Below are 521,364 nucleotides of genomic sequence, written 5' to 3'. Positions count from 1 at the left end.
TCACATAGCCACACCTAACTAGGAATTTGTCTTTATCCTGGGAAGCCATGTACCCATGAAAAGTCAGGGGCAAGTGGATTCTAGGAGATGACTAAATAAGCAGTCTGCCAAATTCCTAGAGCCAGCTGAGTAGCAGGCAAATAGACTTTGCTTTACTGTTTCCCAGGGCTGAGTTTCTACTTCTAGAATACACGCTTTAGGGAAGCTTCCTTCTTGGGGAGGCTTGTGGGGCTTAATTTCTAAAGCTACAGCCCTCACTCAAACTTGACCCATACAATGACTTTATTTTGAAACCTTGATTTCAGTGAGGAAAACTAAACAAACTACTTTCGAGGCTATAAGAAGTTTTCAGTTTTTCAAATCTGGAGACATTTATGTTTGGAAAAACACCTGAAGGTTATGCAAATATAAACCTAAAATCAACATCTGAAAATGGAGATGTTTGAGAAACTGAGGCTAGACTGCTCTGTGAAACCATGCAAAAGATGGTTTATTCTGCAGACAGAGTTGCATCTTTACAGATAAGTTTCATTAGAGAAATTGTTTCAAGTGTGACAGTAAACTCCTATTTGTTCTTATCAAGTCTATTTGGACAGAAGAGTAGATCACAAAAGATCAGGGGTTGAAACCTTCAAACACACAGAAATCTTTTTACACTGGAGGAAGACCTGAGAAAAAGAAACCAGGTGGGCAGAAGGAAAGATCATCTTGGGATGTAACACAGAAGCCTACACCTTGGTGTTAAAAACTCAATAACTCATTATTATGCTGATTGTTGATTATTGTATTCTGATAGGATTCTTCTAGAGGAGTCACCCCCCTTGAAGGTAAGAGGATGCTTCCCCTGAAGTAGGGTGACCAACTGTCCCAGATTGCTAAGGACTAAAGGGTTTCCCAGGACACAGCACTTTCCGTGCTAAAACTGCGACAATTGAGGGCAAACCGGGAGAGTTAGTCACCCTAAGAGTAAATATAGCCACTGTCAATCACGTAGAAAGAATATGGAAAGACTAAACCAGGGGACTTCCCTGGTGGTGCAACGGTTAAGAATCCGCCTGCCAATGCAGGGGACACAGGTTTGAGCCCTGGTCTGGGAAGATTCCACATGCCGTAGAGCAACTAAGCCGTGTGCCACAACTACTGAGCCTGCGCTCTAGAGCCTGTGAGCCACAGCTACTGAGCCCGTGTGCCACAACTACTGAAGCCTGCGCGCCTAGAGCCCATGCTCCACAAGAGAAGCCACCACAGTGAGAAGCCCGCGCACCACGACGAAGAGTAGCCCCCGCTCACCACAACTAGAGAAAGTCTGAACACAGCAACGAAGAACCAAAGCAGCCAAAAATAAAAACATATTAATTAATTAATTTTTTAAAAATGACTAAACCAGTAATGAGGATTTGGGACTTACTGACCTGGGGGAATTGCCTGTGATAAAGGGTGAAGGGAGGGGAAAGGAGAGAATGGGAGGAGACTGTTCCTTATCTTGCTCTGGGCTCTGAGAAACCTAGGACATTGGGTGGTAGGAATCAGGCCTGAACCTAAGATGAGATTCTGTAGCAGTACCATGAGTCATCTTATTGCGAAGTCCAGGAAGAGGAGTTAGGCCTTGAGCAGCCAAAATGATGAGCCGCTTGTAGGTTTTGCGTTGCAATTCTATTGCTCTTTGGTAGTCTGCTCTCATGGCACTGTGGGATAATGTACACACTTTGGGTTTGACGGTAAAGGTAGAAGCTGTGTAGTGATGTAGGAGCAGCCCAGGGAAGAGGAGAGATCCCAGAACAGCAGGTAACCATTCACAGAACCATAACAGGCTTTTCCTTCTCTGGAATTATTTATATAGGATAAATTTCTAGTGGTGGAATTTATCAATGGATTGAAATGTATGAACATTTTAAGACTCTAGAATGGCATGGAAATCAGCCCTTCTATAAAGACAGCTGTATATGTAAGGGTTAGAAAAAGTCTCAACAGACTGAAACTGAATGTTTTGCTGGGCAACATGGAGACTCCTTTCCAAAAGACTTTTTGAAGTTTACCAGCCTGTGATTTCAAGGTCTACTTTTCTTGTTCTTGTTTAATATCAAGAGATCTCATACCTCCTATTTGATTATCACGAAGTAGGGTCTTAGATGGTAGTCACATTAAAAAAAGAAAAGCCTGTGAATTTTATGTGGTTAGGTTCCTGGGGTGTCTCCAGCCTTCAACTAGTATTTTTTCTTCCTTCCTGCATTGCCATTTTAACTTAGTCCGTTATCTCTTATACCCACAATTTTGTAAAATCTGGGTGGGATCTAGGGAGCAAAAGGGACCTGAGGATATATGCATGCACAGTGGTTAAAACTCCAATTTCTTTTTTTTTTTTGCGGTACGCAGGGCTCTCACTGCCGTGGCCTCTCCCGTTGCGGACCACAGGCTCCGGATGCGCAGGCTCAGCGGCCATGGCTCACGGGCCCAGCCGCTCCGCGGCATGTGGGATCTTCCCAGACCGGGGCACGAACCCGTGTCCCCTGCATCGGCAGGCGGACTTTCAACCACTGCGCCACCAGGGAAGCCCAAAACTCCAATTTCTTATTTTCTTGATCTCTTCTTAACTTCCCCTACACTGTCAGGGAAATCAACTGTTAAGCTCAGTTCTTGAGTTTCCAGTTTATTATTTCAGGTAGGGATGCAATTGTAGTATGTCTATTATCTATATAGCCTCTATTTTATTCCTCCCTATCTCTTATACTTTTTCATATATGATCCCATTAAAATTGTGTCTTGTTTCTTTGTCCCTAAATTAGATTAACTTGCTATAGATCCTTTACAGTCCAAGAAAGGAGCTCCATCTCTGTTTAGTTCATTTTAAACTAAGAATATGTTTATGGTCCCTCTTTTGTATAATTTGGAATTAGTAAACCGCTGATAACCCAATATTGTAGTTTTCCCTTAATACATCCTGGGACTTTTGCTGTCTTGGAACAGCTAAGGGCAAATGTGGAGAACTTCTATGCTGGCCAGATGGAATCATCTACGGGAAGATGAGGCTTATATAAGACAGGTGAAATCCTTGACTCTGTCCCAAAGCTATACCAGGAAGATACTATAAATCCACAATAAGGACCTCAAGAGAAGACTTCTCAGGCACCTATAAAAAGCCCCTATAAGCAAACCCTTGGCAATTTGGAAATAAAGATCGTGATCCCTCCCCTAGGTCATTCTGAGGAAAGTGTAACTGGACTGAAAAAAAATCCTGGCCTATAAAAATCCAGGTCGAAAGGAGATTAAAGGAATAGATTTTAACAGTTACTCTGTGGAATTATTAGGAAATAAAATGCTCCCAGGGAAAAACACTTCCAGCCAATGTTCAGTCTGTTCAGCACTTAGAAATTATCTTTGGTGTGCAAGTAATAGGCTTGAAATTGCTAATGAATTCTCCCCCAGACTGTCCCTCCCACTGAGGCTTCATGTCACCATCTAATGAGTTAAGTTGTGAAAACCCCAATTTTCCTTTAATGTGGTTTTCTAAAGCTAAAATGCTAGGCACTTTCCAAGATTACACTCCACCTTGCCTCTTAAGATGCACGGGTGGCAGTATGCCTTTCCTCATGCAATACTCATAATAGAACCAAAACTTTAGAGGGAAAAATACCCATCAGGAAACTTGGAAAGACTGTGAGAGTTAAAATATTGCCTTATCAGGGAGACAAAGCAAGCTTGGGTCACAGGTTAAACTTTACAAAGAAAAAAACATAACAGGGCACCTCTATTGCATAACAAATAGAACAAAAGTTTCCAGTCACCCCTTCATTGTCCACTCCCATCTCAGCAATATCACTGTACTTGTTAAGCTCAACCTCCTGCCAAATGGACCCACTCCTTACAGAGTAGGATGATGATGGAAAATAGCATTTGGAGTAGAAATAAACAGCAGATAATAATCCATAATTGTTTTTAATCTTGTGGATCAGTCACCTTCAATTTATTTCCACATTTCTTTGGTCATCAGCTGTTCATTTCTTTACTTTGAAAATCACCAGATTAACACTGCCAAAGACAGGTAGGAAATGATCCATGAGGACAATTCAGAGGGATCACACGGGTGAATGGCTGAGAAACTGGGAACAAAACAATCCTCAGGGAAGTCTCTATTTTGTCCCAGCAAAGGCACCAATGTGTGAACCTAATTCACACTTTCATTATTCCAATCAGGTTATTTTTATATCAGTATAATTTTAGAATAAGACTTGGTGGAGGATTATTTATTTCCTGAGAAATTCTGTCCATCACTTTACACAGAAGATATTCAAGTAGGTCTAACTCCAAAATTCATTTCATACCAATAAATTATATTCCTTTTACTTCTCCTTTTTTTTTTTTTTTTTTGCGGTACGTGGGCCTCTCACTGCTGTGGCCTCTCCTGTTGCGGAGCACAGGTTCTGGAGGTGCAGGCTCAGCGGCCATGGATCACGGGCCTAGCAGCTCTGCGGCATGTGGGATCTTCCCGGACTAGGGCTCGAACCCGTGTCCCCTGCATCGGCAGGCAGACTCTCAACCACTGCGCCACCAGGGAAGCCCTTACCTCTCCTTTTTATTACATGTCTTCTGTATCCCCTAAACTTTCTTTCTGAACAAGGAATTTCAAAGCAGAATGGCCCAAAAGACATCCTAACATCATGATCATAAGAAATGTGATCTATTTAGATGTGGACTGTCTAAACCTGGGTGAATTTCCTTTGCCCATCAATCTATCAGGGTCTTTAGATCCCCTGTAAAGTGTAAGCTTGCTATTTTGTCTCTATTTGACTTGTCTTCTTTAAGCTGATTGAATTCTTAAACCCATTTAGCCTTTAGCTCCTACTCAGGGTTGGAAGTAAGAGATTGGAGTCCAGATGTTCTCCCTGGGAACTAGGTCCAAGCCACAGCTCAGTTATTACAGACAGAATTAAGATGGAGGTTTTGGACTGTCCTTAACCTCCTCTTAAAAACACAAAGCTGAAAAATCACATTAGTAGCCGTTTATTTATGTCAGAAGACCATTTCCCAACTGAAATTTACTCTTCACACTTGCCTCAGATTATGCCTTTATAGGTAGTAAAGTAGAAAAGCTAAAATGCCATCCATATCTTTCAGGACAAGTATTGTTTTCTTTTGAAATCTCTAGATAACTGCTTTGATTTTGTAAGCACGATATAAACGTCTACAACCAAGGAACTTTCAAATGAGTGAGTGGTGCTAACCTGGTGTTCAATGGATAGTAGAGAACTGTTGTCTCGGAGGTTTTGGTTTAGTTAATAAACTTGCAAATGAATCGAGATATTCTGGCCTAGCCTCAACCTTTCTAAAACACGCAGATTAAATGTCAGTTTGTGACAAGTGTCCACACGCTCAGTTATGCTAGATGATGGAACTGTGTAGGGGGTGGTGAGAGGGAAAGTTTGTCACAGCTCCTTCTGGAAAGCCTCCCCGCTCCCCACCTTCCACATTAGCTGAAGTGAGTGAGCATCAACTCCTGACGGATACGGTCAGCCTCTAGGTCCAAGGACTCCATGTGCTCATACTCTTCCTCAGGAGGCTGTTCCACGGGTCCTGTCCCTGGAGAGGACCAGACATCCAACCCATGCTCCAGGGAGATGTTGTGGAGGACGCAGCAGGCCAAGATGATGTGGCTGGACTTCTCCGGTGAGTACTGCAGTGCCCCCTTGGATCCATCCAGGCAGCGGAATCGGGAGCAGAGGGTTCGGAAAGTCTTCTCAATCACACTGTGAGTTGCAGAATGGGCCATATTATAGCGATATTCGGCTGGAGTTTCGGGAATGTGAAGTGGGGTCATAAGCCAGGTGCGGAGAAAGAAGGAACTGTCACCTGTGGGGAAGGCCCAAAGACATCACAGATGTTTATAACTGGAATACAAACAAAAAGGAAAATCCAGGAGCATGTACAGAGAATGGACAAGAAAATGCAACAGCTTCCGGAGCCAAAGCACACCAGGGAAGTGAAGAGGGAAATGCTGTGATAAAAAGCCCATAGCTAGTCACGAGCAGGAAGACCAGAGTGAGTCTTGGCTGGGAATACCCTTGGTTAAAACCAACAGAGAAAAGCTGACCCGGCTAAAGAAAGCTAAGTCTGAAAGAATGTAGGACAGAGGTGAAGGTACTGGAGGAAATGAAATTCCTGGATTTTCTTTTTTTGGCCGCGATGCACTGCCTGTGGGATCCTAGTTCCCTGACCAGGGATCAAACCCGGGCTCCCGGCAGTGGAAGCGCGGAGTCCCAACCACTGGACCTCCAGGGAATTCCAGGATTTTCTGAATTCAGAGATATTGTTCTTTAAGAAAAAGTTAATATGGCTTCCTTGGTGGCACAGGTGGTTAAGAATCCGCCTGCCAATGCAGGGGACAAGGGTTCGAGCCCTGGTCGGGGAAGTTCCCACATGCCACGGAGCAGCGAAGCCCGTGCGCCACAACTACTGAGCCTGCGCTCTAGAGCCCGCGAGCCACAACTATGGACGCCCGCGTGCCTAGAGCCTGTGCTCCGCAACAAGAGAAGCCACCGCAATGAGAAGCCCACGCACCGCAATGAAGAGTAGCCCCCGCTCGCCGCAACTAGAGAAAGCACACATGCAGCAAGGAAGACCCAACGCAGCCAAAAATAAATAAAATAAATTTAAAATAAAAAAGGTTAATAGAAACTATCACATAGCAAGCCAATCTTCAAAATCTCTAAAGAGCAAGAGTGCAAGAGAGAAAAAGAGAATTCTGCCAGGAGACCTCAAAACACTTGTGAGGAAAAATCTCTGACTTTACCATTAAAATGTCAGGTTTGAAAGCACTACCTAGGGATTTCAGAGTATTTCAGAGACAATAATCATTCAATCTCCCAGTGCTAAGAAGAATAAGAGAAAACTCGCAGCAGAGATGAGAACTCAGGTGTTCTGCCTTCCTAGATATTACATTCATTAGAACCACGCCTTTGTAATAGAGGAACAGGTAGAATTTCACATTAACAAGGAGACCATAAATATAATGATGCAAGTAGTAATAGGGATAAAGAAATAAAATCAGAAGTCAATTAAAATAATATACACAAGGCATTTCCCTTAAGTGACTTCTTTATGGAATAATCCTGGGAAGTGCTAAAACCAAAACAAAACTGGGGTACAATGTCCCATTACAATAGTGCAATGTTTCTATAATGTTTAATTGTCCTGACTCACTAAATCTGGAAGATGAAATGTCTCAGAGGAACAACCCCTTAGAAATTTGAGACAAATAGACCTGAGGAATACCATCTTGTATAGTTGCTGTGTTCCTCACCCACCATCAATTTCAGTAAATAGTTATGGATTGTTCAGAGAGTGCTAGGCACTGTTCCAAACATATAGCACTCCTTTCTTCTAGGAGCTTACATTTCTTTTTTTTCTTTTTGGCCACACCATGCGGCTTCTGGGGTCTTGGTTCCCTGACCAGGGATTGAATCCCGGCCTGTGGCAGTGAAAGAGCCAAGTATTAACTACTGGGTTGCCAGGGAATTCCCCATGGGTTAACTTTATTTTATTTTATTTTTAAAATAAATTTATTTATTTATTTATTTTTGGCTGCTACTCTTCGTTGCGGTGCATGGGCTTCTCACTGCAGTGGCTTCTCTTGTTGTGGAGCACATGCTCTAGGCATGCGGGCTTCAGTAGTTGTGGCACGTGGGCTCAGTAGTTGTGGTACATGGGCTTAGTTGCTCCGCAGCATGTGGGATCTTCCCAGACCAGGGCTCGAACCTGTGTCCCCTGTGTCGGCAGGCGGATCCTTAACCACTGTGCCACCAAGGAAGTCCCAACTTTATTTTGAATGATATTGACATATAACACTGTATTAGTTTTAGGAATACTGGATTAACTTTAAATATCTGAGATGGCTCACAAAATTTTCAAATTGTATATTTAGCTGACTTTTTTCCTCCTAAGTACAACCTATTTTAATTGAACTTGTCCCTACTAAATACTGAATTTTAGAAACTGATGTTGTAAATAATAATGAAAATAATATCTATGACTTGTCCAATCCCAACTCCACTAGGCAGATACTACTGACCTTATTTTAAAAGTGAGAAAATAAAAATAAACGTCACCCATCCTTTGATATGTTAGGCACAGGAAGAGGAAAGAGCTAGTCACTAAATGCTAATAATGTCAGACTCAAAGTCACTAAAACAATGGTATAATGCTGTAAAAGAGAGTAAGAAAAACATTTAAGATGACTAGCAAAACAAAGAGATACTAGATATTTGTTAAACGTCTCTTAAGAAACAGTATGAGCCTTAATTGGGAAGACATACAAGACAAGCTAGTTAATGTAGACCTCTTATAAAATGCTGCATCATCATTAACTGGTTATAATCCAAGCACCACTGGCAGACAGACACTCAGGAGGGGATTAGGAACAGAATTCCTAAACAGACTACAATTGCTTACATGATCAGTCATCCAAGAGACATTCTGGCAGATCTTACCCAAAGCTGCTTAACAAGACTAGCCCAAGAGCTGAAGAAATAACTCAGGCTGAATTGTTTGTAGGAGCAGGTACATTTAGAGAAGAGGAATTAGGTGATGCCCTCTGAAGGGGCATACGAGAATGAGGACATGAAGGGATGACACCCAAGATGAAAATATGCTAAACAAACAAACCAAAAAAAACAAGGGGGAATCACAGCTAGTTCTAGGTTTGGCAAATCTAGTACCATTCTACAAATTTGATGGTGTTCTTAGGATAAAATCAACCATCTTTTTTTTTTTCTTTTTTTGTTTTGGCTGCGTTGGATTTTCGTTGCTGCGCGCAAGCTTTCTCTATTTGCGGCAAGCGGGAGCTACTCTTCGTTGCAGTACGGGGGCTTCTCATTGCAGTGGCTTCTCTTTGCAGAGCATGGGCTCTAGGCGTGTAGGCTTCAGTAGTTGCAGCATGCAGGCTTGGTAGTTGTGGCTCGCGGGCTTTAGAGTGCAGGCTCAGTAGTTGTGGCATACGGGTTTAGTTGCTCCGCGGCATGTGGGATCTTCCCGGACCAGGTCTAGAACCTGTGTCTCCTGCATTGGCAGGCGGATTTTTAACCACTGCGCCACCAGGGAAGTCCCCTTAGCTGGCTTTAGAGTTAGGGTACCAAAGTGATTTCATAAGAAATCAGCTTGGAACCCAAGTACTTCCCCAGCTGTGGAAGAAGTAGTTGGATGAGACACTTGCAGTCTTCCCTTCACTTCTTGGTGTGAGTTGTATGAAAATGGAATTTGAAAATTCAGAGGAGGCAAAAGGTGGGATTAAGACAAAGTTCCACTAGGGTAACGAGAAGGTGGGGCACTGACAACAGTGTGTAGAAGCAACAACTGGGGGCTTCCCTGGTGGTGCAATGGTTGAGAGTCTGCCTGCCGATGCAGGGGACATGGGTTCGTGCCCCAGTCCGGGAAGATCCCACATGCCATGGAGCGGCTGGGCCCGTGAGCCATGGCCGCTGAGTCTGTGTGTCCAGAGCCTGTGCTCCGCAACGGGAGAGGCCACAACAGTCAGAGGCCGGCGTACCGCCAAAAAAAAAAAAGAAGCAACAACTGAAGAAAATCAGTTAAGTTCCAAGATGTTACTCATGGTACCCTGGCAGCTCTAAACCAATCAGTGTGACAGCAGTCTCTTCTCCTCACCTGGAACAGTGGGCAGGGGTGGGAGGGTTCTTTTTTTTTGGCTGCCCCGTGTGGCATGTGGGATCTTACTTCCCTGACTAGGGATCAAACGTGTGCCCCCTGCAGTGGAAGCGTGCAGTTTTAACCACTGGACCGCCAAGGAAGTCACAAGGGGAGGTTTTTCTTTAACTGCCAACAGCACATTAAAGAGAAAAATTCCTGGGTGTTTATTACAAGTAAAACACTGTGTTATGAACATGTGCAGTGCAGACATGATTAGTGGCCTTAAAGAGAGGTCTTCCAATCCTTAATGTGCCTTCATCTCCCACATAACATGTTGTGTACAAGATAACCCTTGTCCTATTACTTACATAGAATGGTTCTTTTTTTAAAAAAAAAAAAGACAACAAAAAAGCTGCCAGGCTCGAGGGTTTTATCACTGTTAACTAACTGTATTCCTCCCAGCTCTACAGTCACATCAGTTTGCACTGCTCCGTACTGAATAGGTTTTTGTCCTACTCAGATCATTAAGCCAGGCTTTCCGAGGGCACTCAGGCAAACAGATCTATGAAGTGAGTTTCCATAAGAACTGAATAAATGCACTGTCTACTATCATTTTCATACAGATATCATGGTGTCAATCACCAATGGCAAAAATAATACATTTTCACAATACTTTAGAGTGAACTTTCATATATATTCCCTAATCCTAACAATAGGTATTACTGCCCTTAGCATTATTTTCACCATTTTACAGATGATAAAAATTAAGGCTCAATTGTATGGATGTACTATATTTAACCAGATCTGCATTGATAAGTATCTTGGCTATATTTAAGGGGAATGCTTTTGTAGGGTTGTCGTTGCTATTGTTGTTTGTGAGTACAAAACACTGCTGCGATGCAAATGCCTGTAATTTTGTTTTACATATTTCTGAACATGTACCTCCAAGAAGAGCTGGGTCAAATTGTATGTTTTTAAATGTTAACAAGTGTCCTTTAAATGTTGATTTAAAAAAATTAAGGCTGGGGTGGTCCAGTGGTTAAGACTCTACCTTCTAATGCAGAGGGTGCAGGTTACATCCCTGGTCAGGGAGCTAAGATCTTACATGCCTAGAGGCCAAAAACCCAAAACATGAAACAGAGGCAATACTGTAACAAATTCAATAAAGACTTAAAAAAAAAAAAAGACATTACTTCTGTTTCAGTCCTGCTTAAAAAAAAAAAAATTAAGGCTCAGAGAGTTCTCATCTGAGGTCGTGCTTCAAACAGAACAGGACTGAGTTTCAGGTCTATAGACCCCTATATTTCATTCTACTCTGCCCCAATTTTTTTTTTATAGTTTCAAAAATGAAGCATTTACACCTGCAGACTTACCAAGCAGCCAGCTCTCTTTGTGCATCCCAGCTTCGAACTGACTGCTGAGAGAAGACTGCTGCAGCACAGCACAGTCCTGGAGGCTCCCCGGCCAGTTTGTTTCCACAGTCATCAGTGCCCCTCTGATGTCACACACCATGAGGCAGTTTAAAGAATGAAGACCTTTGCGGTTCACATAGGAAAGGTCTTCAGCATTTGGTGCCTTGATTGCCACATGGATACAGTCAACCACCCCTATGACCCCTGGCATCCCTGCCAACCCATAGAATTCATCCTTCAGAGCCTGCACGGAGGCTTCATCAGCTGGAAAGCGGATGAACTGCGAAGCTCTTTCCACAAGCGCTTCGGTGACATTGGCAACACATCGACTCATAGATGCCTGACTGATTCCAATAGCATCCCCCATCCGAGTCTGGAAGGAACCTGAGGTATAGAAGCCCAGTGCTGCAAGGATCTGTGTCTCTGGGCTAATAGCCCTGGATCTCTGAGTAGGTCTAGAAAGACTGGCCCCCAAGAGCTCCACCAAGTAATAAATGAACTGTCGAGGAAACCCATACATGGACATCAAGTATTCATCTGTCACATCATCCAGCTTAAAGCGGTCCAATGTGCGGTGACCTCGGCCATATAGCAAGAGATCACAGTCAAGTACTGTTATTGGTATAGCCATGGTACATGTAACTGTTGTCTCTCCTTCCCTCTGCTACTTTTCCTGAACTCTTCCCACTGAAGATGTTGGTGCAAGAAGGTATTTAAGGAAGTGTCAGAATTCAACAGCTAACCATCATTTAAATGGCTCTGGCATTTATAATCTTCTCTCTGTAAAGGTTAAAGAAAAAAACGAAAAACATTAGAAACCTACCAAAGACTTTAAAGTGATTCAGGGGCTTCCCTGGCGGTCCAGTGGTTAAGACTTCGCCTTCCAAGGCAGGGGGTGCGGGTTTGATCCCTGGTGGAGGAGCTAAGATCCGACATGCCTTGCGGCCAAAAACATAAAAAAACAAAAACAAAAAATACCAGAAGCAGTATTGTAACAAATTCAATAAAGACCTTAAAAATCATCCACATCAGGGCTTCCCTGGTGGCGCAGTGGTTGAGGGTCCACCTGCAGATGCAGGGGACGCGGGTTCGTGCCCCGGTCCGGGAAGATCCCGCATGTGACGGAGCGGCTGGGCCCGTGAGCCATGGCCGCTGAGCCTGCGCGTCCGGAGCCTGTGCTCCGCAGCGGGAGAGGCCACAACAGTGAGAGGCCCGCGTACCAAAAAAAAAAAAAAAGAAAAGAAAAGGTGCTATAACTGTAACTCGGTTTTTCTCCACTAACTCATGATGGCAATACAACAGGCTTGCTTTGGTATGAAGGAGAATGGGAGCTGAATTTTGGTGGCTCATTTAATGCCTGGCATTTGCATTGGGAAGAACAAAAGATTAATGGAGGTGATGGCATAATTATCCACAAAGTAAAAGAGGTCTGCTCCTAACTATACAGGCCACGAAGCAGCTGACGTAAGTCATAGCTACCCAGGACAGGGATTAGTCACGGCAGGATTCATTACCCAAAGCCCTCTGGCTCCACCTGATAAGTAAGGGGTAAGAGATGGGGGTGGGGAGGGGGGAGTATCGTTGTTCAAACTAGTCTAACAAGGGAAGAAGGGGCAAAAAACCGCCCACGACCCAGGCTGGTAGACGGGAGATTCTGTGTTGTAACAAAAGCCCTTCCCCTCACCCCAAGAAATCCAAATCGTGAGGCTGAGGTAAAGGAAGTAGGGAAGACCAGATAGGTTGGAAGGAAGGCGCAAAAGAAGAGGCTGGGAGAGCTAGAGCTGAGAGGACACTCCACCTCTAAGGCTTTTAAAAAGATGTCTTAGAAATGAATACGGAAGTGTGATTGCCCCGGCCACTCAGTCAGCCGAGGCCGCTCACCCACCTCTCGGCGGCTGCCAGATTACCAGCCGCACTTCCCACCCACCCAGCCGGGTCCGGCCCTCCTCCGGAACCGGCGGCCGAGCACAAGCCGCCACGGCGCTCTCTGTAGGCACCGCCCTCTCGCGTCACCGCCCGCCCCAAGCCGTGTCCTCACTGCCGCTGCCGCCGCAACCTGCGATTCGCCGGCGCACATTCCACACACGGCCCAAAGGTTCACGCTCTTTCAAAGACCGCCTCTTTACGCCTTTGTTTTCTGAGACGCTTGAAGAGATTGGTGAATCAGACTTACATGGTAAGGAAACCAGTTTTTATGGGAACGTCAAACAGGAAAGAGATTAAGTAGGTCATCCATACTGTGCCGAAAGGGCGGCTGAGGTTAGATAGCTGTATTTCCCCCATAGCCCTCTTCCTCCCACCGCCGTCACCGAAGCGGATGAAAACAAACAGTAACGATGGCGGCGCCGGGAAGCGACAGGCTGCTGGGCTGAAGGCAGGAGTGATCACTTGAGCTGTGAGGGAAGCCCTGAAGAGCGCCTGTAGACGTGAGTGCGACAACTCGCGCAGTCTTGGGAACGAAACTCCCGGGGCCTGCGAGCCACGAGGCTCCTGAGGCGTGAGGTATTATCTGCGACCCGTGCTGTCAGTGCAGCTCCGGAGCGCGGAGCTCTCAGCCAGGAGGCGCAGCTGGCCGGCCCCAGGCCCCGGCCTCCGTAATGAGAGCCCCGAGCCACTCTCTGTGTCGCAGCTTCACAGGTACTAACTTTAGGGGGGATACCCCCGGATCTCTCAGCGCCCCCGGGTGGGAGGCTGTGGACCTGCGGCCTGCGGCCTGTCGGGTACGTCCTGGCGAAGCCGAAGCCTATTAGCTGTAGGTCAGTCCCCTAAGCTTTCTTTGGGAAGTCGGGTTACTGTAGGCTTCATTGGCCCTTGATCATTCCCAGTCCTTACAGAGATGCCCAGAGCTTTCGACTCTGCTTTCTCAGCTCTTTGGGTTAAAGGCATTTTGGAAGGAATTTGTGGGCCCATAACTCTGTGGTTGGGTACCAGTATGAATGAGATAGGTTTTCATTCAATCAAGATTTGTTGAGTGCCAAATATGTACTCCGCGTGTAGGTGAGGGTGACTGTTGACTAGTGCAAAAAGGGACCCAAGGTTCACGACTCTCTTACTGGCAGTGGAATGACCTGTGGAAACCTGCGATCCATTCTCATTAAGTAAATCTCTGGGTAAGTGGCTAAGCACCTTCTTGGATTCATCACTAACTCATCTCAGTTTTCACTTTCTCACTCAGTTATTTACCAAGTTTTTCTGGTCAATTCAGTGTAGCGTTTCACTTCTAGTATTCCTTCCTCTCTGGCCATCCCACAGCCAGAGAGAGAGGGGTGGAGGGCGGGGGAATGGATGTGAATGAACGAATATTTAAAGAACAAAAGTGCCTATTTTTTCATTACACTTACTTTAAAAGTCATCTCCTAAGGTGGTATAATTTATTGAACACCTTCAATGGGAGATGTGCAATAATAAGAAACAACAGGTCCTTTCTTTACACTAAATTAACTCCAGGTTATTGTGTGTTGTTTTATGTGTTAGTGCTTTCATGTGTGGCTATCATGGCTCCAATTAAATTATATGTTTTTGTTTGTTTCTTTCAACTCCATTTTTCAGCCGAGCAGAAGTCTTGTAAGTGCTTGTGGAAGGGAATCCTGAGTTAATATTTTTCATACCCAGGGGATGATGAATAAGTGATGAAGCAAAGGTCGTATGTATTGACCTGTGTAGTAAAATGCATGTAGTGCATTTTCAAATTGTAACCCTTTGGGTCGGAAGTTAAGACGGCTATGGCAACTTTTGAGATTTATATTTCATAAAAATTGCTATTTCTTTACTTACACCTAACAGTTCTTATTATTTGTATTTTTTTTCCCTCAAGTGGAAACTGCAGATCAAAAACTGCAGATCTTCAGCTACTAAATACTCCAAATTATATTATTTTATTTAAGGACTAAAAATCAGCTGGACACAATTCAGTTCGGCCATATACGCGTACTGGAATTGTACCGTATGGAGGTGGGGGCAAGAAATCCCCTTTTTTCCATTGTCTTTCCTGCTTGCATCCACCCAGCTGCATCAGCTTATGACCTCCATGACTCAGAGCAGGGTGTCCATAGCCTAAATGCAAAAAGAAGCCTAAGACATTAACATTGAGGTTCCAAAGACATGAGTCCTACTACATGAGTGAGTTTTCAAAGATAATTTTGACTAATCAGAAAGTGCAACCACTATAGAACTTATTGCTGTCACTTGATAAGGTTCATTACCAAAGCTCTGCAATTACATTTTGTTCCATTGGGAGTGGAAGTTATTTATTTTGGAATTTTTATCTGGAGGGAACTTATTTAATCTTAGTAATGCTTGGAAATTCCTAAAACTTTTACTTTTTAAACACTTTTTACATTATTATAGAAGAGATGAAAATAACACTGTGGTTGGAGCACTGCATTCCTCACTCTATGACCCTTTATTATTCAAATTAAGTTTTTTGGTTTTTGGTTTTTTTTAATTATTTTTTTGGTACGCGGGCCCCTCACTGTTGTGGCCTCTCCCGTTGCGGAGCACAGGCTCCGGACGCGCAGGCTCAGCAGCCATGGCTCACGAGCCCAGCTGCTCTGCGGCATGTGGGATCTTACTGGACCAGGGCACGAACCCGTGTCCCCTGCATCGGCAGGCGGACTCTCAACCACTGCGCCACCAGGGAAGCCCTGTTGTTATTTATTTAAAAAATATTTATTTATGGAACTTCCCTGGTGACGCAGTGGTTAAGAATTCGCCTGCCAATGCAGGGGACATGGGTTTGATCCCTGGTCCGGGAAGATCCCACATGCCGTGGAGCAACTAAGCCCATGTGTCACAACTAGTGAGCCTGTGCTCTAGAGCCCATGAGCCACAACTACTGAGCCTGCATGCTGCAACTACTGAAGCCCGCGTGCCTAGAGCCCGTACTTCGCAACAAGAGAAGCCACTGCAGTGAGAAGCCCGCGCGCCGCAATGAAGAGTAGCTCCCGCTCACCACAACAATAGATAGACCACGCGCAGCAACAAAGACCCAACACAGCCAAAAATGAATATTAAAAATTTTTAAAAATTGTATTTATTTGGCTGCACTGGGTATTAGCTGCAGCACGCAGGATCTTCATTGCCGCCTGCAGGATCTTTAGTTGCAGCATGCACGATCTAGTTCCCTGACCAGGGATCGAACCCAGGCCCCCTGCATTGGGAGCGAGGAATCTTAACCACTGGACCACCAGGGAAGTCCCTGGTTTTATTTTTTAATGGAAGAAAAGTATAGAAACTCACTGAGTAAGAAATGCAGGCTATTCAGCTAATATTTGAACTACTGTATTGCTTAAGATTTTTTTGGCTTGTATGTTGACTTTAGAGTCTTAAAATATGTATACTTTACTAAAAGTTTATTCTTGGAAAAAGCTTGCCTAAACTTTATATGTGGATAATTTAGAAGTAATTTCCAACTTGGGGTGTTGAGTAAAATAAATTTCCATAGGCCCTCATTTTTTCATGCATGGATTTAATAGAAGAGAGGGTGCACGGGGTTACTGGTCCTTGCCTCCTCTTTGTCAAATTGTGGAGAGCAGTAAAAACTGCAGGTAGGGCTTCCCTGGTGGCGCAGTGGTTGGCAGTCCGCCTGCCGGTGCAGGGGGCGGGGGTTTGTGCCCCAGTCCGGGAGGATCCCACGTGCTGCGGAGCGGCTGGGCCTGTGGGCCGTGGCCGCTGGGCCTGTGCGTCTGGAGCCTGTGCTCCGCAACGGGAGGGGCCGCAGCAGCGAGAGACCCGCGCGTACAGCAAAAAACTGCAGGTAGTCCCTGACAGGATAAAGGCAGTGTATGCAAAGGGAGAATGCAGAGGAGGCTAACTAGACCTCTATGACCAAGGGGAAAAAGAAACTTTTCTTGGGAATTCCTCAAAGTCCAGTGGTTAAGACTCCACGCTTCCACCGCAGAGGGTCACGGGTTTGATCCCTGGTCAGGGAACTATGATCCTGCATGCCAAGTGGTGCACGCCCCCCCCTCACCAAAAAAAAACAAAACAACAACTTGAAGTTTGGGTTTTAAATCTTAAAACGATTTAAAATCCTTAAAGGGATGTAAAATTAGTTTTGAATCTTTAAAAAGATTTTAAATCCCTTAAGAGGATGTAAAATTAATTTTAAATAATTGTTTTTAACTGTAGAGTAAATGTGAGCCAGTTTGTTAGAGAAAGCCTCTAAATACCAGTATAGGTGGCACAAGAAATTTGCTTTTGCCCTGGTGGTGTCCCCCATATGCCCTTGGTTACAAGAGAAGGGAGAAGATTGTGAGTCACCACTACATAGAAAAACAACTCAACATGCACAGTCTGTCAACAGTATCTTAGTAAAAATAAAGGTAAATAAAGAATGTATAGAAGTGATAACCCAGTGTTCTTATTTTGGAAAATACAGTTTTCACTCTTGACTTTTGATTCATACAAATATGAAAGAAATAGAGTTAAAAATCATATTATTCTTTCCAGGCTTTCCAGGGTGGTTTGTCGCCACCCTCACCTTCCTCCTGTATTGCCCAGAGCTATTATGTCATTAGGAGAGATTATGTAGAGAAATACTTGTGGAGGTTTAAATGCCCTGTTTTAAATATAAGCTTAAGGGTGTTTTTATGCTTTAATCTACTTCTGTTGGAATTTTCAAGAAATCGGTATTGGCCTTATGTATTCTTTAGACTGGTTTTTAAATTGTTCCTTAGTTAATCAAACACAGCTTTGGTCTTTTATCTTTATTCCCACTTCCCATTTTCTTTTGATTTACTTTACTTTCTGGTTTCTTAAATTGCATGCTTATTTGAGATTTTTTTTTTAAATTATAAAGACTATAAGTTTTCCTCTGAATTCTTCTTTTGCTGTGTCTCATTTGTTGTCAAATATTCTTCATTTTGTTAATTTCTAGATCGTTTGTAACTGGTTTTTATTTCAATGTTTATTATAAAAAGCTTCCTAGTGTATACACGGTTAACTTTTTATTATGTTTCTAGTTTATTGAATTATGGGCAATAACATCTTGGAAAAAAAGTTTCTTAATGGTCAAGAACATGATCAGTTTGTGGTGTCCCTTGAACCTAAGAGAATAATGTGAAAGGTTAGATTACTAAGAGCTTTATTGAGGATCTCATATGTGGCAAGTACTCTTTACAGGATCTCATATGTGGCAAGTACTCTTTACAGGAACTATCTCATTTAATCCTCACCACAACCCTATGAGAAAGGAATCTGAAGTACAGAAAGATTGAGTGACTCGCACTATATGCCACCATATATATGTATATATATATATATGAATGACTTGTTTTTATTATTCAGATCCTCAAAAATTTTTTATATCTACTTGATATATCAAAGAGGTATGTTGAATCTTCAGGTATAGTTTTGGTTTTATCAAGCTCTCCTAGTATCTCTAGGAATTTTTGCTTTATGTATTTTATTGCTATATTGTTTACATGTAAAGGTTTATGGCTATCATATTTTCAGAGATTATCGTTACTGAATGTCCCTTTTAATCTCATTTCATCACTTCTGGTCTGGAATTGTCATAAATATCGACACTTCTGCTTTCTTTTTCTTTTTTTTAAATGTATTTATTTTATTTTTGGCTGCGTCGGGTCTTCATTGCGCACGGTCTTTCTCTAGTTGCTGCGAGTGGGGGCTACTCTTCGTTGCAGTGAGCGGGCTTCTCATTGTGGTGGCTTCTCTTGTTGCGTAGCACAGGCGCTATGCGTGCAGGCTTCAGCAGTTGTGGCACGTGGGCTTCAGTATTTGTGGCTCGCGGGCTCGAGAGAGCAGGCTCAGAAGTTGTGGTGCATGGGCTTAGCTGCTCCATGGCATGCGGGATCTTCCCAGACCAGGGCTCGACCCTGTGTCCTCTATATTGGCAGGCGGATTCTTAACCACTGCGCCACCAGGGAAGGCCCTGCTTTATTTTTCTTTTCTTTCTTTCTTTCTTTTTTTTTTTTTGGCGGAGCACAGGCTCCGGACGCACAGGCCCAGCCACTCCACGGCATGTGGGATCTTCCCGGACTGGGGCACGAACCCGTGTCCCCTGCATCGGCAGGCAGACTCAACCACTGTGCCACCAGGGAAGCCCTCTTTCTTTTTTCTTCCTCTTTCCCCCCTCCCTCCCAAGTGAGTGTATCTCTGCTTTCTTCTTTATTTTCAGACTTTCTTTGTAACTGTTTTGGTAGAAGACTATTTCAGTTGTTTAAACTTTTCCATTCTGTTTCTCATTTGTCTACAAAGAACTTTCTAAATGGAAAAAAAGATCTTTATGATTTACTAATTCTGATGCCTAGAAAGTGGGGAAATTACAGTTTTGTTCTCTTTACCTTTGAACTTGTACCTAACTGGTTTTTTTGGGGGGGTGGGGTTGTTTTATGGCTGCACCACCCAACTTTCGGGATCTCAGTTCCTGATCAGGGATTGAACCCGTGCCCCCTGCAGTGGAATCGCAGAGTCCTAACCATTGGACCGCTGGGAACTCCCTTAACTGTTTTTTCTTATTAACTGTTCCTGATTTGCCATACTGAGCTTTTAAGCCTGAATCCAGAACATTTAAAAACTGTTAAAAATTGGAAAGCATAATTATTTTTTCAGTAATTGATGTTAATTAACTTTTCCCAGTTTTAGGGGCTGGAGATATTATCTGGGGTCATTTTTGTATAATCTCTTGCCAAATTATTCAGTTGTTTCTTTGAAATTATTTGCTCTTTCCTTCCTTTATTGACTGCCTCACCTTAATCCAGTGCTATCACAAACTCTCATCTGGATTACTGAAAGGGCTTCCTAGCGGGTCTTCCTGCCTCTAATCCCTTTATTTCATCTCCCCCTCTCTATATTCAGATTAATGTCCCTAAATTTTTACCTATAGAAGAATCTGCATTGACTCCCTACTATAATCTACTGTTATTCTCTTTTGCTCACTTTTATATTTCCCTACTAAATCTGGCTGGATCATACTTACCTACTTTTTATACATTTTTGTTCTCTGTCCAAATTCTCAATTTTGTGCTTCATTTAATTGAACATATTAAGCATAGTAATTTTAAGGTCTGTGTCTGATAACTGTTAATGTGTTTCTAATATCTTTTGGATTTTGATCATTTGTGTTTGTCTCCTTGAGTGCCTGGTTTACTTTAACATGTGCCAGAAATTGTATATGAAAAATTATAGAGATAATTTATGGGTTAGGACAACATTATTTTCTTCCAGGGAGAAATTACCTGTGTTTCTGGCAGAGGCTAAGGGCAGACCTTATTCTACACTGTTGAAGCTGAGTGATGTGTAAAATTTTTCATAATAAAAACTTTTTAAAATTAGCTTGAAGTCATACAAATTACAACTACATTTGTCTTCTGAGAGAAGAACTATCCGTTGTTTTTGTAAATTAAAAAAAAACCTTAAAGAATACAGCAATAGCCTATTTATCTGGGTTGTATATTATGGATTAAAAGGGAAAGGAGTAACAAGGAAATACTTGGAGAAAAAAGAAAAAAAAAGACCCATTCATAATGTCTGTCATCTCCATACTCATTATATACCCTAATCTTAAAATTAAGCCATTACCAAATGTAAAATGGCATGGCTGCCTTGGAAAACAGTTTGGCAGTTCCTCAAAAAAATTAAATGTTGAATCACCATATGATCCAGCAATTTCATTTGTAGGTATATACCCAAGAGAATCTTATGTTAACACCAAAACTTACCCATGAGTGTTCTCAGGAATATTATTCACAGTAGCCAAAAAGTGGAGACAACTTAGATGTCCATCACTTGATGAGTCAATTAACAAAATGTAGTCTGCCAATTCAGTGGAATATTATTCAGCCATAAAAAGGAATGAAATACTGACACATGCTAAAATACAGAGTGAACCTTGAAAACATGCTAAGTGAAGGAAGCAAGTCACAAAAAGGTGACATAGGATTTCCTTTATGTGAAACTTCCAGAATAAGCAAGTCCATAGCAATAAAACCTACTAGTAGTTGCCAAGGACAGGGAGAAGGGGAAGGGGAGTGATGGATAACGGATGTGGGATTTCTTTTCAATGTGATAAAAATGTGGTGATGGTTGCACATCCTTGTGAATATACTAAAAAGCACTGAATTGTACACTTTAAAATGGTAAATTCTATGGTATGTGAATTATAACTCTGTTAAGAAAAACTATATAAAGTGATTCTTTAAAAAATTTTAACCTACTGCCTTAACATTCTAAGTCAATGTGTTTAACAAGTTCATAAATAAGGGTATTTCTTCTTAGCTTGCCCAGTCTCCTATCTCAGATGTGTAGTCTCTCACATTGTCTTGTTCTTTTGAGTTCTTGGTGTTTTATTTCCATGTGCAACCTGCAGATTTTTAAATTCTGAGTTCATCTAGCTAAAAGTTGGAAGGAAGGGTTATGAATGGCCTGGCAGTAGGCTGTTGATGATCCAAGTCTGTGAAAGCTTCTCTCCTTCGGGCTTCCTTCTGCCTGTTTCTAGGAGTTTCAGTGGTTTTGGACACGTTTTTAGGTTAATTTCTTGGCTTTTTGTTTCCTTACCATCCATGTAGGTAGTGTAATTTTGGATCTTATATCTGTGTACCTTACTGATGTATTCTTTTGAAGGTTTGAGAGTAACTTCCCCACCTCCCAACCTTGCCATGATAGATGGCAAAGCTCTTCATTGCTTCTCTAGGATTCTTCTGGCCTCTGATCAAGGAGCACTTGGCTCTGGGGTTTTCTGCAGGGGAGGTTTCTACCTGCCCGTAAGCTTGAGGTATGATTCCCTCACACCCCACTCTTGTTCTCATGTGTTCATTATAAGAATCTGACCTTGCTCTCCATAAACCTCAGCTCCCTGGCATCAATTTTCCCTTATATCTATGGCTTTAACTTACCTTTTTTTCTGGAACCTGGGATTTTTCAATCTTTCTGGTTTAGCTGCGTATCAAAACCTTTTTATTGTCTTATCTTATTTGCATTTTTATGTACCTGTAGTGGGCAGGGGTGGGGTGTGACTGATAACATTAGTTTAGTCCACATTGTTGTTGGATGTCCTCCGAGTTTTGAAACTCATATCTGACATGGCGCAGTGCATTGAACTCCTTGTCTCCTTCACTCTCAAGGCAAGGATATCCTGTGATGGGAACTTGGAAGTATAGCTAGAGCAGTCATTCAGATGTTTGAAAAACTGTATTTGAAATAGGTCTACAAGGAGATAGAAAACTTTTATGCTGGGTGAAAGTTAGTTAAGAACTTTACCCTGCTATAGACCATTTGATGAGAATGGATTTTGTTTGTTAGATTTTTTTTGAAAAATGTAAGATATACAGAAAAATTGTAAGAATATTAAAGTGAACTTTCATATACTCCTTTTTTTTTTTTTTTTTTTTTTGCGGTACGCGGACCTCTCACTGTTGTGGCCTCTCCCGTTGCGGAGCACAGGCTCCGGACGCACAGGCTCAACGGCCATGGCTCACAGGCCCAGCTGCTCTGCCGTATGTGGGATCTTCCCGGACCGGGGCACGAACCCGTGTCCCCTGCATCGGCAGGCGGACTCTCAACCACTGCGCCACCAGGGAAGCCCCAACTTTCATATACTCTTCACCTACATTCATACATTGTTCTCTGTTGGCCACATTGCTTTACTTCTTTCTGTATGTATCACATACTGTATAATAGAACAACACAGGATTTCTTACTTTTTTCTTTTCCCCTGGACTCTTGAGAAAAGTTACTTGTATCTCTTAAGACAAGAACATTGAACAGGGGCTTCCCTTGGCACACACACACACACACCCACCATGCTAGTGGTAGAGGGAGGATTCCAAAATGGTGATTGCACCAGTGTCCATGTGGTAGAACAGGCTCCCAAAAATGGCTGCCACAAGTATCTATGTCCCCAGGGTGAACTCCAGTTGCCTTCTGCCTCTCCAGGAGACTCTTCAAGATTAGCAGGTAGTTCTGACCCAGGCTCCTTTGAAATTACTATTTCTGCCTTAAAGGTCCCGGTACATGTGAGAGTTTGTGTGCCCTTTAAGAGATTCCATTCTATTTCCCACAGCCCTCTGGTGCTCCTAGATGTAAGCCCCACAGGCCTTCAAAGCCAAACATTCTGGGGGCTTGTCTTCCTGGCATAGGACCCCCAGGCTGGTTAGTCCAGTGTGGGACTCAGACCCCGTGCTCCTTGGGGAGAATCTCTGCAATGGTAATTATTCTTATGTTTGTGGGTTCCTCAACCGGGGGCATGGGTTGTGACTGTACTGGGACTCCCCACTCTTACCCATCTTGTTGTGGTTCCTTCTTTATATCTTTAGTTGTAGAAGATCTTTTCTGGTAGGTTAGGGTCAGTTAGGGTCAGGGTCTTTTTCCTCAATAGTTGTTCTGTACATAATTGTAAGTTTTGTGAGAGCAGGTGAGATCAGGGTCTTCCTACTCCACCATTTGGGGACCTCCCAATGTGCAGCCTTCTAACGTTAGGAAGGAACGGCAGTTCTGGTCTGAGTGGGGTCATGGAGTGGGTGTAGGGCTTAGAGTGGGGTCTAACTGCTTCTTCCGTGGACTTTCAAATAATCCTCCTGTTTTCAGCCCCATCTGCCACCCTACTTTAGTAGCTACCTGGTGACTAATTCCTTAGACTTTCTTAGGTTCTTTGGTTCAGAAGAGCTTTCTTTGTTTAGGGTTTCTCCCGCTGCTGGCTTGGATATCAGCTGTGCTCTGCTTAGTCAGTTATCTATTCCTTCTACTTTCTACCCTCCCGAACTTTGATGTTGTTATCTCTTGTCTGTGTGTATGCTTTTTAAGTCCTCCACCCTTTTTTTAGGAGTGAGCAGAAATAAACATTGAACCTTTATCCTTTACCAGTCTGTTTACTTTTCCCCCCCAATATTTTGTTGACATCTTTCATTGTTATTTCTTCTTCTGGGTTTATTTATAGCTTTTATATTTCTGTGCTTTTAATTGAGGATTGGGAAAGTAGTTGAGATAAATGGGTTTTGTCTGCCTAAGAAGAACTCGTATTTTTAAAATTTAAAATTAGCATTTCAGTATGAAAGTAAGTAAAAGATCTAAAAAACCTGTCTATCCAGATAACTGTACTTTTCCCTTACCTGATTGTATCATTTGCACTTGAACAGTGTTGTAGAATCTTCTGTCTAGTATTTGGGAGTTGGTGATTATCTACAACCGTTACATAATAATGGGAAACTTTATTTAGTAATGGCATCTTTTTTTCTTTTTCTGTGTGTGTTAAAATACAAGCAACAGAATTTTACCATCTTAACCATTTTTGAGTGTGCAGTTCAGCAGCATTAAATACATTCACATTGCTGTGCAGCCTTCACTATCATCTGTCCCCATAACTTTTCATCTTGTAAAACTGAAACTCTACCTATTAAACAGCAACTCCCCATTCTCTCTTCCTCCCAGCTCCTGGCAAGCACCATTATACTTTCTGTCTCTACGATTTTGACTACTCTAAGTACCTCATATAAGTGGAATCATACAGTATTTGTCTTTTTGTGACTAGTTCTTTTCACTTTAGCATAATGTCCTCAAAGTTCATCCATGTTGTAGCATGTGTCAGAATTTCCTTCCTTTTTAAGGTGGAATAATATTTCATTGCATGTATATACCACATTTTGCTTATCCATTCTATTTTCAGATAATTGTTTAAAAACATTTTAGTTTGGCACAAGTCTGCACATGTTCTAAACACTGTGGGAACCTGACAGAATTATTTGTTGTTATGAACTTCTGTTAATGAAAATGATGTGTAGAGAATGTTGCTAAATTGAAATTGCTAATCAAGGTCCAGTAAATAGTTTTTGTTATTTGTTAAATGTCTTAAGCCTTGAAGAAAGGCCTTAATTAAGTGAGGTATTTCTCAGACAAGAAAAGCTACAAGTGGCAAGTCTGGGGAAATAGATTCTGATGAAACTTGAAGGGACAGCAATATTAGGAGCATTATGATTCATAAATATACTTTTGGCCTAATTAAGCCATTTTAGAGGTGACCTCTGGTAAATTGAATCAAATATATGTGGGTGGGAACCACATAGAACTTTTTGTAAATATCCAAAAATCATACATAGTAATTGGTTTATGTCCCTAAGGCAAAAAACTTTAATAAGGTAATAAGTAGCGCTGATGAGCTTGCTTATTCAACATATTAACAGGAAAGGGACATGAGATTTGAATGCTTGTGAAACCTTGCACCTCAGATTGGCACTTGAACCCATGTGCCGGAACTCGAACCAGACAAAACCCATGGTCTTCCAACTGAGATCACACACATGGTTTCAGGACTTAATGAAGCTCAGGTTCTTGATGTCTCATAGCAGAAAGAATTCAGTGAGAGACAAAGTGATACGTAAGAAGTGGATTTATTTAGAGAGAAACACACTCCACAGACAGAGTGTGGGCCATCTCAGAAGGTGAGAGCGGCCTTGGGGGAAACACTCCACAGACAAAGCGTGTGTCATCTCAGAAGGTGAGAGAGGCACCAGGGTATGGGATTGTCAGTTTTTATAGGAGTGGGTAATTTCATAGGCTAATGAGTGGGAGGAGTATTCCAGCTATTTTAGGAAGGGGTGGGGATTTCCAGGAATTGGGCCACTGCCTACTTTTTGATCCTTATAGTCCGTTTTGAAACTGTCCTGGCGCCTGTGGGTGTGTTATTTAGCTTGCTGATGTGAGCGTGTACTGAGGCTCAAGGTCTAGTGGAAGTCGACTTGTCTGCCATCTTGGACCCATTTGGTTCTAATCAGTTTACGTCATGTCCTCAGGCTATGTCATTCTTTCAAAGGTTGTGCCCTGCCTCCTTCCCTCCTATTTCAGTTGCAGAAGAGTTTGCTTTGTAATTGAGAGACTAGAATGCTGAGAGGTAAAGTGGCCTTGACTTAAATGAAGTGGTAACCTAAAAGCCCTACTTTGGCTTAGTCTTCTAGCAGCTGATACATTTTCTTAAAACCTGTTCCATCAAGGGTCTTTGGCAGTTATAACATGTTGGTGACAATGACTGATATGGGCAGTGGTCTGTAAAGTCTAAAGGAAAGAAAGTCACATACGTTCATTGTCAACTAAGAAGGCCCTCTCTAGACTCTTGGTGGCAGAATTCCAATGTGCTTGTTCCTGAGGTAGAGAAGGATATATGAAGCTAATAGTGGGTTGATATGATTTTATTTTCCCAAAATGGTCTCCTTGTAGGAAAGGCAACATGTTGATCACTTGATGCTTCTTTTATCGACTTGGCAGTTTTATTTCTCAATTAATAAATGGGATTTATGGTATGTAAACTGTCTCTTGTAAGTGAAGTCCCCCAAACCTTGACTGAACTAATAAAATTAGTTTCCTGAGCATGTACATCCAAGGACTAGATCCTTGTCCAGGATCACCATTTATTTGCTAGTTTCAGTGACCAAGATCTTTCCTGAAAGTACCAGCAAGCCTCTGATCACCTTTGCAAAATCATTTTACCTATTTTCCCCGCTGACTTTGTATGTGGACTCTTGAAGGTCAGACTGAGGAGTCTGCCCGAAGTTCTGGCACGTAGGAGCAATATGATGACGTAATGCTTTATTAGACTAGCCTTTCAGTGGTTTACCTGAGGTTTACAGTATAATCTAGAAGGAGATGTTGGGGAAGAAACTTTTCCTATAACCTCTTGGATTCAGCAGATGGGGGCGTGCAAATTAAACCAACGAAAGATAGATTAGCAAGAGAAAAGACAGAGTTTATTAATGCCTGCAAAGTGTATACCACAGGAGTGCTCAGTGATGAATAGCTCAAGGAGGTGGTAAAAATTTGGGACTTAAATGTCTAACTCAGTAGGAGAAAGAGAGGGGAGAAAGGTTTTATAGGAAGAAAAATTAGTTTCTTTAGGAAAGAAGAATGGGTGTTTAGGAGAACAAATGGGAAATAAGAAAGTTTGTCATAACAGACTTTATCTTGTGTGGGTGCAAATGGTCTTTCCATCTTCTTCATGACTATGAAACTCCCCCAGATAGGGGATTTATATTAGGTTTATGTTAGGTCTCTCTCCTGGGGTAGAAGCCAACCTGAAATGGGAATTTATGGCAGTCCTCATTTCTTAGAAGTTTCCGCTTTTAGTCAGATAAGGGAAGCTCTGAGAAGATTTCTTTTCTACATCTGTTGAATCTCAAATGTCTTCAGCTAAAAATAATCTTTATGCCAAAGTGGCATATTTTAGGATGGCATAGCCTATCCTCTTCAAAGGTAAAGTAACTAACCAAGAGAGTCTCTTCCAGATAAGGAATGAGACTTGGATTAAGGTGGTTATCTATGGAAATGAAAATGCTGCTAATATAAAGGATTTTGTATCAGCGTAAGTTTGAAGGATTCAGTAATTGGCTAGCGTAGTAAAGGGCAGAAAAAAAGAAAAAATTCAGTGTTTTTAATGTTTGTACCAAATTTCCATTTATATTCCTTGGAGCACTCAAAGAAGGAATTTTGCAAAGTGCAAAGCAAAAGTAAACTTTCTATTACATTTCTATTGTAAAGGATGAACTAATATCCTTGATAGATAGCCTAGGCCTAAGAGGACAATAAGCTCTGATACCTTTGAGAGAACTTTTTCTCTGTGGAGACCACCCTTTTGGCTCAATAACTAACTCTAGTTACATAATCCTTTGAGTGCTTCCAGTGGTACAAAAAGTCACAAGAGTCATTGTGTCTTTATAATGTTTGTGCTTTGGTAGATGCTCTGGTAGTGGGAGCACTTCCCCACTTCAGTGTAAGATAGGGGCAGCCCAATCCTCCAGCACTGTGCTTATCTCAGATCTGTTGCTCTGTTGCTTCAGGGCCTTGAGCTGTTTAACCCTTTAAAAGGTCTTTTTATTTTTACTTTAATATTTGTTAGTGTTCTTTTCAACCAAAATTAGGAAGGCGTGAAGGTGGGTGTACATGTCAAGCATATTATTTGATAGGCCCCCAAAGATGAGTCCTTTGTAATTTGATCAGTAGATTCTCCTGTGGATCTCATCAGTTATTTCTTCTCAAAGGTTTTATTTCTCCTTCATTGGTTTCTTCCCACCCCCACCTATAAATTTGCTCAGGTATTCCTATCCTACAGGGATAGGAATTTTCCCCTACAGGGAAAATCCTTTTAACAGAAAAGCTTGAGCTCTTTTCCTGTCTAACATCTCAGAAGTAGCTGAATCCATTCCTCACTACCACCCTAAGAAACTCTCCTCTCAAAGGTCATTAACAACGTAATGCCAAGTCCAGTGGCCTTTTCCTCTTGAGAATGAAGGAATCCAGAATATGTCATCCCAAAATATGCCTCTTTGACATAATTATTTTGAGCTGAAGGCAGTTAAGAAGCAGCAAATGCAGGAGAACCTTTCACTGCCCTCCCGTTTTCTGCCTAAAGGCAGGATATAAATTCCCCTTTTTTACTGGAGACAGATTCTTATCAGACCTGAGAAGACACCAGAGAAATCTGCAAACAAACCTTGCTCCCTTAGTTTCCTCCCGCAGCCTGCACCCTTGAATGCCTAAAACTGCTTTCCTTTGTCCTGTCATTTCTCTATGAAGTTATTATTCTTTGTTGAAGACCCCATATGAGCCATAGTTCTAAGCCACTGCTTTGAGTTATTTTTTGTTGGGGTTTCTCCTCTGTGGTAGGTGCTGCATTAGTCAGTAAACTGTTTTGCTCTTGTTAATCTGTCTTTTTGTTGAAGGAGTCCCAGCTCAAAGTTTAATATGCGTAGAGGTAAAGTTTTGCCTCCTCCACAAGAACTTACACTGTTTGACCATCCCTTCAATCTTGAAACTTTAATTTCCCCTCAGTTTCAATGAAAACTTCTCAGAAATCATTTTATCTCCTATTTCTCTGATTAGTTCTTGCATTTCTTTTTGTGGTTCTTTTATGCAAATGCTTTCCAAGGTCGTTGTTTTTTTTTTTTCTGTTATCTCCCTTGGTGATTTCATCTGTTGCTATAGTTTTAATAATTCCTTCTTTTTTGAGATTTATCTCCAACTTTAATCTCAGTCTTAACCTTTTCCATTAGCTTCAGATTTAGCATTTTCAGACAGATCTTCAGGTGTTTCTAACTCAACCTATTAAATAAACTGAACTGATAGGCAAAAAATAGTGAACCTTGATCCCTAACGTACACCACATATACAAATTAATTTTCGATGGATCACGAATCTAACTGTGAAAGGTAAAGAGTAATGTTTCTAGAAGAAAATGTAGGAGAATATTTTCATGACTTTGAGATCAGCAAAAAAATTTTTAACAGGACACAGAAAAGTGCTAACCATCAAAGAAAATGTTAATAAATTGGACTTACTAAAATAAAGAACCTCTGATCATCAGGAAGCTCCATAAGAGGATGATGCTCAGCAATAAAAAGGAATGAACCATCGGGACTTCCCTGGCAGTCCAGTGGTTGAGACTTCACCTTCCAATGCAGGGGATGCAGGTTCGATCCCTGTGGGGAGCTAGAATCCCACATGGCCTTGTGACCAAAACATGGAACAGAAGCAATATTGTAACAAATTCAATAAAGACTTTAAAAAATAGTCCACATCAAAAAAAAAATTAAAGAAAAAAGAAATGAACTATTGACATAGAATATAACGTGGGTGAAAAAATATATAACATGGGTGAATCTCAAAATGATTGTGTTTAGTGAAAGAAGCCAAAGAGTACATACTGTATGATTTAATTTATATAAAACTCTGGAAAATGCAGGTAGGGATCTTTAGTGATAGAAAGCATATCAGAGGTTGTTTAGGTATGGGGGATTATGGGGGCGCGGCTGGAGGGAGGGAGTATGAAGGAACATGAGGAAACTTTGGGGGAGTAATTGTTATGTTCACTATTTTGTGGTGATGATTTTACAGTTATAAACCTGTCAAAACTTATCTTATACTTCTGATATTGTCAATTATACCTCAATAAATCTGTATTTAATGTGGACATAAAAACCACCCAGATGAGAGAACAGGTGAAGGCCATTTATTCAGAGCTTTCAGGTAGCAGAGGAGTCAGTTCCAGCGCTTGCCTTTGGCAGAGATGCAAAGGTAGGTAGACCACTGGGGAAGCTTTATAATGGAAAAAAGGCAGGGAAGCCTTCAGGAATGTCCTGATTTGGGGCTGTTGGCACAAGGAAGCTGTAGGCAGCCTGACTACAAGTGGGGGTACTCTATATGATTGGTTGGGGTACATATTTGGCTTTCTCTGGTTGGTCCTAAGTTGGAAGCAGGGATAAAAATTAGGGAAGCTGTCAGTTAATCAAGTCCTGGCTGTTTGGGGCCAGTTTTTACAGGGGTTATCATTTGACTTCCTGGACTGGTTGCTAGAGATAGTCTGACTTCCTTGACTGGTAAGTGTAGATAGTAGGTTGGCTTTCTGGGCTGGATTTTTGCAGATTGTGGGTCAGAGCTCTATCTTTATATATATAGTCTGGCCATTGTCCGTTAGTATGTCGTGACTCTCACGATAAGAAACAAATTCCACAAGAAAGGCAAGCCACGAACTGGGAGAAGGTATTTGCAGTACATATCCAACAATGTACTGAATCCACTATATATTTTTTAAAACTCCCACAATTCAGTAAGAAAAAGACAACCTAATTTTTTAAGTGGGCAAAAGGCTTGAACTAGCACTTTATGAAAGAGGATATCCAAATGTGTAATAAACATATGAAAAGGTATCATTGGAGGAAAGGCAGTCATCATTTCATCTCTAATTTAATCATCAGTCATTCAATGCAGATTAAATGAAATACCACCACACTCCTACCAAGATGGCTAAGGAATCAGCAATGCGAAGTGGTAGTATAGATGTGGAACACTGGGAGCTCTAAGGTACTGTTGGTGGTGATGTAAATTGGTACAGATCCTAGAAAACTGTTTGGCAGTATCTATCAAAGCTAAACACAGGCATACCTTGGATATATTGTGGGTTGGTTCCAGATCACTGTGATAAAGTGAATCACATGAATTTTTTTGTTTCCCTGTGCATATAGAAGTGTGTTTAAACTAAACTATAGACTATTAAGAGTGCAATAGCATTATGTCTTAAAAAAAACAATGTACATACCTTAATTTAAAAATACTTTATTACTAAAAAATGCTAGCCATCATCTGAGCCTTCAGTGAGTTGTAATCTTTTTGCTGGTGGAGGGTTTGAAATATTTTGAGAATTACCAAAATATGACACTGTGACACGAAGTGAGCAAATGCCATGGGAAAAATGTTGCTGATAGACTTGCTCAACACAGGGTTGACCCAAACCTTCAATTTTTTTATTTAATAAATTTATTTATTTTATTTATTTATTTTTGGCTGCATTGGGTCTTGTTGCTGTGCGCGGGCTTTCTCTAGTTGCGGCGAGCGGGGGTTATTCTCTTCTTTGCAGTGCGTGGGCTTCTCATTGCGGTGGCTTCTCTTGTTGCGGAGCATGGGCTCTAGGTGCATGGACTTCAGTAGTTGTAGCACGTGGGCTCAGTAGTTACGGCTCGCAGGCTCTAGAGGGTAGGCTCAGTAGTTGTGGCGCATGGGCTTAGTTGCTCCACAGCACGTGGGATCATCCTGGACCAGGGCTGGAATCCGTGTCCCCTGCATTGGCAGGCGGATTCTTAACCACTGCGCCACCAGGGAAGCCCCTTCAATTTGTTTTTTAAGAAGAGGAGGTGGCAATATCTGTGAAGCAAGGTGCAATAAAACAAGGTATGCCTGCATATGCATACTCTGTGACCCAACAACAACACTCCTGGCTCTACATCTGATAGCAGTGAGTATTTATATTCACGAAAACTCTCATGTAAGAATATAATAACCGACTTCCCTGGTGGCACAGTGGTTAAGAATCCACTTGCCAATGCAGGGGACACGGGTTTGAGCCCTGGTCCGGGAAGATCCCACACGCCGTTGGGCAACTAAGCCCGTGCACAGCAACTACTGAGCCTGCGCTTTATAGCCCATGAGCCACAACTACTGAAGCCTGCATGCCCTAGAGCCCGTACTCCGCAACGAGAAGCCAATGCAATGAGAAGCACACGCACCACAAGGAAGAGTAGCCCCCACTCGCCGCAACTAGAGAAAGCCCGTGCGCAGCATCGTAGACCCAATGCAGCCAAAAAAAAAAAAAAAAGAATATAACAGCTAAAAGCAGGAAACAACCCAAATATTTATCAACAGTTTAATTTATAAATTGTGGCATATTCATAAAATGGAGTGCTACATAACAATGAAAAAGAATAAACTGCTACATGCAGCATTATAAATGAATCTTACAGACATAATGTTGAATAAAGGAAGGTACACAACAGAAGAGTTAATACTATTTGATTCCATTTATAAGAAATTCAAAACAAACAAAACTAGGGGCTTCCCTGGTGGTGCAGTGGTTGAGAATCTGTCTGCTAATGCAGGAGACATGGGTTCGAGCCCTGGTCTGGGAGGATCCCACCTGCCGTGGAGCGTCTAGGCCCGTGAGCCACAAGTACTGAGCCTGCGCGTCTGGAGCCTGTGCTCCGCAAAGAGAGAGGCCGCCACAGTGAGAGGCCCGTGCACCACAATGAAGAGTGGCCCCCGCTTGCCACAACTAGAGAAAGCCCTGGCACAGAAACGAAGACCCAACACAGCAAAAATAAATAAATTAATTAATAAACTCCTACCCCCCAACATTTTCTTAAAAAAGCAAATAAACAAACAAACAAACAAAACTAATCTATGGTGATAGAGGTCAGAATCATGGTTGCTTTTTGGTGGTTTTATTGACCAAGGGAACACAAAGGCACCTTCTGGATTATTGGAAATGTACTATAACTTGATCTGGGTTGTCATTATATGAGTGTTTACATACAAAATGTTTATTGAAATGCACCTAAGATTCGTGCATTTCACTACATGTAAGTTATACCTCAATAGAGAACAATGTTTTTTTTTAACTTGTATTATTTCCTGTTTCAACTCTATCCTTTTGTTTATACCTTTCCTTAAAACTAGCTGTCCCTCTGGCTTTCTTGTTTTTCTGAAAGCCCATTAAACTTTTTGTACTCAGTCCTTAAATCCTTCCTTTAAAATACTTCCCATCCATACTATTTCCAAATCATGTCTGTATCTGTATTAGAGTTTTAGCCTTGACCACAAGCCTGAATTATTGCCAAGGACCTAATTGGTTTCCCTGCTTTCCATACTCAAAACTATTCTACAATATGCCAGCAAAGCTATCATCTAAAGCACCATTTGGATTGTGTTGCTTCCTCTCCTCAAAAGCCTTGAGGGTGCTCCCATTTCTGGCATATTAGATGCAGGTCAGTCTCTAGCACTGTATTTAAGTCTCTCATGATCTGGCCCCAGCCAGCCATACACAACCGCTGGAAAATTGGCATACTTAATAGTTGCAAACCCAGTTTGCTCTCTGTGGCTTATACGCCTTTGTTCATGCTCTTCTCTCTGTAAATGCTTTCTTCCTCATACCAGCCCCTTCTCAAAACATTTTAACCTGGGGGTTTATGATGTACTTCGTGAAACTCATGAACTCCCTGAATATACCCAAAGTTTCTATATTTGTGCATTTTTTTGGAGAAAGGGCTTGTCATGTCATTGGATTCTCAGAAGGGGTCCAAAACCCACCCCCACCCCTACCCCACTCCCGCCCAAAGTTAAATTGATTTACTGGCCCTTTGAAGGAATGTTAACTCACTTTATGTTTTAATAAACTTTTTGTCTCATTAGCACTTAGTCTTCAATATGCTGGGTAATAAAACTTTTTTAATAGGTAAGTAATATAACTTTTTTAATATATAAGTTATATTTAAAAGCTCAAAGTTTCAGATTCAGGTAAAATGGCTTGTCTCATCTATTTTTAAGGTCTATAGATTTAGCTCTTTGTGTGGAATTTATTTTGCTCAAAAGATAGTATGTATTTTTCACTTTGGTGTCTTTTAGTCAGGGGGGAAATTTTTTTTTACCTCCTACGTGACTATTCATACAGCTAGTAGACAATACCATCTCTGTATGCTTTGTTGTAGCAATCCCTTTTAAAAGATATTAGTCACATTTTTCAACACTTTTTTTTTTCCTTCCTGTTTTAGATTCCTATAGGCAATGGAAACTGATCTCAATTCCCAGGACAGAAAGGACCTGGACAAGTTCATTAAGTTTTTTGCCCTCAAGGTACTATATCCATTCTCTTGAGCCTAGAACTGTTAGAAATAACTTCCGTGCTTCTCCCTTTTTGGAAATATAGCATAACAGCTTGCAGCTTGCCCATTTTAAGGGATACTTCTGTCTGTTGTAAACCAAACTGTGAAATTTGGGGGCGGTACTGGGGGTGTAACTAAAAAGTAGCTTCCAATTTTCCTCAGCTACTTGTTCAAAAAAAATTTTTTTTTGCAAGCCTGTTTGCAGAAATGTCAAACTTATTATGCCAGGTTATTGGCACAGTATGTTCCCTTGGGGTGGGAACAAAGACTGCGGACTGGAATGGACAGCAGTTTGCGCATCTTTCCGTAAGCATCAACTACCTCTGAAATGTCTCACTTTCACTTATTGTTCCCTTCTGGGTAAATGAAGAATTAAAACTGAATTTTGAATGCTTTAGAAGGCATATTTTCCTAAATCTAAAAATCATTTCCACCACTCTCACTCCTTCCTCTCAACCATTGCTATGTAAGAATAATCCATGCAGTAGATTCTGGTTGTAAAATTAGTTGGAAGACTTTTGCCATATGGGCCAAGTCATATGAATAATTGTGGAATCCTTGGTTTAAATCAACTATGATTACATAAGTGTATGGCAGTGAATATTTAAACCTATGGTTGGACTTGTTTTTCTATGAAAGTCAGAGCCATCATGTGCAACTTTCTTTCTGCCATGTGAGAATATTATAGATTACAAGCCTCAAATTGTAATTTCTCTAATTGGTTGACACTGTGCCCTCAGGAATATTTACAGTGTTATTTTTGTGCCGTGTTTTTTTCCTACGTGTTCTTGAAGGTTTTAAATCCTACCCTTTCCTGAAGTATAGTTATGATCATTGGCATCTTTTAAATCCTGCATTGGGAGGGTTTTAACCCTGATTAGGAGCCAGATCAATTTGTTTTAACTTTTCATCTTTGATTTTTTGTTTGCTTTTTTTAGACTGTCCAAGTGATTGTCCAGGCTCGACTGGGCGAGAAGATTTGTACTCGTTCATCTTCTTCCCCAACGGGTTCAGACTGGGTAAAATTCCAATTGTTTGTTAAGGGATATACTATGGTGTTTGTCACAAGGAATCACAGTGTAGTAATAAATAATTCTATTTCTAGTATTACTAAATCATAACATTAAAATACCTAATTCCATTTGATCCATTCACTTGGAAAGTATGTTCTTCATCAGTGTTAGTCTGATGTATTTGTTTTTTGGCTTTCTGCTGTGATAGGTGAAAAGCTTTTTCAACCTGAGTTTTGGGGCTTTGATGCAAGATATCTTATGGGGAAGGGAGAAGTAAATGAATGTCCTTAATCAGTCAAGAGCAATGCCTGCTTTACTCAGCATCCAATCTTACTACTTTATGTTTCCATAATGTTCCTTGTGAGTGTTTAACACAAAGTTCCTTTTGTTTTCTAGTTCAATTTAGCAATCAAAGACATCCCAGAGGTTACGCATGAAGCAAAGAAGGCGCTGGCAGGGCAGCTGCCTGCCGTCGGGAGGTCTATGTGTGTGGAGATCTCACTCAAGACTTCTGAGGTAAGGTTATGGCCAGAAGGATGTCTTTTTTTTTTTTTTAACTTTTTATTTTATATTGGAGTATAGCTGATTAACAGTGTTGTGATAGTTTCAGGTGCACAGCAAAGGGACTCAGCCATACATATACATGTATCCATTCTCCCACAGACTCCCCTCCTATCCAGGCTGCCACATAACATTGAGCAGAGTTCCCTGTGCTATACAGTAGGTCCTTGTTGGTTGTCCATTTTAAATATAGCAGTGTGTACATGTCGATCCCAAACTCCCTAACTATCCCTTCCCCCCATCCTTCCACCCCCGGTAACCATAAGTTCATTCTCTAAGTCTGTGAGTCTGTTTCTGTTTTGTAAATAAATTCATTTGTATATTTCTTTTTAGATTCTGCATATAAGGGATATCACAGGATATTTCTCTTTCTCTTTCTGACTTACTTCACTCAGTATGACAGTCTCTAGGTCCATCCATGTTGCTGCAAATGGCATTATTTCATTCTTTTTAATCGCTGGGTAATATTCCATTGTATATATGTACCACATCTTCTTTATCCACTCCTCTGTCATTGGACATTTAGGTTGCTTCCATGTCTTGGCTACTGTAAACAGTGCTGCAAAGAACATTCGGGTGCATGTATCCTTTCGGACCATGTTTTTCTCTGGATATATGCCCAGGAGTGGGATTGCAGGGTCATATGGTAGCTCTATTTTTAGTTTTTTAAGGAAAATCCATACTGTTCTCCATAGTGGCTGTACCAATTTACATTCCCACCAACAGTGTAGGAGGGTTCCCTTCCCTCCACCAGGACAGTGTCTTAACTAGGCACTCAAAGCTCTTCACACTCTGGTTCCAACTCAGCCTTTTTTTTAAAAAAAAAAACTTATTTATTTGGTTGTGTTGGGTCTTAGTTGTGGCATGCGGGATCATTTTTTAGTCGTGGCATGTGGGATCTAGTTCCCTGACCAGGGATCGAACCTGGGCCCACTGCATTGGGAGTGCAGAGTCTTAGCCACTGGACCATCAGGAAAGTCCCCCAACTCAGCCTTATTCCTGCTCCTTCCCTCTCTGATCACCTCATTATTCTCTGAGGAGGTTGTGGTTTTTGTACTTATTTTTCCAACAACTTGGAATAGACTCTTCACCCTCATCTTCATATATATCATCTATATGTGATATGTTTCTACTTATCCTTCAAGACTTATATGCCCTAGAGCAGGGGTCCCCAGCCCCTGGGCCGCACAGCAGGAGGTGAGCAGTGGGCGAGCAAGTGAAGCTTCATCTGCCGCTCCCCATCGCTGTCATTAATGTGTGAACCATTGCTCGTATACACTGCCTTGAACTGTCCCCCCCATCACGCGCATTACCTCCTGAACCATCATCATCCACACCACCCTCCCCCCATGGAAAAATTGTCTTCCATGAAACCGGTCCCTGGTGTCAAAAAGGTTGGGGACCGCTGCTCTAGAGGATCTCCCTTTCTAAACCCTCTTTAGATTTCCTGTGTGTTTTCTTTACATTTGTTTCCAGAGTATAAATTGCTGTATTGTGGGGTTTTTTTAATGTGTTTTGGTTCACCTTATTCCATGCTAGGACTGAGGCAAATATTCTTGCTTTCATGTTTATTAATTGATATCCACTACAGGATTGTGAGGGTGCATGGTATAATAAAAGGCAAATGAGTTTGGAGCTATACAGACCCAAATTGAGATCCTAGCTGAGCAACTTTGGCCAAATTACTTAACCCCACCTCCCCTAACACCACCAAAGTAACACGACCCTTCACAGTCTTGCAGAGCTATAATATTTCCTCATTTCATTCTTACTTGTAAATTACCTAACATAACATATGGTGGGTGATCATTACATGTTCCTGTTCATACTATCCTTTTTTTTTTTTTTTTTTTGGCTGTGTCGGGTCTTAGTTGCAGCACTTGGGATCTTCGTCGTGGCATGTGGGATCTTTTGTTGCAATGCGCAGGCTTCTTTCTAGTTGAGGGACATGGGCCTAGTTATTCTGCGGCTTGTGGGATCTTACTTCCCTAACCAGAGATCGAACCCGCGTCCGCTGCATTAGAAGGCAGATTCTTAACCAAAAGTCCCTGCACTTTTATTCTTGAGGTCAGCAGCTTTGCCACATCTTATTTATCTGTGTAGTTCTTCAGTTCTTTTTGAGGGACTTCCCTGGTGGCGCAGCGGTTAAGAATCCACCTGCCAATGCAGGGGACATGGGTTCGAGCCCTGGTCCAGGAAGATCCCACATGCCACGGAGCAACTAAGCCTGTGCACCACAACTACTGAGCCTGCACTCTAGAGCCCGTGAGCCACAACTACTGAAGCCCGTGCACCCTAGAGCCCGTGTGCTGCAACCACTGAGCCCACACGCTGCAACTACCAGGCCCGCATGCTGCAACTACTGAAGCCTGTGTGACTAGAGCCTGTGCTCTGCAACAGGAGAAGCCACCGCAATGAGAAGCCTGCGCGCTGCAACGAAGGGTAGTCCCTGCCCGCCACAACTCGAGAAAGTCCGCGCACAGCAACGAAGACCCAATGCAGCCAAAAATAAATAAATTAAAAAAAAATTCTTTTTGAAATGAGGCAGGATATAAATAAATAATCATCTCTCTGCGTGGCACAGTGCCTGGGATGGCACACAGTAGGCTCTCAATTTTGTTGAACGAATGATGTCAGTACTTGTTCCATGGCAACCTTAAGCACCAAATAAAACAAAACTTCGTATTTTTCTTTATTGAATTACCAATTTATACTGTGGATTATTTTTCTTAGCGATCCATAGGGAGTCCAAAAGGAATCCCTGGAAGAACTCTTTCCTCTCTCAGGCATCTATGTAATCCTATTCTAAACTTTTGTGATTATCCTAGAGAAACCACACCAATTTATCTTGGATACTTCCTACTGTCCAGTCATCCCTTGATTTTTTTGGGGGGGGGGGCGTGGATTCAAAATTCATCATGTCATTTAGAGATGACACTGTGATGAAAAGGATATATATTAAGAATACATATTTAAATTTGATCTAGAACAAGTAAAAAATCTCTACTCCGCAAACTAACCCGAGTTTATTCCCAAACCTAAAAGAATGGCCCTCTTACAGCTGATTCGTAAAAAGATTACTTGTGTTCAAAAGTATGTGACTATCCATCTCACTAAATGACACACAGGAGTGTTACAGGGTTAAGGGATTCTGGCTTTGGTCTTTTCTTTTTCTTTCCCACCCACTAGACTAAGTCTGTTCAGAGTAACACATAGAGAGACTGAACAGTTTGGCTAAAGACATCAAATAGCTAAAAAGACTTTTAAGTAAGGAGCTTGTTAGGGTATTTAACTGTGAGTGTCACCTAAAAATATCCTCTATAGAATTGGAGGGAAAGGCTCTCTCCATGATTTGAAGTGTTGGCCTTTCTGAAGAGCAATTTGGACATACATAGCAAAAGTCTTAGAAGCATGAATATTCTTTGATCCAACAATTCTAATTCTGGAAATTTACCTTAAGAAACTAATTCAGGATGCATACAGAATTTTAGTCTCAAGTCTGTTTATCACAGTGTTGTTTGTAGTAGTGAAAATTTAGAAACAAGCTGTATGTCCAAGTATGGGGGTACTGATTGGATAAAATAATTGTCATATGTTGGAATACTACACAGCCATTAAAAATAATGTCGAATTTTAAAATTTATTTAATTTTTGGCTGTGTTGGGTCTTCATTGCTGTGTGTGGGCTTGCTCTAGTTGTGGTAAGCGGGTGCTATTCTTCGTTGCGGCGTGTGGGCTTCTCACTGTGGTGGCTTCTCTTGTTGCAGAGCCTGGGCTCTAGGTGCGTGGGCTTCAGTAGTTGTGGCTCGCAGACTCTAGAGCGCAGGCGCAGTAGTTGTGGCTCACGGGCTTAGTTGCTCCGCGGCATGTGGGAGCTTCCCAGACCAGGGCTTGAATCTGTGTCCCCTGCATTGGCAGCTGGATTCTTAACCACTGTGCCACTGGGAAGTCAACTAGAATTTTTAATTATAAGGAAAATTCCATGTTGTATTTATTGATAAAAAGTGATAGGGGCTTAGACCGTGTGCAGCAACAAAAACCCAATGCAGCCAAAAAATAAATAAATAAATATTTTTTAAAAAGTGATAAAAATAGTATATATAGTATGATCTCACTTTTATTTAGAAAAATCACTGATTGAAAAAAAAGAAAGAAAAATCACTGATTGGATTATAAGTTGATATCTCTTCTTTTTGCTTATTTATACTTTCTAATATTTTTATAGTGCTTTATAATAAGGAAAAAGAAGATTAAAAAAAACCTGAAATATCTTTGAATTGTTCCATCTACAGGGAGATTCCATGGAGCTAGAAATCTGGTGTCTGGAAATGAATGAAAAGTAAGTGGTCTGTCTTAGGGTCCTTCGTTGTGGTAGCTGAGGATAAAGTGCACGACATCATGTGAAAAGCAGGGCTTTGTACCAGTCATGGAGAGGGTTCTGACCACTTAACAGAGCCAATAGGTCTTTGCTACAGTTTGCTTCATGCTTGGCTTCCAGCCCAGGCACAGAGATGACCTTCAGAGGGAGTGTCAGTCCAGAGAGACTCAGACACCACTGGGAGAGGAGCAGAGAGAAAGCTGAAAAAGGATTTGTTGTTTTCCCAGAGTAAAGATAGTTCTCTGATTAAATCCCTTGAGCTCTTGTAACATGACTACTCTGTTTTGTCTGTTTTCTATGTGGCAGACATCCAATAAGATTTCCCCTCACTACTCCTTTAGACATGCTGTGTTGGTCACGGATTGGAAATGCATGTTATTTTCCCCCTCCATTTTCTTCTTTCAGGGCAGATTAGCTTACTTCCTGCCCAAAGCTTTAGTTTTCAAAAAGAATATATAGGAAAATTGAGGAAATAGCAACACATCAGAAGAAAAATCTTATTAATAAGTATGAGTGGTATGGGCATTATTTTTCTTTCTTAAATAGAAAGCAACTGCCAGGTTATAGTCCAAAATTTTAGTACCAAACACTTCTCCAGAGTTCCTATTAGATGTATAGAGGTAAACTGCTCGTAAGATAGTACATTGAAATTGTTTGCACCTTTAGTAATACAATTGCAATATTGAATTACTGTTTTTAAGGGTGTTGCTTTATTTCTTAGAAAGATAACTGCTTCAAAGCTAGAAAAATATATTGGATACCTTTTGGTGCCCACCTGCCTTTGTCTAGTGCATGAGAAAGTGAAACTTTGGCTAGCTTCAACAATCTGTTGATAAACTGACAAAGAATTCTAACTACAACGTTAGTTCAGAATACGTTTTTGTTTTGTTTTGTTTTGTTTTTTGCGGTATGTGGGCCTCTCACTGTTGTGGCCTCTCCTGTTGCGGAGCACAGGCTCCAGACACGCAGGCTCAACAGCCATGGCTCACGGGCCCAGCCGCTCCACGGCATGTGGGATCTTCCCGGACCGGGGCATGAACCTGTGTCCCCTGCATCGGCAGGCGGACTCTCAACCACTGCGCCACCAGGGAAGCCCCAGAACATGTTTTAATAATAAATTTTATCTTATACAGTTCCAGCACTTAATTTGTGACTATCTCTGTTGACTGTAATACTCTGTGAAAGGTTATTTAGACTGCAAATCAGATTATATTCTATCAGAATTTATGAATAATGCTAACAAATTTTTTTTAGATTTTTTAAATTGAAGTATAGTTGATATTCAATGTTGTATTAGTTTCTAGTGTACAGCAAAGTGATTCAATTTTATATATATATTCTAATGCTAACAAATTAATCTCAGTAGCTAGATGGAACATAACTAACATCTCTATTCATTGCATTTCTGTTCTTTGTTTTTCATTAGTGGAGTAGGAGAATGCTGATAGTGTCTTTGCTCCTCAGGTGTGATAAAGAAATCAAAGTTTCCTATGCCGTGTACAACAGACTGTCGTTGCTACTGAAGTCTCTCCTTGCTATAACTAGGGTGACACCAGCTTACAGACTGTCCAGGAAACAAGGGCATGAATATGTCATATTGTATAGGTAAGCAGTCACCTTCATGATTCACTCATCGGCCTCATCGTTTTGCACATTGTCTGACCAGCATTCAGGTATTCCATGATTAGTTTTTAGACAGACGTTTGGATAGTTGATGCTGTAGCTTTACTATGATTGTCTATCTATTCTCCCTTCTGAACCTCAGCTTTTTGCAAAGTAACCAAGTTCGTTATTCTTTTGTTTGTACACAGTCATGACTCCTGTAGAATGGATTTTGAAGTCCTACTGATATATATCTCATTTCTGGAAAAGGAAGTTAAGACTTTGAAAAACAGGCTATCCTGGGAAGACTCCACAATGTTCTATATTCCAGAGTTAGATTAAAACTTTTTGTGTAACAAACTGCTAATTCAGTGTGTTTTTAATTAGTTGTCTGTGGATATAAAGAACTGGTTAACAGTTCTTTAAGTATTTTCCTTGTAGTATTTCACATCAACATATATTTGAGTGCTTTTTTGAGGCAAGCATTGTGGTAGGCCCAAGGAAGAACTATACAGAGGCCCAGCCGTACTGGTGTTTCTAATCTAATGGGGGAAATGGTTTGGTACATGCATAGTCACAGTAAAAAGCAGGATTTGCATAGCAGTGTCAGGAAAAAAAAGTGCTGTGAAAACACAGGAAGAAAGAGTTTGTTCTGGGTGGGAGAATCAAGACAGGCTTCATGGAGGAAGTAGCATTCCAGCTAGACCTTGAGGCAGTGAAAATTTCATCTGTTGGAAGTGAGGGAGCATGATCATTCCAGGTGGGGTGTACCGCAGATGGCAAGGAACAGAAATGGGGGGCGGAAACGAGCTGTACTCAGATTGTCAAATGGACCAGAGCGGTGGTGAGGAGGATGTGTAGCAAAGTGTGAGAGCAGAGCATGGAAAGTCAAGGGTTCCTAAATCATCCAAGACTCTGTTTCATATTAGTGATGAGCCATGGGTTTTAGCCTTTGGCTTACATTTATTTATAGAGCTGATCTTTATTTTATTTATTTTAATTAAGTAATTTATTTATTTATTTATTTTCCCCTGCCTTGGGTCTTTGTTGCTGCGCACGGGCTTTCTCTAGTTGCAGCGAGCAGGGGCTACCCTTTGTTGCGGTGCACGGGCTTCTCATTGTGGTGGCTTCTCTTGTTGCGGAGCATGGACTCTAGGCGCGTGGGCTTCAGTAGTTGTGGCACACAGGCTCAGTAGTTGTGGCTCACGGGCTCTAGAGTGCAGGCTCAGTAGTTGTGGCATATGGGCTTAGTTGCTCTGTGGCATGTGGCATCTTCCCGGACCAGGGCTTGAACCCATGTCCCCTGCATTGGCAGGTGGATTCTTAACTACTGTGCCACCAGGGAAGTCTCTAGAGCTGATCTTTAGAAGAATTAGTATAGCAGGATGGAAGGACCAAGGATTAGAGACTTAACTAGTTCTGTTGAAATAATCCAGCAACCCTACCTATATTTGTTTTTCCAAGTCTTTAATACATTTTTGTTGTCTTCCCAGGTTTCAGGATGAGTATTCCATTTGAAAATTATTAGACTTTTATTTAGATATAATAGATTCCTTTCTAACTCTTATTTCCCATTTACCTATGCTAAGTTTCCTTCACTTTGGTTCTTCTGTAAGTAGCCATGTTACACTACTGGTCATCAGCTTAGTTAACTAGGACTCCTGGTCCTTTTCATACCTGTGTTTCAAGTCTTCATTGTATCTCTGGAGCAATACAGTATTTATTGCTCACTGATTGCTTATCTTTTAGGATTGCTTTTTGGATACAAATAGCTGTAGCTTAAACCATAGAGAAGTACGTTATGTCAGAGGTAGATTTAGCTCTTTTTTTCCTTTTTGTACTATTGGTAACAGGTTAACAGTGTAGCCTTAGACCGTTAAACAATAGTCTTGTCTTGGTTTTTTGTTTGTTTGTTTGTTTTGCTGTACTATAATTTTTCCCCTGATCCTGTAGATCTGACAATTTCACTGTAAAACTACATTGTTATAAAAAATCATTCTGAATTTGTTGTTCATCAAGACTGCATTAAAGTTTTATTGTGTACTATCTGTGAAGAAAACTTCTGCTTAGCACCTGAGTGGCATAAAGAATATAACCAAGAAAAAGTGGAACATAATCAGATTATTTAAAGCACTGTACCGATATTCAGATGAGTAGTGAGCTGATGGTCAGCTTTTTGTCAGAGGGTACCTAGCAAAATCTCCTTTGGCGACAGTTTATTAACATCATTCGTGTATTACTTTATGGCAGGAGTCAGCAAACTATGGTCAGCAGACCATTTGCTTTTTATTTTTTAATATATATTTTTTAATTTATGTATTTATTTTTCTTTTTTGGCTGCATCGGGTCTCAGTTGTGGCACATGGGATCTTCGTTGAGGCATGCGGGATCTTTCATTGTGACGCGCGGGCTCTTCGTTGCGGCGTGTGGGCTTCTCTCTAGTTGTGGCATGCATGTTTTCTCTCTCTAGTTGTGGCGCACAGGCTCCAGAGCGCGTGGGCTCTGTAGTTTGGGGCACACAGGCTGTCTAGTTGAGGCACGTGAGCTTAGAAGTTGTGGCGCACGGGCTTAGTTGCCCCGCGGCATGTGGGATCTTAGTTCCCCAACCAGGTATTGAACCTGCATCACCTGCATTGGAAGGCAGATTCTTTACCACTGGACCACCAGGGAAGTCCCTTGTTTTTATAAATAAGATTGTCTTACAACATAGCCACTCCATTCGTTTACCTATTATCAATGGTTACTTTTGCAGTATAACAGCAAAGCTGAGTAGTTGCTACAATACAGACTATGTGGCCCACAAGCATAAAATATTTACTAACTGATCCTTTTTTTTTCTTTTAATTAACTAATTAATTTATTTTTGGCTGCGTTGGGTCTTCGTTGCTGTGCGCCAGCTTTCTCTCGTTGTGGTGAGCAGGGGGCTATTCTTCGTTGCAGTGCGCGGGCTTAGTTGCTCCGCGGCATGTGGGATCTTCCCAACCAGGGCTCAGAGCCGTGTCCTCTGCATTGGCAGGTGGATTCTTAACCACTGTGCCACTAGGGCAGTCCCTATTCTCCTAATTTCTTAACCAGTCCTCTCCATCTACATGCCCATGTCTACAGCTTAATCAAGTGGTAGCAATATTGCACCATTAGGAGAGATGTTCATGCAGATAAGAAAAGAAGGGTTGGTTTTGTTTATTTTGTTTCTCGGTGTTTGGTATGTAGGCCCTTAGAATAAAGAATCAGGTAACATTTTTTTTTCTTGCTTCCCTACAGAATATATTTTGGGGAAGTTCAGCTGAATGGCTTAGGAGAAGGTATGTATCAAGGTTGAAAAACATTCGTAGTATTGTTAAGAGCTCTCCTGACTTCAGAGATATGCTTGGATGCTGCCTGTAATAATACATAGCTTGTGATTTTAGTATGAGTGATACAAGTAAGGAAAAGACAGGTAGGTGGTCCAAAGAGCCACCAGGGAATGAGTGAATAATTTTCCCAAAAGTTCCAGTAACTCAGTATTCTTTCTTACTCTTTATACCAGCGGTCCCCAACCTTTTGGCACCAGGGACCGGTTTTGTGGAAGACAATTTTTCCACGGAAATGGGTGTGATACTAGTGATGGGGAGTGGCAGATGAAGCTTCAGTCGCTTGCCCGCCACTCACCTCCTGCTCTGTGGCCCGGTCTCCTAGGGGTTGGGGACCCCTGCTTTATACGACTGTCTGTTTTCCTAATTTTCTACAATGAGCATGTTAAATGTCCCTGATGAGCATCAACAATTTTGAAAAATTGGAAATGAAACCAAGAACACCAGGAAAACTTTGTTGTAACACTCTGACTCTTTTCTATATTTAGTTCTGGGGTGGCAACTTGGGTGGGAGTGCATTTACTTCATAAATTGAGGTGTTTATGTGAGAAACTCCCTGTGCCCCTTTGCTGTCTTAGTAGCACATCTGGACAGGGTTGGTTAGGACTTGTTCAAGCTTTAGGACTAATCATCATTTTACCTCTTTGAAGGTAGTTTTATCTGGAAATAGAATGCTGTTTCTCCTGGCAATATTAGGTCAATATAGAATAAATTGGAAAAAAATATATATATATACACACATACACGTATGTATGAAATTGAGGCTGCTGCACTCAGGGTGCTAAGTGGGTAATGCCAGAGATTGTACAGCAGGCTAAGTGGTTCAGGGAAAGACAGACTGTGGGTACTGTAAGTATTCTCTGGAAAAACCTACTTATTTCTCTCTTTTCCTAGGTTTCCAGACAGTTCGTGTTGGGACAGTGGGTACCCCTGTGGGCACCATCACTCTTTCTTGTGCTTACAGAATTAACTTGGCATTCATGTCCACCAGGTGAGGAAAGAGCTTTGGAATCCAATAGAACTCTTCTAAAGATATTAAAGTTGTTTTCCTCCAAACCTTGTGACTGAGCCTACAATTCAGCTTCTCCATTGCTGAATTGAGAACCCTTCTTCCAGATTGGAGAATCTGAGTGTCCCAGAGCCAATGTAAAATTTGTGGTTTATATTTAGGGATGTAGTAGTTCAGGCTCTGTGGTTACTGCCAATAGATAAGAGGCGAGGGGCTCTCTGAGGACTTCAGGGGGACTTGACAAGGCATTCTAACAAATACGGCAATCTGTTTACTGCATTACAGGCACTTTGAGAGGACCCCACCTATCATGGGGATTATTATTGATCACTTTGTGGACCGTCCCTATCCCAGCTCCTCGCCCATGCATCCCTGCAATTACAGGTGAGGAATGTGAAAAACACTTTCCCAAACTGCAGCTAGGCAGAAGCATCCATCTTGCACAGGTCCATAGAGCACCTTTATCAGCACTCACTGATAGGCAGGGGGCACTGATGGAGACGCCATGTGGAGAGAAGCGGAGTGGCCAGCTTCCATTCTTGCTACTGCCTATAAGGTATACCAAGACTCAGGGTGGACCAGGTCTCAGGAAATTCTTGCATAGTTTGGATCTGGATAGTAGTGATTTGACTTTTGATTTGATTTTACTTCGAGACTGTGAGAGTGGCAGTAATTTGTAGAATGTCCTTTGCAAATTAAATGGTTTTCAGGTCACCATTGGCTGGCACAATGCAGTTTTATACATCAGAGTCAAATATCTCCAGACCTAGATCCCAGATAACAGAATTTTCTAGAGATTGGAATAGATTTGTATCAGGAGAGATACTGCCTTTCTGTAAAGGACTCATGAAGTTGGATCGGTTTTGTCTTTGGAGTCTAGACTTTTGTTTCACTGCATTCTCTATTGCTGATAATTCTTGGTCACAACACTGGCCAGGCTTAAGAAAATCCTCTCAAATGATATTTCAGGTAAAATGTTTGGATTAAAAAAAAAAGCCATTGTCAACCTCTAGATGCTGCTTTCTGGAAATGTTTGAAATTATCAAGGATTCAACATACCTCTCTTGCCATTAGGAACTCTGCCTGAAACAGTTCATGTCACAACTTGCATCCGTATCTAACCTCTCTTTGTATCCTTTCTGAAATTGACTGCCGTCAGTCAGTTCATGATTTCTTTTCCACTCACCATAGAACCGCTGGTGAGGACACTGGAGTAACATATCCTTCTGTGGAAGATTCTCAAGAAGTGTGTACCACCTCTTTTTCCACCTCCCCTCCATCCCAGGTAGGGGGAAACAGGATCTGGGGTGGCAGTAGTTATTTGGTACATATATGGGCCTTATGAAATGGTGTCAAAATTTAGATACAATCTCTTGGTGGTGATGGTGATTATTTCAAGGAGGTTATTTTGAGGGGTGAAGGAGAGCCTTCTTATCCAGCTGGCAATATTGCAGTGTTTCTAGTCTGTAATCATTCTTAACCTGCAAGATTACATGTAACCTTTACCTTCCTGGGACATCTGAAAATTCCCTAGAAAATCAGTCACAGAAAATCAGAAATGTGTTCTGGTACCAGAGAGGTACTCTAACCTACACTTGTTAATTTGGTAGCTACTTCTTTGAAGTGGTAAATATGGTTCCTCATAATGGAAGGAGCACAAAAGGAGCCAATGATAATTTAGCATAAAATGCCAGTAAGACACCAGCTGTGCAGTTTTTCTTAATAGTTACACAGATATCTGCCTATCTGCATTCCCTCTCTGAACATTTTTAACCATTAACTTTTCCACTCGAGTCCATCTTCAGTGTCAAATCCAGTTTCAATAAACACAGTGTCCAAACAATGTGAGAACTTCTCACAAAGAAGTGTTGTATGATGTATGTGGTACTGAGACTGCTTCAGATAAGGAATCATTTTTGCCAGCTGACTGAATTTCAGAATTTCAGGGGCACATTTCTTCCCTTCCACCCCAAGTCTTCATCTTCTATCCATTGCCTGCCCATCATCTCTATTATTTCCCTCTCTTTGCTTTCATATTAGATGGTTCTAGACATCAGTCTGTTCTACTTTCCTTGAAATTAGCCCAGATTATCCCTTTTCACCATCTGACTTGGGGGACCCAACAAATTAAGTAGCTATCCATACATTTTTATTTTCTATGTTTTCTTAATTAAGAAAAAATTTTAATTTATTATATCCTGGGTTGTTAGGTATTGGATTAAAATTATAGTTCTAATTTGTTTTAAAAGCAGAAGTTAAAAAAAAAAAAGCAGAAGTTAAGCACAAAAGCTAACTGGTGTGTGAAGCACTTTACAAAATCCATGGATCACTATTATTTCTGTTGTCCCAGTTTAGAGTTAAAGAGATTCTTGTTGTAAAGTTACCTAGACAGTTTGGTTTGGGGGTGTGGAAATGGTTTTTTCCCTCCACCTATTAGTATATGTAGGCATGGATGTCACCATTGCTCTGGGAGGGGGTAGCTTCTGGTATGCTTGCTGACATGGAACAATCCTGACCAAAAAAGGGGGGGAGAGCCGACTTTCTTACTAGTGCACATTAGTGAGTAGATTGTTTTTTAAGATCATCAGAATGTGAATATGTCATTTAATGTTCATTAAACAGTTTTGTTTTACACGTCATAAATTCATAAACAGTATATAAACTTGGGAGATATGAGGCATGGTGAGTCTGGGCCTTAACAAATCAGTTTGTCTTTTTCTCTGATACAGTGGAAATTCGAGCTGACCCCAAAAGTAAAGGGAAGTTAAGTAGTTTCTGTACCTGATGTTTGCAAAAAAGTTTGTTAACCTGCGTAAGGAGAGTCTGTATTTTTCATGGTATCAGTTGTGTCTTCTTACAGTTTAAAAGTAGATCACGTCAAGATCTCATCAATACTGAGCACCCCATTGGTGAGCCTTGTCACTTCTCCCTGAGTACCTGTAATCAAGACTGGTACAGTTTGGTGCAGAAATACTCATTTAGAACCTTGATGGTAAAACAGAGAGAGAAAAATCATATGCCATCTGGTCTCCTTGTTCCTGTAAATATTGAAATAGTTTCTTCCTTGGTTTAACCTAGGGAATTGCATAATTGTTCAACAACTTCTATTTGAGCTTTTGCTAGAATCCAGTGAATACATGTTAATGAGCTGGGTTCCCCCCCGCCCAACAAAATAAGGATCATTGTGTCATTTGGGCACAGAGTTGAGTCAAGAAATAGTTGTGACCCTGAACCTGCTACTGTGACTTAAGGTCCTACCTCCATTTCTAGGCGTTAATTAGCTAATTGGTGAGACTTAAAGATGGAACAGCAAGACCCAAAACAATCATCATACCCATAATTAGCTTTGAAATCATGAGTTTTGAAAATGCCCTAGCTTTTACTCCATGAAGTTCTCCTACACCGTCAGGGACTGTAAGAGCGTGCACACACACACCCTGATGCCTACACCTGCACACCCCAACTCATCTTCCCTGAGATTATGTAGGAAAGTTTGCAGCTGGGTATCTGAGCATTTTAAAGTTCCAGCCAACAAACGTCAACTGTTTAAACCTGAGCCCGCAGATCCTGAGTCCCCAGAAAAAGGCTTTCAGTCTAACATCTTAACCTCAGCGTCCTCATTCCTGCTTAGCACAACTTGTGTCTGTTCTCAGGACCTTCCTATTGGAAGCTGTTCTCTAACTTCCACCCTCTTTTGACTAAAGACAGACTAATGCTTGGTTCAGATTTCGCCAAGTCATAGCAGCTCAACTCAGCTTTGTTTTCCACCTGCTCATCAGGGAGAGCACCAGGGATAAACATCTCTTCTTCACATCCTTCCAAGCGGTCCTTTTCCAAAGGCAGTCATGCAGCTCTCTCCCTGCTTCCCTCCTGACTTCATTGTACATTTCAGCTTCTATTGCAACTGCCCTTTCCAGAGTTTTTTCACTTCTTTCTCAAGTCCCTTTTCTTTTTTCTTCTCTTGTTTCTCCTGTCTCTGTGTGTATCTGTGCACAGTGTGTGTTTACTGTCACAAAGGCACATTTTCAGACCCCTACTCCTGTGGTGACGGACACTCTGAGGGTCCCCATGGCAGGACTGGCCTTTTCCCATCAAGTGAGTCCATACTGGGAAGAAGGGGGTATATATAATCAGACGGTATCTTTTTATTTAAAAACTGTAAAGTACAAGGTATAGCTATTTAAATATCCCCAAGTTTTCTATGGGTTATTTTGAGGCATGGTAATTGATTTTTAACAGTATACAGCCATAGCACAGCAGCCCAAAATAGGATTTGTCATTTGCCCCTCCTCCTACCATTGATGTGAAAAATACATGGAGTTGCTTATATCTTTTTTTCCAAATAAACCATCCAAGAATGGTTTTCTTTCTTTTTCAGTATAAATAGGAACCCTCCCAAACCCAGTGGTGATGGAGGGTGTGATTAGAGAAGACTGCTTCTGTTTCAAAGGGACCTCAAGGTCAAAGGAGAAAATAGAATGACTTGGGAAAAACCGATGACTTTGGCTCCGAGTTCTGCCCAGGCTTGTGCTCTACAGATCTACTGGGGTGGAAACTGAAACAGTTAGCTGAGCCCCTGGGAAAAGGGGGCGCAGAGAACTCATTTGAGGCTTTTGGAAGGCACAGAGCTGGGAATCTCAATCCCACTGCAAACAAGTCTGCTTTCTTATTTACAGAGTAATGGCCTGGTCTGTCTTTAACCCTTACATCAGGCCCCCGGCACCATGAGGATGTGGGCTGGGATCCATTCCTTACCTCTTTGCCGATCTCGATCATTAGTCATACTCTAGGATTGCCTATTTTTTCCTCCTCCTTTCCTCTGCCCTTCTTTGTTTTTCTCTTGCTTAGCTCTCAAGCTCTCGCCTTTCCTGTCAGCCTGCTGCCCTGGGCGTTGGATCAGCTGACCTGGGTTGTCCAGCAGTGTTTGCTGCCGGCTTAAACACCACACACCCTTACCAGGTATCTTTAAAGATGGGGAGGACACTAGGGGTTCCTATGCTGCCTCCCCTGTCCTGACACATTTGAAGGGCCTCTTGAGACACCAGTGTTCAAAGCTCTTCTGTAGCTTTGGAGGACTAAGATGATTCTGAGCGGGGACCTTTTAGACTTCAAAGAAGGAAAGAAGAGTTTCCCAAGTGTTTTCTCCCTGTCTTTCCCTCTGTAGTCATTTCCATGCATGTCTTCCATTAACTGAGCCCCAGAGAGGATAAAGATTTCCAAGTTTTCCTGCCCACTTGGTGGCAGCATTGGTGATGGAAAAGCTGGAAAGCAGATGCTAGGCCTACCATCATGCTAGGCCGTGAGTTTCCCCTTCTACCTGACACGGCCATGATTCGCTGTATTTTTCCATTTTTCCCCAAAGCTAATGGTTCCCGGGAAGGAAGGTGGGGTACCCCTTGCTCCCAACCAGCCTGCCCACGGTGCCCAGGCTGGTGACCAGGAGAGACTGACAACCTACACCCCTTCTGATGGGGCCCACTGTGCTGCCACACCTTCCAGCAGGTGAGTTCACATCTTGGCTCTGCTGCTCTTCGGACCAGCCAGGGACCTGTCCTCCCTGATACATGTGCTTATTTGGTATTAGTAAAGAGTAGCTTTCAGCATTGGCTCAGGCTTGGCCTTTGAGGGGAAAATGTGGAATCCTTAAAATTCTCAATAAGAATCGTACTTTGCAGCTGATACGTGAGGAAGCTCTCCCTGGGCACTGCTGCTAACAGCAAGCATCGGGCTTGGTGCTTCTCACCCTCATCCAGTGAAGGTGTTTTTCAGATGTTTCTCTCTTACCCCAGGATTGATTCCCTTGGCATCCTCAGTGTTTTCTGAGACCAGAACAGGGCGTCGTTAACCATAACCCTGACATCGGGAGTCACAGTGTCTGTGGTGGTAGTTAGGATTGATCTTCTTTTTCTACTATGTTAATGCCTCATGGAGATCCTTTAGAAACAACTATTTTCCCTCACTAAAATTAAAAAAGAAAAAAAATCTTTTCTGATTGCAGAAGTGATACAGTCTGTAAAATTCAAAATTTGAAGACATTGATTAGGTGGAGATAAAAGTCCTCATAATCCCACCCTGCAAAAATCACCACGGTTACCTCCTTTTAAAAGACGAGAGGATCTCAGAAGGGTTAAGCAATTTGCCTAAGAGAGCACTTAGCTCACAAAATGGCCAGACACAAGCCTAGCTCCTTGGATTGGGAAGCTGGGCCTGTCTTTACCTGCCCTTCCCTCCCTTAACTGGAAGGCCTCAGAGATAATGACGTTGATTGCCCCACCACATCTTAAACGAACTTTCAGATAATAGAAATTCCTGGGGTTTTTTTTCCATTCCCACAGTGGAGATGGAGGAGGAGGAGATTGTTTGGGAAGGAAAAGTAATTACTTTCATTCCTGGCTCCCCAAACTTCCATCCTCTTATCCCTCCTCCTGTCAGAGAATCAAAGGAGGATCCTCTTGGTCATTTTACACTCTCATTTTCTGAGCCTTGATTCCTGGGGTATGACTGGGAGTAACTTAAGACAGAGGACCCTGTGTAGGGGGTTCTTAAATGCTGATCCTCCCTGCTGGCTGGAGTCTAGAGGCCACGTGGACTGCATAGTGTTCCCCATCTTGAGCCCCTGCTTTGAGGCTTTCCCATCCCCTGCTGCTTGAAGGGCTATGACTACTAGTCTGGCAGCGACAGTATGGGCCCCTGTTTCTGCTGCCCAGAGTCCCCCATCTTCCAGGACTCAGCCTCGGTCTAGAGGGAGGGAGTGGGAGCAGCCAAATTGAACGTGTCACTGGAACATCTGCTGAACAGAGGGATGCCTGGGGGCAGAGAGAAGGGAGGAAACATGGTGTGGAGCTTTAGATAGCAAAACAAAACAGGACAGGAAAAATCTGAAATCTTGAGGCTGGCTTTGTAATTAGATTAATATTAAAATTAGCTGCTATGAGAGCCGCTTGCCTATATGTATGATTGCTAGATGCACGGTGATTGATGCTTAGCATTGGTATTACAGATTAAATTTTATGTAAGCTCTACACAGTTGTAACACCAAGTTTCAATTAACATATGCATAATTTTTAGCTTTTCCAGGAAATGCAGTCCTCTGCTCTTAATTCAAAAGGGAGGGTGACAGTGGCAGCTGCCAGACCTCATATTGCCATTTCCCACATGTGTGAGCTGGTGGGGGGCAACTCCTGCCCTAGGCTGCAGCCTCACAAGTTGGTGGATTTATGGGGAACCAAGTAGGCTCTGCTATGGTTTGAGAATGAGAACCAACATTACCTTTCTCCTCCAGTGAGGATACTGAAACTGTGTCAAACAGCAGTGAGGGACGGGCCTCCCCCCATGATGTCTTGGAGACCATCTTTGTCCGGAAAGTGGGGGCTTTTGTCAACAAACCCATCAACCAGGTGATTTTTCTGTCCCTGCAACTCTGAGAATGTGTGAGCCCTTAGAGTGAGGTCTTACCTGGGATCTGTGGAACCACTGAAATCGCATGCGAAATTGTGTGTGTGTGTGAATTTTTTGTGAAGAGGGTTAATAACCTGTGACATCCCTCCAGAAAAGTTAACTATTGTTCTGTGATCACATAGGAGAGGAGACCACGCCATTAGGTACAGACACGTTACACTGAAGTGTCATTGCCTCAGCCTAACTTGAAATAGGAAGTTCCTCTTCAGCTCTGCCAGTGAAAAGCAGTTGTCACTGAATTACTGTGGGTCCAGCTTCCAAAGCTGAACTCCCAGGGTCCTGGGGAGCCCTCACCCCTGTTGATGCTGTGGGCATGCAGTGGGAGGCACGGGAGGTTGGAGAGGTCTCCGACAAGACAGGAACCTGAGGGATGGCATCGTCAACTGAGGTGTGCAAACGTGCTGGACCCCCAGGCTTCTGGTGGGCTCTGAGGAAGCAGGCAAACTGGGGGAAGGGGGACACTAATACTTTCTCCCATGTCTCTTCAGGTGACCCTGACCAGTTTGGACATACCCTTTGCCATGTTTGCTGCCAAGAATTTGGAACTGGAGGATGTGGATCCCATGGTGAGTCCACCATTGACTGAAGTTTGCAGTGAGATGGTGCCGTAGTCGTCGTCCTTCCTGGGCGAGTCATTCACTATTCCTCCACAGACCATTAGCCGTGCTCCTTGGCTTTTGGTTTACAGCCAGTGCCCAGAACCAGCCCCTACCTCTGCCTTATTCTGAAACAGGTGAATCCTCCAGATTCCCCAGAGACTACATCTCCTCTTCAGGGCAGCCTGCACTCTGATGGCTCCAGTGGGGGCAGCAGTGGCAATACCCAGGACGACTTTGTCATGATCGACTTCGTAAGTTGCCGTCATCTTCCTTGACCTTTGCTGCTTCGGGGGCAATAAACCTGGAAGCATCCGTTGCACTTGAATAGGACTTCAGGGATCAGATGGGTCGGTATAGGCAGAGGGAATGGGTGCTGGCTGTGCATCTTATGTGGGGAACCTGCCCTTACACCCTGCTTGGGGAGGCATTTGGAGGCCCATCGCAGTAAGGCATTTTGTGCCATGTCTTTGATTGAAATTCAACTTGAAATGGGATTTTCCAGTGGTAACTGCATAGGTCCTATTCATGAATGGATAGCCCCCAGCCCTTTTTTTAAATGTTTTAATTTTTGGCCGCATCGGGTCTTAGTTGTGGCACGCGGGATGTTTCGTTGCAGCACGCGGGCTTCTCTCTAGTTGTGGCGTGGGCTTAGCTGCCCCGTGGCATGTGGGATCTTAGTTCCCCGACCGGAGATCAAACCTGCATCCCCTGCATTGGAAGGCAGATTCTTAACCACTGGACTACCAGGGAAGTCCCTGGATAGCCCTTTTCCAAGGAGAGGAGTGTGAAGGAAGGGGACAAAAACCTAACCAGGGGAGAGGGATGTCATCACCAGGCTTAATTCAGCTGCCCAGAAGAGAAAGGTGTAAAGATTTCTCTAAGATAAGCCTGGAGGAGCCTTTTCTTTGCTAATTACTGGAAGGAAAGAGGGTTGTTGATAGCTTACCCCCTCTGATTTTCCTCTGTGGTCCAAGGCAAGCTAAACTTGAGTCTGTCTTGTTTTTTAAGAAACCAGCTTTTTCTAAAGACGACATTCTTCCGATGGACTTGGGGACCTTCTATCGTGAATTTCAGAACCCCCCTCAGCTGAGCAGCCTCTCCATAGATATCGGGGCACAGTCCATGGCTGAGGACTTGGTATGGAAACCCCTTCCCCCACCCCACCTCATCCTCTGGCCTCCTTTCCTCCTTCGATGGTCATTCCTGCTCCACAGGCCTGGAAATTTCTTCCTGTTACTCCTCCACGCCCACACCTCCCATCTTCCCTGTAACAGGACGGAGACGTTTAGACCATTACCTTCCTGGAATCACACTTGAGATTTGCATTGTGCCTGGCGGTCATTATCTCAGATTTGCTTGCGCTCATTTCCTCCTTTTCTCGGCACTCTTGTCACAGCATTTCTCACACACGCCTGTTGTTGGTGCCTGATGTCTTCTGCTTGCTGACGCCACTAAGCCAGGCTGCTCCAACAGCTCTTGCCTTCTGCTGTTAAGGTTGCCAGGCAGATGACAATGGTACAGGGCAGAAGAAACAGAAGGTCCCCAGCATTGGTGTTCTTGCCCTTTCCTCGGAGAGCTCGTTCCCTGGTTCTCGTGTTCAGCCAGATGTCCTGATACTGACTGTAATGACCACATCTCCGCTTAGGGTGTTTCCTATTTCCTGTCTCTGAAGGGCAGAGGAGTGCCCTGCACAGCCGCAAACTCAGGGTGCCCCATGCCACAAGATGTCAGGGTCCCTCTGCTTGAGGTGGGTATATCACCTCATGTGTCGAAATCAGAGGAATGGCTCTAGGAATAGGAATCTAGGTTTAGCTGCCCTTGATTTGCTTTAATCAGGAAAGCATGCTCAGTAATAATAATACAGCAATAATGTCATTATTATTAACATTTATTGAAGCTTTCTAGGTGCCAAGCATTTTTTAAGTGCTTTACATGAATCTTCAATGACCCTAAGAGGTAGGTTTTCTTATCATCCCAGTATACAGATGAGAAAAACGACACTGGGAGCAGATAACTTGCTGGTGGTTACACTGAGCTGGCAAAACAAGCTTTGACCCCTAAGAGTCTGGCTTCTGATTTTAGGCTTTTAACCATTGGCTCCCTGGCCTCTCATTTGAAGTTTGCCTGGAAGGAACCGGAGTCCAAAGGCTCAACGTGAGGCTGCAGCCAGTGCTGGCTGGTTGCCCCAGCCTCCCAAACCCGCCCGGGCACCTGGCCTGTCTGGGCTGCCTTGTAAGTCCTGTGGCACCAAGTATCTCGTGCCTGTCAGGAAGTCTTCTGTGATGGCTGAACTCTTCAAATGCAAATTCAGCAGTGGAGACAGACCACCTGATCAGGACCAAATTTTAATTAATGGTTGATACCTGAGGGCAGTTAAACTTAACTCCTCATGGTTCTGTTTTTTTGTTTTCATTGTTCTCTCTCAACCCCATCTAACCCATCCCCTTCTCAGCTGATGTAAAGATGCAGATTCCTAGGCCTCACTGTAGACCTGCCGGGTCAGAATCTCTTGGGAGTATGGCTGGGACTGCCTTGTTCATGTGCCCCCAGGGGATTCTGATGCCTGCCCAGCGCAGGCCGTGAAAAATCATTTGTACACGTTCTGAATTTGTAGGGCTCTAAACCTACTGTGTTACTCTAATGTCAGTCTCATCTGTGCCAAAGATACTTCACGTTGAATTTCTCTGTGTCATCCCGTTGTTGGCATGGTCCTTTTCCATCTCATTATGTGTGTGGCCGGCTTAGATTCCCTAGGCTGTTCTGTCCACCTCCCCAGCCCCCACTAACCCCTGCTGGGCAAAGGCCCACTGGCCAGTGCCTGCTCAGTTGCTCCGCACTTTGCTCTCCAACCCAGCACTGCTGAGCCGGACTCTTTGCCGTGCTCCCTTCAGCCCAGGGTGACAGCTGGTTTCAAGGCCCTACCTGAATAAGCAGCTTTTCTCTCCCCTCCCGGTACAGGACTCACTACCAGAGAAGCTGGCTGTGCACGAGAAGAATGTCCGAGAATTTGATGCCTTTGTAGAAACCCTGCAGTAAAAAGTTGGTGTCCTCGAGTACCAGCAGCATCCCCTTTTTGTGGTCCCAGGAGACAGAGAGCCTCCCACTCGTCAGCTGCTCCCATCCCTTGTCCCGCTTCAAGCCAGGTGGAGGGGAGGCTGGTTCCCCCATGGGGACCCGGAAGTCCCTGCTCTTGCACTCCTGGAGACTCACGGCAGCAGTGAAGGCCAGTGATAGCATTTGAGAGGACTCACCCTCTGACCTCCCTCTGCAGGGCCCTCTGCTTATACCGCCCTCAGCAGCTGCTTCACAAAGGCTGTCATCCCGCTCCTCCTACCGGCCCCCTGCCCTGGGTTTGCCCAGCAGCTGGCCCCTCGTGTGCCTGCCGTTGCCATCCACCATTCGACATTCCAGCTGGTGGCCCAGAGACTGGTGTGGAGGCAGAAAGAGGAAGGAGACAGTGCTAGGAGGAGGAAGGAAGGAAGCTCTCCTTCAGGGTCTTTCTCTGTTAGTTCTGGTATCTTCTTCCCCTCTCTCTCTCCCTCTCCCTGCCCCGTGCCTGTATTTTTGGCAGTATGGCAGGCTTCCTGCCCAAGGTGATGAGAACCCTAAAGTCAGCCATTCCCACCCTTGAAGGCTGTGCCAGCCCATCCGAGCAGCCCTGGCGGCTGCCTGTGCTCAGCTACATGGAAACAGAAGCCTCCCTCTCTAGGATTCTGTCATTGGAGTCACAGCAAAGGTTCTTCTCTTTCCTCTCCCTTCCCCTGTCATTGCTCCTTGGTTATAGAACCCAGTAAATATTTATTACTTTCAGAGAAATCAGATATTTTGTAGCGGAAACATGTTTGAGGTTAGATGTTTTCACTTGGGGAAGGTTGGAGGGCCTCTTCCTGGGGCAGCGCCTCCTCCTGTAGAGGTTCCTTGGATTTAGGTTGCTGCCCTGAGGATTTCCCTTCCCATGTGTATATGGTGGGATCCAAGAATAGGGCTGGCTGAGGGCAGCAGAACCTCCCAGAATTGCTGCCTTTGAACTGACATCACACTCTGCCTTGGACATGTACATATTCCTGGTGAGAACTTTTAATCTCCCAGCTTCCCCAGAGAGACTGACTCTGTTCTGGCAGCCCAGGAAGTCTTGGGTGCGAAATGTGATGACTCCCCAGAGTTGTGGCACGTGTAGTGCCCGAGGGGCGCTGTGGCCCCGGGGAAGGCCAGAGAGGCCCCTCCTCCTGGGGCATTTGTTCCTGATTCTCAGGGCTGGGTAATGGGCCTTTTCCTGCTAGGCCTAGCCACCACGTTTCTTTAACCCCAGGGTCTGTACACTGCCCTGAGGTTTATTAGTTGGATCGGTTCCTTGTTGAGAAACCAAAGCTGGGCATTCAGGTGTTGTTACTTGAGTTAACTCAAGGGCCCAGCCTCACCCACTGACCATCTGTTCCTCCCCGCCTAACTGATAGGCCCAGCCCCGCTTCTCTGGCCCACCTCGGGTATTCATTGGCAGCAGCTGTTCTGCAGCAGAGCAGGTGACCCTCAATTGCTTGTTAGCAAGTGCACGTGGCATTGTTTTCACCTACAAGGCTGATCTCAGGGCTGGGGTCAGCTCTGATGCTGCCTCAGTTGGGCTGAGCCCTGCCCCTGTGCACACATTCTCCAGTGTTTCCAGGGCTTCCCTGGTGGCGCAGTGGTTAAGAATCCGCCTGCCAATGCAGGGGACACGGGTTCGAGCCCTGGTCCGGGAAGATCCCACATACTGCAGAGCAGCTAAGCCTGTGCGCCACAACTACTGAGCCTGTGCTCAAGGGCCCGCGAGCCACAACTACTGAAGCCTGTGCACCTAGGGTCCGTGCTCTGCAACAAGAGAAGCCACCACAATGAGAAGCCCGTGCACCACAATGAAGAGTAGCCCCCGCTTGCTGCAACTAGAGAAGGCCCGTGCACAACAACGAAGACCCAACGCAGCCAAAAATAAATAAATAAATAAATAAATAAATAAATAAATAAAAAAGTGTTTCCAGTAGTGGCGTCCAGCTGGCCATCCTGTCTCTGGGCCAGAGCACACCTGTGGCCTGCTAAACCAATCCAGGCTTACCCCCCAGGCCCCAGCACTGAGACGGGCAAAGGCCCTGGTAAGTTACTGATTGCCCCCCACTCCCCCACCTCATCCCAATATGTCAGCCGCTGCCCTCTTCCAAGGCCAAGCATGGAAAGGCCTGTTAGCCATTTGCCTCTTTGACTCCTAATTGTTGGCCTCTGCAGGCAGCAGCCTCTCTTCAGGACCCCATCAGTGAGAGGCCAGGGAGGCTGAGCCCTGACTTTGAGCTGAGCCTGGGAGGAGCAGAGCAACTGTCAAGGCCGGCCCTTGTCCCTCAGCCCTGTACAATGAAAGGTATGAGCCCTCGACGGACCCACACAGCACCCCCGGGACAGGGCTGGGACCAGTCGTGTCTCCAGGTGGGAGAGCCCCTCCCGCTCCTCCAGCCTACTTTATTTGGAAATATTGAGCTATACTTTAAAATGTATTCAAGGGATTTCCAATAAACTTTTTCTGTACTTCATAGCCTCCTGTCCTGCAAGCTGTCGAAAAACCTAGCCCACTTCCTCCCACCACTGGGCAGCCCCGGGTCACCGACAGGCTCCGTGGAGGGAAGGGCGGTGCCGTGTGAGGCACAGCAAGGTTTCAGAGCCATTCAGGCTGTTTGGAGTCCTGGGGCCTTGGGCTGGTCGGGAATTTTTTTTTTTTTTTCCTGGCGGCACTGTGCAGCACATGGGATCTTAGTTCACTGACCAGGGATCAAACCCAGGCCCCCTGCATTGGGAGCACGGAGTCTTAACCACTGGACCACCAGGGAAGTCCCAGGAAACCTCTTAGAGCCTCATTTTCCTTGGCTGTAATGTTTCCATTTCAAGGGTTGTGTGAGAGTATTCAGTGAGATAACATGTATGAAGTAGACGTGCATGTGAGGTACGCCCATAGTAAAATCCTCAGAACTGGTAGGCCGTTATCTTCAGCTCTCTATCCTTCCTACCCAGCACGGCTCACCACTCACCCTGGGCAACAGCCTTTGGCTCAGAGGGAAAGACAAGTGACAGGTCCCTGCCATGTTTCCAGCAGAGGCCAAGCAGGGGGCGGGGGACTCCCCAGACTGCTGGGATATTTGCTGATCTGGTGAGAGGGGTTGTGGCTGAGCAAACCAGACAGAAGGGAAGGGACTGAGTGAAGTAAGCAGAAGTCCAGGTCCCATGCATGTTTGTTTAGCTGCCGTGATCTGACAAACAGCTCCTTCCTCCTATTTCGCCCGCAGTGGCGGGAGGGAGTGGAAGGTAGAGCTGGTGTCCCAGAGGAAGAGGTGGTTCTAGAGACCGGAGACTGACAAACCCAGGCAAGTGCTGTCTTGGTTGCCTCCCACACCCTTCAGGCCAGAAGCCACGCCCCAGGGCAGAAGAGGACTAGTTAGAAATTCTAGATTCAACCCAAACCTGGGGCTGAAAAGAATGGGCCCGCCCACTGCTGCCGCTTTGGGCCCTGGGAGCCCTTGCTTGTTAGTGAACTGCATGTGACGCTGACCATGATACCTGACCACGCATCCAACTCCTGGGTCAGAAATGGTGGAAAGACTGTCGGAGTCCTCACCTTCAGGTGGGGGTCCCCCAAAAGCAAAGTGTTCAATTGCCCCTCATCTGATGGTATCCTACCCCTTTAAGCCATGTCACTACACTCTGCCCCCAGAGACCCACTGTTGCCAAGGCAGGGGTAAACTGGCTTTTGAGTCACTCGGCAGAGGCCCTGCCAGGAGCCCAACCCAAGTAAACAGCTCTCCGTCTCCTGCTCCCCTGTCTTGTCATTTCTTTGGGTCACTGCCCTTCTGTTCTAAATAGTCACCCAGCTTAGAGCTGAGCAGAGCCAGGGAGACAGGCTGCCAGTGCCTTCTGTTTGAGCTGCCTGGACGAAGGTCACAGTTGTGCAGGCGGACTGGCTTCCTGGAGCTCAGTGCCCGTGTTTATAACCATTGTCATGATCCTGCAGCTCTGGCCTGGCTTCCCCAGCCCCAACAAGCAATGAGGAGAAAAAAAGAACAGGCCTGCCTGAGGCCATCATAGCCTCCTAATTGCAGTCAGCAGGCAAGCAGCAGACAGCTGGAACTTGACCAGTGTGCCAAGTGGAATTCTGGCCTGCCCTCCCTGTGACAAACCATTTTAGTTTTTCAATTGTAGTGAAATACATGTAACGTAAATTTTACCACATTAACCTTTAAAGCAAAGCAAAACTGCTCGAAAGAGGAAAGCTGGATCTTTCATAGCCTCCACGTGACTAGGTGGCAGGTGGAAACAGCCAAGGCTCTCAGGCTGAGGGGCGGGGTGGGGAGGGCCGGAATGGCTGGGAGATGAGGGTTCCAACCCTGGCGGCTGTACAAGGTTGGGACTATCACTTCATTCCTCTGTGAAATGACCATCATTCTGGTTCCCACTGGGCACTCATTCTGTTATGTAGTGTATACGTTACGGTCGGCCCTCGCATCTGTGGGTTCCACACCCAAGAGTTCCCCCAACCTTGGATAGAAAAATATTTGGAAAAAAAAATTCCAGGAAGTTCCAAAAAGCAAAACTTGAATTTGCTGCATGCTGGCAACTATTTACATGGCATTTACATTGTATTAGGTATTATAAGTAATCTAGAAATGATGTAAAGAGAGGATGTGTGTAGGTTATATTGCAAATACTACACCACTTGATAGAAGGGACTTGAGCATCCTTGGATTTTGGTGTCACGGGGTCGGGTGGCTGGAACCAGTCCCCCACACATAGGGATGACTGTGTGTCTGATCTTCAGAGAAATGAAGCAACAGTCTCGGACGTGGGACCAGTTACATGACAATTACCAGTTAGAGCTGGTTGTGAGTGATGGAACTAGGATTCAAACCCTGGTCTCACTCTAAAGCTTGTGCTGTGGTCCACCACAGTCTGCTCTGTTTGGGGGAGAGAGGTCCTGGTTTTAGGATATAGCACTTGGTGGCCAGTTGGAATGTATAGGTGCAAAAAGGAAGGGGACTGTTCACACTTCTAAGCCTGGAATATGGTCAGAAAGCTGGCTTCATACCGGCTCACAAGTAAGCAGGATGAGGAAGGGGTCAGATTGACTGGGGAGGGGACTTCCTGAAGCCCCTATCTGCTCTTCTTCCACAGCCATACCACACCTCCCACCCAGTTATGAGCCTCCACGCCCACTTCCTTATCAGCCAGATGGGCAGTTTTCCATCTCCATTTTTATTGAAGTATAAAAAGTGCAAAGGTGAAATACATGATTGGTGCCAAGGAAGTCATTGTGAATGTGAATACTTGATTCACTGTACAAGTCCCCCCACCCCCAGGTAAAGACCAGTTGGGGGTGGATAGGGGAGAGACCAAATAGACCCACGAGGCTCCCCAGTAAATGGGGCTCTGAGCAACACCTGATAAAAAGGAAGGCAGGCAGAAATCAGAAGCCTGGGCCTGGCCTGGAGACACAGGGACTGATAGCAGCCACACCAGGCCTTGGGACTCCTGACATGCTAGTGTCCTGGGAAAAGAGCCCAGTGAGGTCAGGCCCAGGCCACACCCGGCTCGCAGATGAGGCAGGACTGGTCAGTGAGGACCGCCACAGTACAGGCTCTGGCCAGGGCTGCAGGAAGGTGATTCACCAGGAAGGGACAGAGGGATATCCATCATCATCAGAGTCCAAGGGGAGGTTGCTAGAACTTACCTGGCAGGGGCCAATCTAATTAGCAAAATCTCTACCCAGCCCCTCCAGGAGTCCAAAACTGGAGGAAGGAGCCACCCCAGATCCTGAGGCACTGAGTCACCCCTGGCCAGAGCAGGGACCGGTGTGACTCCACAACAGACGTGCCTAAGGATCTGTCCAAGTAGGAAGGGAGGGGAGGCAAGGCATGGGGGGTGGAGTGGGCGGGGACTGGTTGTCAGTGGTCTGACCAGACACTAGGAGGCTCTCAGGGGTGAGAGTGGGGTGTCTATTTTGAATGGATGCTGGGACTCAGCCCTGTCATCCAAGCTGCCAGTCCTGGCAGAACCAGGGGGCTAAGACACCCTGGGGGCAGTACCACTTGGGAAAGGCTGACCCAGGATGTGTGGAAGAGAAGGCAGCCATAGGACTCCAGGCTGTCATTCGTTAACTGTGTAAATGCCAGAGGCTGAGCCACCAGAGGGGAGGACAGGAACAGGGTGCTTGCAACCAGGCCTTCACCCAGACAGGGAGGAGTCACAGCAGGGCCAGCCCAGGCCAGCTCAGCCTTTCATTCCCCAGCAGTCGGGAAGGGGAGGACCAGCCCCAGCTACCAGCCCAGCCGGCAGTGATTTTGGCATCTCCAGTTGCCAGGGGAAGAGGCAGGAGAAAGCAGGTAAGCAAGCGGTTGCTGGGGCCAGTCCTCCTGCCTGAAGAGCCAAGGCCAGCTCTGCAGAGCCCGGCAGGAGCCAGGGATCCAAAGAGGCAGTGAGAAGTATAAGGCGAAGAAAAACGTCTTGTGGTTACAGCGAGGCCCCTGGGGCCGGTGAGGTGGGCTGGACAGGAGGGGAGGAGGAGCTGTCCAGTTGGCTGGCTCCAGCTTCTGTCTCCAGGGGGCTCACAGCCCCTTTCTGGGCAGGAGCCCTGGGCTCCCGTAAGGCTGAAGCCAAGAGGAAGAGTCCAAACCGGGGCTATCAGAGAAGGGGGCGGGTGGGGCAGGGGCTGGGCTCAGAGCCCCTTGGAGTCAGGGCTGAAACAGCTCCCCTTGATGATCCAGGAGGAACTTGGTGAAGGTATTGATGGGATTAATGGCCTTGAGGGTGATGGCAGCATCCTTGGCCCACAGCAGGTTAGGGCCGAAGACAACAGCCAGGTTGGTGTTGGTCATCTTGTTCTGGTCACAGAGGGCAGAAATCTGTGGAAGGAATCAGGGGGCTGCAGCAGGAAGCCAAAGACGCCGCCTCCCACGCCCGGCAACCACACCCAGGAGCAGCAGCCACGGCAACTCCTCCTCCCTCTCTCCTCCAGGTAAGTGGTAGAGGCCCAGGCTGAGGTCTCACCTGCACCAGGAAGGCAGTGAGGAAACGCAGCACCAGGTAGTTCTCCTCGGGCAGCATCTGGAAGGCCTGCAGCGTGGCCTCCACTCTCTGGCTCTCATCAATGTCTATGAGGAAGGGGGGCCCAGGTCACAGGGGCCCATGGCTGGACTGGTTCGGGAAGCCCTGTCATGAGGCTAGGGGGAAGACCCAACCAGACTTTCCTTGAAGGACAGGCCAAACCCACCTGCTCTGAGTTCAGCTGCAACCCCACCCTGAAGAAGCTGGAGAAGGGGGAGAGGGGCACTCACTGAGGAAGCCCACAACGTGGGAGTAGAGGTCAAAGGTGAGCAGGGGCTCAGGAAGCTCCCGGAGGAAGGTCTTGAGAATGACCGCTGGCAGGTGCAACTCATTGTACTGGTCGAAGTCCACAGGCAGCCCTGGGGGGTGGGGAGGGGAGGAGCTGGGCCGAGCCTGGAGACCAGCAGCCAATCCGGAGGCCAAGCAGGCCCCACAGCCTGACTTCACCCTTGGCCACAAGCCTCCTCCTCCCACTGGGACAGGGGGCACAGGGTCAGGCCATCTGGGGAGTGGGGCCCCCGAGCACACACCACAGTTATTCCTCGCCTCTGAATGACCCTGAACCCAGGCTCCAGAAGACTGATCTATGAGAAAGTAGGCCTGGGACAACCAGGCAGGAGTGAGACCCATGTAATTATACCAGATGCCACAGAAAACTCACACACACACACACACGTGTGCACGCGCATGATCTGTACTGGCCCTCTGGGCTTCGACACATCCCTGGGGCCACTCACCCATGTTGTACTTCTGTTGCACTTCCCGTACAACTTGGGTGTTGGCCGACCTCCGGAAAATCCCCTCAGTGGTGAGAGCTGGGAAACAGTGGGGCCTGGTGAGTCTCAGAGCTCTGGGGCAACGTGCGGACTCCCCACCCATTCTGTGTCTTGGGGTCCCGGTCAGGGTCAGTGTGGGTCCTGGCGCACGTGGGACCTTGCCCAGCCCTGTCCAGCAGCTTCCCGATGGGAGAGGGCTCCCTGGCACTCACCGTGGGCCTGTAGGTAGGTAACGGTCTCCCGCAGCACGAGCGGAATGGGCTCCTGCTCTGGGTTCTTCTCCCGGAGGCTGTGGGCACAACGCAGTGACGGGTCTGCAGTCCTCCTGGTCCCCAGGTGCCAGCCCCGCCCACCTTTCGCATACTCACTGCTGCAAGGAGACCCCGAACTGCTGGTTGGGCAGAGGGGGCCGCGGCGGCATGGGCTTGGGGGCTGTCGCGGGGCTCTTCTGGGTGGATTTGAGGAAGTCATCATACCTGGGGAAGCAGCGGGGAGGGTCAGGGCCCCCACCTGGCTCTGCAGTCACTGTGGCACCTCTGGTTTGTCAGGCACTTACTGTGCTATCTTACGTGGATAACCTCATTCAGTCCTCCCACCCACCCAGCTTTACACAGAAGTGAAGACTTTAAAGAGATTCAGTTACAGAGCTTTTCAGTGACAGATACGGGATCTGGACTTGCTCTGACCCCATGTGCTGCCCCTTACTCATCACATCTGCTTCCCCTGTGTATCCTGGCGCTGTCAAGGCTGCTTCTCCCCTTGGCCGGCACATCCTACCCCCACAAACATGATATATGTGGACAGTGTGCCCGGTGGGCACACACAGCCCCCACCGCGGTCTCACTTGAGCACTTGGCGAGGGATCCCCAGTTGCTCCAGCTTCACATGCTCGCTCAGCTCACTCAGGTAATTCACATAGAAGATCTTCTGCCCAAACTTGAAGCTGCCGATGGAAGAAAGGGTATGGGTCCAGGGTAGGCCCGCTTCAGCAAGCCTCCACTTTCTCCTCAGCAGCCCACCCAGATCAGACTGAGGCCTAGCCCCAAAGTGGTCGGTCCCCAGGATGCTTGGCTTCCTCAGGTATCTGCTTCACAGTTCAAGGGGAAGCACAAGAGATGAGTGCCCCGCCCTGGGCCCACTCACCTAATGATGGGCTTGAAGAGGATGAGCAGGGTCTTGATGAACATGGTGGGGTGCACGATGTACAGAGCCTTGATATTCTTCTTGTACCTGCAGAGGCAGAACGGGGAACTCAGGAGTGGGCATGGTAGGAGAGGCACAGAGCTAAGCTCTTAATGTACAGTTACTGATTTGATGACTCACAGTAAGCCTTCGAGGTAAGTGCCATTGTTGCCCTATTTTACAGATTAGGAAACGGGCTCAGAGAGGTTAAGTAAGATGAAAGGTCACAGAGCGAGTAAGTAGAGAAACTGGGATTGAAGCCCAGGCCATTCCAACTTGAGACTCTTTGTGTTTAGTTTACCCAGGTAGGGGGGACCTGCCTCCCCTGGCATGGAATACGTTCCTGCCCAAGCAGAGGGCAGCCCAGAACCCGGCAGAGCTGCTGGACCCCGGGCCCTGGAGCTCCTCCGAGGCCCTAACCCACTTGCGGTCAAACTCCCGGTAGGCGTCCCGGAGCCAGCTGAGGGAGGGCTTGTTGTCGCTGGTCAGGCCATGGTGCAGGTAGAGCAGCGTGTAGTCGCTCTCCACATACTGGTCCAGGGTGTGCTTCAGGTATCTGTAAGAGATGAGCCCCACTCAGGCCTGCCCTGTATGCAAGTGGGGCCCCATTAAGACAGAACCAGTGCCCCAGGAATCCCCTCCTCCTGCCTCCACCAGCCCCTCTCCTGCCCTGTCTGTTCTGGCTGCATAATCAGTCACCATGTTGGGGTGGAGGAGGAACGAGGTAGTGGCTGGGCTGCGTGGAGGAATAATAAGAACAACAGCAGCTCTCAGGTTTGAGCACTGACTAGGAGTCAGGAGACCAGGACTCTAACTGGAGCCATCTCACATACCTGCAGTAAAAATGGGAATAACATTTCACTCACAGGATTGCCCTGAGTCAACAGTAATGATGACAGTCACCATTTACCAGTATTAAGCTCTTAGTGTCTACCAAGCACTTTGTATGCAATATCTCGTGCCTTCCTCATTATAATGGAGGCCAATACTATCCCCTTCTTACGAGCGAGGGCAGTGAGGCTGAGAGAGGTCAAGTGCTTCTCTGAGGTCACACAGCTTGTGGTGGAGACTGGAGGTGAACTAACTCCAAGTTTCGCCTTGTTGATCATGGGACAGCTCTGCCTTTTACACTCCCAGCGCTGTCTGTAGAACACTGTGCCCACGAAAGGGGATCAGGGTGGTCAGAGGGTCCCCTCCCCTGCTCCGGTCACTGGACGTTCTGTGGACCAAAGACCCACACCTCAAGTTCCCTATGCTCACAACACAATACCTACCACCCAACACAAACACACATACGGGTGTTGGGCCCACCTGAGGTGGAGAAGTATGAATTGAGTGAACATGAATTCCAGAAAGGGAGAGGAGCCCAGTGGAAAACCCTCTTTCTGGTTGGCCAACAGCTCCCAGGCCCCAGCAGGAACACCACTCCAGGCTGGGAGGCTGGGCATGCAGGAATGCTAAGGGCTTCCAAGGGGAGGAGGGAAAGGAGGGGAGGAGGGAAAGGAGGGAAGGAGCCTTTTTATTTTTTTTAATGATTTGGAAAGCTTACAGTTATTAATTAGAAATCTGACGGCTTTTGTTTAAATTTATTTAATTAGTTAATTTATTTTTGGCTGTGTTGGGTCTTCATTTTTGTGCGCTGGCTTTCTCTAGTTGCAGTGAGTGGGGGCTACTCTTCACTGCGGTGTGCGGGCTTCTCATTGCGGTGGCTTTTCTTGTTGCAGAGCATGGGCTCTAGGCGCGCAGGCTTCAGTAGTTGTGGCTCACGGGCTCAGTAGTTGTGGCTCGTGGGCTTCAGCAGTTGTGGCACATGGGCTCAGTAGTTGTGGCTCGCGGGCTCTACAGTGCAGGCTCAGTAGTTGTGGCGCACAGGCTTAGTTGCTCCGCGGCATGTGGGATCTTCCTGGACCAGGGCTCCAACCCGTGCCCCCTGCACTGGCAGGTGGATTCTTAACCACTGAGCCACCAGGGAAGCCTGGGAAGGAGCCTTGGGAAGTGCCCAAGGATGTGACTAAGTGCCCAGACACAACCTGACCTATCCCAGAGAGGCTAACCTAAACATTGGTCCATGGGTGCCAGCACTGGCGGACATGTGAGGTGTCTTATGCTGGATTTATTATCTTGATTCCCATCATTATCACTACACAGTAATTTACCCCTTACACACATGGAGCACTTTGCAGTTTGAAAAGAGCTGTCACATAAAAGGATGGCATTTTGCAACTATAAAATAGCAAAAGTTAGGGACTTCCCTGGTGGTCCAGCAGTTAAGACTCTGCGCTTCCACTGCAGGGGGCATGAGTTCGATCCCTGGTTGGGGAACTAAGATCCCGCATGCCACGCAAAAAATAAATAAAAATAAATAAATAAAATAGCAAAAGTTGTAGTGAAAATACACTCATCCTTTGATGAATGTTATGACCTTTTGGAGGTCAATAAACTGATGTTTATCAGAAGCTATAAAATGTTCATACTCTGACCTGATAAAAATATGTCCAGGAATTTATCCCAAGGAACTAATCAAAGATGAACAGAAATGTTTTTGTAAAAGGCTATTCATTACAGCCTGTTTTATAATGGGGGGAAAAATGAGCAGCAAAGTAAGTGTCCAAGAACAGAATGTTGGTTAAATAAATTACAGGAGATCTATAAATAGAATACCTCACAGGATGTTTCTGCAGACAGAACCAATCTGTGAAGTTGGATGTGAGAACAGTGGTTACCCTTTGGGGTACTGCCTGGAAGAGCAAAGGGAAGTTTGTAGGTGTGGATGACATGGGTGTATTTCGTTTTTGAAAATTCATCAAGTAGTATACATAATGTGTTCACTTTTCTGGATACACATATGTCAAAATTTTTTGAAAGGATATCCTTGAAGAATGTTTAATGCTCAGAATATAAAAACATTATGTAAGATACAAAACTGACTATAGAGTTCTGTATATGTTATAGAAAAAATGGGAAGTGAATACACTAAAATGTTAACAGTGGTTTTCTCTCTGGGTGGTGGGTTTATGGGAGACTTTATTTATTGCTGTCTGTATTTTTTCTTAATAGCTATCTACATTGTTCTACATTCTTGAAATCTGTGATACTTTACAAATGAATACAATGGCATTTCACAGGGCTCAGGAGAGACCTGACCCCAAGCACACAGCTGATAAGAGGCAGAGTTGAAGTTTAACTGGTCTTCTGCATCCAAGCTTCGGGTACTTTCTATTTCAACCCCCCAGATCTGGCAGGACAGCTGGGAAAAGCCAAGTCTGAGATAATCTGACTGAAAACAAGATGACAGGACTGATGCATGATGAAAGCACCTCCCCGCCCAGCCAGGTGGTGGCGGGGAGATCCTGCTGGGAAGGAGTGGAGGATGGACAGGATGGGTGACAGAGGGCTTCCCGAAGGCAGACGAAGCCCCAGAGTGGAGGCTGCCTTGCTCAGCACGCTCTCTCCTGAAAGCTGGGTGCTTTCCCATCCACCTCCTCTGACCTCCTCCCACTCAGCCCATAATCTGGCCAGGAGTCTGTCACCTGCCTTGTCAAATACTGTGACAATAAACCCAGAAAGGGGGACAGGTGACTCAGCCACCCTCAGGCTGGGCTTCTTGGTCTGTTCCTGGCTGGGCCACGTGACGGGCCTGGAGCAGGCTCTGCCTGCCTGCACGGTGGAGGAGCAGTGGGAGGAGGGCTCAGGAGACCAGAGAGAAAGCATTCACACAAAGCTGGAGAGACTCGGGCCTGGCCCTGGCTCACAGGACTGCACAGGCTCTGCAGTCAGGCCCTCCCCTTCTGTTGCTGTAGCCCCGGACTGTCCCCAACCCCACAACAGCCCCTCCACACACACAACCATTCAGGATCCCAAAGAGCTGGTAAGGGTGGGGCAGACATTTGCAATTGCAGGAAGTGCTTTAAAGTGTCAGGAAAGGAGTGCAAGATGGAAACTGTACACATACTGAGGAGCCTCAGGAGGAAGTCAGTTATGGCTCTGCCTCCAGGGATCCCGCATCTGCTGTGGACCCAGCACTGGCCTAGTGGTGGCTCAACGATGAACACTTATCAGAACACAGTCTGTCAAACTCCTGCTTTCAATCAGCCTTTGGACTTGCATCAGATTTCTAGACCAAACAGAGCTATTACCTGTATTTAGCTATTAGAACCTGGATAGGTACAGAAGTTGCTGGCACCAGATTTGGCACAAAATAACACTAATTATTCATGTAAATGATGAACAACTGCAACTGCCTCAGAAGTGCACCATATCGTTATCATAATCAGTCCTCACATTTGGATGGTATTTTACTTTTCAAAGCATTTTCAAATGCAGTATCTCACTCCTATGAGGAACAAGGGCTGTATTATTATTCCCCAAGAAGAGTGAAGAAAAAGAGGCTTAAAGAGATGAACACACTTTCCAAGGTCACACAGATGGTTTCCAGGACTAGAAACCAGATCTAACACCTAGCCCAGTGCTCCCAATATCCCTCAGGAGAAGAGGGGAGGCCTTGAGGGAGGTGGCTTGGTACCCCCGGGGCAGGAAGGGACAGTAAGGAAAATGGCTCCAGGCCGTAGTGGGGATCTGAGCACGGGTTCCATCACTTCCCCATGGGTACTCACCCCAGGAGCTTGCTATGGTCCAGCTGGTGGCTCGGGGGCATTCGGCAGGCACTAAACACAATGATCTTCCGCCCATACTTGTCATCTCCTAGGTGTGGAGAAAGGTGGAGCACAGTGGGTGAACAATAAGCCAAGAGAAGTCAGGTGAGGATCTGAAAGGGGCCAGGCCTGGAGACTGTACCATTTAGCGTTGGGGCCAGAGTGGCCCATGCGGACAGACCTCTGGGCAGGTGCCTGCACTCAAGGGTGTGTCACTGAAGAAAGAGGGACAGGTGGTCTCAGGGCTACAGAGCTGGGGCACAAAAAAATAACATGACTTCTTAAAAAGTCATGCCTGGTGGAAACAACCCAAATGTCCATCAATGGATGGGTAGATGAAGAAAATGTGGTGTATCCATGCAATGGACTACTGGCTATAAAAAGGAATGGAGTACTGATACACGCTACATTGTGAATGAACCTTGAAAACATGATGCTAAGTGAAAGAAGCTGGACATAAAAGGCTACATATTGTTTGGTTCCATTTATATGAGCTATATAGGTAAATCTGTAACAACAGAAAGCAAATTAGTGGTTATAGGTGCTGGGAGGAAGGGAGAATAGGGATTGATGCTTATGGTTATGGGGGTTGGTATGGGTGAAACTATGGATGAAATGGATGAAATGATGGAACTAGATAGAGGTGGTGGTTGTTCAACATTGTGAATGTACTAAATACCACCAAAGTATACACTTTAAAATGGTTAATTTTTTTTTTTTTTTTTGGCTGCGTTGGGTCTTTGTTGCTGTGCATGGGCTTTCTCTGGTTGCGGTGAGCGGGGGCTACTCTTCGTTGCGGTGTGCGGGCTTCTTATTGTGGTGGCTTCTCTTGTTGCGGAGCATGGGCTCTAGGCGCATGGGCTTCAGTAGTTGCGGCACGCAGGCTCAGTAGTTGTGGCTCGCAGGCTCTAGAGCACAGGCTCAGTAGTTGTAGCACACGGGCTTAGTTGCTCCGTGGCATGTGGGATCTTCCCAGGCCAGGGCTTGAACCCGTGTCCCCTGCATTGGCAGGCGGATTCTTAACCACTGCGCCACCAGGGAAGCCCCTAAAATGGTTAATTTTATGTTATATAAATTTCACCATAACTAAGAAAACAAAAAAAGTCACAGCCACCAAAGCAACTGTTACCTTGCCGTACATCATATTAAAACTCCATACCTATTCCAGAAGCATCTCCTCTGAGCAGCCTGTATTTGAAAAACTTCTTGAAGCTACCTTCTCAGAAAGCCTGAGGCCAGTGAGGAAATCAGTCTGATTACTTAACAGTCATGTCTTGTTTTTGACTACTAACAACACTTTCTGATTTTACTGCCAGAATTATTTGCCACAGTTGATTGACCTCTGGACATTTCTAAAAATCATTCCTTTCTCATTAAGGATATTCTAAAAAACATGGAGTAGAGAGGAGTTTGTAACACTTTGGGAAGATGCTCATTTGAGTGTAACCACTGAGGGATGTCTTTAGCAGGTGGCTTTAGCCTCTGTCTCTCATGCCAGACAGACTTCCTCTAGGCAATTCTGCTCCCCTCCTCTAGGCTAACTCCTTTGAATCCTTAAGACTCATCCCAGGCATAATCTCCCAGAAGCCTGTGTCCCCTCCTCCTCCCCGCAGGCAGGTTAGCTGTCCCGTTTCATAGCTCCCAGCATGAACCATCACCCGTCTCTGTCACAACACTGACTCTCCTGTATAACTATTTATGTGTCTGTCTCCTCTAGTGGCTGTGCGCAGCTCAAAGACAGGGACTGTCTTGTCCATCTTTAAATGTCCAGATGGTCCAAAGCCCAGCAATGTGGCAGGTATTCAATAAACGCTGGTAGCCTGTCACAGGTTGGCATTACACGGTATGCACGGTTCTATTTCTGAGTTTGCTCACCATGTTATCTGGGATATGAGACTGCTTTGGACAGTTTCCCAAAGCCTGGGGCAGAATTTCTCCAGACTTAACAAGCAGAGAACCCTCTGCAGGTATGTCTGAGGAGGAGACGGTGCAGCTCCATCCAGCAGCAGGTCTATTTTGAAAGACCAGGTGTCACCTGTTCCCCTCCACACCCTGGACCAGATCCTGAGGCGCTGGGTTCCTTCCAGGCCAGTTGGGGGTGGCTCTGCGGCCTGCTCTGATTCACTTCCCATAGGCTTTGACAGGAGAAAGAGCAGACTGGCAGTGGGCAGGGATGAAGGGTTAGACTGCCCAGCCCACCCTCGTGGACAATCTGGAGCTTCAGAAACCCCTGGGCCTTCTATTATGAGCCTGTGGGGCGGAGGGACATCATCTGTCTACTCCCCTCTAAGCAGAGGAAACGCCCAGGGTATAGTGGAAAACACTGGGAGGAGCATGGAGGATTCTAAAAGATTCTCTTCATCACTGCCCTCCAACAGTAAGGCAGCCCTCATTGGCCGGCAGATTTGAGGACTTAGGCAGAGCAGAAAGTCTGAGCTCACAAGGCTCTGGTATTTAAAGAGCTGGTAACTGGTTAAGCAAGCAACTGAGGTGAGAGGCCAGAGGCCTGTAGTTCCACCGCTCAGCTGCCCCAGCAACTTGTAAACAGGAAATTGGGTTCTCAACCAGGTTTCCATCAATGGGCATCCACCAATGTCATGATGTTATATAAAAAATATTACAAGCACGTGCACGTGTTTTCTGGGGAAGAGGTCCACACCTTTCATATTTTCAAGGAGGACTCCTGACCAGTTTCAAGAACTGCTTCCCTGGACTGTATGCTCCTTGAAGGAGGGAATGTGCATTGTTCCTCAATGAATCCTCAATGCTGGGGACTTCCCTGGTGGTCCAGTGGTTAAGAATCCACCTTCCAACGCAGGGGATGCGGGTTCGATCCCTGGTCGGGGAACTAAGATCCCACATGCCACTGGGCAACTAAGCCCACGCGCCACAACTACTGAGCTCGCGCACCTCAACTAGAGAGCCTGCATGCCACAAACTACACAGCCCACATGCTCTGCAGCCCATGCGCCACAACTAGAGAGAAGCCCACGTGCCTCAATGAAAGATCCCGCGTGCTTCAACTAAGACCTGACACAGGCATAAATAAATATTAAAAAAAAAAAAATCCTCAGTGCTGAGTACTGGACTTGTTCCCAGAGTAGGTGTTTTATAAGTGCATGCCAAGTAAAGTCAGGATGGGGATGGGGGACAAAGGAGGGGGCTCAGAGAGGGACTGGATGGCAAGACTCCCAGACTAGCAAAGAACGAGACATGGGCAACCCCAGGGCTTAGTCCGTCCTCTCCTCCCTGGAGTGGAGTCCCATTGCCCAAGTCCTTGAGTGGCTCGGGCATTTGCCAGCAGGCAGGGTAACGGCTCCTACAAGAAGCATGTGTATAAAGGCCTGGGAGTCCCCTCCTCATCTCAGAAGATTCAAACAGATTTACCCTGGAAAAAGAAGGGGAAGAAGGAGCTGGCAGCACTGGTGGCTCCAGAGCACTGAGGGAGAGGGCTCAAAAAGGAGGCACAGCGTTTGTTGAAAGCACCAGGAAAAGACCAGCCGCCAGAGAATGAAACCTCTGCATTCCCAAGATACGGATCAGGAACTTCCCAGGGGAGCCTGGGTATTAATCAGCAACAGAGCAGCTCCTCCAGCAGGCGTTCTGGGACCCGCCAGACCAGCACACTCCCGTGACCTGAGAGCAGGCCAACCAAGGAGATGGGAGGTGGGGGGCTGGGGCACATTGGTTAAAATGTGAAATTGTCAGGAATAGTGCAAGCCAGCTGACATCATCGTTGGTAGCTAGAAATCTGCTATTTGTAGTTAGAAATTGCACGTGTTACAAATAATACAAATAATAGCCTTTTCTTTTTTTTCTTTCTGGAGGGCAGACTATTAAACCTTTACCAGTACACCACTGGAAAGAACCCATGTGGACCAGTCAGGTTTGACCGTGGAGCATGACAGCTACTGCCAGCAAGGGAGAACAGAGGCTACAGAGGAGTTGGGGACATAACACACCCTCCCTTCTAACGTGGGCTCTTTCTCTGGTTTCCAAGGCCAGGAAACTGGCCTCCCAGGAAGTCACCATAGCCTCATCAAACAACTCTTCCTCTGGCAGTGCCAATCCAAACTCTTCTCAGCAGTCAGAGAGGCACACACATGGGGGACACCCCACCAGAGGGGCCCTGAGCCAGCACTCGAGCCCGGCCATTGCTTACAGCCAGCCCCACGACCCCCATGGACAAGACTCCCCCTCCCCTGGAGCTCCTTCCCCTTTGGGCTCTGGATGTGTGGGCTCCCCACACAGTCCCCACCCTGTCAAACCTCCCATAAATCCCCTGCTATTTCCAGCTCCCAAGTACCACCAGCTCCCAGCTCCCAGCTCCCTGGAGTGGGGCTGCAATTAAGCTGGATCCACCTGGCCTCCACCAAGAGCCCTTCTTGATCCACAGCCCAGAGAGGCCAAGCACAGAGAGCCAGGAACACACCTACACACCTACCTGGCTGGGCCCCCTCAGGCTCATCGCACCCTGGAGAGACAGAAACATATTGCAGCTCTGCTTGCAGGGGTCACCTGGTGGGGATGGGGGCAGTCTTCCCTGCTCTGCCTTGTGACTTGGCCACATAGCCAGGAGGATGTCAGCAGAGAGACTCCTTCACATCAGACATCCCTATGCCCTAGTCAGGTCCATCTCTAGGAGTGAGGAAAGTTCTGAGCCTTCAGGTGACTCTCCTGTACTCAGGGCAGGACCAGGCCAAAAAAGAACTCTCAGCCTTGCTTCTGTAGGGGTGACAGAGGCCATAGCCAAGTCCTCCAATCCAGACCAGGGCAGGCATCAGGAACACAGATGCCAAGGAAACACCTTGACATTAGGAACAACCCTCTCAACTGCCCCATCCCTCCCTGAGCCCAGCATTCAGGAGAGACGGAGCTCCCTGCTGTTTCCCTATGGCCGAATGCCTCCAGGGCCCCCTCAGCCAGCACCACTCAGGGTTCCAGGGGCCACAAGCTACGTGGCTCCCCTTGCCCACCCCAATGCCTCAGGGCCGTGCTGCCATCCTTGCTTACAGCTGAAGAAGAGACAAAGGATCCTACAATTCCAATTTCTTCGTCTAGCACTAGGACCCTATAGGCAGAAACCAGGTCATCAACATCTCTGCTACCTCCCTTGCTCCTGGAGGCTTCTGGGTCCTGCATTATGAACAGGAGGGCGGGAGCTCACTGAGGCCAAGACCCAAGGGGGGGCTCTGCGCTCATTCGTAGCAGGGTAGCACATCTGTGGGGAACCTGATGCTCCAGGAGTCATGTGCCTCCTAACTTCTGGAAGGAGGCTCTGCCATTCCAGACTTCCTTGGAGGTACGGTTTCCCCGGAGGGACTGGCACCTCCCTGCTCCCCAATAACTGATGGGGAAGAAAAGCTGACCTGAGGGCAAAGGGAAGGGAGATGAATGAACACTTATTGAGGGCCAACTACGTTCTGGCTGTGGGCTAGGTCCTGATATACGTTCACCATTGTCATCCTCTCAGCAACCCTGTGAGGAAGGAATGAGCTCAGACTGCAGAGCTGGAAATCAAACCCAGGGCTTTCACAGTGCCTCCCACATGCCATATGCCAGTGGAGATGCTGAGGTCACAGGTCAGGTTGTGGTTGCAGGTGAACAGACCAAGTGGCCATCACAATCAAGTCTGTATTTTTAATGAATGACACATGGAGCCTCAATAGCCCCAGAGTCAGGGGTCAGAGCGGCCCCTCCCCTGCAGCCCCTTCCCCTAAGGCAGGAGGGCCTGGCTTCCTTAAGCCAGGGATGCAGACTATGAGGGAAAAGGTGCAAGGCTAGGTGTGCTCACCTGCCACCTCCACAATCTGGTGCCGGGCAATGTCGTAGTAAGGGTCATCCCACTTCAGGTGTGTGACAGGCTCCGGGGAGCTGCTTTTGGAGTCGTCTGAGGAACACAGCAAAGTCAGGGGATCATCTGGGGGTCTGGCACAATTTTCTCCCTGAGATTCGTGCTCTTTGGCCCTCCCCCCAGTAAGGCTTGTGCTCCCAGCCCCACCCTGGGGCTGGTCTGTTTGCCCACATCCTGTCCTCCTGGGGTCTTCCTTCCACAGGAAGGGGGTCTTCCCTTCTCAGGCGCTTATGGCTGCTGAGATCCAGCCGTACCCACCTGACTTGGGAAAGTCGGGCATTTCGTCTGAGGGCCAGTTCTTCTCATCAATGGAGGCTAGCTTCAGCTGGTTCAGAGCCTGGCTGGCGTCATCCAAAGTCAGGTCGTCCTGCAGCTCTGAGAGTGGGTCCATGGCCGAGCCTCTGCCCCACAGCTTCACGCTGCAGAACCTGAAGAGAACCCTGGGGGACAGGAGGGAGTTGGCAGGTCAGTGACACACTCTTTTCACCCATAACTTCTACAGCAAGCCCTCCTGCTCCCACCCTTTCCTCCTCCAAGCTCCCTTGTCCCTGTTCCTCAACATTCCTCATCCCTGCCAAGAGCTCCATGTAGCTCCTCCTGGCTTTCCTGGTGCCACACTTTTCTGGCATGTTGCCAGAAAAGGCAGCTGGGGCACAGGATGGCACAACTCAGCGCCTGCCTTCAGGCCCTCCAGCTGCATAAGGGAGAGCGGTGCCAGGCCCTGCACTGCCCACCACCCAGCTGGTTCAGTCGAGCAGTCCCAACTGCAGAGGTTCAAGGGCCATGCCCCTCTCCTCCAGGGTCATAGAGCACAGAAACTTCCCAGGCCCCAGCAGTGATGGGGAAGAGATATTGCAAGAATCTAAGGAGCACAGGGCTGCTCCAAACCCCTGCCTGAAAAAGGTCAGCTGTGGCCCTGGCTACTCCATCCGTCACTCCTGGCCCAGGGAAGAGGAGGTAGCCAGAGACCATAAGACTTAAAAAAAAAAAGGCCATGGCCAAGAGGCCCAGCTGGGTTTGCCCCAGGACAGGAATGAGGAGCAGGAAATGTAATCTTCCTGCCAGTCACTGTGACAATCTGCAGGCTCCTGGAGGCTCCCAAGTCCAATCTACTCTGGGGGGAGCTCCTGACACTAGTTTCAAGGTGGGAAAGATCAACAGACCACCTTAAGGACTGGGGGGTACAGGTGGGCAAGGAGGAAGCCCATGACACCCAAAGTCCAGAGATCCAGGAGGTGGAAAACAGAACAACAGCTGTTGCATGCGGGGAGGGAGAGGAGCCAACTCTGCAACTGGGTTTGCCCAGGTCTGGGGTGTGGCCTCATGGATGTGGCTGAGTGCAGCCTGGAGGAGGCACCTTCTGCCCTCAGCCCTAATCGGAAGCCAATCCCTCTCCCTTCACAAGCTCATCATATGTGTGAGGGCGGGAGTTTCAATTCAACCCACTCGTCCAACCCCAAAGAGGCTGCTCTAAGTCCAGTGCATTCCTGCGGCCTCAAAAAATGACATATATGGTCACAGAATCAGCAGGGCAGATAAGGAGCACAGACAAGACCCAGGCGTGGGTAGGGAGAAGAGAGGAGAACTGTGGGCCCAGCTCCAGATCCTGAACACCTCTGAGCGATGTGACAACCGCCTGCGCACATCACAGCAAAGACTCCATCCGGATGGCAAACCGGCAGCTCCCTACTTACTTACTTAGCAACAACCTAGCAACAACTACCCTGTTACCAGGGCAACCACACTGATTCAGCAGCAAAAGCTGTTTGAAGCTCCTGAGCCAAAACTGAGCCGCCAAACAGCCAGAAAAAAAACCCAAAAAAACCCACTTATTTTTCTTCCTCTTCCTCTCCTCTGGCCTTATCTGCTACCCTTATTCACTGCTCACTACCAAAATACAAGTCCCTTACCACAAACACAGAGAAAGACGTTCTCTATTGTTTGGGAATGCATATCTCCTAGCGAGTGCTGCTGTACCCCTCACCCCAGCTCCCCATTCCAAGCAGCCCTCAGTCTTGAGAAATCCACACCTGATTCAGCTATAAGCTCCTCCCCATATTCAACCAGGAAGCTGTGAGGGCTCCCCAAAAGGGGCCCCTGGCCAGGTAACAGGGACAGAATTTAGCTCACAGTAACCCTCCCCAGGCCTGAGCCTTCTCTCCATCCCTTCTTTTTGGTTACTGCCCAGGCACCAAGAGCTCCTTCTGCCCTGCCCACAGCAGTTCCAGAGAAGTCTTTCTGCACAGAGTGGGTGCTTGATGCAGTGAAAAAAACATGGGATGAGATACATGGAGGACTGGATTATAGTCCTGACTGAGTTGCAAAGATGCTGAGCAAGTCCTTTTCCTATCTAGGCCTAAATTTCCTCATCTACAGAAGTGAAGGCTCCTCCCAGAAATATAATTCTCCAGCATTCTAAATTACTTGTGCTGAAGTGAACAACGGGATTAGAAGGAACAGCTGGGAGTTGAAGTATGTGTGAGGGAGGGAGAGGGACACTCTCTAAAAGGGAGATGAGCTTGAACTCCACCTCTTCCAGTAACTCTTCTATTTTGTCAGTTCTTCCAGAACTGACCCCTCCCCCACCCCATAAACTCCTTTTCCAGCCCAACTAATCACAGTTGTTTCCACCTCCCAGCCAGCCTAGCCTCCCTCACTACCCTCCAACACACAGCTGTTGCCCTCTGTGAGCCCAGAAGCTCAGTTCCCACTCAGTGGGAGGGGGAGGGAAGCTAGTGCAGGGCAATTGTAACATAAAGTAGTAGAAATGAAGCATCCTAGCTGCCTAAGACTCCTGTCACTTACAAGTCCTGCTCCACTCTGCAAAATAATCCTTATTGTCAGATTAGTTTTTCCCTTCTCAGTTGGTAAAATCTCTACCTTTACAATAATCTTCAAGAATCACTTTAGGCAGGCGTGTTAACCTTTGGGAAGTCCTAGAGCTCTCTGAAATTCTGGAGAAATTTATGGACTTTTTCCCTAAGAAAAATCAGCACATGCATGAAATCTTGCATGAAATTTTAAGGGGTTCACAGGCCCTCTTTCCCGTTTAAGAAACCCTGCCTACTCAAAATTACATCTGGCACAGAGCTGATGCTCAGTCATTTGCTGAATGACTGAACAAATCAATTTGTATCCTAAGAGGAAAAGGGAACCAACCACCATGAACTGGATACAAATTATCTTTTCACAACAGCACCAGTGAGGTATGTATTACTAAACCCATTTTACAGTTTGAGAAACCGATGACCAGAAAAAGTAAGCAAGTTGCTTAGGGTCATACAGCAAGGTCAAGATTTTAATCCATGTCTACCTTAAGGTGGTCGCTTTGTGCAGGTCAATCCCTCAATACTTCTCTAATGGACTGTCATTCAAGAGATTCTCAAAGTTCTGCAAAAGGGCAAAGTAAAGCTTCTCTTTTAATCTCCTCCATGGACAACTGAAATAACAACTTAAAATCGTATTCTCTGGCCTGGGGATCGCCCTCCTAGTTGGGGCTCCAGAATTGTGAAAATGCAAATCCCACAATACAACAGCAAAACTTTTAACTACAATCACATTTGCATAGAGCTTCATGGTTTACAAAACCCGGATTGGGTGTAATTATCCCATTTCACAGATTAAGAAATAGATATGAAAGTGTGGCCTAATAAGTGGCAAAGGTGGAATACTTCCCCCAAATATCTTGGTCTTAGTTCTTCCCCAGATCGGACCAGGGAGACTTCCCCTTCCCACGAGCTTGCTCAATGACAGCGAGCGAGGAGGCCAGGAAGAAGGCAGCAAGGAAGCAAAGTCCTCTCACTTCAGACCCTCGAGGCGGGCCGAATCCCCGCAGCAGGAAGGCCAGGTTCCCAGGGCCCATTCCACCCTTGCTCCCTTCCTCGGTTCCGGTCGGATCCTCCCCATCCGGATCCCCATCCCTTCAGAAGACCAGGCCAGTCCCTTTCCTTCCCCCACCACCTCCCAGGGAGACCCCGCGCCCCGCAGCTCACCGTGGTGGGGCACCGCTCCCTCTGCCACGCCTGTCAAGGACAGGCAAACATCCGGCTACGCGGTCGAATGGGAACCACCCCCTCCCTGTCGCTTCACTCCCCAGCCACTTCCGCCACACCTCCGACCCACTTCCGACCCACTGCCCGGCCCAAACATGGCCTTCGCAGGAGCCCCGCCCACTTCCTTACGAGCCCGCTTACGTGCCCGCCTGGAGGAGAGACTGTATAACCGTCCGACTCGTCCCTCCCAAAAGGAAGCCCTTGAAACAATTAGTTCCTCTCTACCGGATACTCAAATCCCTAGTGGACCTCCGGAATTCTAAACTCGTATTGTTCTCGGACAGAGATTTGCCTCACCACTACTGCCAAACTCCCAGTCCTGCGCACCAATGAGGTCTCACTCTTACGATTCTTTCCCGAAAGGAAATTTGGTAGTCAATGACTGTTTCCGGGGGGAGCTGAGAAGGTGAGTCTCACTTCCGGCGGAGGGAGGCTTTCTGACCCGGGATGGAGGAGGCGGAGGAGCTGCCCTTGGAGTGGGAGAGACTGCAGTTCGGTGAGTGACCTGCGATGTCTCCGACCCTCGGCCCTGGCCTAGATACTCCTGACGTTCTCTGGTCAACTCTTTCCCCCCACGACCCTTTTCCTCCCGAGCCTGGCATCCTCCTTCGGTGCCCTCAGAACCTCTGGGAGCTTCTTAAGAGCCCTCGAACCGCCTCAAACTTTTCCGGGGCCCCCTTGGAGCCTTTACATATCTCTCAGACTCCTGAGGCCTAGCTGGACCTCGGTTTTCTCCCTCACCTTTCCCCGCCCCACGACCTCTTGGGCCGCTTCCTCACTGTCTTTCTCTGTCCCTGCAGCCCCCGATCCACGCCTGGGCCCGGACTCAGGATGGAGCCCTTCCAGAGAAGGCTGTGCACAGGGACTCAAAGACCTCTCGCCCGGACCCACCCGAGCCATCCTCGCTCTAAAGAGCCTCCCGCGGGGCTTGGCCCTTGGCCCCTCACTCATCAAGGAGCAGCGCTTGGGGGTCTGGTGTGTCGGGGAACCCTTGCAGCCAGGACTGCTCTGGGGGCCACTGGAAGAGGAGTCTGTCTCCGAGCAGAAGGGCCATGGAGTGAAACCAAAGCAGAAGGAGGTATTGAGGGATAGGGCTTTACGTCTCCGTGACTGAAAATTTTGATCAGACGTTTCTCGGTAACTCTCCAGTTCGTTAGAAGATGCACGGTGTTTCAAGAGATAGGAGATGGTTTATGCTCTCTCTCTCAGGGACTGTCTCATCCCCTCACTTGCGGTAGCCGAGGAGGTGCAAAAAGTTATTAAAAGGTGGATTAGTAGATGGGACTTCCCTAGGTCCAGTGGTTAAGACTCCAGCGCTTCCACCGCGGGGGGCGCGGGTTCGATCCCTGGTCCGGAACTAAGATCCCACAGGCCGCACAGCGCAGCCAAAATGTAAAAAAAAAACGTTGGATTAGTAGAGTGTCAGCAATGACGACGAAAGTCAAGAGCAAAGGTTTTTGGAATTAAAAAGCCACGGGGGGGCTTCCCTGGTGGCACAGTGGTTAAGAATCCACCTGCCAATGCAGGGGACACGGGTTTGATCCCTGGCCTGGGAAGATCACACTTGCCATGGAGCAACTAAGCCCATGCGCTACAACTACTGAGCCTGTGCTCTGGAGCTGGCGAGCCACAGCTACTGAGCCCACACGCCTAGAGCCCGTGCTCCATAGCTAGAGAAGACGCCACAATGAGAAGCCCACGCACTGCAACGAAGAGTAGCCCCTGCTCGCAGCAACTAAAGCCAGTGTGCAGCAAGGAAGACCCAATGCAGCCAAACATAAATAAATAAATTTATTTAAAAAAAAAAAGCCATGGGATCAAATCCTAGCTTTGTCACATAGCTAGTTAGATGGCATGCCTCGTTTAACTCATATGTAAAATAAAGGAATGGCCGTTTCCTTTATTTTAATTCTCCAGGATTATTTGGAGCAGAAGTTGAAAAAGCACAGGTAAAGGATTTCATTGCATAAGTCCTGAAAAACAAATTTAAAGTTGATGTACCTCTTACTACTTCTTCTGTTTGGTATTCACTGAAAGGCAATAATATGTGCAATTCAGTCATTCACCACACTTTGGGAGGGAGGTGAGGGGACAGTTTTTTTGGCCTTTATTGAATGAAAACTCGAACGGCATAGTCCTATAGAGGCAGACCAGAGACCATTAACCTTCTAGGGGCTTCATCTTAGACCTGTCTCAGGAGAGGTTACATCAGGGGTTTTTTTGTTGTTTGTTTCACCCTGGTCCCCTCAAACACATGGGAGAAAGACTTTTATTGGTTTATTTCAGGACGTGTCACTAGGCCCATGGGGAGATGTGTGTGCTTGTGAGCAGAGTTCAGGCTGGACTAGGTAAGTTACAGGAGAGTATGTAGTGAAGATGCTCCTTTGAGGCTTTCTGTTGTGGCATGGGATGGAACCGGAAGCTGGCTTCTGGTTCCCACCCAGGGATCTTTGCAGTGAGTGTTCCAAAGGCATGGGATCCTTTAGGACTCAGACTGCCCAGGATCTGGGGCTTTCAGGGAGGGCCACTTGAAGGGGATCTCCTGAGCTAACTCTTGCTCTGCTTTGCAGTTTGGTGCAGCGGGGAAGGCTGGAGGGTGAGGGAAACGTGGCCCCAGTGCGGATCAGCGAGAGGCTCCACCTGCAGGTGTACCGGGTCGTGCTGCCAGGTTTTGAGCTGCTGATGTGGCCCCAGCCTCCCTCGGAGGGCCTGAGCCCCACCCAGCCCAGGCTAGAGGAAGAGGCATCCTTGGCTGTGGTGACAGAAGTGGAGTCTGCTGTACAACAGGAAGCGGCCTCCCCCAGGGAGGATGCAGCAGAACCTTGCACGGGTATGTGTCAAATAAATGCTGGCTTCCCCAATTATCACCAAAAAAACCTGTTGATAAGACAAAGCAAAGCTTATGGCATAAGACAGTAGGGGAGAACAGTAGCATTTCTGAGAGGGAAGGGCAAAGCCTGGATATTTATCGAAATTTTGAAGTCTGGTATAAGGTGGATTTTTCAGTGTGGGATGGGGTCGGGGCTCGATCAGTATTGGGTAAGGATCATGACATAGTAGTTTAGGATTTGTGGAGACAGCAAGGCTAGAATTTTCAGGTAAGAGGTTCAGAGAATTTGGGGATGTAAACTGTCATTTGATGCTTTTTATTAAAGAGTGACAGGTCTTTTCCTTGGAATAAACAATATAGTTGACTCTTGAACAGCACAGGGGTTAGGGGCACTGACCCTCTGGGCAGTTGAAATTCTGAGTGTAACTTACGGTTGACCCTCCGTATCCAAGGTTTCACATCTGTGGTTTTGCATCTGTGGATTCAACCATGTAGTGCTGTGGTATTTACTGTTGAAAAAAAATCCTCGTATAAGTGGATCCGTGCAGTTCAAACCTGTGTTTTTCAAGGGTCAACTGTATAGATATTTGCAAGTTTTATCTTCCTGAGTTAAGTTTTCTGGAATAGTAAGGTCACACTGACAAAGACAGCAAGTTGTGTATAAGGTTTCCAGTTTTCTTATGTTTTTTCTGTCTGGGCTGGGGATGGGGATTCCTTTATTTTCACGTGACCTAAAGTGAGGAGGTGGTGGTCTCAACTCATCCTAAGTGCATGTCTCCAGAGGGAGAACAAGGGCACTCTGGGATGGCCTTTCTCTAGAAATTATCCAGATGTCTAGACACTATGGTTCCCAGGAGAGCCTCCCCAGAAGGCACCTGAAACTGGACAGAAAGATAAACAGAGTGTGTGGCTCATGTTCCAGGGAAGAGACTGGTGTCATTGCTCCCATTGCAGTTCAGGGGCTGAGGAGGAGAAGACACATATTCCTATAATCTCCTGGTGAGACCACCGTGACCCCCTGCTACAGTCTCTACTAAGCCCAGCACCCCACTCTTGCCTTGCAGATCCTGGTCACCAGTCACAGCCCCGCATCCAGGCGGTGAGCCCTGGACTTAAGCCCCGAATCCAGGACCAAGTTTCCAAGGAGAGCGAGCCACTCGGCCCATTGCCTCAGGATGGCCGTGTAGATGAGGAGGACCCACCCCAGACCCAGATGCCACCTGAACCTCAGAGCAGCTCCACTCCCCAGCAGGGCCCTGAGAGCAGTGAGGCAAGTTCTTCATCTTCTGCCAGGGGCCCCCAGCTGCATGCTTACCTAGTCAGGAAGTTGCGTAGCCCCAGTGATCAGCGGCCACCCAGAGCGAAGACCTCAGAGCCCGGGGCCCAGCAGAGTGGAGAGCAGCAGCACCCTGGCTTCCCCGCATGCTTGCGGAGCGCCCCTGGCCCGGTGGGAGGCTCTCCGAAGCGGGGGCGACGGTACCGCTGTGCCGAGTGTGGCAAGGCCTTCCTCCAGCTGTGCCACTTGAAGAAGCATGCATTCGTGCACACGGGCCACAAGCCCTTCCTTTGCACCGAGTGTGGCAAGAGCTACAGCTCAGAGGAGAGCTTCAAAGCCCACATGCTGGGCCACCGTGGGGTGCGGCCATTCCCCTGCCCTCAGTGCACCAAGGCCTACGGCACCCGGCGAGACCTCAGAGAGCACCAGGTTGTACACTCGGGTGCCCGGCCCTTTGCTTGCGACCAGTGTGGCAAGGCCTTCGCCCGCCGGCCCTCCCTGCGGCTGCATCGCAAGACACACCAGGTGCCAGCGACCCCTGCCCCGTGCCCGTGCCCTGTGTGCGGGCGGCCCCTGGCCAACCAGGGCTCCCTGCGGAACCACATGCGGCTCCACACGGGGGAGAAGCCCTTCCTGTGCCCACACTGCGGCCGGGCATTCCGCCAGCGGGGCAGCCTGCGCGGGCACCTGCGGCTGCACACAGGGGAGCGCCCTTACCGCTGCCCACACTGCGCTGAAGCCTTCCCCCAGCTGCCTGAACTGCGGCGCCACCTCATCTCCCACACTGGGGAGGCCCACCTGTGCCCCGTGTGTGGGAAGGCCCTCCGGGACCCCCACACGCTGCGCGCGCACGAGCGCTTGCACTCAGGCGAGAGGCCCTTCCCGTGCCCCCAGTGCGGCCGTGCTTACACGCTGGCGACCAAGCTGAGGCGCCACCTCAAATCCCACCTGGCCGACAAGCCCTACCGCTGCCCCACCTGTGGCATGGGCTACACTCTCCTCCAAAGCCTCAAGCGGCACCAGCTCAGTCATCAGCCCGAGGCACCCTCCAGCCCACCCTGTGTGCCGCCTGCCTCTTCTGAGCCCACCGTGGTGCTCCTGCAGACCGAGCCAGAACTACTGGACACGTGCAGTGAACGGGGCGGGTCCCCAGCCCCGGACGTCTTCGAGGTCACCCTTTCCGAGAGCCAGGATAAGTGCTTTGTGGTGCCCGAGGAGCCAGGTCCTGCTCCCAGCCTGGTGCTCATCCATAAGGACGTGGGCTTTAGCACCTGGGCAGAAGTGGTAGAGGTGGAGACGGGCACCTGACCACCCTCAGCTTCCCTCAGCAGAGCTCTGTATAAAGACTGGTGTTTCTGAGCTTGGGTGCCTGGATCTTTCTCTTTGGGTTCCCTGATAGAGACTAGTGTATGAGAAGCAGGTCGAGGACTCCCCTTCCTGCTTATGGACGACCACTTTGTTTCCCAAGACTCTTAATAAGGTAAACCACTTCTAGATGTGAGATCTTTTTATCAGCTTCCAGGAGAGCTTGTCCTGCCACCCTCCCTGGGAACTCCTCAAGGTGCTTGTTCTTTAAACGTTGTGGAAGTGACCCTGCCCAGTGAGGTAGCCAGGTCGCAGGCAGCACTGTTACCCTGCTGGCGTGCTTAGTGCTGGAATAGTCACTCCCATCCAGCTCCCTGAAGGACAAGCATTTCTATTTGGAACCAAACGGAATGACTTGTGAAGGTTAAAAGGCCAGAGACACTCCGCTGACAAGTCTCTGAGTCAGGCGTTAGATTATTTGGGCAGCTTTTCTCACCACCGAAGGCCTGTGAGGTTGGTTTTTGTTCTGTGCTGAAGGACACCAGACTCATTGGAGGTGGTTAGGGCGGGTCTGCACCCTTGTTTGTATCTGGCCGAAGGCAGCCCTGTTGAGGGAAAGAGCGAGGAATGAACATGTGTTTCATGCTTCATCAGCTGCGGGCCTGGCCTGCCCGAGGTGCTGGGGACGCAGCTGTGGACAAGACAGAGGCAGCGCCCTTTACAGAGCTCAGGTCTACAAGGGGCAAAGAACGACAGTAAGAGTTTAAAGAGGAGCACTCCCCGGTGCTGTGGGTGTGTTTAGTGGGATGGGTTCACTTGTGGGCCTCAGGGAAGGTGTCCCCAAGAAATTATAATGATAATAAACAGCATTTGTTGTGGGCCAGTCCTTTATGTGAGTTTATTTCTGTAATCCTATAGCAATCCTGTGAGAGAGTTATGAGGACAGTCAGGAACAAAGAGCTGTAAGTGTCCTGCCCAAGGTGACAGAGCTACTAGGTGGCAGAGCTGAGACTCAAATCCACGTGGTTTAGCACTGGAGTAAGGCTCTTAATCTCCACACTCTAGTGTCCTGCATTTCAGCTGTGACTTGTTGGTTGAGGAGGTGTGGGGGAAGGTGGGGATGTGAGGGGCTGCATGTGAAAAAGCCCCATGGTGTGAGACCCTGGGTGTGAGCCCTGAGACCAGCATGGCTGGAGCAGAGAATGAGGGGAGGGGGGCAGGGTCAGGTCACACAGGCCTTGCTTCAAGAGTTTGGACTTTATTCTCAGGACATTGCGGGGCTCTTTGAAGGGTTTTGAGCAGGGGAATGATACGATCAGATCCATGATTGAAGAGACCACTGGAGAGGATTAGTGGGTAAGGTGCAGTTGTGGGGAAATCAATTAGGTGGCTGGGAATGGGTGGTAGTGGAAATGCAGTCATTCACCCAACAAATACTGAGCACTTCCCGCGTGCTGGTTGTTAGGGGTATGGCAGTAATAACGGTCTCTGCTCTCGTGTAGTTACGTTCTGGTGTGGCAAGAGCCAATAAACAAATACATGTCAGATGATGGTAAATGCAGTGAAGAAAAGTAATGCAGTGGAGAGGTTGAACGGGGAGTGTGGCTTTACAGAGGGCGGTCAGGGAAGGCCTCCAGTAACGCGACAGAGACCTGAACTACGGAGAGGAGTGAGCCAGGCTGATGTCTGCAGAAGGAGCTGGATTCCAGTCAGAGGAAACAGTACCAGCAGAGCCCAGCGAGTTCAAGCAAGAGCAAGGAGCAGAGCGGCCAGGGCGGAGCGTGGAAGGAGGTGAGGGCAGGGGCTGTAGGCTGTGGGGAGGGCTTTGGGTGGACAAGTTCTCTGAGAGGTAGAAGTGACCAAAGTCAAAGACTGAGGGAGAGAGGAAGATCTGACTCCTGCTTTCTGACTTAGCAAGTTAGGTAGCCGTGGGGGGGGTGGGGGACAGCTATGATTTTGGCTGGGGATGGTTTGAGTCGAGGTGCCCTTGGGAGAGATCTCAAGAAGGCAGTGGGAAATGGGCACAACCTGTGGGGAGAGGGGAGGCTCCTCAGGAGAGACTAAGTCAGCATCCGATGAAACAGGAGAACCTGCAACATGTAAATCGCAGAAGCTGATGGAAGAGCATCTTAACAAGGAAGAAGAGGGTAACGATGTCCTTTGCTGTTGAGAAGGTTGAAATTTGCCAGTCGCTGGTGAGGGCAGTTGGGAGTCAGACTGCATTGCTTTGAGGAGGGGGAGGCAAGAGAGACAGGGGAACTTACATTCTTGTTCCATCCTCCTTCTGTCCTGCAAATGGTGTTGTGCCGCGTGTTTCACAGATGGGGAAACAGGTTCAGAGCGGATTGGTAACTGCCGAGACCGCACATTCAGTAAACAGCAGAGCCAGGATCGTGATGTGTCGTGTCCTCTGGCTTCCCAGCACTCATTTTCCGTGTCATAAGCAGCCCCATGTCTCCTGCTTTGCACTGACTTTAACCCATCCACCCACCCGGTGTGAATAACTTCGTGGCAAAGCGTCATTCTGAAACTGTCCAAGGAGAGGGAGGACAGCAAGGGATGGTGACGACAATCTGTGGAGAGAAAGGCCACACCATCCAAAGCCTGAAAAACAGCTGCTAATACTAGTTTTGAGTCAGCCAACCCCCTGACTCAGCCTGGTAGGTCCTACACTTTTCCACCTCCAGCTTCAGGCGGGTCATTCCAACTCAGGTAACCTCTCAGCTGTGTCTGCCCAGCGTTGTTAGCTAACTTGGGGACATACCCATGGCTTGATACTGAACAGTGCAGGGAAGTGGGGATGCTTTGGGTTGCTGGGGAGGCCTGCCGACACCCCACAACTGTCCTCAGACCAAAACCTGGGATGTTTACCCCCCTTTGTCACATCCCCACACAGATGAGGGACTTTCCTCTCCACTGAGACTGTCCCTGGTGATGCAGAGCAGTGTCAGATCAAAGCCAACAAATTCATAGCCACCTGGTTTGAGCATGTCTGCTCAGCCAGCGCTCATGGCTGAAGTGGGAATGGGCATCAGAGAGCATCGTCCAACTTCCTCACGTTACAGATGGGAAAATGGAGGCCGAGAGAGAAGTCACCTTCTAAGGCAAGAGACCAGTGAGTAGCAGAACCGGGACAGGGCCCAGGTCTTCTGAAACCCACTTTAGTGCCCTTCCAATGAAAATAAAGTGCAATGACAGTTCTTGGAAAGACTGATCACTGGAATATTTTTTTTCATTGAGAAAATATCTCCCCCCAATCAAAATAATTCTTGTGTCATTATAATGTTGAAACTCCCTTTATTCCCTACTTCTCCTTTTCTCCATCCCCTGATAAAGTCACTTTGAACTGTTTGGTGTATATAGCACTGAATTTGAGTGCTGCTTCTTGCTATAGAGCAAAGTTGCAGTGAAAATGTTGCTGGACACCTTTTCACAGATGCAAATTTTTTTTTAATTGGAGTATAATTGCTTTACAATGTTGTGTTAGTTTCTGCTGCACAGAGAAGTGAATCAGCCATACGTATACACACATCCCCTCCCTCTTGGACCTCCCTCCCCCACCCCATCCCACCCAACCAGGCCATCACAAAGCACCGAGCTGAGCTCCCTGTGCTGTACAGCAGTTTCCCACTAGCTATCTATTTTACACATGGTAGTGTATTTATGTCAAACCTACTCTCCCAATTCATCCCACCCTCCCTTTCCCCCACTGTGTCCACACGTCCGTTCTCTACGTCTGCCTTTCTATTCCTGCCCTGCAAATAGGTTCATCTGTACCATTTTTCTAGATTCCACACATATGCATTAATATACGATATTTGTTTTTCTCTTTCTGACTTACTTCACACAGATGCAAATTTAAATTCACAGGGTGAGGGGACTTCCCTGGCGGTCCAGTGGTTAAGACTCCATGCTTCTATTGCAGGGGCCACAGATTCAATCCCTGTTCGGGGAACTAAGATCCTGCATGCTGCATGGCGAGGCCAAAAACAAACAAACAAAACCATGCAGTGTGTGTGTAGCTGCTGAGCCAAACGTCAGAAAGTGCAGGAGATAAAGAATCTTTTATCCTGATTTGCAGCTTTAATAGTGTGAAAAAAAATCTTACAATAGAATAAAATTTGATTCATGTTTAGGGACCTTTAAACAATGCAGAGCATCATGGACTAGACAAGTTCAGGTGTGGATCATGGCTCTGCCCTTAACTAGCTGCATAAACTCAGGCAAGTTACTTCTCCATGCCTCAGTTTCCTCATCCATAAAATGGGGATAGCTGTAGTACGTACCTCATCAGTGCTACATACCTGGCACATGGTGAGCAATTAATAAATTGTAGCTGGTTATTAATAGTATTGGAATCAGCCCTCTTAACTTGGAAGACAAGCAAGATTGAGGTACATGTTGCCTACAGGTAGTGCTTGTTTGGGCAGGTCAGCATCACTCACAATAGTTTTGTACTTTGGGTGCGTGTCCTCTGGGTATACGGTAGTCCCCCTTGCAGCGATGGCCTGGGAGGCAGGAGTCGAGTCCTGGTCCTCGCCCAACTCTCTGTATGACCTTGACCAATTAGCTTCCCAGCTCAGAGGCTCCATTTCCTCACAGTGACATGAGGATATTGGACCAGATCAGTGGGTCCCAATCTCGGCTCCACCGTGCAGCCCTTTTGGTAACTTTTTTTTTCTTCTGTGGGTCCTGTATTTAAAAAAATTTTTTTTATTAAATAGAAACTCATATTTTTGAGTCAAAATAGAAAACTGTTGATCAGATTGAGGAAGAAATAAGGTAATTAACCATCTAAAAAGACATAATTTCAGCCAAAAGGGAAAAAATTATTTTTGTCTTAAGATAAATTTACAATTTTTGAGTTTTTTTTTTTAATATGCAAAGGGACAAGGCCACCCTGTAGTACATGCACAGAGCCCTAGGCTTTAGAACATCTGGATTGGGACTTCCCTGGCAGTCCACTGGTTAAGACTCTGGGCTTCCACTGCAGGGGGCACAGGTTCAGTCCCTGGTCGGGGAACTAAGATTCTGCATGCTGCGTGGCGTGGCCAAAAAAGAAAAAAAAAAAAAAGAAAACAGAAAAAAAACCCCAGAACGTCTGGATTTAATAATATCTGATCTCCTTTCCAGCTCTGAAATTCTGTAACTCTATGTCCTGGAACATATTTCAACTGTTTTCAGTGATTATAGAGCTTCGCTTTACAGTATAATGCTGGCTTCACTCGTGATTTTGTTTGATGCCAACTTGTTGGGCAGAAATGCAACCCCTCGTTATGGCCTTGTTCTCAGAGGGAAGTAGGATCTGTTTTAAGGGTGCAGGTATGTGTTTGTGTTGAAAGCAGGAATGACACTCTTGGCTGCAAGTACCACTGGGCCCAGAGAGAGTTCCAGAGAGATGGTTCCTGGCTGGGAGGCTTGCAGGGGGCCCTTCAGCCTGAGGGTGTGCTCAGTCTATTGGGACCCTGCACCCATGGAGGTGCTTGGATCCCTCCAGAGGCACATTTACAGAGGGGTGCTCTCCTTTGGTCCTCTCTGCAAAACAGAGGGTAGGTACAGTCTTGTGTTCACCCAGGAAAACAGGGAGGCTGTCCAACTAGAACCCACTTGATAATACTAGCCTCCATTTATTAAGGAGTTAAGTCCACTTTTCACTGTGAATGTTGTCAAACACAGAACATTTAAAAGAATAATGTAACAATCTTGTTACTGCCTAGATTTAATTATCGCTAACATTTTGCCCTGCTTGTTTCATCTTTGCTGTAAATCCTTCAGTGTAATCTGTAACTCCATGAGGAATTAAAAAATATATAATAATGTGTCATATAACACTTAGCAAATTAACACTAATTCTTCCATATCATTGCATATCTAATCTATGTTTAGATTTTCTTATTTGTTCTAAAATAGTCTTTTTACAGTTGATGTGTTCAAAGGTTTAAATCGGTCATGGTCATTTTATTCCCTTCATGCATTTGGTTGTTAGGTCTCTCTTAGGTTTCTATGATTCTGAACAGTCTTTCCCACCCACCCCTTGCATTGCCACATCATGAATTTGTTAGAGAAACCACGGTCACTTGTCCTGTCAAATGTCCCTCATTCCTCGTGGTGGTGTCTAACTTATTCCTCTGTTGTCTGTATTTCCTGTAAACTAGTAAGTAAAGCTAGAGGTTTGATCCAGCCTAGGTTCACTCTTTTAGGAAGAACACTTCATAGGCAGCATTGTGGATTTCCTGTTGCATCATATCATGTAATAGTGCTGTTTATTGAGTGCTTACTGTGTGGCAGGACTTGTGAGACTTTACAGACATAATATGCTTTGGGGGAGTAATTTAGTTTTTACTTCATAACGCCTAAACTCTGAATCCAGCTAAACCTGGAAGGAGACAAGGGGTATATGGAATCCAAAGAATTACAGTGAGTCAGAGCACAAAGATAACAGGATTTAAGAGCTGGGAGGTGCTCTCCAGAGGAACAAAAGGAATGGTGGGGATAAGATAAAACACAAAATCAAATTTCTCAGAATGGCCTAGAGTCTTCTTGCTGGTCTTGCCATTCCTGGACTCAAAATGCCCATGGCCTCCACAATATCTGTGCTCTCTCTCTCCCAGCCAAAGAACCCATGCTTGCCATCCAACCCATCAGTCTTAGTTGTGCAGACAGCCCACAGAGCCATTTGGGTTGGGTCCAGCATTTGCCAAGGACCAGATGTCTGGACATATTCAAAGTGAAGTTCTCATCAGAAAAGTTCTCCCCCTAAATGGACTTGCTGTGTGTACTATTATGGCATGTAAATTCATCATCCTGACGCATAGATCCAGGAATAAGCCTTGGAAAGCAGGAACCCTTATAACCAGATCTCATCTTCCCAGTGCTTAGAGAACTGAAGTTTTCTCCTTGGGAACATCGTCTGTAAACAGCTTGTAAACAGTAGTCACGGCCCAAGACTTGCCCCTTAACAGCCACGTCTGCTCGTGAGTGTGCCATGGACTCAGCAGGGCTGCAGCTCCGAAGCAGAGTCTGCAGAGTGACCAGTATGATCTTATTTAAGTTCTTCGACAACAGCCTTGTGCAGTGACTATTGTTATAATTCTGATTTTACAGATAGTGAAACCCAGGACCAGCCTCCTAAATCAGTGCTCTCATTCATGCTGCGGTGCTTGTCTGTCGGGAGTGATGGGTTCTGACAGCGAGGGAACGAGGGGGAGGTCAGCAGGCCCCTGGCTCCGCCCGAACCCTTCGTAGAAGAGGTGCCATGTGTTATGTGCTTTGTCCTTCTCCCTGCCAGCAACATCCCCTTCTCTTCTCCCTCTCAGGTTGACTCAGCACTGGCCCAAGCCTGTCCTCGGAAAAAGGAGGATCACCTACTTGAAGCAGGAAGGACGAAACCGCACCTCTCTTCTCTCCACTTCTCAAGGCTCTGCCCCCTTCTCTTACTCAAGGAATTTTTAAAGAAATGAGTGAGGTGAGATCTTTTCACCATTCCTCTCCAAGAAAAAAAGAAGAGTAGGCTCCACATCATTAGTCAACAGGGAATACAAATTAAAACCACGATGAGACACCTACACATCTATCAGAATGGTTGATGTGAAATGGATGGATGAGACAGAGGTTGGTGAGATATGAGTGGCCAGAAGTCTTCAAACATTGCTGGTGGGAGTGTAAACCAACACAACCGCTCAGGACAACTATTTGTCAGAGTTGCTTATTAAAACATACGCCTGCCTTGTGACCCAGAAAATCCATCCCCGGGCATGTACCCAATAGAAATTAGTGCTTATCTACACCAGAAGCCTGCATACGAATATTCACAGCCACACTATTCATTGTAGCCCAAACTGGAAACTAATCCAAATGCCCATCAGCAGGTGAACGGATCAATGAAATTACAATACTCATGTAGTGAAATACTACACAGTTTTAAAAGGAACAGACTACTGATATGTTGATACACATAACAGGGATGAACCCCAGAAACATGCTGAGCAAGAGAAGTCAGACAGAAACAGGTACATGCTGCTGGTTTCCATTTACATGAAGTTCGAAAGTAGGAAAACTGATTTATGGTGATGGTGGTTAGACTAGTGGTTATCTCAGGGATGACTCCAGCAAGTATGTTGGGGGCTGGAAATGTTCTCTCTCTTGATCTGAAGGGTGTATGCATACAAATTTGAGGTAAACACTTAGGGGGACTTCCCTGGTGGCGCAGTGGTTAAGAATCCGCCTGCCGGCGCAGGGGACACGGGTTCAAGCCCTGGTCCGGGAAGATCCCACATGCCGCGGAGCAACTAAGCCCCTGCGCCACAACTACTGAGCCCGCGAGCCACAACTACTGAAGCCCGTATGCCTAGAGCCCGTGCTCCGCAACAAGAGAAGCCACTGCAGCGAGAAGCCCGCGCACCGAAATGCAAAGAGTAGCCCCTGCTCGCCACAGCTAGAGAGAAAGCCCATGCGCAGCAACGAAGACCCAACAGAGCCATAAATTAAAACAAAACAAAACAAAAAAACGCTTAGGAGTGGTTTCAACATTACCGTATGTAAGCTAAACCTCAATTTTTAAAATATATAGAAAAATAGGAAAGAATATATGTGTATAATGTAAATATATAAATATATATGTAGGTATGTAGGAACTGGGCCACCCAGGCATTAAGCTGATTCGTAGGAGTCGAGTCCTGGTCCTCAGTTCTCTGCCAGCCCTGCCTCCCCTGCTCTGCACCGGGCCACTCCCTGTGATCTTCCCAGACTGCACATGTCCGCAGTCCAGACCCTGAACGGCCAGGCCCTAAGGAGAGCGAGGTGAGAGCCTGTGCTCCCTGTGTTCCTGCTCTTTGGCCCTCTGTCCTAATGAGACCCAGGACTAATATTTACCTTTCATACTGCAAACTGGAAGTGGGGGAGGGCTGGGCAGGGGTAGTGTGGGACCAGCATCCAGTCTAGGCCTGGCATGGGGCAGATAGGCAGGGGGAGAGGGAAGGCCCTGCTGTGGAGACCAGGGATTTGAGCTGTCCCTGTTCCGGGCCAGGCCGCATCCTGGGAGACCTGGGAGAGAAAATAGACCAGAGGGCCTGGCTCCTCCTTCCAGGCAACCACCACACACAAACACAGCTCCCTGGCTCCCAGACAAGGAAGAGTGGAAATGGGACCCTCCATCAGTGGCTGAGAGGCCGGGGCAAATGTTGGCCGGCCCTGCCCCAGTATGTCCTGGGATAAGGTGGCCGCTCTCATCTGGCCACACCCTCGCCTCCATTTTCTTACGTGCATGTGGTGATTACAGAAAACTCCCCACTGGTTTACATCCATATAGCTACTCATTATTAAGTTCTTACTATATATTCATAATCTCCTTTAGTCCTCACAACAGGATACTCTTCCCACTGTACAGATGAGGAAACAGACACACAGAGATCAAAACAACCATCACCGTGTGTTAGGATTGCAAGGAGCCTCAGGAAGATCTTGTGACCCCACTGGCCCAAGTTCGCCTGTGTCTCTGAGAGGGAGGTGCTGGATGGTGGCTACACTGGTCTTTGCTCTGGGACTTCCTCCCAGACCACCCATCCCTGGTCCCAGGAGGACCTGTCCTCCCAGATGGCGGGGGCGGACTATCTATCCACCTGTCCCCACGGCCCTGACCTGCTGACCTCTGCTTCCTGGCTGATTTCTTCATGTTGGTTCAACATTAACCCAGAGGGGTCAGGACAAGCCCTCAGAGTCCTGGGAGCGGACACACTATGGCGCACGTCCGAGGCCTGTGGCTACCTGGTTGCCTGGCCCTGGCTGCCCTGTTTAGCCTTGTGCACAGCCAGCATGGTAAGGGGGGCCTGGAAGCTGGGACAGGCTGGCGGACTGGGATGTAGGCCTGTGGGCTGTGGTCCCCTGGCTCGACAGAGAGCACAGGGCTGGCCCCCAGGTGGCTCTTGGCTCACTGTGTCCAGCTTAGGGAAGGAGCCAGGTGCTCAGGGCTGGACAGACAGTGACTACTTCTCTCTTGCAATATGGGGGTTGGGCTGGGGATGATCCATGAAAGGAGGGGGGCTAGTGGCTGCCGTTAGCAGCCTTTCAGGTCCTGCCACCATCCTAGACACCCCCTTTCTGGAAGCCAGCAGGCAGGCCAGGCTTGCTTCCTGCCCTAAGTGGCTGGTGGTGGCTAAGACAGCCTGGGCCCCTGAGGCCACTGTCCCACGCCCCTTCTCCTGCAGTGTTCCTGGCCCCTCAGCAAGCACTGTCGCTGCTCCAGCGGGTCCGACGCGCCAACAGCGGCTTCCTGGAGGAGTGGCGGGAGGGCAACCTGGAGCGAGAGTGTGTGGAGGAGCAGTGCAGCCGTGAGGAGGCCTTCGAGGCCCTGGAATCTCCCAGTGCCACGGTGAGGCCCCAGGGAGGGAGGGCTGGGGGTCCCTCCAAGGGGGCCCTTGGTTCCTGCAGGGGCACCAAGGAGGGGAGTGGGGAGCATCACAGCTCTTTGTTGATAACTTCATCTCTGGCCCCGTTTCCCTGGGCTGCCCTGATGAGTGGCTCAGCCTTTCTAGGCGGCCCCAGTGCCTGGGCTATGTCAAGGCCCCAGGGTACGGTGAGGCTCCAGGACGTTGGGGGGCAGGGGGGCCTCCTCAATCTTTAGACATCTGTCTATGTTGGGATCTCTGGAGACCCTGGCCCTGGCCACATGGCCTCTCAACTTTAGCTTTGCTGCTACTTCTGTGCCACCCTTGGGAGGTGGGTCTCTGGTCAGGCCTGGGCCTAGGCCTCAGTGTTCCAGGAGCCTTTTGAAGCTTTCCCTTCCCTGGGGCTCTGCCTGGGCCCCTCTTCTCCAGTCTACCCCACCCCGGGGAATCCCTTTCAATCTTGTCTGGCCAGGGGCGGGGGGGCGGGCGGTGGGGAAGGCAGGGAGCTCCCCTCTCCTCAGATACTCTTCTCCTCTGCGGGCTTGGGCTTTTAGAAGCAAAAGTAGAAAACTCTGCCACAAACCTCCCCAGAGCGTGACCAGGGTAATGGAAAGGGGAAAGTATAAGGAGAAGACAGGAAGTTTACAAAAAAACAAAACAAAACAGGATCCTACCACAGCCTCACACTCAGCCTTGTTTTTCAGGATGTGTTCTGGGCCAAGTACACAGGTGAGCACTGGGAAGGGTTTGCTCCAGGAAGGGAGTCCTGGGGACCCAAGTTAGAGGGTGCCCCACTCCAGAGAATTTTCTGATCCATCCAATCCTCCATTCCTCCACCCACGCCTCTTTCCTTCCTTTCTTCCATACGCGTCCCTTTCTCTCCGTTTCTGAATGTCATCCCACCCTTCACTTGAACCTGTCCTATCCCTACCTCAATCTCAATGATGTTTCTGGGTCTTTTCCAGCTTGTGAGTCATTGAGGAAACCTCGAGAAAAGCTCATTGAATGTCTGGAAGGTGAGGAACTGACATGAGGGTGTGGGGACAGGATAGGAGGGGACAGCCTGGGAGAAGAGCAGAGTAGGGGTTGGGTAGGAGTTGTGGCCCATGGGTGGTGGCCTCTAGCAGCTGACATTGCCTTTCTGGTCCTGCGGTCAAGGATGTGTCTTTGCACCTGGCTCTGTGCCTGGCAGTCAGTAAGATGATTAATATTGGAGGAACAAATGAATGCACGGGCAATGAAATAATGTTTAAGGCCTCATTCTCATCAGAGCCCCTGCCCATGCCAATCAGTCTTCCCCATGTCCCCAAGGCAGAGCTTCGATGATGTCACATTCTTTCTCCAAAACCTTGAGTGGCTCCGCATTGCCCCGAGAATAAAGCACAGGCTTCTTAGCCTAGTGAATTTTGCAGGTTCTGATCTTAACCTTCCCTTCAAGCCTTATCTACCATTGCACCAGCCCTGAATCCAGCCCCCCAGCTTGCTGACAGCAAGCACTTCTCTCAACAGGGCAAGATGTTTCTAGATCCTGGCCCCTGCTTGCATTATCATCTCCCCCTGGAGCAGCCATCAGTGCCTACTGAAAACCCCCCTATCCTTCAAGAATTAGTCCAAATGCCACCACCTTGCTGAGCCTTCAAGGTGCATCCTCCCTCCTCCACGGCATTCTGAATACACCTTTAGTATGACAGTAGACCCCACAACATGGAACTCTTTAATCACACTGGCTATGCTTTCATTTGTTAAGTAATTTATTCAATAGACATTTCACTAAGCCCCTGCTGTGTGTCAAGCTCTATGGTTGAGTGCTGGGGATTTTAAGAGAATCAGGGAGCTCACAGTTTCATCAGAAAACAAAAATACAAAACATCAAAGTAATTGATGGAAGAGTTCTGTTCCAGGTGCCAAGAGAATTCCAGGAGGGGGAGCATTTCGTTTGCTGGCAGAATCAAGGACTGCTCCCCAGAAGAAGTAGAGTTTTACTTGGATTTGTGGGATGCACTGATGAATAAATAGGAAAGCATGGCCAAGGCAAAGGAAAGAGCACGTGCAAAGGCCCTTAGGCACGAGGAGCTAAGATAACAGGACACCTAGACCAGGGCCAGATTCGGAGAACCTTGTTCACTTTTTCATTCTGCTGGCTATGAGGAGCCACTGAACATTAGCTCTATGAGGGCAGGAACCTACTTGACTATGACTGTCTTATTCATTGCTGTGTCCTTAGTACCTGGCATAGTGCCTGTCACATGGTTGTCACACAGTGGGCACTCAGTGAATATTTGGTGACTACGGTTAAATGGATTGTAGAACTGCTGGGTACAGAGGAAGTGCTGAGTAAATGCAGGTTAAGGGTCATGGACCAGAGGTAGCTTGGAGGGGATGGACCGATAGAGCTTTACTAGGAGAGAAGCGGGGACAAGTCCTCAGTGTAGGAGACCTGGGCTGGGGGTCTCTGCAGGTAACTGTGCCGAAGGTCTGGGTATGAACTACCGAGGGAACGTGAGCTTCACCCGGTCAGGCATCGAATGCCAGCTGTGGAGGAGTCGCTACCCACATAAGCCGGAGTGAGTGATGGGCAGGCCTGTCTGCCAGGGGTCTGAGAATAGGGGGTGAGGAGACACTGGGGGTGGGGGAGATGCCTCCTGCTGAGCAATCTTCTGTTCCAGAATCAACTCTACCACCCACCCTGGAGCTGACCTGCAGGAGAATTTTTGCCGCAACCCAGATGGCAGCATCACGGGGCCCTGGTGCTACACTACACTCCCCACTGTGCAGAGGGAGGAGTGCAGCATCCCTGTCTGCGGTGAGCTGGGGGAGATCAGGTGGGCATGGCCAAGGCCCATGGGTCTTCATGGGCCTGGCAGCACAGGATGGGAATCAAGATCCTGGCTCCCTTTGAGCTGGTGTTAGTTACTGACGACATATTTGAGCTTGTTGGTTAGTGAAGTCAGGAGACCAGAGAGAGTTAACTTCCAGCCTCCTCCCCTCCCTCCACAGCCTTTGCTTCCTTATGATCCAGGATGTGGCCCATTCTAAATATGCTTTACTTCCTGCTTGAGGCATTCTTCCCTCCAGGAAGCCCTTCCTAACCATTTCAGTCCATGTACCCTTTGCCGAGCATCACAGAGCAAGCCTCGTACAGTCCAGCCCTGCATGATTCTGTCATCATTATTTCCCATGATGTGTCAGCTAGCTATAGCCATAATAATGCTGCAAACCCCACAAAATCACAAACAGCCACAAAAGCTGGGGGGCATACACCGATAAGCATTTCTTTCTTTCTTTTTTTTTTTGATGTGGACCATTTTTAAAGTCTTTATTGAATTTGTTACAATATTGCTTCTGTTTTGGTTTTTTGGCTGCGAGGCACGTGGGATCTTAGCTCCCCGACCAGGGATTGAACCCACACCCCCTGTATTGGAAGGGGAGATCTTAACCACTGGACCTCCGGGGAAGTCCCGCATTTATTTCTTATGTGTCTGAGGTTCAGCTGGGGTGGCTCTGCTGGTCTTAGCTGCACTCGCTCATGCGTCGGTGGGGTCCAGGTGTAGGCTGGGCTCGGCTGGTGGCCCTACGTCAAACAATGGGTCCAGCTGAGCTTGGCTCCTTGTGTGGGTGGGTCCATGTCTGCTCCGTGTGTACTCATTGTGGGGGGAGGCTGAAAGGCAGCAGCTTCTTGCACGGGGGCGGCAGAAATACTAAGCAGTGAGCAGACACACATCTTTAAGCCTAGGCTCAGAACTGGCAGAGTCAGCTCTGCCCACATGCCATTGGCCAAAGCAAGTCCCATGATCAAGGCCAAGGTCAAGAGGTGGACCTTTACACCTTTGCTTGTAAAATAACAGGGCAGAGGATGTGGATCCAGGTGGATCCAGGTAGGAGTAAAGAATTAGTGCCAGTAACTCAATCTACCAAACATGGGTTGCTCTTCTTTGTCCTTCATGCATCCCTGTAGGACCCAGTGAGGGATGCTGGGGCCAGTCTTACAGCGAGTTGCCAATCATAGTAACAAAAACAGCTACAGTTTACCAAGCCCCCACCCCTGAACACCTATGATAAATATGTTGCAGGCATGCTGAAACTGACCTACTGCCTGTGTAGACATCCTCAGTGGATCCCAGCTATCTTTCCTACTGTGCCCTTGTGAAAGCACAGAATCCTTAAACTCCAGGCAGTCACTACCAATAGATTACAGATAGCGCAGGAGATGAAACCTGGTTCCTATCTCTGGCTTATTATGCACCAGACACTTATGCCATATATTTTGTTTAAATCTCTCAATAACCCTGCAAAAACGCATTAGTATTCCCTTTCACAGGCAAGCAGACTGTGGCTCAGAGAGGATAAGTGACTTGAGGTCTATAGGATAAAGGCCGAAAGGCAGGGATTCACATCCCGTCTGGCTCCACATGTGGTCCCACCCACTCTGCTCCTCTGTTTCCTCACCCACCAGGCCAGGAGCGAGTCACTGTGGAGCCGACCTCAAACTCCAGAGACTTTGCAGTGAATCTGTCACCTCAATCAGAAATGTGCATCCCTGATCGCGGCCAGCAGTACCAGGGGCACCTGGCGGTGACCACACATGGGTCTCCCTGCCTTGCCTGGGCCAGCGAGCGGGCCAAGGCCCTGAGCAAGGACCAGGACTTCAACCCGGCTGTCCCACTGGTGGAGAACTTCTGCCGCAACCCAGACAGGGATGAGGAGGGCGCGTGGTGCTACGTGGCCGGGGAGCCTGGAGACTTTGAGTACTGCGACCTGGACTATTGCGGTGAGAGGGCAGGGCAGGGGACATGAGACAGAGGACACAGCCTGGAGGGAACAACAAGAACAGTGCCTCCCCTGATCTAAGGTTTTACCACCTGATCTAAGGCTTACCACTCACCAGTGAGTGCATTCATGACACCTGACGTTAACCAGGTGGGCATAATACTAGCTCCACCTTACAGCTGAGGAAACTGAGGCCCACGAGGTTTGGTTTCCTAGTAACGCAGGTGCGCTTGCGCTCTTAATCTCTACACCAGACGACCTCCGCGGCTGCCTGGGGGCTTGGGGAGGTCAGAGGGTGGGTGAGGAATGGCCTGGCCCAGCCGCAGCTGGTGTCTGGGTCCCTGCAGAGGAGCCAGTGGATGAGGAGGTGGGATATGGGCTGGGCGAGGAACCGGATGCGGCCATAGAGGGACGCACCGCTGCGGACAAATTTCAGCCCTTCTTCAACGAGAGGACCTTCGGCGCCGGGGAGGCAGGTCAGGCGGCCGGAGGGGCGCGGGGCCGCGGCATGGGGGCGGGGGCGGGCGTTGCAGCGCTCGGCCCCTAACGGTCCCGCTGGCTCGGCAGACTGTGGCCTGCGGCCTCTGTTCGAGAATAAGTTGGTGCAGGACAAAACGGAACAGGAGCTGTTCGATTCCTACATCGAGGGGCGCATCGTGGAGGGCCGGGATGCGGAGATTGGCCTGGCGCCCTGGTGCGTGCTCCCTGCCCCCACCGACCCCTTGCGCGCCTGCATCCTGCGCCCTGGGAGACTCCTCCGCCCTCACAGGTCTAGGCTCCACAGACAACCTAGCCCAGCACCAACATCTCATCGAACCCTCACAGCCACCTTTTGAGATTGGGTTTACTATTTCTCCAAAGCAGATGGTGAAGCTGAGGGTCGGAGCGCTTAAGTGACTCGCCTAAGTGGTGCTGCTAGTGAATGGGTTACAGAGCAGGACTAGATTCCTGTTCTTCTGACCCCAGAGCTGTGCTAAGCTGTGCCAACTCTGGCCTGGAAGAAGCTTGATGAGGGGAGGGGGTGCAAAAAGCAGGTGGCAGCCCCGCGGTGTCACATATATGCCCCGGTCCCCAAGAACGGGAAGGTCAAGCTGGGGTCTGGGCCCAGTAGGGAGCTCTGTCCAGTTAGTTCTTAAACCTGGGACTTTGCGCTTGTAGGGCTGGTGGAGGGGCAGCCCTCCCACCTCCCAATGCTTCCCACTTCTTCTCCCAGGCAGGTGATGCTTTTCCGGAAGAGTCCCCAGGAGCTGCTGTGCGGGGCCAGCCTCATCAGTGACCGCTGGATCCTCACCGCTGCCCACTGTCTTCTGTACCCGCCTTGGGACAAGAACTTCACTGAGAATGACCTTCTGGTGCGCATTGGCAAGCACTCCCGCACCAGGTACAGAAGTGGGGGCCCATGCGTGTCTGGCAGGGGTCCGCGTCCTCCCGAGTGACTGTGAGGGGCTCTGGTGACTCTGGGCCACGAGGGATATGTCTGTACATCTCCCACAGTAGAAAACCCTGTAGGCTCTGCTGTAAAGTCTATGTGGCCACATCCTGACTGAAGCTTGGACCTGGGGACAGAGAAACTAAGCCTTTGCAGAGAGCAGAATCCTGGCCTGCCCTTAGCACCCTTCCAGGCACCAGGACATGGCCCAGGTGTGACCTCTGAGTAGAGGCTGTTGGGATCAGGGCCTACAGGCTGCGTCCCTCCCCCTACCTGCCTGGGCTGTTTGATCCCAAAGCTCTGGGCAACTTCAGGCCAGGAAGAAGCTGCCAGGACAGGAGCCGGCCCTCTCACCCTCACTGGTGGCCTGCTGGTTACACTGACTCCCAGACCCTGAGGGCAGGCAGTTTTCTTCCTCGGGGAACCAGCTGCCCCTCATTGGGTGGCCTACAGCTTCTTTTCTCTGCTGGGGTCTGCACAGCTATGAGCGAAAGATTGAAAAGATCTCCATGCTGGAAAAGATCCACATCCACCCCAGGTACAACTGGAGGGAGAACCTGGACCGGGACATCGCCCTGCTGAAGCTCAGGAAGCCCATCAGCTTCACCGAATACGTCCACCCCGTGTGCCTGCCCGACAAGGACACAGCAACCAAGTGGGGCGGCCAGAAGGGCAGCCGGGGGGTGGCTGGGGGGGGGAGCCGAGGGGGTTGGCCAGGGGGCAGGTGGTTGGGGGGCAGCCAGGGGGCTGGCAGCTGAGGGCCTGGGCTGGGTTCTGGGCCTGACTCTGACAGCCTATTGCCTTGCCGAAGTTCCTTCCCTTTTCCAGGCCTCAGCGTCTTCCTGCACAGGTGTTTTAGATTCAGGTCTCTAAGGGATGGTGTTGGGGCCAGGAGGTTTCTAGACTGGTCTGTTCTCACTCAGTCCTTCTCCTTTCCCCAAAGGTTGCTCCGGGCTGGATACAAAGGGCGAGTGACGGGCTGGGGCAACCTGAGGGAGACGTGGACAGCCAATATTGCTGAGGTGCAGCCCAGCGTGCTACAGGTGGTGAACCTGCCCATCGTGGAGCGGCCGGTCTGCAAGGCCTCCACCCGGATCCGCATCACCGACAACATGTTCTGTGCTGGTAAAGTCCCCTGGGCATGGCTGGGCAGGCGGGAACAGCAGGGCCTCGGGTTGGGAGGATTGAGACACGTGAGTAGCACAGGCCTGGGTTCAAGTCCTGGCTCTATTCCATTAGGCCGTGTGAGGGTTGAGCGAGATAGTGTATTTAAGGTGTTAGGCGTGGTGCTAGTCACTGGTCAAGTTGCCAGTATATGTGAGCCAGACACCAACTAGAGGCCACGGGTGGAGGAAAAGCCATTCATTCATTCAGTCGTTCAGCAAATATTTACTGAGTGCTTACTGTGGTCCAGGCAGTATTCCAGGGTGTCCAAAAAGGACCCTAACAGATAGGGTCTCCTGTGTCTTCAGAGAGCTTCCTTCCTAGAAGGAGAGTGTGTCAGTAAGCAGATCTAGAATAGCAATCCTGATAGGAGAAAAATTAAGCTGAGTAAGGGAGTGAGAGGTGGGGACGGGGCGATTGAGACAGAGTGGTTGGAGAAGGCCTCTCTGAGAAGTGATGTTTAAGCAGAGACTAGAAGACATGAAAGAGTGAGCCAGTCTAGAGGAAGTGCACTCCAGACTTGTGGAGACAGCAGGTACAAAGGCCCTGAGGTGGGAGCATGCTTGGCGTGTCTTAGGAGCAGCAGGGAGGCCTGTGTGGCTGGAGGGCAGTAAACACAGGAAGGGCAGCATTGGAAGAGGGGAGAGAGGTGGGCAGTCAGGGGATGGGTGCTTCCTTCAGGGCCTTGAAGGACTTTGGCTTTTGTCGTGATAGGACATTATTGGAGACTCTGGGGCAGGTGAGTAAACGATCTAACTTAATTTTTAGATTTTTAAAAATTAAAAAAAAATTTTTTAGGTGATTTCAGACTCACAGAAAAGTTGCAAAAATAATACAAAAAATTCCTTTATACTGTCATCCAGATTCTGCCACCTCCTTTGTGTGTGTGTGTGTGTGTTCTGTGTGTGTGTGTGTGTATTTATACACACACATATACACATTATTTGAGGCTAAATTGTACATATGTTACCTTTTTTACCCATACACTTAAGTATTTCCAAAAAAACAGGGTTGTTCTCTGCCATAACCACAGTACATTTATTAAATCAAGAAATTAATAATGAAAAAAGAAATTAATAATGATATAATACCTTTGTCTAATTTTTAGACTTCATTTAAATGTTTTCCAGTTGTCCTGCTTACTGATGTCTTTTTTAGCAAAAGAAAAACAAAAACGTTTTTCCCACCCAGGATCCAGTCCAGGATCACACATTGTACTCAGTTGTCAGTCTTTGTCTTTCACGATTTAGACATATTTGACATGTATAGGCCAGTTATTCTGTAGATTGGCCTCAGTTTGGCTTTCTCTAAGGTTTCCTAATGATCAGATTCAAGCTAAGTGATGTTGTGTCCTTTTCAGGCATATGATCTCTCTGTCCCATACCTGGTGAGATTAACTCTGACCTCTTGGTTAAGGTGGTGTCTGCATCTTCCATGTTTCTCACTGTAAAGTTCTGTTTTCCTTTTTAAGACTAACATCTTGTGGGGAGAAAGTTGAATAGTGTCTGTTCTGTTTCTCATCAAATTGTTCTCCTAACCCTGGTAGCTGCCAAATGGTGATTTTTAAATTCTGTCATTCCTTCTACATTTATTAGTGATCATCTTATTGTAAGGAAGAATCTGCTTTCACTCTGTCACTGTGGACTCATGGGTCCTTTCTTTATTCTAAGGGCTATAATTTGTTACTATCATTATTATAATGTTCAAATTATCCCAGGTTTGGCCAGTGGGAGTCAAAAAAAAAAAACAACCTGGCTTCTGTGACTTTTGGAGAGGTCCTGTCAATCTCTGAGTACTTTCTTACTTTCAGCGCAGCAAGATGTTCTAGGTTCATCCTACTTGCCTTCTAGTGGAGAATGGTATTTAGAAACCAAGATCTGGGTGCCAGTTGTGCACATTGTTACTGGGGTGTCATTGTTCCTAGGCTCTCTTAGCAGACAGAATTAGAAAATACATGTATTATGCACATGCCTAAATCTATATCTATGTTCTTTCTATCTATTTATCTATCTAAAACCATGAGATGACACTGAAACCTCCCGTTGCAATGCAATAGGATTTTTTTTAACATCTTTATTGGAGTATAATTGCTTTACAATGGTGTGTTAGTTTCTGCTTTATAACAAAGTGAATCAGCTATACATATACATATATCCCCATATCTCCTCCCTCTTGCGTCTCCCTCCCACCCTCCCTGTCCCACCCCTCTAGGTGGTCACAAAGCACTGAGCTGATCTCCCTGTGCTATGCGGCTGCTTCCCACTAGCTATCTATTTTGGTAGTATATATAAGTCCATGCCACTCTCTCACTTCGTCCCAGCTTACCCTTCCCCCTCCCCACATTCTCAAGTCCATTCTCTACATCTGCGTCATTATTCCTGTCCTGCCCCTAGGTTCTTCATAACCATTTTTTTCCCCTTTAGATTCCATATATATGTGTTAGCATACGGTATTTGTTTTTCTCTTTCTGACTTACTTCACTCTGTATGACAAACTCTAGGTCCATCCACCTCACTACAAATAACTCAATTTCATTTTTTTTAAGGCTGAGTAATATTCCATTGTATATATATGTGCCACATCTTCTTTATCCATTCATCTGTCGATGGACACTTAGGTTGCTTCCATGTCCTGGCTGTTGTAAATAGAGCTGCAATGAACATTGTGGTACATGACTCTTTTTTTTTTTTTTTTTTTTGCGCTACACGGGCCTCTCACTGTTGTGACCTCTCCTGTTGCAGAGCACAGGCTCCGGATGCGCAGGCTCAGTGGCCATGGCTCACGGGCCCAGCCGCTCCACGGCATGTGGGATCTTCCCGGACCGGGGCACGAACCTGTGTCCCCAGCATCAGCAGGTGGACTCTCAACCACTGTGCCACCAGGGAAGCCCCCCATGACTCTTTTTGAATTATGGTTTTCATATGCCCAGTACTGGGATCGCTGGGTCATATGGTAGTCCTATTTCTAGTTTTCTAAGGAACTTCCATACTGTTCTCCACAGTGGCTGTACCAATTTACATTCCCACCAACAGTGCAAGAGGGTTCCCTTTTCTCCACACCCTCTCCAGCATTTATCATTTGTAGATTTTTTGATGGTGGCCATTCTGACTGGTGTGAGATGATACCTCATTGTATTTTTGCTTTGCATTTCTCTAATGATTAGTGATGTTGAGCATTCTTTCACGTGTTTCTCGGCCATCTGTATATCTTCTTTGGAGAAATGTCTATTTAGGTCTTCTGCCCATTTTTGGATGGGGTTGTTTGTTTTTTTGATATTGAGCTGCATGAGCTGCTTGTAAATTTTGGAGATTGGTCCTTTGTCAGTTGCTTCGTTTGCAAATATTTTCTCCCATTCTGAGTGCTGTCTTTTCGTCTTGTTTATGGTTTCCTTTGCTCTGCAAGAACTTTTCAGTTTCATTAGGTCCCATTTGTTTATTTTTGTTTTTATTTCCATTTCTCTGGGAGGTGGGTCAAAAAGCCTCTTGCTGTGATTTATGTCAGAGTGTTCTGCCTATGTTTTCCTCTAAGAGTTTGAGAGTGTCTGGCCTTAGGTTTAGGTCTTTAATCAATTTTGAGTTTATTTTTGTGTATGGTGTTAGGGAGTGTTCTAATTTCATTCTTTTACATGTAGCTGTCCAGTTTTCCCAGCACCACTTACTGAAGAGGCTGTCTTTTCTCCATTGTATATTCCTGCCTCCTTTATCAAAGATAAGGTGACCGTATGTGCGTGGGTTTAGCTCTGGGCTTTCTATCCTGTTCCATTGATCTATATTTCTGTTTTTGTGCCAGCACCATACTGTCTTTTTAAAAATTTAATTAATTAATTATTTTTGGCTGTGTTGGGTCTTCGTTTTTGTGTGAGGGCTTTCTCTAGTTGCGGCAAGTGGGGGCCACTCTTCATCGTGGTGCGCGGGCCTCTCACTGTCGCGGCCTTCTCTTGTTGCGGAGCACAGGCTCCAGACTGCACGTGCAGGCTTAGTAGCTGTGGCGCACGGGCTTAGTTGCTCCGCGGCATGTGGGATCCTCCCAGACCCGGGCTTGAACCTGTGTCCCCTGCATTGACAGGCAGATTCTCAACCACTGCGCCACCAGGGAAGCCCCATACTGTCTTGATTACTGTTGCCTTGTCTGAAGTCAGGGAGCCTGATGCCTCCAGCTCCGTTTTTCTTTCTCAAGATTGCTTTGGCTATTCGGGGTCTTTTGTGTTTCCATACCAATTGTGAAATTTTTTGTTCTAGTTCTGTCAAAAATGCCATTGGTAGTTTGATAGGGATTGCATTGAATCTGTAGATTGCTTTGGGTAGTATAGTCATTTTCACAATGTTCATTCTTCTAATCCAAGAACATGGTATATCTCTCCATCTGTTGGTATCATCTTTAATTTCTTTCATCTGTGCCTTACAGTTTTCTGCATACAGGTCTTTTGTCTCCTTAGGTAGGTTTATTCCTAGGTATTTTATTCTTTTTGTTGCAGTGGTAAATGGGAGTGTTTCCTTAATTTCTCTTTCAGATTTTTCATCATTAGTGTATAGGAATGCAAGAGATTTCTCTGCATTAATTTTGTATCCTGCTACTTTACCATATTCACTGATTAGCTCTAGTAGTTTTCTGGTAGAGTCTTTAGGAGTCTCTGTGTATAGTATCATGTATCCTGTCATCTGCAAACAGTGACAGCTTTACTTCTTCTTTTCCAATTTGGATTCCTTTTATTTCTTTTTCTTCTCTGATTGCTATAGCTAAAACTTCCAAAACTATGTTGAATAATAGTGGTGAGAGTGGGCAACCTTGTCTTGTTCCTGATCTTAGTGGAAATGGTTTCAGTTGTTCACCATTGAGAGTGATGTTGGCTGTGGGGTTGTCATATATGGGCTTTATTATGTTGAGGTAAGCTCCCTCTATGCCTACTTTCTGGAAGGTTTTTATCATAAATAGGTGTTGAATTTTGTCAAAAGCTTTTTCTGCATCTATTGAGATGTCATATGGTTTTTCTCCTTCAATTTGTTAATATGTTGTATCACATTGATTGATTTGCGTATGTTGAAGAATCCTTGCATTCCTGGAATAAACCCCACTTGATCATGGTGTATGATCCTTTTCATGTGCTGTTAGATTCTGTTTGCTAGTATTTTGTTGAGGATTTTTGCATGTATGTTTATCAGTGATAATGGCTTGTAGTTTTCTTTGTGACATCTTTGGCTGGTTTTGGTATCAGGGTGATGGTGGCCTCATAGAATGAGTTGGGGAGTGTTCCTCCCTCTTGCAATGCAATATGATTAATTTTAGCTTCTCCCTTTCCACATTTGTAACAGTCTCTGTTGATAATGAGAAATCTGACTCCTATTATCTGTAATGTATTTACTTATTTGGTTAATACAAGAATACACAGTTTGAGAATCACTCATCCATGACTGTGAAAAATAATCCTACAAGCTAGAGTTTAGCATTTCTTCATGGTTGTTTCTGTTTTTAGCCTGAAGATATATATATATATAGTCACAGTACTGTGCCTAAAAGTAACTTGGATAATTATTATCCCCTTCCCTGTGGTATTTATTTAAAATACAGTTAGGCTTATTTGTTTCATGATTGTATTCAATTTTGGGCCCTCCCTCCCATCTTTGTTGTCTTTACTTGTTTATTTTTGGACTATTACCTTGTTTTATTATGCTTTGCTTTATTTATTTACATATTTTTTATTTTATTTAAATATAGTTGGTTTACAATATTATATTAGTTTCAGGTGTACAACATAGTGATTTAATGTTTTTATAGATTATACTCCATATACAAAATAATGGCTGTATTTCCTGTTCAATATATCCTTGTGACTTATTTATTTTATACATAGTAGTTTGTATTTCTTAATCCCCTAGCCCTATCTTGCCCCTCCCCTCTTCCCTTTCCCCACTGGTAACTCCTAGTTTGTTCTCTCTGTGAGTCTGTTTCTGTTTTGCTATATTTATTCATTTGTTTTATTTTTTGGATTCCACATATAAGTGATACCACAGTATTTGTTTTTCTCAGTCTGACTTATTTCACTAAGCATAGTACCCTCTAGGTCCATCCATGTTGTTGCAAATGGCAGAATTTCATTCTTTTTTATGGCTGAGTAATATTTATTTTATATATATATATATATATATATATATATATATATATATATATATATACACACCACATCTTCTTTATCCATTCATCTGTTGATAGACACTTAGGTTTGTGCTTTGCGTTATTGCCCTTCCCAGATATTGTTGTTTTACAAATTGAAGGTTTGTGGTGATCCAGCATCAAGGAATTCTATCAGCGCCGTTTTTCCAACAGCATTTGCTCACTTCATGTGTCACATTTTAGTACTTCTTACAATGTGTCAAATTTTTGCATTATTATATGTTTGTTATGGTGAACTGTGATCAGTGATCTCTGATGTTACTATTGTAATTGTTTTGGGGCATCATGAACTGTGCCAAGACAGCAAACTGTGTGTTCTGACTGCTCCACCAACCAGCCATTGCCCCATCTCTGTCTCTTTCCTGAGGCCTCCCTATTCCCTGAGATACAACAATATTGAAATTAGGCCAATCAGTAACCTTACAATGGCCTCTAAGTGTTCAAGTGAAAGGAAGAGTTGCATGTCTCTCATTTTAAATAAAAAGCTAGAAGTGATTAAGCTTAGTGAGAAAGGCATGTCTAAAGCCAAGACAGGCCAAAAGCTAGGCCTCCTGTGTCAAACAGTTAGCCACTCTGTAAATGCAAAAAACTTCTTGAAGGAAGTTTTTGTTTTTAATTTTTCTTCGTTAGAGAGTTTAATTTATTTTTAAAAATTTTTTTAAATTGGGCTTCCCTGGTGGCGCAGTGGTTGAGAGTCCGCCTGCCGATGCAGGGGACGTGGGTTCGTGCCCTGGTCCAGGAAGATGCCACATGCCACGGGCTAGGCCCGTGAGCCATGGCTGCTGAGCCTGCGCATCCGGAGCCTGTGCTCCGCAATGGGAGAGGCCACAACAGTGAGAGGCCCGTGTACCGCAAAAAACAATAAAAAACAAACAAACAAACAAATAATTAATTAAAAAGTGCTATTCTAGTGAATACATAAATAAGAAAGCAAAACAGCCTTATTGCTGATATGAAGAAAGTTTTAGTGGTCTGGTTAGAAGATCAAATCAGCCATAACATTCCCTTAAGCCAAAACTTTGAAGCTAGCAGAGATTGATTCATGAGGTTTAGGGAAAGAAGCTGTCTTCATAATATAAAACTACAAGGTAAAGCAGCAAGTTATCCAGAAGATTTAGCTAAGATAATTCATGAAAATGACTATACTAAACAACCGATTTTCAATGTAGCCAAACAGCCTTACATTGGAAGGAGATACCATCTAGGGCTTTCATAGTTGGAGAGGAGAAGTCACTGCCTGGCTACAAAGCTTTAGAGGACAGGCTGGCTCTTTTGTTAGGGGCTGAAACAGCTGGTGACTTAAAAATTGAAGCTAGTGTTCATTTACCATTCTGAAAATCCTAGGGCCCTTAAGAATTATGCTAACTCTACTCTCCCTGTGCTCTCTAAATGGAACAACAAAACCTGATGACAGCACATCTGTTTACAACATAGATTACTGAATATTTTAAGCCCACTGTTGAGACCTACTGCTCAGAAAATAAAGATTCCTTTCAAAATATTCCTTCTCATTGACAATTCACCTGGTTACCCAAGAGCTGTGATGAAGGCATACCACAAGATTAACGTTGTTTTCATGCCTGCTAACACAACATCCATTCTGCAGCCCATGGATTAAGGAGTAATTTTTTCTTTCAAGTCTTATTATCTTAATGAATACATTTCATAAGGCTAAAGCTGCCATAGATAGTAATTCCCCTGATGGATCTGGGCAAAGGAAATTGAAAACCTTCTGGAAAGGATTCACCATTCTAGATGCCATTAAGAACATTTGTGATTTCAGTGGAACAGGATAGAAAGCCCAGAGATAAACCCACGCACCTATGGTCAAGTAATCTATGACAAAGGAGGCAAGGATATACAATGGAGAAAAGACAGCCTCTTCAGTAAGTGATGCTGGGAAAACTGGACAGCTACATGTAAAAGAATGAAATTAGAACACTCCCTAACACTGTACACAAAAATCAACTCAAAATGGATTAGAGACCTAAATGTAAGACCGGACACTGTAAAACTCTTAGAGGAAAACAGAGGAAGAACACTCTTTGACATAAATCACAGCAAGATCTTTTTTGATCCACCTCGTAGAGTAATGGAAATAAAAACAAAAATAAACAAATGGGACCTAATGAAATTTCAAAGCTTTTGCAAAGCAAAGGAAACTACATTCAAGACGAAAAGACAACCCTCAGAATGGGAGAAAATATTTGCAAACGAATCAACAGACAAAGGATTAATCTCCAAAATATATAAACAGCTCATGCAGCTCAATATTAAAAAAAGCAAACAACCCAATCCAAAAATGGGCAGAAGACCTAAATAGACATTTCTCCAAAGAAGACATAGAGATGGCCAAGAAGCACATGAAAAACTGCTTAGCATCACTAATTATTAGAGAAATAGTCAAAACTACAATGAGGTATCACCTCACACCAATTAGAATGGGCATCATCAGAAAATCTACAAACAACAACTGCTGGAGAGGGTGTGGAGAAAAGGGAACCCTCTTGCACTGTTGGTGGGAATGTAAATTGATACAGCCACTATGGAGAACAGTGTAGAGTGGAGGTTCCTTAAAAAACTAAAAATAGAATTACCATATGACTCAGCAATCCCATTACTGGGCATATACCCAGAGAAAACCATAATTCAAAAAGACACATGCACCCCAATGTTCATTGCAGCACTGTTTACAGTAGCCAGGTCATGGAAGCAACCTAAATGCCCATCGACAGACGAATGGATAAAGAAGATGTGGTACATATAGACAATGGAATATTACTCAGCCATAAAAAGAAACGAAATTGGGTCCTTTGTAGAGCCATGGATGAATCTAGAGACTGTCATACAGAGTGAAGTAAGTCAGAAAGAGCAAAATAAATATCGTATATTAACGCATATATGTGGAACCTAGAAAAATGGTACAGATGAACCGGTTTGCAGGGCAGAAATAGACACACAGATGTGGGGAACAAATGTATGGATACCAAGAGGGGAAATTGGCCGTGGTGGTGGTGGTGGTGTGATGAATTGGGAGATTGGGATTGACGTATATACACTAATATGTATAAAATAGATAACTAATAAGAACCTGTTGTATCAAAAAATAAAATTCAAATATTCAAAAAAAAACCATTTGTGATTTCATGGAAAGAGGTCACAATACCAATATGAACAGGAGTTTAGAAGAAGTTGTTCCAACCCTCATGGATGACTTTGAGGGGTTCAAGACATCAGTGGAGGAAATAACTGCAGATGTGGCGAAAATAGCAAGAGAACTAGAATTAGAAGTGGAGCCTGAAGATGTGACTGAATTGCTGCCATCTTACGATAAAACTTTAATGGATAAGGAGAAAGTGGTTTCTTGAGATGGACTCTACTGCTGGTAAAAATGCTGTGAAGATTGTTGAAATGACAACAAGGGATTTAGAACATTACATAAACTTAGTTGATGAAGCAGTGGTAGGGTTTTAGAGGATTGACTCCTAGTTTGAAGGAAGTTCTGTGGGTAAAAAGCTATCAAATAGCACTGCATGCTTCAGAGAAATTGTTCTTGAAAGGAAGAGTCCATCAGTGGGGCAAACTTCATTGTTGTCTTATTTTAAGACATCGCCATGGCCACCCCACCTTCAGCACCACCACCCTGATCAGTCAGCAGCCATCCACGTGGAGGCAAGACCCTCCACCAGCAAAAAGATTACAATTTGCTGGAGATTCAAATGATGGTCAGCATTTTTTAGCAACAAAATATTTTTTTATTAAGGTGTAGTTGATGTACAATAAGTTTTAGGTATACAACATAATGATTCACAGTTTTAGAGGTTATATTCCATTTATAGTTATAAAATATTGACTATATTCCCTGTTTGTACAGTATATCCTTGTAGATTATTTATTTTATACGTAGTAGTTTGTATGCAACAAAATATTTTTATTTTATTTTATTTTTGCGGTACGCGGGCCTCTCATTGTTGCGGCCTCTCCCGTTGTGGAGCACAGGCTCTGGACGTGCAGGCTCAGCAGCCATGTCTCACGGGCCTAGCCGCTCCGCGGCATGTGGGATCTTCCTGGACCGGGGCATGAACCCGTGTCCCCTGCATCGGCAGGCAGACTCTCAACCACTGCGCCACCAGGGAAGCCCAACAAAATATTTTTAAATTCAAGTATGTGTATATATATTTTTTATTCATTTATTTAGTTATTTTTGGCTGCGTTGGGTCTTCGTTGTTTCACTCAGGCTTTCTCTAGTTGTGGTGAGCGGGGGCTACTCTTGGTTGTGGTGTGTGGGCTTCTCATTGCAGTGGCTTCTCTTGTTGTAGAGCATGGGCTCTAGGTGCGCAGGCTTCAGTAGTTGTGGCTTGCGGGCTCTAGAGTGCAGGCTCAGTAGTTGTGGCGCATGGACTTTGTTGCTCCGCAGCATGTGGGATCTTCCCGGACCAGGGATCAAACCCGTGGCCCTTGCTTTGGCAGGCAGATTCTTAACCACTGCACCACCAGGGAAGTCCTGTATATATTTTTTGACATAATGCTATTGCACTCTTAATAGACTATAGTATACTGTAGACATAACGTTTATATGCACCAAGAAACCAAAAAATTCATATGACTTGCTTTATTGTGGTGGTCTATAACTGAACCCACAGTATCTCCAAGGTGTGCCTGTATTAACATGGTCCAAAAATCAGATTCTTTATACAGGTACACTCAGAGAATGATATTCCCCTTTTCCTCCTGTCCTGTTCCCACCTCCTTCCTTTCCACCACATTTCCATCCAGGCCCTGCAGTTAACCAATCTCAGTAGTTTGAGGTTTATTCTTCTTCTGTTTCTTTTTGCACAAATGAGCAGACACATTTATATTTTCTTATTTTTCCCTTTTCACAGAGTAGCACAGTATAGATATTCTTTTGTACTTTGCTTTTTTCAGCTAACGTATCCTGGAAATTCATTCCATTTTAGTTATAGAGCTTTTCCTTATTAAAAAAAATTTATATTTTTATATGTCTGTGAGTCTGTTTCTGTTTTGTAAATAAGTTCATTTATATCATTTCTTAAGATTCCACATGTAAGTGATATCATATGATGTTTGTCTTGGTCTGACTTACTTCATTTAGTATGATAAACTCTAGGTCCATCCATGTTGCTACAAATGGCATTATTTCATTCTTTTTTGTGGCTGAGTAATATTCCATTTTGTGTGTGTGTGTGTGTGTGTGTGTGTGTGTGTGTATACATATATATATACACACACACACGCACATCTTATATCATCTTTATCCATTCATAGAAAACAAACTTACCACACAAACTTCCCAGTGGTTACCAAAGGGGAAAGGAGAGGAGAGGGAAAAATTAGGAATTTGGGATTAGCATATACAAACAACTATATATAAAATAGATAAATAACAAGGTCCTACTGTATAACACAGGGAACTATATTCAACATCTTGTTATAAACTATAATGGAAAAGAATATGAAAAAATATATGTATAACTGAATCACTGCTGTACACCAGAAACTAACACAGCATTGTAAATCAACTATATTTCAATAAAAAAGAAAATTTTATAGTCACATTAGGAGGATGTATGATAGTGTCTTCAACCATTTCCTGTGTATGGGTATTTAGATTTCCAATATTTTGTAATTGAACATCTTTTTATATCCTTACTGACCATTTTTATATCTTTTTTTGTGAATTGTCTGTTCATGTTTTTACGGTCCATTTTTTTGTCCCTCTCCCATCATTTTTTTTTTTTTCTCTTTTTTGCGGTACGCGGGCCTCTCACTGTTGTGGCCTCTCCCGTTGCGGAGCACAGGCTCCGGACGTGCAGGCCCAGCAGCCATGGCTCACGGGCCCAGCCGCTCCGCGGCATGTGGGATCTTCCTGGACTGGGGCACGAACCCATGTCCCCTGCATCGGCAGGCGGACTCTCAACCACTGCACCACCAGGGAAGCCCCATTTTTTTAAAAAAATAAATTTATTTATTTGTTTTTGGCTGCGTTGGGTCTCTATTGCTGCACGCGGGCTTTCCCTAGTTGTGGCGAGTGGGGGCTACTCTTCATTGAAGTGCACAGGCTTCTCACTGTGGTGGCTTCTCTTGTTATGAAGCACGGGCTCTGGGCCCGTGGGGCTCAGTACTTGTGGTTTATGGGCTCTAGAGCGCAGGCTCAGTAGTTGTGGCACACGGGCTTAGCTGCTTCACGGCATGTGGGATCTTCCCAGACCAGGGATCGAACCATGTCCCCTGCATTGGCAGGCAGATTCTTAACCACTGTGCCATCAGGGAAGTCCCTCCCATCATTTTTAAAGAGTTCTTCATATGTTAGTGATATTAGGCCTCTATTTGCGATATACTTTGCAAATATTTTCTTCCAGTTTCTTTTTCTTTATCCTTTATTATGTTTTGGCCATCCAATTAAATTTTTTTATGTAGTCAAATTTATTAATCTTTCATTTTACTGCACCTGGATTTTGCGTCAGAGTTAAAAGAACCTTCCTTATACCCAGGTCATAGAGAAATTCACTCATATTTTCTTCTAGTACTTGGTTTCATTTTCCTACACTCAGATCTCAGAGTCATTTGGAGTTTATTCTTGCATACAATGTAAGGTATGGATTTAATTTATCTTTTTCTAAATGGCTAATAAGCTGTCTCTGTACCATTTATTAAAAACTCTGTCTTTGGGGACTTCCCTGGTGGTGCAGTGGTCAAGAATCCACCTGCCAATGCAGGGGACACGGGTTCGAGCCCTGGTCTGGGAAGATCCCACATGCCGCAGAGCAACTAAGCCCGTGTGCCACAACTACTGAGCCTGTGCTCTAGACCCCGCGAGCCACAACTACTGAGCCCGCAAGCCACAGCTGCTGAAGCCTGTGCGCCAATAGCCCATGCTGGCAACAAGAGGAGCCACCGCAATGAGAAGCCCGCACACTGCAACAAAGAGTAACCCCCGCTTGCTGCAACTAGAGAAAGCCCACACGCAGCAGCGAAGACCCAATGCAGCCAAAAATAAATAAATAAATTTTAAAAAATACTAAAGAAAAAAAAAAATCTGTCTTTGCCCCAGTAATTTGAGATGTCGCCTTTATCACATACTAGGTTTCTGTGTGTGCCTAAGTCTGTTTCTGGACATTCTGTTTGGTTCTTCTGGTCTGTTGTCTATTCTGTTAAAATGTCTTGTTTTCATTATAGAGGCTTTAGAGTATGTTTTAATATCTGGTAGAGCTTATCTTCTCTTGTAGTTTTTCTTTTCCAGTGTTTTCCTGGCAACTCTTGCATGTTTGTTTTTCCACATGAATTTTAGTATCAACTTATCTAGCTCTATAAAAAACTTGGTATTTTTATTGGGATTACATTAAAGTTATAAATTAAATTAGGGAGAACTGACTTCTTTTTGATGTTGAGCCATTCTATCCAAGGACAAGAAATGTCTTTCAATTTGTTCAAGTCTATATTGTATCTTGTGCTACAGTGTCTTCTCTTATGTTTTTTTTCCTCCTTGGCACCTTATTTTATATATTTGTGTTTTCTTCCTTATTTTTCTTGAGTAAATTAGCTAGTGATTGGAAACAAACAAAATACCTAAGAATTTGACTTATTAATTAGGCTTATTATTTTTCTATTTTGTACCTCATTAATTTCTGCTTTGATCTTAATTTTTTTCCCTTATACTTCCTTTTGGTTCACTTTGCTGTTCTTTTTCTAAAAGCTTTTTGAGCTGCCAATTTGGTTAATTTATTTTTTCTTTTATTTTATTTTTAAAAGTATTTATTTGGTTGTGCGGGGTCTTAGTTGCGGCTCGCCGGCTCCTTAGTTGTGACACACTGTCTCCTTAGTTGTGGCATGTGAAGTCTTAGTTGTGGCATGCATGTGGGATCTAGTTTCCTGACTAGGGATGGAACCCAGGCCCCTTGCATTGGGAGCTCGGAGTCTTATCCGCTGCACCACCAGGGAAATCCCTGGTTAATTTATCTTTGATCTTCAGTTTTTACTGAGTAGGGCTATGAATGGAAAACACCATTCATGGAAAACACTATGTTTGTTTGAATTATTGAATTATGTTTGAATTATTTTTTTTTTTAGAAACTCTCTAATTTCAGTGTGTATTCCCCTTTCACTCAAGAGTTAATAGGTGGTTTTAAAATTTCCAGATGGGAGGGCCCTTTAGCATTTTGATTTTCAGTTTTGCTGCATTATAATCCAGGAATATAGTTTGTAATATTTCTACTTTATGGAACTGATTTTTCTGAGAACCGTTTGATCAATTTCTGTGAATGTACATGTGTGCTTGAGGTGTGTAGATGTGTTCTTTATCCACGTGTAAAGTTCAATATATGTGTATATATATATATATATATATATTTGTCCATAAATGTACCTTATCAGTTATTTAGGTCATTTATATCCTTGTTTATTTTTAGTTCACTTGATATGTCTTGTACTGAGTTTGGTGTGTTGAATTCTATTATTAATGTATTTCTGTCTATCTCCTTGCATCATTTATAGTCTTTTACTTTATAAAGGCAGTTGCTGTGTTATTTGGTGCAGATATTTATAACTGTTAATTATTCATTGTGAATTGTGGTTTTTAGCAGTAAAAGTGTCCTTCTTTACTTTCAACTTGAGCTTCACTATCCCTGCTCTCTTTGTTACCATTCTCCTGTTATACTTTTGTCCATCCCTTTAACTTTAGCCTCTATGAATCACTTTGTTTTATCTCATATATAGCATCGTTGAGTCTTGCTTTGTGAGTCAAATTAAAAATCTTTGTTTTTTAAAAAGTGAGTTAAGCCCAGTCATATTTATTGATATGATTAATATAATTAGTATCTCATATGATTTTGTTATTTTTATGTATATTATGTTTCATTTACTGTGTTTTTTCCCTGTGTGATCTTTTCTTTACTTTTCAAATAATTTCATATATTTAGTAAGGTTTGCATTTTTGTTCTACTCATTATCTTTGGTCTTACACCTTTTTGAAATGCCCTTAGTTTCTTATATTCTTTTAGTTGTTACAATCAGTGAGTTTACTTTCCTCTTTCTCTTCTCCTCTCATACTTTTAGTTGTTTTATTTCTACTTGTCAGACAGTTAATAAGTCCTTTTGCTGAAGCATTCATCTCCTGGTTGGATGAAGCTTGTCCACTAGTCGATTTTTCAAGAAGGGTTATGGGTATAGAATTTCCTGAGTTTTTATGTGTTTATAACTGGTTTTCTGTAGCCTTGACACCTGAAGCTCAGCATGATTGAATATAAAATCCATGGTTCACATTTTCCTTCCTTGAATTTTTTGAAAATATAGCTTTATCATTGCTTGCTTTGTATGTTGTTTTTGAAATCTGATGCCGGTGTAATTGTTTTGCTCTTATAAGGGAGTTGAGTTTTTTTGCTTCCAGGCGTTGAAGGTTTTTTCTTCATCTTTGAAGTCTCAGTTTTTTTTAGGACACGTCTCAGAGTTCAGTGTTTCAGATCAGCTTTGCCAGGTTCCCAGTGGATCCTTTCAATATGCACATCCAATCTTTTATTTCTGTGAAGTTTTCTTGGACTATATTATACATATTAACTCTGTTCCATTGCTTTCTTTTTCTTATTGAGGGACTCATTTCTTTAGTGTGAGTTCCATTTCGACCACTTTCTGCTTTTAATTACTTCCCATTGTTTTGTTCATTTATTATTCTTATTTTTGGCTGCATCAGGTCTTAGTTGCAGCACACAGGATCTTCGTTGTGGTATGTGGGCTCTCTAGTTAAGGGACGTGGGCTCAGTAGTTGTGGCGTGCGGGCTTCATTGCCCCGCAGCATGTGGGATCTTAGTTCCCTGACCAGGGATCAAACCTGTGTCCCCTACATTGCAGGAAGGATTCTTTACCACTGGACCACCAGGGAAGTCCCTGTCCATTTATTTTTAATTTTTGAATTAAAAATTTTTTTTGATTTATTTTATTTTTGGCTGGGTTGGGTCTTTGTTGCTGTGTGCGGGCTTTCTCTAGTTGCGGCAAGCAGGGGCTACTCTTCATTGGCGGTGTGCAGGCTTCTCATTGCAGTGGCCTCTCCCGTTACGGAGCACGGGCTCTAGGCGGGTAGGCCTCAGCAGCTGTGGCACGCAGGCCCAGCAGCTGTGGCTCACGGGCTCTAGACACAGGTTCAACAGTTGTGGTGCACAGGCTTAGTTTTTCCATGTCATGTGGGATCTTCCCAGACCAGGGCTCGAACCCGTGTCCCCTGCATTGGCAGGCAGATTCTTAACCACTGTGACACCAGGGAAGTCCCTAATTTTTAAATTTCTGATTCATTCTTTTTCACATACCAAAAATTTGCTTGAGGATATTTAATTCCGTTAGTTTTCTTGTTTCATGGTTGTGTTTGGGAAAGAATTTTTGTTAGCTGAGGTATTTTGGTTCTTATTGTTTTCCTATAGTATCTTGGTATAGATGTACTTACTTTTCGTCTATTCATTTGGTAGATTTGGGGTTATTTACAAGATTCCGAATTCATTGAATCCACTTCTTTGATCTAGTGGATATTTTCCCCTCCTCATCTCCACACAAGTTTTTTTTTTTTTTTTTTTTTTGAGATGTGGAACCAGGTCTTATTAGGACCACAGAGGTTTTGATATTCGATGTACAGTTAGATAAAGTGGTTTGAAGTTTGGGTGTTCTCTGTATTCGAGTTATGTTGAAGGTGTGGTTTTTGTGTAGCTTTGTTGTTCTTCATGTTGTTTGTGGAGGATATGTGGAGATATTTGGATAAAGGTAACTGCCCTAATTCTCATTTTTCTCTCACCTGTCAGTTTAACGTGTTTTTTTTTTTAAGTCATTCTGCTTATTGGGTGGAGAATGGATTGTAGGCAGCGAAAGTAGAACTAGGGAGACTAGTGGTTCAGGGGAGAGGTGTATGTGATGGGACCAGGTGTAGAAGTGGTGAGGGGTGGTTGGATTGGGGATGTACGTTGAAGATTGAGCTGGCAAGGTTTGCCTAAGAATTGGATGTGTGGGGTGAGGAATTGAGCAGAGTCAAGGATGCCTAGGAGTCAGTGGACACTCAGCAGCAGTATCTCTTGAAGGGGAGAGTGGCTGGAGTGTGAGCTATACCCCTCCCTGAGTACTGCTTTTCTCTCTCAAGGTTACAAGCCCGGTGAAGGGAAACGAGGGGATGCTTGTGAAGGCGACAGTGGGGGACCGTTTGTCATGAAGGTAAGCTGAGTTCCCAGAAGGCCAGCAGCTGGCGGGTAGATCCTTCTGGGGTGGATGAGGAGGGACCCAAGTTTTCAGAAACAATTGCTTGACAGGGTAATACTGACACTACCTTGGACTTGACTCTATTGGAAATCCCATGTTTCTTCCTCAGAGCCCCTTTAACAACCGCTGGTATCAAATGGGCATTGTCTCATGGGGTGAAGGCTGTGACAGAGATGGAAAATATGGCTTCTACACACATGTGTTCCGCCTGAAGAAGTGGATACAGAAGGTCATTGAACGGTCTGGAAGTTAGGGGGCCACCCACATTCTACACTGCTCACTGCAAAATCACAGAAGCCAATCCAGTGAAAGAATTATTTTTGTGGCTTGTTCCTAAAACTATATTTCTCAATAAAAGTGACCCTATCAATGAGCCTCAGTGCTCACAGTGCTGTTCATGGGTAGCTCAGGAAGAGCCAATCCTACTACTGGACAAGCAGGACTTAAAAGAATCCACCACCCCTAGAACAGGGTCCAGTGAGAGGGGAGATGGCAGCCTGAATTTATGAGCATTTAAAATGTTCCAGACTTGGGGCTTTAATAGATTATTTCATTTAATCCTCACAAAAGGTAGTAAACTGAGACTTGGAGAAGTTCCTTGTCCAAGGTCACATGGCTAAGAAGGGTCAAAGTCTGACTCGAAATATAGGAGAAACTGAAGCCTGTGCTTTTAGCCACTTTAGGCTGTGAAGAGCTGTTCTGGGACCAGAGAAGAGGCTGGAGGAGGGTAGGCTAGTGAGGTGGGGAGTAGTTACATCTTTCTTATGTTACTAAAATATCAGGGCTTCCCTGGTGGCGCAGTGGTTGAGAGTCCGCCTGCCGATGCAAGGGGACGCAGGTTCGTGCCCCGGTGCGGGAAGATCCCACATGCTGCGGAGCGGCTGGGCCCGTGAGCCATGGCCGCTGAGCCTGCGCATTCGGAGCCTGTGCTCCGCAGCGGGAGAGGCCACAACAGTGAGAGGCCCGTGTACCGCAAAAAAAAAAAAAAAAAAAAAAAAATCAGATCTGTGCCGCCCAAAGGCTCAGTATTTTAAGTGTCTTCACTCGCAAGGGTTGTGGGATAGCAGTTCTGAGTAGGGGCCCTAGCACCAGACTGCCTGGGTTCATATTCTGGCTCCAGCCTTAAAAGGGATAATCACGGGAACTCCCTGGTGGTCCAGTGGTTAGGACTCCGTACTTCTAATGCCAGGGCCCAGGTTCCATCCCTCGTCAGGGAACTAGGATTCCACAAGCCACGCAGCATGCATGACTAAAAGAAAGGGGGGGGGGGGATAACCATGGTTATGTCACTTGACCTCCCTGAGCCTAAGTTCCCTTACGTATAAGATGTATATAATGACATTACTTACCTAATAAGGTTTTGAGGATTAAATAAGGTCATTTGCATGTGTACTTAGCAAAATGCCTGGTACCTGGTCAGCTCTCTGTTAAGTCACGGCTGCTTTTATTCTCACTACTGCCTGGCATGGTGAAGTTCCTCTGCCACTTCCCACTTCCCTCTCTGGTCTCTGAAATAGCATAGTGTTGGAGTTGCTGCTTCCTGGAGTTTCTACTCTCACAGCAGTTATCAGAATTGAGTAATTTGTTTTTCTGAGAAATGGGAACAAGAAGATGTAGAAGTGGATTCTTACAGGGTTTGGGCAAAATCTTAGGAGTCACAGAACTTTCAAGATGCCTTTTCACAGCACATTCTTCAAGGTTACTGATGGCAGAGGTTACTGTCTGGGATGGAGCACGGCTCTGACACATCGTTGCCCTTCCATGTAGCTCCAGAGTTTCTGGCTGACATTGGTGTATTGCTCTTCCTGTTGGGTGCATTTATGACTCGGGGAAGCAGGCACTACAGCCTACGATAATGTGTGACAGCGAGTTGCCACTGGTGTGAGGTGCTGATCACTTGGTGACCGTCTGGAGGACTGTTGAGAAGTCTCACCCCTGGGCTTGGATGGGGTGGAGCACGGGTGCCTTGTGGTCACCTTCTCGGCCTAGGATCTAAGATCTTTAGATATCATGGCTTAAAGCAGGAAGGGACTTAAGGCAGGTAACCTTCACCCCCCTCCCCTCCCCTTTTTTTCCATTCCCATTTTTTAGTACATCAGGGAAGAGAAAATTAGGACTGAGTTCCTTGTCCTCATTCTTCGGTTCTAGTTGACCAGAAACCAGGGTAAAACTGGGAACTCAGTGAGCTTGCAGGATCTTGACAGCCCTGAGCTTTAACCAGAGCAGGGGGAAGGGATTAAAAGTTAGTTGTAATACCCCAAAATCTGGTTTTTAAACAAGGGCGCACATTCTCGCAAGACTGCTGGACTTTGGTTTTTCAAATTAGCTGTGCTAATTCCAGACCCAAGCACAGCCATTCTTTCTAAATGTGTTCCTTCTCTACAGCAACGAACTCCTCTATCTTCCCTTCAGTGAAGGCCTACTTCCTGTGTGCATTAAAAGGGAGAGAGGCAAGTTTAATTTCTTATTTCAGGCAGCACAGGAGCCATCTCAAAATCATGACTAGAATCAATACAGGACTAATTTTTCATCAACCTTTCATTTCTAACACCAGTTCAGTAAAAAGTGGTGTAGAAAAGTTCCTTTGGACAATGTTTTCTGACTGTGGAAGGAGGTCTTGTGGAATGTTATTGCAGATGTGAATCCTGTTTATTTCTAGTCTTTACTGAGTGTGAAGGAACTGTTAGTCTAGATTCAGAGACTCTGCTAACCAGGCAGGAAGCCCCTATGCTCTCTGTACTCCTTTAGTCAGACGACCCCAAATCTAGTTGTGGTGTGACAGCCACTGTAGCCCAGCTAATCCCTGGGTACAATGTCATATGTACTTGGGCAGTAAAAGTAGTAGGGAGCCTAAGAGCTCCTTGGAACCATGGTGATTGATGATGGGATGGAAGTCGTGACCAAAATCTCGAAACAGGGAAGAATGAGATTTCTCTCCTCCCCTAGGAGTTGCATGCAGAAAGCAGGAGAGGTGAGTGCCTCTTATTCCAAAGGAGTGAAAGGACCAAGTCTGTGAGCCAAGAAAAGGTAGAGCTCCTTAAGCAGCAATTATGAACCTTTCTCTAACTGGCTGAATACCCAGCTGGTCCCAAGAACAGGTGATGGAGAGCTGCCCAACACTCCCAGATACGGAGCATCTTGGGACACAGTTATAGTTAATGCAAACTTTATTTATAAAAGACTCTTAAATTAGTTGTATCATGCCATGCATTCATATAGAATACAGTGACCCTTCAGGGCTACAAGGAGAAGAGCTCACAAACTCAAAGGAAAACTAGTAAAGCGTTTCTAATAGTTAAAAGCTAGGAAAGATTAGGACAATTTTACAAATGAGCAATTAAAAATAAAAGAAAAAGGATATGGAAATTAGTCTGAGCTGAGAGAAGGGCAGCTGTTTACAGGTCTGTACACTAAACTAAGACACAGACAGTCTTCTAGAGAAGCAGGATGCTGGCGGAGAGAAGCGGAGGATGTGCAAAGACTTGTGCCACAACGACTCCTCCCCCAGGTCCACGGTATGATACATACAACCAGTTTGTGTACACTAGGCCTGCCAAGGCCACTTTAACTATGAGGACTCCTAGTTTAGTAAACTAAAGCTGCAGGGTGCCAGGGGAGTGGGGCGGCTTCATTTGCGACTGCTCTTTATTCTCTCCAGTCTTTTTTTCAAGTCATCAATGTTAGCTGTGGAGGAGGAGGATGTAGTCATGGTTCCTGAAGAGTGAGTCTGGTTGGAATCCAGATCTGAATGCTGGTGCTGCTCCCGTGACTCCCGGAGCTGCGAGAGTTTGCTGTGCAGCATGTCTGTGGAAGAGGCAACGGTAGGAACTGCTGGTTTGGAAAGCAAAGAGGTCAACGGAGGTCGGTCATCTTGCTGTTGAGAGAAGAAGAAACATTGTCCAATCAGGTCAGGATGTGGCTCTGGAGCAACATACACTGAGGCTGGAAACGCTGCTCCTCTGGCCAGCCTGTCCCTGACCTGCTGGTCATCGCCCTCCCTGCCCCACACAGAAGGAGAGCAGCAGTACCTTTGTATTGTCCAGACCACATCGCTGTCGCAGGATTTTTAGCCTTTCCAGGTAGACAGATGGTCCCACCTCTTCTCCATTTGTGTTACCTATGGAGGACACTGTGCTTGTGGGAGTGGGCACACATGTGACTTCCATCTGGGGGGAGATGCCTAAGTAGGAAATATAGAAGGAATATTCAGATATACACACCCCCACCCCGACTGCCCTCGTTAACCTTCCACCAAAGGGAACAATTTGGACCTTGAATATCACCACTGTACTTGAAGACTAAAAAAATCCACAAGAATCTACCTGGAGTTGGTGATAAAGGGTGCTCTTAAATATACAAGATACGCTTAATGAGAACTTCCAGAACTAATAGAGAAGGGCACTGAATGTTAAGTTGGACCATCCATCTACATCCTGAGCTATGCAGGGGTTGTATTCTTATAATCCCACGGCTGACCTGGGCAATCCAAAGAGCCTAAGCTACTCCTGAGTATATGGTAAGTGCCCAAGTAAAGAACCTAAGAACTTTATTTTATTTTACTTTTTTTTTGAAGAATTATTGCTATTTCATCTTTATTTTTTTGGGCTGTGTTGGGTTTTCGTTGCTGCGCGCGGGCTTTCTCTAGTTATGGCGAGTGGGGGCTGCTCTTCATTGCGGTGCCCGCGCTTCTCATTGCAGTGGCTTCTCTTGTTGCAGAGCACAGGCTCTAGGCATGCAGGCTTCAGTAGTTGCAGCATGCGGGCTCAGTAGCTGCGGTGCACAGGATTCAGTAGTTGTGGCTCGCGGGCTGTAGAGCACAGGCTCAGTAGTTGTGGCACATGGGCTTAGTTGTTCCGCGGCATGTGGGATCTTCCCAGACCAGGGCTCGAACCCGTGCCCCCTGAGCTGGCAGGCGGATTCTGAACCACTGCGCCACCAGGGAAGTCCCCCTAAGGACTTTAAATGTTTGCAAGAATTAGACTAGGTTTGGACCAGGTGATACACAGGGCAAAGCTCTTATTCAAACTGGGGAGGACAGCAAGGAGCTCAAGGCTACTGTCTATTCATAAGGAAGAGGGGTAAACTGCGGTGTCCAACAAAGGAGGGGCAGGAACTGGAGCATCCGAGATCAGTATTCTGGCAGCAGAGGGGAAACCAAAACCAAACCAAACCGAACCAAAATCCATCACAGTTCTAAATTTCTGAGAAGGAACAATCACAAAATGCAGGCATTTAAAATATCCAGTTTGATATCAATGAAAAGGCATTATATTAGTCAAAAGATAAAGTACTGCGAAGAAAAACGGTAAACTGAAAAGTAAAAGAGGTTACTCTAGGGAAAAAGGAATCTTTTAATGTAGAGATGAGAACACTCTGAGAGGGTGAAAAATGAAGACTAATGCAAAAGGCAGCAATAAGAGAAGACTGAACACTTTAAGGCATTCAGTTACCAGTGGGGTTGCACGCTTGTGTTGCAAATGTTGAACATCACAAGAAAGGACTCTGGAAATGAGAAACGGAGGCTCTACCCTGATCAGCTCAACGATGGGATGTCCATATGTGGCTACTGGACACTGCTCGCTGTGCTTCAAGAAAGAGACTCCAAAAAAAAAAAAAAAAAAGAAACAGACTCCAGGTTTCGGAGAGGGGTAATTTAAGGTGTTGAAAACAAGAACAACTATTGGAAAAACAAACAAACAACAAAGGGACTTCCCTGGTGGTCCAGTGGCTAAGACTCCACGCTCCAAATGCAGGGGGCCTGGGTTTGATCCCTGGTCAGGGAACTAGATCCCACATGCATGCCGAAACTAAAGATCTCACATGCTGCAACGAAGATCCTGCACACGGCATCGAAGATCCTGTGTGCCGCAATTAAGACCCAGCACAGCCAAATAAATAAATAAATAAATGTTAGAAAAATATTAAAAAACAAAGAAAAAACAAGAGCAACAAAAAGAAACAATGTAAGAGAATACAATTGACCCTGCAGCTTAGAAAGATACATGGTGAGAGAGAACATGACTGGAATCTGAAAACCACACAGGAACAGTTTCACAGGCAAACAAATTTTAGAATGTAAGAGTAGGTGAGCTTCACCGAACTCAGATAAGAACTAAATGCAGGACCAATGTGAGGGCTGTACTCTGCATGATGAGGGAACTTCAGCAGTTGGGCCTTTTTTTTGGTTTAAGGCTCTTGACAGCTATCTTTTGTAACTGATACCTCCTAAATCTTCCTTTTGTCCCTAGGTCCTTGAGCAGTAACTCTCCAGTATAGGCGTTTTCACTGGGGGGACAGTAATATTTCAGCTTAACATCAGGATAAGCATTCTCTCATATATTAAACAAATACCTACTGAATGCCCACCACGTGCCAGGCAACAAAACGGACAAAAATCTTTACCCTTGTGGATTGACTGATTGATTTGCCACACAGCTTGTAGGATCTTAGTTCCCCGACCAGGGATTGAACCCAGGCCCTCAGCAGTGAGAGCACAGAGTCCTAACCACTGGACCGCCATGGAATTCCCACCCTTGTGGATTTTTAATTCTAGCAGAGACGGACATCACACAATTAATCTAATAAACATTATGTTACATGGTGTGTTAGAGGAGGTTATGTACTATGCGGGGGTGAGGGGTAGGTTGCAAATTTTAAATGAAGCCTCACTGAGGCAGTGACAAAGATGTGGAGGAAACAAAGACTGTCCTGGAGAACAGCAATCTACACACAAGAAACCGCCTGTGCAAAGGCCCTAAGAAGGTGTACGCCTGCGTTCCAGGAACAGCAAGGGGGCTGGTGAGGCTGAAGTGGAACAGAAGTCAGAGAGAGTAGGAGAGAGGCAGTTCTAGAGGTATCAGGGGACCACATCATGTCAGACCTCACAGGCCTTTCTTGTAAGGCTTTTTGCTCCGCTGAGTGAAAGGGAGAGCCTTTGGAAATGTTTGAGGCATGCTGTTTCGATGCTATGTGTGGAAATGACTACAGGGAGGCGAGAGTGGCAGCGGGGAGATGGTGCAGGAGAGCGCTGCAATCCACGTAAGAGAAGATGCTGTTCAGACCAGGGCAGTGGCAGTGAAGGAGATGAGAAGTGTGGGTGGATTCTGTGTGTTTTTTAAGTAAAGCCAAAAGAATTTCCTGACAGCAGAAAAGAGAATACTCAAAAGTTGGGGGTCTGAGCAAACTAGAAGGACAAAGTTTCCATCCAGTGAGATGGAGGAAAATGCAAATGGAGCAGGTTTTGGGGGGTTATCAGGAGCTCGGTCTTTGACACGCTGAGTTTATGATGTCTACTATACCAGAAACCCAGCGAGGTGTCATGCACGATCTATCAGCAGAGATCAGGAAGGAGGCCTGAGCTGGACATCGGACAAAATTGGGCTTTGCTGGCATAGAAATGGTATTTAAAGTGATGAGAGTAGATGGATTAGTTAAGGGGATGAGAGTAAGAAAGAAGAGATAATCATGGACGGAATCCAGGGGGACATCAACATTAAGAGTTCAGGGAGAGGAAGAATCTATCAGAGAGGCCAAGGGGGAATAGCAGCTAGGAAGGAGGAAAGCAAGAGAGCACAGAGGACCGGGAGCCCAGGAGAGGAACTGTTTGAAGGGTAGAGAACATTGCCATTGCCAGACACTGACGATGGGTCGAGGCAGGTGACTGAGAGTTGACTACTCTCTGCATCACTGGTGACCATTAAGTACTGAGGTGCACGGACATAAATGTAAACCCATTAAAAACCTCCAGGGGCTGATGCTAGGAGCTATTTTGAGCTTATTCCTGGAGCTACCAGAGGAAACCATACCTGTTGAAATGGGAATACGGCCTTTGCCCTCCCTCTCCATCTCAATCACCCGAAGGCCTCTCTCAACATAGCTCTGGAAGAACTGTGAGGAATTTTTCAGAAATGGTTCAATGTCAGCATCTGAATATTTCTTCTTATATTCATATAACTCTGCTAGGCCCTGGTTAACAAGAAAAAGGAAGAGGTGGGGATGGCTGTTAGTGACTCTTTTCCATAAAGCAGATCCCTTTCCCTCTCAACCCTTTCCCTCTCACCTCTTTCCCTCTCACCTCTTTAGTGTTCTCTTTAGAGCCAATCTTCTTAAAAATCTCAGCTAAGAAATCATTCACTTTGGCCTTTGATGATTTTTCATCCTAAAGACACAAGAAGGAATGATTGGTTCGACCTGAGGTATTAATTAGGAATCAGTGGTTGGATAAAAACTGAAAATATCTCAAAATCCAGACCTTCCAGGTATGTTCCTACAAATAACAGAAGCACCAGTGCTGCAGGGGCTGCAGCAGAAACATTAACAATCTCAGGTTTTCAATTAAACTTGATAAGGAAAGTCCCTCCCTAATTAGAGCTCACAGTGGATTTATCTAGGGACCAGTACCTTAGGCACAGACACAGAAACCTTTCTTAGGAACAAAAAGCCCAAGCTTATAGTTTATATTTGAAAACGTCAAGGTGATTGGACCAATCCCTGAGCCTTCATCTTAGGCCCTGAGAAAGAAAGGCTCCGGTGGCTTATCCCTTTGACAAGATCACATTCCTCAATCTTTCAAGTCAGGACACTCACGATTCGAGATGCTCCCTTTTCTGTTTCCTTATCAGACTTGCTCCCGGTCTGGTCCATACTGTGCTTCATCATCCGGCAGAGGTGGGCCTCCAACTCTGACTCATTCTTGTTGTCAATCATTGTTAGGTGGTCTAGGATCTGAGGAAGAAACGTGCACATTCAATGGCAGCGATGCCATATCTGTGACGTTCTCTCAAGTTCCCTTGGGAATGGTTGCTGTTCTCACTCACCTTGGGCCCTTTTAATTTGCATAAAGTGTGCAGCAGCGTTTTTAAGGTCCTTATGGGAAATTCACTTTTGCATTGCTTTAGTTTCTCTTTGGGGAAGACCTTCATGAAAATGTGTATATCCAGAAGAATTCTGTCCAGATTAATGCTGTTGATGGTATCAGGCAGTAGTCGAACCATTCTCCAGAGACACTATTTAAAAAAGAAACAAAAGTCAGAAGGAGTCACTGAAGAATGAGGATAATCTCTGTCACCATTCATTTCCCCTAAGCTCTGGGATCACTTCTAAAAGATGGTCAGGGATATGAATGTGGCACCTCATCTTTCAAGTTTAGCTGCTAAACACGAACCGTTTTATTTACTTCAACCATGTCACTGGCTAACGTGTGACAAGCCATCTACCTGACCATCTCCATTCCTCCTTCCCACTCCCTAGAGATGGGGCCCTAAACGATGAGAAAACGTGGAAATTCTGTCTTGGGTTTGTTTGGTACCCGAGAGTAGAGTAGTTCATATTACCTAATCAAATCTAACCCGAGGAGACAAAATACTTTACACTATTACAGTATAATAACAGTAGTATAATGTTACAGATATGTTCATTTGCAGTCTTCCAAAAATAGACCAAAATATTATAAATCTATACATATCTTTTCCCCCAAAAGAAATGAAATTTGTCTCATCAAACTTCTTGCCTTTTGATTCTCGGAGAACTGGTGAGATATTTACAAAATAGCTCTTCCTTTTCACTGTTTGAGGCCAGGAATTTTTTAGGCCTGAGCTAGGGGTATAAATTGGAGGAAGGGAAAAATGGAGAGCAAATATATTTTTCAGGTGAGCCTTGACTGATGTGAGTAAGTTCCAACTCCTCTTTCCCCACACTTTGAAAGAAAGAGATCAAATTATTTCAACTTCACCTTCATAACAAGCTCTGAGAATTTGGGAGAACTGGCTGTTGCTAGCAGGCTGTCTTGGAGCAAAACAAGTAGGGCGCTAGAAAACAAACCCAACACAACAGCATTAATAAGTTTCAAACCTGCTTTCCAATTAAAATCAGTAATTGAAAGCCAAGTGTAAATTACAATAGCCAGATCATGGAACCAACTGTAAATGCCCATCGACAGACAAATGGATAAAGAAGATGTGGTACATATATACAATGGAATATCACTCAGCCATTAAAAAGGAACGAAATTGGGTCATTTGTAGAGACGTGGATGGACCCAGAGACTGTCATACAGAGTGAAGTAAGTCAGAAAGAGAAAAACAATTATCATATATTAACACATATATGTGCAATCTAGAAAAATGGTACAGATGAACTGGTTTGCAGAGCAGAAATTGAGACACAGATGTAGAGAACAAACGTATGGACACCAAGGGGGGAAAGTGGTCGGAGGGTGGTATGAATTGGGAGATTGGGATTGACATATATACACTAATATGTATAAAACAGATAACTAATAAGAACTTGCTGTATAAAAAATAAAAAAAAAGAAAAAAAAGAAAGCCACATGTAAGAATTCTTTATCTGAGAAATTGAGAGCTCATGGATCAGGAACTGTCTTTGATTACTTGACAGTCATTAAGAAAATAAACATCATTTAAGCTTTGTAAGTTACCACTTGGTAAATGGTAAAGCTTGTCACTATTTTTCATTGTCACTGGTAGCCAAGAAAGAAAGAAATGTACATGAAATGTACACAGAAGAGAAGGTAACTGACAAGCTCCACAGTCCTACTCTAGAATACTCATAATACTGGCTGGTTTACTGAGTTGTTAACTAGCTTTAACTGCTGTCTCAGATTGGAATACCTTCTCTTGAGGAAGAGAAGAGTAATAAATCAACTTATCAGGCAAACCTAAGCTTACAACTGATCTAAGTGCCTCCTGGTTTCTATGGGTAGACAAAAGAGAGGGTGTTGCAGGCTCTAATGCTCAGAGTACAGATATACCTCAGGATGTTGGTCTGGTCTGACTTCTCCAGAACTTTCACCACCAAGAGGTTCACAGAGCGGATCACCTGTTGCCCTTCCTCCAGATCTTCAATTCGAGAATCCAGCATTAAGGTGATGAGGCCATGCATCAGGTCTTTCAGAACTCCAGTGGAGGCCTCTCGGGCAAGGCTTTCTATCTGAAACAGCTATCCAATCATAATTGTGTTAGAGAGGCATGAAACTCAATATACAGATCAAGGAAGATAAACATGGGTGGCATATTCTAATAAATAATTATATTGTATTTATAAAAATTCAGAGTATTAGGAAAAAATAAAAATCACTACACTCTCCCAAACCGCCAAGAATAGCCAAAATTAATTGGTGTGCTTCCTTCCTGTTATAAAAGTATTTTTAATGTGAGCAGTCATCTGTGAAAAACCAGCTAAGGCCCAACCATGACTGATGAAGAAACTGGCAGGAAGCAGAATTTCAGGTAGTCTGTAAGTATCCTAACAATAAGGTAAGCTGGAGTGTTACCCAACATCCAGTGGAAGTAGCCAATGGCTTACATGTAAAATTCCATACATGACATGTTTCACTGGAACATCTGAACCAACTCAGGCCTGAGAACCTGGGTGGGATGAGAGACTGAAGGGAAGCTCATGATCTGCGGAGGTGTCCTTACCGAAATCATGTTGCCGATGATGCAGCTATACAACTTGATGATTTCATCCTTCTCCAGTTTCTCATCTGCCATATGTGTGTTGTAGATGAGTCTCAGCTGCATGAACGTGGCTATCAGAAACTGATCAATATGGCCAGACATAGCTTCTGCTTTGTCTTCCTGTCTCAGGACCTCATCGATCTGATAACAAAAATCCAAGATGTATTTTCCAAGCTTCATACTTCTAAGTAGCAGGAATACACTGTAAGTCTCTGTAATATTTATTAGCAAAGCACTTCTAGTGCTTTTTTTAGCTTGAAAAAACCCAGTCACCTTACATATAAATAACTAGTCCTTAGGGACTCAATCATTTAACAAATATTTACAGAGCAAGACTATTAGGTGAATTAACTGCAGCTCCTATTCTAAGAGGCTCACCATCTAGTTTAAGGAATAATAATCCTTATGTTTAAATGCTAATTTATTAAAAAGAGTGTTTTTATACCCGTTATCTCATTTGATCATTCCAACAGCTCTAAGAGGTAGACAGGGCTGAGAGTAAGATCTTCATTTACCATATGAGAAAAGTGAGGCTCAGTAAGATCAGGCTGCTTAGTTCAAACTCAAAACTCAGGTTTCGGGCTTCCCTGGTGGCGCAGTGGTTGAGAATCTGCCTGCCAGTGCAGGGACACGGGTTCGAGCCCTGGCCTGGGAGGATCCCACATGCCGCAGGGCAACTGGTCCTGTGAGCCACAACTACTGAGCCTGCACGTCTGGAGCCTGTGCTCCGCAACAAGAGAGGCCACGATAGTGAGAGGCCTGCGCGGCACGACGATGAAGAGTGGCCCCTGCTTGCCGCAACTAGAGAAGGCCCTCGCACAGAAACGAGGACCCAACACAGTCAAAAATAAATAAATAAATAAATAAATAAATTAAAAAAAAAAACAAAAACAAAAAACTCAGGTTTCCTACAACTGGATCCAGGTTCTTTTTGGTTCAGTAGACTGGTTGTCACTAATGGTAAAATGTTACTATGGGAAAAACATGTATTTCCTATTCACCACAGTAAAAAGATCTTTATTTTTATGATTACATAAATTACACCCTGAGACAATCATGCCAATAATCTTCATGACCATCCTTTCATGCAGGGCTGCTATACTGCACAACTCCAGGGGTCACCATTTATACAGACTGCAATGTGAATAGTGCCCTCTGGTGTTGAGGAAGCCAGTGGTCCTACTTTCATTTCTTTATGCATGTATACCCATAAGCACATACAATTTTATATAAGTGGAACTGTTTAACAATTCTGTTTCAACATGGGCAAAATAAAAAATATATATTTTTTTGGAGGGGGGGCTTACTCTTTTTCCAAGGTAATTAACATCAACAACCTGATATATATTCTTTCATGTTCACAGAATCATTTATAACCACACATGCACACATAGATAGGGTCAAGGTTTAGGGCACTGCTTATTCCATAAGAATATTTATAGTACATACACTTCTCTGCATCTAGCCTTCCTAACAGAAAATTATGAAAATCTCTAAAGTCAACAGAAACGGTTCTATTTTTAAAGGCTGCATAATAGTCCACATGTGCACATACCAAAACTTAATCATTCCCTGACTGTTTCAACATGTTTCCAGTTTGGATATTTTGTCCACTATAAATAATGTTACAATAAACATCTTTGTGTATATATATCCCAAGGTACTTGTGTTTTAATTTCTAAAAAAAAAAAGTGCGCCAATGGGACTCGCCATGGGTCCAGTGGTTAAGACTCCATGCTCCCAATGCAGGGGGTCTGGGTTCGGCCCCTGGTCAGCGAACTAGATTCCCACATGCGGCAACTAAAAGAGCCCGCATGCCGCAACTAAAGATCCCATGAGCTGCCACAAAGATTCTGCACACGGCAACGAAGATCCCTGCGTGCTGCTAAGACCTGGCACCGTCAAATAAATTAAAAAAAAAAAAATGCACCAAGAGTTTAACTTTTTAGGCTGAAGGATGAAACATTTTAAATTACTGTATAATAGATATTACTATATTGCTTTCTTTAAAAAGGCACTAACATGTAATTCACGTTTCTATGTTTAATGTATGAGAGTACTGTTTTTTCAGCGTCTCTATCAGCTGTATGTTTTACTACTCATTTTACTTTCTGTCACTCTGATGGTTTAAAAGTGATTATCTTGGGAATTCCCTGGTGGGCCAGTGGTTAAGACTCCATGCTCCCAATGCAGGGGGTGAGGGTTTGATCCCTGTTTGGGGAACTAAGATCCCGCATGCTGCACAGTGCGGCCAAAAAAATAATAATAAACAAATAAAATAAGTGATCATCTATTGTTACTTTAATTTGCGTTTCTGTGGCGGGGGAGGTGCTGAACATCTTTTCATGTGTTTACTGGCCAGCTGGATATCTTCTGTGATTTGCCTATTCATATCCTTGAGTTAGTTTTTTTTCTATTAGGTTCTCTTTTTCTCAAGAGTTAATAAGAGTTCTGTTTACTGTCGCTATTAATCCTTTATCAGTCATATGGTCACATGCAAATATATTCCACAATATAACACTCATTTATTGACAGTATACCATAAATTTCTCCAGATTAAAATCTTAAAATTTTTAAATGATCAAATTTGTCTTTTCTTTTTAGGTTCTGGGTTTCCTTCCTTTTTTTTTTTTTTTTTTTGTGTGTGTGGTACACGGGCCTCTCACTGTTTTGGCTTCTCCCGTTGCGGAGCACAGGCTCTGGACGCACACGCTCAGCGGCCATGGCTCACGGGCCCAGCCACTCCGCGGCATGTGGGATCTTCCCGGACTGGGGCACGAACCCGTGTCCCCTGCATTGGCAGGCGGACTCTCAACCACTGCACCACCAGGGAAGCCGCCTTCCTTATTTTTTAATGCTCTCCCCAAATTCCTTGGTTATTTCAAAAAATTTGGGAGGGGGATCAGTTGTTTCAAGTTTCTACAGGGTTACACGTGTGTTATCTTATCTAAAAAAAAAAATCTCTTCCACATCTATGGTTGGTTCCTTCTTCATCCCTGATACTTACATTTTTGCTCTCTAATCAGGCTAGAATTTTTAATTTTAATTTTTTTTAACAAGAACCTGCTTTTAGATTTATCTTTAAAATCTATTTCATGAATTTTAGCTTTATTATTACCTACTCTCAAATTTCTTTTGATTTTTTATTTTTTGAATTTCTAAGTATAAATTCCTTTATCCTTTCTTCAATAATAAATGCATTTCATGCAATATATTTTTCTGAGTTCAGTAGCTTCAGAGTATAGTTGTAGAGTGAAATGCTTTCCTTCACTGCTAAGAGTTTTTTTTTTTTTTCTTGATGAAAGAGTTAGTTAGGAGGGTGTTTCATACTTTCCAAGTAGCCAATATTTTTGTGATATTAATATCATTTACTAAAAATTTTGTTGGGTTATCAGCAAAGAATTTGGTCAGTATATCTTTTACTTTTTGCATTTGTTAAGAGATTTTTAATGACTCCTCTGCTCTAAGTTTCCTTTAGATGTGATTCTATTTCTGGGTTCTTTGTTCCATCCCAATGGTCTGTCTGCTTTTCCCTGGGCCAGTACTACACTTAATTAATTACAGTGGCTCTATAATCACTGTTGATACCCAGTGATGTAAATCCTCTCCACTGAGTTTTTATTTTAAAAAATTGTCTTAAAATAAAACTGTCTTTGCTATTCTGAGGCCCTTTGATTTCCCATATAAATTTTAGAATCAGCTTCTCAACTGCAGAAAAAAAACTTAAGATTTTGATTGGAATGGCATTGAATTTACAGATATTATTTGAGGAGAAGCTGGCATTTTTATAATCCTGAATCTTGAGAACACAGTATATTTCTATTTATTTGGAAACACAACAAAATAATGTCATTCAACAAAACTTAAAAATTTTCTCTGTCAAGGTCTTACATATTATACACTGCTTGATCACTCCTAGGTACTTTAATTTTTTGTTGCTCAGGGTTTTATTTTTTTTACTACGGTAAAATATATATAACTAAAATTTACCATTTTAACCACTTTTAAGTATACAATCCAATGACATTAAGTATATTCACAATGTTGTATAACCATCATCCCTATTTCCAGAACTTTGTCATTATCCCAAACAGAATCTGTACCCATTAAATAATAACTCTCTATCAACCCTTCTGCCCTTGGTAAACTCTATTCTAGTTTCTGTATTTGGCTATTCTAGGTACCTCAAATAAGTGGAATCATATAATGTTTGTCCCTTTGTGCCTGATTAATTTTATTTAGCATAATGCTTTCAAGGTTCATCCATGTTGTAGCATGTGTCAGAATTTCATTCTTCTTTATGACTGAATAATATTCCATTGTGTATATATATGTATATATAAATATATATACACATCACATTTTGTTTATCTGTTCATCTGTTGATGGACATTTGGATTGTTTCCACCTTTTGGCTATTGTGAATAATGCTGCTGTGAACATTGGTGCACAAGTATTTGCTTAAATCCCTGCTTTCTAGGAGGGGATCTGGGGATCTTATTGTAATTCTATGTTTAACTTTTTGAGAAACCGCTAAACTATTTTTCACAATGGTTACACTACTTTATGTTCCCACTGGCAATACACACAGATTACAGTTTCTCCACATCCTGGCAAACACTTGCTATTTCCCATTAAAAAAAAAAAAATCCTAATGGGTGTGAAGTGGTATCTCATTGTGGTTTTGATCTATATTTCCCTAATGACTAATGATGGTGAGCATCTTTTTACTTGCTTATTGGATATTTGTGTATCTTCTTTAGAGAAATGTCTATTCATGTCCTTTGTCAATTTCTGAACTAGGTTTTGTTTTTTTGTCATTGAGTTATAGGAGTTCTTATATATTCTAGATATTAATCCTTTATCAGATATATGATTGGCAAATATTTTCTCTCATTCTATAGGTTGCCTTTTCATTCTTGTGATAGTGTCCTTTGATACATCCAATGTTTTAACTTTGATGAAATTCAATTTAATTATTTTTTCTTTAGTTGCCTGGTGTCATATCCAAGAAATCACTGCCAAAATCACTATATGAAGGTCTTCCCCTATGTCTTCGTCTAAGAGTTTTATAGTTTTAGCTCTTATATTTATGTCTTTGATCCATTTTGAGTTAATTTTTGCATATGGTATAAAAGTCCATCTTCGGGCTTCCCTGGTGGCGCAGTGGTTGAGAATCCGCCTGCCGATGCAGGGGACATGAGTTCGTGCCCCGGTCCAGGAAGATCCCACATGCCACAGAGCGGCTGGGCCGGTGAGCCATGGCCGCTGAGCGTGCGCGTCCGGAGCCTGTGCTCCACAACAGGAGAGGCCACAACAGTGAGAGGTCCGCGTATCGCAAAAAAAAAAAAAAAAAAAAAAGAGTCCATCTTCATTCTTTTGCATGTGGATAAACATTTTTCCCACCATCATTTGTTTAAAAGACGGTCCTTTGTGCACTGAATGATCTTGTCACTCTTGTCATTCAGGTCACTAATTCCGTTTCTGTAGTGATCATTATCTCCTTCAGTCCATCTACTCAATTTTTTAAAACTCTAAAATCATATTTTTTTTGCTTGGAAGAATCTTTCTGCACCCCATGCCCTTCCCCATTGTGGTCATCTTATCTCCGTTAGCAATTTCATTTTGCCAGGACATTGCTGTTCTGGTTATTTTGTTTTATTCTTCTTCCCAGTTACTGGGTGCCTTAAGGCATGTTATTACTCTTTACATATTCAAGATTCACTCTTGGGTCTACCTTTTGGAAACCCTCAACAATGGCAATAAATGGGAGATAGAGCATTTCTGCCCTTGTAGGTTTGTGGTATACCAACTGGCAAGCTGTCAGTCGTTTGGCAAAGTACCAAGAGCAGACATTTCTGTTTGGTCTCTTAAGGTACAAAAGTCAGAGACTTGCCAGCCTCAGAGAGTGAATTCAGCCCTTTTGTTCAGCTCCCTGTAGTTCCTTAGGGGCAAGGGAGAACACCAGGTACTCCTATTAACACTCACATAAGCCACCACTGCCCTTCCTTTAGGGCACCTACCGATCTCCACAGATGAAGAGAGATCTCTCTCCAGGATTTCTGGTGTTTTGATCCTCTTCTCTGGGCTCTGCACTATTGAACCTCAGGTTTTCCTTAGGCCCATATGGGAAAAGTCTTGTACGTGTACCAGACAGAGCTTGAGATTTGCTTAGACGCTTCAGATACTACCCACCAGACCTGCCAGCTCCTCTGCTCAGAAAAGGCAAATGAGTTTGGATGGAAGTTGATAGAGAAAGGCAACAGGGATGCATGTATTCAAGTTGCTGTTTTCCAGACTCCCCGCCATTTGTTTTCTTCCAACAGCAAAAGTGTTAACAGGAGACTATTTGTCAAGCAACGTCAAAAACCTTGTGCTGGGATTCCGGTTCTGCCCTTCTGCTCAGACCTAACATAGCAAAGACGTATCTCTTGATTTCCAATCTCTCAAGCCTGCTCTTCCTCCATCCTTCTCCATCTCCGTACACAGCACCACCATCCACACAGTTGCTCAAGCCAAACAGCAAGGACTTACTATTGATTCCTCTCCTCCCTTACATTTCATATCCAATCTATCACCAAGTCCTGTGGACTCTACCTCTGAAAGATACCCTGAAACCATTCACTTTTCTTCCTCTCCACAATGATCGTCCTAGTGCACATATCTTTCATATGAATTTCGACCACAGCTTCCTAACAGTCTAACAGGCCTCCCAGAATCCACTCTTGCCCTGCCTATAATCTGGTCTCTATGGAGTGGCCAGAAGTGACTTTTTCCCCAATTAAAATAAGTTCAAACATTACAGAAACGTTGGAAGTATAGTAAAAGAACTTTTTAAAATCCTGAATCATTTGCAAGTTGTCAGTTTGATGCTCCATGACCCTCTTGATACTTCAGCATGTATTTCTTTTTTTTAATATTTATTCATTTATTTATTTTGGCTGCACCGGGTCTTAGTTGCGTCACGCAGGATCTTTAGTTGTAGCATGTGCACTTCTTAGTTGTGGCATGCGGGCTTCTTAGTTGCAGCATGCGAACTTAGCTGTGGCATGCATGCAGGATCTAGTTCCCAGATCAGGTATCGAATCTGGGCCCCCTGCATTGGGAGTGTGGAGTCTTACCCGCTGGACCACCAGGGAAGTCCCATCATATATTTCTTCTTAACAAGACATGCTCTTTCATAATCATGATATAAGGATCAAAGTCAGGAATACTGATGTTACTACCACCTAATCCTCAGGCTCTATCCCATTTTCTCCAGTTGCCCCAATTAAGTTCTTTATAGTGAAAAGGCCCGTCTAGAATCATGCACTCTAGACCAGTTCCCTCATTCTTTCCTTGACTTTCTTCACCTTGAGATTTTGAAAATGTCCCTCAATTTGCACTTGTCTGATGTTTTCTCATGAATAGATGACATCAGGAATCTCAGCGAAGTAATGCAGAATTCCCACTGGATCCTATCAGGTGGTACATGATTTCATTTTGTCATATGATTGATGATGCTTACTTCGATCACTCAAGGTGGTTATCTGCTAGGCTTCTCTACTGTCAAATTATTCTTGGTATTTGTATTTTGGGGGTACTTTTAAAATATTAGTCCTTTGTATTTTGTGGAGAGGTACTATGAAACTAAATATTCCATTTCTCTTCAAATTTTTAATTAGCTTATATGTGCATGGACTTGTGGTTTCCTATTTTATTAAATTCAATAAATTTACAAATTGTATTGTTTATGGGGTTATAACTCATTACTATTATTATTTATTTTGATGTTCAAACTGTGCTCTCTTCCAACAGGGAGTCTGTTCTAGTTGGCCTGTGTGTCCTTCTGACATGTCCCTACAATTCTCTGAGCCTATCCTTGCTGTCTAGCACAACAAGATACTCCAGAATCATCCAGTACTTTCCCTGATTCAGCTCTGGAATCTGCCATTTCTTAAGGACCTGTTATTCCTTTTAGAGGAAAGTGGTATTTAGGAGACAAGATCTGGGGGTGCTCATTGCTGTTGGGGTGTTGCTGTTCTCAGGTCCTCTCAGTGAAAAGAGCTAGGGAATATATGCATATCATCTGTAACATACATTTATATACCACATATATACATACGCACATACATTTACACTGATATTTATTTCTACATCTGTGTATTGAAAACCATGAGTTCATACTGACACATCTAATTCCGGTCCAACACCAGAGTTTCTATTTTCTTGTCCTTCCATATTTGTATCACCCTTCTCTGACAGTAAGAAACTTGGCTCCCATTTTCCTTATTATATTTATTTATTTGACCAATCCCTTTGTTTGTAACCAATCTCCCACCTCTGCCACCAGCTGTTCCCCAGGCCCACATCTTCTGCTTTGGCTCTGACTCCCTTTTCTGAGCCAGCCGCATGCCACCCTGCTCCCCTCCAACACACATGGATGTCCTCCTCATGCCACACTGGCTCCCCCCACGGACATCTTCCTCTTTCTGCTTTGGCTCTGATTCCCGGCTGTGTGTCACCCCTCCTGAATGACAGCCTCCTCACAATGTTTGGGCTTGAAGACCCTAACATTGGGCCACTGCCCTAACATTGGGCCACTGTGGCTCTCTACTCCCACCCCCTTGCTACAAGGTAGATGCCTACCTTGTTTTACCCTCCTCCTGGCTTTATGACTAGACTGTTAGGGAAGGGAAGCAGAGGAAGAAGAGAAACGTTTTTTAAAAACATGTAGCTTCTTTTTCCTCAAAATTCTCTAATGGCTTCCCATCACACTTAAAATCCAAAACCTCCCTCAGTGCTTTTAAAACGCCACATGATCTGGTCTCTATCCACCTCTCAAATCTCATGTACCATTCTCTCTTTTCACCACTAAGTTCCAGGCACATGGGCCTGTACTGTTTCCTGGACCACACCAAGGTCATTCCTACCCTAGAGTTTTTGTAGTAGCTGACCTCTGCTTGAACCCTGACCACCAATCTAAGTAACTAGTACTTAGTTCTCTCTCTCCCATCACCCCATTTGAGTTATATTTACACAGCAGTTACTGATATTTTGTTTGTCTCTGCCCACCAAAATCTAAGAAAGTTCCATGAGAGCTGGTTCCTACCAATTGCTGTTTTTCAGCCTCTGGTGAAAGAATGCAACTGTAAAAAGCAAGGCTCTATCACAGCTCTATCCTGTGAGGCAAGTGATGCCTGGCAGAGGTCCCTGTGCACTTTGTTCATCAGGGAGGTACTGAACACTGCCTGCCTCCCTTAATACTGTAACCATCACTATTACAGCCTCTATAGCCACCAGTGGAATGACTGTCATGGGTAATACCTCCATTACCTGTGTCAGAGCTTGGATGCTTGTGTTGATGTCACCACTGGCTACTTGGGAGATAATGAAATTGATTGTGGATGCTGTATTACTGTGCATATCATCAAAGTGCGGAGAAACAGCCCGGATCCTAGAGAGTGGAGCAAAGGAAAATATTCAATCTTTATTATAAGGTATCCCAATGAGTTGGAATTATGCAATTCCCCACTAGATCCAGGTTTTAGTAAAGAACTGCTATTAGTCAGAGAGTAATCTGTTCTAAAAAGTTCTAACTGCACAGAGAGCTCTTTTCAACATATACACTCTGAGGATCATGAACTGCTTACACTTAAATGAAATGGGTTAACTTACTTGGGTTCAGGAATAAGGACTGGTTCAAAAATGTCATCCAGTTTGTGCTGAACAAGTTCTGGCATTTCACATCGGACTGTACCATTGTCATTCTCAATCTCATCTAGATCCAGCTGGAATTCTCGGCGAACCATCTGGGCTGCCTCAGGATGCCCACTCATGCTTCGGGCTTGGCTAAGGGAAGCAAAAGGAGGCTCCTGAACTAAAAGAGACTTTTTAACCAAAGGGCAAGAGTAGCACTGCCAGCTGCCCCAAAGCTGCAAGACAGATGTTCAACTTCTGGTTTCAGCCCCCCTGAATGATTTAAGTCCTTGAGTCTAAGCAAGTGCCTTCAACGGGCAACAACACTGGTTCATGAATATCCTAAGAGAGAAGATTGACTTGTACTTACAGTACTGCCAAGTTGTAAGTATTCCCTCTAGTTCACTAAAGCCAACAAACCTTGTACGCTATTCCAGTTGGGGCAGTAAATAATAAAGAATATTTATATTGACTCAAAGCTCACTACTTCTGGGCAAAAATTCAAGAAATATCTAGACTGCCTGGCTCTTTTCTACCAATTTAACCAGTGTTTACGTTTTTCTAATTATAAGCATCATCCCATGCAGTGTTCAGTAAATTTTATACTTGAGGGACAGTCAATCACCTCTTTTTAGGAATATTCACTCTCAGGTCAGGCCAGCATTACATCCAAGCAATAGATATTCAGTCTCCAAATTCAAATTGGTTAAAATTATACTCATGATATGATCCAAAATAGAGCTATCTTGCTTAGAAGGCAGTTTTTTGAGTCCCTAAGCCCATTCTGGGTTGCATGCACTTTACTCAGCCTTATCTGATGAATGGGAACCTGTGCACGACCAAACATAACACAAGGAAGAAGGTGAGCCCATATTTTAGCCACATGACATTGAGTTGACACTTCTGCTAGCCAGTGGACTTTCAGGGAAGGCTTGATTCATGGGATACTTGGACACCCTCTACCTGGTTATAAAGTCTACACCAATAGCCCTCCAGAGGGGATGAATCCAAGTCAGAAGTTAGAAAGATATAAGAGCCCTGCTAATGAGAAATTAGCAGGCAGTACTTACATCCTATAAGTGCGATACATAATTCTGTCCACGGAAAAGCAGTGAAAGAAGGCACAAGACTATTTAGAAGTGGTTTTGAGACAAAGACAATGAAGACTGAAGGATTTAACATTTGGTTACAAGACATTTACCCAGACACTGTGCCATGCATGATAATGGCTACAAGAACTCAAGATTATGTTACAGGATAAGCTCTAAGCACACAAGGCAAAGTCCACAGAGATGCTCTCAGACAACTATCTCCATCCACATACTTGAGTCTGGAGGACATGTCCTCAGCTGGTCCCTTGCGTAGCATGTTGGTATTGGAGCTTATGCTCTGTGTGCGCTGAGGTTTCTCTTCCACCTGTTTTACTGGTGCAGCAGAAGGCCTCTTTGCTGACCGCTTAATCCTCTCCTCAAGCATGCTCATATCCTTTTCAGAAAGCTGTCAAAAGAGACCAAATTTAATTTATTAGCACACCCCTCTACTAGAATATGAAGAGAATTAAAAACCTAAATGGAAGACCCAAGAATTAATATCCATTTTCATGTCGAAGCAAACAGAACCTCGTATGTAGGGTAAGTTTCCTTTCAAAACACTACATCATTTTAAAATCAACTACTGCTAAAACCTGACTTGCTATATATAACTTATATATATATAAGAGAACATATGAAAGAAGGAAAGGACAGAAAAGGAACGGCTATGAATAACTACAAATAAAAAGGTCAAGAATTAAATGAAGCGTCCTCATTTTTTGGTATTACCACTAACTAGCTGTGTGACTATGGGCAAGAAGCTTCACTTTTGGTCATCTGTAAAATTCCCATCTGCTTTATTTCCTTCACTGGCCTTGTAGTGAGGATTTAATAAGATTAATACAAGTAAAAATATATAAGCACAGGGTAAATACACGTGCTACTAAGAGGTAACTGGAGTGAAGTACAGGTCCAGCCACAGTAGTGACTGGCTCAGAGGAAGTAAGAAGTCAAAAGCAGAACCTTCTGTGCTTGGAGAGTCTGGCTCATAGCTGCAGCTCAAGACCCTTTTGATCTGACAGGTACCAGAATCCACATTATATACAAGTGAGTACTAGAAATAAATGCACTAAAAATTACTGAGGAGATTGCCAGGCAGAATTTAAATCCCAGACTAGCTCAGATTTCTTGATTCAAAAATAGTTTTCATCTAAAGCAAATTGTTATGAGGAGAATGCTCAGAAAAGAAAATCTAATTTCCAGTAAAACACAGCCTGAATGTCCTACAGTAATCAGAGACACCCTCAAAGGTTTATATGGATTCTAGGACATATCGATAGGCTGAGTTTTAACAAAAAGTGGTAAAAACTTAGAGTTGAGATGGCATGAAACTTGACACCTAAGTGATCCTGCAATTCACAACATGCTGAAAATGTTCAGAGAAAAGTCACTCACAGTTCCAATCAGTTTGAACACCTGATCCCCGTGTACATTGTACACTGTAACGATGGTGTTGAGGGCAGCATTGCGCACAGCGTTGTCGCGGTCTCCTATGTGAATCGCTATCTCCTTTAAGGCTTTTCCTGGGGTTGGTTGGCAAACATTCATGCCATAGGACTCGACCAGACACCCTAGTTCTTCTAGGCACTCTGGGGAGAGAAAGGCTAGATTAAGGAGACTCAACAGAGATTTGGCATAGAGACCTATCTTTACTAGATACATTTTCCCTGGCATACATGAAGGTCTAAAATCTTATTCTGGCTCTGCCTTGAATTCTTCCTTGTTTACTGCCTTCTATAAAATACACAATGAAACAGTGGTGGTATAACAAGGGCTCCTAGAAGAAAGAGATGCCTGTGAGTCAGATGGCCCCTGTGCACTTGATTTTGTCACCAGGGTGGTACTGAGCGGTGCCTGTATCACCTGATACTGTGGCTCCACCAGTGTGCAACTCATCACTCTCACAGTCCAAATCAGAAGGTTAGAATCAAGAAATTTCCTGGTTCATCTATAAATTATTTCTTTAAGAGGTCACTGTTGCAGACCTAGGGCTCTATTTAAATTGTTGCTTTACCTGCTCTCTGCTTAGAGTTTTTGGATTTGGTTCCTTCCATGATGAAGGGGAACATCTTGCTGGCTGGGTAGACAAGGCACATCCGGTTCAGGATGGCACGGACATCTTTACGAATGACATCCTTTGGTTCTCCGACCTAGTCAACAAGGAAAATAATGATTAAGTGATGCATTCTCTGAGTAGCAAAGGTACCCCCTTGTGTGTCACTACATCTTGAAAGAATAAAATGAGCGGTGGAAGGTATCATCATCATACAATAAATGAAGAGGGGAGAGGGAATAAAAGTACAGGAACTGAAGTAGCTGGGAACTTGAGTAATCTTCCAAAGTGAGAACAACACATTACCTTGAGGATGAGATAGGGGATGAAGGAAGATGCTTCATTCTCAGTAAGATGATACTCCTCCTCACTCAGCAGGGTGAAGAGCAATTTTAAATATTCTAGGGCTTTCATTAGGACGCTTGTATTGGTGTCAAAAAACCGCAGGGTAAGCCACTTTAAGATAAGATCCAGGCAACCAATGACACCCTCTTTTTCACTCTCCAAGTGCTTGAAACAAAACAATACAAAACCCTCACAAATTAGACTATAAAAATTTAAGTTCTATTAGGCAAGTAACTCTCAAATTTTACTGCAGTGCAAAAAGAAAATGATAGATTTTTAAGCCTCCATTTAAGACCCCAAATTATAGACATATAGTCATTTATTCTATCAGATAATAAGAAAGCTCTAAAAACAGAGAACATGGTGTATTCCAGTTCCTTCTCAATTCATGCAAACTTCCGATGATTTCACAGGGCTCAGTATTTTCATGCCTGAGATTCATGCATATTTATTTTGTTGCAAACTTACATCAACCATGACAGCAAGGGCTTTGTTGTGATGCTGAAAGTCTGAGTGAAACATCTCATCTTGTAACCATTTAGCCACACAGCTAGACATCTGAGTTTTTAGTTGCTCAATGTATTCATCCCGCGGAGTAGTAAAATTCCACTTCAGCACCTGAAAAAAAAAACAGTGAAAAGGAGCTGTAAGGTGTTCAACTGAAATGTGGTAGAGAACTCTATTTAAAGCAGCTGCAGGAATCAGTTTAATAGGATATTTTTAAATTCACCAAGATTAATGTATAATTAAGTATGAATGCAAAATGTACTCTCAATCTGTCTGTCATACTTCTGGAAGCTTAACTCTGAAAATCTTCTAGGAATAGAATTTTCAGCAATTCTTACTAGAAAAACCAATGATCTATTATTGTATAACATGGTGGATACTGTTGGTACAATTTTAATAAAGGGCAAATTTGAAATATCTATCAAAATTTTAAATGTACATATTATTCTAGGAGTTTAATATAAATATACTTACGTATGTGCACAAAACCTATATTCAAAGATGCCTATGACAGTATAGTTTATAAGAGTGAAAGATTATAAGTAACCTAAATGTTCAACATAGTGGGTTGAGGATAAAAAAAGGTACATACATATGATGCATCAATAAACAGAATGAACGCATACATGCGTTGCAGATATGGAATGATCTTTAAGATATATATATTTCAAATACCATTAAAAGAAAAATGTAAGATTCAGAACAAAGAGTACGGCATGTTCCCATCTGTGTAAAACGAGGGCCATATATTTATGATTGTATAGGTATGGAATATTATTATTTCTGGAGTAATATACAAAATAACTGGTCATAACATCCTCCCTGTGTAGGGAGACTGGAGTGGGAGACATGCTTTTCATACTTTCTGTACTTTTTTTGTATTGTTTGAATTTTTAAAAATTCTAATGTATATATTTTGAAAAGTTTTAACTGATTAATAAAACCAAAACAACATCAAAAGCGAAATGATCAAACTAGCCATATATAGTTACAGCCACTATGGAGAACAGTATGGAGGTTCCTTAAAAAACTACACATAGATCTACCATACGACCCAGCAATCCCACTACTGGGCATATACCCTGAGAAAACCATAATTCAAAAAGAGTCATGTACCAAAATGTTCATTGCAGCTCTATTTACAATAGCCAGGACATGGAAGCAACCTAAGTGTCCATCGACAGATGAATGGATAAAGATGATGTGGCACATATATACAATGGAATATGGATAAAGAAGATGTGGCACATACATACAATGGAATATTACTCAGCCGTAAAAAGAAACGAAATTGAGTTATTTGTAGTGAGGGGGATGGACCTAGAGTCTGTCATCAGAGTGAAGTAAGTCAGAAAGAGAAAAACAAATACCATATGTTAACACATATATATGGAATCTAAGAAAAAAAAAAAAGGTCATGAAGTACCTAGGGGTAAGACGGGAATAAAGACACAGACCTACTAGAGCATGGATTTAAGGATATGGGGAGGGGGAAGGGTAAGCTGTGACAAAGTGAGAGAGTGGCATGGACATATATACACTACCAAACGTAAAACAGATAGCTAGTGGGAAGCAGCTGCATAGCACAGGGAGATCAGCTAGGTGGTTTGTGACCACCTAGAGGGGTGGGATAGGGAGGGTGGGAGGGAGGGAGACGCAAGAGGGAAGAGATATGGGAACATATGTATATGTATAACTGATTCACTTTGTTATAAAGCAGAAACTAACACACCATTGTAAAGCAATTATACTCCAATAAAGATGTTAAAAAAGAAAAAAAAGGCGAAATGATCAAACTAGCCATATATAGTTACCAAGTCTATCTTTTAAGGTCAGGTACAAGAAAGAATAAAGGAGTAGTATATGACATATGTGTAGTTGATAAAAAAAAAAAAATCAATGACTACTTTCCAGTCTTTGATTCTAAAAACGAACAAAAAAACCCCCCAAAAATAGTCTTACAGAAACAAAATATAATTTATAAGCAAAAGATTCAGTTAATTATTAGATATTTCACAATGATATGAATTTCAGACAGAAAAATTATTCTTGATTACAAAACGAAACTAAAACAAACAAGCAAAAAACTCCTGAAGATTCTTATTTCTTCCTTACCTTTAATCCTTTCTCATCTTTCATTCGTTGCTCCTTTCCATTTGGAACAACAATAAAAATAGGACCAGATTTGTCTTCATCTTCCTTTAAGCTGGTTTTGCTTGGTACTTTCTTTCCTTGTGCAGTCTACAACCAAGGTACAGGGAATACTGATTAGCTTAGACTACTCCTTGGGAATTCGCTGTTACTGCCCAGCAAAAGGGCACTATATAAACCAGAGACACCTTTCTATATCATATTCCAAATGAAACAAACAAATGAACCATAGAATCTTGCATTTGATATGTTTGTGTACAGGTTTTCTAAAAATGTTTCTAATAGCACTCTTAAGTAACTGCTGGTTAGTCCTTGGGCTGGCATGTGATGTGGCTGGAAAAGCTGCTATTATATATCATTGGTCTGGGTTACTGGGTTACTATTTCTGATTCTTGGATAGTTCTTTTAAAATAATTATTGATATAACTGACATATAATGGATAGTTCTTTTCTTTCTTGGAATCTTCAACACTGTTTATAGCTTTCCATATTAATGACATTTTGAATGGTATGCACACATTTCACATAACTTGAGAAAACTTTTCTGTTTCTCTGTATATAAAATGTATCTCTATAACATTACTGTAACTGGAGACCCTTTGAACCTGTTTCTAGAGAGAAATTTCCTAGAAACATTTTAAATACTTAAGTTACTAAAGTGGCTTTTAGGGACTTCCCTGGTGGTCCAGTGGTTAAGAATCCATCTTGCAATGCAGGGGACACCGGTTCAATCCCTGGTCAGAGAACTCAGATCCCACATGCTACGGGGCAACTAAGCCCGCGTGCCACAACTACAGAGCCCACGTGCTCTGGAGCCCGCGCACAACTGGAGAGAAGCCCGTGTGCTGCAACGAAAGATCCTGCGTGCCTCAACTAAGACCCGATGCAGCCAATAAATAAATAGATAGATTTTTTTTTAAGTGGCTTTTAAAAAGAATCCAAGATCTAGAATCTTTGTATCAGATGGAAAGAAATTGTGAACACATGGTATATATATTTAAGGTAAAATTTGAATTTAATTACTGGAATTATTATTATTATATTATAAATATAGCAAAAGTCTGCTATTTTTAGTAGGCCAGCATTTCTTTCTAGTTCAAACACTTAAGTCATTCAGTCAAAACAAATGTGAGATCATTTATGTGAAACTGCTTTGTAAACTGCAAAAGACTGAAAAGAAAGTTGCATTAAGAACAGAGTCAGGGGCTTCCCTGGTGGTGCAGTGGTTGAGAATCTGCCTGCTAACGCAGGGGACACGGGTTCGAGCCCTGGTCTGGGAAGATCCCACATGCCGCGGAGCAACTGGGCCCGTGAGCCACAAGTACTGAGCCTGCGCGTCTGGAGCCTGTGCTCCGCAACAAGAGAGGCCGTCCGGGATAGTGAGAGGGCCGCGCACCGCGATGAAGAGTGGCCCCCACTTGCCACAACTAGAGAAAGCCCTCGCACAGAAACGAAGACCCAACACAGCAAAAATAAATAAATTAATAAACTCCTACCCCCAACATCTTAAAAAAAAAAAAAAAAAAGAACAGAGTCAAAAATACTTCAAAGCACTTGTGATCAAAATACTGAAATTAAGCGCTTGTTAAATTTGGGAGGAGGAGAGGGAGAAGGACAGGAAAAGAACAGCTTCACTGGATGGTTCAGAAGATAATTACTCATTTAAATTAACTCACTGAGTTGAAGGACCCAAGCATAGGGAGGGAAAATGAGTAACTAATATTTAGAAGAATGGCCACAGAGTGGCCCTTCTATAATGTGGATGTAATAATAAATGTACTGGATAATAAAACATTTCCTACTCTGCATACTTTCATCAGTTACATGCAGTTAATGAAATAGTTTTCTCTATTTATATTTACTATTAGATTTACTACTGATTGCACAGTTTTGCAATTTTCCTTTTGTAAGTATTAAACAGTCAATTCTTTGAATACAGTGACAAGCTCTGAATCTTGATATAGAAACTGATGACAATTTGCTATGATTCAAAAAATTAAATGAAAACACACCCAGGGGATATTTAAGGTTGAGCATTTGAACACATTTCTTTAAATTGTCCAACTCTGCATGGATGCTAAAAGGGTTGGTGATGCATCAAATCCCATCGGTGTGGGGACAGAAGATATTTCCTTTTAGTCTAATCAGAACACCTAATATAATGACTTTCTGCCAAATGTAAAGGAAGTTGCCTACTACTGAAAATCTCCCTCAAAGTCCTGGATGACAGAAACCCTGGCAGTAGCTCTTGAGAATAGGAGTCTTTGTTTTGAGGTAACATTAAAAGTGAGACACAGAAACTTGTATAAATAAATACTTTATAATTAGATAATATCAAGAGTAGTAATAATCTTTCATATGTAATATAATCTTTGCTAAAAGAATGACTCAGTGTATAAAACACTTAAAAGCAATTCTACATCTAAGTTGCAGAATTAACATACCTTTGCTTTAGAGGAAACTCCTAGAGCTTTGGCCTTTTTTGGATCAGGCTTGGGTTCTACAGTGCCAGAAACAGAATCTTCAACAGGTGCTTTGAGAAAAAAAAAAACATGTACTGTAAACATAAACTCTAACTAATATCACTATATTCTGGGCAGGTTAAATATATAATGATGGTGAGAAAGCCAGTAGTTTTAAATACATCTATTAAAAAATTATTTTTATTTTATTTTTTTGAAAAGTTTTTTTTAAACAAATGTATCCATTTTTAAAGCACTTTCAGTTAGATTTTTTTCCTAATCTTTTTTCTCCCCGATTTCCTCATGAAATTAATTCAGAAAATCTGCATCTCCTTTATCAACATTTAAATTGCAGTTTAAAACCATTTTCTAAATAGCAGTTAAAAAACCTTTATGTTAGACTGATACTTCCTTAAGGGAACAGTCTATCACCTTTGATACTATAGTAAACTATATATACCATATAGCAAGATCCCAATAAATGTTATAACTGAATATATACTTTGATACCAATAATTTAACACATGTAAAATTTCTCACTTTATAGCAACAATAATTTCTACCCCACTAAACAGAATATTATTATTTTGTTTAAGCAATAAGTCTAGAAGAGCAGCGGTTACAGATCAGTGTTCTATTTGTACATTTTGGAATTTTAACATTAGGATGAAGAAATCAAGAATTTTCCCTTGAAGAAGTTTAGTAAATATTAGAATGGATCAGCAAACAGCCAAGTGTAGTGGAAGGGGAACTCATTTATGAATGAGTTAAGCAGAGGTCTCTGCTGGTTCAGCCACTGGCTGGCTGTTTGGCCTTGTGCAAGTCACTTAACCTTTGGTATTCCTTACCTGTTAATAAAGAGGGTTAAGCTAGATGGTCCCAATTCTCCTTCTAACTGTAATATCCAATAGCAGAAAATAGTTGTGGAAACCTTAAAAGTAAGATTGAGCACTTGCTTTCTGGATTATTTCATTGTGATACTCCCAAACTCCTTTTTGGAGTTGGAAATCAAATTATTCATCCTTAAACCCTCAGCACAGTTCCTGGCATAAAACCAGGTAACTTGACAAATGTTTATGAAAGGAGGGTAAGGAGATGGAGGGAGGATTTGGGATCTAAGCCATGAGGAAATGTGATTAAAAAATGAAGGTTTCTATTTCTTTAAGAGTTCCCTTGACTATTTCCTTCCCCTTTAATCCTCTCAAAATAAGAGTTACCTGAGGCAGGCTGGAATTTGGCTGGAGCTGATCCTCCCACGGATTTGGAAGTTGCTTTAGCAGGTGCAGTGGGCTTGGCTGGCATGTTAGCTTTGGCTTTCTCTAACATGGCCAACACCTGATCTTTAGAAGTTGGCTAGGGAGACAATATAACAGAGGTGAGAGGCCACATAAATGATATACTCATGCTATGCTTACTAACAGATCTGCTGTCAAATCCTTGAGCTCCTAGTTTTGAAATACCAACGAAGTAAGGGAGGCAGCACATAGTGCAAGAGAAGTAACACATTATGAAGTCACAGTAAATTAGCTGCCATTCTAGAAGGTCACAATTTTCATCCCTGCAAAGACAGCAGATTCTTTAGAAGTTCTACACTACTAAACATTTTATTTCTGCTCTCACTGGGATTTCAAGTTGAAACTCATAGGAGGTTAATATGATCTTTTGCCTATATAAATTCATGTTCAATATTTTTCTAAATGGCTTTTAACAGCAGCAACAAGTAGTAGTACTTTTAGTTTCCCAGTAGCCTTGGCCATTTTCTCATATCCTAAATGCATCATGAAGAATGGCAAGGCATCTTGGGCCTTCTTTCGCACATCTCCATTGCGATCCTCTAGGCAGGAGTAGAGGTGGGGAACACAAAGGATAAGGTCTGTGGGGGTGGAACGGAGAGTCGGTAGTTTCTCAGCCAGCCAGCCCAGAAGCTGCCAAAAGAAATAAAGACCAGTTACACACTGCACATAGAAAACTGTCATTATTTATGATCTTCAGCTTAATGATTTTATCAGTACCAAACACTGAATTAGTTCTCACACTACAACTTTCCAGTGTGAAATCAGTCATTTCCATTGTCCAATTAAATGATAAACATGCATTTAGATATGAAGATAATCAGCTAAGATAAGGACACAGTTTTTTGGACCACGTTTGAGCATTAAGTTATAAAGCTTTAATAGTTCTTAATGCATCTTAAACTTTCACTTCTTTTTTAATTCTAAGAACTATTCAGCTAGAGAAGATGCAAAATATTTATTTGATTAGAAGATGACAAGTTCTACCAGGACTTCTGCTTTCTGCCTTACATAGACAGTTTTTCTCTATATCTCTAAAATATTCGTTTTATTTTTTGTTTTGTTTGTTTTTCAGCCATGCCGTGTGGCTTGTGGGATCTTAGTTTCCCGACCAGGGATCAAACCGCAGCCACGGTAGTGAAAGCAGAGTCCTAACGACTGGATGCCAGGGAAATCTGTATTTATTTATTTTTAAAATTAATTTTTTAAACTAAATTTATTTATTCATTTTTGGCTGTGTTGGGTCTTCATTTACTACGCATGGGCTTTCTCTAGTTGTGGTGAGCAGGGGCTACTGCTACTCTTTGTTGTGGTGCGCTGACTTCTCATTGCAGTGGTTTTTCTTGTTGCGGAGCACAGGCTCTAGGTGCATGGGCTTCAGTAGTTGTGGCGTGCGGGTTTCAGTAGTTGTGGCTCGCAGGCTTTAGGTGCATGGGCTTCAGTAGTCGTGGCACGCAGGCTTCAGTAGTTGTGGCTCATGGGTTCTAGAGCGCAGGCTCAGTAGTTGTGGCACACGGGCTTAGTTGCTCTGCAGCATGTGGGATCTTCCCGGGCCAGGGCTCGAACCCGTGTCTCCTGAATTGGCAGGTGGATTCTTAACCACTGCACCACGAGGGAAGCCCTGCATTTATTTTTTAGTTGAGATATTTATTGAGATGATTATATATTCACATGCAGTTGTAAGAAATAATACAGAGAGATCCCAGGCACTCTACTCTGTTTCCTCCAACAGTAGCACTTTATGAAACTATACTATAGTATAAACAACCAGGATATTGACATTGATACAATCCACTGATAATACTCAGATTGACCCAGTCTGATTCTGTCTCATTTGTGTATGTGTCTATATTGCTTTCTCTACAATTTTTTCATGTGTTAGTGTATTCCCGCAGTCAAGATTTTGAACAGCTCCATCCCAAGGATCCCATGTGTTGCCTCTTTTATAACCACATTCACATCCCTCCTCCTACTCCCTAATCCCTGGTAACCACTAATCTGTTTATCCATTTCTAAAATATGAGATTTCAAACTCATATAAATAGAATCATATAGTATGTAACTGTTTGGAATTGGAACTGTCAGCACAATTCCTCTGTGATTTATCTAACTTGTTGCATGTATAAATAATTTGTTTCTTTTACTGCTAAATAGTATTACACATATGGATATACAATAGTTTAAGCATTCACCTGTTGAAAGACATCTGGGCTGTTTCCAGATTTTGGCTATTATGAATCAGCTGCTATGAACATTTGTATATAGGCTTTTGTGTAAACATAAATTTTCATTTTTCTGGAATAAATGCCCAAGACTTGCTGGGTCATACAGTAACTACACGTATAGTCTCGTAAGAAACTGCCCAACTGTTTTCTGGAGTGGCTATACCATTTTACATTTCCACCAGGAGAGTGTTCAAGTTTTTCCACATTCTTGCCAGAATTTGGTGTTATCACAATTTTTTATTTTAGTAATTCTGATAGTTGTCTGTGATATCTCATTGCAGTTTTAATTTGCATTTCCTTGATGGCCAATAATGTTGAACACCTTTCATGGGCTTATTTGCCATCTGTATATCCTCTTCAGTGAAATGTCTGTTCTTGTCTTTTGCCTATTTTGTAATTAGATTTTTAACTGTTGAGTTTTGAGAGTTCATATATATATATATATATATATATATATATATATATATATATATTCTCGATGATAGTCCGTTATCAGACACAGAGGTTGCAAATATTTTCTCCCACTCCAGGCTGTCTTTTCATCTTCTTCACATGGTCTTTTGTAGAGTAAGAGTTCTTAATTTTGATGAGGTCCAATTTATCAAATTTTTCTTTGATGAATTGTGGTTTTGGTGTCTAGTCTAAGAATTCTTTGCCTGAAGAATTTCTATATCTTGAAGGTTTTCTCCTATGTTATCTTTAAAAGTTCTATAGTTTTATGTTCTACATTTAAGCCCATAAATCCATTTTGAGTTAATTCTGGTGTAAGATGTGAGGTTTAGGTAAGGTTTAATTTTTTTGTCTCTGGATGTCAACTGCTCCAGCATCATCTGGTGAAAAGGCCACACTTCCTCCACTGAATTACTTTGGAAACACCGTTGAAAATTAGTTGCTCATATTTGTGTGGGTCTATTTCTGGGTTTCCTCTTCAGCTCCACCTATCTGTATCTATCCTCTTCCTCCTACCCCTTGCTATCACAGTGTCTTTTTTTTTTTTTTTTTTTGCCACACAGCTTGGCTGGGGGGATCAGTTCCCCAACCAGGAATTGAACCTGAGCCCTTGGCAGTGAAAGCATGGAGTCCTAAGCACTGGACCGCCAGGGAATTCCCCACAGTGTCTTGATTATGTTAGCAGTTTAATTTCGTAAGCCCTAATATATGGTAGAGAGGTTCTTTCCATTTTTTTCCCTTTGTCAAGATTGTTTTAGCTAGAATATAAATTTTAAAATAACCTTGACTTTGTCTATAAAAAAACTTTCTTGAATTTTGGTAAGAATTACATTAAATGCATACATCAATTATGTATACATTAAATGTATAGAACTGACATTTCTAATTTCTACTATGTTAAATCTTCCAATCCACAAACATGGCATGTCTCTACATCTATGTGGGTCTTCCTTGAATGCTTCATCAGCATTTTTGTAATTTTCAGTAGACATATTTTGTATTTTTTTTGTTAAGTGTATAGCTAAGGATTTCATTTTCTTTGGAGTGACTGTAAACTGTACTATGTTTGTAACTTCGGTTTCCATATGTTCAATGTATTATAAAGAAATGTGATTGACTTTTGTCAAATGTGATTGTGTTTATTTTGTATCCTGCAATCTTACTGAACTCATTTATTAGTTCTAGGAGTTTACTTGTAGATTTCCTGGAATTTTCTATGTAAACAGTCATGTTATCTGCAATTACGGATAGTTTTATTTATTCTTTTTCCAACTGTATGCCTTTCATTTCTTTTTCTTGCCTTATTGCAGTGAGTAGAACTTCCAGTTCTATGCAGAGTAACAGCAGTGAAAGTGGACATTCTTGCTTTGTTCCTGATCTTAGGGGGAAAGCATTCAGTCTTTAACCACTAAGAATATTATCATTTACAGAGGTTTTTTGCAGATGCTTTTTATTTAACTTGAGTAATTCTCTTCTATTACTAACTTACTGACAGCTTTTATCATGAATAGATGTTGGATTTTCTCAAATCCTTTTTTTTGTCAACTGATAGGATTATATGACTTTTCTTTAGCCTGTTGGTATGATGGGTGACACTGATAGACTTTTGAATGTTGAACTATTTTTATGTCATGATTAAAACCTCTTACTTTACCATTTAAGAGTTCAAGCAAAGAGAAAACTTCACAAAAAGGCTAGTCCTTTAAAAAGTTTTATTGTTAAAAAAGCACATGAAAGGAAAAAAGAAAAGGAAGCACATGAATAAAAAAGCTCCAGGAATTTGGTTTCATATTATTAGCGATTTTATAATGGAACTCATTCTATCCATTCATGTATATTTATTAGGTAGGTCCAAGCCTCTATGAAGGTAGAAGACATGAGTAAAGCAAATCATATTTGTGGTACTAACCTCTTGCCTCAAGAAAGGATTTTCCTTTTTGAGCTCTTCAGAAAGATCTTCCCCCTCCAGCCATTCCTTCATGCCAGTCTGTTCTGCCCAAGCATTCACTGTTGCTAGGGCCGCAGCTCGAACATTGTTCTGAATGGAAGAGAGAATCAATAAAGGTAACACTGCTATGGTTTGGAGGTAGGGAGTGAAAAGCCTGTTACTTTATGAACACGAACAATGGAGGTTTCTCTAAAGTCCACATGAACATACTTGGAACATACTTCATCTTCTTTGAAACAGAATGTAGATCCACGTTGTACTGAAACTCCAAAGTAAATTAGAAACATAAAACTCCAAATTGTAAAGATCCCATACTCAGTTAATTAGGGAAAACAGTGACCTGGGCATAAAACATCATGTTAGGGGAACAAACTCTTAGGTTTTGTTTCCTGAACTTCTGGGGACTCTTATGTCCCTGGTTATCTGCTAAAGAATGTAATTCTACCTGTTAGAGAACTCTTAATAGTTAGACTGAAATTAACAATTTGAGTGAACATTTTTGTTTTTATATTAATTTGCATTCATAGAATGAGAACGACTTACTGACGTGAAAAATATTAAAATAGTCCAATTCCTCAAATTAAATGTATTACACAAAAATAAAGAGACATTCGAATATTCAATTAAGGATAAACATAAGAGCTTGCAACTTTCAATGTGACAAATTCCAGGACTGTGAAACTGCAAATATCTTACTGAAGTACCAGAAGATCCTACTCTAGTAGTTGAGGGAACAGGTAGAAAATAAAATACATGATCCAAAATTTATACGTTTATTCACTCTTTATACCAACACCTTAAACAATGATATCATAATCATAATAGCAACCATTTTTTGAGTACATACTGTATGAGACAGGTACAGGTACTTTATGTACAGTTGCTTATTTAATTCTGTAAGAATTAAATTTCATAGATAAAAAACTGAAACTCAAAAAGATAAACAACTTATCTAAGGGTCACAAAGCTAGTGAGATATCTGATCACCTTAATAATGCCTGGGAGGTAAAAATTTTTACGATTTTCCTCCTAATATTCTCTTCTCTAACAAAGTTTATAAACTGTTTACATGCACTCTTACATGTAAGAAAAGGATTGGGGCTTCCCTGGAGGCGCAGTATTTAAGAATCTGCCTGTCAATGCAAGGGACACGGGTTCGAGCCTTGGCCCAGGAAGATCCCACATGCCGTGGAGCAACTACGCCTGTGTGCCACAACTACTGAGCCTGCGCTCAAGAGCCTGCAAGCCACAACTACTGAGCCCACGCATCACAACTACTGAAGCCCGTGCACCTAGAGCCTGTGCTCTGCAACAAGAAGCCACTGCAATGAGAAGCCCGCGCACCATGACAAAGAGTAGCCCCCGCTCGCCACAACTAGAGAAAGCTCGTGCACAGCAACAACGACCCAACACAGCCAAAAATAAAAACAAATAAATAAATTAATTAAAAAAAAAAAAAAAAAGGATTATTCTTAGCCCAGTCATGTGGCTGGCCTAATTCCAGAACAGAGCTGTGGTAAAAAGAGTCAGGTTTACCTTGCTGTCTCCAAGCACTGTGATGATAGAGATGCCTAAGTTCTTCACATGTTGCTTGATGTTTGGGCCCATGGCTACTGCCAACTGCTGGAGGATATTCAACGTCTGCTGCACCTGGGTGGGAAAAGCCAACACCTTATGTTCAAACCATTGCAAGGTGTGCTCAAAGTTTTGCAAGTTTGCTGCTATACAGTCAATGCAGTAGGAAGTTTCTGGCCTACTTTAAAAAAATCAGCTCATTATGATACTAATCAGCTTATGAATAATTTTTGGGTGATGGTGTCTCCTTTTATCATCAGTTCATAAAATTGGAATATTAGAATTTTCGACTAGAGATTACAATGCTTTATAATTTTAAAGTAAGGTAAAGCCTAGTTTAAGAAAAATCTCACATAAAAATCCAAATTTAAAAATTAGAAATTAACTTGTTTATGGGTATTACAAGCAGTTTTATACAAAAATACTTAATATCAGAGCCCTGTAAACAGCAAATCTGAGATTCATGAAAATTTGATTAATAAACTTGCCATCTACCAACATATCTTGAGGCACACTTAAGAAATTAAAGGAAGCTATTTCTAGTTCAAAGCAATAGAGTGACTAACTCCTTTTTGTTTTTGCTGGTGAAGGTTACTGAAAAGGATCACCCTGCAGGGGCAGAGAGGGGAGAGAAAAAAACAGGCATATATTCTACGTACCAAGATTTTATTTGAATCGTTGAGTCGACCCTTCAAGGCAGTTGGAAGTTCACCTATGTTTGGCTGGATAAATTTTGCTTCATTGATAATACCTGCCACTTCATCTAGGCCTTCTTTCCTGATCTTCCAATTCTTGTCACCAATCTTAGACACCAACTCTGAAGTTATTTTATCACTGAAAAAAAAAAGACAGAATCCTTAATTCCAGATGCCTAAAAGAACAATGATGTCACAGAAGTACCCTGACTGAGAAATAGAAGACACCATTAAGAACTAAGTATAATACATCAAATAAATCATTAGCAACAAACCTGATTTCTGTCCTTGGCAAAAGATCCACAACATCATTGCCCCCATCATCTGGTTCGTCTCCATCTTCTCCTTCATCTGTACCACTTGTACTGTGTTTGGAAATCCCTCTGGTTGGAGCAGGTGGGTTCTGTCCCTGCATCTACACACAAATAAGTCAGTGAGGCTAATGAACTTGATGAAGAATATGAGAGCAAACTGGTTAGAGAATGGTACCTGTGTCAAACTTTCATATTCCTTCATAATACTTAATATTCACACAGCACATATTTTAATTCCTACTTAGATTCCAATTTTGAGACTATGTGACAAAAGATATCTTTATACAAACCTATTAGAATATGACTTCTCAATCATAAAGCTGTCATTTGACTGGTATGCCCAAGACAATATACAGCAAGTCTGCCAAAACTTAGCAATTTCAATTAGAAAGTTTATTCAAGGAAGGTCAAGTTTCTTTTTACTTAAAAAAAAAATTTAATGTTATATTTAGTGTACTTCTGGAATAGGTAATACATTCAAAATGTTTAATATTCCAAAGCCACAAAGGGGAAAATGTCCCATCCTATACTATAGCTATCTAGTTCTCTTCCTCACAAAGTCATCTATTTCTTATGAATTCTTCCCAGGGATACCTTATACATATAAAAGCAAATACATACATATTCTTCATTCCAAAGGGTTAAAAGTTTAAACTTAACTAATATAAGCATTCTCAAGTCAACTATGGATTGTATCATTTGTGGAATCTTTACCTTCTCAAATTCTGCATCTATCTGGGATAGGAGGGCAGGCTTCTCATCCTCAAAGAACATTCGCAAAGAGGGACCAACGTACAGATACATCACGCCAAGCAAGGTGATGGCAGAAGTCCTCACAGCCTGGCAGAACAAAAATAACTTTTCAGATCAGAACAGAACCATAAAGATGGCTGTACTTACCACTCTTCCTATACATGCTGGTATGTACTCACTGGGTTTGTTGCAGCAAGAGCTGTCTTCACATTGCTAATGAAAGCTTTCACGTTCAATCTAGAAGAAATGATACTTAGAATGAAAAACAAGTGAAACCTCAAAATACTCAATGGAGTTTTATAAAGCCAGACTCTAGAACCAGCTTCCTTTAGATATGTCCTGAGTTTCACCTATTCTCTTTCTACACTCATTTAAAGTAAGCTTTAAATACTATCTATATGCATTAGATCAATCCAGTGTTGATCTCTTTCCTGAACTCCAGATTCATATATCCGACTGCCTTTGTGACATTTCCATTTTTATGTCTAGTAGATAACCTACATCTGTCAAAACCAAACTCCTGATTGTCCACAGCCCGCCCCCAAACCTGTTCTTCCCATAGTCTTCCCTATCTCAGTAAACAGGCACTTCATTCTCCAGTTGCTCAGGCCATCCCTGACTCCTCAGAGTCACCCTTGACTCCTCTTCTCTCTTAAGTTCAATATCCTGCTTAGTTCTACCTTCAAAATATATTCTGAGTCATAATACTTCCAAGCCATATAATTTCTTGACAGGATTATTTCAGTAGCCTTCTAATTAGTCTCCCTGCTTCTGCCCTTGATCTTCACTATCTGTTCTGACTGAATAATCCTCGTATTATTCTGCTCAAAACTATCTAATGGTTTCCAATTTATTCAAAACTTTGAGGCCCTACACAACCTGGGCCCCTGTTCTTTCTTCAATCTTTATCTCCTACCACTCCCTACTCCCTCACTCTTCTACTTCAACTGCATTCTGAAGAACAATTACTCCTTGCTATTTTAAAATATATCACATGTGCTCCTGCCACAGGGCTTTTGCACTTGCTGTTCCCTTCATCTAGAATGTTTTTCTCCCAGGACTTCCCTAACCACTTCCTGGCGCAGTGGTTAAGAACCTGCCTGCCAATGCAAGGGACACAGGTTCAAGCCCTGGTCCAGGAAGATCCCACATGCCGCGGAGCAACTAAGCCTGTGCACCACAACTACTGAGCCTGAGCTCTAGAGCCCGCGAGCCACAACTACTGAGCCTGCGTGCCACAACTACTGAAGCCCGCGCGCCTAGAGCCCGTGCTCCGCAACAAGAGAAGCCACTGCAACGAGAAGCCCACGCACCACAACGAAGAGTAGCCCCTGCTCGCCGCAACTAGAGAAAGCCTGCGCACAGCAACAAAGACCCAATACAGCCAAAAATAAATAAATAAAATAACTTTATGAAAAAAAAAAATCTTGGCTTTGCCACTTTCTGTGACTTGGGCAGATCACTCAAGCTTTCAGTGCTCTAGTTTCCTCATCTATAAAAGGAGAGAACAATACCTCACATGGTTTTTAATGATGATTAAATCAAATGAGTTATTATTTAGAAAGTGCCAGGCATAAAGTAAGTCTATAAAATTTTGTTAAATAAAATACAATAGTTCCCCCTTATCTGGGAGGGATACTTTCCAAGACCCCCCAGTGGATTCCTGAAACTGTGGATAGTACTACATATACTATTTTTTTCCTATACCTATGGAACTATGATAAAGTTTAATTTATAAATTAGACACAGTAAGAGATTAGTAATAATAACTAATAACAGAATAGAACAATTATAACAATATACTGTAATAAAAGTTATGTGAGTGTGCTCTTTCTCCTTAATCAATTTTTTCAACTCTACCAGAAATGCAGAGGCTGCTTCACTGGCAAACGCAGCCTCTCCTGTAATTTTTACATTTTTCAGTCCCAACCTGTTTCTGAATCTGTGTAGCCATCCTTACTTGCAGCAAATGGCTTGGTGTCACTTGTTTCAGGGGATCCCTTACTGAAATCTTCATAGGCTGCACGCTTTTGGGTGGAACACGTTGCCATCAGTCATGTTTTCTTTCCGTTTATGTCTTCCACCCAAAAATTCAATGCCTTTTCCATCTTAACTAAGCACTTACAATGTTTGCAGTTTGAGGTGCAACAGTGAAACTCACGAATTTTTTTCCTTCACAATTTATGGATAGAAGATTCTTACTGTAGATCTTAGCAACCTCAGCATGCCAGTTTTTTCTTTCCTTACTGAGTTGAGAACTTTCACTTTTTTACTTAAAGGAAGCACTTTACAGCTTCTTTTTAGCATATCCAAATTGCCAGCATCTCTACTCTTGCACTTTGGGGCAATTTTTTTTACGACTTTTTTGATGTGGACCATTTTTAAAGTCTTTATTTAATTTCTTACAATATTGCTTCTGTTTTATGTTTTTGTTTTTTGGCCATGAGGCATGTGGGATCTTAGCTCCCTGACCAGGGATCGAACCCGCTCCCCCTGCATTGGAAAGCAAAGTCCCAACCACTGGACAGCCAGGGAAGTCCCATAGGGCCATTATTAAGTAAAATAAGGGTTACTTGAACAGCAGCACTGCAATACCACAAGGATCGATCTGTAACTGAGACAGCTACTAAGTGACTGATGGGTGGGATACACTGGACAAAGGAATGATTCATATCCTGGGCAGGACAGAGTGCGATTTCATCATGCTACTCAGAACGGCCCACAGTTTAAAACTTATAAATTGTTTATTTCTGAAATTTTCCATTTAATATTTTTTGAATGCAGTTGACTGTGGGTAACTGACACTGTGGAAGGTGAAACCACATATAAGCGGGGGACTACTGTAAACAAATGTGATCAATAGACAAATAACTTTGGGAAAGAGTGGGTTAAACAAGTGTCTCAACTGCAGGACTTCTCAGAGCCTTTAATTTTCCAACGTGCACTATAGATCTCTAAACAAGTGTGATTTTATATAGTATTTTCCAAATGTATTTGACTAGAAATCCTTGGAACTGGCTTTTCTGTGGGACAGTTACAAATACTTGAGGAAAAATAACTTAGAGAACTCTAATATTAGTGGATATCAAAATGCAGGAGCACAAGCCAATATAGGCTTTTGGAACAAAGGTAGTCTTGTTTTATATAAATTATAGACAATCCAGCTCTGGCTTCTCAGAAATAAGCAGCAATAGCTACAACAAATATAATCACCAGTTAGAGACTGGCAAAACATGTGCTTGATTTCTTTCTGACTTACCCAGAAAAACCAAATTCTTTTATTGCATTTGATAGCCAATTCAGAGTTTCTGACTGATTCTTGGGATTCTTCTGTAAGAAAGCCATTGACATAACCTGGAGTGGAAAAACAAACATACAAAAAACCAAAACAGATCTGTGTTTTCTCTCATATTTCTCACAGAAATATAGCTTGACATTAAGGCAGTAGTAGATTAAGCGTGGTTTTCCTGATGCTAACACAACTGCAAGAATGCCTTAGGAATGAAATATTTAATTTACACAAGAAAATGAGGTAAGTGACAGAAGTATTAAAAGCATTCTCACAGTATTGTACATCACCTAATACTTCAATAAAAAAAATTTTTTTAAAAGGCAATCTGGACTGTTTACAACTTTTCATTAGTGGTCACTCTGGATGATAATGTCTTAAGAGAAAATTACTTTCATTCTTAATAGAATATTCTTGACTAAGACAATTTTAATTATCAGGCAACAGTGCAAAAATTACTAAAGGTAAAAGTAAAACAGTATCAAAAAAGGTTTTACTTGAGAAGAAAAGAACTAAAGTTTAACTAATAACTTTAAATTAAAATTTGGGAAAAAACTGGGAAAACTTGAGGAAAGAGAGCTCTGTGTCACTAACCTGTTCAGCTGTCCATGGCAACATACAAGCTTCTGCTATTGCTGTCATAGCTTCTTTTGCATTGTTCCCACATTTCACATCTCCAATCTTGTCTACAAGGCCATCTAAGACGATCTGAGCTGAAGTTTTGGAAAAATTTCCCTTCTGGGCAATCAAAGCAACTATGTGAAGCTTCATTTGCATCACCTGAACAAGGATAAGTATCAGAAAGTTATGAGTAAGCCAAAGACATTTTTTTTGGCGGGGGTGGGGCGTGCCACGCGGCTTCTGGGATCTTAGTTCCCTGACCAGAGATTGAACCAGGCCCTCGGCAGTGAAAGTGCCAAGTCCTAACCACTGGACCGCCAGGGAATTGCCCAAAGACATTTATTTATTTACTTATTTTTATAGCAGCCTGAAGATGTAACAGCTGAGAACATGACCAAACTAAAATCAAACTTTAAACCAAGAAACAAAATAATTTTTATCCTTTAATTGTTATCTATTAATGTAGCTGACAGCTAAGACAGAAAAAAAGCCACTGTTTTAAAATATTAACAAGCAATGTTACCACATGAAGTTTATGAATTGAAAAATATAATTTCTATATTCTCCTTCTCCTATGGTTATCTGCATATAGTACTGAGCATACATCCTGAAATACATAATAAAATGACCATACTAATTCAGAGTTCCTACTAGAGTTGCCCACAAAAAAAATTACAACCCTCATGTACGTACGTACACACACACACACACACACACACACACACACACACACACACACACACACACACACACACACACACACCAGAACTTGAGAGATTTAAAGAATTTGTAGATTTTTAAGTGGAAGAATGGAAGGAACTGTGAAAAACAATTTAAAGATATTAATGTGATGATGGCAGATGTCTGGGACTTCAGACACTTTTGACCAAAAATATTTCCCTTTTTCCTGTTTGAATATTTAAATAACAAGTGTTGGCAAGGAAGTAGAGAAACTGGAACTCTCCTGCACTGCTAGTGCAAAGATAAAATGGTACAGCCACTTTAGAAAACAGTTTGTCAGTTTCTCAGAAAGTTAAACACAGAGTCACCATAAGACCCAGCAATTCTACTAGGTATATACATGTGTTCACACAAAAGTTTGTACATGAAAGTTCATAGTAGCATTATTCACAATAGCCCCAAAGCAGAAACAATGCAAATGCCCATCAACTTATGAATGGGAAGGGACTTCCCTGGTGGTCCAGTGGTTAAGACTCCGTGCTTCCAATGAAGGGGTCGCGGGATCCCTGGTTGGAGAACTAAGATTCCATATGCTACGTGACACAGCCGAAGAAAAAACAAAGAACTTATGAATGGGTAAATAAAATGTTGTATATCCATACGATGGAATACTGTTTAGCAATAAAAGACTGTAGGGCTTCCCTGGTGGCGCAGTGGTTGACAGTCCACCTGCTTATGCAGGGGAGGTGGGTTCGTGCCCCAGTCCAGGAGGATCCCACATGCCGCGGAGCGGCTGGGCCCGTGGGCCATGGCCGCTGAGCCTGCATGTCCGGAGACTGTGCTCCGCAGCGGGAGAGGCCATGGCCGTGAGAGGCCCGCGTACCGCAAAAAAAAAAAAAGACTGTAGAGTTGATATATGCTACAGTATGGATGAACCTTGAAAACATTATGCTAAGTAAAAGCCAGACACAAAAGGCCACATCATTCTATTTACATGAAATGTCCAGGAGAAGTGATCCATAGAGAGAGAAAGTAGATTAATTGTTGCCAGGGACTGGGGGTGCGGACTTGGGGAGGAATAGAGAGTGACTACTGATGGGTATGGGGTTTCTTTTTGGGGTGATGAAAATACTCTAAAATTAAATAGTGGTAGGAGTTGCTAACTATGTGTATAGACTAAAAACAGCTGCACTGTACCGTTTAAAACAATTTTATACCCTCAGGAAAGTTGTTATAAAGGAAAAAAAGATATAAAATTATCTCTTGATATGGATCTAATACAAAGAAGGGTATTAGCTCAAATCAGGTGTGCTTCTTTCACCTATCTGAGAAGCTACGTAAGGGGAGTTTTAAAAGTGGTGGTGTGAGGGGAAGAAGGCAGTATCAGAACCTTCTGGCACGGGAAACCTTTGTGGAGCTGGATGGTTTGGATGAGGTTATAAAGTAGTGCTAAGGGAACAGTGAGCAAGGGAGCTATGGTCCTAAACAGAGAATAAGAGGTGGCAAAACAGAAGTAAAAAAGAGACTAGCAGGAAGCCAAAAATAAACCTGATACATTTCAAACTTTTGTTTCCCATCAGCTCTATGTATGTCTAGAGGAGAAGAAGAAAACACTTTTCTCATTTTCCTTCATGTATTACTTTCCTATACCTCCCTTTACACCTACTTTTTAAACTAAATAATGCTACTGCTCAATTTCATCTCTATTATCAGTTAATGAGTTAAACCGATTATGTGGTAATTTTTTATTGGCAATTTAAAGACTACATTTATTTTTTATGCAAAGAAATAAGAAAGCTATCTCATTGTTCATCCCTCCCTATATTCGAGGGCTTCCAGGTCTAAATAATGAGAAAAATGCATACATATGAATTAACAAACAGTAAGTATTTGTATATATATAAACTCCTAAATGCACAAAGTTAGAGTTATGTGTTTAATCAAAATGCACACATTCCACTGTTCATTTAAAATTACATGACACATTGGCTGAGTGATTTTAAAAAAAAGAACAAGCTAAAAATTACCAAACTATACCTCTCTAATACACCATAGGATGATGTAATGAAAATTACTTCAATAAAAGATATTAAATCTCTAATTTAAATATACCTGAAAATTAGTTTCTTTCCATCCAGGTTTCTTGGCCAGCATCCTCACTAATGCCTGGCATGGCATTTCAGTTCGGTCCATTAGTTCAACAGCCTTGAAGTAAAACAAGATAGTAGGAGAGTTAAGGGATTAATGATTAGTTCCAAGGGAACAGTATATACCAAATCAATTACGTGTTTACCTTTGAAGGAGTGAGGGGAATAGAAATGAGGAGGGTCACAGATAGAGTTTGTTTACTTTCTGTTCTAATACTTTGTTTCTTAAGTTGGATGTTTGGTATATGGTTGTTATAGTGATGCCACTGAAACTCTTTTTTTCACATTTCAAGAATTCATAAATAATTTGCCCCAAAGAAAGTAACAGTTTTAATTTGCCCAGTGTATGGCTGAAACTGCTTATACATATTTTGACTTATTCGATTTTCCTAAAAACATAGCAAAGTAGAGTAGGTTAGAAGCATTTAAGTACAGGTTTCAAAGAAGCACACCCAGGGCTAAGCTTGAGTGGCGGATGCAGGACTGGAAGCCAGGACTCCTGGCTCAAGTCGCAGCATTCTTGCAGTTTCTCCACACCCCTCATCATTAGAATCAAAGAGTGTGTGCCAAAATAAACCACCATGCTCCTGTCCAACACAGATTTTTCTTAAAGAAGCTTCTCATACCAAGTGATAATGTCTATTCTTCTGAGAATCATGACAACAAAGAGGGAAACATAAAATGGATGAGGGGTGGTTTATGTGAAGAGACCTGTTTGCCTAGTAAGTTTAATACCATAATATTAAAATTCAGGGACTTCCCTGGTGGCACAGTGGTTAAGAGTCTGCCTGCCAATGCAGGGGACATGGGTTCGATCCCTGGTCTGGGAAGATCCCTGGTCTGCCACGGAGCAACTAAGCCCGTGCGCCCCAACTACTGATGCCTGCGTGCCCTAGAGCCCACGTGCCACAACTACTAAAGCCTGCACGCTCCAGGGCCTGCATGCTGCAACTACTGAACCCGCGTGCTTCAACTACTGAAGCCCATGTGCCTAGAGCCCTTGCTCTGCAACAAGAGAAGCCACCGCAATGAGAAGCCTGTGCACCTCAATGAAGAGTAGCCCCCGCTCACCACAACTAGAGAAAGCCTGAGCGCAGCAACAAAGACCCAACACAGCCAAAAAAAAAAAAAAAATTAAAAATAAAATAAAATTCATGTAAGCCTTATAATTCAGAATAAACCTAATTTTCTTGAGTATGCATCACTTAGGTTATGAGCTGATAGAAGCCACAGAAAGCAGATGTTGAAAGATAAATACTAAACAGCTAAAAAGCAAATAAAAACCCCACCTCATCTTTAGTTAACACCCTGCAGACATGTTCACTGGTTACAAAATACAGCAATTAGGACTAGTCCTTCATTTATCAATTCATCACTTCTGTATGATGTAATTTTCTTTCACATTCAACTCATCCCTGTGTACCCACCTTTTGGAACTCTTCCATACAGGCCAGCCTTTCCTTCCAGTTACTGCTGTCTAGAAGCTGTATACAGGTAGCAGGAAGGACAGCTGAAGCTTTTTCTTCACATACTTCTATCTGTAAGATACAAAACATTAACACTAATAATTGCTTAAGGAAACAGATGGCAACAATGTAAGAATACCCCAGCCAAAACTACAAGAACACTCCCATAGGTGTGTTTTAGTATCTGAGGATTCTATTATACTACTGTAAAGGGGAAGTTTGTCCAAGGCACAGTTTCAATAAGCTAAAAAGACATCCATTAACTATACGTTACAGAACTCAGAAAAGAAAGAACCTGAACCTCCTCATAGGCAATGACTTTCCGTGGTTTTGAGTTTGAGGCATACTGTATAATACTGACCGAGAGCTCAGGCTCCACTATTTCTTTAGTCTCCAACCCTTTCTTGTTCTTGGTTCCAGTGCTCCCTGCGCCTCCTAGTGCAGCTGGTTTCCCCTTCTTCGGTGGCCCGCCAGGCTAAAAGCAAACAGAAAAATATTAAACCACTTAAGGATTTAGAATAGTGATTCTTAGACATTTTGGGATTAGAGATTCCTCAAAAATTTGATTAAAATGAGGGATCACTCAACCAACAGCGACAACAAAAAGACCCATATTTTTTGTGCCCACAGAATTTAGCAATTTCAAGGGCAGACAGACCTCCTGAAGATCATTCATGGGGAATCTGTAGAAGCTGTGTTAAGAACCTCTAGGGCTTCCCTGGTGGCGCAGTGGTTAAGAATCCGCCTGCCAATGCAGGGGACGTGGGTTCGAGCCCTGGTCCAGGAAGATCCCACATGCCGCGGAGCAACTAAGCCTGTGTACCACAACTACTGAAGCCCACATGCCTAGAGCCCATGCTCCACTACAAGAGAAACCACCGCAATGAGAAGCCCGAGCACCACAACGAAGACAACAGCAACTAGAGAAAAGTCCATGAGCAGCAACGAAGACCCAACACAGCCAAAAATAAATAAAATTAAAAAAAAAAAGAACCTCTAATTCAAAATGAGCTAATGAGATAAATGAAATAAAAACAATAAACTGGATTTATGCTACATTTACAGATTAATTTGAGAATTAATGTTTGATGCCTTTAAATGCCTCTAGATCCTTCCTACACTAGTAAAGGGCAGTTTCCGAGTTATAACATTTACTCACTATTTAACCACAAAGTACTCACTATTTAACCACAAAGTTACTCCAAGTAACATGGAATATGTTATTACTCACTGTAGAACTATCTAATTTGTGAAGAAAAAGAGGTGTTACGCCAATTTCAGTGAGTGTTCTAGTTATGTTGAAGATGGCCATCTCACTGAATATTGTTTTATTAGTTTTCCAGTTGACTTGCTTGGGTTTTCCAAGAATATGATCATATAATCTATAAAAATGATATATTTAATCATATCCAAGTATCCATCCATTTCTATACGGTTAAGAATTTTTATCAAGAAGACATGCTGAAATTTATTATATTCCTTTTCAGTGTTTGAAATTAGACTTCTTTTGATCTATAAATTCAGTAATTTTTCTAATATCAAACTATCCTTGTGATCCTGGAATAAACTTCAGTTGCTCATACTTTCTATTGCACCCACTGGATTCTATCTGCTAATATTCTATTTAACTATCTTGATTTAAATTTATGTCACCCCCAGTTTTGAAAGGTCACAAGAAAATAGCAGTTTATCATAAGGTATACAGCCAAGGGCAGTAACATTAATATGGCAACACACATCACTGTCCACATCATTCCTTCTACCTATTTTGGATATTTGTTAAGCAATGCCCAAACCTAAAAAGAAAAGATAAAATGACAGAGGACCAATTTAGTCTTGAACATCCAGAGCTGTTCTGAAACCACTGTTATCTTGAACATATTCTGAGCTTTTAAGGTGGGGTTAGCAAAGCTAAGATGCTGGTTTTTAATCCAATGGAAACCTCTAACACTTGCCAGTTCACATTAGCACTATGATTTTATTGGTTCATAATAACTACCCCATGAAGAGAGATTTAATTGTTTTCTCACTGTAAAAATAGAAAATTTTACACTCTTTGATTTACTAGAACACCTCTTCTGGATCCTTTCTTGTATATAATAGTACTCTGTTTTATTAATTGAGAGGCACCTCAATTAATAAATCTCCTTTTTTTTTTTAAACATAGACATACATGTTTATTGGCTTAGTAGGTTTATTAGATGATACTGTCCTACTGATTTTTTCAAAAGAACAAAAGCAGGTCCTTCCCCACTCCACCCACAGCTTATTCTTGGGGGAAGGAAAAGAATCCCTTATAAGAGAAAGCCGGCTAGCATGGAAAGGTTCAGCAAGATAAGAAAAGGTCTTAAGGTGCTGCGCCCAGGTCACTGTCCAGAGAGGCAGGAGCTGGTGAGAAAGGAGAAAATAGCTGCCAACTCCCTGTACTGGAGTACTGAAGAGACAGCATAACATGAAAGTACACAGACTCTGTAGCTAGATACCTGGGTTCAAATCCCAGTTCTGCAACTCTGGTCATTCAACAAATATATGCAGAGCTCCTGCTATATGCCGGAGCCTCTTCTATGCACAAGTGGTCAAGCAGTGACAAGATCTCTATCCTTTAAAGTTTACAATACAGTGTGGGGAGACAGAATAAACAAACAAGTGAATTGTAAGAGCATGTGCAGGACATGTAACCTTGCTGAGCCCCAGTTTCCTTTTCTGGAAAAACAGGGATCACAAAACCCTTATCTCAAGGATTGTTATGATGATTAAATAAGATTATGTAGGTAAAATGCTTCACAAAGTAAAGCTCACTAAATATCAGTTCTCTTCTCCTAACTCCAGGCTGGGGCTCAGGGTGGAAAAGAGAATCAAACTTCTTGCATTTTCAGCAGATAACTTCATGCTTAAGAGAATCCAGTCCAAGAAAAGTGTTCACTGTAAGAATGCCATATTTGCCCTTGGTCATTTCCCCCTCTTCTACACTAGAAAGTGAGACCCTGATGGAACGGAGACTTGGTGCTGCAATTCCAGAGCATTATTAGCAAAATGACCTTATGTTAAGTTAGAAAATGAACTTACATTATTAATGTTATGTACCTTGCCATACTATTTCATTATTATTTTTAATAAATTTATTTTATTTATTTTTGGCTGCGTTGGGTCTGTTGCTGCACGTGGGCTTTCTCTAGTTGCAGCAGGCAGGGGCTACTCTTTGCTGTGGTGTGCAGGCTTCTCTTGTTGCGGAGCACAGGCTCTAGGTGCGCAGGCTTCAGTAGTTGTGGCACGTGGGCTCAGTAGTTATGGCTCGCAGGCTCAGCAGTTGTAGCACACGGGCTTAGTTGCTCTGTGGCAAGTGGGATCTTCCCAGACTAGGAATCGAACTCGTGTCCCCTGCATTGGCAGGTGGATTCTTAACCACTGCGCCACCAGGGAAGTCCCTATTTCATTATTTAATGATACTTTCTGATGCCTTAAAATGTACTCCTGTATCTTCATTACCATTTTTATCTCTATATAGGTTTCAAATAACCAAATGTACTATTGGAATATGCTGTCTTCATTAAAAGATGCTCTGCTGTATTTTGAATGTTGTAATGAGTTCATCTCTCAAATGAAATCATATTGAAGAACAACCCTGAACCTGAGATTCAGACCCTACCTTACTAAATTCTAATTTTTAAACCATATTTTCCAAGTCATCTATTAACCTTAGTAGCAGGTGCCTTTTTTAAGGGTCCTGGTTTGGGTGCTGAAATGTCCTTTGTGTCCTTATCTCCTGTAGCCCCCGAAGCAGCAGCTCTTCCCGGCACAGGCTTGAACTCCTTCTTGTCAGCTGCAAGTCCAGCTTTCTTACCATGTACGAGCTCTACTTTTTCTGAACATTCTTTGATCTGGAGAATGAAATTGAGATAGACGTCACTGAGCCTAACTTTGAAACACAATCATTACATTACTTAATAAGTCACTTCTAAACCACAACTACATGAGAATTCAGAGAGAAAAGTTTCCTTTTCAACAAAGATAAATTATCCATATTTTCTTGGCAGTAGATATACATTAATGACGTCTTACATTATATTTCTATGCAAATGAGAATTTACTAAACTTACAATAACCACATTTTTGTAGAAAATGAACTTACGTTTACCGGGGGGGAAGGGGGGGGAGATAAATAGGGAGATTAGGATTGACATATACACACTACTATATATAAAATAGGTAACTAATAAGGACCTACTGTATAGCAGAGGGAACTCTACTCAATAATCTGTAATGACCTATACGGAAAAAGAATCTAAAAAAGAATGGATATATGTACAACTGAATCACTTTGCTGTACAGCAGAAACTCACACAACACTGTAAATCAACTATACTCCAATGAAAATTAAAAATAAACAATAACCATATTTTTGATGGAAGACATTCATATTTAGAAAGGCAATTTTCCAGATATTAGAAATGAAATTAACTCAAAACATCATTTTTACCTCCTCTACAGATTGGTCATTCAATTTTATTTTATTTTATTTTTTATAATTTGAAAGATATTTCTACTAATCAAGAAATTCTGATCAAAAGGATACCAGTAAACAAACCCATATTGCACAGAGACAGGACCGCTATCCAATTTCATTAAAACCCATTACTAACCTACCTTATCAAGCTTGAGTTTGTCGACATCAGCTAAGAATGGGTTTACTGCTTTCTCACCAACCACCTTCAAAGCAGTACCCAATGCTTCAAATGCAGCATCTCTGACTTCAGGAGCAGAATCATTGATGTGCTATAGTCCGGAAGTAAGCAAGATGATCTTGATACAAGGTTCTTTAGGTATTACTGATTTTAATTCAGACTGATGGTTGTTAGATAAAGAATTTGCTTTTTACAATTCACAGAATCTAAGCTTAGCTTTCTGTTTGCCAATTAAGTTACCCTTCCTCTTACCCTCTATCTAAAATGCTTCATACTCAAATGATCTTTAAATATTCTAAACTGGATGCCTGTGCTTGACCAGATCCAGCTGAATATCAGTTTATGGGCCAAATAAGAAATAAAAGTTTTAGTAGTTAGTGAAATTATAAAGCTAATTTGTGCTTTTCTTCAAGAACAGGAACATAAATAATACAAGAATTTGGATTCAATTTTCAAAGCTACAGAGGGTCTCTCCTCAAAAGACAATAATCTACAGTCTTAAAGCCAAGTAGTCACTGTACCCAATCAGTAGAAAAAACAAAATCTTGCCTAGGTATAAAATATTTCCTCAATTTCAAAGAAAGTCTATACCTTAAGTAGAGCAGCACAAAAGGGCTTTAGTAAGCTCTTTGGCAGGGTAGAAGCAGTGCAGTGGCGGAAGCTTCTTGCAATAAAAAGAGATGTCTGCTGCTTGATGGTTGGATTTTTATTATCCATTACTGCTAAAACATCCTCACTGATGTTCTGTAGTGTGGTCTTTAGAAAGAAAATGTGGTCAATAAGCTTTTCTCAAATGTAAAGAACAATCAAAATATTACATTGACAAACTTTACTTTAGACAAAACCACAAACTCAACTTACAGTAAGAAAGATTGCATCAATTGCCTCCTGCAGGGCTTGTACCACTTGAGGCTTCTTCTCTTTGAATTTCTCCAAAATGGTTGGTACAACCTTTAAAAGTGAATAGTTGGAATGTATTCGGCAAAAAAAAAAAAAGGAATGATGTACTGATATATGCTACAACATGGATGAACTTTGAAAACATTATGCTAAGTGAAAGATGCCAGTCACAAAGGACCACACGTGTATTATTCCATTTGTACAAAACTTCAAATCCACAGAAGCAGAAAAGTATATCAGTTGTTGCCAGGGTCTGGGGGAGGGGAGAATGGGGAGTGACTGCTAATGGATATAGGGTTTCTTTTTGGGGTGGTGAAAATGTTCTGGAATTAGATAGTAGTGATGGTAACACACCCTTATGAATATACTAAAACCACTGAATTATATACTTTAAGACGGTGAATTTTATAGTATGTAAGTTATATCTCAATAAAACTTATTAAAACAATGTTTGCCTCTACCAAAATAAACAAAAAAAATAAACATCTAAGTTGGATTAAGAAGTCATTTCCTTTCTTGAAGGGCATAAGAATCTTATGCTGGAACAATCTTATGCCTATACCACCACAGCAATGTTTCTCAACCTTTTTTTTGCACCTGTACCTTATATGCAACCTTACAATCATTTTTATCAGTAACAACTCTTATTGGACAAAATGATCCTCAACTAGGTGGATTTAGGGTAGGGGAACAGGTATAGTATACAATCCTTCCTCCCCACCCAAGATTCTGATAGCCCTCACTTGGACTGAGATGTCTCCTGCCTCTTCACTACACTAAAGAAAAAAGAAACAGTACCAGAAACTATAGCTTTTTTTTTTTTTTTTTTTTTTGCAGTACACGGGCCTCTCACTGTTGGGGCCTCTCCCGCTGCAGAGCACAGGCTCCAGACGCACAGGCTCAGCGGCCATGGCTCATGGGCCCAGCCGCTCCGCGGCATGTGGGATCTTCCCGGACTGGGGCACGAACCCGTGTCCCCTGCATCGGCAGGCGGACTCTCAACCACTGTGCCACCAGGGAAGCCCAGCAATTTTGATCAGAACTGTGTCTTCTTACTCAAGTACTAAGTTTAGATCAGTAAAGTTAGAATTTTTATAATGTTTATCTTATAAACTATCACTAATTCATTAAATATTTATTGAATACCAAGTATATGTATTGAGTATATGTAGCCAGGCACTGTGCTGGCAGGCAAATTAAAGTTGCTTTTAAGGTCTAAAATATCTAGCAAAGCTCAATGGCACCTCCCCCAACCCAATTTTTTAAAAAAATTTCATAGAAGTGATACAGATCAGAAGGAATACAGTTTCCATGGAGAAATATAAAAGACTTTTTAATACTAAGAGTTAGTAATAAACCTGAAAATCAATATACTTTAAAAAACTGTTTTTATTGATGTAACACTGGTTCATAACATTATCTAAGATTCATGTGTACCACATTATAATTTGATTTCTGTATACACTATAGCGTGCTCACCACCAAAAGTCTAGTTTTCATCCGTCACCATACAATTGACTTCCTTTACCCATTTTGCCCCCTGCCAATCAAAAATCAAGATATTTTAATAGCTATAAAGCTAAAGTTCACTTTTATATATATTGTCAAAAAGACAGTTTATAAGTAGCTAAGGAAAATAAAGCTGAACCACACTAACGTGCTTGATATCAAACACTGTATATGATGTAATTTTAAGGGGAGACAAATACCCCAAACTATAAAGCACTAGAGACATTCTTTAAGCTGCACACCAAAATGTCACAAAGCCAGAATCAGAATTCAAACTAAATGGTCAGGTAATCATCTAACTATAAATTTAGTAAATTAAAATGTACTTTAAAGATTGTTTTCTAGCTTGAAAAATTATAATACAGAAGTATAAAATATTCTAAGTAACACAAAACTGACCAAAAGCTAATCAATACACTCGATACCATACACACACAGAGATATTATATAATAAGTAATGATTACTATAAACATAATGATTATAATTTTACTCCAATTTGTGATTTACACGTTTAAGGGTTTTAAAGACCCTTATTTTTATTTCCCTGGTAACAAGCTAGTCATGATTTATTTTTATTTGGTAGTGTCTTATTTTTTTCAGTTGAGTTCTCTGAAATTATTTTTAATGCTATGAGTAAGCAAGCTCCAAATACCATAACTAAGTGAGGTTTGATGTTTGCTTCAATATAAAACTGACACATGACTACAGACTATTAGGAGACTCTCAAAAGTCAATCCAGGGAATCAAATGATCAGTGGCTAGCAAGTTAAACCCTAAAGTTCACTACGGTCAATATTCAGGATGCTGAGCCATTTTAAGTAATACAGATGAGATTTAGAGGCCAACTGACAGATGCCAGAATTAAAGAAAACATCGCAATTTGTTAAAACTGTTAGCAAACTTGATTGCTTCCAAATTTATGTTCAACGAATGTCTCTAGTCAGAGTTTCTTATAATAAACTGATATATCACCAACAGTGTAACCTATATAAGATGTCCCAAGTATATAAGTAAACTACTTTTTAAAATAGAAAAACACCATAAAATACATTTTATATATTAATCTCACTTCCAGTTTTATATTGTCTTTCCTGCTCTCATTTTTACTCTGTTCTGGTTATCACAAGTTATACTTCATACTGTTATACTGTATATAATATTTTAAGAGCAAAGCAAGATATAAGTAAATAAGTAATAGGCAAATCAATTGAACTAAGTACTTTAGGTCAAGTGCCTGATTTTCTACATAAAGCTAGTGAATTTAGTTACAACTGACATTTTTATTGAAATGTTGTAAGGAGTTATGCTCAGTATTAACAAAACTTAGTGAGAAATTTACTTTCCCCATATATATAAAGATCTGTGCCAAAAAGCTGTTTTAAAGCATAAAGCAAACTAGCCTGCCATTCTTGATAACGTTGTTGATTTGTATCAAAAAAAGGAGTATTACTTACGTGTCCTGCATATTGTCCGAATTTCTTCCTTAGCCCAACAGCCAGGCCAGTAAGACATTTTGCTGCCAGAGCCACCAACATGACATTGGTGTCCTTTCCAACAACCTACAGAGGGTGGAAAGAAAGGAAAACAAAAGAGTCACAGCCCCATAGAAGGGAACTGAAAATTTATTCTTAAAAGAACTCTGAAAGCTATTATGTAATGAATAGCCAACTTTGTTTCCTACAAAAGAGGAAAGATCCTTCCTTGACAATATCAAATTTGGGAGCTTCCCTTCATTATGTTTAGTCTCCTATCTTAAAGTTCTACCGGTAAAATATACATAAAACCAGGTCAAATCGCTAACGCTCCATTTGTGGTAGTATGGGCTGTCAGCATTGCACAACTGTGCAGGAGGTGACTCTGATAATGGCAGAGAAGCTGGAGGCCTGCTGACTTTGCTTTGGGGCAGGGAAAGCCAAAAGACGGTGTATCTCCAAAAGACACCACAGAGTAGCAGCTCTAAAATTTATACCCAAGAAACACCAGTAGAAACTGTTGTAGGTACCTTCAAGAAGCTGATGGGATGTAAACTATTATATATAGGATGGATAAATAACAAGGTCCTACTGTATAGCACAGGGAACTATACTATATTCAATATCCTGTGATAAACCATAATGGAAAAGAATATTTAAAAAAAGAATGTCTATATGTGTATAACTGAGTCACTTTGCTGTACAGCAGAGATTGGCACAGCACTGTAAATCAACTATACTTCAATAAAAAAATTAAATAAAAAAAAAAAAAGAAGCTGATGTGGACTCTAAATTGCAAATGCCATTGCAACCATTCCTCTGAGGGAGCTTCTGGCCTTACAGCTGCCATTTTAGTTATGTAGTGATCATCAGACTTGTATTCAGAGTCTCTCAGCAGAGTCTCCTCCAGCAATGTTTATACTACCACCCTCTGATAGCATACCCTACAAGGCCCAGAACTTATCAAAAGTCATAGGTAGTAGCTGCATTTGTGTCAATCTAGCAAGACAGTGACTATGCCTCAGTTCCTTCCTAATGAGATTTTACTTTGGTATACTGCTCAAGTCAGCTGGTGTTAAAAAGCTGCTTTACTTTTAAGCGCTCCCAAACCCTTGTTTTTTCACTCTTTTCCCAGGTAGAAGTAATGCTTCCATTCTATTTTGGACTTTATCCCTAAGATGTGGTATTTCATAAGCAGAACACTTCATTCCAGATTCCCTGAATTAAAGAACCCCTAATGCATAGCATTCAACGAAGTTCTATTTGGCACCTACATATATTCCCTAAGTGCTGAGGCATAAGGGTTAAAAGACTAACATTTATTAAAAACAACTTCAAAAACTAAAAACAGAACTACCATATGACCCAGCAATCCCATTACTGGGTATATACCCAAAGAAAACCATAATTCAAAAAGACACATGCACCCCAATGTTCACAGCAGCACTAATTACAATAGCCAGGACATGGAAACAACCTAAATGTCCATCAGCAGAGGAATGGATAAAGAAAATGTGGTATATATATATATATATATATATATATACATATATATATATATACACACACATACACACACACACACACACACACTGGAATATGACTCAGCCATAAAAAGGAACAAAATTGAATCATTTGTAGAGACATGGATGGACACAGAGAGAGTCATACAGAGTAAAGTAAGCCAGAAAGAGAAAAACAAATATTGTATATTAACGCATACATGTGGAATCTAGAAAAATGGTACAGATGATCTTATCTGCAAAGCAGAAATAGGGACACAGATGTAGAAAACAAATGTTTGAAGGTGGGGTGGGAGGAACTGGGAGATTGGGATTGACACATATACACTATTGATACTATGTATAAAATAGATAACTAATGAGAATATACTGTATAGCACACGGAACTCTACTTAATGCACTGCGGTGAACTAAATGGGAAGGAAATCCAAAAAAGAGGGGATATATGTATATGTATAGCTGATTCATTTTGCTGTACAGTAGAAACTAACATAACATTGTAAGGCAACTATACCCCAATAAAAATTTTAAAACATTAGATGCCATAATTTTATAGGTGCTTTATAATCCTTATTTTAATTTTCACTCAAACCCTATAAAGCAGGTACTATTACTATCTCAATTTTGTGGATTTCAAGAATTAAATAGAGGACTTCCCTGGTGACGCAGTGGTTAAGAATCCGCCTGCCAATGCAGGGGACATGAGTTCAAGCCCTGGTCCAGGAGGATCCCACATGCCACGGAGCAACTAAGCCCGTGAGCCACACCTACTGAGCCTGTGCGCCACAACTACTGAAACCTACGTGCCTAAAGCCTGTGCTCCATAGCAAGAGAAGCCTGAGAAGACTGCACTGCAACGAACGGTAGCCCCAGCTCCCCGCGACTAGAGAAAGCCTGCGTGCAGCAACGAAGACCCAACAAAGGCAAAAATAAATAAATTTATTTAAAAAAAAATAAATAGAGATTAACATGCTCAAGGTCACAGAGCTAGCCAACGGCAGTGCTGTGATTCAAACCTAGGTCTGCTTTGACTCCAAAGCTTTTGCTCTCTTTACTAAAGCATATTCTCCCTGTAAACTCATGGCAAATTCATTTTCCTTATGAGAAGATGAGATCAGGGTCCTAATAAACATTTTGTTAAATCTGTAATTACTATAAATCTATGGAGTAAAAATTCTATTCAGTTTTGTATTGAACACATTATTGGTATTTGTAAACGTCTGGATTATTTTTCCTTACCAAAGCATCTCAGGTATTATTTACATGCTAGACTTTATATTTAACATCTAAATGTATATTCTAGGAATGGTCATCAAAAACATGCCAGGCCCCATTCCAAGAGGTCCTAGTTCAATGAATTTGTGATGGGATTTGGATATCAGTATTTTAATATAGCTCAAAAGGTGATTTTGTTATACTGCCCCAATTAAAGGCCATCATTCAATCCCATCCTTAAGAGACTACCTCTAGGGCTTCCCTGGTGGTGCAGTGGTTGAGAGTCCGCCTGCCGATGCAGGGGACACGGGTTTGTACCCCGGTCTGGGAAGATCCCACATGCTGCGGAGCGGCTGGGCCCGTGAGCCGTGGCTGCTGAGCCTGCGCGTCCAGAGCCTGTGCTCCGCAACGGGAGAGGCCACAACAGTGAGAGGCCCGCGTACCGCAAAAAAAAAAAAAAAAGACTACCTCTAGAGACTTCCCTGGTGGCGCAGTGGTTAAGCATCTGCCTGCCAATATAGGGGACATGGGTTTGAGCCCTGGTCTGGGAAGATCCCACATGCCGTGGAGCAACTATGCTTGTGCACCGCAACTACTGAGCTTGCGCTCTAGAGCCCGAGAGCCACAACTACTGAGCCCGCGTGCTGCAACTACTGAAGCCCGCTAGAGCCTGTGCTCTGCAAAAAGAGAAGCCACGGCAATGAGAAGCCCACGCACCGCAAGGAAGAGTCGCCCGACTGCCACAACTAGAGAAAGGCTGTGCACAGCAACGACGACCCAACGCAGCCAAAAATAAATTTAAAAATTTTTTAAAAAGACGTTCTTAATTAAAAAAAAAAGAGAGACTACCTCTAAAGTTACCATTAGATCAATAACCAGTGGAAGTTGAATATCAGACACTGATGATCCTAATGTAAAGTTTTGAAGAGGATCTTGTGAACCTATTATAGTTCAGGATATAATAGAAGATTGAATGAATTTATTGATGAGCGATGAACCAGGCATCTATTACAATATCTGCATATTAACACTCACTGTCACACATCTCAGTTTGATTAAACAAGTTGTTCTTAACTGAGAAATGGGAGTGGTGGGGGGACTTCCCTGGTGGTCCAATGGTTAAGACTCTGCACTCCCAATGCAGGGGGCACGGGTTCCTAAGATCCCGCACGCCGTGCCGTGTGGCCAAAACAAGCAAACAAACAAACAAAAAACAAAACGGGAGTGGGGAATATGGAAAAGTGTTTATTTTTAAGAAAAACAGTGTATGTGGGAGGACTCTATTCCAGCGTTGAGGAAAAACTCAGCAACTCTGTTCTAGAGCTGGGAATGAAAGCTTTAGCTCACAATGTTAATTTAACCTAAATAATGGGAAATATTCTGTAATTAAAAGTGCTGTCACTTCTCCCATAAATCTAGGCCTACAATGTGATTTTAAGTAATAATTAGTATTTACCTTTAACTAGTAGTGTAAGCCACTAAACAGTAATCAAAACAAAAACACTGTTAACCAAACAAACCAAAAACCCCCCAAAACCCATCGTGATTGTGTTTAGAAAACTATAATGAATACAAGAAAAAGAAAGACCAAGAAAGACCAAGTGAAAAAGTATTAATAACACAGAGAAAGTCAATGGAGATTATATAATAAAACACCTTGAAAACCCACATCTTAAAGATGAAAAAATATATATATACCAACCAATATCCATAGGTAATTGACAAAGTCAAAGAAGCTATCTGAGGGGTGGGAGGGAGGGAGAAAAGGAATCCTTTTATAAAGAACTATAACCCGTGAGAACAAGAAAGCCATCAAAATATGCTAGGTCAGGTGACAACTTAGAAGAAGACAGTTTATGAAATAACTTCAGGAATATCATAAGGAATTTCAAAATGAATAGTTTTTTACTGTTTGCATTAAAGTAAAATTGGGAAATTAGTAAGATTACTTCATAGACACTAGAGAGAAGAAACTATTTACGGAAGGAAGAGGGATGGGTCTACAAAGACCAACACAGGTGAATATAATATGAATATGGCGTGGAGAGCGGGTGGGGGAAGGAAGGATTGGGAGTTTGGGATTAGTAGATACAAATTAGTATATATAGGATGGATAAACAACAAGGTCCTACTGCATAGCACGGGAAACTATATTCCATTTCCTGGGATAAACCATAATGGAAAAGAATATGAAAAAGAACATATATAGGGCTTCCCTGGTGGCACAGTAGTTAAAGAACCCACCTGCCAATGCAGGGGACACAAGTTCGAAACCTGGTCCGGGAAGATCCCATATGCCTTGGAGCAACTAAGCCCGTGCGCCACAACTACTGAGCCCTCGTGCTACAACTACTGAAGCCCGAGCACCTAGAGCCCGTGCTCCACAACAAGAGAAGCCATCGCAATGAGAAGCATATGCATCGCAACGAAGAGTAGCCCCCGCTCACCACAACTAGAGAAAGCCCACGCACAGCAACGAAGACTCAACACAGCCAATAAATAAATAAATAAAAATAAAAAAAACAGGGCTTCCCTGGTGGCGCAGTGGTTGAGAGTCCGCCTGCCGATGCGGGGGACACGGGTTTGTGCCCTGGTCCGGGAAGATCCCACATGCCGTGGAGCAGCTGGGCCCGTGAGCCATGGCCGCTGAGCCTGCGTGTCCGGAGCCTGTGCTCCGCAACGGGAGAGGCCACAACAGTGAGAGGCCCGCGTACCGCAATAGATAAATAAATAATTAAAAAACATAAAAACAGTAAACTGATTTAAAAAACCAAAACAAAATGTTGGACTTCCCTGGAGGCACAGTGGTTAAGAATCCGCCTGCCAATGCAGGGGACATGGCTTCGATCCCTGGTCCTGGAAGCTCCCACATGCCGCAGAGCAACTAAGCCCATGCACCACAACAACTGAGCCTGCGCTTTAGAGCCCACGAGCCACAACTACTGAAGCCCGTGTGCCACAACTACTGAAGCCCATGCTCCTAGAGCTCGTGCTCTGCAACAAGAGAAGCCACCTCCATGGGAAGCACATGCACTGCAACGAAGAGTAGCCCCTACTCGTTGCAACTAGAGAAAGCCAGCACGCAGCAATGAAGACCCAACACAGCCAAAAATAAAAAAACAAACAAAAAACCAAAAAAACCCCACAAAATGTCATGTTAATTTACATTGACATTAACTTTTCATTGTTTTAAATATTTTAGCCACAAAATTAAGTTTCTTTTTACTTGTTTGTTGCCTTTGATTGGTTGCCCCCACTCCACCATGTAAAGAGGGAAAGTGCCTCCTGCTACCCTAAGATCTCACAGAAACCCACTGTCTATGTCTACCCAAATATAAAGACCCATAATCTTCTCTGTATAGAATACAGACAGAGCTTATATTCATAGTCACAATGCCAATGGAAATCACAGAACAGTCTTCATTTGAAAATATAATATCCTAAGAAAATGCATGTAGAGAACATCAACTATTAACATTCCTGATTCCAATTAACATTCCTGATCATTACATAGGGAAAAATAAAAGCTTTTATTTGAGCCATTGAGAATTCAGTGCAATATATGTTTCCATAAGATTCCTGATAAAAATTATATGCTAGAACTTACAGAAAATCTGAAGCTCTCTTCAAGGCCACTAGAATCTCATTTCCCTTACCACCTTCTACCCTTCCTTTTTCCTCCCAGGCTCCAGGTTGGCGAAATGTTTTCCCTAGGGCAATTCCCTTTTAATTACAGTCAGTCCTCCATAACTGCAGATATGGAGGGCCAACAGTATTCATTGTACTATGCCTTTTTATACAAGGAACTTGAACAGATTTAGTATAGGTGGGAGCTCCTGGAACACCCCCCCTCCCCCCACCGGGGATACCAAGAGACGACTGTAGTCTTGCCTGGGTCTTTGGCTCTTCAAGATGGAAGACTGATGAACAACGATTTTGACAAATAATATCCCTGTCTCCAAATCCTACTTAGAGGAAAGCAAAGGAAGGGTGACTGTGAGAAGATATGGTCCATCCTCATTATTTATGGATTTCATATTTGTGAATTCATCCACACATAAAATTAACTTATAAGCCCCAAATCAATAACTGAGGCACTTTCCTGGTCACTCACAGACAAGCACAGAGCTAGGAAAAATCTATGTTGCCGGATGTGCACATTCCCAGCTGAGGTGAACAATGCAATACTCTGCCTTCTTCTTTCAGCTCTCATACTGTACCCAAGTATCTTTTTCGTAGTCTATTTACTGCCTTGGTTTTTTGCATTTTTGTGCTTTTGATTGGGGCTTTCACTGTTTAAAATGGCCCCCAAGTGTACTGCTGAAGTGTTGTCTGGTGTTCCTATGTGCAAAAGTGCTGTGATGTCCCTTTCGGAGAAAATAAATGTGTTAGGTAGGCTTTGTTCAGGCACGAGTTATATTTCTGTTGGCTGTGAGTTCAATGTTAATGGATCAATAATACATACTGAATAAGATGTCTTCAAATAGAATAAAACAAGGTTATGCATTGATCGGTTGATGAAAATGTGACCAGAGGGTTGCAGGACCTTAACGCTGTATCTTCCCTTGGAGCAATGGTTTAGCATTTGCTAATTCAGTGTCTGTGGTGACTTTACAGAACATAAGTACTATGAATAATGAGAATTACTCTTATATACACATATAATTAAAGAGTAACCTCCTCCCCCCACCATGCTAATCCTCTGCAATTTCAGGCTGAAGAAGCAAACAAAACATTTTCATCCTTGCTATATTCAAGAAAATGTCTTCAGGGACTTCCCTGGTGGTGCAGTGGTTAAGAATCTGCCTGCCAAGGCAGGGGACATGGGTTCGAGCCCTGTTCTGGGAAGATCCCACATGCTGCGGAGCAACTAAGCCTGTGTGCCACAACTACTGAGCCTGCACTCTAAAGCCCATGAGCCACAACTACTGAGCCTGTGTGCCACAACTACTGAAGCCCGTGTGCCTAGAGCCTGCGCTCTATACAACAAGAGAAGCCACTGCAATGAGAATCCTGTGCACTGCAACGAAGAGTAGCCCCCGCTGGCCACAAACTAGAGAAAGTCCACACGCAGCAACGAAGACTCAACGCAGCCACAAATAAATTAATTAAATGAGTAAATTAAAAAAAAAGTTTGTTATTAAGCTCTATAACTACATCCACAATTGTCTGATCTATACTTTCAGACTTTATGAAAAGTCAGTACATACAAAAATATACACCCCAGCATTCAATTTGTTTGGACCTAAGCAATAACAAAGGAGTATTTCCTAAAATATTTCTTTCTTATTTAGTACTTACCGGCTTTATAATTGACCACATATCCCCAGATCCTGTACTTTACATGCTGATATAATACAAGGTGGTATCCCTCGCTATCTAATGAAAAACACTCTTCATATTTAATATTTGTCCCATTAAATAGAGCCAATTTAAAAAGTTCATTCTGTAGAATTATAAAACTAGAATATCTGGTTCTAGATCAGCAAGATTCTCTATTTCTTGACATTTGTACAAGCTACCAAACAGCATATTTAAAGTCAAAGTGATAATAAAGATTGAAAACCAATCCCTCTAAACTAGCCTAGGACAGTCATTTTAAATAACCCTTAAAAAAATGTATGCCTATAATTCAAAACCATCAATAGTGTTCCCTAAATGGCAATGCAACTGTGGTAAAAAAAGATTGACTGATGAAGAAAAACTCAATGGCCTGGTCTGCTGTTGGGATACCAATGCTGAAACTCCTCACATTTACCTTCTTCAAAGCTTTTACTAAATCTGCATAATCGCCTGCTTCCAGTTTGGGGTTTTTCACTAGTACTTCTACAGCTTCCAGGGCTTCTTTTCTTTCTTGCCATTTTTTTGCCTCCTACAAGACACAATATGAGTCACTTGTAGAACAGAAAATAAGAGCGCAAAATAAAAGTCTATTTCTTGCATGCTACTAATTCAAAGATATATATTTTTTGTTTTCAGAAACTTTCTAAAGCTAGTCAGAAATCAAAATTACAAAACTGTGTAGCCAATCAGAATGTTTTGCTCATATACATAAAATTTTGTTCATATATTAAAAGTATTTTTGTAACATTTCATAACCCTAATGTTCTACAATAAGTAAACAGAATGAAATGCCATAGACTTTTCCTTCTCATTTTCTGGGTAAACTTTAAGCAAGTGTTAAACAGAAAACATTAATAGAAAGCATTTCTAGCATATCTCACAGCGGCACATCTACAGGAGAGAGGAATTTCCATATTGATAACATTAGAAAGACCAGAAAAGAACAAACATATAACCAACAACCAATACTGTTCTAATCCTGGATATTAGTTTTCCAGATTGTAGGTATAATGCTAATTTTTTGTTTTGTGTATATAAAGTACAATATGCTTCACTAGAATTCGAATACCCACTGTTGGAGAGAACTGGGGATAAAAACAAGATGACAAACCCATCACCCTGAAGGAATTACAATTCAATTCAATTTATCAAATATTTATTTGTTAATCAGAAGATAACAGGATACTCAAGGAGCTGATAGCAGAGGTAGGATGATCTTCAATAAATAACTATCAGGTCATGACGACTGTGACAGGAGAAGTACAAGCTGCTTTGGTAATACAACAAGAGGACTTAGCCCAGTTTAGGCTTTCAGGTACAATCTCCCCCAAGAAGTGATACTTAAGGTGGGATCTAGACGATGAAGAGTTATTATGAGGTAAATGGGGGGAGAAGAATGTTATAGGCAGAAAGAACAGCATATTAAGGCCTAGAGTTTAGGGGGGGAAAAAAAGTTTGGCACATTTGATGCCAGGAGAAATTCAGTATGACTGGAGCATGGAGAGTGAGAGGAATTGGAGATGTGGCTGGAAGGTAAGTGGGGACCTCAAAGGTACCATAAATCACACCTCAATGGCTACAGTATGATTTCAGACATCATCTTAAAATCCATGGAAGCCATTGAAGGATTTTAATGAGGCAATACTATGGGAAGATTTCCATTTTCAAAAATGACACCTCTAATTATATTGTGAAATATGATGGGAAGGAGGCAAGAGCAGACAGGGTATCTTGTAAGAAGATTATAGCAGCATACAAGGCAAGAGCTGATGGTAGTGGCTGGGATAAAACTTTCTCAATTGGGGATAATTTTGTCTCTTGGGGTACATTTGGCAAAGTCTGGAGACATTTTTGACTGTCATGACTTGGAGGAATGGTATTACTAATATCTGATCGGTAAAGGCCAGTGATGCTGCTAAACATACAACAACGCCCATGCAATTCCCCAAGCAAAGAAATATCTGGCAAAAAAATGTCAACAGTGCCAAGGTCAAGAAAGCCTGGGGTAGGGGGAAGAAAAAAAAAGAAGTAACCCCGGGGTAGAGAAAGAAATCCTGGGGATGGAGAAAGGGGGATGAATTTGAGAGATATTTAAAGGTAAAAACCAGACAGACAATGAGGAAAAGATATAAGTCAAGAATAATGTTCAGGTTTCTGGCAAGAAGTAAAAAGAAGGACTAAAGTAGGTACATATACAAAGTAGTATGGGAACAAAGAAGAAACAACTGACTCACTTTATTAGGGAAGATACGGGGTGGAAGAGGGTGCACCAGGAAAAGGGCTCAGAAGAGCACTCTAATTATATTCAAGTAATTATTTAAAATGAAATAAACGAAAGAAGTCTACCATTACTTACAATTTTGTCATAAAAGTCTTTGGGAAGTTTGGAAAGAATTTCTACTGCTTCCAAAAGCTCATAAGCATCTATCTGTGGTACCTCATCACCATCGTCACCACCTTCCAGGAGGAAAACAAAACAAAACAACCCTTAAAAATGGATGAAATGGGGACTTCCCTGGAAGTCCAGTGGTTAAGACTCGGCCTTCCAATGCAGGGGGTGGGCATGGGTTCAATCCCTGGTCGGGGAGCTAATATCCTGCATGCCACGCAGTGTGGCCAAAAAAAAAAAAAAAAGAAATAGTTTACTTATTAAACAGTTATCAGCTGTCCTTTCACACCCCTGATGAAATCTTGATACAGGAGGGATCAGAATTATTAATCCTATAAACCATAGGATTGTATGTATTTTATTAAACAGCAATCCTATAAAATGCACCTTGTGAACACAGGTTACTGTGACAGGGCCAGTTCTTGCTAATTTTTATAGAAACCAGCGTTGAAAAGTGGCTTACCTCCCTCAGCATCTCCACCAGCAGACTGCTGCTGTTCCAATTTAGCTTCTAGTTCTTGCTGGGAACGCAAAAACCTACTTGGTTTAGGAGCACCTGTTGGCAGTTTGACCCATTCTTCTTCTAGTTCTTTCAACTGCAAATATCATAAAATATTTTAAAAACATATCTATATCTCTGCCATTAGAGAATATATTTATATATACTAATAGATCAGAACCCAATTTCTTATTTATGTGGCTCTAATAAGGCAAACAAGAAAAGATAAATTTAAATTGTGCACATTTTGTAGTATGAGTCAAATTGATGTATATCTACTATACTGAAGATATATGACTAAGCACTTAGAAGAATAAAATCCACTTTTTAAGACACTCTCATTACTTCATGAATTCACATATATTTGCAACAAATAATGTCTCTAAAACCAACTGAAATGTAAAAAATAGAATGCATTTTGTCTAAACACATATTAAGTCCTGCCACCCAAAAGTATTATAAAAGGATCTTATAGGACTTCCCTGGTGGCATAGTGGTTAAGAATCTGCCTGCCAACGCAGGTGACACAGGTTCCAGCCCTGGTCCAGGAAGATCCCACACGCCGCGGAGCCACAACTACTGAGCCTGCACTCTAGAGCCCGTGAGCCACAACTAATGAGCCTGCACTCTAGAGCCTGTGAGCCACAACTACTGAGCCTGCATGCCACAACTACTGAAGCCCACGTGCCTAGAGCCCGTGCTCTGTAATAAGAGAAACCACCGCAAAAAGAAGCCTGTGCACCGCAACAAAGACCCAACACAGCCAAAGATAAATAAATAAAGTAATTAATAATTAAAAAAAGGATCTTATAAACTGCTATAGATTCAACAGTAACCTACTGGCATCGGTGAATGCATAGTATTTAATTTGAGAGGACATAGTAACCGTAGAAACAGGTATGCTCAGAAAAAAATGATTTCAAAATTAAGAATGAAAAATAATTATTTGTAAGGACAGAATATCAACAACAATGACAGGAAGGAAATATCTTCATATTAACCTTATACAAAGACAACCAAAAAACTTTGTGCCTCACCTGGACAGAGTTTATACTTTGTAATGGGGGTCTCAGAGCATCTCGAATCCATCTATAAATCTCCACAGCAATTAGTTTGGCTTCATCTCGAACAGCCTTCTCTCGAGACTCAAAGAGTTTTGGCAACACTTTGATAATTGGCTTCAGTAAGATGATTTTGGAACCAAATTCACTAGAAGTAAAAATTGGAAAAAAAACTGTCACCATGCAATATGCTTTGGTAAAGTGTTAGCCTGAATTCACGCAAACATAGTTCTATATCTATATATAATAGAGACATATAGGTTGAGTTTTTTTAGGGAAGAAGAAAAAAAAAACTTATAACAACATCTGTATTTAGATGCCATTCTTCCAAGAATATTATTTAATGTCCAGAGCCCAAAATAATATTACCATTTAAAAACTTTCTAGGTAACCAGTCTAGGAATTACTCAAATCTAAAATGGATCAACACTTGTGTAACATCTTAAATACATATGTATGTACATTAAGTTTAAAATAGAAACAAATCAATTTATAAATAGATGAGTGAAATTGACTTTTAATAAGCTTGCTTATTTATTTATTTATTTAGCTTGCGCCGGGTCTTAGTTGCAGCACACGGGATCTTCGGTGCCACATGCGGGATCTTTAGTTGCAGCATGTGGACTTCGTAGTTGCGATATGCGGACTCAGTTGTGGCATGCATGCGGGATCTAGTTCCCCAACCAGAGTTCGAACCTAGGCTCCCTACATTGGAAGCATGGAGTCTTACCCATTGGATCACCAGGGAAGTCCCTTAATAAGCTTTTATTAGCTCTTCTATGTAATTACGGGGATTCACTCCACTTGATAGATCTCCAATCCTGGCAGTGTGTCTTTCATTCCTGACTCGAAGCTATCACACTATAACTTCAGGCAACTGAAATCTCTCTTTGCTTCAGTTTTCCATGGGTAAAACAGTTGCATTCTGACTTCTTAAAAAGGCAGTATAGGGCTTCCCTGGTGGCACAGTGGTTGAGAGTCCACCTGCCGATGCAGGGGACGCGGGTTCGTGCCCCGATCCGGGAAGATCCCACATGCCGCGGAGCGGCTGGGCCCGTGAGCCATGGCCACTGAGCCTGCATGTCCGGAGCCTGTGCTCCGCAACGGGAGAGGCCACAACAGTGAAAGGCCCCCGTACCGCAAAAAAAAAAAAAAAAAGGCAGTATAGGGACTTCCCTGGTGGCACAATGGTTAAGAATCTGCTTGCCAATGCAGGGGACGCAGGTCTGAGCCCTGGTCCAGGAAGATCTCACATGCCGCAGAGCAACTAAGCCCGTGCACCACAACTACTGAGCCCGCATGCCACAACTACTGAAGCCCGCGAGCCTAGAGCCCGTGCTCCGCAACAAGAGAAGCCACCAAAATGAGAAGCCCTCGCACCAACGAAGAGTAGCCCGTTTACTGCAACTAAAGCCCGTACGCAGCAACAAAGACCCAACGCAGCCAAAAATAAAATAAAAATAAATACATTTATAAAAAACTAAAATAAAAAGGCAGTATATTTAACATTATATATCTGTCACATATCATATTTTTAAGTTCCCAACTTAAAAATATAGCTTTCTGATTCACTGCTAACATTTCTGAATAACAAATTCTGGAGCAAGAGAGATTCAGTTATGAAAGAAGATTGACATTCTGTAGTAGGATCCATATATACTATTTATCTATTATCTAATGTACACAAATGCAACAAAATGTTTCAGTAATAGCTACTGACACACTCTAACAGGTTAAAGAAGGAGACTGAAAATACTTTCCCTAGAAAGTGATATTTAACAAGACACCAGTTTGTGTAAATGGTGCAAATATAGCCATCATAGCATGAAAATAAACCAGATGATCTTCAATATTTCCTTTAAAATCTTCTATTTTAATAGAAAAAAAATTCTTATTTGGTTCAGCAGACCTTTAAGACTAAAGGAAAAATAAGAACTTATAGCGACGATAAACCATTCTGTTTAGGAATACTCATCACAGTGTCTGAAGAACCTAACATTTGGGATCTCTTAAACTTCCTTTACATTACTACTGTTTCATCTGATTTTTGTTTATTTGTTTCACTATCCTGGCCTAGTTCTGAAAGATATTTTTAAAAAAAACAGATGGAGCAGGTCCAAATGGAAAATAGATACCTTAACAATACAAAACCTAATCTTGATATTACACATATTACTATAGAGGGGAAAAAGTTCTAAAAGCTTGTTTTAGGGGCCACAGATTATTTTTGGTCTCCTGAAGCTACCACTAACATAGATAGCTTGAGGAAGCTCTGGAACCAAGGACTGAACAGTTCCTGAAGGTCCCAGAGAGCTATCTAGTAGTTCTACTATAGATTCTGAGATGCCTTAGGACAAATAAAGAACCATACAAGGATGGGACTAAACAACAACATCTATAAGGAAGACATAAAAGACAATATACCTAACTTGTCCTTTTTCTACCCTTATTCTCCCAGTCAGCTTAAAAATGAAATAGCCAGAGTTCACAGAACTCCAGATTAGAAACTTCTAATTTTAAGGTAGAATATAGTATAATATATATTTTTATTAAGAAACTCATTACTAAGGACAGATCTATTAAGACAAGCACCGATTTGACAATGCAGTCAATTCACTAAATTTCTAAGACAACAGAATGAACACACTATTTACTACTAATAAAAATACATGCCTTCTACACTAGAATAGGCTAGGGATGAGGAAAATTTTATCACAAAAGAATCTAAGTGAAAGTCAAATTTTATATAAGAACATTATGAACCAAGCAAAAGACAAAGTTTACTGACATAAATTGAAGACAGTTTAACAAAATTTAAGAATTTTGATACTTTCATGTAAGATAAACACCAAAGGAAGCGTATTCTCCAAGAAGTAGGTCATATACAAAATCACAAGAGAGGTGAGTTGGGATGATCTTCACACCCACAGGTCACACATTCAGGATTTCACTAGAGCTGCTTTCTAAAGTATCTCATGTGGAAGTATTGGGGACAGGATATCAGATTAGAAGGACTGCCAAATCAGAACAAACCAGTGTTTTGTCTAATTGAGATTTCCATAGAAAATTACAGCCACTTGTTCCTGAAAGAGATCCCATTCATGAAAAACTTCACTGCCAAACAACACTTAATTCTAGGGTTGAAAATAACTTATTACATAAGAGTAAAAGTTATTTTCTATTTCTGTTGCTATGCTTCTATTTAAAGGCATATAGCATTTGCTTCTATTTTATTTTAAAAAGCACCTAAACAAAGGTTTACTTCAGCCAATGTTTCAAGGTACATAAATTTATGCCTGAGGATAACAAGAGAAACAGAGCTCCTTACCCTGAGGAGTGCTTTTCCATGAAAAAGTTAATTCATAATCTGAGAAAAGGTCAGAAATATCCCCCGCTCATCTTTATTAAAAAGAGATTTAGGGACTTCCCTGGTGGCGCAGTGGTTAAGAATTCACCTGCCAGTGCAGGGGACATGGGTTCAATCCCTGGTCTGGGAAGATCCCACGTGCCGCGGAGCAACTAAGCCCGTGCACCACAACTACCGAGCCTGCACTCTAGAGCCCATGAGCCACAACTACTGAGTCTATGTGCCACAACTACTGAAGCCCACGCACCTAGAGCCCGTGCTCCACAGCAAGAGAAGCCACCAAAATGAGAAGTCCACACACCACAATGAAGAGTAGCCCCCACTTGCCGCAACTAGAGAAAGCCCGCACGCAGCAATGAAGACCCAACACAGCCAAAAATAAATAAATAAATAAATTTATAAAAAAAAAAAAAGAAAGAGATTTAGATCAAATAACTATGCAACACACTTAAAGGCTAAAATTACTGAATACAAAGTGTCACACTTGAGGAATGGCTTTAGCTTTTCCAGGTCACTTTTCTGGTTGGTATGGTCTGCCAAGTCAAGCCCAACAGCTTTCATTTCTGTTTAAACCAGGAACCCAAACTCAATTGAGATATTCTAGTTAACAGAACTAAAACAAAAAGAAAAGGTTTTACCTTAAGGCTTTCCTCAGTGTCTCTATACAGGCCACTATGATCTTGGGGTTCTTATTGTCCAGGCCTTTCAGGAGCTCTTCTTGCACAGCTTCTCCTTTCTCAATCTCTATGTACATTAGACAAATCTCAATGCCTAGCTCCTTGGCTTTGGCCTTGGGTTGGTTGAACACTTTACTCACAACACCTGATACAACTTCCGCTGTGGTTCTGTAATATAGATTATAAACAACAACAACCATACACATAAAAACACACTTTAGTAGAAAGAGCCGGAAAAGGTCATGGAAAGTGGGGGAAACAAATACTTTTTTAAAAATGCTGAGAAATAAAGTAAATGAGACTCTAAAAACTTTATGTTCAAGTAAAACAGAAACAAACTCACACACTTAGAGAATGAACTTAGGGTTACTGCAGGGAAGGGATAGCCAGGGAGGTTGGGGTCGACATGTACACACTGCTGTATTTAAATAACCAACAAGGACCTACTGTATAGCACAGGGAACTCTGCTCAATGTTATATGGCAGCCTGGATGGGAGGTGAGTTTGGGGGAGAATGGATATATGTATATCAATGGCTGAGTCCCTCCGCTGTTCACCTGAAACTACCACAACATTGTTAATCGGCTATATTCCAGTATAAAATAAAAAGTTAAAAAAAATTATGTTCAAGAACATGAAAAAAAAAACTTATGCAAACCATAAGAGGTTAAGACATGTCACAACAGACAATGACACAGAACCATAGTTTCTATTTACACATATAGGAAATTTAAACAAGAAAGCAAAAATCCCTTGAAATCTCACTACCCAGAGAAAACTACTTTCAACTTTATGGTATCCATCCTTCTAGACTTTTCTATATGCAGAGATAGATAGACAGATACAGATACATTTTATAAAAATCAGATTACAGAGTTCTTGCTTTTTTGGAAAATTTTTGAAAGTCATTTTAAACACTTTTTAGGACAAGAGAATTTCTTCACAGAGGGAATGGATATGTACCTTTAATAACAAAAGGCTGTTCCTGACTCCTTGGCAAGACTTTACAGTAGCTTTATTGCTTTGAGTTTCTTCTAAATTAAATAAAACCTGTACTACTGGAAAGGAGAGAAACTGAGTGGGTTGGAATTACATGCAGCATTTGTCAAAAAAGTTTCTAGTATCAGAAGAAAAATGAAATTAAAAAAGCAATGGTCTCACTGATGGCAAGGGGAACTCATTGATGCTGGTTAACAAAACTGTCAAATTAATGACTGTCCTTCTTGGTATAATTTTTGAGGTGAGTCAAGTACAGTCTGCCCTCCATATTGGTGGGTTCCTTATCCATGGGTTCCTCATCTGCAGATTCAACCAAACTTGTATCAAAAATATTTGGGAAGGGCTTCCCTGGTGGCGCAGTGGTTGAGAGTCTGCCTGCCAATGCAGGGGACACGGGTTCGTGCCCCAGTCCGGGAAGATCCCACATGCCGCGGAGCGGCTGGGCCCGTGAGCCATGGCTGCTAAGCCTGCGCGTCTGGAGCCCATGCTCTGCAATGGGAGAGGCCACAACGGTGAGAAGCCCGCATAACGCAAAAAAAAAAAAAAAAATTTTGGGAAAAAAAATTCCAGAAAGTTCCAAAAAGCAAAACTTGAATTTGCCATGCAGCCAACAACTATTTACGCATTATTTATATTGTAGTTACAATTATTTACACAACATTTACATTGTGTTAGGTATTGAGAGTAACCTAGAAATGAGTTACAGTATACAGGAGAGTATATGTAGGTTATATGCAAATACTAGGCCATTTTACGTGAGGGACTTGAGCTTCTGTAGATTTTGCTATCCTAGGGTGTAGGGGTGGGGACTTTTGTCCTGGAACCAATTCCCATGCAGATACCTAGGGATGTGTATATATATTTCTTGTGCAATTAGGTCAAGGGTTCCCATTGTTTTTTTGTTTTTTGTATGGAGGGCTCCTTTCAATGACATAAAGACTAGTATTAGAAAAGTCAGGTTTATCAGGTATGGGAGACTGGGGTGACTGGAAACCTCTATCATCCAATAAGCTGGGAGTTATAGAGGTTATTTAGTTCGCATTACCTCTCCTAAGAGATAAAAATGCCTAATGACCATAGGGAGAAAGATGTGATTCTAAGATCACCTAGCCTGGAACCATTGTAGAAAAAGATTTAAGTAATGCCCAAATGTTTTCAGTGAAATTTTGACGTCTTTGCTAACCACCCCTCAGTTTCTTCTAAAAGTTACAAAAGATTTTCCCCCTTGGAGTAATTCTCATACAAAAGCCTCAAAAGGAAAAGCACTTGCCCATCAAACTTTAAGGTAAAAACTCAAGATCTGATTTCCAATTTGCTCCTCTCTAAAGATCTCTTGTACCATTTAGACTTCTGAGAGCAGATAAAGACTGAAATGAAAAACAAGTGTCAAGGAGCTACGAAAGTTAAGAAATGAATATCCTCTAAAAGTGCTAATAACTAAGCACAGTGATCCATAAATATACATAAATTAATCCATGTAGCACGAGACAGGGGTTTTTACCAGAATAGTTGGAAAGAAACTACTTACTTTCCTGCTACATGGGCATTTTCAACATAAACAAGTGCAGCTTCTAATCCTTTCAACTGAACCACTGCATTGGAATCAGTCACAAATTTTTTGATCAATCCTAAAAATTTGGACCATTCTGGGCTCTTTTCATCCTTTATTTTCTGGAAGATCTTCAGGGCCTCTTCATACCCACTTAACCTTGCTTTCCACAGCTAAAAGAAAAGTATTTTGAAACAAAACAAAATTTAATGACATTATTATCTACCATTGGGGTTGGGGGGTGGAATGACTACCTTATACTAGGTAATTTGAACAAAGGACCCCAGACTAGAAACAAAAATGGAGTTTAAGAAATCCAGATAGCTTTTTTATTTTTAAAGATTAGCTAACAAACTTTTTCTTATAAGTGTTTAATATTTATGATATTCTGTCAAGGCCTTCTAGAATTCATAAACAGGCCACTATAACGTACCCCACTTTGTATCCAAGTATTAGTCATTACTTCTTTGTAACATGACATTAAAGATGTAACAATTCAAACATGAGAAATTTTCCTGCTGAAACTGCCCAATCTCCAAAGTAGGCTGTTTCTCCAGTTGTATTGTGTAATCATCAGGCAGCTTTATACTACACTATACAGTATAACTGCTGACAAAACAAGCCAATGACACTGAAATTTGAGTTCCAGAAAAGTCTTACCTTGTGTTCACATTTCTGATCAACTGGCAGTTTCACCCACTCACTGTCATCTCCCATTGTGCTTCCAGTTTCTTCTTAGAATTAAGAGTAATTCCTGGTCAGACAAAAATCGGTATCTATTAACTCTAGCAACCAAGCTGTCTCTTAAAGACAAAAAGATTTTTCTGAGACTATTATTTTAGCATGTGTAAACCAACAAAAGTAAAAAATCTCATTCTTTGGTCAAATGCCCATTTAATTCCATTAATAGAACATTTAAAAAGTAAACGAAAAAAGTTAATAAAAATTCTAAATGAGGGATTCCCTGGTGGCGCAGTGGTTAAGAATCCGCCTGCCAATGCAGGGGACACAGGTTCAAGCCCTGGTCCGGGAAGATCCCACATGCTGTGGAGCAACTAAGCCCGTGCGCCACAACTACTGAGCCTGCGCTCTAGAGCCCATAAGCCACAAATACTGAAGCCCGTGTGCCTAGAGCCTGTGCTCCGCAACAAGAGAAGCCACCGCAATGAGAAGCCCGCACACCGCAACAAAGACCCAACGTAGCCAAAAATAAATAAATTTATTTTTTTAAAAAATGTAATCTATGTTAGCTGTAGAAAATCTGGAAAGTATAGAAAATATATAAGGAAGGAAAGCATTAAAATACAATTTCACTATCAATTAGTAACCAAAATGAACACTGCAGTGTATCCACTTGAACCCTTCCAGATTTTTTTCAATGCACATGCAGTGTATAAATTATATGAAAAAGGGCTAATCCTCTTGTAATTTCTTTCTTACATCGTCACAAACATTTCCTCATATTTGAGAACATGATGTTTAAAGGCTGCACTACACTCCATTTTATGAATGTACCATAATTACCAAGCCTAACACTGGACATTTAAATTGTTAAGTTTTCCAATATTATAAATAACATAAAAGGGATCTTGCTTAATCTTTCCATCCCCAGTCCTGGTGTGACATAAAATATGTCTTCAATAAATATTTATCTAATGAATATATGCCTTGATAGTATCTGCTATGAGTCAGGCACTGTGCAAACTACTTTTTAAACATATTGATTCATTATACTAACAACAACTACACGAAAGAAAGACATTCTCCCCACTTTACACACTAGGCTCACAAAGATTCAGTAACTTGCCCAAAACAACAAAGCTAACAGGCCGTGAGATCACACTAAGATTCCAAGTCTATGCCTCTTCTTTACAACTTGTTGCCTCCCATTAAAATGTAGGAAATATCCCAGGGAAAGTTACTAGAGACTGAATTGTAAAAGTTTATTAGAGTAAAAGGAACTTTCATTAAGACTTCTCTTCAAAATCCCCAAGAGTCTGTGAAACAACAGCAGTGTGTTTTAGAGCAGGAGTCAAACCTTAATAGCAAATCTACAGGAACTCTAATACAGCAATAGTGAGAGAGAAAATAGTACAACAGTTTGGAAAACAGTATGGCATTATTTAAATTGAAAATGCACATACTCCACTATCCAGCAACTCCATTCCTAGGTATATACCCTAGAAATTGATGCCAACTGCACCAGAAGACCTGTATGAGAGTATTCATAGCAATGTTGTTCATAGAAAAGTCAAAAGTTGGAAACACTTTTTACAAGTTCATCAAAAAGAGAATGAATAAATAGTGGTATATTCACTGTGTAATATTATACAGCAACTAAAAGAACTGAAAGCATTGAAAGCAAGTACTCCAACAAGTACATGTACATGCATATTGATAGCAGCACTATTCACAATGGCCAAAAATCAGCCCAAATGTCTATCCATGGATGAATAAACAAACTGTGAAACATACATACGATGGACTATTACTCAGCTATAAATGGGAATGAAGTACTTACTGATACATGCTACAGCATGGATGAATTTCACAAACATGATGCTAAGTGAAGGAAGCCAAACACAAAAGGTTCTATATTATATGATTCCATTCATAGGAAATATCCAGAACAGATCAATCCATAGAGACAGATGGAGACTGGTGGTTGCCAGGGGTTGAGGAGAGAGGGGGAGAGAGTGGGAGTGGGGAGAAATTGCTTAATGGGTAAGGAGTCTTACTGTGATGTGATGGAAATGTTACTGTTTTGGAACTAGACAGAGATGGTGGTTGCACAACATTGTGAATGTACAAAATGCCATTGAATTGTTCACTTTAAAATGGTTAATTTTATGTTATATGAATTTCACCTCAATAAAAAAATTTTTTTTTTCAGTTCCTAGGTGACTGTAATATGCAACCTGGGTTAAAAACCTCTAATGTTACTTTCTTGGCACAAGTTTGAGCTGCAAAAGCAATCTTTCCTATCTGAGTTTCAAAGAGAAACAGTCAATGTAAGTTTTAAAAACATTTTCCAGCCAAGAGAATGTGAACAATAATATTCGATTGTTGGTATTCTGTGAATTCTCTGCAATACTTTTTTTTTCTTGTTGGTTGCTTTTCGAAACATGAAGAAAAAGGTTACCTAACCTAAACTGCCTCATATAAAATATTGATGTCAGCCTTTCTCAACTTCTGAGGTGGCCCACACTCTGTCTGTGGCATGTGTTTCTCCCAAGGCCACTCTCGCCTTCTGAGATGGCCCACACTCTGTCTGTGGAGTGTGCTTCTCTCTAAATAAATCCACTTCTTACCTATCACTTTGTCTCTCACTGAATTCTTTCTGTAATGGGACATCAAGAATCTGAGCTTCATTAAGTCCTGAAACCAGGTATACAGCAAAGTGAGAGACTGGTTCAAGATGGTGGAGAAGGACGTGCTCTCACTCCCTCTTGCGAGAGCACCGGCATCACAACTAACTGCTGAACAATCATCGACAGGAATACACTGGAACTCACCAAAAAGATACCCCACATCCAAAGACAAAGGAGACGCTGCAATGAGACGGTAGGAGGGGCGCAATCACAATAAAATCAAATCCCACAACTGCTGGGTGGGTGACTCACAAACTGCAGAACACTTATACCACAGAAGTCCACCCACTGGAGTGAAGGTTCTGAGCCCCAGGTCAGGCTTCCCAAACTGGGGGTCCGGCAATGGAAGGAGGAATTCCTAGAGAATCAGACTTTGAAGACTAGCGGGATTTGACTGCAGGACTTCAACAGGACTGGGGGAAACAGAGACTCCACTCTTGGAGGGCACACACAAAGTAGTGTGTGCATCAGGACCCAGGGGAAGGAGCAGTGACCCCACCGAAGATTGAACCAGACGTACCTGCTAGTGTTAGAGGGTCTCCTGCAGAGGCTGGGGGTGGCTGTGGCTCACCGTGGGGACAAGGACACTGGCAGCAGAAGTTCTGGGAGGTACTCTTTGGCGTGAGCCCTCCCAGAGTCTGCCATTAGCCCCACTAAAGAGCTGGGTAGGCTCCAGAGCTGGGTCACCTCAGTCCAAACAACCAACAGGGAGGGAACCCAGCCCCATGCATCAGCAGACAAGCGGATTAAAGTTTTATTGAGCTCTGCCCACCAGAGCAACACCCAGCTCAATCCACCACCAGTCCCTCCCATCAGGAAACTTGCACAAGCCTCTCAGATAGCCTCATCCACCAGAGGGCAGACAGCAGAAGCAAGAAGAACTACACTTCTGCAGCCTGTGGAAGGAAAACCACATTCACAGCAAGACAGACAAAATAAAAAGAGAACTTTGTACCAGATGAAGGAACAAGATAAAACCCCAGAAAAACAACTAAATGAAGTGGAGATAAGCAACCTTTCAGAAAAAGAATTCAGAATAATGATAGTGAAGATGATCCAGGACCTCAGAAAAAGAATGGAGGCAAAGATCGAGAAGATGCAAGAAATGTTTAACAAAGACCTAATTAAAGAACAAACAAACAGAGATGAACAATACAATAACTGAAATGAAAACTACACTAGAAGGAATCAATAGCAGAATAACTGAGGCAGAAGAACGGATAAGTGACCTGGAAGACAGAATGGTGGAATTCACTGCTGTGGAAGAGAATAAAGAAAAAAGAATGAAAAGAAATGAAGACAGCCTAGGAGACCTCTGTGACAACATTAAACGCAACAACATTCACATTATAGGGGTTCCAAAAGGAGAAGAGAGAGAGAAAGGACCAGAGAAAATATTTGAAGAGATTATAGTCGAAAACTTCCCTAACATGGGAAAGGAAATAGCCACCCAAGTCCAGGAAGCACAGAGAGTCCCATACAGGATAAACCCAAGGAGAAACAAGCCAAGACCCACAGTAATCAAATTGACAAAAATTAAAGACAAAGAAAAATTATTGAAAGCAACAAGGGAAAAACGACAAATAACATACAAGGGAGCTCCCATAAGGTTAACAGCTGATTTCTCAGTAGAAACTCTACAAGCCAGAAGGCAGTGGCACGATATATTTTAAATGATGAAAGGGAAGAACCTACAACCAACATTACTCTAACTGGCCAGGATCTCATTCAGATTCGATGGAGAAATCAAAAGCTTTACAGACAAGCAAAAGCTAAGAGAATTCAGCATCACCAAACCAGCTCTACAACAAATGCTAAAGGAACTTCTCTACGTGGGAAACACAAGAGAAGAAAAGGACCTACAAAACCAAACCCATAACAATTAAGAAAATGGTAACAGGAACATACATATCAATAATTACCTTAATCGTGAATGGATTAAATGCTCCAACCAAAAGACACAGGCTTGCTGAATAGATACAAAAACAAGATCCATATATATGCTGTCTACAAGAGACTCACTTCAGACCTAGGGACACAAACAGACTGAAAGTGAGGGGATGGAAAAAGATATTCCATGCAAATGGAAATCAAAAGAAACCTGGAGTAGCAATACTCATATAAGATAAAAGACTTTAAAATAAAGAATGTCACAAGAGACAAGGAAGGACACTACATAATGATCAAGGGATCAATCCAAGAAAAAGATATAACAATTATAAATATATATGCACCCAACATAGGAGCACCTCAATACATAAAGCAACTGCTAAGAGCTCTAAAAGAGGAAATTGACAGTAACAATCATAGTGGGGGACTTAAACACCTCACTTAGTTACACCAGTGGACAGATCATCCAGACAGAATATTAATAAGGAAACACAAGCTTTAAATGACACAATAGACCAGATAGATTTAATTGATATTTATACAACATTCCGTCCAAAAACAGCAGATTACACTTTCTTCTCAAGTGCACACAGAACATTCTCCACGATAGATCACATCTTGGGTCACAAATCGAGCCTTAGTAAATTTAAGAAAACTGAAATCATATCAAGCATCTTTTCTGACCACAACGCTATGAGATTAGAAATCAATTACAGGGAAAAAAATGTAAAAAACCCAAACACATGGAGGCTAAACAATACGTTACTAAATAACCAAGAGATCACTGAAGAAATCAAAGAGGAAATCAAAAAATACCTAGAGACAAATGACAATGAAAACACGAGATCCAAAACCTATGGGATGCAGCAAAAGCAGTTCTAAGAGGGAAGTTTATAGCAATACAAGCCTACCTCAAGAAACAAGAAAAATCTCAAATAAACAATCTAAGCTTACACCTAAATGAACTAGAGAAAGAACAACAAACAAAACCCAAAGTTAGTAGAAGGAAGGAAATCATAAAGAGCAGAAATTGATGAAATAAAACAAAGAAAATAGCAAAGATCAATAAAATTAAAAGCTGGTTCTTTGAAAAGATAAACAAAATTGATAAACCTTTAGCCAGGCTCATCAAGAAAAAGAGGGAGAGGACTAAAATCAATAAAATTAGAAATGAAAAAGAAGTTACAACAGACACCACAGAAATACAAAGCATCCTAAGAGACTACTACAAGCAACTCTATGCCAATAAAATGGACAACCTGGAAGAAATGGACAAATTCTTTTTTTTTCTGATGTGTATTTTTTTTTTTACATCTTTATTGGAGTATAACTGCTTTACAATGGTGTGTTAGTTTCTGCTTCATAACAAAGTGAATCAGTTATACATATACATATGTTCCCATATCTCTTCCCTCTTGTGTCTCCCTCCCTCCCACCCTCCCTATCCCACCCCTCCAGGCGGTCACAAAGCACAGAGTTGATCTCCCTGTGCTATGCGGCTGCTTCCCACTAGCTATCTACCTTACGTTTGGTAGTGTATATATGTCCATGCCTCTCTCTCGCTTTGTCACAGCTTACCCTTCCCACTCCTCATATCCTCAAGTCCATTCTCTAGTAGGTCTGTGTCTTTATTCCTGTCTTACCTCTAGGTTCTTCATGACATTTTTTTCTCTTAAATTCCATATATATGTTAGCATACGGTATTTGTCTTTCTCTTTCTGACTTACTTCACTCTGTATGACAGACTCTAGGTCTATCCACCTCATTACAAATAGCTCAATTTTGTTTCTTTTTACGGCTGAGTAATATTCCATTGTATATATGTGCCACATCTTCTTTATCCATTCCTCCAATGATGGACACTTAGGTTGTTTCCATCTCCTAAATAGAGATAAATAGAGCTGCAATGAACATTTTGGTACATGACTCTTTTTGTGGACAAATTCTTAGAAAGGTATAACCTTCCTGAACCAGGAAGAAATAGAAAATATGAACAGACCAATCACAAGTGACGAAATTGAAACTGTGATTAAAAATCTTCAAAAAAAATTAAAATATTGATGTCACTGTGCTACATTTTCTGAAATGGCTTCTACTACTTCATAGCTTCAGTTTTTAAAAAAAATTAGTGTTTAAGATTTTGCTGCTTTCCATTCAAAGGAAAGGCTTGCTTCATACCAAAACTTTCCCAGGGCTTCCCTGGTGGCGCAGTGGTTAAGAATCTGCCTGTCAATGCAAGGAACATGGGTTCGAGCCCTGGCCTGGGAAGCTCTCACATGTTGCAGAGCAACTAAGCCCATGCGCCACCACTACTGAGCCTGCTCTAGAGCCAGCAAGCCACAACTACTGAAGCCTGCGCGACTAGAGCCTGTGCTCCGCAACAAGAGAAGCCACAACAATGAGAAGCCTGTGCACTGCAACGAAGAGTAGCCCCCGCTCATTGCAAGTAGAGAAAGCCTGCGTACAGCAACAAAGACCCAACACAGCCAAAAATTTTAAAATAAATAAATAAATTTATTAAAAAAACACAAAACTTTCCCAGCCACTGAAATAATGGATAGTGTTTTGTGTATACGTGTGACACTGAGGACTACTGCTCTGTATTTATCGTTTTCCAGGATCAATATACTAAGAAAAAAAGCACTTCACTAATTTTTCCCCATAATTATTTTAATTTTAAAATAATTTTACAATTTAATTTTTTACATATATAAGAAAATATATACAATATATGTGTTAGGAAGCATTACAATAAAATTGATATATTGACCTACCACCCAAACTGAAAATTAGGACACTACTAATATTATTACTGCACCTGTGCATTTCTTTCCTACCCCATCCTTCTTACCACAGAAGCACTTTCCTAAAGTTCACCTGGTTCTATGCTGTAGTCAGTCACATATTCCTAAATAAAATTAACTGTGCTTGTTTGTGAGCCTTAGAAAAATGTTGTAGTCTTCCATAAGTTGCTTTTTTCATTCAATGTTTCATTTGTAAAATTCATCCATGTGGTATACTGTAGTTTAAATCTACTAAAAGTGTGGTCCAAAGACTTGTGCTGTTTCACAAACTTATCATTCAGAGATAAGTACAGAAATAGAGGTAAGTGTTTAGAAACTGCCATAACATCTATTCTATCTTCTTTTATTATAGTGATTTGAGGAACTGAAAAAAGTTCAGCAAGGCTAAAGTATAAAATGCAACAAGAAAAGTGAAAGGGTATAAAGAGTAAGGCTAGAAAGTAGTCCAAATCAGACCTTGGAAGGTCTTGTAAGCAATGTTAAGGAATTTAGACTTTATCCCAAAGGTAGAAGGAGACTTTGAAGGACTGTAGACAGGAAAATTTCATATGCTACCAAACTTGCATTTTTCAAAGACTATATAATGTAAATATAAAAGCAATGTAAAGAATGTCTTGGAAGGCAGTTAACAATGGAGGGAAATCAGTTAGAAGGCTGTAATCTAAATGAAGGATGATGATGGCCTGGAACTTAGAGTAGTAGCAATGCAGGTGGAAAAAACGGGATGGATTTTAGAGCTACAAGGAATGTCAAGGACTGTCTTTATTGAGTGACTGTAGAAGGAGTATAAGACACAGATGAAAATGAAGTTTTGGGCAAGCTGAGTTTGACATGTACACTAGACGAGGGTAGATGCGGGAAGCAGCTGGAGATTCAAGCCTGGTATTCAAGACAGAGATAAAAATTTAGGAGTTATCAGTAGATAAATGTAATTAAAACCAAGGGGGTGGATGATAGTACTGAGGGAGAGTACATAGTGAGAAGAGCCCCACGTTAGAGTTTAGATGAAACCAGCATCTACAGGACAGGTAGATGAGCCCCTTAGACCACCATGTACAGTGTCTGACACATATAAAATGATCAATTAATGTATGCTGGGGAAAGAAAAAAAACCCACAATAACTCAAAATGCAGTAACAGTCTTATCAAATTTGAGTTTTTGCTACTTGAGGGAAACTTTATTACTTTCTATGTCTGGCTGCAAATCTACACTTAAAAAAAATTAAAAGAATTCTGTATCTTCAAAACCACCACTAACTTGAGGTTGAGGCCTTGGGTAAGTTACTTAGCCAAATATATATTGCCTCAGCATGCTTGTGTGTAAAGTGGGAATAATAATACATACCTCAGAGAATTGTTGTGTGGATTAAATGAGTCAGTACATGTAAAGCTCTTAGACTAGGTACTTGGCATCTAGCAAGGGCTCAAAAAATGTTAGCAACTTACTATCATTATTTGGCATCCCAAATTTGAATTTATTTCATTTCTAAATTACAGTTGACTTTATTTTGGAATTTTATAGGATTAAAAGAGCAAGTCTATAGGCACCTCAGAATATTGTTTAATGCATAAAATATATGATCATATTAAATCAGTTATGTTGAAATAGTTATATATGTTGAATATAATATAGTTATGTTGAAATATAGTTATCAAAATATTTTGAAATGTGAATATATGGGCTTCTCCATTAATAAATAAAATCCAGCAGCAGATTTAATAACTACTGTAACTCTTGTTATGAATAAAAAAATATATATATATGTATATATATTTTTTTTACCTTACGCGGGCCTCTCACTGTTGTGGCCTTTCCCGTTGCGGACCACAGGCTCCGGACGCGCAGGCTCAGCGGCCATGGCTCACGGGCCCAGGCGCTCCACGGCATGTGGGATCTTCCCAGACTGGGGCACGAACCCGTGTCCCCTGCATCGGCAGGCGGACTCTCAACCACTGCGCCACCAGGGAAGCCCTAAAAATATTTTTATATACTACATAACATGATTATGAAAATGATTTCTATTGGTGACAAAGGCATAGGTTCTTATAATATTATTGTAGTTTATTGCCTACATTATTAACTGAAGAAAATGTCAAAATTTCAGTTAGGACTTCCCTGGTGGCACAGTGGTTAAGAATCCACCTGCCAATGCAGGGGACACGGGGTTCGATCCCTGGTCCGGGAAGATCCCACATGCCGTGGAGCAAATAAGCCCGTGTGCCACAATTACTGAGCCCAGGTGCCATGACTACTGAAGCTCGCACACCTAGAGCCCATGCTCCACAACAAGCAAGCCACTGCAATGAGAAGCCCGCACGCTGCGATGAAGAGTAGCCCCCGCTCTCTGCAACCAGAAAGCCCGCACGCAGCAACAAAGACCCAACGCAGACCAAAAAAAAAAAAAAAGAAAGAAAGAAAAAGAAATTTCAGTTATAAGATTAGTGCAAATAAAGATGTAATTATTTTTCCATACAAATTTACAGAGTCCCTGAATTCTAACCCAGCTTAAAATCTCTTGATCTACAACCTTTCAAATTCTATGATCAAAAACTTTAGGGCATTCCCTGAGGATATGTAACTCTGCCATCAGTTTTGATGTGGAAACACTATGATATACAAATGTTGTTGGACAACAGTAGTTTTAAGAGTAAAATATGAAAGGTTTAAAAAAGCTAGCTCTGTCCTTTATTTATTGAGACTTTATTTTCTCCTTTGTATTTCCATTGTATTAGATAAATAAATGTGAATGTAGAATTGTAAAAAAAAAAAAAAAAAGACTTTAGGGCACTGCTTACAATCATCTCAAAGTCCCTAGTTAAAATAATGGTTAACATCCATCCTGTATTTCAGTAGCACTTTATATTTTACATGTATTTTTACAGTCATTCATTTTCTATGTATTTCATAATGTAAATGCAAGCACGCTGTTATATTATCTCATTCAGGTTTAGTTTCTTTCTTTTTCATATTATTCTTAGTTATGTGACTCTTACTAAACTATAAGATTCTCTTGAGCAAAAGCCTTTTGTCTTATTAATCTCTATCTTCAAAAGGGTCAAATAAATAAATAAAGTATCATTATCCTCTTTTTACATATGGGGAAAAAGAGGTTCAGCGTCCTGCCCAATGTCACTTAAGTAGGGGAGAATGGTCTAAAAGAGATTTCTTTTTTTTAATTTATTTTTGGCTGCGTTGGGTCTTCATTGCTGCACACGGGTTTTCTCTACTTGCGGTGAGCGGGGGCTACTCTATGCTGTGGTTCATTGCGGTGGCTTCTCTTGTTGCGGAGCACAGGCTCTAGGCACGCAGGCTTCGGTAGTTGTGGCACACACACTCAGTATTTGTGGCTCGTGGGTTCTAGAGCACAGGCTCAGTAGTTGTGGTGCACAGGCTTAGTTGCTCCGCAGCATGTGGGATCTTCACGGACCAGGGATCGAACCCGTGGCCCCTGAATTGGCAGACGGATTCTTAACCACTGTGCTACCAGGGAAATCCCTGAAAGAGATTTCTTGATACCTAGTTTGGTGAAATTCCTACAACTGACCTACATATGGTTTCTACATTATCTATAGTGAAATCTATTCACACTCTACAGTATAAATAGTAAGAATTATTTTGGTGATTACTTAACTCAATAAAAATATAAAGGGCAAATGAGAGTATATATGAAAGACAAGTTTATTTGCCTCCAAAGGACTTAGGTAATTTAGGGAAATTTAAAATACAGTTAGTTGGTAAGGGGGAATCATCCCTAATCAGCAGCTGCCGAATAATCAAGCCTAACTACCCAGTTGGGCCTCAGAACACTGTTAACCTGTCTTTGCGTAAGAAAGAAATGACTACAGTTTTAATTATAATTTGGGGTTATCCACGTAGTCCGACCCTTCTCCCTCACAACCCTTATTCCATTGAATACTGACTCTACCAGTTGAAAAGGAAAATCTTTCATTGAGATTAATAAAAAAACTAAAGGGTGGTAGACTATAATTTCTATAGCTCATACTAGTTTTAAATTTATAACTATAATTCTAGAATATTTGCAGGGGGGACAGTAGGGGAAAGTCATTAAAGTGGCTACCTGTTTGTAAGTTAAACTTTGCCTCTATCTGCAAATTTTAACTAGCCATTATCACAAAGGAAAGTAAAGGCCTTAGGAACATTTAGAACATATTCAGGAAGTAATGAAGAGGACCCTCAGAGTTCATAAAACGGAATACATGTAGAATAAACCAACAATTTCATGAAAAGTCACACCAGTTAAAGGCCTGAGTGATCTCTTTAGAGAAATGTAGTGCTGTTTTCAATATACACAGCAAATTAAAACCAAACTAACATTCATAATAGCCAAAGAGTGGAAACAACCCAAACCTCTATCCACTGATAAATAGATAAAACGTGGTAAATCCACAGAATGGAGTATGATTCAGTAATAAAAATTAAGTACTATAAAGAATTCCTAAAACTCAACAACAAAAAAAGCAAACAACTTGATTAAAAAATGGGCAAAGAACTTGATTAGACATTCATCCAAAGACAGACAAATGGCCAATAAGCACATGAAAAGATGCTCAAGATTACAAACATTAGGGAAATGCAAATCAAAACTACAAGTATTACCTCACACCTATTAGGATGGCTACTATCAAAAACCCAGGAAACAACAAATGTTGGCAAGGATATGGAGAAATTGGAACCCTTGTACACTGTTGGTGACAATGTAAAATGGTACAGTTACTGTGGAGAACAGTATGGCCGTTCCTCAAAAAATTAAAACAGAATGACAATATGATCCAGCAATTCCACTTCTGGGTATATGCCCAAAATAATCGAAAGCAGGATCTTGAAGAGATATCTGTACACCCATGTTCATAGCAGCATTACTCACAACAGCTAAAATATGGAAGCAACCCAAGTGACCACTGATGGATGAATGGATAAGCAAAATGTGGTATACACATACAAAAGAATATCATTCAGCTTAAAAAGGACAGAAATTCGGACATGCTATAACCTGAGTGAACCTTGAAGACGTTATGTTAAGTGAAATTAAGCCAGCCACAAAGAGACAAACAGTGTATGATTCCACTTATATCAAGTACTTAGAGTAGTCAAAATCATAGAGATAGAAGGTAGAATGATTGTTGCCAGCAGATGGATGGAGAAGGGTAATGACGGGTTACTGTTGAATGGGTGTAAAATTTCAGTTCTACAAGATGAAAAGAATTATGGAGATGGATGGTGGTAGCTACACAACATTACAAATGCATTTAATGCCACTGAGTTGTATATTTAAAAATGCTTAAGATGGTGAATTTTACGTTATGTGTACACACACAAAAGAAGTGAAGTACTGATACATGCTGCAACATGGATGAACCTTGAAAACATTATATTAAGTGAAAGAAGTCAGTTGCAAAGGACCACTTATTATATAATTCCATTTATATAAAATGTCCAGAATAGGCAAATCTATAGAGACAGAAAGTAGATGAGAGGTTGCCTATGACTGGGGTGTTTGGGGATATTAGAAGGGTGTTAAGGAGTGCGGGGTTTCTTTTTGGGGTAATGAAAGTGTTCTAAAATTGACTGTTAGTGATGGCTGCACAAATCTATGAATATACTGAAAGTCAGTGAATTGTACACTTTAAATGGGTGAATGGTACGTAAATTATGTATCTCATTAAAACTGTTAAAAAAACAAACTAACAAAGTTTACTAACAGAAGTCCTTAGGAGATAAGAGTGATTTGTTAAAGTTGCCAATCATTTTACATGTGAATGGGCTGGGTGTAAAATAATAGGATCTAACACTAAGGAGTTACTCCATTCCAATTTTACCTAAAGCATTCATTTGATGAATTTCCCTATGGGTAAACCATGACTCAAGGAGTTCACAGGAGTAAAAGTAGATGTCTAAACAAATAACCATAATACAAAATGTATTATATGTGGAAAGTGCCCTAAGCAAGAGACAAATAAGGGTTAAGGGAGTTCAAAGACAGGATCAACCGCCAGTGAGCAAGGGATGGTCAGTGAAAAATCTCATAGAAAGGATGACATCTGAGCTCAGTGATAAATGATAGGTAGATTTAAAAAAATAAAAACAAAAACAAAAACAAAACCAGGAGTGGAGAAGAGATATTTTAGGCTGAGAAAACAAGAAAGGCAAAGTCTTGGAAGTAGAAAAGTACTAAGCATGTTTAGGGAACACTAAATGGCTCCATTTATTAAGTATAAGACCAGAAAGACAGACTAGGGTCAAATCATGTATAATCTTGAATATTAAGCTAAACAGCAGAGGATGCTGATGACCTGAAGCAGGGCAATGACATGATCCTAATTACTTTAGAAAGATAAATCTATGCAGAATGAATTGGAAGGGAGAGAAAGTAGAGTCCTGATAGGAAATTACTGCAGTACTCGAGGACAAAGATAAATAGAAGTCAGACTCCTAGGAATGGAAAGGATGAGCAGAGGAGACTGAAGGGAATTACATTAAAGAAGGAGAATCAATAAGCCTTAGCAACTAAGGATGTAGGAGACCTAGTAGGAGGCTCCAGTCTACATGACTTGGAGAACAGTGGTGCTAATGACAGAAAAATCTCAGAAGAAAGTTCTGAGTTGTTTGTTTTGGGGGAGTGGAGGAGAGGTTAAGAATATGATGAGTTTGGTTTTAGACTTGAGAAATATGATCTTCAAGTGGCTGGAAATGTGGGACCAGGAATGAACAGAGGGTTCTGGATTTTATAAACATATAAACATTCTATAAACATAGATGTATGAAACCAAGTCTTCATTACATAGCAAGGTTTGATGCTTTAAGAGTAAATAAAATTGCCAACAAAGAGAAGCATTAATAAAATTAATTTGACCTATATATGATGCTTGCTATGGTTCAGTCTAGTCAATACTACAAATACTCAGAAATTTCAAATTATTCGGCAATCTCAGGATTGCCTGAGATTGCCTAGCCTAAAACAGAGGAAAAGGCAAGGGAGTCAGCTAAAATATATCTGTTCCACGGAAATATTATCATTTTATACCACGGCTGTATCTAAAATGTCTTCCAAAGAGCTCAAGTACCATAAAGTCCACACTACTGCTGAAGAAGGTTTAGATGTAATTATTTATTTTTAGACCAAAGGTTAAGAAATGTTTCCAAAGACATACATAAAGACACAACTTGGAGTAAACTCTGAACTCAGAATAAATTTCAGTTTAGTGTTCAATATTTAAGTGTGCATAATGTACTATCATTAACATATAGACCCCTGCAATCTATGCATTTTCTCATTCATCAACCAGCTAAAAGTAAGGCACAGGGAGATTAAGTCATCAGTAATGTTAGAGTTGGGCTAGAACCTTTGTCTCCTATCTCTCAGTCCACCCACCACTCTTCCCCATCACTCAAGGGTCCATGTGTAGTGTCCTTTTACTTTAAATTCCTGTACCACGACATCTTATAAAAATAGTTATACAGCTACTAAACATACTGTTTTAGCTTTCTAAAGCTAAAAGAAGAAGAAGCTATGACAGTAAAACTATTTTATGGCTAATTCTCAAGCTCTTGACCTTCAAAAGCTCTTCACTATCACAACACAAGAGATCTAGATCTGATTACCATTCCTGGACTCTCACTTCTGGCTAAGGAAATGCTACTGCAGAAGCACAGAATGAGTCTGAGGGAAGTTTGAGGAAAAATTCTGCCCACTCAAAAAGCAAACCCTGGGCTTCCCTGGTGGCGCAGTGGTTTAGAGTCCGCCTGCCGATGCAGGGGACACGGGTTCGTGCTCCGGTCCGGGAGGATCCCGCATGCCGCGGAGAGGCTGGGCCCGTGAGCCATGGCCGCTGGGCCTGTGCATCCGGAGCCTGTGCTCCGCGGCGGGAGAGGCCACAGCAGTGACAGGCCCGCGTACCGCAAAAAAAAAAAAAAGAAAAAAGAAAAAGCAAACCCTTTGAACGACCAATAAAGAATGATGTAAATTTGCTCAAAAAAGGAAATAATTAGAAAACAAGGATAAGACAAAATACACATACATGCCCAGAAATCTTTACTCAATCTATGTCTAAGAAGGCCAACTGGATTAAAGAAGCATAGCAATTATGTAACTGTCACAGAAAACTTTAAATTTTATTACTTGGCTAAGCGAGACAAAATCTCATCACTTAAGTAGCCAGTAACAAAAATGACAAGCCTTTCCCTCTAATTTAAAAAAATCTCACTACCTCCAGGTAATTCTCATTAACAACGACAAGTGTTATCCTCTTGTAGTATTCTGCATTATCAGGGGGCCAGAAATGCGAACTGCTCCTCTAGTAGGTTATCTCAACAAACTTGGGTGGGCTTACTGTACTAGTCCTGGGATGGTGGCCTCCCACCAGTTCCTTCAGAGAGGGGTAAAGAGCTGACTCTTTCACACGGTGCTATTCTTATCAGTGGGAAAGAGGGTTAACTGACTCTCCCTAATAGATGATCACCGTCAGTGTCTTCAAAAGGGGGACTCTAGTAACACAGGCCTCTGGGGAGACACAGAGCTAAACCCGGCTGTGAATTAGGTCAACTTTCAGAGTTACTGCTCAATTGTACCAAGGTAGCTGAAAATCTAATGCTTACTCATCCCAAAGCTACCCAGGTCTCCAAATGCCAGGCTAAGGACCCAAGGCCCAGGGCACTAGATCCAGCTCCACCCATCTAGCTTAGTTGGATTATACAGGGTAAAAGCAATCCTCGCCTCACTCCAAGTAGGAACCAGGCTGGGGCAAAGCTAGGTTCTGGGCACCGCTCAACCACTGCATATCCAGACCAGCACCCTAGGGCCGCTGTCACCACCCAGAAGTAGAGCAGATGCCCCAGGCTTTAGCTCATTGCAGCCGGCATTGTTTACGCTCTTTCGCCGCCTTAGCCTCTGATAGGCCAGGAAAGTCCCCTGTACAGTCCACCAGGACTTCCGGCATGGGCACGGGATGCTTGACCCTAGCCCGCAGTTTGACACTTACGCTCCCCAGGCAGGGAGAGGTCGGGGCCCTACGGTCCGAGGCAGAATCTGCAGGAATACCGGACGGGCGGGGGCGGTGGTGGCATTGGTGCCGAGGCCGCTGAGAAACGCCTCCTCGGGGGCGGGGCCCAGAGCTCACTGTCAGAGTGCCCGCCCCACCTCGCCCCCGCCCCAGCACACACTGACGGCTTAAAGGGGCCGCAGCGTGCCTTTGCTCAGAGGTCTGCAGGACCCAGGGCGCTCCTTCCAGCCCAGAGGGCTTCCAAGGCAAGAGGTGAATGGAGGCCCAGCTAGGGAAACTCCACCGCAGCTGGGTGGGGACCTCTTTTTTTGTGGCAACACAGATAATGTTCCAGAAACAAAGGAGGTGACCTGTTCTTACTATCACAATCCTAATTCCTCCTCCAGGGGCGAAAAAAAGTTGCTGCAGGAAACAGTCAAAGCATCAGGGTAAACATATAGCCCCCATTATGTAAGTGGCTTCTTCCATTAACTTCAGCGGTTAGTGTTTTTCAAATGGCAACTCAAAGGCACAGAAAAGAATTCTGACAGCCTGCACTGCTTCACCTCACCCTCTCAGTGACTTCTTTCTCTTCTGTACAACATGAGGAATCCTAGACAACGATAGAAGACGGAAGTAGGGGGCAAAATAGAAAAATAACATTCTCCTTCTTGTGAGTAAAATGTGATCTTTGAAACATTGGCCAAGAATTCACTACAAGTCTATGTAGATAAAGAAATCTTGCGTGCAAATACAATTGTGATGTGCAGCCATCTAATGTAATATGAAGAGTTCTTGTGAAAAATTGTAGGAGAAACTGGATTAATATCTCAGGGAGTTAAGTAATGGTCTCTGAGGTCTCCACAGGTCATTAATGAATTTTAAGTTTCTTTTCATAGGAGGAATTTTTCCTCAATCTCAGATTATAAGGTTTGTATGCATTCTGTGTCTCCTTTATAACTGTCAGGAAAGAAATTTATGTGGTTATTAAGCTGGTGTTACCTTCATCTAATCTTGATGAATAAACATACCTTATTAAAACCGTAAGCCACCACCAAACCTCTATGGGAATCAATTTAGTAAAGCTAAAGACCATTTACAAGTGCCCTAACATCTTCTATCCCAAAAAGGGGTTCAAGAGGAAATTTAGATTCCAAAGAACAGGCCCAAAGACTACTCTAATATGGAGCAGACCCAGATTACCCTTATTCTGAAGGTCTTAGAAAATTCTAGGCTAAGGTTATCATGAAGAGATACTGATTCAGATTAGAATAGTCTGATTTTGAACTGCCAAAAAAATCTCATTTTAAAGTGCATTTAACTGTGAATGATACTTTTGAATTAAGTAATTAAGACCTTCTTTCATTCTGTCTGTATCAAGCTTATCACACTGCTCTGAGAGTAACAGTTTGTAGATCAGCCTTCCCATTAGATTGTGAGCACCTCAAGGGCAAGGGTTGGAATGTAGCTCACTCATCTTTTTTCTGTGTGATACCAAATGAATACTCGATAAATAATTAACACAAAAGGTATGACCAACACTTATTTTGACACAGGAGTCCAGATAACTTCAATAAGCATACTGCAGTGAGTATATGTGCGCATGCACACACACAAATGGATAATACCCAGTGCTGTGTTTATTAGTGAATTAAGAATTTAGAGAGAAAAAAATCCATTTACTGTACAGCTCAGTACAATCAGATTTATATCTTTTGCCCCAAAGCAAAGACATTTTATATAAATATTCCTAAGTAATACTTAGATATCTTACCAAATATCACAGCCCAAACACAGCCCATCTTATTTTGGTTACTGTATCCTTTTCTTTACTATACCATGAAGAGACTCAACTGGACATGTAAAACCTTCATAATTCAACAAATTACCAGATAGAAGTATTCTCCTTAACAGGGCAAAGTTGAAACTGTTTAGGAAATGATTTAGCAAATATTATATATGGAAGAAAACATGGGAAAATGATAATTCATATATTAGAAAGGTGGCATTTCTTGTGCTTTTAAAAAATCCTTCTTCATTGTAATGTTTTTCCTGCAACAAATCAAGCAGAGATAAGAAAAATATTTATTGTACACATAGCCAGAGCAAGGGGGAAAGAAGTTTTAAGCATTAACTGGAATTCCTTATTAGATCATATTCAGTGAAGGAAAGAGGCCAAGTTAGAGATTAAGAGCATGGACTCTGGGGCCAGAATGCTTAGTTCAAATCTGGTTGTGCCGTTTATTAGCTGTGTGGTTTTAGACAACTCCTACCTCTCTGTGCTTCTGTTTTCTATTTGTAAAATGAGGAATTTTTTCACCTTATTGGGTTATTAGGAGAATTAAATGAGTTAAGTTTATTATATTTGTAAAGTGCCTAGAATTAATTGCTATACATTAAGTATTTGGTAAATAAAATACATAACGCTCAACAAATACTGTCTGCCTTTTCTGTTACATTCCTTTTAAAACTAAAATGAAAACGTATAGCAGCGTCCCCCCCTCCCCCAACTGCTCCTAGTTACCTGTGTTCTCATCTGTCAGAAGTAGTGTTAACTGAGGATCAGAGGGAGAAGAGGTCCCCCAATCTAAGAACTTTTAAGTCAGGTTTACTGAGGTATAACTTACATATACTAAAATAAACTTAAAAATTTTTTTTATTGGAGTATAGTTCATTTACAAAGTTGTGTTAGTTTAAACAACTCCACTTACAATAGCATTGAAAAGAACAAAATATTTGGGAATAAATCTAACCAAGGAGATGAAAGACTTGTACACTGAAAACTACAGAACAATGCTGAAAGAAATTAAAGAAGACACAAATAAATGAAAAGACATCCCATACCCATGGATTGGAAGACTTAGTATTATTAAGATTCCATATATCAGAAAATAATCTATAGATTCAACACAATCTCTCTCAAAATTCCAACAGCATTTTTTTTGTAGAAATAGAAAAATTAATCCTAAAATTCATATGGAATCTCAAAGGACCCTGAATAGTCAAAACACTTTTGAAAAAAAAATGTTGCAGGGCTCTCTTCTTGATTCCAAAACACATTAAAAAGCCACAATGATCAAAACAGTGTGGTAGTGGCATAAAGACAAACAGACCAATGGAACAGAATAGAGAACCCAAAAATAATCCCTTGCGTTTAGGGTAAAATGATCTATGACAAGGGTGCCAAGACCATTCAAAGGGGAAAGGATGGTCTCTTCAACAAATGGTGACTGGAAAAACTGGATAGCTACATGCAAAAGAATGAAGTTGGACGTTTACCTTACACCATACATAAAAATTAATAGGACAATGGGGACTATATCAAACTTAAAAACTTTTGTGTATCAAAGGACACAATAAACAGAGTGAAAAGATAACCTACAGAAGGGAAGAAAATATTTATAAATCATTTATCTGATAAGGGGTTAATATCCAGAGAATATCAAGAACTCCCACAACAGAACCCTCCCGCACTGTTGGTGGGAATGTAAATTGATACAGCCACTACAGAGGACAGTATGGAGGTTCCTTAAAAAACTAAAAATAGAACTACCATATGACCCAGCAAACCCACTACTGGGCAAATACCCTGAGAAACCCATAATTCAAAAAGAGTCATGTACCACAATGTTCACTGCAGCAGTATTTACAATAGCCAGAACATGGAAGCAACCTAAGTGTCCATCGACAGATGAATGGATAAAGAAGACGTGGCAGGGCTTCCCTGGTGGCGCAGTGGTTAAGAATCTGCCTGCCAATGCAGGGGACACGGGTTCGAGCCCTGGTCTGGGAAGATCCCACATGCCGTGGAGCAACTAAGCCCGTGAGCCACAACTACTGAGCCTCCGCGTCTGGAGCCTGTGCTCCACAATGGGAGAGGCTGACAGTGAAAGGCCCGCGCACCATGATGAAGATTGGCCCGCGCACTGCGATGAAGAGCGGCCCCCGCTCACCGCAACTGGAGAAAGCCCACACACAGAAACGAAGACCCAACACAGCCAAAAATAAATAAATAAATTGAGGGGGGGAGACGTGGCACATATATACAATGGAATATTACTCAGCCATAAAAAGAAACGAACTTGTTATTTGTAGTGAGGTGGATGGACCTAGAGTCCATCATACAGAGTGAAGTTAAGTCAGAAAGAGAAAAACAAATACCGTATGCTAACACATATATATAGAATCGTAAAAGAAAAATGGTCTGATGAACCTAGGGGCAGGACAGGAATAAAGACACAAACGTAGAGAACGGACTTGAGGACATGGGGAGGGGGAAGGGTAAGCTGGGACAAAGTGAGAGCGTAGCACTGACATATACACACTACCAAATGTAAAATAGATAGCTAGAGGGAAGCAGCTGCATGGCACAGGGAGATCAGCTCGGTGCTTTGCGACCACCTAGAGGGGTGGGATAAGGAGGGTGGGAGGGAGACACAAGAGGGAGGGGATATGGGGATATACGTATGCATATAGTTGATTCACTGTGTTATATAGCAGAAACTAACACAACATGTAAAACAATTATACTCCAATAAAGATGTTAAAAAAAAGAACTCCCAAAACAACAAAACTCCAAATAACCCAATTAAAAATGGGCAAAAGACTTGAATAGACGTGTCTACAAAGATGATATACAAATGGCCAACGATCATAGGAAAAGATGCTCAACATCACTAATCATCAGAGAAACACAAGTCAAAACCACAATGAGATATCCCTCACACCCATTAGAATGGTTACTATCAAATAAACAAACCAATTTAAAAAAAAAAAACAGAAAATAACAAACGTTGGCAAGAATGTAGAGAAACTGCAACACTTGTACACTGTTGGTGGGATTGTAAAATGGTGCAACTGCTATGGAAAACAGTATGGAGTAACCTCAAAAACAGTATGGAGTAACCTCAAAAAAAGTAAAAATAGAATACCATATTACCATATGATCCAGCAATTCCACTTCTAAGTGTATGTATGAGTGTGTGTATATATATATCCAAAAGAATTGAAAGCTGGGGCTCAGATTTGTACATCCATGTTCAAAGTAGTAGAAGCAACCCAAATGTCCACAGAAAAATGAATGAATGGATAAGCAAAATGTGGTAAATACATACAATGGAATAGTAGTCTTAAAAAGGAAGGAAATCCGGTTACACGCTACAATATGGATAAACTTTGAGGATATCATGCTAAGTGAAATAAGCAAGTCACAAAAAGACAAATATTATATGATTCCACTTACATGAGGTATCCAAACTATTAAATTAGCAACAGAAAGTAGAATGGTGGTTATTAGGGGCTGGGGGAAGGAGGAAAAGGAAAGTTGTTTAATGGGTACAGTGTATCAGATTTGCAAGATGAAAAAGGTTTTGAGATGTGTTTCACCACAATGTGAATGTAGTTAATTTAAAATGATTACGATGGTAATTATTTTGTTACATGCTTTTTTTTTAAGCTGCAATTAAAAAAAAGTGAGATATTTGTCTATTCAATAAAATGCTCTATAGGTATTTAAAGAAAAAAAAAGACAAAGAAGACTAAAGAAGATATTTAAATACTGATGCGGAAGAAATCTATTATTAAGTTTTAAAAAGAAATTTGGAGATAGCCTATGAAGTCTAATTCCTTTTTTTGTGTTTAGTAAAAATAAAAAAGAGGGTCATACACACTGGTGGTAGGCTGATAATGACCCCCAAAGATATTGGGCTGTAATCCCTGAAAACTTTAAATGTTTTATGTGGAAAAAGGGTCTTTGCAGATGTGATTAAATTAAGGATATTGAGATGGGGAGATCATCCTGGATTATCTGGGTGAGCCTGAATGCAATCACATGTACCCTTATGAGAGGGTAACAGAGGGAAATCTGACACACACAGACAAGAAGGCGATGTGAAGATGGAGAAGAGCAAGATCAGAAGAGGCTGGAGTGATGCAACACAAGCCAAGGGATACCAAGAGACGCCAGAAGCTGAAGAGGCAAGGAAGCAGTGCTTCCCCAGGGCCTCTGGAGAAGTATGGCTTTGCCTCAATATTAGCCTCCAGTAAGACTCACCCTAAATTTTTTAAAAAATTCTTATTGAAATATTGTTGATTTACAATGTTGTGGTAGTTTCAGGCGTGCAGCAAAGTGATTCAGATATACATACATACACACACACACACACACACACACACATATGTATTTTAAGATTCTTTTCCATTATAGGTTATTACAAGATACTGAGTGTAGTTCCCTGTGCAGTAGGTCCTTGTTGGTTATCTCTTTTATATATACAGTAGTGTGTATATTTTAATCCTAAACTCCTACTCACCCTAAATTTTGGGCTCTGGACTCCAGAAATGTGAGAGAATAAATTACTGTTGTTTTAAGCCACCAAATTTGTGGTCATTTGTTTCAGCAGTCATAGAAAACTAATACAACATTGTACATGTTTGAAAGCACATAAAACTTTTCTGGATGGATCCATAGAAAACTTAAGTATGACCACTTTAAAAGAGTAGCTAAAGGGACTAGCTAAAGAATTTTTACTTCTCACTTTAATACCCAGCCATGTCTTTTTTCTTTTTTTTTTTTTGCGGTACGCGGGCCTCTCACTGTTGTGGCCTCTCCCGTTGCAGGGCACAGACTCCGGACATGCAGGCTCAGCGGCCATGGCTCACGGGCCTAGCCACGAACCTGTGTCCCCTGCATCGGCAGGCGGACTCTCAACCACTGCGCCACCAGGGAAGCCCTCTTTTTTCTTTTTTAAACAACAAGTTTCAATATTTTCTATCATAATGCTTTTAAAAGCTCTAAAATTTTATAATTCCAGCCTGGCACCTTGAGGATGGATCTGTCTATACTCATCCCATAAGCCTCAATTCTTCCCCTTAACATTTTTTGGACACCATATCTCCTTTGAAAGAAAGATGTGAATCTTTTTTTTTTAAAAATAAATTTATTTTTTTATTTTTGGCTGCATTTTGTCTTCGTCACTACACACGGACTTTCCCTAGTTGTGGCGAGCAGGGGCCTACTCTTCATTGTGGAGCATGGGCTCTAGGCACACGGGCTTCAGTAGTTGTGGCATGTGGGCTCAGCAGCTGTGGCTCGTGGGCTCTAGAGCGCAAGCTCAGTAGTTGTGGCGCATGGGCTTAGTTGCTCCATGGCATGTGAGATCTTCCCAGACCAGGGCTCGAACCCGTGTCCCCTGCATTGGCAGGAGGCTTCTTCACCACTGAACCACCAGGGAAGCCCCCTGAATCTTATTTATTACCCCAGCATCCAGCAGAGTGCTTCGTCCTCTAACACATAATTCCTAAAATAGCACAATTTCATCAAATCATAGAAGTCTTAAATATACAATAAATGTGTTCTTTGAGTTTATAAATAAAATATTGTATGTTGAATGCGTATTTCAAATGTGAAAGGGAAACATGATATATTTAATGGAATTCTAAAGTAAACCCACTTTCAAAGTGAAAAATTAAGTAATAGATTTCAAAAAATTTATAAGATTTTTGTCACTTTTTTTAGTACCTATTTTTTGATTATAAAATCCATTAAAAGAGGGAAATTTTAATTTTAGAATCATTTGGTAAAGTCATGGCAGAACAGTTGCTTGTAATAAATCTTATTACAGAGCACTCTAGTCAAAATTAAATTCAATCTAAATTGTTGTGTTGGGCGCTGGAGTTAGATCTGAGTTCTAAAGCTTGCTTTGTCACACACTAGCTGAGCCTCAGTTTCATTATCCGTCGTAACAGTACCATCTTCATGTGGTTCCTTATTTAATACACACTTCTGGAGCATTCATTATGTGCCAGGCACTATTCTAAGCACTTCACATATACTAACTCATTTAATTCTCATAACTCTGAGATTGATATTAGCCCCATTTTACAGACAAGAAAACTGAGGCATAGAGGTTAACTAACTTGCCTAAGGTGATTCAACTAACTGTAATGGTGAACTGTTGAAGTGAAAATGAGATTTCTGCTTTATACCTGTTAAGAATCCCCGCAAATACCCATATTATCCCCCTGTCCCACAGGTACACTTAGTATGTAGCTAAGTACCTAATACAGAGTAGCATCTCATGATCTGACACTATTCTGTATTAGGCACTTATCTACTTACTGAGTATGGGAAGTGAAATACAGTAGCCCAGGGGCAATACTATGAGGGTGTAACAGAGGTACTTAACCTGGACTGGAGGGTCAGGGAAGGTCTCCTTGAGAAAGTGATATTTAGGCTGAGAACTAAAGGAAATTAATATGGATTAGCCAGGCATAGGCATAATGACTAGATTTAATAAGAGATTGTTTCAGGCATGTGTGTGAAAAGCTTGAAAGAGCTAGGCAAGATAAAGAACAGAACTGCAACTCATGTGGCCAAAACAGGAGTTGAGAGAAAGGGCAGACTGAAAAGGGCCAGATCATACAAAGCCAGTGACTTTATGCAAGGAAGTAGTACTAACAGATGGCACGGAAACATCAAGCACTCAAGAAACAGTGGCTATCCTTGTGTTATTTTTATAAGCATCATCCCAGAGTTATCTAGAGATTTTAGAAAGACTTCAGACTTAACCAAACCCACATTTCAGTCCTCTGGTTCAAGAAAGGCCTAAGTTAGCTTAGAGCTCTTGGGACCAAGTAAGGCAAGTCTCCTCTGATCTAAAACAAACCATTTCATTGGGTGTATAAGCAATCTATTCCTTTTTATCCTATAGAAAGCAAATTTACTACTAGTTAAACAAGTAAATGTCATTTTATAATACTCAAGGGGACTGTCCATATTTTGTTTGGAGGAATCCCCCATATTAAACATAGCTCAAAATAAGTGGGCAGTCCTCTAAAGCATAAAAAAACTGTTTTCCCTTACTGCCCAGAGATTTCTGATATGGGATCTGGTCTTTACTCCCAAATGAAGAACTCATGCTAGTTCTAGACTAGGCGTTTTTCATGAGACTTTCTTTTTTAAAAGGAATGTATCACATAAGAAAAAGGACCAGAAGAAAAGTGTGTAATTAGAGTACTGAAAAAAATTCCTAAAATCTAAAAATGAGAGACTTCATATTTTAAGTGAATAAGGACATGAAATGATTTAAAAAAAGACACTGCAAAAAAATACATAAAAGAAGTAAAACAGCAAAACAAATTAAGAGAAAGAGATGTTCTAGACAGCCAAGTTTGCCAGGTATCAGAGGTTTACCCCTGAAACACCAATTATTATTATTATTTTTTTTTTTTGCGATATGCAGGCCTCTCACTGTTGTGGCCTCTCCCGTTGCGGAGCACAGGCTCCGGATGCGCAGGCTCAGCGGCCATGGCTCACGGGCCCAGCCGCTCCACGCCATATGGGATCTTCCCAGACCGGGGCACGAAACTGCGTTCCCTGCATCGACAGGCAGGCTCTAAACCACTGCGCCACCAGGGAAGTCCCAACATCAATTATTTTATGTAACTTTTTTCCATGTAAAATAAATCTAAGAAAATACATAAGCCTCCCAGTCTTCTTAAACAAAGTAGACTGATAATTATTTAAACTTTTCAGGATAATCCATTTGAGCAATCAATGTAGCAAAACCCTCAAGATGTACTGCCAAAGAGGTATGAGGGACTCTTGCATCAAAACCAAATGGTTCCAATATGGCTTTTTTGAATTTTAATGTTTTACGTTCTGTAGCTTTCCTTCCTCAAACTTTGTGATCAAACTAACACTTTAGCTTAGAGCAGTGCTGCCTAATTTTAGCTCTTGATTTAAAGACCCAAGCAGGGGGACTTCCCTGGTTGCACAGTGGTTAAGAATCCGCCTGCCAATGCAGGGGACATGGGTTCGAGCCCTGGTCCGGGAAGATCCCACATGCTGCGGAGCAACTAAGCCCATGCGCCACAACTAATGAGCCTGCGTGCTGCAACTACTGAAGCCCGCGAGCCTAGAGCCTGTGCTCCGCAACAAGAGAAGCCACCGCAATGAGAATTCCACATGCCGCAACCAGAGAAAGCCTGCGCACAGCAACGAAGACCCAATGCAGCCAAAAATGAAAGGAAGGAAGGAAGGAAGGAAGGAGGAAGGAAGGAAGGAAGGAAGGAAGGAAGGAAGGAAAGAAGGAAGGAAGGAAAGAGAAAGAAAGAGAGAAAGAGACAGAGAGAGAGAGGGAAAGAAAGAAAGAAAGAAAGAAAGAGAAAGAAAGAAAACCAAGCAGAGTGAAACTGTGCATAAAGAGGGAGTAGGATCTACTTGAAGGAAGTCAATAAAATTTAGACTGCAGAAAATACTTTTTTGGTTTATTTCCTGGTATTTAACTTGCAGATAAATAAAACACTACTTTTAAGCCTTATGCTTGAAAAAAGAAAAAAGACAACTGCATTAAATGAATGAATTTTATTTCAAGAAATACTTGAGACTACTCAACTTTTTTCTCATCTTTATAGAAAGAATTTAAGTCGCTTTAATTAATAACCTCTAAGGGACTTCCCTGGTGGCACAGTGGTTAAGAATTGCCTGCCAGGGGCTTCCCTGGTGGCGCAGTGGTTGAGAGTCTGCCTGCTGATGCAGGGGAGGTGGGTTCGTGCCCTGGTCCGGGAAGATCCCACATGCCGCGGAGCGGCTGGGCCCGTGAGCCAATGCAGGGGACACGGGTTCAATTCCTGGTCCGGGAAGACCCCCACATGCCACAGAGCAATTAAGCCTGTGTGCCACAACTATTGAGCCTGAGCTCTAGAGCCCGCGAGCCACAACTACTGAGCCCATGTGTCACAACTACTGAAGCCCATGCACCTAGAGCCCGTGCTCTGCAACAAGAGAAGCCATCACAATGAGAAGCCTGCGTACCGCAAGGAGGAGCCCCCGCTTGCCGCAACTAGAGAAAACCTGCGTGCAGCAACGAAGACCCAGTGCAGCCAAAAATAAATAAATAAATAAATTTATTTTTAAAAAATTTAAAAATAACCTCTAAGAAATATAATCAAGATATCAAAGAATTAAGTTTCTAATCTCTTCATAAAATAATAAAAATTATGTCTGAAGAGACAGGAGGTCACCAAGGCATATCTGACATCGTATCTATGCCAAAAATGTCTGGCCATTCCAACTGAGTCAGAATTTACTTTGAATGCATCTCTGAACAAAGATCATATTCTAGGAATAAACAATTGCTGTTACCAAGTAAGGGAAAACAATGTTTTCTGTGGTACTTAAAAAGAGTTATGGGGGACTTCACTGGTGGCGCAGTGGTTAAGAATCCGCCTGCCAGTGAAGGGGACACGGGTTCAAGCCCTGATCCAGGAAGACCCCACATGCTGCGGAGCAACTGAGCCCGTGTGCCACAACTACTAAGTCTGCGCTCTAGAGCCCGCGAGCCACAACTACTGAAGCCCGTATGCCTAGAGCCCGTGCTCCACAACAAGAGAAGCCACCGCAGTGAGAAGCCCACACACCGCAACGAAGAGTAGCCCCTGCTTGCTGCAACTAGAGAAAGCCCACACGCAGCAATAAAGATCCAACGCAGCCAAAAATAAATAAATTTATTAAAAATTAAACAAAAAGAGTTCTTGGGAGAGAAGTTAGACCTCAGTAAAAAGCATACCACAAAGAGGACATGTGTTTGGGACATAAGTTTCCTCTGAAAGTTGGTGAGACCTGTATGAATTCATGTTTAGCTTAATGTAAATACAGATGGAAATATATAAAACAACTGTATGTATATGCATATAAATGACTTAGTATACATACATACCTACCTCTGTTTCCTGAGAGGGCCTACGAACAATGACACCCTAGCAATAAGCACACCTAATATCCAGATCTCGGCTTCTAAATACCACTGTCCCATAAAAGGAACCACAGCTGATTCTAGGGCTGGGACAGGGAAAATATAAGATGGGTCTGGAGCATCTTGTTGTACAGAAAGGAAATGCTCAAAAAGAAAAAATGGATAGGAGCATGTCAAAGGAACACAGGAGGAGCCAACCTGAAAGCTGCAACAATTTGAGCAAAAATAAATAACAAAGAATCAGTTTTTAAAACAGATATTCATACTGATATAGATAAATGGTTAAACAGAAAAATAAATGGGAGAAAACAGACAAATCTTCATTACAAATTTCCAAATAATCTATGTAGATACTCTTCCTTTCAGGAAGTAGAATTTAAGCCCCCCACCCACTTTGAGGATGGGCTAGACTCAGTCACTCACCTCCAAAGAACAGGCATAGGGACTTCCCTGGTGGTCCAGCGGTTAAGACTCTGTGCTTCCACTGAAGGGGGCACAGGTTTGATTCCTGGTTGGGGAACTAAGATCCTGCATGCTGCATGGTGTGACCAAAAATAAATAAGTAAACAACAACAAAACTTAAAAAAAAAAAGAATAAGTATAGAAAGGGAACAGTACTACTACTTAACCTGGCAAACACTACCATAACCAAGTGTTCAAGGTTAACATCATCAGTGATGTCATGTGGATATCGCATATTTCCTGATAGGAAATGATAGTATTCTGTAACATTCTTTCCAAAAACACATAACCCTTGTCTAATAATGAAAAAAAATCAGACACACCCTAAGGAAGAACATTCCAGAAAATAACTGACTAGTACTCAAAATTGTCAAGACCATGAAGACAAGGAAAGACTGAGAAACTGTCAAAGACCAGAGGAGACTCAGAGGGATGACAAGTAAAGGCAACAGGCTACCCTGGACTGGATCCTGAAACAGAAAGGTGATATAAATAGAAAACTACAGCTATCCCAACAAAATCTGGAGTTCAGTTAAAACTAATGCATCAATGTTGGTTTCTTCATTTTGACAAATGTATCATGTAAGATGTTAACAACAGAGGACACTGGGTGAGAGGTATATAGAATTCTATATCTTTGCAACTTTTCTGTAAATTGAAAATTATTACAAAATAAAAAGGTTATTTTTTAAGTTTCCTCTCAAAAAAAAAAACAAACCCCTATTATTTATCTTCAAAAAAGTCATGTCTTGAAAAACAAAATTTAAAAAAAGTGGGAGGGCTTCCCTGGTGGCACAGTGGTTAAGAATCTGCCTGCCAATGCAGGGGACACGGGTTCGAGCCCTGGTCTGGGAAGATCTCACATGCCACAGAGCAACTAAGCCCGTGCACCACAACTACTGAGCCAGCACTCTAGAGCCCATGAGCCACAACTACTGAGACCGCATGCCACAACTACTAAAGCCCGCGTGCCTAGAGCCTGTGCTACGCGACAAGAGAATCCACGGCGATGAGAAGCCTGCGCGCTGCAACGAAGAGGAGCCCCCGCTCGCCGCCACTAGAGAAAGCCCGCGTGTAGCAATGAAGACCCAACACAGCCAAAAATAAATAATAAATAAATTCTTAAAAAAAAAAAAACCCTAAGTCTCAGAAGCTTTCTAAATAACCTAGCTGAAAAAAAGTCAGATTTCTGAAAAAGATTCAGGAAATCTCTCTTAAAAAAAACGAAAAGTGGGATACCTCACACCTACTAGAATGGCTAAAATCCAAAAAAAACTGATGAAACTAAATGCTGACAAGATGTGAAGCAAAAAGAACCCTCATTCACTGCTGGTGGAAATACAAAATGGTACAGCCACTTTTGAAGAGAGTTTGGCAGTTCCTTACAAAGCTGAACATTGTCTCACCATATGATCCAGCAATCACACTTGTAGGTATTTACCCAGTAGAACTAAAAATTTATGTCCACACACACAAAAATGTTTATAGCAGCTTTGTTCGTAATTGTCAAAAACTAGAAATGACCTACATATCCTTCAATTAGGTGAATGGATAAACAAACTGTGGTACATCCATACAATGAAATCTTATTCAGCAATAAAAAAGAAATGAGCTATCAAGCCAAGAAAAGACATGGAAGAACCTTACATAGATACTCCTAAGTGAAAGAAGCCAGTCTGAAAAGGGTACATAGTGTATGATCCAATTATATTACATTCTGGAAGAGGAAAAAACTATGGAGACAGTAAAAAGATCAGTGGTTGCAAGGGGGTGGGCAAGGGAGAAAAGAATGAATAGGTGAATTACAGGAGATTTTTAGGGCAGTGAAACTATTCTTTACGATACTGTAATGGTGGATAAATAACATGAATGTCAAAACCTACAGAAGTTTACAACATAAAGAGTAAACTTTAATGCATGCTAATTTAAAAAAGTCATTTAGGAGACTGGGGATCCCATAAAAGAATGCAGACTTGTGACAAGAGAATCTAACTATCTTACAAATGTGTGAAACCACCTCACTGAAGTGGGTGGGGAAAAAGAACTGACCTAGGTAACTTCAGAAATGAATGGAGTCTGAAAACTAAAGGCAAAAGGAACTGCATATAAGCACTGTACTTCTAGTTAATAAAGTTTCCTATGGGAGTGTGAATTAACGATTCAGATATTGCTATACATGCATACTGGAACTGAACAATTAAGTAAATGGATGATGGAAGCCAAGTTTCTCACTGCTGAAGTGGAAATTCAGATCAACAAGGGGGAGGAGGCTAGAATGATCTGTATGGTAATGGATTAGACTTGGAGATATCAGTAAGAACTCATATTTAACTTAACATAGATACAGATGGTGACATATAGAAATATCTATAGATATGTCTATATACACCAGGTTAGCACATACATCTATATTTCTTTGTTCTGTTAGCTGAGAGGGCCCCCAAAAAATGACACCCCAGTAGCAATGAGAACACTTACTGCCCAGATCTTGGTTTTTATTACCATTCTCCAGTAAAAGGTGCCAGGGCTTCTTGGAGAAATGGCTAATTCTAGAACTGTGACACAAAATATACAAGATGAGCCTAGAGCACCTTATAGTGCCAGAAAGTAGGGAAGTGCTCAAATATAACTAAATAAAAACAGCACGCGCACACACACACACACACACACGCACACAGATGTGGGAATGTTAAAGGGGCACAGGAGTCAACAGAAAGAACTCTCAATGGATAAAGGTGTAACAATTTCAGCAACAAAATAAAGTAGTACTGGACTATAACTCAAAGTATAATATATCCTTCAGTTCATACTGATATAAATGTTTGACTAATTAAATTAATAAATGGGGAGAGAGAGACAAATGTCCCATGCAGAAGAAATTCAAATAAATTATATAGATATTCCACCCCAAGTACAGGGAGCACAACTCCTCTCTCCGTAAGTGAGCTGTACATAATTACTTCCTTCCAAAGAGCACAGTATGAAAAGAGTAAAGAAACCTGACAAACACTACTTCAGCCATATGATCAAATCAATATCAACAGTCACAAATCATGTTGATGTGATAAATATGGCATTCTCTCTGTGATCTTCCACCCGAAAACTCATAACCCCAGTCTAATCATGAGAAAAACATCAGATAAATTCCAATACAGGAACATTCCACTATACCTGACCAGTACCCCTAAAAACTTCTACAGATTTGAAAGTTTTTAAAAATAGGGGGAAAAAAAGTGGGAGGAGGAAGCCAGATCTGCCTTCTCTGCCAGTCAACACAAACAAAAAGCTATCGTTTTTCCATGATTCTTAGTTGAAGACTTTCCAAATCAATCTGCTAAGATATTGCTCACATCCAAAGACACTGTAACACAGCCAACTGGTTAGTTATATATTGTCTTTATCACTTCATTACATGGAGAAAACTATGCCAGTTTTGGCCAACTTTGTTCAGCAAATATTTTCTGACCACCTTATTTGACCCAGCACTGCTTGAGTCATTGAGGTAACCTCACAGATGAAAAAAAAAAAACCCCAAAACCTATGCTCCCCTGCTCTGCTTTCATTTCTGTGAGGAAATCAGACAATATACAAGCAAACAATAAATGGCCTATCATATAGCAATAAACGCTATGAAGTTTAAAAAGAAAAGAAAAAAAAGAAAGTGAGGTAAACATGACCAAGAGGGCTACTCTAATTGGAGCTTAGAAAACGCCTCTTTAAGGAGATGACCTTTGAGTTGCAAACTGAGTGAAGCCTATATACAAAGACAGGCTTGAGGTAGGGGTAGAGCAGGTGGGAAGTCCCAGGCAGAGAGAACAAACACAAAGGCCAAAACGAAATTAAGTTTAGGACTTCCCTGGTGGCGCAGTGGTTGGGAGTCTGCCTGCCAATGCACAGTACACAGCTTCGAGCCCTACTCCGGGAAGATCCCACATGCTACGGAGCAACTAAGCCTGTGCGCCACAACTACTGAGCCTGCAAGCCACAACTACTGAGCCCACGTGCCACAACTACTGAAGCCTGCATGCCTAGAGCCGGTACTCCACAACAAGAGAAGCCACCGCCATGAGAAGCCCGCACACCGCAACGAAGAGTAGCCCCCCATTCACCACAAATAGAGAAAGCCCACGCGCAGCAACGAAGACCTAACACAGCCAAAAATAAATAAAATTAATTAATTTTAAAAAAGAATAAGTTTAATGTGTTTGAGATAAACAAGCAGTCAAGGCAACTGCCCTAACAGAAAAAAGCTAAGTAACATATTCTGAACTCTACAGGTAATATGCATTTAAAATTAATTAAAATTAAAAAAAAATCTCAAACCTCTCCAACATTGATCACCAGGAATCCATCAATCATAATGAGATCCAGATCTCAATTTTATGCCCCCACTTAGTCCCCCTCCCACTGTCACAGCTGTCCATCTCCCATATGGTAAATACTGTATTTTGAACTGCTCCACCTTCCCTCTAAAACCCACCATGCCTATGGTTCATATTTCATTATGTCTGTGACAGAAGTTTAAAAAAGGAGGGGGTGAGGGGAGATTCTACCCAGAAAATGATCCTGGATTCTCCCTAACAGATCTCATTACTTCACATAGAACAACCAGAGGTTACGAGCAAAGGCCCTGAAGACACACTAACTTGGGTTCAAACTGAGGTTCTATCAGTTGTATGATTTTGAGCAAGCTGCGTAACCTTTCTAAGACTCAGTTTCCTCATTTGTAAAAAGTTGTGAGAATAAAAAAAGATAAAACGTGGCACCTAGTGAATATTCAATAAATGTTAACTAATGCTGGTAAAAGTATTTGAGCATTTATTTTGTTCAAGGACTAGAGCTAGCCAGAGGGATTATATAGAAACTACAATTTGCTACAGCAAATTGTTTGAGAGATAAAACTGTCAAACTCCCTTAGGTCAGGGGCTTTGTCTTTTTCTGGTTCACTAGTGTATTCCCAGAATCTAGAACAATGTTTAACACACGGTAGGCATCAATCTCAGTATTTGTTGAATGAATGAATGAGACTCTATTAAGTCAAAGGAGCATAAAAGAGTATGGCTTTGCTCCAATATGAAGAAAAGTTTTCGTTCCTCATCAAGATTTTTAACAATAACCTAAGACACTGTTAAATGTTTATTATTTTTAATTGCCTCCCCAAAACCTAGGACAGTGTTCAAAATACTAAGGTACTCAAATTTATTGCAGTTAAAACTCTGCTGCTAAAATTAAGCTGTCTGTTAAAATTTTTAAAGTAACACGTTATATAGTATATTGTTAAGGAGTATCTTTGCTTGCCATTGCCTGAGTGAACAAACTTTAAAAACTTGTGTAAAATTTTTTTCTCATGAGTTTACCAACTAGGTTTAATTTATCCTGGCAAAATATATTGATTTCACCTTTCTCTATATCATTTTATAAAAACAACATTACATTTTATCCAGTCACTTAAGTCCAAATCTTTTATGATTTCTTAAAAGTTTAAAAAGATTGTTAGCTTAATTTATCAGCTCTTTAGGTCAAAGAAGGACTTTTCAGGGTGATAAAAATGGAGATAGGAGGAGTTCACCTCTCTCAAAATGAGTTTTCAATTACTATAATTATGCATAAAATAAGACAGGGAGCATTTCTGGGCCACGATTTGAAGCCTTAATTCCCCTAAGAATTAAACTGGAGCCATGCATAAATTTGGGGCAAGTTCTGCAAAAACCTCTTCATCCTCTATTGATGCTGAATGAAAAACTCATTGTTAAGATTCATCAACACGAATATATTTTCTAACACACAGCAGCCACTCTGGCAACACGACTTTCACCGTTTTCTCTCCCAGAAACAAAACGCCTGCATTTAAATCCAGCCCGACAATTACCACCATTGCAGGGTAGCTATCTCAACCGCCGGAGTGGTAAGAGCTAAAAAGCAAGAATCTAGTTTACCAAGCCCTCACCCTAAAGTAGCAAGGCCTGCTTCACCTACACTGCTGGCTATTGTATTGGTCCCCCAAATCTTCAGAGCTGGAAAGATACCTTAACTCTACTGACACCTTCTGAGAGAGAAAACCAGGCGGAAGGGCGGAGCGGTATGATCCGAATCGTTTAAATCGCAGCAAGCCGGTGGGGAGCCAGGTGCGCGGGCAGGCCGCGGTACCACTGTCCTTGTCACGCTCTGAGGCGACCAGGCCCTTCACGACCACCACAGCCCTCGGAGGCTCTTACTCATTCATTCATTTGACAATTACGCGAGGGGCGCCGTAGCCGGGCCGGCTCGCAGGCCCCCGCCCCAGTACCCAAACACCCTGAGCCGCCAGGCACGGCCCTGCGCCGCACGCGTCCCCAGGACGCTACCGCCCGAACCCCGTCGCGGCACGCTCTGGTCACCCAGATCCCAGCCCCGGCCTCCGCCTCACACAAGCGCCCACGCCCCTCGTCCTCCCAGCCGCGAGTCCCACGGCCTCCGCCCCGCTTCGCCGCCTCAGACCCGCCGGGTTCGTGGGGCGAGGGAGGCGCGCGTCCGCGGAGGCTCCCCGCCCGGGGTTCAGGGCCGCTACGCGCGTGCGACTCGTGAACTCAAGGGCCTAGGCGGGTGGGCCACTCACCTCCGCTGGGTCAGAACCGAGGGTCTGCTCTAAGCCGTTTGAAACCGCTTGGGCCGCCGCACACCCCGCAGTGTCCTCGTTGTTTATTGGTCCTCGGCGGACCGCCCATCGCCCTTCTTATTGGTCCATTTGAAAGAACTATGGGCACGCGCCGCCCTCAGCCTTAAAGGGGCCACGCGCAGCCGTGTTTCCCTTGGAACCCGGCGCTGCTTGGTCCGGTGGGGAGAGGGTCGCCGGAGCGAAAGATGCAGAAAACCCCGAAAAGAAGCGCGAAAGGTCTGTGGAGAGTTGGGCATCTCCGGCTGTCAGCAGGTTTGCTTTATTTAATTACAGATATTTAAACTACTGTCAACACTTGGCAATTTTTTATGAGTCATTTCATTCACCAAATATTGATTGCGCAGCTAAGTGCGTGAGGAAAACCAGAGAGGCTGCTGGATTATAGTGGAAGGAGGGTGAATGGAGCCGGGACGCTGGATTCTGGTCTTAGACCTGCTCTGAGTAAAGCACTCTTCTTAGTAAATAATCTGGAGCTTAGTTTCCTCATCTGTAAGACGGGATAATGATGTTTCCCTTATAAACTTAGTGTGAGGATTTAATATAACTAATTGAATTTCTAGGAATGGGCTTTGAACAGTAATGCATTCTTCAAAGGCTTGATAAATCTTGTTGTTTATAAAAATGAGGGGCTTGGTTAATTTGGTCCGAAAATTCTTGTTTAGCTCTACATCCAATGTTTCTATGAAACATTGGTCCTAATTTCCAAGGAATCTGCAAACTACAGTGGTCAGAAGAATAAAACATATAGACTAGTCACTAAAATTCAAAGCAATATGAGAACAATATAAAAGAAAAGCTGTAGATGTTTAACTGAAGGGAGAAATTAGATGGGGGAGGATCTGGGAAGGGGATTTTTTTTTTTTTTAGGGGGATGGATTTTTAATCTGGGATTTAAATCATATGTAGCCAAGAGACTAAGAAATGGAGAGGGGATGGGTGAAAGTAATAAAACAATTTTTTTTTAATCCATCAAACTGGCAAAGATGAAACAGTTTAACAACTTTTGGTTAGCCAAGAGTTAGAGAAATACACACCCAAACTCACTTCTTGGTAAAAGTATAATTGATACAAACTTTTAGGAGGCCAATTTAGCAGTTATTAAAATGTAAAATGTACATAATCTCTGGCCAAGTAATGCTACTGATGGGAATTTGTCATACAGACCTATGCATGTATGGAAAGAAAAATGTACAAAGACATTCACTGCAGCACTGATTTAGAAAACAAACAAACAACAACAACAACAAACCCTGAAATTTATATGTTCATCTATAGGGAACTTATTATATAAATTATGGTATAATACATTCAATAGAACACTGTGCAACTGTTAAAAAGAATGTGGTTAATCTATACATGCTGGTTAGAAAAAGGCACCAACTTTCACTGAAAAGAAGGCAAATTGCAGAAAAGCATACATATATGGAATGATTTTATTATATATGGTTATAAATGTATGTATATTTGTGTGCATGCCTGAAAATGGTTAACATTACTGGAATTTCAAAAAACTTAATAGGGATGGGACTTGCCAGGGAGGGAAATGAATTTTTTACCACTGACATATTAAAACAAATTTTTTTTAATAGAAGGAGCAGGGAGAATGTCTAGTATTTGGAAAAGTACAGGCAAAGGCACAGAGACAAGAAAGTACATAGTATGTTGGGAGTTGAACATGTGGGTTGATTTTAGAACAGGGTTCATGTTAGGAAGTAGTGGGACACAGATTAACAGAGAAAGTTAGGAACCGTTTTTGGAGGGTCTTGAATACTAGGGTAAGGAATTTGTACTTTATTAAAGTAGGCAGTGGGGAACTATTGAAGGTTTCTGAGCAAGGGAGTGACAAAATCAGGATTGCACTTTAGGAAAACTAGCTTGATTGTCTAATTCTAAAATGGGTTAGAGTTGAGAGCAAAGTTAGGAGTCTGATATGAGCGGTGGAAATGATGAGAACAGATTCAAGAAAGAGGGAAGGATTTGGCAACAGACTAGCTTAGGTATAAAGGTGAGGGTGGGGCCCATTTAGGGAGATGAGTCAGAGTGTGCCAGGATTTGAGCCTAGGGACTGGGAGGCATTGATTGACCAAATGGAAGTAGAAAGTCAGGAGAAGCCAGTCTCAAAGGGAAGACAAGGTATTTGGTTTCAGACCTGTTTACTTTTACATACCAATGAGACATGCAAATGGAATCATGTAAGTAGGCCCAGGAAATACAGAGTGAGAGCTGTGAAAAGAGGTTAGGACTCAAGTGATATAAATTTGGGAATCACCTTTATAAAGTGAAAAGATGAAATTGTGGATGAGACCACAGAGTGGAGAGAGTGAAAAGATAAGAGATGAGGACAGATCCACAGGTGGAGGTAGGAGAGAGGAGCCAATTGAAGCAAAAAGCTCACGATAACCTTTTTTTAAAATTAATTAATTAGTTTATTTATTTTTGGCTGTGTTGGGTCTTCGTTGCTGCGCGTGGGCTTTCTCTAGTTGTGGTGAGTGGGGGCTACTCTTCGTTGCAGTGCGCGGGCTTCTCATTGCGGTGGCTTCTCTTGTTGCAGAGCACAGGCTACAGGCGTGCGGGCTTCAGTATCTGAGGCATGCGGGCTTGGTAGTTGTGGCTCGCAGGCTCTAGAGCGCAGGCTCAGTAGTCGTGGTGCACAGACTTAGTTGCTCCACGGCATGTGGGATCTTCCCAGACCAGGGCTTGAACCTGTGTCCCCTGTATTGGCAGATGGATTCTTAACTACTGCACCACCAGGGAAGTCCACAATAACTTTTGAGAAACAGGCTAGAAATATATAGAAATAGTCTTCTTCAGTCATTGATCATTGGCATGTTTACTTTATTTAAATATTACCAGAGGGCTTCCCTGGTGGCGCAGTGGTTGGGAGTCCGCCTTCCGATGCGGGGGACACGGGTTCGTGCCCCGGTCCGGGAGGGTACCACGTGCCGTGGGGCCGCTGGGCCTGCGTGTCCGGAGCCTGTGCTTGGCGGCGGGAGGGGCCGTGGCGGTGAGTGGCCCGTGTACCGCAAAAAAATAAAAAATAAAAAAATAAATATTACCAGAAATAAACTGAAGATTACATTTAAGTAGAGAGTGATGGTAACCTGGAATCTGATCATTAAGTAACGTGCAGAGTCTAGACCCTGGAGAGTTTTAGAACAAGATGGCAAAATCCCTTTTTGTCTTATATGGTTTAAGTGCAGCCCCACTAGAAGGTGGGCATTAGATGTCTGATTCCATTAATGTATTCATTCATTCAACAAATATTTATTGAGCATCTAGTATGTGCAGGGACTGTACTAGGCATTTGGGATTATCAGTGAACAAAATAGACCCCCTCCTCTCAAAAAATCCTTCTCCTCGTGGTGCTCACATTATAGTGAGGAAACAAACAAAAAATCATATGGTATATTATTAGACAATATGTGCAATGGGAAAATAGAAAAGAATAAAACAAGGTAAAAGGGATTGGGAAGTGGAGTTGGAAGGACTGTAATTTTATAAAGGGTGGTCAGAGTTTCACTGAGATCACATTTGAGCAAAAACTTGAGTAAGGCAAAGCAGTTCACTGTGAGTATATCTAGAGGAAGAAAGTGCCAGCCATAGGGAACAGCTATGCAAAGACCCTAAGTTGGGAGCATATCTGGCAGGTTTGAGAAACAGGGTGGCCAGTATAGCTGGAGCAGAGTAGTTGGCAGCAGGAAGGTAGTAGGAGCTGAGGTCTGATAATGGAGAGAAGGGAATGGCAGATTCTGTAGAGCCTTGTAGAAACCTAATACAGTACCTTGCCCATAGTAGATGCTCAATAAATGTTTGGCCAGTCTAGGATTATCATCAAATGGCATTTATCTATGTATGTATTAGAGTTATGTGTACCTACTTTATTCCTGGGGTCTCTCAGTTCCACATATGGAGGTTAATAATAGGACAGTGAAACCCTTGTGGGCATTAGATATCTAAGTGAACACTATATTATTGCAACTGCAAGTAGGAAACAAATGCCAAACGTTGTGGCTGCTGAGTAACTGTGCTGAGCCTTTCTGAGAAGTCTACTAGTGTTGGGACAGTGCTCATTCCATCATAATCACAAGCTACATTTTGGTGGAAACATCCCTAGCATGGGACATGGATCCATACTTCCAGCCTAAAAGGAGCAGCTTCAACGATTAACTTCAACTTTCAGTCCGGGTGCACCCTGCATTATTCCCTGGAGACAGCAGTGGTGGCATTAACACAGATGTCAAGTGTCTATGGGTTCAGTTCCTTGACTGGCCTCCAAGACTGCAAAGCCTATCCCATCTTGCACTTGGTTGCATTTAAAGGTGCCAGTTGATTGAAGGAATGGACAGCTTTTTTTTCTCTTTTCTCATAGCCCATTTTTCCCATAGGCCCCAAAATGTAGGCTGCCCAAGAACTTTGACCACAGAAGGATCAGCTCCACCAAAAAGGAAGTAGGCAGGAGGGAAAGATAGGGACCTCGTTAGCAAGCTGTCAACAGGCTTTTAGGGGCTGGAGGAAAAACCACTGAGAAGGGCAGGATAAGTGGGAGTTCTTGGCTCTTTGTGTCTTGTAAAATGAAATAAGCAAATTGTATAGCCTGGGGCTAACCTCAGCCTTGAATTTAAACTCAGACCCTTAATTAGGCTGTCTGGATCTGTTTTAAAGGCACCTGGTGAAGGAATCCAAAGTTGTGAGGTGGAGCCTTGACTGGAAATAAAACTCTGTTCCCTGTGCTGAGCTCTGCTTAGCCTCTGTCAGCTGGTTAATGGAAGAATGATCTGGAGAGAAAATAATGGGCAAGTGAGGGAATGTTTCAAAACAAAGGCTGCCTGAAACATTCCCCAAACACACATCCTATTAACCGGATCAGTTGAGTCATCTTCAAATACGAAGAAAAGACATAGACTGTTTCTTAGCCACAAAAAAAGGCTCAACCACATTTCTTTTATCATTTCCATTAGTAGAAATGACTAAAGATGCCCTTGAGTGTCAGTGCATTACACTTAGAACATCATGCACCCTTAGCTCTTGTAGATGCTTTTTCCAGCTTCCTATGCAGCACTGACTTTGTTTTCTTCAGGCCTAGGTTTGGTGAAAGCTTCAGTTCATGCCATGGAGACCTCTTTACAGGCTACAGAGATCTTTTCATTTTAGGTTGCACAGTTCAAATAATATAGAAAGAAAGGCAGTGACTATATTTTGAACATAATTAGTTTGCAAAAATATGCCCCGTTTGTTAGAATTTGACTCAAAATCTCCCTACTTATCATTTTTAGGTTTTATATCCAGAAAACCAGACAGGGAATTCTCAACTCTTGTTTCAGCCCCAAGATTTCCTGGAAGGAACATAAATAGAAGTCTCAGGCCAGAAATGACCTTAGCAATCATCTGGTTCAGCCTTTCCATTTTACTGATTAGGAAACTAAGAGCCAGCATAACCTGAAAACAGGGTGCTAGTCCTTGACGCTGTTACAAAATTCTCATTTGCCAGTGGTCAAATTCTCGTCAAGACCTGGGCCATCAGGTCCTCTCCCATCCCCTTCTGAAGCAGCAGGATTGTCACAGTTTAGCAAAACGCACTCAACATATTTTGTTCTTCCAGAAACACTTGCAGTTTTGCAAGCAAATGGTGTGTGTTCAATGCATTCATTTTTTCTTCCCATTTGAAAAGTTCTTCCTGAGTTCCCAGCTCTAGTGGTCACTGTTCATAGCTTGAGGCTATGGAAAAGGGCACTTATTCTGAGGCTCTGGAAAGGGGTACTTCCTACAGGTATACAGGCTTGTGCATTAGGCTAGATTTCATTGCTTCAAATGTCCTCTTTTTCTCTCTGTTGTGCTTTTTGGGGTTTTTTTTCCCAAAAAAGAATGGTGGATGGTTGTCCTTGAGCTATTCCACTTATTTTTGTTCTAGCACATCTGTCCCTCACCAAAGTTGGAAGAATTATACACTGCAGTTTATACTCAGATCTCTTGTCACTTACATTCAAAAGGATTCCGTCCTTCTTGCTTTCTTTTTCTTTTTTTTTGGGGGGGTGGGGTTGTTGGTAGACTCTAAGCTCTGTGATAATCTTTCTTGGTCATGCTTGGGTAGTGTCCAGCCCCTAGCAGATGAATGAATGAATGGGAGCAATGTTCTATAAATGGTTTATGGCTTAGAAAATCAACTATTGACCCTTGACATCAAATTCTATAACTGGCATTAAGACTTGCATGATTCCCCATCTTCACTGAGAGGTATTATTTGTCCAGATACCTGAAAAGAGATCCCCAATGCCTTGTTCTAGGCTTGAGATGTAGTGGATGAGCTATGAGTAGACAGCTTTTTAAAAATAAAAGGAATCTTAGTGTTGATTGACCCATTCTCAGAGTAACTGTGAAACATGACTAAGATCAAACAGAGCTAGAGGCAGATCTAGGACTGGAATTAGCCCTTCTTGTCCCCATCCCAGTACTTTTATTTCAAGACATCAGACAGTCTTGCCAGTGACCATCACTGAAAGGCAAAGTCAAGTTCTGTGACACTGAAGTCCTCGTAGACCTAGAACAGAAATAGAAGATACATGGTATACATGCCATGACACTTCCTTTTGGTGCCCAAAGGAGACACCACTAACCATCATGACACTTTTCCCATTGGGTCTGGACAGAACCTCAGGCAGCCATGACCAACCAGAGTTGGCACTCAAGATGAAACCTATCAGCCACCCTCCTCTAGAGGAAATAAGGATTTCAGAAGCCAATGAACTCTGGTCTTAACCTGTCTTTTCAAGATGAGCTGAACCTCCAGCCAGGAACCTCCCACCCTTTATTGCTCTTCAGTGTCCTCACATCCCCAAGGGACTTAGAGGTGATGTTTGCAAGCAGGTCTTCCACAGCATGTTTCTGCCAGACAGAGCAGGTGCAGTTATTAGTCATGACTCCAAGCCAGGCAAGGTGATTAAGAAAAGCTAAATTTATATTAAATTATCATAAAGTCCTAAAATACTGAACATAGTGGTTAAATAACTCCACAAAGTCCAATCTCTCCAGTGAGTAACGTTAAAACCATTACACATGAGCGTGGGAGAGTCACTTCCATTAGTTTAGGACAGAGAGATTTTGCTTTTTACATAGTAAATCAGTGCTCAAATAGATATTTCTTCAAATATGTCCTTTCTACATTCTGAACAGCCCAAGTGCAATAAGATCCTTCCCCCTTTCCGTTCAAGAAAATGCCACTTTGCTACTTTCTCCCCATGCCCAACCGTGAGTCTGAGGACCCAAAGGGCTCCTTCTTTTACTGCCCCATCAAGTGTGAAATGTCCCCCTTTCCTCCCAGGAGGAGGACCTTTCCTTTCCCACTCTGTGTACTGGAAAAGCCTGCTTGGCCTGGCCTGGCTGTCCTATGAGGGTCTAGACCTGGGGCTGGCTACTGCGAGCAGGGCTGAGAGCCTGGCACCTGTCTCTAGCGGTCTTAGACCTGACCAGAAAAGGTTTGCTCTGATCTTCCCTTTTCACTCACATGTTTGGCAGCTGATTTCTCAATACCAAGAACCCCTGGACGTGTTTCAAATCTGGAAAATTCCCCTTGAAGCACCCCCACTCCATTCTCAGTTCCTGTTGTTGCTTTTGATCCCTGGGTGAAAGAGGTCTGGATCTGCCCTGGGCTGAAAGGGCTTCCTCAGTGGTTCTCTCTACCTTCCTACTCCTTGCCCCCCACTCTGCATCTTTATTTAGGCCTCTTCACCATACGTGCCTACAAGGCTAGGTCAGAAAAAGTAAATTAGGCACCTCCCCTCCTCCCCAAAAAAGAAGAGCTAGGTAGAAGTTTTAGGACAGTAAAAAGTCTCAACTCCCTTGACACTAGTGTGACACACATGCCTTTTGTGTGAATAAGCATGAACCAAGTGATGGCACCTCAGCATGAAAAGGGAGTCACTTAGCTGGGAAGAGTCGGAATGGGAACTTCACCACCCACAGCCACAGGCTCTGTCTACTCACTTAGATCCCTGAGCACCTGAGAGAGAACACAGGAGGCTCAGCTTCATGGATACTTCCCTTTAAGCCCTGGGTGCCTCAAGTCTCTAAACCAATCACTCTTCCTGACCATGTGTGAAAACTTCTGGCCCTGCTTTGGAGAGTTGCTTCAGGATCTCTGTGCTCAGAATCCCAGAGAATGAGGAAGGAGAAAGTGGCAGAACATTATAGTTCAGAAGATGTGCTAAGACTGGTCTAAGCAGTGCTTCTCAGACACTGCAGAGACCCACCCCTGAGGGTCCCACACGCATTCAAGACACCGGCTCACAAGCTGGAGGCAGCAGGAGGGAATTCGTATTAGCCAGCGGCCATGTGGTAGAGACCCCCCCAGTCATCTGAAGGTAGAAAAGGCTCCAGACATTCTAGCAGGAGGAAGAACAGCTTGAGCCATACCCAGACCTCATCAGTATCTGCAGCTGAAGAAACAACAACTGTCAGGGCAAGAATAATAGCCACGGCCGGCAGTGGAGAGGACACCCAGGCCCAATCACCCTTAAAAGCTTTTTCATGTTGCCAATGCACTCGAGGCTGGAGGTTTTCCAGATGCCCATGCCAGCTGGGCTGACTCCTCCTTCTCTCAGCCTCTATCCTTCATCTCTCTCTTTACCCATGACCCCCCACCCCCCCGCCCCAGCCCCCCGGTCAGCAAGTTCCCTCAGAGATGCGGTCAGGCCAGCTCTGATGGAGCGAGTGCAGTCCTGGATCATCAGCTCTTGGGGGGCAGGCACTGAGGGTGCCAGGGGAAGGGGAGGTGGAGCTCTGTACTGACGAGGAATCATTACTGAGCCTGGTTTCAAGGGGGCTCAGGATGGCGTGCATGAGGTGAGGTTCGTGGTAAAATCCAGGTCTAAATTCTCAGGATGCCCCATCATTTCTTGTGCACAGGTAGTTACGAACCCAGGTGGAAACAGCTCCAGTGGAGGGCTTGGGAGCAGTTACGAGGCGGGAGGAGGCGGCGCAGGACGAGCACACAGGAAAGGGGCCTGCTGTATAAGCGAGCTCAGGGACTGAAGCCCACCAAGGAGAAGGAGCAGGTAGGAAGGGAAGGGAACATGGGCGTTTAGACTTGGCTCTCTGAGGAGAGCTTGCGTTCGTGTCTCCAGCCTGTGTCTGGCAGGGAGCCCCGTCTTTCAGGAGTGGCTGCGGTATGGACGCTGCTGCACTCAGACTGCTCTTCCTGCAACAGCTGCTCCGTCTCCATGTCATCCAGGGAGCCAGAGCTGGCCTGGATGGACACGGTGTCTGTCTTCATGCATACATGATCCCGAAGGAGGCCCCCTCGGGAGCTGCGCAGTTGCTTGAGGTCATCCCACTCAGCATCGTCCCCAGACAGGAGGCAGATCCCCTCTACAATCTTGACCTTCTCCTTGGTGTAGTTATGGTCAGGTCCACCCTAGGGTGGGGAGTGGAGAGACACGGTCAGTTGGTTGGCTCTCTGTAAAGGATCTCATGACGAACTTAGAAAGGAAGTGGATGGGCTAAGAGTGGGCATGAAGAGCGCAAAAATCCCACAAACAAATGGGGAAATTTAATCAGAGCAAATGTATGAGGCTGAGCCTAAAAGGAAAGGAGCAGCTGTGATGATTATTACCATTATCATACAGGGAGGAGGGAGAACCGTGACTTCCGTGAGCCACTCACTGGCTACATCACCTCGGGCAAATTACTGAACATCTCCCAAACTCAGGCTCACCTCTTTAGAGTAACAATGTCCGTACCTCATAACCAATGGCTGTGAGAGTTAAATGAGGCAATCCACGCAATGCAATTAGTAGGTGCCTGACGCATAACATGCACTAGATCATGTTAGCTATTATTACATTGCTAATGGGGTTTATTAATGGGACAGCATGCTAATATACATGATCAGAAGCAATTGACAAAAGCAACTAAATGTGCATTTATTCAAGATTTTAAACTACTTTGGTGCTATTCCTTTTTTTTTTGAAGTATAGTTGATTTACAATGTTAGTTTCTGGTGTACAGCAAAGTGATTCAGTTATATATATATATATATATATATATATATATATATATATATACACATATATGGTCAGATTCTTTTCCATTATAGCTTATTATAAGATACTGAATACAGTTTCATGTGCTATTTTATTCTTAATTCTCTTCTTTCTAACTTTCTTAAGAAGAAAAGTTTTAGAAGGTAAGACAGGAGGGCTCTAGAAAACCCTCTTACTTGAGTTCTGTCAATCCACTGGGGGTACTGTAACCTATAAGCTTTTGTGGGAGGTTATTCTGGCTCTACTCCCAGGAGCCTCAGGGCCATTTCCAAGCAACCTGCGATCGTTCCAAGGACAGCCTTAAGTTCCACTCAGGCTTCTCCCTTTATGGATTCCTCAAGGGGTAGCCGTACTCCTGGTTTCTGGGGGATACCAACCAACATGCCGCCACTGCCAAGAGAAAATGGGCCATGGCTTGGGCTCTGTCCCTGGGATAGTGTTCCTGCCAAGAGCCCTGCGACTGCTGCTCTACTTTAGTAACAGTTCAGTTCCACAGATATTTATTGAGCCCCTTCCCTTCAATAAGCAGGATACTTTGATGATTAAACAATATAAAATATGGTCCCTGCCCTCTGGGAGGGACAGCTCCCTTGATCAAGGCACGCACACACATGCCCAGTCAGCCAGCACACCCTCCAAGCTGAATTAGTGTCAGACAAGATGCAGACCACTCAGTGTCTTCATCACAGAGACACGTGGGGTAAGTCAGGGAGATGTGGGTGACGTGGCACTAGCAATTTGGGTGATACCACGCCCTCTACAAACACACAGCAACAGGTACCTGAAATCAAGAGGAAATCAGAAGAGAAAGGGTGAAAGACTATCAGAGGGGTGAAAGAGCTGCTGAGGAAAAAGCATACAACAGGAGAAAGAGTCACATGATTTTAATTTCTAACCTAGGGCCCTCATTGGGGTTCTTTTCCGGGGCATCAGACACTCCAGGAACCCAAGAAGCTTCAAGAGTCTTTCTCTCAAAGATATTCACAGAGAAGGGGTCTACCATCCCTAAATCTGCAAGCTATCCCTGCAGCTTCTGTGTTGGCTTGTAGTGGATGCTTTGTTTTAATAGGGAAATTCATGGATCCTGAAATCACATGATTATTGTATGAAGTGTATTCATTATGCCCTATAGGTGTGAGGGCTGGCTTTGACTGTGCTAGACAGGCCAAGAGAGTAGATGGGTTAGGTCTCATAAGGGATAATTTCTAATGAAGGGTTACAGGATTTTAGAAAAAAACAAGGGTCATATCAGACTAGGAAAATCTAAGTCCCAGGCTATATTCCCTAGTCAAAACGGGACTATTCTTCATGCCTAAACATTTAGCAAATACATTTTCACTGCAGCAACAAAGGAGTTAAAAGAACAAAAGCATATAAACTTTAAGAATTCTAGAGAAATCCCTCTAGATTATGTGATAAGAGGAAGAATAGCAGAACTCCAGCCATTCCCAACCACAGGTGCCAAAAGCTTGGATCAGAGGTTAGAAAGGGAGAGTCCAGGAGCTCTTGGGTTTTTTGGTGTTTCCTAGGAGTTTGGGGTTATTTCAGAGGGGCACAGCCTCACTGCTGGGGAATGACAGCTCCAGGAGGGAAGGAACCCCTGAGCCTGGGAAAATATCTCCTGGCAGGGAGGTGCACACTCACATGCTTTCAGACCTAAACCTTCTGGGATCTGCTTTCTAACCTTACTCTCACTAGGGCCCCTCAAGCTGGTCCCTCAGAAGTTATAGACCTCTCCAGAAACCCGAATCACATCCCATTCTTCTGTTCACTATAACTTCCAAAATGGCAGATGGACTACCCAGCATCCCTTACTGATCTACTCAGGCAACTGGAGTATAATCCACCCCTGCCCTCCAAAAACAAACTCTTGGACATAAATTTTAATTTTTACCTCTTTCTTATAGCACAGTTGATTGTACATGGCTGGTTTGGGGATTGCTTCAATTTTCACTTCCTGAGTGGAAGTTCGGTAGGAAGGGTTGCTGTAGGTCAGGTTCCCCATTGCAGGATCAGTTAACTTGGATTTTTTGTGTCTTTAGGAGAAAAAGTGATGAGAAATTAGTTCAGATCTGTATGGGGATAATATCTGGGGAAGCTGTAACCCAAGTTGTGGCAGGCAGCCTCTAAGAGGGCCCAGTGGTCCCTGCCTCCTGGTACTCACACCTTCTGAATTCCTGACCCGTGAGTGTGGGCTGGATCTGGTGGCTCGCTTCTAATGAACAGAACATGCAAAAGTGAGGGATACTAGATTAGGTTACAAGGAAACTCCTAACAAGGAAACTGGTTTCTATCTTAGTTTGCCCTCTCTCCCTCCCTCCCTCCGCTCTCTCTTACTCTTGCTCTGGGGGAAGCAAGCTGCCATGTTGAAAGCTGTCCTATGGAAAGGCCCACAAGGCAACAAACTGCTGAGGGAGGCCTCTAGCCAACAGCCTGCGAGGAACTGAATCCTGTGCTTGGAAGGGAATCCTTCCCCAGTCAAGCCTCGAGATAAGACCACAACTCTGGCTGATACCTGGATTGCTGCCTTGTAAGACACCTTGAGGCAGAGGCACCCAGCTAATCTGCATCTAGATTTCTTTTTTTTTTTTTAAATTTTATTTGTTTATTATTTTTGGCTGCATTGGGTCTTCGTTGCTGTATGTGGGCTTTCTCTAGTTGTGGTGAGTGGGGGCTACTCTTCATTGTGGTGCATGGGCTTCTTATTGGCGGTGGCTTCTCTTGTTGTGGAGCACGGGCTCTAGGCGCGCGGGCTTCAGTAGTTGTGGCGCGTGGGCTTCAGTAGTTGTGGCTCGCAGGCTCAGCAGTTGTGGCACACGGGCTTAGTTGCTCCGCGGCATGTGGCATCTTCCCGGACCAGGGCTTGAACCTGTGTTCCCTGCATTGGCAGGCGGATTCTTAACCACTGCGCCACCAGGGAAGTCCCTGCATCTAGATTTCTGATCCACAGAAACTGTGAGATAATCAGTGGTTGTCATTTTAAGTTGCTAAGTTTCAGGGTAATTTGTTATACAGCAATAGATAACAAATACACTGAGCTTTAGAGTCAAAACAGACCTACGTTTCAATGCCACTTCTGTTACTTACTGACTGGGGTATTGGTGGACATAATCTAAACTTTCTGAACCTTAGATCCCCATCTGTAAAGTGAGGAATAATAACACCTGTATTACAAGGGTTGTGATATTGATACATATTCATTAAGTGGTAGGTGTTACTATTATTGTTGTTGTTGTTAGTAGAAGCTGCTGCAGTAGCAGCAAAATCCTGACATTTTTGCTGCAAGCTGCATATAAAGCATTTAGGAGAAAATATATACAGAGAGGGTCATAAAAGGAAGATTCTAAATTGAATACTACACATTCTACCTTCCCAGGATGATCCCTACCGAGCAATGATGTATCTATCACCCCACATTGTAGTAAAGAGTTGTGTTTGTGTGAAGAGAAGATCATTTCCAGCTTCAGTGGTTTGAGGTAGTGTAGAGTGGTGGTAAAAGCAAAGATGCTAGAGTCAGTACCAGCTTTGCCTCTTGCTGTGTGAACTTGGGTAACACCCTCTGTGTCCTTAGTATCCTAGTCTATAAGGAAAATACCAAGCGTTTCTGTGGTCATGAAATGAGGAAACTGCTTGGGCTGTGACTGGGGAAGAAGGGTACACATTCAGGTTTCTGCCCTTTCCTTCTGCTGCTCTGACCAGGGACCCAACCTTGAAATGAGGCTGGTCATAGGTGGAATCAGTGAGCTGTCAACTTCAGGAGGTCCCAAACATGCTAATGGGACATACAGCAAACATACAGCCACTGCAGTGCGGCTGAGGTTACCTGTACAGCATCAAAGCCGCGATCACCACCAGAATAAGCAGAATGCTGAGGAGTCCACCGATGACATAGCTGACATGAAGTCCTTCCCCTAGGAAGAGCAGAGGGACGCTAGGTGGGGACCCCCGACAATCTTCTAGCTGGTGTGAGGGGTGGGAAGATGGAGGGCTCCTTTTGTAGCTGTTGCATCCCATACCATCTGAGGATGGCTAGGGGCCTCGTTCTCAGAGAAGAGGCCACAGCGGGAGGGGGGAGGGGGCTGAGAAGAAACCTATCACTATGTCAGCATCTCTAATCCCACTTCCACTACTTACTAGCTGTGTGACTTAAAGCAAGATGCTTAACTTCTAAGCCTGTGTTTTCTCATCAGTTAAATGTAAATAATAAATTGCTCATAGGGCTGGTGGAGATTGAAGGTGAGTGTGTACATACAAATACATATACATACACGCATGCGCACATAAATATGGCTTAACAAGTGCCTAGCACACAGAAAGCACTCCATAAGTGGCAGCTATTATGGTTATTCTTTCTATGGATTTAGTCTAAGAAAAGGGTTCATCAACCCCAAAGAGTCCCCATGAAGGTTCTGCAAGGTATCAATGGAGACTTAGATGCCTTACATCTTGTTTTTCAAAACAGTTGGGCACTGAGGGCTTACCTGAAGCAGCAGGTACGGCCTCATTGGAATACGTGCAGAGGCCCAGCCGGGCATCCTTTTCAGAGCATCTGTGGGGCAGAGAAAACTGAATGTGAAGGCTACTTATATTCAACAAAGATCTTGCCTTCTGCCAGGAAATGGGGACAGTCCTGTGAAGGACAGGGCTAAAGGCCTGGGAGTGGGGCTTTCAGATATGAGACTATACCAGACAGGAGATAGCAGAAGCAAGGAGAGGGCAGGACAAGAAAATACAGAGAAATCAGCATGAGCCACTGTCTTCAAGATGCTATATCATGTTTAAATGTGTTTTAAAATGTGTACTCTTTTGTTGTTGTTTTTGGCCGTGCAGCTTGTGGGATCCCAGCTCCCTGACCAGGGATTGAACCCAGGCCCTCGGCAGTGAAAGCGTGGAGTCCCAACCACTAGACCACCAGGGAATTCCCTAAAATATGTACTCTTTAAAGAGGATTCTTTAAAAAGGAGAAGCAGGTTTGGGAGTGAGCTGAAAGAATACTAAGGACATCAATAGCAGACTTTATTAAGCTACCAGCCAAGCAAACCTTGGATTGGATCAAGATTATCACAAGGACTAGAGAGACTTAAAAAAATATATTGTTTTTCTTTCCTTCATTCTTTCACAAGGGAATATGCAAGACATCCAGAGGGAGGGCTTGGATAACTAACTTGAAATGCTGAGACGGTAACTCCTTTGTGGCACGTTATGAGCTGGCAAGTAAAGACATGTCCTAAAAGTTTAGAGAAGAGCTACCTGCAGGAGCATCTGAAACCAAGATGTACTGAGTCTTCAGAAAATATCTGAGTAGGGTTCAAAAGTTTTCTAAATAAACCTGAATAAAATCAGATTAATAATGATTGTGCTTAAAATTTAGTGAGAAAGGTACACGTTTATGTCTGTTTGCTTTTCTATATAAACTCTTCTAACAAGAGAAAATGGGGCATATAGAATAAGTTTGATCATGTACAAATCTTATCATTTTAGGCACATGAGTCTAGTGGTCTTATTTGGAATTATTACTATGTTTCTGCCTTCAGAATTGAAATCACGTGTTAATTATCTTTTAAGCTACTGTTGATATTAAAAATAATGCTACAATGAAAAATGTTCTAATAGAAAAATGCCTGGGAAGATAGACATCAGTATAGTAAGAGTAGGAAATGAAATCACTGTCTCAAAAAGATATCTGCACCCCCATGTTCAATGTAGAATTATTTACAAGAGCCAAAACATGGAAACCACCTAAGCGTCCATCAGTGGATGAATGGATAAAGAAAATGTGGTATAGGTATACAGTGGAACATTATTCAGCCATGAAAAAGGACATTCTGCTAAGTAAAATAAGTCAGACAGAGAAAGACAAATACTATATGATATCACTTATATGTGGAATCTGAAAAAGAAAAAAAAAACCAACTCATAGATAAATTGATAACCATACAGATTGGCAGTTGCCAGAGGTTGGGGGTGGACAAAATGAGTGAAGATGGTCAAAAGGCTCAAACTTCCAGTTATAAGATAAGTTAAGTCCTGGGGATGTAATGTACATCATAGTGACTATAGTTAACAATATTGTATGTCTGAAAGTTGCTAAGAGAGTAGATTTTAAAAGTTTTCATTATAAGAAAAAAAAAGTATATATGTGTGGTGATGGATGTTAACTGGACTTACTGTGGTAACCATTTCACAATATACACATATATCAAATCAGAAAAAACACTAAAGGTAATTACACATGAGTACTTATTTCTTTTTTACTCCTATCTGTATTTTCAGATGATTTTTTTGCAAAGTGTAAATAAAAAACATATTTATAAGACTTTCTCTAAATGGAATATAACATGATATTTCATCAATTTTAAGATGTGCATTTTTTCTATATTCTAATATCTCTGAGATAGGACTGTGTCTTACAATTAATGGCATCTCACAGTTGCTGTTGGTCATTTTTTCAGTTTAATCTCTCAAATCAGGATGCATTTTAAATTGACAGCACCTTCAGTCTAATGAAATATAATGTTTTACACTTAATTTGAGAGCCGTTCATGGTTATGCTTGCTTATTTAATAACGGGGTGTGTGTGTGTGTGTGTCTGTGTGTGTACACATGCACATACATGCATGTGCGTTTGAGTGTTACAGGTCATTATAAACTAAGGCCATCACATCCCTGGGGATGTCCCAAGTTAAAAAGCCACAGCCCAGAGACCACTATGACTTAGTGGCTTCTAAGTAAACTGTAGGACAAGACCACGTGCTAAACTTGTTCTGTGAGAGCAAACGTCACTGAAAGAAAGGAAGAAGGAGGAATGCCCGGCAGAAACGCCTCCTGAGTGATTTCTCCCTAAAGCTCGTCTTAAAGCTTCTTGCCTTCAGAGCTAAAAAAAAGAATTACTTGCAACAACCTGCAAGTCTAAATATCATCTCCAGTTCCAAGTAGCAGGGACAGGTGGCTAATGATGTGATCTACCTCCCATCTGCCAGAATCATCAAGCTGGGCCTACGGTCTTCTGCTGGCAGGGCATGGCGATTTGAATCAAAGAGCCCCCAATTCCATACTGACCCACTTACCTCCCTTCCACCTCCTCCAGAGATGTGCGGGTCCAGCTGGTAGAAGAACGCAAGGTCGTCGGTAGCGTGTTGGGTAGCACGGGGCTCCTTTCACTTACGCTGGTAGCCCTGGGAGCTGGGGGCACCAGGCCAGGTACTGGAGAGAAAACAAGGACTGGAGTGGATCACTGGAGCCACAAATATCTACATATGGTCCAAGAGTAGCATGTGGAGAACTTGATAAAGCAATGTTTTAGCTGCCCTGATCCTAGGCACCCCTGTTAGATGTCCTTCTTAATACTGTACATAAAAAGGATTTGGTTTCCAATATATATATTTTAATAAATTTATTTATTTTATTTATTTATTTGGCTGCGTTGAGTCTTTGTTGCTGCTCACAGGCTTTCTCTAGTCGTGGTGAGTGGGGACTACTCTGCATTGTGGTGCGCGAGCTTCTCATTGCAGTGGCTTCTCTTGTTGCAGAGCATGGGCTCTAGGCACGCGGGCTTCAGTAGTTGTGGCACGTGGGCTCAGTAGTTGTGCCTCACGGGCTCAGTAGTTGTGCTTCACGGGCTCTAGAGCGCAGGCTCAGTAGTTGTGGTGCACGGGCTTAGGTGCTCCACGGCATGTGGCATCTTCCCGGACCAGGGCTTGAACCTGTGTCCCCTGCGTTGGCAGGCAGATTCTTAGCCACCGTGCCACCAGGGAAGTCCCAGTTTCCAATATTAATAGCTCTGGATGGGCTAGCTGGCCCACAAAGGGCAGGAAGAGAGGATAATGCACAGGTCACAGTAGGGATCAGGGAATCAGGAGACCTGATTTCCATCCTAGTAAATGCCAGAAGCCAGACAAACCTGGGTCTGTACCATCCCAAAGCTCAAACCCATTGCTCCCAGTCACTCTGCTGTAAGAACCCCTGAGGGGAAATCTCACCCAGAAGAACAAAGCTGAGGCTGCTGATCCCCTGCCCTTCCAAGGGCTCTGCTGTTCCAGGAGGCCAATTAGTCCAACTCACCAAGGGAGCAGGGCCGGCCATCAGGCTCGTCAGGACAGGCACATACAAAGTCTGAGGCTCTGGCAAAGCAGAGGTGGGTGCAGCCGCCGTTGTTCACACCACAGGCATTGGTCCCTGGGGGCAAAGCAGGTGTGAATGTCTGGCCTGGGGCAGAATCAAGTCTCCTAATTTGACACTTCTCAAAAAGGAGGCGATTTGGGGCTACCTTACTCCCAGGGACCGTGGGGCAGGAGGGGTATAACGACAGGGGGCTGAAAGGTCTAAGAACTTAAGATGTGAACCAAAAGGCTCTCCTGTGGCTCTGTCTTGGTTATTAACAGTCCTCAGGGTGACCAACCAACCCCACCAATGGTAAGGAAGCAGGCTCAGGACCCTGGAGTCCACCTGTCTGCCGCTGAGGGGAAACCACGATGATATCCATGAGTCCCTCCACATTCGCCAACACCGTCTCCTTGTTCCGGCCTGAGTACTTGTCAACACGCTGGATTGACTTGGTCTGCCAGTCTGTCCAGTAGATCCACCTGTCCTGCTACTCAATAGGGAAACCCCAAAAAGAGTAACTATTAATAGGCAGACCCTGGTACAGCTTCCGTGCCTCAGCCCGTGTGTTCCCTCTGTCCAAATGCCCTCTTCTTCCCTTATCCATGTCAGCTCCTGTGCATCCCCAAATATGACATTATCCAGGAAATCTCCCCCAATCCATAGAGCATTCACCATTTTCTCCATGCTGCTCTGAGCTTGTCCTCACTTCCACAGGTGAGTTTCGACGCTCTATGGTCATCTGTTTACATGTCTATCTGTCCTGCCAGATTAAGTTCTTCAAGAACAAGAATGTGGTTCATTCATCTCTCAATTTCCAGCACTAACACTTAGTCCTCAGTCAGTTGACCCAGTGGCTCAGTGAATAAATAAATTCCTGTACCTAGCAAACAGGAGTAAATTGCGGGGGCCGGGGGGGGGGGCAAGTCGTTCTAGGTCCCTGTTCTTCTGGGCCCATCACTCAGAGCCCTGGCCCAAGTCCTCTGGTTACTTCTGCAGGCAGCTGCCCTCTAATGTAGTGATCCTGAGATTCTCTACCAGGCGTGGGGAAGGGCAATGTAGGTGGTTCCCCTCCCATCCCTGCAGTATACATCAGAAACCTCAGGGGAAACTTGTAGATTGAAAAACTAAATTCAATATAATCCTGTAGTTTTACATTTGGAGTACGGGGTGGGGAAAAGCCTATCATTAAGTAAAGCCAGACAAAATCTTACTGGCCGGTAGGATACAATGCAGAATACAGGTAGAGTGCATGTTTGTCAAAAAGGGACAAAGATTTTTTTTTATTGTTTTTTTTTTAATTTACTTATTTTGTTTATTCCTTTCTTTTTTTGGCTGCATTGGGTCTTCGTTGCTGCGCGTGGGCCTTCTCAAGTTGAGGTGAGCAGGGGCTACTCTTCATTGCGGTATGTGGGCTTCTCAGTGCGGTGGATTCTCTTGTGAAGCATGGGCTCTAGGCACGCGGGCTTCAGTAGTTGTGGCACGTGGGCTCAGTTGTTGTGTCTCGCGGGCTCTAGAGCGCAGCCTCAGTAGTTGTGGTGCACCGGCTTAGGTGCTCTGCGGCATGTGGGATCTTCCCGGACCAGGGCTCAAACCTGTGTCCCCTGCATTGGCAGGCAGATTCTTAACCACTGCGCCACCCAGGAAGCCCGAGGGACAAAGATTTTTTTTTTTTAACATCTTTATTGGAGTATAATTGCTTTACAGTGTTGTGTTAGTTTCTGCTGTATAACAAAGTGAATCAGCTGTATGCATATGTATATCCCCATACATATCCCCTCCCTCTTGCATCTCCCTCCCACCCTCCTTATCCCACCCCTCTAGGTGGTCGCAAAGCCCTGAGCTGATCTCCCTGTGCCATGTAGCTGCTTCCCACTAGCTATCTATTTTACATTTGGTAGTGTATGTATGTCAGTGCTACTCTCTTACTTCCTCCCAGTTTACCCTTCCCCATCCCCGTGTCCTCAAGTCCATTCTCTATGTCTGCGTCTTTATTCCTGTCCTGCCCCTAGGTTTATCAGAACCTTTTTTTTTTTTTTAGATTCCATATATATGTGTTAGCATACGATATTTGTTTTTCTCTTTCTGACTTACTTCACTCTGTATGACAGACTCTAGGTCCATCCACCTCACTACAAATAACTCAAGTTCGTTTCTTGTTATGGCTGAGTTAATATTCCATCATGTGTATTTACCACATCTTCTTTATCCATTCATCTGTCGATGGACACTTAGGTTGCTTCCATGTCCTGGCTATTGTAAATAGTGCTGCAAGGAACATTGTGATACATGACTCTTTTTGAATTATGGTTTTCTCAGAGTATATGCCCAGTAGTGGGATTGCAGGGTCATATGGTAGTTCTATTTTTAGTTTTTTAAGGAACTTCCATACTGTTCTCCATGGTTGCTGTATCAATTTACATTCCCACCAACAGTGCAAGACGGTTCCCCTTTCTCCACAACCTCTCCAGCATTTATTGTTTGTAGATTTTCTGATGATGGCCATTCTGACGGGTGTGAGGTGATACCTCATTGTAGTTTTGAATTGAATTTCTCTAATGATTAGTGATGTTGAGCATCTTTTCATGTGTTTGTTGGCAATCTGTATATCTTCTTTGGAGAAATGTCTGTTTAGGTCTTCTACCCATTTTTCGATTGGGTTGTTTGTTTTTTTGATATTGAGCTGCACGAGCTGCTTGTATATTTTGGAGATTAATCCTTTGTTAGTTGCTTTGTTTGCAAATATTTTCTCCCATTCTGAGTGTTGTCTTTTCATCTTGTTTATGGTTTCCTTTGCTGTGCAAAAGCTTTTAAGTTACATTAGGTCCCATTTGTTTATTTTTGTTTTTACTCTAGGAGGTGGGTCAAAAAGGATCTTGCTCTGATTTAAGTCATAGTTTTCTGCCTATGTTTTCCTCTAAGAGTTTTATAGTGTCTGGCCTTACATTTAGGTCTTTAATCCATTTTGAGTTTATTTTTGTGTATGGTGTTAGGAAGTGTTTTTTTTATATTAATTTATTGATTGATTTTTGGCTGCACTAGGTCTTTGTTGCTATGCATGGGCTTTCTCTAGTTGTGCTGAGCAGGGGCTACTCTTCGTTGCGGTGCATGGGCTTCTCATTGCGGTGGCTTCTCTTGTTGCAGAGCATGGGCTCTAGGTGCGTGGGCTTCAGTAGTTGTGGTTCGCAGGCTGTAGAGCACAGGCTCAGTAGTTGTGGCACAGGGGCTTAGCTGCTCCGCGGCATGTGGGATCTTCCCGGACCAGGGATTGAACCCGTGTCCCCTGCGTTGGCAGGTGGAATCTTAACCACTGCGCCACCAGGGAAGTCCAGGAAGTGTTCTAATTTCATTCTTTTACATGTAGCTGTCCAGTTTTCCCAGCACCACTTATTGAAGAGGCTGTCTTTTCTCCATTGTATACTCTTGCCTCCTTTATCAAAGATAAGGTGACCATATGTGCGTGGGTTTATCTCTGGGCTTTCTATCCTGTTCCATTGATCTATATTTCTGTTTTTGTGACAGTACCATACTGTCTTGATTACTGTAGCTTTGTAGTAAAGTCTGAAGCTCAGGAGCCTGATTCCTCCAGCTCCATTTTTCTTTCTCAAGATTGTTTTGGCTATTCGGGGTCTTTTGTGTTTCCATACAAATTGTGAAATTTTTTGTTCTAGTTCTGTGAAAAATGCCATTGGTAGTTTGATAGGGATTGCACTGAATCTGTAGATTGCTTTGGGTAGTACAGTCATTTTCACAATGTTGATTCTTCCAATCCAAGAACATGGTATATCTACATCTGTTTGTATCATCTTTAAGTTCTCTCATCAGTGTCTCATAGTTTTCTGCATACAAGTCTTTTGTCTAGGTAGGTTTATTCCTAGGTATTTTATTCTTTTTGTTGCAGTGGTAAATGGGAGTGTTTCCTTAATTTCTCTTTCAGATTTTTCATCATTAGTGTATAGGAATGCAAGAGATTTCTGCGCATTAATTTTGTACCCTGCAACTCTACCAAGTTCATTGATTAGCTCTAGTAGTTTTCTGGTAGCATCTTTAGGATTCTCTAAGTATAGTATCATGTCATCTGCAAACAGTGACAGTTTTACTTCTTTTCCGATTTGGATTCCTTTTATTTCTTTTTCTTCTCTGATTGCTGTGGCTAAAACTTCCAAAACTATGTTGAATAATAGTGGTGAGAGTGGGCAACCTTGTCTTGTTCCTGATCTTAGAGGAAATGGTTTCAGCTCTTCACCATTGAGAATGACGTTGGCTGTGGGTTTGTCATATATGGCCTTTATTGTGTTGAGGTAGTTTCCCTCTATGCCTACTTTCTGGAGAGTTTTATCATAAATAGGTGTTGAATTTTGTCAAAAGCTTTTTCTGCATCTATTGAGATTATCATATGGTTTGTTTTTTTTGTTTTTTTTTGCGGTACGTGGGCCTCTCACTGTTGTGGCCTCTCCCGTTGCGGAGCACAGGCTCTGGACGCACAGGCTCAGCGGCCATGGCTCACAGGCCCAGCCACTCCGCGGCATGTGGGATCTTCCCAAACCGGGGCACGAACCCGTGTCCCCTGCATCAGCATCGGACTCTCAACCACTGCGCCACCAGGGAAGCCCTATCATATGGTTTTTATCCTTCAGTTTGTTAGTAGCTGTATCCCATTGATTGATTTGCATATATTGAAGAATCCTTGCATTCCTGGGATAAACCCCACTTGATCATGGTGTATGATCCTTTTCATGTGCTGTTGGATTCTGTTTGCTAGTATTTTGTTGAGGATTTTTGCATCTATGTTCATCAGAGATATTGGCCTATAGTTTTCTTTTTTTGTGACATCTTTGGTTTTGGTATCAGGGTGATGGTAGCCTTGTAGAATGAGTTTGGGAGTGTCCCTCCCGAGGGACAAAGATTTTTAAATGATTGAGAATCCCTGTTTTGGCCCCAAGCTTGGTATACCTTTTTTCCTTTCTTGAATTATTATACAGGGTTAGAACTCTAAAATAGTGACAGCTAATACTAAATAAAATGATTAGAAATAACACGCACTGAGTGCCAGATACTCTGCTAATGCTTTGTGTATATTTCAGGAGGATACTATTATTTTTTGTTTTTTGTTTTTTGCGGTACGTGGGCCTCTCACTGTTGTGGCCTCTCCCTTTGCGGAGCACAGGCTCCAGACACGCAGGCTCAGCGGCCATGGCTCATGGGCCCAGCCGCTCCGCAGCGTGTGGGATCTTCCCGGACTGGGGCATGAACCCGTGTCCCCTGCATCGGCAGGCGGACTCTCAACCACTGTGCCACCAGGGAAGCCCGATGCTATTATTAAACTCATTTATTTTATAAGTAAGTGAAGCTTAGAGAAGTTCACTGTCTTGTCAAAGTTGCATAGTTACTTCATGACACAGGCAGAACTTGAACCCACAGAGCTGGCTCATGGGAGGTACTCACTCAGTAAACACTTACCGACCGGATACCTGCCTCAAAACTCTGGCTCTCAGCCACTCCACACCTCTGCCCACTAAAGTAAGCTGCCTGAGCTTGCATGCTGGGACCACAGCACTGGGATCAGCTGGGGAACTTGTTAAAATGAATATTCCTTGCCCAACCTTCAGGAGGCAGATTCTTTATATCCAGTGCCTGGGAATATGCATTTTAACAAATTCCACAGTTGACTCCGTACAGCTGTTTGAGAGCCACTGCTTCGAATGTTAGAACATGGGACAGCAGGAGCAGCAGGGCACATAGTGGCAAGGCTTCAGTGTACAAGAATCACCCCTAAAATGAGCTTCCATAGCAAACCTGTTCAGTAGCACCTGGGGCTGAGGCTGCTGATGCAGAACCCCGAGGAAACACCCCTGTCAAGGAGGTTTAGTTACCTCTCTCCTGAGCCAGTACCTGAGTGAGAGCAAAGGGGTGCGACACGTGGCTGACCAAGACCTGCCGGAGCTTCCCACTGAGGTCAGCGCTCTCAATCCGGTCCAGATGGGCATCCACCCAGTAGATCCTGTAAAGGAAAGGAGAAAAGGCAGCTGCTGAAGACACTTGCCAGGTAGCCCAGCCCTGCCCTCAGGGAGCTAGCTGTCCCCTCCTGAGCTGAACTGGCAGGTGCTGTGAGCAGTCAAGTTGACTTGATGAGAGGTCACTGGGAATCCCCAAGCTGAAGAGCAGAACTTGGTTGGTGACTCATAAGTGGGGAGGCCATGGCTGTTCTGCGGAGGGTAGAAATCTAGTGACCTCGGAGGAGCCAGCCCCCAGTCTCATCTTCAACGACTTGATAACCCTTTGACTCCTACCCAAGAACCAAAGCCCAAATTCCTGTGAACGCCCTTCAAGAAGAGACTCAGTCTACAAAGAGCTCAGTGAAGTTAACGGAAGAAGGCATTCCTCTCCTCCAGTCCAACTCTCCAGGTGACTTTGATTCCCTTCCCTTCTTCTGAGAGCAGAAAGGAGAATTGACTGCTTTGGAGCCTCTTCCTCCCTCTTCTCCTGCCCTCCAGTATTTTTAATCTAGATCAGGAGTTGCAAATTCCAATACCTGATGGGATCAGGAGAGCAACAAATGCAAAGAATCGGTTAACTGGATGGGGGTAGTGGATCTGCTCTGCTAAAGCATTCAAATGAAAAACACGTAAACCAGATAATCCCCGCCTGAGGGTTGAGTGCTGGATTCAGCAACACCTGCTCCAAGAATTTGTGCCCTCATACTTCTCACTGCTTGCTTTTCCCTACCTACCAAGGAGCTTTCTACTTGTTTGTTTTCACTACTTCAATCTCAACCATCCTCTCCTCTGCCCACCTGATTTCCAGGAGGCTGTCTGGGACAGGATTCCCACCTGCGGGTATCATAGTCCAGGGTAAGGCCATTGGGCCAACCCAGGTCTGTGTTGATGAGGACCTTCCGCTCAGAGCCATCCAAGTTCGCCCGTTCAATCTTGGCAATGTGGCCCCAGTCTGTCCAGAAGAGGTACCTGGGACACAAGAGCGCCATCAGCAAGGCATGGGAAGATGGCATCCAGAGGTCGAGAGAATACAGGGACACCCAGATACCATTAATATACAGGTATCTTTCAAGAGCCTCTTCATCAGGCCCTTCTTCCCTGGGTCTCTTTTCCGCTGGCCAAAAAACTTACCCCTTCCTGGGGAAAACGGCAATGGCCCGAGGTTCATCCAGGCTGTTGTTAATCAGCACTTTGCGGCAGGAACCATCTAGCCTCGATGCTTCAATGGTATTTCGGCCTGTATCTGTCCAATACAGATTCCTGGCCACCCAGTCCACTGCCAGCCCATCGGTGGTCTTCAGCCCACGCCCGATCACCGTCTCCATGTTGCTGCCATTCAGATCTGCTCGCCTTGGGGAACAGCCCAGGGTTGGATGACTGACCAGATCAGCAATAGGCTGATACCCCTTTCATCCATGTTCCCATAATTGGATTCCCACTACACTGTAAGCCCCATAGGGGCAGGGACCAGGTATTTATAAGTACATTCCTCAGCATCTAGCACAGTAGGTATTCAAAATATCTGCCAAACTGAATAAATTATTGGGAGGACAGAGTGTTTCCTGCTGTAAGTAGGGGGCATTTGGGCCCATGTCTTGCCAAAAGACAGGTTAATAAACCCCATACACCTTAAGGAGGAGACAAGGATTGCTAGATAGTGATTATGAGAAAGGGCAGATTTTTCCAAAATCTACTGTGCATTTTTATAGCAGTCCTACACCAGGGAATTCAACCTCAGGATGGGGGGCATGTCACAAATACACGGGGGACTTTTGTAAACTACATATGCCCACCAGCTCCCAGATTCTAATACACCCCTCAGGGAGAACAAAAGGGAATGCTCCTGTTCTTCTATGTGAGAATCTCTGCCATGGTAAAACCCTCTAACTGGTGACAGGGTACCACATTCCTCAGCTGTGTTGGGGTAAAAAACTGGAATAATAATAAATAAAACAAAAAATATTAAAAAACAAAACCCAACACAACCTTGTAAATAACCATAAGCCTTGGCATTTGGCCAGCGTTCCTGCATTATAATACAGATACTTGGTTTGGCTACACGGCCAACTGATCAATGAGTCTTAGAGGATCACTGGAGCTCCTGCAGAGCCCAATCGTAGAGGTAGAAAGCTCCGGGTCCCCAGCCTGACTTTATCTGTTTGTTTTACATACTGGGCTTCTATTAATCTTTTTTTGTTTAATATTTATTTATTTATTTGGCTGCGCCGGGTCTTAGTTGCGGCATGCAGGATCTTTTTTAGTTGCGGCATGCGAACTCTTAGTTGCGGCATGTGTGTGGGATCTAGTTCTCCGACCAGAGATCGAACCTGGGCCCCCTGCACTGGGAGTGTGGAGTCTTAGCCACTGGACCACCGGGGAAGTCCCTATTAATCTTTAAATAGATAAATTCCCTGGCGGTCCAGTGGGTAGAACTCCGCACTTCCACCACAGGGGACACAATCCCTGGTTGGGAAATCCCACAAGCCAAGTGGCGTGACCAGAAAAAAAAAAATCTTGAAACACTTCATAATCTTTAAATAAACAAAAGAAAACAAAAGTTTGAAACTCTGCTGTAAGTGATAACACTATAAAGCATACAGTTCAGGGTCAGAACTCACTATCCAAGTTGCGGAATCACTTAGTCCATTTAGAGGTCAACACAGACCATAACCTCACCCATCAAAGGTCAGAAGCAGGTCTGTGTCTTCTGAAGGTTTCGGGGACCCTCATACCTGATAACATCCAGGAACACATCTGTGTAATAGACCTTTCCATCCACACTGTCATAATCCAGGGAGATGACATTGTTGAGCTCGGGAACGGGCACGTGCACGTCTGTGTGGTCGCTGGTGTCCAGTGAGATACGCCGGATGGAGCCGCGGCTGGAGAAGAGCAGGTAGGTCTCAGGAGAGGGGTCACAGGTCTTCCCATCTCCCTTCAGCTGGATGCCAGTGGGGCAGGCACAGGAAAAGCCAGAGGGCCGAGGCAGGCAGAGGTGAGAGCAGCCACCATTTCTCGAGCTGCACTTGTTAAAACCTGAGAAAGAGAAGCACGAGTTTTGACACCCAGCCTGGAATATGGTCTGAATCTTATAAAGGTCCTAGTTTTTTGTGCCTGATTGTCTGCTATTCTACATAACAGGATTCGGTGCCTGGCAGGGAAGAGGCAGAAGGAGCAGGGGTGTCTCCAGGAGTCCTTTGAAGGTGACAGCACCCTGCTGTTGCAGTACCAGCCATACCCAGAGGGAACACAGCCTGATCCTGCAAGGGGGCTTAGGCAGGTCCCTGTCTCTCGGGTTGTAAAGGCATCTCTGTGCTCTGGATATATCTCTGATGTTGAGATACCCCCAGGAAGTCAGAGGCTCTGGCTTACAGCCCTAGGGATCTTCTCACCCAGTGGCTGTGCCCTGTCCACAGCCTGGATGTCCATGAGGCCTGGCAGGTTGGACCTCACCAGGATGACATTGCTGCCAGTACCCTTGTCGGCACGGTGGATGCTACGGGTCTGCCAGTCAGTCCAGTAGATATAGGAGTCGAGCAGGGTGAGGCCATATGGGTGCTGCACAGGTGACACCAGGGTGTGCCGACTGGCACCATTCAGATCAGCAGCCTCAATTCGCTGTAGAGGAAGGAGAGGGTGAGGGGTGGCTATCAGAAGACTGGGAGCCCTCAGCGGAGATTCCAGATAGGCCTCTCCCATATCCCCAGGCTTCTGCAAAGCAGCAGGAGCAGGACCCTCACCTCCGTGTGGGCATCAGCCCAGAGCAGTTGGGAGCTGGCCTTGTCCACAGTCAGTCCATTGGGCCACCCTAGGTTGTTGCTGATGAGCACGGTACGGTCTGAGCCATCCATTCCAGACCGCTCTAACTTGGCATTCTCCCCCCAGTCTGTCCAGTACATGAACCTGGGCAAGAAACAATACTAGCTGGTTATTTCCACAGTTCCTGTCTACTGTGAGTACTTAACAATATGCCAAACACTGTGAAAAGTATTTACATGCACAAAAGGGAGTTGTTGCTTAATGAATACAGAATTTCAGATTTGCAAGATGAAAAAGTTCTGGAGATCTGTTTCACAATAATGTGAATATACTTAACACCACTGAACTGTACACTTCAAAATGGTTAAGATGGTAAATTTAATGTTATGTTTTTTACAGTTAAAAAAAAAGTACTTCCCATGCATTATCCCACTTAATCCTCACAAGGTCCACAGGCATGCATTTCCATTGTCGGCTCCATTTTAAAGGCAAGGAAGCTGAGGACCAGGGAGGTTAAATATTGGACCCAAAGTGACAGACGCAGCTAATAAATGGTGAAGAAATTTGAATCCTGGATTTCTGATTCCGAGGTTCATGCTTTTAACCTCTACACTATACTGCCACCCTGAAAGAAGTCACAAGGAAGTGGAAGTGCCCCAGAGAGGTCAGTCTCAGTGCTCCTTTGAAGCATGCTTGCTCTCCACTGCCCCCCTTCACCCCATCCTTCGCCCCAGCTAAGCCAGCCCATCCCGCAGCCTGGAGCCACAGAGCTGCTCTCACCCCATCTCGTGGTACAGTACAATGGCACGGGGGCTGTCAAGGTTCTGCCACACCAACACCTTCCGCATGGACCCGTCCAGGTTGCCCACTTCAATCCGGTTGGTTCCCGTGTCTGTCCAGTACACTTTCCGGCCAACGGCATCCACTGCGAGCCCATCTGTGGTCTGCAGCCCTGCAGGAAGTCAAGACAGCACACTGGCTCCTGCCTTCAAACAGATGGGATATCTCCCCCAGCTCTGTAGCCGGACAGGTGGTCCCTGGGCTGGGAGCAAGGCCCACCTGTGGTGATGATGTCCTCATGCTGTGAGCCATCCAGATTGGCACGGCTGATCCTGTGCAGCGTGCTGTCTGACCAGTACACTTTTCCTGGAAAGGGAAGCCTTGGCTCAGCCTGGACTTTCACCCCGCCCCCCAAAGGAACACACACAGCTAACATGCCCTGAGACACCAGGGCATGTCAGAGAGCCCTATACCCCTGAGCAGAGGATATCAAGGGAAATATAGAAATATCATAGCAGGATAGCTCTTGGCAGAGATGAAGTGGAAGGCTCCCAAACCTCATGCCCTCATAACCAAAGAGAAAGTGCTACAGAGATGGGGCAGGGGTCATGCCAGAGGGAATGGGGAGCCCCCAGGCTCTTACCAGGAGGCAAAGGTGGTGGGAAAGCAAGGGCAGCAATTGCTGTAAGGCAGGGACAGTGGGCCAGGAGAGAAGGGAGGGCCACACAGACCTTCCTGGGGATCCACTCCAATGGCAATGGTGTTCTTCATGGTAATGTTGATTGGTACCACCACATCGGCAAAATAAGGGATGTCCAAGGAGACCATGCGTATGTCTATCCTCCTGGCGAAGATGAGGAAACTGTTCATGCCTGCCCAGGTGGGGAGAGAAGGAAAGAGGACAGTCATCCTAGCACAGCCATTAAGAACATTTGGAGTAAGGCAAACTGAAGTTCATGCCCTGTCTCCATTAGTTTCTAGTTCTGTGATCCTGGGCACATTATTTAAATTGTTTAAGGCTCACTTTCATCATCTGTAAAATGGGGACAATAACAGGGTGGCTGTAGGAATAAAAGAGATCACGTACAGAAAACCCTTAGCATTGGGTCTGATACATAGTCATCACTCTTTATTAATATCATGAAAATGAATCTCTTTGAAAGACCTTTTACCATGAAGTTTAAGAAACTTCATGTTAGGTGAAGGAGGGCTTTACCCACAACCTGAGAAGCACAATTCAGAGCTCCTTTCTTGCTCTAATTCCCCAGGAAGTTAGGGTTCAAATGCAGCCTACCATGCAGCAGCCCCTAGGGAGAAACATCCAACATCTGGGCAGCCAGGTCCTGCTTCTGAGACCTTTCAATTAAGGCTATACGAAGGTTGTGCTGGTTGTGTGTACTCACAAAAGTGCCATTTCCAAAGGAGGTACCATCAAATTGTAGATATCATATGTTCTAGTATTTACTATACCGATTTTGGGCAGAAGGAACAAAACTGACTTGTTCTAACCGAACAAGTATATTATGACAATTTCCCAACAGATAAAAGTAAAGTGTCTGAGAAAGGAGCATCTTTTTCTAATATGCATGAAGACACCATGAGACCTAGTTGGATCCTACTTCTAATCCTGTCTACCTGCTCCTCTGGACCTCTTCTTTTTTCTAAAAGCTTCATCTCGCCTCTAAGCCTCTAGAAGCTTAGGTTTCTCAGACCACACCAGAGTCCACTTGCAGGGAAGAAAGAGAGCCACTGCTCCTCCCAGAGAGGCTCTATCTCGGTCTGTGATGCTTAGACCTACCTGGTGAACAGGTCTTGCCATCAGGCATCAGGTTGATGCCTGTGGGGCAGGTACAGCTGAAGGCACTTGGATTTGGGGACCGAAGACACAGGTGGCTGCAGCCGCCATTCTCCGTAGCGCATGGTGTGGACACTGGGTGGAGAGGAATGGGTCAGTGGGAAGGACCATTGCAGAGGGAAGCAGAGGAGAAGCAAGTGTGGGCCAAGGGCTGCTTACCTGGGGGTCTCCGGCGGTGGAAGACGTGGATGTCCATGAGGTTTTCCAGGTTCTCCTGCAGGGTCTCCCGGTCCAGTCCCGTCAGCCGGTCGGCACTCTGAATACTCTTGGTCTGCCAGTCAGTCCAATAGATGCGCTCTCCGTAGAGGGTCAGCCCAAATGGGTGGGGCAGCTGGCTTCCAATCAGTACCTGCCAGGGACCCAGCACTTGTGTCATGCCCCAGCAAGTCCTGACAGTACAGAGCAGTGGTCAAGGGCTCAGGTGAGGAGGCAGGTTGCAGCTCTGCCAGTACCACCTGCTGTGTGACCTTGAGCTAGAGCTGGTTATAAAATCTGAGTCTTGGTCAGCCAATCTGTGATATGATCGTGACAGTGCCTGGCTCCAAGGGTTGCGTGATGATTGTAAAAGATCATGTATTATTTACATAATCTCAGAGTGTCTCTGCACAAATTACTTATTAATTACAAAAGGAGAAATAGCAACTTTACAGTGGACACCACCTTAACTGTACCACCAAAGTTGGTATCACAATGATGGGACAAGCTGACATCGGTGGCTACTGATAAGACACATTGAAAACTCAGGACACAACTTTACTTACCGTAGTATTTCTGCCCCAAATGCATAATCTGAACTTAATCATAAGGAAACATCAGACAAACTGAGGGACATTCTACAAAATAACTGGCATTTACTCTTTAAAGATACGAAGATCAGGAAAGACAAAGACAGGCTGAGGAAATGTTCCAGATTAAAGAGACATGATTACTAAAAACAACTGTGATCTGGGATTGGATCCTGGACTAAAAAAGAAAAATGAAAAAAAAAAAAGCTATAAGGGTATTATCGGGGCAATTGGTGGTGAAATTGAATATAGACTGTGATTAGATAGTAATATTGTATCAATGATAAATTTCCTGGTATTGATCATTATATTGGGATTATGCAAGACAGTGTTCTTATTCTTAGGAAATATGCACTGGACTATTATGGGTTCAACGGCAGGATGTCTCCAATTTAATCTCAGATGGTTCAGAAGAATTGTGTGGTGTGTGTGGACAGAGAGAGAATAAGAATGATATAACAATGTGGCAAAGCACTGAGTAGAGTCCCCTGTGCTATACAGTAGGTTCACTTTGCTGTACAGCTGAAACTAACACAACATTGTAAAGCAACTAACTATACTCCAATAAAAATTAATAAAAAATTATCTCCAAAGTTGCTATCAAAAAAAAAAACAATGTGGCAAAATATTAGTTATTGGTTCTTTTTACTATTCTTTTTTTTTTTTTTTTTTTTTTTTTTGCGGTACGCGGGCCTCTCACTGTTGTGGCCTCTCCCATTGAGGAGCACAGGCTCCGGACACGCAGGCTCAGTGGCCATGGCTCACGGGCCTAGCCGCTCCGCGGCATATGGGATCTTTCCGGACCGGGGCACGAACCCGTGTCCCCTGCATCGGCAGGTGGACTCTCAACCATTGCGCCACCAGGGAAGCCCTCTTTTGAATATTCTTACAACTTGTCTGTAGGTTTGAAATTATATCAAAATAAACAATAAAAACAAAGAGAGAGAGGTCATGGGCCCAGTATGCAACTGGTGATTAATTAGCATTAGTGTTGATGGTTATCAGGAAAGCACTTATACCCTCAGCCCACAAGCCACATGATCCCTAGTTTCCTTTCTTCATCAAGGAGCAGGGACCCCAGGCTCTGCAGCACAGCCGCAGTTTCAGAGAAATAGCAAATGCACCATGCTGGATCACCCCTAGGCTTCCCTGGGTCCTGTTAGCTGCCAGCTAGGAAGCGCCACCCTGGAGGCTGTCAGGGCTGGGGGAGGATGCCTTAGCACCACCCTTACCTTCCTTTTGCTGCCATCCAGTCCGGCAAATTCAATCGTCTTCATGCCGGCATCAGCCCAGTATAGCCGCTGGGACCCATAGTCAATGGCTAATCCATTAGGCCACGTCAGATTAGAAGAGATGATGACCTGACGACCTGAGGCATCCATGCCAGCTCGTTCAATCTTGGGGCTTGCACCCCAGTCCGTCCAATACATGTACCTGGGCACAGGCAAGGGAGGTCTTACAAGCCTTCCAGTTAATACCCAGTGGGGATTCAGGGTTCCTAGGGTTTGAGGGTTTCTGCTTGCTATAGCTACCCCAGCCTCTTGCCTCAGTTCCCAGCCCCCTTCTGGGTTCTGGTCTTGTATCTCACATCCCTATCAAAAAGTACCTGAGGATCTTAAATGTTTCCTTGACTGGATGGGTTAAATAATTATGGTATATCAACTTAACAGAATTCTATATAACCACCAAGAAGAAAAAAATAGATCTATATAATCAAATGGAAAGATAGCTAAGATATATAGCCAAGTGAAAACCCAAGTTACAGAAGAGTATGCCATTGTTGTCAAACCAAAACCATCACCTCCACCGCTACATGTATGCGTACACATAGAAGAAAATCTGGAAAAAATACCCTAAACTGTTAACCACAGTTATTTTTGGAGAGTGAGATTATAGGGAATCTTCACTTTCTATAGACTTTTTTTTTTTTTAAAAAAAACAATGGATTACTTTGGTAAGCAGACCAAAAAGCCAACCAACCAAACAAAAAAACAGAAAAAGAAAAAAAATTTTAAATGTAAAAGGTTTCCTTGTCCGTGAAGGAGACAGAGTTGTCACGATGCTCTGTGGTTTCTACAGCTGCTCTTGCTTCCTTGGTGCGCCCGTGAGATCTAGCCACTCTCTCTAACCTCCAGACTCCCCCCTAGTACTCAGATCTGGGGGTGGGGGGAACTTGTTCCAAAGGGGCTGGTGCTCACCCGCCCATGGGTTCCACTACGATGTCCCGGGGACGATCAAGGTTTTCCCAGATGAGTACTGTTCTCATGCTGCCATCCGTGTTGGCCACTTCAATCCGGTCTGTCCCTACCAAGAAGTAAGGGGCAAAGACATAAACTAGTCTTGGTCACTCGCCCTCTTACCTCCCATGCCCAGCACAGAGCAGGGCATGCCGTAGATGCTCAAGCAATACTTTGTGATAAATGCGCAATGGATATTTAGTGAATTGAATATCAAGAAGAAATTCAAGGAAGTGATCAGTTCCATTTCGTGGAAGAGTAAGTCTTCCTCAACCCAAGCAACCCACTCTGTCCTATAATTTAAGGCAATGCTTCTCAAACTTTAGTGTGCACAAAAACCAGAACAGCTCGTGAAAGTAGAGATTCCTGAACCTAACCCCCGAAGATTCCAATTCAGCAGGTATGACGTGGGGCCCAAGAATCTGCATTTCTACCAAGTTCCCAGGTAATGCTGATGCTGATTCTGCTGGGAACCACACTTTGATAGCTCTGGTTTAAGGCATTCCCCTTACCTCCCACATTTAACTGCCTAATAGAAAATGCCTCTTTTACCAAGACAGCGATGGAAGGAAAACCACAGGGCGTAGGTTCCTTATCTGAAATGACGCAAAGCATTCTCAAGCATCAGCTGCACAGCAGAAGTAGCCGCCACTTGAATAGCAAAGGCCCAACCCTCAGATGTGAGCGGCTAACTTCAGCTCTGCAGCAGCCCAACCACTCCTGACCTACCAAGGACTTCAGGTCAAGACAGAAATGGTCTAGGAGGGGCACTGGGCCCTTTGTACCCGAGGCCACGGGTTTAAATAAGAGGATCCCAGAGAGCCAGGCCATAGTTGCCCTCTACATACCTGCATCTGTCCAGTACAGCTTGTTGGTGACCCAATCAATGGCCAGGCCTGCCGGGCTCTCCAAACTGGTATCCACTACCACCTAGGCAGGAAGCAAAGCTGTGTCACCAACTGGACTTACACCCCAGCTCTGGGGCCCAAACTCCACCAATTCACAGGCTGGCAAAGGTAGGGGAAGCCCTTACCCAGGAGAAGGTGAATTCCATCCCTCAATCTCTGCCCTCCCCAAGGGCCTGGGCCCACGCTGGGCCCTACCTCCTGTCCTGTTCCATCCCACTTGGCCCTGCTGATGGTGTCAGTGCTGACATCCGTCCAGTACACGTGGTCATCCCGGGAGTCCCAGTCAAGGGCCACAGCACTGCGCACGTCAGCCAGTGGGATGACATCATCGGACAGGTCCTCTGTGTCGAAGCTGATCCGACGGATGTCCATCCTTCGGGCAAAAAGCAGGAACTTGTCAAGACCTGATCAAAGGCCGAAAGGGGTCTTCTTTTAATGCTCTAAATCCAATAACAATGACAGACACAGACGCTCACCTGTGTGACATCTGGTTCAATCACACTTCCTGGGGTCTGGTGCCCTTTGTCCCCTACTCTTCACACCTCAGGCCCCCTTTGAGCATCGGGCAGCCCGTGCTAGCACAATCAGACTTTAAGATCCAATGGAAGTAGACTCGACCAGGGCCCAGAGGTGCATCCTGTTTAAGCGTCTGTCAGCTTCATCTCAGCTTGCCTCTCCTGTTACTTTGCTCAGGCTCCTCTGGTGTACTGCCTAGGTCACTGTCAATCCCACCCTGCCTCTCTGCCTTCGTGTCCGCTTCAGGACTTCTGCTCCACTCCGTCATCTAGATCCCTTCTTCTTGCTCTTCATGACTTCAGCCAATAATGACTATTTGCAGAGCACTTACTCCTTGCCAGGCACCAAGCTTGGTGCTTTTCTTGCCTCGTCTCCTTTACCCTCATAACAACCCTTTGTGGTTCATGCCATTCTTATTCTCATTCTCTGGATAAGCAATCCTGAGGCTAACAGGGGCCAAGTAACTGGTCCAGGATCCCACAGCTACAAAGCACCGAAGCAGGGACTTGAACTCAGGTCTGACTCCAGAGATGGAGCTCTGGCCACACCTCTATAGAGCTTCTTCCCAGCTGGCTCTTTTCCATCCTCTGCCCCTATTCTGGTCTGTCTGAATATTTCCCCATATACTATTCTGCTTGGAAAGGCACTTCCTGCCTAACTTTATCACCTATCTTCTTTTAAGCTCTGGGAAACCTTTAAGGGGAAGTTCCTTGCATCTCATTAAGACAACGTGGGAATAGCTGGGCACAAAAGAAGGCAAGGAAATGAGGTTCTCAATCAAAGTGTTGAATGACCACTGCCCCTGTTCCTCTGAATAGGTTTCCTAATTTCACTCTCTGGAAAAGACCTAGATCCCAAGAGAAATTTGATTTTAACCAGAGATAAGAGGATCAGTGGGCATACAGCAGTAAATGAGAAGAGCTGTGATGTGTGAGGAATTACCCCAGCCCCTTGCTGGTTGTGCTATACATCTGGATCACGCTTCTCTGGACTATTCTTAGGAAAAAGCACCTGCACCACTGAGCTAGACAAGGCCACCCTCTCAAGGCAATACACCTTCAGGAGCTCAAAGGAAGCCAGAGTAGCGGTTCAGGGAGCCCCCTGGGAATCCCATTATCTTTCACTCACTAGGCACTTATTTATCCAGGGCTTATGTATGCAGAGCACCATTAGAAGTCCTGATCTTACTCTATGGTTTAGGGGCTGAGAGAAAGTCTGTAACAGGGTGAGGCTAAAGGTAAAGAGCTAGGAAGCCATTCCCCTGCTTTGTAGAAGGGCCTGGAACCCTCTTGCTGCCTACAGACAAAGCATCCTGGGTGAAATGATACACAAGCCTGGCTGCAGGAGTTCATATTTGACTGGGTGGTGTCACTGAGCCTTCAGGGACTACTGCTGGGCCCTCAGCCCTCAGCTTTTTTTTTTTTTTTTTTTTTGCGGTACGTGGGCCTCTCACTGTTGTGGCCTCTCCCGCTGCAGAGCACAGGCTCCGGACACGCAGGCTCAGCGGCCATGGCTCACGGGCCCAGCCGCTTCGCGGCATGTGGGATCTTCCCGGACCGGGACACGAACGCGTGTCCCCTGCATCGGCAGGCGGACTCTCAACCACTGCACCACCAGGGAAGCCCAGCCCTCAGCTTTGACATGGGAGCCCTCAGCCTCTTACATTCTTCCTCTCCAGGGGCTACCTGAGGAGCCCGGCTCCTCCCCACAACTGGCAATCCCTGAACTCCTATCCCTTGTTCCTTCCACCCACCCTTACAAGGCATGTCCATTGAGGCAGGTGCCCTAGACCCACTTACTCTGGGCACAGGCATGGCTGCTGATCTTGCGGAAGCCAGTGGGGCAGGCACAGGTGTAGTTCTGTCCACTGGGAAGACACAGGTGGGTGCAGCCTCCGTTGTTGTCCCCACAGCGGTTTTTCCCTGCTCAAAAAGCCCAGAGCAAGAAGGTCGGGTAAGACCAAAGGTTGGGAGAAGCGGTCCCAAGACTAGTGAGTAGTGGTTTAGCAAGGGTATGAGTTCCCTCAAGGGAGGAACTACGCCTTATTAGTTTTTATATCTGCCCCACCTGTAAGCAGAGTGAATACCTGACACACAGGAAATGTCTGCATGAATTAGATGGGGACAGTGAAATTGAAAGTCCTTCATGAGTCTCAACGTTGTGCTACCCTAAATTTCCAGCAGAGGGAGGGATTCGCCCACATCAGTGCTAATCTCAAATTTCCCCGCGAGAAACAACGGCAACTGTGACAGGTGCAAGGAAGGTTCTCAGAAGCACTGGAGGCCCACCAGGTGGGCGGTTTTTTACCTGCAGGCTGGCGCTGGGGGTGCAAGGTGTGGATGTCCATGGGGAAGTGCAGTTTGTTGCGAATGATCTCCTGGTTCTTGCCAGTAAACTTGTTAGCACTATTGATGCTCTTGGTGTGCCAGTCTGTCCAGTACAGGCTATCTTCAAACACGGTGATGGCAAAGGGATGCGGGAGGCCTGGGGGAAAGCCCAGGATGACCTCAGTCTAGACATGGCCTGCCTGGCCCCTGGGCCCAGGCCCAGCAACTGTACAAATCTCACCCTCTGCCACGGCTCCTGGGGGCTGGGACAGTGGAAGTAGGATGAGAGATAAAGGAGAGTGAAGGGAGGGCCTCACCCTGGCTAATGACAGCCTTGCGGTGACTCCCGTCCAGATCGGCCCTCTCGATGACGTGGTGCTTAGCGTCCACCCAGTACATACGACGCCCGGCATAGTCAATGGTGAGGCCGTTGGGCCAGAAGAGATGGGTATCGGCGATGATGCGGCGTCCAGAGCCATCCATGCTGGAGGCCTCGATGCGGGGGGTGTTGCCCCAGTCTGTCCAGTAAATGGTACTGGGAATAGAAAAAAGCACATTGCGAGGAAGGCAGTAGAGGGTGGGTAAGTACCCAGGATAGTAATCAGGCAGGGGGCTTTTATTGGTTTAAACCAGGTGACTCCAACTGTTAGGAGACACATTGTTTGGTCTGCAGAGCATTTTTTCAATATTTGAATTTAAATGTCTCTAGACAGGGCATGTATTCATTTAACAAAAAAAATTTTGGAATACCTGCTACGAGCAGGGCATATCTATCTTGGGTATTGGGAGTGCAGCAGTGAACAAAACAGACAAAAATCCTGACCTTGTGGAACTGACAATATACTAGGGTGATACGACTTAGGACAAGCACTTTCTTCTTTGTCATAATGTCTACCACCGCCTTTTGTAATTTCACACGTGCGCGCGCATGCGCGCACACACACACACGGTGTTTCTAAAACAGCTGACCTGCAACTGTAGGATCTTAGAGGACACCCCCCTTGATTGACCGCACTTAAATTTTTCTTTTTAATATTTATTCATTTGGCTGCGTGGGGTCTTCGTTGCGGCACACGGGAGCCTTCATTGTGGCGCTCGTTCGGGCGCACAGGCTTCTCCCTAGTTGTGGTGTGCAGGTTTTCTCTTCTCTAGTGGTGGCGCACAGGCTCCAGGGCACATGGGCTCCAGAGCGCGTGGGCTCTGTAGTTTGTGGCACGTGGGCTCTCTAGTTGAGGCACGCAAGCTCAGTAGCTGTGGCGCGCGGGCTTGGCTGCCCCGCAGCACGTGGGATCTTGGTTCCCTGACCAGGGATCGAACCTGCGTCCCCTGCATTGGAAGGCGGATTATTTACCACTGGACCACTAGGGAAGTCCCTGCATTTAAGTTTTAAAAACCAGAGGCTAAGAACTTGCATTTCAGGAGACCTTTCTTCTAATAATAAAATTATTAATTTTTATTTTAATTTTAAAGTAATGCCAGCTTCTTGCCATTCAACTTTGCCAGGTTTTTTTTTTAAGTTATTTTATTCTGATTTATTTATTTTTTGGTTGTGCCGGGTCTTAGTTGCAGCTCGCCAGCTCCTTTAGTTGCAGCACTTGCGCTTTTTTTTTAGTTGCAGCCGGTGGGCTCCTTAGTTGTGGCAGGCAAACTCTTAGTTGCGGCACGCATGTGGGATCTAGTTCCCTGACCAGGGATGGAACCTGTGTTCCCTGCATTGGCAGGCAGATTCTCAACCACTGTGCCACCAGGGAAGCCCCCTATTAATTTTTATTAATTAGCTCAACCCTATGAACTAATAACAAAAATACTAAACATCTGCCACTTATATAATGTGTTATGCCATTTAAAATGCATCATTTCATTCAATCTTTAATCTTCACACAGCTGTGAGGTAGGTATATTTTCGATCACCAGTTTAGAAATGAGTAAAATGGAGGCATAGAGAGATTAATTAGCCCAAGGCCATACAGCCAATTACTGAAGAGCTGTAAATCCAGGTGTGTCTGAGTGCACAGCCAAGGCTATTAACATCACCCTGTGAGGATGCCTGCCCCCCCACCCCACCCCCTACCAATAAAGTCTGGCCCAGGTGGTGGGGGGGGGGGAACTGTCCCTGGAGGTTGCATGAGGAACCTGGGAGCTTGAACCACAACTCACTCACCCCTCCATGGGGTGCAAGGCAATGGCCCTGGGCTTCTCAAGGTTCTGCCATAGAAGCACCTTCCGGTGGGCCCCGTCCAGGTTAGCCACCTCAATCCTTGATGTCCCTGAGTCGGTCCAGTAGAGTTTGTCATGGACCCAATCCACAGCCAGGCCCCCTAGTGGAAAGAGGCCATGGAAAAATGTCAGGGGTTCAGCCCAGGCTCCTCTGTGCCGTAGAAGCAAGGGCAGCTCTTACACAAAGCCGTTTCTTGGGCCAGGTACTCTTCTAACCATGTTACACACACTAACTCATTTAATCATCACAACAGCTGCGTGAGCTAGGTACTATAATGCCCAGGAAGGTGAGGGTATTGAGGCACAGAGAAGTCAAGTAACTGTCCAAGGTCATGCATTTCCTCCTCGCAGCCAATCACATTCCACTTCACGAATCCTGGCTCCCTGACCCACACCCAGGGTCCCCGACTGCACTGGCCCAGGGGTTTACAAATTGTGGCTCAGGGGTTCACAGAGGAACATCAGAAGTCCCATAAGCATTTGAGTCAAATGTGCTCAATACCAAATGCTAACCCACTTCCCTCGCTTGTAGAATGGCCTGAGATTGCAAAGTGAGCTATTGTTTTTCTAATCAGCAAACATTTGGATATATTTATCTGGGTTGATCAGAATATTCCTAATACTAAGCAATCAAAAGTCAGAATTTAATTGGATGCAAGGCTGATAAAGAACTGTTAACGGTCATCCACAAATCTCTGATTTCGGGTAGTTACATTCATCAAAACGGTCTCATTACTCTTGCTGATTGAGCTCATGTTTGCTTTACAACCAGCAGATGTTATAAACCTGAACCTATAAAATGAAGGTAGACTAATGAATGTTTTCCATATTAGAGTTCCATCCAAGATTTCACTGCAAGAAGAAGATGTTCCGCTGCCTAAGGTTTGTAGCCACTCGCCTGTTCTTTCCTCGATGGCTCTGCATGTGGTGTGGCCCTGCCCCTCCCCATGGGGCCTACCTGGGCTCTCGAGCCCTGTAGACACAACCTCTTCCACATTGCTGCCATTGAGGTTGGCGCGGAGGATCCGGTCCAGGGTGACATCGGACCAGAAGACAAGCTCACGCCGGTGGTGGAAGTCGAGGGCGATGGCGTTCTCCAGGTTGTTGAGCAGCAGTGTGTACTCAGAGCGGTGCGGCAGCACCTGCCGGATGTCGATGCGGTTGGCGAACAGTAGCACAGGCTCCGGCCCTGGGACGTGGCATAGAAATGGGGCCCCCGCCAGGCTCCAGAGCTGCCCCTGGCAACATCAGCATGCACCCCCAGCTCCAGGGGGCCCCTAGCCCTCTAGGGCATGTCCCAAGCTGTTAGCATCAGTGCTAGAAGGGTGGGAGCCTGCAAAGTACACATCCCACCCCGGCAGGGTTTTGCTTGGGGCTCAGGATGCAATTCATAGCTCCATTTTACTGCAATGGAAACAGCTAACTCTCGGCAAATCTCCAAGCACTGGAGCACCTGGCTGCCAGGCTCAGCCTCTGCCCACCCAGCCAAATGCCAACACCCCTTACCCAGAGCCTTGCAGCTGCGCCGGTCAGGCCGGAGTTCGTAGCCTGCTTCGCACCAGCACTGGAAAGCCCCCTCGCTGTTGGTGCAGCCCTGGCTACAGTACCCCTCCTCGGCACATTCATTCACATCTGTGAGGACGGAACGTGGTCAGGAGATCTCTGTTCTGCCATCCTCCCACCCCAACTGCCCAGCTGATGAGCTGCTTCCCTGCCCACATACCCATCTACTTTCCAGGCCTAGTGGGAAGACTATATAACAAGCGGTCAAGGGCTTTGAGTTCACTCCGAGCTGGGCTGGAATCCCAACTCTGCTAACTCACCTCTCCGAGCTTCCGTTCCCCCACCTTTGAAATGGGAGGGATAACAATCCCTACCTCCCAAGGCTACTGTGATCATGATATGAGGTTACGCCCATCAAATGCCTGACCCATCGGAAACACAGCTGCCTGGCCCTGCTCCCACCCAGGCCCCAGCTCACCCTGGCACGTGCGTCCGTCCTCGATGAGCCGGTAGCCTGTGTGGCAGGTACACTGCACTGCCCCCCGCACCATCTGGCACTTCTGGGTGCAGCCACCATTGTTAACATTGCAGTTCTCCTCACCCGTCCGGGGCCCTGTGCCAGGCAGGCCAGAGATGGGAGTTGAGCCCAGAATCCTCCCCCAGACAGCCAACTTGGCATTCCACCTGGACCACGAAGAACAGCTCCTGAGGCTGCAAGAGGCACTGGGGAGGCTTCTCTTTGAAGCATATGGGCGGGGCTCAGCCACAAACCACGGGTGGGCGCGCCCGGGGGGACACTCACGGCAGCTCTGCTGTGGGCTTTCGTCGCTGCTGTCCCCACAGTCATTGACCCCATTGCACAGCTTCCTCTGCCCGATACAGCGCCCATTCCAACACAGGAACTGGTCCGAGGCACAGTGGGGGCTTCCTGGAGAGGGAGGGAGGAAAATGGGGAAGGAGGGAGGGAGACCCAGGTCACATCAGGGCAGGGCTTGGGTCAGCAAAAGGATGGGAGCCTGTCATTTCCTAGGGTGAGCTGGAGACAGATGAGACTCAAGGTGGGAGGGTCGGGGTCCAAGGCAGGAAACAGCTCAGACAGGGCTGGCTGAATGTCTGCATGTGTTTTCTCCCCAGGACACCGCAGTGGGATGGTGAGGGGTGTGGGACAGAATGAGAGAGCACATCCATGTGTCCGGCACCAGTGTGGCTAGGGGAGGGGGCATGGGGGCTGTCAGCCAGAGAGCAGTCCTTGCTCACGAGGCCAGAGCACTAGGCACCAGCCATGTGTGAGTTAAGATGTGAGAGGCCATTGAAACTCCCAGCCCTGATACTGTGTTCCAGGCCATGAGACTGCAGGTCAACAGATGCACCTGGATTTGACACTGGTAATTGAGAAGAGCAGGAAAAATCCAGGTCATGGGCAAGATCTGACTAAAGCATCACCTTGGCCCAAATGGAAAGGCAACAGTAACACCCTCTTCCCACCCCTATCCTCCAACCCACCTATGGGTTAACGGGCCTGGGGTACCCCTGGGAGACTCTACCTGTGTTCTCACAGTTCTCTTCATCGCTGTTGTCCGCACAGTCGTCCTCCCCGTCACAACGCCAGGACAGACGGATGCAGCGGCCTGACCGACAGCGGAACTGTTCCGCCGTACATATCGAGGTGGCTGGGCAAAGCAAAGGTCTAATGAAAGCCGGGCCCCACGTCAGCCCAAAGCACCACCCTGACACCCCAAAATGCGCTTTATGCCAGCACCCACGCCACTCTTCTTGACAGCAGTGTCACAGCTGGTCTATATGGCATCTCTGTGGGAATTGGAAAAAGGTGCCTTTTCCTCAAGACACTTTACTGCCATCTGCTGGAAACTGCCATGATGACTATATAAATCTACAGAATCATGGAAGATATGTCTACCGTGGAACTGGCATCCTTTGCACCTAGCACCTCTGGGCCATGCCCAACCTACACGACTGTACATGGTGGTCCTGTCCTAACTGTCTTCAAGCTTCACCGGTGGTGGCCTCTCTCTACTTCCAGCCCAGGCCTTCGGCACCGCCCCCCACTCACTGCAGTTGCGCTCATCAGATTGGTCATCACAGTCCGCGTCGCCATCACAGCGCCAGCCCGCGTTTATGCACAGGCCACTGTCACACATGAACTCCCCAGAGCGGCAGGGCTGGTGGGAGGCTGCGGAAACACGATAGGCTTCTGTCTCTAGCTAGTCCCTGCACCCAGTGACCCATGGCAGACCAGAAAGCCCCAGCCCCAGCACCCAGGCTCTTCTATCTTTGCTCAGTAGGGACCAGGGAAACCAAAAGCTTGTCCCCTGAGCTCCTGACCCAGGTGGCACCCGTGCCTTGCCACCCCAGGAGTTCCTCCCAGCCTGGCCTCCCCTCCCCCACCCAGCTGGCCAGAGCACTCACAGCAGTCAGACTCGTCCGACCAGTCTCCGCAGTCATCATCACCATCGCAGTGGTAGATATCGAGGATGCAGCGGCCGTAGGCACACTGAAACTCCTCCAGGTTGCAGGGGGGCACTGGCACTGCCGAGGCTGGAAGGAGGGCAGGGGCGGGGAGGGGAATACACTCAGTCCTGGACAGAGGAGAGGGGCCCTGACTCCTCAAAGGAGCAAGATGCTCAGACAAAGAAACCAGGTTTCATTTGGGATGGCCCTTATAGACTCCCATATTCTGGTGGACCAAAGGGAGACCTCCCTTCCCACCTGGGGAACCTGTTCCCTCCCTGGCTCAACCTAGGAGGAGCCGCTTCTTAAGAACCCACACTCCTTGCCCACTGTTCATGCACTCCTCAGCCTGGCCCCCAGCCCGTGGCATGGAGCTCTCTGCCCCAGCCCAGCCCAAGAGCCTGAGTTCTGGGGCCACTCACGACAGCTCTCCTCATCAGAGCCATCTTTGCAGTCAGTGTCGCCATCGCAGTACCAGTGCTCAGCGATACAGCTTCCATCGCTGCAGCGGAATTCCTTGTCGGAGCACTTGCGCATGTCTGGGGGGACGCAATGGGACAACAATCCTGCAGGAGCCCCACCGGCAACCCTCCTGCAATCCTCCCTGACTCCCATCCTCACTGCCCCTGGGAGTCTGACCCAGGCCCTGCAAGACACCACAGATTCGGTGCAGACTCCCAAGGGGAAAGCCGACGCCCTGGAGAGACTGGGCCTCAGGCTCCTATTCTGTGGTTCCGGGGGGGTCTGGCTGCTCTGCCCCTCCTGCTCTCCTCCAGCTGCTCCAGGCACCTGGGCAGTTCAAGGTTCGGGCAGTGCTAGAGCCCCCGCTGCTCTTTCTCCCCATGGCCATGCCATCCACCAGCCACCCCGCCTGCCTCCCTGGAGCCCCGCTCACCACACTGCTCATCGCTGTTGTCACCACAGTCGTTGTCACCATCGCAGTGCCACAGGCTCCGGATGCAGTAGCCATTCTGGCAGGGGAACTCGTCTTCCTCACACTCCCGCGGGGCTGTGGGCACAGAGCGGTCAGGCTGCTACAGGCAGTGGGGCCAGCGCCTGGGAGCCCAGCAGAGAGCCTTGCAGAGCAGAGCAGCCAAGCAGTTCTGATGCTTCCCAAGGGAGCCTAGGAGGTGGCTGTCTCCGGGGGCTTATCTGACCAAGAGAAGAGGTGGAAGGACAAGAGCCAAAGACCACGGGCTGGGGCATCATTTTCAAGTCTTTATTGAATTTGTTGCAATACTGCTTCTGTTTTATGTTTTGGTTGTTTTTGGCCGCGAGGCATGTGGGATCTTAGCTCCCCGACCATGGATTGAACCTGCACCCCCTGCATTGGAAGGCCAAGTATCTACCTCTGGACTGCCAGGGAAGCCCCTGTGGCATCATTCTCTGATTGAAAATTGTTTCCCAGCAGAGCTTGATGGAACCTGCCCAGCCCCGCCAGCACTCACGACAGTCCTGCTCATCCGAGTCGTCCTCACAGTCGTTGTCCCCGTCACACACCCAGGAGCGGCGGATGCACTTGCCATTGTCACAGTGAAAGTCAAGAGGGGAGCAGGTGGGTAGCACTGAGTCCGCGCAAAAGAAGGGAAACGAGTGTCAGTCTGGTGCACTTACTCAGGCAGGCTCAACCGGGCCAGAAATCCTTTGGTAACTCCCTGTCTGAATTACAGTCCTTCCTCACAGACTCCTACGCCTGCCCCCAGCTGATGGAGCACCAAGCAGAAACAGCAGTTAAGAAGCCAGAGCCTTCTCAGGGAGTGGTGGTCAGGGATTCAGAAGGCAGAAGAGCCCAAGGAGCTCAAAACCACTAGGAAAGCAGTTAAGGAAAACATGAAAAGACAAACAAAATTATTTTTCCCCATTTCCTCTTATCAAATGATGATTGACACACCTGGGCTCAATTTCAAGTTCGAGAGCTCACCACTTATCACACAAACCAGTTACCCTCTCTGAGCTACAGGTTCTTTGACTGTACAATGGGGATAATTATAATTGACTCAGCGAGGTCTTTTGACACCTCCAAAGTGCTACATGAAAGTGAGCCATTTACCATCATCACAATTAGCTAAACTGGTTAGGGTTATAAGGTCCGGGTTGCAGCTTCACTCTTCTGAGACTAATTAGCCTCCCTCAGATATAGGTGCTGCAGGGTGGGACTGCACCCCTGAATCCAGACAAGTAACTGGCTCAGGGGTAATATTACTACATATCCAGACAGGATACCCTAGCCTGTTGTGCATGTTACGACACTAGGGGAAAGGGGAGATTTCATGAGAATATGTGATTTCTTACAAAGTTTATGTTATTTGAAAAGGTGTGATTACAAAGAATACCAACATAAGAAACACAGAAATACTCGGCATCCACGTATAGTATGCACATTTTAAAATGCACAAATATGCAATAGATACACATATTCACATAAATACAGAGAGATCTATTTAATTAAAGAGACCACCTGTAATTTCAAATGTTTTCTCCTGTACTTGTTTCAAAGTTTGTTTTATTGGCCATACATGCATGGAAATATGGGAGGGCTGAAGCCATATATATTGTGAAGAAACCACCCATCTGTTAATATCTGTCACCCTCGAGAGAGTCCAACTCTGAGTCTGACACAGCTGATGCACAGAACAGGCCATCACACCTGTCCTTGCTCCCTCACACCTTCTACCACTTCCCAGCGTCCCATGGGGAGGTTCTTACTACATCCGTCCTCATCGCTGTGGTCCCCGCAGTCGTTGTCTCCATCACACTGCCACTGGGCGGGGATGCAGGTACACTCGCCGAGGGCACTCACTGCACACGTGAAGTGGCTCCGACCACAAGCACACTCGGGGCTGCTGGCTAGGCCTGGGAAGAGGGAAGAGGAACCAGTGAGGGCTCAGCTCCCACGCAACCAAAGCCCATTCCAGGGGGGCAAGGTAGAGGAGCCAAGTCTAGGAGCACCGTCACCTAGGAGGCCACAGTGATGCTGCAGGGAGGTGTGGACCATATAATCGTGCCTTCCCCCTCCTCCAAGGCACAAATGGTCAAGAAGATACCCTCTGACTTTGGGCTCACGAACAGTCCAGTATCCCTTCTATGACAGGGTTTTTTTGCACACACCCCCAAAGGCCCAGGGACAAATGATGCCACCTAGAGGGCTGGTGGTCTTGAGGAAGGGGAGCCAGGGACAGCATGGGCCACGTAGAAAGGTTTCCATATCCTTCCCTCCAAAAGTAGGTGGAGTTATGGATGCCTTTGCCTCTATCCAGGACCAGGACATTGGCCAGGGAGAACAAGAAATAAGAGTGGAATTAAAATGCTGGAGCCCCTTTAGGGATAAGAAATCACACGAGGGAGCAGGGAGCAACAGGCGCTGCTGTGAGTCCCTGAGTTAGAACTCGCTTTAAGGAGGGTGACCAGGAGAAGCGGGACCGGGAAACCAGGCTGCCTCAGGGCAGAGCGACTGGGACCAGTCAGGGCCTTCTGGTCTGCGGGACCGGCCACAGCCTGGAGGAAGGATGGCAGAAGCAGCCCCTCCCGCAGCCTCCACAGCACGCAGCTAGGCTTCCCTATTGAGCATCCAGCTATCTGCCTGGCCAAGTCCCATGACCGGCTGCTGTGCCCCCTCCCCAGCGTGCCCAGCAGGATGCCCTGGGATGGCGTGTGAATGGCTCGGTGCCCCCGCTCCAGCCTCAGCTGGAACAAAGGGTTCTGCCAGGGTCACCCTCCCCCCTCCCAGCATTCATCTAACCCGCTGGGCTGCTGCAGCTGGGAAAGAAGGGGGTCACCTCTCCCTTGCTCATCTCCTCCGCTTGCTTTCTCCTCCCTTTCCTCCCCTCAGCTGGGCCTTGCCCTCAGGCTGGGCTGGAACAGGGAAGGAGTCAGCTCCCGAATTGCCATCCCGCTTCCTTTCCTGTTTACAGGGCCCAGCTTCTCTCTCGGCTCATCTCCTTGACTACATCCTCACCTTGTATTATATTACTCAAGCCAGCTTAGGGTTTAGGGCCCAGAATGAAAGGGTGGACTGTTATTCCCACCAAAAGCAAAAGGGGAGCCAAAGACCCCTCCCTCTCCACTTCAACCCCAAGGATAAGTGTAAGCATAAAGCAAGGGCCCCTAACCTGCAAATGGATGGGAGGGACGGCCAACCTTTGGTATCTGTGAACCCCTGAAACGACAGGCAAAGTGTACGTTTCTGGAGTGAAGGACCACAGCTTTCACCCGATCTTCAACTGAGGCCTTGCCCTCCCCCTCCACATGCTAAGGGAATCAGCTGCCCTAGAAAAGATGCAGGATTTCCTGCAGAAGCCACGGGAATCCATCTGAAAGGGGCAGCATCTCTATACCTCATAGGAAGGCCCCACTCCAAGCCCAGCACTCCTGTCTCTCCAGATCTCTCTGCAAGTACAGGACAGAGGATTCTTCCCAGGGAAGCACTGAAGACCCAGTCCCATCCTCTTGGGCCTGTTCTGAGAGCACTGAGAAGGGATGAGGGCTTTTTTCACTCAGACCCTGGGCACCAGAGCCTGAGGAACTTTTGTAAGTTTGACCAGCTCATCACAGCGACAGGCACTGCTTTAGGGAACTCTGGCTGGGATGAAAGAGCAATGACTAAGTATTCCAGAGGACTCCACGCCATGGGGCTCACCACCAACACGCTGACCTCTTTCTCGGGGAAGAATGGTGAAGAGGAAGAATAAGGCTAAGAATAAAGCTAAAAGTCATCCCAATGAGGGATGATTTTTCTCCTTCATTGAAGACTGGCCTCAGTTGAAGATTGGGGGCATTTGGCAATGCATGATGACGTTTTGGTTGTGATTGGTGGTACCGGCAGCATCTAGAGGATAAAGGCCACAGATGCTGCTAAACATCCTACAATGTACAGGGCAGGCGCCCACCACAAAGAAGTTATCCAGCCTGAAATGTCAACGGAGGTTGAGAAATGCTGCTAGCCACGCACAGCAGGGAGCGGGGCCACACTAAGGAGGAGATCAGGGTGAGGGGGTGACAAGAATGGAGAGGAAGAGGGGGCACTGGGGGGAGAGGAGGAGGAAGCACTGGACCTGGAGCGCACAGAGCTGGGTCCCACTGACCAGCTGTGCCCCCTTGTACGAATCCCATAGCCCCTTAGCCTGTTTCCTTGTGTGTAAAAAAAAGCCGCAAGGGTTGGACATGAAGATAAATGTGAAAGAGGCTAACCTCCTGCCTGGGAACACCAAGGATGCTCCAGAAATGCATGCTGGGGGTGTGCAGGCATGAGGATTTGGGAGCTAGCTTTTTCTGAAAGGCCTTGACTTTAAGAACCTCAGTACGAGGATCAGGAGATCAAGGACAGCAGCATTTCAGGCTGCATGCAAGTCAAAAGGAATCCACAAGGTAAAAGCAGAGCCTTCAGGGTTTTGTTTAGCCTCCCCCCGCCCCCCCCCCCGGCCCCCTTTTGGCTGAGTGATAGCAGAAGTCCTGAGTTTCCCCTGCAGACTTCAGGAACAAAGCATTCCATCCAGTGGGCATCAAGTTAGTTGCTGAAGAGTCATGACTTCCTGCATGTCAGAGCAACATCTGAAGGTCAGGCAGCCGGCGACAGGCAAACTCTTGGCTTGGGTGTTCATACAGTAAACAGACACATTATACTCCAAACCCCAGCTCTTCTGGACAACTGCTGCCCCTCTGGGATCCTGGGAGGTGGAATTCTGCCTTTTCACTCAAGTCCTGGCTGTGATCATAAAGGACAGCTTTTAACCCTTCTTAACGAAAAGAATGGTGAGTGAAGAAAGGATACAAATGACTGCGGGTGGCAAAACGCGCTCTTCATTTTAAGAAGTGTTCAGTTAGAACACTCAGCTGTGCTTCTGGCCTGGAAAGCTATTTGCCAGCCACACTGCAAGCTACCGTGGCCTCAAAGGGCATGGAACCTTCAACCTAATGCAATTCAACATGGAAAAGACCTCCTCCCAAAGTGTTCACTATCCCTGATCATCAAGTTAGTCAGCTTTTAGGATACATGGTAATGTGCTCATAGGGCCTTCCTGGGAGGTTAACCAAAATCTCAGCCATCTGACCACTTTCTCACTGCTTTCTTCGGAAGGAAAGCAGGGAAACGCCCATCTGCTTACACTACCAGACACAGTGTAATACGTGAGAGAACACAGATTCTTGAGTCAGAGAGGCTGGAGTTCAAGTCCTGGTTCTACACTAACTCTAGAGCGTTGAGCAAGTTAGTTAATGCCTCTGAGTCTCAGTTTCCTCATCCATAAAATGGGAATCACAACAGTTCTACCACAAAGGGTTTTGTAAAGATTAAATAATCCATGCAGACTGCTTAGCGCAGGGCTGGCACACAGCAAAAGCTTCATAAAAATACAGCCATCGTTTACTGAGTACTTACCATGTGCCCTCCAACTACTTTTCTAAGTGCTTTTCTTATGCCACATCACTGAATGCTCTCAACAACCCTGGGAAGTGGCACTGTTATTATTATCACCACCTTACCGTTGAGGACACTGAGACACAGGGAGGGGAAGTCTGTTGACAGGTCACACAGATACTAAGGGTTGGAGCCAGCATTCACACACAGGCAGGTCAATTCCAGATCCTCTGCTCTTAATCTCTTCATGAATACTGCCTCCTAATAAGTGGTATTGCTATTATGAGAATTTCCAATACCCTGAGATCAAAAAAGGGGATTTATGACACTGGGATTTTGGGGTCCTTCTTTCTGCATTCTGGATTGGCAAATGTGCGGTGAGTTTATGGATCTCAAGCAGTGACCTCTCCTTCTGGCTACTGCTGAGGCTAAAGGCCAATTTCCCTTGCCCTAAGGTAAAGTAGTAAAGCAAGGAGAGTATGGAACCCTAGCCCTTTGAAAGAGTGCCTCGGTACTGTGTGGGTCCAGAAAAGGGCAGGGCTTTAGACAACAACTGATTATGTTTTGCAGTTTTTCTTGACAGTCTGCAAGCTACTTCTGCATACACACTTGCGTTCTCGTTTAATCATTACAGGACTACCCATTTGATTGGTAAGATCACCTACTTTGGCCCAGGTCATGGGGTGAGTAGGAGAGCCAGGATGGCAGCCCCATTCGGACCCTTAGACCAATATTCTTCCCTTAATATGATCTCAGAATCTGGACTTTCAATAAAGCTTCCCACTGATGCACACTCAAGTTGGAGAGGCACTGCTGGGAATTCCCCTGGCTGTCCAATGGTTAGGACTCTGTGCTCTCACTGCTGAGGGCCCAGATTCGATCCCTGGTCAGGGAACCAAAATCCCACAAGTCACGAGGCACAGGCAAAAAAAAAAAAAAAAAAAAAAGAGAGGCACTGCTCCCGATCACTCCACAGAAAGCTCAGCTCAAGGTGGACCACACCTGTCACTTGGAGGCCCAAGGTGTACAGTGACTATACACAGCTACAGAGCAGCTTTTTCAAGTTGAACCAGAAATGAGAAGGCTTAAGGGGTGTTCTGTGAGTGTTGGGATACGACAGCTACCCCAACGTGGAAGGGATTACAATGGGAAAGGGAGGAATCATCACTCATGTAAGTGAAGGATGTTTTATTTCATAACATACCAAAGCTCTCTTCTCTTCTCCTAACAACTGGCAGCAACGGTGAAGATATAAACATTATTTAATGAGGATAAGTTATTTGGAATGACTTTGAACTACATCCAGACCAATCAAGGGACCAATCCACTGATTTCAGCTCCTTGGGCAGCTTACTCGGTAAGCGTCTCTCACTGAAAGGGAAGCCCATGCAGCAAGACAAGACTGACACAACTGAAAGGGGTGACAGCCAAAAGCCATACGGAAATGGATCTAGTCTCACCCAAGAGATACCTGCAGTCTGGAGAGACTCGGGTAGCTATACAGCCACTGTTTGAGAGGACAGAGCCTGCACAGAAAACATTGGAACCAATACCAAACAAGGTAAATGGCTGGCAGTAGAAGGAGGCCAGAACATGAACCCTTTCTTGATGCTGCCCCACCTGGACCCACAAAGCCCCAGCTGAATTGAAAGCCCCTGCTGTGTGCCCCAGAGGCCCTTGGTGTCTCCTCTTACGGTAGCATTTAGCTCACTGTGGGACCATTGTTCACTTACTAGACCAGAAGCCTCTTGATGGTTGGCATTGTATGATATAGAGCTTTGTATTTGTATTCAGTGCACAGTTCAGGGATTGGTACGTAGTGATGATCAATGTAAGTTTGTGAAACGAATGAATGACACATTCCATTAGAATCTTGTGACAGTTGGGAGTCATAGGAAAAGAGAAGCCCAGAATATGAGAAATAAAAGTGGTTATTTCCTACCTACCCTATACTCAAGAAAACAGGAATCTTCTTTTTAAGGTGGCTTCCTAGTTCTATCCAGCTTAAGTTCACTCCTTTCTCCAACAAGAGTTCCTTTCACTGGCTGTATTATCAAGCTGTGATACTGACATGCTGTGACTCTCCTTATTTCTGTCCCTAGATCCCTAGAGGCCAGCCTTACCTGGTTTGAAAATCTATCTGATAAAGTCTTCTCCTAGTGGGCCCTCTCTAAAGTGATACTATAAATCACATGATTATTGGTCCCAACAAGGTCAGCCTTCTCTTGCCAATTTTAAACACAGAAAAGAAGTCCTTAATGGTCAGCTTCCAAAGTTATGAGGCAGAAGAGCATAGTGTTAAGAACATGGAAACAAAACTAAGCTAATTCCTGGCCATTGGACCAGGTATAATCTCTTTATACCTTAGTTTTTCATCTGGAAAATGGGGATAATAAGAGCCCCTACCTCCCATGGATATTATGAGAATTGAATTACTTAATTCATAAAAAGCCCTTAGCATAATGCCTGGCATATACTAAGCTCTTGATAAATGGTAGCACCTACTATTGCTATTATAGAATTTGACTCATCCAGACTGTCTTATCCATCCACCCCATGATTAAGCCCTAATATTTCAGGGCTTGAGATGTCGAAAAATCCAACTGTGCGCCAAGCTGCAGTGCTGTTCCCATGGGTTAAGCTGGTGGCATGAGTGACCACAGGAAGAGGTGGGAGAGAGTCTTGTGGCAAGAGTCCTGCTTTACTGCCCTTCTCTGGGGGAGCTTGAAGTACATGGTATCCTTTATCCTTACCTAATTTATCATCAACCAATTCTTAGGAGGCAAACATAGAAAAGAGCATTTAGAACCTAAATTACAGAGCAATTTAGAAATGGATTAGTTTCCTTTTTTATGAATTGGGGGTAATAATAGTACCTATTTCATAAGGTTGCTGGGAGGTTTAAATGAAATAATACATATAAAGTAGCTATTATACATAATACATAAGCAGCTATTATTTTTGTGGTTGTTGTTGTTATCAACCCCATCATCTTCATCTGTGTCCTCTCTCTCAACCCAGTAATGTAGCTGCATTGCCATACAGGCTTCTTACCCTGCCTAGAAGCTTAGTCAACAGATTTCACAAATCCAACAGGGACTGAATGTGGCTGTGCTCTCTGAGGGGCTGCTCAAAGTACTGCTTTCCTCTCCCCTTACATCTCAAAACCCAAGATCCACAGAGTAACATGTGGCTTCAGGGAGCAACAAACCATATCTCCCCTTGTGGGAGCTTTTTTAAGCCTCACTCCATCAAGAAGCACCTGAAAGGTAATTCTCATAAAGAATTATGAGAATTGGGATTCCCTGAGACGATGAAGACCAAAAACACAGAGGAGAGGGCAATCTAAGATAAAATACAGACAGTCCCGACCAAGACATTCTGGTATAGCTTAGATACAGAAGATTCTATGCTAAGAGGCAGTATGGATTAGAGAGTTAACAGCTTAGGCTCTGGGTTCAAATCCTAGGTCAGTTACTCACTAGCTGTGTGAGAGCAAATGGCCTAAGCCTTAGTTTCCCATCTGTAAGACAGGAATCTAACAGAATCTACCTTATAAGGATATGGTGAGGAGCAAATGTGATAAAACACGCTAACACCTGGAGTGCCAGCAATACAGCAAAAGATTCACAAATGTGAAATGCCCCAGAAATACATTTGTAATTTTTAGACCACACGTCCCCAGCTTGTTGGGCAAAAATGGTCACCAGAGATCACTCCCAGAGGAGCAGAAATTCTCATTTGGGGGAGGTATATTTTAAAGTCATTCACTTTTACTGCTTCTCTGAACCTGTGGTTGAAATTTCTCATTTAAACTGACAGTGAGTATGGCAGGGGAGTGGAAAAAGGAGGGAAATCCCCTTTCTTATTTACTAGGCTTATGGATATTAGAACCTGGCATCTGTATTTGGTTTCCAGAAGGCTGTAGTCCCTAACAGTGAAACTATCTCTTGTCCTCATCCATGCCACGGTGACAGTCGGGTTCCCAAGGCTGGGGCCAACGAAGGGAACATTTGGAGCATTTCCCCCCCACCCCTGCCCTGCAGGCCAGGCAGGAAGCGGAGCTGCAGAGCAAGGAGAGATCACTGGAGGTGCTTCCAACCTCAAAGCTTCTTTATTTCACGTGCTAGTCAGGTGTTTCTCCCAATACCCGAATCTGTACCTGCCTGGCCCTACACCCAGATGGGACAGGGGGAGGGACCCTCTCCTCCAAAAAGGTGCTGCCTGGAGCCAGGAGCTTCCCGGCCCCAGAAAACCTCCGGTGATAAATTATGCAGCAGCACCTTTGTGCTGCCTCTCAGCCAGATGGGAGGTTTGCTCCCAGTCTTTTGTTTCCGGCTTTGCTCGCAACTCCGATCCTCCCTGGCTCAGCACAGAGGTGAGGGGGGAGCTCCTGTAGGCCATGTCCGGGCTTGCAGCGAGTCCCGAGTCTCCGGCAAGGCTTTTCCCAGCTGGGGCTCAGGCAGCGCCCTTCCCCTTCTCACTCTAACCTGAATGGGCAGGGGAGCAGAGCATTAGGGAAGCTTGCAGGCAATCCACTCAGCTGTGAGCAAGGATGGGAATGCCTACGTGCCGTGAAAGAATAAAGTTTGCTCAGAAGGGCGTAAGAGGTGCCCAAGGGCACCAAGGATGTTTGCTTCTTGCTAAATCAAAAATGCAGAACAGAAAATGGAGTCAAACGACAGCCAGGGAAGCTAGAGAATCAGCTCTTTTGAACGGCTGCTCTTGGTTATGGTCAACTTTCCGCAGCCCCCAAAACCATCACATCTCTGGCACCAACTTAAATGGAAGAAACAAAGAGACAACAGGGGTCAAACTTGGGGGTGGAGGAGCTGGGGGCTGGGTGGGGGGAGGGAGGAGCGAGTCTTGGGCTTGAGACCTGAATCAATTATCCTTGCACGCTGACAGGATTCCTGATTGAAGACAGTAGTCATGAAGGAAGGCAGCTCCCCAACGCCCGGCCCCCAAATTGGGGCAATTACTATCTTATGAGCTCTGGGGCCTGACTCCTTTCCCAGGCCAGTGGGAGGGAGAGCTTGGAATTCTAAACTGTTCCAGCTACAAGAGACCTCAGCCAGCACCTCTCACCCCGGGTCACAGCAACCTTAGGGTGAGATGCCTGGCTGCATCCCTGACCACAATGCTTTTAACAGGGAAGCTCTCAGAGGAAAGCCCCACATCCCAGGCCCTCTCCCAGGAGAACTAAGGCAGAGTGGGCCCCCTAGACTCATGGTATCGCTTAATCTCTTTTTTGAAGTGTGGACAGGATGGAAATATGCTTAGGTTTCATTAGGTTTTCAGGGGGGGAAAGAAAGGGCAAGATCTTTAAAAAAAAGAAAGCAAAAAACCAGCTGAAATGAAGGGCTGAGCCTCCATTTTAGCACATGACACTGTAGTATAACTACGGTTGTCTGGTTCCCCGAGTCCAAAGGCAAGAACCGTCTCTAATCCACTTCTGCAAGCATGCTAACAAGCAACTAACATTTACCCAGACCTGTGGTAACAGAGTAGTTGTCAGATTCTGTGCCAAATGGTTTGAACATACTATTATTTCATTTAATTTTTACAATATCCTCACATGATAATTTATTACTACTCCACCCCCGCCCCCCACTTACAGATATGAACCCCGAAGTTCAGGGTGATAAAGTGTTTTGTACAGGGTCACAAAGATGTGGCGAAGCCAAGATTCAAACCCAGGCCTGCCTCTGCTTCTTGATCACAGAGCTATGTATGCAGTGATTAGATTAGCACTTGACAAATGTGTGTCTGGGGAATGAATGAACAAATGAATGGGTGCAGAGCCCAGTTTAGGGAATGCTCCTGAGTGTGCTGGGGAGAAGGAACTGACCCTGTCAGCTCGAAGCTGGAAGGAGAGAGGCAAGTACAGGCATTCATCAGAGCTATTTATAGGGCCAAAGCCTGGCTCTGCCAGCCAACCAGTTGGCAGGAAGGCTTTCCTGGGATATTGAATCCCACCAGGCTGAGAAGGGGAAAAGGTCTTCCAATGCTGAAGCTGAGATGGTAATCCAGACACAGTCTGGGGCCAGATGCCCCATGTCCAGGCAACTGTGACAAAACTCATGGCTAAACTGCGTCAAGGAATGTAGAGACTGTGGCTGGAACAGGCTAACAGACCTAGTCAGCCATGGGCATGGAACTGTCTCGAAATTATGAGATGTGTCCAATCACAAAAAAAGACAAGACTACTTTTTAAAGTAGTCTCCAAAATTCTGTTCCTATTTTGGAAGCCCCTAGAATGAATCTTCTCTTCAAAGGAGAAGCAACATAGCCAGTCTCTCCCATTTTCCTTCTTCTTAGGGATCAAGATTAGCAGTCAATCCATAGAAAGAATGAGAAAGACGTGTAAAATGTCCTGTCCTTTGTGATTTCCTGTGTTCTCTGTTGGCCCAGAAAATGGACATGCCCAACGTGCTCTGTATCAGACATGGTCATACTCAGTTCCCTTGCACCTGTCATTCCTAATACCATGTGCCAGTCCCAAAGATGTTATCTGATATGCAACAGGGGACGGAAGAGGAAATCCAAAGTCAGTGACAAGCCAAGCATCTTTCACAAGTCCAGTAAGATCAGGGACAAGGTCAACCAAGCACCATGAAAACACCAGATGGAAAAGAAACCAGTCTCAGCTCCACTCATTTGCACTCATCCTCAGATATAACCCTCTATCTACCAAAGCTTACCTGGAAGAGATCTCCAAGACAAACAGGGTTTCCACTCTTCAAATGGTGGTGGATTGTCTGAGGCCTCACGTCAACCCTCAATAGGCAGATACCCAGGGCTATTACCAGCAATCAAGTTCCCTTCCAAAATCTTTAAGGTTGGAGTATTATATAGGCTCAGGCCAATCCCACAGGCTCTAGGAAAAGCCCCAAGTACTAGCAGCATCCAAATGAGCACCTCATATCTTATTGTCTTGAATTCATTCCTAGCGGAGGTCAGATCTGCCTAACTGATCTACTATGACACACTGTCTTCTCCCTGAGCCCCTGGAACATAGTGCGGGATCCTTGTGGTGATATTTTTGGTTGAGCGACTGCTCAGTCTCACTGGTTGATGAATCTGTCCCCTCCAAGCCTCTGAGGATGGCTCAGTATCAGGCCAGGCGAAGTTTAGATCTTGGTGCCATGGAGTGTCCTTATTCACATGCACAGAAAGCCTGCCATGCTTAGAAGTTTCCATTAAATATTTTGTCCTTAAAAAGAACCCAAATAGTTACCCAGAACCCTCCCAATCTTCTTCTGTGAAGCATAAAATATACATAATTTTCTACCCCCGTTCTCAATGCAGATGTAGTGTTAGGCAATTTTGACAGCTCTGGAGCGATAAAATCCTCTTGGCCAGTCTCAGCCCGGAACCTTCCAGCTCCCCTTTCCCTAGGGCAGAAGGCGACAATCTCCTCTCTGGCTTTGTTGGTATCCGTTTTGGCCCTTTTTTTTTTTCAGTGCCGTGCCATTTCCCTTGATCTTTTTCAAAACTTCCTCCAGGGGGCCGAGAGGAAAGTTCCATCCTCTTCCCTTGCAGCCCGAAGGGGAAAAGCCCCCAAAAAGCATAGCTGTCCCTTTAAGGGGCCCATGCGGTGGGAAGAGCAGCTACATTCCTACCCCAGTAGGGCCGCTGTCCCGACACGCCAGAGAGGCTGCAAATAACCTTCTAGGAGAGAGCTCGGGAGGGGGAGAGCACGGTGCAAAGAGGAACGTGGGTCGTCCAGGCTACTACTCCGAGAGGAAGAGTTAAGAGCTCGGTCGGCTTAGAGTGGGCATGGAAAAAGTCATTTAAAACCCACGGGTAATTTAAATACCAGACAAGAGAACCCTGTTTTGGATTTGGGAGGTAAACACCTTTAAAACAAGTGCTCAGGCATCTCCACGCCCCGCCAGGCAAGTTCCGAAATTTGCATTATTTCCACACGAGCTCCCTTTACGTTAAAGAACTGGCTCAAGGCCGTGGTCTACAGACCCCATTATTCTGAACCCCACCGCCTCATCCCAGCAGCGGGGAGAATGGGAAGATTCGTGTCTCCCCCGGCTGAACAGCGGTGGGTGAATAGGGTTGGGATTCAAAGATCAAAGTTCTTTGATCTTTGGGCACAAACTAGAGGCAGCTGCTAAATCACGGAGTGCACCCACGGTCCTAGCCGGCTGCGGAGAAACAGATTCCACTGGAGCCCTAATCACACACACCAGTTGCGTACCGGTACCAAACAAGTTATTAATAAGGAGCAGATGAAGCAGCAGTCCTGCTGCCATCCCTCCAGCTTCCCCGAGGGCCACCGCGCGGGCCGCGAGGCTGCCTTCTGAGGTTCGGCGATACCCGCCCAGCTATCCCGGCCAGGGCGGATCTGCGGGAGCCTTCCAGCAGTTTCTTCCCTATGTCCCTCCTCTGCCCCTTTTCCAACCCTGTTTCCCCCTCCCCCCCTCCGGGAAGGATCCAGGGCAGGAAGCTGATTGGTCACAACCAGGAGAGGGAACCCAAAACACCACTAAGTGAAGATGCTGCGAGCAGGCAGTGCCCAAGGACCCTCGGCGGGAGCATGGTCTGGGGTCCAAGGAACTGTTCCTCGAGTGGAGGAATCCCCAGAGCTCAAGTATTCAGATTCCTCTGGAGCCTCTCCGCAATCCGCCCGAGACCCCCAGCCCCTGAAAAGAGGGCTATTTACAATTTATGGTTTAGCGACCATCCCTCCCCGCCTCCCTTTCTTCGCCCACATTCATTCGCACCAAAGACACAGAGACCCTGTCTAAACCTGAAAAGGGAAGCACCCCAGCTCTTCAAAGAGCAGCGAGGGAAGGCGAGCGAGCGCCTGGGACCTTCCCCCCAGCCTGGCCCAGACCCGAGCCCGGAGTGCTCCTCCACCGCTGTCCCGTCTCGGACTGGAGGAGTTGTGGGAGCTCCCGGTCCCCTCCCCGGAACACAACCTCTGGGCTCCTGCTTGGAGTGAGGGCGAGGGGTCCCAGGCCCCAGCCTGCGCCGTCCCGCCCTCGGGAGGTGACTCCTGCCGCGGCCGGACCCAGGGAAAAACTTTCCCGCTGGGCCGGTCGGCGTAGGCGCGGCGGCGCCGCTTACCGTGTGCGCAGAGCAGGGCGCCAAGCAGCAGCGCGCCCCACGGTCGCCTCATGGTGCCGCCGCCGCCGCCGCCGCCGCCGCCGGCGCTCCCTGCCGGCCGGGGGTCCCGCCGGCTCCTGCGGGACGGCGCGGCGGAGGGTGTCGACGGAGGGTCCCCTAGGGGAAGCGTCCCGGTCCACGGTGGCGGGCGCGCCCCGCAAGTCTCCCTCCGGCCGCTGCCGCCTCCAGTGCTGCAGAAGCCGAAGCCGCCCCACCAGTGGATCCGGAGGGGGTGTCCCGGGCCGGGCCGCCCCGCCCCGCCCTGCCCCGCCCCCAGCGCCGCAGCCCCCGCCACGGCCACCACGCCTGGTCCCGCCCCCAGCGCCGGCCCGGCCCCTTTCCGCCCTCGGCCCCCGCCCCCGGTCCCCAGACCCCAGCCGCCGGCGCCTGCAGCGCTGGCCCAGCTCCTCTTCAAGCCGACCCCACGTTCCTAGCCCTCAAGAGAGCCCCCCTTCACTCTCCCCAGTACTACTGCTTTAAAGTCCTTAACTTAGAAAAGGTTTTATCCTAGCAGCAACTCTCGGATCCCGCTCACTCTAGTTCTGTGCCAGAGAAGTGCACCCAGGCTGACCCAAGTCGCCTGGACGTGACCCCGGCCCCCCTACCGGCCCCAAGTCCAGACTTTATTGATGTCTCAGAATACACAAGGCTTGCTAATGCATAATCCTCTCGGTCTTTATGGACATCAAACAAGGGGCATCAGGGGGCCTGGAGTGCTGTGTCTTAACTAGCGTTCTCACTGTCAAAATTCCTTTCCTGAGATTTTCTCCACCCCTCCCCCCACCCCCGCCTAGGCAGCGTTGTTCTAGAGCTAAATAATTCTACGACCTCCCCTTTTCGTTTACTCGTTTCCTGAGGTGGTTGTCTGGGTCCTGTCGCCCCCGCTCGGACGTCCAGAATTGGCCCAGACGTAGTTCCTCCTGGCTGTCTTTGTAAATCAGCGTAGTTAGCCTCTTCACCTTCTTTGACTTTAAGATCCTGGCAAGAAAGGAAGGGGGTAAGGAAGTAAGCCCTCGCTTGCAGTTGTATTCTCTCAGAGACCTCAGCCTCCTCCCAGCTTCAGTCTCTAGGGCCTTCTAGCAATATTTAACCTTTGGGTTAGTACATAAAGTTATAAATTCCTCTCTTGTCTTAGCTTTGTGGCCTACGCCTCTCCCCAGTGCATATTAATAATATGGATTAATTTTGTTACCACCTGCCATTTTCTAGGTTGAATCTTGTCCTGCTACTTTTGTCCAAGTCCCCAACTTCCTTAGAGTCCTGTATATCGCTTTTCCCTCCAAGCTGGTATGCCAACAGTTTCTGGCTTTGGATCATCTTCAATTTTGTTAAACCACTTTCTTCTCACTAGTAAATAGAATGAGGAAGCCCCAAATGCGCCATGTTAGCTGAGGGGAGAGTAATTTGTTACAGTGCAAAGAGGATATTGGGAGATTTCTCCAATGGATTGGTTGCCATTTCATCCTCGCTCGTCTGAAATTTTTCAAAGGCTTTCACTTCAAATTACCATCTTTGACCAAAGCTAACATTAACTTTGCAATAGCAAGGAAAAAATGCGTTGTTAACTGCTTCTTAGCCAGTATTTCTCTATTCTGTTTTGCCTAAAATTTTTATGCAGATGAAATGTTGAACTAACGTCACCATGGTAACAAATACCATGAGGCATTTTCTGTGTATGTAGTTCTTTTTGCCGACTGAAGGCGGCAGTCGAGTCAGGTCTGGCTTACTTGATCTTACTGCTAGGAAAAAGTCAACCTTTAAGGCCTATGTCATTTTAGCCTAAAATCCAAGGAGAAAAGGGTGAAAAAGTAGAGGCTGATTCTCAATCCCTCCTCCCCACAACGTTTTGATGCAGCCTTCGTCGGTCTCAAGGTTTCAATATACGTTGCTTACGAAGACTTGCTTTTTGACCTGTTGAGGAAGACCTTAGGATTCTGGAGAGCATTTTTTTTTTCCCACAATGAAAACTAAGGACATGTGGTATAATGAATACATTTGCCCCAAAAAATCCAGAACAGGCAGTCACCATACTTTCAATGTCAGGGGATTCAGAATTTATAAACAGTTTCCGCTCTGTATTCAAAAGACAGGTTCCTTTCCAGAAGGCATGATTTGTGTTGTTTTTCTGGGATTGAGGAGGAACAGGGAAGCTGGCTGTCCCTGTCTGACTCAGGCTCAAGAGACTGAATTTTCTGTGTGCATCCCGAGTCCTCCTCCTCCATGGTTCAGCACAGTTCTGGTGCACAGAGCAATCCCAGGCTGCTGTGAGTCACTGGGAATATCAATAGGGAGAAATGAACTTCATGCATAGTCCCTGGCTGGGTCACCCCCTAGGGTGAGTTAAGTCTTGGCTGTCAGAAACTGCTCTTGTGCCAGGAGTGCTAAGCCATATTTATTTTTACCAGTCCTCTCAGACTGTCTTGTTTGGAGTGAGAGATCCTGAAAAGCATGCCAGAATGGGCTGTTTGTCTCCCTTTTATTGTCCCCTGGGACATGCCCCTAGGAAAGTTGTAGGGGATTGCCAATTCCAGAAGTGTCTCAGAGACATTCGTTTCCTCAGAAACACCACCCCTTTCCTCATCCTTGAAGGACAGACCAGGGGACTGAATTTCTAAGATCAGAATATTGCCCTGAATTAGACCATCACTAATGGCCTTTTCAAAGGATACCCTGGGGGTGCTACAGAAACAAGATAGAAATGGGCACTATTTTGATCCAGTTGGGTTGGTAGAATCCTCTTACAACCCAGGCATCATTCAACAACCTGAATTCTAAACATAATTCTTCTAAAAGAGTAAAAGGTTTGACATTTCCACACTTTAAAACAGTGGTTCTTAATCAGGAGTGATTTTTGCTGACATGGGGCAATGCCTAGAGACATTTTGGGGAGTAGGTATTACTGGCAAATAATGAGTAGAGGCCATGGATGCTGCTAAACATCCTACAATAAGCAAGACATCCCTCCCCACAACAAATAATTATTCAGCCCAAAATGTTAATAGTGCTGAGGTTGAGAGACCCTGATTAAAAAGTTAAGAACATGAGTCTTAAAAAAAGAATTGCTCCATCTCTAGGATCACTTTCTTGTGTGAATGGAGGAAGGAGTTCTTAAAGCTATAGAATGGAAAACAAGAGAAACAAGAGAAAGCACAGCTAAAGGAAAGGAGCTAAAAGAGTCCTATACCTATCTGCCTAGGGATGCCTATTTCCAATATTAACTCACTTAGTGGGAGTAAGTATTTACTATGGGTATATTATGTGCCAGACACTGTAGTAAACAGATATATTGGGTCCCTGGAACTTACACTCTGATGGCTGGGGAGGCTACAAGTATACAGAGGCATTAAAAGAATGATCTCACAAATGAATTTAAAGCTACAAATGATAGGGGTGTTCAAGGAAAAGTACAGGGTTCTATGAAAGGATAGACTTGATTTAGATTTGGGGGTTCAGGGAAGGCCTGTCAGAGGCACTAACACTAGCATGCTGAGTAAGATTCATCAGGCTAAGTGTGGATGAGGTGGGTCTTCTAGGCAGAAGGAACAGTATGTACAAAGGCCCTGAGCCAGGAAAGATGTATAGAAAAATATAATTAACTTTTAGCAATGGTATGCTTTTATCTAGGTTCAGGGGGCTACTACTGGAGACCAGGAAAAAAGAAAAAAAAAAAGAAAGTATAAGGGAATAGTCTGATTTGCATTTTTGTGCTTCTTTAATTGCAAACCCTCCATACCACCACTTCAAGTACCAACACTTTTCACGTTCCAGCTCAGCAGTAGTATTTGAGCCAGGATCTGGGTACCATGGCTGATTCAGTTCCCTGGCATAACTTGGGACACACCCTGAAAAGTGGGACTTCCTAGATATATTTTTTTAATCTCCTGGAAGCTTGATAGTCACACACCTGGCACGTATAAATAGAGCTTTTGCAGCAAACATGTCAGTATGTCTTGCTTATTTCAGTAGTAAAGATGAATTTAGAATGGTGGATAAACAAATGGATCAATGAATAAATACTCATTTAGTAACAAACATGACTCAAGCATCTATGTAAATGGTCTGTTTCACACATGCCCCTTTATAATTCACTTTCTACACAGCAGCCACAGTGACTTCCTAAAAAACAAATCAGGTCATGTTATTACCAGGCTTAAAACCTTCCAATGGATTCCTACTGCACTTAGAATAATAGCTGTACTTCTTACATGTCCTTTGAGGTCCTTCATGAGCTGGCCTTTGCCTAATTCTTTGACCACTTTTCCCCTTACTCATTCTACTCTAGCCACACTGGTTTTCTTTCAGCTCTGTAACATGCTATCATTTCTTACAACTTTTGCACAAGCTGTCTCCTCTCTTTAGAATGCTGTTTCCCCAGACCCTTCCATGGCCACTCCCAGCTCAATGTCATAGCCTCAGAGCTTACCATCTTGCATTTGCCTTGTTCTCACTCAGCCTTTACCCTGTTTTATATAGGAGATTGGATAAGGGTTCCTGAAAGTGGTACCATTTTGCCAAAGTCTTAGAGGATGTGTAAGAGTTTACTAGGCAGAAAATGTGGGAGAGGTACATTCTAGGCAGAGAGAAGAGCTTATCCCAAAGCAAGAGGGTGTGAAAGAGCTCAGTATGTTTGGGAATAGTGAGTAGAAAGGCGTACCTAGAGAATTAAGTGTGTAGGGAAGAATAAATGGCACAGTGGCTGGAAAAGTAGGTTGGGACCCAACTGTGAAGGAATATATATGTCTGCATGTTAAGGAATTTCGATTCATCCCAGTAATGGTGAGTTAACAATGTTTTTAAAGTAAGGCAGTAACATGGTCAAATTTAACATTTAGAACAATAAACTCTTGTAACAATGTAGAGGATGGCTTGGGGGAGAAAAAATAGACACATAGACTGCGGCTTTTTGTCCTAAGAGTCTAAAGCTTGGGAACTTCCAGTTCATCCAGTTCATATCCTAAGTTTATTTAATGATTCCAAGTAGATTCCCTCTCATCTTCCTGAGCTAGTTACCTTAGCTTGTCTACTTGCAGCATCTTCTCTATGCCTTTTGTTGAGTTAGTTGCTTTTTTTTCTGGGTATTTCTTAATATGGTGATCTGTCACACATAGTATTTAGGTGTAAGGAGGTGATGCCAATGCTTTCTGATTGATTTTTAATCTCCTTCTCAATGATGCCTTGCCATTTGCTGGCCTTTTTATTTAATAAATTTGTTTCATGAACTGGTTCCTGTGAGGCAACCATAAGTCCTGTGGATTGGATGGCTTTCATTTTCTAAACTTTTAATCTAAAGTGGGGAAAAACGTCTATTTAACAGGCATGTATTCTGTCAGGCACTGTGTATGATTCTAGAAACTTAAAGATGAATGAAGACTGTCTCTGACCTCCAGGAACTCAGAATCTAGTAGGATAATTCAAATTGGGTTTTTTTTTTAATGACATAAATATTTTTAAGTCTACTTTTAAAAATATTGGTTCAATTTCATTTCCAGTCCTTATCCACATGCATAACCTGTGTACATTAACATTTATAGAACACTCCACCCAACAATAGGGTATACATTCTTTTCAAAGAGCACCCAGAACATTTACTAAGGCATATTTACTAAGGTAGTCCATATTCCAGATCATAAAACAATTCTCAATAAAGGCAAAAAAGATTCAAGTCATATAAGTTTTCTCCAGGTATATCTGACCACAGTGGAATTAAACTAGAAATCAGGGACTTCCCTGGTGGTCCAGTGGTTATGACTCCACATTTTCACTGCCAAGGACCCTGGTTCAATCCCTGGTCAGGGAACTAAGATCCCACAAGCTGCACAAAAACAAACAAACAAAAAACCAGAAACACCTTTGGAAAATCCCCCAATATATGGAAATTTTGAATAATACACTTCTATATAACCCATGGGTCAATGAAGAATTCCAAAGGAAAATTAGATAATGTTTTCTATTTTAGTTTATAAATTTAAATGTTTATAAAAGTACAAAATCACATTTTTGAAGATTGGAGTTCTTTTTGTGGGAAGATTTTTAACTAAAAATTCCATTTCTTTATAAATATACAGCTTTTCAGGTCGATCTTTGTTGCTAAGTGCAGGCTTTCTCTAGTTGTGGCGAGCGGGGGCTACTCTTTTGTTACGGTGTGTGGGCTTCTCATTGCGGTGGCTTCTCTTGTTGCGGAGCTCTAAAGCACAGGCTCAGTAGTTGTGGCGCACGGACTTAGTTGCTCCGTGGCATGTGGGATCTTCCCAGGCCAGGGCTTGAACCCGTGTCCCCTGCATTGGCAGCCGGATTCTTAACCACTGCGCCACCAGGGAAGCCCCCCATCTGTTTATTCTTGAGTGAAACTTGTTAGTTTGGGTTTCAAGGAATTTTTCCATTTTACCTAATATGTTAAATGAGTCGTGTTGTCCTACTATTCCCTTAGTGAAAATGACACAAATAGTTATCGCTGTGCATGCTCCAGGACAGAGGAAGGCACAGCTAATTTTTGTGGGCTACCAAGAAGGATCAGAAAATCCTCCTCCGTTTTACACTACATGAAAGTGTAATTCCCAACTCTTTTTGCAGCACTGAAAATATAAAATAACAAGAAGGTACAAGTCTGTAATTGTCTTTGAGCTCCAGTTCAATTTAAGCCATGTCCTCTTAACCACTCTCTCGAAATGCATTAGTTTTCTTTAACTGCCCAAGAAATGGGAACATTTATTTTTCCTTGCAAATTCTCCCGAAGCTCTGGTCTGTTGACCTGTGGCAGTCCAAAATGATTGGTCTGTAAATAGCATTTTAAACTAAACATGTAAATCTCATACAGTGGCACCACACATAGTTTCTGCTTTGCTTTTATGGAAGGTAAGTCTTTGAAGAAGAGCCTAGTAGCTCAGCATGAATTTCATGACCTGCATTTCTTAGTAGCTACTTCGCCTTTAGCATCTTTCTGCTTGATGAGTTGATAAAAGCTTGTCCTAGTTTCTTGAACCTGCTTTGTAAGAATAAGTCATACTGCATTTTTTCTTTCTATTGTTTCCTTGACGTTTAAAACTATTTGGTACATTTATATTTGCTCTTCTGTGGTTTTCAATAACAGGGAGGATTTTCTTCCCTATCAGTCTCTTCATAGGTCCTCAGCAGAGCCAGAGATGTCTATTAATTTTCTCTTTATAATTAGAAATTATAATCTGATAAATTGGTGTCTCAGCATATCCTCTTTTGTGGGTATTTTTCCTGTTGTTTTGAGTTTGATGTTTCCATTCCTTATGCAGTAGTACTGTCGCCTCTCAAGCACTCTCTATGTTTTGACCAATTTCATAATACTTGCTTATTTTCAGGATTGTGGAGTTGATTTCTGATTTACTGGTCTATCTGGATGATTATTGTTTAGGTAAAAATTTCAGACGTATGTAATGATAATTTAAGAACCTGAAAAGCACATCTAAATTGAAGGCTGACATGTTTTCCTTTTCTTACATTCAACAGGGTCACAGAAATACACTTGACTTTAACAATTCTTGTGTATTTCCCCTTTTCTTAAGACCTGATGTTGTGTATGTTTCACTGAAAAACTTCCTTCACTACTGACCCGTTGCCAAATCTTATTTGTGTAATGTAGGGCAGAAGAGAAATCTAAAAGTAATGGCTCCTTCTTGGGAAAAACAAACACTATATGGAATGTCATCACTTCTGCTAAAAAATTTTTTAAAGATTTTTAAGCCACTCATTTATTGTTTGTTTGTCTTCAGGTTATAGCGCATGCCTATTATAGAAAAAATTTAACAATATGGAAAAGTATAAAGAAGAAAAATGTAAGCAGTAATTCCACCACCATTAAAAAGGCTACCTGCTATTTCTGTGCAACCCCAAATCTTCTTGAAGCCTTAGCTTAACGACCACCTGCCCTTTTCTAAGTCTTCCTCCTCAATAGACTGTTTAGGACATTGAGTGGAAAACTGACTTTAAATATAAGGGCCCTTAGGATTTTTATGGAAGGGATGGAGCTGTAGGAAAAACCTACAAATTGCTCCAGAGATGACATCTTGTTCTTATTTAGCTTTCTTTGAGTCATTAACAGTCGGGCGCCACTGGTGCTGAAACTTATCATTATTATAACCACAAATGGGTTAATCCCCAAACAAAGCTATATTCTTGGGGCTGGTTCCCAGCTCCACCACACAGACCCCAACAGCAGCACCCTCCGAGTCCCAGGATAATGCCCCACAAATAAGGGGATGTCAAATGTTCAGCCTGGACTCAAAATTCTCTTCTTTTGTCTGGGAGCTTCCAGTTGCTGGCAGGGCAGAGCAAAAAGAAAAATAAATAAATAAAACCCAAGCCAACAAACCCTAAAAAAAGAGGCTGTGTGGTTTAGCGGTCAGACCACTAGCCTGGAGGTTGAGATCGCTGAGATCCAGTTCCAGCTCTCCCACTGACTGGCTGGATGATGCTAGACAAGTCATTTTCCTGACATGTTCCTCGGTTTCCCTACTTAGAAAAGGGAGAAGTGCATTAGAAAGTTTTATGAGGACAAATGAAATGATCTGAGAATAGCTTCAGGTTGCTTGGCAATAAAATGAAATTGTAATCCTTAATAATTACCATCCTATTACTTTATTAATAATATAGTAAAAAGCCACAGGTGTGAAAGTTATGAAACTCCCATAACTCTCAAGGTGCATGGGGTAGGGGAGGGGGTGGGAGGCAAGGGTGGAGGTAGAAGGCAAATATTTTTTTATGATATGCAGGACTTCACATCAAATACCAAATTAGTTACCTTATTACCTCAAGATAATAAATGCTGCTCTGAGTTCGGCTCTGTCCCTTTATCCTTACCACATCCAAACTCAGAGTGACTCACCGGAGCCTAGAAATGAGACACATATACAATTTTAAGGGAAACAGAGAATTAGGAGGTTTGAAGCTTCTACTGGAGAAGGCTAAGAATAGACCACTCAGAACACAAAGAGAAGAACCTCCTCTTTCCTTTTTCTCCCAGTGTAGGTGGTCCACTGGTTTCCCAATCATTCCTTTGATAGAATGATTTTTGTTTTCTTTCTTTCCACAAAACCTCACCTCATGTGGGGGGAGAGCTAACTAAAAAAGTGAGGACAGAGTGACCTTTTCTACTATGTTTGAACTGTGACGAGTGGTACACACCACTAAGCCGTTGTTGGGCGTGGAGAGGTGCAAAAAGAGAAATATCCAGATATCTGGGAACTTGAAAACCAATGAACACTCTCCCCTCTTAAAGGAAAAGTGAGCAATTAGGGATATAAGGGAAAAAATCCAATAGGTGTCCTTGTTTGTGCATCCCATCCCCCCAAGAAGTGAAGTGTCTTTGTAAGAAAAAAAAAAAAAGAAAAGAAAAGACACTTGGGAAGGGTACCAAATAGTAAGGGATAGAAGTAGAAGGAGGGGCTATAAAGATAAAGAGGAATTTGAAAGGAAATGTCAATGAAGTCATAGAGAATTTAATGAGCACTTTCTGGATGCCCAGACTTGTCACAGGCAGAAAAGACACATCCCTGACCTCAAGAAGCAGCCAAGATATACGCACGTGAAAGCACTTTGTAGTAATTTAAGATGATAAATAATAAGGAGATAAAAATAGGTAATGGGATAGCAAATGTTTATGGGAATTTAGGGGTGGGAGCTATTATTGTGACTTAGGATAACAGTTGTATAATGCAGGAGTAGTTATGAAATTCAGAAATCGCGGGTATATGGAGGGCTGGCAATAATTTTTCGACACCGGGAAATATGATGGTTTCAAAGGAACTCTCCACCTCAAATTCCTCTAAAACCAACGCCTCAAGAAAGCGAGGCCAAAGAAACTATGACCGCCGCGAAGAGGCAGCTCCCGGAACTAGTGTGGCCAGCTTGGCGTTGCGATACGGAGACTGTTTGCGTGACACCCTCTCCGCCTCTAGCCTCTCCTCCCGCAGCGTGGGTGCCATGGCAACAGAGAGAGCCCTCGACCTGGCTTCCGGAAGCGGGAGAGCTGGAGCTCTGAAGCTACCCTGGTCAAAGGATGCTGAGTCCGGAACGCCTAGCCCTACCGGACTACGAATATCTGGGTAGGCGCTTCCTTCAGCTTCGGGGAAGGAAAGAAGTGCACACGAATTAGGCCAGGGTTTGGGGAGGAGGCCGGGTCGAGGTCCGAGTGGGAACGGGTAGGGTGGGCTAGGGAGGGGCGGGGTGGGGGCGGTCCAGGGCCTGAACTTGTAAGGCCCAGCGAGGAGGAAAACACCATCTGGAAGTAAAGAATGCTGAAGTATACCCGCTGGAGCTCAGACAGTGTGGATTGTGTCCTAAGTGGGCTAGGTTGGAGTTGAGAATTGAGGGGCCTTTGGGGGTATTACTGATATGCTGCCAGTGGAGTAACCTTGGAACCTTGAAGTGCCAAATCAGTCATTCTGTGAACAATCATTTAACCGTTATAGCGGCAACTAACATTTTTGAGCATTTCTTTTACATCAGACACTATGCTAAGCATTTTACGTGCATTCTTTATTGAATCTTCATAACAGCCCCAGGAGGAGACTGTGTTTTTCTTCCATTTTGCAGACAGCGAAACTGAGGCCGAAGAGGTGACTTGCACAAATAAGGCCACACAGCTATAAAATGGTAGGACTAGGATCAGAACCTAATTTGCCCACTCCTGAGCTTGAGCTCTTGGCCATTAAGGCTGTGGCTGTAATACTTTACACACACTGTAACACCTTCAGTGTGTAAGGCATTTACTGGATGAAAAAAGGATATATGTATGTTGTGTGTATGTATGTATATACATGTATATACATACATGTATGCACACGTTTTAAAAAATTAATAGACTTTATTTTTTAGAGCAATTTTAAGTTTACAGAAAATTGAGCAGATATTATAGAGTGTTCCCATATACTCCCTCTCTCTCTCACTCAGAGCTTCCCATTATTAACATGTGACATTAATACAGTACATTCATTACAATTGATGAACCAATATTGATACATTATTATTAACCAAAATCCACAGTTTACATTAGGGTTCACTCTTTGTGTTGTACAGTTTTATGGGTTTTGACACATGCATGATGTCATGTATCAACCATTATAGTATTATGCAGAATAGTGTCACTGCCCTGAAAATCCTCTGTGCTCTGTCTATTCATCCTTCCCTCGGTCCCCCAACCACTGGCAACAATTCATCTTTTTACTGTCTCTAAAGTTTTACATTTCCAGAATGTCACATAGTTGGAGTCATAGAGTACGTAACCTTTTCAGACTGGCTTTTTTCACTGAGCAACATGCGTTTAAGGTCCCTCCATGTCTTTTCCTGGCTTGATAGTTCATTTCTTTTTATCATTGAATAATATTCAATTGTATGGATGTACTATACACATTTTTTTTTTTTTTTTTTGCAGTACGCGGGCCTCTCACTGCTGTGGCCTCTCCCGTTGCGGGGCACAGGTTACGGACGCGCAGGCTCAGCAGCCATGGCTCATGGGCCCAGCCGCTCCGCGGCATGTGGGATCTTCCCGGACCGGGGCACAAACCCTTGTCCCCTGCGTTGGCAGGCGGACTCTCAACCACTGTGCCACCAGGGAAGCCCTATACACATTTTTTAATGAAAAACAATTCTAGTTTAAATTTTTGAATTAGTAATATGGAAACTAGATTAAAAAACATAAAGAAGTTTATAATGAAAAGTCTCTTCCAACCCCTTTTCCCCCATCTGCCAGTTTCCAACCATCCTCAGCCCCCCACTAGTAACCACTATTACTGGTTTCCTGTGTATCCTTCCAGAGTTTAGTTTATTAGGTATATAAGGGAGAATACACTTTTTTCATTCAATATATCTCAGAGTGATTTCTGTGTCAGTGAGAGCTTTCTCATTCTTTTAAAAAAATGTTTAGCTACATAGTATTTTAAATAATTTATTTGACCAATTCTCTGTTGGTACACATGTTGTTTTTAGCCTTTTGCTATTACTGAAAATACCCCACTGAATAACCTGTAATTTTGTGCCATTGCTAGTATATCTGCAAGGATAAATTCCACAAAGTGAAATTGGTGGGTCAGGGACCTATGCATTTTAAATATTGATAGATATTGCCAAATCGTCTTTCACAGGGGTTGTACCATTTTACACTGCACTAGCAATGTAAGAGTATGCCTATTTCCCCATAGTCTTTCCAACAAAGTATATCGAACTCGAACCATCAGATTTTTTCAACCTGTTAAGTGACAAATAGTCCCAGGGTAGATTTAATGTGCATTTCTTTTCTGAAGTTGAGCATCTTTTCACCAGGTTTAAGGGCTGTGTAGTTTTTGAAAGGTGTATATATATATATATATATATAGAGAGAGAGAGAGAGAGAGAGAGAGAGAGAGAGAGAGAGAGAGAGAGAGAGAGAGAGAGCATTGTTATATCACAGATAATTTTGCATCCAATGAATAAGAATGTCAATGTCTAACAATGCCTAGACTTTTGCTAAGGATTTTATGTATTTTATCTTATTTACTCAGTACTAATCTATGAAATATTTGAAAAGCCTAGTGTATTGTTCACTTCCTTGGATGTTTGCGTCAAAGTCTTAACATATTTAAATTATATGCCTCAAAGGCTTGACATATTTAATATACCGGTGCTTTGGTGAGTAGAAGTTGGTGGTCCCTCCAAAAGTGGCTTTTTACAGCCACTAATTCAGTGGCAATGTTGATAATAAATCTATAAACAGAATCAAGATTTCAGGTTGGTTGTAAAAGCTTCAGTTTCTAACCACTTATCTAATTATTGAACCCTGGATTATTGAACCTCCTTCAGGTTCTGTTGCATATTTAAGTGCCTTAACTCCCTGTCCCATTCACCATCTGGACGTTCATACTGCCCTAAGCAGGGTCATACTACTCATTGGCTTCCTCATGGCTCCTCAGACCATACAACTCTGCTGAAATGCATTTGTCTTTAGTTGAGAACATCCCTGCCCATTACAGTTTGGTCTCTTTTAGAGGCATGCTGTTGCTGTTTCGAAGCATTCACCCTCAATATAATGACCACTGAAAATCACCCCTTATAGATTAATTTAATAAAATATTTTCTGATTTGAAAATTTAAATACCTACAGAGGTTTTTTTTTTTTAACTTTTTAATTAATTATTTATTTATTTTTTGCGGTACGCAGGCCTCTCACTGTTGTGGCCTCTCCCGTTGCGGAGCACAGGCTCCGGACGCGCAGGCTCAGCGGCCATGGCTCACGGGCCCAGCTGCTCCACGGCATGTGGGATCTTCCCGGACCGGGGCACGAACCCGTGTCCCTTGCATCGGCAAGGCAGACTCTCAACCACTGCGCCACCAGGGAAGCCCCAGGGGTTATTTTTGGCTTGGCTTTTCTTCCTCCTCCTCTCCTTCTCCTCCTCCTTCTCCTTCTTTTTTTTTAAAACAAGTTATAAAGTCACATGTGTAGGCCTAGAGAAGAAAATACACATAGAAAAAAGAAAATTGCATAGATAGGAAAGCTCTAGGTTTTCAGTGCATCAGAAAAGTGAAAGCTCAATATCCCTTGGTAAGTGTGTCTGGAGACCTCTTTTTAGTATTATGGTATAAACGACAGGGATACCTATTCAGTGAATATCCATAGATTTTCCCTTCTGCCTGCTAGCCAGGGCTTATATTTGCCTTTTTGACTACTAGTGAAGAAAACAGTCTTTCATCCTGTTGGGTAAACTGATCCATTCCCTGCTGACTTTGTGGATTAGGAACCTGTAATCATGGCCTGGAATGGCTTAGGATCTTAAGATCATCATTACAGAACTGACTCCATGATGTTCATGCCTGCAGTCATCAGAATGGAGTGATAGGAACTATGTTAATGCCCAGGCGTGAATAGAGAGAGAGGAGAGTCTGGTAAGGAGATGAAATAAAAATAGAGCCCTTGAAAGGTTTCCACTTTATGAAAGCTACTTATTGGAAGCTTCTGCCAGAGGCTGAGGTGTGTCTGTGTATCTGGTTGGGTGTGGAGAGTTCTCTAGAGCTGAAGGGCAGCCTGTTCTGGTCCCAGGTTTGCAAAACACACTACCTACGTGCTGACCTGAGTGTAAGCATGAGGGTGTGAGGTTTATTATTTTACCCCACCTAAATTGGTGAGGTGCTTGCTTTCACTCACGCTTCAATTTGCCTCTTCTGTTTCTATGGGTACTGCTTATTCTCACTAAGACTGGTAGTGGATTGGCATAATAGATAACTCCAGGAAATCCGAGATGGTCTTTCTCCTTTGAGGGCTATAGTTTTAGAGGAATTACAATAAACTGGACAGTTATTTTTAAGCTATAGTTTTTGAGCACTTCATTTATGCTTAGCACTGTGCCTTAACTCATTTAATCTTCACAACCACCATACAGTTAGGTGTTATTATTAGTCCTATTTAGTAGTTATTAATATTGTCTCCTCATTTTACAAATAAGGAAACTGAGGCTTAGAAAGGCTAATTGATTTGTACAAAGTCACATAGGTGATGATACATAAAAGCAGGGATTCAAATCCAGGTTTATCGGATTCCACGCCTGTTTTTTCCTCTCTACCAAGAAGATAAAAATAAACAAACCAAAATATCTATTGCCTGTAAAGGGTAGTGATCCTTGCTTCCCTTTTAAAAATGGAGTTCTTAAACAGTTCATTAGTTGCAAATCAGTTTCCTGAACACAGGAATTGTATCTTTCTCATCATTGTATGTATATGTATGTATATGTATGTATCTCATCATTTTGTATGTATATACATTGTATGTATACCTTTCACAATCTAGACACTTTATACATACATGTGTGTTAAATTGAATATGAATAATCTGACCTTAGGGTCCCCCAAATGTGAGCAGCTAACAGCAATAACTAAGACTTATTAAGTACTTACTATGTACCAGGTAACATTTTATGTGCTTTATAAACATTAGTGCACACGAAGATAGTTTCAATTTTTATCTCCATTTCACATATGAGGAAACTACAGCACAAAGGTATTAAATAACTAGTTAGTGAGTCCTAGAGGCAGAATTCTAATCTAGCAGTCTGACTCCAGAGTCCACATTGTTAAACTCCATGCAATGAATACCTTGAGCAACTCCAACAATGAGGCTCCAACTATTGCATAGACCAGCTTATAATGGTTGCATGGATTCTGGAGTAAGTTCAGGTGACTCCAAGAGCTCAATTTAACATTTCTGCCAGGAGGGGGCATACTAGGAACCAGGATGGATCAGGGAATAGTAAAATTCCAGTTCCTTCTTGCCACTGGACTCATCTCTCAATTGCAGGCAATAAGGAAAATAACTTCTAAAAATAAACCATTTAGGAGAGTTTTAATGACAATAATCTATGTACTTTGTGTAGCTGTGTGACCTTGAAGAAGTTACTCAACCTCTCTGTGCCTTAGTTTCCTGATATGCAAAATGTACTTACCTCATACATGTAAGCTTTTAGAGCAATGCCTGGCTGCTACATTGTATCTGCATTGTAAAAAGAGGATACACAAAGATGAGTAAGATACCTTTCCTTCTAGAGCACCTGGGTAGGTGCTCAATAAATATTAGCTGCTATTATTACTCCTACATTTTAACAAAAATGTAATACATCTGTGGCAGCCATGAAATTGTGCCTCTCAGATCCCCTATTATGTGGAGGGGAGGGTAATTAACTCTGAACCCCAGCTCTCAATCCAACACCTTGTTCACATTGAGGTCACACTTCCCGCAGGCTGCTCCCAGCGGATGACTGGGTGGGGAAGACCCACTTTTATGAGAAGTGTGACTCCTCTGATGGTGACTTTGGCTTGAGGACTCCCACTGCACTGCAGTCTAATACTCTCACTCCCTCGCTCTTCTTTACAAGGGTCAACCCTGCATTGTGGTCTGTCAGCTCTCCCAGCTTCTTCCAGCTCCCTCCCCATTTTCCCTCATGGGCTTTTCAGTATATCTCTTGCATGTCTGATCCTGTCTTGTTGTCTGCTTCTCAGAGTACCTGGACTAAGACAGCATCCAACAGTAACTGATATAGTCCCTTCCAGTCATGAGGTTGATACAGTTTTTTCAAGCCTTGACAAAGGTTCTGACATATGATTCTTTCTATGTTGAAGATTATTAAGTGTTACTAATCTTATTTTTTTGCATTTGCTGATATCATAGCACATGATATTTACTTGTCTTACTGCCTGGCACAATTTCTTTTTTTGCTTTTGGATGAATCCTGATAAGCAAACTTATTTTTGTTTGAATATAATGAGTGAATCTTCCAAACCCAACCCTATGCTAGGAAACATTGCTATTTACAATAAGTCAACAGAAATACTGTTAGAACTTTAGAATGCTTGGGTTGTTGCAGAAAGAAAAAGAAATATTACAGATGTTACGCTGACTTCCTAAATCTTTGGAAACTAGGTTTAAAATATATAAAGCTGGTCACTTAAAAACAGTAATGAACGTGTTCACAAAACAATCTCCTTCCTTTCTTCTTCCCCCCTTCCCCTTCCTTTCTTTTCTTCCTAATTGTTCCTTTCTTTCTTTCTTCCTGAATACCTTCTCTATATAAAGCAAAGCATGAATACAAAGTGTTCCTCCCTACAGGAAACTTATGCCAAAGATGGGAGATGAGACATATTCATAAATGACTGTAACACAAAGTGACAGTGTTAATAAGTGCCAACAAAACTGGGAAATCGCCAAGACACCTGCATACATACAGTTCACTTGCTCTATAATGACACTTATTTCCCATCTCTGTAGTTGTAGCGCACGGGCTTAGTTTCTCTACGGCATGTGGGATCCTCCCGGACCAGGGCTCAAACCCGTGTCCCCTGCACTGGCAGGCGGATTCTTAACCACTGTGCCACCAGGGAAGCCCTAATAATGTTTTTGCTGGGGAGAGAAAAGAGCAAGTGAGTTCTAAGGCACGTTGTTTGTTGACCCTTACCCATCCCCATTTCTCCAAGGTAACTGATTGCAGGTGATGTCAGTGTTATTCTAGGGTTTAAATTCTAAGGTTCTGTAAATTGTTTACTTTGCTTATCATTTATATAGTCAAGTAATCTTAAAATCTTTCCTCCAAATGCTGTCCAAAAGTTGGGGATCTCTTTTATTTGTTATAAATACCACATTTGCTAAATGAGTAAATTTAGGAAGCTGAGTAGGTAATTAAAGTTTTAAAAACTAATAATAGTAGATGAGAAGAGACAAAATGAGCCATTAGCTTATCTCTAGTTCATTATCCTGTTTATAGCCTTCTTAGCACTTATCACAATTATCTTATTTATCTATCTGTATATTTTGTTACTGTTTCTTACTAGAATGTAAGCCATAAGGGCAGGCTTATTCTCTCAGTATCTCCAAAATCTAGCACGGTGCTTGGCCCAAGTTAAGTGTGCAATGTTAGACGAATAGTCTGCTTTAAGTAGCAAAATAATTTTTTTTTTCAAATGAGAGAAGGGACTCCAGTTCAACAAATAGTTATTGAATTCCTACTGTGTGAGAGACACTAAGCTTTTTTCTCCTTCTTCCATTGACCAAAAAAAAGGATGACTGATTAAAATCTTTCATCTGAATGCTGTTCCAAAGTTGGGGATCACTGTTATTTGCATAAATACCATGTTTGCTAAATGAGTAAATTTAATTTCATGGTTGACACATTTTCTTTGTTTCGGTTACACAACAGTAAGATTTAATTCATTTTTTTAAATGATATTTTATGAAGGAAGGAAATTTTATACAATTTGGGGGCATCTCCTTGAGATTCCATCTTCAGTTGGGCAGAGTAATATGCTTTAAGACTGGAATTACCCTTGTCAACTAATCCCTGGGTCCGCTGTGTTGGGATGCCCTTGCGCTACTTCCCTACGGGCCTTAGGAAATTGCTCATTCTATGATTGGAATTTCAAGTCAAAACACATTTATCTGAGCAGAATTTTAATGATTTATCAAAGACAGGAGGGATTTTCCCATACACATCTGAACTTACCAAATTACCGATCCCATTAGCTATGTTTTCTCTTAAGCACCTTTCTTTAAACAAAGTAATTACTGCTGAAATCATCCAATGTATTTTTCATAAAAGCTTGTGACTAAGTTTTGTTTGATTAGCAGGAACGCAGTAAAAGTAAATATTGTTTGAGAAGGCACTTTCAGAGCCCTTTCTTTTTCTTCATTGAATTAGCTTTTTAAAAGCACTGTTCTTTGGAGAGAGTAAGAGCCTTTTTCCAGCTGTCCTATTGTGTAGCTCAAGGTCTTGTTAATACTATTATCTGGCCCTGAGATTACAGGTAATTGTGGTAAAACACAAGCTTCAGTTTCTATAATCTAAGACAGAAATCTGTTTGCGCCCTGGCCTTCATATCAGGTGTTTGTTAAATTCAGACTTCTCTCACCTGGGATAGCCCACTGCCCCCCACAGTAAACAGAGGTATCTGGCAGGGATGGGGCTACATTAGAGCCATTGCCATTTTTTTTTTCTTTTTAAAGATCATGTGGCAGAACCCCTCCTGTGGCCAACTTACATACAACATGTGCACTAAATGGGAAAATTATATATTTTAAAATAAGCATGCTTGAAACAATAACACTTTTGAATGTGAAATGTACCAAAAGGCCGCATGTCTCTGGCTTTGCTTGTCAAATGGAGAGGCTGCCAGAACCACTCGGCTCCATGGTTCTCATGCCCTAAAGTCCTGCAAATTGACACGTAAGTAGGCAACACACAAAGAAGCTCAGCCCATGAGAAAGTGAGTTTGGGCGCTTGGGCTGCCTTCCTTTCTCTCTGTGTGGATTTCTTTCCAGCTTCGCTTCTTCTGTCCTATCTTAGTTTTTCAGAAAGGAGAGATTAAATGTGTCTGCTATTTCAGCATGTTAACTGCACAGGCAACATGAGGCTAGCACTCAGGCCACTGTTCAGCCTGTCATATGGAAGGAATTGCTTTTCAGGGGAGATTATAATTGTGTATGTAGCCACACAAATGCACATTCTGCCTGGAGGAAAATGCACAGAAGAGGAGGCCTTATGCTGCCACTCAGGTCTCTTTGTGGAGGGCTGCATAAGAAGCCCTTACATGGCATAGTCACCTCTTTTGGGCTTAATGAGTCATCTTTTTGTGTGATGCCTACTTCAAAAAAGGAGGAGGGCGGGGGGCGGGGGGAGAAGAAGAAGCACACTCTTGCCCAAGTGAGTTGCTTTTATTGGCCCTGCAGCTTTGTCTAACAGTTTTGTATATTCCTGATGACATCATTTATAATACTAGTGCACAGAGAGTAAACAAAAAATAATTTAGCTTTCAGGCATTTAGACAAAACTTAAATAGTGCAATTTAGAGAAATGATAATAAGCTTTATAAACAGTGAGCACATGAGCTTAAACAGCAAGCATGACCCCACTCTTTTTTGGAATGTGATGTGTTGAAAGATGGCTGTAGAGAAAACTAGAAGCTTGACACTTTTGAATTATGTGCAGTTCAGACTTGAGTCCATGGTCTAGTGTTAATCCCAAGCAGTATGTTCTAGTTAGTGGATAAAATACAAGCTACCATGTGAGTAAGTCATTAAGCCCCTTGAGTCCTAGCATTTTACCTATAAGAAAGGAAAAGGTAATATTACCACCTACTTCACAGGAATGTTAGAAGACTGAGAAGATAAAACATGTGGAGCTCTTTATAAGAAAGGTATTTTGTAAATAGAAAATAGCATTATTATTGTCCTTCATCAAATTTCCCCAACACATGGAGTTGATAAAAGCTACCTCATAGGGGGTTGAGAGGATGAATTAATATATGTCAAGTATCTTAAAGTAAACTATTTAATGAGACCTAAAATTGATAGTCTTTCTTGATAGTCTCTAGACCACCAAACCTGATATTTAAACACATGATTAACTTATAAAGTCTTATATGTGCCATCAGTCTTTTGCCTTGTCTTCAAGGATTGGCATGGTAGAGGATAGTGAATATACAGGTAGAAGAAAATAGGTTAGGTCTTCAGGAAGAATGGACCTTCCTTTTTTCTTTTCCAGATTATGCCTATGAATAGTCTTTGGAGTCTTGCTAATTTTTTTTAAATTAATTAATTTAATTTTGGCTGCATTGGGTCTTCGTTGCTGCACGTGGAAGCTTTCTCTAGTTGCGGTGATCGGGGGCTTCTCTTCATTGTGGGGCGTGGGCTTTTCATTGAGGTGGCTTCTCGTTGAGGAGCATGGGCTCTAGGCACGTGGACTTCAGTAGCTGTGGCGTGAGGGCTCAGTAATTGTGGCTCGTGGGCTCTAGAGTGCAGGCTCAGTAGTTGTGGCACACGGGCTTAGTTGCTCCGCGGCATGTGGGATCTTTCCGGACCAGGGCTCGAACCCATGTTCCCTGCATTGGCAGGCAGATTCTTAACCACTGCGCCACCAGGGAAGTCTGAGTCTTGCTAATTTTTGTTGCCATGTCTGGACATAGGTAGAGACTGTTTTGACCTTTGTTCTTCCAGTAAATATTTGGTTTTGATCTCATGTTTCTAAAGAAACAAACTCATAAGGAAAAGAAGTGATTGTTTTGTCTCACATTGTGAACTTTTCTTATCATATTTCTTAGTAGTTAAGAGAAAATAATTATTGTTGAAGGACCTGACATCGAGTTCCCTAACTGGAAAGTTCTTAAACTCAGCCAAGTAATAAAACCAGCTTTGGTTATTATCTTTAGAGGAGAAGGGAAATTATATTTTTTAATTGACAAAATTATCGCTAATATCTCTGCTTCCATTTTTGTTGGTATTTTCATAAGGTTTTAGGCAACAAAACCTGAGAAGACCCCCTCGTGTAATTTTCAAGTTTAAAATTTCATCTGTTGTTTCCAAGTATAGTAACACTTGGGTAACCTCACTTCCCAGATTTAATTTTCTATTAGATGACACTAAATGGGAAACACTATTTCATTTAAATTCTAACTCCTTAGCAGAGATTATTTCTCTTACATTTTTTTAAATACAGAGGTAATATTCCAACTTCTAAGTAAGTCCAGCCCCCCAAATACTGTCTTAAGTGGGAAATATATTCAAATAGATGCTCTTGGTATGGCAGCTGGAGTCATTCTCATATACAGGAGGACTGGAGATGGACAGCAATCTCATTTAGTCCTTACAAGATATTTGTGAGGCAGGTACCAGCCTGATCCTCACTTTTCCATGAGGAAACTGAAATTTAGGTTATGTAACTTGCCCAAGGTCACCAAGCTAGTAAATGTGGAGGTGAAGCTTGAATGAAGTTTATCTGACCCTAGAGCCTGTGTTGTTAGCTGCTTTGCTTTTAGGTCTGATTTCTCAAGGCCCTCTTTCCTATTCAGTTCACAAGGATTGAAGGATTAGAACTTAATATTTTAACAGAAATGTCTACAGAATATATGATATATTCCCCAGATTCTCTGGTATAATAGAACATAATTTAACATTTCTTTATGTTGTGGTGTCATTATTTGAGACATTATTTATTATATTGTACTGTAGATGTGTTATGACATTTACTCATGAGGGTAGATGCTAGGAAACGGGGACTCAGAGAACTTAAGTAAAATTTCCAACGTGTCCAGGATGCGGATGGCAGGATCTGCTCTAGGAAGCCATCATGGGATTTCAGGTTAGCAGGGCAGCCAAGCCATTTGAAACCCATGGTTTCTGAGGATGCCTCCATTGTAGCCATTTCCCGTTATAGAAAGGAAGAGGGGAAGGAGCAAGTCCAGGGCAAACACCTTTTAAGCAAGTAAGGCAGAAGTTGCAAACATCACTTGTGCTCACATTTCATAGGTGAGGACTTAATATAAGGCCCCTGCTAACTGCAGAGGAGCTTGGGAATTGAAGTCCAACCAGACAATTGTGTGTAAGAAGAATAGGAGCACATATTTTGGGGTGTGCAAACAATAACCTGCCATACCTGGTATGTGTATTGTTAGTAGGTGCTTGCCCTTATTCAGAAGCGAAGCACAGATGTATCAGTAGGTGTTTGACTTTTCCTCCCCAACCTCTACTGTTAAGTACAGAGTATTTTATCCCTTGTCCGTGTTCTCCATTCTTCTGCCTTATGCTACTACTGAGCTTGGTTGCTCCCTTTTTTTAAAAAAATAAATTTATTTATTTTTGGCTGCATTGGGTCTTCATTGCTGTGTGCAGGCTTTCTGCAGTTGCGGTGAACAGGGGCTACTCTTCGTTGCAGTGCATGGGCATCTCATTGCGGTGGCTTCTCTTGTTGCGGGGCACAGGGTCTAGGTGCGCAGGCTTCAGTAGTGTGGCACTCCAGCTCTAGGACACAGGCTCAGTAGTTGTGGCGCACAGGCCTAGTTGCTCCGCGGCATGTGGGATCTTCCCGGACCAGGGCTCGAACCAGTACCCCCTGCATTGGCAGGCAGATTCCTAACCACTGCACCACCAGGGAAGCCCATGGTTGCTCCCTTTTTATTATTTTTTTCTTTCTTAACTCTATGTCTCCTGTCATTTCTCTTGGAACACTTCTCTGTCCTTTGTAAACATTTCCAACTGATCAGAAGAGTCCCTTTCTACACTTTAGTGAGCACATGGAATGTTAGCGTTTTAGTTCTCTACTGTTGTGTTGGCTGCTGGGTGTTGGGGCTTACTTTGCTGCCAAATAAAACTTCTCTGAGTGGGAGTTGGACCCATTGTAGCAACTTAAATCTTGTTTCCAGAGAGGTAGTTTTACAATAAATAAAGATATTTATCTTCCTATACTGAGAGTGAGAGTTTTAGAAGAACAAGGAAAATGTGGTGCCACGGAAACTGGGGGAGGAGTGAGTTTCAAGATGGAGGGAGTGTTCAGTAATAGCACTTGTGGCAGAGAGGTCAGATAAGATAAGAGCTGCAGAAGAGATTGTTAGTGGCATTAGGTGCGAAGTTTCAGTGGAGTAGTGTGGCAGGACGCCAGATTTTCCTGGATTGAAGAGTAAATGGGAAGGGTGAGGGATTAGAGACAATAGGTAGGCTGGATTTGTTTCCAGAAGTTCGGTGGATTGGGGAAGGAGGATGGGGGGTGATAGCAAGAGTAGGGAGAGTTTATTGTTGTTTTTAAGTTTTTAGATGGCAGAGAGACTTGAGTATGTTTATAGGCTGAAGGAAAGGGAGCCATAGCCGAGGAGAGAGAGAGGATCCAAGAGAAGAACAAGATAATTAAATGATGGAACGCTTTTTCAGAAGAGGTGGGAGGGAATTCCAGGATCAAGGGCAGAGGAGCAAGCTTGTTTTTGGAGGTGGGAATCAGGGCTATGTTTATCCATTGGGCACTATAGGCATTGTGCCTAATCTATAAACTGTTTTGAGATCTTTGAAAATATTTGATGCCTATAAAATATTTATTGACCCTGAACTATAGGTAAATGTTTAATTATACATTTATAAAACATAGTATAATGTCACTTTTATTGTTATATTTAGTGTGGACAAACATTTTATTACATTTGAAAGCAGCTTATGGGTAAGATTTTTCGCAGTTAGCAGGAATTCCCAAGTGAGAAATCAGGTCCTAAGATGGCTTTAGAACAACTTTACAAGGATATTATTCAGCAATAAAGAAGAAGGAAGTCCTGCCACTTACAACAACATGGATGGACCTTGAGGGCATTATTTTAAGTGAAATAAGTTAGAGAAAGACAAATACCATATGATCTTATATGTATGTAATATTTAATATCTTTAAAAAACCTGGAGTCATAGATACAAAGAAAAGATTGGTGATTGCCAGAGAGGTGGAGGGTGGAGGGTGGGTGAAATGGGTGAAGGTGGGGAAAAGGTACAAACTTCCGGTCATACAGTAAATAAATTCTGGGGATGTAATGTACAACATGGTGACTGTAGTTAATAATCCTGTATTGTATATTTGAAAGTTGCTAAGAGAGTAGATCTTACAAGTTCTCATCACAAGAAAAAAAATTGTAACTGTGTATGATGATGGATCTTAATTAGACTTACTGTGGTGATCATTTCACAATATATACAAATATTGAATCGTCATATTGTACACCTGAAATTAATATATGTCAATTATATATCAATAAAAAAGAAAAAGAAAGAAACCCTGACTCTACAAAGAATAATTGTATTTGAACAACAGACAGAAAGTAAAAATGGTGAAGGAGGGCTTCCTTGGTGGCGCAGTGGTTAAGAATCTGCCTGCCAATGCAGGGGACGTGGTTTCAAGCCCTGGTCCGGGAGGATCCCACATGCCGCAGAGCAACTAAGCTCGTGTGCCACAACTGCCGAGCCTGCGCTCTAGAGCCCATGTGCCGCAACTACCGAGCCCACGTGCCACAACTGCTGAAGCCCGTGCGCCTAGAGCCCGTGCTCCGCAATGGGGGAAGCCACCAGGGTGGGAAGCCTGCGCACCACAACGAGGAGTAGCCCCTGCTTGCCGCAGCTAGAGAACGCCCGCACGCAGCAACGAAGACCCAACGCAGCCAACAATAAATAAATTAATTAATTTTAAAAAATGGTGAAGGACAGAGTTAAGCTTAGAAATGGAGCTGAAAGTTGATGTTCTTTACCTGACCACTTAACCTCGTGTTTGTCTTTGAAGTAAGATTCAAGGTTATCTCCTTAAGAGTTAGGGAAACAAAAGTAAAAGGCATAAAAGAGAGCAAAGAAAATTTGTATTGCTGAGGAAGAGAAGAAACAAGTTGCTGTAGGAAGGAAGAAAGATAGCTTGACTAGGGACAAGTATAAGAATTCTGAGCAGCATTAAGACATTTGAAGTAAGGATGTATAAATAAATCCTTTGAAAAAAGAAGCAACAAAGAACGTAAATAGGAACAAAGTCGACTATGTAAATTCTAAAAGAAAAAATACAAAAATATTGCAAAGTAATAATTAGATGAAATGATTGAAAAACTTTTAGGAAAACAACATGTTACAAATAATGGGTAAAGAGGGAAAATCCAAATAGAACAAAAATTGTTTAATTTAATGTATATTTTTATTAACTACAGAATTTTATCAGTCAAATGGATTTATGAAAGTTTTAACAAAACACAATAGTACCATACCACCCAAACTTCTCGCCTCTAAATCCTACTCCTCAGAGAAGACTACTTACAGATTTTTTCACCATGTCTTTTGATATTTTTCTACATATTTTAAAGTAACATGCTTAAACTACTCTCCTTGATTTTTCAGTTATAGATGTTATCTAATGACTTCTTATGATGGATTTAGTGCTTTTATATCCTCTAAATTTCCTTCCTCCTAGCCTTCCAATAAAACTATGATTTTTGCTTAAGTTAATATTCAGTGTTTATCATCACTAAGGAAATGGTATGTATACATTAGTCATGTGGTATGTACAAACAACATGTACAAACAATAAGGTAAAATTAGAACATTTAGGAAAAGACTAAAGGGGAAAATTTGGAAATAAAAAATATATGGATCTTTTACAAACATTTATCATATACAAAGAAGTTTTTGGTTAATAAAAAGTAGAAATTATATATATTGCATCCTCAAGCTATAATAAAATAAAATTAGAGATAATAAAAGTATAATTTAAAAGTTACCTAACCACAAGGATAGTTTAAAAATTACTTTCCTTTACAACTATGTTAGATAATAAATTTGAGAAATAACAATAAACTATTTTTTGATCCCAGCACAATTAAAATCTATGGGCAAAAAGCAATACTTTGAGGAAAAATTATTGCTATAAATTAATAAGAAATAAAAAGGTAATTAAGCTTAAAGAATTTAGAAAAGGAGCAAAGTAGCAAACCAAAGAAAATATAAAATAGAATTAAATAATAAAACTAAAAGTACACAAACAAGTTGGTGATTTTTTTTGAGCTTTCAGAAACAAATAGTTCATAAATTACAAAGTTTGTCATTAACTCAGAAAAAACTCATCTTTCTTTTTTCTGTCATTTTTATGGATGTGTAATTTATCATCCATAAATCACCAATTATAAGAGTAAGATTTAATAAGCTTCGATATATGTATATAGCCATGTAATTGTCACCTCAGTTACGATATATAACATTTTCATCACCTGAAAATGTCCTTATGCCCTGCTCCTATGTTGAAGCCCTAATCCCCAATGTGATGGTATTTGGAGGTGAGGCCTTTGGGAGGTAATTAGGTCATGAGGGTGGAGGCTTCATCATGGGATCATATGAAGAGACACAAAAGAGATAATCGCTCTTTTCACCCTGAGGAAGAAGGTGGTCATCTGCAAACCAGGAAAGCTCTTTGGTAGTATATACTAAAGTTGAACATACTCATACCCTATGGCGCAGTCATTTACTTCAAGGCACAGAGCCAACTGAAATGCAGACATAAGTTTACTAAAAGACTTATGCTAGTGTGCTCATAGTCACACCATTCATATTAGGCCCAAACTAGAAACTGAAAACATGCTGTCAACAGGGAATTGATAAATAAATTGTGGTGTATTCAATAATGGAATATTATGCTGCAATGAGAATTAATGAACTCACAGCTGTATGGACGAACCTCCTAAATATGATGTTGAATGAAAAAAGCCAGACACAAAAGACTGCATACTGCATGATTTCATATTTCCAAAACAGGAAAAATTAGTCTATGTATTTACCCTTGGGGGGCTTACAGCTGGAAGGAGACTCTAGGAGGTTTTCTAGGGTGCTGATTATAAGTGCAAATTCATATTTTTCTGTATACTACGATACTTTCATAGAAAGTTTTAAAAAATTATGTTACTTAGTTTTTAACCTAAAGATAGGCAAGTAAAATAGAACTGAGTTCCCAGAAATAGATGCCAAAGTACATATCCATTTAATTTGTGACAAACTAAGTGTAACAAAATAATGTGAAAAATTCATTAGTTGAGATAATTGGAAGGAATATGGAAGAAATAAATTCAGATTCACACTTCATACCATGTGCTTCAATGAATTCTAGTTGAATTAAAGTGTTAAAATACTTCAAAAAAATTTAAAGTGAAAAATTACAGTCAATCTGCATGCCCATCAGTAAGAGAATGGTTAATAAATTATGATATTTTTATAATAGGTATTACCATGCAGCCGTTGAAAAGGATGTGTTAGACTAATATGGAAAGATGTACGTTAAGTATTAAGTGACAAAATAAGTTACAGAATGTGTACAAAGTGGTTACATTTTGTAAAAAAACAAGTTGACATTTGTACATATATGTATGATCACACATAGAAAAAGTTCTGGAAGGAGGTAGAACAATCTGTTGACAGTGAATACTCTGAGAAATTGAATTAGGGAAGTGCTTACAAATGAGGAAGCCTCACTTTTTACTTTATACCCTTCTGTATTGGTCTGTTACATTCATGTGTTGCTTTTACAATTAAATTTTAAAGTCCATATAAGAGGAAAGATAACCTAACTAAATATTCAGATTAACAATAATTTAAGCTTTGCAAATTAAGATATTTTTGAGTTAGTTAAAACAGAAAGCTTTATACTGGGATGTCTGCAAGGAAATTGGTCTTCTTTTTTTGAAGGTGGCATAGTCTCTGGAGAGCAGTTTGGCAACGCATAACAAGAGCCATAAAAATCAGTATATCTTTTGATCCTAAAGCCCTACTTCTGGGAGATATCGTAAGGAAGTAATTCAAAAGAGAAAATAAATTGTGTAAAAATGTTTATAGCTACATTATTTTTAATAAAAAACTGGAAATAATCCAGAAGCAAACTGAGGTAGATTAATACAGTGGAATATTATATTATTATATCATTAAATAATTCCTAAGAAGACCATATGTGTGTGTGTGCGTGTGTGTGTGTATGAAAAAGCCTGTACAAATTTTTTTTAAAAAGTAGAACTCAAATATAAACCTATGGATTTTGGTGAAAATGAGAAGGGACCATAGAGATATGTAAATTCTTGCTATTTTAAGATAAAGGAATTCTGTGTTTAAATAATGTTTTAAAATACAATAACAATATTGATTTCTAATTTTAAAAATGTATTAAACTAGATGGCCTAATAAGGTTACTGTCAGCTCTATGCTTTTATAATCTTAAGAAAGTGATATTGAAAGTCATGTTTCTTTGATCTTTTCCTTCTCTCTCTAGCACCATTCATATCTTTCTCCTTAGTTTAATATTTTCCTTAAACTAGGTCCATTAATGAGTCTCTGCACTGAGTCATTTTGTTTTGGGAAGACAAAGTATAAATTCAGAGAAGTAGAAGAGAATGCAGTAATTTCATTCTCCATATCTATTTATATTAACTGTTACAAAAGCAAAATGTTCACTAATGCTTAATCAGGCTTCCAAATAGTTCTAGAGAGTATCCTTCTCCCCCATAATCTAATGAGGAAAATTCAGTTTGGAGGGGGGTGAAATACCTTGCATAATGCCTCATGGAGCCATCTATAAGACAAGGATTAGAAACCAGGGCTCATGTAACAAGACCCTCTTGCTCAGGCTGTTAGCCTGGGGGCCTCTCTGTGGGATGGCAGTGCAGGGCTGGGATCAATTCACTGTTTAAGAGCTGGACTAAAGGTCAGTTCACCTTTCCTTGAAGGGTTGAATTATTTGAGCAGTATAAACTTCCTGATAAGAGATTTCTGGAAGCAATTGTAAAAGTGGCTTATACCACCAACAGGTGGAACTAGATGGAATCTGACCTAGGCTGTCCAAAGAGAAGGGGCCATTAGAGAGAAGTTCTGCTTCCCCTTTGCTACTTACTTACTTCATGTGCCGCCCCTCATTTCATTTTCCTCTCTAGTGCAAAATGCAGGATCAAAGGAAATGGTGCTGTCATCAGTTCTAAAATTGAACAGAATGCTTCCTCGGTTAGTAAATGGAAAAATTAATTTTAAAATGTCTTTATGTAAGTTCTGTGAAATACTAAGATATTGACTTGTGATCTGTTTTTCAATCAAGGTATTTATGTTCATATTAATTATTATTAATCATGGTCATTTTAAACTTTGTGAATATCTCTAAGAATTTCTCTAAGAATTATCCACTGTGATTCAGTGGGTTATGTTTACACTTACGAGATTAAAGTTCAAGTTTCTGCTCTGTCATTTATAAACTGAATGACCTTGGGCAGTTTCATCATTTGTAAAATGGAGAGAATAATCCCAGCCTTATCTGACTCCTAGGTTGGTTGCAAGGTTCAATGAGATAATGTATGTGAAAGTATTTAGTAAACTTTCAGGGGCATTACAGATGTTACTGTTCAAGTCACAAAAGTCAGTAAGACCTTACCGTGTTTACAACAATGGTCCAGCATTGAAGAGAACAGTACATCTCTTCAGATGCTAGGATAATGTCTGGAAACACTTTATGCTAGCCTAGCATGCACTAACCTAAATCAATGGATAGGCCAATGAGCCTCCTGATTGGTATGTTAGTTTGATCCCTTCATTTATACTTTTGGGCAAATACATGGATGTTTTATGTTTATATTAGTTTTGTCTGAATACAATAGAAAAATAACGTGGTTTGATCGACTTAGATGATTATTTCTCTTTTGTGGAAAAGAATTCTGAAGATGGGCAGTCCACGGCTGATATGGTATGCTCCAAGGTGTAATCAGGAACTCAGGTTTCGGTCTTTTTACTCCAACATCCTACCCATAGATTCCATCTTTTGCCTCATGATCCATGAGGACTGAAGTAGCTCTCTGTTATCTTCTGAGGTAAATAAGGGACATCTTTCAGCTGAATTAGTTCCATTTAGGGACTTTCTAGAAGACCCGCACCATATTGTGCTTATATTTTATGACTTAATCACATGACTAAAGCCTAGCTGCAAGAGGAGCTGAGAAATGTGATCTTTATGCCAGTGGCCATGTAGCCAGGTAAAAATTGGAGTACGTTTCTAGAGAAAAAGGTTACTAGAGTCAGCAACTAGCAGTCTCTGTCACAGCATTATATAAATATATGGATGTTTTCTGTTATGAACTTCCCCCCCCCACCCCATCCCCAACACACAGACATACACACACACTCGCACGTACCTCACATTCACGTAAGTGCTGCCTATTTCATTTTGCTTGTTTCCTGGGTGAATTAGTCCATTTCAGCTATCCTGTACCCAGGAATCATGTCAATGCATGGTGATTGATGCCAGCTTTAGAAGAGTAACCGGTTGAGCTCATTAAGCAAAAGGTTCTGTGGCCTTTTTTCAAGGCAGCCGGTTGACCAGTGGAATGAATTGATTATGTGTATGTTCAGCACTTTGCTTGATGCTGCAAAATACGCATAGGGGGTACAATACAGACTTTTCTTCCTGTATTTTGGTCTTAGTGAATGGAACCATCATATTCCCAAATGCCCAAGAAAGGAACCCAGAAATAATCCTAAATTCTCCCCCATCCTTTACCTCTCATCCAACCAATTACCAACTTCCATTGATTTTTCCTCTTTTGCTTTTATCTGTCATTCCCATTGCTACTTCCCTAATTCAGGCCTTAACTCTCTCTGACCTGGACTATTTCAACAACTGCCCTACTTCTTATCTGTACCTCTAATCTTTCTCCCTTCAGTTCTTCCACACTGCTTCCAGAGTGATCTTTCAGAAATAGTAATCTGATTGTCACTCTCTTGCTCAAAATCCTTCAGTGGCTTCCTGAAATCTGTGCTCTTTTATAAGACCCTTTATGGTGATGATGCTGTCCGGCCTTATCTCTTAGCAATACTCAACTATTCTTAGCTTTCCAGATCTACCATGCTTTACACATCTTGATGCTTCTGCATGTGCTGATATGTCTGTGTTAAATATCTCCCCTCCACTTTTTTTTTTAATTAATTAATTTATTTGGCTGTATCAGGTCTTAGTTGCTTCACTCAGGATCTTCATTGCGGCACACAGGATCTTTCATTGCAGCGTGGGGGCTTCTTTAGTTGTGGCGTGCGGGCTTCTCTCTGGTTGTGGCACGCGGGGCTCAGTAGTTGCAGTGCATAGGCTTAGTTGCCCCATGGCATGTGGGATCTTAGTTTCCCAACCAGGGATTGAACCCGGGTCCCCTGCATTGGAAGGCGGATTCTTAACCACTGGACCACCAGGGAAGTCCCTCCTCCCTCCACTTATTCACCTGGAAAATTTTTTCAGATCCTTTGAAACACTCTTTCTCCCAGACAGATATAGGCACTCTTTCTCTTTACATTTTTCACATATCTCCTTTATAACAGTTATCATACTATACTGTCATTGTTAATTTGTATGTCTGCTTCTCCAGTAGATGGTAAATAAACTCCTCAAGGACAAGGACCATGCTTAGGTATTAAATAATTATTGAACAAAGGGATGTCTTCAATTGTAAGTGAGTTGGGGATACTCACAGATGAAATAAGTGGAACACTTTTAAGTCAGCATGAAATCAAGTGCTATGTAAGAAGTAATAGGAGTTCAGGAGGAAAAGGAGATCACTGGGGATTGGAGGAATTAGTCAAGGAATCAAAATGAGTATATCTCCTTAGGGAGATAGCAAAGTTCTTTGAGCAGGGAAAACTGAAAATTCTAGGGATATATTTTTATACTTGGCAATGTTTGTATAAAGCAATATTTCTAATGTCAAAACATTAAATTTTGAAAAATATAATAAGTAAATAAAAAAGGAAAGAAAAATGAGAAAGGAAAAACCCTAGGAAATACAAGGGGTATACTGGTTTAATTTTGAACCCTCTTATCTATAAATGTCTTTAGTTCCTTTTACTTTAGCCTTTTCTCATCTCTGAAGAAATCAAAGTCCTATTGTATAAATGCTTTATTAATAATACTATATCAGTTACAAGAGTCAACATTGTCTCAACCTGCAATCTTTTTAGAATGTGTGTATACATACACAGTATTAATACGTGTTTATTATATATATGTTTTATATATGTATATGTATAGACTAGGTAATAGTTCAAAACATATAATAAGGCATACATTGAGAGGAATTGTTCTCACCCTGTCACATTTTACCCTTTTCCCCCTCTCATATGTTCTGTAGACAACTGCTTTTATTTTATTCAACCAGCTCTTTTAAATCCATTTGATATGATTATATTTTGGTTCTCCAAGTTTCCAGTACTGTTGAACTTTGCCATTTTTTCCCCCTGAAATAGCCTCCTTCTTTACTTTTTCTAGAATACCCTCTTTTTCTGCCTTTTATCGTAAAGGCATGTAATAATTTACCTCATCTGATTGTCTTCCAGTTAAGAGTTCAGTATAATTCAGTAATCTGATTATCGGTACTTAGATTATCTTTCAGCCCAGCGTTATAGGACAAAAACAGTTTTTTTATAATTGTTTCTGAATTATGATTGGTACCAGAGGCCTGAATGGACTAACAGTAAGATAGAAGAAGGCTGGATAATATCATTTGACTATTACTTTAAAAAAGTTAGGTCCATTCAGGGAGTATGAAAAAAATATTTGAAAATAATTCAGTTGCTACCATGATTCATTTTGTTTGTTTGTTTTTTAATTTATTTATTTACTTTTGGCTGCATTGAGTCTTCGTTGCTGTACGCGGGCTTTCTCTAGTTGCGGCGAGCGGAGGCTACTCTTCGTTGCGGTGCACGGGCTTCTCATTGCAGTGGCCTCTCGTTGAGCGTGGGCTCTAGGCGCGTGGGCTTCAGTAGTTGTGGTGTGAGGGCTCAGTAGTTGTGGCTCACGGGCTCTAGAGCACAGGCTTAGTTATGGCGCACGGGCTTAGTTGCTCTGCGGCATGTGGGATCTTCCTGGACCAGGGTTCGAACCCGTGTTCCCTGCATTGGCAGGTGGATTCTTAACCACTGCGTCACCAGGGAAGCCCCTCCTTTTGTTTGTTTGTACAAAGAAAAACTTTGGCAATGTGGTTATAGGTGGAAATATGGAGAACTTAAGGGATGCATTTGAGCAAGCCCAAAGACTTTCTATTACTGAATCAAGGGTAAAAAGAATGAAGAATGACTTCAATTTCTGTATTTCTAAAATGACTGGAGTTGAATGATACGATCTTAAAGTCTTTCTACTCCTTAAGCTTTTATAATTCAGGAGCAGTGGTGAGAATAGTGACAAAGTGACTGGCTACTGATTCCAAATTAAGTACAAAAAGAGAGGCCAATGGAACAATCTGTGGAAGGACATAAGTGATTTCATGTCCTGGTGAAGAGGAATACTGTGTTCAGTAGAAGTTGAGGAAGACAAGGAATTTTCGGGTTGGAATTTGATAGATCATCATTGTGAAAGAAAACTGACCATGTGTGTCTAGGAAGAGAGATTTGGGTGCTGGATTTTTTTTTTAACGTGTAGGCCATGAACCCTCAGGGGAGCTATAGATGAGCCTTAGGAGGTTCTTGAATGTTCTAAAATTATACACGCATATTAAATTATATCCATTTTTCTTTGAGGAAGCATTTGCAGCTTTAATTAGATTCTTATCATGACCTAACAAAAAGCCACTCACTCTTAAAATATGAATGATAAAGACTCCAAGTGATTAAAATGGAGAAAGAGTAATAATACACTTCAGTGGTCATGCAGTGGATGAATATAGTCATTGTGATATTTTCAGAGTAAGTTGGATTTCAATCACAAAAGACACAGAAGTAAGGGGTGAGAAAAATACAAAGAATGGAGAGAAATTTGTCATTAGACAGCTTTGAGTCTTGGCTTGCCATTATAAGCTGTGTGACCTTGGGCAAGTGAATAACCTTCAAAAACCTCAATTTCCTCAGTTGTAAAATGGGGATAAGTATCTACCTTAAATGGTGGATATGAAGATTAAATGAGATAACACATGGTAAGCCCATAGTATAGTGCTTGGCACATAGTAAGTATTTGGTAAACCTTTTCCCTCACAAGGTTTTAAATTTTCTATATTTATTTTAAGGTCCTTATTGTAGGTTTCACTGGGGAGGGCTGGTCCTTAGTAAGTCCATCTTCAGAGAACTACTCAGTGATGCTTACACTCAAGATTATATTAAGTGGTTAGTCTAGAGGCTCTTTCCAATGTAGATTTGCAAGCTGGGTGTATAAAAGTCAGACACTAGACTTGTTGCCTGGCAGCACGTGTCCCTGAGTGGTAGTACATGGCTTGCATTGTAATGTCATCAGTGCAGGGGCCAGCTGGCTGGACATGTACTGCCACATAGTCTAGGGACTCCATTCCTCAACGAAACAGCAGCCGGCACTAGGGTTAACAGAAAATGACAAACCAGGCATGGATGAGGGAGGCGCCAGTAGAGCAGCGGGATGTCCTTTGATTTGCTTCTGTTATTTGCATGTCTTTCTTGTGATGTCTGTGAAATGTTCAGAATGACAAAGTTTTTAAAAGACCTGCTGACTCCGCCTGAAAAATGTGAAAAACCTCCCGTTTAGAGACCCATTATGTCCAGCTAGCCTGCATTTTCTATATCTTTTCCTTCATTTTTTATTAATGCAAACATTTGCATGAAGACAGAACCTTTGTTTCTTAAAGAGTTCATCTGCTCCTGCTGCTTACTGGCCCTGCCATGCAAGAGCACAACAGAACCTTTGTTACGCTTTGAGTAAAGCTGTTTATGAACGGTGGCTTACTGAGAACTGCTTCCTGTGCTGTGTGCTTCCATTTTGTCTAAAAGAAAAAAAGAAAATAGTTCTTAGGAGTGAAAAGAATTTGGACTTTCTTTTATTCACGTGTTGAATGTTGAAATGACAAGTAGCCCCCAAATTTGTGAGGAACTGGTAATTGCATCGAATGCATTTTTTCACTTTACCTTGAACATAATGAGGCTCTTGGTAACAATGGAAGAGACAAGTACTTTCTCACTGGAATAGAGAGACAGAACAGTAAAAAGGCAACAGAAAGAAGGGTTGAGAACAGGACAAAAATGGCTTCCTGTAAGAACCCTAATATTGTAACAGAATGTGTTTTGGCACTTAGTGTTTCCCACCTGGAAGGCACAGTCCTGAAATGGTTGAGTTGAATAAAGAATAGCACCACAGTTTATAAATAGTGATACATTTTATGTACTCATTCAGTAAATATTTGAATGACTGGTATGTGGAAGACACTGAATGATTCTGAGTGTTACAGGGGATAAAAGACAAATGAGTTATGGTACCTATCTGTCTTTAAGGAGCAGGAAGTCTAACAATGGAGGTAACACGTGTAACAGAAATAACTCTATATCAAAGTAGAAAGTGCCACTGGAAATATTTAGAATAGGTATTTAGGAAGTTCAGGAAAAGGAAGGTTGTTTCTGGCTGGGAGATAATCAGGGAAAGCTTCCTGACCAGGTGGCATTTGAGTGGAGCCTGGCAGGAGAGGTAGGCTTGGACATTGCAACATGCCAACATTCCATTAATCATTTGAGTAATAAGTCAAAAATTATGTGGCTCTGGTAAAATAGATCCAAAGCATATTTTTATAGGGTACTTTGGTGTTTTACACCATTTATTCTTTTTCATTTAAAAAAGTTTAATTAATTAATTAATTTAGTTTTGGCCGTGCCGTGTGGCATGTGGGATCTTAGTTCCCTGACTAGAGATTGAACCTGCCACCCCTGCAGTGGAAGCGTGGACCCTTAACCACTGGACCACCAGGGAAGTCCCCACACCATTAATTTAGATGATATGTTAAATGATGGCATGAATTTCCTGTGTAAACTAAACTAGGGCCTCTCTGTCTAGCCTATGCTGTTCCAGTCATTCACCGCATATGACTTTTGTGCACTTTGGCCTAGGCCTCTAGGCATCTATAAATATCTATGTTAGCATCCTTTACTTTCATAACAAAAATAGAAACTCAAAGGGATTATTGAGCATTATTGTAGCCATATCCCATAAGCAGGGTGTAGACATAGTTCTGAGTGGGGATTTGACATGTGAGACTCTCATTTGAAAAAGAATCTCCACCTTCATACAGAAGCAGTATCAATCAGAAGAGAGAAGATTGGGAATTCTAAGCCCATGAGTTTTCAGCTGCCTTTAATTAGAACTCTTCTGTATCTTTCTGCCACTAGATTAAATGAGACCCTGTTGCTGTTTTATGAGTTATTGTGAGTGCCAACTAATTTTTATGAAATAGTTTGAATGTAAAATGTCAAGTAATTGATAAGTTGTTGCATTCGTACCTTGCTGCATTAATATCACTAATCTGTATATTCATAGTTAAATTGCATATTACCAAACATAATTGCTGATAATCTGTAAATGCATGGTTTGCCACAAAGGCTACAACCTTTAATGACTATGTAGCACAATTCATTTTCACCCTATAACATTAATACTTCCCTGCCTGACATGACATTATGAGTTGCACATTATGACAATATGATTTCTCCATGTTTGTCAGTTTATCGGTTTTTTTTTTTAATTCATGGTGCTTTCTGGAAAATGGTATTGTGAATGTTTATGGAGTTGATTTGATAACTATACTGCTCTATGAGTAACTATTTCTGCAAAGCTTTTGTCATGACAATGCTTGGATTCTTCATGTATCCCATAGATCATAACTGTGGGAAACTTAAGTGCTACTTTAGATTTCTCTGCATTTAGGCAGTGAATTTTGTTATGGTCAGCTCTCTGATTGCTTTAAGTTTGGATCTCTGTAATAGCTTCCTTAAAAAAAAAAGAAAAAAGATTTCTGTAGTTTCTGGCACTTGAAATTGCAAGACTCAAACGTACTAATTCTGTATTATGAGATTTAGGCTGGAAATACTGAAGCAATAAGATTTAAGTACTTAGCCTTAATTGACATCTGCCTCTTCCCCCCCCAAACCCCCCACCACCACCACCAGTTTTAGGAAGGAGAAGGGAGAGGAGAGGATTAATGGTTGACTAGAAACTGTTTGAATGTCAGGGGACTCAGCTGTTAACTTGTACAATACCACCGTTGGTTGAAGGAAGTAGACTTTAGTTTTTTGTCTTCTACTTTACATAAAGACCTTTAGTCACCTCTTGTTTTCTGGTTGTCACAGGTGATGTTAACATATGTGTAATGCTTTCTTTGCTCCTGGCTTATCTTTTAGTATTTGAGTTTGACTAGCTGTATAGCAGCACTGTGGTGGTTTGGGTGTCCAAATGCAATGTATTAGTTTTGTCTGTTTTATAACTGTTAATGTAAAAGATCTTTCCTTAATTTGTACATTTGTTCTTAGAAAATTCCATTTGATACATATGCTCCGTAGCTCTTTAAGGGGTGCAATATAGTGTAGTGCAGACCAAAGGCCTGGATTCAAATCCTGTCTCTGCTGCTTACCAGCCCTTTAACCTTTAGGTAAATTACATGTCTGAGTCTTCCTTTTTTCACCTGTAAAATGGAAATATAATAAAAGTACCCATCTCATAGGATTGTTGTGAGCAGTACATGAATTATTACCTATAAAATGCTTAGAATGCTGTCTTTCATAGAGCTTAATAAATGTTGGCTGTCATTTTATTATATTTATAGGTTTAGCTACCATTAAGCAAACTCCATAATGATCAAGAGCTATTAAAAGAGGGAGGCCTCCTGCATTTATGTAAAGGATATTTCTCAAGATATTGATCTGCAAGTTGTGATTCATTTACAGTTTTTTTCTGGGGGCCCAAAGTTAAACTTGACATGCAGCTGTTTTATATTCAGAGCTAGTTAGTGTTTAGAGAAGCTTGATTTGGGGTTAACACTTTTACTTTATTTTTCTCCACCGCAAGTTTTAAATTTCTTTTTGTATTATACTGACTATGTTAATTGTGAACTCACAATTTTGGCAAGGGACGTAATTAGCTTAAATTAAATATCATACCAGAACAAAATATAGGGTAATAGATTTATACACTTGGAGTACAGAAGGCCTGTTTGAACAAGACGCAAAGCACAGAGGGCACACATAAATACTTTTGATTACATCAACATTTTAAACTGTGCAATGAAGGGTACCATAAACAAATGAAAAGAAAACCCATAAGGTAGAAAACCCATATTTGCACATATAGAGAATTAGAAAAACCTCCAAATCAAGAAAGAAAAAAGACAGCCAGAGAGGAAAATGGGCAAAGGATATTAGCAGATTATTCACAGAAGAGAAATACAAGTAACCATGAAAATATGCTTAACTTTATTTAATTAAGTAATTAAGACTAAACTATTAAAACAACAGTGAGAAACTATTTTATAGCTGTTAAATTGGCAAAAGTCACAAAGCTTTAGTGAAAACAGATTTTCTCATGGTGGGGAGGAGTATAAATTGGAATAACCCTTTGTAAAGCAACTGTGTATATCTAGTAAACATGAAGATGTGGAAAAAAGGGAATTCTTGTGTACTGTTGTTATGATTGTAAGTTGGTACAGCAACTATGGAAAACAGTACAGAGAATCCTCAAAAAATTAAAAATAGAACTACTACCATGTGATCCAGCAATTCCACTTCTGGGAATATATCCAAAGGAAACAAAAGCACAAAATGGAAAAGGTACCTACATCCCCATGTTCATAGTAACATACTTAACAATAGCCAAGATAGGGAAACAATCTAAGTGTCCATTGATGGATGAATGGATAAAGAAGTTGTGGAAAAAATACACACACCGGAATATTATTTTAATAATATTCTGAATATTATTCAGAATATTATTAAAAATGAGGAAATTGGGCTTCCCTGGTGGCGCAGTGGTTGAGAGTCCGCCTGCCGATGCAGAGGACATGGGTTCGTGCCCCGGTCCGGGAAGATCCCACATGCCGCGGAGCGGCTGGGCCCGTGAGGCATGGCCGCTGAGCCTGCGCATCCGGAGCCTGTGCTCCGCAACGGGAGAGGCCACGACAGTGAGAGGCCTGCGTACTGCAAAAAAAAAGAGGAAATCCTACCATTTGCGACAACATGGATGGCCCTTGAAGGCATTATGCTGAATTAAATAAGTCAGAAAGAGATAGACAGATACTCTATGATCTCACTTATATGTGGAATCTAAAAAAACCCACCAAACTCTGAAAAAAGAGATCAGACATGTGGTTGCCAGAGGCAGAGGGTTGGGGGAAGGAGAATAGGAGGATGGTGGGGGTGATGGTAGGACAGGGTGCAGATTTCCAGGAATAAGGTAAATGAGTCCTGGGGTTGTTAAGTACAGCATGATGACTGTTGTTAACACTGCTGTATGATGTATGGGAAAGTTGTTAAGAGAGTAGATCCCAAGAGCTCTTATCCAAGGAGAAATTTTTCTTTTTTTCTTTTCTTCTTTCTTTTCTTTTTATTGTATCTATATTTGAAGATGGATGTTAGCTTAACCTATTGCGATAATCATTTCATAGTATATGTAAATCAAGCCATTATGCTGTATTCTTTAAACTTACACAGTAATGTATGTCAATTGTTTCTCAATAAAACTAAAAAAAAAAAAAAAACCATGAGGATATGTGCATCCTGTGACATGTCCATTCAATTTTGAGATATCTGCCTTAGGAAAACTCTTGTACGTATGCACAGGAAAACAAGTACAAGAATGTTCAACCCAGCACAGTTTGCTATAGTGAAAATGTGGGAACAACCTGAGTATTTATCAATAGAGGAGTATTTACCATTGGCAAATAAGTTGGTTCCATATTGTTTCATAAAAGATTTCCAAACACGGTTGAGTGAAAATAGTAAGGTACACAAAAGTATATGTCATTTACTTAAAAACAAAACCAAGCTCACAAACTGTGTTTATATATTTTTTTAAGTATGAGTACCAAACTGATTGGGAACTGGGATTGGTTTTTTACTTTTTTCTGTATGTTTGAATCTTTAAAAATAATTAAATATGTAATTATAAATAAACATTTTTTTAAGTTTAAAGATCATGCCAATACTTTATCCTATTTACCAACTGAAGTTTCTTTTCTAGTATTAAGAATGGAGAGCCAGTGTTTTCTAGATAATACAGTGTAAAATGGGACACATTGTAGGTTCTTAGCTTTTTCTTATTTTGTTTTGTTTTTGAGAGCTAGGGTTGAAGTGGAAGGGCATGGGCTTTGGAGTTAAATCTTAAGTTTGAATTCTAGCTCAGCCATTTTTTAAGACTGAGCAGGTTCCTTAACCTCTCTGAGCTTCAAAAAAGTCTATTTCCTACCTCATTGGGTTGTATAAGTATTGCATGTGCTGGTTTTCCTCATTTCCCCATCTCCTTTGGTCAAAGGAAATTGGTCTAGTGTGGTCTAAGATCAAAGATGGTCTTGTATGGGTGATAAAATATTTTACCAGAACATACTGTGTCCCTGGATCAGGACATACCAGTAAAGATGGAGGATGTAAATAATTAGTTTTAGAGGTTTATTAACTTTTTAAACCATTAAGCTATCTATATGTACTTAACAAGATCAAATACTATATCATGTTAGTGATTTATATATGATATTAAACTTGAAGCTTCTAAACAGTTTACGTGACAGGTCGTTGGTTAACAGGGTTACTTTTCTAATCTCAGAGAACAGTCTTAATTTAATTCAGCACTTATTTGTGCCAGCCAGCATCTAAATCTCAAGAGGCTTCAAAGACAAAAATGTGTCTCAAAAGGACTCTGGTAAGGGAGAAGAAAGTCAGATTTAAAGTTGAATATATGTATGTACTCTGCTTTTCACTTACACTGCTCTTGCTCTTGTATCTGTTAATATCACATATTGTAATTCATGTGAATATTTTCTGGGGAAACTTGTTTATTCTAATACAGGGACTCTGTATAAAATACTAATATAATAAAATGAGTGGTCTCAATGATGTAGGTAGCCTGTCAAGCAAAAATTTTCAAATGAGACCCCTTGTCATTTAATTGCAAAATAAATAGCTAATGCTTTGATGGTATTTATGCTTGGGAAGAGAGTAAAAAGAAATAGTTGTGGACTTTACCCGTATAAATTAGAGCCTCCTGAGTAATTAACAGTTAATAAATGAATGCTTCCCACAAGTTTAAAGGCTATAGCTGAAATGGGTATAGATTATGTATATTATCATATGTGTAGGGTTTTATATAGCCCAGGAGTCCCTGAAGATAATCTGTAAACATCCTTGGTTAGATGAGCAGAACTTTAAATAGGTGAGTAGGGGGCTATAGTAGGTTGGCCTCCGGGTGTTCCTTAATGTTGAAACCCAATGTCTTGTGAGGTGCGATGTCTGGGAGGGATATGTAGTAACAACTGTAATAAAACAACAATAATAAACATAATAGCTAATGTTTATTGCATATTTACTATGTGCCAAGCACTATGCTAAGATTATTACATAAGTTATTTTATTTACTCCTCACTACAACCTTAGGTGGTAGGTATTATTTCCCAATTTTACAGAAAAGGGCAGAGAGATTAGGTAATTTGCTTCAAGTCACACAGCTAATAAGTACCAGAGCTAGAAATCAAATCCAGGTCAGCCTGACTCCAGAGCCCATGTTCTTAACCATTGCAATAAATTGCTATGTTGTTTTAATCTGTGAAATTAGTATGTAGCAATAATAACATAATCATTAATATGTTACCTTCTGTGTATATCAAATGTATTCTAAAGAAGCAGTTTATTATTAGACATATTCTTTTTTTTTTTTTTTTGCGGTACGCGGGCCGCTCACTGTTGTGGCCTCTCCCGTTGCGGACCACAGGCTCCGGACGCGCAGACTCAGCGGCCATGGCTCACGGGCCCAGCCGCTCCGCGGCATGCGGGGGTCTTCCTGGACCGGGGCACGAACCCATGTCCCCTGTATCGGCGGGCGGACTCTCAACCACTGCGCCACCAGGGAAGCCCTATTAGACATATTCTTAATGTCATACCCATTTTATAGCAAGAGTGACTGTGGTATATAGAGATTAAGTGATCAGCAGGAGGTGATTCAACGGAGAACCAAGAAGTTTCTGATCCACAATTGCTTTCACTCGTAACGTTCATATAAAGATCATACAGTATTTACTTATATATATATATTTTTTTGTGTGTGTGTGTGTGTGGTAAGCGGGTCTCTCACTGTTGTGGCCTCTCCCGTTGCGGAGCACAGGCTCCGGACGCGCAGGCTCAGCGGCCATGGCTCACGGGCCCAGCCGCTCCGCGGCATGTGGGATCTTCCCGGACTGGGGCACGAACTCGTGTCCCCTGCATCGGCAGGCGGACTCTCAACCACTGCGCCACCAGGGAAGCCCTATTTACTTATCTTTTACTTAGATATTTCAGTGCAGTGCAGTCTGAGATAAGCACTTATAGCTTCAGTACACTGCACTGAAATATCTAAGTAAAAGATAAGTAAACACTGTATGATCTTTATATGAACCTTGTGAGCGATGCTGTCTGAGCAAAACATGGACTCTTGGGCCTTAGTGTGGATTTCAGAACAATAGAGCATATTGGTTCATGTCAGAAAACTTAATCCTGGTCTTGTGGAAATCACAGTAAAGCAGAAGAAGAAAAGCCAATCTGAAATGCTTTTCCTTTTCCAAGAGGGCAGCTAAGGTGCCCAGATATCTTTGCCCTCCAGGGGTGCAGGTGTGCAGTTTTTATTCTTTAATCATTCACATAAATTAAAGCTTATTCTTTTGCATTTAAAAAATAACATGAAGTGACACCCTCCATGTTTTATTGCCAGACAAGAGCTTTGAACTTCTGTCTCGCTGAAGTTTGGTAAAGTACAAGGATTTTCCATGGCTGGGTGGTGCCCTTAACCACAGAAGGAACATTGGAATGATAAGAGCTGCACAGGAAGGAAACCACTAGGGAGCAGCAATTTAGAGAGAGCTCTTTGCACTTGGCTTGTGTGAAATTCTTGGGGAGGAACTTCTTCCTACCTCTGCTGGCTCTTCTTAGCTCCTTCGCTTCACGCACAGATGAAAAGAGCACTAGGACATATATACACTACCAAATGTAAAATAGATAGCTAGTGGGAAGCAGCCTCATAGCACAGGGAGACCAGCTTGGTGCTTTGTGACCACCTAGACGGGTGGGATAGGGAGGGTGGGAGGGAGGGAGATGCAAGAGGGAAGAGATATGGGAACATATGTATATGTATAACTGATTCACTTTGTTATAAAGCAGAAACTAACACACAATTGTAAACCAATTATACTTCAATAAAGATGTAAAAAAAAGAAAAAAAAAGAAAAAAGAGCACTAGGGCTTTCTGTTTCTACTTTCCGAACTAGGAATGGGTGGAGTGAATATTTTGTGGTGGGGTGGTTCTTCGTAAGAAACTTTGAAATTTGGGGACAAGTTTTAACTTCACACAAATGCTGATTAGCATGCATACCTATGCAGGTGGGGACAGGATATAGACACATACACACATATGAATTCACATGGACACAAGTGGACCACATCTCTCAGATGATTTTACTATCAACATACACCCCTGCTTTTGTGCTCTGTGTAAAATGAAGATCATATTTATTTCTAAAACTGATTAGAAAGTGTCAGTGATGAGGCAGTGTGGTATATAGTGTTAAAAGCATGGGTTCTTGGTAGGACACACCTTGGTTTGAATCTTGGCTTCTCTTCTCACTAGCTGTGTGATCTTGAGCAAGTTACTTTAATTCTATAAATCTCAGTTCTCCCATTTGTAAAACAGAAACATGATCAAAATTTCTATCATAGGATTGTTGTGAAGACTAAATAAAATCATGCATGTAAAACAATTAGCACAGTCTCTGGCCCATTGTTGTTCAGTAAGTTGCACAGGTCCTCAAAATTGGTAGAGCTGTTATTATCATTATTATGTGTAATATTAAACTCTAAATGTCTGATTGGTAGCTGAATGTTAAATAAGTATAGTCCTTTATTTATATTTGTTTTCTTTTTTCCTTCCCCTCTCCCCCCCCTGCTTTTTTTTTTTTTCCTCATGCAAAGTCTGTTTTCCAGAAAAGTCCTCCTTTTTTTGAGGAGGACGAAAGTACTTTGATTTTAACTGCTCTGAAAACATTTCTCCCTTAAAGGGCTTTCACATTGACTTTTAGTCCCTGGAGCTAGGGGGGAGAAGCAGCAGGATTTGCTTCTAAGTAGAGCTCTTTCATTTCTACCATCAAAAAACAAAACAAACAACCAAACCAAAAAAAAAAAAAAAAAGCAAAAAAACAAAACAAAAAAACCCCCTAGTCTTGTAGTAGCCTTAGGTAGATCTAAGTCATAAACGCCTATATAGCCCAAGGAAGAAATCTTTTTGTAAGACCAGGATAAGTGAGTGGAATAAGGGAAGGAAACTCAGAGGTGAAAGTATACCTGATTTTAATGTTGGTTTGGCCATTTTTTCTTCCCGATTTCATATATGCTTAATTATAAAACAATTAATGCCAGAAATATCTTTTTTTTTTTTTTTTTTTTTGGCCATGCCACGTGGCTTGCAGGATCTTAGTTCCCTGACCAGGGATTGAACCCAGGGCCAACAGCAGTGGAAGCACTGAGTCCTAACCACTGGACTGCCAGGGAAGTCCCAAGAGGTTGTCATGTATTATCTCACTTCACTGTCAGTTTTGGCCATTTCTTAGCGAAATAGTTTTCCAGTTGGATGAACTGTTGCTGAAGCACTGGTTTTGTTTTCACATCTTTTTCTGAGGTCAGGGTTAGAGAATGTTTGTGGTAGCTGATAGTTGTTAGCTTTGGGAAGCACTCATATTGATAGAATAAGTCATGGAATGTAAACATGTCATTCATCTGGACTTTAGGCTGGTGTAAATATGGTGAAACTTTAGGTAACCACTGTCAAAGACTCACTTGAGTAGAGCTTGGGTAGATAAACTTACTTGCTTTATAATCTCACTAAACTACCAGGACTTCAGGAATGTTTTTTTGAAGTACCTATTTTTACAAATTTTAGGTAATTCTTTCATATTTTCCTGAAGGATGAAAATGTGAAAGAGGCAAATGCCCATCTCAGTAGCAACTTTGTGGAACTGCTTTTTGGCAAGATATTTATTACTTTTGGGTTTTTTGTTCTTACTGTTCCAGACAAAAGTTGTTTTGTTTTGCTTTTTTGTAAAAAATAGGATGGCAAATGGAAGTACTGAATTGGAAGTTTCTATATGAAGTGTGCCAGGCTACCACTGTTATACCTAAAGACAAAACTCAGGGAAGGGGAGCAAGCATTTCGTGAGCACCTGCTATATTAGAAGCTCTGCTGTATTACTGAAGTAAACCTCCAATAGCCCTTTGACATAGCTTTTAATAAAATATATTATCAAGAAAACCAGGTATTGTGGTTTATGAATAGTAACGGTATTATTATCCACAGGAAATAGGCTTGCAGAATAATTTGCTCAAGGTCATGCAGCTAGCATTTGGTGGGGCTGAGAATGGAACTCAAGTGTCTTGGAACTCCAAAGCCAAAGTTCTTAACCAGTGATTCTTAAACTACATCAGAAACATCAAGGGTACCTGTTAAAAATTACTGGGCTCCAGTTAGAATTTTAAGGTCACCAAGTCTGAGATATTGTCAGATGATCAATTTGTATTTTAACAGGGTGTCTCAAGTGATTCAGATCAAGAAGTTGATTGACCATGTTTTGAGAAAGAATTAAATTATGTTTCTTTCATCACTTATATGTGGAATCTAAAATATGATACAGGGACTTCCCTGGTGGTGCAGTGGTTAAGAATCGCCTGCCAATGCAGGGGACATGGGTTCGAGCCCTGGTCCGGGAAGATCCCACATGCCACGGAGCAGCTAAGCCCATGCGCCACAACTACTGAGCCGGCGCTCTACAGCTCACAAGCCACAACTATTGAGCCCACGTGCCACAACTACTGAAGCCCGCACGCCTATAACCCGTGCTCCACAACAAGAGAAGCCACTGCAATGAGAAGCCCGCACACTGCAACGAAGAGTAGCCCCCGCTCGCGACAACTAGAGAAAGCCCGCATGCAGCAGCGAAGACCCAATGTGGCCAAAAATAAATAAATAAATGTATAAAAAAATAAAAATAAGTAAAATAAATTATGATACAAATGAACTTATTTACAAAACAGAAACAGACCCACAGACATAGATGACAAACTTACAGTTACCAAAGGGGAAGGGGGAAGGGATAAACTAGGAGTTTGGAATTAGCAAATACAAACTACTATATATAAAATAGATAAACAACAAGGTTCTACTGTATAGCACAGAAAACTATATTCAATCTCTTGTAATAACTTATAATGGAAAAGAATATGAAAAAGAACATATATATATAACTGAGTCACTTTGTTGTACACCAGAATCTAACACAACATTGTAAATCAACTATACTTCAATTTATAAATAAATTAATTTAATTAAATAATGTTTCTTTCCACACTTGATAAAGAAGAAAACAGGTGCAGATTAAATAACTATCCAAGATTAAGCTATCAGACAGAGCCATGATTCCAACCCAGGTCTGTCTAATTCTAATACTCATCACACCCTGTATTACAAGCCCATGATTAAGTCACACATTTATCCGTCACAACAAATGTAGAAAACATGATTTCTGATAAATTGGGCCACACAGATTTCATGGTCTTATTATTTATCAAGGTTAATAACTTATGACAACTTTACTGAAATCTTCATGGTCCTTAAACTTTTTCAGTGACTTTTTTTTAAATTAAAGAATTGAGTTTTCCTTGCAGTCAGATCATCCATGTTTCAGGCATAGAATCATTACTCCCTGGGATAAATTTCTGGGACATGCAGAAGTGGAAGAAGGTGGAAGGAGGTAGGAAGAAAGAATTCCCAGGTGTACCTGCTAAATGGTGCTAAAGCTCCTCACCCTAATCACTGAAATGAAGAGTGAAGGGTTGATATTAATACTAACAGCCAATCACACGGCAATAGGTTATGTTCTACAGCATCTCCCATTCTGCCCATTGAGACTAGCTCAGTTAGGGCCAGCAAGTTTGGTTTGCCTATTCCGGTCCACTTCCTAGAACAGAACCAACACCTTGATTGACTTTCATGGCCTACTGGGATTGGAAGGACTTTTTTTTTGTATCCCTCTCACTTTCTCTTTCTGTCTTTGTTTGTTTGTTTTTTGTAGCCCAGCGCCATGTCCTCACATACATGGAGGATGCAGTATGCCAGCTGCTAGAGAACAAGGAAGATATTAGCCAATATGGCATTGCCAGGTTCTTCACTGAATAGTAAGTACATGAGTGCTTTGCCTATAGCGTGGGCCCAGAGGAGGCTTTTGGAAGCAGGCAAGATACATGAAAAGTAGAGCAGGGCAATGCTGATTATGTAGTGGCAGTGAATGCTTAGACTGATTGAGGGCTGCCCAAACAGGTTTTGGAACATGCCTTTGGTGCAGCTAGTTTTGTCCAATGATAAGTCTCATGAGTGGTGATAACTATAAAAGTTCAACTGCTGCTTGTTTGATCTATTAGATCTGGTTTTTTTAGGTTCCTCTTATAATTTTTAACTTTCCCTCTTATTCAGAATATTCACTCTGATTTCCTTTAGTCAGTGTTCCTTTAGCCTGTGTTCTTCTTGGCTGGCTTTTTTCGTGGAAATGCTTAGGATGATATTCCTCTGCAGTTTTCTTTCTACAGGAGGCTGTGTCAATCACTTAATGATTTAAGATTATTTCTAGAGGCAGGACATCTTTCACAGATTACATCTTTGAGGAGTAGTGTTTCTTTATAAAGTATGCTTGGAGTGTGTAAAAGTCAAAATGATTATTTTTTAATTTATTAAAAAATTGTTTTCTTCAAGTTATAATTTATCCAAGATATAATTGACGTATAGTGCTGTCTAAGTTTAAGGTGCATGGCATAATGATATGATTTACATACATCATGAAGTGATTATCATAATAAGTTTAGTGAACATCCATCATCTTATATAGATAGATAATTAAAGAAATAGAAAAAAACTTTTTTCTTTTGATGAGGACTCTTAGGATTTACTCTCTTCACAATTTTCATTTGTAACATGCAGCAGTGTTAATTATATTTATCATCTTGTACATTATTACATCCCTAGTACTGGTTTATCTTATAACTGGAAGTTTTGCCTGCCTTTATGCACTTCCTCCTATCCCCCACCCACCTCCGATGACCCGAAATCTGATCTTTTTTTCTATGAGTTTGTTTGTTTTTGAATTATTGACCTATAACACTGTTAGCTCCTGTTACACAACATAGTGATTTGATACTTCTATGCATTTGAAACTGATCACTGCAATAAGTCTAGTTGTGATAGTTCACCATACAAAGATATTACATAGTTTTTTGTTTTTGTTTCTTTTTTAGGTATTACATAGTTATTGACCATATTCCCCACACTGTACATTTCATACCCGTAAGTCATTTAGTTTGCAACTGAAAGTTTATACCTCTTAATCTCTCTTACCTATTTCTTTCTTTTTGGTATCACAGAAGTGTTTTTAGGCTGAATGAAATAATCAGTTTAAAATACCTTGGTCTTCATGAAAGGATATGCTAAAGAAATACAAAAAATTATTTTTATTACCAAAATGCCAACATATTTATATAATCATTTGTCTTCTTTTTCCTTTTTTTCTGGTTTATTGTAAGCATTCTAAAAAAGGAAGAATAGCCTCTTATAGGCTTCTACTTATGGTGCATCATGAGCTCAAGTCCATCCTCCTTGAAAACAATTTTATTTTCCTTTCTGTTCTCCAGAGTTTCCTTGAAGATCAGACATCTCTTCTAATGGCCTTAACTTGGGTTGCTGTTAGGGGAATTCTTGACTCCCCCAGCTCTTTTGCTGAGCTGTAAGTCTTGCAAACAAAATCTAGATTTCTTATGGATTGGAATTTCAAGTTCCTGGGAAAAACAGGCTTGCCAGGATCAGAGCTGGTCCCTTTTCTTCTCCCAGTCTTCTAAAGGAGGGTGAAGTAGAACAAGGAATGTCACTTGTTCTCGAGGTATGGGCTGAAGCAAATGAGGTGGACTGGGAATAAAGACTGAGATTGAATAGCCTTGCTTGCTTTTACAGAACTGACAAGCCTAGGGGTCAAGTTTCTAGGCTATTTAATCTGTACGAGCACCCTTGAGGCTCCTTGCCAAATGAAATATGATTCTTCTGGGGACAGTGCTTCTTCCTGGCTTTTTTCATTTTACTCTATTCCCCCTCCCCCATCTCCTTTATAAGTCTTTTCCCTACTGTGCTGGTTCCTTGAGGGTAGGCATCATTTCTTCTTCATCCCTGTATTCCCAATACCTGGCATGATGCTTATTATATGGTAGGTGTTAGGTAAATGTTGAATCTACAGCTGTATCTGTATTTTAGGTTATTGCATACTATCCACTCTTATTCTTGGTCTTATTATGAATGAGGACCGTCTCTTGTTCTTTCTCTCTTTTTTCTTGATTCTTTTTGATAAAGTTCTATATCCTGCCATTTAAGAAGCTGTCTACTGGAATTCCCTGGCGGTCCAGTGGTTAGGACTCCGCACTTACACTATAGGGGGCACGGGTTAGGTCCCTGATCAGGAACTAAGATCCCATATGACATGCAGCACGGCCAAAAAAAAAAAAGAAGCTGTATACCATGTATGTAGCACTCCAAAAGTGAACCCACTGGTGTATGTAACTAATACCGAACTCTAGTAAGGCTTATAACTGTTTCCAAATGCTATTGACTATAGCTTTTATCTAGCAGTACACTGTTGGAAAAAAAAAATCTTAAGACTTTTTTCCACAGTGCTGATAGAAATCTAGTTGCCAAGTGAGCAGTTTCTTGTTCTTAGAAAACTAAAAATTACATAATCTATGTGAATGGCACATACCTGACATTTTTTTAAAATAGATCTTTATTGGAGTATAACTGCTTCACAATACTGTGTTAGTTTCTGTTGTATAACAAAGTGAATCATCCATATGCATACATATGTCTCCATATCCCCTCCCTCTTGAACCTCCCTCCCACCCTCCCTATCCCGCCCCTCTAGGTCATTGCAAAGCACCGAGCTGATCTCCATGTGCTATGCTGCTGCTTCCCACTAGCTATTGAACATTTGGTAGTGTATATATGTCGATGTTACTCTCACTTCACCTCAGCTTCCCCCTCTCAAGTACCCCCCAACTGTGTCCTCAAGTCCATTCCCTATGTCTATGTCTTTATTCCTGCCCTGCCGCATCAGTACCATTTCTTTTTTTTTTTTTAGATTCCATATATATGCATTAGCATACAGTATTTGGTTTTCTCTTTCTGACTTACTTCACTCTGTATGACAGACTCTAGGTCCATCCACATCACCACAGATAATTCAATTTCGTTTCTTTTTATGGCTAATATTCCATTGTATATATGTGCCTCATCTTCTTTATCCATTCATCTGTTGATGGACACGTAGGTTGCTTCCATGTCCTGGCTATTATAAATACTGCTGCAATAAACATTGTGGTACATGTCTCTTTTTCAATTATGGTTTTCTCAGGGTATATGCCCAGAAGTGGGATTGCTATGTCATATGGTAGTTCTATTTTTAGTTTTTTAAGGAACCTCCATGCTGTTCTCTGTAGTGGTTGTATCAATTTACATTCCCACCAACAGTGCAGGAGGGTTCCCTTTTCACCACACCCTTTCCAGCATTTACTGTTTGTAGATTTTTTGGTAATGGCCATTCTACCTGACATTTCTATAACTCTAAAACACCATATTGGCCTGAGGCAAGTTATTTTAAGAGGTGAGCCAGCATCAAAGCTCCAAAATCCTTAAAAAAAAACACAAAAAGCACAAAACTCAACTTGAAAGGTGTTCGTATATGATTGAATAGGAAGTAGTATTTGGTAGACAAGGAGACCTGAATGGTAGAAGTTCCTGATTTTCCTTTGATTGTGAATTTATCTACTGAAAATCCTTCTTTCGCAGACCTGAGTTTTGTATTGATTTATAGAAGCATAATGAAGTGAAAAGAGCTCTGCCCTGGGAAGAAAAAGAGCTCCTATCCTTATAAGTCCTCACTCCATAATCTTGGGAAAATTTCTGAAATTTTTTTCCTTTTTTTTTTGGGCTGTGTTGGGTCTTCGTTGCTGCGCATGGACTTTCTCTACTTGCAGTAAGCGGGGGCTCCTTTTCGTTGAGGTGCGCAGGCTTCTCATTGCGGTGGCTTCTCTTGTTGAGGAGCTTGGGCTCCAGGCTCACAGGCTTCAGTAGTTGCAGCACGCAGGCTCAGTAGTTGTGGAACGTGGGCCCTAGAGTACACGGGCTTCAGTAGTTGTGGCTCGCGGGCTCTAGAGCGCTGGCTCGGTGGTTGTGGCACACTGGCTTAGTTGCTCAGTGGCATGTGGGATCTTCTCGGACCAGGGATTGAACCCATGTCCCCTGCATTGGCAGGTGGATTCTTAACCACTGTGCCACCAGAGAAGTCCCTCTGAAATTTTCTGGGCTTCAGTTGCCTCAACTGTGAAATGGGTATAATAAAGTCTAATGTGCTAATAAATAAAAATAACGCAATAATTATATATTATAATAAAAAATGTTTTATTAAACTCATACTATGTTTCAGCAACTATAATTCTTTGAAATAGGTAATATTATTATCTCTATTTTATAGATGAGGAAACTGAGGCTCAGAAAAGTTAAAATAGCTTCTTTAAGTTCACAAGCTAATAAATGACAGAATTAGGAACCAAGCCTCATCTGCAGTATTACAAAGGCCACTATTCTGTACTGTCTCCAAGTCGCTATAATGCCTAATGTTGCTGGAGGCCTAACCAGATAATAATATGAGGTCTCTTCTAGCTATGGTTTCTGGATTCTTTGAAATTTCCCTTATGAGCTGTACTTCACACAGTTTATCACATAGCTTTGTCTGGTGACCTCCATTCATTGCCATTTAAATGTTTTATGTTGTCCTTTTGGAGGGGATACAATTGGAGCTGTCTCGAAACAATAGGAAACATAATTTTTTTTAAAATGTGTTAAGTGTGCACTTCCATCTCTCAGTTTCAAGTTCAGACATTGAGATTTTCATACGTTTAATGGTGGATAATTTACCTTTGAGCAATGATAAAAATACTCTTCAAAATTGTTTTTGGAAGGTTTTTCTGCTGATTTTCTTCTATGGATCGGCTTGCCCTCTCACCTGTGCTGTCACTCCTTGGTGCTTGGTGTTTTCCAACAAATCCATGATTGTTCCAGCAAATCTGGATAAGCTGTAAAGCATGAGTAGCTAAGCTGTACTGTGTGTGTGTGCGTGTGCGTGTGTGTGTGCGTGTGTGTGTTTCTGCAAGACAGTGAGCTCTTCAGATCATATTCTTCTGGACACTCTTGAAAGAGGGATACGAAATCCCACAGGATTTTCTTTCATGTTGTATGCAACCTCTACCTCTGAATGCCATCTTTCAACCAATGAAAGGTAAAAGGAATTAATATTTAGAGGTGCCGCTCTAAGAATAGACCAAGTGTCGGCACGGGGTCAGGACCTCTGAAGAAGTACAGACAAGAAAATGAGGCTAGAGTAGCTGTAACTTAGAAACCAGAGCAGAGTGTGACCAGGTTCTTGTGGGAAAGATAAAATGAGAAATGTGTTTTTTTAGGACATTGGAAAATAATGATGAGAGAAAAACAGGCTGAAATCTGAGAATTCCTATCACGATTGGTAACCCTTCTTCACAGGCTAAATTGATAGTTACAACACTGTGGCATCAGAGAGCTTGACCTCCACATACTAATATAGAAAAGAATGATACTCTGTGGTCTTGGTTGGTGGGCCCAGGAGGACTCTTTTTTTATAATCAAGTGTCTTGTTTTTGTTTTTTTTTAAATGATGATTTTACCTTTCTAGGGAAGTTTTCATGATGACTGTTTTGGTTACAAGTACATATACAGATATCCTTCATTGATGCAAGTTTTTTTTAAGGATATGTGAGAATATAAGACAGCATTTATTCAGTAATTATTTTTGAGCACCTACTGTGTGCCTATGTGTATTTGGCAATGAAGAAGACATAGTGGTGAACAAGACAAATAAGGTAATTACCCTCATGAACCTAGCTGTTTAGTGAGGGAGATAGCCAATAAACAAGTAAGCTGACAATGACGACAATAGCTAATAGTTAATAAATACTTGCTATGTGCTGGGCATGGTTCTAAGCATATAACATGTATTATCTCATTTAATTCTCAAAATACTATGAGGTGGAATATTAGTATTATCTTCATTTTATACATTAGGAAATTCAGGCACACAAAAGTAACATTCCCTAGGTTACACAGCTGATAAGTGTAACAAGGAAGTAACTAGGATAATGTGATATATAGGATGGCCAGGAAGGCCCCTTGGAGGAGATGGCATTTGAGGGCTTATCCCATGGAATGACTGGCTCATCCCATTTGAGAGGTGATAAGTTATCTCAGCTCAGGTGACCTACCTTCTTTTTGTCCACCTTTATTACCTAGGCTTTCTGTGTCCAAAAAAAATAATTTGATTGATTTTATGTGCTGCTTCTCAGAGTGGAATACCCTTAACAGGCAGTAGTCATAGAAAGCTATCTTACAAGTAATTGGCCTCCCTCATGCGCTGCTCATATATAATAAGTAAAAACAATAAAATAATTAGTCATAAAATTATTTGTGTTATCTAATAGATAGTATAAATATGGAGATGGAAGTATTTATCAATCTTTGGAAAAAGAACATTAGTAATTCCATTGTGATACATATTATCAGAATTCAGTTGGGAACTTGCATGCTTTTTTATATACTCTTGTAGTAAAAGGTACCAGCCTCAAATTCCTTTTTTTATTGTTTTAATTAGAATAAGTCCATGAAATGTGAACTTCATTAATTCACTCTTGGAAAAAAAAAGGAGATTCCAATAGTGCATATTCTTAAATCACTTAAAATATAACTTAATGAAAACAATGCATGATTATAAAATATGTATTATTTCTTCTTTTTTAAAACAGGTGCTCTAAGCCCTATGAAAGATGACCCACTTCTCTCCTCAGTAATCTAGAACAGTCAGGGTATAAACTTTCAGTTCTAAAATTGGCAAATTTTTTAGGATTATCCACCACCCAGCATTTAAGTAATGTTTTGGGTTCTTCTTGTGCCCATGGTAACAGAGGAGTGGATTTGGAGCAACAAAAAACACATCAGAACAAACTAGGAACTCACTGATTTCCAGGCTCATAGCTTTGAATGAGGGGTGGACTTAAGACTTCTCTGGGCCATTTCTGCTCCATGTTTTCCCAATTTATTGTTGTTAAATTGAGTCAAAATGTGGTATAGTGAAGGAATGGTGACTAATCCTATCATTGGCTTCTTCAAAAGGTGTAATACTTCTCCCAGCCTACCCCTCACCCCCATCTTTTTTCCACAGTCCAGTTCTTAGCTGGAGTTGACACATTGTAACAGAAAATAATCCATTTTTCATTGTCAACATCTGGATTCTCAGACTCAGATAATTGCCATGAATAGATTTTGCCATAGCTGAAGCAATCCTATCCTCACTATTATTGGCCCAGGCATTTCTGTTAAGCCATCATTTGTGAAATCTATAGAGGATTCTGGTTCTTTTCCATATTACCAGAGGTATCTTATAGCAAAAGGACACCAGGGAAACATAGTGGTGAGTTGAGAGTCACCAAAATCTATTTTGAAACTTAAAAATCCAGGTTCATTGAGGACATAAGAAGCTGCTTATTTGCTTAGAATCCGTCTCTCTTCTTCAGTCCCTTCATGTTTTGATTATAGGAAACCATCCAGCAGCACTTGACCTGGTAACTGAGGAAGCCATTTCACAGCCCACTGGTCCCCTGACTCATTTAGAAGTTGTAGTCAAAGGTTATGGAAGTAATAATTGGGCCCAGATTCTCCCTGTCAGGAAACACCTTACTTCCCCACCCCCTCCCTGCTACAATTTAAGAGAAATTTAGCTGTTGTGAAACTGTTCAATAAGAGGAAATGAAGGAACTCCATCCTTGGCTGAAGTATTCTCAAGACCCAGCGATATTATTTCTGTTTTCATGGGAGCTGCTTTTACAGCTAGCTAGTATAAATTTTAGGTATAATTCTCCACACTAAAATATTTCCCCTTAGAGAAATTACTTGATTTATTTTAATCTATAAATAATATAAAGAACCTTTACTTGGTCCAATCCAAGCCCTGGTATTCCTTGTCACTCTGATAATTCCCTGAGTACTCCTCTGGCAATCAGGTAGACACACACAAATCTGAAGTAACATGTCAGTAGTGCTATTAGCAATGTAAAATAGCTAATCAGAAGTTAAGAAACTTTACTTCATCAACAATAGAGCAATTTAAATTCATCAGTGCTTTTAACTTCTTCCATAATTTGCTCAGAGCTCTCGAAGATCTGTGGTGCTGGCAGCACAGGCCTGGCATGAGAGCAGGAAAGAATGACACAATCTGGCACCTTTAACCAGAGGGTTGTTAATGAACTGGGATGGGGCCAGAGGGGAGAAAGGGGAAGGAGGATGGACAGTTAGATTTTTGGCAGCCACACAAAGGTCCTTCTTCCCTGAGAAAAGTGAAATGAAAGTCAAATGAAGCTTCTCTCTGTTATTATGATTTACTAAGATGTTTGTCTGTCCATAGCCTCCGGCCCCATGGCAGGTGCATCTTTGCATTCTGACTTCCCCACAAAACAAATTCTGAGGGTCCTTCAAGAGGGGTCATATCCAACCAGGTTCTTGTCTGAGGCTATAACTGTGATTTCTTTTTTCAACTAACAAATGCAGCTCTGAGCAGCACGGTAGAAACTACCTTATCAGAAAATGTTATGAGCATGTAAATTTATTTGAAGACTCATCATTCCAGGATTACTGAGTTCTGGGGCTGCCACAGTAGGTAATGCCATTTCTGGTGTGGCCATAGAAGCAGCCTTGAATTTATCCCTTTGTCATTAAATAGCATTAATAACAAATGCCTTTGTTAAGATCCTTGTGTTATATTTTCCAAGTCAAAACAATTGCTAGGGATGAAAATACCTGTCTCATAGGGTTGTTATGCAAATCTAGTGAAATGACAGGTATAAAATATCTGACTATATGTAATTCATTTTCATCGAGTCTCATTCCCCTTTATCTCCAGTTTTCTGGGATTTTTGCTTCCCTCCTACTTCATGGCTTTTTTGGAAAGTGATAGTCTTCTTCTTCTTTCTCTTTAAATGGTATCAAAGCTGAAAATCTTGAGGACTTTTAGTCTGTCTTGTTTTCTGTAACACTTTTTGCTTACCCTGCACTGTTTGGAGATTAAAGGCGTTTGATGATTTTCTGCACGACTATTAGCCATTTAGTGTTAGCCACTTCACTCATTATTTAGTTTATTCAGAGAATAGCCTAAGAAAGCTTTTCTCTTCTTTTTTTTTTTTTCACAAAAAAGCCATTTCCTCACTTCCTGTCTATACCCTCTTTCCTCTGGCTGCCAAGATTTTAAAAATTCAAGGTGTAATGGGAGACCTGAGCTAGTCGGGGCTATGCAGCTTGTATTGTTCCCGCTCTTAGCTCTAGCAGTACAGTGATGTGCTCAGGGTAATGAAAAGCAGACATTCTCTGCTGAGGTCATTGCTCGTCACACTGGCAGCTTGCTCCAGGAAGCTGTTTATCTGTGCTTGCTGAGCCAAGCTCCAGCCTCCAAACAGTTGGATGCACTGAGAAACCACAGAGCCCAAAGAGAGAATGTTACACGGGCAGGTCCAGGCAAAGACAGTATATTTACACCATACAAGCTGCAATTTACATGTGTGGGGGTAATTGCTCATCTGCACCCTCTCAGACTTCACCTTCTATGTAATATATGTGCCCTCTCAAGGGGGTTTAACCTAGAGAACTGTGCAGCTCTGTCCAAATTGCCCTGAACATCCGCTAACTTGCCATAAGGAAAAAAAGGTATTATAGAAAACTTGATGTAAAAACCACCTTTTTTTTTTTTAACTGGACCATTTTTAAAGTCTTTATTGAATTTGTTACAATATTGCTTCTGTTTTATGTTTTGCTTTTTTGGCCTTGAGGCATGTGGGATCTTAGCTCCCTGACCAGGGATTGAACCCACAACCCCTGCATTGGAAGCCGAAGTCTTAACCACTGGACTGCCAGGGAAGTCCCCAAACCACCTTTTTTTGTGTGTGTGTGGTACACGGGCCTCTCACTGTTGTGGCCTCTCCCGTTGAGGAGCACAGGCTCCGGACGCGCAGGCTCAGCGGCCATGGCTCACGGGCCCAGCCGCTCCGCGGCACGTGGGATCTTCCCGGACCGGGGCACGAACCCGTGTCCCCTGCATCGGCAGGCGGACTCTCAACCACTGCGCCACCAGGGAAGCCCACCCAAACCACCTTTTTAAGGTAGTATTTTTCTGAGTCAAATTTGTTGTTTAGAATCTTAAACCATACAGGCCCTATCTCTAAAGCGTCCCAAAACACTGTTCCTTGCATGGTTTTTCCAACTAAATATTTTTCTTCATGCCTTTACCGAAATAGCAGGTATTGTTATAGAGCTTCATATGTGGCCTATATCAATAGGAATATAAGATATGGTCACATGCCTAAGGGAGTGTAATCTGGTTGAGGAGATAATGCTTATTGATTAACAGCTACAGAACAATTCAAGACCTTATATAATGGCATTAAATTGTGCTCTGAGATCTGAGAGTAAGGTGAAATAATGGGTACTACAGTAGTTACTCATAGAGGAGTTTGTTTTGACCTCTGTGATGGTTAATTTTATGTGTCAACCTGACCAAGCTAAGGGGTGCCCCAGTAGCTGGTAAAACATTATTTCTGGATGTGTCTATGAAGGTGTTTTCAGAAAAGATTAGCATTTGAATCAGTAAACTGAATAAAGAAGATTGTCCTCACCAATGCATATGGGCATCATCTAATCCACTGAGGGCCTGATTAGAACAAAAAGGTAAAGAAGGGTAAATTTGCTCTCTTTGCTTGAGCTGGGATTTCCATTTTCTTCTGCCCTTGCACATCTGCACTCCTGGTTCTCAGGCGTCCAAACCTGAACTAGAACTTAACACCATTGGCCCCCTGATTCTTGGGTCTTTGGACTCAGACTGAGACTTATACTATTGGCTTCCCTGGCTCTTAGACCTTCAGATTTGGTTGAATTAACCAACTTTCTTTGTTCTCAGGATTGCAAGTGGCAGATCATGGGACTTCTTGGCCTCTATAATCACATGAGTCAATTCCATAATTAGATAAGCTATATCTCCTCTTATATATATTTATATATATACTATTGGTTCTGTTTCTCTGAATAACACTGACTAATATAACCTGGAAAGGTGAGTAGAATAGGGATAAATGAAAAAGAAAGAAGTATTTTTATGTGACATGAAAGCACTGTAGCGTAGTGGTTAACAACACAGACTTTGGAATCAGATCTATGTTCGAGAGCCTGCCATCTAACTTAATAGTATGTGACCTTGGGCAGGTTGCTTAGCCTCACCTATAAAATAGGGAGACTCATATAATAAAATAAAATTCCATGTTACATGACTGATAGAAGGTTTAAATGAGATAATGAATGTAAAGTGCTTGCCATTCTACCTAAGATGTACTACGTGTTGAATAAATGATAGGTACTGCTACTGTTCATTCATTCAAAAATATTTACTGAGTGCATTTTGGTAGTTTTCTAGACACTAGGGGATAGAAGTGAACAAAACAGACAAGAAATCTCAACCTTCATGGAGCTTCCATTCTGAAGTTAGCTATCATTCAAACTATCTTTATTTCACTTTTTTTTCTCTTTTAATTATTTTAGACTTACAAAAAAGTTGCAAAAATATTATTGAGTTCCTATAACCCTTTCACCCAGCTTCCATCAATGTTAATGTCTTCTATAACCATAGTATAATTACAAAAGTCAGAGACTTATTACTTGAAAACTATTAACTATCTATAGACCTCATTTGAATTTTCACCTTCATTTTTGAAGGCCTGTTTTCTCTTATATAAATTCTAGGTTGGCAATTATTTTCCTTTAGCACTTTGCATATACCATTCCTTTATCTTCTTGTTTACACTGTTTCTGTTGAGAAGTCAGCTATCAGTCTTATTCTTACACCTTTGAAAATAATCTTTCCTTTTACAATAATCTCTAGCTACTTTTGGATATTTGGTCTTTGGTTTTTGGTAGTTTTTCTATGATGTGCCTAGGTTTGCTTTTCTTTATATTTATAAACTATTTGCGGTTCGCAGTGTTTCTTGAACACGTAACTTACATCTTTTATCAATTTTGGAAAGTTCTCAATTTTTAGCTTTTCAAATTACTTCTGTTGCACTATCTTCACTCCTGGGATTCTAATGACACAAACATTAGACTTTTTCATGGTATCCACTCTTATGCACTTTTCTGCATTTTTTCATCATTTTGTCTTTCATGCTTCATTGTGAATATTTTTTTCTATTTTACAGTTCATTAATTCTCCTTTCATTTATGTCTAGTTTGCTGTTAAACCCATCTAGTGAGTTCTTAACTCCAATTATTATTTTGTTTTTGTTTGTGTGTGTGTGTGTGTGTGTGTGTGTGTCTTACTGTGGCACTTTTAATCAGTCTTTTAAATGCAAAGGAAAGAAGAAAGAAATTGCAAGTTGGACGACCCAGCAATCCCACTACTGGGCATATACCCTGAGAAAACCATAATTCAAAAAGAGTCATGTACCACAATGTTCATTGCAACTCTGTTTACAATAGCCAGGACATGGAAGCAACCTAAGTGTCCATCGACAGATGAATGGATAAAAGTTGTGGCACATATATACAATGGAATATTACTCAGCCATAAAAAGAAATGAAACTGAGTTATTTGTAGTGAGGTGGATGGACCTAGAGTCTGTCATACAGAGTGGAGTAAGTCAGAAACAGAAAAACAAATACCGTATGCTAACACATATATATGGAATCTAAAAAAAAAAAAAAACAATGGTGAAGAACCTAGGGGCAGGACAGGAATAAAGATGCAGACATAGAGAATGAACTTGAGGACATGGGGAGGGGGAAGGGTAAGCTGGGACGAAGTGAGAGAGTGGCATGGATTTATGTATACTACCAAATGTAAAATAGATAGCTAGTAGGAAGCAGCTGCATAGCACAGGGAGATCAGCTCAGTGCTTTGTGACCGCCTAAAGTGGTGGGATAGGGAGGGTGGGAGGGAGATGCAAGAGGGAGGGGATATGGGAATATATGTATACGTATAGCTGATTCACTTTGTGATAAAGCAGAAACTAATACACCATTTTAAAGCAATTATACTCCAATGAAGATGTTTAAAAAAAAAAAAGAAATTGCAAGTTGGGGAAACTGTAAATGGTTGAAAGTTAGTTTGAAGAAACCTTAGGATTTGTTTACTAGTATTTCTCATACTTTTCTTAGTCTTGCCTCCCCTACAGTGCATCTTCATTCTTTCTTATTTTTATTTCCAGCAGCAAAGAGGATTTTAATTAGCTTACTTTCTATAGTTTATTCCTCTAGTTTATTCTGAAAACCTTCATTTTAAAATAGTAGTTCAAATATGCTTTTCTTGTTTGTTTTTTACAGACTTATTTTTAGAGCAGTTAGGTTCACAGCAAATTGCAGAGGAAGGTAGAGATTTTTTATATACCCTCTGCCCCCTAAAAATTCATGCTTCTCTCATACCAACATCCCACCAGAGTGGTACACTTGTTACAATTGATGAACCTACACTGACACATCATTATCCCCCAAAGTCCATAGTCTACCTTAGGGTTCACTCTTGGTATTGTACATTCTCTGGGTTTGGACAGATGTGTAATGATATATCCATCATTATAGTATCATACAGAGTATTTTTATTGCTCTAAAAATTCTCTACCTGTTTATCCCTTTTTTCCATTCCAATTTCTGATATTTTTACTGTCTTCACAGTTTTTCCTTTTCCAGAATGTCATGTAGTTGGAATCATACAATATGTAGCCTTTTATGATCATTATATTTTTTTAATTCTAGAATTGCCATTCAGCCATCATTAAAAAGTCTACAAATAACAAATGCTGGAGGGTGTTTGGAGAAAAGAGAACCCTCCTACACTGTTGGTGGGAATGTAAATTGGTGTAGCCACTATGAAAAGCAGTATGGAGGTTCCTCAAAAAACTAAAAATAGAGTTGCCATATGATTCAGCAGTCCCTTTCCTGAGCATAGATCCAGACAAAACTATAATTCAAAAAGGTATATGCACCCCTATGTTCATAGCAACACTATTTACAATAGCCAAGACATGGAAACAACCTAAATATCCATCGACAGATGAATGGAGAAAAGGAAGATGTGGTACATATATACAATGGAATATAGTCAGCCATCAAAAAGAATGAAATAATGCCATTTGCAGCAACATGGATGGACCTAGAGATTATCATACTAAGTGAAGTAAGTCAGAGAAAGACAAATACCATGTGATATCACTTATATGTGGAATCTAAAATATGACACAAATGAACATATCTATGAAACAGAAACAGACTCACAGATATAGAGAACAGATTTGTGGTTGCCAAGGGGGAGCGGAGTTGGAGGGAAGGATTGGGAGTTTGGGGTTAACAGATGCAAACTATTATATAAAGGATGGATAAACAACAAGGTCCTACTGTATAGCACAGGGGACTATATTCAATATCCTGTGTTAACAGGATACCATAACAGAAAAGAATATGTAAAAGAATATATATATATAACTGAATCACTTTGCTGTATAGCAGAAATTAACACAACATTGTAAATCAACTATACTTCAATAAAGTTTTTTTAAAAAGAATTGCCATTCATTTCTTTTTTAATGGTTTCTTTACTAGATCTTATCTTTCATTTGCTTGACCATAGTAAAGTATGGTTATAAACAGTCCTTCATTCATTATTTGGATTCTCTGTGGGTCTTTGTCTATTATCTACTCTGTCTCTTGGTTTTTTACTCCATTGTCTTATCTTGTAGTATACTTTTCCCCCCTTTAGTTGAGTGTTGTATATTGTATCAATATAGGAAAAACTATAGAGATAATATGAGGCCTAGAATGATGTTATCTTTCTTCAGAGAGGATTTACATTTGCTTTTGGCAGATGGCTTGAGCACTCACAATCCTGGATTACCTCAGTTCAATCAGGGGTTGAAATTATTTGAAGCTGGGCTTAAGGATCAGGGAGGGCTGATCTATCAATATTTCCAGGTATAGCTTTTCATGGTGCCAACCAGAGCCTGAAGGATTTACCAGAGTCCCTCTCCCCAGCCTTGGTGGGTCCTGAACTCCAGTTTTTTGGCTGCCAAGTCTTAAAAATCATTTGAAAACTCAAGAACTTAACATCAATTCAAAACTATTACCTGCTCAGGCTATCAGCTGCCTCTTTCATGACTAGTAGAGGCCCTTGGAACTACTAATGGGTATAATATTACCTTATTTTTGAAGTGGTGATGACTATAAATGATATTGTGAGATATCTGGAACAACTTTAATATGATATGAAAATATCTGAGATTTCTATTGTTGAAAAAATCACAGGAACTGCTGATTCTACTATATTTACATTCATAGTTGAAGGAAATACTAAATTCCAGTTAAAGGTTACTAAAAAATAAAGATGTAATTTTTTTCCTATTCAAGTTTGTAGATTCCTTGAATTCAATCCATGGACCCTTCTGTTTAGAATTCCTGCCCACTGGGAAGAGTGGCACCAAACACTGGGCTTACCTCTTTGGATTTTATTCTCCTCTTATACGTGGCCTTGTCGTTCTTCATTTGACTTGGTGGCTCTCTGATGACTTCAGATAGATGCTTTTAATAGTTCATCCAGTTTTTCTCAGCCAGGAGGATTGGTCTAAATTACTTAGTCTACCTTTATTGTAAGAGGAAGTATATTCTAGTGGAATATAATTATATTAGCAGAAGTAGAAAGGGGTCATAAAGGAGGGGTCATAAAGGAGTCTAACTTGACTTGTGGAGGACCAGTACACATTGAAAAGCAACAAACAAGAAGTATATAATTAGGATAGGGTCAGTCTGTGGAAGCCTCAATTATATTGAGATAAGAAGAAAGGCAAAGTAAAAATACCTTATAAAGGCTGAGAAGTAAACTCACTGCTTGGTCTTTTTTTTTAAATTTATTTTTGGCTGTGTTGGGTCTTCGTTGCTGTGCATGGGCTTTCTCTAATTGTGGCGAGTGGGAGCTACTTTTCGTTGTGGTGCGAGGGCTTCTCGTTGCAGTGGCTTCGCTTGTTGCGGAACACGGGCTCTAGGCACATGGGCTTCAGTAGTTGTGGCACGTGGGCTCAGTAGTTGTGGCTTGTCGGCTCTAGAGTGCAGGCTCAGTAGTGGTGGCACAAGGGCTTAGTTGCTCCGCGGCATGTGGGATCTTCCCGGACCAGGGCTCGAACCCATGTCCCCTGCATTGGCAGGCGGATTCTTAACCACTGTGCCACCAGGGAAGCCTTTGGTCTTCTTTTAATTTTTAAAATTCAGTAACTATTTATTAAGCCCTACTAAATGCCAGTCACTGTGTCAGACATGGTCCTCAAGGAATTCACTGTCATTCTTACGCGAAGCAGAAATAATGGCAGTTTACATACCAGAAAAACGCTATTATTCTACAATGTTTGTGGACCCATTATATGCTAGGCACCATGCTATTGAAGGATATATGATGAATAAGCCAGTTGAACTCGAGGAGCTTATGAACTCAAGGAGAAAATTCAGAAGTAAGCATAATTATTAAGATGCTATTAAATAAGTACCAAGTAGAATTTCGTGTTTTGGGATAAGTGGAAGAAGAGATTCATTCTGACTATGAATTTTGAGCTTCAGATGGTCCTTAGAAGATGAATAATGGAGAATGGGAGCTGAGCAAGGAGTGCATCTCTAGCCAAGGCAACAGCATGAGCAAGGGCACAGAGGTTTGGTGTATTTAGAGAATGATAGAAGGTCTGTGGTCCGTGGGTTAGTCTGTTCGAGCTGCTATAACAAACTGTCATAGACTATGTGGTTTATAAACAACAGAAATTTATTCCTTGCGGTTCTGGAGGCTTGAAGTGCAAGGTCAAGGCTGACAGATTCCATGTCTGCTGAGCCCTGCATCCTGGTTCATAGATGACCATCTGTTTGCTGTATACTCCCATGGTGGAAGCGGTGAGGAAGCTCCCCTGAGCCTCTTATAAAAAGGGCACAAATCCCATTCATGAGAGCTCCACCCTCATGACCTACCTCCCAAAGGCCCCATCTCCAAATACAATCACATTGGGGATTAGGTTTCAACATATGAATTTTGAAGGGGACACAAATATTCAGCCTATTGCAGTGAGGTAATAGAGCTCAGGAAGATATTTCAGTGAGGGGTTAGAAAGATAGTTTTCTATCCTATGTGACTGGTAGGGTGTTGGTGCCATTGACTGAGATCATTCAATTCAGGAATTATTTCTTACATACCTGTTATGCCTTGGTTTATGACAGGTGCTGGAGAAACAATGACTAATAAGGCATGGTCCCTACCTTGAGGGTACTCACGGTCAAATAAGCCAGTGATTAAATTACTTGTGACTTGAGCTAACTAGAGGTTTAAGGTGCTAAGAATAAGACTGTCCAGAGGACAGATATCTTAATTAAACTTGAAGAGTCAGGGAAGGTGTCACAGAACAGGTAGCCTTCTAAGCTGAGTAGTCTTTTCCTAATTTATTTATTTATTAAAATCAGAGTTATACATGCATACAGTTTAAAGAGTGAAATAGTTCTATAAGAATTGTAAAAAAAAAAAAAAAAAAAGCATTCCTCCAACTCTCAATTTAGTTTCCCTTTCCTCAGAGATAATCACTTTCAACTCAGAGTGATTTATTTGGCATTTATTTCTAGACCTCTAAATGACTAGCTTATGTTGCTACTTCTTGATTTTTTCAAATCCAGGTGCTATCTATTGACTTCCCGCTGTGTAAGATATAACCCTAATGCCCTTTAACACCCTTTACTGCACATGTGTGCCTTTGCTCACCCGCCACAACTCCCAGTATACTCATATCAAGGTTTTTGTTGTATCATTATTCAGTGTTTATATTTTATAACTATACAAACAGTGTCAACCCCTGAACTATGTTGTGCAATCTTCTCACCCCTATGATTACCCCGCTCCCTCTTTTTTCTTGTTTGGTTAATTTCCTGTAGACTTATCACCAAGTGAACCAAATTCTACCCACTTGAGTAAATTTCCCTTTAGTACTGTGCTATTTATTTTCCACTTTCCCCTCCAGATCCACTGCCTACATTTCTCTGCTCTGGAGGGCTGATCTGTATGGATTTTAATCCATAGGCTCCCTTGCCCTGTGGCTTCCATTTGGGCTAAAGCCAGTGGGAGGTACTGGCAGGAGATTGAAGGGCAGGAGGAGAGAGTGAGATTGGGATATCTATTCACTTGTTTCTCTTTCTACCAGTTTGCTGTGGGCTGCATTGGCTCTGTTCCTCTACTGAAGGTCACAGCTCAAGTCGAATGGTCCCTACTCTTTCTGGATTCAAGAAAGCATTCCCTCTGCTTGTCTCTTCAGGCCTAGGGGTAAAAAACAGATCCTAACTGTTGCTGGCCCTTAGGTAATCCACTTTCCCTTAGCCCTGTCCATACCTTTGTAAATATTTTTTCTAAAAAACTTTCCTCAGCTATCCTTTTTAAATGCATTATCTGTTAACTGCCAGGACTCTGACAGAAGCAAGTACATTAATATTTGTATGTATTTATTCTCTCTGTTTTATCTCCTTAAAGAAGTCTCCTCCAGAATCTTCTGGTTTGCTTTATCTTTATTATTTTATCTCTCTGTATGCTATATAGCAGTTATCAGGGACCTCTGGATTTCACCATTACCCTTCAGATTCCCTGTCTTCCTTCTTCCTTGTTTCTGGTGTAGTAGTTTTAAAAAAGGACCCCACATTCTTTGATATTCCTGCCGTAGAGAAGTGGGGTCTATGTGCCCTCCCCTTGAATATGAATATAATAAAGTAACACTTTGTGACTTCCCAAGGCTAGGTCACAAAAGGCCATGTGGATTCTGTTTCTGGGACCTCGGTTTTCAGAAATTCCCTCTCAGGACCCCTCTTACTAACCAGCTGCCATGTGTAAGAAGCCCAGCCACAAGCCTGGTCTTCAAGTCATCCCAGTCCTGGCACCCAACATGTGAGTGAAGAAGCCTCCTGATGATTCTATCCCCAACCCTTTGTATCGACCCCAGCCATTCAAGCCTTTCCAATTTAGGTCTCAGACATCATGGAGTAAAGACAGGGCGTCTCTGCTGCACTCTGTATAATTCCTGAACCTACTGAATGCACAAGCATAGTAAAATTTTTATTTTTTATGCCAGCAAGTTTGGTGTGGTTTGTTATGCAGCAGTAGAGGTCCGAACAAAATTTGTTCCTGGGAGTGAGTTGCTGCAGTAACAAAAACCTAAAACATGCATCATTGGCTTTGAGACCAGGCAGCAGGCAGAAATCAGAAAGACCTTGAGGAGACTGTTAGTGGAAATCTGATGGGCCTCAAGGAGGCTATCAATGAAGCCTTAATAAAGAGTGAGGAAAATGTTATTGGAAGCTGGAGGTAAGAGGACCCCTGGTTATACAGTGACAGGAAGTTTGTCAATACTGTTTGTTACCTTTGGTAATGTGAAAAAATAGGAAATGTAAATGAACTATTTGGTTTTCAGGTAGGATTTAGAGGAAATATAGAGAGCTTGGGACAGTCTTTCTAACCAGCAAAAAATACTCAAAGTAAGAAAGTGCCTCAAGGCAAAGATCGAATACAGAGTGCTGTCAGAAAAATGTGGTCTTAGAGTAAGGATGTACGTTTGTTAAAACCTCAGAAGGATTTCAAGGTGGAGCCTCTTAGACTCTTTCAGATAGACAAAAGACCTAAAGATCCTAAGGGTGTTGTCTCATTGCAGCCTAAGAAAACCCAAATAGGGCCTGTCTCAGGGAGACTTGGGTGTACAGCTTTTGTCTGATGAATAAAAACCCATGTTTTTAAGAGAATTGTATTGGGGGAGGTACCACCAGTTTGGACTAAAGAGGATAGAGATAAATACAAAACAAAAAGTTACCTTAGGACCCCTAGACTTCTATGGGCAGGAAGCAAGCCAAGAAAGCCCCTCCACTACAAACTGAAGCAATGTTTCATGGAAATGAAAGTATGATTCAGAAGATGGAACCAAAAGCTCAGAGTACAGAGTCAAAGGTCATGGAAAGTCATTACCAGGAAGAGGTATTGGGCCCAAATCAAGGAAATAAGACATGTGCCTGTGTGGATTTCAGAATTGCAATGGACCAGTGGTTACATATTGCCTCCTATTCTCCCTCTTTTTGAATGGAAGTCTATTGTGTTTATCCTATGCCTGTATCATCATTGTACATATGGGAGCGTATAACTTATCTCCTCAGTTTACAGGTGTTTAGATGAGTAATCAGACTGTGGAGCTGTACCCCAAAAGTTGTACTTGAGGAACTTCATCTGCACCTGGTTTTGATTTATATGACAAGATCCTGGAGTTTGGGTTGATGCTGAAATGGAGTTAGACTTTAGGGGTTTAGGAGAATAGGGTGTATTTTGCATTTGGGAGGAATGTAAATTTGGGAGGGAAACTGTGGCAGATTATATTTTCCAAAGATAGCTGCACCAATGTCTCCTATCCTACATGTTCTTCTACAAAGTGACCTTGCCACACCCCCAATAAAAGGTGGAGTCTAGGACTTCCCTGGTGGTGCAGTTGTTAAGAATCTGCCTGCCGATGTAGGGGAACAAGGGTTCGATCCCTGGTCTGGGAAGATCCCACATGCCGCGGAGCAACTAAGCCCATGCACCACAACTACTGAGCCTGCGCTCTGGAGCCCACGAGCCACAACTACTGAGCCCGCGTGCCACAACTACTGAAGCCCGTGTGCCCTAGAGCCCACATGCCGCAACTACTGAAGCCTGCGTGCTCTAGGGCCTGCATGCCACAACTACTGAGCCTGCATGCTGCAACTACTGAAGCCCACACACCTAGAGCCTGTGCTCCTCAACAAGAGAAGCCACTGCAGTGAGAAGCCCATGCCCTGCAATGAAGAGTAGTCCCCACTAGCCACAACTAGAGAAGGCCTGCGAGCAGCAACGAAAACCCAACACGGGCAAAAAATAAGTAAAAAAACAGAAAAACAAACAAAAAGAAACTGGCTTGTTCATTTAAAGAAAAAAATGGTGGAGTCTAATTTTTTACAATGATGTGCCTTGGTGTGCATCTATATTCATTCATTGTGCTGGGCTTTTAAGGATCCTTTTGTTCTGGGAACTCATGTATTTCAGTTCTGAGAAATTTTCTTCAATTTTTTTTTTTTTTAATTTTTTTTCTTGCCTTCGTTTTCTCTGTTCTTTCAAACATCTTGTCTACTTGCATAAGCACCCATGTAGTTTTATATCAATGGTATCATACTATTCATGCTGTTCTGTATAATGAATATTATTTTTCAGATTATATAGGCTGTATATCTTTTAAGATTTATCAAATGATATGACATTTAATATTTATCAATTAGCATGGCATTTAAACATAATCATTATACCTATATCTATATATAAAAAATCTATAGGCTGTTTCGCACACCTGGAAGTGGCCCACACACCAAATAAAAACTTTTTTAGACTAGGTCCCAATTTGAACTTCCGAAAATACGGTCACCATATGCTAAGGCATGAATTAGGGAATGAGCGTGGTGTTTGATGTTCCCCATTACTCTTTTCATTGCTCTCCATTGCTCGTCCCTCCTTTCTTACACGATGACCCTATCTGAGATGGGTCTACATAATGGAGAGTAGTTTAGAATTGTGATATTTTATGGAAACAATTATCTGTAATAACTTTTTGTAAAAATCGTATGTTTATTTTGGAGTTTTAAGCCTGGTGGTAAGACAGAATTTTTTTCTTAGGAATCCAGATTTTCTCTTTAATCAGCAAAACCCTTTAATTTGCTAAAGATCAGTTTTGTGCCCTGTTGACCGCTCAGTGGAACAAGCAAGTGTTAAGAGATCCCTTGTGTTTTTTCTTTGGTTGTAAATTCCATCAAGCTAGCCCATTAATTACAGTGGTTGGGAATTGGAGAGCTGTTCATTTGGCAATTAGCAAAGGGTGGTGGATGAAAGAAAAATACCTTTCTGATATTTTTGCTTAGGAATTTAGGGATTCAGAATTTAGTCATAAACGACTTGAATTGTTTGAATTCAATTCAAACAATTGAATTGTTTTGAATTGTTAATTCACTTAAATCCTTCACTTGAATCACTCTTAAATCCTTCCTTGTTTTGTAACATACAAGAACTTATAGCTAAAACAGTGGTTGGGAAATTCTGTTGTGGATTTAAGATCCTCGAAAAGCATCATCCTTTAATGGGCATAGTGTTTTGGTGATAGATAAGCAAGTATCGGTTAGCTAATAAAGTGAGAAGTCCCAGGTCCCGTGGTTACCTCTCTGCATCAGAGGAAGTGTGTAGTTTGTAGGCAAGAGGCAATTTCTTTGGAGTTCACTGTCTCTGTTCTGCAGGGCTTTTTTCTTTCTTTTTTTTTTTAAAATATCATCCTAGAGATAACAAGAACATTTAGTGGCACTAGATGGTACTCATCAGGAGTTTAGGATGTTTGCATGTTAGGTTGTTTAAAACAAGGCAGAAAGGATTACTTATTGCCAGCTGCATCATTCCTGGCAAGAGCTTACTAGTTTGCTGCTTGGTTTTTTGTTGTTGTTGTTGTTAACCCATTAGAGAAACTAACCACTATATTAGTTCCAGCCAAATCTTTGTCATCACTGGTCCTAAAAACCTCTTGGGGACCTAAGAGCACCTGGCCATTCTGAAAGCCTCTATGCTCAGTGATTGATGCTCATCTCTGCAGGCTCCCCAAAGCCCTCGTCCCTTTTTCCTGAAGCACCTTCAAGCATTTCTGCATGGCTATCCACTCTCTTCTATTATATCTCCTCCTCCTGCCTTACTGAATACTGGATTTCCCAGCTCACAACTCTTAGGAAGGAGCTTTATTTCAGAGTAGAAAAGGGCCCCCATATGTGGCCTATTATATCCATATCAACTTGCTTACCCTTTTCAAACAGCTATTGTCTTTTAATAGGGTCCTGCCTGGCAGGGGGAGTCCTTAATACCTGCCATATAAGAATGGGCAGCTTGAGTTACAGCGAACTGCAGTTTGGTGCTGTGATCAAAAGGCCTCTGTTGTTTTTAGGGTTTTTTTTTTTTCCCCTTCCCTCTCTCTCTCTTTCTATATCCTAAGCTAATAATTCAGCACAGCAAGGTTATTACTGGCTTTGAATTGAGAGCTGAGAGTGTTAAATTACTGACCTAGAATAAAAGAGATCTGGGGGGCTCTCAGGAAAGATAAAGGGATTCCGGCTAGTAAAGTGCAAGCCCAGCAACCTCGCTTCTTAACAATATTATTTTTTTTAATCCTCTCTGTCTTCAAAAGTCTTTTCTGGGACAAGGAAAGATCCCCAGTTAGAGAAATTAGGTTAGGAACTCAATGACATCTTCTGAGAATTGTGGTCCAGGTGCTAGAAGTTCATGGACGCCTATGTAGCTGTCCTTTTTGTCTCCCCACCTTGTTACTATTTCACTCTCTTCCAGCTTGCTCCTTAGCCAAATATTGGTCCTTTATCACATAAGTCAAATATATTTGTGATATTTCAGCTGAAAGATTATCTCCCACACGGGGATTTCAGACATGTGAAAAACATACCATTAGGCCCCTAAAATATTTTTCAAATATGACATTGTCATCAAAAGCTACTTCTAGTCCATTTATATTTTATAAATAATGTTTGTCTGGTCCTCACATACTTTAACAAGAAAAAAATTCCCCCACTGTGAATGAATTTGACACCTTTTCTCTACTATATTGGGTCTTCTGAAGAAAGTCATTTCCACCCCTTCATACTTTGTCAAAACTATTACCTCCCATATATCCTTTTTCACAATTATCTCTTAAAAGCCAGGCACCATTCATATCCTCTGGAAAATATTGACTTCCTAAATTTACTATTTTTAGAAAAGTCCCTGAAATCCACTTTCACAGATTTTCTGTACATCAAAGTAATAATAATAGCTAATAGTCCCTGAATGTGCCAAGAATTATACCACAGGCATTATTATCACATTTAATCTTTGGCAACCTTATATAGTAAGCATTCCTATTATCACCATTTTACAGATAAAACATAATTGAGACACAAGGTGGTTAAGTACCTGGCCCAAAGTCACACAGCTAAAAAGTGGTAAGATTTGCCCCAGACTAGCGCTTCTCAAACTTTAATGTGCATATGAATCACCTGGAGATCTTGTTAAAATGCAGAATGGGGTTTATTAGGTCTGGGATGGGACCTAGATTCTGATCTCTAAGAGGCTTCTAAGGGACACCGATGCTGCCGTCGCTGGTCCACACTTTCAGTAACAAAGCTGTAGACATTCTTACTTCGGACCCACTCTAAAAAATGTTATGGTTATAACTTCCAATTTCTCATTCCATCAGGCAATTCTATAAATATACATACTGGGTTTTTGTGTTATGTTACTACTATTATCTTAACCAGTATCTTCATTTCTTTATTTTTATTGTGGTAGAATATACATAACATACAATTTACCATTTTAACCATTTTTAAGTCTACATTTCTGTGACATTAAGTACATTCACATTGTTTTGCAGCAGTCACCACCATCCATCTTCAGAATTTTTTCATCTTCCCAAACCGGGACTCTGTACCCATTAAGCACTAACTCCCCATTTCCTCCTCCCCCTATGCCCTGATAACCACCATTCTACTTTCTATCTCTATGAGTTGACTACTCTGGATACCACATATAGGTGGAATCATATAATAGTTGTCTTTTTGTGACTGGCTTATTTCATTTAGCTTAATGTCCTCCAGGTTCATCCATGTTGTACCATGTATCAGAATCTCCTTCCTTTTTTGAGGCTAAATAATATTTCATTGTATGCATGTATCACATTTTGTTTATTCATTCACCTGTCGATGGGCACTTAGGTTGCTTCCACTTTTTGGCTATCGTGGATAATACTACCATGAACGTGGGTGTACAGATATCTGAGTCCCTACTTTCATTTCTTTTGACAATAAACCTGGAAGTGAAATTGCTGGTTTATATGGTAATTCTACCAATATCTTACTTTCTATGGTACAAGTTTATGTCCAAGTTATTGTTTGTGTCCCTCTTTTTAAAAAAAAAAAGAAAGAAAAAAGAAAAAAATATTTCTTACTTAAAGTGAATCTTTAAAGGTTTGGCAGGAAAAGTGAGTTTTCAGTATAGATTTTCATTAGGTTCTGTCATCTATAGCTGCTTTGTGATTTTCAATCAATCACAAAAGAGTATTGAAAAATGTCCTTTGTTTTTTAGAAGTCTAATGGCACCAAGTAAAGAATTAGAGAGTGGTAATGTTCTAAAATAAATCAATATTAAGAAGTTTTATGTCACAGAGAAAGTTTTATGTGAATGAATTCAAGACTTCACCTGACAAACAGGTGTTTGGGGAACGGGGAGGCCCTTGTTAAATTTTTATGTTCTTTCTTTAAGATTTCCTGGAGTAACTATCCTAGGATCTTCAGAAACTTTGTGGCACCTCTTTCTCTGAGGTCTTTAACCAAATAACACATTAGATTCTCAGTGTTTACAAAAGTTTTGTGTAAGGACCTGCCTACTATCTAGAGTTCTTCCCTCATATATCTTTTTTTTTTTTTTTTTTTTAATTTATTTTTGGCTAGATTGGGTCTTTGTTGCTGCGTGCGGGCTTTTCCCTAGTTGCAGTGAGCCGGGGCTACTCTTTGTTGTGGTGTGTGGGCTTCTCATTGTAGTGGCTTCTCTTGTTGCGGAGCATGGGCTTTAGGCGCATGGGCTTCAGTAGTTGTGGCTCGGGGGCTCTAGAGCGCAGGCTCAGTAGTTGTGGCGCACGGGCTTAGTTGCTCCACGGCATGTGCTTCCCTCATATATCTTTAGAAATAAAATTCTCTGCTGGAAATAAGAAAACAAATCAAAGTGACATTGAAATCTGATGAGTTAATAAGAAAGTTTGAAGAGATTTTTATAAAGGTATCAGGAAGAAACTGACTTCTTTCCATCATAGACTGCTGAATCATTAAGGCTACTTTAATCATGTATGCCTGGAGCTCTCTCATTTTAGGAGTTCCTAACTAATGCAAAAGATTGAAAAGAATGGGCTTGAACTTGGAAAGGTAAGAGAAAACAAAATAGCTTTCACCTAAAGTCAGGAAAATTAGTATTTTAAAAATATAAATGGATTTACCAGTAGCTTTAAATAAATAAGCATACATGGCTACCAAAAGAAACTGCATTTATTTTCTAAAAAGTGAGACCAACTTTGGAGATAAAACAAAAAACAACACAAAGAAGGTAACTCTGGAGATAATGGTAATAGTGTAACACAAGACATGATAAGATGAAATAATAACCTAGAAGAGAATGGAATCAGCAGCCGCAAGACTGATGTGTGTGGCTCTAACAGAGCAAACCCTGTTTGGTGTGTTCCCAACACCCCTTCAATTTTATTATCATTTTGAATTATAATCAAATCCAAGACTTTGGCCTATGACTAAAGCATTTGTATGAAGCATTTTTTTTCTCAGCCTAATTCATATCATCTCGAACGAGAACAAGGGATGGTGGTTTGAGAATTACTTGCTGGCTTTGAACCGAGAGAGCTGATAAATGTAACGCCTGCAGCTCCTGAATGGGGGTGGGGGGGTAGCAGGGAAAGTGTTTTTAACATTTAAGGGACCCTAAAAATAGGGTTGGGTCTTCAATGAGATCTGCAGATGTTGCTAATGGGACCATCTTGAGGATCCTAGTGAGAACAAAAGGATGATACAAAAAATCCTAGAAGCTATAGCTGTAGGCAGAAAATAGAATGTTCCTTAAAATGTCATCTACTGTTGTACAAAGCTCAGATATGCAATGGGTGGGAGAAACCTGGAAGGAAACTAGTATTGAGCTGAAAAAGCTAAAGAAGAAAACTGACAAGAAATTAGATAAGAATGTGATATGTGATCTGGCAGTAAAACAGACAAAAGCTGTTTTGAGGCCTGGAGGTAGAGAGTAATCACACTGTAGGGAAGGAACGGCAGGATGTATCTGAGGATGACTAAGGAGAGCCTTACCTGCAGCACTAAATTTAACTACAGTAGCAGAAAAAAATAGTACCGGTAGGATAAGCCTGTTGACAAAAGAGATACAGAGGTTGAAAGGTAGAGCCGAAGAGAAAGAAATAACAGATAACAGGTTTAGAGACCACATAAGAAAATATGTGAGATGTAACATGTAGCAGGAGGTAAGACATAACAGAAATACTACAGCATTCTAAGGAGGAACATCCTTTGTCCAGAAATTTTTCCTGTAAGGCTAGGAGATGTTTCCCCAGAGAAATCATGGAAACACAATTACTCTTGATTTCAAGTGAAATTCGGCAAGCTCCTGGAAGTTCTGTTATCAAGACCTGTGTTTAAAGGCCTTGTAGGAATGAGAAAAACTAGAGATTTATGGTAACTGTTGTTAAAAAATATTTTTCTTACAAAAATGTAACATATAATAATATTGTAGAATATATGGAAGACAAAGAAATCAATTAGAAGCTAACAATCCTAATTCAATGAGTAAATACAATTCTTTTAAATTTTTTAAATCATTTTCCTTATTGTAGACCTACTTTATTGTAGTTAAAATTATAATGTACACACAATTTTATTTCCTGTTTTTTTAATAGTATATGAAAAGCATTTTCTAAATTGCTACATTGTCTTTTTGTAATTTAAATTTCTAACATGCTGTAAAGAGTATGTATGCAGAAATTTTCTCCCAGTGCTCTCTCTGTGCATTGATTTCCCATCCTGACGTACATGTATTTGCCTGTTTCTATTGGCATGGAGTAAAGAGCAATATAAAAGAGATGTTCCTTAACACTTAAAACTGCAAGGCATAAACAGATGTTAATGAATCATCTTGCTTTTCTACTGATACAAGTGGGTAAGGAATTGATATGCAGTTGAGAGTTTACCATAGCATGCCAGGCGTTCGGCAATCAGTTTTGAAGTTGAAAGGCTTGAAAGGGGAGTTTGAAACATTTTTTAACTCTGGCAGGGGGCCTAACTGAATTATGAATAAAGATCCAGAGGAGAGCAGTTTACTTTCAGAGAAGCAGCATATGAGAACGAAGTCCTTTGCTTAGTCTTCTGGGGAGAATTTGCTTGGTGATCACCCTATCTGGAAACACTCTCCTTTCCCCTTGGCATCAGCCCAGGATGGGACAAGTGCTCTCTTCCGCTGCTTTAAGAAGATTCTTTCTGGGGTTTGGTGACAGAAGAGTACTCGGTGAAGTAACCAAGGAAAGAAAGCTCGGCGCTGCTTATGCTTCCCATTGCAGAAGCTTTTCGTAGCTCTCAGGGCCTGAGGCTGTCTTGTGAGTTTTTCACTTCATAATGCAGTAGAATATGATCTCACCGATGTCATGGTCTGAAAACTAGCTCTGCTACTGAGGATTACTCAGTCAGGCCGAAAAAAACCTGGGTATGAAATGCCAGTGCTAAGGCATTAGAGTGAACCGATAAGCTTCTGATTTAGCTGTTTTACTGTTGCAGAAATTACCAATCTCATCCACCACAAGGGCAGCTCAGTTGTCACAAATTGGTTCACCTATCCCTAGACAGTGACTGAAGATTGATTAGTCCCTGTTGGATTTCTTCCTAAATTGGAGATTTTTTTTTAGAAGCCAATGATCTCAGATATTCTAGTTCCGATTTAGCCAGTGCTGCGAATGAGAAGATGAAGAGGATTGTGAGTGTCCACCTGCAGCATGGCAGCTTTCTATTTTCTATACTGCTTACACTTATATCTTCCTGGCCAACAGAGAAGATGACCTGCAGTCGATTCACCTGATGCATATCTATGAGCAGAACCATATTCCAAATGTCCCATATGTTAAAACCACACTTGGTGGGCTTCCCTGGTGGCACAGTGGTTAAGAATCCGCCTGCCAATGCAGGGGACACGGGTTCGAGCCCCGGTCTGGGAAGATCCCACATGCTGCGGAGCAACTAAGCCTGTGCACCACAACTACTGCGCCTGCGCTCTAGAGCCCGCAAGCCACAACTACTGAGCCCGCGCACCTGGAACCCGTGCTCCATAACAAGAGAAGCCACCGCAATGAGAAGTCTGCGCGTTGCAACGAAGAGTAGCCCTTGCTCGCCGCAACTAGAGAAAGCCATGCACAGCAACGAAGAACCAAAAGCAGCCAAAAATCAGTCAATTAATCAATTCATTAATTAAAACACACACACACGCTTGATCAAATTTCTCCTTGGATACAGGGTCATGATGTTCATTTATTTTTTTCCTGTTATGGGTGTATTGTATGTTTGAACAATAGATTATAACAGCCCAGTAGAGAGTTAGATGGTTTTAGAAATTCTGCATTAAACTTTTCTGCAGAAATTTCTTTGTAGCACTATAATAAAGAAATTGGTGTGAGGTAATTTCTATTCAAGTGTGTTGCCGAAACTATAATACTTTGGGGTTCTGCAACATAGACCAAGCTGACATGCTTCACCGATTTCTCTCATCAAGTTAGCATTGCAAAATTCTACAGCAGATAGGCAATGGAAAGAAGACACGTAAGGGCTTAGGCTTCGTCTGAACTTCACAAGGAAGGAAAGAACAAACCCAGGCTTAGTTAGTTCTGGGGACCAAATCACGCCCCAGGAATACATCTTTAGGGTTTTGTGACTTTTTGCAGCACAAAACGCCAGTCTGCTAATTTTTCCAATCCATTAATGGGAAATATGCCCTAAAAGCTTTCTTTTCTATTCCCTCTCTATGGAATATCTTTTTTCCTTCTGCTTCCAGAAGCAATAAAAGGTTACTTTAAATCATGATTTTTTCCAAAATGTTTTGGATCTTTGATCTTATTTATTTTTCAGAGGTTGATCTCTACCCTGTGTATTTATCACCTTGTGTGGCCAGTTTGTGCTACATAATTGGGTGTGATCTGTTCTCATATTTTACTTTCTTAGTAGATCCGTTTAGGATTTCTTGCAAATAAAGCTCATCTCAAAACAGCAAAAAACAGTCCCAATTCTAAAAGAAGATAGTATATTCTAATGAGCTTGCCTGATTTTAGAAAGAAAAAAGGAGACAAGAGACTGGCCTAAGAAGACCAAACTGCTGCAATCCAATTTAATTGTGTAGGTCAGTACTCATTGGCTGTTTTCATTTTGAGTAAGAGCAAGGAGTACCTGGAAGATTTGAAGTATTATAGGAACTTTGAACTTTTGCCTCTTGGCACACTGAAAATGAACTGGAATATTTTAATCTGGTCCTTTTGCTCTTTGTTATTTCTTTATCTAGAATGTGAATGGCTATGTATGTAAATCTACTACGATGACATTTATATTTAATTCTTTCCTTGGTAGTTCTTGAGTTACTGGCCACTTCACCAAAGTAATTTAAATCAATTCTGACTTTTTGCTTTTTAATATCCAACATTAAGGTGTTTATGTGGAATTGATACCATAAACGAATTCTTAGAACTTCTTTAGTTTTTCAGGAGAAAACAGATACCACTTAATAGAAGTCTGTTGACTTTTTTCTGTATAAACAGCCTTTGTTATTAAATGAGAAAATGAAATTTTATCAAGAACTCACACTACTTAACATGTTTACAGATGTCTGGTTATAAAGTCATTAATTTTAAGCACAGCTTCTGCTGTATTTTCTTGATCTGTTACTCTAGAGTTAATCAACTATTAAGCAAATAAAATGCAAAAACTATGAAATTTAATTTATTTATTTTCTTGTTAAAATCAATTTGAGACATTTGTTCTCAATTTCATTTTAATAAATTTATTTATACCTTTTAAGATAAAAATGATATAATTCACAGAGACATTTTAATTTTGATATCTCTGGTTCTCTTGTGGCCAGAGAATCCAAACAGAGAGTTCTTGAACTTTTTATTCATGACAGCTTAAAAAGAGATCATCAGATCCTTATGAATTGGACAAAAGAATATATGTATTATGCTACCTATAGTATAAGAAAGAACAAGAAATAAAAATATTTACATGTATCTTCTCTTTATTGTAGAAAGTCAACTTATAAAGGTAGATGAAATGATGTAATTAGGGGAAAAATAACCATTTGGCAAAACCATCATAATTTTTATTGTTTCTGACAAGAATTATCAGTAGATGCTGAAAGTAGCAAATGAAAGTTTGAAGAGTAACAGTATATTTCCACAGCCTCAAAGTATCTCCCCACAAGATACTTACTAATTACAAAGGATGGCTCTACAGTGGGTGAACCTAGCAGACACTGCTTTACCTAAATGACCAAAGTTGATATCACCAGTAATTAGACTAATCCACAGCAAGTGCCTCTTTATATGATGCACTGGGAAAACTAAGCATCACTTCTGTGATAATCCTGCCAAAAGAGTATAACCTGAATCTAACCATGAGGAAACATCAGACAAACCCAAATTGGAGTACAATCTGTACTCTTTAAAAATGTCAATGTCGGGCTTCCCTGGTGGCGCAGTGGTTGAGAGTCCGCCTGCCGATGCAGGGGACGCGGATTCGTGCCCCGGTCCGGGAGGATCCCACATGCCGCGGAGCGGCTGGGCCCTTGAGCCATGGCCGCTGAGCCTGCGTGGCCGGAGCCTGTGCTCCGCAATGGGAGAGACCACAACAGTGAGAGGCCCGTGTACTGCAAAAAAAAAAAAAAAAAAAAAAAAAAAAGTCAATGTCATGAAATACAAAGAAAGACCCAGGGACTGTTTCAGATTAAAGGAGACTAAAATGGCATGACAACTGAATGCACTGTATCATCTTGAATTTTCTTTTCCTATGAAGGAGACATTACTGGAACAATTAGTGAAATCTTAATAAGGTCTGTAGATTAGATAAAAGTATTATATCGATTCTAATTTCTGATATTGTTCATTGTACTATTGTTACATAAGAGAATTACTTATTTTTTAGGAAATACATACTGTGTTTAGGGGTGAAGGAGCATCATGTCTACAACTTACTCTTAAACAGTTCTGAAATATAATATATATAAATACCTATATTTATACATATATGTGTGGGTGTGACAGAGAGTAGAGAGAGAATGAGAGAGAAAGAATGTTGTACTGAGAGCAAATGTAGTAAAATATTCACATTCAGGTAATCTAGGTAAGGGATATGCAGGAATCCTTTGTGCTATTCTTGTAACTCTTCTGTAAATTTGAAATTATTTCAAACTTAAAAAAAATTGACATCTCAAGGGAATAAAACCAACAACTTAAGGAAAATGAAAGATTTTGCTCAATGAAATTTAAATACTGGTTTTTGGAGAACTCTGAGGCAGGCATCTGATATATTTTTGTATGGCCTTTAAGATATTTTTAGGAACTTTTTTGTTTGATTTTACAAGTAAGATTGATAACTTCTTTTTTCAAAATTTGTGATCCAGTTTTATTTATTTATTGAAGTATAGTTGACTTACAATATTATATTAGTTTCAGATGTACAGCATAGTAATTTGATATTTTATAGATTACACTTCATACAAAATTATTATAAAATATTGATTATATTCCCTGTGTTGTATGTTACATCCTTGTAACTTATTTATTTTATACCTAGTAGTTTGTACCTCTGAATTCCCTCCACTTATTTTGCCCCTCCGTCTACCCCTCTCCCCTGTGGTAACCACTAATTTGTTCTCAAGATTCATGACTATTAAAGAACATTTCAGTTTAGTTAAATACAATGAAAAATTAATAAGAAGGTACTTTTTTTTTTTTTTTTTTTTTTGCGGTACACGGTACACAGGCCTCTCACTGTTGTGGCCTCTCCCGTTGTGGAGCACAGGCTCACAAATGGCTCACGGGCCTAGCTGCTCTGCTGCATGTGGGATCTTCCCGGACCGGGGCACGAACCCGTGTCCCCTGCATCGGCAGGCGGACTCTCAACCACTGCGCCACCAGGGAAGCCCCAAGAAGGTACATTTTATGCAGGTAGAAAGTTTGTTTTGGATTTCTGGTCATAATGGCTTTCAGTGTTTGTGATTTGGTCCTCCTATTCATTCCAAACACATGGTGATGATAAAATTTTCTGAGAGAAAATTTAAAGGATATAGCCATGTGTAAAATCAATATAAATTCACCTATAGACCAAGAACTAAACAAAACCACAATGTTAATGGGACTAAAACCTTAGGCCTCCTGTACTCTGGGTTCAGAAGCAAGCATAGGTAACTAAGTGCTCATTTCTTATGGAATAGTAAAGACTAAAAGTGTCACACACAGGGCAAGAGGCTAAAGCCAGACTTTTCTTCCTCTACCCCTTTAAAGGGGATTCATAAAAAAACTTATTATTGCTATCTGGCAAATGGCTTATATAAAACCTGGGAGTACAAGAGGAAGCAGACACCCTTGTAGTCAGGACTTAGTCTTGCTACTCAGGTCTAAGCTACTCAGGGATTCAGTGATAGTCTCTGTGGTCTCTGTGATATCCCCAGTATCATCAGGAATGGAGTCTTAAGTCATCCAATATAAGACCTAGTTCTGAACTAGGATCTGTCTCCAGGAGACAGTGAGAGAATAAACAAGTAGAGAGAATAAAGCCTGCCACTTAAGATGAGTTTGCACACTGCAATTCCAAAACATATAAGGAAAACTGATGCTAAGAAAAAGAGCCAATAAACCCACAATTGAAATATAAATTTACTCCAGAGAAAATAAAGTTAATTAATTATTTTAAATTGATTTTGAAATGAAGTTTAGGATCCTCAGGGAGAAAAAAGAAAGAATAGTAGTAATATAAAAAGAGAACAAAATATGGATAAACAACAATATAGCTCAGTGAACTGTATTCAATATCTTGTAATAACCTATAATAGAAAAGAATATATACATATATATATATCTGAATCACTTTGCTGTATATGAGAAAACACAACATTGTAAATCAATTATACTTCAATAAAAAAATAAATAAAGAGAGAACAAAAATTGGGAAACAAGAACAGGCAAAATGAAACAAAGCCATGTATAAGCCTTAAAAGACAAATTGAAAGTTCTAGAAATAAAAAAGTTAATTGAGTTTTTTAAAAACTGAGAGAGAATGAACTCTAGACCAGACATAATAGAATAGAGAATTCATAATTTAAAAGATAATACTAAGTGTAACACAAAGATCAAGAGATAAAATCTATAAAAGGACAGGTGAGAGACACTGAGAGGCAACAATGTATATCTAATAGGAGATTTAGAAGAAAAGGATAGAGAAAATGGCAAAGGAGCAATATTTTAAAAGATACTGGCTGAGAACTTTACAGATTTGACAAAATACATAAGTCAGGTGAAAGTCCTGAGCAAGATAAACAAAAATGAACCTACATGGTAGACACATTGTAGAATCTGCAGAACATTAACAATAAAGAAAATAGCTTATATGAATGATAAGAATGATTAACTCCATCAAGAATGTCAGAAGTTTGACTGCTGGCATCTTGACAACAATGATAGGTGCCAGATGACAATGGAGTAGTATCTTTAAAGTGCTGAGGGAAGATAAATGACAATCCAGAATTCTCCACCTGGTTAAATCATAACTTCAGAGGGTAAAATAAAGATATTTTCAGGAAGATGAAAAGCAAGAGTATTTACCACCCACAGACTTTTGTGTAAATGACAGGTCTATGAGTATTCAGAAATTCACAATTCAGAACTCAAAAAAGCTTAAAAAACAAGGTTTTTTTGGTAAGTTTTCAGCAAACTCATTTGTGGGCACACTTGACCTGAACTAGTTTATGAGGCTGTCTTTGGTCTTTATTTATCCTACCTAGTGTGACTATATGTTTCACTGTGGAAATTTTAATATGCTTGACTGTGGGCTGCTTCCCTGGACCCAGTGGATGTGTTATATCACAGCTAGTTTGTCCAACATGTTGCCTTTATAAAATCCAAAAATTTGTTAGTTCCAAAACAGAGAGGTCCCAAGGATTTCAGATAATGATTGTGGACCATTCTTTCTTTACTTTTTTTCTTGAATAATTTCCAACATTTTCCCCCAGTTTTACTGAGATATAATTGACATACAACACTATATAAATTTAAGGTGTACAGCATAATGACTTGACATACGTGTGTGTTGTGAAATGGACCTTTCTTTTTTTCTTTCAATTTTTTTCTTTTTTTTTTTTTTACCTTGAGGTATAATTGACATACAACGTTATATTAGTTTCAGGTGTACAACATAATGATTTGGTATTTGTATATATTGTGAAATGATCACCACAGTAAGCCTAGTTATTATTCATCACCACACATAGTTACAGAATTTTTTTCTTGTGATGAGAATTTTTTAGACTTACTGTCTTAGCAGCTTTTAAATGTGCCAGTATTATTAACTATAGTCACATGGCGTACATTACATCCCCATGACTTATTTATAACTGGAAGTTTGTACCTTTTGACCCCCCTCACCCATTTTGCCCATCCCCCAAAATGGTTGCCTCTGGCAACCATCAGTCTGTTCTCTGTATCTGTGAGCTTGTTTTTTTGTTGTTTTGTTTTCTTTTTCAGATTCTTCATATAAGTGAGATCATACTTATATGAAGTATTTGTATTTGACTTTCTCTGTCTTATTTCACTTAGCAGAATGCCCCCATGGTCCATTCTTGTTGTCACAAATGGCAAAATTTCCTTCTTTTTTATGGCCAAGTAATATTCCATTGTGTATATATATATCACATTTTCTCTATCATCACTTCATCCATCAGTGAACACTTAGCTTGCATCTATATCTTGGTTTCTATAAATAATGCTGCAATGAACATGGGGGTGCAGATATCTTTTTGAACAGTTCTTTAGATAAATACTCAGAAGTAGAATTGCTGAATCATATGGTAGTTCTATTTTTGTTATTATTATTTTTTTGTGTGGTATGCGGGCCTCTCACTGTTGTGGCCTCTCCCATTGCGGAGCACAGGCTCCGGATGCACAGGCTCAGCGGCCATGGCTCATGGGCCCAGCCGCTCCGCGGCACATGGGATCTTCCCAGACCGGGGCACGAACCCATGTCCCCTGCATCAGCAGGTGGACTCTCAACCACTGCGCCACCAGGGAAGCCCTATTTTTAATTTTTGAGGAACCTCCATACTGCTTTCCATAGTGGCTGCACCAATTTACATTTCTATCAACAGTGCACAGGTGTTTACTTTTCTCCACATCCTTGCCAACACTCGCGATTTCTTGCCTTTTTAAAAATATCCATTCTAACAGGCGTGAGGTGATGTCTCATTGTGGGTTTTGTTTGTTTGTTTGTTTGTTTGCGGTACGCAGGCCTCTCACTGTTGTGGCCTCTCCCGTTGCGGAGCACAGGCTCCGGACGCACAGGCTCAGTCGCCATGGCTCACGGACCTAGCCGCTCCGCGGCATGTGGGATCTTCCTGGACCAGGGCACGAACCCGTGTCCCCTGCATCGGCAAGCGGACTCTCAACCACTGCGCCACCAGGGAAGCCCCTCTCATTGTGGTTTTGATTTGCATTTTCCTAATGATTAGTGCTGTTGAGCACCTTTTCATGTACCTGTTGGCCATCTGTATGACTTCTTTGGGAAAATGTCTATTCCGATCTTCTGCCTATTTTTTAATCAGATTATTTTTTTGTTTTGTTTTTGTTTGCTATTGAGTTGTATGAGTTTTTCATATAGTTTGATATTAACCCCTTATCAGAATATGATTTGAAATATTTTCTCCCATTCAGTAGGTTGCCTTTTCATTTTGTTGCTGGTTTCCTTTACTTGCAGAAGTTCTTTAATTTGATGTAGTCCCACTTGTTTATTTTTACTTTTGTTGCCTTTGCTTTTGGTGTCAAATCCAAAAAATTGAAATGGACATTTCTTAGAGGATGAACTTTAGCAAGAAAATAATTGAACCAAGAGAGAAGGAGCAAAAAATAGTAATGAGGATGAAAATTGGTATGAAATGTTGGTAAACTTAATTAGCTATTAACTAAAAATTAATAACTTTTTTACATTAAAAAAAAAAGTAGAGTCAAAAGAAATAAAAGACATCCAAATTGGAAGGGAAGAGGTAAAATTATCTGTTTGCAGATGACATGATCCTATGTACAGAAAATCCCAAAGAATCCACAAAAAAAGCTACTAGTGGGCTTCCCTGGTGGCGCAGTGGTTGAGAGTCCGCCTGCCGATGCAGGGGACACAGGTTTGCGCCCCGGTCCAGGAAGATCCCACATGCCGCGGAGCGGCTGGACCCGTGAGCCATGGCTGCTGTGCCTGCACGTCCGGAGCCTGTGCTCCACAACGGGAGAGGCCACAACAGTGAGAGGCCTGCATACCACACACACACAAAAAGCTACTAGAGCTAATAAATGAATTCAGTAAAGATGCAGGATACGCAGAGGCAGGATCAGTTGTGTTTTTATTCCAGCAATCAACAATCCAAAAAGGACATTAAGAAAGTAATTCTACTCACAACAACAGCATCTAAAAGAATTAAGTACTTAGAAATAAATCGAACCAAAGAGATGAAAGACTTGCACAGTGAAAACTGTAAAACACTGCTGAATGAAATTAAAGAAGACCTAAATAAATGGAAAGACATCCCATGTTCTTGGAAAGGAGGACTTAACATTGTTAAGATGTCAGTACTACCCAAAGCAGTCGACAGATACAACACAATCCCTACCAGAATTACAACAGCTTTTTTTTTTCACAGAAATAGAACAACCAATCCTCAAATTCATGTGGAATTGCAAGGGCCTCAAATAGCCAGAACAATCCTGAAAAAGAAAAATAAAGTTGGAAGGCTCAAACTTCCCAACTCTGAAACTCAATACAAAGCCACAGTAATTGGAACAGTGTGGAACTGGCTTAAGGACAGACATATAGACCACTGAAATAGAAGAGAGAACCCAGAAGTAAACCCTCATATGTAAGATCAATTGATTTTAAGAAGGGGGCCAAGGGTACCATTCACTGGGGAAAGGACTGCTCAAAAAGTCTTTCAACAAGTGGTGCTGGGAAAACTGGATACCTGTCTGCAAAGGAAAGAACACTTACCTCACACCTTATATAAAAATTAACTCAAAATGCATCAAGGACCTAAACTTAGAGCTAAAACTATAAAACTCTTAGAAGAAAACAATCCAATGTCTTCTTGACATTGGATTTGGCAATGATTTCGTGGATATGTCACCAAAAGCACAGGGAACAAAAGAAAAAATAGATAAATTGGACTTCATCAAAATTAAGAACTTTTGTACATCAAAGGATACTATCAAGAAAGTGAGAAGACAACCTGTAGAATGAGAGTACATATTTGCAAATCACATATCTAATAAGGGATTCATATCCAGATTATGTAAAGATCTCTTACAACTCAGCAACAACAAAAAATGAACAACACAATTCATAAAAGGACAAAGGGCTTAAATGGGCATTTTTCCAAAGAAGATATACAAATAGCTAATGAGCCCATGAAAAGATATTCAACATCATTAGTCATTAGCGAAATGCAAATCAATACCACAATGAGATACCACTTCACACCTGCTAAGAGAGCTATTAAAAAAGCACATGGTGGTTGGGACTTCCTTGGCGGTCCAGTGGTTAAGACTCCATGCTTCCAGGGCTCCCCTAGTGGCACAGTGGTTAAGAATCCGCCTGCTAATGCAGGGGACATGGGTTTGAGCCCTGGTCCAGGAAGATCCCACATGCTGTGGAGTGACTAAGCCAATGTGCCACAACTACTGAGCCTGTGCTCTAGTGCCCGTGAGCACAGCTACTGAAGCCTGCACACCTAGAGCCCATGCACCTCAACAAGAGAAGCCACTGCAATGAGAAGCCCACGCACCACAACGAAGAGTAGCCCCCACTCGCCACAACTAGAGAAAGCCCACGCTCAGCAATGAAGACCCAACGCAGGCAAAAATAAATAAATAAATAAATTTATTTATTAAAAAAAAAAAAGACTCCATGCTTCCATAGGGGATGTGGGTTGAACCCCTGGTCAGGGAACTAAGATCCTGCATGCTGCACAGCACAGCCAAAAATAAAAAAGAGGTGGTGGAAGCACAGACGTTGACAAGAACATGAAGAAATTGGAACCATTCTGCATTGCTGGTAAGGATATAAAATGGTACAGACACTGTGGAAAACAGTTTGGTGGTTTCTCAAAACATTAAACTTAGAACTACTCTTTGATGCAGCAATTCTACTCCTTGGCATGTATCAAAAAGGAATTGAAAGGAGGGACATGAACAGATATTTGTACACCCAAGTTCATAGCATTTTTCACAGCAGTCAAAAGGTAGAAACAACCCAAGTGGCCATTGACAAATGAATGGATAAACAAAATGTGGTATATATATGCAATGGAATGCTATTCAGTCTTAAAATGGAATGAAATTTGAAGTATTCCACAACATGGATGGACCTTGAAGACATTATGCTTAGTGAATTATCCAGAAATAGAAGGACAAACATTGTATGATTCCATTTAAATGAGGTACCTAGAAGAGGCAAATTCATTGAGACAGAAAGTAGAATAGAGGTTACCAGAGTCTGGGAGGAGGCTAGAAGGGGGAGCCATTTTTTAAATGGATACAGAGTTTTTGTTGGGGATGATGAAAAAGTTTTGGGTATAGATAGTGATGATGGTTATATAGGATTGTGAATATGTTTAATACCACTGAATTGGACATTTACAGTGGTTAAAATGATAAATATTATGAATGGTTAAAATGATAAATATTATATATATCTTACCACAATAAAAAAAGTTTTTCAGGGCTTCCCCGGTGGCGCAGTGGTTGGGAGTCCGCCTGCCGATGCAGGGACACGGGTTCGTGCCCCGGTCTGGGAGGATCCCACATGCCGTGGAGCGGCTGGGCCTGTGAGCCATGGCTGCTGAGCCTGCGCGTCCGGAGCCTGTGCTCCGCAACGGGAGAGGCCGCAACGGTGAGAGGCCCACGTACCGCAAAAAAAAAAAAACAAAAAAAAAGTTTTTCAATTAAAAAAAAGGTAGAATTCAAATTCTAGAAAATAGTATCAGAAGATGAGAAGAGTGCTAATAAGTTATTTAAGTGTACTTTGTTCCTTGTTTTGGAGAGTGATACAGATGATTAATTTGACATTTTAAAAATGTATAGCTAGGGCTTCCCTGGTGGCGCAGTGGTTGAGAGTCCGCCTGCCGATGCAGGGGACATGGGTTCATGCCCTGGTCCGGGAAGATCCCACATGTCGTGGAGCAGCTAGGCCCGTGAGCCATGGCCACTGAGCCTGCGTGTCCAGAGCCTGTGCTCCGCAACAAGAGAGGCCACAACAGTGAGAGGCCCGCGTACCGCAAATAAATAAGTAAAATGTATAGCTAAATATGTATGTTAAATTTAAGAGAAATACTAAAAGGTTACAGATTCTGTCATAGCTTCCAGACTAATTGGGGGGTGATATTTTTTAAAAACTTTACTAACACACTAAAAAGTAGGAAAAGAGAAAAAAAGTCAAAGAATAACAGTTCACAGAAAAGACAAAATGGGGGACTTCCCTGGTGGTCCAGTGCGATCCCAGGGAACTAGATCCTGCATGCCACAACTAAAGATCCTGCATGCTGCAACAAAGATCCCACATGTGGCAACGAAGATCCCATGTGCTGCAGCTAAGACCCAGAACAGCCAAATAAATAAATATTTTTTTTAAAAAGACAGAATAAGGGCTTCCCTGGTGGCACAGTGGTTAAGAATCCGCCTGCCAATGCAGGGGACACGGGTTCGAGCCCCGGTCTGGAAAGATCCCACATGCCGTGGAGCAACTAAGCCCATGCGCCACAGCTACTGAGCCTGCACTCTAGAGCTCCCGAGCCACAACTACTGAGCCTGCGAGCCACAACTACTGAAGCCTGCGCACCTAGAGCCTGTGTTCCGCAACAAGAGAAGCCACTGCGATGAGAAGCATCCACAACAAAGAGTAGCCCCTGCTCACCGCAACTAGAGAAAGTCCGCATGCAGCAACAAAGACCCAATGCAGCCAAAAATAAATAAATTAATTAACTAAAAAAAAAAAAGACAAAAGATGGCAGAAATTAATCAAATATATAATAAACTTACTAAAATACAGAGAATGTAAGATTGGGTAAAAAACCAAATCCAGCTGTGCAGCACTCACAAGAGAAGTATCTTTTTTTTTTTAATTAATTAATTAATTTATTTTTGGCTGTGTTGGGTCTTCGTTGCTGTACATGGGCTTCCTCTAGTTGCGGCGAGAGGGGGCCACTCTTCGTTGCGGTGTGCGGGCTTCTCATTTCAGTGGCTTCTCTTGTGGAGCATGGGCTCTAGGCACACGGGCTTCAGTAGTTGTGGCATGCGGGTTCAGTAGTGGTTCATGGGCTCTAGAGCGCAGGCTCAGTAGTTGTGGCACACGGGCTTAGCTGCTCCGCGGCATGTGGGATCTTCCCAGACCGGGGCTCGAACCTGTGTCCCCTGCATTGACAGGCGGATTCTTAACCACTGCACCACCAGGGAAGCCCAAGAAGTATCTTTTAAAAATTACCCAAAAAGATTGAAATTAAAAGCATAGAAAAAGATATGCCAGGCAAATACTAATAAAAAAAAAAAGCTGGTATTGCAGTATTACAATACTAATATCAGACCAAAGTCCTGGACTTTTAAAAAGATGGTAGAAATTTGACTTTCAGTATCACTAGTATGGCTAGTTACAAACATAAATCCTGATACTTTCTGCCTGGTGTTATTCATCTGTTTTTTTCTTTTCTTTCTAAATCAACTACCACAGACATTTATGGAGCAGTATCTACTATGTGTTAGGTAATGCAATGGAGACAAAGATGAGTGCAGCCTAATTGATTACTGTATAGAATCTAATAGAGGAAATACATCCAGTAACTTTAAAACAAGGCAGCAAAATTGTGAGTACCATTAGAGAGTTGTAAGTGAGATATGATGGGAATGGGCTGTGGTGGGAGGAATCAGGAAAAGATTTCATGCAAAACATGGTATTTGACATGGATAGAATTTTAAGAGATCGAGGTAGGAAAAAGAGATTTCAGGTTGAAGAGAAACAGTAAAGCTTTGAGCAAGCGCATTTTCTGCTTTTTCTTTACAGCCATCTTATCTGAAAGAATTTCCCTGGTTATACTAAGATTGTCTATTAACTCTTTAGATAGTGATTCTGATCTCCATACTGATCAGCTACATGATCAACTGATCATCTGATTATCTCCATACTAATCAAACATTTCTAATTATTTTTATTTTTAATTAAATATGAATTTTATTGGTATGAATTATCTAAAGGCAGTAGTGTAAATACAATTATGTCTTTTTATATTCAGTATTGTAAGACTTTGCCCTATCAGTTTGTTGTATAAAATTCCTATTTTATAAATTCTTATGTATATTCTATTCATCTATACAATGAGGCTCAGCTAGATTCTTCAATGAATAAATTACTCCCTAGCTTAAAAGAAGATATTTTTTAAAAGCTACACTAAGGATATAATTTCACTAGTATTAGTTCCTTTACAGCCTAGACCATGACTTAGACACCAGCATTTTCCCCCTGGGGGTTGTGTAGCACACTTTGGGACTAATTCTTTACTGGGTAGCTTCATAAATTTAGGCTAGAATGTTATCATTTGCTAGACTTCATTTGCTAGAAATGTGGCCTGCTCCATTTACCTGTAACAGCTCATTTGCTTTATTTTTCATTTTCCTTTACTCAACACAACAGCACTGCAAACTGCGTAATTAGGTTAACACTTTCGTTGCTTTTTAAAAATCTTTCTTCTAATTCTTTGCCTCATACTTTCTCATAGTATCTTAGATTTGTATGCTAGTTTTCCATGGGGGAAGAAGGGTATGTAATTCGCTTTTTCATACAGTGTTGTTAATATTGACAGAAGGAGGCTAATTTTATCCTAAGTGATAATATACTCTATGTTGAAGACAGGTTAAACACTTCCCTCTGAACTTGGTCAGGGAAAAGGAAAATGGATTAGATGGCTCCTGAAATTTTTTCCTGTTCAATTCAGAGATTCAGAATTTTTTTCCCCCTTTAAATGCTAAACAAATGAAAAGTGACATTTGGGATTACCACTATCCCTCTGTTGCTTGCCATCTTCAGTTTAATGTCTGCTTCTCTACAAAGATTAACATATTTTCCACTCATGATTTACTTGTCAGGGACTTTAGGAGTTTTCTGGAACCAGAAGTCTGCCTTTGGTAGTGATGATTACTGGATAATTGCCTGTGCTTTGGTGGATTTTCCATTTTTAGATTACATCAGGCTCTACAGACTTTATTTCTTTGGCAGAAGAACCCAAAGGCAATGGAGTATATTTTTTCCCCTTCCCCAGCCCAGCTTAAACAATGACTCACTTGGGCCCTAGGGCTTTACTTCATACTCTCATTCAGGGGCCGCTTTCTACCCTTGTTTTTCTTATTTGCCTTTAGTGTCTGTCTGGAACCTTTTATATCCTTTGGCACATGGATTTTCCTCTAACGTTATTGTCAGAGAGGTATACGCCACCACCCCCAAACTGGAACAGACAATCCAGTTATGTTCCCATAAGCCATGTTGTTCTTAAGACAGCTGATATAGGTCAGAGAGAATACAAAAAGAATATCTTTAAGGAAACATAAATTTCAAGTGGGGTAGAGGGAGAAGTATTCTCCAAAAAGATATGAGTGCCAGTGTCATCCAGCTAAAGACAAAGATTTCCCACTATATGAGATGCTCTAATGACTGATTAAAACTTCCTCAGTGTGTGTGTGTGTTTGTGTGTGTGTGTGTTTGTGTGTGTGTGTAGGAGGTGGGAAGCACTCAGAGGAATTGCACTCCAAGAGTTTTCAAAGAGATGTAGTTATGTGAAGAGAATTCCTCATAGAAGGACTTGGTCTAGTCTATAGTTCAGAGTTTTTTTGGAGAAAAAAAGATTTTTCTCCTTTTGGGCAGTTGTTCTATATATTCTTGACTTTTCATTCTAATTCCAGCCTTCTGTAACTCTCCATCTAATGATAATTCCTTGATTTTTCTCTTTGCAGTTTTAACAGTGTATGTCAGGGAACTCACATTCTTTTTCGGGAATTCAGCTTCATCCAAGCCACCCCTCACAATAGGGCATCATTCTTACGGGCCTTCTGGAGATGCTTCCGAACTGTAGGCAAAAATGGTGGTAAGTCTTCCCAAATTTTTTTCTTGCCTTCCTTTATTCCCTCCAAACTTCTTTCTTTCGCTCAGTATAAATACTGTTTTAGTGCATACTCTTCAAGGCTCTAGGAACACCTTTTAAGGAGCTATCTGTCTTGTGTCAGAGATACTGCCATCAATATTATTATCACCATCACCATCACCGTCACTGAAGCACTTATTAAGATCCAGGTGTAACTCTGAGATCTATGTGCAGTAATTCATTTAATCTTCACAACGTCTCTCTGTGGTAGATAATATAATTCCCATTTTAAAACAAATGAAACTTAGGATCAATTTGCATATTGTTGGTTCAGCATCTTATGATTATAACCCAAGGAAAATATTAAAAAATACACTGATCAAAAATGTGTTTACTGAGACTTTATTTTGGTGATATGAAGGGTGAAAGACCCTTACTGAGAACTTCTTTTAAAAAAAATGGCACTAAATTCTTACATTCAGGATATTAAAATAGATTAAATTGCTCCAAAATTTTCAGATATAGAGTCTCTACATCAAAACTTTTGTTCACGTCTGTTTTCAAAGGCCTGTTCTTATTCCCATCTTCATATTATGTTTTTCCAAATAAGTATCGAATATCTTTGACAGTTTCTATAGTAAACCTAACTTAAAGTAGAGGAAGGCCTAAACTATTTCCTCATTCATTCAACAAATATATCTGGTAGACTTACCATGTACCTGGTGCTGGGGTTATAGTAAGAAAATAGGTATGCTCCCTGCTTTCATTGAATTTGCAGGATCCCCTACCCTGCTCTAACTGATGCTACTGCTACTTTATATATAGCTACTGAAACTTTTTTGCTAAAACTCCTTCTGCCTAGTTTCTGATTAGATCATTTCGCTATCCTAAGAAATAGGTATGGTAGATATTATTGTGCCCATTTAATTTAATTTAATTTATTTATTTATTTTAAGAAGATGTTGGGAGTAGGAGTTTATTAATTAATTAATTTATTTTTGCTGTGTTGGGTCTTCGTTTCTGTGCGAGGGCTTTCTCTAGTTGTGGCAAGCGGGGGCCACTCTTCATCGCGGTGCGCAGGCCTCTTACTGTCGCAGCCTCTCTTGTTGTGGAGCACAGGCTCCAGACGCGCAGGCTCAGTAGTTGTGGCTCACGGGCCTAGTTGCTCCGCGGCATGTGGAATCCTCCCAGACCAGGGGTGGAATCCTCCCAGACCAGGGCTCGAACCCGTGTCCCCTGCATTAGCAGGCAGATTCTCAACCACTGCGCCACCAGGGAAGCCCTGTGCCCATTTTATAAATAACAAAATTGTGTAACTCGCAGAAGGATTGCACAGTAGCAAATTTGGAAATAGAACCCAGATTTACTAATATGCTCTTTCTACTACTGACAAGTAACTCTAGAGATCATCCATCTCAATTACACTATTGTGCAAGTGTATTGAGAATAGCATCATCTTCTTTACAAAATATATGACTAGTAGTCGAAAATCAGTGTGAACTCAATTTTAAGTGAACTAGCTCAGAAAAACTATCTTGTTGGTCTCCACATAAACAAAACTGGGAGCTGTGAGTGTATAGATGAATTTTGTACTATTTCATCAGAACCTGTCTTTCCTAATCCTTTCTCTGTCCCTTAACCAGTCAGCAAATATATATTAAATACTCATTATATCAAAGAATGGTGCATATAGCTAGAGCTGGTTTCTGTGAAATAGCACATGGAGATAACTGTGGAAAATAATCTTCAGATATCCTTAATTCTTTTCATGACTTACAAGTGGGGCCTTTTCAGTAATTTATTTATTATCACAAGGGATCCATATAGTGGTGGACTCTAAGCAGATGTGGTTTTCTTTATCTTTCTTATAGCAGCTGCCAATGATTCATCCAGCTGCTGAGAGGAAGCAGCTCCAAGTTCTCCCTATTTCTCCTGTGCCACCAGTAGGACCTAGATTTTATGCTGGATATTTATTGTCATGCTTCTTAATCAGACAGTCTCTGATTTCTTAAATACCAAATGCAACATTTGCGTCTAGGTGATCCTAAGATCTTTGGTTAAATAGTTTTAATATATTCTCAGTTTCCTCCAGGAAACTTCAGTCCCAGAATGTGTCAGTCTCCAATTTTAATCCAGAATGAGCAAAAACACTCAGAGGCAAGATTCCAAAGGAAAGTATTTATTAAGTCCCATTTTTTCAATTAGAATGCCAAGTACCAGACACCTACTCAGTGGAGCTGCTATTATATTGTTCTCCTGCAGATAACTTCCTTAGAACATCATGTACATATTGTAGCATTATCAAGAGGAAACTGACTCTTCTGGGAGGAGGCAAAAGATGAGCTGGGTTCCAGCATAACATATCTAAAAGTGAAGCCACCTGTAGAAAACTAAGGACCTTGATCCCTTCTGGCAAGAAATCTTTTATCCCAGTTTTTAGCAAGTACAGAGATACGATGTCATTCCTGCATGACTGAGTATTGAATGATGCTAATTTCCCTGTGTCTGAATTTCAAATAATCTCATGAAAACTGTAGTGAGTCTCTTGCTATCTAGACAACTTTAGACTCTTGGAAGCAAAAAGATCTACTCAAATGTAATAAGCCTTTAAAATTCAACTTCTCACTTTGGTATTTTTTTCAATACAGAATTATTAGTCTAAATTTTCCAAGTTGGCAAAGATTGAAATTCCCTTGAAGTAAATCTCTACTTCTATTTAGGGATATTGGCTCAAAAGAGCTTTTGTCCACAGTTTATTTTCAGTTTATGAGAATTTAGTTTTGAGCTTTGTGCTTTTACCAGTGAATATATATATTTCATTTAATAAAATAATGATACTAAGGGAATTGTCCTCCTGCTATGAACAACTAGAAAATCAGACAAAGTATCTGAAACAACTGTTTCAGACATTGGACCAACAATCAGTGTGGAACTATTGTCCCTGAGAGGCAGTTACCAAGTGACAGTACAGGGAGATCATCAAAGAGCTTGGTGGTCTTACTGAGTTGAAGAGGCAGAGGCTGGGGTTTAGGGAGGCCAAGGTGGCCAGTATTTACAAGGCCAAGTACCAGAGAGAAGGGCATTGCTCACTTAGCTCCAGAGAGCTGCAAGGAGGTATTTGAGTCTTTGACTACAAACTCTGCACATGTGTGGGTTGGAAAAAGAACCACTAGAAAACAGTAGGCCAGACAATTCCTGGAGTACTCACAAGGCTAGTTTCTTCTATTTTGAGAGAAACCTCAAAATACACTGGGCATTGGATAGAGTCCTCAGTAGCTTAAGCATTAAACTGATCTGCAAGTAACTGCATATACCAGAACAAAATTCAATACTCCTTAAAGGAATTCAACAAAATCCAGCACTCAACAACATAAAATTCACAAAGTCTGGCATCCAACTAAAAATTACAGGAAGCAGGAAGATATGACCCATAACCAGGAGAAAAATAAATCAATAGAAACACAGACTCAGAAAAGACAGAGATGGGGGAATTAGCTAGCAAGGACCTTTAGACAGTTATTTTAAGTCATATAGATGTGCTCAAGTATGTAAAGGAAAATATGAATATGATTAGGAGATAAATGGAAGATATTAGAAAGATCTAAATGGAATTTCTAGACATAAAATACAGCATCAGAAATGAAAAGAATGATAATAATAGCAGTTAATATTTATTAAGTGCTTCCTGTGTAGGTTATCTCATTTTTCTAATCCTGTGTATTAGGTAGATACTTTTATTATCTCCTTTGCACAGAAAATAAAACTGAGATTTTGAAAGTTAAATAACTGGTCTAGGTCACACACCTGTAAGTGTGTGACCAATGAATGACAAAGAAGCCAGAGAGCTGACTTGAGACAGTATTATGTTTTTAGTGTGTAATGTGTTCTCCATCAGAGAGTGTATGAAATGCTGGAAATACAGATAAGTAAATGACAATGCTTGCCCTCAAAGAGCTCACATTCCGGGAGAAGAAACAGAGTAGCCTAGAAGTAGTTTCCTTAGAGTATAAGTGATTAGTAAAGCCTGTATGAGTCAGTAATAGCACAAGGAAAGAAATAGTTCTTCCTGCAGAAGTTGGGGAAGGCTCTAAAGAAGTAAAGACAATTAGGATGGATCTTGGAGTAGTAGAAAGCTGTTAAGCAAAGAAGGAGTACATTCTGAAAAGAAAAAACAAGATTTTTGAAAGTATGATGACATGAAACATCATGGTTCCTTTGGAAAATGGTAAGAAGAACAATGTGGCAACAGAAAATGATGCTGAATGCTTATTGTGCCAGCCACTGAGCAAAATGCTATACATGTATTCGTTCATTTCATTCACACAACAAACATGAGTTGGTGTGATTATTTTCCTGTTTTATACATAAAGAAACTGAGAGAGAAGTTAAGTGACTTGCACAGGCTATATAGTTTATAAGTAGCACAGCTCATATTCAAACTTGTCTTCACAAAGGCCACTTTTTTTTTTTTTTTTTTTTCTGTACACAGGCCTCTCACTGTTGTGGTCTCTCCCGTTGCGGAGCACAGGCTCCGGACGCGCAGGCTCAGCGGCCATGGCTCACGGGCCCAGCCGCTCCGCGGCATGTGGGATCTTCCTGGACAGGGGCACGAACCCGTGTCCCCTGCATCGACAGGTGGACTCTCAACCACTGCGCCACCCGGGAAGCCCTCCTTTGTAATTTTTTAAACAAACAAACAAAAATCCTTCAGTGTGATCTCTTCACTCCTGAGGTCTCCTCTAGCAGCCGGTTCTCTCCACTTGTTCCCACCAGTGCTTCACCTCTCATCACTTTCCCCGGAAACCTGATGTGGCCAGGTTAAATAAATAAACAAATAATTTCTTCAACCTCAAGTTCCTGTTTCCTAGCTCCCATTTTACTTATTTCTTCTCTATTCCTAATTTTCTCTTATTTTTTCATTTTTACTTCTTTCTTCAGAATCTTTTCTCCAGGGAGAACATTGACAATTGATGTCCCCTCAAATCTGTCCCCTCTCTACCTGCAATAACTTTAATCTTTCCCTCTATTTAATTTTTTTTTTGGCTGTGTTGCATCTTCGTTGCTGCACGCGGGCTTTCTCTAGTTGCCGTGAGCGGGGGCTACTCTTTTGTTGTGGTGCGTGGGCTTCTCATTGTGGTGGCTTCTCTTGTTGTGAAGCACGGGCTCTAGGCACGTGGACTTCAGTAGTTGTGGCTCTCAGCCTCAGTAGTTGTGGCTCGCGGGCTCTAGAGCGCAGGCTCAGTAGTTGTGGCTCATGGGCTTAGTTGCTCCGCGGCATGTGGGATCTTCCCGGACCAGGGCTCAAACCAATGTCCCCTTCATTGGCAGGTGGATTCTTAACCACTGCGCCACGAGGGAAGTCCCCTCTCTATTTAATTTTTCCTTTTTTCTATTTTGCTTATTTGGAGGTGTCACACCTGTCACACAAGCATTCCTGGAATGCTTTTGTCACAACCTCCTCTCCCACCCAACCCTCCTCACCCTCCATACATAATACCCTTAGGCTGCTGACCTCTCTTTATCCTTTTAGGTCTTAGTTTAAAGGTCAGCTCCTTAAAGTGGGCTTCCCTATGACCCTTCCTCATCTGAATTAAATCCTTTCATTACTCTTTTCAAAGCATCCTGTAATTTTCAGTCATCATTTATTACAGTTTCTGACTAAATATTTTTGGGATGACTCTTTACTTAATTGTAACCTTTTTAAATTGTAACCTTATTAAATTGTAACCTTTATTAAATTGTAACCTTTTAAATTGTAACCTTTATGAGGGCAAGAACCTTGTTTTGCCAATAACTATTCCTAGCACCCAACATCTGTAAATGATTTGTTATTTAATATGAAGGCTCACCATTTCCCAATCACTACAAGAGGATAGATTTTTTTTGTGTGTGGTACGCGGGCCTCTCACTGTTGTGGCCTCTCCCGTGGTGGGAGCACAGGCTCCGGACGTGCAGGCTCAGCGACCATGGCTCACGGGCCTAGCCGCTCTGCGGCATGTGGGATCTTCCCGGACCGGGGCATGAACCCGTGTCCCCTGCATCGACAGGCGGACTCTCAACCACTGCGCCACCAGGGAAACCCAAGAGGATAGATTTTTGAATGGGTTATATTATCGTTTCTTCTATTGGGTGTAGGGTTGGTTTTGAAAATCTGTTTTACGCTAACTTTTCAATATTGTGTAAAAGCCTTGTTTGAAAATAATAGTAGCTACCACTTATTGACCACCTACTATATGCAAGGCACTAAACTTCATGTTCTAAGTGCCCCACTAAAAACTGACCCATTCAAAGCTGTGCTATTTTAAATGACACCTAATTAAAACAATATTCAATACCCACTGGTGATTCTAAACAAGGATTAGAAAGATTTAGATCATGATCTGTATGCAAACTTAATTTTTTTTAATATTTATTTATTTATTTGGCTTCGTTGGGTCTTAGTTGCAGCACGTGGGATCTTCGTTGCGGCATGCGGGGTCCTTTGTTGAGGTGCGGGCTCAGTAGTTGTGGCATGCAGGCTTAGTTGCCCCATGGCATGTGGGATCTTAGTTCCCCGACCAGGGATCAAACCCACGTCCCCTGTGTTGGAAGGCGGACTCTTAACCACTGGACCAACAGGGAAGTCCCACAAACTTTAAACATTGGTGAGGATCTGATTAGTAGTACTTCCTTTCCTTCTTTTGTATTCCAGTCCAGCCTTTCTGCTATGAAAGAGATCACAAACTAGTGGTCAGCTGACTGCACGTGCCTTGGCCTGCAGGTATGTTTTCTTGGTTTGCGGTGTTAAAAATACATATTTTTAATTTGATGCCAACATTTAACATAAAAATCTCAATTCAATTTCACTTAAAAATGGAAAGTCCTCCAATACCACGACGACATTCTAACAAGAAGACAGTTTGCCAGGGCAGAAGTGCAGCTGCTCTCTTTAGACAGGGTATGTAGACTCAGATTTACCGCCAGGACGGAGGTACAGCTGCTCTCTTTAGACAGGGCACGTAGACTCAGATTTACCACCATCCCCAGCTGCCTTGCTTCACCTGCTTACGTTTCCTCCCTGGCCTCTATAGGCATTTGAGTTTGCTATCATTGCTAGAACTTCTTGGTCCATTTATAACCACTTGAAAGGTAAGGTTACACTCATAATTCAGAACAAGGAGTCAGGTTCTTATTCCTCAACTAGATGCTCTTTCTCTCTTCTCCTTGTTATCATGATGTCTCAAAATTTTTTATAATTAGAAGTGACCTTAAAGTCCTCTCATCTTGAAACTAAATCTAGGTTTTTTTAAAATATTCTCTTTTTTACAGTAAAATATACATTACATAAAATTTGCTATTCTAACCACTTTTTAAATTGAGAAATCTTTTTTTGGTGGTAAAATATAAATAACATAAAATTTACCATTTTAAGTGTACAGTTCAGTGGTATTAACTATATGCACATTGTTTTAAAACTATTACCAGTATCTATCTCCCTTTTTTCATCTTCCCACATTGAAGCATTTTACCCAGTAAAAAATAACTCCCCATTCCCCCCTCTTCCAGCCGCTGATAACCACTGTTTTACTTTCTGTCTCTACACGTTTGACTATTTTAGGTACCACATATAAGTGGAATCATACAATATTTGTCTTTTTGTGTCTGACTTATTCCACTAAGCATGATGTTTTCATAGTTCATCCATGTTGTAGTGTGTATCAGAATTTCATTCCTTTCTATAGTTGAATAATATGCCACTGTGTGTATATCGTATTTAGTTTATCCGTTCATCTGTCAATGGACACGTGGGTTGTTTCCACCTTTTGGCTGTTGTGAATAATGCAGCTGTAAGCGTGGGTGTACAACTATCTGTTTGAGTCCCTGTCTTTGATTCTTGGATATGTACTTAGGAGTGAAATTGCTGGATCATATGATCATTCTATGTATAACTTTTTAAGGAATTGCCATACTGTTTTCCACAGTGGCTACACCATTTTACATTCTCACCAGCAATGCACAATTTCTCCCAATCCTCACCGACATGTGATATTTCTTGTTGTTTTGATAATAGGCATTCAAATTGGTGTGACGTGGAATCTCATTGCGGTTTTGATTTGCATCTCCCTGATGACTCATGATGTTGAATATCTTTTCATGTGCTTATTGGCCATTTGTATATCTTCTTTGGAGAAATGTCTATTTAAGCCCTTTGCACTTTTTTGAATTGTGTTGTTTATTGTTGTTGTTGTTGTTGAGTTGTAGGAGATCTTTACGTAATCTGCATATGAATCCCTTATTAGACATGTGATTTGCAAATATGTTCTCTTATTCTGTAGGTTGTCTACTCACTTTCTTGATAGTATCCTTTGATACACCAAAGTTCTTAGTTTTGATGAAATCCAATTTATCTATTTTTTCTTTTGTTCCCTGTGCTTTTGGTGTCATATCTATGAAATCATTGCCAAATCCAATGTCAAGAAGCTGTTGGATTGTTTTCTTCTAAGTGTTTTATAGTTTTAGCTCTTAAGTTTAGGTCTTTGATCCATTTTGAGTTAGTTTTTAGATAAGGTGTGAGGTAAGGATCCAACTTCTTTCTTTTCTTTTCTTTTTTTTCCCACTGCATGGCATGTGCAGTGGAAGCATGGAGTCCTAGCCACTGGACCACCAGGGAAGTCCCCCAACTTCTTTCGTTTGCAGAAGGATATCTAGTTTTCGCAGCACCACTACTGAAAGACTTTTTGAGCAGTCCTTTCCCCAGTGAATGGCACCCTTGGCCTCTTCTTGAAAATCAATTGATCTTACTGTGAGGGTTTACTTCTGGGCCCTCTCTTCTGTTCAAGTGGTCTATATGTCTGTCCTTATGCCAGTTCCATACTGTTCTAATTACTGTGGCTTTGTATTGAGTTTCAAAGTTGGGAAGTTTGAGCCCTCCAACTTTATTCTTTTCCAAGATTGTCCTGGCCATTTGGGCCCCCTTGCAATTCCATATGAATTTGAGGATCAGCTCTCTATTTCTGTGGCAAAAAACCTGTTGGAATTCTGGTAGGAATTGTGTTGTATCTGTAGATTGCTTTGGGTAGTATTGACATCTTAACAATGATAAGTCTTCCTATCCATGAACATGGGAAGTCTTTCCATTTATTTAGGTCTTCTTTAATTTCATTCAGCAGTGTTTTATAGTTTTCAGTGTGCAAGTCTTTCACCTCCTTGGTTAGATTTATCCCTAAGTATTTTATTCTTTTCATGCTATTGTAAATGGAACTGTTTTTCTTAGTTTCCTTTTTACATTTTTCATTGCTGGTTTATAGAAATATAATTGGTTTTTGTATGTTGGTTTTGTATCCTGCATCTTTGCAAAATTCATGTATTAGCTGTAATAGTTTGTGTATTTGTGTATGTATATAATCTTTATGGTTTTCTGCATAGAAGATCATGTCATCTTTAAATAGAGATAGTTTTATCTTTTCCTTTACAATTTGGATACCTTTTATATCTTTTTCTTGCCTAATTGCTTTGGTTAGAACTTCCTGTGCTATGTTCAGAAGTGGCAAAAGCAGGTATCCTTGTCTTGTTCCTGATTTGGGGGGAATGTTTTCTAGTATTTGGTTTTAAGATAAAAGTATGTCAGGAAAATTGTGATTCACATGGACAAGTAGCTGCAAATACTAATAGATTTATTTTTAACATCTTGACATCTGGTCAAAAAAAGTTTTTTAGTTATACTGATCCACATATTCAAAAAAATAGTGATAGGGAATTCCCTGGCAGTCCAGTGGTTAGAACTCAGTGATCTCACTGCCAGCGCCCTGGGTTTGATCCCTGGTCTGGGAACTAAGATCCTACAAGCCACAGAACGAGGCCAAAAAAAAAAAAGTAGTGATAGTAAATTTTTGTGCCAAAGCTGAGTTACTTTCCTAATTGATGTGTGATCACTTTGGAGAAATCAATGAACAGTTTTCTCAGCTAGTTTAAAAACTGCATTGTTTGGAGAAAAATAAATGTATCTTATAATATCTCATATGAGTTGTTCAATAGTGTTATTTCTTTAAAGATCAGGTACCTCAGGGGCTGCTATGGATTGAATTGTGTCCCTCCCACATTCATATATTGAAGCCCTAACCCCCAACGTGACTGCGTTTGGAGGTAGGGCCTATAAGGATGTAATTAAGATTCAATGAGGTCATTAGGGTAGGGCTCTTCTCCAATAGGATTAGTGTGCTTATAAGGAGATATCGGGGACTTCCCTGGTGGCACAGTGGTTAACAATCCTCCTGCCAATGCAGGGGACATGGGTTTGAACCCTGGTCCAGGAAGATCCCACATGCCACAGAGCAGGTAAGCCCGTGCGCCACAACTACTGAGCCCACATGCCATAACTACTGAAGCCCACATGCCACAACTACTGAAACCCACATACCTAGAGCCTGTGCTCTGCAACAAGAGAAGCCACCACAATGAGAAGCCCATGCACCGCAACGAAGAGTAGCCCCACTCGCTGCAACTAGAGAAAGCCCACGCACAGCAACAAAGATGCAGCGCAGCCAAAAATAAATAAATAAATTAAAAAAAAAAAAAAGAAGAGACATCAGAGAGCCTTCCCCCTCTGTTCTCCATGTAAGGACACAGTGAGAAGGCAGCCTTTTACAACAAAGGAAAGACTCCTCACCAGACACTGAGCCTGCTGGCTCTTCCATCTTGGACTTCTAGTCTCCCAAACTGTGAGAAAAATAATTTCTGTTGTTTAAGCCACCCAGTCTATGGTATTTTGTTATGGCAGCCTGAGCAGACTAATACAGAGGCCAGATTTTTGCTCATAATTTTCGCACAGAAAAATTAATTTTATTTTGCATTTTGAATCCAAATCCTGTTTTGATTCATCACTAATATTTTATCTGAGGTGGTAAGTATGGCAGTGTTATAAGCCTAAATTGAGCTATTCAGTTTATTTAAATATCAGTAAGATTTCCAAGTTGATAAACTTACATTTAATGAATGTACTTAAGGTAGAAATAATAGTAATTTCTTATTTTATTTGACTATTGTTTTGACAACTGCCTTATATCAGTCAGAAAACTTTAGTGTAAAAGAATAAATTCTGGCATCACTACTGATACGTCTGCAAATGACTCTGAAAGGTCTACAATTTAAAAGCCTCATCCTAATAAAATTAACAGTATGTATCAATTTGTATAACATTATCCAATAGTGTTTTGAAAAATGCTTACATAATCTTAACTGCTAGTGTTTATCTACACAACATCTAATGACATTTTAAGGCCTGTGTTTTCTGTGATCCACTATTCCATCAATTTTTTCTGCCATTGCTTTTCCAGTCCCAGTACAAAAACGATTACATTTTTACCACTTTGTTAGTTAGTATCTTAACACTTAAATACCTCTATTTTGTAATTATCAAGTTATTTTATAGAGTAATAAATCTACTTTGTTTTGTTCCATAACCACATCGTATAGGAACAAGTATAAGGAGGGGTTGATAACATCTGTACTCTCATCCAGTAGAATTTAAAGATTTTATGTAATCACAGCCTTTATGCCAATATAGTCCTGGATTAAAAAGAAAAGAAAAAGACTAGAGCAGATAAAAAGCTTCCTAGTCAGTGACACATTTACAAGTTCAGATACATATATTTGTGAGCAGGAGAAGCTCCACGATGAGTTAACCTGAGAGCACAAGTTGGTAGTGTCTATATATTCAAATTTACTATGTAACCTATTTAGTGTGCATGTTGTTTTTCTTATAAATTTTAAACGAAGGTATATTTTTAATAAGAAAACTGTTAATATTAAACATTTGTAGAAACTTACCAATGCCTCTGAAAAACTCAAGCCTTCTGGTTTGAAAACTACTGATGTTTCTCTACCCATTCCCCATCACACAGGTATAAAATTGAAGCCTGAGGTCTCCCAGAGAGTCTTCTGACTCTCACCAAGTGCTCTTGCTATTAGCGTCAAGTGTTCTTGCCCTGACGCTTAATGCACATCAATATATTTTATGTCATTCAGCCTCTGAGATCAATGTATAATTTTCTAGCCCAGAATGTGATCAGATTAGTTAAGGTTTAAGAATATATTGCAATTGTGTGTGATTTTCTATCTTCTTTGATTGCCTTAACAGATGGAGGAAAGTTTAAGTTCCACTCTACCTGTCTTCAAGAGAAAACATTATGTTATTCCATCTTTTATTTAAAATAAAAAATCATGATTCTTATTACTGAGGGAAGTATAGTACTTGCTTTACTGCATATTTCATGCTTTGAAGGACATAACAAGCAGAATTTGGAAGTTCTTTGAAAATACAGCCAAGGGTTCTTCAAAAATTAGGCTAAAGTGAGACTTTACCATGAGATGTTATTAAACCCATTCTCTAAAGCAGATGTACCCCAAAACAGAATGGTACCTCTTAGGCTTCTGAAATCTCTTGCTCGCATGATTCAGTTAAAAACAGAAGTAAAAGACTAAATTAAAGTGTATACACTGTGAGTCAAAATAAAGCCACCTTAGGTTAAAAATGTCAGTTTAATAAACCATACTCAAATTTGGTAGTTTTGGTGGGTTTTAAGCTGGGAGTGTATAAAAGCAAGTATAAGTAGTGTTGAAAATTTAATCTTTTCTAGTTTTATTTTGCTTGGCATAACCTGCTCTTCATTCCCACCGCTGCCACTGGACCCTAATTTAGAACCCTAACTAACCACATCGGAGAGGTTGTCAAAAAGACAGATTCCTTGATCCCATCTCCAACCAAGTGAATCAGAGTCAGCAAGGGAGGGACCTGGGAATGAATGAATGTATTTATTTTAACATCTTTATTGGAGTATAATTGCTTTACAGTGTTGTGTTATTTTCTGCTGTATAACAAAGTGAATCAGCTATATGCATACGTATATCCCCATATCCCCTACCTCTTGCATCTCCCTCCCACCCTCCTTATCCCACCCCTCTAGGTGGTCGCAAAGCACTGAGCTGATCTCCCTGTGCCATGCAGCTGCTTCCCACTAGCTATCTATTTTACATTTGGTAGTGTATATATGTCAGTGCTACTCTCTTACTTCCTCCCAGCTTACCCTTCCCTCTCCTGTGTCCTCAAGTCCATTCTCTACGTCTGTGTCTTTATTCCTGTCCTGCCTCTAGGTTCTTCAGACCATTTTTTTTTTAATTCCATATATATGTGTTAGCATACGGTATTTGTTTTTCTCTTTCTGACTTACTTCACTCTGTATGACAGTCTCTAGGTCCATCCACCTCACTGCAAATAACTCAATTTCATTTCTTTTTATGGCTGAGTAATATTCTATTGTATATATGTGCCACATCTTCTTTATCCATTCATCTGTCTATGGACACTTAGGTTGCTTCCATGTCCTGGCTATTGTAAATAGAGCTGCAATGAACATTGTGGTGCATGACTCTTTTTGAATTATGATCTTCTCAGGGTATATGCCTAGTAGTGGGATTTCTGGATCATATGGTAATTCTATTTTTAGTTTTTTAAGGAACCTCCATACTGTTCTCCATAGTGGCTGTATCAATTTACATTCCCCACTAACAGTGCAAGAGGGTTCCCTTTTCTCCACACCCTCTCCAGCATTTATTGTTTGTAGATTTTTTGATGATGGCCATTCTGACTGGTGTGACGTGATACCTCATTGTAGTTTTGATTTGCATATCTCTAGTGAGTGATGATGTTGAGCATCTTTTCATGTGTTTGTTGGCAATCTGTATATCTTCTTTAGAGAAATGTCTATTTAGGTCTTCTGCCCATTTTTGGATTGGATTTTTGTTTTTTTGATATTGAGCTTCATAAGCTGCTTGTATATTTTTTTTTTTTTTGTATATTTTGAAGATTCATCCTTTGTCAGTTGCTTCATTGGCAAATATTTTCTCCCATTCTGAGGGTTGTCTTTTCGTCTTGTTTATAGTTTCCTTTGCTGTGCAAAAGCTTTTAAGTTTCATTAGGTCCCATTTGTTTATTTTTGTTTTTACTCTAGGCGGTGAGTTAGAAAGGATCTTGCTGTGATTTATGTCATACAGTGTTCTGCCTATGTTTTCCTCTAAGAGTTTTATAGTGTCCGGCCTTACATTTAGGTCTTTAATCCATTTTGAGTTTATTTTTGTGTATGGTATTAGGAAGTGTTCTAATTTCATTCTTTTACAGGTAGCTGTCCAGTTTTCCCAGCACCACTTATTGAAGAGGCTGTCTTTTCTCCATGGTATACTCTTGCCTCCTTTATCAACAGAGGTTTATCTCTGGGCTTTCTATCCTGTTCCATTGATCTATATTTCTGTTTTTGTGCCAGTACCATACTGTCTTGATTATTGTAGCTTTATAGTATAGTCTGAAGTCCAGGAGCCTGATTCCTCCAGCTCTATTTTTCTTTCTCAACATTGTTTTGCTATTCAGGGTCTTTTGTGTTTCCATACAAATTATGCAATTTTTTGTTCTACTTCTGTGAAAAAATGCCATTGGTAGTTTGATAGGGATTGCATTGAATCTGTAGATTGCTTTGGGTAGTATAGTTATTTTCACAATGTTGATTCTTCCAATCCAAGAACATAGTATATCTCTCCATCTGTTTGTATCATCTTTAATTTCTTTCATCAGTGTCTTATAGTTTTCTGCATACAGGTCTTTTGTCTCCTTCAGTAAGTTTATTCCTAGGTATTTTATTCTTTTTGTTGCAATGGTAAATGGGAGTGTTTCCTTAATTTCTCTTTCAGATTTTTCATCATTAGTGTATAGGAATGCAAGAGATTTCTCTGCATTAATTTTGTATCCTGCTACTCTACCAAGTTCATTGATTAGCTCTAGTAGTTTTCTGGTAGCATCTTTAGGATTCTCTAAGTATAGTATCACGTCATCTGCAAACAGTGACAGCTTTACTTCTTCTTTTCCAATTTGGATTCCTTTTATTTCTTTTCTTCTCTGATTGCTGTGGCTAAAACTTCCAAAACTATGTTGAATAATAGTGGTGAGAGTGGGCATCCTTTTCTTGTTCCTGATCTTAGTGGAAATGGTTTCAGTTTATCACCATTGAGAATGATGTTGGCTGTGGGTTCGTCATATATGGCCTTTATTATGTTGAGGTAGATTCCCTCTATGCCTATTTCCTGGAGAGTTTTTATCATAAATGGGTGTTGAATTTTGTCAAAAGCTTTTTCTGCATCTATTGAGATTATCATATGGTTTTTATCCTTCAATTTGTTAATATGGTGTATCACATTGATTGATTTGTGTATATTGAAGAATCCTTGATTTGCTGGGTAAACCCCACTAGATCGTGGGGTATGATCCTTTTAATGTGCTGTTGGATTCTGTTTGCTGGTATTTTGTTGAGGATTTTTGCATCTATGTTCATCAGAGATATTGGCCTATCGTTTTCTCTTTTCTGTGACATCTTTGTCTGGTTTCGGTATCACGGTGATGGTGGCCTCATAAAATGAGTTTGGGAGTGTTCCTCCCTCTGCTATATTTTGGAAGAGTTTGAGAAGGATAGGTGTTAGTTCTTCTCTAAATGTTTGATAGAATTCGCCTGTGAAGCCATCTGGTCCTGGGCTTTGTTTGTTGGAAGATTTTTAATCACAGTTTCAATTTCAGTGCTTGTGATTGGTCTGTTGATATATTCTATCTTCCTGGTTCAGTCTCGGAAGGCTGTGCTTTTCTAAGAATTTGTCCATTTCTTCCAGGTTGTCCATTTTATTGGCATATAGTTGCTTGTAGTGATCTCTCATGATCCTTTGTATTTCTGCAGTATCAGTTGTTACTTCTCCTTTTTCATTTCTAATTCTGTTGATGTGAGTCTTCTCCCTTTTTTTCTTGATGAGTCTGGCTAAGGGTTTATCAATTTTGTTTATCTTCTCAAAGAACCAGCTTTTAGTTTTATTGATCTTTGCTATTGTTTCTTTCATTTCTATTTCATTTATTTCTGATCTGATCTTTATGATTTCTTTCCTTCTGCTAACTTCGGGGTTCTTTTGTTCTTCTTTCTCTAATTGCTTTAGGTGTAAGGTAAGGTTGTTTATTTGAGATTTTCTTGTTTCTTGAGGTAGGATTGTATTGCTATAAGCTTCCCTCTTAGGACTGCTTTTGCTGCATCCCAAGGTTTGGGGTCATCATGTTTTCATTGTCATTTATTTCTAGGTATTTTTTTATTTCCTCTTTGATTTCTTCAGTGATCTCTTGGTTATTTAGTAGCGTATTGTTTAGCCTCCTGCGTTTGTATTTTTTTACAGTTTTTTTTTCTGTAATTGACATCTAGTCTCATAGTGTTGTGGTCAGAAAATATACTTGTTACAATTTCAATTTTCTTAAACTTACCAAGGCTTGATTTGTGACCCAAATGTATAGATATGGTCTATCCTGAAGAATGTTCCGTGATCTCTTGAGAAGAAAGTATATTCTTTTGTTTTGGGATGAATCTCTTATATATATCAATTAAGTCCCTCTTGTTTAATGTGTCATTTAAAGCTTGTGCTTCTTTATTTATTTTCAGTTTGGATGATCTGTCCATTGGTGAAAGTGGGGTGTTAAAGTCCCCTACTATTATTGTGTTACTGTCAATTTCCCCTTTTATGGCTGTTAGCATTTGCCTTATGTATTGAGGTGCTCCTGTGTTGGGTGCATAAATATTTACAATTGTTATATCTTCTTCTTGGATTGATCCCTTGATCATTATGTAGTGTCCTTCTTTGTCTCTTGTAATAGTCTTTATTTTAAAGTCTACTTTGTCTGATATGAGAATTGCTACTCCAGCTTTCTTTCGATTTCCGTTTGCATGGAATATCTTTTTCCATCCCCTCACTTTCAGTCTGTATGTGTCCCTAGGTCTGAAGTGGGTCTCTTGTAGACGGCATATGTATGGGTCTTGTTTTTTTATCCAGTTACCCAGTCTGTGTCTTTTGGTTGAAGCATTTAATCCATTTACACTCAAGGTTATAATCAATATGTATGTTCCTATTACTGTTTTCCTAATTGTTTTGGGTTTGTTATTGTAGGTCTTTTCATTTTTTTGTGTTTCCTGCCTAGAGAAGTTCCTTTAGCATTTGTTGTAAAGCTGGTTTGCTGGTGCTGAATTCTCTTAACTTTTGCTTGTCTGTAAAGGTTTTAATTTCTCCATCGAATCTGAATGAGATCCTTGCTCGAGATCCTTGCTCGGTAGAGTAATCTTTGTTGTAGGTTTTTCCCTTTCATCACTTTAAATATGTCCTGCCACTCCCTTCTGGCTTGCAGAGTTTCTACTGAGAGATCAGCTGTTAACCTTATGTGGATTCCCTTGTATGTTATTTGTTGCTTTTCCCTTGCTGCTTTCAATATTTTTTCTTTTTATTTAATTTTTGATAGTTTGATTAATATGTGTCTCGGTGTGTTTCTCTTTGGGTTTATCCTGTATGGTACTCTTTGTGCTTCCTGGACTTGATTGACTATTTCCTTTCTCATGTTAGGAAAGTTTTCGACTATAATCTCTTCAAATATTTTCTCAGGCCCTTTGTTTTTCTCTTCTTCTTCTGGGACCCCTATAATTCGAATGTTGGTGCGTTTAACGTTGTCCCAGAGGTCTCTGAGACTTTCCTCAATTCTTTTCCTTCTTTTTTCTTTGTTCTACTCCCTGGCAGTTAATTCCATAATTTTATCTTCCAGCTCACTTACCCGTTCTTCTGCCTCAGTTATTCTGCTGTTGATTCCTTCTAGAGTATTTTTAATTTCAGTAATTGTGTTGTTCATCACTGTTTGTTTGCTCTTTAGTTCTTCTAGATCCTTTTTAAATGTTTCTTGTATTTTCTCCATTTTGTTTCTGAGATTTTGGATCATCTTTACTATCATTACTCTGAATTCTTTTTCAGGTAGGTTGCCTATTTCGTCTTCATTTATTTGGTCTTGTACGTTTTTACCTTGCTCCTTCATCTGTAACAAATTTTTTTGTCATTTCTTCTTTTTTTTTCTGGTGGGTGGTGCTGTATTCCTGTCTTACTGGTTGTTTGGCTTGAGATGTCCAGCACTGGAGTTTACAGGCAGTTGGATAAAGCTGGGTCTTGGTGCTGAGATGAGGACCTCCAGGAGGCCTCACTCCAGTTGATATTCCCTGGGGTCTGAGGTTCTCTGTTAGTCCAGCAGTTTGGACTTGGAGCTCCCACCACAGGAGCTCAGGCCCAACCTCTGGCCTGGGAAGCAAGATCCTGCAAGCTTTGTGGCGCAGTTAAAAAAAAAAGGGGGGGGGCTTCCCTGGTGGTGCAGTGGTTGAGAGTCCACCTGCCGATGCAGGGGACACGGGTTCGTGCCCTGGTCCGGGAGGATCCCATGTGCCACGGAGCGGCTGGGCCCGTGAGACATGTCCGCTGAGCCTGCGCCTCCGGAGCCTGTGCTCCACAACGGGAGAGGCCACAGCAGTGAGAGGCCCGCGTACCGAAAGGAAAAAAAAAAGGAAGAAAGAAAAAAAGGAGCAGTACAATATCAAATAATAAAAAACAAAATAAAATTAGAAAGATAAAAAATGTTAGGAAAACTAAAACTATAATTAAAATAACTGCAACAAGGTACAGTAAAACAACAACAGAAAAAAAGAAGAAAAAAGGCCGGGGGGACAAGCCAAAAGGAGAGATCACTAACAAAGTATAAAGAATAAAATAAAATTAGAAAAATAGAAGATTTATTAGGAGAAATAAAAATATAAAAGAATCAACAACAATGAATCAACAAGCTAAAACAGAACCCCAATCTAAAAGAGGAAAAAAGAAAAGAAAAAAAAAAGTCTGGCTATGGGGGCGGATTGGAACTTAGGCAGGGGTGGGGTGTTTACAGTGGGGCCGGACCTAGGCTGGTGGGGAGGTGACGTTTGAGCGTGAGGTGGGGCCTAGGCGGGGCGACGTTCAAGTGTGGGCAGAGCCTCTGCTTAGGACCTGCGCAGAAGGGGAGCGGCAGCATGTGGAAAGGAGGGCCTCTGGAGTGTGGGGTTGCGGAGTCTGGAGGTAGGGCCCTGAGTGAGGATGTGGGGTGGGGCTTGGCTCTGCATGGCAGGAGGGAGGCTCTGAGGGCAGAGGATTAGGCCAGGGAGCCCAACAGGCTTCTCAGTGCCCAAGTGGACAGGGAAAGCCCCGGTCCTGTTCCCTTGTGTTCCTTCGTGCCCCTCCCCCACCATCTCCCCCCGGGGTCTCCCGTGTCGCTGCCAGACCCCTAACCGTGGGTGGGTTGTGCTGGGTGTAGAACTCCTCCCCTACCCCAGCCGCCCCTCAGGGAGGCCGGTCCCGTAAGTCCGGCCTTTACTTTTGCTCCCCCTTCACTCCCTCCCACTCCCTCAGGACTCGCGTGGCTGGAGAGGGCCTCGGTGGGCAGAGGATCAGGCCCGGATCTCAAGAGGTTTCTGGGGGCCCAAGTGGGCAGGGAAACCTGGCCGCACTCCCTTCTGATCCTGTGCCCTCCCAGTGGTCCCCCAATTTCCCCCTTCGGGCATGGGATCCCTTCCCCTCCCCCAGCCACCCCTCAGGGGCGCCAGTCCCGTCCTGCCTCCACTCCTCCTCCCCCCTCACTCCCCCCATTCCCCATGTCCCTGGTTGCTGGGGGTTCCTTCCGTCCCCTTAGGTGTTCGTGGTCCCCCACCGGTGCCTGGTAGGTGCCCTAGTTGTGAGAAGCCACGAATTCTGCGTCCTCCTAGTACGCCATCTTGACCCCCCCCCCCCCCCGGGAATTTATTTTTTAACAAGCATTTCAGGTGACACTTAAAATCACTCGTGTGGGAAGTATTGAATAACTTCTTAACTTTTTTCTTTTGCTCCAGTCCTTACTCTACATCAGCAGTTTTCAACCCTGGTTGCACGTCAAGTTCATTCAGGGAGCTTTTAAAAACTACCCATGCCCATGCCCCATCACAGATCGATTTAATCAGAATCTTATGGGTTGGGACCTATGCTTTTTTTTTTTTTTTAATGTTTTAAGTAAAAAGGTTTTATTGCAGTACAACATTTAGAGAAAAGTGCAAAATAATAAATGTACAGCTTAATGGATTTCTACAAAATAAACATACTCATGTAATGTCCATCCAGATAGAGAATATTACCAGCGCCCCAGATGCCTCTCCCAGGTCCCCTTCCAGTCATGAATCCCCTCTAGGGTCACCACTAGTCTAACTTTTATCACCATAAACTAGATGTGCCTGATCTTGAACTTTATGTAGCTAGAATCATAGAGCATGCGCTCCTCAGGGGCTGGCTTCTTTTGCTTAACATTATATTTCTGATTTGTTGTTGGGTTTAGCTACAGTTTGTTCTTTTTTATTGTTGTACAGAATTCCATTTTATGTATAAACCACAGTTTATCCATTCTACAGTAGGTGGTGTTTGGGTTGTTTTCAGTTTCAAGCTAGTACAAACAATGTTACTATAAACATACTTTTATATGTCTCTTGGTGTATAGATTTCTGTTAAGTATGTACTTAGGAGTGGAATTGTTGGGAATGCATACATTCAGCTTTAGCATATGTTCCCAAAATGATTGTACCATTTTCCACATTTAACTGCAGTTTATGAGAGTTCCTGTTGCTCTAGAACTTTTTCTGGGGCCCATGCATTTTAAAAGCTCTGCAGGTGACTGTGATGCACATTGAAGCTTGAGAACTACCTCAAGACCTTTTATAAATATAATTCTCTAAAGCATAGCCTTGGGCTTGTCGCCCCTGCTTAGAACATCAGAGGTTCTATTGGTATTGCCTGCTTATGAAATATGAGTTCCATTACCTTACATTTAGGCCACTCATGATCTAACCTCAGCTGTTCCAACCACTGCTTTCCTACTCACAGCCTACACTCTCACCACACACAGACATTCACTTTCCCCCAAACACTCCTTATACTTTTCCCCAGCACACCTTTGTTTTTGCTTTTCTATTTGTGTAGCACTTTCTTGCATGTCTGTCACATTCCTGACCATCTTCAAGTAAACCCAGTTCTAAAAGTCCTCGTAATTCCCACTTCCTCCCCTCCTTGCCCTCCCTTACCTCCATAAGTGATCTGTCTTATGGCACTTATTCTATCATATTTATATTAGTTATTGGCAAACATATAATCTCTTTCCTAAGATATTGCACGGGGTCAAGAATAAATCGATTTTGTCTCTCCTACCTCTCCATTCAGCTTGTAAATGTGTAATATCAAGCTCCATGTGGAGCACTAAAGAGAAGACTTTAAATTGGGTACAGCTGTGTAACCATGGTTAAGTTACTTTCTCCAGGCCTTAGTTTTCTCATCTGTAAAATGGAGAGTGTACTACTTCAACATTGTGAAAATTAAATGAGATAATGGACTAAAGCACCTATTAATCTTGGCACATAATGACTGCTTCATCAATGCCAGTTGTTTGTGTCATGTGATAGGTATCATTGTTAGTTCCCTTGAGGGGGGAGACAGCATAGTTTATCTCTGAAGCCCCATTCAGTACCTTTGCTTGTTGTGGGTGCTCAGTAAATGCTGGAAGAATAAATTAATGAATGTCTGCTGGATGATTGGATGGGCCAGGCTTATTCATATTCCATTTCCAGTAAGTTTGGCCTATCTTGGAAGAAGCAGTCAAATTTCAGTTTAACCATCAGAGATAGACAGAAAGTAGGGTTTCTACTAAAAACTTTATTAAAAAGCTTATATCCCCAGTTTAACCATACAACAGCTGCTCTCCTTCTGCTGCCAGGAAGTAGGGAAAACGCTCCAAGAGCTATTTGCTGTTTGTTCATCTTCAGGTAAACATGCCATGACTTGGGGAGAGCACACACGTCCCCCGCAGGCAAGCTTGGGTCTGGGACGTTGCAAGTAGGAGCAATGAAGAAGAAATCCCCCACTCTGGGAGAGGTTCCTGCAGGGACTCAGCTAAACCCATTTGCAGCTTTGCTGAATTATTTACTAAGATGAGGGGACTGGGTGTGGCTGGTCTGAGATTCCTCCTGGGAAGTCACTTTAAGAGTCTCCTTAATTTCCTCACCCTTCATCTTTGTTCTCTGGCTTTGGTGCAAGGGTGCAGGCAATCGCACCCAGTTGACTGTTGTTCCCAGCACACTGAATTCTTTGAATCCGGCTGTTGCTGCCAAGGATTCCCTGCCCTGTTCTTTTCCCCTTGCCCTGATTTTAAAAACAGTTCGAGAAGTTCTCATCTGGCATGGAGATGCTGTTTTTCTAGATACATAGGACCAAGAAGGACCTTTAGAGCTTTAGATTATCATTTCTCAAAAACCTAGTATTGATAGATGAACAAATTATACATAGTAGGCTCTGCCATCACCACTGTCATTTAAAGGTATTTTAGTGCTAAGAGGCTGTACAAGTGAGATAAAACTGATACCTGAGAGTATTTATCACCACCTATGTCACTTGCAGGAGGAATATAAGAACATATTTAGCTAATTGAAACCTTATTAAAGGTGTGTAACAAAATATATGAAGATTAATGGGTAGTCCACGAAAATGTTTACCAGGTAACTAATATCTTTTAAAACATGAGCAAATAAATGAATTTAACCATGTTATAATCAAAATGGGTCTGATGACAAAAGAATTAGTAGTCTGAAAAATATATAATCCAGTGTTCGAAACCTTATTTGTCATGCAAATTGGCCAATAATTCCTTGGAAGCACAATTCTACTTTTATTTATTATTTTTAAATTTATTTATTTATTTATTTGGCTGTACCTGGTCTTAGTTGCAGCATGTGGGATCTTTAGTTGCAGCATGTGGGATCTAGTTCCCTGACCAGGGATTGAACCTGGGCCCCTGCATTGGGAGTGCGGAGTCTTAGCCTTTGGACCACCAGGGAAGTCCCGCATTTCTACTTTTAAAATAAAGTTAACTTCAGGAAGCAATGATGAGCAAGGAAGTAATACAATTTTAGGAAGACACTGAAAATCTGCATTTATTGTCTCAAGTGGCAGAACAACAGGATGGTATAATACCATTTATGTAAAATTATATATTTTTATGTCTGTATGTATTTATGTGCATACAAAAATGTTTGGAAGGAGGTTTACCAAAATGTTATAAGTGGTTTTCTTTCAGTGCTAGGATTTTACTTTTTTTTCGCACTTTTTTATATGGTTTGAGTTTTTTATAATGACTGTGTAACATTTTTATAATCACAATAAAAGCTATTTTTATTTTGAAAAAAAGAAAATTTTGTTTGACCATCTGCTATGGGCCCAAAATGGTACTAGGAGTTACAAGGATTAGAAAAGAAGGCTGCAGCCTGGCCACCAGTATGTTTACATTCTAGTTGGGAAGGTACCTAAAGGGTGGTAGAGTGTAGAGTGTAATCAGGTGTCAGGATACGTGGTTCAAAGAAGTGCTGGAGGCTACCAGGAAGAGGAGAGGTCATGTGGAAGTTTTCATTGGAAAGAGGAAGCTCGAGTTGGACCTTGAAAGTTGGACAGAATTTGACTAGGAGGAGGGAAGGAGGATATTTTAGGCAGCTTGAGCACTGAAGCAATAATAATGGTATTTGAAAAGACAGTGAGGAAACCAGCTTATATAGAGTAATAAGCAAATATGATTTGTGATAGAGAAATTTGCTTTATTGCCAAGTTTATTCCATCTTTATTTTGATACATTGCAAATTGTATTTTGGTATACTTGAGCATTTTAAAAATCAGATCTTAGAAAAATAAATATAATTATTCTGAATACTGACTCTAAAGTGACATAAAAACTATGACTGCCATGAACATTTCATTATTTTAGTGTATTGAGAATGGAAGACTTCAGTCCATGTGCTCTATAATCCTGTCATTTCTATCCATGTCTCAATTCAGTCAGTGGCTTTTTCTATAGGCTTTTAATTTGTGATTAATATATTCCTACACTTTCTTGTATTAAAAATCAAAAAGTAGGGTATGAAGGATGGAGGCCAAAAGTTTATTTAAAAATAAATGAAAGTTTATTTTTAAAAAAGACATTAAGATTGAGGCTTTTCAAACAATGGAGTCAGGATTTGCTTTTACTAGTTACTTGGTTAACATGACTACATGAAATGTGTGCTATATACTCTAAATACTGTGGCCATGTAAACTATACTTACCATGCAAACAAGTCTTTCAGAGAACCATATGTTTGAAATTTTAAATACAAAATGTCAACTATAAAGCTTTCCTTTTTGAATTCATGTATTTTTAAGTACTTTCAGTGTTCAAAGCACTGTGCTGCTAGGTGATGAAAAGTAAGCAGAGAACTCATTCATTCATCTATTCATTCATTCAACAGTATTTGTTGAGTGTGTCCTCTGTGCCAGGTATTATTCTAGGTGCTGGAACTAAAAGGATAAGGAGGAAATAGTTCTATTCTTAATGAACTCATAGTCTAGTTGGAGAGAAAATTGACATGTAAATAAAGAGTTATAGACCACTGGTAGACAGTGTCAGGTCAAATACACATATTTATTTGCACTCTCTCTATAAAACACACTAAATTTATAATAAAGGGGGAAAAAAGGTATAAAGCCAAAAGAGAACAAGAGATGACAGTAAGTAGTAGGTGTCAACTAAATTTTACAGGGTGGACTACAGATGGATAAGTAGGGAGTGATTTAGCAAAGAAAGCTGATGACTAATTTATAGAAGAGAAAGGTATCTCTTTATGCCACAGAGGTCTAGAAGGGTTCAAGAATTGGAGGTGTCAGGTACTCTGAAATTGGGAGTGTGAGGAAAGCTGAAAAGAGGATTTGCTGCAAGTCCTTGTAAGGAATGGTTAGATCCCCAGATCCTCTTCCCCACATTAAGCATCAAGGTCACACTCCCTTCTCCGTCCAGTAGAAGGTTGGAGCAACTAAACTGAAGGAAGTCTCAACTCAAGAATACCAGGTTCAGAGCAGAGGTGAGATGGCCTCATGTAAACAAGGAAATAAGCCAACGTCTACATGCTGTATGTTGATACCTCATTCCCCCCTTCCCTTGCTTAGCTCTCACAATGCTGGCTGCCAAATGGATACTCCCCAAGCACAAGTCTAGGAAATTTCCTGGAGAAACTTGAATAGCCCCAGGAAAAGTCCCTACAGATCTGACATTTAGGAGTTCCACTGTAAAATGACCAGGTCTCCATTCTGCAATGGAGCTCAATGTCAGCAAGCTCCATCCATTTAGAAAACCAGCTTTTTACATCTCACTCTAAATATGAGTGGACATATTCAAGGATCACCAGGCATTTGGAGAAGCCTCTAACATGATAGCCAGAAACGAAGACCAAACAAACAAGGTAGAGGAGGGGGGAACTCAGAAGAAGCAGTAACAATACAAGGAGCAGAAGAAAACTTTAAGAAAGCTGTCATTAATAGCCTCAGGGAAAACAGAGAAGGTATTGGATCCATAAAATAAGACTAGCCTGCCAGGCTTCCCTGGTGGCACAGTGGTTAAGAATCCACCTGCCAATGCAGGGAACATGGGTTCGAGCCCTGGGAAGATCCTACATGCCGCGGAGAAACTAAGCCCGTACGCCACAACTATTGAGCCTGCCCTCTAAAGCCTGCGAGCCACAATTACTGAGCCCACGTGCCACAACTACTGAAGCCCACATGCCTACAGCCTGTGCTCTGCAACAAGACAAGCCACCCCAATTAGAAGCCCGCACACTGCAACGAAGAGTAGCCCCCGCTCGCCACAACTAGAGAAAGCCCGCGCGCAGCACCGAAGATCCAATGCAGCCAAAAATTAAAAAGGAAAAAAAAAGACTAGCCTGCCATACATAGCCGTGTGTGTGTGTGTGTGTGTGTGTGTGTGTGTGTTTAAAGAACAAGAAGGAGTTCTTGAAATTAAAAATATAATAGCATAAATTAAAAATTCAATAGACGGAAAAAAAATTCAATAGAAGGGCTAAAGGTAAAGTTGAGGAAATTGCCTAGAAGAGGCAAAGAAATAGAAAATAAGAGAAAAATACAAAAAAATTAGAGGCCTAGTCCAGAAGTATAACGTCTAAAAAATTGGACTTCCAGAAAGAGAGAAAGGAATTAGAATGCCACTGGGCTTCTCAACAGCAATGCTGGAAGCTAAAACTCAGTAGAGCAATAGAGCAATGCTTTCAGAATACAAAAGTAAAATTATTTCCAACCTAGAATTCTGTACCAAACCAAATTAATAATCAACAATGAGAATAGAATATAGATTTTTAGATAGGCGAGAGCTTATAAATTTTAACTCCCATGCAGCTTTTCTCATGAAACTACTGGAGGATGTGTTTCACCCAAAAATGGGAATAAATCTAAAAAGATGAAATTATGGGATCTAGAAAGAGGGATCCAACAGAGAGAAGTAAAAGGAATTCTTAGGATGATAATGAAGGGTAGTCCCAGGACAGTCATTTATGCAGGAGAGTTAGATAGCAAGCAGTTCAGATTGCAGCAGCAGAAACATCCAGGAGGAATGTCTGCAAGAAAATTTTTAAAATAGAACTGATAAAAGTGTTGTGTTAGATTACATTCAGTTGGAGAATTGGAGATTAATACTTCAGTTGAAGAAATAGTGATTAATACTTAGAAACTCCAAGCAAACCAAGAAAGAGGTAATTCCAAGAGAAACAAAATGTTGTATGAGGAAGAAAATGTAATAATAATATACCTTGTGGCTTGGCTGTGAATAATGTTTATGTGGTATAAAAATATAAATACTGAATATTTTAAGCTAAAATTGTTACTGTATCTATATTAGAAAGATGGAGGGATGGGAAATGTGTGTAGGTGGTGAAAAAGATAATCTGTCATTTTCAACTAAGAGTCCAAAGATAATGTAAAATTTTAAAATCAAGAAATAGCAGCATAAGCATATTATTAAAAAATGAAAAACAGAAGACAAGTGGAGTTGGTTAAAAGAGTTGCTACCGTAGTTTGGTTTGGAACCAACTGAGTTTGAAAAACCAGTGAACCTTCCAAATGAACTTGTCCAGCAGGGATTCACGTCTGATAAAGAAATTGGAAGTGGAGATATAGTCAGAATTTAAATCATGCGAATGGATGAGATCACCGAGGGATGAAAGTGTAGTGAGAGAGAGAGATAAGGGCAGAACTTTGGGGAATGCTTATATTTAAAGGGTGAGAGAAGGAAAAAGAGTCAGGGAAGAAACAGAATATAGGAGGAGAAATAGAATAATATGCCATTACATAAACCAAAGGAGGAGAGTTTCAAGGGTAGGATGGGCAACAGTATCAGTTGTCACAGGTGGAGAACTAAAAAAATGTCCTTTGAATCTATGGTGATTGGAGATTGTAACTTTCAAGAGAACAGTTTTGATGTGATGGAAGCAACACTGAAGGGGCTACTGAGTGAATGAATGAGTGGTAAGAAAGAGGAGATAGTGAATATAGCACACTCTTCTGAGAAATTTGGCTTTGTTAAGTAGACTATGAAAGTTTTTTTAGATTAAGGGACCACTTAAACATATGTGGGTAGATAGCAAGAAGTTAATGGAGAAGGTAAGATGCAAGTGTAAGGGGGATAATTGACAGAGCAAGATCCCAGAGAAACTGAGAGAACATGGACTCAAGAGCACAGATGGAGAGATTAATCTTAGTAAGAGAAGGGAAAGATTTCTTTCTTTAAGAGAGGGATGGAAGAGGTGAGGATAAGTGAAGACACTAAGAAATATTAAGGTGTAGAGGAAGGAAATTGAAGGATTAAAAAATCAGATGGCTTCGATCTTCTTAATAATATAAGTTATCTGCTTAGAGTTGGGGGTTAGGGCAAAGGGTTAGTTTGGAAATTTGAGAATGGAAAATGTCTGGGGCAGCTGCTGGAAGGAATGCAATACAAAGTTAAAAGGAGATGACTGAAAGGATTACCCGGTAGCCAAGAGCATCCAATTGAGGTTAGAATGTATGAATTTGTAATAAAGCCAATCAGTATGGTTTCTGGACTTCCTCCAAGAGCGCTATGACTCCAAAAGTTGTGTAAGTCATCATCTTGGCTAGAGAAGGGTTTTCTTGGAGTGTCTTAGGAGACATCCCAGGGTTCAAAAACTTTAGAAAAATGCTTGCTCAAGGAGAGTTAATGCTTAGGAATACCAAAGAGCAGGTTTGCTTGTGGGATACTTCCTTCTGTGGGTCATTCAAAAGTCTTGTGGGGAGAATCATGGGCAAAAAAAAAGAAATATACTTAAGAGACTTAAGAGAAGCAAAGCAGTTTGGTATCAAGAAGAGCTATAGCTGCATGGATATCTAGACACAAATCTGAGGGTGGGACCATGTTCGAGAACATCTGGATTCAGATAAAAGAAGAGCAGAAGAGAAGTGACATCATTGTGGGATTACACTGTAGGCTACCTAGCCAGATGGAAGAAATAGATAAAGCATTCTTGATGTAGATCATAAAACTGGCCTGAGTCATGACAGCATGGCAACAGGGATTTCAAACGTCAGGACATAAGTTCCAAGACACATTCAGCCAAAAAGCAGTATACTTGATTAATTCTTTTTTTTTTTCCCTGCTTATGATTTTCTAATCATTAAAGAGACACTTGCTGGAACTTCCCTCGTGGTCCAGTGGCTAAGACTCCATGCCCCCAATGCAGGGGGCCTGGGTCGATCCCTGGTCAGGGAACTAGGTCCCACAAGCCAGCAACTAAGCCGCAACTAAAGATCCCGCATGCCACAACAAAGACCCAACACAGCCAAAAAATAAATAAATAAATAAATTTTTAAATGGTCCACATAAAAAAAAATGTTAAAAATAATAGCCTTTATTTATTCAAACAAAAACTAAAGTCCCTTTTTATAGCAAAAGAAGATAAAATACCTAGGAATAAACCTAACAAGAATATGTAAGAGCTGTATGAAGAAAGCCTTAAAACACTACTGAAGAACTCAAAAGAAGGCTTGGACATATGGAAAAGCATAGTCTGTTCTTAGAAAGGAAGACTTAAAAATTATAAAGCTGTCAGTGCTCCCTAATTTAATTTATAATTACCACGATCTCACAAAAAATACCAAAAGGATTTAATTTTGTTTGCTTATGTTTTGTGAGACATGCTGATTCTAAAGCTTATACAGAAAAACTAAATATACTAGAATAACCAGGAATATTCTGAGAAAGAAAAGAAATAATAGGGAGGCCCTGAACCTAGATAGTGGAGTAGAAGGACGTGCTCTCACTCCCTCTTGCGAGAACACCAGAATCACAACTAACTGCTGAACAGTCATCGACAGGAAGACACTAGAACTCACCAAAAAAGATACCCCAGGGCTTCCCTGGTGGCGCAGTGGTTGAGAGTCCGCCTGTCGATGTAGGGGATGCAGGTTCGTGCCCCGGTCTGGAAAGATCCCACATGCTGTGGAGCGGCTTGGCCCATGAGCCATGGCCGCTGAGCCTGTGCGTCCGGAGCCTGTGCTCCGCAATGGGAGAGGCCACAACAGTGAGAGGCCTGCGTACTGTTAAAAAAAAAAAAAAAGATACCCCACAGCCAAAGACAGAGGCGAAGCCACAATGAGACAGTAGGAGGGGCGCAATCACAATAAAATCAAATCCCATAACTGCTGGGTGGGTGACTCACAAGCTGGAGAACACTTATACCACAGAAGTCCACCCACTAGAGTGAAGGTTCTGAGCCCCACGTCAAGCTTCCAAACCTGGGGGGCCGGCAATGGAAGGAGGAATTCCTAGAGAATCAGACTTTGAAGTGCAGCAGGATTTGATTACAGGACTCTGACAGGACTGGGATAAACAGAGACTCCACTCTTGGAGGGCACACACAAAGTAGTGTGTGCATCGGGACCCAGGGGAAGGAGCAGTGACCCCATAGGAGACTGAACCAGACCCACCTGATAGTGTTGGAGGGTCTCCTACAAAGGCGGGCGGTGGCTGTGGCTCACCATGGGGACAAGGACACTGACAGCAGAAGTTCTGGGAAGTACTCCTTGGCGTGAGCCCTCCCAGAGTCTGCCATTAGCCGCACCAAAGAGCCCAGGTAGGCTCCAATGCTGGGTTGCCTCAGGCCAAACAACCAACAGGGAGGGAACCCAGCCCCATGCATCAGCACACAAGCGGATTAAAGTTTTACTGAGCTCTGCCCACCAGAACAACAGCCAGCTCTACCCACCACCAGTCCCTCCCATCAGCAAACTTGCACAAGCCTCTTAGATAGCCTCATCCACCTGAGGGCAGACAGCAGAAGAAAGAAGAACGACAATCCTGCAGCCTGTGGAACAAAAACCACATTCACAGAAAGATAGACAAGATGAAAAGGCAGAGGACTATATACCAGATGAAGGAACAAGATAAAACCCCAGAAAAACAACTAAATGAAGTGGATATAGGCAACCTTCCAGAAAAAGAATTCAGAATAATGATAGTGAAGATGATCCAGGACTTCAGAAAAAGAATGGAGGCAAAGATCGAGAAGATGCAAGAAATGTTTAACAAAGACCTAGAAGAATTAAAGAACAAACAAACAGACATGAACACTACAATAACTGAAATGAAAACTACATTAGAAGGAATCAATAGCAGAATAACTGAGGCAGAAGAATGGATAAGTGACCTGGAAGACAGAATGGTGGAATTCACTGCTGTGGAACAGAATAAAGAAAAAAGAATGAAAGAAATGAAGACAGCCTAAGAGACCTCTGGGACAACACCAAACGCAATAACATTTGCATTATAGGCGTCCCAGAAGGAGAAGAGAGAGAGAAAGGACCCAAGAAAATATTTGAAGAGATTATAGTCAAAAACTTCCCTAACATGGGAAAGGAAATAGCCACCCAAGTCCAGGAAGCACAGAGAGTCCCATACAGGATAAACCCAAGGAGAAACACACCAAGATGCATAGTAATTAAATTGGCAAAAACTAAAGACAATGAAAAATTATTGAAAGCAGCAAGGGAAAAACAACAAATAACATACAAGGGAACTCCAATAAGGTTAACAGCTGATTGCTCAGCAGAAACTCTACAAGCCAGAAGAGAGTGGCATAATATACTTAAAGTACTAAAAGGGAAGACCCTACAACCAAGATTACTCTACCCGGCAAGGATCTCACTCAGATTCGATGGAGAAATCAAAAGCTTTACAGACAAGCAAAAGCTAAGAGAATTCAGCACCACCAAACCAGCTCTACAACAAATGATAAAGGAACTTCTCTAGGCAGGAAACACAAGAGAAGAAAAGGACCTACAAAAAGAAACACAAAACAATTAAGAAAATGGTCATAGGAACATACATATCGATCATTATCTTAAACGTGAATGGATTAAATGCTCCAACCAAAAGACACAGGCTTGCTGAATGGATACAAAAACAAGACCCATATATATGCTGTCTACAAGAGACCCACTTCAGACCTAGAGACACATACAGACTGAAAGTGAGGGGATGGAAAAAGATATTCCATGCAAACGGAAGTCAAAAGAAAGCTAGAGCAGCAATTCTGATATCAAACAAAATAGACTTGAAAATAAAGAATGTTACAAGAGACAATGAAGGACACTACCTAATGATCAAGGGATCAATCCAAGAAGAAGATATAACGATTATAAATATATACACACCCAACATAGGAGCACCTCAATACATAAGGCAACTGCTAACAGCTGTAAAAGAGGAAATCGACAGTAACACAATAATAGTGGGGGACTTTAACACCTCACTTAAACCAATGGACAGATCATCCAAAATGAAAATAAATAAGGAAACAGAAGCTTTAAATGACATAATAGACCAGATAGATTTAATTGATATTTATAGGACATTCCAACCCAAAACAGATTACACTTTCTTCTCAAGTGCTCATGGAACATTCTCCAGGATAGATCACATCTTGGGTCACAAATCAAGCCTCAGCAAATTTAAGAAAATGAAATAATATCAGGCATCTTTTCTGACCACAATGCTATGAGATTAGAAATGAATTACAGGGGAAAAAACGTAAAAAACACAAACACATGCAGACTAAACAATACGTTACTAAATAACCAAGAGATCACTGAAGAAATCAAAGAGGAAGTTAAAAAATGCCTAGAGACAAATGGCAATGAAAACACGACGATCCAAAACCTATGGGATGCAGCAAAAGCAGTTCTAAGAGGGAAGTTTGTAGCTATACAAGCCTACCTCAAGAAACAAGAAAAATCTCAAATAAACAATCTAACCTTACACCTAAAGGAACTAGAGAAAGAAGAACAAACAAAACCCAAAGTTAGCAGAAGGATAGAAATCATAACGATCAGAGCAGAAATAAATGAAATAGAAACAAAGAAAACAATAACAAAGATAAATAAAACTAAGAGCTGTTTCTCTGAGAAGATAAACCAAATTAATAAACCATTAGCCAGACTCATCAAGAAAAAGAGAGAGAGGACTCAAATCAATAAAATTAGAAATAAAACAGGAGAAGTTACAACAGACACCACAGAAATACAAAGCATCCTAAGAGACTACTACAAGCAACTCTACGACAATAAAATGGACAACCTGGAAGAAACAGACAAATTCTTAGAAAGGTATAACCTTCCAAGACTGAACCAGGAAGAAATAGAAAATATGAACAGACCAATCAGAAGTAATGAAATTGAAACTGTGATTAAAAATCTTCCAAAAAACAAAAGTCCAGGACCAGATGGCTTTACAGGTGAGTTCTATCAAATATTTAGAGAAGACCTAACACCTATCCTTCTCAAACTCTTCCAAAAAGTTGTGGAGGAAGAAGCACTCCCAAACTCCACCATCACCCTGATACCAAAACCAGGCAAAGATACTACAAAAAAAGAAAATTACAGACCAATATCACTGATGAATATAGATGCAAAAATCCTCAACAAAATACTAGCAAAGAGAATCCAACAACACATTAAAAGGATCATACACCATGATCAAGTGAGATTTATCCCAGGGATGCAAGGATTCTTCAATATACACAGATCAATCAATGTGATACACCATATTAACAAATTGAAGAATAAAAACCATATGATCATCTCAATAGATGCAGTAAAAGCTTTTGACAAAATTCAACACCCATTTATGATAAAAAAAAAAAAAACTGCAGTTGGGCTTCCCTGGTGGCGCAGTGATTGAGAGTCTGCCTGCCAATACAGGGGACACGGGTTTGTGCCCTGGTCTGGGAAGATCCCACATGCCGCGGAGCGGCTGGGCCCGTGAGCCGTGGCCGCTGAGCCTGCGCGTCTGGAGCCTGTGCTCCGCAACGGGAGAGCCCACAACAGTGAGAGGCCCGCGTACCGCAAGAAAAGAAAAAAAAACTCTCCAGAAAGTGGGCATAGAGGGAAACTACCTCAACATAATAAAGGCCATATACAACAAACCCACAGCAAACATCATTCTCAATGTTGAAAAACTAAAAACATTTCCTCTAAGATCAGGAACAAGACAACCACTATTATATCTCACCACTATTATTCAACATACTTTTGGAAATCCTGGCCACGGCAATCAGAGAAGAAAAAGAAATAAAAGGGATACAAATTGGAAAAGAAGAAGTAAAACTGTCACTGTTGGCAGATGACATGATACTATACATAGAGAATCCTAAAGATGCTACCAGAAAACTACTAGAGCTAATCAGTGAATTTGGTAAAGTTGCAAGATACAAAATTAATGCAGAGAAATCTCTTGCATTCCTATACACTAATGATGAAAAATCTGAAAGAGAAACTAAGGAAACACTCCCATTTACCACTGCAACAAAAAGAATAAAATACCTAGGAATAAACATACCTAGGTAGACAAAAGACCTGTATGCAGAAAACTATAAGACACTGATGAAAGAAATTAAAGATGATACCAACAGATGGAGAGATATACTATGTTCTTGGATTGGAAGAATCAACATTGTGAAAATGACTATACTACCCAAAGCAATCTACAGATTCAATGGAATCCCTATCAAATTACCAGTGGCATTTTTTATAGAACTAGAACAAAAAATCTTAAAATTTGTATGAAGACACAAAAGACCCTGAATAGCCAAAGCAGTCTTGAGGGAAAAAAACGGAGCTGGAGGAATCAGACTCCATGACTTCAGACTATACTACAAAGTTACAGTAATCAAGACAATATGGTACTGGCACAAAAACAGAAACATAGATCAATGGAACAAGATAGAAAGCCCAGAGATAAACACACGCACATATGGTCACCTTATCTTTGATAAAGGAGGCAAGAATATACAGTGGAGAAAAGACAGCCTCTTCAGTAAGTGGTGCTGGGAAAACTGGACAGCTACACGTAAAAGTATGAAATTAGAACACTCCCTAACACCATACACAAAAATAAACTCAAAATGGATTAAAGACCTAAACCTAAGGCCAGACACTATTAGACTCTTAGAGGAAAACATAGGCAGAACACTCTATGATATAAATCACAGCAAGATGCTTTTTGACCCACCTCCTAGAGAAATGGAAATAAAAACAAAAATAAACAAATGGGACCTAATGAAACTTAAAAGCTTTTGAACAGCAAAGGAAACCATAAACAAGATGAAAAGACAGCCCTCAGAATGGGAGAAAATATTTGCTAATGAAGCAACTGACAAAGGATTAATCTCCAAAATTTACAAGCAGCTCATGCAGCTCAATGTCAAAAAAACAAACAACCCAATCCAAAAATGGGCAGAAGACCTAAATAGACATTTCTCCAAAGAAGATATACAGATTGCCAACAAACACATGAAAGAATGCTCAACATCATTAATCATTAGAGAAATGCAAGTCAAAACTACAATGAGATATCATTTCACACCGGTCAAAATGGCCATCATCAAAAAATCTAGAAACAGTAAATGCTGGAGAGGGTGTGGAGAAAAGGGAACCCTCTTGCACTGTTGGTGGGAATGTAAATTGATACAACCACTATGGAGAACAGTATGGAGATTCCTTAAAAAACTAAAAATAGAACTACCATATGACCCAGCAAACCCACTGCTGGGCATATACCCTGAGAAAACCATAATTGAAAAAGAGTTATGTACCAAAATGTTCATTGCAGCTCTATTTACAATAGCCAGGACATGGAAGCAACCTAAGTGTCCATCAACAGATGAATGGATAAAGAAGATGTGGCACATATATACAATGGAGTATTACTCAGCCATAAAAAGAAACGAAATTGAGTTATTTGCAGTGAGGTGGATGGACCTAGAGTCTGTCATACAGAGTGAAGTAAATCAGAAAGAGAAAAACAAATACCATATGCTAACACATATATATGGAATCTAAGAAAAAAAAAAAGGTTCATGAAGAACCTAGGGGCAAGATGGGAATAAAGACACAGACCTACTAGAGAATGGACTTGAGGATATGGGGAGGGGGAAGGGTAAGCTGTGACAAAGTGAGAGAGTGGCATGGACATATATACACTACCAAACATAAAATAGATAGCTAGTGGGAAGCAGCCACATAGCACAGGGAGATCAGCTCAGTGCTATGTGACCACTTAGAGGTGTGGTATAGGGACGGTGGGAAGGAGGGAGACGCAAGAGGGAGGAGATATGGGAACATATGTATATGTATAACTGATTCACTTTGTTATAAAGCAGAAACTAACACACCATTGTTAAGCAATTATGCTCCAATAAAGATGTTAAAAAAAAAAAAAACACATGCACCCCAGTGTTCATTGAAGCACTGTTTACAATAGCCAGGTCATGGAAGCATCCTAGATGCCCATCGACAGACGAATGGGTAAAGAAGATGTGGGACATATATACAATGGAATATTACTCAGCCATAAAAAGGAATGAAACTGGTCATTTGTTGAGACGTGGATGGATCTAGAGACTGTCATACAAAGTGAAGGAAGTCAGAAAGAGGAAAACAAATATCATATATTAACGCATATATGTGGAACCTAGAAAAATGGTACAGATGAACAGGTTTGCAGGGCAGAAATTGAGACAGAGATATAGAGAACAAACGTATGGGCACCAAGGGGGGAAAGTGACGGGGGGCTGGGCTGGGGGGTGGTGTGATGAATTGGGCTATTGGGATTGACATGTATACACTGATGTGTATAAAACTGATGACAAGAACCTGCTGTATAAAAAAATAAAATATAATTCAAAAAAAAAGAAAAATAATAGAGTAGTAGCTCTTCCAGATATTAGAAATTATTATAAGGCTATAATAATTCTACTAATAATTACTAAAACAAAACACTTACTCTGTGCCAGGTACTGTTTTAAGCACTTTCACTATAATAATTCATTTAATCTTCACACCAGCTCATTGAGATTAACTTGCTCAAGCTCACAGAGTTAATAAGTGGCAGAGGTTGAATTTAAACTCAGGTACTCTGGCTCCAGTGTACATGCTCTTCATCACCATGCTATACAAACATTCATTACAGGAACATGAATAGATAAGTAAAAATCAATGGACCAGAATGAGAAGCCTAGAAATTGACCCAAATATGAAAATGGAGTTAACCTGCGTTGGGGGAGGGAGGGCCTTTTAAATCAATGAGCATAACTGGTAGCCATCTTTTAAAAATAAAGGGATTCCTTCCTCACACCTTACATGAAAATAAATTCCAGATGGATCAAAAATTTCAGTGTAAAAAAAATGAAACCATAAACATACTCAAAGAAACCACAAGAAAGTGTTTTTATAGTTCAACAGAAAGCAAAGCCTTTCTTAATATGACTGAGAACATCAAAGCCATAAAAGAAAAGATTGATACATTTCATTAGGTAAAAAGGATGAAAAATCTGCGTGACAAAAAAATCCTATAAATAAGGATAAAAGATTAACAACAAACAAGGAGAAATATTTGCAACGAATATCACAGGTGAAGGGCTAATTTCCTTACATATGGAGTTCCTAAAACAATAATAAAAATAATAAAAACTTAGTAGAAAACTGAATGAAGGAAACGAACAGAAAATTGAAGCAAAAGATTGTATAAACTGTTCTTAAAAATACTTTTTTAACAGTAGCTTGATTGAGATATAATTCACATGACATACAGTTCACTTACTTAAAGCATGCAATTCAGTGGTTTTTAGTATATTCACAGAGTTGTGCAACTATTACCACAATCAATTTTATTTTATTTTTTATTTTTTTTAATTTTATTTTTATATACAAGTTCTTATTAGTTATCCATTTTATACATATTAGTGTATATATGTCAATCCCAATTGCTCAGTTCATCCCACCACCACCCCCATCCCCTGCCACTTTCCCCCTTGGTGTCCATGTTTGTTCTCTATGTCTGTGTGTCTATTTCTGCCCTGCAAACTGATTCATCTGTACCATTTTTCTAGGTTCCACACATATGCATTAATATACAATATTTGTTTTTCTCTTTCTGACTTACTTCACTCTATTTTTTTAAAGGATTAGATTTCTAAAAATAATTTGTATTTGTTTATTTATGGCCGCACCAAATGGTATGCGGGATCTTAGTTCCCCCACCAGGAATCGAACCTGTGCCCCCTGCAGTGGAAGCACGGAGCCCTAACCCCTGGACCACCAGGGAATTCCCACCACAATCGTTTTTAGAACATTTTTATCACCCACTCTCTGCCCCCACACACACAAAAAAAGTACTCAGCAGTAACTCTAATTACTAAATACTTACCCCTACTCTTTCCACTACTCACCCACCCACTTCCAGCCCTAGGCAACCACTAGTCTACTTTCTGTCTCTGTGGATTTGCCTATTCTGGACATTTCATGTAGATGGAGGCATACAATATGTGGGCTTCTTTGTCTGGTTTCTTTCACTTAGAATAATGTTTTCAAGGTTCATCCATGTTGTAGAATGTATCATATCCATACCATATTTCTTTTTTATGGCCAAATAATATTTCACTGTATGGATATTCAATGGCTATTTACCTACTCATCCACTGACAGACATTTGGGTTGTTTCTACTTTTTTGGCTCTTATGAGTAATACTGCTACAAACATTTGTGTAGAAATTTTTGTGTGAACATATGCTTTCACTTCTCTTGGGTATATACCTAGTAGTGGAATGCTGGATCATACGATAATTCTATGTTCAACTTTTTGAGGAACTGCCTGCCTACCTGCCTGCCTGCCAAAATGGCTGCACCATTTTACATTCCCACCAGTAATGTATGAGGGTTACCATTTCTCCAGATTCTTGCCACCACTTGTCTTTTTTTTTTTTTTTTAATATAGTTGACATACAGTGTTATGTTAGTTTCAGGAGTACTACATAGTGATTTGTCATTTGCATACATTATGATGTAATCACCATTTTAAGTCTAATATCCATCTGATCCCATACAAAGTTGTTACAGTATTATTGACCATATTCCTTATGCTGTATGTTACATCTTTGTGGCTTGTTTATTTTATAACTGGAGGTTTGTACCTCTTAACCCACTTCACCTATTTTGTCCCCCCACCTTCCTGGCAGTGACCCATTTGTTCTCTGTGTCTATTGAGACTGTTTTCATTTTGTTTTGTTTGCTTGTTTGGTTTTCTTTCTTTTTTTGTAGATTCCACATATAAGCGAGATCATGTAGATCTCACTTTGTCTTTGTCTGACTTATTTCACTTAGCATAATTCCCCCTAGATTATCAATGTTGTTGCAAATGGCAAGATTTCTTTTTTGTGGCTAATATTCCATTATATATCTACACCACATCTTCTTTATCCATTCATCTATCAATAGACACTTAGGTTGCTTCCATATCTTGGATATTGTAAATAATGCTGCAGTGAACATTGGTGTGCATATATGTTTTTGAAATAGTGTTTTTGTTTTCTTTGGGTAGATACCCAGAAGTGAAATTGATGAATCATGTGGTAGTTCTATTTTTTTTTGAGGAAACTCCATACTGTTTTCCACAGTGGCTGCACCAATATACAAAACCACCAATAGTGCACAAGGGTTCCCTTTTCTCCACATTTTTGTTGTCTTTTTGATGATAGCCATTCTGACAGGTGTGAGGTGATATCTCATTGTGGTTTTTACTTGCATTTCTCAAATGATTAGTGATGTTGCACATCTTTTCATCTGTCTGTTGGCCATCTATGTGTCTTCTTTGGAAAAATGTCTATCTAGGTCCTTTGCCTGTTTTTTAATTGGATTATTTGGGTTTCTGCTATTGAGTTGTATGAGCTCCCCATATATACTGAATATTAACTCTTTATCAGATACATGATTTGCAAATATTTTCTCCCATTCTGTAGGTTGCATTTTCATTTTATTAATTCTTTCTTTTGCTGTGGAGAAGCTTTTTAGTTTGATGTAGTCTATTTTTTGCTTTTGTTGCTTGTGATTTTGGTGTCATATATCCAAAAACTTGTTGCCAAGACCAGTGTCAAAGAGCTTTTCCCTTATGCTTTCTTTTAGGAGTTTTATAATTTCAGTCTTACATTAGTCTTTAACCCATTTCAAGTTATTTTCGTGCATGGTGTAAGATAGAGGTCCAATTTCATTATTTTGCATGTGAGTATCCAGTTTTCCCAGAATCATTTATTGAAGAGACTATTCTTTCTTGGCTATCTTGTTAAATATTAGTTGATCATATATGTATGGGTTTTTTTCTGGGCTCTCGAGTTTGTACTGTTGCTCTGTCTGTTTTTATGCCAGTACCATACTGTTTTGATTACTTTAGCTTTGTAATATAGTTTGAAATCAGAATGTGTGATGCCTCCTGCTTTGTTCTTTCTTTTCAGGATTGCCTTAGCTCTTCAGGGCCTATTGTGGTTTCATATGAATTTTAAGATCCTTTTTTTTCTATTTCTGTGAAAAATGCCATTTGAATTTTTAAAGGGATTACATTGAATCTATGTTGGCTTTGGGTAGTATGAGCATTTTAACATTATTGATTCTTGCAGTTGGTGAACACAGATATCTTCGCCTTTGTTTGTGTCTTCAATTTCTTTCATCAAAGTCTTGCAGTTTTCAATGTACAGATCTTTCACCTTCTTGAATAAGTTTATTCCTAAGTATTTTATTGTTTTTGATGCTATTGTGAATGGGATTATTTTCTTTATTTCTTTTTCAGAGTTTATTGTTAGTGTATAAAAATGCAACTGATTTTTGTATGTTGATTTTGTGTCCTGCAACCTTACTGGATTAAGTTATTAGTTCTAACAGTTTTTTGGATTGGATTGTAGTTTTTAGGATTTTCTATATGTAAGATCATATCATCTGCAAACAGAGACAGTTTTACTTCTTCCTTTCTGATTCTGATGCTTTTTATTTCTTTTTCTTGGCTAATTGCTGTGGCTAAAACTTCCAGTACTATGTTTAATAGAGGTGGTGAGAATCGGCACCCTTGTCTTGTTCCTGATCTTAGAGGGAGAGCTTTCACCCTTTCACCACTGAATATCTTGTTAACAGTGAACTTGTCATATACAGCCTTTATTTTGTTGAGGTGCATTCCTTCTGTATCCAAATTGTTCAGAGATTTTAATCATGAAAGGAGGTTGGGCTTCCCTGGTGGCACAGTGGTTAAGAATCCACCTGCCAATGCAGGGGACATAGGTTCAAGCCCTGGTCCGGGAAGACCCCACATACCGCAGAGCAACTAAGCCCGTGTGCCACAACCACTGAGCCTGCGCTCTGAGCCCATGAGCCACAACTACTAAGCTCACCCGCCACACCTACTAAAGCCCGCACACCTGGAGCCTGAGCTCTGCAACAAGAGAAGCCACCATAATAAGCCCTTGCACCACAACAAATAGTAGACCCCGCTCGCCGCAACTAGAGAAAGCCTGCGAGCAGCAAGGAAGACCCAACACAGCCAAAAATAAGTAAATTAAATAAATAAATTTAAAAAACAAAAAAGGAGGCTGAGTTTTGTGGATATATGTTTTTATTTCTCTTGGGTAAATATCTAAGGGTGAAATTGCTGACAAATTGTTTTCCAAATTGGTTGTACTGTTTAACACATCTATCAGCAATATCTGAAAATTCCAGTTGTTACACATCCTTGCTAACATTTGGTGTTGTCAATCTTCTTTTTTCCTCCAACTTTGAGATATAATTGACATATAACATTGTGTAGGTTTAAGGTGTACTATGTGATGATTTGATATATGTGTATGTTGTGAAATAATTACCACAATAATGTTATTTTTTAAAATATGGACTGCTTCACAAATTTGTGTGTCATCCTTGCACAGGGGCCATGCTAATCTCTGTGTTGTGCCAATTTTTATACATGTGCTTCTGCAGCAAGCATAGTCTTTTTAAGTTTAGCTTTTCTAATGGGTATAAAGTAACCTTTCTAGTATCTTGTGGTTTTAATTTGAATTTTCCTGATGACTAATGATGTTGAACACTTTTTTACTGCTTATTGACCATTTCCTCTGTGAAATGCCTCTTCAGATCTTTTGCCCATTTTTAATTTTTTAAAATTTTTAAAAAATTATTTTTTGATGTGGACAATTTTTAAAGTCTTTATTGAATTTATTACAATATTACTTCTGTTTTATGTTTTGGGTTTTTGGCCACGAGGCATGTGGGACCTTAGCTCCCCAACCAGGGATAGAACCCGTATCCCCTGCATTGTAAAGTGAAGTCCTAACCACTGGACCACCAGGGAAGTCCCTTGCCCAATTTTTAGTGGGTTGTTTATTTTAATCATTGAGCAGCAGTTCTTTATATACTCTGGATGCAAGTGAGATATGTGTATTGCAGATCTCTCTCCCATTCTTTGGCTTGTTTATTTATTTCCTTAGTGGAGTCTTTTATTGAGCAGAAGTTTTAAAAATCGATTTTTTCTTTTATGGTTAGGCTTCTGGGTCTGCTCTAAAAAAATCTTTGCCTACACTAAGTTTGTAACAGTATTACTCTACATTTTCTTCTAAAAGCATTAGAAATTTAGCTTTTATGCTTAGGTATATAATCCATCTTGAACTAATTTTTGTGTGTGGTTTGAAGTTGAGGTCAGGGTTTTGTTTTGTTTTTTTCCATATGGATAGCTAGCTGTTTGTTCCAGCACCACTCTTTGAAAGACTTCACCTTTCCCACTTAATTGTTTTGGTTCCTTTGTAAAAGAAATCAGTTGATTACATAAGTGTGGGTGTATTTCTGGATTCTCTGTTTTGTTCCATTGATCTATTTGTTGAATGTTAGTCTTGATTACTTTACCTTTATAGAAAGGTAGTGTATGCCCTTCAACTTTTGCATTTTCATGATTGTTTTGGTCATTAGAGGTCCCTTGAATTTCCATATAACTTTTAGAATAAATGTCAATTTCTACACACAAAAGAAAGCCTAACAAGAATTTGATTGACATATCCATTGAAAAGCATTTCTAAGTTTGTGGTTGATTTTCGGCTGTGGCTTATTGTGATATTACGATTGATATTTTTTTTTTCAATTTCGGTTTGGTCAGATTTTGTTTGGGGATTTTTCTCTAGAAATAACCTAAGGAAGGAAGTATTAGGAGATCTGAATGAAAGAAGAGGCATACTGTATTGTGTTCCAGGTTCAGATTCAAAACTGTAAAGAATTAATTCTACCTAAAATAAAGTTATTAATTCACTACAAAAAAAAAGAATTTGATTGAGATATGAAGAATCTGTAGATCAATTTGGGGAGAATTGTTATCTTTGCAATATTGACTCTTCCAATCCATGAACACAGTAAATTTTTTCTTAGGTCTTCTTTAATGTCTCTCAGCAATACTTTATAGTGTTTAATATACAGATCTTACACATTTTATTAAATTTATCTATATATTTCATGTTTTGTGCTACTATTTTAAATAGCGTTATTTTTTTCAAAGTTTTAAATTTTATTTAATTTTTTTATTTTATTTTATGTTATTTTTGGCTGCATTGGGTCTTCATTGCTGCACGAGGGCTTTCTCTAGTTGCAGCGAGCAAGGGCTACTCTTTATTGCAGTGCGCGGGCTTCTCATTGGGGTGGCTTCTCTCATTGTAGAGCATGGGCTCTAGGAGCGTGGGCTTCAGTAGTTGTGGCACACGGGCTCAGTAGTTGTGGTGCATGGGCTTAGTTGCTCCGTGGCACATGGGATTTTCCGGGCCCAGGGCTCGAACCTGTGTCCCCTGCATTGGCAGGCAGATTCTTAACCACTGCACTACCAGGTAAGCCCAATAATGTTTTCTTTTCTCTAGCTTACTTTATTGTGAGAATACAGTATATAATAATATAACATACAAAATATGTGTTAATTGACTGTTTATGTTATCAGTAAGGCTTCAGGTCAATAGTAGGCTATTAGTAGTTAAGTTTTGGGGGAGTCAGAAGTTATAGGCAGATTTTCAACTGCGTGGGGGGCTGGTTCCCCTAAGCCCTGCATTGTTCAAAGATCAACTACATATACAAATGAATGTTTGTATTTATATTGTATTAAATTAAAGGGAAAATAAGAGACTAGGAACACTGAGAATTGTGACAAAATACTGAAGACAATATAAAAAGTCTTCCTTTTAAAAAAATTGCATCAGAGCAAAAAAGAACAATGAAGACTAGGTGGGTGGTATAATATTAATGAATGAAAGTGAGAAAGCAAAACCTCTTATTTTGATTTAGTCTTCTCAGTCAAAGAGGATGCTCTTTGGACTGGAAAAGATAAAATAAACACTGGTTCCAGAGAATGAAATCAAATATAGCTGAGATTATAAGAGATCACGTAACTGCTTTTAATGAGCTCAAGTTTCTGGGCCTAATTTACATTCTGAGGTGCTAAGGCCCAGTCGATAAACTGGCTGAACCACTGCTGGTAGTCTTTGAGAAAGCAGAAAGTGTGCATGTTGTGTGGAGGGGGTGGGGGGATGGGCAGAGGGAGGGTGGCATGGCAGGTGGAGAGGAGAAGTTCCAGAAGATTGGAGTCAGAAGGTCATTTCAGCAGACTGAAGGCTGATGACCTTGCCATCCATCTTGGGTGATATTCTTCAACTATTTCTAAAAAGAATTAAAAAATTAAATAAATTGTAGGTATGTAGAAAAGGAAGTTGTAGTCACTGTAAGCCTATCAGAGTTTATTGAAAAAGAAGGGGGTGGGAGGGGATGAGGGAAGGAGGAAGGGGTGGAGAGAAGAGATGAGTAGAGTAGAGAAGAAAAGGAAAAGAAAAAGAGCCCAGGCTTGGTGGGTAAAGAAGGCCCGATTTCAACCCCAGGTTTCACTTCTTAGTAAAATGACATTAGGCAAATTATTTATCTCTATAAGCCAAATTTCCTTATTGGTAAAACAAATAATAAGAGAACCTACTTCATAGGGTAGTCCTGAGTTGTAAATCAAATAATGTGTGTAAAGCACTTATTTATCAAAATCAGTGATGATTGTGATGGGAGCGATAAAAGATGAATGGTGGTAATGGCAATAATCCTGAAGGAGGAGCAAGTGAAATAGTTAATGCAAACTTATTCTGTTTTTGAAGGCATTACCAGACAGATTGGGAGAAAGCTGTACTTAGTTTTAGCTATACTTATCGTAAAATTATTCTAATATTTAGCTACATTTATTGTATTTGTATAGTTTAATTGGGTTTCAACAAGACCTTGACAACATCTCCATGATATCCTTGTGAAGAAGCAGAAAGAATACAGGCTGGTTGAACAACATATAACTGGTTGAACAGTCGTATCAAAGTGTGCTAATTAATGAGTTCATGTCATGCTGAAGGGAATAGTCCAGAAGTATGATTCTGGACTATTCTTTAGCCTATCTTTTTTTTCTAATCCATTATTTGCATGAAAGCATTGATAGCAGGTTAATCAAAGGTGGGAGAGGTAGCTAATAAGCTGCCTGAAAGAAACAGGGCCTGAAAAGCCATAGTATAATATAGTACAGAGAATATAGGCTTGGTGTCATGGGTCTACCATTACTTGCTTATGACCTTGAATAAATTATTTAACCACCTGAGCCTTTGCTTTCTAATTTGCATGAAGATAATACCACCTATTCCATGGTGGTTGTGGGAATAAAAAAGATAATATATGTGTACTAGTTAAATATATATGTATTAGTTATCTATCAGTGTATAATAAATTACCCCAAAACGTGGAGGCTTAAAACAATAAATACGTATGTCACACAGGTCCGGAGGGTCAGGAATCCAGGAGCAGCTCACTTAGATGGTTCTGGCTCAAGGTCCCTCATAAGGTAGAAATCAAGATTTGGGTCGGGGCTGCAGCCACCTGAAGGCTTGAATAGGACTGGGAGGTCTGCTTCTAAACTCACTCATATCACTGTTGGCAGGAGGCTTCAGTTCTTCATCATAAGTTCCTCATGATATGGTAGTGGCTTCCCCAGAAAAAGTGATCTCAGAGAGAGAGCAAACAGGAAGCATCAGTACCTTTTATGACCGAGTCTCTGAAGTCACATACTGTCACTTTTATTTTATTCTGTTCTTTAGAAGTGAATCAGTAAGTTTAACCCATACTCAAGGGGAAGGGAGGGGAGTATCATAGAATTTTGTGGACCTTAAAACCACCACATTATACAAAGTACTCTGTATAGCGCTTAGCACGCAGCAGGTACTCCATAAATGGCAGTTGCTTTTATATTGTTACTAATATACACCTCATACACATGGTCCTTACTGTAAAGCTGTTGTGCGCAGGACAAGAAAAACTCATGGTTTTTTAGATTCCTGGAAAATACAGAGAAGGAAGCACCATATATCACAATATTCATTATATCTGTTTTGTAAACTAAAATGAATGAACCATTTTTGTACTGCATATATTGCATTAAGAACATAAGTGATAAAAAAAAATTTAACACTTAGTAGGCATACTTAAAATGTAGAGTCAGCCTGCAAATACCAGTGACACGGATAGTTTGAATGACAGTTAATCCAAAAATTGATTTTGTTTGGTTTTGTTAAGATAAAATATAAACACCTATATTTATATTTAACAAATATGAGAAGTCTTAAAATTTTAACTGTGTAGTACATCAACTTGTATGAGTCCTGCTCTCCTTTCCATCTAGAAATGGGCCACAGCAAAGACTGAGAGGCCCCAGTCTGCAGCAAAGATAAGAAGACTTGCTAGTTCACACACCCTCCCTGAGGGCAAGGAGTAATTTAGGGGGGAATTAAACCAACAAACAAAAAAGTGTATCAACAAAGGGCTCAGTTAAGCCAGAGAGTTGATGTTGACAGTAAAAATTTAGAAACAAGAATTAATATGGCTAAATCACTGGGTAACCTAGAGTTCCTCTGTTATATATACATACAGATACGTAGTATCCATACAGCCTCAAGGATTGTCTAAAGTTCTTTGTAAACAAAAGCATGAGATCTCTTGAACCCCAGGTGGACAGAGTAATTCACTGGGCCACTTTTGTAAGGTAAGATCATTAAATTGAAGATATTGTCACACCCTGAACTGGTTCATTTACTAGTGTTTTGATTTGTATTAATCATTAGACAGATCCTCAGGCTAATGTCTGATGTGGTAGAACGCTACTTAGCAACTCACCAACATAGCAATCAAACTTCCTAGTCACTGATTTGAAAGTAAGTAAAAATGGCCCCTGAGGAGCCAGTGTTTACAGAGTTTATATGTGTCTTTGTAGGAGAGGCAGAAAGTCTCCCAAGAGTTTGACAGAGAATCCGTTTACTTATAAATGCATAACCTTCAAGTACTGATCAGTTCAGCAGCAGCAGATAAAAAAGTAGTGAGGAGGGTCTAAAGTGTTGCCTTAGCCACACACTGACAGTGGTGATAAATGTTATCAAAAAAGGAAGTCACTAGAGAACCAGTGAAGGGAAAATCCATATTAAAGACAAACAAGAGAAAATCCATATTTAAAACAAGCAAACAGTATTTTAAGGTCATTTACCATATAGGGGACATGTAAAGGCTTTATTAATCTTTTTGCTCATCGAGGGTATCTTTCTATTATGGCCAGGGCAGTAAGCAATAGTCATAATGTTGAACCAGAGTTGATAAACAAAAGGTTACTTGTGTTTATTATCATCTTTTTAGTAAGCCAAGGAAGTTTGTGATACAGTTAGAGATAAGATATGTTTAAAAAATTTTTTTTAAGTTTTGACACTTGAGTAAGCTTTACTTATTGACTTATATAGAATGCACATAGAAGAAGGGGTCACTAGAGGCCTCTGGAAAAACTGTGTACTGATTCAGCCTCATGAGGGTCGCACAGCCTGTTCTGTGAATAATAAAATAATTATAATAGTAGCCATCATTTAATGAGCACTCACCATGTGTCAAGAACTGTGTTAAATCTTTACATGCATTATAATATTGAATCTTCTCAACCACCATTTAAGCATTATTATTATCTCCATTTTAAAGATGAGGAAATCGAGGTATAGCAGTTAAATAATTAGTGCAACAGAATCAAACCAAGGTCTGAATACATCCATTCGGGTTTCCCAGCTCAGTCTAAGTGTTTTATGGTGATGAGAAATATCCTTTCTGAGGAGGAATCACATTGTGCCTTCTAATTTATTTTCAAAGAATGAATGAAGATTCCCTCCTTTCTTTCTTTTTTTTTTTAATAAATTTTTATTTATGTATTGATTTTTGGCTGCATTGGGTCTTCGTTGCTGTGTGCAGGCTTTCTCTAGTTGTGGCGAGCGGGGGCTACTCTTCATTGTGGTGCGCGGGCTTCTCATTGCAGTGCTTCTCTTGTTGCAGTGCATGGGCTCTAGGCGCGCGGGCTTCAGTAGTTGTAGCACTCGGGCTCAGTAGTTGTGGTTCGCGGGCTGTAGAACGCAGGCTCAGTAGTTGTGGCGCACGGGCTTAGTCGCTCCGCGGCATGTGGGATCTTCCTGGACCAGGGCTTGAACCTGTGTCCCCTGCATTGGCAGGCGGATTCTTAACTACTGCACCACCAGGTAAGTCCCAGCCTCCTTTATTTCTTACTTATTCATGTGACCCTTTATTTTCTCTCACTCTGTGGTAGGCTGAATAATGGCACCCAAAGATACCCAGGTCCTAATCCCTGGAACCTGTGAATGTTATCTTATATGACAAGAAGAACTTTGCAGATATGATTAAGTTAAGGATCTTGAGATGGGGGAGATTTTCCTGGATTATCCAGGTGGACCTAAATGTAATCACAGGTATCCTTATAAGAGGCAGACTGTGGGAGACTTTCGTGACAGAAGAGGAAGAAGGCAATGTGAAAGCTGGAAGCAGTGGACAGAGGAAGGTGATGTGATGCGGGGCCACAAGCCAAGTAGTGAGGACAGCCTCTAGTTGATTGCGAAGCCAAAGAAATAGATTCTCCCCGGATCTGCAGAAGGAATCGGGCCACTGACACCTTGATGTTAGCCCTGTTAACACTCAATTTGGACTTACGGCCTCCAGAACTATAGGAGAATACATTTCAGTAATTTCAAGCCACCAAGTTTGTGGTAATTTGTTAAAGCAACCATAAGATTCTAATACACACCCCATATTACTGGCTTCACAGTTTATTTCCTTTGCACTTTGTCCTTATATTTTTCCTACACTTTGCAATTATTATATTACTTCTCTGAATTCAGTTATAAAAGCATTATTTCAGATCAGGTTTGAGGAGTGTTGAGAGTTTAGCTAAGCTACTCCATGCTTTTGCTGCCTTGCAATCCATTTTGTTTGGCCTGCAGAGACCTTAAAATGATACCAGCTTCCTCAGCAAGTGCATGCCTTAGATAACAGCCTGCAAAGTCACAAACAAATATAAGTTCCTGATATGACTTTACCACTAGCATTCTCCCCTGCCTCCCAGGGCTTTCACCTTGTCCCTTAGATAAGACCCCCATGGGAGCTTACCAAAAGCCCACTCTTTTGGTTTGAATTGACCAATCCGGCCTTAGCCCAGGAACCCCAAAGTTCTCCACCCACAGATCCTAATAAAGCCTTGTTGCCCCAGGTCCTGTCACTCTCTGTCTTCACTCTGCCTTGACCTCCCCCTGTGGCCCCTTGAGGTATGCTTTGTGCTTCCTCCAGGACCTGTCCGTAATAAACATCTCTATTTCAGTTTCTCTTGTGGTCTGTTGCTGAACAAGATAATATCTGGTACCCTATGCTCCACTTACGAAATGTTGATTTGGGCTTCCCTGGTGGCGCAGTGGTTGAGAGTACGCCTGCCGATGCAGGGGACACGGGTTCGTGCCCCGGTCTGGGAAGATCCCACGTGCCGCGGAGCGGCTGGGCTTGTGAGCCATGGCCACTGAGCCTGCGCGTCCAGAGCCTGTGCTCCGCAACGGGAGAGGCCCGTGTATGGCCAAAAAAAAAAAAAAAAAAGACCTAGTGCAACCAAATAAATGAATATTTTAAAAAAGAAAGAAAGAAAGAACAAGAGTCATGGGAATTCCCTGGCAGTCCAGTGGTTAGGACTCTGTGCTTCCACTGCAGGGGGCTCAGGTTTGATCCCTGGTTGGTGAGGGGGGGACTAAGATCCCACAAGCTGCAAGGTGCACCCCAAAAAAAAAGGAGGCATAATGACAAGCAACTTAACAGTAAGACTACAAGAGACTTAAATTGAGTATTGGGCAACAGGATGATGTGACTGTCATGAACCTAAATTAGCCTTAGATTAATACAAGAATAACAGAGGCTGTAAGGAGAAGATGATTGTTTTGCTCTATTTATTCATTTTTCATTCAACAAGTATTTATTGAGTGCCTACTGTATCCCAGGAACTAGTTTATAGATTCTTGAAGGTCATCTTTTTTAACCGTGCAGTAAAAAATAGAGATAGTCACAGTTTCATTTTGGAATAAAGGAAGGTAATTATCACAGAAATAAAACTATTGTGTTATTTGGAGATATTTTTGTTTTACTGATTGATTTAAAATTGCTTCTTTTGAGCTCATCACTCTAATTAGAGAAATAAATTCCTGACCGGGAAATGGCCTACCGAGGGCATAGTCAAGACAAAGTGCAACAATCATTGCATCTTTTTCCTGAAAGAACTTTCCCATGATTGTTTAATTCAGCCTGAAGAACCTTTTGTGACACTTAAAAATCACTGAGGGGAAAAAGAAGGGACTGAGCTGGGTCAGTTTTGCAAAGGATGTAAGGGGTGAGTCTTGTTTCACTTGCCAGTATTAAGACAGGATTTCATCTATGAACTTTGTTTCTTGTCCAACTCCAGTTTCCACAGGTTTCCGTTTTCCTTTGCTCTCCAGTCAAAAGGAAAAATACTCATGTGATTATTAGGAATACTGGAGCAGTAAATTGTTTGCGGGACTTGAAACACCCTTTTTTCTCTCCCTTCGAAGCTTTAAATGATACTTGCTTCATTGAAGCTTACAGATTATTAAAAGCAGGCCTGACAGAGTGTTTAGCTTCCAGTAGAAAAAAATCTCTATCAAACTAATCTTTGAGTCATGTAGAAGTTTTCCTTTTCTAATGTTAATGCTTTGGAGCATTCCAGCACCTTTTCAGTAACTGCTATACAGAAAACTCCTGTATCTTCCTTGAGCCAAAGATGAAACTGGTGTCACCTCTAACGATTGTTAGAATTCCTAGTTTTTTCAAATATGTTATTATTTACCCATTCTGTTCTTTGCAAAGTAACTCCCAAGGACTAGTGTCCTGGAAAAACAGAAATAACATAGTAGATTAGCAGTAGTTACGGGAACATTGAGAGTATCATTGCAAACCTGAATTTCTTGCATCTTTGTGGCTTCAGTTTAGAGTAAATGTAGATGGACAGAGGTCAAGCTGTCTCCAATTTGACCCTTAGTTAACCTAAAAGCTATATAAAAAATATAAAAACTAAGGATACCCTACTTCCTGTTACTTACAGAGAAAGAAGCATAAAAGGGCCAGACTAACAAAAAAAGGAAATAACATTTGTTGAATGCCTACAGTGAGGTAGGCATTGTGACAGGCACTTTTTAAAGTTATAATTCCTACAGTATCACATTTAATCCTCATCACAATCTGCATGGTATTGTCTCTATATTATAGACAAGAAAACAGAGGCTCACAACTAACTTGTTCAAGGCCATACAATAAGTAGTGGAGAAAAGATTCGAAACAGTCTGTTTGGCTTCCAAGTTATGCCCTTTCCACTACCTCTTTCTTCCTACTTCTCTGACCAGTCCTCCTCAGTGTCTTTTAAAAAGTTACTCTCGGCAGTGGGAGGGGAGGTGGGCAAGAAAAAGAAAAAGTTACTCTCCTGTATTCGTCTTAAATATTGGTATATCCCAGGGTTCCATTCTTGGCTCATTACTTTTCTCACTACACATGGTTACTGAGCAGTCTTGTCTCCTTTGACTTTTCCTACTACCTTAGGCAAAGAACTTTCTAGCCCTGAACTCTCCCTGAGCACCAGACCCACACATGCAGTGTGATATCAGCCTCAGACATCACTACTGGTATGTCTGACAGTCACCGAATTTTCAGTATGTTAGAAACAGAACTCCTCACCTTCGCCCTTGAATCTGCCTCTGCTCGTGGGTTCCCCAAAATTATACTCTATCATTCTAGACTCCTCTTTTCCTCTCACATTCAGTCAGCTAAAAAGTCCCACTGTTCTCCCCTTCAAAACAGTTCCCGATTCCCGACCCTTCTTCTTGATTCCCCTTATCATTGCTCCGGTTTTCGCTTGAACCTTTGAAATTCTGCTCCCTTTACAGTCAAGTTATCTATATACGAAGAAAATCTGACTGTGCTGCTATTATTCTTCTTTTACTTGAAACCATTTAAAGGTGCCCGCACCATCTATAGAATGAAACACACAAGACTTTCTGTGACCTGATCTCTGCCTCTTCTCTTCAGCCTTGTTTCCAGCAACTCCTTGCCTGAAAAGATACTCTCCAATTATACTGAATTCAAGTACTGGTAGTTCCTCTCATCTCACATGTTGCTTGCCATGGGGATGCCTTTGTTGAGGCTCTGCCTGTAGCCCTGCCACCCCCATCTTTCCGCCTGGATAAACTCCCGCTTCAGTACACATCTCAGGTAGCACCTCCTCTAGAACACCTGCCCTCAGCAGCCCTATACCTCAACCCACCAAGGAGGCTAAACCCTGTCCTCCCTGTCATTACTTTATCAAGATTGTTTTGAAATCAGTTTTTATCTTCTCTATTAGACTTTAAGTTCTTTGGGCACAAAGACCATAACTTATTGAATTTTTTAATCCTAGTGCCTAGCCCGGTACAGAGAGGGCTCTTAATGACTGTTTAACCTTAGTTAAACAACAGCATACTATCTCTCAAAAATGACTTCTGTATTGGCAGTTCAAACCATATCTTCCTCTGTGTAAAATAAATCTGACAACCGTTAAAACACAAGGACATAAAAAAAAAAAAAACCTGATTTAAAAATTGGCAAAGGACTCAATAGACATTTCTCCAAAGAAGATATGCAAATGATCAATAAGCCATGAATGAAATGAAAAGATGCTCAACATCACTAGTCATTAGGGAATGAAAATCAAAACTATAGTGAGGTACTACCTCACACCCATTAGGAGGGCTACTATTAAGAAAAGAAAAGAACAAGTGTTGGCAAGGATGTGGAGAAACTGGAACTGGAACCATTGTGCACTGTTGGTGCAAATGTACAACAGAACAGCTGCTATGGAAAACAGTATAGTGGTTCCTCAGAAAATTAAAAATAGAATTACCACCTCTGTGTACATATCCAAAGCAGAGTCTCAAAGAGATATTTGTACTCCCATGCCCATGGCAGCATTATTTACAATAGCTAAAACGTGGAAGTAACCAAAGTGACTATCAGTGGATCAATGGATAAGCAAACAGTGGTACATACGTATAATAGAATATCACTTACCTTAAAAGGAAGGAAATTCTGACACATGCTACAACATGGATGAACCTTGAGGACACCATGCTGAGTGAAATAAGCCAGTCACAAAAACACAAATACTGTAGGATTCCACTTATGTGAGGTACTTAGAGTAATCAAAACCATAAAGACAGAAGGTAGAATAGTGGTTGCCAGGGGCTGGTGGAATGGGAGGGTATTGTTTAATGGGTATAGAGTTTCAGTTTTGCAAGATAAAAAGAGTGCTGGAGTCGGATGGTGGTGATCCTTGCGTAACAGTGTGAATGTACTTAACATCAGTGAAGTGTACGCTTAAAAATGGTTACGATGATGGGCTTCCCTGGTGGCGCTGTGGTTAAGAGTCCGCCTGCCGATGCAGGGGACGTGGGTTCTTCCCCCGGTCTGGGAAGATCCCACATGCCGCGGAGCGGCTGGGCCCGTGAGCCATGGCCGCTGGGCCTGCGCGTCCGGAGCCTGTGCTCTGCAACGGGAGAGGCCACAACAGTGAGAGGCCCGCGTAACGCAAAAAAAAAAAAAAAAAAAAAAAAAATGGTTACGATGAATTTTTTGTTATGTGTATTTTACCACAATAAAAAAATTTGTAAAAAGCAAAAACAGTGCTTCCCTGGTGGCGCAGTGGTTGAGAGTCTGCCTGTCGATGCAGGGGACACGGGTTCGTGCCCCGGTCCAGGAAGATCCCGCATGCTGCAGAGCGGCTGGGCCCGTGAGCCATGGTTGCTGAACCTGCGCGTGCGGAGCCTGTGCTCCGCAACGGGAGAGGCCACAACAGTGAGAGGCCCGTGTACCGCAAAAAACAAAAACAAAAACAAAAGAAAACATTGGACAGAGGAATAGGTCTAAGGGTTAATAAGCTTCTTGAATTGTCACCATGGTGCCCCAATACAGACAGAATCCAGTTATCTCTTCATGATCCTTAGGGTCCAGTAGTTCCCAAATAGCCACTTTGGGGTATGGCTAGAGAATCTGTAACTTTAGCAAGCACTTCAGATGATTCTGATGAACAGACAAATTTGGGGAACTGCCTAAGCCACATTATTATAAAAGAATGATTGAAGAACGCTTTATCTGGATTTTTTTTTAAAAAAAAGACATCATTTTTGGGCTTCCCTGGTGGCACAGTGGTTGACAGTTCGCCTGCCGATGCAGGGGACACGGGTTCGTGCCCCGGTCCGGGAAGATCCCACATGCCGCGGAGCGGCTGGGCCCGTGAGCCATGGCTGCTGAGCCTGCGCGTCTGGAGCCTGTGCTCCGCAAGGGGAGAGGCCACAACAGTGAGAGGCCCGCGTACCGCAAAAAAAAAAATCATTTTTTATTGTGGTAAAATATACATAATAAATTCACCATTTTAACCATTGATAAGTGTACAATTCAGTGCCATTAAGTACATTCACAGTATTGTGCAACCATCACCACTATCCATTTCCAGAACTTTTTCATCATCCCAAACTGAGACTCTGTACCCATCAACCAATAACTCCCTGCTTCTCCCTACCCCACCCCCAGCCCCTAGTAACCTGTAGTCTACTTTCTTTTTCTGTGAATTTGCCTCTTCTAGGTACCTCATAAAAGTGGACTGATAACTGATTTTTAACCTAAGTTTAATTGCTTTCTTGCCTGGAGGCATGAGTGAGGGGAAGCAAACATTAATTGGGTGCCTTGACATGACAAGCCAAGGTCGCATTCAGATTTATTGGATTTATCTCAAGCAATAGAAAATTATATTTATAAACTTTGGTTTCATGAAGTCATGTAGATTCCTTTTATCCTAATTATTTTTATGGTGACTTATGTGTTCATTATAAAATCTATTCATTCAAGATGGTTACTGATTAGTTGGTGATATTTATCTGATTTTCTCTAAAAATTAATAAGCATCTTTCAGTTACATTGTTCTAAGATTTTTCTGTATTATCAAGGCCCAGCAGAAAAAAACAAGGAGAATATTACTATTAAAATTGTTCCAAAGTTCAAAAACAGAGGAATTAGGACTTTTTAAACTCTTTTTATAAAAGGCATCTACTTCAAACCATCAAAAATTTGAAATTTCAAGTCATCCGGTCCACAAGATTTAGTACTTGAGTGCAGCCCTACTGGCTTCTTCTAGATATCCCAATGAAGCAAAGAACACCTTATGTGCTCAGCATACTACTCTGGGGAGAAAGTCTCTTCATCTTGTCCAGAGCAGGACTTCAGACATCTGTGCCAGAGGCCCAGGAAAGAGCCACTACTTGGAATGTTTATTTTAACCATATTCCTCAAACTTTTAAGACCAAGTATCTGTGACATACTCATGACCTTCACTGTTCCATAGTAACCTAATTATGTGTTTTGTGCAAAACTATGGAACTACCTGTTAATTACTTAAACCTTGCATTATAAAATTGCATTATAAAATTGCTTTTGATCTCTGTCCCCATGGGGTTGGACCACTGTATCGTGATAAATGGTTGGCCTAAGGTCTTCCTACACATTCCTGTTCTCCATTAAAAAAAAGAAAAAAGTATTCCAACTTCTAATTCTCAAACCTATAAGGGCCCTTCTGATAACCTACATCTATCACTGAAGTTGACCCTTGGATTCTATAATGCTCTTTGTTACAGACCTACTTTGCAACTTTGAGCGAATTACTTCTTGAACACTTAACTTTCCACACCACTGTTCATTGAGCATAAAACCAGGATAACAGTACCACCTCTAGAAAAAGAGATTAGTGAGTCATTGGGTCTGTTTCCTTACTTATCTCTGGATGGGAAAATGCCTTCTTACTTTTCCTTCTGAATTCTCCCTTTGGTACCTGGCCCAAATGAAGAATTGTTCTTCTTGGCAGCATCTGTGGCTACCAAGAGGGCCTTTACCCGCACTGCCTTTGAAGTGGTAGAGCAAAGTCTTTACCAAGGGCTTGGAGGGTCTGGCACCCTGAGGAATCCTACACGTCCCCATCCACAACCTCTTTGGGAGGTCCTTTTCCTAAAGTTATATTCAGACTTACATCGATAGGCAGAGGAGACATCCTTCCTACAGAAGGTTTGCTTTTCCCCCACAGCTGTGGGAAGATGGTGAAGGGGAAGTGGGAACTGGGTATAACATTGGCATGTGTTTTGAGCACTTCAGATAAAAATGTTTGATGAGTACCGTCTTGTTTTTATTGCCTTATTATACTGCGCGTTGAAGAATGTGTTTTCTCTGGTCACCTGCCAGTGAAAAAAATTAGCCTTTTCCTGAAACTAGGATTATTTCTTTAACTAGTTATGTAGGTAGAACAAGATAGACAAATGCTTCTGAAATTAGCAAATCAAGACTGGAGCACAGTGGTGCTCATTCCTGCTCACTCCCCTTTCCAATTCACTGACAGCTGCTGCAACCAACAGGAACAGGATTTCGGTGGGGCTCTCTTTCTCTTCTCACCTACTCCAAGTTGGAGTGTTTTCAGTTGGTTCCTTTGTTCTGATGTCCAAGACTTTAAAGGACTTGCCCCTCCCCCTCTTCGTTCCTGTTTTATGGTACCCGGTAGGAAATGATTTTTCACTTAAATCCCTCTTCTGTAACAAACGAATCACTTTTTTTTTTTTTTTGCCGGGGGTGCTGAGTTGGGTCTTCGTTGCTGTGCGCGGGCTTTTCTCTAGCTGCGGCGAGCAGGGGCTACTCTTCGCTGCGGTGCGCAGGCTTCTCACTGCGGTGGCTTCTCTTGTTGCCGAGCACGGGCTCTAGGCGCATGGGCTTCAGTAGTCGCGGCACGTGGGTTCTAGAGCGCAGGCTCAGTAGTTGTGGTGCATGGGCTTAGTTGCTCCGCGGCATGTGGGATCTTCTGGGACCAGGGCTCGAACCCGTGTCCCCTGCCTTGTCAGGAGGATTCTTAACCACTGCGCCACCAGGGAAGTCCCAGAATCACTTTTTAGATTTCCATACCTTGTGTTCTCTAGTTTTTATTTTAGTCCAAAATAGTTATGGTTTCATTTTTTGAGGCCAAGTGTGAAGTTTTTTTGTTTTCGTTTTTGTTTGTGTATTTTTTTTGGCCCTCTCTCAAATTTGTTCTGGTTTATAGCAAAAGAAATGGCTAGCATAACATTTCTGTATCAGAAGCTAGTTGAGCTAAATGTGTATACTACTTTGAAATTCTCCTTAATGTGTTTGCATTGATGTAGGGTGTATCTTTTGGCTCTGGGCATTCTGAATAAAAGTTAAAGCATTTAACCCACCATTAGCTCATCTCCACCTCTTCAAACAAAAAGGAATGAACTATTGCAACGTGAGGGACAGAGGTCACATATGAGGGAGATTTATTAGAGATAATGTTATTCAATGTCATGTTAGGTTCCTAAGCAATATTGCAGAATAACCTTCCCTGAAGTCTTTGTTTTGTTTTAATAGAGTAGACTCTGGTAGTGAGGAATTAATTACACACAGATCTACTTGAAGTCATGAGATGGACTTTATCTCTTGAAGTCAGTTATTCTTTAGAACGAATAAGTTGTATATTATTTTGAGGGAATTTTAACACTGATTTAATTGGGAAAATTAAAATGAGCCTAAGCCTAGTTTACAGAGAAGAGCCCTTTTAGATAGTACTTTCTTATTTGATTTGCCAACTCTCACTTATGGTGAGTTTCAATATGGATAGTTCTACGTTGTGGTCAGTTTCCACGACTACTAAATAAAATATGAATTTCTCGTGTTATTTGAAGACTGCCTGTGGGAGTTGTTTGTTTTTTGTTTTTGTTTTTTTGCGGTACGCGGGCCTCCCACCGCTGCGGCCTCTCCCGTTGTGGAGCACAGGCTTCAGACGCGCAGGCCCAGCGGTCATGGCCCACGGGCCCAGCTGCTCCGCGGCACGTGGGATCCTCCCGGACCGGGGCACGAACCCGCGTCCCCTGCATCGGCAGGCGGACCCCCAACCACTGCGCCACCAGGGAAACCCCGGGAGTTGTTGTTTTTTCTTTTCTTTTTCTTTTTTGGCTGTGCCGCGTGGCACGCAGGATCTTGGTTAGACCAGGGATCGAACCCGTGCCCCCTGCTGTGGAGGCTCAGTCTTAACCACCGGACCGCCAGGGAAGTCCTCTGTGGGAGTTCTTGATTTGAGTCTTTGTTATCTTCTGAGGAACGTATCATGGTTTACTCTGTCTCATCTGAACCCTACAAAAGATGATGGTATTCATCTTAGAAAAGAAAAAACTTTTGAACCTCCCTATACAGTGTACTATGCTTCCTAAGCCATTTGCTTGTGAAATAGAAACCTTTAGGATAATAGCCTGAGTTCTCTTCCTCTCTCCCCATCAGTCAGTTCTTATCTGTTAGCACCTTCTTTTCCTTTTCTGTCATCAGATGGAGAAAAGGGGTTGTCAGAGGCAGAACAACCTTCTTAAACTTTTCTCTAGCAGAGTACCATGATCCTAGATTAAAGTAGGAACCAGAAGACATGAGGTCTAGAAACCTCAGAGTGACCTTATATGACAGATAAGACAGTTATATGAAGAAATGTCAGTCCCTGTGACCTAAATTAAGCTACCTAATCTCTCGATGATATCATTTCTCTGATTGTAAAAGGGGAATAGCAATACCAATCACTGTCTTCCTCTGGAGTTTGGGAGAAGTTTAGTGAGATAATGAACTTAATTCTACTCTTACAAGGGAATATATTGTTGACGTTTAGAAGAGTGAACTATTTGGCGGTCCCTAAGGGACTTGACGATCTACTACCTCTTCCAGCACTCAGAAAGAAGTATTGTAGAAAGTTAACCCACAGCCAAAATGTAAGCCATCATTTAGTGGATAGATCAGGTCCAGTGTGAAAAAAGGGATTTTGCTCTCTTCTTTGGAAGAACTATCACTAGATAGGCACAAAGATATCCTTTTTTCTTCTGAAATCAGAACAGTGGTATAATTGTGTTTTGTGGTTCACTTTGGGAGAATGTTGGGTTCAACCCTGGAAATCAGATGATATACTTTTTAAAAAGTCTCTGGAACATGCATTCTCAGTGGGAGCAATATTGCTCTGAAGGGGGGAAATATTGGTTCTTTGAGAGGCAAAAAAATTAAATATTACAGTGGTTTGTGGCCCTCCACTTAAAAAAATAGACATACAGTATATCTATGGTAGGAAAATTTCTCGGGTGGGGGGGGGACTTGGAAAAAAATGTATGAAAATGCTGGGGGAGGGGCAGGATTTTCAAAGGTTGGGAAACACTGCTGGAGTCTAGAACAAGCATACAGTTGTCAATTACTCTTCTGGACATGTCTGTCCCTAAGTATAGGTGAGCTGCACATTGTCAGGCTGAATGCAGATTGCTATTGATTCCTTCACTCCAACAGAAACTGAGTTCATAGGAAACTTGAAAGAGATTAAATTTGTACCCTAAGGGATAATGATCTCACACAAACAACTCAAACATAAAATCTACCCTTTTAGAACCGATACTTTGTACTTAAATGTGGTTAAATCCTTAAGGTAAGAGACTCCTTTTTTCTCCTGCCTCTGTAGCCTTACAGAAAGGCACATCAAGGATAGGAACAATCTTCAAAGTGCTTCACAGAAAACGTCAGACTGAGAGAAAAGGGAGGGTATGGACCCCGCAGGCAGGAAGGGAATAATTGTCTAAATAGCAATGTAAAGTGCAAAGGAGTGAAGACAAGAAATATAGTGGGAACTGATGTTTAAATGTTTAAGAAATTTGAAGTTTGATGTTGCTGCTGATATTAATAAACATTTATATATCCTTCCATCCCCCTCATATGTCTTATATAGTCTTTCATATCTATTTAATGGATGGGACGTCTCAAAATTGACTTGCTATGTACTATGAAATTTGGAAGAGGCCCTGTGTTCTGTATCCCTGAAACAATAGAATGGCCATATTTTCTAAAAATATTCTCCCCTAGTCTCTGACTCTTCCTTGTTTGATTATACTATTCTTCGATATACATAACATAACCATAACTTGGAGGAAAGAGAAGCAGTGATTTTTTTTCCTCCCTGCTTACCCATTTCACAGTGATGTTCTGGACAATGAATACTCTTTCTCCAAGCCAAGCATTTGCTAAGCATTAGTTGCTGTGGGCATTTAACTGTCTTACAGAAATCTACCCCAATCCCCTGTTTGTCGATTTCCTTAAGATCTTAGAAGAAAGTGAAATGAATTGGAGAGAGGCCTTCAAGCCCCCTGATCCACAGGGGGCCCACTCATCTCCACTTCCCACCCCAGTTCCAAAACCTAACATATTGTCCCTTTCATAGTTCCTCAGATCCCCACCCTTCAGCTTCTTTTTGTTACCCACTAGGTGGGTGTAACCAAACCTCAGTCACACCATGGCCCCAGCAGCTGGGCTTCTCTCTCCCGCATCACATTGCAGACATTCTTTTCACATCATTTTGTCCTCTCTGCTGCATTCCCTCCATTTGGCATCATTCCCTCTGTGCAAACTTCTCTTTCAAGGGACAGGAGTTTGCCAAGGAGATGCTGGCAGAGAGGGTCCAGTTCTCTCCTTTCTATCTGAAGAGCCCAGTGTCACTCATTAGCATATGAGAAGAATGGTTGTAAATAAACATCAAATGAGGTTAACGAGCTGCAACTCATCAATATTAATGAAGTCCACCTCACAGTCTTGGAGTGAGGTACTGATGGCTCTAATCACAAGAAGCAGCTTCATAAGGCCCCCAGTTACAGGGCAGGAAGGGTTAGATTCAGCCTGCTGGAATGTTTGTCATTTTACAACCCCAGGAATGCTGCAGAGAAAGGCTGTCTGATACCAGATCTGTACTTGCAAGGCCCCTCTTGTGTTCAGAATACATCTGTTTGTCTCAACAGGTGGAAGCCTAGAGGAAGAAGGCTGTATCTGCTCAGCCAGACTCTGGGATGGGAAAATGCCAGGTCCATCTGCAAGTCAAAATGGAGGTCCCCAGAGTACTAGGATTTAATCTGTCATGGTCCTTTCATCAATAACCCCATGAAACTCAAACTCTTGTTTCCAGTGTACTGAGGGAAGATCTGGAGACCTTCTAAGCCCAGTCCAATAGAGAGATGAAGAAACTTGTGTTTCATGTAGCTCATGTGCCAACTACCAGTTAGGTCCCTCCCCAGAGTCATGTTTGATTCAGTACAGCTTTGATTAAGTACAGCTGTAATTTATTGAGCACTTACTGTGTCCCAGGCACTGCACTAAACATTTTTCGTACGTTATATAATCCACATATAATCCCATGAGGGTGATTCCCATTTCACAGGTGAGGAAATTGAAGCTCACTGATCTTATGTGACATGTCTAAGATTACACGCAGCAAGTGACAGATCTACAATAGATCTGTCTGACTGCAAGATCCATGCTTTCTGCAAATGCCAGTCTAATCACTGCATTCTATGGCATCTCAAAGTCAATCACGAAAAGTATGTGAGCTTCTGTGCTGTTCCTTCTCTTTTGTAAGATGCGTGCCCTTGGGCTTCCCTGGTGGCACAGTGGTAAAGAATCGTCTGCCAGTACAGGGGACACGGGTTCGAGCGCTGGTCCAGGAAGATCCCACATGCCCTGGTGCAACTAAGCCCGTGGGCTACAACTACTGAGCCTGCACTCTAGAGCCTGCGTGCCACAACTACTGAAGCCCGCATGCCTAGAGCCCGTGCTCCACAACAAGAGAAGCCACCACAATGAGAAGCCTGCGCACCGCAACGAAGAGTAGCCCTTGCTCACCACAACTAGAGAAAGCCCGCACGCAGCAATGAAGACCCAGTGCAGCCAAAAATAAATAAATTTATGATGTGTGCCCTTTCTTCTCTAGTTCAACAGACCAAACACAAAGTAGTTCTCTGAAAGTAGAATCAGAGGACTTCAGAATTAATTTTTTTAGTCAGAGCACTTCTTTGAAATTATTTTTAGAAAGGAAACTTTCACTAGATGTGTTTCCCTGTGTATATAAATTTGAGGTCAGTGGGATGTGTACTTTGAGATTTTGTGTGTGTGTGTGTGTGTGTTGGGTAGCACTGATACTGATTTATCCAGCTCACCAGGCCAGTTCCTTTTATGATTAAGCACATACCTTGTGTGAGATCAGTGACTATGGGACACAAAGAAGCCGCCTGACTCTCAAGGCTGATTTGAGCCTATGATCCTAGCCTTAGTTACACTGTTTCAACAACTGAACCCTGGTTTATTTCTCAATGTTCATACTATCAGCTTCTTTATCTATGATTTCCTGGAGGGTGGAAAGGAGACCCTGATCCTTCATCAAATGGTTGTTATCACAAAAGCTATACCTGATTGTTTTTAAAGAACAACTCACAGTGAAAGCATCTGAGAGTGAAACAGCCACTTATCTTTCTTCTCCTTTCCTCCTTGAAAACTCAGGGACCTTACTTGGTAATTTTTACTTAGGCAAAGTGCCCAGGAATCTTTCCACAGAATAGCACCCAAAGCCCACCCATGCAGGAGCCCTTCCCGCCACCAAGGTAACCAAGACTGGGAAGCAATTGAAACTGGGCCTTCCTTTCCCAGGCCTGTGGCTGTCAACTTGGCTCAGAAAGAGGCAGACTGATGACTCTGTCTCCTCACCCAGTCACATTACCGCACAGTTCTCATTTGAGCCTGAAGTCACATGGTTATGCTACTTATGGCCAAACAAGGATGCGCTGTTTCCAGTTCTTTGAACCCTGGGTTTGGCCTGGGCATCCTTAGTTGAAACCATCAGCGCCCCCAAAACCTGAAGCTTTTCCAGGGACAAATTGCATGCAGCGGTGGAGAGGGGGAGCAGAGCAGTGCAGTGGAGCAGCGGATGGGGCGCCGTTGGGACATTGGCGAGAGCCAAGGGGTTAGTTCATTGCTGCTTTGTATACTCAGGCGCACCAGAAAACTCAGATTAATAGGCTGTTTATTCTTCAGCATGTTCCTTGAATCAAAGGCTCTGGATGGTATTATTAAAGAGTGTTTGTGAGAGTGCCCTGGAACACTCCTCCTGGTCTCCGCTCACTGAAGAGGAACGACTGAGTCCTTTCATTTCCTGGGCAGCATCCCTCACGCTCACTGCTCACTGTAGTATAAAGGTCTGCAGAACCTTTGTTAGAGACAGAATCTTTTGTTCGGTCTCTATGAGGTCCCATTACCTCCAGCACCTTGGTCTGTTAGAGTCTAATCATTTCATGTTCTTGTCTTTGAGCTACCTGAACCTGATGAATGCAACCACTTTATCTAAGGCAGGGTTTTTTTTGTTTTTTTTTTTGCGGTACGCGGGCTTCTCACTGTTGTGGCCTCTCCCGTTGCGGAGCACAGGCTCCGGACACGCAGGCTCAGCGGCCATGGCTCACGGGCCCAGCCGCTCCGTGGCATGTGGGATCTTCCCGGACCGGGGCACGAACCCGTGTCCCCTGCATCGGCAGGCGGACTCCCAACCACTGCGCCACGAGGGAAGCCCAGGGAGGTTTTTTTGTTTGGGATTTCTGGGAGTTTTGAGTTGGCTCTGTTTGGCACCAGTTCTCTGTCTGGGCAGTACAGTCATCTTTTATTTTCATGTTTATTTAAAGTACTTTTGCCAGGGGTGAAGAAAACATACACCTGAACCCTATTCTGTGAAACAAATGAAGATTTTTTTTTTTTTTTTTTTGGCTATTAGAAGAGTCCCCTGAAATGTAATGACGTTTCTTCAAACCTTGGAATTGAAACATATCAATTATGGAGTTACTTCCTCCACCACCAACCCGCACAGTAGACATTTATGTCGGAGAAGGTCAAAAAATTAGGAGGAAACTGCTTCTGCACTCCCCTCCCAACCCCTTGTCAGCAGCAGCCCGCTATCACATGAGGGACCGCTGTACTCTGTTCCCTCTAGCAGTTATACTTTTCCCGTGGCCTGGAAAATAATTGTATTTCAGGCCTTCCACGACTTTTGTGCATGCACACACACACACACACACAACCACAACCCTCACAGGCATGCCCTTAACACAGAGGCATCCAGTGTATTGCAGAGGTGCTCGAAGCTCACTAATCACTTAGACGATGCAAACACTCGGCACATTGCGGGCACCCATATATATCAAACAAACCCAGTACAAATCATAAGCAACAGTTCTGAATCTGGCACAACCTTAATTACCACAGCCAGAGGCCAGGAAATGAAACTGGGGTCATATATCTGGGCTTGGAACTCTAGAAACCATCTGGCATCCTGTAGCCCAAGATTCCACCAGGGAGGTGCTCCTTGGAGGGAGCCCTTGGAGCACTACACCGTGGGGCAGTGGGAGTCCTCTCATCCAGAGGATGCTGTCCCCTCACTTCCCTCCAAAACCAGCACAGCTGTGTGGATGAGGACTATTTGTGATATATACACTGAGATCAAGATATATATACACACCCGGGCGTTCCGCCTGTTTCCTTCTGTGAAGGCCATCTGTTTATCCAGTTCCAAATCCCAGAAGACAGTCACCGAAAAGTAAATAGTGAGAAGGGACAGGTTTTTTTTTTTTTCCTTCTAGATAAACATGTTCCAATGAACAAAACAGATTTTGCAAACACATTCTATCTAGTAAATCTTACCTAACAGCTGTGTGAGAAGGGCTTAGAGGGGAGAAGGATGAGGCATATGGGAAGTCTCGGACTTGACTAAGAGAATTAGAAAGTTCAGAAATCCACAAAGCAGGGGCAGTTCAGTACTGCCTACTTCTTGTTAGATGGAAATTTGCTGCTTTATTCTATCCCCTCATCCCAAACCTGGGATCTGTGGTGGGCTTGCCGAAGATAAAGATCAGCTTCTTCAGCTGAAAAACCAATCTATCAAAACTTTATCTTTTGAGGACGTGTCCTGCCTTCTGACTGTACCCTCTTCCTCTCCCACTGACCCTGCTATCATCCACTTCAGCTCTAACGCTCCTCTGGAGTCAGACAAGGGAGTATTGCCCTAGAGCAGCCCATCTGGCCTGACTCTGCTTGGAAATGAGGGACTGAGCTTAGATCAAGAACGGATTCTGAAGATCAGGGACAAGCACAAGAAATTGACCTTTGGCCTCAGAGGCGGCTGGATATTTGTGTGTGTCTGTTCGATGTCGAAATGGCTCACTATACCCTTCAGGAGTTGTTGTGTGCTTTTTTTTTTTTCTTTCTTTTTTTTTTTTTTTTTTTTGCGGTACGCGGGCCTCTTACTGTTGTGGCCTCTCCTGTGGCGGAGCACAGGCTCCGGACGCGCAGGCCCAGCGGCCATGGCTCACGGGCCTAGCCGCTCCGCGGCATGTGGGATCTTCCCGGACCAGGGCACGAACCCGTGTCCCCTGCATCGGCGGGCGGACTCTCAACCACTGCGCCACCAGGGAAGCCCTGTTGTGTGCTTTTTTAATGCTCTCCTCACTCCTCAATTGCGGGTCGGACGCTTTGGATAATCCGGTGGAATTCTCTCCGCTTCACTGCTGGTTGCTGCCAGACACAGAGTGCTAAATCCTGTCAGTCGGTGACTTGAAATGATGATGTGTGAAACAGTGCTGCAATTTGGACATCCTGCACTCATTCCCGTGGACTGCTTTGCCAATTAACCATAGTAGGGAAATGCAGCAGCAAAGGGGGAAAGAGCCGTTTCTAGAGTCCTCGCCTTATCTTTCCTCTAGGATCAGAGTACCTAGTTAAGCTCCCAGTCCTCTGCCAATGCCAATATGTGTCTCCAGTAATCAGTGAACCTTGGAATTACGTTTCGTTCAATATCATTCCTTTCCCAGGCCTCACAGAGCAATTTCTTTAACAGATTGTAATGTGCCAGAGACAGGGAAGTAGTATGTGTGTGCAGAGTAGGGAAATGGGAAGCAAAACACTCTTGCTGCTGGTTCCCATCTCCCGGCCTGTGCACGTGCTGTTTCTTCTTTCCGCAGATCGCATGCTTGGCTTCTTCTCATCCGGTTAGACCCCAGCTCAAATGACACCTTCTCAAAGAGCTTATCCTTGACCACCCCATCTAGTATCTCACTTTCAGTCACTCCACATCACACCACCCCGTTTTACTTATGTCATCGCCCTTATCACTCTCTACAAGTATTTTATTTATCTCTTCACCCACACACACATACTGGAATGTAAGTTCCATGAAAATAGGGATTTCTGTCGTATGCATTGCTGTTTCTGCAGAGCCTAGCGTAGCCCCTGGAACACAGTTGGCACTGAATATTTATTAACTGAATAAATAGGTAGGAATGTAGCAATTAAGAACCCCCAAAGCAAATATATGGTTACTATCAGGAGATGGTGAAAGCAGACAGACAAATACTTTGAGGACTGGAATAAAAATACAAGGTTTCTCATACTGGTTTTCATAATGATTTCAATTCCAAACTGAATGTGTTGAGTTGAACATCACATAAAGCGAGTTGCTCTTCACTTCTTCTGACTCAGACTAAACTGAAAGTAACACCTAAGTTACCTATGGAGCAGGTTAGGTCAGGGTCATGGAGACCAAGCACTTCACCCTTCCTTGGCAAGCTGGCGTAACTGAGGCCACAACGGATGCCCACTTCCAGATTTCCACCCGATAGTACCTGGCTTAGCTTTCCCGAGGGCAGGTGCCAGAAGAAGCTGGCGCAGAAATGTAAAGCAGTTTAAAGCCCAGCCTGGGTATCTATCCGGCCTTGATTACAGTCTTGCCTGCCTCCAGTTCCCAAAAAGACCACACCCCTCTCCAGAGCTCCGGGGCCCTGCAGGCAGCTGTTCCCACTGGGAGAGCCCCGGAGGGTGGGTGGGTGTGTCTTAGCACCGACATCGCCAGCTGTGAAACGGGAGGGCTGAGAGAACACATCCTTTTAACCTGGCAGCCACATGGCACTCGTCTCCTCAGAAGTCCTTTGCCGAATCGAGAAGTAATAGCTTCTCAGACGCTATCGTTTGTCTTGTTGGGGCAAGATCAGTGCCTAGTGTCAGGAGAGAGATAGTAAAGATTAAAGAGCCTCCTCCACCAGGAAACGGGATAGTTTTGCCTGAATCTCTTAATTTGCTTTTCCCTCCATACAAGTGCATTCATGTTGCTGGGCTCCCTGGCTTACTCCCCAGCAGTTTGTAGTCATTATTCTCCTGAGTTTGTCTCATTGATATTAGAATGTTTTTCATCTGCTGTGATGCTTCCACGCTCCACTGCTTTTCCTCTTACATTACTAACGACTCTTCTGTTGGTTTCAGCCTTTAGCCAAGCCCACCCCATGCACACCCCACTCTTTCCCTGTCTTTTATTGATGCTATGTTGACTTTGTGTGTCTCTGTTAGTTCAGTGTTCTGAGCACCTGCAGAGAATTAACCATCTGTACTTGCTGCTGGGGATCACCCAGGCCTTTGATCTGTTTGATTTCTGTACTTTTGGAAACGTTGAAGGATTCTGTAACCCCACCAAAGTACATAAAACCTGCTATAGTCCCTGTAGCCTGACCTTCCAGACTAGCTCTGCTTAGGGACCAGAAGATGTTAATGTAAATACAGATGTAGTTACCATCCATTAAGTGTTTACTATGTACCATGTACTGTTCTAAGCACCTAACATGACTATCTTATTTAATCCTTACATGTAGGCCTAAAAGGCCACACATGAACTGGTCCCAGTTATTTCTCCAACCCTATTCCTTAGCCCTTTCCCTCTTGTTTTCTTGGCTGTAGCTACATTGGCTTCTATGCTGTACTTCTTACCCAATGGGTATGTTTCCTCCATATAGCCTTTGCATTGGCTATTCCCTCTGCCTGGAATGCTTTTCCCTCAGATGTCTGCCTAGGTTACTTTTTAACTTTCTTCAAGTCTTTGCTTAGGCATTACCTTCTTCATGAAACTGAACTAGACTCCTTTCTATAAAATGATGCCACCACTACTACCTCACACTCCCTATTCGACTTGCTCTATTCTATTTTTTACGTTAAACGTATCAATAACTTACTCTATAGTTACTTATTTTGCTTATCTGTCTTCTCCAATATAAGGTAAGCTTCAGGAGGGCAAAGAACTGGTCTATTTGTTCCCTAATATATCCCAACCAAGCACCTAAAAGAGCAGAGTATCTGGCACACAGTAGATGTTCTGTAATTCCTGGCGAACTTCATCCCTTCAAGAACCATGTGAGGTAGGTGTTTCTGTTATTTCCATTTTAAAGATGATGGAATTGAAGCTCAAAGAATTTAAGTAACTAATTTGCCCCACATCACTCAGCTATTAAGTAGTGGAGCTGGGATCTGAAGCCAGGATTGACTAACTCCAAAGAATGTGCTTTCAAGCACTAGGTCAATAGTTCTCAAAACATTTTTCTTTTAAGTTTTTGGCCATGCCAAGCAGCCTGTGGAATCTTAGTTCCCAGAACAGGGATGGAACCCGCACGCCCTGCATTGGAAGCATGGAGTCCTAACCACTGGCCCGCCAGGGAAGTCCCATCAAACTTTGATATACATAAAAGTCACCTGAGCTATTTGTTTAGCTGCACATTCACACGTCCTAACCCTGAGGATTCCGATTCAGATTCTGTAGGTCTGGGATGTAGATGATCCATGAGCTATCCTTGGAGATACACTGGGATATACTATGTTGCCTTTAAGGGCTTGGGATCTATGTAAGGAGGCACAGAGATAAAGTCCATGGAACATTTTCTAAGTGCCCACTATGTACCAGTCCCTGTGGCACATAAAAGTCCTCACTCTCAAGATTCAATCTCTTGGTGATAATGGGGCAAACAGACACATATATCATTAATAAATCATGGAATATTTAAAAGCACATGCTTTAGATTCAGGCAGACCCACGGTTCAAAGCCTGAATGGCAAATGACTTAACCTCCCTGCATCTGCAGGTAAAATGAAAACAATATTTACCTAATAGGACTGTTATGAGGGATTAAATGAGGTAATGGGTGTATAGGACTCAGGAAGGTAGCTTAAAAACAAATAACCAACACCAGGATAAATAAATGGCTCAGAAACAGTAAATATAGAAAAACTCAGAAGAAGAGTTACAGTTTTACAGCCTACTGTTTTATACTTAAGAGTACCAAAAATTTTTGTTGTTTGTAATGTACATGGAAATCTTTTCAAAATATATTTATATATATCTATATATAGATATAGGTATAAAATACTGTTCCCTGCATTCTTTTTTTTTTTTTTGCGGTACACGGGCCTCTCACTGTTGTGGCCTCTCCCGTTGCAGAGCACAGGCTCTGGACGCACAGGCTCAGCGGCCAAGGTTCACGGGCCCAGCCGCTCCGCGGCACGTGGGATCTTCCCGGACCGGGGCACGAACCCGCGTCCCCTGCATCGGCAGGCGGACTCTCAACCACTGCGCCCCCAGGGAAGCCCCCTGCATTCTTAAATAGAACTTATCTTGGCATCTAAGTATATACTTATAAATTATGTTATGCTGGAAAACACTGCTGCCGTCAGAGCTTATTGAAGTGTACCCTAAAAGCATCGATTGTATTTTAAATATTTTTTCCTGCTTCTCTATCATGTTTCTATCATGCTGTTAATGCCTAATTTCTCACTGCTGTCCTTGCACCCGCCTTTTATAGTTCCTTTTCCTCTCCCAGGTGACTTTGTCTAGTCTGTATTGGGTTTAGAAACTAGATGGCCAAGCTTATTAAAACTGTGAGCATAATCAGGACATTTCTCAGAAGCCTGTAAGTTAACCACATAAGCTTTAATGTGCGAACTTTGTGACATCTGTCTTGCCTACTTAGAGGCTTATTGGCATTTAGATATTTGAGATTGCCTATTAGTTAAGTTTTAAATACGTTAGGTATTATTGTGTAGGGTACAGACACCTGGAAAATCCATTTTCATTGTTCTCAGCATTGGAAGTTAGTCCATTTTGTAGCTCCATAACTTGAAAGAGCCTTGGGAATCACAGGATCATAGATCTGGCCTTTTGCTGTCAAGTAGGTAACTGATTGTTATCTCCATTTTACAGATAAAGAAACTGAGCCCTAAAGAGTAAATAGCATGCGCCCGTGAGGCAGTCCAGCAGAGCCAAGGCAGGGCTCCAAGTCTCTGAGCCTTCCCTTCTGCTCAGGCACACTGTTCCCAGGAAGAAACAGAGAATCACCTTAGGTTGTAGAAAGGAAGGAAAACCATCAATAACTATGACTAAAGAAAAATGAAGCCTGATTAGCATTGTAACTAATCAGTTTTAGCCCTGACTTTGATAGGTGTTTTTCCCCCCACCCCTGCCCTCATTGGAAGGGATGTATAATCTTATTGTGCCCCCATTGGGCCCAAACTGTGAGCATGTACTGATATAAGGAAGGGCCAAGGGGCATTATAATAAGATCCAGAAGCCTGTAAAGGATTTTAAAAGATGATTATCAGCTTTTCAAACTCTTTTCATTATGGACAAAACAAGGTGATTTAGAGAGGGCAGATAGAGCCACTGAGAATGAGGGACATGGAAATAGGTTTCTGAAGGAAGATGCAGAGTTGACTGGCTGCATCTTCTTGCTTGCTGGCTGGGTGGCTGGCTGGCCTCCTTGCTTGCTTTTTTTTTTTTTTTAAATTTTATTTATTTTTGGCTGCATTGAGTCTTTTCTCTAGTTGCGTTGCTTCGTGCGGGCTTTCTCTAGTTGCGGCGAGCGGGGGCTACTCTTTGTTGCGGTATGCGGACTTCTCATTATGGTGGCTTCTCTTGTTGTGAAGCACGGGCTCTAGGTGCTCGGGCTTCAGTAGTTGCAGCATGCAGGCCCTAGAGCACGCAGGCTTCAGTAGTTGTGGCATGCAGGCTCAGCAGTTGTGGCTCGTGGGCTGTAGAGCACAGGCTCAGTAGTTGTGGTTCATGGGCTTAGTTGTTCGACAGCATGTGGGATCTTCCTGGATCAGTGCTCAAATCCATGTCCCCTGCATTAGAAGGCGGACTCTTAACCACTGCGCCACCAGGGAAGTCCCAACAGAGGCATTGTGAACCCAGGCCTGTCTTAATTCCAAATCTCATGTCCTTAGTTATTATGTATACTGCACTAGCAGACAATAACATGGGTTTCATATCATCCCACTCTTCTAGCAAGTTATGTGCTACCTAGATGCAAATTACGTCCTACCAGTTCTTTAGGTTACTGCCTTAACCACAGAGAATTACAATTAGAGAATCCTAGAATGTTAGACCCAAATAGAACCCTGAGGATTATTGAGACAAAAAATTTGCAATTTTTTATAGTTCTGAACGGTCTTACTTTTTTAAGACCCGTTGATGTCTTCCCACTGCTCCTACTTTTGTCTTCTTAATTTTTTAAATGGGTTATACATGAACATGACAAAATTCAAAAGGTATAAATCTTACATACTTTAAAATATATTTAACTTAGTCTAATCGACCCCGATCATTTGTATGTGAGGCATGACAGAGGAAGAAACTGAGGCGTAAAGAGCTGGTGCCCAGTTGAAGGCCACCCATCAATGGGCAAACCAAGTACCTTATCCAAACTCCGGTGAGTAAGACCAGACTTTGTCTTCGAGAATACTTATGGCTAAAAGAAATTGGGTAGGTTTATCCTTTGATGTCACTGGGGTATTTTTTATCTTTTTCCTTTCCTTTTGTATGCCTGCCAGTCCCACTGAAAGACAAGCATCCGAGTTGAGAAAGCCTGACCATTGTGTCATTTCCCAGGGTGGAGAGCCACTAGCATTTGGTTCACATTTTTATTAAAGTAAGATGAGTGATTCACTCACATTACAGGCAAGGAATCTTTTACCAGGAAAACCATACTTTGAAAAACAAAGCTGATGGCTTTAAGGAACAGAAACTGCTAACATCAATTTCCTTTCCCATCCAGTCCCAAAAAAGTCAGACACTCTCTGTCTCTAGCTGCCTCTTTCTCTTACCCACACATATACATATAATTATAGATATGTTACGTTATATATGCCCACAAATGACAGAAGACAGCAGCAAAGACAAAGGTGGATTCATCTGAAGAAATGTATGTGTTATCTACATCCAACCCTCTATCTGGTTCCTGCTGTTTTTTGTTTCTGAAGTCTATTTTTTTAGTTGATGGGTAGCCATAAATCCATCATCATTGGTGGAAGTTAGTGGATTCTGACAAGAGAACAGGCTGTGGTCTTTATAAATACGCCTACATGCTGGCAACAGCCTTCCCATACTCGCACAATCACTGAGGACCAGGGAACTTAGATTGTTTTTTATTTTTAGTCTGTCTTGGTTCAGCTCACCCTCAGTGAGTAACTCTGTTAGCCACTGCTTCTTATTATGTTTATTTAGAAGAGAAGGAAAATGCATTTGAAGCAAAACAAATGCATAATCTGTTCCACTTCTTATTTATTCTATGGCTACTTTGGACAGTGGAAAGCCCAGAGAAATAATAACTTTTATTGGTTTTTGTTTGCTGTGGCTTGCTTTCTCAGACAAGTCCTCATCAGACAGTTTTGCTGATAGCTTATGAAACTCCATGCCAACTCTCAGCCTCATTTTAAATTGGAAAGGAAAAAGGTAGCTGGAAGTATTTTTTATGTACATTAAATATACTCTTCTCTTGCTAATCTGTGTCTGATCCTGTTAACATTGCAGATACAGGCTAATAATGACTTTAAATGTTTATTGTTTTTGTTATCCCTTCTCTATTTTCTTATAGAGATTAGCAGCAAGTCACCAAAAATAGAAAGCCTCTGTCAGTTTGTTTGGAGGGCAACAAGGAAGCTGGGAGCTAGATAGACTACATCTGACCCTGGAGTCAGCCTAGGAGAAAGATGATAGAAAGAGGTGGAATAGCTGGTGGCAGATTTCAGTAGTAACAGTAATGATAATAATAGCATTTGCAGCTAACATTTACTGCATTCTCACTATGGAATTTGCTATGCTAGGTGTTTTTCATCCATAGAAGAAATAAAAGCAGGCTGAGTTCCCAGGGTCCCAGGGACCATATGGTAAGAAAGCAAAAGACATCACAGGGAACTGGCCTGTGTAATAGAAAGAGGCCTTGCCCTGGAATGGGAAGGCTTGATCTGATCCTGGCTCTAACATTTACTTGGTGATTTTATCCCTTACTGAGACTCATTTTCCTTGTCTATAAAAATGGGAATATTTTTATTCCCATTTTCCTCTCTCTGCCCCACAAACTTCTTATGGAGATCAAAAGTGATAATGCATATGAAAACAGTTTGCATAATTGTACAGTCTCTTTATAAATATGATTCATCATTACTTTTAATAGTGAGAAGAGAGAGGATTGGTAGTGCACTGACTATCAAGGAAAGTGGTGTACACCTGCCTTCAGGCAGGAAGTCTGTTATTCACTTGTCAATAAGAACAAAGGAAGCAAGATAAAATAATTATGAGATAAGGAATAAGATTATTCTAGCCACCCACTGGCTGGAGCTGGAGAACTTCCATGAACTGTGCCTTTTGTTATGCAGGTGCCATCGCACCTGTGTGCCTCAAACACAGGAGAGTAATAACAAGAGTGGCTACTCTTTATTGAATGCTTGCCCTGTGCCCTGTTCTAGCACTTTAAGTTTACTATCTCTCTCTTTTTTTTAATCGTCTCTTTTAACCCTCTCAAAAACTCTTCATGATTAGTATTAGTATCATCTTCATTCATATTCATGTGATGAGTATTATTATTCACTTTCATTTCTAATTGGCTTGCTCAATGCCACATGGCTAGTTTAAGAACCATGATTTAGATCCTCGTAGTATTAGTATCATCTTTATTCATATTCATGTGATGAGTAGTATTATTCACTTTCTTTTCTAATTGGCTTGCTCAGTGCCACCTGGCTAGATTAAGAACCAGGATTTAGATCCTCGTCGGCTGATTCTGGAGCCTGCACTCTTAGTGAGGCACTATATAAGACCCACTTAGGGGTCAGGTCCAGTGGGGTTTTCTTTTCTTTTTTTTGGCCACGTTGGGTCTTCGTTGCTGCGCGTGGACTACTTGCGGCAAGTGGGGGCTGCTCTTCGTTGTGGTGCGCGGGCTCCAGGCACGCGGACTTCAGTAGTTGCAGCGCGCTCGGACTCAGTAGTTGTGGTTCGCGGGCTCTAGAGCACAGGCTCAGTAGTTGTGGCGCACGGGCTTAGTTGCTCCACGGCATGTGGGATCTTCCCAGACCAGGGATCAAACCCGTGTCCCCTTCATTGGCAGGCAGATTGTTTTTTGTTTTATAAATTTATTTATTTTTTATTTATTTATTTTTGGCTGCGTTGGGTCTTCGTTGCTGTGCATGGGCTTCCTGTAGTTGCGGCGAGCGGGGACTACTCTTCGTTGTGGTGCGCGGGCTTCTCATTGCAGTGGCTTCTCTTGTTGCAGAGCACGGGCTCTAGGCACGCGGACTTCAGTAGTTGTGGCACATGGGCTCAGTAGTTGTGGCTCACAGGCTCTAGAGCACAGGCTCAGTAGCTGTGGCGCACAGGCTTAGTTGCTCTGCAGCATGTGGGACCTTCCCAGACCAGGGATCGAACCCTTCGTTGGCAGGCGGATTCTTAACCACTGCGCCACCAGGGATGTCCCGGGCCAGTGGTTTTTAAACGGTCCTCTATAGAGCCCAGAGTTTAAAGCAGTGCCTCAGGCCTTCTCCCGCAGCTTCCTCATCCCCGCACCTCTAGCCTCAGTGAAGGCTATTGAGGACAAAGTTGGGTAAGAAGAGGTTTGTTTTTATCTATGTTATACATTAAGGTTCCTTATAAAATTGCCATTTTTAAAAAGTATATCTGTTTAGGGACTTCCCTGGCGGTCCAGTGGTTAAGAATCCATGCTTCCACTGCAGGAGGCCCGGGTTCTATCCATGGTCGGAGAACTAAGATCCTGCATGCCGTGCGGTACAGCAAAAAAAAAAAAACCTTCCAAAAAGTATACCTGTTCAAAAATTTTGTTCAGCCCTCACATACCACGACATCCTTATTTTATAGGTGAGAAAATGGAGGTCCAGAAAACCTGTGGCCAGTATCATGTAAGTAGTTCTTTGCAGAACTCAGACCAAGTTCTTTTTAAAATGCTGCCTCTGTTTCAAAAATTGAGTGAGGTATTCCAGATACACCACCACCGAGAGGGCAGGATTTTCCTCTCACCTTTACTTCCTGTGAGGCGGGAATGAAGTTCATTGTCCAGCTCTTGTGCCTGTTTGGCCGTTTCTGTTCAGTTAAGAACAGGAGCAGGTCACAGGAGGTTACAGCAGCACCTGCTTCTTCCTGGATAAAAATTATCCTTAGCTCTGTTACAGCACCTTAGCTCTGAAATCTCTGCTTCAAAGTGCACACCCTATCCTCCCATTTCCAAACAAAAATGTGAAGGAGCAACACCTGATAGGGCTGGACTAGTTGGTCTCTGGATCAGAGTGCAAATGGTAGTGCAATGCTAGGCTTGAAATAACTTCCTCGATGGGCTGCTGGGCCCTTTGGGCGCTTATGGTGCCAAGATCCTGCTCTACATTTTAGTGTCCAAAGCTGCCTCCCTTCCTCTGTAAACTGTCAGGAGACTGTGTGCCTGTGCCAGAGTAGCTAGCCCTGTTGCTACTGAAGAGGGACTTTCTTTCCTCCTGGCGGGGGCTCCTTCCACAATGCCACGTGGCTTCCCACCCTGGGCATGGGCGGCCTGTTGTGTTTCATGTTATCAAAGCTGTCTAAGACAGTGCCTCCCCCCAGAACCAAGCCTTGCCTTGGTCCTCCAACTCTCAGGAGCCTATCAGGATGTACAGAAGAGAGGGTAACACCCCAAGGTGTATACACAGTATAGAGGGTTCTTACATATCAGCCCAGCCCACTGGTTCAGTCCCACAGTGGTGGCTAGAGATGGCCATGGTTAGCCCCAAAACCCGATCAGATTGCCATTATGTGCCACACACAATCCCTGGGGAAGAATTTTCAGACCCTGATAGAAATGCTCACATTTCTTTAAACCTTTGTATAATATAAACAGTTCCTGGGGAGTTTCTTTTATTCATTCTAAAAATTGCCATGAAATTGTTATTATATCTGATTTAGTGCTTTGCCTAGAACATATATACTGGCCAAAAAGTAATAGTCACTTGATGTTGGGCTTAGTCATAATCAAATATAAAAACTAAAGAGTCTGGCTTTCTGCCCCTGTTTGAACACACTACACATACTCTGGGGAGTAATGAGTTGGCAAAGGATAGCGTTAATAATGACCCCACAGGTGTCATTGGAAGCCATTGCTTCTCATTCCTTTTATAAAATCATTTCCCTTTCAGTAAACTAATTATCATTTTCCTCCATTTACAATATAAAACAACAGTGCTGTCAAAGAACATAAAATTGAAGAACACAGTCTGCTCTTCTTTGGGGGTTTTGCTTGACAGGAACATGGCCCTAGGATGTGAGCAATCTTCCTGTGACTTTTGGTACCAAGTGCCACGTGGGGAGTGAAGCCGTCAGATGTCTGCCTCCTTCCTCTCCCCTCCCCCAACTCTCCCTCTCTCCCTTCCCCTCCTTGCAGAGTAGCACTGAGATATTTACTCAGCTGTGGACTGGTACCAAAGCCTCAGTGCCCTGGGGAAAGGAAGGGGTGGTATGGTCATGCCCTGAATTATCCATGTCCTTCCGAGCATCTCTTGGCAGGGCGGCCTGGCTGGGGGTGAGTGTCATTTGGAATGAGCCTTCACAACCCCTGCATAAAAGTATATAAAAACAATTGCAGCTGAAAATTGGAGAGTCCACTCATGGACTGTGGTGTTCTCTGGCCTCTGTGGTAGTTCCTGTTGAGATCATGCAGCCAACCAACTAGAGGTTGTCCAGTCCTCTGGGATTCTCCGTGGCTTGGTAGCATTTCATTATCTCCAGCTCCAGTCTCAGCACTAGCTCACTCAGCCCTCAGCATGAAGGCAGTCATGCAAATGAACTCAGAGTAAACCCCAGTTCATCCTCCAGAGTTTTGGAGGTAAAAACCCTTGATTCAGGCTTTGGGGAAGGCTTCTCTGAGTAAGGAACAAAGGTATGGCCCTCATTCCTTCCATCTGGCACTCCTCCACTGGTCTCTTTTAGTGACACCACTCTGACCCTGGAAAAGGCACCATTTCCTAGGAAGAGCAGGAAGCATCTGAATCTTCAACCACACACTGCCGCAGTTCTTCTGAGCAAACGTGTGGACACGTGTGGTGGTCTGAGAGGAGGATGTAGAGATGACTAGGCTACCCCCACAGAGCTTCAGACCAGAATTTCCACAGCAAGAAGGCAGACCAGATGTAGAAAAGATAAGAGAAGGTCTTCAATCCTCCTTTTCCAAGAAAGGAGGAAGTGAGAACGAGTTAGCCCTTGAATATATTGGGCCTCAGTAATTTGTGACAAGATTACTTTTCTTAGCCAAATAACCTCACTATAATCCATCCAATCATAATCCATCCAATAATAATCCATCCATCCAATAATAATCCATCACTCTCTAGGATTAGAGTAGGGCTAGCCAGGAAAAGAATACTTTGAGTCAGGGATTGGTTATCTTGAAAACTCCAGTATTCAAAACTCCAGCTAGAGTTGTAACAGTAGTAAAGTGAATCACTAAGAAGTAAACCCTAGGCGGCTTCTGATTTTCACGGTAAAATTGGTGATCTATTCCAATGAAAATAAATACTCGAGTTGATTGGACTGAGCACTTGATAAGAAAGTGCTGGGAGTCAGCAAGGCCACGGAATGTAGTTACGCCTTCCATAATGTATTGAGTTCACTGAGAGCTGTGGTACCTACCAACCAGGACGTTTTCCATTTTCAGCACTTTACAGCTCCCGGCACCTCCTCACACTGCCCTGAACTTACAGTCATGCCTCCTGTGCCTGGAGATCCCCCATCTCTGTGTTCACACAGTGACCAGAAACTCGTCCCTCCGAATTTTCATCTGGGTCACTGTGCGGTGCATGTTTTTATTCAATCATTCCTTCAACAGATATTTACTACTGTATGCCAGGCCTTGTGCTGAGGGCTTTCGTTCAGGCCAAAGATGCCTTAATTTCAGGACTTCAAGTTTTAACCAGTTAATAATTATTAAATAATTCTCCCATTTATTGAGCATTTTGCTAATTTTTCAGAAAAGTTCCTTATATACAAATTACCTCATTTGATTTTTACAACAATCACACTAGGTAGGTACTGTGATTAGTCACATTTCTAAGAGGAAACCAAGGTTCAGAAAAATTGTCTAACTTATCCAAGTCATACTGGTGGTAGGTAGTGGAGGCCAGGTTTTGAAGCCAGGTCATCTGATTACATAGTCTGCGCTCTGCACTAACACAACTGCCCTGCCCAACTGGAGGGTATCTGTATGTTTAACTTAGATACTGGGTTGGCCAAAATGTTCGTTCGGGTTTTTCCATAAAATGTTACAGAAAAACCCAAACGAACTTTTTGGTCAACCCAATAAGTCTTTAACTTAGATGTAAAGTTTGTCAATTGCCTGGCATAAACAATCCTATCATCAGAAGTCAAGTCTCCCACTAACCAGCCAGATCACACCTGCTAGAGTAGAACTTGCAGGACCTTTGGAGCTAGACAGGCATATGTCTGAATCTCAGTCCTCCCTCCTCTTACTAGTTCTGTCTCCTTGAAAAAGTAATTAACCTTAAAGAAACCCTAGTTTCTTTATTTCTAAAATAATAACAGCAAATACTAACAGAGCACTTATGATGGGCTATTATTCTTAGTTCTTTTTTTTTTTTTTTTTTGAGGTACACGGGCCTCTCACTGTTGTGGCCTCTCCCATTGCGGAACACAGGCTCCGGATGCGCAGGCTCAGCGGCCATGGCTCACGGGCCCAGCCGCTCCGCGGCATGTGGGATCTTCCCAAACCGGGACACGAACCCGTGTCCCCTGCATCGGCAGGCGGACTCTCAACCACTGCACCACCAGGGAAGCCCTATTCTTAGTTCTTAACATTAGCTCACAACAACTGAATGATGTTGGTACCACCATTATACCCACTTTATAGATGGGGAAACTGAGGCATAGAGCACTTAAAGGTCAGTAATTTGAAATCAGTGGCAAAGCTTGGATTTGGACCCAGGCAGTCTAACTCTAAAGTCCATGCTATGGGCCACAATGCTGTACTGTGCTGCCTCCTGAGATGGTAGGATTGAGGGTGTAGAAACCTCTGGTCCAGAGCCACACAGTCAATGGGACTATTACAAGGTTTAGAATAAGAAAATTTAACAGCTCTGACCACCCACAAAAAGAGTAGCACCAATTTGTGGGGAGTGTTCTGATTTTGATCTTATACCAAAGTCGTCTTATGTCTTTGCCTTTGAACTTTCAGGACCTGCTGGCTGAAGCTTTCCTAATTGTGGGGGGATTCCTTTAGAGAAGGCATCTGTTGGTACACACCGCTTACCTTCCCTGCACCTGCCAGGATGGAGAGCACCGGCAGGTGGGCGGGGATGAGAAATGGCCATGTAGCCACCAGCACAGGTGTACTCATCCCCCACCTTCCCATGGCCTCCGGCTCAGCAAAGGCTGTGGTGCTGGAGCTGCAGTCTTTCCTGTTGACAGTAATTAGAACCTTTCAGACTTAATTTCTTACATGAAAAAATCCCAGTTCACTTGAATTGTCTCCTTGATCCAGTTCACCTGGAGCTATTTAGTTCCTGCAGTTTGTTTGGGGAGGAGAACAAGCTATTAAGCCTTCACACATTACCGTTGATAAGATCAAGGTGCGGAAAATGTTAGTTGGGTAAACTTTGGAGCCAGACTGCCAGAGTTTGAATTCCAGTTCCAGCAGTTAAGCATGATCTGAGTTTTTGTCTGTGAAATGGGAATAACCATAGTGAAGATTAGATAAGATGAGATGGCACAGGTAAAACCCTTGGAAGATCAGTGTCTGGCCCATAGTAAGTGCTCAGTAAATGTTAACTGTTAGTATTATTATCGTTAATTAAGCCCATCCAGCCCTTAGACCCCAGCCTAGGATCTTGCTCTGGGAAGCCAAGTCCCCTTCCTGTCCCCCAGGCTCTGGACCCTTCTCTACTCACTTACCAGATGATTTCATCTCTCTATGCCTCCACGCCCTCATCTGTGAAATGTGGCTGGGAATGCCAGAGTCTAGAGTCTACTTTGTGAGGTTGTTGTGAAGGTTAAGTGAGCTAATTCAAAGCCTGAGCACAGAGCTCAGTGACTAGTCAGTCTCACTACTGTTATTCCTGAAGCACCAAGGGCTGCCTGGAAGGCAGATCTTTGAGATCTTGGAGAGCTCTTAGAACCAAAGGACCCAAAATAGGCAGGAGCATTTAGGGTTAACCAATGCCTGAGTGTGAGCCTCTGGAGCTGGGGAGACCGCTGGCTTGTTGGGAACGGAGGAGGCATTAAATGAATGCAGACTGCAGAAGAGTCTTCAAAACCAGGTTCGGCTCAAGCAATCTGACTGAATTTTCAAGGCAGAAAAACTTTAAAGGGGTTTAAGCATTTACACTCAGCAAGAAGCACCTTCCTCCTCTCCTGCCTTTGCCCCCAGGAGTTAAAAACAAAACCAAATAGCTCCTGTTGTTTGGTGTTACTATGTTCTAGACATTCTGCTGAGTACTTTATTGACATCATCTTTTTTGATCTTGACTTCAACCCTGAAAGGTGGGTGTCATCATTCCCATTTTACGGATGAAAAACTGAGATTTAGAGAGATTGAGCAGTTTGCCCAAGGTTGCATACCTGGGAAATTGCAGAGCCAAGATTTGCACCCAAGCCAGGGGGACAGGAGGAGGACAGCTCCCATTTGTTCATCAGTGTTCTGATTTTGGAACAACACTTAGTGCTCACCATTCTCCCAAATACCCACTGTACAACCCAGGAGTGTCTCCAAGTGGCAGATGCCTCTCCCTTGAAATTATCTGGCCTTGATATTATCCTACTTCTACTTTAATAGAACTGCTGTCTTCCACAATTAAACTGGCCAAAGTTGTTTATCTGCCTGCACTTCCCGTTCATCTCTTTATCTGACTATCTTCCTCACTTTACATTGGGGATAGTCAAGTTCCAGAAGTGGTGAACAGGATGTATTCTGTTTTTCTGATGTATTTAGTATTTCCAAGAACTGTTGTTGCATTGGAGAAGTACAAAATTATTTTTGTAAATCATTCTTCTACGCTTAGGAAGCAAGTATTTGAAGCACATGAGTTAGAATATCATCAAGAACCTAAAAGAGAGCTGAGGGTCTGGAAACCAGGAGGCTGAGATCGATTTCCAGCACTGTCTTTCTTGATTGAATAAGGGGGTCATACAACTCTCTCGGCTTCTCATTTTCCTTTACCCTGTTTGTCTTCCCGAGGATATCTTGTAGATAATTTGGGGGATAAATATGAATAACTGTGAAATACTTTGACCCCCCCTAAGAATGGTATCAGATCCATCCACCAAATCTTAGCCTAGAAGAGCATTAATGGGGACTACCTTGTGGTCCAGTAGGTAAGACTCCAAGCTCCCAATGCAGGGGGCCTGGGTTCAATCCGTGGTCAGGGAACTAAGATCCCGCATGCATGCCACAACTAAGAAGCCCTCATGACGCAACTAAAGATCCCACGTGCTGCAACTAAAGATCCCACATGCCACAATAAAGATCCCGCGTGCTGCAGCTAAGACTGGGTGCAGCCAAAATAAATAGATTAATTAATTAATTAATTTTAAGAAAGAAAGGAAAAAAAGCATTAATGATTCAAAGATAGAACTTTACTTTATTTAGTTCCTGCCAGAACTCACTTCTCTCTATACAGGGGGTTTTGAAGTGAGAATAAAGTGGGAACATATTAGATTCAGTGGCTTTTCTCCCTTTCATCTTTCCTGTCCCTCACCCCAAGTCTGCGAGCCCACAAGTGGCTATTACTCCTTCCCTTGAAGAACAAAACCTCCTACTAGGCTGTGCCCTAGGTCAGGCGAGTGAGGAGAGGAAAGTGCACACCCCATTGTGGCCAAGACGAAGGCCGCAAAAGCCATCTTGATCCTTTGACCTACATTGACGCTGAGTCTGTCGCTTTGGTGTCCCTGACTTTGGCAGTGTGGTTAGTCTAACTCTATGCCCCCACCTTGAATTGAGCCTTGATGAAAAAGTAGTAGGAACCCAGGCCTGTCCCTGGGGATTTGGGGTTTTTATCTTGGAAACGCATCAACCAAACTATCAGGGACAGGAGATCTGGATTCCTGTGGCTTGAGCTAACTTAGGTCCAAAGAAACCCAGTGCCTGTGATCATCATCTTCATTCCCCAAATGTGGCCATGCCCTCTGGATTCCCTCCTCTCACTCATGCTCCCAGTTAGGAGGACTTCTGGGTTGCTTGATCTTGCTTTACCATCAGCACGTCGTTCCATATTTGAAATGCTTCGGTATATGGAATACTTGTGGATGGCAGCTGCCTGACTGATCTAAAATCTCTTGGCTTTGGGACATGCAGTAACAAAACAACTTTTAAACACCAGTGTATTTCCTCTCCCTTGGCATTCTATAAACCCCCCTGAGATTTACCTCTCTGGGTTTTCTACTGGGTCACAGAGCCTCATCCTGGCTCATCTCTCCCAAAACACTGCTTCTGTATATCAGGAGTCACTTGGTTGCCTAGATTGTATATCTTGGACCTTGGTCTTGGCTTCCTAGAATAGCATGACCAGATTTGTGTGCAGCCATCCAAAAGGAGCCAGCCTGCACAGTACTGGATGACAGAGTAAGAAGGTCTGTGGGTTGCTATGCTGTATTCTTCTCCTCCATACGTTGCAAGACTGCATTTGTCTTAATACTGCTTGCAGATGTTCTGTGAATGGTCTCTGGACATGTTGTGGTGAATGTTACCATGCCAGAGAATTTCAGCAAACTTAGCAAGCTCTGAAATCACTCATTCTTGTGGATTTGCATACATAAGAAGGCTAATGAAGGTACCCCTCTAATTCCCCCTTCTTACCCGACCATCTTTCAAACCAGTGAAGCTCCTTTGGCCAAAATGTTGTAGCTGGGTGCCTCCCATCCAGGAAAAACTTTGTAGAAATATTGATCTTAAAATCTCACCCTTGGAGGGTTAGTGGCTAATGCAGCCTTAACACTGACTCACCTTTAAAAGAGCAGATCTACTGAGAGTAGGTCTGAAAACCATGAAATGATCAAAAAGACAGCAGTGACTTCACATGCAGAGACCTAATGTGTTCCTATCCATTTCCATTCCAGATTTGCTGACCATGAGGGAATATCACTGCTTGCTGCAATTACTGTGCCCGGATTTCCCGCTGGAGCTCACTCAGAAAGCAGCCAGGTATGTCTCCTGGGCTTTTGAAGTCAACTCAGCCCCCTCTTTGGCCCAGGCTTCTGAGAGAAACCTGAACTGTATACAAACAAACATACCATTAGGGGAGAATGAAACTGATAGGGAAAAAACTGGCATTTGGAGAGGGGTCTATTTGGGATTTGCCCAAAAACATAATACTTTCTGCATTTCCAAATGGAAACCAAATGATCTTTGGTGGTTTCTGTGGGGAGTTTTATGGTCTGCAGATAGAGTTGGGAGGTGGTGAGACGAAGAGGCAAACACACACACACACACACACACACACACACAGGCACATACACAAAGAAATATCCCTAGAGGAAATTCTGAGGAAATATGGGGCAAGTTTGACAGCGACTTGTAATAAAGGGGGTTGAAGTTCGAGACTGGAAAACATGAAGGTGATAAAGCCCAATTGAGGGAGGGATAAATTGTATTACTTATGCTAAAAGAAGGTTTTCAAGATTAGTGCAGAACCAGGAAGACTTGGTAGAAATAGTTAGAACCCTCTAATTTCTGTGTTTGGTTTCACTGTCATTCACATTTTTTAACCAGATGAGGTCGTTGGGCTATGCCTCAGTTAACTTTTACTTATTTAACTGAAAACCTGAGCTAAGGCAGCAAGTGGAAGTATAGCAAAAATCTTGTTTTCTGAAAAATGCCAGAGCAGAGGATTTTTAGGAAAATACTCTGTATTATATCATATATGACAGATACGTGTCATTAGACATTTGTCCAGATCCATAGAATGTACAACACCAAGAGTGAATCGTAAATCTAAACTGTGGACTTTGGGTGATGATGTCTCAATGTAGGTTCAACGATTGTAACAAAGGTACCATTGGTGGGGGATGTTGATCTGGGGGAGGCTGAGCACGTGTGGAGGCAGGAGGTATATGGGAAATCCCTGCACCTTCCCCTCAATTTCACTGTGAACCTAAAACTGCTCTAAAAAAGTAAAATCTAAATAATAATTTTTTAAATGCCCAGCTTCCCTAAATCAATTAGTCAAGTATATTTACAGAGTAGAGTTGACTAGCGAACAGGGAGGGGCTTAGGGGCACCGACCCTCTGTGCAGTGGAAAATCCAAGTATAACTTACAGTCAGCTCTCCATATACACAGTACCTCCATATACATGGCTCTGCATCCGTGGGTTTAGCACCTGCAGGTTCAACCAACCGCAGATTGCGTATTTGCTGTTGAAAAAAAATCCACATATAAGTGGACCTGTGTAGTTGAAACCCAGGTTGTTCAAGTGTCAACTGTATATTCACATCCATCACCACAGTCAATTTTAGAGCATTTTAACTACCCCACCAAGAAATCCAGCACCTCTTAGCCATTACTCCCCAATCCCCCCATCCTCCCTAGCTCTAGACAACCACACTCTGTCTCTATATATTTGCCTATTCTAGACATTTAAAATAAATGGGATCGGGCTTCCCTGGTGGTGCAGTGGTTGAGGGTCCGCCTGCCGATGTAGGGGACGCGGGTTCGTGCCCCAGTCCGGGAAGATCCCACGTGTCGCGGAGCGGCTGGGCCCGTGAGCCATGGCCGCTGAGCCTGCGCGTCCGGAGCCTGTGCTCCGCAACGGGAGAGGCCACAACAGTGAGAGGCCCGCGTACCGCAAAACAAACAAACACACAAAAAAATAAAATAAAATAAATAAATGGGATCATATGATATATGGTGGTCCTTTGTGACTGGTTTCTTTCACTTAGCCTTGTTTTCAAGGTCCATCCACATTGTAGCAGGTCTCAGTACTTCCTTTCATCAAATATTTCTTGAGTGCCAATTTTGTGCCAGGATCTATTCTGCATATTAGGGGTACAGTGATGAATAACATATAGTTCCTGCCCCTCAAGGAGCTTGCCATTTGATTTAGAAGTGGATCCCTTGGGTACCGATCACGGCCTGCCACCACTGTGTGTCACATCACCTTGGTTTCTGTCACTGCACAGCAGCCTCCGTCCTCCTGTCCCACTCCTGAAAGGTAGCGGGCGAGTGTGAGGGTGAGCCTTCTGTATGATTTTCAACCCCACCAGCCCCGTTTTTGCATTTGCCCCACCCATCTCCCAGACCCTTCCAAACAATCTGATGTGTGTAAGCATGGCAAGATTAGACTAGAAGGAATAGAACCCTCTAAGATCCACAGATTCGTACAATTATTGATACCAAGGGGCTTCTGGAGTGGCATTCCCCTAGCTGTGTCAGAAGCTTACCTCCTCCGCAAGAGGCCTACTGTTCAATAGAAACTTCAGACCTTTCCATTTGAGAAAGAGGAAGCAAGGTAACCAGTCCATGTCAATAGCAGGGAATGTGAGGGGATGATGGGGATGCCAGTATCAACAACAGAAGGGCCCCAGGTGAGCCTCAGGATACTGGCTACAAAATTAGAGATGAACTCGGGACCCAGGCTTTTGTGTCAACCCTGCCTCCCCAGTGCCCTGCTTTCCTCACTCCACTCCAGCTGGTGTGTGTGTGGAAAAATTGCATACATCCCAGAAAGTGCCCTCTGATTGTTTAAGCTATTATCATCTTGTCCTGAAGGTCAGGATCCCAACTTCCTCACACACAAACCCACGCTTCTGACCAGAACTGCAAATGGGGGTGGTTAGGCCTCCAAGGCAGTTACTCTAGCTGGAAGAGGCACTGCCCTCTCCTGTCTCACTGCTGGTCTCACTGTACTCATGGCCCTGAGGTCTGGGGACAGGCCGCAGGAGGAGGCTCCAGTCTCTGATGCTGTGCGCGTAAAAGAATGTAATCCACAGGCAGCTGTACGCCAGAGCCTGTTCAGCGGCAGAGCAGCTCCACATGCGCCTGACTTACGTGCGGCCAGCACCGTGGCCAGGCCCCGGAGCGGCAGGTGTGAGCCGGAAACAGGAGAGCAAAGAGCAAATAGACTCCATGACAGCGCCCAGCCAGAGATCCCCTCCACCGCACACACTCCTGCAGCAGTGGGAGTCGTTAAGTAATTTTATCCCTAAGTGGTCACCATAGCTTCTCTGTCTCCAAGGACTGGGAGGCTTTTCTGACGGTTAAGAACATTCAACTAGAGCCAGAATTCTTGAGTTCAAACCCTGGTTCCACAATTTACCAGCTTGTGCCCTTGGGAAAGTTATTTAATTTCTTTGAGCCTCAGTTTCCTCATTTGTAAAGTGGGAATAATCGAAGAAGCATATAATGTGCTTAAAATAATGCCTGGCACAGAGCAATGTTAGAAGCAGTGGTATTAACCTTGACCTTTAAGAGCACAGGCATCATAGGGTTAGAAAGACCTGGGTGTACACACCACCTGTGCTCTATTAACTGGATGACCTTGAGGATCTCTCTTAACTTCTACAAGCCCTGTTCCCCTATCTGTAAAATGGGGCTAATAATAATAACTAACTCAGGGCGGTTGTAAGATTTCAACAAAAAATTATATGTAAATTGCTTAGCACATTATATAATCCAATAAATAATAATTTCTGCTGTTAAAATAATGTTAGTATTATTGTTATTACCAGATTTTTTTAAATAAGTGAGAAGTCAGACATAGAGAGCAGATTTGTGGTTGCCAAGAGGGAGCGGGGGAGGGAGAGGGATGGACTGGGAGACTGGGGTTAGTAGATGCAAACTATCACATTTATTTATTTGTTTGGTTTTATTTATTTATTTATTTATTTATTTTGGCTGCATTGGGTCTTCATTGGCTTTGGGCTTTCTGCATTGGGCTTTCCCTAGTTGCGGCGAGCCAGGGCTACTCTTTTTTTTTTTTTTTTTTTGCGGTACGCGGACCTCTCACTGTTGTGGCCTCTCCCGTTGCGGAGCACAGGCTCCGGACGCGCAGGCTCAGCGGCCATGGCTCACGGGCCCAGCCGCTCCGCGGCATGTGGGATCTTCCCAGACCAGGGCACGAACCCGCGTCCCCTGCATCGGCAGGCGGACTCTCAACCATTCCACCACCAGGGAAGCCCCGGGGCTACTCTTCATTGTGGTGCGTGGGCTTCTCATTCCGGTGGCTTCTCTTGTTGCGGAACACAGGCTCTAGGCGCACAGGCTTCAGTAGTTGCAGCACACGGGCTCAGTAGTTGTGGCACGTGGGCCCTAGAGTGCACAGCCTTCAGTAGTTGCGGCATGTGGGCTCAGTAGTTGTGGCACACGAGCTTGGTTGCTCTGTGGCATGTGGGATCTTCCTGGACCAGGGATCGAACCCATGTCCCCTGCATTGGCAGGCAGATTCTTAAACACTGACCCACCAGGGAAGTCCCAAACTATTACATTTAGAATAGATAAGTAACGAGGTCCTACTGTATAGTGCAGGGAACTATATCCAACCTCCTGGGATAAACCATAGTGGAAAAAAATATTAAAAAAGAATGTATATATGTGTATAACAGTCACTTTGCTGTACAGCAGAAATTAGCACAACACTGTAAATGAACTATACTTCAATTAAAAAATTAAATAAGTGAGAAGTTCCTGGGTTCCCTAAGGCAGTGGTTTCTGGCCTTTTTTCCCTTCACAAAGTTCAGAAAATAATATATAACAAAAAGTAGGGTAAAGACAGGACTGCCTGTGTCTCCTCCCTCCTGGGCCGGGGGGACCATCACACCTGTAATCCATTCAAGGCCCAAATGACACAGGGGTGGGAAGCTTCCCTCCAAGGGTGAAGATTTAAAGCAGTGGTTCTCCAACTTGAGTGTGAATCAGAATCACCTGCAGGACTTACTAAACCGCGATGGCCCAGCCCCATGCTCAGAGTTCAGTGGGTCTGAGGTGGGGCTCAAGAATCCATATTCCTTATAGGTTCTTAGGTGATGCTCATGGTCTGGGACCACACTTTGAGAACCACTTTAGAGCATTGCATGCCAACGTCTTTCTGGCATTTTAGAATTGATTGCATTAAAAGGAATTGCTTTTCCTTCTCACTCTTGTCATCTGAAACACTAACTCACTTCTCCCTAACTTAAAGCCAGATTTCCTAGTGAGTAATATATGTTTAACAGGAAAAGCTCTTTTATCATGGTTATATGCTGAATACATATAGTGCTTCAAAAGCACATAAACTCCTCTAAGGAATCTAGTTTTAGACCTAACAAGTCACCTCCATTTAAGAGAGTCATTTTTCAGCTGGTCCCTATATCACAAAGGTTGAATGGCCTAATGGTGTAGGACTCAGGTGCTGGAGCCAGACAGCCCTGGGTTCAAATCTCACTTCCTTCACTCATAGGCTTGTGACCTTGAGCAACTCCTCTGAGCCTCAATTTCTTCATCTTTAAAATGGAAATATAATAGCACCTGCCTCATAGAGTGTTTTTAGGATTTAATGAGATAATGCATGTAAAATACCTGTCACAAAGTCTTTTTTTGTTTGTTTTGTTTTGTTTTTTTGGCCGCACTGTGTGGCTTGTGGGATTTTAGTTCCCGAACAGGGATTGAACCCGTGCCCTTGGCAGTGAGAGCACAGAGTCCTAACCACTGGACCGCCAGGGAATTCCCTTACCTATTATTTATTTATTTATTTAGGCTGCATTATTTAGGCTGCATCAGGCCTTAGTTGCGGCACGCAGGATCTTTCGTTCTAGCATGCGAGCTCTTTGTTGCGGTACTCAGGCCTTTCTCTAGTTGTGGTGCGTGGGCTTGCTAGTTGTGGCTCATGGGCTCAGCTGCCCCATGGCATGTGGGATCTTCATCCCCCGACCATGGATCAAACCAGCGTCCCCTGCATTGCAAGATGGATTCTTAACCACTGGACCACCAGGAAAATCCCTCCCTTACCTATTTTTAAAGAATATAATTATAATTAGTAAGTGGGGAGTGATACTTCATTCCTATATTCATTTTTCAAATGTTTACTGAACATCTACCCTCTGCCAGACCTGATGCCGTGCCCTGAAGATACAGCTTTATGCTCTCTTGATGTCTTTCTTTATGCTTCTCCTCTGCAATATCATCCTGCATAGATCTCCTCCCCAGATCTGACCTGCCATCTGACAGTGTCACTGTTGCCCCAAAGGTCTTTCACCTAAACAGACTATCCTTTCCCTCCCCATTCTTTCATTTACCAAATATTTATTGAGTGCCTGTTATATTGCCAGTCGTGCTTGTGGAGGGGCTATGACAATGTTGCTCCAGCCCTGGAAGAACTTACAAACTGACAGAGCAGCAGACATTAAATAAACGAAGAGCTAAGTGCTATAGGAACATATAAACAGGATACCCAGCCTAACCTGGGGAATCATGAAAAACTTGTCCATAAAACAGAGATGTTGAACCTGAGACCTGAAGGATTAATAAGAGATGAATTTGCCCTATCAACTACTAGGACTGATTATAAGGCCATCATAATGCCAACTAAAAATTTGGAACTTGCCATCTGCCTTTACAAGGATTAAGCCACTACAGCCGCTGACCTTCAACACACCCTGAGTGGGATTCAGAGCGGAGATCAGGAATGAAGCGCTGTGTGCTCTGGGGAAAAATGGCAGAACAGGCCTTCAGATAGTTAGATTTTTTTTTTTTTTTTTGGCCATGCTGCATGTGGGATCTTCCCCAACCAGGGATCAAACCCATGCCCCCTGCAGTGGAAGCGCAGAGTCTTAACCACTGGACCGCCAGGGAAGTCCCAGATAGTTAGATATTTTCAAGGGAAGATTTTACGAGCCCAATTCTTGCATCTCCTCATACCTGAAAAGGCATTAAAATCATTAATGGAGACACCTGTCCTCATGACCAGCAGTAAACTTCACAAGACTAGTGACAGCCTTCTGCAAAAATGTGTGCTGGATTGCATGTACGTCCCCTTCACCAAAATCACATATATACCAACCTTCCCCCCTACCTCTCCAGAGCAGTTTCTCAGAGCTATCTGATATGCTATCTCCCAGGCCGTAGTCCTCATTTTGCCCCAAATAAAACTTAACTCAAAACTCTCACGTTGTGCATGTTTTTTTCAGTCGACAGTTTATCCACATACGATAAAATAAAATTAGCTCCCTACTTCAGACCATATTCAGAAGTCAATTTCACATAGATTACAGACCTAAGTGTAAAATGCAAAACCGTAATACTCTTAAAAGAGATTAGGAGAAAATGTTTTTATGGCCACCAGGTAGTTAAAAAATTCTTAAAACAAGATAAAAATTCTTAAAGCCCAAGCCCAGTGGACAAGGTTGATAAACTGACCACAAGCAGAATTGCATTCACTTATTCAATCATTCAGCCAGTGTTCATGGAGAGTGCCTGTTCTGTGCCAGGCACTCTTCCAGGTGCTGAGGACAGAGCAGTGAACAAAACCAAGCCCCTGCCCTCGTGGAGCTGACATTCTAGAGAAAGGGGAAGTATCTGCTAGGAAGCACGAATTCCCTGATGGCAAAGTGAACCCTAGCCACAGCGATGCAAGTGTTGAACCCTAACCCGCAGGACTACCGGAGAATTAAGATTAAAATTTTCTATTCAACAAAAGATGCTGTAAACAAAGTTGAAAGACAAGCCAGTGACTAGAAGATATTTATTACATATGTAACTAACAACAGATTAGTCTGCAGAGTTTTTTAGTCTCAAGAATGGTTTATGGGGGACTTCCCTGGTGGTCCAGTGGCTAAGACTCCGCGCTCCCAGTGCAGGGGGACTGGGTTTGATCCCTGGTCAGAGAACTAGATCCCACATGCCACAACTAAGTTCCTGCACACCACAACTACAAAGATCCCGCACGCCGCAACGAAGATCCTGCACGCGGCAATGAAGATCCTGCGTGCAGGAACTAAGTTTAAGACCTGGTGCAGCCCAGCCAAATAAATAAATAAATTAAATAAATATTTTTTTAAAAAAAGAGTTAAAAGCTATTAAAAAAAAAGAATTGCTTATGAAGAACTCCTACAAATCAATAAGAAAAAGATGAAGAACCTCAGTAGAAAAACAGTCCAAAGATACAAACAGATAATATATAGAAGAGAAAACCCTAACAATTAATAAACATTTGGGCATATCTTCATGGCCAAACTCACTGGTATCAAGGAAATGCCAATTAAATTGAGATATCACTTCACAGTCATCAAATTGGCAAAAATTTTAAAGTGAGATAATACAAGTATTGGTGAGAATGTGGGACAGTGGGAACTCTCCTAAACTGCTAGTGGTAGTGTAAATTGGTATAATCACTTTGAAGCAATTTGGGCACATCTTAAAAAGTTCAAGACGTGTGCCTGGTTATAAGGAGACATGCAGCATTATTTGTAATCGCTACCAATGGAACCCTCTGCCCGTCCCTATGCAGTAGAAAGGACAAAGTGTGCTATCTCCATTCTGTGGAAATCTATAGAGCAGCTAAAATGAATGCAGGGAGATATATATGCATCAGCACTGATAAATCTCAAAATGTCAAGTTACCAAATGATGCATAGAGTCTGAGAACAAGCAAAACAAAGTTATATAATATTTTAACAATGTAGACATTTGTGTGAGTTAATGTAGTATGGAAACATGGGAGGGATGCCAAGCCCAAGTTTAAATGAATGAATGCTAAGCCCTCAAGCCCCAGTGACGATCTCTGAGGAGGAGGGTAGAGGAAGGGGATGAGGGAGGGTGTCCAGGTGTCCAGGTGTTTTAATCTATATGTGTAATATTTTACAAAGCTTTTAAACATTGAAGCAAGGGTGGCAAAATGTGAAGTTTTGATGAAGTTAGCTAGTGGGTATACAAATGTTTGTTATGTTAGTCTGTGTAATTTTTTTGACGTTTTAAATATTTTATTTAAAGTGAAAAGGGGACTTCCCTGGTGGCACAGTGGTTAAGAATCCTCCTGCCAATGCAGGGGACACAGGTTCGAGCCATGGTCCGGGAAGATCCCACATGCCGCAGAGCAACTAAGCCTGTGCACCACAACTACTGAGCCTGCACTCTAGAGCCCGCGAGCCACAACTACTGAGCCCACATGCCTAGAGCCCGTGCTCCACAACAAGAGAAGCCACCGCAATGAGAAGCCCGCACACCACAACGAAGAGTAGCCCCCACTCACCGCAACTAGAGAAAGCCCGGGCACAGCAACAAAGACCCAATGCAGCCAAAAAAGTAAAAAATAAAGTGAAAAGCGTGGGTAGGATTTAGGTAGGGAGCAGGGAGAGGGAAAGGCCGTCTAGGGAAAGTAAGCAGCCTGGAAAGAAGCCCCTCTTTTTCCAGTGAGGACCTAGGGGAACTGGGGAGTCAGTGGGCCTGGAGTTTGAGGAGTTTGGGGACTGGGAGAAGAGAGGGCCTCACAGGCCATGCACTGGATTTGGGTTTTTATCCTAAGATCATGGAACATTCCCCCACCCCCACCGTCTGTAAAGCTTCTTGGGAGAGACCAGGATAATGGAGCTGAAGTGGCCAAGCGGAGCCTTCACGGTGTCTAGAGGGAAGAAGCAGTATCCGGGCCTAAGCCTCCAGCCCTCCTGGGGGCCACGGCTCTACACCAAGGGTGGGAGGAGGGACAGCGCCACCGGCAGGAGGTGTTATTGCCACTTCTTACTGGAAGCAGCTGCAGTGGCCTGGGAACTGTGGTTAGCGTCAGAGGGGCCTGTGTTTGAATTACAGCTCTTTTGCTTCTGCCTTGAGACCCTGGTCAGGATTCTGAACCTCCATGTTCGCGGTAAAGATATCCACCGATCTCACCTCATAGGATTAACGTGAGAAGAAAATGCAATGACAGATGTATGGCGCTGACCAAGTAAGGCCTTAACGAATACCGTGTTGCTGTAGTTGTTGCTGCTTCCCACACTCTCTGGATCCAGCTTCTCAGGCACCACAGGGCAGGTGGGATTGGGACCCCCTGGAGATGCAGGCCAGAGCCCAGGGAGAGCCATGACCTGGACACCCCATGCTGCTCTGAGGGCCTGAACTTGGAGGCAGCTTGTGAGGCACAAGGGTGCCTCTGACACAGTCCAGAAGAGGGGCAACCCTGAGGAAGTGTCACAGGAAACCCTGACACCACCTGGAGAAGGTGGCCAGGGTGTAGTTTCATCCTCACTCATGGCCCTGACTTTAAGACATAGTCCACAGAGGTGTCCCGGGATCCCAGACAGACTCGGAGACACGCTTCAGCTGCACCCATGAAAGACGCTGCTCATGTGACCTCCCAAAGGAAGTGCAGTCATGGAAGCGTTCTTCCTGGCCCTGGCTTTGGCCTGGCTTCCCCCAAAAGTGGACTTGAAACAGGATAGCTAGCTTCCGCCTGAGAGCCTCTGCCCTGCCGGGTGCTGGCAGCACCTACTTCCTCTGAGCTATATTTTTATTTGCTATTTTGAGCCCTTCCATCACCTGAAACCAGCTAGAACACTTATTGGTAGCAGCTAACACTTATTTTGAGTGATTACTCGTATATAATAAACAATAGGCACAGTATATCACCATGTTGAGTCTTCACAAGAATCCCGTGCAAGAGGAACTATAATCATCCCCTCTTTACAGATGAGGAAACTGAAACTCCAGGAGAAAACATAACTCGCCCAAGAAAAGGTAACTTGGCCAGTCAGTTCTAGAGCTGGGATTTGATCCCAGGGCCGCTAACCCAGAACTGCACACACACACACAAAAACAGGTACAGCTCATGCCACTAGACCAGAGATACTGACCCTTAAGGGGGAATAGGAAGCTGGTAAGTCAGTAGGTTCGGACTGAAAGCTGTTTGCTTCCTTGGCACCCACTTAACTCCAGCCAGCCAGCCCATCCCAGCTGTTGGAAGTCAGCATGGGAGTGAGAGCACGGCCAGCCCCCTTGGGAGTAGCTCAGACCCTGCCAAGTGCTCTTTCTCCATTCCAGTCGCTGCCCTGGACTCCACCCTTCACATGGTTCTGCTCAGAGCCAACCTGAGCTAGAGTGCCTTTACTTGTCCCCGGAGTTCCTCTCTCTAGCCCTGAGGCCTGGCCGGCAGGGATTCCTCCACGATCCAGTGGATGTGCACAGACTCTCGTTGGCAGCAGCTTCCTGCTGGCTCCACTTCAAAGCAGGGGCGGCCTGTCTCCTGCAGGTGTCAGAGGCAGCCGGCAGGCCAGCAGGAGGCCTCTGGCAGGAAGGGGTTTTGAGCCAACTGCCGTCAACTGGAAAACAGCACACGTGGATGACCTGTCTTCAAGAAACTCCTCTTGAGCCCTCGGGGGCTGCTGACAAGTTTGAGTTCAGGGTGGAGCAGCTGTGGGTGGGTTGTAGGGCCTACAGCCTGGGGTTGGCCCTGTCACCAAAGGCAAAGACAGACCTGTAGCCCCGTGCCTGCCTTTTCCCACAGTTCTGCCAAGACTCCAATGCCAGATGCCCAGAACTTTTATGGGTCAGAGCATCAGTCTGGAGATGGACAATGCAGCATATGATGTTTCTAAAAGCACCTTTTTGTAAGTCTTTCAGACTTTTCTGCAGCGATGGTCCTCTGAACAGCAAACTTTCCCCCCAGCAGAACCCGCATTAACAGGAGAAGCTGTTAGTTCTGTCCACCCTTGGGATGACACTCTCTCAGGGCTAGAAGGAGCTCTTTCATACTTTCGGGAAGTATTCTGCTTGAATATCTCCAGCAACAAGCGGCTCACTCCCTCACAAAGCAGCCATAATCCCAGAGATGAGCATCTTCAAGTCTTCTAGAGCCAAACTCTAGATCCTGTGACATCTCCCTCAGAGGCAGCCCTTCAGGAGTCGGGCCTCGGCCTCACTTCCTCCTTCATCTTCTCTTCCAGGCTAAAGGAGCTAAAGGCAGTCATTTGTCTGATATCCTGGTGTGCAGACTCCACCACGCTGACCTCCCTATTCCGTGACTCTAGTTCATTCCCCTTAAATGGACTGTCCAGAGCTGGATGTAGGATCCAGATGTCGCCTTGCCAGGGGAAGAGAAGAGGGAATACCGCAGCCTCTCGTAGTCATTTGTTCATGCTTTCCTTCATTCAACAAATACTTACCGAGTGCCTACTGTGTGCCCTGCACCACACTGGCACTTGAGTCAGGCAGCAAACAGAGAGACAGAGGTGTAACTTGGTGGATCTTATAGTCCTGGGGCAAAGACAGACACGAACAGTGTGAGGGGGTCACAGAGAACTGTGGAAGCCAGAGCAGGGAGGCCTACCCTCGCCTTCCCAAAGGGGTGCTCTGTGGCTGCACCCCGAAGAGTGAGGAGGCATCAATCAGGTCGGTGAGGAGAAGGGCATGGGGGGCAGGAGGAAGGAAGAACTGAAGCATCTGTGTGGCTGGAACATCGTGAGGGACCCTGCCTGGGGCCTCCGATGAGTCTAGAAAGGTGAGCGGAGGCAGAGGGCAGGTCATGCAGGCTCATAAGCCAGGATAAGGATGGGAGACTTTGCTCTAAGGGCAATGGGAAGCCCAGGAAGGGTTTCAAACAGAGTTGTAAGATGGTCAAATTCACGTTTGGAAGATCCTTCTGACCACAGTATGGACACTCAATTAGAAGCAGGCAAGAGTGTTGCAGAAAACTGGGTAGGAGGTCGTTCCGTTGTCCAGGAAGCAGAGGTGGAGGTGGGCGTTGGACGGGGGCTGTGGAGGTGGAAAGAAGTAGACAGATGCAAGAGAAATGTCCAGAAGAGGATTGATAGGACCCGGTGACTGACTGATGTGGGGCAGGCAAGGAAGGGAGTTTCCAGGATGTCAGGAGGACTCCAGTTTCTGGCTGAGCAGAGGAGTGTTGCTGTTAATGGCAGCTGAGATCCAATCGGCTTCTCGGGCAGCCAGTCTCATTGCTTGCAATCAAGAAAACCCCTCAGTCCCAGGCACAGGTGCTGCCGGGATCCCAGCCACCTGTCCCTCAGAAAGAAAGCCCCTGCTGCCCGTGTGCCTCCCCCAGCTAGCCTGCTGGTGCCTCCTGACCACTCTGAGTCTCGGCCCACCGAGAAGCAGGGCCCAAAACCAGAGCACACGCAGGGTCGCCCCGCTCCCACGGAGACCGCTGCCACCCTCTCAAAAGAGGGAGCTACCGTTCCTAGTCAAGAATGGCTGCCCACAGAAAGCTGCAGCCGGGCCGGGGCTGGAAGGGCGGGCCCGGCTTGCAGCTGCCAGTCCTGGCTGCTGCTGGGAGAGGAAGATGCTTATGGCAATTGGCTGGAAGCCCTGGCGTGGCAGGGCCTGTCTCAGGAGCATGACGATCAGCAAGAATTACAACTTCTGGAATTAAACGGTGGTGATGATTGTGCAAGTTTGTGAATGTACTAAAAAATACTGTACACTTTTGTGTGTGTGTGTGTGGTACGCTGGCCTCTCACTGTTGTGGCCTCTCCCGTTGCGGAGCACAGGCTCCGGACGCGCAGGCTCAGCGGCCATGGCTCACGGGCCCAGCCGCTCCGCGGTATGTGGAATCTTCCCGGACCGGGACACGAACCCGTGTCCCCTGCATCGTCAGGCGGACTCTCAACCACTGCGCCACCAGGGAAGCCCCACTGTACGCTTTTAAAGGGTGAATTTTATGGTATTTGAATTATATTGCAATACAGATCTTCCTCGAGTTTCAATGGGGTTATGTCCTGATAAACCTGTTTTAAGTTGAAAATATCAAGTCAAAAATGCGTTTTTACGCCTAACCTACCAAAGATCATAGCTTAGCCCAGCCTACCTTAAATGTGCTCAGAACACTTACATCAGCCTACAGTTGAACAAAATCATCTAACACAAAGCCTATTTTATAATAAAGTGTTGACTCTCTTATGTAATTGATTGAACACTGTACTGAAAGTGAGAAACAGAATGGTAGTCTGGTACAGAATGGCTGTCTGTGTCCACCCTGGTGACCGTGTAGCTGACCGGGAGCTGCCACCGCCCAGCATCACGAGGGAGTATGTCCTGCGCATCGCTAGGCCAGGGAAAGATCAAGATTTAAAATTCAAAACATGGTTTCTACCAAATTCGTCTTGCTTTCACACCATTGTAAAGCCAAAAAACCTAAGTTGAGCCATCGTAAGTCGGGGACCATCTGTATGAAATGAATGAATAAATAGGTAAAGAGAGAAATTGTAAATGGACGTAACTGCTATAAACAGGAGCACCAGGTCCCGGGTTGATGATAAACCGAGAGGAGCCATGCAACACCTTCAAAGGCTTTGGTTCCCTTCGTGGTTTCCTGCTTGGGGGTGTTCTCAGCCCGGCACTCTTCCCTAGCAATTAACTTCAGGCCATTCGGGTTCTCAGCTGTCCTGGGAGCGGGGCAGGAAGGAGACGTCACTGCCTTCTCTCCTCTGGGGCCTTTCCTTCCCTGTGAGCCTGGGAAGGAACGACTTGGAGGTGCTGGTGGCTCCTCCTCCCTGGGGCTCTGGGAGAGCTCACTCTTCCTCTGTAGTTTGGGTGTCTCTGTCACCCAGTCCCTACTACCTGCCCTCTCTCTACCTCTCTCTCCCCATCCAGATATCAGAATCTGGGCTTTGTGCCCCCTCTCTTCCCTTTCGCCTGCCTGAGGTTATGAGAAACGGGGTAACTACCTTGCCAACGGCTCAACGCTTGGGCCTAGGAGCCTCTGCCGGAGAGACCAGGACGCCCTCCTGTGGCCGTTGGCAGCATTGCGTCCTCCCACTCTGGCCTTGAATTTTTTTCCAAGCTGGAGTTTTAATGTTGAATTCTGGTAGTTGAGGCAGCTTTTGTCTTCCCCAGGAGATACATGAGAAACAGTTAAGGCCCTAAGATATAGGTGAGAAGAAAAAAGATAAGTTAGGCAGCTAATAAACTAAGAATTAAAGTGCAAGTGTTCATATTCTGTATCTTTATTTTAAAAGAGGCAGTGAGACCTAGTAGAAAGTAAGTACATGACGTGTAGAGCAAATTCACCAGCTGTGCGACCTCAGCAAGCTGACTGCTCTGAGACTTAATCTCTTCACCTGTAAAATGGGAATAATCAACAAGACCTACCTCATAGGATTGTTGTGGGATAAATTTTAATTAATATAAGTAAAATACCTTATACCGTGCCTGCCATGAAGTAAGTACTCAGTCAGTATGGCCTGTTTCTATCGTTACCATTATTACAACTGAAGACTAGAGGTAGGAACCATTGCTTGCTTCGGGGAGACCTGAAACCAGGGCAGCTGCCTGGCACAATTCCAGGGGCACTGCTCACATTATATTCTCTCTAAAGCCCCTTCCCCAGAGGTGAGCAATGCCTGCTCTCTCTGGAGCTGATCCAGTTGCCAGTCTGGGGATTCTCGGACCCAGGGAGGTGGAGAGAGAATTAGAAAAATGCACGAGAGAGCAAAATAAAAGGTTTTTTGTTTTTAAAGGAAAGATAGGGCCCAGTCAAAAACAGATGGGGAGGTGGGGGCGGGTACTTCCCTGGTGGTCCAGTGGTCAGGACTCTGTGCTTCCACTGCTGGGGGTGCGGGTTCGATCCCTGGTCGGGGAGCTAAGATCCCATATGCCACACAGCACAGCCAAAACAAAAAACAACAAAGAAAAGAAACAGATGGGGGGGCCCAGCTTCCCATCAGCAGGTGAGTTTGGCACCCTGCCTGGCACATGGATGGAGTCCAGCGAGTGCTAACTTCCTTCTCTTCCTGTCCTGTCCAGTGAGGCCCTGAGCAGAGTATGAACGTGGCCTTGGTCTGAGCCCTTTAGTGGTCACATGGTTTTCTTCCTGCGAGGTGAGCGCGCAGGCGGAGGGGTAGAGAGAGCAGACAGCAGGAGGTGGCCAGCTTGTGAGAGCGAACGGCGTGCGTGGAGGACCCGCAGCGCCGCAGGATGGGGTGTGTTCTTGGACCCTCTCAAGTGCAGACCCCAAGCGGCACCCTCTGCTCTTTGTGCCAGCTGTGTCCCAGCACGGAGGCGCCTGTAGCCGTTCTGAGGGCCCTTGGTAGCTCATTAAGTCTCAGTGCCACTTGCCAAGACCCCTGTAAACCTCTTGGCTGTTCTTTTTGCGTCGCAGCTGCACCCCCTCCCCTTGTCAGCACCCACCCACGTCCCATCCTCCAGCTGGTGCCACGGACACTGAAGCGGGAGCCTGCCTCCCGCTTCAGTTCAGTTTGGTGAGAGTCCAAACGATGGAGAAGTGGCGTGACCGGGAGGACCTTGTCTGGGGGAGCCCTCTCCCCAGTGTCTTGCTGTCCCAAGGGAGACTGGATCCCCAGGGACAGCTCGCTCGAATGCTCCCCCAGACACACACGTACACGCATCCTCTCATATTTTCTCTCTCTTCCCCCCTCAGGATTGTGCTCATGGACGACGCCATGGACTGCTTGATGTCTTTTTCAGATTTCCTTTTTGCCTTCCAGATCCAGTTTTACTACTCAGGTGAGAGTCTCCCAGGACCCCTGCGGCTCCTGTCAGGACCATGTGCCCTCTCCTACCCTGTTGCCCTTTCCATCGGTGTGCCCGGCGCGTGCACTTCTCCCCTCCTCCCTCCGTGGTGTGCTTCACAGCTGGTCACCCACCAGCAGGATGCCTAGTTCTTGCTGGTGGTCACAAGATTCAGTCTGCAGAGCCGACTCCCTCAGCCTCCTCAAGACATAGGAAACTGCAGTGCTTCCAGCCAGCAGCGCAACACATCAGTTTAAGTGATAATGACAGTAACAACAATACACACTATTGGAACAACACCCGATAAATTCACTATCGAAAACTTACTGTGTGCCAGGCATAGCACTGAGCACCTTAATCCTTACAGCAGCCCTGAGAGGTAGGTCCTTTAAGAGAGAAGCCGACAGAGGTAAAGCTGCCAGAGACACCGCGCTTATGGGGGTGGAGCCCAGACCTGCAGAGGGCCCACTCCACAGCCAGTGCGCTCAGCCACTCTGCTGTGTCACTGCGATCGGGGGTCTCTCCCTGGGCCCTGACTCAGATGTGTGAGCACACATTTTCCACCCACACAGCTTTCAATAAGCGCACGCCAGTCCTCTCTCACACTCCCACCCTGCTCCCCAGTGCTCACCAGCTGTGCCCTTAAATACCTTCTGGGCTCAGGTGGAATAAAAATAGATGAATGAACGCCAGTGCCCAGCAGCTCACACACAGCAACATCAAATGGAATGTTGGATTTAGAAACTGCTGGCTATGTCCATAAACAAACTTGTTTAAAACAGGCTATTCCAGTAAACAGAAGGCTGTCCTTGGAGCCTGGACGTGGCCTTCCTGCCAACGGGTGGCCCCAGCCAGCCCTGGCCTCACTCAGGCGCCACATTCTGTTTTCCTGATGGCGGCCCAAGGGCCTGGTCAGGCAGGGGCTGGAGCCTGGGGTCTCGCCACCTGCTCTTAGCAGCTCCAGGTGTCCATTTCCCATTTCTCTGAAGTTTCTTGGGCCCTAGAGAAGGAGCCGCCACGTGTGGAGACCCTCTTCCCTTGGCTGCCTGTCAGGGCTCTCCTCACAGCGGTCCCAGGATGGGGCAGCAGCGGGGAGATGGGCCATAAGTCTCTGCTTACCTACGAGGGCTCAGCTACTAACATTTGAAAACAAATTCAAATGTTTAATAAATGAGCAGCTTGCAAGCTTTCTCTCTGGTATTCCAACCTGCTTTCTTGAGTCAGAGAGGCGTGTGGCTCACAAGATGGGCTTACCAGCAGGACTGTGCACACGTTCACCGTTCAAAATTTTTTTTTTTTTTTTTTTTTTGCGGTACGCGGGCCTTTCACTGTTGTGGCCTCTCCCGTTGCGGAGCACAGGCTCAGGACGCGCAGGCTCAGTGGCCATGGCTCATGGGCCCAGCCGCTCCGTGGCATGTGGGATCTTCCCGGGCCGGGGCACGAACCCGTGTCCCCTGCATCGGCAGGCGGACTCTCAACCACTGCGCCACCGGGGAAGCCCCTTTCAAAAATTTTCAGAAATATTTATAGCATTTTCTATGTGCCGGGCACAGTGCTAGGTGCTGGAACAGGAAGGCTGACAAGGCATGATCCAGGCCTTTATGCAAGATATTCCGTTCCAGCAAGGAGACAGAGTGAACAAGTAGTTACACAGAAAACCCCTCACTGGATAAGCACTACAGAGGAGTACAGGGTGCATGAAAGGATGTAACAGGGGGTCTCACCTGGTCTAGGAACAACTGCCAGAGGAGGGGACATTTGAGCTGAAACACATATTAGTGTCATCTCTCATGAGTGTAGGGGTCACATGAGGCCGAGGGCCCCTGCTCCCAGGACACTGTGCGCTGAGGACTGAGGCTGGTGTGGAGCTGAGCTAACACACAGAGAAGGGAGGGCACTGTGAGGGGACCAAGTGTGTCATCCCTGCCTGACCTGTGCCCCTCTACTCCTGTACCCAGAATTCCTGGAGAGCGTGGCTGCCATCTATCAGGACCTGCTGTCAGGCAAGAACCCCAATACGGTGATTGTGCCGACGTCATCCAGTGGGCAGCACCGCCAGCGGCCTACCTTGGGCGAGGCCAGCATGCTGGAGGGCGTGGAGGCGTCACTGTTCTACCAGTGCCTGGAGAACTTGTGTGACCGGCACAAGTACAGGTGAGAAATGGGCACGCAGACCCCACCTCAGCCCCAGGATTGCAGGCTCCTGGCCCAGAACAGATCTCCAGCAGGCTGTTCTGACTGGCCCAGGGCTTTTAGGCCCTTGATGGTCATAGTATAAATTAGAACAGTGCCATTTGCCCCCAGTCCAGGCTGTTGACTGAAAGTCTTCCCAGGTGGCTCACAGGAAGGATTGCTTTCACTTGGGCAAGAGCAGCTGTAGATGACCAACTTGGGCCCCTTCTCCTTGCCAGGAGATAGATTGGTCTTGACTTTTTAGAGAGAAGGAAAAAAATATTCACTGTGCGAGGAATTCACCCTACAGAAAGGGAGGGTTAAGCTGTCCTGTGCAGCACAAAGTCCCCTTGGGGACAGAGCAGCCAGTTTTGGTCTCCTCCAAGAGGAGGCCTTGCCCAGCGCCATTTCCCCGTTCCCCCACTCCCACCCCTGCCAGTGAAGCACCAGTTAGTGAACATGCCAGCCTTTCTGTTCACAGTCAAGGCCTTGCTTCTGGAGATCTGCTATACTCCCCAGGGTCTTCGGGCTCCCAGGGTAGGCAGATCCCTCGGTCTTGGCTTTGGGCATCCCCCTAAGCCTGAAGGTTTGGATGAAAAGATGGCACTCAGACTCACTAGTCTTTGCATTTGGCATCTGTATTCTCCCTTCTAGCTGCCCACCCCCAGCACTCGTCAAAGAGGTCCTAAGCAACGTTCAGAGACTGACCTTCTATGGATTCCTCGTGGCCCTCTCAAAGCATCATGGGATCAACCAAGCCCTAGGTAAGCCAGAGCTAGCTGTGGCCAGCCTCTCCTGCCCCTACAGTGTAAAGCCACATAGGAGCTGGCCCGTGTTGGTGGACAGAATCCCAAGGGGGAGGCAGCTTCACCATGTCTGCCTTGACTTCTCAGGGCCAGACTCTGAGGCCTAGGGAGCCAGAACATGCATAACACAAGATGTGCCCTCTGAGGCCTCTCACCCTCCCGTGGTCAGGGAGAGCCTTCCCCGCCCGAGGTCCTGCCCCAACATGAAGCAGCCTCTCCATGGCAGAGGCACGCCCAGCCCCTCCCATGGAACCCTCATTTCTGCTTTGGGGCGTGGCCTGCAGGTTGGGCAGACACAGGGCTATTTAATCAGTGGCTCTGGAGCTTATGTGTCAGAGGCACCTGAATCCCATCGGTAAACAGGGCAAAGGGGTGTCTGGGGAGACCTTTTTCCCATCTGGAAAAAAAATCTTATTAGTCTGAAAGGGAGTGGAAAAAAAGGGGGGCGGGGGGCGGAGAGAGGCCCGCACTGGCCCAGTTTTTCCTGTCCCTCGTTTTACTCTCACTGGTTGGCCTTCCTACCCACCCTCCTCTTCCCCCTCCCACACCTGCTGCCCTCCCAGGGGAGGGGCCGCCAGGCTGTCATCGCCACAGAGCTTGAGAGGGGTTCTTATTATTAGTCTCTCTCCTCAAGAGATATCCAGGTGTGCTTGAGATCCCAGGTTCCTAAGTCTCAAAAGAAGACTTTTACCAGTTGCGGGAGTGGGGTCAAGAGAAGGAAACTGAACATTCGTTAAATGCCAGCCACAGCAGCCCAAGTGCTGGGCTAGATGCTTTAGGTCTTACAGGACAGAGAGCCTGCTAGGAGCACAAACGTCAGCAGGACTGACTGAGGGTCCACTCAGGCACAGTGCACGGGTATGGGGCCCCCTCAGCTGAATGAGGTTGGTAGCCAAGGTCACCAACTGGAGGAGGAATACAAATGTGGCAAATAGGAGTCAGCAGTAAGCGGGCAGGGAGTGGGGAATTGGCTTAGGTTTTCTGTTACACGCCTAGGTAACTGACCCTCCCTTCCTGTCCACAAGTCAGCCACTAGGAAGAAAAAGGAAAAGCTAAGTAGCATCTGGGTCACAGCGTAGACTAACGTCATGCCTTCACTTTTTCTGGGTCCTTTAAGAAGGACAGTCATTCATTTAAGTTCCTTTACAGAGCACTGATGTCGGGCAAGTGGGAGATGGAAAGAAGTGTATGGTCTCTACCCTCACCTGCATCTCCAGTGTATGAAATAGAGACCTGAGGTCCCCCAGGTGCAGCCAGTTGTGGAGGGGTTGTCCTGTTCCCTTAGTCCTCCTCAAGGCACCCCCCCCACACTCACAGACACAAAACAACAAGAGGGTTCCACCGGACCATAGTTTAAACACCACTTAGAACAAAAGGGGCCAGGAGGCATCATCTGAAAAAGTCAGGAATTGAACTAGAGCCAGATGGATAATTTTAAGCTTGAGGCTTTCTAGAGACTAGCACTGTTAGAAGCCACATCTTGCTTCTGACCACCAGTGAAGCTCTTTTCTCTAACAATTTGCTGTTAAAATCTATCTGCAAACTTCAGCTTTACCTTCCCTCCCACTGTTAACTGCTCCAAAGAGCATTCTAGACCCTCTCCTCTCACCTTTCCCCAGTATCCAAAAATTACTTCCCTTGGTTTATAACTGAGGAAACCAGCTCAAAGAGATTTGTGGCAGAGAAGGGACAAGCTCTCCTCCCGGCGGCTTCTGGCCACGGAGAGGAGAGTTTGATCTGATCCTGACCCCGCCTTCTCTTCTCACCCTGGGACCCTCCCTGGAGAGGCTGAGGCAGCGTTTTTGACCATTCTGTCTCCAAAGTGGGGTCACTCTGATTTAGAGGCCCAAAACTAGATAACTTATGGTCTTTGGGGCCTGGGCTGTATCCTGTGTCTCTGGCTCCTTTTCAGCTCAGTAACTGGGGCCTCAGGAAAGGACCAAACCCTCAGTACCTGCTCGCAACCCACCGTCTAGTCTTGGAAGGAGATCGTCCTATTTGTGCAATGACCTTGAGGTTTGGGGATGTCTCGTAGCTATGACTGGGAAGGGTAGGCAGTGGGCTTCACTAAATTTTTCCAGCAGTACCTAGGACTTACTGCCCCCCCTAGCAGACCTCTTAAACTTCTGTTCCCCAAAGCTTTTAGATCAGCTCTCCCGGGGTTGGCAGAATAGGCAGACATGAAGGTGAGGGGCACATAGGCATCTGCTGGGCACGGGCTGTGTGACCGCAGCCCGGGTGAAGGATCCTCAGATTAAGTTCTGTGCCCCCAATTATTTCCTAGGAGCTTTGCCTGACAAAGGGGACCTGATGCACGACCCAGCTCTGGATGAGGAACTAGAACGGCTGTAAGTGTCAGGTGGGAAGATGCTGCCCCCTTGTGGGGACAAAACCTCAGTCAGACACGGTAATGCCCCATCATGGGTCACACAGCACTTGTCCATCGGTTGGGGAGGGGTTTGGGGACCAGCAGAGGCCTGAGGGATCCTCTCTGGGATACAGCCCATGGTTGGGAATACAGCCCATGGTTGGGAATACAGCCCATGGTTTCATCCACATGCAAGAGTGAGTACGGAGGTCCTGGTCTCCGGACGGGAGGCACCTCGCTGCCCTCCGGGCTTCTTCCCTTCTTCAGGCTGGCGCAGATCCCAGGCCTGGTCAACTCGGTCACTGCCGGTCCAGAGGCCAGCTGCCTGCCTGCCCGGACCCCTCCCCGGGTTGGCTCCCCCTGGAGACCCCTGCATCACGCCCGCAAAGTGGATGCAGAGAGCGACGGCTCCACCGAAGAAACAGATGAGTCCGAGACTTGAGGAGTCTGAAGGGTCCTGTCTACAACGCCCAGTACCCAGCTCCCCGCCCCCCCCCTCCCGTCCAGCCCTTGGGACTCCCGGCCACCTCCTCTCCCACCCCCATGCCATGCTGCCCTCTGCTGGTGAAAAGGCCAAATAACGGCCCCAGCCCAGAGACCCGCCAGAGGGGTTCTAATGATCAGCCAAGCTAAGCAGTGACCCTAGCAAGTTAACAGCCTGCTCTCCTGGCTCTGCCAGCCTCTCATCGGGCCCCCAAGCTGACAGCAGATTGAGCCGAGGCCACCAGAAAGGTGACTTGGCTTTAGCCTTTTGCTGACGGTCCCTATCTCCTCACAGCAACTCCAGGAAGAGGGAGACCGTGCATAACCATGCAGGACCTTGCATGGTAAAGGGTGACACCCAGTGATGCAAGTATTAGGAGGATATAGCCATGGTGGCCTTCTGCTGGAGGAATAGCCACTAGCCATAAGATGGAGAAGGGTGGGTGAAAAGACTAATTTCACTTTCAAACACTGCTTCGTCTCCTCTAACAGTTAAATATGTGAAATGAATAAAGTCCCTTGTGTCTGGTAAGTGGTGAGTCTAAAGCCACTAGACTGAGGGGGTGAAGGGAAGGGGCAAGTTTGAGTTTTTGGTGCCAAGTTCCAGCTTTTTTCTGGCAGGACTGGGAAGTGGGGGCCAGAGGACCACTCAAGCCTGGAGAACTGCCTCAGATAATGGCAAAGAGGGGCTTACCTCCTGCACGTCCTCAGCCTTTCATGGGAAAGGTGCCTCACAGCTGGAATGGACCTTCAGGGAACAAGCTCAGATGGTTCAAGGCCAGGTTCCCGTAACTTTAGAGACTTTGGCCGCAAAGGGTTAGCGTTGCAGAGCCTCTCAACCAGAGTTTCATTAAGCATTTTCCAAGTACCTGCTCAGGGTTAGGCCAGTGGGGATGCAGCTGTGAACAAGACAGGCCGAGGAGTACCAGCTTCCAGCCAAGGCTGGAAGGTAAGGCAGGTGGTCTTCAACTTCCCTGAATTGGGCAGGGGTTCTTGAATTGGGCAGTTAACACCCACCTAGGGACCCAGAGCAGGCTGCTTCCTCTGAAGCCACTGGGAACACACATTTTCCTGGGCTCCTCCCTGCCCAGACCAGCACCCCTGGATAGTTAGTTACAGGGACTGGCTCCCAAAGCTCTGCAGCCCCAGGCCAGGACTGGAAGTTCCAAGCCATGTGGTGAGGACTCAGGACCAGTGATCTCCAGCCTCCAGCTGATTGAGAGCAGTTCAAAAACCCTGACATGCATCAGTCACCTGGGGAGCTTGCTTACAACGCAAATGACCAGCACGGAAATCTCCATTATGAACACTCCAGATTCCAAAGCTCCAAGATCCCCAGTTTGGAAATCACTGCTTAGAGCCCCCATGGCTCCCTCCACCCATCTCCCAGAGCCCCTATAGGGGAAAACGGTTGTGCCACACGCACGCGCGCACACACACACATTTTTTTTTTTAACTCCACTGAGACACACCCCCCCCCCCCCCGGCCCCCAACCAAGCCTACCGCTGGGATGAGGTGTATGGTGCTGAAGTCGCTCGCCTGCCTGCAGCTATATGGCTCAGTGGGTGAGTTAAAGGGCCAAGTAATACCAGTTCTGTCCTCTGTGTGCCACGGGGTGGTGAGGTCGAGGCTGCACCGGACCTCACAGCAGCACAGGGCCAAGGAGCCGGGGGCCTTTGGCTTTCAGAGAAGGGACAAGCTGGAGGCCCCGGAGAGAGCGCCCTCAGCTTCAGCACCGACGCCCTACCCATACTGGTGGGAGCCCAGAGAGTGAGGCGAGGGGCTTGCACTGGGCAGGGAGGCAGGATCCAGAGAGGACACTACTTCACTCAGACCAACAGAGGCCTAGGGCCCCGTCGGGGCTTTATTTGACACCACTTCGTTTCAATACAAACAGTCCAGAAAGAAAGTCACATCCCTTTGGGTGAGGGGGTGGTGGGAACAGTGGTCTGTGTTGCTTGGAACCTCAACCCTCAACCACGGGGTGGGGCGGGGCCAGGCTGCCAGCACGGCAGGGGCCGATGGCACCAAGGATGAGTGTGTGGCCCAGAGGGGTGAGACCTGCAGCTCTGGAGGCGCCTCAAGCTCTCAGTGGTGGGGTGCTGTCCGGGCCCCAAGACCCAGATGATGAGGAGGAAGAAAGCTGAGCCCCAGGAGCCTGCTTCTGTCCCTCACGTCCTCTGCTTTCTTGGCCAGCTTTACACTCTCAGCATCCAGAGCAGAGCACAGGGCAGATGAGACCCACCATGGCCACCAAGCAAGAGAAGAAGGGACAGAGTCTCGGGAGGGGACAGAGGGTCCTGTGGTCCACAATGGATGGTATGGGAGGACTCCGAGACACCCAGGAGGAGAAGTAATCCTCCAAGTGATCACTGGAAAAAGGGGCAGTGAGACAGGAGAAGATCACTCGGGCCTCCAGTCTGACCCCAAATGAAACCTTTAGGTACCAGGTAAAGTTTCTAGCCCTCAGTAAGGCCCACACGAAGGTCCTTCCCCTCCCCTGCCCTCTCCTGGTGCCCAGAAGAGACCACTGGAGCAGCAACAGCAGCAGCCTAGTCCAGAGCCTCCCTCCCCTGGGGGCTGATCTACAGCAGAACTCTTTCCTGACCTCCCTGCTGGTTCCAGAGGACAGGGGCCAAACCCCCAGACAATCTGGAAGGATCCTAGAGCCAGCAAAAATGCCTTATACTTTTTACTTTCCCTACTCCAGGAAGGCCTGGACCCAGGATAAGCCATCCTGAGGGAACTCTCCCCCCTCACTCCCAGTGTGGCAGGACAAGCGAGCAGCAGCTTTGGGGGCAGGACTGGATTAACAATAATCTAGCACACAGGAGTGGGAGGGGGAGAAGAAGAGGATAAAGGGCGCAATCTCCAGGCAGAGGTCAGGGGCTGATACTGCCCATCCCTCACCCGAGATCCTCAAAGGCCACCCACTCACACACCACAGGTATAAAATAACAATGCCTCCCCAGCTTCCACAAGGCAAGCATCCCAGGCCTAGGAATCATGAGGTTTTTGCTGCTGTCAACACCATATGTCTGAGCCATGGAGCCTGGATCAGTAGGAACCATAGCGATCCTGGGGATGGGGAAAGAAAAAACAAAGTCAGGGTCTCTAACCTGCATCAGCTTTCCAGCATGCACACCCTCCCCCAACACACCCCTCGGGACTGGAGTACTGGCAGGCGGGGGAATCAGGCACCAATCTCACCCTGGCAGAGACTGTTTTCTATTTTACTGTGACCCAGGAAAGGGGTTGTGGCCAGATCCCAAGGGGGAAGCCCTGCCTGATCTCACAGAAGCTGGAGAGGGAGGAGAAACAGTACAGATGACAAGAGTGGGGGAAAATCACTGCAGACATGGCATCATCTTAGGGAGAGGCCCAGTCCTGGTACCAAGCTCAAAGGAAGGAAGCTGCCCTTCAGGAAAAGAAAATGCTCTCTCGGGCTGAGGGCTACCGTGCAGCTACGTCTGGATCTGGTGGAGAAGGCCAACTTCCAAGCATTACCCTTTGGTCTCCTCCCACCCCAGGTCAAGCAGTCCCAGCCTCACCTGCAAAGAATTCATCACACCATTGGCCAGCACGGCCATCTTCCCGGCCACAGACTTGACACCCTGCTTAAACTGGGCAATGTCAGCTGTGGGCAGCACATTCCCCAGAGACACACTACCTGTCAAAGCAAGGGAAAGGGTGACCCAGAGCCCAGCAGGAAGCCCTTCCCAGTCCAGGGGGCCCCAGCTCTGCTCGCAGGCTTCGCTTGGGGCCTACCTGCTCCATGAGCACCATCCATGTCCCCAAAGAGGTCCGAAGAGCTGATGGCGCTGCTGCCCGAGAGCCGCTGTAGCCGGGACCTGGCTTCATGCTGCGGTGAAGAAAAGGCAAGGCCTCAGGACCTCTGGGCCGATGACCCAAGAACTCATCCAGGCCCAGCCACCCTGGTGCCAAAGTCCAAAACAGTAGGGAAGAAGCTCTGCTTCTACCTGCTGCCTCCAGGCTCAGGTAAGCGGACAACTCTACTTACCTCAGTATCCACTTCCCGCCCAAAGAACATGTCAGATGAGATGGCTTTGGCTCCTGCAAATTTCTGTCGTGCTTCACTCGACTCAAGGCCTGAGCTCCGGCTTTCCACTTCCCTCCGGTTTGTGACTCTGAGGGGTGGATGTGGGACAACAGCTCTGACTCTTCCCATTGCTACCAGGCAATAGTATCACTATAGCATTACTACCCCATTCCTACCGGAGGCCAAAAAAAGCACCAGTGGCCTTCTGGGGATGCTCACCATGGCCCCATCTGACTACGGCTCTGGGACCCAGGGGCCCTCTCTTCTCCACACTGAAGCCAAGGCACAGAGAGCTTATGTTCCCTCCACTAGGTAGCATGGAAATAGGGTTTGGAGGGGCCAACGCTTCTACCCCAAACCACTAGGATGATCAAATGTCTCAGTCTGCCTGGATTTATACCTACTCTCCTGGCGTAATTAATAGTATTACCCCCCTTTTACTCTCAAAAGCATGCCAGTGTGGCTGAAAAGGTACACGGTCACTCCCACCCAGCACCGACACAGACACTGAGCTAGGTGTTTCATAAGTTTCATTACATTTAATCCTTATGGCAGCTCTGAAGTCATTAGTTATGTCCCCTTTTTACAAATGGATTACTTGCAGATTATTTATCTGTTAAGGACTGCCCCGATTAACATGGAATATGCTTTTAAAAAATTACTAGATGGGGCTTCCTTGGTGGCGCAGCGGTTGAGAATCCGCCTGCCAATGCAGGGGACACGGGTTCGAGCCTTGGTCTGGGAAGATCCCACATGCCGCAGAGCAACTGGGCCCGTGAGCCACAGCTACTGAGCCTGCGCGTCTGGAGCCTGTGCTCCGCAACAAGAGAGGCCGCGACAGTGAGAGGCCCGCGCACCGCGATGAAGAGTGGCCCCCGCTCGCCACAACTAGAGAAAGCCCTCGCACAGAAACGGAGACCCAACACAGCCAAAAATAAATAAATAAAATAAAATAAAATAAATTACTAGATGAAGGCCAGAGACACAAAATCAGGCTCCTCCTGCCAGAGAAATGGACCTCAAGCACAAGAGGCTACAAGGCTTCCTGCAATGGCAGAGCACAGCTCAAACCAAAGCCTGATTCCTGCACTCTCTAATCTGGTAGCCACTAGCCACATGTGGCTATTCAAATTTATTCAAATTAAATTAAAAACTCAGTTCCTCAATTAACCCTAGACACTTTTTAAGGACTCGCTAGCCACATACTTGGTGGCTACCACACCACACAGTAGCACTGCCAGCATCACAGAGCATCCTACTGGACAGCGCTGCCCTAGAGCACTCCACCTTTCTGAAATGGGCCGGACGCTTGAGACAGTCACTTCTGGCTCCTTCTCCTCCATCCCGTCCATACCCCAGGCAGCATCTGTATCCCAGCGGGAACCAAAACTCTCCCCCAAGGAAAAGGGGTTGTCCTTGTACCTGGGGAGACAGTACAGTGGCTCAGAGAAGCTTGATGAGGAACATGGTAGCCCAGTCTGCACCCCAACAATAGCCTTACTTTGGGGGTCCAGAGGCGAAAGTACCAACATCGTCAAACAAGTCCAGCTGTGAGCGGGAGGATTTTGCACTCACTGGGGTTTCCTGTTCGATCACCTGCATCTCAGACAGCACCGAGTGGGAGACGGAACTGTGGAGAAAAGCAGGAATGAGCATCAGTGTCACTGCACAAGAGAAGATGCTCAGGGCTTCCCTGGTGACGCACTGGTTAAGAATCTGCCTGCCAAGGCAGGGGACACAGATTCAAGCCCTGGTCCCGGAAGATCCCACATGCCATGGAGTGACTAAGCCCGTGCACCACAACTACTAAGCCTGCACTCTAGAGCCCGCAAGCCACAACTACCTAAGCCCGTGCGACTATAGCCCACACAACTAGAGCCTGTGCTCCGCAACAAGAGAAGCCACCATGATGAGAAGCCCACACCACAATGAAGAGAAGCCCCTGCTCGGTGCAACTACAGAAAGCCCGAGCGCAGCAACGAAGACACAATGCAGCCAAAAATAAATAACTTTATTAAAAAAAAAAGAGAGAGAAGAGAAGATGCCCAGCTGCTGGCAGAAACCTGGGTTCTCCTTCACTGAGCACCACCCAGAACCTTCTTCCCCTGACTGTACCCAGGGCTGGGCAAGACCCAGCAGGAAGTGCTAGCAACTGTGCTAAACTGGAGAGCACCCCTCACCTGTCAATACATCAGCTTTGTTTTCTCAAAGTAGGGTTTCCCTGACAAATGACTGTTTGGCCTGTTTTAATTTTAACGATAATGTGCACCAAATAATAGTGCTTTCTGTCCTCAACTTGCTGCACCATGAGCCACATCCTTCACCAAGATAGACACATAAAACAAAAAAGATGAAATGCCCCAGAACCAGGGAAGTGAGTCTAATGGCATCAAAGGATGAGTTCTTAATTATCCCATCCAATTTTTTTTTTTTTTTTTTTAAAGAAGAAAGCATTTCAAAGTAGAGTCTGGCCTTACGCACTAAAACCTGGATCTGCTATTTGGTTTCCCAATGAGAAGAGGCATTGAATTTGGCAGCCAATACCAACTCGTGATGCCTCTCTTCCCTCCTGTGTTAAGCTCCACAGAGGCTTTTAAGGATTAATTTCATTTAAATAAATTCATTAAAAAATATCTACCACTTTTGGTTGGCAGAACTCCAAGGAGTGAATATTTTGCAATAGGGTTTTATATAAGGTGGGTTGGGTTTAAATGATTCTACTGCAGTACAAAAAAGAAAAAGAAAGTTTTAAATATACCCTTTAATCCAGTCATTCCTGTGAACAAAAGAGGGAAGAGGAAAGTCCTTTTGGGATAAAATTTTGTCTCCCTGATTAGCTGTGGGTTACACTATTAGCACACAGACTAAAAGGGAATAACTTAAATCCAACTGGCCGTGTCCTGAAAGATTAAGTAGAAATACCCAGCTGTATCTTCTTCCAGAGAAGTAGAGCATAATGGCTACAAATACTAAATATAAAATCAAACAGTTCTATGTTCAAAATCTAGTTGTAAGAATTACTAGATTTTGGGGCTTTAGGCAAATTGCTTAATTGCTCTGAGTCTCAATTTTCTCATTTGTAAAAAGGGAAAACAATACCTCCTGTATAACACTGCTGTATTTAAGTAAATAAGGCCATTGGCGAAGCTCACGCCCCCTGGAAAGGAGCAGACACCACTTAGCACAAGCTCACTGTAGCCAGGATTGCTCATCCTGGCGCTGCCAGATATTCCAATTTTTAAGAGAGATAAAAAATCTAGTATTACTGAAATCTCTAGATGCTAACTCTTATTGTGAAGTAAACAAAATGCATAAGAGAACTGGTCAGCAGCCCTTGTTCTTTTTTTTTTTTTTTAAGAAAACCACAGCAACATAAACCCAGTGGTCCTGAAACAGGAAGGGTACCACCCAACCAAAGGGCATTTAAATGTCTGGGGTTATTTCTGGGTGTTATGGCATCTGGTAACACTAATGGCATTTAGTGGACAGGTATTAGGAATGCTGAAAGCCCTGCGATTCTTGGGAAGCTCTTGAGAAAACTGTCCTGCCATTCAAAGTGCCGTTAGCACCCTTTTTAAGAAACATCACCCTAGGGACTTCCCTGGTGGTCCAGTGGTTAAGACTCTGCGCTCCCAACGCAGGGGGCCCAGGTTTAATCCCTGGTCAGGAAACTAGATCCCGCATGCCGCAACTTAGAGCCCGCATGCCACAACTAAAGATCCCGCATGCTGCAACTAAGACCCGGTGCGGCCAAATAAATAAATAAATATCAAAAAAAAAAAGAAAAAGAAATACCACCCTAGTCTCTTGGACATATCGAAAGAGCACCTGATCCTGTGTTTCATTCGTTCAACAAATACTTAGCGAGCATGTACCTACTATGTGCCAAGCACTATACTAGGGGCTTGAAGACAATAAGCAAAGTCATCTATTCAGCCTTGGAGGAAGACTAAGCCTAGAACCCCAAATTGCTGGGAAGAACCTTCAATGGTTCCCAGGGGAACAATGGCATTTCCCTGCCACACCCCAAAGCTGAGCCTCACCTTCGGGACACCAGTCCCATGCCCAACCTCTCTGCCTGCTCTCGCTTCTTCCCTTCCAGATTCTGTAGCTTCTTCTCCTCCTTCTTACGGTCAATCTGAAGCTCCTGGTAGGCCAGACGCATGGAGGCAACCCTTAGAGGGAACAAACGTGTCAGAGGCCGGCACCATCCTGACCTGTCCTACCTGCCCACCCAACCCCATACAAGCTGGGGCCCCTCTGGCAAACACTCACATGGACTCCTCGGCCTGCTTCTTGGCATCAGCCACCTGCTGCTCACGGAGCTTCTCTGCCACCTGGGCCTGCCGCTCAATCTCGCTGAAACTCTGGCTGCTCACCTTCTGGGCCCCTAGGCCTTTCTTGGCACCCAGCTGGGAGAATTATGGGATGAGAGCTTTGCCAACCACAATGCATGGAAACACCCACAATGAAAGGGTTCCTTCTTAAAGTTTAGTGTAAAAAAAACAGGAGCCCCGTCAGCATGGTGGAGAGGGAGAACAGTGGTTCTGCTGGAGCTGAGCATAACGTGGCCCACACAACCCCAGCAGAGGCCTGGGGGCCGGAGGACAACAGCTAACGCTACCAGGCCCGGGATGTGCCAAGCACTTATGTGCACAATCTCACTGACTCCTCCCAGGAGCCCCTTAGAGACAAGCATCTTGACAGCCCCTCACAGATCAGGTGCAGAGAAGCTAAGCACCTTTCCAGTCATACAGCCAGTAAGTGGTCAGGGAAAAGGGGGAACCCAGGCGTCTGACTCCAGCTCCTAACCACTCTGCCATACTGCCTCTCCCCACCTACCCCTTTCTTAGCTGCTGCTGGCTTCTTCTTGCCAATGAGGGAGGTTTTCAGTTCTGTGTGAGGAAGAGGGTGGGGCGTGAGCAGAGACAAAGGGAGGTCAGAGGCAGCAGCTCAGTCCACATCATGCAGCTTTCTGGCAAGAGCTTCTACAAAGAACAGCTTCAGGCAGGGGAAGGCAAAGCTGCCACCACCAGCTCCAACCAATGGTGTCAGGACGTCCAAGCCAAGACAGACGAGGTTAGAGGAGGTTACTGATTCCCAGCCGATGGACCTAAGAACCTAGACCTGAAGCACCAAAGTCCCTGACCCAACACGAAGACCGCCAGGCAGGGGCAGCACCAAACACCAGCCTCAGCTCCTAGAGCAGAGGGAGCGGGCGTGCAAGGGGCTCCCCAAGAAGCTGCTGGTTACCTCTGGCAGGAAGAGCCCCTTTAGGTGACAGATACATGGACTCTGGAGAAAAACAGACTTGTGGCTAACAGGGGGCCCCACCTCAGAGCCTCCATATAGCTCCCAAGCCCAGAGGCCTCTACAGAGCCTCACTCCGGACCAGGCCATGCCAGCCTTCCCATGGGGTCAGACTGACGGTCATTCTGCTGGCTTCCTGCCCCAATGCCCAAAGGTCGATAAAACAAACCAGGGCAGCAAATGGACTGTTCACCCTGAACTAAGTCTGAAGGACATCAAGAAAAGAGTAGAAAAGAGCCGAAAGGCCAGGGACTGGCCGAGAAAGGACAATGTTGCCTCCAGCCATTAGCAGCTCAGAGTTGTCCCCTTTCTCGTGAAATAGACCAGACAGGCCAATCCTGCCTCGGCCCCCAGGGTTAGGTGTCCAGCCTCACGCTGGCCAGCCCCAGCCCCACCCCCAGAGGCAAACCCCAGCCCTGGGACACCGGCCGCCAAGGGCCTGCTCTCAAGTCCTTGTGGTCGATGTTGCAGCCACAACTTCAATCCCAAGCCCCACTCCAGAGAGATCAGATGCTCAGTCTCCTGGGACCTCAGTCCACATGACCAGGCAGCAGCAGATCTGAAAAGAACCCCCGAGGCCGACCCTCTCCCAGGCACCCCACACCTGCCACCTGGCATACTAACCCAGAGAAGCTTTGGGTGAGGTGCCAAGCAGCTCCATGTTGGGGCCGTGCTCCGGCTCTGTGGATGCAATGATGGGAATCAGGTGGAAGACTCAAAACTTCCTATGACCTCCCCTTAAGGGAAGTGATGGGGTAAAAGTAGGGGCACCGACTTTCCTCAGCTTTCTGAGGCCACCAAAATAGAGAAAGAATGCCCACCACCTCCTCCGAGGGACTTAAGTGAATCCCAGCCCATCCAGAGATAGTAGGAGACCCCTCACTCCCATTACCTTGGCGAGGTGTCCCATTCCTAGCCCCAAGTCCTTTGCCAGGACCAAGGCACATAGTTGGAATCTGGGCTAAACTCACGTGCCAGGCCACTGCTCTCTGCAGATGGGGGTGGCTGCTGGGTCTCTGATGGGTCCGTGGCTGGTGCATTCCAGGCAGGGGGCTGAAAAGCCAGATGACAAAAGCCTTGATGAGCCATTCCTGCTGGCAAAGAGTGCCAAATACCTTGTGGGTACAAGGCCCTACTCCAAGCCCATGAGGAAAGAATACTGGAGGTTAGCAATCAGAATTATAGTTGCTATTCACTACGGAAGAAAGCAGCACAAAACTAGCAGCCACCTCCATCCCTTCACTGTTTACTTAGAGCCAGAACCCATTCCCTTAATTTAATAATTGCATCGGGCACTCACCATGTGCCAGGTACAAGTCTAAGGGCTTTTTACACGTAAATATGTTTTATAATCACAACAAGCCTATGAGGTAGATACGTTCTCCATCTTAGAGACTGAGGTTAGGTGTCTTAGCCACCACACTAGAAAGACTAAGTAGAGGAGCAGGGATTCAAACAGAGTCTGACTTCACACCCAGTGGGTGGGTAGAGGGGAAACCTCCTCCCAGGGGTAGGTTGCTTGGGAGGGAATCCTTTCATTGTCCCCAGCCACAGTGCCTTTATCATAGGGGAAGAATCCAGGAAAAGTTATTTGGGGTTCCTGATACCTCGAGCCTTTAAGAAGCTTCTCATCCTCCCTACCACCCCAGCTTATAGGGGTGTGTTCCTAAGGAGGGCCTCATTGCACCCCTACTCATGGGAAGAGGAAACACCTGGGTCTATCCAGCAGTGGGCCCCAAACATTCCCCGTATGAGGTATCACACCAAGGCGAATGGAATCCATGCCCATGACTGTGGGCCTTGGCCTCAGTAAGTAAACCACCTGTCAGGAACAACTGTGGGAAACATTCCTTGTGCGCACTCACTTGAGTGTGTTCCGAGAAGAAATCAGAGTCCTTCTTCTCTGGCGAGTGACTGGCAGCACTACTCATATTGTCTATCCAAAGCTAGAAAGAAGACACAACTGAAACACAGGACTCTGAATATTCCCAGTTACCCCATGACCCCAGCCCGGGAGAACAGGCACTTACATCAGTGCCATGCCTAGCCAGGGCCGCACTCCCCAGCTGCCGGATCTTTTCCCGGTACATCTGGGCAGCTCGGCTATTATATTTGGTGTTGGCATCACTGGCTGTGCATCCATGTTGGCGGAAGAAGGCTGTCTGGTGAGCAAAGAAGAGAAGAGAACGTGCTACAGGTGGTTTACCCAGAGCAAAACAGACACCTCCTTTTAACAGTCTGGTTATTACTTATACAGGACAGTATGTTCTATTGACACCAGCAGTTTTTCATAAAGTTCCTCAGAAACTCCTACAGAAAACACAGCCTCCCATCCTCTACGATGAATGACTGAAGCCCAGACCTCACTCAGCTCTGCCTGAGGACAGCATGCTGTACCCACTCTGCCCTTCCTTCATCCAGGCCCATGAGACCCAGACAACTGTGGAGGCCCCAAGCCCTTGGCCTCTCCCCCAAGAACGTCTGTCCAGTTTAGTTCGAATCCAAAGCCCCTTGGAAAAGAACAACGACCAATCTCCAAGTGTAGAGAATAGTGTACAGTGTTGCCATAGACCAGAGAATCCTCTGAACAGAGAAACTGAGAGGGCCTCCAAGAAGTCACTGTGAAGTCAGTACCCAGGCAGAAGAACGGGGGCAGGAGGATGGTAAGGAGGAGCTTTACCGCATTGGCATTCCCGCCGACCTGCATACACCTCAGCTGGAACCAGTTCCAGTTGGAATCCAACTCTGTGGACCTGTGTGCAAGGGCCGTGTGTCACCTACCAGCAGGTTCCAGGAGACGCTTCCCTGGTAGACCCACACCTGTCATTTGGCCTCGGGCTGCAGTAGGCACCCAGGAAACATTCATCAGCCACCTCCCTGTTTCCTCCACTCTACCCTGTCCAGGAAAGCTTTGCTCTGTATTCACCTAGTCCAAAAGGTACTAATTATTTCCCAGATGCGAAAGGAGGTCGAAGCTTGGACTCGGCCTTTCCCTTAAGGCCAGCCACAGTCTCGCTCCAGTGCATCAGCAACAAGAACAACGCAGATAACTTTTCCCTGAAACTAACGCTTGGAGCGTCGAGTTTGACCACCAGGAAATAACGGAGTTTTGACCCAGACGCGGAAACGAACCGCCTGTGTAACAAGGGGCCCACACTGGCGGCTGCCTCCCGTGAGAAGCTGGCGAACACCAAACTCAGGGCGCTCCAAGTCCAGGCAGCCACTCTCCCCTGCTGAGCACCCAGTCCCAACCGACGGCGAGGAGACCCCACCTGATGAAGCTGAGATGGACGCCCAGGGAGCGATGCACCCCGGAACAGTCAATGCACAAGAACACACCGTACGTGATGCTGGCCCAACTCGGATTCTTGGCGCCACAGTCGAAGCAGGCCTGGGTGGAGAAGAAGATGAGCGAATGGTCAGGGGCCCCGAGTCGAGGCCGGGCGCTGACACCCCAGGAAAACAGCCCGCGCCGGCCCCTCTCCCTCCCTCAGAACCCAGGGGAGCCGGGAGAGTCCCTCTCGGCCGGCGCCGGGCGCCGCGCGCCTCCCTCTCACGCACCTTGTTGGTCGGAATTGCGCGAAGCCTCTTAAAAAGGGTCTGGATCTCTGTCTTGCTCGGCTCGGCCGCCATTTTCTCTCCCTCCCAGACACCAGCGCGATCGACGGGTCCCGTCACGGGCCAATCCGCGGCCGCGAAGGCGGCACAGTTGGGTGGGCCTCAACGGGGGCCGGCCCGCCGAGGGGTGGAGTGATTTGTCCCGATCTGGACCAATGGGCGGCCGGCGGAGCTGGCGCCGAGACGTCAGCGTCCCGGGCCCCACGAGGTCGCCCGAATCCGCGCCGCGCCGCGCCGCGCCGCGCCGCGCCGCGGCCAATCCGCAGCCGGGGCGGGGCGACGGCCGGCCCACAGGCCCAAACCTCGCCGCAGAGCCGCCCGCAAGCCCCGCCACCCCCAGAAGGTGGAGCCACCTCACAGAAGCGTGGACTGCGAGGCCCGGCACCCGGCCTTAGCTCAGGCCAGTTGCCGAACGGTGAGTAATGATTAACAGTCCTACCAAGCAGTCGTAGTCCCGCCGGCCTGGACGGGAAGATAAACTGGCTGGGCTCCCGCCTGGCTCAGAACTCAGCACCCAGCCTCCACCAAGCCTGGACGGCTCACACCAACTCTGATCTCGAGTCCCTTCCACCCCAGGTTAGGGTCCCGAAGGCCCAGAACAGGTACCAGGCTGGCAGACCTTCGCCCAACCCCCGCCCCCCCAGTATACTCCAGGCCCACGACCTCCTCAGTGCCTCTCTCCAGATGCCCTCGGCAGCCTGGCAAGGGTGGAATAGCGAAAAAGATGCATACAAGCCTGTTTTGTTTTTTCTTCCAAGTTTAATACACACTAGAACAAGCCACAAAAGAGTGCTGCTAGCCCAGAACTACACTCACCCCAGGCCAACCCCAGGAACCCCAAAACACAGAGATCAGGAACTGCATCCACACCTCCTGGGGAGACTGGAGGACTCTTGGGGAGACCCAGGCACCCCTGGGCCCTTCTGTCACCTCCTGACCTCCCCATCTTCCCCTCAGCCTAGACTCAGTTGGCCATTCCCTACCAGTCCCTTCTTAGACACAGGCCCCTCCCGTTCCCTGGGTCCCAGGACTTCCTCCCTCCTCAAGGGACAGAGGGGCAGCAGGGGCAGGATGGTTCAAGGCCCTCAGGTCCCACTGTCCAGACAAGCTGGGCTCTGACCCAGGGTGGAGAAACGTTGCAGAAGGGCTGCCAGCAGGTCAGGCCCCCACACACTCCACATAGTTGGCCGGGTACAGGCCAATCCTGCCACTCTGCAGCTGACCCTGACACCAGCCCTGCTCATCCTCCTCGCTCATCTTCAGCAGCTCCTCCCCTGCGAGAAGGGGGATTGGTCACTGGCAATTGTCCTGGCCCAGCCCCATTCCTGCAATTGGGTCAAGGACTGAGGGGGAGGGGGTAGTCGGAGAGCCCAGCTAGAAGAGACCTGGCTCAGGCAGAGGGAGGTCAAAGTCAGCCACTCCACCCCCAACCCTGAATGCAGCAGTCAGGCCGCAGCTGATGACTTTGAGAGGCAAATGAGGTCTCCAAGCGGACACTCTGACTCCTGGGGGCTGGACCCAGAGCAGCCTTAAGAGTCAGAGAACTGGCCCTTGATAAGTGGATGTCTGGCTTCCCTTTTCCACAATCCTGCTCAGGCTAGTAAAGGGGCAGGGAAAAGGGGTGGAGGGGCTGAAGTCTGGAAGGGATCAAGAAAGGAGTTCCAGGGTACCTGCTCGGAAGCTCAGCTCATCAGCTTCCTGGCCCGCGTAGTCATAGAGTGCCCGCACCCGGACCCCAGTAGCAACCTTCCGGGGGTTCTCCTCATCTGACCACTCCTCATCCTGCCCGCCGCTAGAGAGGGAAGGACAAAGGGGCAGTCTCAGGGCACAAGGAACATGAGAGAGAGAGCCTAGGACTCAGGGCCAAGGGCTCACCTCCTGGAGGAACCCAGGGAGAGGCAGGTGGGGAAAAGCTGCAAGATTCTAGCCTGACCTCTGCCATGAATGCCTGCAGGCTCAGGCACACTTCTGCCACACAGAGCTGACATGAGCAGTAGATGAGAGGGAATGTGGGAAACGCCTGGCAAATCTAAACCACCATAAAAACTGGCATCATTACAACTCATAAGCATTACAACCCCTAAGGTACCTGGCACCGATTTTCAACCCACTTCAGGTGTGACGGGAGTGAAGGGAAGAGACAGAGGACGGAGGGCAGAGCAGGGGGCAGAGCTGCTTCCTTCCCACAGCCCGAATCCTGGCTCTCACCCTGGGGACCCCAGGCACTGGGGTGGGGATGCAGCACCATCTCTTGTGGGTACGATGCTGGTCAGAGTAACCTCGTCAGGGCTCCGGCCACCCTTCTCCTTCCGGCTGATTGTCCTCTGTGTGTCCCAGGACCACTCCTGTGGGGGCAGTGTTCAGGGTCAGGCGGGGCTGCAGGCTCTGGTGGCCGCCAGGACCACCCAGACCACCTTGACCTCCTTCGTCCCAAGCCCCAGCCTCCCTCCTGAGGTCCAGGCTGAGCCCAGTGGGAGCCCACCCCACCTCCCAGCCCCAGCCTGCCTGGAACACGTACCTCAAACTGGGGCCAGTTCATGGCCATGCCCGGCCCGTGGGTGCTGCGCCACCACCGCAGATCCTCCCTGTCGCTGGCTGCCTCGATGCCCTGATGCAGGTCTCGGTGGAGTTCGTGGAACCTGTGCCCCAGGCACAACCCTCAGGCTGGGAAGCCCTGGGCCTCTGTGCACCCCAATCTCATTCAGCCCAGCCAGAGCCCAGGGGAGATGGAGGAGACCCAGCATCACCCAGATCTCCATGCCCACCCTGCAGGCCATACCTCTCGCTGCTGGAGAGGTCGAGGTGCTGGTGTAAGGTGAGCAGCATATCCTTGAAGAAGAGAAGCCGCTGGCGCTCGGCAGCCTGGCAGGTCTCGAAGGCCTGCTCCATGTCCTCCATGTAGCGTGGGGTGTAACGATGCAGCTCCGCCAGTGTCTGCTCGTACTGGGTTTTCATCTGGGTGGGAGAGGAGGGGGTCTGGTGAGGACAAGACCTTGTATTGCTAGTATTTACTGAGCACCTCCTGTGGGCTAGGCACCAGGGTCCCAAAACCTGGCTCCTGCCCTTGAGGAACCCCAGGAGCCTAACAAGGGAGGTGGCATTCAGGCACAGCAGCTTTAAGAGTCTGGTGGAGAGTGAGATGAGGTCAACCTATGGGGAGCAGTGGGAGAAATCAGAAAAGGCTTCCCGGAGGAGGTGGAATCTGAGCAGCACCTCAGAGGACAGGGAGGAGCTCGATGTGCAGAGCTGGAGGAAGGGCGCTCTGGCAGGGTAGACAACGTGAGAACTTGTCCCAGGTGGGACACTGTGAAAGGAAAGGAGCTGGGAAGTTCTCCGCAACTGCGAAGATTATCCCAGTGCCCGAAACCACACCATTTCTCTCCTGAGTAAAGCATCATCTTTCTCAGGTTCCTCCCTTAACTGATAATCTGGAGAGAAGATGGCAGGTGAGGATGAGAGCAATACAACTGCTGGGGACTGGAAAAGGCACTCAGGAAGCCCTGACCTGGGCCAGCCCAGTCCCTCAGCCGGTACCTTCTCGGACTCCTTGGAGCAGCGTTCCACCCGCTCCTGCAGCTTCCGCAGCTGCTCCTGGGAGACAGCGCTGTCCGCCTTCGCGTGGCTCTCCCGAGTCTGAGCTGTCTTCTCCTCCTTCCGGGCCGCATGGTAGCTCTTCTTGGAAGCCTCGACCTGGCACACACACAGGGACCACTTTGGACCCTGCATGCCATGCTTTGGCCCCCTCTAGCCCCAGGCCGACCCAGGAAGGCGTGTGCCTCTGCTGCCCATCCCGCCCAGGCTCACCTCCTTCAGCCTCTTTAGCCAGGGCTTCTGGGCCTTGCGGAAGCCGTCCTCGGCAGCCCGGCTCTCGCGGAAGCCGCCCAGCACAGGCCGGTGGAAGGCCCCCCGCTGCCAGGCACGCACCCGCTCGCTGTCCTGGCCCTGCAGCTTCTCCCGCACCTCCAGGTGCAGGGCGCTCAGCCGCTCGGCCGCAGTGAAGAAGGCATGCCAGGCCTTCTCCAGCGTGCCATACTGAGGGCCTGCAGGGAGGGAAGGGGCTTGGGCTGGGCCGGGGATGCCACTTGCAATAAGCCCACCCCCTCTCGTCGGGTGCTGCTCTGGGTGCCAGACGTGGAGCAGAAATGCAAAGATAACAACAAATAATGTCAGCTGCTGCTTACTGAATACCTAATCTGTACCTGGACATACGAGATCTCACTGGATCCTTGTCTCATCCACCATTGTGAAGACAGTGTCACAAACAACATGGAACCAGCAAAAAGGCAGCCCAGAGAAGTGAAAGTAATTGCCCAAAGCATTATAGCTACAATTGGAGCTGAAATTCAAACCCAGGACTGTGGTATAATCCACTATATTCTATTGCCTCAGAAGGAAGAACTAGTGTCCGTCCCCAAGGAAGGCAGCTTGTTTGGATGGAAAGATCTCAAGCTCCTGAGTCAGAAGGCCTGAGCTCAAGCTTTAGTTCTTCTTAGCTGTGTGACTTCAGGCAAGTCACTTAGCCTCTCTGAATTGCCACATTCTCCTCTGGAAAATGGGTAGAAGAAGACCATCTCCATTATAGGGTTGTTAGAAATATCAAAATGACTCATGACAGTACTTCGGGAACTCTAAGAGCACAGCTATAAGAATAACTGGGAGGATCATCTCGCTTTAAAGGGAAGGCAGACGTGGAAGCCTTGAACTTTTCCACGAGAGGTGCAAAAAGAAGCTGCCTTGCCTGGTCACCCCACCCTCGGCAGCCCTCTTACTCCCAGTGGGCCCGAGCACAGGCTCACCCTTCTCCACGGAGCCCCTCCACTTGCGGGCCCATTCGGCCAGCTGCTGGGCATAGGCCTTCTCAATGCGGGCGCGCTCCTGGAAGCAGCTGACCAGGTCCCCACACAGCCGATGCCCATCCTCCACCCGCTGCACCGTCCGCCTGTAGTTTCCAGCCTGGGGAGGATACGAGAAGGATAGTGTCACCAGGGAGAAGCCCCCGGCAGGGGCCGGGGTTGACAGCTAGGCTCCTCCCTTGGACAGATGACTGGGCCCAGAGAGGGGTGAGCATTTCCGTGCCACCCCCAAACCTGGTACCCAGCTAGCTGCTCACCTCCCAGAAACTGCCCTCTAGGGCCTCCCCTCCAGCATCTTCCTCTGGAGCCATGGTGTCCCCGCAGCACGGAATGGTGGCGGATTAGAGCTGTAGAGGGCAGAGGGGTAAGCAGGGAAGCCAGACACACACTTTTGGGGATAGGAAAAGACCCTCTCCTATCCCTGGCTTTTGCCCCCCACTGCCGTCCCCACTACCCAAGGAACTGTTAAGAGCCAGGACTTAGCAGGCAGGGGTCTGGAAGTCCCCAGGAGGGCCCAGGGTGGGGGCAAAGATGGTAGTTTCAAAGGTCCTCCTCTCGCCCTGGTTTGCCCTCGCCACCACCGCACTCCATGTACCTGGGGCCTAGAGCTCGCTTCAGGGACCTGGGTGTCCAACTCTCAAAGCTGCCACTGTGATTCTGCCTTGGAGCTAACAAGAGCAAAGCAGGGGGTGAGGATGGAGCTGACAGTGTCCAGGGCGGTGCCTAGCTCCCCCAATATAGCAACTGCTGTCAGAAGCGCCAGATTCCAACCAGGAGAATGCCAGTCGGGTCACATGGTCCAGCTGGGGATTACATGGCCGGCGGGGGTGGGTAGTGGGCAGAGAGCCTCTCACTGCCCCAACCGCAGATGAGACAAGAGGACGCCTGCCCAAGCCAGGGCTCTGTGGCCTTTCCTTGAACAAGGCGACCCTTTACCAGACCAGGCCAGGTCAGAGGGTGCCCAGCCACACTGCAGTAGCTCCCCGTGCTGGGAAGAGCAGACTGGGAACCAAGAGGCCTGAGTCTTATCTTGGCCATGAAGCTCGAACAAGTGCATTAGACTGTCCTCTCCTAAGGGGCTTCAGCTCCCTCCTAAGATGGAAATTCCACCTCCTGGTCTGCTTCCGTGCCAGGGCTGGTACAAGACTCAAACCAGGCAATGAACAAGAAATGTGAGGGGCCTGACAGTCACGAGGGACACACATCCCGCTCCACAGCATCCACTATGAGGTCCCAAAGGGCTCCGTGGATAATGAGTAACTCAGCCCCACCCTCAGAAAGCCCAGAGTATGGGGCGGCACGGGGTGTCAGACAGGTGATCAGCCAGTTATGACAGTGTGCTCCAGAGCTGCGGAGGAGGACAAGGCAGATTCCAACCCCAGAGCCACCACCCCCAGGGGCTAGAGGACACAGTGGCATGCGGCCACTCCCCTCCTGTCTCTGGGCAGGGTCTCAGCTGTCCCCAGCATCAATTCAAGCCCCTAGAAGGAAATCACTTCCTCCTCTGAGCAAGCCCAAGGGACACCGCCAGACCCAGGAGGACAGTGTGCTTGTTGCTCCCAAAGCAGGGCTCTATCACAGTACTCCCCAAACTGGTAAATCTCTCCCCATCCTTCAAAACTCAGAGTGAGGCACCTTCTCCAGCCCCCCGCCCATTCCTCCATCCCCATCTCCCACCCGTCTATATCCCATTGGGTTGTGACTACAGGACAGGATCTGTCCCCAGTCACTGGCAGAGACTTCCTGAGGGTCCAGTTTGTGTTTCTGCAGGCACTGGAGTTAGTTAGTAGCTGAATGAGAAAACAAATGACATCCACCTGAAGACCAGGAAACCCACTGGCTATAGCAGCTTTGAGAAAGCATGGCCTGAGTGGGCTTCCACCACTCAGCTAACAGGAGGGAGAGCTCAGGCCTACAGTGGAGGTGCCTGGGCCCAGAGCAGGAGAGGAGCAGAGCAGCTGGCCCCACCAGGGTCCTCAGCACTTCCCCTTGCTTCCTCTTGAGTCTGTCCCACTTACCCAGAAAGGACTTGCCAACCAGATGGAGAGAAACCCGGCTGCAGCTGTAAATCCCAGGGCCTCAGAGCTGTCCCAGTCAGGCATCCAGGGGCCTGGGCCCCCTGCCTGCTCCAGCCTCTGTGCTCCTGGCTCCCGGGAGAGCTGCCCCCCACCCGTTCCCTCTCTCTGGCCCCAGAACAGAGCAAGCTGTGTGTGCAGGGCTGGCACTGCTCCCTTCAGCCTCCCAGAGCAAACACAAGCCCAAGCCCCAGGCACAGCCAGGCCCCACTGCCCCACGGGACCTAGCAGCAGGGGTGGGCCTTGTGCCTTGGCCCCTGCGGAGAAGGGCCAGCACCCTGTGCCTCCTGACCCCAGCAGAGACCCAGATTGGTCCCCAGAACACGCTCCACCACAGGCAAGCGCTCAGAAAGCAGATAATGAACCTCCCCAGCCCATGGAGCCAGCACCTACTGGGCTGGGACAAGTCCTCTGGGGCTTGGCAGGGTCTTCTCACAGCTTGCTAAGCCAAGGTAGGGAGTCTTGGAGTTCAGGGAAGAACCCACTCCCTTACCTGAGGCTGGCATGTACCCCCAACCGGACCAGCCCCCACCCTTTCCAGAAGCCGGGGGCATGCCCCTGGGAGGGAGCATTGCTGCCCTGCCCTGCCCATCCTCTGTCCTGAGGCACGGGCTTGGCCTCAGGACCTCTTCTCCCAGCCGCCCCTCCCGATCCGCCCGCAGCCCGAGGATTTGAAGGCACAGAAGGGGCCGGTCGACTGGTCCAGAGAGGGGTACTTAGGCAAGAGCGACTGGAACCAGCAGCCAGAGAGGCCCGGGAGGCTGGGGGAGGGGGTGGCGCGGGGAAAGAAGAGGAGGCAGGGCCAGGGAGGGGCATAACAAAGGGGCGCTTTTGGAAACCCGACCTGCCGCCTGAGGTGCCTGCTCCCTGATGACGCGCTCCAAAGCCGGAGCGCTCACACCAGACCTCGGAGGCCAGGGGCTGCCGTCTCTAACCTCAACCCTTAAGGACGGCTCCCTTCGACCTGGCCCTCTTGCGGGCCCGGCGCTGCACGACCCGGAGCCCATGGAGCCCACGCGGAGCGGCCGGGCCAGGCCTAGCCATGGAGACTCTAGCTAGGACTTCTTGGGCAAACTTGTTGAACTTGGTCTCGGCGGAGGTGGGGCCAGCCGGTCATCGCTGAGGGGAGGGGGCGCACCCTGCCTTGGCCGGCGCCGCCTCGAACTCCAGATGGTTGCCCGAGGCTGCGGCCCCAAGAACTGGGGCTCTTTGCTAAGGGCGAGGGGTCCTGGGGAGTAAGACCCCTACTGGGGTCCCAGGGCGGATTGGGGCCTTTTAGGGGCCCCAGGAGATGGTGTGGCCCGCCAGCCCCGACGCCTCCCTCTCCCCGGCAGGTCCCCGCCGGGTGCTCGGCGCCGCAGATAATAGACCCCTTCGGCTCGGCGGCAGCTCTTGCTGTCCTCCCGCAGAGCGCGGTGGCCGGGGGCTCGGGGAGGGAGTCACTGCCATTGCAAACTTCAGGAGCCGGAGGAGGAGAGGGCGTGCTCGAGCCGCGGCTCCCGCCGCCGCCTCCCCGCCCCGCCCGGGCAGCACTCACCGCGTCCTCCCTGGGCGCCTCGGCGGGTGGGGGTCCGGCCACGCTCCGGCCCAAGTCCTGCCGCTCCCGGGCCGGGGCCGCCGCCTCCCGGTGCGCGCCGGGCCCTCCCCCGGGAAGCCCAGCCCCTGGCCCCGCCCTCTCCTCGCTGCTGCGGCCGCAACCCCACCGGCCAGCGGCCGGGGCAGGGGCTGCCGGCATGGCAGCGACCGGCGCTTCCCGGGGCGCGGGCCGTGGGGTCTCGGCTCCCGCCTGAGAAGCGCCAGGGCCGACTCCCCAGGGTGGCGCCGCGCGGCTATAGCGAGTCAGATTTCGGCTTTGCCCCTCCCCGGCCTCCGCAGAGCCTGGGAGACCGGTGGAAATGCGAAGGGATCGGGCCTGCACTGGCTCCCTTCGGCGGGAGGTCTGGGGGCTACCCTGCCTTACTCTTTTTGCTGAGCACACCTTTCTTAACTCCCACGAGGCTCACAATCATCTCCTTGTAAGCATTAGGACTCCCATTGTATAGATGCAAAAACTGAGGCTCAGTGACCTTTAGTAGCTTGCACAAGATCTGTAGTCGGGCAGGGTCGGGACTCCAAAGCCGTGCCCTTTCTTTGCACAGCCCTCCTTGCCAATCCGAGGGCCCATTCTGAGGACTGGGCAGACAAGTAGTGGAGGTGGGGCAGAACGGCACGAGCTCCTCCCCCTCCGTGTTCTTATTCCCAGATTTTGTACCACGATTCATTCTTAAATCCCTTCGCCCCTCCACCCCCTTTGTTAGTAGATCTTTGCAGATCGCCACGATGCCACTCCCCCGCCCCTTAATAAATCCCTCTTCCTCACTCCCTTGCCCCCCACCCCGGGATTTTTCGGAGCCTGTCCATCGGTTATTTATATCCACTGCTGGAGCGGTCCAAGAATGTTCTGAGGCTGACCTAATCGCCACCTGCTCGGTCTCCCCGCCCCTCCCTCTCCCTCCTGGGCCCAGTGACCAGGCGGCCTGGCAGGAGGGAGGGAGCGCAGGTGTGCGCGGTCCGACGCCGGGGGCACTCAGAGGGTCTAGACCGCGCACATGGCTGGCGGTTGCGAACCCCTCCGCGCGCTCCGAGGAGTGCGCCCCCAGGGGACCGCGCGGCTCTCTGGGAAGCCAAGAGCCACGCCGTTCTCTTTCCAGCACGTACTCTTCGTCCTCACTCCCCGCAAGCCCGTCCCACCCCCACTCCCCGAGGAGTGTGAGTACGTGTGTATGGATTTGTAAACGGCGGCGTTAAAAATAGCAAAACTATGTAGTTTCTAAATCCGGGAGGAATCACGGACGCGTTCTTTGTGCAGATAAATCCGCTCGTAAAATGGAAAGGGGCCCTGAAGAGAATGGCGGGTAATTTCAGGTGGTAATTTTAGCCGCTGAGGGCTGACTCGCTCCGCAGTCCTTGTGGGAGGGTGAAACCGCCTATGGGGCACCCGAGACAAGCCGTGTTTGGCCAATCGTACCTGAGTAGTGGATCCTTGACTTGGCGCTCTCAGGGTGCAGCTTCTGAAACAAGTTTCAACACCCACTCTCTGTTGGGGCTTGGACAAGTCCCTTTTCTGCATCTCTCTGTTTCTACCTCTATGAAACATGACAGGTGACTGGGCTGACCTCCCAAACGGGCATGTGCCCCAGGCAATTAATGATTATAAAACGACTGCACATGAGAGGAGCTGAGGTAATATCCAATGACAGCCATACTGTTTTGTATTATTCAAAATCAGTTAACATCCCACCAAGTGCCTGGGGGCTTTAGGCACCTGGAGAGAAAGTGTGAAAACACAAGAATGAAATTAATTACAGGAGCCACCTATTAAAACCCTATTAAAAATAAAGACTGCAAGCCAGGCTTTGGGATCTAGGGAAGCCAGGCCACAGAGAGACAAAAAAAAACCAGGGCTATTCATCAGACCACAAGGAGAAGGGAATGCGGAGTGGAAAACATCTGGCTTCCCTTGGGTTCAAATCTGGAGGCAGAGAGCACAAATGTTGCGCTGATCTTAATTGCCCCTAAGGTACTGTAGGGAGAGAAGAAAAACCAACAACAAAACCCGAGCATACTGAGCTGTTTCAAGGGTGAAAGGAGACAGAGCTGACCTTGGAAAGCCAACCCCATCCTAGTGCTGCCCCAGTGCTCAGATTTCTGTGCTGCGGCCAGAGCCCCTACACACTCACACGGCTCCATCAGTGAGGTACCCAACTTGAACAGAGTTCAAGATGAGATGCTCAAGGTCAGAGGACTGGATAGACAGAAACCCAGAGGTAGCTTGGCCCGGGGCACCAGGTGGCAGGTTGGTCCAAAGCCCAAGTTCACAACATTCACAGACTCACTCACCTTGAGTTTCTGGAATGTCCTAACCACTGTACCTTCATGTGTTTATTTATTCATTCATTCATCCAGTTAAGAAAACATTTAAATTTTTGCTTTATGCTAAGCCCTATGCTGGATGTTGAATACAAAGATAAGTAAGGCTGAGTCCTAAGGGTATGACAATGATACGATATGGACAGGAAGTACTATGGGAAAACAGAAGCAGAAGAGACCACTTCTCACCAGGTGATGACACTTGACTGGTTTTGATAAGCAGGAGTTAGTCATGTGGAGAGGCATTCTAGGCGGGAGCACCTGGGTGTGCCAAGCCCCAGAGGTGTTAGCATATGACCTGGTGACCCAGCAATTCCACTTTTCGGTATCTACCGTAGACAAACATGTACAAGTCCAGAAAAGGATACAAGGATGTTTGCATATAGTATTGTTTGCAATAGGGAAAAACTGGAAACAAATGTCCATCAAGAGGGCAATGGTTGAGGGACTTCCCGGGTAGCACAGTGGTTAAGAATCCGCCTGCCAGTGCAGGGGACACAGGTTCAATCCCTGGTCCAGGAAGATCCCACATGCCTCGGAGCAACTTAAGCCCGTGCGCCACAACTACTGAGCCTGCACTCTAGAGCCCGCAGGCCACAGCTACTGAAGCCTGTGCACCTAGAGCCCATGCTCCACAGCAAGAGAAGCCACTGCAATGAGAAGCCCGCACACCCCAACGAAGAGTAGCCCCCGCTTGCGGCAACTAGAGAAAGCCCGCGTGAAACAACAAAGACCCAACACAGCCAAAAGTAAATAAATAAAATTAAATAAATAAATTAATTTTTTTAAAAAAAGAAGGCAATGGGGCTTCCCTGGTGGCGCAGTGGTTGAGAGTCCGCCTGCCGATGCAGGGGACACGGGTTCATGCCCCGGTCCGGGAAGATCCCACATGCCGCGGAGGGGCTAGGCCCGTGAGCCATGGCCACTGAGCCTGCGCGTCCAGAGCCTGTGCTCTGCAACGGGAGAGGCCACAACAGTGAGAGGCCCGCGTACCGCAAAAAAAAAAAAAAAGAAGGCAATGGTTGAATAACCTAAAGTCCATTCATGCTCTTGGATTACTCTGCAATAACTAAAGCACAGGGGAGGTAGAGATGTGCTCTTATATGAAAACCTCCAAGACACTGTTGAAGAAAAAGCAGAACACTCAAAATATTCAGAGACTATACACCAAACTGATTTTGATGATTCTCTCTAGAGAGAATTGGTGAGGGAGAGTTTTGTAATGTTTGAAAATTAACAATGAGAATGTACTTATGTGTAAAATATATCATTAAGATAAAGTGTTTTGTTTTAGGAGATGGTGATGGGTCTTATTGTCTGAAACGGTGCTGTCCAAATAGAATTTTCTGCATTAATGGAAAATAGCTGTGCTATCCAATATGGTAGTCACTAGCCACGTGTGGTTATTGAGCACTTGAAATGTGGCTAGTGTGATAGAGGAACTGAATTTTATTAATTTATTTTAATTTAATTAATTAATTAATTTGGGCTACACCGGGTCTTACTTGCGACACGCGGAAACTTCGTTGCGGCATACAAGATCTTTAGTTGTAGCATGCGGACTTCTTAGTTGCGGCACACGGACTCTTAGCTGCAGCATGCATGGGGGATCGAGTTCCCCGATCAGGGGTCGAACCTGGGCCCCCTGCATTGAGAGCATGGAGTTTTACCCACTGGACCACCAGGGAAGTTCCTGAATTTTAAATTTAATTTAATTTTAATTAATTAAAAATGTATTCGCTACGTGTGGCCAGTGGCAACTGTATTGGACAGTTCCCGGCTGGAATATCTAGAACATTGAGTTCAGGATGGGGTAGAGGCAGATGGAGGATGTGGCTGGAAAGATGGGTTGGGATTGAACGGTGATTTGCAAGATGGGCTAAGGAGTTTGGGTTTTATCCTATAGACAGTGAGGAGTATGAATGGAAGTGACTAGATCAGATTTATCCTTTTAAAAGATAACTCTGGCAGCCCTTCAGAGTGTAGATCAGAGCAGGCAGAGGGCTGCAGGCAAGGTTTATCTCCTCCGAAGGCTGCTGTTTGTCTCTGTGGCCTCTGGACATTGCCCCAGCATTCCAGATGGGCAGCTGAGTAAAGTACTCTGATTCAACAGCTATATTTTTCAGATCTCAGGCAACCCCAGGTGGAAAAACTTGTCCGAGTTATTGAGAAGGGTTAACCTTAGTGGGGGAGGCTGTCTCTGGGTTGGAACACAGGAAGAACAGCAGACGGATGGCATTAGAGTGGAAATGTGTAGCAGGTTTCAGAGCAGGGACCGTAGAGGAAGTTTCTCCAGGGTCAAGAATTTGCCCCGGGCAGATTCTTTGGAAGGTACAGTTGCACAGTCCATGTTTCAGCTCCACAGGCAAGGGTTCTGCTCAGCAGGCCTGCCCTAGTTCATTGGGGCCCTTCCCCGAAGTCCACTGGGGACCTCCTTTTTGGTGAAAGAGGAGTTCTAGTGGGGGATCCATTAATTTAGCTGACTTTCAGGGAACACCTACTATGCAAGACACAATGCTGGGCGCTTGGTCCAGTGCAAACAAAGCAGACATGGTCCCTGACTCCGTGGGGTTTCCCATTAAAGTCAAAGGCCTGAGTACATAATTACAAATTGTGATATGTGTTTTAAAGTGCAATAAAAAAGATAAGTGCTATGAGAGAATAATAACAAGGGGAAAATAATTTCAATTGGCAGAGGGTCAGAGAAGATGTCTCTCAGGAAGTTTAAGCTTCTCTACCCCATAAGGGCCCAAAAGACAAACGGAAGTTAGCTAAGTAAAGAGGGAACCTAGAAAACAGGATTCCAGGCAGAAGGACTGATGTGTGCAAAGTCTCTGAAATGGGAACTTGACCTGGGAAAGAAGGGTAGAGTGGGTAGGGCATGGTGAGTGAGAGGGTGAGAGGGCCAGGGTGAGGTAAAGAGGGGCAGGCAGCACCCAGACACTGCAGGCTTTGTTTTATTCTGAGTGCAGAATTTAAGCAGAAGAGATCTGAATGTCTTTCTGGATGTTGTGTGAGGAAATGGATTAGAGCAGGGGATCAGCAAACTGTAGCCTGGATGGCCCACAAGCTAAGAATGGTTTTTATTTATTTTTTTTTTTTTAAAGAAAGATACAAGTCATCCTTTTTTTTTTTTTTACTTTATTTGTTTTTGGCCCTATTGGGTCTTCTTTGCTGCGTGCGGGCTTTCTCTAGTTGTGGCGAGCGTGGGTTACTCTTTGTTGCAGTGCACGGGCTTCTCATTGCTGTGGCTTCTCTTGCTGTGGAGCATGGGATCTAGATGTGCGGGCTTCGTTAGTTGTGGTTCGCAGGCTCAGCAGTTGTGGCACACAGACTTAGTTGCTCCACGACATGTGGAATCTTCCCAGACCAGTGCTCAAACCCGTGTCCCCTGCATTGGCAGGCGGATTCTTAACCACTATGCCACCAGGGAAGCCCTAAGAATGGTTTTTACATCATTAAATGGTTAAAAAGAATCAAAAGAAGAAGAATACTCTATGTGTTATGTGAAGGTTTTAAGGAATTCAAATTTCAGTGTCAATAATTTCAATTATTTATTGAAATTAAAATTTTCAATAAAGTTTTATTGGCACACAGCCAGACTCACTTGCTTACAAATTGTCTACGGCTGCTTTGGCACTGCAGTGGCAGAGCTGAGTAGTTGCAATGGTGATTGCATGCCTGCAAAGCCTAAAATATCTACTATCAAGCCCTTTACACAAAAACTACACCGGCTCCTGGATTTGAAGAAGACCAATTAGGAGATTGCTGTAGTCATCAGGTGCAAGATGATAGGGACCTGTTCTAGGTGGTAGCCGTGGAGGTGCTCAGTGCATGGCCTGAAGTATCCGAGGGAGAGAATCGGTACAATTTGCTCAAGTGTGCATGGTAGGGGGGAGAGACATTTCAAAATGACACCCTCCAGGGACTTCCCTGGTTGTCCAGTGGATAAGACTCCAGGCTCCCAATGCCGGAGGCCGGGGTTCGATCCCTGGTCGGGGAACTAGATCCCACATGCATGCCACAACTAAGAAGCCTGCATGCCACAACTAAAAGATCCCGCATGCCTCAACTAAAGATCCTGCGTGCCGTGACAAAGATCCCGTGTGCCACCACTAAGACCTGGTGCAGCCTAAATAAATAAATAGATAAATAAAATAAATATTTAAAAAAAGACTCCCTCCCATGAGTTTGGAGGACTCAGAGTAGGACATTAGTGGGGCACTTGACAAAATTTGAATAAAGTTTGTTGATTAGGTAATAGTGTCGTTCCTGTTCATTTCCTCACCTTGATCATTGTATTGTGGTTCTGTATGATGTAACATTTGGGGAATTAGGGAAGAGTATATTTAAATTCTTTGTTCGGACTTCCCTGGTGGTCCAGTGGGTAAGACTCTGCGCTCCCAATGCAGGGGGCTCGGGGTTCAGTCCCTTGTCGGGGAACTAGATCCTGCATGCATGCCACAGCTAAGAAGTCCACATATTGCAACTAAAGATCCTGTGTGCCGCCACTAAGACCCGGTGCAGCCAAAATAAATAAATAAACATTAAAACAAAAGTTCTTTGTAACGTTTTTGCAACTCTTTGTAAGTCTGAAACTATTTCAAAATGAGAAGTTGAAAAATAAAAATAGATTAAAACAAAGTAAAAATGACTCCCTGGTTTTCAGCTTGAGTATCTACATAGACAGGTCATTTACTGGGATGGGGAAAATGGTAAAGAGGCAGGAGAAGAGGGGAGGATCAGACTTCACTTTGTCTTTTTTTTTTTTTTTTTGGCCGTACCACAGGGCTTGTGGGATCTTAGTTCCCCGGCCAGGGATTGAACCTGGGCCCTCAGCAGTGAAAGGACAGAGTCCTAACCACTGGACCACCAGGGAAGTCCACAGACTTCACTTTGGACAGTTTAGGTTTGAGATGTTGATCTGAGAATGTGTCAAAAAGGCAGGGCCAGGCACTATCCTGAATCTCACTGATGAGCCCGAGACCTGGGAGAAGGTATAGAAACTGTGCAGCTCAACCTCAGAATGGGAGCTCTGTGCCTGAGGTGAGGCTGGACAAAGGGGATCGGGGGGAAGTTTGTGGAGTATCTGTGGAATCGCAGGTATGCTGCTCAGCACTTGGTCACCTCAGCCTCGTAACAACCCTGTCCAGTTGGACTTATTCTTCCCAGTTTACAAACGAGGAAAGAGACTTAGAGAGGTGCAGATCCGCTTTAGGACACAGCTAGGAAGTGGGAATGTGAGGGCTCGCCAGCGGATTTTTCCTTCTTGCTGATACTGACCACCCATGGCAGATACTGAGTATATTAGCATCCTAGAGCTGCCATAACAAATAGAACAAACTGGTGACTTAAAACAGCAGAAATTTCTTCTCTTACGGTTCTGGAGGTCAAAGGTCCAAAATCAGAGTGTTGGTAGGGCCACACTCCCTCCCCAGGCTCTGGGGGAGAATCTTACCTTGCCCTTCTGCTGGCTGCTGTTGGCTGCTGGCAATCTGGTAGCTTCTTTGGCATCCCTTGGTTGATAGCCATATTACTCCAGTCTCTGCTTCTTTCTTCACATCATCTTCTCTGTGTGTCTGTCTCTGTGTCTTATCTCCCTCTGCCTCACTCTTCTAAGGACACTTGCCACTGGATTTACAGTCTAATTGGATAATCCAAGATGATCTCCTTATTTTGAAATCCTTAACTACGTCTGCAAAGACTGTTTTTCTAAATAAGGTATCATTCACAGGTTCTGGAGATTAGGATATGGATATATCTTTTCAGGGGCCATCATTCAACCCACCACAAGAGGCTAGAGGAGGCCAGAGCTGCTGGCCTTGGAAATCTAGTAAAATGCTTCTTGAGCTTAAAAAACAGGCTGCCTTTCAGTCTTCCTTCATCCAATTTCACAAATGTGCCTCTTTGTGGAATGGATCAGCAGCCTAAATGCTGCCAACACAAATGTGGCTTGCTCTTCCAGACTGCCTGTAATTATGACAAAATGCTCAGATTCTGGGGCCTTTAGCCACGGGATATTTGAGCACAGAAGGGAATTACAGTAAATGTGCCAGCAATGATGCCCTATCAGAGTGTGGAGTGTTGGGGAGATTGTGTGTGAATCTGTACCTAGAAACACCCTCTTCCCGAGGCTATCGGTTTCACCTATAACCACAGCTACCTGGGCAGCTCACCACCTTCCTCCACATGTTAGCCGAGGTTCCTTGGGCGAGCTTCTTGTCACATGCTGCTGAAGTTACAATGACCTAATAACAGGACATTGGCTCCTACGGACGGGAGCCAAAGCAGGGCAGTGGAGAGGCGAGTGGGAAGAGCGGAATGTAAAGTGATGTAAATGTAGTTCTCCCGGTCCCACCAGCCTGTGACTCATCTGCTCGCAGAGAACTGGCTCGGCTGTACCACAGAGAGAATCATTTTTATTTCTGCCACTTGGGATTTTTGCAGTCCTCGAGACCTTTGGCATGAAAAGAGTGAGGAGAAGGCATTGGCAGAACTCAAACCCCTGGTTTCTGATTCTCTGGTCCCCACTCTTTCCATGATGGCTTAGCGACTGGTGAGAACTCTTGAGAACAGCTTCTTCACCACCTTTATCAAACCTTATCAGTAAATAACATGCTGCCGGGAGATTATATAACAACTTCTATTTGTAGAACACTTTACAGTTTGCAAAGCACTTTCGTATATTATTTCAGCACTCTGGCAACTGCCCTGTAACTCTGGCTTCCTAGAGAAGTTTCCTGGCATCCTGCACCAGTGGTATTTCATGACAGGATATTGATTTAGTGTGTGGATGGTGCCTCATCCCGCACAGCAGAGACAGAAGGTGGGGTTTTGGGGTATTTACACAGCTGTTTGACACTTCCAAAGCTACCCAAAATTATATTTTTGAAAACTGATGCTGTTCCCAGAGGGCAGGAAGCATGCTTTCATTTCGCTTTATTATAAATCTATTCATACTGGGGCAGTTAAATATGTATTGGAGATGCCAAGCAACAAGGACCCTGGATGCTGTATTCAGTCTGTTTCCAAACCTTTAGGAGGAATTTAAACTTCAGTTCCCTGCAAATGCTGCAGAGTCCTTGAGGCTGTCATTTGCAAACCACTTCATGCAGTAACTGTGTGTGGGAAGCCTGCACACACCATCCGTGTGGATTATGGATGGTTTTGCAGACTCAGCGGAATGTTTGGATCCATCGACAGCTTGATCAGAATCAGAGTCATGTATCAGCCTGCAACAGGAAAATAGTTCCTACTAGACGGAAACTTCCCACAGGGAGGCCAGAGTTGAAAGCAGTCACTGGTTTCTGCTGCTTTAACGGCAAGTCATAGAATCACAGATTTTAAAACTGGAAAGGATCTGAGAGACCACATCTTCTCTCCCCTTTATTTTATAATGAGGAAACTAAGGCATAGAGAAGTGAAATGATGACTCCAAGATCACATACACAGTCTAAGTACAATGCTCTTTCCACCGTGCCATAGTATTTATTCCAGAAAACACCTAAGCCACATATTGTTTTGCAGATCAAAGAAACTGGCATTATTTAGGGTCACGCTCATGGTCTGCCCAGCTTCCAGTGCAAACACGAGACCCTGATTTGTTATCACCAGCAGCTTTTGAATGAATTGCCTTGTGATGCCTTATGTCAAAAGTAGTGTCACAGTTAGAACCAAAACATCTGTAAACGTGGTGTCATGGCACAGCCTCTCCGTGGCATGAAACCAGAGCAATACTGTACCATTCACCTCATTATCAGATTAGCTGCGTCAAAAAAAATGTATTAAATACTTTTATCCACCCTGCACCCAACGGTTCATCAGATGGGAAGGGATGACATCAAGTCCCTCAGCAGCTGCTTTGCAGTGAACAGCAAAACTCAGGGTAAGAATGGCCCAACACACAACCTGAGGCAAAGCGCTTTACTGGTATGTGCAAGGCAGGTTTTCACTGCTCACACGTGGTTTGTTTGTTTGTTTTTTAATCCACCATGGAAGACTCCTCAATCCTAAAAAGGCATCGTGGGAAAATCTGGCATTAAGCAGGACATTTCCTTTGCTCATGAACGGCTATAACCCTCCTGCCTTTCCATTTTCTACTCCTTCTGCCTGGAATGTTCTCGCACTCTCCCCTCCCTCAGTCTTCTCTCAAGATTCAGCTTAAGTGTCACCTTCTTTGGGAACATTTCCTTGACTGTTTTTTTTTTAAATTTTTTGGCCGTGCCCATATGGCATGTGGAATCTTAGTTCCCTGACCAGGGATCGAACCCTCGTCCCCTACATTGGGAGTGAGGAGTCTTAACCACTGGACTGACAGGGAAGTCCCAACACTGCCCCTTCTTTACCCCACTCCAAGCTGAGTTCAAGCATCCTTTTTCTGTACCCCCCCCACCCCACGTGAATCCAACGCTTCCTCTCTCACCCAGCTTGTCACACAATACTGTAGCTTTAGGTTTATTTGTCTGTTAAAAGGCACACACCACGTGAGCCATGGCTGCTGAGCCTGCGTGTCCGGAGCCTGTGCTCCGCAATGGGAGAGGCCACAACAGTGGGAGGCCCGCGTACCGCAAAAAAAAAAAAAAAAAAGGCACACTCCATGGGGGGAAAGAACATTTTTCATATCAGCATTTTTGTTTTTAATTTTATTGAAGTATGGCTGATTTACAATGTTGTGTTAATTTCTACTGTACAGCAAAGTCAGCATTCTTATTGACTGGAATAATGCCAGGAACAGTGTAGGTTTTTGATAAACGTCAGTAGAATGAATTCTTCTGCTTGCCATTCAACCTCCCCCTTTATCTGTCTTCTCTTACTTTGCCCAAATCCTTAATGTGATCAATTTTCTCCTCTTCAAGCTGCCTCCTAATCTACCTATAAATGCCCCCAAGCCAAATACTATCAGGGACACTCCTGTAGTTGAACTCTGGGTCTATTGCTCATTGCAACAGAGGATGCATACCATGGGGAAGGGTGGGACATCTCTGGAAGAAAGTATTAGAAAGAAATAGGAGGGAATTCCCTGGCATTCCAGTGGTTGGGACTCCGTGGTCTCACTGCCAAGGGCCCGAATTCCCTGGTCGGGGAACTAGGATCCCACATGCTGTGCGTTGCGGCCAGAAAAACAAAACAAAACAAAACAACCCAAAAAACAAAATAGGATTGGCTTGTGTTGGATGGTTTGTATAATGGATCAGAGAAGTGGGGTTTTGCTCTGTATTGGAGGCTGTCAGGAAACAGGGGTGATTCTGTGATTGGCTATCAGTAAGAATGAAGCAAAGCTAAGGCTGTGATTAACAAAGAATCTGTGCAGTCATTCATATTAGCCAAAATAACAGGGGGATGTTTGGTCATTTCTGTGGTTAGGATAATGTTCATACTTTTGCCTGTGTTCAAACATCAGTGATTATGTTTTTGTGTTGATCTATCGTGGTCACAGAATGGCCTTGTCTGTACTGATGATTTGCAAAATTATTTCTACAGAACACTAAGGCCTAGCTAATAATACCAGGCCAGCACCCAGATGCCAGGAGCTGCTTTTCTCTTTCTCATAACCCACACTCATTCCTAACTTTCATCAATCTGTTTCTCCTCTTAGGATGCTATTCTCCGTTCCCCAGCAAACTCCACAAAACCCCATCTTCCCCATGAGGCTTTCCTAAATACTACTTTCTCCATTAGATTATCTTTTCTGAATGCATCTAAAAGTCTTGGTTGGCATACCACAGTTTAGTACTCAACTGTGTTCTAGCCTGAATTGTTTGACTTGTTTCACACGTATTTTTTTTAATAAGTTTATTTATTTGTTTTTATTTTTGGCTGTGTTGGGTCGTCCTTGCTGTGTGTGGGCTTTCTCTAGCTGAGGTGAGCGGGGGCTACTCTTCGTTGCAGTGCGCGGGCTTCTCATTGCGGTGGCTTCTCTTGTTGTGGAGCACGGACTCTAGGTGCGCAGGCTTCAGTAGTTGTGGCACGTGGGCTCAGTAGTTGTGGCTTGCGGGCTGTTGAGCGCAGGCTCATTAGTTGTGGCGCACGGGCTTAGTTGCTCCGCAGCATGTGGGATCCTCCCGGGCCAGGGCTCGAACCCGTGTCCCTTGCACTGGCAGACAGATTCTTAACCACTGCACCACCAGGGAAGCCCTAGCATGTATTTTTCTTCTTAGTAGATTGTAAACCTTATTTAGGGGCAGGGCTGTTTCTCATACTTCAGGATCCTCCAGAAATGAGCGCCCGCTGAGGTGAAACGAATGGCTGGTCTGAGTAAGGGGAGAGGGCAGCTTGCTTCTGTATCACAGCTCTGAAAACACAGCTACAGGCCTGCAGGGGAGAAACCATTAGCTTGCCCTTTCCCCTGCTGGCTGCCATTTCTAACACCCTGAGCTGATCTTCCCATCAAGAAAGCTTTTTCCAATTTTTCTTTTGGAGCAATCATTTCTTTCCAAGAGTTATTTTTTTTTTTTTGGCACTCTCTTCTGTCCCTACCTGTCTGAAAGCTCCTTGAATGCAGGATCTACCATTAATGCATTTTTGTCTCCTGTCACTCTCCCAAAGCACCTGGCACCTGACTTAGACGGTGGAAGGAAAGGACCAGCAGTTCCCGACCAACCCCATCTCCTGCCTGGCTCGACGCAGAAAGCGGAGTGCATCAGAGCTGTCTCCTGTCGGGCCGGGTGGGACGCCTATGAGGCTCACTGCAATGGCCTTTGGCACAAGACCTCAGCCTGGGCAGTTAGCCGCACGCTCTCCGGCCCATCATCACTGCCCCGGGTTGCTCCTTAGAAGGACACTAAGCAGGTTTGGGGAAACTTTAATTAAAAGCTGCGAGTTTCAACCACTCTCCACAGAGACGCTGGGATTCGTCAAAGCTGGAGAAGTATAAGCAATCGACATCGACCGCAAAGCCAGCAGGCAGAATCAGCTCGGTTTCCACCGCCGGGATGCGGTTTGCTTTCTACAAAGCCTACTCACGCCAACTGTACGGATCAGCCAATCACACAACCCGAGAGGGCGTGGTCGCCAA

General features: G+C 43.3%; 10 protein-coding genes, 1 long non-coding RNA gene, 2 other non-coding genes and 1 pseudogene across 36 annotated transcripts; 5 read left to right on the top strand and 9 right to left on the bottom strand.

The window, feature by feature from the left end:
- Nucleotides 1–3,927: 3,927 nt before the first annotated feature.
- On the bottom strand, nucleotides 3,928–13,035 carry HARBI1 (harbinger transposase derived 1). The gene is made up of 3 exons (XM_060157713.1): nucleotides 12,931–13,035; nucleotides 11,007–11,825; nucleotides 3,928–5,844 (listed from the first exon to the last, which is right to left on the bottom strand). Exons 2-3 carry the CDS (start codon nucleotides 11,674–11,676, stop codon nucleotides 5,465–5,467), a joined length of 1,050 nt encoding a protein of 349 aa, XP_060013696.1. The 5' UTR covers nucleotides 11,677–11,825; nucleotides 12,931–13,035; the 3' UTR covers nucleotides 3,928–5,464.
- Nucleotides 13,036–13,326: 291 nt separating this feature from the next.
- On the top strand, nucleotides 13,327–59,708 carry ATG13 (autophagy related 13). Of its 7 annotated transcripts, XM_060159262.1 has the most exons (19): nucleotides 13,333–13,682; nucleotides 14,043–14,155; nucleotides 34,079–34,160; nucleotides 35,128–35,208; nucleotides 35,599–35,718; nucleotides 40,055–40,101; nucleotides 41,605–41,745; nucleotides 45,004–45,044; nucleotides 45,987–46,083; nucleotides 46,387–46,485; nucleotides 47,293–47,386; nucleotides 50,098–50,196; nucleotides 50,950–51,060; nucleotides 51,464–51,603; nucleotides 53,384–53,498; nucleotides 54,048–54,125; nucleotides 54,293–54,409; nucleotides 55,167–55,295; nucleotides 57,117–57,977. In XM_060159262.1, exons 3-19 carry the CDS (start codon nucleotides 34,092–34,094, stop codon nucleotides 57,192–57,194), a joined length of 1,656 nt encoding a protein of 551 aa, XP_060015245.1. In that variant the 5' UTR covers nucleotides 13,333–13,682; nucleotides 14,043–14,155; nucleotides 34,079–34,091; the 3' UTR covers nucleotides 57,195–57,977. The 7 variants fall into 7 exon arrangements, with proteins under 7 accessions (XP_060015248.1, XP_060015250.1, XP_060015245.1 ...); XM_060159265.1 differs by lacking the exon at nucleotides 50,098–50,196 and having other exon boundaries at nucleotides 13,327–13,682; nucleotides 54,335–54,409; XM_060159264.1 differs by lacking the exon at nucleotides 50,098–50,196.
- Nucleotides 36,667–36,739, bottom strand: TRNAG-CCC (transfer RNA glycine (anticodon CCC)). The gene has a single exon. It is a non-coding gene; the product is annotated as a tRNA-Gly (tRNA).
- A 4,026-nt stretch (nucleotides 59,709–63,734) lies between the features above and the next one.
- On the bottom strand, nucleotides 63,735–80,841 carry ARHGAP1 (Rho GTPase activating protein 1). Of its 6 annotated transcripts, XM_060159269.1 has the most exons (15): nucleotides 80,722–80,782; nucleotides 80,043–80,119; nucleotides 76,988–77,169; nucleotides 76,670–76,765; nucleotides 75,320–75,349; nucleotides 70,837–70,924; nucleotides 66,594–66,779; nucleotides 66,185–66,271; nucleotides 65,886–65,984; nucleotides 65,410–65,517; nucleotides 65,254–65,330; nucleotides 65,003–65,080; nucleotides 64,496–64,624; nucleotides 64,209–64,312; nucleotides 63,735–64,063 (listed from the first exon to the last, which is right to left on the bottom strand). In XM_060159269.1, exons 3-15 carry the CDS (start codon nucleotides 77,118–77,120, stop codon nucleotides 63,893–63,895), a joined length of 1,386 nt encoding a protein of 461 aa, XP_060015252.1. In that variant the 5' UTR covers nucleotides 77,121–77,169; nucleotides 80,043–80,119; nucleotides 80,722–80,782; the 3' UTR covers nucleotides 63,735–63,892. The 6 variants fall into 6 exon arrangements, with proteins under 6 accessions (XP_060015252.1, XP_060015251.1, XP_060015255.1 ...); XM_060159268.1 differs by lacking the exon at nucleotides 80,043–80,119 and having other exon boundaries at nucleotides 80,722–80,841; XM_060159272.1 differs by lacking the exon at nucleotides 80,043–80,119 and having other exon boundaries at nucleotides 66,648–66,779; nucleotides 80,722–80,840.
- Nucleotides 64,151–87,071, top strand: ZNF408 (zinc finger protein 408). Its single transcript, XM_060159260.1, has 8 exons — nucleotides 64,151–64,176; nucleotides 69,349–70,980; nucleotides 72,593–77,194; nucleotides 81,145–81,277; nucleotides 81,582–81,859; nucleotides 83,068–83,129; nucleotides 83,352–83,611; nucleotides 84,676–87,071. The coding sequence occupies exons 4-8, from the start codon at nucleotides 81,229–81,231 to the stop codon at nucleotides 86,193–86,195; spliced, it is 2,169 nt and encodes a 722-aa protein (XP_060015243.1). The 5' UTR covers nucleotides 64,151–64,176; nucleotides 69,349–70,980; nucleotides 72,593–77,194; nucleotides 81,145–81,228; the 3' UTR covers nucleotides 86,196–87,071.
- Nucleotides 87,072–87,593: 522 nt separating this feature from the next.
- LOC132525173 (uncharacterized) lies at nucleotides 87,594–89,343 on the top strand. The gene is made up of 3 exons (XR_009542189.1): nucleotides 87,594–87,983; nucleotides 88,277–88,387; nucleotides 88,514–89,343. It is a non-coding gene; the product is annotated as an uncharacterized LOC132525173 (long non-coding RNA).
- A 6,394-nt stretch (nucleotides 89,344–95,737) lies between these two features.
- Nucleotides 95,738–121,702, top strand: F2 (coagulation factor II, thrombin). Its single transcript, XM_060157712.1, has 14 exons — nucleotides 95,738–96,005; nucleotides 96,395–96,558; nucleotides 97,279–97,303; nucleotides 97,540–97,590; nucleotides 99,033–99,138; nucleotides 99,241–99,377; nucleotides 101,028–101,342; nucleotides 101,689–101,817; nucleotides 101,909–102,035; nucleotides 102,555–102,722; nucleotides 103,252–103,425; nucleotides 103,714–103,895; nucleotides 121,231–121,301; nucleotides 121,456–121,702. Exons 1-14 carry the CDS (start codon nucleotides 95,927–95,929, stop codon nucleotides 121,597–121,599), a joined length of 1,872 nt encoding a protein of 623 aa, XP_060013695.1. The 5' UTR covers nucleotides 95,738–95,926; the 3' UTR covers nucleotides 121,600–121,702.
- Nucleotides 121,703–123,866: 2,164 nt separating this feature from the next.
- Nucleotides 123,867–231,678, bottom strand: CKAP5 (cytoskeleton associated protein 5). 4 transcript variants are annotated; one of them, XM_060159256.1, is made up of 44 exons: nucleotides 231,628–231,670; nucleotides 196,413–196,506; nucleotides 195,732–195,925; nucleotides 193,166–193,372; nucleotides 189,137–189,308; nucleotides 188,064–188,196; nucleotides 187,568–187,668; nucleotides 185,627–185,740; nucleotides 177,113–177,217; nucleotides 174,110–174,199; nucleotides 173,840–174,004; nucleotides 173,211–173,339; nucleotides 172,262–172,444; nucleotides 168,928–169,041; nucleotides 168,528–168,638; nucleotides 167,066–167,158; nucleotides 164,246–164,431; nucleotides 163,622–163,716; nucleotides 160,542–160,599; nucleotides 160,324–160,449; nucleotides 159,571–159,710; nucleotides 159,260–159,434; nucleotides 158,562–158,669; nucleotides 156,987–157,115; nucleotides 152,841–153,035; nucleotides 152,328–152,463; nucleotides 151,093–151,181; nucleotides 148,613–148,738; nucleotides 146,459–146,608; nucleotides 145,952–146,155; nucleotides 145,607–145,742; nucleotides 144,988–145,181; nucleotides 143,826–143,998; nucleotides 142,481–142,654; nucleotides 142,139–142,259; nucleotides 132,785–132,964; nucleotides 132,115–132,302; nucleotides 131,077–131,152; nucleotides 130,163–130,351; nucleotides 129,933–130,070; nucleotides 129,421–129,504; nucleotides 129,152–129,311; nucleotides 125,375–125,526; nucleotides 123,867–125,220 (listed from the first exon to the last, which is right to left on the bottom strand). In XM_060159256.1, the coding sequence occupies exons 2-44, from the start codon at nucleotides 196,467–196,469 to the stop codon at nucleotides 124,975–124,977; spliced, it is 6,096 nt and encodes a 2,031-aa protein (XP_060015239.1). In that variant the 5' UTR covers nucleotides 196,470–196,506; nucleotides 231,628–231,670; the 3' UTR covers nucleotides 123,867–124,974. The 4 variants fall into 4 exon arrangements, with proteins under 4 accessions (XP_060015239.1, XP_060015238.1, XP_060015240.1 ...); XM_060159255.1 differs by having other exon boundaries at nucleotides 158,562–158,675; nucleotides 231,628–231,669; XM_060159257.1 differs by lacking the exon at nucleotides 185,627–185,740 and having other exon boundaries at nucleotides 158,562–158,675; nucleotides 231,628–231,669.
- On the bottom strand, nucleotides 145,388–145,498 carry LOC132526619 (small nucleolar RNA SNORD67). Its single transcript, XR_009542612.1, has one exon. It is a non-coding gene; the product is annotated as a small nucleolar RNA SNORD67 (small nucleolar RNA).
- A 946-nt stretch (nucleotides 231,679–232,624) lies between the features above and the next one.
- On the bottom strand, nucleotides 232,625–290,834 carry LRP4 (LDL receptor related protein 4). Of its 2 annotated transcripts, XM_060159252.1 has the most exons (38): nucleotides 290,613–290,834; nucleotides 277,880–278,026; nucleotides 276,622–276,738; nucleotides 276,069–276,182; nucleotides 275,596–275,712; nucleotides 275,132–275,260; nucleotides 274,776–274,895; nucleotides 274,249–274,374; nucleotides 273,507–273,632; nucleotides 273,183–273,317; nucleotides 272,708–272,833; nucleotides 272,160–272,390; nucleotides 271,146–271,302; nucleotides 269,302–269,519; nucleotides 268,965–269,141; nucleotides 268,457–268,579; nucleotides 266,337–266,545; nucleotides 266,082–266,163; nucleotides 265,195–265,300; nucleotides 264,229–264,430; nucleotides 262,371–262,560; nucleotides 262,155–262,286; nucleotides 261,088–261,228; nucleotides 260,636–260,722; nucleotides 260,357–260,528; nucleotides 259,558–259,720; nucleotides 259,210–259,435; nucleotides 258,550–258,853; nucleotides 256,949–257,167; nucleotides 256,652–256,786; nucleotides 255,714–255,822; nucleotides 250,167–250,311; nucleotides 249,783–249,896; nucleotides 248,789–248,924; nucleotides 246,203–246,270; nucleotides 245,545–245,632; nucleotides 243,616–243,757; nucleotides 232,625–241,093 (listed from the first exon to the last, which is right to left on the bottom strand). In XM_060159252.1, the coding sequence occupies exons 1-38, from the start codon at nucleotides 290,662–290,664 to the stop codon at nucleotides 240,761–240,763; spliced, it is 5,718 nt and encodes a 1,905-aa protein (XP_060015235.1). In that variant the 5' UTR covers nucleotides 290,665–290,834; the 3' UTR covers nucleotides 232,625–240,760. The 2 variants fall into 2 exon arrangements, with proteins under 2 accessions (XP_060015235.1, XP_060015236.1); XM_060159253.1 differs by lacking the exons at nucleotides 275,596–275,712; nucleotides 276,069–276,182; nucleotides 276,622–276,738; nucleotides 277,880–278,026; nucleotides 290,613–290,834 and adding an exon at nucleotides 243,886–243,936 and having other exon boundaries at nucleotides 268,457–268,582; nucleotides 275,132–275,581.
- Nucleotides 290,835–300,603: 9,769 nt separating this feature from the next.
- Nucleotides 300,604–487,088, top strand: CSTPP1 (centriolar satellite-associated tubulin polyglutamylase complex regulator 1). Of its 2 annotated transcripts, XM_060157710.1 has the most exons (9): nucleotides 300,604–300,721; nucleotides 337,512–337,614; nucleotides 381,571–381,701; nucleotides 464,376–464,460; nucleotides 480,604–480,689; nucleotides 482,654–482,849; nucleotides 483,522–483,631; nucleotides 485,958–486,021; nucleotides 486,309–487,088. In XM_060157710.1, the coding sequence occupies exons 1-9, from the start codon at nucleotides 300,676–300,678 to the stop codon at nucleotides 486,481–486,483; spliced, it is 996 nt and encodes a 331-aa protein (XP_060013693.1). In that variant the 5' UTR covers nucleotides 300,604–300,675; the 3' UTR covers nucleotides 486,484–487,088. The 2 variants fall into 2 exon arrangements, with proteins under 2 accessions (XP_060013693.1, XP_060013694.1); XM_060157711.1 differs by lacking the exon at nucleotides 381,571–381,701.
- On the bottom strand, nucleotides 422,710–422,809 carry LOC132526654 (U6 spliceosomal RNA; annotated as a pseudogene).
- A 1,261-nt stretch (nucleotides 487,089–488,349) lies between the features above and the next one.
- ARFGAP2 (ADP ribosylation factor GTPase activating protein 2) lies at nucleotides 488,350–499,719 on the bottom strand. Of its 4 annotated transcripts, none has more exons than XM_060159248.1 (17): nucleotides 499,457–499,719; nucleotides 499,168–499,286; nucleotides 498,576–498,648; nucleotides 497,926–498,057; nucleotides 497,761–497,841; nucleotides 496,867–496,948; nucleotides 496,520–496,576; nucleotides 495,839–495,880; nucleotides 495,428–495,480; nucleotides 494,861–494,997; nucleotides 494,629–494,760; nucleotides 492,087–492,215; nucleotides 491,873–492,007; nucleotides 490,547–490,673; nucleotides 490,294–490,387; nucleotides 490,077–490,191; nucleotides 488,350–489,603 (listed from the first exon to the last, which is right to left on the bottom strand). In XM_060159248.1, the coding sequence occupies exons 1-16, from the start codon at nucleotides 499,526–499,528 to the stop codon at nucleotides 490,091–490,093; spliced, it is 1,566 nt and encodes a 521-aa protein (XP_060015231.1). In that variant the 5' UTR covers nucleotides 499,529–499,719; the 3' UTR covers nucleotides 488,350–489,603; nucleotides 490,077–490,090. The 4 variants fall into 4 exon arrangements, with proteins under 4 accessions (XP_060015231.1, XP_060015230.1, XP_060015233.1 ...); XM_060159247.1 differs by having other exon boundaries at nucleotides 490,077–490,195; nucleotides 499,457–499,718; XM_060159250.1 differs by lacking the exon at nucleotides 495,839–495,880 and having other exon boundaries at nucleotides 490,077–490,195; nucleotides 499,457–499,716.
- A 533-nt stretch (nucleotides 499,720–500,252) lies between these two features.
- Nucleotides 500,253–508,444, bottom strand: PACSIN3 (protein kinase C and casein kinase substrate in neurons 3). 5 transcript variants are annotated; one of them, XM_060159244.1, is made up of 11 exons: nucleotides 507,979–508,032; nucleotides 504,962–505,034; nucleotides 504,624–504,713; nucleotides 504,310–504,466; nucleotides 503,318–503,553; nucleotides 503,048–503,203; nucleotides 502,293–502,468; nucleotides 502,032–502,152; nucleotides 501,722–501,858; nucleotides 501,184–501,305; nucleotides 500,253–500,787 (listed from the first exon to the last, which is right to left on the bottom strand). In XM_060159244.1, the coding sequence occupies exons 3-11, from the start codon at nucleotides 504,675–504,677 to the stop codon at nucleotides 500,672–500,674; spliced, it is 1,275 nt and encodes a 424-aa protein (XP_060015227.1). In that variant the 5' UTR covers nucleotides 504,678–504,713; nucleotides 504,962–505,034; nucleotides 507,979–508,032; the 3' UTR covers nucleotides 500,253–500,671. The 5 variants fall into 5 exon arrangements, with proteins under 5 accessions (XP_060015227.1, XP_060015228.1, XP_060015226.1 ...); XM_060159245.1 differs by lacking the exons at nucleotides 504,962–505,034; nucleotides 507,979–508,032 and adding an exon at nucleotides 508,420–508,444; XM_060159243.1 differs by lacking the exon at nucleotides 504,962–505,034 and having other exon boundaries at nucleotides 507,979–508,117.
- Nucleotides 508,445–521,364: the final 12,920 nt, after the last annotated feature.

The sequence above is a fragment of the Lagenorhynchus albirostris genome, chromosome 9 (assembly GCF_949774975.1).
Source record: "Lagenorhynchus albirostris chromosome 9, mLagAlb1.1, whole genome shotgun sequence".
Classification (NCBI taxonomy): Eukaryota; Metazoa; Chordata; class Mammalia; order Artiodactyla; family Delphinidae; genus Lagenorhynchus; species Lagenorhynchus albirostris.
Note: the sequence above shows the minus strand (reverse complement) of the source record. Positions and strands in the feature narration are given on the sequence as shown.

Excerpts from the sequence above, each read along its gene's own strand:
- ATG13 (XM_060159261.1), top strand. The coding sequence starts at position 34,092 with ATGGAAACTGATCTCAATTCCCAGGACAGAAAGGACCTGGACAAGTTC. Across the intron at positions 51,061-51,463 it reads ACACCACACACCCTTACCAG|CTAATGGTTCCCGGGAAGGA; the intron begins GTATCTTTAAAG and ends TTTTCCCCAAAG. Across the intron at positions 54,410-55,166 it reads ACTTTGTCATGATCGACTTC|AAACCAGCTTTTTCTAAAGA; the intron begins GTAAGTTGCCGT and ends TTGTTTTTTAAG.
- F2 (XM_060157712.1), top strand. The coding sequence starts at position 95,927 with ATGGCGCACGTCCGAGGCCTGTGGCTACCTGGTTGCCTGGCCCTGGCT. Across the intron at positions 99,139-99,240 it reads CGCTACCCACATAAGCCGGA|AATCAACTCTACCACCCACC; the intron begins GTGAGTGATGGG and ends CTTCTGTTCCAG. Across the intron at positions 101,343-101,688 it reads CTGCGACCTGGACTATTGCG|AGGAGCCAGTGGATGAGGAG; the intron begins GTGAGAGGGCAG and ends GGGTCCCTGCAG.
- ARHGAP1 (XM_060159268.1), bottom strand. The coding sequence starts at position 77,120 with ATGGACCCACTCTCAGAGCTGCAGGACGACCTGACTTTGGATGACGCC. Across the intron at positions 70,925-75,319 it reads GCCTGAGGGGGCCCAGCCAG|GAGATGACAAGTATGGGCGG; the intron begins GTAGGTGTGTAG and ends CTCCACACCTAG. Across the intron at positions 65,081-65,253 it reads TACCTACCTACAGGCCCACG|CTCTCACCACTGAGGGGATT; the intron begins GTGAGTGCCAGG and ends ACTGTTTCCCAG.
- ARFGAP2 (XM_060159247.1), bottom strand. The coding sequence starts at position 499,528 with ATGGCGGCCGAGCCGAGCAAGACAGAGATCCAGACCCTTTTTAAGAGG. Across the intron at positions 494,998-495,427 it reads CAGCAGCAGCTAAGAAAGGG|CTGGGTGCCAAGAAAGGCCT; the intron begins GTAGGTGGGGAG and ends TAATTCTCCCAG. Across the intron at positions 492,216-494,628 it reads ATGGGACTGGTGTCCCGAAG|TTCCGTCTCCCACTCGGTGC; the intron begins GTGAGGCTCAGC and ends TTTTCTCCACAG.
- LRP4 (XM_060159252.1), bottom strand. The coding sequence starts at position 290,664 with ATGAGGCGACCGTGGGGCGCGCTGCTGCTTGGCGCCCTGCTCTGCGCA. Across the intron at positions 274,896-275,131 it reads GTCGGACGAGTCTGACTGCT|CCTCCCACCAGCCCTGCCGC; the intron begins GTGAGTGCTCTG and ends GTGTTTCCGCAG. Across the intron at positions 266,546-268,456 it reads CAGCCATGCCTGTGCCCAGA|GTCTTGACAAGTTCCTGCTT; the intron begins GTAAGTGGGTCT and ends GCCTTTGATCAG.
- CKAP5 (XM_060159255.1), bottom strand. The coding sequence starts at position 196,469 with ATGGGAGATGACAGTGAGTGGGTGAAACTGCCAGTTGATCAGAAATGT. Across the intron at positions 130,071-130,162 it reads GCAAATTAAAAGGGCCCAAG|ATCCTAGACCACCTAACAAT; the intron begins GTGAGTGAGAAC and ends TTTCTTCCTCAG. Across the intron at positions 125,527-129,151 it reads CCGTATTCCCATTTCAACAG|GCATCTCCCCCCAGATGGAA; the intron begins GTATGGTTTCCT and ends TTTCCTACTTAG.
- PACSIN3 (XM_060159242.1), bottom strand. The coding sequence starts at position 508,176 with ATGCCGGCAGCCCCTGCCCCGGCCGCTGGCCGGTGGGGTTGCGGCCGC. Across the intron at positions 501,306-501,721 it reads CAGTGCCTGGGGTCCCCAGG|CGGCGGGCAGGATGAGGAGT; the intron begins GTGAGAGCCAGG and ends TTCCCTCTCTAG. Across the intron at positions 500,788-501,183 it reads TGAGCTGAGCTTCCGAGCAG|GGGAGGAGCTGCTGAAGATG; the intron begins GTACCCTGGAAC and ends CCCTTCTCGCAG.
- HARBI1 (XM_060157713.1), bottom strand. The coding sequence starts at position 11,676 with ATGGCTATACCAATAACAGTACTTGACTGTGATCTCTTGCTATATGGC. Across the intron at positions 5,845-11,006 it reads CAAAGAGAGCTGGCTGCTTG|GTGACAGTTCCTTCTTTCTC; the intron begins GTAAGTCTGCAG and ends CCTTCCCCACAG.
- ZNF408 (XM_060159260.1), top strand. The coding sequence starts at position 81,229 with ATGGAGGAGGCGGAGGAGCTGCCCTTGGAGTGGGAGAGACTGCAGTTC. Across the intron at positions 83,130-83,351 it reads CAGAGTTCAGGCTGGACTAG|TTTGGTGCAGCGGGGAAGGC; the intron begins GTAAGTTACAGG and ends TCTGCTTTGCAG. Across the intron at positions 83,612-84,675 it reads TGCAGCAGAACCTTGCACGG|ATCCTGGTCACCAGTCACAG; the intron begins GTATGTGTCAAA and ends CTTGCCTTGCAG.
- CSTPP1 (XM_060157710.1), top strand. The coding sequence starts at position 300,676 with ATGCTGAGTCCGGAACGCCTAGCCCTACCGGACTACGAATATCTGG. Across the intron at positions 337,615-381,570 it reads GCCAGGTTCTTCACTGAATA|TTTTAACAGTGTATGTCAGG; the intron begins GTAAGTACATGA and ends TTCTCTTTGCAG. Across the intron at positions 482,850-483,521 it reads TGTGACCGGCACAAGTACAG|CTGCCCACCCCCAGCACTCG; the intron begins GTGAGAAATGGG and ends TCTCCCTTCTAG.